Source organism: Doryrhamphus excisus, chromosome 1 (assembly GCF_030265055.1).
Source record: "Doryrhamphus excisus isolate RoL2022-K1 chromosome 1, RoL_Dexc_1.0, whole genome shotgun sequence".
In the NCBI taxonomy this organism is placed as follows: Eukaryota; Metazoa; Chordata; class Actinopteri; order Syngnathiformes; family Syngnathidae; genus Doryrhamphus; species Doryrhamphus excisus.
In genome coordinates this window covers 11,268,017-11,833,176 of record NC_080466.1, presented here as the reverse complement: position 1 = coordinate 11,833,176, position 565,160 = coordinate 11,268,017, and the positions used below count along the sequence as shown (strand labels likewise).

Genomic DNA, 565,160 nt, shown 5'->3' with positions numbered 1-565,160 from the left:
GTATAACTTGTCTTTCATAGTTTCAGGTGTTTTAGTAGGACTTACCGATTCACCTCCCATGCAGTATCGTCCATCAGATCTCACAGTGTATAATTGAATTGAGTGAGTGTGCTCACATGCCAGGAACGTTGGAAGCCATCAGGACCGTCAAGGGAGGAGAAAAACTTCCACCATTCAATGTCCCATGTTTGGTGCTCTCCTGCTCATTCCAAACCTTTGCAGATGTTTCTTCTCTGGCAGTTCCATGAGCCTCAGGATGTTTGGAGAAGTGCAAAAGGACTGTCTTACTGCTCAACCTAAGATCTCAACCAGCCCATGTTCAAAGAGAGAAAGCTTTGTTGCCTTTGCCATCAAGACATGATGACAATGAGAATACCTGACACTAAATCACATTCAATCCACATTGCCAAAAACATTTAACCAGTGCCAAATGAACATCCTTACCATTTGGAAGAAACATGTAGCACGTGGAGTGATATATGCAGACTTGTATGTCACAGGCACACCGACACCTTTCATGTGACCTTTTGTTCTAGTCTAATACAAGAGCTGTATCACTACACTGTTTTCCAGAGAGAGAGAGAGAGCGTGTGTGTGTGTGTAGCACATCCACTTGAAATCATCACTGTTGAGGTTGAATACAGCCTGCTACTCGTCAAAAAAGCATGAATATTGAAGCACATGTTCCATATTTTTGCCTAAATGAGGCACTTTCAAGCATAAAAATGTCTAAATGACGTAAAATAGAAATATAAGGAATTCAGAGGACGTATTTGTGTTCGGCAGGCCACACAGCCAGGAGACTGGAGTTCGATTCCACTCTCGGCCATGGAGTTTGCATGGGTTTTCTACAGGTACTCCAGTTTCCTCCCACGTTCCAAAATCATGCTAGGTTAATTGGCCACTCCAAATTGTCCATAGGTATGAATGTGAGTGTGAATGGTTGTTTGTCTATATGTACCCTGTGATTGGCTGGCCACCAGTACCCCGCCTCTCACCCGAAGACAGCTGGGATAGGCTCCAGCACCCCCGCTACCCTCGTGAGGATAAGCGGTGGAAAACGAATGAATGAATAATAATATTAATAATAATAAAATATAATAATAAGCTCTGCCTTCTTGGCTCTATTGGCCAAGGGCTGGGTTGCCGAATAAACGGCTAACACAAGAAACACTTCAGTGTGCGTCCTTGCTAAATATAGTGACCATTTCATTAAATCGTCTTCACGGCCGTTTTCTATTTATGAGGCGTGTTATGAAACAGAAGCGATGATGGTGGCTCCTTGAAAGTGATGCAAATACCATGAGCATCAATAGAAGTTTTCAATGATACAGGGTGCAGACGTGGGTTGATCTGAAAAATGTTATGAATTAGTATTGCTTTGGCTTGGATGTCAACAAGTAGCAAGTAGCTGCTTGCATCAAAAAACAGCCGCATTTCACTCACTGACGTTGGGCACACCAAGGTTGGTTGAATTGCAAGGTGGGCGTAAAGCACCTTATGTGTGCTTCCTATGTAATGCCTTGCACACGGCCACTTCCACATGATGCTTCGTATTCATATTTAATTCACTAGCAAGATTCTATAGTGTATATACATATATCTCATTCATATTTCATGTCATCTTGTAAACTGTATTGTACCTAATGCTGGGTAAAATTGTTAAACTGTTATTACTTTAGGTTGTTTATTTTTTACTGTTTAACATGATAGCCGCTCTCTGACAGTCACACCATCAACCGCACTGGCAACATGAGGATGTTCTTCTTGAGTGTAGCGACTTGCCAGTCATGATAACGCACCACGAGCCGTGGGACGGAATCACGGCTGTCATGTTCCACATGGAGCTTGCTTTTCCTTGGGTTTTACATTGTTTTCTGTTTGGTGCTCTTAATTTGGTTGTCTGTTTCCTGTTTGGGGATCATGTGCAGCAACTTTGCTTCTGCTGGTCAAACTGGCAGGAGCACCACCTGTTGGTTAACTAGAAACTAGCTCAATACAGATATTGACATTTATTTTATATTACTGGTTTTTCCTGCCCCAAGTGGAGGAGCATATCTTGAGGTGTTGTTCAGGGTTAGGGTCTACGTTCCTACCCTCACCTATGGTGATGAGCTTTGGGTCGTGACTGAAAGGACAAGATGGCGGGTACCAGCAGCCAAAACGAGTGTCCTCCATAGGGTGGCTGAGCTCTCCCTTCGAAAAACCTCTGCAGTTCTGCAAAGCTGGTCAGGATGCTTGCCGGTTGCCGATAGGTGCCGATGTCATGCGAGAACTCTGTGATGTGTAATGGGGATTTTCACCTCCCTTGGTCGTTAGCCTTTCAAGCTCACGGCAGTGTCTTTCCTTTTGTGGCTCATGGTGGCTTGTTGGCTTTGAATCATCCTCTCTGGCCATCAAACACCCTCTGAATCGTCTCCCAAAAAGCTTTGGCACAGCTTCCTGTACGATTATACCCCCTTGCTCCCCAAACAACACTCTCACGACGCTGCTCAAACACTGATAGCGGCTGACTGTGGAATCAGCTTCATGACAAATACTAACTATACGATACGATACTGGTCACCACTTCACCACTGATACCCATGTCTACACATATCGATGCTGGTAACCACTGATACCCATGTCTATACATATTGATGCTGGTCACCACTGATACCCAGGTCTACTCGTGCCCATCTGGTCACCACTAATACCCATGTCTACATGTGTCGATACTGGTCACCACTGATACCCATGTCTACACATGTCGATACTAATCACCACTGATACCCATGTCTACACATGTCGATACTAGTCACCACTGATACCCATGTCAATACTAGTCACCACTGATACCCATGTCAATACTAGTCACCACTGATACCCATGTCTACACATGTCGATACTAGTCACCACTGATACCCATGTCGATAGTAGTCATCACTGATACCCATGTCTACACATGTCGATACTAGTCACCACCGATACCCATGTCGATAGTAGTCATCACTGATACCCATGTCTACACATGTCGATACTAGTCACCACTGATACCCATGTCGATAGTAGTCACCACTGATACCCATGTCTACACATGTCGATACTAATCACCATTGATACCCATGTCTACACATGTCACCACTGATACCCATGTCTACACATGTCGATACTAGTCACCGCTGATACCCATGTCTACACGTGTTGATGCTGGTCACCACTGATACCCATGTCTACAGATGCCAATGAAGTCCACAACGTCACTGCTGATATCAATATCAACACATGTTGATAATGTCCAGCACTTTGTTATGGATACAGATATCAACAAATACCAATATTGTCCAGCATGTAATTGCGATACCGATATCAAAAGATACCAATATTGAACATCACTTTGTTACTGATACCAATACCAACAGATATCAACACATACCGCTATATCAACATGCAATGTATATATATATTTAGCACGTTAAAGATCCTGATATCAGCAAATACCAATAATGTTCAGCAGTACCAGTATCGACTGATGCCGATCTTGTCCAGCACTTCATTATTATACCGATATTGCAGAGCACTTTGTTACCGATACTGATATCAGCAGATACCAATATTGTCCGGCACTTGATTAGCGATACTGGACACCAAGAGATATTGATTTTGTGCAAGCAGTTGATATCGATATCCGTGTCAAGCCAGAGTTAGCGTGAAGGCTACGACAGTGTGAAGAGCACGTTCCGAGCCTCCTGGTGTAATTCATCCTTCCTGGTATAACTGTGTTGAATGGAAGCGATGCCTCATATATCTCTCATCGATCCTTCCAATGACTTCATCCCTGGCATGGCAACATGGCTGCAAGACAACGCTGGTGATTTTTAATGGCGCTATTTCGGGGGGTTAAATGGTGCCTTCAGGTGCAGTGGAATAGAGGGACACGAGGACCCCAAGGCCAGAGAACAAGTAAACACTGACATTGTTACTTAGTGACTCACTGGGTGTCTGATGTGAGCCAACAGGCAGGCTGCACGTGTATGACGACACCAGCTTCCTTCATTGGACTTCTGCTCTGTGGAAGGTCAAAGGTCCTTTTAAAACATGCCATCACCCTTTTCCCTTATATTAAACTATATTCTTGTAAAATGACTATTGAACTTTTGGCCACGGGCCATTTAAAAAACAGCCAAAAGTAATGTTGCTTTGCACATTTCTTGGAACAGTTAACTTGGCAAACACCACAAAAATGGACTGTCTTAGCGAGAGAAACCAGGCAACCATTTAATGGTCGGGCCCCAGTGTGTCCCAGGGCCATTTGCAGCCCATGGCTGCTTTTTTATTATCGCATGTAACATTCTAAATAAATCATTTAAGAAGAAAACTTGAAAAAAATGTTGGAAAAATCCAGGGTGATTTTACAAGTATAAAGTCAAATATTAAGACAAAATATTGTAATCTTAACAAGAAAAAGTCACAATTTTATGAGAATAAATTCAAAATATTAAGAGAAAAATTCAGACGAGGAAAAAAGAATAGCATAAAGATAAAATACTATAGAAAAAAGTTTCTTTAAAGTCATAATATTATGAAAAACTAAGAAAAGAAGATTTTCTTCCATTCCATTCTACTCCGCTTATCTGGGTCGCAGGGGCAGCAGTCCCAGTAGGAAAGTCCAGACTTCCCGGTCCCCACCCACCTCCTTTAGCTTCATCAGGAGGACTCCAAGGCGTTCCGAGGCCAGCTGTGAGACATAATCCCTCCAGTGTGTCCTAGGTCGGCCCTGGGGCCTTTCCCAGTCGGGCATGCCCAGAACACCTCACCGGGGAGGCATCTGGGAAGCATCCAGACGAGATGCCTGAGCCACCTCAACTGACTCCTCTCCATGTGAAGGAGAAGCGGCTCTACTCTGAGCCCCTCCCGAATGGCTGAGCTCCTCACCCTATCTCTTAGGGTGAGTCCAGCTACCCTACAAAGGAAATTCGTTTTAACCGCTTGTATCCGTTATGTCGTTTCGGTCACGACCCAAAGCTCATGACTATAGGTGAGGGTGGGAACATACATGGCGGGGTAAATTGAGAGCTTTGCCAACCTTTTCCAACTGAGAACCATGGCCTCTGATTTGGAGGTGCTGAGTCTGATCCCAGAGGCTTCACACTCGGATGCAAACCGTCCCAGTAAACGCTGAAGTTCACAGCCCGAAGAGGTCATCAAGACCACATCGTCCACAAATAGCAGCAATGAGATCCTAAAGCCCCCGAACCGGACTCCTGCAACATCATAGGTCCCCTTATTAAATATGTTGGTATTATTATTTCAGAGTTTTATTGAAGGGAAAATGAGCCTTTTGTGTTCATCCATTATTTACACAGTCAAACCTTTTTTATGGATGTGAAATTTGGTCCTGTTTCCATTTACATGCAATTCAGGTGCCAACATTATCATGGCTTTCATCACGTTTCACATTCATATGAGCTGGAGTCTGTTTGGTTTCATTTGACATCCCCGGCCACCCCGGCCACCTTTGTCTCCAACCCAGGATGCAGTGTGAGGCAACACTTACATACATCTTGACCACGCCCTCAATCGCCTCTAACAATGCACAACCTATGTTCAGATGGATCTATGACAAACTTAACCAAGGTACCTCCCATCCATTGACATACCCAGAGGATCATCCACCCAGTCCATCCAGGAAATAAAATGTCTACTTCTGAGGGTACCTGACATCTTTTTTCCAGGACAAATGTTGACTATTAGAGATGCGACAGCATGGCTTTTATATTCCTCAATCTACTTTTTTCTTCTCAATGGAACACAGGAAGCAGTCTATTTCTAGGCCTCATTAGTCTTCATGAGACTTTTATTAGGGACAGGCTGAGCCAATTTCTCTGCTCTCCTCCTTTGGCGTCGGGTCAGGAAGCAAAGCAAAAAAAAAAAAGAGTTTCTTTCTGCTTGACTTGATTTGGATATTGGCTATTGGAGATCGGTGATGAGGGCAACATGCACTTGCAGACCCTCTGGTCTTCAGACAAACGGAGCCCATCGGCATGGAACGCATTTGATGGGATGTTTGGTTTCCTCATTCACACACACACACACACACACACACACACACACACACACACACACACACACACACACACACACACACACACACACACACACACACACACATCATTTCAATCATTATAATAAAAAACTAAAGCTAAAAAAGCTTATCTCCTACGTCCAGGCCAAAGAGACTCCCTGGCAGTGTGAAGAGAATGTTACGCTTGTTTATGCTGATGCAGCGTTCGCTTTGCTGACCACTTCCATCCTGCTTTCTGCACTTTTATGTAATGCTTGCACACCCGCCAAGTCCACTTAAGGGCTGCGGAGGGTTTGGTGCAGACTGTCAATGAGAGTCGGCAGCAAGCATCCGACTAATTACACTGGTGCCGCACTGTTGTTAGTAAGTGTAATTGTTCCTATAGGAACCTTCTTCAATCAGTAAAGACCTCTCCTGTTTGTCTCCTTGCCGCATGGACCACCACCAGCAGAGCACATATTGGGCATGCTGCGTTCCATTAGTCCTGCCCTCTGGTCTTCCATGGTCCTCGACAATGAAATGAAGAGGAAATCCACTGAACCCAGTGTGACACCTCTCGGCCCGTGATGAGCGAAGGAAGCGTGCGTAGAAGAGAAACGCCCTCATCCATTCACAATCTGACCAAGCTGAAGACTCCTTTGTGTGTCATGTGACCGTCTCATCACCACAAGCAACTGATCATCAAGCATAAGGTCTGTGTGCTCGCTGATGAGCCCGCAAGCCGACCGTCTCTCCCGCCCCCAATTAGTTTGATGTGATGAAGGAATAATAAGCTTTTTATGGCGACGCTCGGACGCCGTTAAGATTCAATCAGGGCTTGAGGGAACTAAAACAGACGTGTGAGAAAGACTCCAGCTCGTTCCTCCTTGAAGATGAACACTGCTGATTGGACGGGGTCGCCAAGGTCAGCTGTGCAGCAGGAAGGAGGGGGCGGGGTTTCACGTCCTGATGTTTCTTTAATCGCATCCAGTTAATTTGTCTTCAGGTCACATTTCAAGAAAATTTCTGCAACTACAAAATAGCCTCCTCCGTCCCAAAGCTGACGTTTATCTGCTTCCGTCTGTTCCACACAACCCAGCAAACAAGATATTGTCGCCACCGTGTGCACTTTCCCACAGCGATTCCAGACCGTTTATGCATAAAATAGCAAACACAATAGGGCGGAATGCCCTTTCACACAGGCACCGTCCTACCGTCCCACCTCTATCACGGCACTCTGAAGACTGAACAAGGACGTGGGAAAATGTCAGCTTTGGACAAATTGTCTGACAGTGACCATTACTCTCAACACAACAGGGAGGGAAAAGTAAAAGGTCGGAGGTGTTCACTGCAGAAAACCTTTCACACAGGTGCTGTCTGACGTCTTGCTACTCCACAATATTGCTGAGCTGACTTCTGCCTGGAAAATGCTTTGCTTGGTTTTCACAGACTTGTAGCAGTCAGTAAGTGTTACGAGAAGGAGAAGAAGGAGTAATGCTCATCAAGGCAGGAAGACGTCAGCATACACCGGACCTCGCTAAGTGGGCTTATGTCGTCACTGCACTTTGACACAGCAACACAGCATCCTGAAATCAGAGTCTGGTGTGAAATAAGAAGGTCTGAGCATGAGATAAACACGCTCATACACAGACGCTGTGCCACCTCTGTTTCATATGATGGCAGAGAAGAGCAAAACAAATGGATTTGGGGGAGGTCCCAAATTCCATAGGAAGTGATAAGGATTGGACCAATCAGCTTTTCTAGTTAGTGTTGGTAGCATGACTCCAAATGATAGGCATGGTACAACCCCCCGTGGGTGGTGTACTTCTGGCGTACAGCTGTACTCCGAGGTCCCCGTAGTTACCTCCAAAGGAGCCAAATTGCCATGCTGGCTTTTATCCCTCCATGGTCTGTTGGACAGAACAGTGGCACATACGAAAAAGGTAGGAAACTGCGGACTTTGGTGTTTGATTTATTTCTCCTTTAAGTTTCAACAAGGGGTGAGAGGAGACGACGATACTTCCCAAGTGAAGTGTTGCTGGAAAGTATTCCAGACAGACAACAAAGCGGAGCCAAGAGAAGTGTTTAATGAAATGCAAAAGAATAAACACACAACAGGGACAAGGCGGTAGACAAGGAGGTAGGTGAGAGGAGGGGAGGGAGGAAGACGTTAGCAGCAGTAGCAGAGTTTGTGATTGTTGGCAGGATGACACCTTCAGGTCATTGTATGTACTTTTTCCAAGTAGTTTCTATCACGCCTGTCCGGCAGGGTTTGTGGCCGTGCTGACATATTGTTATTCGATTCCACCTTCTCTAGTTCCTATAGATCTAAAGGATGTAAAGGATGCTGGTCGGTGTGGTGCATGTTGGGGAACCTCACTCCCTCAGCCTTAAGAGCTGCGCTCAATGCTAGGTTGACAGTCAAGGTTTTTCCAACGGTCAGTGCTCTTTATTCCAAGTTTCAAAGGTCCTGTGTTGGAGCCCAGTGTGGTACAAGCCGTGTCCTGGGTGGGCGTGAGGTTTGAGGGGGTGAGTGTAACAGATGCCAGCACCCTAAAAGCTGAGCTGAACACTGGGTTGACAGTCCGTGCTTTTGACCCAACGATCAGCGCTCTGGACTCCCATTCCAAAGGTCCCGAGTCCAATGTCAGAACAGCTACAGGGGGCAGATTCATCCTACAGATAGATATCACCTGCCATCAGATACATGAAGACCGGGCAACCTTGATTTCATATAATCCCCCACCTCTCAAGTCCCCCTGACAACTCACCAGGCCCAATAGGGGACCCGCCAAACTATTAGAAAAGCACAGGTCAAGTGCAGTCCTTTAACGTACTTTGGATCGCCCCGATTCCTGATTGATTTGATGAAGTAAGAGGCGTGTGCCAAGACGTTTGTGTGTGTAAGAAGCCTTGCAGGTAAAGACAGAGTGTGTAGACTATTAAACTGGCGACCAGGGTGTGTCTGTAAACAAAAGCAGCTTGGCCTTTGGTGTGCCAGCAAATAGAAATGTGAGTCTTTCCACCAGTACAACCAAGCGGTTGTCTGGCAGATGAATAAAAACAACAGACTGACTGCTGCTTTAGCACTGATAAGTGGCGCTCCTGCCAACAAACCTCACCACCAGGGGGGTAATCAAGCTCCCCCGAAGTCTCGTTTGTGCTTTGGATGGCATGTGCATGGATGGCAGGTCATGGTGGAGGCCAACAGTGGTGTGTGTGTGAGGGGGGGTTAAGCACAACATCAGCCTCAGGTAAAGCTTTGTGAGCCGCCAGATAAGCTTCAGGCTTTCACACGCTGCTCATGTTGCCACTTCCATTCTCTCATCTTGGGGATGTGTCACTTGAGCGCCAGCCGTCGTAACAAAAGCTCCCGGTGATGATTTCTCTCTTATCAGCATACACCTCAGATAGTCTGCCTCCCGAATGCCTCCTCGCATGCACCACATCCGTCCCCTCCTTCCAGGCTTGAAGGGAGCGAGCCAAACTTCTGGCTTGCCGAGTGTCTCCTCGCGGGAAGGAAGTCTTGCCTCTGTGGTATGGGATCGAACGTGCGTATCTGGCTGGGAAACAAGGCGTTGATGTCGCACAAGCTTGGACTGGAGCGACACCAGTCGGAGATGCTGTGGTCGGATCTGAAGCGGCTGTCGGCATTCTTCCGGCCCAGTCCTTGACCTTGTGCCGAGCCCAGGAAGCAAGGAATGGTTGCCACCGAGGCGGAGACAGCGGCAGCAATGTGCTCTTCCTCTGAGGCGGCCACTTTGCTGTCCTCAACGATGACGCTGACGGGAGACGCCACCGCCGCTGAGCTGGAGAAGGAAGCGGTGCCGAAGAGAGAGGCCACCTTCTGGTAGTAGCGCGTCCGTATCACCCGAGCCGAGCGGTACAGGTCACCGATGAAGCAGTAGCAAATGGGGTTGAGGCTGGAGTTGGTCAGGCCCAACCACTGGGCGAACGGACGCGTCTGCAGCAGCCAAGATGGCGGCCTTTGCTCTCGGTCGATCCAAAGGTCGGCCAAGTAGAGTGGCAGCCACGAGGCGGCAAAGAGCAGCACCAGGCACACCACCATCCTGGCGATCTTCTGCCGCATCTTGAGGCGTGACACGTGCAGTGCCTGGCTACGAGGGTCCAGGTCGGCGAAAGTGGTCTTCTTACCGGTCCACAGGCGCCGGCCCGTCAGGAAGCTGATGGTGAGGTTGAAGGTGACAGGCAAACAGTAGAGCATGGCAAACAGCAAGACGTTGTATCTGTGGAGGCACAATGAAGACCTGGCTCAAAACACACAGCAACCACACGCCAAAAAACATGCTAATATGCTAACATCCTGAGGACTTAAGAGAGCTGGATTTGGAAGTTTATAGAGTCAGAGTCATTTACTTTTGAGTATTGGTCGATACCGAGTCCCAATCCGATACTCACTTACTTATAATACATTTTTTTTAAAATAATGGACGAAGAAAGACATCCTTGTTTACAAAAAGATACAGCACCTCAACTTAAAATACCTGGCAGGCATTCATTCATTTTCTACCACTTATCCTCACGAGGGTCGCGGGGTTGCTGGAGCCTATCCCAGCTGTCTTCGGGCAAGCCACCCAATCACAGGGCACATATAGACAAACAACCATTCACACTCACATTCATACCTATGGATAATTTGGAGTTCTAGCATGTTTTTGGAAAGTGGGAACAAAACGGAGAACCTGGAGAAGGTGGAATGGAACTTGGGTCTCCTTGCTGTGTGGCCTGTGTGCTAACCACTCCCTGTGTGGCCGTGCAGTTGCCCGCCAGCCTCAGTATCTTCTCATATCAAGGTTCTAAGTGCTCCATAAGCATCAGAAATGAAATCCCAGTTTTCTCAAAGGCCAATGGCGGGTCACTCATTGCTATCATTTGTGCTACCTTGACCTTGTGATGCCCTGCGCCTTTGCGTTGTCACAGGGGATTTGTTTCTCTCCACCTCAAAATGTGGTTGTGGGTGACTGGTCCTGGGCTGGGTTGTAACTAACTAACTAACTGGCAGTATGGTGTCGGGTGTTTGTTTTTGAGGTGCCGTATCAGGTTTGTGGTGTTAAATGCAGCCTCTCCCTTCCCACCTCCTGAAATCCCAAATTTGCATATTTCACACTTTGCAATTGCAAGGTTATTTGTCTTCCGCTTGAAAATACTCCACATGGCAGACAGAGTCGCACGTCCAGCTTCAAGCTGCTTGGCTGTACTGCGTGTTCTGCGTTCTGTGTGCCGAGTGAAGAGGTCTCACGCTGTACCAAAAAGCAATGAGTAAATAGGCATATACATCCCGTTCCGATCAAGGCAACATGATCGAGCCCCATATCCATCGACATGATCGGACGGGGACATCCCTAGCAGACATCGATTTAGTCTGTTGTTGAATTGAATAACTTTCCACATGCAGTGTCTCTTCTTGCTCTTGAATTTTGTGAAAATCCTTTCTAAAGTGTAGTGTGACTTGTATTTGTTCCTTGGCGTATACTTTGGCTGAAGCAACGGAGGCCACGGCCTGAGGAATATGGTGAATGATGACTAAGTAGTCTAAATAGCTTAGTGAAAATCAGCCACTTTGCCTCTTGTTATTCTGCAGGATAGCAAGTTCTTATTGACTTTAAAGCCCAAGGAGGACGGGAGGTCACTTCTTTTCAACTAAAAAGTAAGAGGAGAGGTTGTTAAAAAGTTTCACCTTTTCCAGAAAAAAGCGCATTGTCCTAAATCCAAATGGCTGACTCATGATTAAGTGAGCCTCCCTCCCCACACGAGGAAAATAAAATCTCCATTAATGCCGACTCAGATGCAATGGAAATCTCTGGGCCGTGGACGAAGCACATCACAACGGGATGCTATGATAATATGCTAAATTGGTAAAAGTGTTACTGGAGGAATACTGATCACATCTGTGGCTGTGAGGATGCACTCCTTTACAGTCATCTCAGCTTCCATCCATAAGTTCATGCTCTTGCACCTATGCGGAGGAAGCAGCCGAAGCGGAGGAACCCAGACTGGGGCACTGGGGTTCATCTCCCAACCTGGAGGTTGGCAAAGTCCCAAAGATGGATCCACGAGTTGGCAACCCCTGATGTACGCCATCTCCAAGAGAGTAGGGGTGGCTTTATTGATTTGCTACAGATAGTTTGGCAACATGGATATGAGATACAATGATAAGACCTGACTGTCACGTCAGGGGGAAGCAGACAGCTTCATGTGCTCATGGTCGCATCAAAAAAGGTTCCTGTACACAGGAACCGGAAAGCACAGGAACAGATTACTCTGAAGTACTTCCAACTTTATTCCCTAAAGTTCTCTAATAAAATGCTTGCTGAAATGAAAGGACTCTACTGCGAGCATCAGTGTGACCTCAAGCAAACGTCATGTTTGTGTGCTACATACCCTTGCTTTAGGCGAGGCTTAGGCCACTCCTCCTGACAAACCAAGATGGCGAACGTACCAAAGCTGATCTCCCGCCGTCGGTTCATCACGGCAATGGGGGCGCACATGACCGATGACACGGCCCACACCACGCCGACTGTCACGAGAATGCGTCGCCGTGTAAACATGGAGCGGGCCTTCAGCGGCGAACGGACGCTGTAGTAGCGGTTGACGCTGATGACGGTTAGCGTCAGTACGCTAGCCGACACGGAGACGGCCTGTGTGAAGGGCACGGCCCTGCACAAGAGGTCGCCGTAGACCCAGGCGGTGTAGATCTGACTGGCCAGCGTGATGGGCATGCACACGCACACCACGGCCAGGTCGCACACGGCCAGGTTGACCAGCAGGCTGCGGGTGGCGCTGATGCCCGCCAGCCGCCGGCTGCGTCTGTTAGTGAGGACGCGCAGGGACATCAGATTACCCACAAATCCCAGAACGAAGGACAGGCAGTACATGAGTGTCAGAGCGATGGTGCTGGGCTCGTGCAGCGTCCACAGCAACATGTGCTCCAGGTCGGCCAGCTCGTTGAGGGACGGGACGGTGTCGCCGGGAGCGGATGGCAAAGGGGGCATGAGCGAGGACGGCAGCATGAGGCCGGGCGTGGCGTTGAATCTTTCCTGAAACGGGGCGAAGCTGGGCCGCGCCTCGGGACCGTTCTGCGGTGAGTCCATGCTGTCTTGTGTCCACCTTCAACTCCAACCTATCAACTTCAAAGGAACCCGATCCATTGTCCTATTCCTCTTTAATCCCCGTTCATATTTTTTAAGTCTGTTTTGCCTTTTCTTTGTGTGCCTCCATGACGGCAAAATTCGACTTATTACAATGCCGATGATTCCTTTGCAACAGACTCCATCCACTGCGTTAGTCTCTTAAATGTTGGATAAATCTCCCATTTAAAATCCATCCATTGTCACAACGGAGGGGAAAAAAAGTCCAACTCAAATCCGAGATGTCAGGCTGTGTGTCCTCGAGGCAGCTTTAGTCTTTGGAGCGTGAGTAAAAAAGAACGCCCGGGTCCTCATCGAGGCTGCCTCATTTGTTCATCCCTTGCCGTGAGCGGGTGTCACCCTGGGATGATCCAGCATCTGCTGCTAATAGACTTTCTCACCTTCCAGGAAGGTAAAGCAAAACACCTCCTCCTGCTGCTCCCCGTCTTTGCGCTACAGGTCTGCCTGTTGAATGAAACAGGTTGGTTGAGATCTTGTAGTTTTAACAGTGATGATTGATGGCTAATTCCTATTGCACAGCTCCATTCTTTGCCCTCGCTGACCGTCCTATTTAAAAAGAGTCAGATGTTGGAATACAGGAATGTAGAAGTGCACCCTGCGTGGAAGTGAAGAAAGAAGAAGCCGCAGTGTGCTCACCTTTCTCCACTCACAGGGTGAAGAAGATGTGGACCAGGCCGATAAAGTCGTTATCATTTGTCCGCAAAGCTGGAGTCGACTAGGCGCTCATGCAGGCAGGAGCTCTGCAAGCCCGCCGCTGAAAGACTGAATGGGAGTCAAGACAGAGAGGGAGGGGTGTGCACACACACACACACACACACACACACACACACGAGCAGCAGATGGCAGTGAGCGAATGTCTACTTGTAATGAGTTATTGTGTGAATGCTTGATGTTACTTCCACACTTCTTATCCCATTCCAATGTGGATAATAATCCAGTTTTTCACTTAAAATTTTTTGTGACAAAGTGCCCATTGGAAATGAATAGACAAAATGTACAGGTCTCACATTTCTTAACCCATTGCAGCATTCCAAAAATCTCCACTGTTCCCGCAATTCCACATTTTCTTATAGATTTGCTGAAAAACGGCTTTGGGCATGCTTGATGCCAATCTTCCCAGGAGGCTAGTGGGAATGTTTCTCCAGGTGCTGAAGATGACTTCACGTTCTGGAACTCATAAATAAATCCATCCCCAAAATGTTCTCCATTGGGGAAGACTCAGGATGGTCCAAAAGAGGAAGTTTGTTCCATCTCCACACAGCCGGCTTCCGTTTGACATCCCAGCGCCACCTGAAGCTCCATTGTTCCATCAAAACATGCAGCTCACTCACAACATTGGGGTAAACAATTTTCCCCACCCCAAAAAACTCTCACTTCTCCCAAGTCCACATTTTTAGGAAAACAAATTTCCTTTGATCTTGGCAATTTTTAGGACCTCCACATTTCTCAACAGTTCAAAATATTGCTATGTCAAAACAAAGTTTTCTGCCCAACAATCCCCAACGTAGTGAAAAGAAAGCATTTCCAAATTCCACATTTCTCACCCAATCAAATTATTACAGCATGGAAACTTGGCTTGGAAAATTCCTGACAAAATTCCCATAAAAATACACTGATACAACATCTCCAAGATCCATTCCAACATTAAAACATAATTAAAACAAATGATTTACGAATGCCTGCTCATCTAGTAGCATCTTTGGATTCCCAGCTTTTTCACTCTACAAAATTCCAACTTTCCAGATCAGAGCAAGGTCAGTCAGCCAAACCGCTCATATTTTCAACAATTTCCAATTTGGCGGACATGTGGCAGGAAGACAGCCACTGAGCTGGTTTGTTTTGGTAGCGAATCACTCAGAACGTAAGGGGAGTACCTCAGGTCAGAGTTCATGTCAAGGTCAAAAAATTACTTTTAACAAACGTTGTCGAGTCACACCTTGAATTAACGGTTTTGGTGCAAGCTTTCCAGGTCTGACATGATCTTGTTAATGTACTCTCATATTAGGAAAAGATGACAGAAAATGTCCTTTGCCTCTAAAATGTTAGAGGGAAGCTATCATCAAGGCTCTGGTATTTCTATTTTTCAAACACACCTTGTGATAAAAATCCTGCAGTTTTCCTCACCAGGATACTGCAGTGTATGTCTTTCTTGTAAAAACACAACCCTGTAAATATCGTTAGGAAATCAAATATATTTTAAAGCGGTGAAGCCAAGGGAAGACGTGCGGTGTGGTAGCCATGATAGGTATTGACACGTATTGACATTATATTATGAAAGCAATCCATCTGTGAAATTGACTTCATTATTGAGCTGACGCACCTCTGTCAGTAGGAAAATAAGGCAGATAGTATCAGCCTCGTCATGAAGGTGGAAGGTTGACAGAGCCACGGTAGAGACGTGCATCAACAGGCTCTGCAGCGCTAAATAAGTCATGAGCTGTCACCTGCCGTTTTAATCAAAGCTTTCCATTTTCTGCACCGTGTCGTCATCCTCGGCACACACCACGATAACGATCATGATGTGTTTTGTCTCAAGCATTTTCCTTTGACACGCCATTCCAGGCGGCCGGCAAAAGAGCCACGTGTTGCCTTCCTAATGAGTTAAATGACGCGCAAGCGGTGTTCCTATTCATGCAGCTGTAAAGGTGACAAAAACATACCTGATCAGTCACAAGAACACATCACTGCTCACTATTTATTAATTGCTGATGAAATAAAACCAGTTGAAGAATGTCAAGAATGTGCATTTTGCACAGTTTCGGGATGCATTGTGTTGTGAACAATGAACAATGGCAATTGAATTGCGAGTCAATCTAATACGATCACAACAGTCACAAAGAATTTCCACATTACTTATTAAAAGCACAGTTTCTATCTGTGTATCCGTCCGTCCATCTGTCTGTCTGTCTGTCCGTCTGTCCATCCATCCATCCGTCCATTTGTCCGTCCATCCATCCATCTGTCCGTCTATCCATCCATCCATTCATCCATCCATACATCCATCGATCCATCCATCCGTTTATCTATCCATCCGTCTGTTTGTCCGTACGTCCATCCATCCGTCCGTCTGTCCGTCCATCCATCCATCCATCCGTCCGTCTGTACGTCCATCCATCAGTCCACCCGTCCGTTCGTTCAGTATGTGATGCAAATATGTATTATTAGTCTGTTCAACACATATCCTTTTGAGAAGCCAAACTCTTTATTTAAAGGGGACCTATTATGGCCATTTTTCCACCCTTTGAGTTGTGGACTCCTATAGAGTAGCTACACACAATAACCAGCACAGAAAGCTTTCTAGTTCTTCCAGAATCTGCACCTATTCAGCTGTATTTCTTTGGATTTCATGGTTCCCGCCAAAATGGTCTGTTTTAATGTATTCCACCTATGGCCCGCCTCCAGGCACGCCCACTCTGCTGTGCTTGATCACACACGAGTGTGTAAAAAAGACTTCAGGTTTGTGCGGTTAGCTGTGAAAGGTATAGGAGTTGATGATAAACTTTGATGTATCTTCTTAAAATGGGGACTTTTAACATATGTGTTGGATCCCGAATCTGATCCTGAAGTAGAGACTGGACAGTCCAAAGTTTCTCAAGAAAGAAGTTACTTCAAGACGTCTTTCAATGGTAAGTAGCTTTAGCATTTTTGCGTTTTTTTGTGGTAGGGTACAGCTATTAGCCATTAGCGCTCCACACTACTCTACACAGTTGAGTGCTTTTGCTTGTAGGGCTTCAGCAAGTTTGTAGGCTAGTCCAGCTGCATAGTGGCCCATGTTCACTAAACAGTTCAGTGTGAAATGGCGTTGACAGACTAAAATAAGTTTCTTTTGCTGGTAGGGAATCAGGAACTCCAACCACTTGTGTCTGATGGTGGCGTCTTGAGGAACTGGATACAAATTTCCTGTACAAACCATTGCTAGCAAGCAAACAGAGGACCTCAGCGGCTTCAAAAGTGTCAAACGCAACGGTTCCACTGAGGTACAAACACAAGTTAAAAACATAACCTTCAAAAATGCGCCCCACATGAAATGAGTGCCTGAATATTTGAGGATGCTGCAGGCAGAATGCTGACAGGAAGCGGTTTGTGGTCATTTGTGGTCTTGTCACTTGGATTATGTCTTTACCTTTAAAGCCTTTGTGATTTCTCTTCCTTTATTCACATTTTTATTTTCTGCCCCCAAAGCTCAAGCATCCTGTGGGCTTCTTCCAGCAACACCAAAACACAACACCTTCTCCTCATTAAGAGCAACAAAGTTAAAAGGATCTGCTTCTAGCCGGAGGCCCCTTCATTAATCAGCCAGGAACGTGCTCACCTGACTGCCTCCATCTTTGGTCCTGCTGGGAGATTCCTGACAATACTGAAGAGCAGGAATATACGTATTTCTAGTGTAATAAATATATCATATTTGGCAGGGATGTGCTGCGCTCAGTGGGGAGGAGATGCATGAAAGTGAACATCTTAAAGTTTCCCTTTGGTTATTTGCATAGCTGGTTCTCGCTGGGGGGCGGCTCCCTGGGCTTGAGCCAAAATTACAATCTCCATTTTCATTTAGACTGAGGTTGGGTGGCAGGGGCAGCAGCCGTGGCGTTCCTTGGCCAGGGGAGACTTGTACACTTCATTCTGGACATATCATGCACATGGTTGCCATACATTGGAGGATGGAAGAGGGCAGCGAGGATATCACTCCAACTGGCCTCCACATACTTTGTATGCGAGCCACTCTTCATATTATTGCAAAGTGCGGCTAAAGTAGTGTGGAGCACATCAAGCACTTCTAGATATCACACATTCATTTTCCCTCTTGAATGAGGAATAAATAAACAGCGGATGTGTTGTGAATTTATTGAATTATTGAATTCAGCTTCTTCGCCAGCCGTGGCCTGAGTGAACGTGTCTGGACTTGTGTGTTTGTATCTGGCCAACTACATTTTTACACCACGGTACACTGAGACTTAGTAAAACAATACAGCACTTCAGCACCATGCTGTCAGGGTCCGTCAAGGAGGATATTTGGGTTTTTTCACTCACGTTTATGATGGCACTCGCTTCTCCGTGAGATAAACAAAGACTTGGTCCACCATGATCTAAGTCGTGGGGTGAAATAAAGATATATACACGTGTTAACTCCCCTGGCCATCAGGAACATAAGACTACACAGAGTCCCATTTCACTTCTCACTTCCATGCAGGATGTCCAGGGGCCACAGATCCACACGTTCATGTCTTCATCCATTCATTCATTCATTTTCTACCGCTTTTTCCTCACACGGTTCGCGGGGGGGGGGGGGTTGGAGCCTATCCCAGCTGTCTTCGGGCGAGCGGTGGGGTACACCCTGGCCTGGTCCCCAGCCAATCACAGGGCACATATAGACAAACAACCATTCACACTCACATTCATACCTATGGACAATTTGAAGTCGCCAATTAGCCTAGCATGTTTTTGGAATGTGGGAGGAAACCGGAGTACCCGGAGAAAACCTACGCATGCACGGGGAGAACATGCAAATTCCACACAGAGATGGCCGAGGGTGGAATTGAACCCTGGTCTCCTAGCTGTGAGGTCTGTGCGCTAACCACACAACCACTGTGCCACCCTGTCTTCATCCAAATGACTTGAAAATGTTTCAAGTATGTATTCAGCTGTCATTTCATCCCAGTTTACTGTGCCAGCCTCCGCCTGTCAGCGGCTCACCAGCAGGTGGGGAAGTGGGGCATCACATCCATTACCCGGACCACGAGGCTGCCCCCCCCCAAGGTCAGAATCAGGGCCCGGAAGCGGGCAGGGTGCATAGCTGTAGATCCCTCCCTCACTCCCTCACATCCCGGACACACACTGTTCAAACTCCCACCCTCAGGTAGGCGCGACTGAGCACCGTACGCCAGAACTTCCAGGCACAGAGACACTTTCTTCCCCCAGGCCGAGACTCTGATCCACACCTGAACACGGCAGTGTTGACCCCAAAATAGAAATAAACCACTTGAATGTACAGTAAATCCTCTACTCCTTTTGTATGATTGCAGATAATGTCATCCACCCACTGACTTGAATTGCAGGAGCAATAAGCATACCTGGCCAATAAAGCTGATTCTGATGCTATTGTACATGCTATTGTAATTTCATAGACCGGCAGCATCTGGTACACAGGTAGGAATCTAAAAGGAATTAGCATGCTATGGCAATGTGGTAGACTGGTAGTAAAAATCCGACTGAATACATGTGGCGTTACATCCCTACCAAACATGAGTGTATGATGTGTTTAATACCCAACAGGTAAATATTTTGGAGGATATTTTCTGAAGTGGGTTGATGGAGCAAAGCCAGCACACCTCCCTTCCTTCTCGTTCGTTCATTCATTTCCAGTTTGGAGCCGACGTCTCCAATGTAAACGTGACCTGAAGCCGGGCTTCCTCACTCAGGCTGTGCTGCTTTAATGTGATGCTTAAAGCCAACAAAGGCAGGGAAACATACCACTGCGAGCTCCATTACTACCATTATTACCGCCACACGCGTGTTTGGATCCAAACATCCTGATGACTGAATCATCTGTGGCTCATTTCTAGTCATCAGCAAATATTTACAGCAGTTCACACTTGGAGCATAAAGTGGAAATTAAGCTTTCATTCTCATTGATGGCTCATTTTACACAATCCCAACCAGCACCTGCAGCATACCATGCGACGAAGATGCCTCAAAATAAAACCAAACACAGGGCTACCTTGCTTCTACAAGTCCCTTCCAAAAGGGACTGTCAAAAACAAATCATACCAAAAAAGCAATCTGGCAAAGATGTCAGATAAAAAAAAAAAACATACTACATGCTATCACTACATTTTAGATTGGTAGCAATCTGGCAAAGATGTCAGATAAAAAATTAGAAAAAAACTACATGCTATCACTATCTTGTACTAGAGGGGTAGCACTCTGGCAAAGCTGTCGGATTAAAAAAACATAGTGCATGCTATCACTACCTTATAGACTGGTAGCAATCTGGCAAAGAGGTCGGATTAACAAAAACATATCATAGTACATGCTATCACTACCTTGTAGAGTGGTAGCAATCTGGCAAAGATGTCGGATTATTAAAAAAAAACATAGTACATGCTAGCACTACCTTGTAGAGTGGTAACAATCTGGTAAAGATATCGGATTAAAAAAAATATCATAGTACATGCTGTCACTACTTTGTCGACTGGTAGCAATCTGGCAAAGATGTCAGATTATTAAAAAAAATCATAGTACATGCTAGCACTACCTTGTAGAGTGGTAACAATCTGGCAAATGAATGAATGAATGAGTGAATGAATAGTACATGCTGTCACTACCTGTGCCCCGCCCCGCTTTTACTCATGTTTTAACTGTGTTTAAACGAATGAATGTTGTGTTGTAACGTATCTTTAACTCTGTTTACTTGTTTTTATTCAACTCCATTTTCTGCAAAGTGTCTTTGAGTATTTTGAAAAGCGCTATACAAATAAAATGTATTATTATTATTTACCTTGTAGAGCCCCTCTTGAGAAGTTTGGTTCCCGAACCCAGTTTGTGGGTCGAGGCGAGTCCAACTACTTTATGTCTAGTTGGAATAGCTCAGCTTGCACAAACTTGTGTTCCTTTCCAACCAGCAAAGAACCAAGAAGCAGATTTGGCTGCCAAACTCCAAGTTGTCCACCTAATGTACATTGGGTGACCCTTATGCTTGCCCCCGCAGGTGGTGGGTGTATGGGTGGGTTTTTTTGTGTGGCTTCACTCTTGGTCTGGCCCGACACTTTGGACCCTGCCAGAGGCATATCGCCCCAAGGAGTTATGAATTCTTCCTCTTCACGAAATGAAATGATACCAAAAGCCTGACATATTTGGGCATTTCAGAATTTTCCTGGGATTTGTGTTAAATAAGGTTAGAATCGTGTCGCCATCTTGACCCTTAGGAGTCAGCATTCACGATGATCAGGTTGATGCTAATAACTAGTGCTTATGATTCATCAAGTATGTACTGGAGTGGACTTGTTGATGAACCAAGGGCGTGTTGATTTTCTGCCTCCTTCACGTACATTTCACTTCCATTCCTGGCATCCATATAGAATAAATCCTCACTAATCGGATCATAAGGATGTGAGGCTTCCTGCATGCCAGCCACAAATAGCCGCTCTCATTCCTTTTGGACTATTTTTACTCTTATGGTTTCCTACATGATTCATCTGGTCTATACTCCTTTTTGCTTGTCCACAGGGAAATATGGAATGTTGTAGCCAAGTAACGCCTGCCTCCAGGTCCAATTAGTGTGTTGAGTCATTAATTCCGTCTCATCTACATAAATGTGCTGTGGCGCGAGGTTTAATTTCCTGTAGTTAAGCGCCGCTTTTATGCCAAGACAATGACAAAATGTGCGTTAGCCCCCCTGGGAGGCTCCCGCTGTTAGCATGCTCACTAATGGCTCAATCAAAGGGCTTCTTTAATGTGATAAACTTGCTACCCGCTGTGACCAGTCATATTTCACTACAGAAAATAGCGATTATTGGCCTTTTGTTTGCCATTTGATGCAAAAGTTTCGGCTAATTAAGCCAAGTAAGCCCTCCGCTCCCAATTGAAGGTATGAGACTGCAGCTGGCCTTGATGTGCGATACAGAACCACACAAGGGACTAGATAACATGAAAGGACTTCTACTGGGCTAAACATGTTCATGTCAAACTGGACGCTTGCTCAGTACAGGCTAGTAGTTGGAAGAAAACTAGAAATAAATAATAGCGAGTCATCATTTTGCATATCATGGTTGTCTTTCAGTTATTTTCAAGAATTCCCAACAGAAAAAGTCAAACTTTGAATATTACTGAATATACTATTACTGATATACTGAATTGGTAATCAGGGTTCATTGTTTATTGCTAAAAACTAAAACTGGTTGTAGCTTAGCACCGATCCAATAACTGTGGGCTTGTCCAGTGTTTACACTTGGCGTGACGTTTGCTAGCGAAGTTAAGTCGAGGTTACAACCGGACGTATGAGCTTTTGGCTGTGCAACAGGTGGCGTTCCCCAAATGGCTGTTTATTTTTTGTTTGTGGAGTTTGTAGCTACAGTGACCATGAAGGACTAAGACCACCATATCTTATTTCTATCCAAACTAAGCCAATATGCTGGTTTTACCAGAACATGAACAACATGCTGGTATCCACAACTTACCTTTTCTATTTCACAATGCATTTATTTCTAGTCTTCTCGCATTATTCGCTGGAAACCTGGTTGAAAAGGAGGGGCACCACCCCTGTGTGGGCAAAACTCGAGAATAGCATAACAGATTAGGCACTTCTTGGTTCGAGACTTTCTTCCTTCCTCCTTGAAAGTTGTAGAAATCCTCCCCCTGAGGACTCTAAGTGGGTTTCGAATAGAGGATAAGGGAATCTTAAAGAACCAAATCATAGATAAGAACCAGATGGTTTATTCCTGACAACAATACATAATACAGACGTCCGGGCTTATCTGCAGTCCCTGTATGCCTACAAGTAAGCGGGTCTTATTACAGCGCAGCTGCAAAAAAGCACCCTTCCTTTCCCTGTCCTGCCTTTATACACTCAAGATTGTGTAAGAGGCTGGAGTCCTGGACCAATCAGCTTTCGCCCCTGCCCTTGCTCAAGCTTCCGTCATGGTGTTTCTGCTTTCGTTTTGTTCGCAGGGGCATCAAGGCATCTGGAACATTCTGCTTTTCCTTTGTTGCAAAGCAAGCTGTCATATGCGTACCCGATGTTTCCACCTTAACTGTCAGTTGTCACGTTAGTACTTTTTTGTGTGGGTGCGTGTATTTGTCTGTATTTGTGAGACTGTGTTTGTTTTAGCTTTTATCTTTAGCTAGAAAAACTGAGCAAATACCTTCAAAGTCCAGCACTGTTCTTTCTAACGTTTTCCAGACAATGTATTCATGAAATCACAGAAAACACACAAAAGTCTGTTCGACTCAACAAACCGAAACAAGAAATCTCAAACGTTTCAGACATGGCTGCTCTACAGCTGCAAAATCAGCACATCTGTGTTTCTCTGTTCTTTGGCTGGTGAACCAGCTGTAGGAGCCCACACGACCGGTTGTGACCTCAATCGTTACGGAATGACACGCGAGTTTGTTAGCATCATGGCAACAAGCTAGCAAAGATCAAGGGAAAGATAACAACGCCTGATGATTAGCCTCGCATGTAAACTTGATGTTCATGGGCTTTTTGTCGAGCAGACAGAAGACATCAAAGCGGCAAAAGGAGTGCAGGGAGAAGGCAAAGGCTTTAAACACATGAACAAAGCAGTTTTATGTCACCAGACGTGTGCTGCATGGAAATCAACCCGGCAAAGATGTCAGCATTCATGTAGTAGCCCCCTGCATAGTGTTTACACACGGCAATAAAGGAACAATCCTTCCAGGTGAATATTTGAAAGTCATCAAAGTGCCAAGCTGTAAGGTTCATCCATGGGAAGAAATGGAAGTTAGAAGGAATTTGGCACAATGAAAAAGACATGACAAGGGATCACACACACTTGAGTCGGTGAAAAAGACAGGGCTGTTATTTCTTAAAGTCCTTATACAGCAGATAGACGCTATTTCCACATTCCATGACCCCAAACTAATGTCCAACAAAACCCGGCACAAAGACTTGAAGTGTGTAATAATATCACCACTTTCCCCCCAACATTCATTCATTCATTCATTTTCTAGCGCTTATCCTTACTGGAGCCTATCCCAGCTGTCTTCGGGCAAGAGGCGTGGTACACCCTGGACTGGTCGCCAGCCAATCACAGGGCACATATAGACAAACAACCATTCACACTCACATTCATACCTATGGACAATTTGGAGTCACCAATTAACCTAGCATGTTTTTGGAATGTGGGAGGAAACCGGAGAACCCGGAGAAAACCCACACATGCACGGGGAGAACATGCAAACTCCACACAGAGATGGTGGAATTGAAGTTGTGTCTCCCAGCTGTGAGGCCTGCGTGCCGTGCAGCAGTCGAGTATATATATATATATATATATATATAGTATATATATAGTTATATATCTATATATCTATATATCTATATATATATATATATATATATATATATATATATATATATAGATATATAACTTAATTTTGCTTTGTTTATTTCTCAGAATAACCATTTGTCTCGCTTCATATTTTGACTTTAGCTGTGTGAAATGGCGGCGGGGGGGGGGGGGGGGGTCATGGCTCAGCTGGTAGAGTGGTCACCACGCAACCTGTTGGTTGCAGGTTTGATCCTCTGTATCTGTTTCTGTATTGAGGCATAAACCAGTGTGTGTGATTTTCTTGAAAATGTTAGAATTCGGAGCAGAGTTTTGATGCATAGAAATGAAAAAAAATGTATTTTTAAGCACTTACTTCCAGTCTATTTTCTTCTCTTAATGATGACTTTATTCCCATAATATTTTCCCTTTATTCTTGTACAACTGCTTTATGGGTTTTCTTGTTAAATGATTGACTTGACTTTTATATGATTATTTGTCCGAAGTGAAAGCTGCTGAGTTTAGCCCAAAGCACAAACAATATTCACATTTTTATCTAAAAGTGATGAATAGTTGCAGATTAATGGGATCATTGATCATTAATGGGATCATGGATAAATCATTAATGTAATGTTAGTTTGTCTTATATGACAAAGTACGGTGGTTGGCTTATTTCTACAAAGGAAATGTGAGACACACCCAAATCAGTGCTGGTTTATCATTTTATATTTGATATTTTCAGATAAGCTGCGAGTCTGGCCGCTCTACATTGATATGTGTGTGTGTGTGTGTGTTATACCATATTTGATGTAGTGCTTCCTTCGGGGACAAGAAGTGATTATGGTGAATCATGTGAGCATCCTTTTACATGTGCTAAATGCTACATAGCACCTATGAATCATGCTCTACACACAAGCACACACATTGTGCAACACACACGAGGTGTAATCAGATACCTACCATTAATTGAATGATTTGAGCCTGTTAAACGAAGCATGTGAGCCATTAGGGTGTGAGTGTGAGGGCCATCCATTTCCCCGGGCGACACCTAACACTCATTTAGCTCTGAAAACACACACACAAATGCAGCAATACACACACGAGCAGCACCGACCACGACCTCTTTCGCTGCGACATAGCAACTAATGGCAGAGACTGGTTTCATGCAAGATGATGAGCCATCCAAGGCGTTAGCCTGCTTTTCATTGATCAGGCAGCTTACCTCTGCGAGTCCCAACAGCCCCATCCCTCTTCTGGGACCAAAGAAACCCCAGTCGCCATTGGGGAACCGCTGTTTCACACAAAGTGCCTGCAGCTCTTCATGTCAATGTCAACAATTTCTCCAGTGATGCTAAAAAAAACACAAAAATAAAGTTGTTTTACAATTTAAAAATGAAATGCAATTTAATTTGATTCTTTGTTAACCTTTATGTCTTTTTTTGTTGATATGATATTTTTGTTGTTTTCTGTTGACATCCAGAAGACCAAGAAATCCCGTTCCCAGCTTTTAGGGACTGGACTTTGCTGCCAGGCCCAACAGGGCCGCCCTGCAGCTGCTAGCTCGGTAGGATAAACCCGCTAATGCATGCATATCTGGTAGATTTTTAAAGTTTTATCTTTCTAAATAAGCACAGTGACTGCAGTCACCTCAAATGACTGGAGTAGCATGCTCATTGCCAGCATATTACCATTTAAGCTAATGTACTCATTTCTAAAGGCAAATACACACATGGCATTATGGAGGTTATAGGACAGCTTTGGCACTTGGTACACTATGGGACTGCCTTAACACTTTTGGGACTTGGTGCTTTCTTGCTAGATGCTACCATGTTAACTGTTAGCATTTCAACTTTTTTATTCATATCTAAATGAAAATACACACTTGGCATGATGTATGGACACTATGGAACTGCCGTGACACTTTGCCACTTATATGCTATCTTCCTAGGTGCCACCTTGCTGTTAGCATTTTTGGAATTTTGGCTATTTTGCTCCTGTTTCAAGACCTACATATACTACATAGCATGATGTAGGAATGCTTTCTCAGCACTTTTGGTGCCTACATGCTAACTGTTAGCATGTTAACATTTTAGCTGTATTTCTCACATAAGGCTAATACAGACATGCCATGATGCAGGGATATTGTTGGACCGCCTTGAGTGCCATCTTGCCCGATGCTAGGGTGCTAACAGTTAGCATATTAGTTGTTTTGCTAAATTCCTTATGTAATGTACACACGGCATTGTTCGGCAGCGTGGCACAGCAGACACCAGGCCAGAGGTTCACAGCACAGGTTGCATTCCCACCAAAATTTGTGTGGTAATTTTCTAGTTCATATTTCAGTCCAACCAAAATGGCCGCCTCACAGCATAGCTAAAAATGTCTTCCTCTTCATATAAACAGTTAGTCTAGTGTATCAGTGTAAAATTACCAAAAAACTAAACATTTCCTCCTTGCCTCAGAGCGACTCTCCTTTCCATTCCCTGCCTGAGCGGCATCACAGCTGCTCCACCAAGACTCCACCCACTTTCACTCACTCACACACACACACGCCACCGAGACTCCACCTACTTTTACTCACGGGTGCTCGGTGAAGACGTTAGCTTCAAAACTGAAAGTATTTGTCCAGTGCCTGTGAGTCAGCGACTCATAGCATCCGTGAGCCTCAAGACTTGAGTATCCATGACTCACAGTCGCTTGACGAAGACATGAGTTTCACTGACGTACGAGAGCTCATTCAATTCAATTATTCATTTATCCTTGAGGAGCAATTTAAAAGACACAAAGAGCAGCATGCAGAATAACAAGCAAAACAAGAACAAGTAGAACAATAGACAATATCGGGCAAAAATGATGCAATACATACACACACAGTATACACACACACACATGCAGCATACACGCTGTGATGGAGTTCTTATATTTTAGCATCATTATGCAGACCCCCCCTTAAAAAGGGGACACCAAAACATTCTGAACATGTGTTCAGCACAGCAGGTGACATTAGAAAAGCAGAGCAGTTGGCTTCTTCCTGAATTTGGAAACAATTTTAAAAGGGTAGAAGTTGTTTTACACTTTCTGCTCCCCACTACTGTATTAGCCTAACTGCTAGCTCATTCATATTAGCAGTATATTTCGCAGACAGGAATATAAACAAACATTGATTGCACTGTTGAAAGTGTCACTTTAACTTTGCTGTTGCTGTATTGTATATATATTGTATATATGTATATGTGTATATATTGTTTAATTGTTTTACTCCACCACTTAAACACTGCTATTGTAATTGCATAGCCGATGTGAAAGTGTGAAGAAAGTTGTTGCTGTTTTAAGATGTCAAAAAGAATGATCAAGAAGTGGTGCATAGTAAAAAAGACAAACAGCACTTTAGTAGAATACTGCCAAATGCCTAGAAGGAATAAAGCCAAATCCTTTTTGTAGGACCATACTGAATTCCATTTTTTCCCTTTGCTTATTTGCATCATGTTGAATTGCATCATATCACAAGAAATTGCACCATATCATATCAGATTGCATTGATGTGAACTAAATGATCGTATCGCATCGTGAAGAGGGTGAATCGTATCGCCAGAAAATTCCATGTATCGTTAAAATATGGTATCGCTGGCAGTGCATCGAGATGTGTATCGAATTGTCCTCAGTGCTGAGATTCACACCTCTAGTGTCTCCAAAACAAGTTTCTCCAATGGCGTTTTCATGTCAACAGGTTCTGATTAACCCGGGATATGTCATTGCACCTGGTCAAGTCCGGATAATGGTTGTATAACTATGCTTCTGTCCTGTCCTTCGGAGGGACACTTGCGGCAGACGCTCGACTGTCTGTTTCAACTGGCTTCCCTTCTGCAGAATAAATACCCATAAAAGACAGATCTGTTGTTCAGCAGTTAGTTTCTTCTCTCCACCGGTGCTAACAGACATTTTCCACAACAACACACACAGTATATATATATATATATATATATATATATATATATATATATATATATATATATATATATATATATATATATATATATATATATATATATATATATATATATATATATATATATATATATATATATATATATATATATATATATATATATATATATATATATATATATATATATATATATATATATATATATATATATATACACACACACACACATGCAATATACACACACATCATGGTGCATCTCCAGTTGGTCTGCCAGAGTCCAAGTGCAAGGTTCTTCACCCTCTGTGACTCTCTTGAGACTCAAGTACCCGATTGGTTTCAGTGGGTGACTGAGGAAATGGAGTCAATCAAAGAAATGACTTCCTTTTCAAACTCATATTTCTATCACAATCATCTGTCAGTCTCAGATTCCTTTGTTCATCCCAGTTGGAGTACAAACATCAACTCATGGAAGTGAATAGCAGGCTATCAGGTATGTGTCAAAACAACAGGGGGCGCTAGAACTCGGGCCAGAAGAAAGTCATACAAGGCGAAGACCGGCGGAGGAAAAGAACAAGTCAATAATAAAAGTCACCAATAATGCAGCATTGCTTTTCAGGAGCCGTGCTTGGGCTGCTGGCTCTGCATTGCAGGCGAACATGATAGCTGAGGCAAAAGCGATCAATACTGATTGATTAGAAAATAACACACTCATTGCCAGGCAAGCAGAAGGTTGTGGCTTTTGTCATCAGCATGGACATGTTTGCATACTTTGATCATCTGATATTATCATCATCTGAGATTATGAGCAAGAGACAATAGTATAGACAATAAGCATGGATATGCTTTAGAGTAGTCAGTGTACAGCTTGTATGGAAGTATGGATGTACTATGAACTGAAAATCAGCCATTATTGTCTAAATATTGGCAACACAGGTCAGTAGCATGATAGTTGCCTTCGACAGTCAAGCATGGTAGTGGTAGCATGATGGTGGCATGAGTGCTTCCTGGCATTGGAGAGTTGCGGTTTGATGTGGAAAGGTGAATCCCCACACAAGGGCGTGGTAAGATAACTGTACTTGTCTATATTCAAACATAGTGGGGGTTGCATCAATGTCTTTGGTTGCATGAGTGTTGTCCACACTGGCGGAGCTGTGGTTCACTGCATGAAAAGATGAATTCCAACACAAGGGAGAAGCAAGGTAGTTGCACTTGTCTTCAGACAAGCATGGTGGCTGTATTGTCATGGTTGCAGGAGTGCTGCCAGCATAGAAAAGCTGCGGTTCAATGCAGGAAACACCTGCCTTACGAGACAATTGTACTGGTCAATTGTACTTGTCTACAATCAAGCATGGTGGGGGTTGTGTCAGAGTCTGGGGCTGGCAGCACTGGCAGAGCAGTGGTTCATTGAGTGAAAGGATGAGTCCGCTCCGTGAATCACCACCTTATCGTGGTGGAGGGGTTTGAGTGCCCGAGTGATCCGAAGAGCTTTATTATCTGGGGCAATATGCCCCTGGTAGGGTCTCCCAAGGCAAACAGGTCCGAGGTGACGGGACAGACTAAAAGTGATTCAGAAGACTTTTATGATGTCACCAAAGAGGAGGAATCGCATCGGATGTTGGATACCGGGGCCTCACCCTGGAGGCAGGCCCAGGGGAGGGGCTAGCAGGTGAGCGCTTGGTCTTCACCCGTGGGGTATGGCCGGGCATAGCCCGAAGAAGCCACGCAGGATGTCCCCCCCTCATAGACCCACCACCTACGGGGGCAAGCATAAGGGTCCGGTGCATTGTGTGTTGGGTGGCGGTCTTCGGCAGCCAAATCTGGTTCTTGGACATGGAAAGTCACTTCTCTGGTGGGGAAAGAGCCTGAACTAGTGCGAGAGGTTGAGACATTCCAACTAGCTATAGTCGGACTCACCTCAACCCACAAGTTAAGTTCTGGAACCAAACTCCTCGAGAGGGGCTGGACCTTGTTCTACTCTGGAGTCTGGTTCGGGATCTCATCTCTGCTATTTGCAGATGATGTGGTGCTGATGGCCTCTTTGGGCTGCGACCTTCAGCGTTTACTGGGATGTATTGCATCTGAGTGTGAAGCTTCTGGGATGAGACTCAGCACCTCCAAATCAGAGGCCATGGTTCTCAGTCTGAAAAGGGTGGGGTGCTCCCTCTGGTTTGGGAATGAGGTCCTGCCCCAGGTGGAGGAGTTTAAGTATCTCGGGGTCGTGTTCACGAGTGAGGGAAGGTGGGAGCATGAGGTCGACAGACAGATCGGCGCAGCATCTGCAGTAATGCGGTCGCTGTACCGGACCCGTCGTGGTGAAAAGAGAGCTGAGCCGGAAGGCAAAGCTTTCAATTTACCGGTCCATGAAATGAGTTTCCTCGGTAGGGTAGCTGGACGAGATAGGGTGAGGAGCTCCATCGTCCGGGAGGGGCTCAGAGTAGAGTCGCTTCTCCTTCACATCGAGAGGAGTCAGTTGAGGTGGCTTGGGCATCTAGTCCGGATGCCTCCCAGACGCTGGGCATGTTCCGGGCATGTCCCGCCGGGAAAAGGCAGACCTAGGACATGCTGGTGGGATTATGTCTCACAGCTGGCCTGGGAAAGCCTTGGCGTCTTCCGGTGGAGCTGGAGGAGGTGGTCGGGGTCTGGGCCTCCCTACTGAGACTGCTTCCCCCGCGACCCGGACCCGGATAAGCAGAGGAAAATGGATGGATGAATCCCAACACAACGTCATCACAAGATAGTTGGTCTTGTCTACAGTCAAGCATGTTGGGGGTAGCGTCAAGGTTGCATGAGTGCTGTTGGCACAGGAGAGCTGCGGTTTGATGGGGGAAACGTGAATCCCAACAAGACAATTGTTTTTGTCTACAGTCAAGCATGGTGGGGGTTGTGTCAGGTGTGGGGCTGCATGAGTGCTGCCAGCACTGACGCAGTGATGGTTCATTGATTGAAAAGATGAATAGAACACAAGTAAGAAACAAGATAACCATGCTCGTCTACAGTCAAGCATGGCTGGCTACACGGTCATGGTTACATGAGTGCTGCTGGCCCAGCATGTGCAGTATATAGACGTTGAGTGTAGTATATAGATGTTTATAGGTCCGGTTTCTTCAAGTGAATATGAATGATGTGGCTCATACAGTACGTGTGATATACAGTACTATAGTACATGTAGTGTATTGCTGTAATCCTGTGGGATAAGAATTCAATCAGAATGGTGTAATATTGTAAAGACGCCTTGAAGCATTCACACGCTGCTACTGACACTACGCCTGTTATGAATAAATGCATTTGAATCAATTATTTGTAGTATTTATCCATCTTAGCCTCACATTGGCGCTCCATGGGGACACGTACCACGTGCGTGGGCTTCCCAGGTCGTTTCACATGGACGATGCTGAATGCTGGAGCAGCATGATAAGTGGATGATATCAGCGGCTCACGCACACACAGGGGACGTCCATCAACGCTTCCCCTGTGAAGTACAGTTCAGGCCAACTAAAGCTGCTGTTTCATGTCAGCCTATAAATATGCATGTCTATATGTTGTATATATGCACCGTCTGATCCCATCCCGTACAAGAGCTGGGAAACATCTACAAAGAAGATATAGTTGTGGTTTTTTTTAGATGAACGATGAACATACTCTGCAGGAAAGGTGTACATATGCACAGTGTCAATATGCAACAGGCACTGCACTTGTACACCACTGCACAGTCAACAAACATAGCACTCAATAACAGCATTGCATGAGTGCACTGGTGTACCTAATGCTGTCCCCTTTCCTGTGAGAAGCCTGCAGCGCCATCTGGTGGTGATAAAAGTCTACACACAACACCCCAATAACGCAATGTGATTTTTATTTTATTAAAACTAAAACAGTGAAAAATGACACGACTATAATAAGTCTTCACAGCCTCTGCCCAATACTTACAATATACTGCCCCTTTGGCCAATTCCAGCCTCAGGTGGTTTGGATATGATTTCATCCAAATTGGAAACTCAATGTCATTTCATTTCTCTTTTAAAACACATTAAAATAGAAATTCATCATTGTATTACATTCATTCATTTTCTACCGCTTTTTCCTCACGAGGGTCGCGGGGAGTGCTGGAGCCTATCCCAGCTGTCTTTGGGCGAGAGGCGGGGTACACCTTGGACTGGTCGCCAGCCAAACACAGGGCACATATAGACAAACAACCATTCACACTCACATTCATACCTATGGACAATTTGGAGTGGCCAATTAACCTAGCATGTTTTTGGAATGTGGGAAGAAACCAGAGTACCCGGAGAAAACCCACGCATGCACGGGAAGAACATGCAAACTCCATACAGAGATGGCCGAGGGTGGAATTGAACCCGATATGTTAGCTTAGCCATGCTAACAACATCTCTATCTACAGGCGACAACTAAACATTCCTCCCTAGGTACACAAAGCCTGAAGATGAAATAGAAATAATCACAGACTTGCGGATGCTTGACAAAGACTCACGATTCACTGACTCACGGGTATGTGACAAAGACTCCTGATTCACTAACTGCGAGGTTGACTGTGATGGAGCTCGTCCATCACGGGTTACCGATTAGTAGGTGGCACACTGAAGTCCAGTGGGAGGGGCCTGGCATTTCTCAGGGAGTAGAGGTCGACCAGAGGTTATGATGCAGGTAACGTGGTCTGTTTTTTTCTTGCTTTTAGTATCCCATTGAATTGATGGTAAAGGACCAGTGAGTTCAAGTAGAACTTTGAGACTGACTTCTTTATTTTCTATTTCAATGTGGATGTTTTGGGATATTTGTTTCTTACTTTTGAAGGTTTTGCACCACTACATGCAGTTTTCATACTTTGGACTGATCCAATAGACATCATCTAAGCACTCAGTTTTGACTTCTGCATATATCATATTGACAAAGACTTCACTGACTCACCGACGATTCACTGACTCATGGGTATTTGAAAAAAACTCAGGTTTCACTGTCTCACAGGTTGACAAAGAATTGAGATTCACTGATCCATGGGAATTTCACGAAGACTCAATATTCAATTACTCATACTCGAGTTTCACTAACTCATGGGTATTTGACAAAGACTCCAGTTTTACTGACTCTTGGGTTGATAAAACCTCGAGATTCACTGACTCAAGTGTATGTGACAAAGACTCCAGTTTCACACTGACTCACGGGTATTTGACAAAAACTGGACATTCACTCGCAGTTATGTGACAAAGACTCGAGTTTCACCGACTCAAGGGTATTTGAAGGTTTGGGAGGGTGCTTATTTTGCTTTTTCTTTGGGCTTTTCTGTCGTTTGGCAGTGCTTCTTCCATATGAAGGATCAGCATAAAAAAGAGGAAAGGTGAGCAGAGAAGAATAATACAGGAAGTTCTGTGAAGCAGCGAGACTCACCATACGAGGGTCACCATACACTACCGTAAAACAGGGACAATTTTCAGGGTAATAAGGGACAATTTTCGGGAAAATGTTTTAAATGTAATTCTGCCTTCTCATGTTAAACAGGAAGCTGCTTTGTGTTCTTTTTTTTTTCAAAGAAGCATATATTCTTGAACAAATCGTTCAAAAAACATTTTCCCGAAAACTGTCCCTCATTACCCCGCTGTCCCATATAACCCCGTTTTACGGTACATCACTTATCAACATCAACTTTATTTTTATTTTCTATGATTCACGTCTTTCTACACTTGTGTGAGCACTTAGAATATGAAAGCATTGCCTGTACACTAAAGTGTGTATGATGGCCACAGCTTAACACTGGAACAGACTAATATTGATTGGCACTGGATCAAGACCGTCCACTCAAGTCATGTGACCCAGGCTTTCCAAGGGCTCCAACATCTACTGTGTCTGGAGGCACTGTCGAACTACACACACACACACACACACACACACACACACACACACACACACACACCTCTTTATGCTGTCACATGGTCTACTTTTAATCAGCTTTGGGTAAGAAGCTGACAGGTCATCCATGAAAATGTATTATTATTGGAATGTACTTCCCTTCACTTTTGGATGAAAGAAAATGACTTTGACTTTGTGTGTATGACTTTGTGTCATACACACAGAGGCACACACGTTGAGGATCATAGCTCAAGAAAAGCCAAACCTCCCTTAGATATAAATTAAATGTTGACATCAATGGCTGCCGTTTGACGCCCCTGTGTGACCTGATGCTCCATTGTTCCACTGATCTGCAACTGTATCTCCTTGTAATGTTGGAAGCCATCAGGACCATCAAGCGAGAAGAAACTTTCTTCCACCTTCTACCTCTCATGTTTGGTGCTCTCCTGCTCATTCAAACCAGGCCTTTGAAGGTGTTTCTTCTCTGGCACATGGTACCGATGATACCGACCTTCATTTGGGTCCAGGATGGTCCCGTGAAAGGACTACACATGCAGCATCCATGGTTGAATACGACAGTCCTAAAAATATCACGATATACACTATACCCAGCATGCACAGATGGCTTGGCTGCCATGCAACACTGCAACACACCAGACTAAACAGCCAGACCAAACATCCATCCGTTGTCGTACTTGTGCTGCCTGAAAGCGGTTTTTAATAACAGACCCTTTGTGGAGCATCCATACCCGCACAGCAAGTCTCCTTGGAGGCAAAGACACTCGGAAATACTGTATCAAAGAATCCTCTGTTCCTCCTTCACCTCAGAAGAACCTCTGTCAAACTAATGTACAGTACTGTCAATAAGCAAACCCTGGCCTTATGTGTGCATGTGCATGTGTGTGTGTGTGTGTGCATGCCAGTGACAGGAAACAAAAGGGGGGAAATCCCAAACAGAGACAAATGGAAAACACTGACCCTGCACCCCGGAGTCATGCAGCACATGTGTCCAGATGGAAGCAGGAAGCACATACTCAGTTACCATTAATCAGCACAATACAAGTACAAACACAAAAGAACAAACATATATACACGCATACACACATATATGTTTATATATATATATATATTTATATATATATATAAACACACACACCGATATATAAATTAGTATTATTAATTAATATTAATTTGATTTTTTTCAAGATGAGCCGCCTCTTAGCCACGCCCCCCACCAAGCGCTCAATTACGCTATTGGTTTGTCAAGCTGAGGCTCCGCCCACTAAGTGTGCCACCCAAACGCGATCAACGCCCGGCCAAACCCAATCAGTCTGCATTCAGCCCACGGATGAATTGAATGTAGACCGGCCCTGGTCGCTGTCACCATGTGGAGGTCCGCCGGGGACCAGAGCCTCTCCTCCGGTTCAGCGGGACCTCGCGTCGCGGTCGCCTACCTGCTCGTCACCGGGATACTTGCTACTTTCACCGCCGGCAGCATGACGAACGTTCCGGTGAGCCGCGGGCTGTTCTCGGACTACTTCAGACAGCTGACCAGGGAGAGGAGAGCCGTGAGCGGTTCGGCGCGGAGCGTTGCCCCGCCCGAGGCTGTGGAGCTTCTCTCGCCGGACGACCTGTTCATTGCGGTGAAGACCACCAGCAAATACCACCGGAAGAGGGTGGATCTCCTCTTGGACACCTGGATCTCCAGAAATAAGCAAAATGTGAGTCCCTCTATGATGGATATTACTTCTATTTGGAATATTACTATTGTGTCAACCGTGACGTGATTATACACCCTCGCACACGCACAATATACCCAATACTATACATCTACATCTATATATTATATAGTATGCTATACAGTGTCCATACCAGTGCTTCTCAACTTGTGGCTCGGGAATCCATCCATCCATCCTGGGTCAACATTAAAATATGGCAAATAATAATAATCGTATCATATGTTATGTTATGTTTTACATGTTTCCCCCGGATTTCTTTTCCTACATTTAAAGCTTTTATTGGACTGAATTGAATGAACATTTCAAGGCCATTTTTAATGGGAATATAAAGTATACATATATATATAATAGAATTAATTATAGTTTTTTTCACCACTTTTTTTCCCAAGTGAATTTTCCCACAAAATAAAATTCCAGTGTACATTTTTTCCAAAATAAAATAAATGTATATAACCCTGACTAAATGTAAAAGTGGCTTGCCTATGCAGTATTTATGGATAACAAGTGTATATTTCCAGCTGTGAATATTTAGGATGGATTTTCTGGCCTCAACGGAGAGGCTGTGTTTGTTAATGTTGATGGACTATGATTGCTTCATAGGCTGGATTGGTTGGGTCTGATACCGTTGAGCTCTAAATGCCGTGTGTGAACGCGCGTGTGCGGGCAATCAGCTGATTGCACGTTCTCACGACCAAGCTGCTGCCACTCAACCTGTTTCCCAGACACACCTCCATGCTTGAGTGAATGCTGACTCGTGGAAATGCAGCCACACACACAGACAAACATCCTGGGAGAGTCAGCTGACGTCTCATGGGAAGTGGAACTACTGTCTGATCTCACACGTGGTGGTCACACGTTGGAAAGGTTATAGGGTGGGTTTAGGGTTTGGTTAGGGATATGGTTAGGGTTGGACGGGTTCGGGTTAGAGGTTAGGGTTAGAAGGATTAGAGATTAGGGTTAGAAGTCGAGATAGACCGATATAGATTTTTTCGGGCCGATGCAGATACCGATTTTTTTACATCACCCTTAGCCAATGGCCGATTATGAACTGTCGATTTTGCTTGGGCCGATACTGCTTTTGCTCCTTCAATTTACATGAAAAAATGACAATGATAACAAATATTACAGGTCTCAAGTTTAAACTTGTGAGAATCCTAATGGTAGCATGCTAACACCTAGCATGACAGTTCTAAGTGTTCATATAAGTGTCTACCCATGAAAATGGATAAAAATGCTACTATTGAAGTTCGGGGTTTCAGTTAGAGGGGTTAGGGTTAGAAGGGTTTGGGTTGGAGATTAGGGTTAGGCGTGTTAAGGGTAGGGTTGGAAGAGTTCGTGTTAGAGGTTAGTGTTAGAAGTGTTGAGGGTCGGTTTGGAAGGGTTCAGGTTAGAAGGGTTCAGGTTGGAAGGGTTAGAGGTTAGGGCTAGAAGTGTTTCGGGTTCGGGTTAGAGGTGAATAAGGTCTTGTCCAGTGTGGACAAAAAATCTATAGCTCAAGAAAGCTAAGTCCTATCGAGATGAAACCAACATCTACCCCCCCCACCCCATAAGTGACTACGAGAAATTGTTTGGGATCACCGCCAACAATCCAACTAACTATGTCAAAGTTGGATGGAAAGAAATGTGTGCACGTGTCACAAGCACACGTGCAGCCTGCATGGCTACAAAGATGGCTGACTAAAGCCAGCGAGAAAAGGTAGTGACGATGTCATGGCAGCGGCCACAGGGATGTCATCATGACATTTTTTGTATCGTTTGTGTTTGTGTAGAGGTGATGTTCATTATTCCCGGTAACACACGTGTTGTGTTTGTGGTGCAGACGTACGTGTTCACCGATGGAGACGACGCGGAGCTGAGGGAACGGATGGGTGAGTTGCACACACACGAAGAGGTTGTGAGTGGGTGTTATCAGTGGCAGGAAACAGGCTGCTGATTAGACAAGGTTGTTTCCATGCCGAGCAGGCAAGAAGCCAAAGCACAAGTGCGTGGTGGTGTTGTCACCAAGCTAACCGTTGGCATGTCTGTTTTTGCTTGCTGTTGTCAGGAGGTCACATGATCAACACCAACTGCTCAGCCACTCACAGCCGCCAGGCTCTCTCCTGTAAGATGGCGGCGGAATATGACGCCTTCCTCATGTCCGAGCGAAAGTAAGTCTACGCTAGCTCGCCCAATACCTGGTGTGATAAAGGCGTTGCTAACATCACCAGCACCCTGATTTTCCTGTATGGTCACAGCGTACACTGTGAATGTGTCAAAAATGTGCAAAATGCAAATGTGTCCTCAATACGTTAACTAATATGTTGTACAACTCAAAAGTGCTAACATAATATAACTAGAGAAGCACTCAGAGAGAGCAGACCACCGCCAAGCGCCATTGCCCCCCACCCCATATTATGATTCCCACCATAAATATTAGCCCCATATTTATTTGATCTATATATTTAGACTCCTTGACCATGAAAACACACCATGGAAGGGTTTAAATGACTTAAACAATACTGACAATGATACGTGCTAATGTTAGCATGCTAACACCTAGCATAATAGCACAAAGTTATATTCATGAAAATTGCAAAAAATGGCAGTGTGTCCATGTTCGCATGCTAGCAATGCTAACATACTAATGTTAGCATGCTAACACCTAGCATAGCAGTGTCGACATATGAAAATTGTTAGATGCTAACATGCTAGTGTTTGCATGCTAACACCTATTGTCATAGCGCTTCGTGTCTGCTTATGTTTACAGCCATGTAAACAGTACAAAATGCTAAGATACTTGTTAGCATGTTAGCAGTTCTAACATGCTAATCTAGCACGTAGCATAATAGTGTCTACCAACAAAAACAGCTAAAAATGTTACTATGCTAGCATAATAGTGCCTACCGATGAAAATGTGTAAGAATGCTAGTATGATAATGTTGAGAATGCTAATTGTAGCATGCTAACACCTAGCATGACTGTTCTAACTGTTCATATAAGTGTCTACCCATAAAAAACGTATAAAAATGCTACTAATATTAGCAAATATTAGCTTGCAAGCAACGCTAACATGTTAACATTAACATGTCAAGACCTAGCATGACAGTGTTAAACTGTTCTGTACATGTCTACCCATGAAAACGGCTAAAAGCTATATGCTAATATTATCTGGTAGAAATGCTAACATGCTAACATTTGCGTGCCAAGACCTAGCATGACAGTGTTAAGTGTTCATATAAGTGTCTACCCATGAAAATAGCTAAAAATGCTCTTATGCTAATATTGGGTTGCTAGAAATGCTAACATGCTAACCTTTAGCATGCCAAGACCTAGCATGACAGTGCGAAGTGGTGTCTACCCATGCAAATATGTGGCCTTGCAGGTGGTTCTGTCACGTGGATGATGACAACTACCTGAATGTGGGCGCCCTCTTGAGGCTGTTGTCTCAGTACAGCAGCAGGCGAGATGTTTACCTCGGGCGGCCCAGTCTGGAGCGCCCCCTGGAGGCCTCAGAGGAGCTCAGCAATGCCAGTGAAACGGTAAAGTGTTGGATAACCACAATGCATCCCATAGGACGTGTGACTGAGTGTTCTTGTTGTCCAGAGAAAGGTTTCCTTCTGGTTCGCCACAGGAGGGGCGGGTTTCTGTCTCAGTCGCAGCCTCGCCATCAGCATGCGACCCTGGGCCAGGTACGTCAGGCCTCACTTTCACACGTGTGTGAGACTCTGCGTTTCTTTCACGTGACTTGTCATTGACCATTTAGCGACGGTGCTTTTGCTGCGACGGCCGAGCACATCCGCCTCCCGGACGACTGCGTGGTGGGCTACATCGCGGGGGCGCTGCTGGGGGTCGGCCTCGTCCGCTCGCCATTGTTCCACTCCCACCTGGAGAGCCTGGCGCTGCTGTCGCGCGTACACGAGCAGGCGAGTCACGCCCATCAAACCGATAGAGACGACAGGTCGTCTCTGTGAGTCTGTACTGACGATCCACGGTCTCCGTTGTCAGGTGACTCTGAGCTACAGCGGCAAGAACACGGTCAACCTGAGAGGACCCTTTTCACCACAGCAAGATCCAACCAGGTAACCTCCTACCCGTTTGGGGCCGCGCCCCTACAACTGGCTCACTCACATCAGCATGCTGACATGATTGACCTTCCCGTGTCTTCATATCCTATTTTATCTTTCTTTCTTGCCTGGTTGCCTTCCATGCCAACTTCCTGGCTTTTGTCTGGTGTGTGTGTGCAGGTTCTTGAGCGTGCATTGTGTGTTGTATCCAGACACCCCTTGGTGCCAACCCTGATGAGTGAATGAAAGCACCTGGGACCTCCCCAGCGTGGAAATATTACCGTGAGGAGGTGCGTGGATGTGGAGACTCTGGGATGCTGGTTTGATGAGCGACACCACCCGAAGCTCAGCGATCTTCAAAGGCTCCCTTTTTGAGCATGCAGCCAGGAAGTCTGGAATGACATCATTAGTGCTCCTTAAACTCAGTTGCCGTGGGTTGTGTGGGTGGCCACCTAGTGGCCTGGCATGCACACGATAGCCTTTTGATTCCTTGAGAAGGAAGGTTTGAACATGGAACAAGGTTTGGGACAACAACATGGCTGGTAGCATTGTTGCTGCTAGCAGAAAGCGCTAGGATGAGGAGATGAGCTGGCCAGGATGGCTTCTACGTTGTTGGTGGTGGGCGAGGCGAGGGCCAGCCAGTGAAACTAACATATTCTTTGAATAACTCCTTTTCTTGTTAGAATACGTTTTTCTCTTTATATTGAGTCCATCCATCACCCATAGCGGACCCGTGACCAATTCAAGTGGATGGGAAATATAATTATTGATATTTATAATATAATATATTTTTGATCATGATTAATCACATTTTCCTGTAGTTAACTCACAATTAATCACATTTAATCACAGATATAAATAAGTTTTTATCTACAATAAGTAGGGGAAATCTCTTTGTGGTAAATCCAAAATTTGGATTTGAAGTGAGACCTCATGTTTTTCTTTATTTATGTCAGCTCCACATAAGATTTGTTTATTTATGATACTGGTTTAAAATTCTAAATGTTTGTGAGTAAAAAAGCCTTTTTAGGAACATTCAGAAAGGATTATTATTAAAGATTTGCCTCAATGCACCTTTCCTTCATGAAATGTACAAATGAAAATACCTAAAACAGGGCAATAGTCATAAAACATTTCATTGGAAACTCTTTTAAAATACATAGAAATGTATAATGCCATTACAGTAAATATTACTGTATTACAATACTGTAACTATTCATTAGAAATCCCACAGTTTGTTGAATGTTTAACGTGGACTTCTATTTGTCCTACTTTTTGGACGGTCATTGAACGCACCGTTGCACCATTCTCCGATGCCCAGAGGGATGTATGGATGTATTTGGATGTATTTCCCCCCCTCTTTCTTTCACTTCATACTTGCTCCCAAATGCTAATACTACGTGGGAATGCATCAAGGTAAAATTTGATGACTTTCAGTGCTAATGTGTATCGTTGTGGTAGTTCCATGCTAAATGGCTAATGCTAGCACAACACTGGACTTCAGCCACGGTCATCAACACTGACAGCCCGTCAATAGCAGCTGGAAGTCCAATTTAGCTGTTAGTTCAATGTAAATATCGAGATGTAAAAATGTGAAAAGTACTGGTTAGTTGGGCCACTCTTATGCCAAGGTAGCACTGTATATGACAATAAAAACAATACCTGCACTGCTCCGGTCTCTGGCAGGCCATGTAATCCGTGATAAGTCAAACACAGCGACAGTAGATACAAATAACTATGGTCTTACTACAAGAGCCATCTGTCAGGGCTTTGAAGCTAACTTTCCCAATCTAAATACTCTTTTCTTTCTCCATTTCCCGTCAATATTTATTCCAGCTTGTGACAACAGAGTTACCGTACTTCAACCAAATACGGTGGGGGCCGAGGGTCAAAAAGGAGGCGCGCACATTAATCGCGCCTCAAAAAATGTTTAAAGGAAACTTCCGCTAACAACTTTGCCAGTCCTAATCATAACATATAGTCATGGTCATTGACGGATCGCAGATTGCGGTCGCAATTACTTCAGGAATTACGGTTAACGTGACAACAGATAATGTGACGTCACACGTTATCAGCCAATGAAACTGTTTGTTTACTGCTGGGAACCATTCATCCATCTCCTGTGCTAATCTTGAAGTAGAAGTAAGTAAGTCGTTGTTGGAGAAAGGTGAACATTTAAAACTGAAAGGTGGACTGATATGTGTTCATTCTTCTAGAATATGGCACCATATTCTCTGAAACGACAGCGCCTAGCATGAAAGATCTAGGAGCGTCACAGCGCATTCATTTACAGCACAGTGACGTGCAAATGAGTCTTCACCAAGGATTTGATGGATATTGGAGCACAGCGACATCTTTCACTGACGTTTCTCTTAAAGAGACACTTCTGTTTTTCACTTTGTTTTTCATCTGCACCGCTGCTATTGATCTGTCGTGTACAGATTGAACTGTACGTCACAGTACATGCGGGGGTTTGTTATTAAAAACAAACTTTCTTGGCTTTGTGTTGTGCAGCAAAGCTACTTTATTCTTGTAAGAAATGAACTGGAATAATTTGATGACGATTCAAGTCGCCTTCTACTCAAAGTACTCACATTTTTATGTGTATCTTTTATGTTTCTATCAAACTGTGTATGAGCATTTTTTTTACATTACAGGTCACATGTTGTGCATCCTGTCGAATGTGATGAAAGTGGATGTTTTTGGGGGACGATGGCTACATCTAGTGGCTGCATTCAGTACTGCATTAAGAATAAGCTCTGTGTATAACAGACAAAACAGTAACGTTGGTTTGCTAGCTATCCCATAATGCACTGCGCCAAAACCAACGGTCGTAATCTAATTAAAAAAAGCAATTGAAGAGGGTTTTTCAAACTCGAGTAATTATCCAGTTCAGACGTTTTATAATTATACAGAATAGCTATTCAAATATGACGTTTGAGACCAGTAATTTTGCTGTTGCACTTCTTCCTTCCCTCACCAAAAACGACTGTAGTAATGATATCTTATTTGTCAAACAAAAAACACGAACTGTATACTAGTCCTTGTTTACAATAGTATGTCTTGACAAATTCTATATTCATAAATTTAGATATTTAAATTTGCGTTTCAAAAGTATTTAAAATTATATTTAAAATCCTTGAAATTAATCAAGACTAAAAAAAAGCACAATATATATAACCAATCTGTTCCAAGCAGGCATAACATTACTTTTGTATCCCTGTGTCTCATTTGTATTTTGTTAATTATATACTTTTTCATTCACTATTTTCATTTGTTTTGCTTATGTAAGAGCGTTGTTTCTATGTTAATATGTTCTGTACTTGATTGCACGGCATTTTAATGCCATTTTATTTGTTTATAAAATTCTCGAAAAAAAAGAAAACTTTGCTGTTAGCTAGCAACCCCACAATGCATTGGGTCAAGTCGAAAGGTCGTAATTTTGTATTTGTTCTGTCATAATAAGAAACCTAGAACGTTATGAGGATTATCTTTCCTGACTTCAGTAATTATAAAGTTCCGATGTTTTAATTATGCAGATTGACGAAACACATACCACGTTGTAGGCGTACGGTAACTTTGCTGTGTTAGCAAGCGCTCCCAAAATTGTAAAATCAAAATCCACTCACGTTTTGGACGAATTTGTAATTCAGCACATAAAAAAACGGCCAAATGTTAAATGGCGATTTCTGCGTGTATGACCACTAGATGTCGCTATTGAAAAACGCCACGGGTATATTTGTGGCCACTAGATGGTGGTGCACCGTAATTGGCTGCAGGTAGCCTGGCTGGCTGCTGGTTGCATCGGGAACCATTTTCCCTTTGTGGTGCTGGTCTTGTGTCTATGTGTGTAAACAATGTGTTTTACTTGTTTTCCAAATTGTATGCTGAGGTTTCTCACACTGTGCTCCTTCATTTAGGGGTCTAGTTTGGAGTTTTTTCCCCCCTCCCGTCTCCTAGTGTTGTCTTCACTAAAATGCCTCTATATTTGGTAGTCCTTGAACACACTGTAGTGACTTTTGTTGATGCTGTTCGTAATGCACAGAAATGGGGTTTAATATTGTTGCTAGATCTGTAGAGGGTTTGCTGCATAACCTGGAGTTATTGGAGCCTTCATAATTAGTGGCGAGTGGTTAGGGCGCAGGTAACCCGAGTTCGATTATTCGATTATTATTATTATTATGTGAATTGGTGCACTTTCTTTCTTCCGTTCATTATTTTACTTTTGTTTGTTTTTAAACTCAATTGAAGTTTTCAACTCCATGACAAACGTTTAGTAGTGTGTTGGGTTAAAATGGAAAAACGGTGACCTCTGGTGGATAAGAGAAGATAATGCAATATCATTTTTTTGGTTTAATTTATTACTATGGTGATTATTAATCCGATCCACACAACTACCAGCCACAGTATCTGTGCTTCACTGATAATGTTGTTTTATGGTCAAGTGTTGAGATTTTGCACTTTGTTCAGCAGTCGTTGAACGCACCACAGGTGTCGACAGTCAATCCGGCGTCAAAACTTGCAGCGAGTTGAACGCAGGTTAGTATAGCCTGAAGCCTCAAACGCGGGGGTGTCCAAACTTTTTCCACAGAGGGCCGCATACTGAAAAATGAAATGATGCAAGGGCCACTTTCATATTTTGCATAGATATGCTAAGAAGTTGTGAACAGTAATATGAGTGTGAACTTCACTCTTTGTTCTTTTTTTTCGCACAAATTTGATGAAAGGTTTGGACTTCATCCACATAAAATTACTGTATTTTGTATTTTGTCTCACATTTTCCAACTGTTAACTTTTTAAAATTTTTGTAATTTTTTTACTTAAACATACCGTATCCCACAACCTATTTTTCCAACAACGTTGCTGCTTTGGTTTGCATAATTTCTTCAGTACTTCGTTCAACTTTATGCTACTAAAATGACGTCATCTGCCCTCATATTAAGATGTTCTCATTAAATTCATTAAAAATTATTTTAACATTACTCCATTCAATTTTTGCTATTTTTTTCAAGTTAAATTGTGCATTTAAAATGTGCTGCTATCGGCTACAAATGGCCCCCGCGCCACACTTTGGACACCACTGCTCCTCCGCTAGCCCAACGGCCAGGCTAAAGGGGAAGCGTAAGAGCGAGCCGTGTGTCAAAAGGCGTATCGGTTATTATATAATCCGTGTTTACTGGACCAATATGTCATATTGGTGTCATACGGTGGACTTTATGTAACAAAAAACATGAGAGTCTCTGCTCATCCTGACCAAAATCAAAACATAACCAAAAGCGAAACCAGCCGTTGCTTCCACATTTCCTTGTGACTTTGGCCAGAGATCATAGGTGGAAATAAATAACTTTTTTTCCCTCCATTTTTGCATATTTTATGGACTACAATGATAAAAGTAGTCAGACATGCTTATTTTGCACTGAACAGGAAGTGATTGCACGTTTTAATGCTGTGTAACAGGATAGTACAGTAGTCCCTTGATATTGTGTGCTTTGAATTTCAGTTTTTCCTAAATAAATCGTGCTGTTTTGTGGTTGAATGCAGCCTATTAGTCAAAAATAATAACATTGGATTAGATTGTATTGCACTTTTCAATTATTCTTTCACTCCTCAGTCATGCTGCTGGTGGTAATCTACATCTGTAAGCACAGCAGCCCCGGGGTAGTCTCATAGAACACCATGGTACACCAAGGTGGCAAGCACTGCAGGCAGGGTGGGTTTAGTGTCTTGCCCAAGGACGCGGCAACAGTGACAGGGTGAACAGAGCGAGCATCGAACCGTCAATCTACATTGGCGGTTCAAGATGGCGGTGCATGCATGCATATGGAAGCCATTTTTATTTTTTGCCTAAATTGAGCTTTTTCAAGCATAAAACATGCAGGTATGTATTCTACACTGGCCACTAGGTGTCAGTAATAGCTTTGTAATGTATGGTCAGACACACAAGACACTTCCTGTCTGCCCCAGCGGAGCTCATTTGCAGCAACACATGCTAGCACAAGTCTTATTTATGTCTTATATGTCCTATTTTGTCTTACTATCACTACTATATTGAGTAACAGGAGCGTAAAGGTGACTATAGGGGTGTTATTTCATGTCTAGAGGGCTCTAATCATGTTAAACAGGTTCTATGCTCGTAATTTATGAATAGGAACTCCTACTCAGTGGAAATTCACTTGTTACAGTTGGCGTCTTCATGTTGCTGTTTAATAATAATGATGACGCAGGTTCTGTTATATACTGTATATTTTTAATACAGAGTCATAAACACTTAAAAATGGATCAAATTGAGTAAACAACCAATGATATCCATGGTGCATGTAAAACCTGTTTACGGCCTTTTAAATATAATTTGTAGCATTATTAGAGCACTCTAGACACAAAGTAACACCCCTATAGTCACCCTTACACTCATATTTCCCAATATCGTAGACACAATAAGAGGAAATAAGCCATCTTGGACATAAACAAGACTGTGGTAGCTATTGTAATGATAACGACACCTAGAGACCAGTGTAGATTGCTACTTTACTGCTGCTGTTTGTGGTTGAGGAGAGCCTGCTTATCATTATTATTATTATTATTATTATTATGATAGGTATGAAAGTGAGTGTGAATGGTTGTTTGTCTATATGTGCCCTGTGATTGGCTGGCCACCAGTCCAGGTTGTACCCCGCCTCTCGCGCAAAGTCAGCTGGGTTAGTCTCCACTAGGTAAAACTATAGTATTATAGTTTCCGCCATTTTTTAACATAAATTTGTGCAGAAGTTTCGGTGTGTAGGGGACGTTTTGTCAAAAATGTGTGAAGGATATGTGTGAAAGCATGTTTGTCACACCGGCAGTCATCAGTGAGGGCTGTGCCCATGCGGCAGAATGGAATGAGTCCAATTCCCCCCTTTAATTCGTCTTAGTCAACACCAACAAGACACGTATCACACCGCCACGGCTTCCTGCATCAAGCGTACCGTGGCTGCCTTCTGCCTCGGGTGTCTCGGGTGTCGTCGTCAGCTCACGTATTTTGGTGTTGGAGATGAGCTGTCACATGTGACTGATATTGAGTGACAAGTGGAGACTCTTGTCGCCTCAGTCACTCCACTTACGTGCACTAAAAATGGCCGAAAATGTCCACTCCCTTCATTTTCCACATGCCTACACTCAACAAAATATATTATATTAAAAATTATTATAAAACATTTATCTTGTGACTGAATGTGGCCTGTGAGTGTGAATGGTTGTTTGTCTATATGTGCCCTGTGATTGGCTGGCCACCAGTCCAGGGTGTACCCCGCCCCAAGACAGCTGGGATAGGCTCCAGCACCCCCGCGACCCTTGTGAGTAAAAAGCGGTAGAAAATGAATGAATGGATGAATGTGGCCTATTAGTAAAATAAAATTCATATTTAAGCAAATTGTATTATTTAACCTAAAATATCAGATCAAAAATATATATAAGACATTCTTTCCCGAGATGCATTCAAAGACGTTGTAATGAGACGCAGTATTCTACACTGCTCACTAGGTGTCAGTCATCTTACATCGATGATGCAATGGTACTAGTACCGCAGGAAGTACTGTACAGAACAGGAAGTAGAAAAAGAACAAGAAGCTGTCCCTATGCCAACATGTTTGAGTCAATATTATGTCACATGTCTTCTCCAGTGTGTCTTATCATTTTAATGATGTCTACTATATACAAGTAATAGTATTAAAGTGACTATAGGGGTGTTATGTCATGTCTAGAGGGCTCTAACAACATTAAAACTGTACTTATAAGGTTATAAACAGGTTTTCAGTTATCACGAATAACCAATTAACGGCAATAAACGAGGGATTACTACACAAAAGGTCATCCATTTTGGAGTGGCCTTTTATTTTGGCCAGCCTAAGACACACCTCTGGTGTAATCATGCTTTTGAATCAGCATCATCGACGATATGGATGAATTAGAGATCACTATTTGGATCGATCCGCCCACCCCTACTGGTCGTAAATAGCTTTCCACGGGTTGGTAATGTTTTAATGTTTAGTACTTTGACTCTCGTGATTATGGTGGACCTACTAGATCAGGGGTCTCAAACATGCGGCCCGCGGGCCAAATGTGGCCCACAGGATACTAGTTTGAGGCCCCCGCCTTGATATGAGTTAAATGTTAGTGCGGCCTGCGCAAGTTTGATATGGATGCTGTATGGTATAATGTACCCAGAAAAAATTATTACGTTTGATTAATATTCATGTTAAATGTTAAATAACTGTTAATAGTTATCCTCCCTCTCCATGTGGAAGTGGTTAGTTTTGGGCTATTTAAGTTTAAAGGAAATAACTTGAAGGCTACCGTTTAGGTCGCTAGCTCTCTAGTTTGCGAGTTAGCATGTGTCTCAAGACCCTGCAGTTGCTCAATGTTGTAAATAAAAAGAGTATAAATGTGATGTCATGATTTTGTCATGTCTACAGGGCTCTAATAATGCTTTGTTAATTTTAATCTGAAAAAAATAATTTGTCTACCCACCAACTATATGTGGTTTCTCAAGTTTTTATTATTTGCTGTTTTATTATTATTATTATATTTATTTATTACTGATTGATTGATTTTCTTTATTCTTGATTTGTTTATTTTTCATCTTATTTTGTGCAGAAAAATAAAAATTAAGATATTTGAGAACAGTGGAATGTTTTATCAGCGCTTTTATTGCAGAAAATCGGAACCAAAGCACTGAAAAAGTTAGTATATTTTTCTGTTTTTAATAAATACGTTTTTTTTGTTTTGTTTTTTGGAAAACCTGTTGTGGCCTGGTCTCACCCAGACCCTAGCTCCAGTGGCCCCCAAGTAAATTGAGTTTGAGACCCCTGTACTAGATACAACTACAGCCCTGCCACCAATCTATGTTAGCACATTCTAGTCCGGTCAGTCAGGACTCCGAGTACTCAAACTCCTGTTTGGGGGGCAGGATCTCATCCCCGGTGCGTAGATGGCACTCCAGTCTTTTTCCAGGCGAGAACCCTCCAGTGGCTTCACACAAGATCATGACATGATGAAGTCAGCAGGACAACGTCATGTGCAAAAAGCCAATCCTGCTCCCATTAAACCGGATCCCCTTAAAACCCTGGCTGAACCTGGGAAGTCTATTCATAAACAGAATCCAGGGCAATCACTGGAAACCAGTTTGACTTAACACGGTCCAATGCTTTCTCTAGCTCTAAAACACATGGTGGCTGGCAGGGCAAACTCTCATGCACCTTCAAAGACCCTGATCAGAGCGTAGACTTGGTCCACAGGTCTTCAACCAGGATGAAATCCCAGATTCAATTATCCAGCAGCCCCAACTCTCCAGAAAAGACTCTAAAAAGACCCGACCAAGAAGGCTGCGGAGTGGGAGCCCAAAAAAAAGGGGACCACCAGACCGGTCTGCCAATCCAGAGGTACCGACCCCGATATCCATGTGATGCTACAGAGTCCTGTCAACCAAGACAGCATCCAGGGCCTTAAGGAACTCCAGGGGACTCTCATCCACCCACGGGACCCTGCTCATGGGGGGCTTGCTGACCACCTCGGCAACCTTGGCTCTCCATTGACACGAGAGCCCACCATGGAGTCCCCAGGCACTGCTTCCTCATTGGAGGACGGATTGGTGGGCTTAAGGAGGTCCACAACACTGTCCCCCCCAGCAGAGACAGCAGATGGTACCACTTGTTGCATCTACGACTACAGGAATGCTGGAGCCTATCCCAGCTGACTTCAAGTGAGAGGCCCGGGTGATACAAATGATACAAAACAGCTGCAATATTGTTTTCATTGAGGCATTAGCGACTGCTGTCCACTAGATGTCTCTCTTGCTCTGTTCTTGTTTCACAGCACATTTGTGAGTGCATCTATTAGTGGACGCCCCCCCCAAGATTATTATCGATATTACCTAGTTGTCTCTTTCAGGCTGTCAGGAATGAACGCTTCACATTGAGCACATCCTGGATGGAAGTTCAGATCAGTGATCAGAAATGTCTCCTCCCGTTTCCATGGAGTCCTTCACCAGATGAATATGAAATAGAAAATATGATTAGTCCAAATTCCACAGCCAAGAGTCAGATTTTTTGGTAAAAATAGTTTTGAAACTTTGAATATAGATTTTTTAACGTGTATTTCTGACCTGTAGATGAAACTGATGAACAGTGTCATCATACAGGAAGTTTGGGAATCCGGTAACGATCGTTACCTTTTCTGTCCGCGCCATCTTGAACGGCCCCCTTGTTTTGCTTCAAAAACACTAACCCAAGATGCTAGTTGCTAACCGAGATGCTAGACCAGGGGTCTCAAACACGCTGACACTAGTTTGAGGCCCCCTCATGAAAGTTTAATGTTAGTGCGGCCCACGGAAGTTTGATATGGATGCTGTATGGTATCATGTACCCAGAAAAAATTATTACGTTTGATTAATGTTCATGTTAAAGGTTAAATAACTGTTAATAGTTATCCTCCCTATCCGTGTGGAAGTGGTAAGTTTTGGCTATTAAAGTTTAAAGGAAATAACTTGAAGGTTACCGTTTAGGTTGCTAGCTCTCTAGTTTGCGAGTTAGCATGTGTCTCAAGACCCTGCAGTTGCGCAATATGTTGTAAATAAAAAAGTATAAATGTGACTATAGTCATGTTTTGTCATGTCTACAGGGCTCTAATAATGCTTTGTTAATTTTAATCTGAAAAAAAATAATTTGTCTACCCACCAACAATATGTGGTTTCTTAAGTTTTAATTATTTGCCGTTTTATTATTATATTTATTTATTACTGATTGCTTTTCTTTATTCTTCATCTTATTTTGTGTAGAAAAATAAAAAATGAAGATATTTGAGAACAGTGGAATGTTTTATCAGAGCTTTTCTTGTAGAAAATCGGAACCAAAGCAAAGTTTATTCATTTTTCTGTTTTTAATAAATGCGTTTTATTTTTTTTTGGGAAAACCTGATGCGGCCCAGCCTCACCCAGACCCTAGCTCCAGTGGCCCCCAGGTAAATTGAGTTTGAGACCCCTGTGCTAGACTATATTTATGGGGACAATATAACACATGTATGCATGTAAAAATACGCAAAAAATTGACAGAACACTTGGAAAAGAAATACAGAACAGATTTCCAACAGGTTGTACAAAATATTACACTGATCCAAATAATGGAATAATTCTGAATACGATGGTCTGGAATATGAAAAAATAGAGGAACTGAAAGACAACAAGACAAGATGCTGTGGAGATTGGAACACGCCAACGGATTTGTTGTGTCTTCAAAAGCTATGAAGCTTAATTCACTAAAATAAAAAAAAAATTATAAAAAACACCCTGAAGGGAAATGCGATTTTTGTGAATAACAAGTCAACAAACATTAGTATCATTACGAATCCAGTTGGCCATGGTATATATATTTCATGTTATTTTCTTAATAATTTCCACTGTAAATCCTTTTACAGATCAGAAACACTTAAACACTAAAATGTCCAGGATTCCATTATTATTTGAAGTTGTAATGAAAAGTGACAAAGACGGGAAGATAAGCCAAAGTACACTCTTATTGAAACACATGGAAAGTTTATTTACCACAATCATCTGACTCACTGAATATAGTTTACAATGTTTGCAATAAAAAATGATAAGAGGTGGCAAAACACACACTTCCTGTGCTCATAAATGGTTGGTCCCGATGTTCACATAAGGTAAACACATCAGTCATGCATGACGCAAATGCTATGTTGACAATCTCATTCATTCAGTTTAATTCCAAACCCTCCAACATGTTAACCACTAATCCACCGCGTGGCAAAGTACAGTCGAAGACCGCAAACTCACGCAAAAAAAAAGAAAAGCAACCGGATGTAGCCCTCCATCTGTGATGGATGATAAGCACATTACAGGGTCATCGACATTCAAGGAGCCTTTTTCAGTTGTTTGAATGCAACGGTGACTTTTTTTTGGATGTAAATGAAGTTAAAAAAGACTGGATTTGGTCAGAGAGTGCATAAAAAAACATGCCATGACTGAAAAATACTTAAAAGTTTACAATCAGCTGCTGAATAAAGTGACATTTATCACCGCCCTGATGGTTTTCTCACAACAGAACAGCTCTAAGATGAGTTCCCACGCAAGAGGATGTGTCTCAGATCCAGTACTTCCCTCAGTACACTTCCATGTGCACTGTGTACCTTGTACAATGTGTCATTTTCAACAGGTCTGTCTGGCTATTTTTAACTTTTGGTTGCCAATTACGTTGCCAAAAACCGTTGCCTAACCTTTCCAGTCATATATAGCAGTTATTACTTGTGTTCAATTTGTAGAAATACAAGGGAGTAAGGGTTGTGTAATTGTTGATTGTACATGAATTGTTCACAAATAGGCTTGTTGATGAAAAATATGTTGCAGGTGTGTGGCAAAATCTTGTGTTGCAAAACGTTGCAGGATTCAAATGTGACAAGATTTCGCAATAATAAATAAATCACACAATAAGTAAAAATGAATTGGATAATTTTGCCGGTTTCCATAGATTGCCATATGCACACTTATTTGTTTTCCTTGTCTCTTGCTTCCAAAAATGGCCTGAAGATATCGGTTAGCACTTAGGCGCTTCATAGAGAAACATCGCTTTGTCTCGTGGGAGGAGGCGGGGCCATACGCATACACCCACAGCAGTGGGGCAAGGGAGTCTTGTAAGGAGTAATGCAAGGTTGTGGCAATTAGGATGAAAAAGATGAAAGACAAAATCGGTTAAATATGAGAGTCATAATTTTCATTGTCTTTTTTCAAAGATTATTTTAAAATTTTGCACATTGTCTTATCTCATGAAACCCCTGAATTTGGTGCCTACAAACTGTTTTATTGAATCTAATTGTCAGCAAAATCATTCATGACCTTGAACATTTTAAAACAAGAAATATTACTATCAGTATCGGTACCTTCAATACTGGCCGTATATTCACTTGGATCAGATTGGAACCATACCAGACTGTGCAGGATCAACCACCTCAGCTGCCGTTTCCTTCTGCTGCATAGCCAAGATGGCAACTACAGCGGTTGAATGTGAATGCACTTACACACTTCAAAGTGTACATAGGGGAGTGAGTGAATTGAGACACAGCAACAACAACAACAACAACAACCTGCAACTCTGATTGTGTTCAACACTGTCGCAAAGTGTCAAACATCATTTGTATTCACACTGTGCACTATTAAAAAACTAGAATACATTTCAAATGCAGTATTGGGACGAACAAGGAAACAGTGCCAAAAAAAATTGTAGAAAACACATTGAAATCACGTTTTTGTTTGAAGCACATCAATAAAATGACTCTTTCCAAATACATAAATTAGCATTCGAATGTGAATCAACACTTCAAGCAGTAGCAAGATTAAAAATAAGGAGGGATGTGTCAGCACTTGCTGGTAAAGGACAACTGGCAAATGCAATAGCAGCAAAGCTTGGAGCCCCGTTTGTTGACGGAAAATAAATACAGTCAATTACATATAAAACTATGCTATTCTATGCTAACTAAGCTATGCTTTATTGGTGAGCGTTGATAGAGTAGATCCCCGCATATTCGCATATTTCCAACACGGTGTATTATATAGTCACATCAGACAAACCAACAAGAGCTATTCCATCTGCCGTCACTTGTAGACTATGCAGGTACTAAAACAGAGGCTTACTAATGTACCGTATTTTCCGGACAATAAGGTTAGCTGTTCCTGCGACTTATACTCCATAGCGACTTATAAAATAAAAAACTGTTTACGTTACATAAACACTGGACACCTTTTCTGTTCATGTTTATTTTTCGTTTCACTGAATAACCATTGTGTTAGCATATCTTACACCTATTCAGCCTGTTCTCTATTCTTTTATTGTTAGAACTTGCCTTCCAAAATGACGTAATGTCTGTTTTGGACAAGTTTGTAAAATAAATTACCCGCAAAAAATGCGACTTATACTCCAGTGCGACTTATGTATGTTTTTTTTCTACCTAATTATGCATTTTTGGCCTTGTGTGACTTATACTCCGGAGCGACTTATAGTCCAGAAAATTCAGTAACTGTAGTCCCTCGCATCTTTATTGGCTACTATATTGGGTAACATGAGTGTAAAGGTGACTGTGGGGGTGTTATTTCATGTCTAGAGGGCTGTTAAAAAAAGATTTCTCGACTGGAAGTACTAAAATATTCCAAATTCACTCATAAGGGTCGGGTCTGGTAGCAATTGACCACAATAAATGAGGGCTTATGCTAAAACTATTATTTTATGATCATTTATAACCCGCAAGGCATGCCGGGTGGCCATTCTCACACTTCGCCAACATGAAATGGACCAGCATTCATTGCGAGTTACTGTATTTTCTGGACTATAAGTCGCTCCGGAGTCGCACAAGGCCAAAAATGCATAATTAGGCAGAAAAAACATAAGTCGTACTGGAGTATAAGTCGCATTTTTTGCAGGTAATTTATTTTACAAACTACTTGACCAAAACAGACATTACAATAAAAGAATAGAGAACAGGCTGAATGGGTTAAGATATGCTAACACAATGGTTATTCAGCTACACAACAAATAAACATGAACAGACACAGACACAACACTTTTTTCATTTATAAGTCACTCTGGAGTATAAGTCGCAGGAACAGCCAACCTATGAAAAAAAGTGTGACTTATAGTCCGGAAAATACGGTATATATTAATACAAAATAGCAACGTTTCAGTGTCGAATTTGCTGATTCTTTCAAAGAGTGGGGATCTACTGTGTGCAGGTGATGAGCTAGGATGCAATGATGGGAAAAAAAGAATCACACTGAAAGCACGGGATAGGTGCGATTCATATTTAAAATAGCGGATTTTTAAAATTGATTTCTATAAAGCATCTTTGCTGCTGGTGAAAAAACGTTCATATAATATGGGAAATGTGGATTTACAAAAATACATGATCATTTTTGTGTGCTTTATTTTTCTCGCATCTGAGTGAAAAATGTGACAGTGCCACAGAATAGTTGTTGTTTTTTTTTGGTAATTTGCCACATAGAAATATAACAGGTAGATCTGCTTGTAACGAATGTGGGTTAAGGCAGGAGGCTGTGTCATAACTGATACCATGGCAACAATCCCGACTTCACGTGTTCCGGCGGGGGCTATTTCTGAGGATCTGTGAAGTTGTCAGGATTACTCACAGTGCATCAGCCGTTAGTTTGGGAAAATAAGTCTTTATATTTCAGAAAGAAAGGAAATACACGACTGGCCCTGAGAATCTACTCCCTGTTTGTGTTTTTACGAACCACCAGCTGCTGAGTCTGTTTTCATTGTCTCACGGTCGCTGGGCATTTCCGTGAGGAAGCCGATTTCAGTGCAAGATACACCACATTGCAGAGCAAGCAGCTAGCTAGCACAACAACATAGCCACCAGATACATTTGAAGTAGTACTACCATAAAGGTCTATTAGAATATAGAGTACAAGAGGCGTTACAATCCTACTTACAGTCAGCACCGTGTCTACATACGCCACTTATTGATTACGACCACGACAATTACAAGGGTCCATCATTGCAACGCTAGACTGACTCGTCTTTTCCGACAAGCTCTGTAAGCCACGGACACGACACCATTTACACGCTGAGGGTAACTTAGCGCCTATTCTCAAAGACTTACCCAGACATCCCAAAAGGTGACAACCCCTGCGTCTTTTTCAATAAAATCACAAATCTGTGTCTTCAAGCGCTGGCCATGTGTGAGACCATCCCAATGGGAGTTGTACTGTACCTGCGTTATTTGAGATCCCGGCTGGATGACAATACCAAATGAATGCATCATAAGAAGTTCATGGGAACATCTTCATTGGCGTGCCATCCGTCGTCCCCTTCCACTTGTTTATGTACTTCGGTAGGTCTTGATGATGTCTTTAATCTGCCTTCTGCAGATGGGACAGCAGGCGTTGGACATTTTTTTGAGCTTTAGGCCACAGGTATAACAAAGACACATGTGTCCGCAGGCGTAGATGACCGTGTCCACGGTGTTCTCGTAACAGATAGAGCACTCGTCAGACCAGGGCCCACGACCTGATGGGAACGTAGGCGACTTAGGGAGGCTGACTGGAGAATTTGGGGTTGTTCCTGGAGAAGAAAAGTTACATGTTAAGACTGTTAAGACTGTTTTATCTGCAACACATTCAGTAAAATAGTAAAAGAACACTATTGACAGTTAAACAAGTCTGGGTTCTCGAACCCGTGGCCTGTGGGTACTACATTTTGTGGCCCTGAACTTCACATCAACCAATATGCGATGGTGAGGAGCACTTCAGCTTGTTCAGCCTAACAGGCGTTTCCACTTGCACGAATTTCACTACAGCACACAACTTTCCGTAGGAGTGGAGAGCTAACAATTTGTGGAGGAGTTGTCAATAATAAACTGCAAGCAGTCGGTAAGTTTTCCATGATTACTAACGTAATGTAATGTAAACCAAGGAGTTTCGAGAGCATGAGTGCATCCACTTCCATAACATTGCCCCTGTGCGGGTTTGACCACCATGATGGTGAGCAGAATCCAGAAACTATGTATTGAAAACATGTCCTTCGCACACTGCTTAGCTATCAATTACTCTAATAGACGGTCCAAAAGCAGTGGCAGAGCTACAGAGTGGCTAGCGGTGGCTGTGGCCACCTTACTGGTCATCTAGACAGGTATATTGCCACCCCTATGTGAATCATGGCCGCACCTTGGCCACGACAATAAAAAAATATCTGGCTCCACCACTTGCACAGCATGTAACAACTACTAAGCTACTACTATAGAACAATAACTCTAAACACATAACCTTTTCCAAAACAAGTGCCACAAAGCATGCTGGGAAGTGCTCCCATCGATGCTGTATAAGAGGATGCACTGCCAGGCACCTGGCAGCAAAGACGAGGCAAGAGAAGCTGATGTTCTTCGGAACCGTTCATTTGCTGAAGAACCGTTCAAGTTCTCAACTATTTTGACTAAAGATCGAGAAGACTGAATACAGATTCACCAAAAAACATATTACACACAGGGCGTATAGTAACAGAGTTTCCACTGCATGCACTTTGGCAAATTTGCCATGTGACCACTTCAGTGACCATCCTAGGCTATTCTTTCTTTCACTGAAGGCTACAAACAATCATACCATGTTTGTATATTTACAACGCCCTTCTTTCCCCCTCAAATTGAAATTAAACATACAAAACACAGAATGTTAAATACAGTATATTGAGTACAGTATATTCAACAATGAAGCAGCTAGTAGCCCTTTGTTTTTAACTACAACATGATGACATCAGCTCACTATTCCATAATGAATTCTATTACGTCCCCCCGAGGGCTGATTGACTTCCTGCTTCTGTAGTGGACGAGTGGGTGGACCTACCCCCTGCTGAGCTGCAGTACGCTGCAGAGCACAGACCACCACTGAGAACTGGATCCGAGCTTCCGCTGCCCAGGGCGCTTGGAGTGTGCGGTGAGGAGGAGGGTGAACTGGGGTTCGACACGGCCCGTGGATCACCAACATGAGTGGAGCCTACGGCAGATAAAAATTAGAATTATCCACATCGTACTAAAAATGTCCTGTTCTTGGTATAAGAAAATGGCTTGCAGGGTACACACATAAAACTGTGTTGGAAGAATATGATGCAATACAAAAGGGAGGCCTTGGCAGCTCCAGTGGGGGAATTGATCTTTAGCTTCTCCTGTCAATGTGCCAAGTGTCCTTGTGCATGACATTGAACCTTAAGTCATCCTTTGACAGATCATGACAGGTCCACCCCCACGCATGTGTCAATGAATGAAGCAACCAGAGACCAGTGAAGCATGGCAGCCTTTAACAATTCTGAGCCTTAAAAAATATAACAATGCATTTAAGATTATAATAAAATGACTGCCGGGAGAAAATATTATTTCTATTTATTATGAGACAGTTAATTCATACTAGCATAACCTCATGTTAATTCCCTAGTCATTGTTTCACCTTCCATCTGATTACTTGACCCTAAACACTCAAGGTCTTGTAGCATGCAAGCTTTACTCGTAGACCCCATTTCTCTTCATGTACCAAAGTCATTTTGTCCATCTCCCTGTTAATCCCCTGGTAGGCAGGCTCGTTCCACCCAGCGCAGCTGAGGGAGGATCTGCTGTGACCCTCCATGATCCCGCCTGCTAAGCACTAGATTAAAGTGACCCATGTGAACAGCTGTGAAAGGCTTCCCTGCGTCTACAGCATTGCCTTTCTCCACAGCTATCCGTCTATTCCAACAATCCATCCAGCTTTAGCACTATAAGAACATTTGCAGTACATTTACGTTCTTTGAAGCATGGGAGCTATGCGACAATTTAGTAGGGTGGGGTTTGGCATGAGGAGTGTCCAGAATGTCTGGGCTGAAGTTCAAGGGTGCCACGATGGGTTTCACACACAGTTGGTCAGAAGTTTATCAGCACTCCTCGTGAGCATGTATGCAGGGCTCTACATTAAAAACCAAAATGACTTGCCCATAGGGAATCCTTAAGGTGAGAACTACTTGCCCGAACTTGCCCCATGTAAAATGAAAAGACTGCCATAATGATATCATGTAATTTTTTGTGGCATCACATGAGAATCTCAAATAAATAAAATAATGAAATAAATAATACTTTACACATGGTAGTCGTAGTAAGCAGTGATATTTCTAAGTTGTGCACCACAATGAAACATTATTGAATAGACACATTTGTGTACTAGTAAAGTGTTTTTAATCCAGAAAAAAAGCTCAATGGTCAAACAATAATTTGTGAAGCAAAGGTGAGAAAAATACACAGAGAAATGAAACCGCTAGGTTTTGTAGCTTGTGCAAAATCAGCACTTGGTATTGGATCTAATGGGTGGTGTTTCATTGTGACCACTTCAAATTGTCACAGCAATGTGATTCACTCACCTGTGCCATCATTTGATTTGCTGCCGCTAATAAAATACTTGTTTAGGAGGCACTGGTTCATCACTTTTTGCTGTTTCCTTCAGAATTAGACGATGTTGGCAGCGCCGCCATGACGGATGTTTTCGTAGTCAAACGATCGCTGATTGGTTGATCGCGAACAACGGGCGTGGGTAAAACGCGGACTGTGGATTACGGACCGCGGTCTAAATAAACGATTCTGATTGGTCCATTTCAAGATTTGCAAGGATTGCTTTGCAAATTACCACCGGAATTACTCAGTCCGTGTTTTACCAACACCCAACAAGAACCGCTTTAAAAAAAAAACTCTTGGCAGTATGGCATTCCAAAGTGCACTTGCCCGACGGGAATATCGCTGATTGGATTTACTTGCCCGAATTTTGTTTTAACTTGCCCCGGGCCATCGGTACATCGTTATTGTCGAGCCCTGGTATGTCATACTCATTTTGGACCCTTAATGATTTATTTGAACCTCTACTTACATCAACTATTAAAAAAAACAACCGCAAGATTTGTATTTGTAGTATTTTTTATTATAAATTACTTTTATTATTTTTCTTTAATTTGCAATCATAATTGTACTAGTACATATCCTCGGCGTAGCCAGGCAAGGCACATAATACTGATGCTCTTTGCAGGTTTGAATATTCGTGCAGGTCTCTTGTGATTTTCAAACGTAGCTAGCACATAGTCAGCACGTATGTCGGGATGTAAGGCCCGCTTTATTGAAAATCTATTGTGCATCCCTATTAAAAACAATATGAACACACTACAGACTGTGTTGGTAAGCTCCGTCGCTCATCTATGATGTCATCAGCTGTTGACTGTGTTTTTCTTTGCTAACTAATTTTTTTGCAAAATAACCCACCATGGGACCAAGAAAGTTCCAGCATGTTGATAAAGAAGGTCAGAAACAGTATTGAATTCAATAAATAACTCATAGCAAAATATGAAGATGATTGCCGTATGACTACCCCTTCCCCTCCTCCCGCTGCGGTCATTGCGGTCTTTTCCAACAAGAGTTTCCAATTAAGGTAAAAGAGATGGAAAATGTTCTATTTAATTTCGGATTCGTATGTATTGTGCATTGCTTTCTGCATGTAAAACAAATTATTGAATTTGATTGACATTATTAGTCAATTAGTCATTATTAGTTTTTCTATTTTTGACGGACCGTTTGGAATGGATTCATACCCAAAACCAAGGTCCCGCTGTACTCTGTTTCAGCATGAGCTAGTATAAAGATGTTTTTCACATTTCACATCAGCATCATGAATAACCTTTATTCCATTGCCGCCTGGCATGTCAGATGTGAATCGTTTTTTTAAAGAAATCCAACAAGGAGACACACACACAAAGCACAATGCGGACCCTAGGGTGTGTTCCCACCGCATACTTTGTGCAATTGCAACATAGAATTTGTCCTCATATGAGATAACTTCTCACTTCAAAACAAATACTGCTGCTGTCACAACTAAAATGAAAGAATGATGTATCGATTGCATCAACAAAGTTGATATCATGAACCCTCCGGGCTTCCCTGGCTACGCCGGTGTGTGTTTCAGTGTTTCTCATCCAATAGGAAGGTTCATGACTTTGCCTGAAGTGAGAAGTCTTTGTGATTAATGCTTAATTTTGCCCTGCTGAGGTTCAGAAACCCACAGAGGGAACCATTCATCCCTCATTCTGTCTTTAACTCACATATTGAAATATTGATTGCTCTCCTGTCAACACAAAGCAATAAATTCTAATCTGGATCTGTTCCATAAATGAAATTCCCTGGAATGTAAAGATGATTACACGTTGTGAGCTGATAAGGGGATGTTATATATATGATTATTATTTTTTTTGTTGTCATGCCAGGTTTTCTGGCATCAGTAAAGGACTGAAACACACACAAGAGAAAACAGGCATGTTACCTTTGGTAGCTGCTAAGCCAAAATGTCAGCAAACGTTATGCTATCTGTCGGTTACAATGTGAATGGGCTTTGGTGGAAAACAAAATAAAGTGGGATTAGATTAGCAACTAAAGTACATGGGTACTGGATCTCTAATTTGGCATTTCCTGACTGCAGTTTGTATTGATATTGCAGTCATAGTTACATGACTGCATGTGGGTCAAGCTAACAAAGGACAATGTTAGCTACGGGTGAATATTGGTCAAGCTAACAAAAGACAATGTTAGCTAGGGGTGAATATTTTAAGCTCATGACACATCATGCAGGGGATTTTTAGGACCGCTTAAGTGCAGGTTCCAGCCTCTTAAGTCTTAAGTCTTGGCTCCCAATCAGGATACAGATCTATTTAGGTCTATATGTGGAGTTTGCATGTTAGGCTAAACGGCGACTACATTTCCAGAAATGTGAATGACAGTGTGTATGGTTTTCTGTCTACACCGGGGTCGCCAACCATTACTATCAAAAGAGCCATTGTCTGGAGGCACAAAACATAACAGCTTATAAACGTTTACTTTTATATGAAAACTTTTCATCTTTCTCCGTTTTTCAAGCGACGCCAACTTGTGGGGTTGTGGTAGTACATTTTGGGACAATGGATTGACAGCCTGCTCCTCTTAGCTCACTGGCTAACTATCAATCAGTGGACTTACCTTGTCGTCGGTTTGAGCCCGGCATGTGGATGGCCGCTGTTACTTGGAAACAAATTACGACTTTTCAGAAAATGGGTGCTTGTTTGAAAATGTTTCTCGCCACATGTCAAGCATAAAGGTAAGCTCAACAAAGTAGGCTGGCAAACACCGGCTTATCTTCCTGTTCTCGCATTCATCCAGTCAATCACCTTTCAGAACTCAACCATGATGCATTCACAGTCTTGCAAAAAGTTGGGATTTTTAACCCTTTTGAAAAATCATGTGTTACAAAAAAATATTTCAGCATTGTGAAGAAAACCACAACAAGAAGTATGACGAGCCAGTTGCGGATCCAGAGCTGCGGGTAGCCGACCCCTGGTCTATGCTAAATGGTGGCCATTCCACGGTGTTCTAGATGGTAAGCTAAATGGTATACTTTAAATTTACTCCATCTGAAAAAAACGCCCATCATCGGTCGACGGTGGTAAATGTGTAAACAAATTTGTTGGACTACCACATATTGAAAGCAGCACCTGAAGGCTCACCATGTTCATTGGACACAAGTCCTGTTACTTGACTTGTGATCAACCTTGTGATCTTGTTCAAATGAGCAGCTGGCTAGCTTCAGGCTAAAGTTAGCTTTATTGCTAATGTCCATTCATTAGCTTATGGGTGTGACTCTGTTGTGTAGAACAATTTTTGACAAGCAATTATACCAGCCACATTGTGCTGTTCACTAAGGATCGACCCATACATCAGCCGGCCGATATATCGGGCCGATATTTGCGTTCTTTACTTGAATCGGTATCGGCCGATACATGCGTTTGCCGATATATTTTTCCGCCACAGACAGGCATCCGCCGGGCAGCTTTGTGTTGCCGGAGGACCCTGCAACACACGCAGTCGCGGCACCCTGCCGCCACATCATAACAAGTGCATGTTTTCAACTTTTAATTAGCCTCTAACAGTTAGGCTTAATTGAAATATTGCCACCTGCTTTGAAATAGTTAACACGAATGCCAAGTAAAAGAAAAAGTTAGCTTTTTACACCATACACAGCCCATCACTTTCACTGGGTGACTGCTAGGCATAACAGTTTAAGTCATGGTGTGACAACAAGAAATCCCAAAAACATCACATACCAACGCAACAGACGAATAAAAGCACTCTCACTAGTTGAGCAGACCAAGAATGAACAACTATGCAACTTTAACTACAAACTGACAAACTATTTACATCGACGGTCCTGCAAAGCACGCTGGGAACCAGGAAGTGCTCCCAGCGACGCTACAATATAGTTTAGTTTGTGGGTCGGAAAACCAGGAATGCTGCTGAATGCTTCATCTTTAAAAGTGCCTACCGTTGGAATTAGGGAGCTGTTGATGTAGTTGGAGGCTAATATGTACAGCTGTTACCAACACCGCTTTAATGGCAACGTTGTCAATTCAGTCCCACGAGTTTCATTCAGCGAACGACGGGCTGAGGTTAAATGCGTGTCGTATTATGTGTGTGCACTCTCTCCGAGCACGCACGCACACACACAGAAGAAATTGGAGCAGCCATGTCTGCTTATGAGAGGTCTTTAGCGTGCACAACACGAACTTTAATGATGAGAGAAATGTTTTATATATCGTACTAAATTGTGTCAGTGTGATGTGTTTGTGTGTGGAGGGGGGTGGGGGGATGTGTCTCACTGCGGAGGAGCAGTCATCACATCGATGCTAGATAAAACTTAAACTACGACAGAAATGATTTGCACATGGTTGAATATTTATTCCTTTTAAAGTTTAATGCCGTTTAAATGTGTGTTTAAGAAAGCTGAATCCTACTGTGTTTAGTGTTTACATTTCAATAAATATTTGTTTAAACTGGAGACCTGTAATATTTGTTAGCATTGTAATTTGTTCATATAAATTGAGGGAGCAAAAGCAGTATCGGCCACAAATATTGGCCCAAGCAAAATCGGCCATCGGCTAAGGGTGATGGAAAAAAAATCGGCATATCGGTCGATCCCTACTGCAATTTTGCGCAGAAACAAGTCCCTGACCTTGTGATGGATGCTTTTTTACATCACATAATTCGACCATTTGAGTCCCCCCCATATGTACTGTACTTCATGTAAAGCCATGGACACAGTTTGTTTTTTTCCACATTCATGAGCTCCCCGGCAATGTAGCTTAAGTTACCACCAGACCCATATAGTATGCTTGCTGTGCTCCAGTGTCACACACACATTCAGGAGTGACAACTAGTTTCCAAACGCATAATCTAGGTATATTATTCAGAGTTTTTAAAAGCCAACCAAATGAACTGGTTGCCAAAAGGAACACTGCCTTCCTACCGACAGGAGCTCTTTACAACTTTGCTTGCTCACTTCTTGTTTCTTTATCTGTGGTAAAGCATCTACTTTTATTCCCAACTCTATAAATGTCTGCTTCTCTTCCAGATATTTTTTTGTCATTGCTGCTGGTCAGAGGGTTTGTCTCAATAGGTATACTGTCACATTTTGCACTAAATCAATTTCAAGCCCGGGGAGTAAATGAATGAAGCACGAGTTGAGAGCTTTCAACTGTGGTGAGCATGCATGAAGATCAATATTCTGATAGGTCTATTCTGAACCTGGGGCATGCCACGGTCTTATGGGAATGTTTTTTCCCAACACAGATTACTATTTGAAAGGGACATTTCTTGCAAGTTGAAGCATGAAGTCAAAGAATAAAAGCGCTTCTAACTCCAGACCCAAGCTAAGCTAATAAAGCCCAATCTATGGCTTCTAAAAAAACATTTTCATTGAACTGAACCACAAGGTTGAGTCAAATGTGATACCATGAGGCCCCTACTTACCCAGAATTCTCAGCTGAGTTACAGCACCATGAAGACCAAAGAACATCCAGAGTGGCCGCGAGTTGTCCACACACACTTGCATGCCGACATTGGTGCCATTGTGGCTTAGGATGACCTCCCCTTCTTGGTTGACCAAGAATCCAAGGATGTCACTGCTTTGTAGAGGCGTGGGCACGCGGCATACTGCCCAAAACTCCTTCCTGTCTACGAGAGCCTCAGGATTGTATGGCAGGTCACTGGGGCGCAGAACGGCCGGGTCACAGGATGTCACACCATAAGACAGGGAACCTGAGCGGGCTGGACTGGACTTGGTGACTTTGATAAACACACACTCTCCAGTTCGTAGGGGACGGTTTGTAAACACCAGAGTGCGCTCCTCACGTGAATGCTCTGATCTTGCCACCGTCTGCTTGTCTAACGTCTTAATGTGGGCGCCACGCAGCTGGTGGAAATGGAGATCACTCTCCAGGGCGGCTGGTAAAAGAGAGGACTGCTGTGAGTTGAGGGAGTTCTGGGGGATGGGACAGGTAGAGGAGGCCGAGGCCAGGTGAAGCGTGTGGCGGTGAGAGTGATTGTGGGAGGGGCCACCATCTTCTTGCTGAAGATTGAGGTCACACAGGCTAACGGAGAGCCGGGAGTCGTCTGTCTCGCGCCGCAGGGAAGAGGAACGCACTGTCGTAAAAGAGCGTGGGCGTAGGCATTCAGGAGGGACAATCTCGCTGTCTGGAAAAGAACAGGGAGAGAAGCAATTAGATACATGTATTAAGTAGAATGTTTTCCTAGTTAGAGAATTTAAAACATGTTTACCATCTTCTGAGTATGTTTTTTTAATCTTATTTTTGAGCCCTTGAAACTGGAAAAAACACCCATTATAATATACATGAAATACATACTAAATAAGACATAATATTGACTCTCACATTGTTCTTTTTGTAAAATTTACGGTTTATGTAAAGTACTTCCTTCGGTGGCTATTGTCTTAATGTAACATCTGTAAAATTCTAATACATATCACATCTATACATATCACAAAATGCTTAATTTAGGAAAACATATGTAAAATTAGCTTAAACGTGCATATTTCTGAGTGACAGGCCATGTTACGATGACCTTTGTAGCTATCTACAGACTGCAGATGAAACTTGCACAGAAATTGTGTTAAAAAAAATATACACATAGGGACATTTTACTTCGTGGATTTATGTTCAACAAAGTTGGAGGAAAGTACGGTGGCTGAGAAAGCCCAACATAATTCAAGAACGAGCGCACACATACAAAGACCACAACAGAAATGCAAACTTGACATAACAAGCCATAACTGAAAAGCTTCAAAAAGGTACAGTAAATATAGGGCAGTGGATTCACAATGGACCGGTCTGAAACATGCTGATGAAATAACATGATGAAAGTATTCGTCCAAGTCCGGCCCCAAAAAATGCAAAGGAACTTCATTTCGGAGACTGTCTCTGCCATCCAAACAGTTCACACAGTTCCAGTGGGGTTCCTATGATGTAAAAGGGACTTAAGGTGCGGCTTTCATGTGATCCAGCAGGGGCTGGATTGGTGGGTGGGTGTAGGTCAACACCTGATTCTGCCCTTTAATGAATTATGATGACAAACTGATGAGTTCCTTAAATAATCTCAGATGGTGGGTAGAGCTTTTTTTATTATTTTATTTTATTTTTTCAGCTTCTGGTCTGAGCCTTTTTGATTCGAACAATTAACCACCTGGCCTGCTAATCCATTGCAAGCGTGACTTACAAGGGCCGAAGGTGGTGGAGGGAGAAATGCAGCATGTTCATGTTGGCAAAAAGAGTCTTTGGCTCATGCAGTAAATGTTTTTCATTCGGGAATGGCCAGCTAATGGAGTGCATGGGGAGGAGAAGAGAGAGAGGTTGGCTTTGGGGATCTGCTATCCAGAGCAGACGAAACGTGCCAGGAGTGTGAGCCAGGGTTGGAGTGGGCTGGGAGTGGGGATTTACTCTCACTCAGTCACACACACACACAAGCTCTCTAACAGGGCTTATCATTATCCAAAGTCTTGGAAGGTTATTCCCTTGTGTCATCAAAGGTGAAAAGAAGGGAGAGAATGGAGAAGATACAACATACAGAAGATAATGGAGGTTTGAAAGGCTATAGCGGGGTGTACAACAGGTGAGTGCAAATCAAATGGAAATGGTCTGGATGCTATCAGCTAAGAAATATGGGTAAGATGGATCTGAATAAAATCTGGCTATGAACTAAGTTATGGGGAGCCAACACAAGAGTCACAGATCCCGGCATTTAAGATCAATAAACTCCAAGTTTACATGCACACATGCGTTCCCTGCTAGAGTATAGTCATATCAATAGGCGTTACTCCAACATGTGGAACCAACAATATAACAGACAATGAAGTCGAATTTTTGGACACATTAGCATTCAAAGGTGACTTCGCGACACTTGCTGGTTTGGCTGCAGGACCCACCAGCACCCGTCAATGACAAACGGTGACCCAAATTCAGAAATTTTTCAGCTCAAACTTCTTGCGGGCCTGTTTGCATGCATTACATCTCATCTTCTTCCTGCTCAGGAACAATAAATGTCCACAAATATCCAGAAATTATTTGAAGAAAAAGTGTATGTCAAGTTTTTAGTACATGGTATATCTGAAAAGTTGAATCAAAACAACTGGACTCGGAAAGGTGAAACCTCTTCAAGAAAATAAAGCTAAACCAATTCTTCTGATTCAGCTCTTGAGACAAAAAATGCAATTGAAGAACATTTCACCTTTTTTTCTTGTTAACTCAGTAGGCACGTTTAAGAATACAGTAATAGGAGTGCCATTTTTTCTGCAGACCACTCCTCTGCACGAGCTAATAGATAGCACTGGGCATGAAGTGGCAAACCTCATACTGTACCTGTGAGACACTGTGGGCGGAATTCCCAGATGCAACACAACGTGAGCTGCAGCGTTGAGACACTTGTCTCTTCATAGCACGCTGTCCTCCAGCAGATATCTAGTTTTCTAGCTCTGTGTCGGACGGACAGCACATTAAGTTCAAAATGATGCCGAGTCACCATCTTGTGGTGACGTAGCAAGAAAATAGCACAGACATATGGCATATTCGTTATTTTTATTGATTTTTTTGGCCATGTCGGCGGCTCACAAGTTGAAAATCACCGGTCTATTCCAAAAGCCTTGTTTAAACCCACAGATACACACGTGCTGCTACACATCTTCTAAGGGATCCATGTGTTTCATGGGATAGTCAAGTCACATCTCCTAAGGTTCCAACGCATTTGCTCCAGAGATGAGGACAGGTATGGAGCAACAGTGACTTTTCACTATATTACACTGCATTTAAATTCTTAAAAGATGGTGCAGTATCTGGTGACCAATGAAATATGTACGTTTAAAGGTTAAATCAAAAGCAGCAGCTGTATTGCAAATCCTCAGTCATGTTTTGGGTAATTTAATTTCTTCCTTCAGTGTAGCAGAATATCGTTTGTCGCACAGTTTGAACACAGTGCTTTTTTAAATGCATGTACAGTAATCCCTCTTTTATCACAGTTGATTGGTTCCTGGCTTAACAAGTTGTATTTCTTTTTCATGAATTGAATATTTACTCAGTTATATGGCATAGAAAACCTGTAAATACCGTATTTTGCAGACTATAAGTCACACTTTTTTTTCATAGGTTGGTTGTTCCTGCGACTTATACTCCAGAGCGACTTATAAATGTAAAAAGTGTTTATGTTACATCAACACTGGACACCTTTTCTGTTCATGTTTATTTTTCATTTCGCTGAATAACCATTGTGTTGGCATATCTTACACCTATTCAGCCTGTTCTCTATTCTTTTATTAATGTTAGAACTTTAGACGTTAGAACTGCCCAAGAGGACATAATGTCTGTTTTGGTCAAGTATTTTGTAAAATAAATTACCCGCAAAAATACAATTTATACTCCAGTGCGATTTATGTGTGTTTTTCTAATCTAATCTAATCATGCATTTTTTTGCATGGTGCATATGTATATGTGTGTGTATGTATATACGCATATATACATATATACACATATATGTTTGTATATATGTATATACACATATATATATATACATACACATATATAAATACATATATACATTTTTTAACCATTATTAGAGCAATTGACACATGAAATACTGTAATAACACCATACCAACCGATACAGTCACCTTATATTTGCAATGCAATGTACAGTCGGAACTTATGACATTGCGGTTTGAATATCGCGCCCTCACTTTATCAGAGATTAAAAAAAATATTTAAGTCATTCATGACCAAAGACGTACTTATTTGTTTTTCTAAACCCAAACCACCCACACGACAACATATTTATGCATCTTTAATGTTTTTTTTTCACAAAAGGCAAAAAGAGACGATGATGCAAGTCCAAACAAGAGATGATGATGATGCAACTCCAAACTAATGTATTTCACTTCTGAGCAATTTTAAGCCATAAAAACGAACACAAGGTGGCAGAAGTGCATTTGATGAGAGCTTGGCAGAGATCAATTGGCTGGTGAAAAGACAGACAGGAAAGAGGAAGTGAGAGAGCGTGGAGGAGTGTAGTGTGTCGAAGGTTACGCATGGTAGGGAAATTTTACTGCATGCACACACACAGGCACATACCTGTGCACACATGTGGTTCGGTTTCAAATGTGAAAACTGTAAATAGTTCATGGTGTTACATTTTTAAATAAATTATTTTGATGTAAAGTATTGATGTAATTTAATGTAATCTTTTGTGTTGTTTCTGTTGATGTTTAGATATTTGAGCAGAAATATTTGTGTCCAAGTGAAAATTATGGTTGAAATGTATCTTTCCAGAAAAACCTTTTTTCCCATTTTCTAGTTGGGAACTGACATTTTCCTGAAACTTAACTATGTTCTGCTGCTGATTACTAAAGAATGGAAAAAGGTAAAAACAAACTTTTTTCTGATGAGTCATTACAAATGACTGAATTTGTAGTATCGTACCGACTGACTCATCATTCAACTGTAAGCTGAAAAGGTGAAAGGTGAAAGCAGGGGCAGTAGAAGAGGGGGGCAGTTACAGTGGTCTTTGTCCTAGATGCTTGGGATGTGCTCTATTCTTTGGCAAAGGTCCAGACTTCATTCCCTCATCAGGGTAGAAGGCTTTGAACGAACGGGTGGCTGTTGGACAGACTCCAAGATGACACATGGCCATGACAAAGAGCAGGGTAAAATGCCCGGTAAGTCACAAAAGCCCTGTCCCATAGGTCATCGGCAGAATTCAGCATGTGCCATTGTTCTTTGCCAATACGAATGCCAGGACCACCGTGATAATAACCATCATATGGGACTTTGAGCCTTTGTTTTATTTTTGTATGCACACACGAAGGAGGGCAAACAAACAGGAGTCACCACCATTCACATTTACACCACCACACTTTAAAGCGCTCACTGATGGGTTGCTAATACCAGACCTGCCAACCTTGATCAAAGTTATGAGTACTCTACCCCCTCAAAATGTAAGGATTGCATTGTGGGAGTGGAATTGATGCCTGGCAACAGTAGATCTGAAATAGGAAGAGAAACAAGAGCCTTATTATACCTCGACCCAGTACGGATTTTGCATTAAAAGTATCAGTAGCATGTGACAACCAAGTCAAATCATTCATTCATTTTCTACCGCTTTTTCCTCATGAGGGTCGCGGGAGGTGCTGGAGCCTATCCCAGTTGTCTTTGGGCGAGAGGCGGGGTACACCCTGGACTGGTGGCCAGCCAATCACAGGGCACATATAGACAAACAACCAGTCACACTCACATTCATACCTATGGACAATTTGGAGTCGCCAATTAACCTAGCATGTTTTTGGAATGTGGGAGGAAACCGGAGTACCCGGAGAAAACCCACGCATGCACGGGGAGAACATGCAAACTCCACACAGAGATGGCCAAGGGTGGAATTGAACCCTGGTCTCCTAGCTGTGAGGTCTGCGCGTTAACCAAGTCAAATAACTTTGGTTAATTTCCCCAAAACTTATTTGCGACAGATGTCACCTATCGGATCGCCCTCTGCTTTCAATGTGAATATCAACATCGCAAAAGGAGTAAATTATGATATCCTCAAATCACTGGCTTTTTATGAAAACTATTTTCACACCATTTCTTCATCATTTCGCGCTATGCAGTATATAGCCAGAGATTTGTCTTTTCTTTCCCTGTACTATGGCTGAAAATTTGTTGACTGATCTATGCACCTTCTTGCTTTTCATTGAAAGGCAGACAAAAAAAACACTGTGGCGCTTATTTGGATAGATAGGCCAAGTTTATAGAAATGTAATACTACATTTTTGGGTTACTTGACTAACAACCATCAATATAGCAACACTAAATCAGCTTTTAAACATTTCCACATGGATAACTTTTAAGAATTGTTAATAACTAGGAGACTGTGTGCAATCAAGTTAAACGCAAATGCCAGTCAAGTTCACAATCAAACCATCGCTGACCAAAAGTGTCTCTCGTTGCTGACAATGTGTTGCCACATTATTTCAAGTTACTAAAAGACAGCCTAGTCCAGTGAAAGCCAGTCACCAAAACTATTAGACCAGGAGTGCTTCAAGTATCATTTGTTTCAAAATTTCAAGCCATCTTCTAAAGTGTACTTTGCTGTACTTTTAAGTTTCATTTTGACAACCACACACATCTTAAAATTGGCGTTTGCTGCGTTCCATTACTTGATTACTGTGACACATTCAGGATATTTACTATTGTTACGTTCCGTGGGTGGTCTTCACAAAAGGAAGCATTCATAGCAACAAACAAAAAACTCAGTGGTTCACTCAGGTGACGTTCCGAGCTACGTTCCCAGGAAGTGACGAGCTAGAGTATAAATGTTGACGACATGATTCTTTCTACATGTGCCTCTGATTAACTGTCAGCCAGTCAAGGACGTAGTCCACATTTCATCCAAAGTCACTGAGGATAGTCTCCGTTTGACCAGGATAAGCGGTACATATTTGGACGTGAACAAAAAACATTTACAAAGTATGCCATGCAGATCTGATTACAATATATTCTTTCTTCTCATCACTCTGGTTTCTAAGTCAATCACCGGAGATGCCTGCACAAAATGAGCAATGGGGTCCTGTTGTCAACTTAAAGTCAATGTGTACTGCTAACTAAATCCGTTATCTGAAAAGCATAGCCAAGACTCACCATGTTTTTGCCAGCTCAATTACCGATGATTTCTATGAACTAAATTTATAGATTGGTTTTCTGAGGCGGCATCCAGATGGACCAAACTGTTTTCCTTGGGTTAGTATGGTGAAAGGTGCCAGAGGGCCCAAAGCTTTGCAATCAGGCTTGATTATCCTGTCCTTTAGGCACATCTTAAGGAGGGCCAGTGTTGATTACTAAAGTGACTGCTGCTTCATAACAGCTGGGATTACTCAGTTACTCAGCTGCTTTTCCAATTTCAAGTCAAGTCCTGTTGTGTGCATATCTCTGATATGTGTTGTCAGAGCATATGAGACAGCAAACCTGAGAACCAGGACATAAGTCTATATTGTAAACACATGTTCTGCCATTTCTTGTTGTATGTAAAATATTATGGACAGCTTCACTCCAGCCTGATTTCTAGGAAAATCTTGACAAATGTTACAGTTTTAAGGTTCAGTCGTCACCTGATACCCAGGCCTGTGACAGGAGATGTCATCATTAATGTCATCATTTCCTATTCCTATTCAGACAATACGCCATAGCTCAAGTTATTGCAAAAGAAAAATTGCAGACCCCCACTAGGGCTGGAATGAGCATCCCTTTGCTACGTCCAATGAGCTGATATCCCTGCGGAAGTATGGAGATGGAGAGGCTGTATAGCGGGAGTGAATGCCGAAAGACGGTATAAAAGGTCTTCAAAGACAGCATCAACCATGTTCACCGTCTGTCGTCATGGGGAATGTGGTGAGGTGGAAGCGCTAACGGCGCAAACCCGGCTGCAGAGACTACCGTGAGTGCAGCACGACTGCACTGAAGATTGAACAGTATATTTAACTTTTCCATATTTATTTTAAAAAAGAATATACAATTTTATTTCAGTGGCTATTTTTCTATACTATTGTTTACATTTTAATAAAACTTTGCACACATACAGTATTTGGATTTGACTTTTAGTTTATAGAAAAATATCGATATATGTCATAATATCGATATTCTACTAAATGTATCCGGGATGTGAGTTTTGGTCTATACCGCCCAGCGCTAACCCCTACCCTGACCTCCAGCAGGGTCCTTGGACCCCTGTTTGAGAATCCCTGCTGTACATCAGTATGCTTAGACATACGCTTATACATAAATGACACCTGTAAGGTTTAAAGTTAATAGTTAACTGCATTTTGTTCTGAAGATAACTTTTGGGCGCTAATGAAAACAGTCAAGGTGGTTTGAGCAAGTATGTGCTCAGTACATAATAGAAACAAATGAGCAGAATAAATCAAGTGGACATTGTAAGATTTCAACTCATCAGCCGCACCAGAGAAAGTATTTATCAGAAGTTGAATATTTGCTCCATGAGGTAGTGGTGATTAAGAAAACGACAGCAAAACCCATTGTTCAGTCTGGACTATCACTTATCATGTGGACAAAAACAACATACAGAATAAATAGGCAACTGTTTGGTTACCGACGTCAACAGTGATAAAGTTGTGTTTATAGCCTGTTTCAGGTTCCTTTAATAAGACAAATACTTCTATTTGTACACTCTCAAGGAGATTAAATACATCTCAATATATCAGATAATTTCAGCAGCCTTTAAAAAAAATCTCATCAAGAAATCTATCTAAACCACAGAGGCAAGCTCTGACAAGGACACACTCGGACGCTGTGTAGGGCAAAAAGAAAAATACTACAGAAAGTAATGATTCTGACATCTCATCTCTCAAGTCAATTAATCTGTAATATAAGATACTTTTAATTCTGTCAATAAGCCTACGCCCCAGATAACGTGTTTTTTGGTTAATGTCAAAAATTTCCTGCGAAATGTTGACTCAGTTATGTGTACATTTTTGTGGTGAGCATAAAATATGCATAGATATGATGAATGAAAGGGCTAAATGAAGACGTGACTGCTGCCAAAGACATGATGACATGACAATGAGACCAATACGGACAGCACCTTTGTGTTTTGTCATGAGTTATTTCTTGGAATTTGAAAATGAGCCAGTTGCTGTAATATCAAAACTGCCTTATGGTATTTATGTATTATACCCTAAAATGATTGAGGAAGGCACAACCCAAAGGTCAGTTTCTCTAGAGAGCTTATTTGTCAAAGTCAAACATAAAAAAATGCAGGTTATTTATATTGGGTAAATAATTTGCTGATTTATCTGTGATAAAAGTCAAAGAGTTAAACAAGTGACAATAAACCAAACAAAACATGGGCATGTCTATAATGACAGCAACAGCAAGGCCTCAGATGTAAAAACTCTTCAGATGTAAAATCCCCAGGGCTTATCAGCAGATGTGGGAGGTTCATGGAACGTTGAACATAAAAAGGATGCACAGCGCAGACAAAAAAATTGGCCAGTGTCAAAAAGTGCACGTCTGAGTACTGTATTTCCCTACCATCCATCGGCACTGTTCCACCATGATGAAAACACCAGGTTTGTGGGGGTAGATGCCTTTAGTAGTTAGATGTAGATGTTTCAATTAACTTCATATTGACATGCTTGCCGAGGCTCGAAAGGTCGAGAGGCGGGATACACCCTTGACTGGTGGCCAGTTAATCACAAGAAACAAAAAAACGTTCACACTCACATTCATACCAGAAATCAGGAGAAAAACCATGCACATACGGGCAGTATTAATTATATACATTTTTAGTTGACTATGGATAAATAGCAAATCAGATTTGACTATGAAAATCCTTCTAATCTACAAACTAGACTAGATATGCCAAGAAAACACTCATACTGCAAACACAAAACATCCCACCAATAAGTTTCAATCAACTCCCTGCAAAGATGGCCCCTACAGTATAGGAGTTGTTAGCTGGGGCTAATTTTAAACAACAGCAGTAAGACTACAGACTCTCCGGGGGGAAAAATCGTGTAGTTTCCGTCACAACAAAGTGTGGCTCATACCATACTGTGCTATGCTTTGTTGGTATGTTGGCTAAGGCCCAACTATCCTGATAATGCACAACAGTTTGTCCCTCCCCTTGCTGCTTTTGAGTGCTTTTGTGGGAGGGGGGGGCAGATATCGGTCATAAATAGAGTGCATTTGTTCAGTGGAAGTGGTTATTGCTTCATGGAAGGCTTTACTGTACATTGCGAGATTGGAGGTGGAGGGGCACGTATGTGCAAATAAATATATGTGGAGGGCTGATCTGGGTAACATACTTAAAAGAATAAAAGAGGATAGACATACGTTGTAGTTGGGAGACACCCAACCAAAAAAAAGGAAATCACCATGATGAAAAATGAAGTAAACATATGGATACTGTCCAAGAACTTCTAGAACAGTGATTCTCAACTGGTGGGTCATGACCTAAAGTGAGTCAAGAACCCTTTGTCAGTGGGATGCAGGTCTTGCCTGAGCAAAAAAATAATGTGAAAATAATGTTACACTGCTACAAGGTGCGTGTCTGTTTCTGGGCAACTTCGTCAAGCTTGAGCAGGAGGGGTAGGCCATCAAATGCTGACTGAAAACAGGAGAGCTGCAGATATCTGTGAGAGAAGAGCGCCTCATAAGGAGAGAGAAAGCATCCTAGCCCTGCAGCTTACGCTGTGTTGCGTGAAGGGGGGGTGGCTCCTCCCACAGTGAAGACCTCCAGGTACGACGGGAAAGCGGACTGAGACATTTGAACCCCAGTTCAAATTGACACAAGCAGTGGGTTGGTATACAGAAGAAATAGTCCCACTGTTACTATTAAACCTACCTACTTAGTTAATCCGAAAAAAAGTTTAGAAAGTTGAAATCTTTTTGAACTTCACTTTGAGTGAAAAACCAGTTTAAACCCACAGATAAACCAGCTAAGAACCAGTGTTCTAGAATGCATGCTTCTTCAACCAGCTTACCTAACAGCTGCACTGCCCGGGTCAGACCGTAAACATCAATTAGAGCCCAGAGGGGATCAGCTGTTCGGACTCCACTGAAGAACAGCATGGGGCTGGATTCGTTTATGCGGTAGAAAACACGGCCCTTCTTGTCGACCCAAAAGGTGATAACATTGCCCTCGTTTGCAAACTCTTCGGGAAGAGCCTTTGCCCAGAAGCCACTTTGGGACACCAGATCCGGACAGGCATACTTTGGCAGGTTGTCTGGGTTTATCCTGCAGGGATCTTTGGAGGTGAAGCCCAGACGCAGAGCCCCGCTCCAACAACATTGCTTTTTAGTAATCTAGGGAAAAGAAAAACAGGTTTGTTTATTTTATAAAGACAAAGTCAATAAAGTGTACTTGTGTTACCTTGAGGCGGACTTGCTCGTACAGAGCTATAGGTCTGTTGCTGAAAGTGATGGCATTGCAGAAACTACCCTGTCTCTTGACGGTCTTCTGGGCGAGGTCCATGACAATTTGAGAACCCTTAGCATTCGGATGGAAAAGAAGTGGGCTGACTGGAAGGGGAGCACCAACACTGCCACACTGGATAGGCAGGCATCTCTTGGGTTTGTGGTGGCAGCGATGGGAGGTGGATGGAAAAGGGCCACCAAGGGAGTCTGGACACAAAGACAAATTCACATTGTTTATATTGTCTTAATTGCATGCAGTCATCACTGGGGATGGCAGTAGAACAATCTGGTAACCATAAAAAAGTGTAATAATCAGGGATGTCCGATAATATCGGCTGAAAATATTATACCATCCGATAATGGCAGAAAAATATAGTTACATATCGGTACATATGTCATTTGTATGTCACCCAGCTCCATACAACAACAAGCTGCCCTTGGCGAATAATTATTTCTAAGTTTTGCCTTTGGATTGTGAACATGCAATTTGCCTTGGATCCCTTAAAAGGTGCTTACAAATAAAACACATTATCATTATTATTTTCTGACTAATAATGGACCACAGTCAACCACAAAACATGTTTGAATGTTGAAAAACGACGATAGAGTGAGAGCGATGTTCGCAATGTAGCAACGGACGACTGCATTCTGTATCGCGTATCATTGCTGCCCAATTAACCGCAGTAATTGATGGACGACTGTACTGCATTAGTCAGTGTATGTGCAACCTAGAAAAAGTTATCACCATTATTTGTATTTTGTTTCCATCATTTAAAGTCATAGATACACCTTTGCCATTTTTTCTGAATGAGAAATCTTGACACCCCTCCTGAACATACTGATCACACAACGTACTGAAATAGTAATATTTGTTTGTCACCGACTCGTACCTTTAGTGCCTACCCTTGCCTACAAAAGTAATGGATCTGAGAACAGGTTATGGAAATGAAGAAATGGCTGATTTGCATCTACAAATCTGAATCTGTAAATGCTCTGAAATTAATTATGATGTAGGAATGTAAAGGTAAACCTTAACAGATCCTACAAACGTTGTGTGTGCAGAAAATTAGGTCAGCTGCAGCAGATGTCAAATGTGGTCCGTTGACCATCAGATCGCTTGGTGATCTCTGGGTATCTTTGTTTCCAAATTTCTCATTCTGACTGTGTTTACCTCGTAAAGACCCCTACATTATTTCATTCTGCAAGCGTCTCCACTAAAAGCATTGATGTGGCCTTTTGTCTTAGGCAGAGCCACAGGAGAGCAGCTGGTGCACATGGTCCAAGGCAAATTGAGCTGAATGCATTACCGAGTTCTAAAGAGGCGCAGCTGCTATGTGTGAATTCATGTTCCTTAGCAACCCCTTGTATCTAGAGGTCTTGATCAGCACCGAATTATACAGGAATAAGATCAGGTCAGAACATGTGCCGTTAATTTGCCAGGACATGACAAAAATGAAAACTAATTGCATACATGTTCAAACATCGGCAAATTTACAACATGCATGTGTATTCCTTTCGGAGTCACAGGTTACTTTTGGTAGTGACTTTGGTAGTTGAAGTACAGTAGATCCCTGCTATTCATGGGGGTTACAATCCATGACCATCAACAAGTGGGGGAAAAAAAGGTGTAACAACATCTATTTTTATCTGTCTATTTTAAAGCTTTGCATTATATTCAAATTTCTCTGTTCAGCTGCCATTATTCACATGGGACACATCCATGTTTAAGACCAAAATATGTGTCACACACTTATTAAACACATTTAAAGTGTCTTTCACCTGTACAGCGCTTTTCCACCTGTGAGGTACTCAATATGCTGTGACACTGTTAGCATGTTTACCTACTGATGACGCAGCATCAGGAGCAACTGGGGGTTCAGTATCTTGCCCAAGGATACCTCGACATGATCACAGGAGGACGGAGGATCAAACCCCCAACTGCATCTCTCAGAAAACGACTATGGTTCAAGGACCAGCAAATAAAGTGCGAAATTTTTAAATATATCCACACTTGAGGGCCTCAAATCATTGAATAAAAAAATATTCACTGAATTACAAAATCAATATCCTATATTAACTATAACTTACAAGGCTTCTGTATACAACCGTGAAACAATGCAGATGAGTGCTACAGTAACATTTTGAACAGTAACATGGGTGCATTAGCTTGAGTGTTATTGACAAAGGTGTGCAGTCATTACACACCAGCCATCTGCTAAAGTGTGTACCGTTCAAACAGGACTTTAAATGCAGAAGAAACTATTCAAATATTTGCTCATTTCTGGAAGCAAGATTACTTCCTGGTTGGGAAAAAGGCTATTGCTGCTGTACAACAATTCCAGAAGTAATCACTTTACACAACAATCTGTAAAGGAACATCATGATTACAACACAAAAACATAACCAGAGTAAAACGCTTCTTCTATAATTTCTTAATTGGATACTGAGGTGAAAACACATCACTTACAAATGCTTCAAAAGCTTTACAAAAAACAGCATAAAAAACAACATTGCACTGTCCAGATGACGTAAGGCAAGATGCCACTTTAGATAAGATGCTTCAACTACTCAGACAATGTGGTTTGATGTATATGTAGGGCTCTTTGCAGCGCAGTTCACAGGGGATTACCTTACCTGCTTTTACTAATCTCCAAAGATCTTTACGTGTGTTTGTACTGTACTGGCATATGCTCCAAGGCGGCAGGCCAAGTCTATGAAACCTAATAGTATAATACAAAGCTCATTGAGAGGGGAGGCAACGTCTCTGACGCAGGTTCCAACTATCGGACAGATGTCCCAAAGTCATTATACTCATCTCTTTTTTTACAGTAAGCAGTGTTTCACCAAATTCTTAGGAAGCATAATGACAGGTACAGTACATTGTTTCAGTATTAACATAACAATGAATGACCCTATGGTTTGACAAAATGACTCATCTAGTCTAAGAGTTGGATCAAGTAGTAATCAACACTACTTCTAAATGAACCAACATAAAGCTCTTTGAATTTTGGCCACAGTTCACCACTGTATGTGCATTTGGATGATGCTAATCAAGGTTCCACTGTATTTCGTGAAGACATTTTACTGGTAGTCAATCCAGTAGTTTTCCGGTTGCAATCATCTTTCAGGATTTTGTCTCTGACAAAACACACAATTTTCATCATATACTGTATGTAGAAAGACGAGTAAGATGAATCACATATGTATACTCTATTTACCAGCAACGTTAATCATTTTTATACATACTGTGGCTACCTGCATATTTGCGAAAAATTATTTTTCGGTGGGATTTTTCTTTTTGGCAGAAAACCTCTTTCATTTACCTAAAGTTACCGTATTTTCTGGACTATAAGTTGCTCTGGAGTATAAGTCGCACAGGGTCAAACATGCATAATTTAGTAGAAAAAAACATTTTTTGTGGCTAATTTATTTTACAAACTACATGACCAACAGACATTACGTCATCTTGGAAGTCAAGTTCTAACGTTAATAAAAGAATAGAGAACAGGCTGAATAGGTGTTATTTATGCTAACACATGGTTATTCAGCTACACAAAAAATAAACATGAACAGAAAAAGTGTTTATGTAACATAACAAACAGTTTTAAGTACAGTAACGGTTTTGTTTTTTTCATAGCAGTAATAGTAGCCTCCGCTTTACGCCAGTCCCGAACAAGTTTCTCACTTACTCCAAACTTTGCCTCTGCTGCTCCATTACTGTTTTCAGTCTGCAAAATATGATTTTCTTTTGGGGGGCATTTGTGTTCTGTCTCAGTTGTCTTTGCAAGCTAACGTCTACTGTTTAAATATAGAATTCTTAATGAGTAGGCGATATCGGTGTGAAAGTCTAGAGTGCCCTCTTGTGGCTGTCATATGATATATGTTATTTCATTTGTAATTCGCTCTGGAGTATAAGTCGCAGGAACAGCCAACCTATGAAAAAAAGTGTGATTTTAGTCCGGAAAATACAGTAATAATAATTTCATTATATGATAATAAATAATTGAAGATCAGCATATTATCACATACTACAGTATTAATTGGCCCTGTACCCTAGAAACCGCCCATGAATGATACGGGAAAAGGCCGAAATGATACTGTGTCAAAGCCCAGGGCAGTGATACTGATAAAATATAGAGTTTAACCGTGTCCAGTATCAGCCCCCGTAGCTGTCCACTCAGAGTGCGCTGCTCTGGTATCGTGCCCGTGAAACAACCAATCAGAGAACAGCGCACGAGTGCTTAGTGCCTAGTGCTTCTCCAGTCACCAAAAAACCCAAACTTGATTAATGGAACTTTAATTGTCAGACACTGATAAGATAAGACTGCTAATAAAATATTATTGTTGAAATATTTTTGCAATTATTGTGTTTACACTGTTTAGATATAATACATGCAATAAACTGAAGATTTTCTGGAAACAAAATGGTCTTTTGATTAAACAGTACGTGATAATAAGCTCATGATTAAATAGTATGTGATAATAAGATCATCACATGGTTTGTCTGGTATCAGGCCATGTATCATGCCCCCAATTGTCAGTATCAGCCCGAGACCGAAGGCTGATTTCATTTGCTAAAGTGGAGAGGGTCATCAACTCAAACCACTATCTCACTCATAGTATAATCAACACAAACACAAGCCATGCTGGGAAGCCAAACATGGCAGATTGTACTTCCTGCTGGTGGTGCCATATGATTTTGGTCCCAAAAGCTACATCTGCTTAATGTTGACTGAAACAAAGAGACGGAGATGAAAGTTTGTGTGTTTGCATACTTCCATAATCGCCACTGTCCTTTTACTTTGCAACAACAATAATCCGAGGCTCGTCTCATGACATTTATTGCTATATTTCACTCAAGGAAGTGACTTGACTTGGTTGGTCCCTTAACTCGGCGAACCAAGCTGTTTTCCAAAGACACCAGACGCTCCATCAAATCGGCCTCAGCAGCCTCAGACGTTGGCCCACATTCAGTCAATTGGGAGCACAGAATTGCAGCTCCCACACACGCGCAGACACAGTTATGTAACAGACTCAGCAGAAACACTTTGCATGTGTTCTGGTACCTCACACCTGAGAAGCACCTGCAGGGGTGCAACTTTGGAAAGCAAAATCAGTCATATAACAAACACCAGGGTTTTCTTGCCATCTCTAAAGTGCATCATTTCCCCCCCAACCCCAAATTTATTCCTTAAAATATATACATACAACATCAGTGGCATCACCAGATAAAAGCACATGCCCCATATTAGGCACGAAAACGTGTGGTCACTTTAACGACAGCTTGTCATATAAAGCCTTTTCAATGCCGGAAGGTGTGATTGTTCACGAATGACTCCAATTGATGTTTGACTATGCTACTATCTTTGTGTACACATTGTAGATCTTCCAAAATCTGCACCTATTCCAACTGTATTCCAACTTCCTTGGATGTCTGTTTTAATTTCGTCCACCCACGGTCCATCTCCAGGCACGCCCACTCTGCTGTGTTTGGTCCCAAGGACTTCCAGACTACTGACGAACCCCACTTTCTAATTGTATAGGAGTTGGTATAGGAGTTGATAATAAATGAATGAAAAAAAATGGAAAAGTGGTTCAGATCAGTGGAATGGAATGGAGGGGAAGCAGGTTTGGCTACCTGCTTTGGTTGAGACAGATTTCTATAAGAAATATATTTAAATTGACATTTTATTTTGGTAATTTTTAATTTTAAATAAAACATATATTATTAAACACCTTGCCATGTATTGCTATTAATCTAAAACAGGCGTCAAATTATATTCTGGTTTGTGTCGTATGTATCACAATGTATCAAACAGCCGTATTTTAACACCAAAACGTCATTACTGTGCTCACAAATGAATTCAAATAGACTGAAAATCATAAACGTGTGTATTTAGTCAGTGGCTGAGGCAGCAGCTACAAATCTATAGGCATTACAAGTGTCCTCATTAAACAGCGCTACTGTCTAAAGTACCACATTTATCAATCCACACAAGTATCATAGTTGCACATTACTTACAGAAACATGGTCTCCACGGCAGAGGCGTATTGGAAAGTATTCCATAACAAAAAGCATTCAGTATGCTCTGTATCATTCAATTTGTGTGCCTAATTGCGTCACAAGTGCAACTCAATAAATTATTGCGGCCACTAGATGTCACCAAATGTCATCAAAAAACAACCACCACATTTTAACTTAAAGGCGGCGCATGTAAAATAATAAACTGTATGCATTTTATAAGTCGCACCTGTGTATAAGTTGTAGGACCAACCAAACAATGAAAAAATATTAAGATCAGCAATGGTCACATCAAAAGAGTTCAGTCTTTTGTGATACAACTCAATGATCAGAAGAATTACAAATATTTTAAGTACTGGGGACTTTTCTATTTGCTAGGGTTTACGCATCAATGCCCTCAAGCTACAAATTAATATTCAAGGAAAAGAATGAATGCACATAAGTCAAAATGCTGTAACAACTAAAGGACAGGTCATGAGCGGTCAAACAAACTTTCACAACAACAATGCGTTCGGTTGCAATGAGTCGCTCAGAAGCTCAGGCTTCTAGCTCACCGCGATGCTCATTTAGCAGTAATTTGCAGATGAGGGTTCAAGGTGCCAGGGCGCAGGGCTGGACTGCGATTCACATGGCCAAAATGAACATCAATCAACACCTGACCATACTTTTCAAAATTAGTTTGCATGCCCAAGATGTACATCAATGGATTGGTTTTCCACCACGTGATATCGGGGGAATCCCACGGGGCTTACAAGCCCTTTCAGCTGATAATTTTATCCTCCAAGTTTCCATTACCAACTGAAGAGTTGCCCAACATCCGTGACCCAGTTTCAACCACATCAAAGAGTAAATATCAAAACTCACATTTGAACATTTTATAAAACGCTTTGCACATATTTATGCAATTATGCGGTGTGTTCTAATGATGTGACCAGATGATGACGTCTTTTTGAATTTCATTTCCACCACAAAAGTAAAACTAATTAGCAAAAGAACCGTCATCATACCCATTTCGAATGTACTCTTTTGTGTGGCTATTTTTTTTCACAGAAGCTTCCTTTCTAGTCTGAAATAAATTGCTCACAAAATTATGTCATAACTCGCCTAACTTCCACAGAGCAGTTGCAATAGAGGTGCTTGACCTTAATCACAGTGAGGAGGAGCTATACCTTCATCCTCCTTCTAAGTCTGTCCTTCTTTAACTAATTGGATCAGTGTCAGGGCTGTAATTAGAACGATCAGGGGGTGTAAACTTACAGAAGCTGCAAACCAGGATTTGGCTTTATCTCGGCACAGTAAAATACAGTCGTGAAATGTTGGGACTACAGAGCAGGGCTAGAATAACATGTGGGTATCCCATTGCGACCATGAACACATCATAAAGACGAGCGTGAGCTGGGGGGTGTCAAATCATGCTCAATATATTGTTTTAGACCAACACATCGGCCTGTATTTGCCCTCTGTTCACTTCTGCATTGACATTAAAGCCAAAAAACCCTCATGTATACACGATTTAAAGAACTCAGTTAATAGCTATCTGTTAAAAATGGATGATTATTATCTATTTGTGAGGGGAAACACCCAACTTTAATGGTAAACAGTTAAATACACCTCCAAGAGAACGCTGTAGCCATTAAGGTAGCACATGATCGCTATTTTTATTATCGGGTGCGCTATCTGGCAACAAAACCGGTGTCTTCATAAAGAAGCAGCATACAACAACGTTAGCACGATGTGTCCATTACTTACCGTATAATGCATTTCGCGTTATCTGGCCACCCATTTCTGTCTTCCTTCGAGCCGCTTATCGTGTATTACACCGATGCTGGTGACATGATTCCATCCAAAGGTAAGCAGAGTACCGCCTCTCCCCCCTCGGATAGATGCACTGTGGAGCTACACACCTCCTTCTTGTGAGCGTATAGCGACACCGCCATGACGACGGCTGCCCCCTCCCTTCATTCAGAGAGCACGCTCCCCGCCTTGAGTCCCACTCTCATTCTGTCACCCGTATTTACATAAACGGCGGAGGCACCATCTTTTAACACTGTCATTGCCAGCACCGTGACGCCATTGAGCCAACAGGGGCTCGTCGTCGGAATCCTTGTGTGTCGTTTTTGCTCGTCATAAAGTACTCCGTTTCTTTACTCATAATTCTATAAAATGGCATCAAAGCGCAATAATAATTGAGTCATACGATCGTAACTTTATAAAATGGCATTAAAGCGCAATAATTATTGACTCATACTAAAGCAAATCACCTGGGACAGAAAGTCATAGGCTACAGTGAAGTGCGACATGTGCAAGTCATGAACGAGTCGTTGAAAACTCCAGCCTCGCGGATATTTTACACACGAATGTACGATACGAAACGAAAATTCTACTTTCGCTGACTAACTCAGTGATTCCCAACAATGGCTCGAGTCTCACTGACTCACGGGCACTTCACGAAGACGAAGTTTGACATCCTGGCTGCTCATGCGCGAGTTATCGGAGTTATTGTCCGTTCATCCATTCGTTTTCTATGCCGCCTATCCTCATTAAGTTGTATTGTGCTTTAATTAAACAAAGAAATATGGCATCAGTTTCAAATAGATTTCCAAAATAGTGTGCTTCAATACAAATCAGTGAAAAGTAAATCAGACGTTTATAGAGTATAATTAACTAAATAAATAACGTGTCAGAAGTTTATACAATATATGTAATTAACTAAATAAATAACTAGTGTCCAAAATGTGATCAATGTCCAAACAGTCCAAACACGAAAATGTTCAGTGTCTTAAAAAAAAAAAATCTATATTTTAAAATATTGAGGTTAATTAGCTTGCCTACCCATTCCTGATAATGCTGGTAATATACTGGATGGAAATACTAAGAAAGGTTTCATGAACTCTGCCATCAGTTTTACTGTAAGCATACTGACAATGTTGTTCTCCCATATCGTTTTAAGAGCACGGCTGTTCTCAGCCGTCTGTCTAGTTCTGAAGTTAGCATTAAAAATAAAAAAAACTGGTCACACATTGTGTTTTTATTAAAGACGAGTAAATACAGTCTTCTATCAATTATTGTGGTACAGCGGTCTGTTCTGGGATTTTGGGATAAAGATTCATGCATTACATTGCATCATTGCAGTCAATTTTCGTTTGTTTGTTAGGGTTCCGAAGATCGATGTTAAGGTCCACACATTGGAAAATTACTTTTTAGTTAATTCATGTGATGGTGGCCTTAATCCAATCCTCAAACATCTATTTTAATACTTGACTGGAGTGCTCTGTACAGTATATACATTTTTGGGGTTTTTTTCTTCACAGGTTTCAACCATTGTACATTCTAGGGAGTTGACGTACGACGTACCACCTCATCAAAGTGTAGCCAGACAGCATAGGATGGTGGTGTGTAGAATGACCGTCATGGTGAGGAAGATGAAGAGGACCAAATGGTGGAAGCTGAAACAAGAAGAGCGTTGTAGGATTTTTAGACAGGAGTTGGGACAGGTTCTGGATGGTCAGGAGGTGCTTCTAGATGATTGGACAACTTACTTATTTTATTTTATTTTATTTTATTTTATTTTATTTCATTTCATTTCATTTTATTTTATTTTATTGTCAATATATGCTGACTAAAAGTAAGATTTAAAAAATACATTATAAAGACTTGTGCAGTTAGTTCAGTTCAAGTCCGATAACTTTTTGAACCCCAGTGGGTAATTCATGAACATAATTTCTGGAAACACATTCTTTTTACATAATGTTAGAATGGAAGACTTTTTGTCCATTCATCCAGAAGACTGGTCAGAGCTCACTGATGTTGGATCTGAGAGGAGGTTTGATGGCTCGCTCGCTGCCTCTGTTTGAGTTCAGCCCAAAGCTTCGATGGGCTTGAGGTCAGTGTTGGAGCAAGTTTGGTGCAAATTCCTGTGCTGTATTCTCTCTTTTTTTGTATTCTCAAAGTCTACTGAAGGTGAACATTCAAAGGAATATAAGGTGTCCAGTCCAATAGATTTATAAGAGGTATGTCTCTAAATTGGCCACAAGTCAGTCGAGTCAGGCGATGACATCCCTGCAAAAAGAGGCAAGCGAAGTACGGGAAGGGACACACAATTTTCGGGAGGAAACATCAGCCTGTGTTTACTGCCAACATGTCATGTAACCTTGCAGATGCACTCAGGAGGAAAGGCCTGAAGTAGAGTGTACTTCCTCGCCTGGCTTCGTGTTAGTGTCGTACATGAATGCTACACTTGGACATCCTTCCTTTTTCCAGTACATTTTGTTTCCTGTTTTAGAAATGCAGCAACTACTTTCTCTTCCTTAACCTTTATTCTACAGAGCCCCCTTTGCCCTGCAGTCCTCTATGCAATAGACAGAGACTCGTCTCTCAGACGTGGTGCATATAAGAGCATTACATAACTTAACACAGCTCATGGTTCACTGCACATCAACCGGATCAACCGGGACTGCTTACAGTATATGGTTTCATCATTTGTACAGTTTGACAAAGGTGGCTTGAGTAGATCACAGCTTCAATGTAACGACACAATACAAATAGCATGCCTAACTTTATCTGAAAGTTTGTATCATTTCACTAGATTAGATCAGATACAACTTTATTGAATAGAACAATAAAATAACAATAAAAACAGCTGTGAAAAAACTATGGAAAATATGTAGAGCAATAGCAAAATGTTTGCAAATTGTCCACTTAATACATTTTTCAACAATAGGCAAGAATTTTGAATGTACTGCCCCATTTTATATCCTTCTCCTGCCCTCCCTTTACTTGGTGAATTGTTGTACAATTTGAGGACGCGGCGGACTACTTTTATACCCACACAGGAAAATACCGAATGGAAATTATCTATTTATTTTCTACATTTTGCCCTAAAAAATGAATAACTGTATTTGTTTGTCCAGGAAATATCTTTAATTGTAAAGTACTTATTTATCAGAAAGCTACACAAATCTTCAACATCCAGCCACCCATTTTGTTTCCGCTTATCTGACTCCAGGCCGCAGGGGCAGCAGCTTCAGTAAGGAAATCCAGACTTCCGATCTCCGGCCACCTCTCCTATTTCCACCTGGTGAACACCAAGGCGCTCCCAGGCAAGCTGTAAGCATGTCTGAGGTTTACCGTGGTGCCTTCCCAGCAGGGTATGCCCAGAACACCTCACCAGGGAGTTGTCCAGGGTGCATTGGGACTAGATGCACAAGCCACCTCAATTTGCTCCTGGAGATGTGAAGGTCCTCCCAGATGACCGAGCTCCTTACCTTTTCGGGTAAGTCCAGCTACCCTACGGAGGAAACTCATTCCGGCGGCTTGGATCTGTAATCCTGCATTTTCAAAATCAATTCATTACAACTGAGGTTAAGTAGATATCACACTAATTTATTCGACACTTATTACACAGGGCTACATTGTTGGTGTTTCGTTCAGAAAGCTTAGCATATGTTGACTTATATTTGATTGGTTTTAGCATCTTTAATGTACAAAATGTGTCAAAATGGTCGCCCGCATCCGTCAGTTTTTCTTGGTGGAATAAACCTGCACACATCTGGTGTACATGAACCAAAGTAAAGTACCTTGTGACCCGTAAATGGTGATTCTATTATTAAACAAGCCAGGATTTCAATATTTAGTCATCGCACCAATTCTCGAAAATTATGCACAACCTCACAACTTCGGCAGTCAATTTATCCCTGAGCAGTGCTCAAGTGCGCATGTCAACTGTCTAACCAATTATATGTGTCCCTGGATGGCCCACCACATCCTCACTTTCTTGTTTACAATGACAGAGATGTAAACGTGTGAGGATAATCTCTTGTCCCTGATTTACCAACAAAAGTCACTGCTATAGGTCACTCTTAATGGTTTCCCAATGTTCACTAATGTTATGTTAGTGGGGGTAAAAACAACGCAAATCATCACAACTTTGCTGTAAATCTGGCATTTTGGGCTGCAATAATCACAAAATGCCTGCAAACCCAGGGACTGCATCATGATTGACAAGTATGACCGACCAATGATTGAATGAGTTGTGACTGGAATCCTGGCCAATCACGGTGAAGTCACAAATCAGAGGAGGGCAGGACTGAAATGGAGGGTGGAGAGTAGCATGGAGACAAGAACAAAGACAGAGATGCAGATCCAGCTGGTAGAGTGAATCTGTGTGTGCAGAGGGGCACCTTCAGGGGGAGAAAAGTGTTGATAATTTTAAGCACTCATGAGTGGCCTGAGGAAATAGTAGAACAAGAAAAAGCTCAATGTGATATTTTTTTCACAGAGCTCCAAACCTCTGGTAGCACCTATGTTTTTGTTGTGTTTTGACATTTTTTTTCACCACTCTAAATGGTAATGGTAATGGTTTAATTTAATTTGAACATGCATCCGATTACAATTGAGTGCATCACATAATCAGTTCACAGTTCCACATGTCCATAAGGAGTAGGAAGAAGCAAAGCTTATTAAATCCTACCCCTCCATCTGGTAATTTTACAATCAGTAGCTGTTACATTTGTTCACTTCCTGCTTTCCTAATATAATTCAGGTATAATTTTAATTTTAATTTTAATTTTAATTTTAATTTTAATTTTAATTTTAATTTTAATTTTAATTTTAATTTTAATTTTAATTTTAATTTTAATTTTAATTTTAATTTTAATTTTAATTTTAATTTTTAGTCATGTACCGAAGTACGAGGTGATATGACCATATAATGAATGAATGGGTACCATAGTAACTGTCAAAATAGTAATATATGTAGCACATCATGAATGGTTCAAATGACAATGTTGTTAATTGGGCTTAAGTAGTAATGTCCAGAGTTTATAGAATAAAACACATTTTCAATGCTTCTCAAACACAATATTACAATATATGACAATATTTTTTATTACGTAAATGTAACTTTCTCATGGAACTGTGCTATGTTGGCCTGGTTTTAATATCTATTGCACCAAACTGATAATAGACCACCTAAACACATCTCATCTCTCAATCTCCATACGTCCTCCCATTTTAGAGGACTCTCCCATTTTTGTTATTCCCACAAAGCAGCCATCAAGCTTTGCAGATCTGGTTGATGATTACCATGCACTCAAGTCCGAGCATGCAGACATGACCAAGGTTACCCCGGCAACCATAGCTTGAAGTGTCCATTAATTTTACTGAAATCAAATGTCTGGGAACAGTAGAGGAACAACAGATACAAGTCGACCAATCTGCAAAGCTAACAGGGCACCATGAATCTGGACTGCTGTGTTTTATGTTGAAGTGAAAGAGAATCTGCTAACAGATGCTAGGTAGAAGGGAGGTCAGAAGCGTGGGTTTCCTTGGGCTGGCATTGTCTGAGACTGCAGCTTTACACGTGTGTGCAAACAAAACCTCCTATTCACTGTAGTCCCAAGAGGCCCATCACTTGGCCATTTGCAATATGAGTAACAGGGGAACCACACACTCCAAGAAGCAGAAGAACAACTATGGAATGGATTGAGTAAGGACCTCAAACAATGCACAACGATGAGCCAATTCAAGAAACAATACAAGCAGTTGATGTTTGCTAAATACAAGGATGAAGAGTCTTGAACCAGTCATGATGTGCTATATATATCACTATATTGACACTTACTATGGTACCCATTATGTCATTATATGGTCATATCACCTCGTACTTCGGTACGTGACAAAAGAATAAAAAATAAATAAAAAATAAATAAAATAAAGTTTAAAAAAAATAGAGACATACCTCTTATAAATCCATTGGACTGGACACCTGATATTCCTTTGAATGTTCACCTTCGCTAGACTTTTTGGACAATTTCATGCCTCCAACTTTGAGAATACAAAAAAAGAGAGAATACAGCACAGGAATTTGCACCAAACTTGCACCAACACTGACCTCAAGCCCATCGAAGCTTTGGGCTGAACTCAAACAGAGGCAGCGAGCGAGCCATCAGACCTCCTCTCAGGTCCAACATCAGTGAGCGCTGACCATTCTTCTGGATGAATGGACAAAAAGTCTTCCATTCTAACATTATGTAAAAAGAATGTCAAGTGTTTCCAGAAATTATGTTCATGAATTACCCACTGGGGTTAAAAAAATTATCGGACTTGAACTGAGCTAACTGCAGAAGTCTTCATAATGTATTTTTTAAATCTTACTTTTAGTCAGCATATATTGACAAAAAAATAAAAATAAAATAAAATAAAATAAAAAAAAATAAAATAAAAAACTTTTTTTTTAATTAAACTTTAAATTATATTAGAAAAGCATGAAGTGAACAAATGTAACAGTTACTGATTGTAAAAGTACCAGATGGAGGGGTAGGATCCAGCAGTGCAAAATGTAATGTCTTGCAATTTTTACATTTTACAGAAGATGTTTGTCCCTGCAACAAAGTTGGAATAAATCTGCTGTTTTTAGCTGTGATGGTAAAATACACCTTTTCAAACTGAGGTGAAAAATAGCCCCCTGCCCCACAGAGGTAAAAATTGGAAACAAAGAACAAAAGAAAGCTCATATGAAGTAGGGATCATTTGCACAGCAAGTGTTGGAGTAATGATGGTCTGCTCCTTTCATGAGTCCGGCCATGCTGAAAATCCCCTTCTGTCTATTCTCAGACATGCACTCAGCAGGCATTCCGGATAACTACACACTCAGATATTAGGAAAGGTGAACGTGAGTTGGAGGGCGTAAGGTCTTTTGTGTAATGTAACTTTCAGAAAAGTTTGAGACGGAGAGGTGGGGAGCTCATAATTCGATATTTCACTATGCATTATCTGTGACCTGCTCAGTCGTGGGCTGGATTGTTGCGAAGAATTGCCTTATTGTCTCTGCGGGAACTTAAAATACCATTTCCATGTTTGGCGCATTGCTGCAAAATGTGCTGGTGAGGAATGATGGGCTTAAGAGAGAGTTCACTGGCAACATTTATTCATCAATGTGTGCTGGTAGTTATTGAGCCATGTTAAAGTATTCACATTCACTTAACATGTATGAAGAATGCAAAACGATTACCATATTTTCCGGACTATAAGTCACACTTTTTTTCTTAGGTTGGCTGTTCCTGCGACTTATACTCCAGAGCAACTTATAAATGAAAAAAACTGTTTATGTTACATAAACACTGGACACCTTTTCTGTTCATGTTTATTTTTTGTGTAGCTGAATAACCATTGTGTTAGCATATCTTACACCTATTCAGCTTGTTCTCTATTCTTTTATTGTCAGATCTAGAACCTTCCAATAGGACGTAATGTCTGTTTTGGTCAAGTAGTTTGTAAAATTAATTACCCACAAAAAATGCAACTTATACTCCAGTGCGACTTATGTATGTTTTTTTTCCTACCTAGTTATGCATCTTTGGCCTTATACTCCGGAGCGACTTATAGTCCAGAAATATGGTGAAATAAACAAATATGAGAGAGAAAAAAAATACATCTAAAATAAAAATGATTTAAGACATGGTTCAAGAAACAATACAAGCAGTTGATGTTTGCTAAATACAAGGATGAAGAGTCTTGAACCAGTCATGATGTGCTATATACATATCACTATATTGACAGTTACTATGGTACCCATTATGTCATTGTATGGTCATATCACCTCGTACTTCAATACATGACAAAAAAAAACAAATAAAATAATAAAAATTAATAAAATAATAAATTAAAATTAAAATTAAAATGTGTTTTATTCTATAAACTCTATAAACTCTTGACATTACTACTTAAGCCCAATTAACAACATTGTAATTTGAACCATTCATGATGTGCTATATATATTACTATTTTGACAGTTACTATGGTACCCATTCATTCATTATATGGTCATATCACCTCGTACTTCGGTACATGACTAAAAATTAAAATTAAAATTAAAATTAAAATTAAAATTAAAATTAAAATTAAAATTAAAATTAAAATTAAAATTAAAATTAAAATTAAAATTAAAATTAAAATTAAAATTAAAATTAAAATTAAAATTAAAATTAAAATTAAAATTAAAATTAAAATTAAAATTAAAATTAATTATATTAGGAAAGCAGGAGGTGAACAAATGTTACTGATTGTAAAAGTACCAGATGGAGGGGTAGGATTTAATAAGATTTGCTTCTTCTTACTCCCTTTGGACATGTGGAATTGTGAACTGATTATGTGATGCACTCAATTGTAATCTGATGCATGTTCAAATTAAATTAAACCATTACCATTTAGAGTGGTGAAAAAAATGTCAAAACACAACAAAAACATAGGTGCTACCAGAGGTTTGCACTCAATTGTAATCTGATGCATGTTCAAATGAAATAAAAATAAAAATTATCATTACTATTTAGTCAAAAAAAGAGCTGGCTCCAGCAGGGATGGGCATCTTAATTTCCACATGAGAAACTTTTGTATATAACTTATTGTGGATGGCTGGCCAGTCACCATTGATGCACTACGCTGCTAATGGGGATGTGACGACCTCAGATAAGTGGTATAAAATGGATGGATGGATCATGATCATGCAGTGCAAAAAATGGCAAGAGTCCATTGGTCCCCAAAACTGCACAACAACAAGAAATGTCTCTCTTACCCAGGACAACAGTTTGAAGGACACATCCACAGCATTGTTCTCTTCTCAGATACATTACACGTGGTTGTGATTTCTCCAACTACTAAAGTGCAATTCTGATCATGATGGGATGTTTATTGTTCATTGTCCTGCATTAATATGAGACAGCTGCAACACGGGGAGATTTATTTACATGGACTTTCAGCTCCGTCAGCCAGTGATTTCAATATTTCCAAATCCCACATTCTGTGAATCAGGATTGCATCCATCTTGGCAACCACTGGCTCATGTCAAAGTTGGCCAAAGCAAACGTCCAAGCACTCAGACACTTTGTACATCAAATGAAAATAGTTCTTGAGTGTCGTCACAGGATCTGGCATGGTCAGTGTCAGAATGAATGTGTTAACTTGAATGAAAATTTAGACCGTATCCAGAAAAGAATTACTGCAAGTAGAGCATTAGAACAGCTCACCGGTGAAAAAGAAAACATTGGCAACTGTTGAATGCATTACTCACTCACAAACCAATCAACACACTGGTATGCTGTACTGGAGCAATGTCGCAGTCAATGAGAAACTCAGCTGTTGTATACCTGAACAATATTAGGTTAGATTTTAAATCATAAGAGTTGTTGCACTGACAGAGGTCGTAGTGTTGACGGTTAGTGTAGCGGTGTACTTTCAATTTCCATTCAGGAGAATGTGCCCTATGATTGACTAGTGGCCGCTACAGGTTGTACTGTATTCTTAGTACTGTATTCTATTCTTGTGGAATTGGCCAAACGTGGAATCTCCTTTTTGAAGTGACACAATGTGAATGAAATGCTGTCATCGTGAGGAGAAGAAACGTTCATGTGCGGAAGCATCACATTTTAGTCCCCTCCTGGACGAAACATGTCAAAACGGCAGCCTAAAACAACAGAAAAAGTTGGCAGACAAAACTTAGAAACTCTTCTATTACGGAATAGAAAACTAGCTGTGTTAACTTAGTTTAGCAGAGCATGCTAGTGCGACTGTGTGTTGTCTTTTAGTGTTGGACAGATATTTTTGTTGTTAAACATAGATAACCTGTATTATTTTTACATTATTACAGCACTCTATACATGAGATAACACTATAGTCACCTTTACACTCATTCATTCATTCATTCTCTACCGCTGATCCTCACAAGGGTCGCAGGGGAACTGGAGCCTATCCCAGCTGTCTTAGGACAAGAGGCGGGGTACACCCTTGACTGGTGGCCAGCCAATCACAGGGCACATATAGACAAACAACCATTCACACTCACATTCATACCTATGGACAATTTGGAGTGGCTAATTAACCTAGCATGTTTTTGGAATGTGGGAGGAAACCAGAGTACCCGGAGAAAACCCACGCATGCACGGGGAGAACATGCAAACTCCACACAGAGATGGCCGAGGGTGGAATTGAAGCCGTGAGGTCTGCGCGCTAACCACTCGGCCGCTGTGCAGCCCACTTTACAAAAACAATATACACTACATATGCGGTCGCACGGTGAATGAGTGGTTAGCATGTTGGCCACACAGTCGGGAAATCGGGAAGATCTGAGTTCAAATCTCCGCTTGGGCATCTCTGTGTGGCGTTTTCTCTGGGGACTCCGGTTTCCTGTCACCTTCCAAAAAACATGCAAATTGTCCATAGGTATGAATGTGAGTGTGAATGGTTGTTTGTCTATATGTGCCCCGCCATTGGCTGGCGACCAGTCCAGGGTGCATAAAGTCAGGTGGGATAGGCTCCAGCATACCCCCGCAACCTCAGTGATAAGGGCCATAAAAAATGAATGGATGGAAATACTACATATCACGCCAATACATCATGTCTTACCTTTTTATTATTCGAAACTTTTTTCAATTATTATTCAATTTTTAGGTTTGAAAATGCTGAATTTGGGCTAAAAATATGTCAAATGTATGCAAATATGCATATTTTTGGACTAAAAAAATAGGCCGTCTTGAACAAGCAAACAATGTATTAATTTATTAATAAAGTGAAGCTGAAAAAGTGTGAAATGGTCAGGGATTATTGTATTTAATGAGAAAAACATAATGGTTTAGTGTTGTAACTATTTCTTCTTACCCCACGTTTTTTTGCTCAATTTTTCAACATTGTTTTTTTTTCTTGTTGTTGTCTTGTTTTATTGTATTTTTAAATATGCCGCAGGCCAACAAAAAACGAGCTGCCGACTGCAAATGCCCTCCAGCCCGCACTTTCCTGCTTTGCACTCAGGTTTTTCCTTTTAATCTAACTCATTGCTAGAAATCATAAGAATGTTATGAATATCAGACATGAATATCTCTGCCTCCAAGGGATCCAACTGTGACATAAAAGGCAAGGAAACTTTATTTGCAGAGCGCAATTCATACCTATGGTAATTCAAAAAGTTTTACAGAAGAAAAGGATAAAATCACTTCATAAAATCATTCCACAAACATAAAATAGTTCTAAAATCATAAAACATTTAATCAAATAAAACATTAAAAATGAATAAAACCGAAGAGTGCAGACAATATTTTTAGTTGCCTTGATAACTTACTTCGTCCACCGTGTATGTGTATGACGTGATCTTGTTAGCTGGATGTTAGCATGTCTAAACATAATGAAGGTGTTTTTACCCACTTTTTTGTCTCTCCTACAAGCTTGTGCCTTAGTCCTACAGAATTTTTTACATCATACACAAATCATACGTCTAGAAGTGTTTAGATTCTGTTCCACAGATGGCGGTAATGCACATGAAAGCTGCTTGCCAACTGCGAATAAACAACAGAAGAAGCAAAACACCACGAAGAAGAACGCAGTCTGACAACTTTCCGCGGGTGCAAGATACCTCAATCGGATTCGGGAAAGGAATGTTCCACTCTTGTGAATCCGATTATATGTTCATTCGGATTGGTATTTTTCTTTCGGAATGAGGTGTATACAAAGGTTCAATTCTTTCTGTTTGAGCAAATAAACCAAATGCAATTGGAATATTTGGGTCCATGTATACATGGCTACTGGCTCATACACAGGTTCGCTCCTCCACACTCTCCTGTAAACGTCCTTTCACCAAACAAGCGTGGCAACAGATGGTTAAGGCGGGATAAAAACTCCCCAAATAAATATGTAATCCTCTCCGCACATGGGCTGTCGTACAAGGCAGAGATTATCCCGTTAGCAACATCATGGTAGCTCTGCACAGCAGGCTGAAAGAGCGACCCTTCCTTGTCTGAGGTAGAGGCCAGTGTGGTCACAGGGTTACTGAAGATAGGAGTTTAGGAATCTGGAACAGGCAACAAATTCTATTTTCTATTTTCAAATTCTATTCATCACTGAATACGGTCATCGGCATGCATCTGTGCAATGTCAGACTCCAGGGTGTCACACACACATCTAGAGAGACACAAACACGTCACAGTTGGGTCATTAGCAAACAGCTAGCAGTGAGGTCATCTGGCCCTCAATCAGCCATCATCTCCTGCTGATAATGCACTTTGGAAGCCATCACCATGGGAACTGCAGCCCTGTTATGGGTGGTTGTCAGGGAAACCTGGCTGAATAATGGCCCTTTTTCTCTTTCCGTCTGACTCACTTGTTCTGTACTGTGTTCCTGCGATGTGAAAATAGCTGTGTGTACAGTGTTCAGGAGGAGGATGTGAAAGGGCAAACTGCACATTGTACATGCACAGTGATCCAGACGTGAGAGCAGGGGGCTTAATTTCTACATAACATACATATTGGGTGTGGTTATTGTTATTATTTATTGTAATGTGGTCTTCCTGCACTTTAAACTTTCATAAAAAAATATAAAAAACAAAACATATATATAAAAATTAAAATAATAAAAAATATAAATATAAATATAAATTATAAAAAAAAAATACAAAAGTAAACTATTTGACCAGATTTGCATCTGGTCCGTTTATTATAAAATGGTAATGGTAATGGTTACCATTACCATTACCCATAATTTGGGTATGAGTAGTAAGCTGATACATACTCAACATTTCTGGCGAATGCAGTATGCATCTGGGAACTTCTCGCATACTCAAAAATTGCATACTGCCAGTGTAGACACACTGCATACTCAAAGAGTTAGTATGAGTAGTAGGTAAGTATGCAGCTTCGAACACAGCCTCACACATGTTGTCAGTGGAAGAGTTCCTTATTGTTCCTTTTACTTCCTGTTCTGGCCAGTACTTCCTGTGGTAGCTATTGTCTCATCAATGTAAAATTTCTGACATCATGTGACCAGTGTGGAATACTACATTTTATCATGTCTTTGTATGCGTCTTCTGAATGCCTTCCTGCTGTTTTATAATACCTCCTGTCGTTATAAAACTAAATTAAAATCTAAATTGCTTCTATTTGGTTTTTCCTTCTGGTTCTTTGGACCACTTTGCTATTGGAGAAGTATTCAACAAAAAATAGCATTAATAAATAAGAGCTATGCATTTGGTTACAATGCTGGACTCTATCATCAATGAGAAAGATCAAAGAAGAGCTCAGAGTGCAAGTACACAGTCAATATAGCATTTACTGCTAGTTACTGCGCCCCTCCAAGTAAACATAAACATTAGGTTTGTGTAGAAGTGAAAACAAACAAACTATTGTGAGTCTCCCAGCATTTTTCCATCAGTCGTATGTAAGTGTCAACTCTGATGGTGCTACTGTATGTGCTTATGTCATCCCTCACCACATTTAATGTAATGTTACATATGGTCTAAATGATTAAAATACAAATATAAAGCATTCAGAAGACACATTCAGTAACATTGTGATGGTTGCAGGAAGTACTGTCCAGAACAGAGTTTATGTCTTATTTTCTGTTATTATGTCTATTATATTGGATAATAGGAGTGTAAAGTGACAACACCACTAATGTGGTGTTGTCATGGCGAGAGGGCTCTAATGTTAACCATATTTAGAAGGTCATGAATAGGTTTTTATGCTCTAAATACAAAAATATTGTCTTTATGAATAATGAATCCTACTTTAGCGAGTAGACCTCACAGCTAGGAGACCAGGGTTCAATCCCACCCTCAGCCATCTCTGTGTGGAGTTTGCATGTTCTCCCTGTGCATGCGTGGGTTTTCTCCGGGTACTCCGGTTTCCTCCCACATTCACATTCCAAAAACATACTAGGTTAATTAGCGAATGGTTGTTTGTCTATATGTGCCCTGTGATTGGCTGGCCACCAGTCCAGGGTGCACCCCGCCTCTCGCCCGAAGACAGCCGGGATAGACTCCAGCACCCCCCTGCTACCCTCGTGACGATAAGCGGTAGAAAATGAATGAATGAATGAAAATGAATGAATGAATGAATGAATGAATATCAGCACACACATAGCAACCGTCATCCAGCCTGCTTAAATTGGCAAGAGGAGCTGTTCTTCAGCACCACCAGACTGCGCTGTAGGCAAGCAACAGCAGCAAAAAGACAATGTTAATGGGAGTATGACGCATCAGTATGACACGCATCAAGTACTGTAAGTTTGATACTCACCTTGCTGACAACTTGGCTGACAACTGTGAAGTCTTTGAGCGCATGGAAGTTGTGTAAATGTTGATATCCTTGATACACTGACGCCCATGACAAGATGAGGATAGGTAATTCCCGAAGGATTCCTTGAATGACTCGTTGTTCGATACTGCTGTCTATGTGACTACAAGGCTGTTGCTTCCAAAAAAAAATAACAGACATTCAGGCCTTTGCTGTCACATTTGAACACTGATAAATAGGTATACATGGATTCACTTTACAATACAGTAGTACACAGAAGCAGGCAGGAGCTGCACATGGGCGTGGTAGGATGACAATCTGGCAACAGGTCTGAGGAATGGCAGGCCTTAAATAGTCCAGATGAGATTGCTTGCAGGTGTGTGATTAGCCCTTCCCTGCCTACATGAAAGATAGATGGCAGCAAAGCAGCTCCACATCACATGACAGGTGAAAGGTTTCACGGCCGTGCGGGGAATCGGAATACCAATATGAATAGAATACGTATTTTTACACACAGAGCTCTGTTCCCCTTTCATCGTGAGGCAGTCGGGCACACTTGTAATGTTGAGTGTTAGGCTGGAATTGTTACCTAGTTTAATTAATTTTTATTCGTGTGCCATTGATGACAACTGGGAACAGGGTTTATGCATTTTGTAGAACTCCCAACTTGTGTAAACAAACAAACTACCCACTTCCTGCTGTACAGTCTACTGCTGTGATTCCCAAAGTGTGGGCCGCGGCCCCCCGGTGGGCCGTGGTGGTACTGCAGGTGGGTCATGAGAGGTCATTAAAAATATGATTCACTTTTGCAAATATTATTTTTTAAATTATTTTTATTGTAAAATATTTATTGCACGATTTAAAATATATATATTTACAGTCCTAAGTAATTACCTATTGAGTGTTATTGACCTGTCAAAAATATTTTAGGAACCTTATACAGTTTATGATTGGAACGTAGTTCTCTGGTCATCATGCCAGTCTTGGATGCAGTTATGAAAAGTATGAGAATTAATTCTGTCTTGTGTGGACACCTCAGATTAAAAGTTTGGGCTTCCTTTATCCCCCTGCTTTCATTTTGATCCTGAATCTTATTATTATTTCCCTAGATCACCTGCTCATTGAGAAAAAAACATTAATAATATGCCCTATACATACTTGCGTAGGTAATAAATAAATACATTTTTGACCAAAAACCCACAGATTTGTGTGCCTGTTCATAATTTAGCTGACAGAATACTATTTTTACTTTGTTTTAGGGCTCATTTTGATCTCGATGACACACCTGACACTGCACTCCAAATATAAATGCATTACCATTAAAAATGTACACGCCCCAGATATACTTTCTGATAAGTACCTGGATGACCCTCACTATCAAAAAAAGTGGAATGACTCATCATGACATGCCATCATCTTCTAGCTTAACAGATATTTCATATTTAACTTAATGGAAAGACTACATATTTGCCAACATCGAAACCGAACGTCACATACCAACTCTTGCACTGACATACGTAAGTATGATTTCATGATCGGCCTGCAACCATCAGGTTGGGAGGCAACCAATCTTAGTCCGTTTCTTAGAAGCCAGCAATTACTGGAAGTGGTTTGCATCCACGGTGAACAATTTCCTCTGAGATGTCAGCGATGACCTGACCTTTAACCCCTGGCCGCTCACTCCCGTCAAGAAAAAGAACAGTTGAGTCCATCCCGGCGTCACGCATGTGTGCAATGCGTGCCACGCTTGTGCCAGGGAGATACGGATGAGCAGGAATAACAGATCTGACGCTGGCTTGCTATCACAGATGAAAGATACACACTATTCTCTCATCTCACAAAGTGTGTGTGGCTGAGGAAGAGCGCTGGCAGCAGAAGAAGAACTACCAAGTCCTGGGAGTCCAGCTTTGCTGTTTCAGGTGCAGCTTGCTGCTTTTCCAGCCCTGAGCGAGACAGGAACTGAATGATATTTGACCTTTCAAAAAAAAAAAAAAAAAAAAAAAAAAAAAGGGAAGAGAATTCTACCGTTATCCGTCTTGGGAGGAAATCCCAACACGCATTTATCAAAAAGCCTCCATGGGATGAATCCACATTCAGTACTGCAGCGGTATTTTAAGTACAGCCATAAAACTGCAGCTATTTATGAAATGATTCACGTTTATCGGCATTTAACTGTCCTGCACAATCCCTGCCTGTCTTATTGCACCATATCCCGCCTAATCTGTCCATTGTCTCGTTTTATTGCACTCACTTTGGATGAATGACAAGAGGCGGGTCTCTCGAGTGTCATTTTGACACATTCGGAATGAAGCACGGTGAATGATTGAACGATCACACTGTCCTCCTGTGGACAGGCTGCGATAAATAATGTGCTACGCATGTGACCACAAGAGGGCAGTGTTTAGACACAAAATAACATCACCCTTATTGACAAACACATAACGGCCTTCTTTCCAACACCAAGACATTGGTGATTACTTTGCCTGGAAAGTGTCTGATTAACTTTGCAAGTGAGTAAGATTCATCCCCCCTGAACGGTTATTGAACACAAAATCTTTGGATCACTGTGAGATACCTTGTACTGACATGAGAAAATCGTTTTCTTTTTACATCAACATGCTGAACTACAAAGAATCCTCTCTCAGATGAGATATATAGATGAGGTTTTAACCAAAATAATAATTTAAAAAATCATACAGGTGGTCAGATAAATGCAAATATCAATAGTATCTATTGTCTAGTAGCGGTATTGAATCTATACCAGCAAATTTTTTCACTGTTTTCTCTGGGGTTTTTTTGTTATTGTTGTGTGGATATTGTTATATTAATATATATTTTGCTCTATTTATATTCATTCATTCATTCATTCATTTTCTACCGCTTATCGTCACGAGGGTCACGGGGGTGCTGGAGCCTATCCCAGCTGTCTTCAGGCGAGAGGCGGGGTACATCCTGGACTGGTGGCCAGCCAATCACAGGGCACATATAGACAAACAACCATTCACACTCACATTCATACCTATGGACAATTTGGAGTCGCCAATTAACCTAGCATGTTTTTGGAATGTGGGAGGAAACCGGAGTACCCGGAGAAAACCCACACATGCACGGGGAGAACATGCAAACTCCACACAGAGATGGCCGAGGGTGGAATTGAACTCGGGTCTCCTAGCTCTGAGGTCTGCGCGCTAACCACTCGACTGCCGTGCATTTATTCTATATATTTATATATATTTATTAAAACCAGGGAATATGTTGTTGGGCACAGGATGGAAACAAGGATTTGAATAATATTTTTCGATTTGTACTGTTGATTTAGTTTTATGATAAACATGTTCAGCCGCACCGTGGATGAGTGGTTAGAATGTTGGCCACATAGTCAGGAGATCTGCTTGGGCATCTCTGTGCGTGGTTGTTAGGTTCATTGGTTGTTTGTCTATATGTGCCCTGCCTGCCATTGGCTGGCGACCGGTCCTGGGTGTACACTGGTATACATCAGCTGGGATAGGCTCCAGCATACCCCCTGCAACCCTAGTGAGGAGCAGCATAGAAGAAGAATGGATATATTGGTTCAATTTAAATAGTTTTATTTATGTATACTTTTTGCAAATACATCATCCTATGTTTATCCTGATTAGACTCATGATCACCACATTAGAGGCAAAATCACAATATTAGTGCATTGAATTGTATTTTCTGTATGATAAGAAACATAAAACAATTTTCTTAAGTAAAAATTAGCACATTTCCCAATCAAAAACAGGACAGAAACCTAACATTATGCTCTTCTCTTCTATAAATATAGACGAGAAGAGCATATATGCCACTACGATACGATGCTAGATATTTATTTTTGTTTTGCCTCTACTTTCTACACCATCCTTATCCTCTTTGACCTCACTGCAGCTTTCAACACCATCAGTCACTCCATCCTCCTCCCTCGCCTTTCATCCACCCCCAACATCACTAGAACTGCACTCCGCCGGATTCAATCATACCTCACTGACCATCATCAATTCATACACATCAACCACTGCTCCTCCTCCACGATGTCCCCCAGGGGTCGATGCTTGGTCCCTTCCTGTTCATCCTGGATTTGCTTCCCCTCTGCTCTACATATTCACCGAATCCATCACTGCCTCCACGCACACCACATTAACCTCGCCAGAATAAAATCATGGATGAAACTTAACTTTCTCAAATAAACTGTGACAAATCTGACCTCATCATAATTGGTGCAAAATTTTCTTGGCCACACAGTCAGGAGATGGGGAAGACCTGGGTTCGATTCTCCTCTTGGGCATCTCTGTGTGGAGTTTGCATGTTCTCCCTGTGCATGCGTGGGTTTACTCCGGGGACTCCGGTTTCCTCCCACAATCCAAAAACTTGCTAGGTTAATTACCGTATTTTCCGGACTGTAAGTCGCTCCAGAGTACAAGTTGCACAAGGCCAAAAATGCATAATTCGGCAGAAATAAACATACATAAGTCACACTGGAGTATAAGTCGCATTTTGCATTTTTCTTATTTTACAAACTACTTGATCAAAACAGACATTACGTCATCTTGGAAGGGAATTTCTAACAATAAAAGAATAGAGAACAGGCTGAATAGGTGTAAGATATGCTAACACAATGGTTATTCAGCTACACAAAAAATAATCATGGACAGAAAAGGTGTCCAGTGTTTGTGTAACATGAATAGTTTTTTTTATTTATAAGTCGCAGGAACAGCCAAACTATGAAAAAAAGTGAGACTTATAGTCCGGAAAATACGGTAATTGGAGACTCCAAATTGTCCATAGGTATGAATGTGAGTGTGAATGGTTGTTTGTCTATATATGCCCTGTGATTGGCTGGCCACCAGTCCTGGGTGTAAACCCGCCTGTCGCCCAAAGTCAGCTGGGATAGGCTCCAGCATACCCCCGCTACCCCATAGAAAATGGATGGATGGTCCAAAATCTCTCATAAATACAGCCAACAACTTTTCCCACTCCCCTTACTCCCTCACCTCAAAATTTTGGTCTTTCCCTTGACAGCACCCTCTTCCTTTGAACACCACATCAGCCGGTTAACCCAAACTGCCTTTTTTCAACCAAAAAACATCACGCTTTTGTCATCACCAGACTTGTTTACTGTAACAGCATTTTCTACGGACTTTCAGGCAAAACTCTCAATAAAAGTCAGTATATTTAGAACTCTTACTTACCGATTATCGTTCTGATCACCCCTGTCCTTCAAAAACTAATACCGTATGCAATTTAAAATCCTGCTTATGTTGCACTAAAACTAATGTTGGTCTTGTTTTGCCGTATTGCTGCTTGTATTGTGGTTAAAACATGCTGCAAAAACTCCACCCATTTTCTATACCGCTGGTCCTCATTTGGGTCCCGGGTAACCTGGAGCCTATCCATATGCCGCAAAATACAAATCATGTAATAATTTATATTTTTGGTTCACCCAATCACCGTATCGAGATATTATTGTTATCATGAGCCATGCATTGGAAATCGTATCGTGAGGTTACCTGAGATTCCCAACCCTACTCCCAATATTTCAGCCTCACTCAAATTAAATTGCGTTTTAGACCCTAGTGCTACTGTAAGTCAAAAGGGATAGGCTCCAGCACCTCTGGCCCGTTGTATGGGATACGCACTACAGGAAATAAATATTATGATGACAGTCAGAGCAAGGAAACAACAAGCAGATTGTGCTCCTACCTTTTTGGTCAGGGAAGCTACGAAACCTCCCTCCCTCCATTGGATAAATATAACTCATACTCTTTTATAGCTATGTGTTATTCAGTGGAGCCCGTAGTCATCTGAGTCCATCTCTGGCTGGTAGAAAAACATAATGACCTGATTCTCCAGCCTGCGGCAAAATCGGCACCACTTTCTTCAGGAAGACAAACCACCCTTATATTGAAAAGAGGAACAAAACAGTCACTTTAAAATGATTATTTAAATCAACTTTGTGAAGTCAGATCGCACAAATGTTGGATGGAGGATCTGGTTCCAGTTCTAGTTGACCTTTAAGGTGTCAAGGCCATCCACATTGACTTATGTTGGGTCGTGGCCAAGAGCAGGCGCCTGGCAGACTTCTGTCTTCGGCAGCCGAATCTGGTTCTCGGGACAAGGATTGTCATCTGTCTGGTGGGAACGGAGACTGACCATGTGGCAGAGGTACTCAGACTTTGGTTTTGGGGACATGTGTCCTGACAGTTGGTTGGAGCTGAAGTGTTGGTCGAAGATCGGGATGTCTGGGCTTTCATGGACCTCGATAAGCGGAAGAAAATGGATGGATACCTCTCCCAAGTGTGAGGCAGAATCAGAAAAGTGAAAGTGAAAGTGAAAATGAAAATGAAAATGAAAATGAAAGTGAAAGTGAAAGTGAAAGTGAAAGTGAAAGTGAAAGTGAAATGAAATTATACACCATCAAACATGCCGACTAACATCGACGCATGCTTGGTCTAAGCCTTTGGACTGTTGCGGCCATCACAGAAGACAAAGATGGCATCCTTGAACATGTGAAAGGATCTGCTCCTATGAAATTGACAGTGATAACTAAGCAGCATATGGTCTAATTCTTGTTAAAGTAAGGACTGTTTTGATTAATTTTTGTATTTAATCTTTTGATTACTGTATTTTAGATGTTCTTCATGTGTTCTGTGTACAGCATAGGTGACTTAGGTGTCAATTTAGGTGTCATTTACGTATATAAAATATGTGTCTATAATGTATTTCATATGGTGTATCTTTACGATAGACCAGCACCATCACTCACCTTGCATGTTCTCAAAAGACCTTTTCAGTGTTATTTTGATGACTCATCATATGAGCGTCCTACTGAACGTCTGTCTGACTGGAGACAGGATCTTGACACTTTTACAGTGTCAAATTAACACACAAACCCCATATCGACACTTTAAAATGCCCTTATTATGAACCACGGTCCAATTATGATGAATGAAAAGTCAGAGGGACGAGTGTCTACTCACCTGGTTCCTGTGTGGGCCGTCTGATGCCTTGATGGATGACCTAAGAATAGGCTGCCATGTTAATACGTCTCCTGGAGATGATGGATGCTTGCCTGCGATCCAACAGGGAGGTCAAGAGCCACAATATACTGCACAGTGACTGAGGGAGAACATGAAATAGCCATTGGGATGCTTGTGCTTTCTCAAACAACATGCTCTCATGTGTTCTATGTGGTTTTATGATGTTTTACCTTCCTCCCCTTCTGTTTGGATAAGATTTGATATATATATATATATATATATATACTTGTGTAGTGGTTCCCTTCCTCGATTCATTTGTTGATAATTTTTGACAGTTTTTTTATCTGGAGTTTCCATCTTGCATTCGCGCCATCTTTGTTCTGAAGCAGGGACACTGCACGGATTGAAAGATATTGGACTGAAAGATAAGGTGTTTGGCTCTCTGGTTGGGGTTGACGAATACACAACCGTTTCACAACACCAACGTAGGCTTCCTATGTTCATTTGTTATTGGATTATGAATTAGTGGTTCATATTTTGGCCACCACGTGTGTGCGTGGGTGTTCTTCAGGTTCTCCTGGAGATAATGTGGAAGGAAGCTGGAGCACATGTAACAGAGTTAAAAATGCACTTTATTACTTTGTCTAAATGTGTGAATTTACTGTCATTTAGTAATTGTTATGTGAATTTTATATCAGTGAGTTATTTATTTTTCTTAGCCTACTTTCTCAATTTTATTGCTTTCCTTGTATTATGCCTTATTTCATCCTGTCACTTCTGTTCCTCCCCGGGCTTCCGTAGTTGCCTTCAGCTCCGGTAGTACTTCCTCTCTTTGCCACACAACGTGCTTGGCATCGATGAGGGTAAGTTGAGTGAAAGAGCTGCAGACATAATGTGTTGTGTCGATCGATGTATATTGCTTGTATGTCAATACGTTTGTGATGTCAGGTAGTTTTATGTTCTTTTGACCGTGGGTTTGAGTTAAAAGGGCCTCTTCATTTGCACATTTGGCGGGATTTGTGTTGCACGCCGTGTTTCGTGTTACAATGTGTAATCTATGTTCCGTATGTGTAGGGTGCAGAAGTGAACATAAAGACAACTTTTGTTTCATTCTTTTGTCCTTCAGGTATGTGTTTTTCATTTTTGTACTCATAATGGTTTTTGTACGTCACGTGTCTTTAATCACTCCTTCCCTCTCTCTCCCCCACTCGGTTACTTATGTTGGCCACTAGTTAGCAGTGTTGGTATCGTCCATACAAATTGTTAGAACAACATGTGATACATTGTAAATGTGATACCTGTCTTTTGTTTGTCATCATTAATGAGTACTTCCTCTCTTTGCCACACAACGTGCTTGGCATCAATGATGAAAAGAAAGACAACTTTTGTTTCATTCTTTTGTCCTTCAGAGACCTAGTAAGGCCGTTACACACGCTCCCCACAGAGATATCCAATGGAGATTTGAACCCGGATTTCTTGACTGTGTGGTCAACATGCTAACCACATGCTTATTTTACAAACTACTTGACCAAAACAGACATTACGTCCTCTTGGAAGACAAGTTTGAACGATAAAAGAATAAAGAACATGCTGAATAGGTGTAAGACATGCTAACACAATGGCTATTCAGCTACACAAAAAATAAACATGAACAGAAAAGATGTCCAGTGTTTATGCGACATAAACAGTTTTATTTATAGGACGCTCTGGAGTATAAGTCGCAGGAACAGCCAACCTATGAAAAAAAGTGATCCTAGCAGCTATGTTGTCCGAAGCTCTTTGTCCCAAATGGATAATGTTACCAGTGCCGAGTGCAGTTCAATAACAATCAGATGGCATCCTCAAAGGCATCACATCCTTCAATTCCACAAAAAGGTCTTTTGGAATTTGCATTAGAGTTTTATTCTCAAGTTTTATTCTCTGATGACAAAAAAAAATAACTTTGTCGGCCCCGGTGGCTTCCAAAGCGACTGGCCTGGTGCCTTCATCATCTGGGGTAATAGTTGGCAAGGGACATGTCATTAAAAATAAATAATAAATAAATTGGACATCAGTTCCAGAGAGTGGATGCCCTCCGTAAAGCCACTGGTTATTTTGATGTAAGTTGGCTGTGCTTTGAATTTGTTTTTGTTTTTTTCAGGGTATTTAATTTATTTGCCCCTGCGGCACTAGTTAAGGATGAGCAACATAAAAATATGGATGGATGGATTTATTTGACATCATATTTTAACCTCTTTGTGGTAACGTTTCAGTATAATAATTATCACTACAATCTTTGCAACGAAATTTGTGTATCCTTTGGTACCGTACGTTTATTTAACCATTTCCGTGGGTGCCATCCTCCCTTTGTTAACCTTCTAGTGCGTATCCGACTATCTCCACGAAAAGTGGCTTTTATGTACCATCTACCACACTTGGCTGAAGTGGCCGATGTGCCGCATTTATGGTTTTGGTCTAATGTTTATGTGATGAAGATCCCAGCTCTTTAACGGCATGATCACTGCGGATTGTAAATGAGAAAACATTATGCAGCACTACAGCTGTGAATAGAACAAACACTAGAACAATGTTGAATATATTTTTTTTGTTGTCTTCTAAATTGTTCTGTAGTACAAAATAGAGTCACTGGCAAAGATGACTCGATCAACCCCTCTTGTAGGCCACCCAGGCTTTCATGTGTATCAATGCTATGTACTGTACATCACTGAAGGACCAATCATTTCTCCTCTCAAAAAGACATCCTAATTGCTTTCCACCACACTTAGTGTGATGAGAACATACAAGAGTGTTTTCATAACACAGATCATTGCTGTGTCGTGCTAAAAAGCAGTGGCGTTGCATTTGGTACCCATGGGGACTTGATCAGTCGGAATATTTCTTGGCAGACACAGATGGCGATTGTTGTGAAAAAACGAATGATAATAATATATATTGCCATACATTGTCATTTACTCTAAGATTGAAGATACCGGTCCCTTGTGCCAAGTACTTAAAGAACAAACTCTTACAATTATGGTCATAATAATAGCAGTGTGTTTAAAAAGGTGAATAAACCTCAAAATTCTTCAAATTAATTTTATTCTAATGCACAAAATGCATTAGGGACACTGCACATTCTCTTCAAAGCCAGAAAATTAGAAAAAGTCATTGAATTTGATGATCTTTTACAGAAAGTCAAGAAATATAATGTTAAAAAAAATAGCAGTATAATGGTAATGGTTTTATTTCATTTGAAAGCAAAGCTTATTAAATCCTACCCCTCCATCTGGTTCTTTTACAATCAGTAACTGTTACATTTGTTCACTTCCTGCTTTCCTAATATAATTTAAGTTTTTACTTTTTTTAACTTTATTTTATGGCGGCACGGCGGTCTAGTGGTTAGCGCGCAGACCTCACAGCTAGGAGACCAGGGTTCAATTCCACCCTCGGCCAGCTCTGTGTGGAGTTTGCATGTTCTCCCCGTGATTGCGTGGGTTTTCTCCGGGTACTCATTCCAAAAACATGCTAGGTTAATTGGCGACTCCAAATTGTCCATAGGTATGAATGTGAGTGTGAATGGTTGTTTGTCTATATGTGCCCTGTGATTGGCTGGCCACCAGTCCAGGGTGTACCCCGCCTCTCGCCCAAAGACAGCTGGGATAGGCTCCAGCACCCCCGCGACCCTTGTGAGGAAAAAGCGGTAGAAAATGAATGAATGAATGAACTTTATTTTATAATTTTTTAAAATTTTTATAATTTCATAATTTTTATTAATACTTTTTTTTGTCATGTACCAAAGTACAAGGTGATATGACCACACAATGACATAACTGTCTATTGTGATATATATACATAGCACATCACAGTGTTGACATCTTTATGTACAAACTCAAAAATGTACTGTATAAACTAAGAAATGCTTGAAGATTCAACTTTCCTGAGAATCATAAACTAATATTTAGTGGCATAACCACGGTTTCTGATAACTGCTTCACATCTGTGCTGCATGGAGTCTACCAACGTCTGGCACCGATCAACAGATATTGCAGCCCAGTACAATTGTACTACGTTCCGCAATTCCTCAGCATTTCTTGGTTTTGCCTCATGAATGGCATTTGTTGACAGGAGATTGGAATATTTCTTTCCATGGCTACCACTGTTTTCGGAAAAGTCATTGGGAAAGATTCCATTCAGAAAGAGAAAAACTCCTCATATAAACGTGGCTACTGTTGCAACATCTACAAGTCCATGTCTCCTCAAACCATTACAGAGATAACTGAAGTGAAACGTGTGTTATGTGCCTTGGCAAGAGATGGTCTGCCCCAACACTTCCAGGCTCACTGGTTCTGCACTGTGTACATTATCTCTAAAATGTTTTTTAAACGCTTCTACCTGCACACACATGTGAAAACTGCATGAAATAATCTAACTTGATTGAAGTGTTGTATCGAGGCCTACTCCATAAATTATTAAACGACAAACTGTTGCTAAACATAGAACAAGGGAGGACGGAAGCACCTTCATGAATAAAGCCCAGATTGTGTCATCCGCTAGTAGAAGCCCGGGCTTGCACCTTGCCTTAATGTGTGGGTGTAGAACATATAGTCATATCTAGTCCACCATTTTCAGCTTACAATTTCAGAATGCTTTATACTGTGGCACACACCCACTGGTGTTACAGAGACAAGAAAGGACTGCAAATCAAGATGATAACGACAGTACAGAAGAAATCCCACAGCCATTTAAAAAAAAAATTGTCCTCGCCGCCTCCACAAAAAGGCAGCATAGTTATGAGTGAAACGACTCTGAAAAGACTCCAATCAAAGCAACAGACTGCAGGGAGGCTCTGCACAACACGACACTCTTGTAACAGGCAGCTTTGCTACCCTTAGCCATGTACTTTCATCTCTCTTGGCGGTCAGTCCCTAATGTCCCGACATACAGTCCCTAATGGGCAGTGTAATATTCTTATTGAGGTCTGATTAATTTTTCATTTGTACAAATTGTACTTGACAATAGATGCTGTAGCAATGCAGTGAAAGGTAAGCGACACTTTCTTTTTTAAGGGCTGAATCTCAATAGTATTTCCCTCCTTGAAATTGGGTGTTACGAGTGAGGAATGATTGCTTCCATTTCGCCCGCAGCCATGCAAAGTTCTGAGGAAACTAATGCAAATTTGATAAGTGAGCCTCTCACCACTTTGGAGCGAAGAATGATAAGTCTAAATGTTTTCGACAGACCTAATAAAAGCTTGACAATTGCTGTGAAGTTGATTATAGTTGGAAACATTGTGGGAAGATTTATTGAAAGGCTTTAAACACCACGTGTCTGGATTTTGCTACTTTGACCACAACAATAAACATACAGTCAAATCAGTCAGTCTAAAGTGAACATTGTTATCTTCGTACAAATGGATTCTTTTATTGGATTGCATCTGACTCTGCAGATGAACCTCCAGTCTGGTCTTGTTTCTGTGCCTGATTCTTGAAATTACCACAAGGGTGAAACATCATGTCAGACAAAGTTAACATTTTGCTCATATGACTAGTTACTGTTGTCGGGGGCATTATTTCCTGTAAGATTGAAAGTGACAACCTCTGGCAGAAAAGGAGAAGATAGGGTGTGCCGAAAATGATCTCCAACTAACTGGAAAGTCTAAAACAATACATCACAGCCTGTTCCGTTAATATTGATGAAAGACAGAATCGACCCTCAGAGTTTTTTTGTGCAGATGCTGTCATTAAAGTTTAGTTTAAGTTGGCGTGTATATGATATACAGGCCAACCTTGGTTGCCGTGTTTTTTGATTCACCACTCTGAATACAAGATGGTACGCATCTTATGTATAAATCCACTGCGTGAGTTCAACTGTGTTATTAATGTACAGTGAAACCTTGGTTAGTGACATTAATATGTTCCAGAAGGTCCAACTCTAACCGAAACGTACTCAAACCCAGTCATTTTTCCCCCATTAAAAATAATTCATTCATTCATTCATTTTCTACCGCTTTTCCTTTACGGGGGTGCTGGAGCCTATCCCAGCTGTCTTCAGGCGTGAGGGCGTGTCTTCAGGGTACACCACCACCACAATCACAGGGCACATATAGACAAACAACCATTCCCACTCACATTCATACCTATGGACAATTTGGAGTGGCCAATTAACCTAACATGTTTTTGGAATGTGGGAGGAAACCAGAGTACCCGGAGAAAACCCACGCAAACTCCACACAGAGATGGCCAAGGGTGGAATTGAACCCTGGTCTCCTATCTGTGAGGTCTGCACGCTAAGCACTAGACCGCTGTGCCGCCCCATTAAAAATAATGGTAAATCCAATTAGTCAGTTCCAAAAAATGAACGAATAACGACACAATGGAAGTTGTTGTTGTCGTGGATCCCCGCTTGTCTTTGTGCTCCTCACCGTCTTCCCAACTAGAGTCTTCAATAAACGTATTTTTGGGGGGGCTTTTGAAAATGATGAATTGTACATAAATTATGTTGTATGGGTTTCGTAGTTTTCAGTTTTCATCTGACCTTTTCAAAAGGATTAATAACAAAAGATTACACTGAATTAATCAACTTCAATTGAACTGTTTTGAGTGAGGGGAAACTCGGGTTTGAACTATAACGCTTTTAAAAAGAAAAAAAAGTTTATTGCTGAGACCAAAGATCAAGGTTGCACATATTGCTTTAGATCTGAAGAAGCCGCAGCTGCAAAAGCATCCATTCTACTGGATTATATAACTCATTTAAAGTCAGACAACCTCATGGTTACAAAACATCCAGTATCTCATCAGCATCAAAAAGACGTTCACGACTTTATGGATGCCAAATGGTTCACTGTCATAGGATCTGACTCCATTCTCAGGATGGGTACTCATCACTGTAGAGGGTTTTGGAACCCGGGGAGCACTGGGGAGCATAGGACACTCGAGGACATGCATGGCACCACACCATCCAAGTTGGTTATAGCTGTGTATTTAAAATGGAAATGAGCCAAATGAAGTTAATTACTTAATGTTACTTGCACAACATCACCCCCACGCCCTTTTTGGAGGTGGCTGAGTATAGATATTTTTAGCCCAATACCGGCCTGACTGTTGACTCGATGTTTATAGTAACCGTCGAGTCAAGGGTTGTGACAGTGACATTGCCACTGGAGGCAATACAAACCGCTGATATCAAGACAAGATTGCAAGCTCCTCACAATGTATAGAGGGTACCACACCAAGTCCAGCATCCTGAGGCTATACACAAAGCGAAGAGAGGGGGTTGAGGACTAGCGAGTGTCACAGGCACTGGCCAGGACGAAACAACAGGCCTCCAAGAATACATCAAGAAGATGATGAGTAACTGAATGCCTCAGGCAACTGAAGCAGTGATGGGCTATTGAGGAGCGACAAGCCTCTGCATGGCATGTACCACTCACAAACAGAAAACATATCATGGCAGCACATGAACGGACCCTACACACATGATCAACAAAGGACCCTAAATTAATATGTATGGCATTACGAGTGTAATGTATATAACCGTAAGACCACAACCTCCTTTATAAAGTATGCCGACACAGATACATTTCTGTAAATTATAGCCAATTTTGTCTATTGCAATGTAAGACAGTGTGATTGATTTTTACACAGAGAATGCAATGTTTTGATTAAAACCAATGATTGAATTGGATGTTGAGCATGTATTAGCAACCCACACCAATGCTTGGCTGCCTTAAGGGAACTCAGCTGCTACGGACGCCCACATAACTGTAATTCCTAAGAAAACAGCCATGATGATGGACAATAGAACAGCAAAGCCTTAAGACAGCGGGTATTTGAAATATGCCGTAATTGCGGGCAGAGGCGTGTACCGTGTTTACTTCTGGACAGACTGGTGCAATGGGGGAAATAAGAGGACCCCCTGCTAATGCAAGTGCATTAGAAACAAGTTAAAAAAAATGACATACTAACCCCTTATCATTTTTGACAAAAATCAGCGGCCTCAAGCACTGGCAGTTTTTGCCCCCTTTAGTTTTAGGCCCCTGTTGAGCATTTCGAAGCTTTCCCTTGTTTTTGTTTTGTTTTTTTGTTTTGTTTACCAGAAAAGTGCATTCGAAGCAACTTGGAAAAAACAAAAAAACAACAACAACATACTAACCCCTTGTGATTTTTGTCAAAAATCAGCGCCCTCAAACACTGGCAGGTTTTGCCATTTTTGGGTGCTTCTTCGGCCCCTGTTGAGCGTGTGTAAGGTTTACCCTGTTTTTTTGACCAGAAAAGTGCATTTGAAGGAAGTTGGAATAAACAAAAAATAAAAAACACATACTACTGTAAGCCCTTATGATTTTTGTCAAAAATCAACGCCCTCAAACACTGGCAGTTTTTGCCATTTTTTGGTGCTTCAGGTCCCCCTGTTGAATATGTGTGAGGTTTCCCCTGTTTTTTGGAGCAGAAAAGTGCATTACAAGCAAGTAAAAAAAAAAGACTAAAAAAAAACGACATGCGACCCCTTAACGACCCCTTATGATTTTTGTCAAAAATCACCATCCTCAAACACTAGCATTTTATGACGTTTTTGGGTGCTTCTGAGGCCCCTGTTGTGCGTGTGTGAGGTTTCCCTTGTTTTTTTTACCATACTACCCCCTTATGATTTTCGCTGTAGATCTCCACTCTGTGCTGAGCCACTTGGGGCAGCAGCAAAGCTACGTCCAGTTGCTCTTGGTGGATTCCAGCTCAGATTTTAACATCTTCACCAGCAAACAGGACACCCTCTGCCTCTCCCTCCTCAAATATGTGCCTGGATGAAGGACTTCCTCACCAACTGGCCCCGGATTTTAAGAATCAGCCCCCACCTCTCCTGCACCAACGACTGCAGTCCTATTCACAACCATAACCTCATCCTCATGTTTGCTGATAACACCACAGTTGTTGAACTCATCGGAAAGGGAGACGGGACTGCTTCACACGGAGGAGGTCCTGAAGTTGGCAACCTTAGTGTTCCTAGACAATTCAGATTAAAAGCCGACCCACACATGTGTCTCACATGCGTGTGACATTTTTATGTGATACATTTACATGTCAATCATAACTCTTCATAACTCTGAGTATGCAGTGTGTCTACAATGGCAGTATGCGATTTTTGAGTATGCAAGAAGTTCCCGGATGCATACTGCATTTGCCAGAAATATCAACTTCCTACTCATACCCAAATTACTTAGGATGCAACGCGACGTGACATCAGCGCGAAAAAAAAAAAAAAAAAAACGTTGGCTGAACACTGAGCAGCAGGATGGACCAAACAGCGGTGTCAAGCAGGATATATCGTGAGTTGGTTCGCTTCTTGTTTTCAAAGTAAAAGTAGTGATTTATGGTTTATGTTTTTTTTGTATGAGAAAAGTAAGGGGGTATTTTATTTTGTGAAAATAACCAGAAGTGCGTTGCTCACCAGCTAGCTTAAATTTTGCTGAATTAGTCCGAAGGAAATTGTAAACGGTTTGTATTTGGACAAAAAAATGGCACACCCGGGATCTAAACGGCCACTTTCTCGCCTGATTTAAAAAAAATCTCAATAAAGTGATGTAATTAAAGTGTTTAGAGCTAAAGTGAAATCAGCAATGCATTGTGGGTTATCATGTAGTATGCTGTAGTGTAAATGCTTTGCATACTGTCTGATGGATTGGGTATGCAGTATGGAGTGTGGATAGTATGGGCATGGAAGTATGTAGTAGTAATTACGCGGTTTCGAACACAGCCATAGACTTAATTACAAGACATGGCAGGAAGTAATGCACCGATTGCATGAAAAAGACAAGTGGCCGACACACATGGCAAATATTAACCCAAACCTTACAAGAATAAACTATTTTTCACATACACATTTGAGATCCGAACCAAATCTGATGAAATATGGCTTTTTGGCATTTGAGAATGGCATGATATTTGAAATACTTATCTGAGTTAGCTTTTCCGTTTTTAGATTTTACTAAATTATCAAAATGATGTCTGTCTCCCACTATGGTAAAACTGCAGACATTATAAATGCCGTTAGGATGCCAGAAAGCTCCACCCTTATCTGAAATGGAGTTTTAGCTGCAGAGGATTCTGGGGAACATTAAAGAAGCAAACAAACAGATTGTTGTTGGTCCCGCTGCCTTTTCATCCATGCTTGAATGCCATCTTCTTTTGTGCAACAAAGTCAGCGGCCGCTTGCCGCCACATGTAAGGTCGCATGCCTGTGCGAAAGACAGATGAAGAGGCAAGGAAAGTTAACTTTAAGGCCTCATTGAGTAAGCACGCTCAAAGCTGCATTTACTGTATTTGTCTCTCCTTATTGGCTTTGAGCAACACTGTTGACAAGTGCTGCCAAGATCACGTATACCACAATCTGGTAAGACTCAATCCTTTGCAAATAGGGAGGATAGAAAGGCTGCAATGAAAGTAAATACACTTACAGTGGAGGAAATAAGAAATGCAAGCCAGTCGTAGGCTGTCTTTGATGCCTGATGCAGGTGGCTTGGAGTGTATAAATACTGCATATATTGGGACGCCACCTTTCATGGGCTTGGGTAGGTACTCATGAAAATCAATGCTTCAGCGAGCTGTTCTCCATCTTTATAAATGCAAGGGTAAGGTCCTTTCTCGAGTCTGCTTTCATGTATGACGCCACAGTTCAGTCACCTGAAATGCAAAGAAAAACTAAGAATTGACAAAATCGGGTAGGCGGAAACTGTCTGCCCTGACCGTGTTCCCCGCCGGTTTCGTGTTGGACGGTTGGGGAGAAGTGGAGGGTCAAGTGCCTGGCGATTCTTACCATTGAGACGAAGACAGCAGCTACCCGTCATGATTGATGAATTGATGAAGAGACCAGAATGGACAGAGTAGTCGAGTCTAACCCAAGTAATCTGCATTTTGGTCTACAACACACCCCCTCCAACGACCCCCAAGTGCAGACAGGAGGAGTTTGCGGCACTCGCTGAATATGGCTCCAATTTGCTGTGATATCTGCCGCCCTGCGCTGGAACACCTCCACAAGCCTTTCACTCTCTACTGGTGTCTTTGAGTTCCTATGTTGTAAGGTTTGCTTATTGTGTCTATGTTGCCAGTCCTACACTACACTGGACTGGCTTTTTTCCTCTCCTCCCCTCTCATCCTCTTCCCCCTTTCCTCTCCCCTGTTTATCGCCCAGTCAACATGTCTTGTGTAATCCCCTCTCATATTGTATGGCGTGTTGCGTATGTACGGACGGGTGATTGCACTATCCCACTTGTACCTCTGTATATAAGACTAGTAAAGGTCATTCTGATTATGCTTAATTAAAACCAGGGGCGTCACTAGGTTCTGAGCACAGGAGGGGGCTTAGCCCCCTGGAGATGCACAGGATATGAATGAATGTAGTAGACATCCAAAAAACAAATAAGGAACCAGGATAAAACTTTCCCACTTTGGGACAGATTTCATAGAGATACTCAATTGTTTTAGGCCACCATTAAATTTACACAAGTACACACAATCTACACTGCAAAACCGCTGCTCAAGCTCTGCAACCATTCTGTCCAATGGACAGTGATCATTGATATAATAATCATTATTATGTTATTAATTAGCCTATTATTATTACTATCATCATTATTTTTCGTCTGATTATTACTACTACTAGTAGGGGGACTTAAGAACATTTTGGGGGGCTTGGCCTAATGACGCCGCTGATTAAAACCACAAAATGAAAAGCTTGAAGTCATGAGGGATTACTGTACTGCCAAATGTGATGATCACCAATGAGAAGTTAATCAGGTTTGGGCTTGTCAAGGTAAAATCATTTTTGTTTTTAAAAACCATTGAAAAAAAGAACTGTTCAACTAAATCATTAAAGCCCTGGAATTAATACATGTAATCCCGTGATGTGTGTGTGTGTGAGAGAGAGAGAAAGAGAACAGCAATCATCCAGTCCCACACGATGTCGCGGGTGCACAGTTCCAACAATTTCCAAACTGTTGTGTGACAATATGAGCCAGTCTGGCACCAGGGATCAGAGCAGATGGGTTTTGTAGGGGGCACCGGAAGGTTTTTTTGGGAATGAGCTTAGTCCTGATGTTCATGGTGAAATGACTTAATGACTGGGCTATAGAAAAGGCAGAGGGATCTAGGGCAGCAGAGATGTATCATTCAAATTTGTTTTGTGGTAATGTGTAAAATCATATGTTTCTGTTATTTATTTTTCATTTCACGTTTGCCGTGTGGTATTAGGCATCATTTCTTGTTGGGAACGCAGAACCTCATTTCGACTTTGAAGATAAATGGTCTAGGCGCAATTGAAAATGGTGTGCTCATTTCTTTGCAATTAGCTGACTTGCAAAAGCTCAGTTCAGAGTGCTGCACAAATTAAGCAATTAAACAATGAATGGGGTGGAACTTATTTTTTTGTACCTGTTCACTGAACCATTGGAATCTACCAACCATGATCGCCACTTAAAATCCTTTGCTGTTTGTGTTGCTGCTGGATCATTAAGCAACACAGCCGTGTAAAAAATCATTGGAAACATATGTAGCTTTTTTGTTTTCTGCATCACGTACAACCCATTATAAATTTTTTGGAGAAGAAAATACTATTACATAAATAATATGAAATATTATTAGCTATATCCACCCTCGGCTATCTCTGTGTAGAGTTTGCATGTTCTCCCCGTGCATGCGTGGGTTCTCTCCGGGTACTCTGGTTGCCTCCCACATTCCAAAAACATGCTAGGTTAATTGGTGACTCCAAATTGTCCATAGGTATGAATGTGGGTGTGAATGGTTGTTTGTCTATATGTACCCTGTGATTGGCTGGCCACCAGTCCAGGGTGTACCCCGCCTCTCGCCCAAAGACAGCTGGGATAGGCTCCAGCACCCCACGCGACCCTTGTGAGGAAAAGCGGTAGAAAATGAATGAATGAATGAATGAGTAAAATTTGAAATACTTCTAAAGGTATTCATTAATTGATGCAGGCACATATTCTGGACATGCCATAGCTGACTCTGACAGTTTAGGTCATGCAAGCAAAGCTAATGTCTAATTAATGTAAAAATATTGACCCTTAATGACAAGAATTTGGAGCGGATGCCTCGGGTTCCAATCTCCACAAGTAAGCATCATCGGTTTTCGTCAGGAAGGACATTCGGAATTTAAAGGGCTCAAGCCAAAAATCAATATGCGAATCAAAAAGACCCGCTGTGGCAACTCCGTAATCAGAAAAAAGCAGAAAGAAAGAAACAAAAAATGACATGAAAACTACTTGGCTTGTCTTTCAATGCTGTTGGATAATACAGTAATTAAATTACGGTAAATTATGGTAATCAAATTACGGTAATCAAAAATGTCATTGTCATGCAAAAAATCCACTAATAGGCGGGGATGTACTGTACATCATGTGCAACAATTACTGTACAGCATAGTTGATGTGAGATCAACACCCACTTAAATACTCATTTTCATTACCATTGGCAGACACCCAGACAAGGGTGACAGAATATGTCATACAGAAAATGAATGGATAACTAAATGCACATTTGTATATACTTATATTATTTCTTTAGTATACAAATTTACAATATACAATAATACAAAATCTGATTTTTGGTAAGAGAAACATTGTATTCTTGGCTTTCCACTTGCTTGTCTTGATTGGATGATGACATGTCAAGTCATGTTCTGAGGACACACAGTAGTAGTCAGAAAAGTACCAACTTCTCCAGAGTATTCTTGACTTTTGTCAATCATGTAACGAGTTGTTTTTCACCAAGGAAATAATTCTGCCGAATTCTCAACTCTTGTCCTTGTGCAATTTACTGTGAAAAGCAACACAAGGATGTTTGAAGGCAAATAAATGAAATATTCTTCAATGGACTGGTCAGTCACTTGATCTCGACCCAGTAGAGAATGTATTTCATTTACTAAAAGACCAAAGTAAAGGCAAAATGACCCATGGAGTGTATCGAGTGTATCAGCAGTAGATGTTCTCTTCTCTTGATGAAAAAATATGTACATAATTGGGGAGCGTGTTGTTGCTTGCTTGGAGGATGATTTTAGCTATTTGAAAATGAATTTCAATATGTGCAAGTTTGGAAATCAAGGGTTTGGTGTCTTTTCAGTCACTATCCAAACACGCTCAGCACATGCTCAATCTCTTAAGAGAAAAATTGATTCGGTTTGAGTGGATTTTGGTCAGTTTGGGACCTTCTGCAACGACCAAGGTTCTACTGTGTTCTAAAAGTACTCATATTCTCACATATGCCATCTTGTTTTACTTTCATCTTAGTTGTTGTGGCTTGTGTCAGTTCATCATTTAGCCTTGCCTTGCTCCTTTTCGCCCCAACCAGAGTTGTGACTGCCGTAATTATGGCCCTTTTCTCTTACCTGTTCTGTGATTAATAGAGTTGTACTTTAGCGTGACAGTTTCATTCTCTTTTTGTCCGTTTTTCTTCTGTCCAGCTTCTTAGTTCATGTGAAACCCAGCTTTTTTTTTGTTTTGGCTACTTGCTCAGTTTCTATGGTGTAGAGGTTTGATTAGCTTGAGAGCATTTGGCTTTGGCTCCACAGGCCGTATCCATAGCTAGCAAACCCACACAGGAGAGCGTTTTGTTTGTAATGAAAAAATCTAAAAAATATCTATGTTTATTTCCAAGAATACAAACAAAATAGCTGGCTAGCACAATAGTTTTCAACTAACTGAAAATAGACGAAAGAATTGTCTTCTAACTCTGAAGCGCTAACTGATGGCTAAATGTTGAACCAGGAAGTATATCAGCCAAATGCACTCTTAAAGGGGAAGTACACTTTTTAACAATGTACAAAATTAACAAAAATTTAACAAAATCATGAATTCCACTAGACCTTTAAACATTAAAACATCAAACATTATTAACAATAAACTATTGTATGAGGTTATAAATTGAGTTATGAATTATTAAACTTCTTTGCACTTATATAATTGAACATGCTCCTCCCCAACAACTTCAATCACATGAACCGAGACCAACCACAATCTGCACCTCTACCTCTACATATAGTTTAAACTGATATTTTTAGTACAATGTCAATCATGCCGAGCCATTGCATATTTGACTTGCCTACAGTTGTGAATTCATTCGAGGATTACAGTCTCAATCTTTGTGGGTTACTTCTTCTCATATTCAATATAGTAATCTTTTGGAGGGCAGCCTGCCCCGAGCTACGAGAATTATTAATCAATGAAGATGAATTATGCAGTAATAAAAAGGCATCTCATTTTGGATGAATTTATTATTAACATAAGGCTATTTGAAAATGTTCTAAGGGTCTTCTAAGTAATGTTGCCACTTCACTTGGTGTATACAGCTCAAAGCACATAGGTGTGCTGGGTTTTGGTGCATAAGTTCAATGCTTTGTTCTATTCCAATTCATAATTAGGTGTTGGGGCTCAATATTCCTCCCTTTTTATCTCACATTTTCCGAGTGAAATAACATGTTTGAGACCCTTGATATCATATCATATTAACAATGAAATATGTTTTATTTTGGACGAGTGGTTAGCACGCAGGCCACACAGCTAGTAGACCCGAGTTCGATTCCACACTCAGCCGTATCTGTGTGGAGTTTGCATGTTCTCCCTGTGCGACTCCGGTTTCCTCCTCAATTCCAAAAACATGCTGGGTTAATTGGCCACTCCAAATTGTCCATAGGTATGAATGTGAGTGGGAATGGTTGTTTGTCTATATGTGCCCTGTGATTGGCTGGCGACCAGTCCAGGGTGTACCCCGCCTCTCGCCCGAAGACAGCTGGGATAGACTCCAGCAAACCCACGACCCTCGTGAGGATAAGCAGTAGAAAATGAATGAATGTTTTATTTTTGAGCAATTACTGTTTCCATTTTTATCTTGAAACCTGAGGGCTGAGGGCTGAGGTTAAGGTCCTATGGGCTGGGGCCACACGCCCCCTTGCTACGAAACCTGTGCTAACCTGATGAGGATTTGGTGAGCGCTAGGCTTTAGTAAAAATGATGAAACGGAGCATGTCGGGGGTCTGGGTGACCTTTGGTTGATGTATGTAATAACACTGTAATAACACCGTCATGACAGAAAACAAACGGAAAACATTTTTTTTACCTGCACAAAACAGCAAAAAACAAGCACACAAACATGACAGTACTTTGGTTCATTTCGGAGCATGTTGGGTGGCTTGTTATGTAATAGGCCAAAACCTAAAATCCTGAATTACCCAAAAATGAAAGCAGCAGTAATGTTCATTTTACCTGCACAAAACAGCACAAAAAGACCACAAGAAATGACACCCTTTGGTTCAATTTAGAGCATGTTAGTGGGCTGGTTATGTAATAGGCCAAAACTTAAATTGTTAATAACTCAAAAAATGAAAGCAGCACAAACATTTATTGTTGTCACATGTTGGGGGGGGGGGGGGGGGGGCTGACCTTTGGTTGACCTCTGTAATAAAGTGTGACAACACTGTAGTAACTCTGTAATAACAAAAACAAAAAACGAGCACTAAAAATGACACTATTTTGGTTCAATTTGGAACATATTGGGGGGGGCTGGTTGACCTTTGGTTGATTTATGTAATAAACTATAATAACTCAAAAACAAAAGCAGCACAAACGTTCATTTTACGTGCACAAAACAGCACAAATGTAGAACAAGACTTGGAGTTTTGAGTAAGGTCGGGGGCCAACTTCACCCAGGTCATGCACAATGCCGCCCTGGGCCATTGCCCATGTGGCCCATAGAACCGCCACTGCATTTCATATTCAACAAAGTTTCTACACTCATATTTTTTGTCACAGGGAGTTTTCAGCTATCGCCTCAACCAGACTTATCGTTCCCGATGAAAGTCAGACAGGTTCTTCTTCAAAATAGGAACCTGGGTCCAATCCTCCAGTCCATAACCCTCCAAGTTGATCAGATATTGCACAGAAGAAATGCAAGTCACCGAAAAAGCTCTGAGATTCTGATCATAAAGGGAGGCTTCTTGAAGAAAGCCAAATCTTTATGGATAACACTGGGGAACAATATTTTTTCAACTTTCTGTTGCATTGGATTTTTTAACTGATTCTGAATGATTTTTAGGTGCTGATTTCAAATCTGAAATTAGTTTTTCTCCATAAGCTCTAGTTTTCATGCAATTTGAGATAGATGAAATAGTCTAAATATATGAACTTACGTAACCCAAATCTATGCGTTTTGAGATTATATACATAGATTCCATTCCTGTTCCAGTTTTCAAAGGTTTGCCTTCATTAAACGATAAAGACATTGGACATGATACGAACGAGGAAGACAGTTGTGACAATGAATTGCCAGAAACTGAGTGGGAACAATCCGAGGAATGTTCTTCAGAGACTGAATCTCCCCCAGTCCCCAAGCCTCTTCACCAAACTGAACTGAATGACTTAGTTCGGGATTTAGGTCTTTCAAAGAAAGCAGCTGAGCTTTTGGCATCAAGATTACAAGGCAAAAATCTTGTTGATCACACTGTTAAAGTGTCATATTACAGAAAGCGCGACCAGCTTTTTGTGACCTTCTTTTCTGAAGACAGACAGTTTGTTTACTGCCATGATATCCCAGGTCTTCTCAAAGAACTGGGTGTTCCTCACTATGATCCAACTGAATGGCGGCTCTTTATAGACAGTTCTAAACGCAGTCTCAAGTGTGTTCTTTTGCATAATGGCAATGTTTACGGGGCAGTGCCTGTAGGTCATTCAGTTCATCTGCGGGAAGACTATGATGACATCAGAATGGTCATGGAATTCTTAAAATATCGTGAGCACAACTGGATCATTTGTGTAGACTTGAAAATGGTAAACTTCCTTCTTGGTCAACAGAAAGGTTTCACCAAGTTTCCATGTTTCCTCTGCATGTGGGACAGTCGAGCACGAGACAGACACTGGGTCCAGAAGGACTGGCCTGTTCGTGAAACCCTTGAAGCAGGCATGCCAAATATCACACATGACCCAATTGTTGACAGAGATAGGATCATCTTTCCTCCTCTGCACATCAAACTAGGTTTGATGAAACAATTTGTCAAGGCACTGGATACCGAAGGTGAATGTTGTCGTTCGACAAGATCAAAGCAGGTGTGTTTGATGGCCCACAGATTCGAACCCTCATTCGTGATGATCAGTTTGTTGCCAAGATGACCGCCTTGGAGAGGGCAGCATGGTTATCCTTTGTGGCAGTCGCTTAGAACTTCCTTGGAAACAACAAGGCAGAGAACTACAATGAACTTGTGAACAGAATGCTCCTCGCTTTTCGTGCTCTCAGGTGCAACATGAGCATCAAGCTTCATTTCTTGAACAGCCACCTTGACCAGTTCCCTGAAAACCTGGGGGCTGTGAGTGACGAACAAGGAGAGCGGTTCCACCAAGACCTAAAGATCATGGAAGAACGCTACCAAGGTCGCTATGTATGATGGCCGACTACTGCTGGAGTATTAAACGAGATTGCCCAGATGAAGTGTACAAACGCAAAAGTTACAAACGCAAATTCCTGCCTGACTAAAATACTGTACTGACAGAAAGTGATAGGCGTTATTAGCTGTGATTGACTCTTATCTGAAGAACGTTGTAAATTATGCTTATTTCACGTTGCGATAAAGACTGTTTTCTGAGAAACGCTTCCAGAAAAACATATGGCACTTCTAACAATGGTGTACTTTAATCTAAAATCACATTTTAATGTTCTGTTTCTTTTGCCTTGTTAAATATACTGATTTGTGGCTGACATTGCAATATCCTATAATAATGCTCGATTTTTTTCTATTTTTAATAAAAATTAAAGATTGCATAAAATCTGTAGCTTGCAGAAAAAAACTAACTTCAGATTTGAACTCAGCACACTTAAATTGACTAAAAACAAGTCTTACTTTAAATGCAACATTTTGAGTGTTCCCCAGTGTAATTTGATAATCAGGAACGTGTGTCTGTCCATCCCGTCCCTTTTTAGCTGCTGGAAAATCGTTTATTCATGCATCCATCTCGACTGCAATACTCTGTTTTAAGGTGTCCCATCCAGATCTCTCTCTTATCACTTTAAAACTACAGTACCACCATGTAAGCCCTGTTACACGGTACAAGCCAGGCAAACACGGCTTTGAGTCGTGATCAAAATGACAACATTTTGGATACAAGCACGTGTTCCGGGCATACCAAGAGATCCTGATTTGTTTGAAGGTGTTAATCTGATGATAATCAGTTTTTATAGAAATCTGCTTTCTCCATCTGTTTGTTTTGGATACACACCACTCCACCAAACACCAAATGTTAGAAACCTTAAATAAAGATTTTGAGATCCTCCGGGACCCTGAGTAGTACAGCAGTAGAATTACATTATCATACATGGAAGAGAGGGCAGAGGTACAATGGTCATACAATGCTTTTTTATAATAATTACCCATACAGAACATCAATTTATGCACAAATTTATACTATTATTTGATAACAGTGCTGGACTCTTATCTTCAACGATGAAGATCTGACTGTATAACATCACACATATTTTAACCTTACAATTCACTAACAGTGGTTTATTTTCTTACAAGTCATAGCGAGTAATATGAAAGCTCACGTTATTGTACATCCTAACAAGCTATTCATAAATTTAATAACATTTCCCTGGTAAGATGTTTATGTTGTGCTCATTTATAATCTCCGAGACAGCGGTAGACACCCATGTGCAAGCTGGAGACAAACTAATGTGTCAACGTGGCAGTGACAAATTCAGCATCATTAGACCAGCGTTTTGTCTTTATAATAAATGAAACTATACATCATAAGGTTATGAGGACATCAAAGATGGTAGACATTGACCAAAGGAATCAGCAATAGCAGAGATGAAAGATTTTCAACTCTCGGTTTGTATGCTTTGTGTTTACACACATCTAAGGTAAGAAAATTCAACTTTGATGTAAATAAACGTAATCATGCTGCACGGGGGTCAAGTAGTTAGCATGTTGGCCACACAGGAGATCTGGGTTTAAGTCTCCATTGGGCATCTCTGTGGGGAGTTTGCATGTTCTCCCCATGTGTGGGTTTTCTCCGGGTACTCCGGTTTCCTCCCACATTCCAAAAACATGCTAGGTTGATTGGCGACTCCAAATTGTCCATAGGTATGAATGGATATTTGACTACTTTTCTAGCATTGGCAATGTGGTAATATAAGATGTAAGTCCTTTTTTTTTGTATTCCAACTTTCCATCAAAAGAGCCTGTCGTGTGGTGGAATGGACTTTATGTCTCCTTATGTCTTTATGGCTGTGTTCGAATCCACATACTTACCACTACATACTTCCATGCCCTATACTTGCCACACTCCATACTGCATACCCAATCCATCAGACAGTATGCAAAGCGTACTACATGATAACCCACAATGCATTGCGTTCCTACCCAAGCCAAAATCGACAGGCTGAAGCTGATTTCACTTTAGCTCTAAACTCTTTAAATACATCACTTTATTGAGACTTTTTTTTAATCAGGCGAAAAAGTGGCCCTTTAGATCCCGAGTGTGCCATTTATTTGTCCAAATACAAACCGTTTACAATTTCCTTCGGACAAATTCAGCAAAATTTAAGCTAGCTAGTGAGCAATGCACTTCTGGTTATTTTCACAAAATAAAACACCCCCCTACTTTTCTCATACAAAAAAACATAGTGATAAATCACTGCTTTTACTTTGAAAACAAGAAGCGAACCAAATCGCAATATATCCTGCTTGACACCGCCGTTTGGTCCATCCTGCTGCTCAGTGTTCAGTCAACTGTTTGTTTTTTCGCGGCGACGTCACATCGCGTTGCATTCTGGGTAATCCTGCATTTCTGGCGAATGCAGTATGCATCTGGGAACTTGTCGCATACTCAAAAATCGCATACTGCCTGTGCCATACTGAAATAGTTAGTATGAGTAGTAGGTAAGTATGCGGTTTCAAACACAGCCTGTCTCTTATGTATCATTCCATTCATTCATTTTCTACTGCTTATCCTCACAAGGGTTTGGGGGGGGGGGGGTCCTGGAGCCTATCCCAGTTGTCATTGGGCCAGCCAATCACAGGGCACATATAGACAAACAACCATTCACACTCACATTCATACCTATGGACAATTTGGGGTCACCAATTAACCTAGTATTGTTTCCACACAAAACATAACGGTGTCTTCTACTACCCCTACAACCCTGAACCATCCACTTTCGTATCTCTCATCAGTGTCATTAGTGGAGTCACGAGAGCCATACAACAAACACCATATGCTGCTCCCAGTAATCGGCTCATTAGGTGAGAGCCTATAGTCCCTGGATGAATACCAATGTAAAACCTCACATCAGAGCAGATGCAGATACTGTACATTGTATATATCCAAACACGATGTACACACCATGCACATTGAGCTGAATGCCACAGGTTTGATTTGTGAATCACATTGTATTGCACACTATCATACAGTTTGATGATATTAATATAATGTGTATGGCGAGAACACAATGTGCTTTCAATTTATAAAAAAAGTATTATTATTATTATTATTATTATTATCCTCTTTTTTATATCAGTGCCTCACCAGGCATGAACCACACCACACATCACTGCAAAGCTAGAAGCAAAAAGAGGCAGCGATATTACAGTTTTGTGTTTCTGTGAAGAAACTATTACAGCTCATTAGGAAGCAAAGGCAACGCCGTTATTATCATCAACTATCTAATTAATGCAATTTGCATGATTAGTCTGTGTACTCAGACGAGGCACCAAATTGTGCTAGAACTCATCGCCTGTCAAAGTGACATATCAATATGATATAATAGATCACATGACAATGTGTTTAAAGTCACAGGTATGTATACACTGTATATTGTACCCGCTATTATACGATGGAAGAGTGTGTCTGACATGAGTCTCTTATTGATGGCGACTGTTCTCCGTGAGAGTCCTCTTCATCTTCATTCATGAAATAATCATAGTTGTCCTACACAGCGTCCTCATTTGATATTTCCCTGTCTAATTTACTTTGTCCTCTGAGAAAGGCAATTACATCAAATTATCCCATCTGCTGAAATAGGGGCATTTTGAAAGAAGGGGGGAAAAAAAAACAATAAGTGCTTTCAAAATGATGCATTCGTAATAGTCCACTATATCCTGTATAGTCTGTATTTGGTGTAACATTAAAGCTGGACTGATTCAGGCACGTACTCTCATGCCTTGCACTGGAAACACATCAATCTTGACAAAGATACACTTAAAATGACTTTGATTTTGCAAACGCACAAATATTTTTCGAGGTAATAAAGGACAATTTTCGGCAAAATGTTTTAAATGTAATTCTGCCTTTTCATGTTAAACCAGAAGCAGCTTTGTGTTGTTTTTTTTTTCTTCAAAGAAGCATATATTCTTGAACAAATCGCTCAAAAAACATTTTCCCGAAAATTGTCCCTTATTACCCCACCGTCCCTTATAACCCTGTTTTACGGTATTCAAAGTTGTAGGTAGAGAAAAGAGACCCGCCATTTTCGAGATATTTTATTGTGAACTAAATTAAAATACATTAATTTAGTCAGGGGCTGCACGGTGAACGTGTGGTTAGCGCGCAAACCTCACAGCTAGGAGACCAGGATTCAATCCCACCCTCGGCCATCTCTGTGTGGAGTTTGCATGTTCTCCCCGTGCATGCGTGGGTTTTCTCCGGTTACTCCGGTTTCCTCCCACATTCCAAAAACATGCTAGGTTAATTGGCGACTCCAAATTGTCCATAGGTATGAATGTTAGTGTGGATGGTTGTTTGTCTATATGTGTCCTGTGATTGGACTTCGCCTCTCACCCGAAGACAGCTGGGATAGGCTCCAGCACCCCCGCGACCCTCGTGAGGATAAGCGGTAGAAAATGAATGAATGAATAAATAATTTAGTCGGCTAATACATTGGGATTTAAAATCCAACAAACGTGTTCCTTTTCTTCCTGGCTTACATCTAATTCACTGTTAGGTTTAAGTTAAGTAGTATTAAGTAAGAGTCTAGCTTCATTTTTTTAACAGGAGATAAAAAGCTCTGCTGTATAATTTTTTTGCTTATGAAATTGCCATGCTTTATTGTGCGTGCTTTGTATTGGAAGGCTGAATAAATGGTCCACCAAAAATCAGCTTCACAATTTACCTCATTAACACACTGCATTATCATTTTGGAAGAAGTTATATGCTTGACTTATTTCTCGCCACCCTGCAAAGTGAAGTGCTACCCTAGAGAGTTAGTGTTTTGCTAAGCCCGGACTCCTGGGTTGTAAAGTTGAGCTACATCATGGCTTGAAGGTGTGGCCGTAAAACCTAAATGTCTGTGACATTTCTGTATATTCCACATTTATGTGTATTTGTTGTGTGGAAGCTGATGTGCTGGAATTAGTGAAGTGTGGTACAGTATCACTAAGCTCTAAATGAGGGGGCACTGTGTGCTGTCTGTGGCAATCACTGTACCCAGCTAAAGAAGTTCAGAGTACCAATTGTAAATGAGTACGATGATGCTGTAAGCTCGGATGTCGGGTACACATACTGGGCATGCCTGTGAATATTCTCATTCACCCAGGTCATTGTATTCTCAGGGCAGTGAATCGATCTGTTTAGGTTGTCTTTGAAGGCGTTTTGCCTCTCATCTGAGCAGCCTTTATCAGTTCATGGTCACCAAGGTGGGAGAAACACGAGTCTGACGAGATAGGACAGTTGTATTCTGAGAATTTGCTGCAAGATCCAAGTAATTTATCATCCAGGAATGGTTTCGTTCCTTTGTGATGTCAAATGACCACATACGTCCAATTCATGGGAGCATTGACAGGCAACAGCACTGTTGTGCTTTGGCAGGGGTGCCAAACTTGATTGCACTGGAGGGCAAAACTCAAAGCTGACGTTAGGTCGTGGACCAGACAGGACAGGAGAAGAAAGTACCCCCCCCCCACAGCCTCTGCATATTAGAAAGTGTTAAAAAAAACCTTCTTGTCCTTTTAAGCATTATAAATGGTGACTGTAGCACACCCATATGCATCATCAGCACATACACAGATGCTCCTTTGATATTGCAAACATGCCTTAAGAATCAAGGCTGAAAAAACAGTAGTTAATATGGTCAGATTTTCAGAAAATGTCACATTAGGACCGAATGTGTTTTGAATTGATTTTGTTGAACTTCACTGTGGGCAATGGCAATGTGCATGTTTGAAAATATCTGTGTTTGTGTCCATTCACTCCTACTGGAATTTCTACTTTCTGATTGTCTATGAGGCTGCGAATGTTTCCTGACTGCTGATTGGATGAACCAGGAAAAGGGAGGAGCAGACATTTCAATAAAGTGAATGTAGATTGATTTTCTCCTCATCACCCTTTCAACGTCCAGGCAAAAGTAACAGTATTTTATAACCACACAAAAACATTTGGTAATGGTAATGGCAATGGTTTTATTTCATTTGAACATGCATCAGATTACAATTGAGTGCATCACATAATCAGTTCCCAGTTCCACATGTCCAAAAGGAGTAGGAAGAAGCAAAGCTTATTCAATCCTACCCCTCCATCTGGTAATTTTACAATCAGTAACTGTTACATTTGTTCACTTCCTGCTTTGTAGATCAAAAAGTGAATTACCAAAAATGACATTGACATTGACTTTGACAGTAGTCAAAGCATAAAAAACCCGTTTATGACTTTCTAAATATGGTTTTAACATTATTAGGGTCCTGTAGACATGAAATAACAATAACAATAGTCACTTCTACATCGCTATTATTCCTTGTATACACCACAGTGCGCAGGCAACGGGATGATGGGATCAACGTGGGGACATAACAGACGGTTGCCGCTCGCATTGCAAGCTACCGAGCTAACTAGTTGGCGTCTTCAATTTACTTAATCTAAACCTAAGAAAGTGTTTCAAACAAAGTGGGGAAAACGGACAAAGTAAATTAAAATGTACCACTTCCACATGGAAAGAGAAGCTTTTTTTCCACCCAATCTCAGCTATGGTCCGTCGGCTCAGCTCTGGCGGCTCAGTAGCCAGTCTCCATTCAATGTGAAAGGTAATTTAACGTCTCCTCTCATAACATTACTGATGCCTACTCAGCAGAATACTACGTAGAGTATAACTTAATAACTGGCTATAGTCAACCACGAAACATTAATGATAAAAAAAGGCAATAGAGCGATGTTCGGAATGGATTATAGCAAGGGAGGACAGTATTGCTACTTTTGGATTTGAATTATGGTACCCTTAGTAAGAATGGACCTGCTATATATAATACTGTAACCAGTACAGTACTGTAGTAGCTGATACATATACTGGACAACAAATTCAAGTTCAATAACGATAAATTGGCTTTTTGGAACTCCAAATTTGAGATGACAGGGGCCTCCATGTTGGTGTTCACCGAAAACCCACAAACATTGACCAGTACATACTACATACTACAGACTACATACTGCATACTACAGAGACTATAAGAGACATCAATGCTGCATGTTGCTGGCCACTGCTGCTCAGGGATGGCTTGAATGTCGTGAGCAAATTCCAGCGCACAATATATAAACCCTTTAAAAAAATAAACCTTTGCATGTGCAAATCAATGATACTGTCATGAAGGCATATGATATATCAAAGTCAAGTCTCTGAGCTGCAGTTATTCTCTAAGGATAAATCATATTCTAATTTGATGATTTAAATCATGCTCTACTGGATTTAAATCTGGGGCCTCATTTATAAAACATTGCGTACAAATCATACAAAAAAATGGCGTACGCCCCCAAATATTCAGATTTATAAAACCATGCGTACACACACCTGCATGCAATTTTCCCTTTATAAATCACACACCACATACCCACATTTTACCAGGAACGGTCCATGCAAAGTACCTCATGAATGCTGTGGCTATATTTAATATATATTGATTGTACACAACTTTCAAGCCCTGTTTTGTGCGTAAGCAAGTTTTATAAACGAGGCCCCCCAGACTTTAAGGTCAAAAAGACAGTTGCCTGAACTGATGCCGCTGCTGTGTTCACCACATTGGAAGTGATAGACATCCAAGCATCCTTGAGAGGTTTTATTTTAAGTAGGCTTATGTTTGATGTTGTAAAAATCCAAATAGGCAAATGGAGGTTCTGGTCCACTAAATACAGAAATTATTCTGTCTTTAAGGAAAGGGATATGCAAATAAGATTGCTAAAAGTAACACTTATGATGAAGTGGATCTATGATTAATGTTTGGTACAAATTGGAACTAACATATTTAGGTCAAATGTGTGATTTGTTTTTGGTAATTATGTAAATGGAGGCAAAACATTTAGGCCTTGTTGTCTGCTCATGGTTAGTCATATTTTATTTCCGTTGTATTCGGTGACTTGGATTGTGAAAGTGATACTTTCACCTTTAACCCCGCCTACAAGATGTAAATAAGAAGCACATGACACGGATACTAAGGGGTTCATTCTCGGGCTTCATTCTCTATCCACTTCACCGTATACATAATTACTTGGGGTCATTATTAACCAATTAATATTGATGAATGTTAAGGAAATGTGCAGGTTAACGACTCAGTGGACCTCATTATCAAATGAAGGGGTCAAGCTCAGCCTACGGTCCCTCTACAGTCTGTGATTGCACTTTCACTTGAGTGTAACTTTGTTTTAGTTGGCTGTCGTCACTGTTTGAGTCAGCGTTGTTGGGGCGCCATCGCCATGGAGTCTACTTCCGCCACAAATTACATTTTGACTGTCGGCATTGGTTTACAAGAAACCCCTGTGGTTCTCCTTTCTCTTTACCCCGGTCTTTTCAGCACATTGGACCACACCGAGGGGTTGTGCCTAATAAGCAACGTCATAGAGCTAAGTGCGTAGTTTTTCATCAAGCTAAATTAGCCAATCACACGGTATCTGTTTCTCTGACACATGCATGTTGTATGATTTCCACCTCTTTATCTTTCAATGGCAATACTTCAAATTACCATATCTCTCCCTTCCTGACGCCCCTTTCTCCATGCCTCACTTATCTTTGTCTGGTTATCTCTTCCTTTTGCTATTCCAGTATCTCTTCACATTGATATATGACTCAGTTGTACCATGCAGTGCATGTTAAAAGTGTAGTTGAATGAGTGGGTAAGTTTTGTCCCCTTTGTCCCCTAGTAGTCTTTCCTCATCACAGCACCAACATCAGCATCACCCGCAGCCTTCCTGTCCTCCGTCCTGCAGACGGCCTTTCAAACTCCCCATAAATCATGTGTTCCCTCCCAGATGCGATGAGATGTAAGTTCAGGCCCATTGTCTTAAATAAATAATTTGTGTCTGTATAGTATCTGTTATGGTGTCCATAACTATGTTTACGTTATTACTTCCGGTTTTCTGGATTAGTGTAAACGGTATTTGAGGCAAATGGTGGTCAGTTTCCAGACCCCTCCGAACCACCCCCAATACAGTAAAACTACACATTTTACTGTGGCCAACCCAGGCACACCTGTGCAATAATTGTGCTGTCTCATCAGCATCTTGATAAGCCACACCTGTGAATGATGAATGATGAATGACACAGGTTTAGACAGATTTGTCAACAGTATGTGAGAGGTAGGCCTTTTGTGTGAATAGAAAAAAGTTTTAGATCTTTGAGTTTAGCTCATGAAAAACTGGAGCAAAAACAAAAGTGTTGCCTTCATAGTTAGCGTATGTTAGCCATTCAGTCATGTCAAACTGGATTCAACAAGAACAGAATGGATCCCTGAGTGCAGAAGCAGCTCGAGCAGTTCGTCTCCATAATTGCACAAGAACGGAAAAAAATAATGAAAAGTGATGGTGCTAAAAGTAAAACAGGCACCTGAAAAAATGCATTAAGCAAGTGAAAGGCAAACAGACCAAAAGGATAAAAGGGAAGCAGTCAATGTAGCAAACAAAGTCCAAAACATGTGGCATCCGGCATAAGAACAATGCAGTGCCTTCCTGCGGCAGCTGCAGTGATTAACTCATTCAATGCCAATGACGTACGTATTTATAATTTTTTAATGTTTTTTTTTTGCTTGAGAGGCAGAAAGAGGTCATGATGCAACTCTCCATTAATGCATTAACACTTCATAGCACCTTTAAGCCATGAAAACGGCCACTGGGTGGCAGAAGTGCATTTGATAAGAGCTTGGCAGGGATCATGTCAACGGACAAATCACACATGACAAAAAGGAAGACGTGTGAGAGCATGAAGAAGTGTCGCGCAGAAAGATGGGCATTGTCGTGAAATTGTAACGCATGTGCATGCACACATGTGGAAACATGTAAACATTGTAAATAGGTCATGGTGTTATATATATATATATATAATATATATATATATATATATATATATATATATATATATATATATATATATATATATATATATATATATATATATATATATATGTGTGTGTGTGTGTGTGTGTGTGTGTGTGTGTGTAAATAAATTGTTATTTTTGTGTAAAACAACCCTTTTTTGTTGTTTATGTCAGTATATTTGTTTCAATATTTGAGCCGTCACAAAAGCATTAGCGCAGAAGGATGGGCATTGTCGTGAAATTGTAACGCATGTGCATGCACACATATGCAAACATGTAAACATTGTAAATAGGTCATGGTGTTTTAGATATATATACATATATATATATATAAATATATGTAAATAAATTGTTATTTTTGTGTAAAACAACCCTTTTTTGTTGTTTATGTCGGTATATTTGTTTCAATATTTGAGCCGTCACAAAAGCATTATGCTTGAAATGTATGTTTTCAGAAAAAAAGCTGTTTTTCCTCCCTTTTCTAGTCGGGAACTGATATTTTCCTGAAACTTACCAATGTTCTACTACTGCTTAATCCTAAAGAACTGAAAAAGGTTCTAATCTGCATCTAATCTTTCTATGGTAGGGTCCATATTTAAAAGAAAGAGAAAGAAAGAAGAAGGATACATACGCTATAATAATGCATATGGGTGAAATAATACATAAAACACTAAAGGCAAGCAGGAAACAAATCAGTGTTACAGCGGAGCGTCAAACAGTAATCATCTGAGACAGAATCCCGGGCTGTCTTAACCGCAAGGTGAAATAATACTTGATGTTGTGAGTTTTACAACGTATGCTAGTGGTGCTGCTCTATTTACATCCCTAATCACCTTGGAAAAAAAAAAATCTTTGCAATCTTAAGGCAGCAATTACAGTAAAGTCGATCGATAATGACAGATTTTAGAGGAGACTAAATTACATTTAATGGATTTTAAAAGGTAGCACTGGCTAATTTGTGTAATCACATCTGACTGCCAGCTGCATTTTGACCAAATACATTTCGAGATAACCTCCTGCATCCTCTTTTATGAATACTGGGAAGACACAGAACTGCGTATTATGGTTGACCTCTCTTCTGCAGGGAGAACAGCCAAACTGTCACCACCAATAAATAGTATCAAAAGGCCAGTGACTCTATTTCACAGTGTTTCCTTTCTAGATGCTGTACACAGATAATGGTTGTCTCCCCATTGTTGACTATGTGGTTTGAGGCATATCGAGCCCAGTACCATTCGCCCATTTACTCCCTCATTGTGTCTGTAGTTTTTACAAAGGAAACTGGAGGTTTTGTTTTATAATTCAAAGTGCATTTTTTTTACAAACTAAGATTGAAAAAAGACAGGCTAGGGTTCTGTAACTTAATCAAAGAATTCCAACATGACTTTTTCTACAAATGTAGATCTGGAACATCAATAGCCACGAATACATGGACCCAAATATTCCAATTGCATTTGGTTTATTTGCTCAAACGGAAAGAATTGAAACATTGTATACACCTCATTCCGAAAGAAAAGTGCCAATAATTTGTATAATTTATATAATTTGATTCAAGGAGGGTGGCATATTCCTTTCCCCAATCCGATTTAGGTATCTTGTACCCGTTCAAACGGAAAGTTGTCAGGGTGCGTTCTTCTTCGTTGTGTTTTTCTTCTTCTGTTGTTTATTGGCGGTTGGCAAGCAGCTTTCGTGTGCATTACTGCCATCTGTGGAACAGAATCTAAACCCTTCTATACTTTATTCACAAGTCCAGTTTTATTAAAAAAGAAAATATATACGTATCTATATAAAATATGTCCTGAGTTTAATTATAAAATATTAGATTAAAAGATTGAATTTGATCTTTTCCTGTTTAAATGTATCCCGGGTGCGTTCTTTCAGCGCATGATCAGATATGACGTAACACGCAGCTCCAGACATTCTTCAGTTTTAAAAATGGAGGTGAGCAATCAGCACTGGACTGCTGCGGAGAGTTTGTTTTTGATCCAAACTAAATTTCAAGACTGAACAAACGAAAAACTCGCAATACGGAGTTATTCCAACAAGTGAAAGAAAAACTTGGGGAAGTCGGTATCACGTGATGTTGATGTTTACGTTTCACTGCGCATGCCCCATTGACTATTCTGTTTGATCATGTAGACAAGAGATTGGAATATTCCTTTCCATTTATACCATTGTTTTCGGAAAGGTCATTCGGACAGATTCCATTCGGAAAGAGAAAAAATCCTCATGTAAACGTGGCTACTGTCAATCTAGCGGGAGGATTTGGAAGAGGGATGAGTCATGTGTCAAAAATAGACAATTTCATGAGCATCTCAATACTTTTTTGTTTGTTTGTTTTTTTACCATATACTGATGCTCCCGTAATGTAACCTCCACAAAAAGTGGGAATCCACTGTATTATATTTTCCCAAACAGTGGTGGTCCTTCCAATAGCTGCTGTGCACCAATTAGTCGCTGGGTCTACCTGCAGTACACCAGTGACAACCCAACTCACAAGACTTCAGTCTTGCCGTGAAAGGGATATGCCAGGGCTGTGAAGCTAAACTTACCAGTGAAAATACTCTTTTCTCTGCCCATTTCCTGTAACTTTTCACTTTTCTGTGGCAGGCAATGTACTCCGTCACTACTCAAATCACAGTGACAGTAGATATAAATAACTTTGGTCTTGTTGCGAGAGCCATCTGCCAGGGCTTTGAAGCTAAACATACCATTCAAAAGACCCTTTTTTTTGCATATTTGTCATCAATATTTGTTACCGCTTGTGACTACAGTGTGGGCTGAGGTTCAAAGTGGACAAACTTCCATTGACTTTGACATGGCCTGGCTGATTCTGACAGTACACAACAGCGAAGCCGAAGCCTGTTTGAGTACACCCATAGTTGAGTTTGCGATGAACCTGTGTCTTCAGACTCAGGACAATCAATCTAAGTCATATTTTAATTGGAACTGCCCGAGTCAGATTCAGCTTAACGCTGCACTGTTTGGCTGTCAATGTCTGTCAAGACAATATCATTCCTAAAATCCGGCACATCACAGCCCTACTTTAATATGCATTGAAGGCGGAATACACATTAGCACAGAAGTGACAATATTTGAACGGACAATCCACCACCTATATTTTGTTTTAAATGGGTCCCGAGATGGCTAGGAGACTTTCATCATTAAACGGTTGTTTGAATCAACACAAAGGACAGACAAATTACACATGACACGCTGCAACTGTCTGGTTGTTCACGCCTTAAGTGAATTTTCACTCCATTTAGTGACTAAAATGTTTATACATCATCATAGAGACAAAGCAATGGGCAGATAGGAATGTGCAAGTTTTACGGCAACTGGCCCCCATTTAAGGAGGACAGGCTTTAACTCATGTATTGGTGTGTTTCAAAATAAAACCAAAAACTAGATGGAACACATTCTAAAGAAATTGCATGTAAATTCTGGAGTTTAACTTTGATGATTTGTTGAAGGAGACTACCTTTATATCTCCTGAGCAATGCCAGCAAGTATGTTACATGTGATAATGTAAAATGTAAAAACATGTAAAATGAATTCACCACAACGGACGACTTTGAAATTGTCCATTCAATTGGGAAAAATGTCATCAAAATTGTCACTCATTGGTGAGTATTTATTTGATCAGCTGATCTGATTTCATTTTAATGCTCATTTGCTAGAAAGTGCTTACTCATTTTTGGGGGGTCTCACTAACATTTTTTCTTTTTGCATTTTGAAGTTCTACTCTGAACCTCGATCCATCCAAGATCCATTGGTGTAAGATGTAAATTCCTGCAATTTTTCAATGTTCTTAACATTTTGATGAGGGGTTTATTCACGGCCTTTTCCTTTGCTGCATAAAAATGCAGCGAAGGAAAAAGGCCGTGAACTCTTAGGGTTTCAGGAAGCTCACATGTACCAATTGATGAAGATGTTGAAAAGGAAAGTAAAAGAGGGATATTGCTGACTTGCAGTTTGGTCCCAGATGTCGGGTCAAAGGTTTTCCATTTAAGTGGTGTGGATCTTTTGACATCGGGGACCTTTGCCAATGTACAGTACTTCATAATGCCTAATGAGGTTGGCCCAGATTTTCACTAAGAGTATGTTGGGACACCATTTCCCACGATCTGCAGTGTCAACTACTGCCAGAAATGACCTTTCACCTTTTTCTTGTATTGGTAATTATATGGACCCCCTTTGGTTTGTGTGTAAAAATAAAAGCTTAAGACTCTTTTATCCTCTCTTTTTTGTCGCTTGGCTTCTCGTCTTTTCATCTGGCCTGTACGGCATTGGACCACTGCGAGGGATTGTTCCCCGTGGGCATCAAGGACAGGCCACAGACACTAAGAAAGAACACTGACTTATACGGTATGTTCACTCATTTCTTAATTGTGGCTATTGTGATGAACTGAGCTATTAATAGAAATAACAAATATTATAATAAAGCTGCAAACTTATGAGAATTTAACTCTTTTAAAAGATTGTCAATTGTAATATAAATGCATAGCGATCAAAGGATTGCCAGTGAATATTCTCTTTCATCCATGTCATTGTATTCTCAGGGCACTGACTCGATCCCAACTGGACTGGTCAGGTTCAAACTTGAGCTGGTGTTAATCAAGACCTCTAGACTAAAGCCATCATAGCTAGTCTTTTGAGCATGAATTGATGAAGCCTGCTAGTATGAGACGCGGAATATCTAGTCCAGCGGCGACTGAGAACAATCAATGGGTTATATTTAAAAAAAAAACTCAATGTTTATACGTTCATTGGTTCATATGCTAACTGCAACTCAAGAGCATTTTAATCATGTCATTTATTGCAGGCCTTTTTGGTGTCAGAAAGTAATTACATTCATTCATTTTCAACCGCTTTTCCTCACGAGGGTCGTGGGGGGTGCTGGAGCCTATCCCAGCTGTCTTTGGGCGAGAGGCGGGGTACACCCAGGACTGGTGGCCAGCCAATCACAGGGCACATATAGATTACAATTCTGAAAAAAAAACTGTCTACCCTTTCCATATGTTTCTATTAAAAGGGAACCTATTATACTCTTTTTTGGTGCTTTGTATTGATTTGTGGACTCCTATAGAGCAGCTACACACAATAACATGCAAATAAAGTTAAACACAAACTATGTAACAGGAGATGAATATCTTTCACTTTTCCCTTCAGAGCAACTCTGATTAAGGGCATTTTGATCAATTTGGCTCATTGGATGGGCAGGTCAAGGGAAAAAATACATAAATACATAATGTAATAAATGTTGTTTTTTCCTCCCTGGGAATAATAACGTGTCTTTCTGTATGTCAAAGGGCCAAAGAGTAACATGACTGGTTTCTGCAGGAATCTGTGATGTTGGCTAACAAAGAGCCAACTTCTTTTCTCTATTTTGTATCACACAAAACATCACATTCTCATTATGGTCCCCATGGAACATGGCTTTGAAGAGCTACAGTAAACTAAAAAAAAGATATTGAAGGTATTGTGAGACGGGAGCCCTGGCCACACAAACACTTGTATAACCTTGATGTTCCTGTGTTACGCCGTGTTACTCCAGAAACACAGAACACGCTTAGTGACACATGTACCTGTATACATCAAGGCTTGTATTGTTGACGGTGGATGACATCTTCCATGAAACATGAACTATACCACGAATTAGAAGTTTAAGAGTGAAAGTAAAGAATTTTTGCTTCTGAAAACAATATGTTAAATACTAAGAGAATTACAGTAACTAGTTGCGCAGAACTGACATAACACTGTATAGTGAATGGACAAATACTGAGTATAGTTCAGATAAAACTGACATAAACAAATGAGATCATATGAGAATTTATATGACCCGACAGCGAGGCAGGCCTCTCCAATTCAAATAATTCAACTATTGTGAGACACCCCTAGAAATATGTAATGTAAAACCTAGAAAATAGGAACATACAGGACGACGATGCCGTGCACTGAGGTGTGTTGCGATATGCATCTTGTGTTCATTAAAGTGGCACTAATTGCAAATATGAAAATAAATGATTCATGGCTTTAGGTGTATCTTAATACATGGTGCAAATTGATTTTTCATACTCTATCAGCTGTGAAATCACAGATCAAAATTGCATCTCACTCGTATTACAGCATATTTCCTCACTATACGATACATAGTTTGGCTTAGCCTTCTTCAGGTTTCTTGTTTGAGCCCTGATTGCACCTCAGTCTTGTTGCACTGTCCTTCAGAAAGGTTGAGCAAACATCCATCTTTCCCTAAACATGTGGCACGTTTGGGATTGCATTCTGTTCAATTAATACATTAATGTTCATAATTTTTGATTGGAATACAAATTACATTTGAACAAGACAATAATTAAAATTAAAAAAATGCAGCCTTTCAGTGTTCTGACAAGATGTTGGTGAGATGATCCTGACTGATACAGTAGGGACCGTGGATGTGGATGTGCTGGTGTCTCAGGAGGATGCGATTGTGATTAATTTTATTCAATAAAGTCAGTGTAGGGTGAGTGTGATATGTTTTTGCACTCCCGTGAGAGTCCTATCGCTGGTATGTACGTATGTACTGGAATGTCTGGATGCTCTGGCATCAGAGTGTTGCAATATAGCCTGGAGAAGATAGTGTAGAAGCTTGGGAAAAGTTTTCAACATGACCGCAGATGAGTGATGGATGGGGTTTGGCTGAGCCAACAGGTCCATTAGGCAATATAGGTAAAGCCAAGGGCTCTACAAACAACCATTCCCACTCACATTCATACCTATGGACAATTTGGAGTCGCCAATTAACCTAGCATGTTTTTGGGATGGGGGAGGAAACCGGAGTACCCGGAGAAAACCCATGCATGCACAGGGAGAACATGCAAACTCCACACAGAGATGGCCAAGGGTGGAATCGAACTAGCGTCTCCTAGCTGTGTGACCACTCGGTCAGTGTGCAAATGCAAAGTTCATTATTTCATTTTTGCAAGCTTTATTTTGATTATTTTTGAAAATTGATCAAGTGAAAAGCAAAAAGAAGTTGATGCCGACTATTATTACTATTATGTTAAATCTAGTTATTACTGTTTAAATGGAAAAACTAATTGATTGAATGATGTAAAGCAAATCCCCCAAAATGTTATTCCCAATCATGATATATTGGAGTCTTGGTTAGTGTCATTAATCTGTTCCAGAATTTCCAACTTTAACCAAAACATACTCTAACCAAATAAAATGTTCCCATAAGAAATAATGTAAATCCATGATTATATGATTATTCATTCATTCATTTTCTACCGCTTATCCCACAAGATTCTCGGGGGTGCTGGAGCCTATCCCAGCTGTCTTTGGGCGAGAGGCGGGGTAAACCCTGGACCGGTTGCCAGCCAATCACAGGACGATTATATGATTATATAATCATTATATGATTTCCCCATCAGCAGTGTAGCAATGGTGACTCTAAACCCGTAATTGTCAAAAAATAATAACTATCCCTTAACAAACAAACAAGTTTTACTTGTTTACTTGTTGCAGTGTTCCATCACTGCCACGTCATAAAAAGATGACTACAATGTTGTTGATGGCGGAGCAAACAAAGAGCCACATTGGGTAGGGCTGACTCTGGAGTTTTCCTGCGATGCAACTATGAACTTAGCCCTTGCAGTTACAGCATATGTGATGTGTGCTTTGAAGGTTAATTTAGCATCAAACTTGGCGCCCGAGGGATTCTGCGCAGTAACCCAGCTCTTGGAGGGCTGCACTCTTCTATACAGAGATCTGGGATGATGTTCCGGGAGTTAGAGGGTCATAGCCCCAAGTGGTTGGATTCCCACAGGGACCACTGTTGCCTTTACTTTCCGCATTTTTACAGCTCTTCTTTCAGACCCTTTGAAGGTATTTTCTCAACTTCTCCTGTTCCTTCCTCCAGATGCACGGGATTGCTACATCAATCACAACTGCTTTCTTGTGCTGGAAGTCCCACGGGAACTTTCCTTGGTCATTCTCCACCACATTTGAAGGTGCCTTCTGTTGTGTCCTTGGGATTTCAAGCCCATATTTGACTCAGATGTTGTACACCATAGCTGCTACATGCTTATACAGTGTATACCTTTCATGTTTGCGTCTTACACCCCCGCTATTATGCTATGGTTGACCGAATGAGTCCAAGTGTCATTTCTGTGTTTACAACATACAGCTTGATTCATACGAGGCAGGTAGCCAATGATTACTGTACTTCAGAACCTCTATCAGAAGCCAATCTTATGGATGATGATGCTCAGGAATTTGAGGACTATGTACAGTACAGTACTGCCGTGGGCTAAAAATGACACCTTCATACCCAGCTTTTCTCTTTGTAGGTTTTCTTAGAATGAAATATATAGCTTTAAATGACAAAAGGTTTCTCCAGGGAGGACTGAATGTCAGGTGTGAATTTGTGGCAAGTGTTTTCATGCCTCATAGTTCAGGCAAGGCTCTGGGAAATAAAAACACAAGTGTTGTAGAATAAACCATGCTGTCCTGATCTGACCCACCTAGATTCACTTAGTATATTTGCAAGCACTAAAAAAAAACTATTGCATTAAATCCATAAAATGCGTGTACATCTTCATCTAATGAAGCCGGAGAGAGAGTGGAATTTTTATTCAAAAACAAGGAGACCAATCAACATGTTATAGAGAGAACTAAAGTACTCATAGTTTTTTTTAAGCGAATAAAGGAATTGCAGTGAAATTTGAATGGATTTCGATTACACTGATAATGCAAAGGCGGAGTGTTGAGCATGCAAGATTAAAATTTCATGGTGATCACGATCGACAAATAACCTGCAAAGGCAAATTAGAACATCAATCAGTGATATAAGAAAATAGAGAAACACTCTGTTCCATGTTGAGTGCAACAAAGCATATACATATTAAAAATGTAATGTGATGTTATGTTTAATTAAATGAGATTGGAACTGTCATAAGTCAAGTCAAGTCAAGTCAAGTTTATTTATATAGCCCTTAATCACAAAAGAGCCTCAAAGGGCTTAACAAGCAGGCAACAGTAGAAGACAGACAATAGACGACAAACGACATCCCCTGATCTGAACCCCCATCAGGGCAAGGAAAAACTCAAAACCCATTAGGGAAAAAGAAACCTTGAGAAGGGACCGCAGATGGGGGAATCCCCCTTCTAGGATGACCAGGCTGCAATGGATGTGGAGAGGTTTACATGTGACAGTTAAATATAAACATAGAGTATAATAGTCCAGGTCCAAGATGTGATGCCATTAGGACAGTTGGGCAGCCACGGGTCTTGAGATGATCACTATCCCTCTGCTGCAGCGCCTCCAAGGTAGGCCACGACCGATGTCCAGTTTCGTCAAGGCAAACTTCCAAAACAGCCTCTCCTGGACCCCCCCCCCCCGCCTCAGCCGGGGGGGGGGGTCCAGTCAAAACAGGCAGGGAATATTTTTAACTAAACGCTAAAGTATAGAAATGAGTCTTAAGTCGGGACTTGAACATTTCTACTGAGGTAGCAGCTCTAATATTAACAGGAAGATCATTCCACAACGTTGGGGCCCGAATGGAAAAGGCTCTAGAGCCCGCATACTTCTTTCTGGCTCTCGGGATAGTCAAAAGACCGGCGTGTTGTGAGCGTAGGTTTCTAGACGGAGCATAGGGTACAATTAGGTCCACCAGATAACAAGGTGCCAACCCGTGTAATATTTTGTAAACCAGAAGCAGTACCTTAAAGTCACATCTTAAATGAACTGGGAGCCAGTGCAGGTTGGCTAGTATTGGTGAAATATGGTCACACTTACGTGTCCTTGTAAGAAGTCGCGCTGCAGCATTTTGTACTAACTGCAAGCTTTTGAGACTCGCCATAAGCGACAGTAGAGATGTTCAAAACTCGGTAGTTCTTTACTGAAACAGGACTCAAGAGTACTCGTCTCACTTACTCATGGGACAAGTCGGAGGGTAGGAACTGGAAGAGTTGGCGCAACTGCCATCGCAATTTTTGGGGAAAACACTTGCAGAATCAGGCATCTCAAAAAAGACATCCTGGGGGATTTGAATAGCATTGAAAATTATGCTCAGCACTTTAATTTAATATGCAAGTAAAAAAAAAAACTGCTAAAAAAATTTAAAAGGACAGGTTGTTGAAGTATTATTGAAGAAAAACTTATTATTGTGAAAAATCACAAAAATCATGTATTCCAGGCTGAAACAATCACCAAAAAAGCCCACTTACACTTGTGCTCAGTGCTATGTTGTTGGCAATAGCATTTGTGCAGAAGCCCTGACATTTGTGTGTATATGTGGTTTAGAATTTCAGACGTTATGAAGATAAAAAATTGCAGACATAAAAACGCTACAGTGAACGATGGCGAAGCAGATACAGTATACTGTAATGCACTTTGCAGAATCAATCTGGGCACTCATCTCCATCCACATCTTCTACAGGCAGATGTACTGTGCTACTTTACATCATATTACAGTGTGGCCATATTTCATCTGCTGAATTTTAACACAGTATGTAATTAGAGCTTAGTAGGACTTTAATGACATGCAGATGAGCCACCTGACCCTCTTATATGGTACATGTCTTGGGCTGTGAGGGGGGAAATAAGGTAGGATTATTGCACAGATGGGATTGCAGAGGAAAAGGAGAGTCATTTTCAAATAGAAAATGAAAAGTCATCCGATTCACCGCTCCCTCACTGTGAGCACCACACGGCAGAAGCGAACGTTTTACACTCCATAATGGGAACCTTCAGATGGCAATATGTATTTATTTCCATTTTCGTAGGACAGTAAGCTATCCAACTATCTCTCAATATGTAAAATGACTGATGGCTAAAGTGTTAGCAGAAACAACCCACTAAACTGTGTCAATTCTAAAATGATGGCACTGACATTTAAAAGTTCGGAAAACCAATGAAATGAAAGTAGTTGCTTAAAGGGGACCTACTATGCTCATTTTTCAACCTTTTGTATTGAGTTGTGGCTTCCTATAGTGCAGCTACACACAATAACCCATGCAGAAAACTTTTTAGATTTTCCAGAATCTGCACCTATTCCAGCTGTATTTCTTTTGATTTGTGCTTCCTGCCAAAACGGTCGGTTTTCATTTATTCCACCCATGACCCGCCTCCGGGCATGCCCGCCCCACTGTGCTTCCTAACTATGAACCTCATAGGGAAGTCCACCCCTCTGTGACATCACAAAGGGGAAGTTTTACCACGCCTTTTGGAACCAAGCATTTTGAGCCATCCTAAACTTCTTTCGGGGCTCACTTCCAAATGTGCAAACCATAATTATCTGAAACTTTGGCATGGTTTAACATGAGAATACTACATCCTAACTACATTTATAGGTCAGAAAAGTGGAATAAGCACATTAGGTCCTCTTTAATAAAACTTTGTCAAACAGCTGTCATCACCCAAAGGACAACTGTGAAATATGAGTGACATTTTTTCAAATGCTCTGGTGACTTTTCTGAATTTTTTAGTTTTTCGATTCAAACAAATATTCACAACAATACACTATTAGTATTCACTGATATTGTGTTGTGATGAGTATGATATCCATCCATCCATTTTCTATACCGCTTATCTTCACGAAGGTCGCAGGTATGCTGGAGCCTATTCCAGCTGTCTTCAGGCGAGAGGCGGGGTACACCCTGGACTGGTTGATATAATACACATAAAAAAATCATCCACAACAGGAACGTTGTTTGACAGCTTAATGCAGTTTGTAAAATTCAACACAAGTGAGCAGCGATGGCTGCGTAGCTAGCCCTGGCATGAAAGATAGTAAAAACAGATACTTATGCTGAAGAACACTGATTGGTGAAGCACCCTTGTCGTGTTTCTACTCACATTCTGTCTTTAAGGAAGTGTGCAAATGCATTCATTTAATTCATTCATTAATTGTCGACCGCTTATCCTCACAAAGGTCGCGGGGGTGCTGGGCCCTATCCCAGCTGTCTTCGGGCGAGATGCGGGCTACACCCTGGACTGGTGGCCAGCCAATCACAGGGCACATATAGACAAAGAACCATTCACACTCACATTCATACCTATGGACATTTTGGAGTCACCAATTAACCTAGCATGTTTTTGGAATGGGGGAGGAAACCGGAGTACCCGGAGAAAACCCACACATGGCCTTGGGTGCAATCGAACTCTGGTGTCCTGCACGCTAACCACTCATCCAGTGTGCAAATGCAAAGTTCATTATTTCATTTTTGCAAGCTTTATTTTGACCATTTTCGAAAATTGATCAAATGAAAATCTAAAAGAAGTTGAGGCCGACTTTAAAGCGTATTTGCAGAGATAGAAATTAAGACAAAATGACCGAGTCTTTTATCGGGCTTTTCCACCTTTGAGGCACTCAAACCACTTTGACACTGTTACCACATTTACCCACTGATGAGGCAGCGCAACTAGGGTTCGGTATCCTGCCCTTCGTTCTTGGTCATAAATGTCCACACCTGAGCCATTCCCACATATGGGGCACACATCCAAGCAAAAACCCAAAGCTGAAGCACGGTCACAGTGGGTCCAACCGCCGTTTAAAGAAACCACATGACCCACAGCATATTGCAGCACCAAAGGACTTGATGAGCTCCGTTTTATGAAGGTCAATTGTGTTTAAGATTCACTTTTTAGTTTGCTCATGCTGTAACAGTAGTCAGCTTGTTTGGTTAGCCAAAAGCCGTATAAACCTATGACATTTATTCATTATGTAGTTGACCTTGCCTGACCCTCATCCGTCTGTGAGAAGACTGCTCTCTGGCTGTTGTGGACCCTGTGAATCTCCCATTTCCAAGCACCCTTTTCTCTCAAAGGCAGGGTTGTTGTCATGCCTTTAAAGGGATGTGTTGAATAAACAGTTTAATAAACAGTTTATTCTCCATTTAACGCTCTCATGTGTAAGATACAGCAACTATTCTTTAGCATGAAATTTCCCCAGGCAATTTTTAAAGCGAGACTTCGGCATGGAGAGGTCTATTTCACTTCAAGACAGGAACTGTCGAGTCAACTAATTGGTTACTCTCAGCTCTTTTGAGCCTCCTTATACAATGAAGAGGTAAAGCAGATGGCTTTCTCAATTTTAACTGATGTCGACCACCACCTACACAATCATCTTCCCTCTGGTTGGAGGTCTTTGGTCTTAAGTGCAACAAGGGGTTCAACATTTTACACTTATTTAGAAGTGCTCATGTCAAAGTATCAAAACGTGACACATTTTTGACCCGGAATTGTCAAGTCGTATAGAAAATGGAAAAATAGATGGACGCGAAGGAGGAAATGAATGTATGACGTCACAGCTGCGATTATTCAGACTGAGAACTGACGTTTTAAGGTTTAAGCTAGCAAAGAAGGTTCTTACTACACTGGACAATTACATAGCAGTAGTTAGCTTGGTTTTGTCAGCGGAAACTACCTCGTTATGACATTATATATAGATACTAAATGGACGGTATTTTAAAGTTACGCCAACCGCACGCCAGGTTTGGCTACATATTAGTTTAGCTTAGCTGTTTAGCTTACAAGAGAGCGGCAGTAGCGGCTCATGTCCAGCGTGACATGTTTTAGTTGTAACCCGCATGCCAAAGATGGCGCTTACAATGTCGAGTGATGTTCATAATTACAGTACGTGTCCAAATCTGCTTATGAACTACCAAACACCCCCCCACCCCAGTTATGTTGGCGGAACCCAACCAATCAAGCTGAAACAACACACGCCTCCTTACCTTTAGCTCTGTTTGTTGGGAAGAGCTTTTGCGCTTTATGGAGAAACTTAAGCGCCTTCTCGTTGTCTCCAGAACAAAACCAAACGGGACTGATGCAGTTTGTCCCAGCTCCCATCAAACAACGGAGGAGTCACATATTTATTCGTATCATTGATTCTTCTAATTATTGTATTTTATTCTGGCTTGTTCCGTCAATTTCTGATTGTGACTTTCTATTCTGTCCATGGGTGAATTGCATTTATAATCTTATCGTTTTTATTACTATGGTATGTTAATGGAGGTCACTTCTGAACAACCCCAAGGGACTTGAATGAGTCAACAGGCGGATTGCTGCGTTTTCTGGAGTGATGCAGACTCAGCATCGATCAGTCGTGGTGAAGAGGGGGCTGAGCCAAAAGGCAAAGCTCTCATTCTACCAGTCAATCGTTGCCACCCTCATCTATTGTCATGAGCCTCATCTCGCTGGCTGCAAAACAACTTTACCCTTGGGTACCAATAATGTAAGCTAAGCTAACCTAAATCCTTAAATGGCCTTGCCCCACCAGACCACACCAGTTGCTCCCCCTCCTCGTCGCTCAGGCGACCAGCTGACCAAAAAGCCATGGCATAAGATCAGACATAGGATTTATGGAAAAAATGCATATAATGACATTTCTGCACTCGAGATGTCACAGCATCTTTCTTCGTGCTTACTGGATTCTGAAAAGAGCTCTTGGACTACTCCTTTTTTCGGATTCAGCTTACCCATTTTAAACACAGCCCTATTCTGAAAGGGACCTCAGTTCCTCTGACTTTCTATTTACGCATACATCGTTTTCTTGTGGTTGTAAAGGTCAAAGCAAATTTACTATATTAATTCATGTTCAGATTTTTTGTATTTCTTTCTGTTCACATCGTTTCAAGTCATTATTTATCCCCACTAGGACTAGTTTGTTCAAGCAGATGTTCAGGTCCGTTTGAAATGCAAAACAAAAGAACATGCTGGCATGGATGGGATGAAAATAGATTTGTCTTTTTTTTTTTTTTTTTTTTTTTCAGAACGGCCAGAACACTGACTGAGCACTCATTAATATATGGGTTGAACTTTCAACCCCGTTAATTCCTTTGATACTAAACATCTCATTAAGGCTGCATTTGTCCTGTGCTATAAATTAGAGCAATAATATTGCTGAACAAGCACATTTCACAGCACAAATTAATATGACAAATTTTTCCGCATGGATGCAATTGGGGTTAGCTCACTTGCAAAAGATTGTTCAGGATGCTTACTAGGAACGAGTACATGAGGTATATAAATTATATACATGCCTGCCTGTCAGGTATGCGTGTGTGTGTGTGTGTGTGTGTGTGTGCAATCCCAAGTATTCGGGGGAAATTAAATAATTTCTGCAGCATCTAATCATAATCATAACTAATCATAATGCCCAAAGTGATGTCTTCTCGTCAGCAATTCTATTGCCTCCTTCCTGCTCTTTGACATTCTCTACCTGCAGCTGTGGGAAAATACAGACTTGACAATGCACGTCACTGCAAAATATTGTCATGCACTGAACTGAACTGCAGCAAAATGGAGAGTTGTGAAGCATACAAGCGTATTCAAGAGCAGGGGTCTCAAACTCGCAGCCCTAGTTTGAGGCCCCCGCCTTGATATGAAAGTTTAATGTTACTGCAGCCTGCGCAAGTTTGACATGGATGCTGTATGGTATCACGTCCCCCGAAATGACAGCTTAAATGGCAGTTTAAAGCATAATGGACACAATTGACGCGATTTTGCCCTGCCCATACGCGAGCTAGCCCGCCTGTTTTCCTTTTTCCTTCATCATCCATGACTGAGATCACCACGGTCACAGAGCTCGGCAGCTAGCTCAGGTTAGCGCCAGGATAACTTGCTAATTGGGTAAAATGATTAAGTTTCATTAATGTTCATGTTAAAGGTTAAATAATTGTTAATACTGTTCGTTTGAATCTTTTGAAGTTTTTCTTATTTGCTGTTTTATTAATATTTTTAGTTATTTATTACTGATTGATTGATTTATTTGTTTCATTCTTGATTTGTTTATTTATTTCATTCATTCATTTTCTACCGCTTATCCTCACAAGGGTCGTTGGAGGGGGTGCTGGAGCCTATCCCAGCTGTCTTCGGGCGAGAGGCGGGGTACACCCTGGACTGGTCGCCAGCCAATCACAGGGCACATATAGACAAACAACCATTCACACTCACATTCATACCTATGGACAATTTGGAGTGGCCAATTAACCTAGCATGTTTTTGGAAACCGGACATGCACAAGGAGAACATGCAAACTCCACACAGAGATGGCCGTGGGTGGGATTGAACACAGGTCTCCTAGCTGTGAGGTCTGGGTGCTAACCACTCAACCGCCGTGCAGCCCGTTGTTTATTCAATCTTTCATCTTATTTTATGTCAAAAAAAAATAAAATTTTAGAAGAGTGGGATGTTTTATCAGAGCTTTTCTTGTGGAAAACCGGAACCAAAGCACTGAAAGTGTACTGTGTAGCAGAAGCAAAAACATTGAAGAAGTTTTTTTTAATTGATTTTTGTTTTGTTTTCAATAAATGTGTTTTTTTTATGCCCCCAGGTAAATTGAGTTTAACACCTCTGTTCAAGAGTCAAACTGCATGCTGAGTATGATAAATCTACATGTTGGCAGGTCTGCAGTAACATTGAAAGTACTCCCTGCCACTCATGCTGCCCCCCAGGGGAATCCGCCCTACTATTTGAAAAGCACTGCCCTACGGAGAGCACAAACCTTTTACAAACATTTTACTTCTGTAAACACAAGGAACATCATGTCAGTTCCCGTACACTTTGCGTTAACATTAATACATCATATTTTCTTTGGTAATTTGTAACAAACACACAAAAATTAAGATTTAAAAAAAAAAATCAAAATTAGGCAAAATCAGAATTGACTTAATGACTGCATGGGGTTTATTGACGTTTCTGCTCAATTTACTACAACACTGGTTAGGGTTAGGGAATCTACTGTATGTCGCTGATAACAGATATTTTTCCATATAGTACCACATGAGTGATGTTGTGTCTGCAGCAATCTGGACAAAGCTGCAGAAATGGAAAGAGCACAATTTGGCCAACCCGCCAAACTGAGCAATCATGGGAGAAGAGCCTTTGTTTGAGTGGGGACCAGATGGTCTTGCTGGTGGCTTGGCCCTAAAGCAGTAGACTGGGACTAAAAAAACAACCCTGTAATTTCTGACTCACATCATCCCGTAACTGCAACCAAATCCTGCACTATAATCACACAGAAAAAAATCTACAAACAAAAGTCTAAATTTGGAGATATGTTCCAGAAAAAGCAAATTCCTACATTTGTGATTGGAGGTGATTTACACCTAAATACTATATCAATGCAGAGACTGCAAGATACAAGTTGAGCAAGCTTTGAATTTTGGAGATTTGTAGAATCTATCTCGGGGAAAAAATGTGTATTGACTTCCTGCCACCTGGGCTTTTCCACTGCCAAACTTCCTCTATTGTGTTTTGACTCACAGATTGAGATAATCCGGGCTAGGGTAAAAGTACCCTCTGTTAATACACATTTTGTTCCAAACTTTCCTTTATCTGAGACACAGTATCAAAACAGCTGTTCTTGAAATGTACCCAACACAATACAGAATCTGACAGCAAATGGCGTCTTTTGGAAATGTGAACAGGCCTACTCCGTCTGCTCGCGTGCTTGAGTGAAAGCGCGGCACACAAAAAGCTGGCATAATACCAAACATATTTAATAACAGTAAATTAAAAATAAAATCCTGGTGAAATTCTGGTGAACAAATAACAAAAATGACAGACACTAATGTGGTGAAAATGGTGAGGATAAGGTCGGAGATCGGAGATGTTGGTGTTCCCCTCTTGCCGTTTGTCATTTCTAATTATTTTTGCTTGTAAATCTATAATTATTCCATCTAAAGCAGGGGTCTCAAACACGCGGCCCGCTAGTTTGAGGCCCCCGCCTTGATATGAAAGTTTAATGTTAGTGCGGCCCGCGCAAGTTTGATATGGGTGCTGTATGGTATCATGTACCCAGAAAAAAATATTACGTTTGATTAATGTTCATGTTCAAGGTTAAATAACTGTTAATAGTTATCCTCCCTATCCGTGTGGAAGTGGTAAGTTTTTGGCTTTTTAAGTTTAAAAGAAATAACTTGGAGGCTACCGTTAAGGTCGCTAGCTCTCTAGTTTGCGAGTTAGCATGTGTCTCAAGACCCTGCAGTTGCGCAATATGTTGTAAATAAAAAGAGTATAAATGTGACTATAGTCGTGTTTTGTCATGTCTACACGGCTCTAATAATGCTTTGTTAATTTTAATCTGAAAAAAATAATTTTTCTACCCACCAACTATATGTGGTTTCTTAATTTTTAATAATTTGCCGTTTTATTATTATTATATTTATTTATTACTGATTGATTGATTTTCTTTATTCTTCATTTGTCTATTTATTTTTCATCTTATTTTGTGTAAAAATAAAAAGTAAGATATTTGAGAACAGTGGAATGTTTTATCAGAGCTTTTCTTGTAGAAAATTGGAACCAAAGAAAAGTTTTTTCATTTTTCTGTTTTTAATAAATGTGTGTTGTTGTTTTTTTGGAAAACCTGATGCGGCCCAGTCTCGCCCAGACCCTAGCTCCAGTGGCCCCCAAGTAAATTGAGTTTGAGACCCCTGATCTAAACTGTGCCAAAGATTCACATGACCTCCGATTGCATTAGTGACTAAGTTGGACCCCACTGTAGTTTCTGCTTCCTTTGACTGTATTTATTGGAACGGGCATTCCTCCATGCACTTGTGGCAAGGGGTCGTTTGTGTTGAGTCTTCCTTGAAATGTCACTCCTCTGTAGGTTTGGTTGAGTGGCAGCCAGTTCTCTCCTCATCCACTGGATTGGATGGGTGCCTTGTGTTTGACAGGCTTAGGCGCGTTACTTTGTGTGCAGCGGCACCGGTGCCACTTGGCAGGGGAGCAACTCTTTCAATGTTTTTCCATTATCTTTTCTTGTAGTCCCTGCTTATTGCTAGCATTTCAGACTTTCTCAATCGAAGGTGGATGGTAGCTTTGTTCAACAATGTCACTCGGGGTCACAAATGCTTGGAGCCTATGATGTATAGGAGTGTATTTTGTATTTTTGTGGTATTTTCCAAGCAAGCAGAGCTCTTCGGCATGTGTCTTCCTTTACACTACTCACATTTAATCTGTTGTTTGTTTGTCCTCTTTGCTTATCATCTGTGTACTTCCATCTTCCGTCAGTCTGTTAGCCAGTGATTTAGTCGGTCATGCAGTCAAGACACTCGCTTGTCAGATGTTCTCTGTCGGGATAAAGGATGACGAGGGCCTTTGCCTATCAAGTGTCAGGTGTTGTCATCATAAAGTGATGCTAATGACACACACACACACGTAAGAGGTGGAAGTGTGTGACATTGAAGTCTCCTGCTCTGTCATGTAAGTTGAATTCTCCCTTGACAAATGCTGACTGACAGTTAGCTTTTTTCAACTGCGGTTGACTACATTTTGAATTTTTGGGGAATAGTCTACTGATGCCGACTGTCACAGCGCACTGCCACGTGATATATGAGCCCTGACTTTAATATCAGTTTTAAACTCTGTGACTTATGAGGTATGCCATTTCTAAACTGTGATTTTTAAAGCGGCTCAGAAGGTCTGCGTGTAAATATATTTAGCCCAGTCAACAGACTGTCACGCGCCATCTATCATGTGTTTAATTGCAATCAAGCAACATAACTCTTGCTAATCAAACACATTATTTTTATTGCTATAAAATATGAAAATACAAGACTATAACCTTTTGTGTAATATAATGCATAAACCTCAATTAGCTTCATCTAATTTGCATATAAATGTTGAGAGACTAAAAGACGACCAGTCATCAGTGACAGAGATCATTACATTGCTGTTGTTGGGCTCTCGTTTTTGTGTTCAATTTCTTTACATTCCCTGATTGAAGGTTATGAAAGCCTATAGATAGGCAGTATATTACAAATTTAAGATTCCAATTCATAAAATATCTTAAAACAAACAAAATCCCAAGTATGCAAGTATTTAGTATACTCTCCACAACAGACCGATGCAGTGTCTGCATCGCTACAGAAACCACACCGTCGATCTCATGTCACACCCTTTCCGCGCTCGTGAACGCAATGCCAAGGTATTGGCATTCCTCCATTTGGGGCAGGATCTCAACTTTTCTCCTCTGCACTTGCCTCGCCTCCACCCACTGCAACATAGAGACTGTATGACTGAGAAGACTCGCTCTGTTGAGGCTGTTTTTAAATGAAACAAACGTGAAAGAAGAGGGAAGAACAGCATAGAAAACCTCATCACAGTTTTTTACATTTTTTTTAATATAGACATAGACATAGACTTTCTTTATTGTCATTACACAATAACACAGCAGTGAAATTGCCAACAAAATGTCGTTGCCTGGCTCCTGTGTAATAATAAATGATAAATAATAATGTGGAGAATGAATAGATTACATAGAGAAAATAAAGCATTCAGCGTTTAGGACATAAATAAGACACAAATAATACTTATGTGTGTTGCTGCAAATGTGTGTCGGTGCCAGAGAAATGGGGGGCGCGGAAGTGATGCCGGCTGTTCAGAGTTGACTTTGATCTTGGCATGGGTCATGGATGCAACAGTAACCCATCCATCCATTTTATTTACCGCTTATATCCTCACAAGGATTGTGGGCATGCTGTAGCCTATCCCAGCTGTCTTTGGGCTAGCCAACCACAAAGCACATATAGACAAACAACCATTCACACTCACATTCACACCTATGGACAATTTGGAGTCGCCAATTAACCTAGCATGTTTTTTGGAATGGGGGAGAAAACCGGAGTAGAAAACCCCCACACACAGGGATAACATGCAAACTCCACACAGAGAAGCCCAAACCTAGATTCGAACCCCGGTCTGTGCTGCTATGGTATATGATTTCTGATATGATGTTCAACAACAGTTCCGACAGTGGAAGATACTATGGCAAACAGGAGGGCATCTCCAAACATACCAATGAAGATAAGAACCTCTTGTTAGCGATTTACAAAGAATAATCTGTAGTAAGGGTCTGCACGATGATTGAGTGGTTAGCGCGCAGGCCTCACAGCTAGGAGTCCCGAGTTCGATTCCACCCTCGGCCATCTCTGTGTAGTTTGCATGTTCTCCCCGTGCATGCGTGGGTTTTCTCTGGGTACTCCGGTTTCCTCCCACATTCCAAAAACATTGGCGACTCCAAATTGTCCATAGGTATGAATGTGAGTGGGAATGTAATTGGCTGGCCACCAGTGCAGGGTGTTTTTCAAGGCACACTGAATTGTTTTCTATGGCTATATGAACTTGGGACCAACCAAAGAAAGATTTAATCAGAAAAAAAGTTTGTTTATACCTGTTTCTGTCCTTAAGTAATCAACAGGTACATTTCAGGAAAATATCAGTTCCCAACTAAAAATCTACAGGTTTAATGCAGGAATGCAGGAAAGACATGTTGACATGTCGACTAGGCTGTGCGGCGATCAAGTGGTTTGCGCGCAGGCCTCACAGCTCGGAGACCCAAGTTCAATTCCACAACCATCTCTGTGTGGAGTTTGCATGGTCTCCCCGTGCATGCGTGGGTTTTCTCCGGTTTCCTCCCACATTCCAAAAACATGCTAGGTTAATTGGCGACTCTAAATTGTCCATAGGTATGAATGTGAGTGTGAATGGTTGTTTGTCTATATGTGCCCTGTGATTGGCTGGCCACCAGTCCAGGGTGTACCCCGCCTCTCGCCTGAAGACAGCTGGGATAGGCTCCAGCACCCCCGCGACCCTTGTGAGGATAAGTGGTAGAAAATGAATGAATGAATGAATCTGTAGTCTGTGTCCAGGGTATTTCCACATTTCTGTAGTAGGAACAGTTTGCGCTTGACTGTAATCATTATCATAATTGTGTTTTTTTTTTTCCTTCTTGTCTGCAGGGTTATTTTAATTCCAGCGTTGGTTCCCACGCTGACATGAGGCTGTTTGTCCTCCTTTGCCTGTGGACCTACATTAGCTCATTATAAAGTCAGATTCTTCCACTTCACAGGACCAGTCACTGTTTGTCAGCACAAAGCTAATTCCTTTCACCTCTCCATCTGGAGATTATAAGAGTGACGAAAGGAGGTTACACTTACCTGGTTCAGAATACACACAGGAGGACAGATCCAACCATACATGAAGTAACGTTCAGTTCCATAAATCTTTATTATAAGCATGAACTGAGGCACATGTTTGGATTTATGTTGAATTATGGGCACTAATTATTGGTTAAATGTCCCTCAGCAAGTTTCACCTTGACCAGATGCATTTTGTAGTCCTCAACAGGCTTCTGGCTTATCTGACTGGATATTCCACCACTCCTCTCGCCAACATCACTTCATTTAGACTGGTTGTTTTTTTTTTTTTTTAAGCAGTCCACAGATGTTGAATAGGGATGAGGCCAGGGCTTTTGGAAGACCATTCCAGAAGCTTCATGTTAACCAGCTTTACCCATTTTGATGTGTGTTTGGGATCATTGTCATTTTGTTAAATATTGAAGATGACATCCCATCGACTACAAGGAGAAAAAAAAAAAGACAAATCACAAAGATTTGATGCAGCACCCTCAAAATTGTAATTTTTTGGTAATTACAATTTATGCCTATTGTTCACAATTTATTATTTTTCAAATGGAATATATTCCCTTAATACTGTACAATGTTTATACTATACAATACCATATCATACCTGTGTTAATAAATGGAATTGGACATGAAATGCTGCTCAAGGTGACCAAGTCACCCATGAACATGTAAACAAGTCACGCAACTCCTGGTGGCGTAGCAAGCAAATTGCACCAACATGAGGTGCATACATGACATTGGGCCATTATTTTTATTTTTTGGGGGGTGGGTCCACAGCAGTGCCCCCAGTTGAGAATCACTGCGAGCAGACAAGGCTGTGAAGCTGAAGCCACTTCCTGTTTGTAATGTAATGGCATATCTGGAGGACATTTTAATGAAAAGAATGAAAGAAAAACATCCTCCCCAGGTTGTAACCTCTACATGACACCTACTCCTTTAACCGCGAACACACACACTCATTCACACACACACACACACACACACACAGGTGTGAGGGAAACGGCTTCCTTGGTGTCAAACAGTCTGCAAAGCTAATGGCGGTTATATTTCTTGGAAGACGCCTTTCTGTTGCTACCTGCAACTATGCATGTTCATGCCCCCGGGGGTTGCTCCACTTTACATCCCTCACTCTCTGCCCCCTGCAATTCCAATGTAATCCCCCCTCTTGTCTCTGCAACAAAACATAAACATTTAATTCATGTCATCAGGTTCTAAATAGGACATCATTTGTACAACTATAATTATTTTCTCCACTGTCAGGCCGGTTTGGCCGATGTTCTATTTTCGTGCTAATTGGTGCATTTTTGTTACATTCTACTGCTTCACAGTACAATGTTCTTATAGCTCTGTGCCTGTTGACATATACGTACACATATACTGTATATAGACCCATCAGATCTGTGTGTTGGTTCTGTATGGACACATAGAAAACAAGGCTGACACAAGTAGAGTCGGGTATCAAATGAAAGTGGTAAGAGAGGATCTTTGAAGTGCAAAGACGACCCTGCATGTGAAGACCCTTGCATTTAGATTCAGGCTCTAAATGGGCCACAGATGTTTCCATTGATAATACACTCCAAAAGGTCTTGATGGCTTTAAGTCAAATTGACTCAACAGGGATGGCTTTGTAATTTTCTTTTTCACAGTCATGACTATCATTAAAAGTATAGCATTTTAACTTTTCAAGAATAGTACAATACAATCTAGAGAGGAAAAAGAGCTTCTGTTTGTCCTCGTCTAACAAACATTTGTATCTATAGTTTGCAGGATGTGCAGCGGTGGTGGGAGCATCTACATTGGGAGTCAGAGAAACTCATTTACTGCCAAAGATGCCTATTGATGTCTTTTTGTCTTTCTTCACGGGAGCTACAGATCAAATGTTATGCATTTGTTTGTGAATATCAGAATTGTAGGCAATGTATTTCTGTCCCAGTAGGCGGCAACAGTTGTTTTCCTCCGATCAGCAGCAGCAGCTTGGATATGAGGAAGGCGGAAGTGCAGAAGTGAAATGCTCGCTGACACATCTTTAAATAGTTCCAACACATGCGAGCATCTGTAAATAGATTACAGAATTATTAGAATATAATTATTTTGTGTTGTGTTTTGTGCTGTGTTCTAAATATTTGAATCATTTCTCATCAAAATCTTTTTTCCTGTTTTTGTTGTTTCATAGGTAGTCAGTCACCATTGTGCTTGTATTTGATTCTCTGCAGAAAATGCTCATTTTTCGGGGGGGGGGGGGGGGGAGACCCCCAACACCCCTATGTTATACTGCAGATTTATAAAGACCTAAAAAGGCTAGAAACAAACATTTTTTTCTGATGAAAGAAGCGCATGTAACATTCCTTTTCTTAGTTTCAATGTTCATGTAGTCCTAAAACTCAATATTCTCTTCTCTGAAAATGGGTGGCAGTGAATGAGTTAAGTAATAAATCCTGCTGCATTGTGGTTGACTGTGGCCTAATATTCCTAAAAAATATACATATTTAAGCAAATTGTTTTTGCCCAAGTTGAGCATTTTCAAACAGAAACCTAAGGCATTCAGAAGACTGGTCACATGGTGTCAGTAATGTTACATTAGACACATGAGACAATAGCCACTGTGGGAAGTACTGTACAAAACAGGAAGTAAAAAAAAAGATCATCAAAGAATGTGTGACTCTACATTATACATTATTATTATATCTACATTACGTTGGATTACATTATCTTTCATACTGCATGGAGATTGACGACATAGCAAGCAAGACGAGCTGACATGCCATGGCTGAGATGAGTGTAAAAAAAGGTTCTGCTCTCATTCTGTGTGGAAGTGGTACATTTTGTGTTTGGAACACGTTTTTTGGAACAGGCGTGATACTGCAGCCTGTGCACACGTTACCATGGCGACATGTCATGACATGATAAGTGAACCAGCTTTGTGGTACGGCTTATCCAGAGTTAATGTACCAACAACAAAAACAAGAAGGTAAACATTCACGTTCGATCAGCCTAAAAAGGAAATGCTGTATTATGTTTAAAATGAATTTTGACTTCACATTTACGATGCATCTTGCACCAGTGCATCCAGTCCAGGCTTGGGCAAAACCGGGCAGGCTGTCCGTCATATGTTTTAATGTGCTGGCTGCAATTGTGCTGAACAGCCAATTGTGCACTGAAAAAAACCTACCTTGCTGTGACAGCACCTATGTTGAATACCAATAAACAGACTGGCAGAGATGTTGGGGAATAGGGACAAGGCTCTTTGGATTTGTCTCCCTGTCTCACCAAAATTATTGTCACCTTGAGCCATACACACGCTTTCCCGATAGAATGTGGAGTGCATATCTCAGATAAAAGGTAGCTTCACCATTCATGCTACAGTTTTTGTCATGAGGACTTTACATTGAAGATACGTATAATATTCTCAGGACATTTTTCCAGCAGCTACAAGTCCGAATATAGAGATTGATTTTACTTTCAGTGCAGGTCTCCTTTACTGTGTGTGTGATGTTTTATTTCTGTGATAATAGACAATGTTAGCCAATACCCAAATGTATGGTGTAGCCAGAGCAGAGTGACAAAGCAGAACGGAGACTTGTAAAGGCTTTCTTCTCTTTAGTCTTTCTTCCTGTTTCTTTGGACCGCTTAGCTATCAGAGAAGTGGTCAATGATGACACAATTTGTTGACCCCTTTCCCTTTTTTTTTGCATGTTTGTCAGATTTAAAGGTCACCTATTGTGCTTTTCCCACGTTTCTGACCTGTAAATGTAGTTAGAATATTGTATTGTCATGTTAAAGGATGCCAAGGTTTCAGATAATGAGGTATATTGTCGTGTTTCAGATAATGAGGTTTCCACATTTGGAAGTGAGACCTGAAAGAAGTTTGGGATGGCTCAAAACGCTCGGTTTCGGTCCCCTTTGTGACGTCACAACCCCCCCAGATTCTGTTTACGAAACAAGCTCAGGCAGCAGTTGTTATATATTTGGTCATTCCCACCAAAATAAAAATATTTTCATCTGTCAGACTAAGCGGGACTAATATGACTCCTGTATCTGCAAAAATCCAAAGAAATACAGCTGGAATAGGTGCAGATTCTAGAAGAACTATAAAGCTTTGTGTGGTGGTTATCGTGTGTAGCTGTTCTATCGGAGTTTCATATCATCAAACAACATTAAATCCGTCAAAGACAACACAACTGAACATGGACTGAACAGAACACGCTTTTTCACACCATTATATTTGGTTACAGCATACAACATTTAGCATCAATGACAAAAGAGGCCAGAATAAATGTACAGAGAGTATATTTAGCAGTTACTGTATGTAGTATGTATTTATGTGTGGATGCTGTTGATGACTGCGCCTGGCCGTCACATTTACATACACCTGTAATGACGATGGTCTTAAGTCATAAAATTTTGGGGTCCTACACCCTTCTCTTACACTTACCATCATGTCGTATATTTCTCTACAACTCCTAAAATGGTGACAAACTTTTGCGTGACCGCCAGATTTCGTCTTGTGTGCATGATCCAAGATGCCAGTATAAACAAACCGAATGGTATTTTGGGCGCTAAACTAACTGGCAAATGCAAGCAAAAGCAAAATTGGTGTTAAAATTTTGGTTGTTAACTGAAAAACATGCTAACCAGAGCGAATGTTAACCGAGCTACCACTGTACTTACGTTTTAAAGTCATTATTTTGTACAAGTCAGGACGAAGTTCAATCAGTTCGGCATTAGAAATGAAATAATAATGAAAAAAAACATCGTTCAATGTTCAGAGGCCCTGCCCACAAGGGTGTGGTTAAAATGCAACCAAAAAGTGTTGTAATTTTGGTAAAAGGTCTTTATTTTTCTTCATGAATATTTTCTTTTTTTAATGTGAAATCCCTTTTTTGTGATTGGATAAAAAGACTTATAGTAAGTATAAACGTAGGACATCAGGAAGGCAGGGTCTGTGGATGCACATGGAGTTTACCGAGCATTTGAAGCAATCAGATAATTGGCCGATTGGTAATCACCATTGAGTCATTAGTGTTGATTTCAGATGAATGACTGGTGCAGTGGAAAGATGACAACTATTGTCGGTTTATAATATTGTCCAACAAACAAGGAAGTTGTTGCTGTGGATCCCTCTCCTCTACCCTCCTCACTCCCATAAACAAGTAGCTGGTATCGTGTGCTGGAAGTTCCAAGGTCACAAAGGTGATGAAGGAGATCTTGTGTGACTTGATAGCCAATTAACTGAACATTGTGGTGATTCTTGTGCTGTTTTCTTTTTACAATCAAATAAATGCAAGCAATTACAACTGCAGTAATGAAAGAATATCCCCCCCTTATTTTTACACAGTAATGGGAATGATCAAATATCTGGCACCATAAGAAATAACCGAGGCTAAGTCTGGGTCTTGAAAACAATCCTTTGATTTTAAAACTAGGATCCCCTGCTAACCTTTTGAAGCTAAGCAGTTTCACAGCACTTTAGCAGTGGCTGCATCTGTCAGACCCTGTCACTGTACTCCAATGGTCTCTCGTCATCGTTTTGAAGTGCCAGGCGAATATTGAATAATATAAGAGTTGAAGGATAAATCAGTCATGGGGGCCAAGTGCTCCCCAAGTAAGTGTGCTTTGCTGTTAAAAACCTTTAAAGGAACTTCGGTAGAAAATGTAAATCTGATTAATAAATCAAAGCTTGCATCATTTACATCTTCCATGTGCTGATGATTGTTATGTTGTTAATCATCATGATATATTTGTTAAATATGCATTGACACCTGTTCATCCACTGTGATGTAAGACATGGTTAGGTTTAAGTTGGATCTTATACCTAATTATAGCTAAATTATCGCATAAAGGACATAAAATACAGCAATAACAACATCCCCTTAACTTTACTCTGTGGCTTATTGGGAGGAAGAAGCAGAAAAGGCAGGAGACGAAATAAACCAATAATAAGACAACTGTGCTTCGTTATTAATGCTGGTCGTGGCAGTGGAACGTTTTTCAAATTTTGGTGGGTGTTTCACCTCACTACAGCACCATGCTCATTTTCCAGTGGGCGCCATTGCATTTGGCACCTTCAGTGGGGACCACAGATGGTCCCTGCACCACACTTTGGACACCACTGGGGGGGTCCAACTAAATTCACGATGCAAGAAACACATTCATTAAAGTAGTTAATGAGGAATGAACATTAGTTCCTCATACATTTACTACTCTAAATTTCTACTCCTTAGTCATTAGTTCCTCGTTAATTCTTCATGAATTCCTCAGTAGTTGTATGTATTTTTGGGTACCTTATTATAAAGTGAGGTTGAGGTGTGTTATGAAGCTGAGTTGGTCACCACAATATCTTACATCAGTGGTTCCCAAAGTGTGGGCCGTGTTGGTACTGCAGGTAGGCCATGGGAGGTCATTAAAAATATGATTAGTTTTTGCAAATATTATTTTTTGTAAATATTTTTATTGTAAAATATTTTTTGCTTGATAAAAAAAATTATATTAAAAATATATGTTTATAGGCCTAAGTAATAACCTATTGAGTGTTATTGACCTGTCACAATATTTTAGGAACAGTTTATGATTGGAACGTAGCTCTCTGGTCATCATGCTAGTCTTGAATGCAGTTTTGAATTTAATTGAATTTAATTCTGTCTCGTGTGTACACCACAGATTAAAAGTTTGGGCTTCCTTTATCCCCCTGCTTTCATTTCAATCCTTTCTTTCTTTCATTTTCTTATATATATATATATATATATATATATATATATATATATATATATATATATATATATATATATATATATATATATATATATATATATATATATATATATATATATATATTAAAAAACATATATATATATGTTGTAGGATTACACACACATATATATATATATATATATATATATATATATATATATATATATATATATATATATATATATATATATATATATATAATAGTAATACGTTTTTTTTTGCTAAACAGAGCAAATCTGTTTAGCATGTAAGGGCATTTAGATCAACAATACTATCTGCCTCAATGGCTCAATGGCTAATAGAAATAATAATGATTTTTATTTTATTTTATTTTATTTTAACAAAAAAACATACACAGTACTGGAATGCAGCCAAGAAGCTCTCAATGAAGATAAGAAGACTGTTGGGAATTGAACCAATTTTAGAATTCAAGTCCTAAATTTAGGAAAGTGCTTCTGGTAGTGTTTAGGCCAGCAGAGAAGGCTTTGCTGGCCTTGACTGCGCACCACTGTCATTTCCACCATCCATGGTGATGCCTTTTCTTTTCCCTTTCCTCCTCCGCCAGAAGAGCCCGCCTTGCACTTGGGAGGCATAATGAAGTGCAAAATGTTAATTAATAAGCGACATTATTAACCCCGTGTAGCTTTGAATGAGGCTCACACACTGTATTGATTCACAGCACAACATCCTCGCAGCGTGCAGGGAGTATTCCTCCGCCGGGCATGTTGAAACTAGCTCTCCAGTCAGTCTAGTGTTTATGAACCATAATATTAGTAAAAGTTATGTATTCATTTATTGGAGCATGTACAAAACAACAAAACTCAGAACACGATAACCAGGGGAACATATGTAGTAAAGTCGTCATGTGATACAATTCATATAAATACTACGATTGGTGGTGAATGTATGTAAAAGGAATGTCTTGAATTTCAGAATGAGGAGTTGAAGGCTTTATAAAAGCAGTCAGGGAGAGAGAGCGAGATGGGCTAAAAGGCCACCATGTCAGACTGGGAACTGAAAATGATTGACAGATCATGAAGCCAAGAGTACGCTGTCAAAGTGTCCTGTCATTTGCATGTTGGCAGGTAGGTAGATCCTCTCCCCTTTTCACTTCATTTCACTGTAAGGACACAGATTTCAGATTTTGTTCCCCCATATCTTCAATATGTCCTTCTAAATCCATCATGCTAAGCCTTTCATTTAAGCGTAATCCCTTCAATTTGATCAATTTAAAAGGATAGACCCAGTTAATTGCAATCAATGAGAAATACCCCTGGGGAACTACACACATCGTCCACATCGGTGGCAGTTGGGGGGGATGTCGTAGTTATGGAAGAACGGAAGAGAATCAACTGCACTCAGTAGAGATAAAAGGTGTAAGAAGGATTATCTCACAATGGCAAAGATGATTGTTTGAGGAAAGGAAATCATAGTAATATCATTGCTGGAGGAGTTGATTGCCCTCATTGCGTTCATGCGTAAAATGGCGCTAATCCCAGCTGACTTTGGGGGAGACGGGGTACACCAGTCCATCAGAGGGCACACGTATACACACAACCATTCAAAATGTTGGACAATTTAAACTTTCCAATTAACCTAAAGCAGTGTTTTGAAAACAGAGGTTCAAACCCTTACGTATTTTTATGTTTTTCAAGGCACACTGAATTATTTTCTATGGCTATATGAACCTGGGACCAACCAAAGAAAGATTTCATCAGAAAAAAAAAAATATATATACCTGTTTTTGTCCTTAAGTAGTTAGCAGGTACATAAGCGGTAGAAAATGAATGAATGAATGAATGTCGGCTACAAGGAAATTAAAGACGCAGCTCAAAGAATTGATGCCACTTGGAGTCAACATTTATTTAATGCGGTCTCATCATTTGTTTTTTAATATGTTTGAATTTTTACCTTCTTTTCCTTTTAGGCCAGTGATATACTGTATTGTAAGGTTCACATGTAAACAGAGTGGTGTGAATGAATTATCAATAACATGCATAGCATGCAAAAGGAGTAGTATTAAATATAAACTCTGCTTCTTCCTACTCCTTTTCAGACGTTGAATGGTGCCAGTGTAACCATGTGATGTTCCTTAACTTGTTAAGCATGTCTGAAAAAATAAACACACTATACCATATACTCTACCAATGGTAAAATCTAAAAATGCACAAACTGGCCAGGGATTTGCGTCCCGGTGAAAAAAGAGTTTCCACACCCAAAATTGACTTATGTTCTATTATTTTCTTGCACAGCCATCTGTCGTGGGCCCTTAGAAATACCATAATTTTTCTCCCCTTACGACACCCCTGCCTCTGGCCATCCTCCAAGCTAAGGTAAGTCAGTAAATATGACCTCATATTGTAGAAAAGAAGAGGAAAACAGCTATTGTTGCCCACAGGTCATTTTGGGCTTTATTAGAAATAATTGCATTGAACCAACATATTTACTTTATGTACCTATTTTTCTTTTTCTTATTTCACGGTTATATACATATTGTATGACAGATGCATGATAAAAGATATAGGTTTGTATTATTTTTAAATGTTAATTACCGACTCAATATTACTTACAGTCAGTAAAGGTCTACTCTGAAAAGAAAAGCTACAAATACATAATTAGTATATACCGAGTACTGTATATTGTGGGTCAAAAGTGATGTTATTTTTTTCTTGCTTTAAAAAAAATCTGCATCTTCTTTCGAATGCATTTCTACAATTTAATTTTTGGTTTTGGCAACATGCATTCTGGGGGGGGAGGGACTATTCTCCTCTTCTTCTAGGAACGATTTGTCTGCCTTTGCTTCTATCTCCCTTGAGATCGAACACTTTGCATTTAAAAACTGGGCCATCCTGGCAGCTTGACAAATGAAAGCAATAGCATATTTGGAGACACCTGGTTCAACAGTTATTGAAGTTGATCACATATAATTTACATATAGATAAGGCATTCTAACCTGGAGTAAATCTCAGCATACAAAGTAGATAGGTGCTTTTTTAAACTCTAGCCCAAATTCTACTGGCAAATACCGGCATACAATTTGAAAGTGGAATGATTTAAAGGTTTGGTTATTGAAGCCCAGCCGGTCAGTGATAATAAATATGCTTTAACTGTGAAGAAGGATGCAAAAGGAAAACATTTCTGCCTTTTGGACGAGGTTCAGTGCAGTTATACTCGGTCAAGATTAATTTGCACTCGTTTCATACCCATACCCACGACTTCAGCCCTAAGCATGACTTATGCATGAGTGATGTAATAAATAAAGTAATAAAAGTATTAATCACAAGCAGAGGATATGTTTCCTGGCATTATGAACCACAAATGAACTCAGCAGATATCTATACAGTAACTGTGTTTTTTAAGCTCATTTTCAAAATCAGTTTGGCTTGACAATGTTTGTAGAGTTTGTTTTGGGAGAAACTAAATAATCATATACTACGGTGAATAGATCTGATTGCCAAAACCCGGAAAATATTGCCAAAATCTAACAAGCATTTGACCTCAGTTTGCTGTTTTTGGACTCTTCAGTTTCTTTACAGGCTGATCTGCAGGGATAGCAAGGAAGAGCCCGGCCACCCTACGGAAGAAAATGATTTCGGACGCTTGTATTCACGACATTGTCCTTTCAGTCAGTATGGAAAAAAAATTTGCCCTCCAAGGTGGTCACAACTTTGGAATTTATGAAACTTCCATGCCAGATCCATTTTCTATGCCACTTATCCTCACTAGGGTCGCGGGTATGCTGGAGCCTATCCCAGCTGTCTTTGGGCGAGAGGCGGGGTACACCGCGGACAGGTCGCAGAGTGTCGCAATGCTACTCAATTTAATGAAAACCAGTATCTTTTCCTCAATTTCTGCAAAAAACGCAAATCATAATTGTCTTGCTTAGAACTGGGATTGAGATTCTTTGTCCAAAAATATGTCCAAAGGAGGACATTGGCTGGTCCAGGTATGTTCGGGTTGCACCACAACCTGTAAAACAAGGGTGTCAAAGTCAATTACACAGGGGGACCAAAGTCAAAGCCGACCTTGTCTTTTTAACCAACATAATTAATTACTGTAGCACACTCATATGCATCATCAGCGAACACACACAGATGGTCGTTTGAAGTTCCGAACATGACACGACATGCCCCAATTATCCAGGCTCATAACATAGCGTTTCGTATGGTCAGATTTGAAGAAAATCTCACATTAAAATCTCACATTAGCAGTGACAAATAACTACACAGCCTGGTTCCTCTGTATCGTAACCTACCAACTTTGCATGTCTGGCATAATGTACCAGTTAGCTATGGCTGCAATATCACGCTCGGACAAAATATGCATGACAGCACATGAATGTGTTTTTTTTACATTGAAATGGGGGAAATGCGCATTTTTTAAAATATACATATTTTGTCTGTTCATGCCTGTTTGAAATGTCTACTTTCTGATAGTATCCAGGGTTGTGAATGTGTCCTGACTGCTGATTGGATGAGTCAGGTAAAAGGGAGGGGGAGACAGGTGCGGAAATACGACTATATGGTTATTTTGGCGTGGTTGTTGGTTTCCATAAAGTGATTGAGTACCTCTGTCATGTTGTCAACTTCTGGGCCAGGTTAAGGGAGGGGGCGACAGCTGTAGATATCCAACTATGGTTGTTTGTTTCATCGAGCATCTCTTTGTCATTCTCTGAACGTCTGTAAGTAATTTATATCCACACAAAAACATCACAATGTGCAAAATGTGTAATCCGGAAGAGATGCAGCTGTGGGATGTGCAGATTATGCATTTCCCAGCATGCTTTGTTGTTAAAAATGATTATTTTTGACTGTCTTATGCTCTTTAAAGTGGTACAGTATTTGCAGAGATAGGGTGTAATACTTTTAAAGTGGTGTCGTTTTTTTAGTCATCACATTGTTGCACAGTTTGCACTCATAAACTGAGGGTATGATAGGACTGACTTGATAGACTAGATAGACTAGATAGACTAGATAGACCGATAGACCGATAGACCGATAGATGAACAATGTACAGTGTAAACAGTAATTTGTACAAATAATTTAAATAATTTTGAATAAATAATAATAATTTAAAATTTTACGTGTGCGTGTGGGCAGGTAGAGGGGCTTATTTGGCATTGAGCAGTCTGATGGCCAGGGGGAAGTAGCTGTCTCTAAACCTGGTTGTTCTACAGCGGATGCTGCAGAGCCTTCTGCAGAGTCCATGCGGGGGGTGTGTGGGGTCAGAGTAGACCCGATGGGCTCTTGATACGCAGTGGCTGTTCGCGATGTCCTTAATGGGGGGGGAGCGGGGTCCCAATGATCTTCTCAGCTGTCCTCACCACTCTCTGCAGTAACATCCAGTCCAAGGCCTTGCAGCTCCCAGACCAGACGGAGATGCAGCTGGTCAGCAGGCTCTCGATGGTCCCTCTGTAGAAAGTGGTCAGGATAGGAGGGGAGAGGGAGGCTCTTCTCATCTGCCGCAGGAAGTGCAGTCGCTGCTGTGCCTTCTTTGCCAGAGAGGAGGCATGGAGTGACCAGCCGAGGTTGTCTGTGATGTGCACCCCCAAAACTTGGTTGCGCTCACAACTTCTACGGCTGTGTCGTTGATGCAGAGTGGAGTGTGGCTTGTGTACAGTCAAAACAGTCTTGCAGGGCAGACATAGCTCCATCTGGCCACACCCTCACCTTTTTCACAGCAGGCTTCCCTCTGGTGAGCAGGGGCTGGTATGCAGGAATTAGCACAACAGAGAGATGGTCTGAGGAGCCAAGGTGTGGGGGGGGGGGGGGGGGGGGGGGGCTGCTTTGAATGCTTTCTTGATGTTTGTGTAAACCAAGTCCAATGTATTCTCCCCTCTGGTAGCAAAATCCACATGCTGGTAAAAATTTGGAAGCACATCTTCATGTTGGCCTGATTAAAGTCTCCAGCAACAATAAACACGCTGTCCGGGTGTGTGGCTTGCATGTCACTGATGGCAAGGTAGAGTACATTCAGGGCTTGCTTACAGTTAGCATCAGGTGGAATGTAGACAGCAACAATGGTGACGCTGGTTAATTCTCGGGGTAGGTTGAAAGGTCTGCATCTCACAATCATAAATTCAATGTCCACACAGCAGTGACTGGAAACCAGGGTAGTGTTGTTACACCAGCTGTTATTAGTGTAGATGAAAACACGTTTTTTACCAATGAGCGCATGGCTCCTGTCGGACCTGAATGTTGTGAGCCCGTCCAGGCTAACGGCAGAATCCGGGACAGATGAGTTGAGCCATGTCTCGGTGAGGATGCAGCAGTTTCTTGTCTCCCGTTTGGTGCTTAACTCCAATTTCAGGTAGTCCAATTTGTTTTCCAGGGAGGACTAAGCAAACATACCATATATTCTGGACTATAAGTCGCTCAGGAGTATAAGTCGCACAAGGTCAAAAATGCATAATTACGTCGAAAAAAACATACATAAGCCGCACTGGAGTATAAGTTGCATTTTTTGCCGGTAACTTATTTTACAAACTACTTGACCAAAACAGACATTACGTCCTCTTAGAAAGCAAGTTCGAACAATAAAAGAATAGAGAACAGGCTGAATAGGTGTAAGATATGCTAGCACAATGGTTATTCAGCTACACAAAAAATAAAAGGTGTCCAGTGTTTATCTAACATAAACAGTTTTTTCTTTTATAAGTCGCAGGAACAGCCAACCTATGAAAAAAAGTGTGACTTATAGTCCGGAAAATATTTAAATGCAACTGAGTAGTTGAACCCAGTGCAGACAGGACAGGTGTGATAAAAAATAATCCCCAAAATAGCCCTCCGCAAGACCAAGAAAAACATACAGGAAAAAACACTACACAGTACAAACAACATAGTCAGAAGAAGCCACACACACAAAAAAAAACTAATAAAAACAACTACTGAAAAACACAAGCAGGGAAAAAAAAAATCCCAATAATAATAATACAAGAAACAGAAACTGCTGCTGGGAAACCAAGTAGGAAGGGAAAGCTAAATCTGCTGTGAGAACCTGGAATATGCCAGCAGAAACGAGGAGTGCAAGTGAGCAGAAGTGCGACACACAAGTAAGCACAACATGAGGAAGAGCGAATGAAGTCCAAGAAAACAATCTGGCAACGAGTGAGTCTCAAAGGATGGCTTATGAAGGCCTCATGACTAATTGAACTCAGGTGGCACAGGTGGTTCTGCCCCGGCAGCGCCAGCAGCGCACTGCAAAACACAACAGACAGGCAGCAGAGCAAATCCTTACTACAATACTGTGGGAGCATTTTGCCACCCTTTAAACTATACAATATACTGTACAGTGGTGCAATTGGGAAGTTGGAAATGGCTCCGCGTTTGTCACAATGCTTTCACTTAATTGGGTTTTGTTCAGCTCGCCTCTATTTTGGTTTATATCTAGTTACTTGGTAACCCTGTTCTGTAACATGCATGGTGCACAGCGCTGAGCAGACACTCACAACTCAATTGGGGTAGCATGACGGTATTTTCCTTGAAATGTGTCTTTGTCTTATTCCATAAAGTCATAATAAAACAGGAATGCTACTTAAACTATCATGATTTTAGTCAGGTGCTGGAGCCTATCCCAGCTGTCTTTGGGCGAGAGACGGCGTACACCCCGGACTGGTCGCCAGCCAATCACAGGGCACAAACAACCATTCACACTCACATTCACAATTTGGAGTCGCCAATTAACCTAGCATGTTTTTAGCATGTTTTTGGAATGTGGGAGGAAACCGGAGTATCTGGAAAAAACCCACGCATGCACGGGGAGAACATGCAAAACAGAGATGGCCGAGGGTGGAATTGAACCCTGGTCTCCTAGCTGTGAGGTCTGCGCGCTAACCACTCGACCGCCGTGCCACCCAACTTCTGATCAATCCATGTCAATTGCTGATTTAAAATAATGTACAGATTTAGACCCTGCCCATTTCCGGTTAAACCACACTCACTTCCGGTTTGTGCCCTGCTCACTCGGAGTATGGATACGGATACAGATACGTATAATTTGGATGGGTGATGGGTGAACAGATACAGATACCAATAGTGGTGTACTTATCCCTACTGTTTATCCCTTTTCAAATACTGTGTTTTTTAGCCTTGTAGACTATAAGCTCAAGTAAGCTACCAAGCAAACTCGTTAGCTTTCAAAAGAGAAAAGTCAGTGCTTTATTTTAGTGTGCCTTGGTTTGCTGCTGAATCTTGTGTAACGCAGGTCAAACATTTAATTCACATAACGCAATAATGTCAATTGTCACTTAAGACCGATACAGATATTCACAATGACATTTTCTTGCTCAAGACAGGTTGCAAGGTTGAGGCAGTTAGCTGCAGGCAATTTTTGAACTTGAAACCTTCCTGCAAATGAACATGAGCTTACCTCGTCAACCAGTATGTGAAAGAGCAATCTGAGCGCAGGCTTGTCTGACCTGAAATATATTCCCTATCTTGGCGCCTAATGGCCACTGTGCATCCCCAAACTACAGGGGAAATGGAACACTCTCACTCCAAAGCCAGAGTGGTAATGAGGTGACCCGGGAACGCTGGGTTCTCTCCCAGCTAGTCTTAAAGTTGTATCCAGCCATATTAATCCTGCTAGTTAAAAAGGCCAGGGCGATGTGTTAAAGGTCTTGGGAAAAGGTAACAAGGAATTGTTACCGTTACCTCATTACTTAAAGGGATAGGTGGATTTTTTTTTACATGAAGTTGTAAATTGTAAATGCATGTATGTAAATTTGAGGAGTCGCATGAGTCCCTGAAAACGGGAAGGGGGTTTACGATGACAAATAAGAGAGAACTCATATTGAAGACGCTACTGCAGGAAAATGCAGGGCAAATAGGGCAAGATCTCAGATGCCTGCAGACACAGATTGAAAGCTTACAACCACAAAGTAAAAGCTCCAAGAAGGCCGTTTCTTCAATGAAAATGGATCACAAAGAGATTTGTGATGAGATCAAGAATGCTAGAGAGGAAAATAAAGCAATGACATTTACATATATATACTGTAATGGATGGATCAGAACACACAAGATGAAATGGTTTCTGCCTCAACGAAACAAATCAAAGGCAGAGGAGGTGGATGTAGAAATATCAACACAGTCGATAACATGCATTCCACTGTGTGGCAGAAACAATGCCACGCCCATCATCATCGTTAAGTTCACCAAGGGAAAATTAAAAAGTATTAAAAAAGTATTAAAAAGTTACTGTTACTGATAAAATTTTCAATTTCATTAATTTCAACAATAGAAAATTAAACATCCAAGAATATCTCTTATTTTCATGTTCACATCAACATACAGCCACACGCACATCAATTCCCTAAAATTCCCTAACACCAAATGGCACATATGAGACTGAATCAAACACAACATTTCAACTCACCTTCACCGCTATTTGATCTCCTTTTAGCCTTGTTTTTCTTCCATTCTCCTTCATTCTTCTGTCATTTCCTTGGGTTATTTGGTATATCAGCTAGCTCATTCATTCATCAAAACTGCACTATTGTATAAATTGCAGTATTTTTGCGACTTCGTATTCGATCAAAATGTACACAAACAAAACAGGATGCGCACTGATACTGGCTTTCTGTATGTGCCGTGCCAATTGTATTCTTCTCTCTGATTGGTCAGATTATCAATAGATGGGAAACTTGGGCCAATCAGAATAAAGAATAAAGAAAGGGATTTAGCTCCTTTTGGTTGAAATCTGAAATGGAAATAGCGCCTTTTGGTTGAAAGCATAAATTTCACATCACTTTTTTTCATATTTTTTAAAATGATTTCAAGACCAAAATATGTGATTTGGATACACATGACAGAGGTCTATCAAACTTGTGAAAAACATGCAACTTAGTGAAAATTGGATTTAGCGCCTTTTGGTTGCAAGCTCTTCATATGCATTGTCTTCTGTATGTAAAAATCATTTAAAAACCATAAAATCATGTTTTGTGTTATGGCTTTCTGGTAGAATAGAGTGAGTTCCGGCTAGAGTCAGACTTCCTTGAACGGATTAGTGATGCGAACCAAGGTTCCACTGTGTAAATCATTGCTATAAAACAGAGATGTAAGATTAAATAGGCTTAGCTTCTTCCTAGTCTTTTATGGATATGTTGCATTGTGACTTGTTAACACACAAACCATCAATGCAAGTGTAAAATCAGTTAAAAACATCACCATTGCCATCACTATTTATTCAATTTAAGTCCTTTTCCCCTTAGACTATCCGTTAGTACATCCATTTGCGTACATAACTGCAAAGGATCCAAATTTTGCGGTAAAATTGTAAATATTCTGATACACGGCAATGGAGGGTCTTCTAACTGATTCTAATCATGCTGCTTTAACTGTGAGAGAACAAAATGTCCTGTGACGCCCTGGGACAAGGAATTAGGAGACAGGGTGTGAGCTACATAATTAATTATCCTACAGCACCACCGCACCTGAAAAAAAATGCAATACTTAAAAATAATAATTTGAAAGTCACAAAGATCAATTTCATCAACATTTATGTCTGTCCTGCAAAATATACATTTTTGGATTAGGATTGGGATTATCATTGTAAAATTGTTTTTGCTATGCAGTTCAGTATAAAGTACAGACTTACATAACACAGATAAAGCGGCAATGGAGGAAATAACACACTATATCATGTTCGGACAAAATGAGAAAGTTGTCATACCCCTGTTGAGGATCTACACTGACAAGCCAAGGTCTCTTCAATGGCATTTGAGCAAACTTTATGTTGGAGTTGTTCCCGTGTCTCTTCATCCATTTTCTATTCCACTTACGGTATCTTCACTAAGGTTGTGGGTGTATGCTGGGGCCTATCCCAGCTTATTTCAAAGAGGCGGAAACACCCTGGACTGGTCTGCCAGTCAATCAATATCACAATCACAGTGTTTGCATTTTGGAGTTGAGCCATGACTGCGGTGGGCTGAATTCAGAGAACCTAACACCACTTACGTACCGATTGAATTCCTTCCATTCAATTGCGACATGCAACACTGTTGCCCTTAATTTCTGCATTTTCTACTTCCTCTTTCAGCCCTTGGTAGTTTTCAATTTGTTGTGTTCTTTGGTTTCTGGGTTTTACCATATCTATCCCTTACTCTCAACCATAGCTATACTATGTTGATAGTAGTGCGCACTGGATTGTCTTACTGCACTGGTTCTTCTTCATTCTTCTCCTTGTCATGGATTTTCTGATTCGCTTAGCAGTTCATCGGTTCTTTCATCCTGGATTGTGCCTCTGTTGCTCACAAGTCCTTGGTCTCCCTCATTCCCTTTCATGTACATCAGCAGTTCTGAATAATTTTCTGTCATGCTGATGGAGTGTCAGATGATAACTGATTGTATCCTAGTCTACCTGAAGAGTCACTCACACCGTCAATTAAGTCTTACAAAGTTGTTGCTTCTGTGAAAATAGTTGTTGCACTTTTTCAATGTTGAATTGAGTCCAATTTTGTTTCCTCTGTAAGAAAGTTTTTTTTTTCCACAGACCTTTTTGTTTTGGAAATATTACCTCTACCAAATGGTCAAGATGTCAGTTCATGGTTAACGTATAAAATTTAATAAGAATACCACAAATAGTAGAAAAAGTCATGAAAAATGCACATTTTGCCAGAAATTGATGATGCAAAAATTTCAGGATGACAGACAGTCTGGGCCGCACAGCGGTCGAGTGGTTAGCACGCAGGCCACGCAGTCAGGAAATTGGGAAGACTTGGGTTTGAGTTTGCATGTTCTCCCCATGCATGCGTGGGATTTCTCCGGATACTCCAGTTTCCTCCCACATTCCAAAAACATGCTAGGTTAATTGGCGACCTCAAATTGTCCATAGGTATGAATGTGGGTGGGAATGGTTGTTTGTCTATATGTGCCCTGTGATTGGCTGGCCACCAGTCCAGGGTGTACCCCGCCTCTTGGCCAAAGAAAGCTGGGATAGGCTCCAGCACCCCTCGTGAGGATAAGTGGTAGAAAATGAATGAATGCTACAAAGCATTCCTGGTTTGAGTTGAAACACAGGAAAAGGCCAGCATCCCAAGACGTTATAGCATACGCCTGTTTATGGTTTTCATGGTGAGGGTCCTTGTGTGTAGCCATTTGATGTTGGCTTATTGACTTGATTTGAATCGGAACCATCAGAAAGATCAATTGGTCTCATGTGCTCATTGTATGGAGAGATGAGGCATTGCTCAAATGGTTGACATATTTGTTGTCAAACCATCTTACTGCAATCACCCACACCAATAATCATTGGCTCCATGGCTCCTCTTCATCGGGTCTTTGTCTACCATCAAGGGAGCTCCACCAGTGTGGTACCCATGTACTTGACAATTATTCCGGACAACAATACCTAATACAGACATCAGGGATTATCTGCAGTCCCTGTATGCCTACAAGTAAGCGGGTCTTATTACAGCGCAGCTGCAAAAAAGCACCATTCCTTTCCCTACCCGGCCTTTTATACACTCAGGATTGTGTAAGAGGCTGGAGTCTTGGACCAATCAGCTTTCGCCGCTGCCCTTGCTTGAACCGCTTCTTTCATGGTGTTTCTGCTTTCGTTTGTTCACAGGGGCATCAAGGCATCTGGAACATTCGGCTTTTCCTTTGTAAGCAAGCTGTCATATGCGTACCCAATGTTTCCACCTTAACTGTTAGTTGTCACGTTAGTCCTTTTTCGTGTGGGTGTGTGTATAAGTATCTTACTTTTGTCTGTATTTGTGAGACTATGTGTTTATTTTAGTTTTTATCTTTAGCTAGCAAAAATGAGCAAATACCTTCAAATGCTACTGCTACAAAGTAACACATTCCTGTCTATCAAGGCCCCTATCAATAACACCATGTACAAAATTATTCCTGCCTTTCAAACTTTCATCAAAACAGGTTAAAATGTCTTGAATGATTTTCACCTTGTGACATCCTTGGTGGAGGCCGAAAAGTGACCAACCATGCGGTGGCTTCTTTAGCTTTCTATACCTCTACCAAGTGGTAGAGATGGCTAAAGCAGTTGGGAGCTCAGTTTGACACTGCTTTCAATGAAATGTAGTGCTCAACCAATTGGTTTAAAAGTTGTGGAATTGGTCCTTTTGATGCTGTGGATATTTTTTCCAGCAGTTCCATCATCCCAGTTGCTGCTGTTGTGTCCATGGGCAAGACACTTCACCCACCTTGACTTCAGTGCTCCCCACACGGCTGTAAAAATGCCAAGGATACCCCAGGGCAGATCCAAAGATGTAGAGTGAATGAATAATGGGTTGCACTGTAAAACGTGTTGCGCTATATAAAGCCAGTCCATTATTATTAGTGGTATTATTATTCCCCACTCTGAATCTTTGTTTGTTCTTACACTTTTTTTCAGCTCTCAGATGTTTCTGGTAAGAGCGTGAGAGCTTTTGTTTCCTGTCTGTCGTTCTTGAGTCGCTGTGAAGGAATGTTGTCAACTCCAGGGGACTTGCTTCTTCTTTCAGAACTTTTGGGCTGTCATCATTCTCATTCTGACGCTGGTCCTCCAGTAGGATCGAGGGTGTCTCAGTGGAGCTTGCAGTTATATAAGCAATCTCGGTATTCAGTCCAGCTGTTAAAGGTTTTTGTCGTCCTTGCCTTCAGTGACAGCAACTGTTGGTTGCTTGGTCTCCATGATGTGTATGGAGTGAGCTCATTGGAGGCTTCTTTACTTTACTTAACTCTTCCAAGGTTTCTTAAATGACTTTACATTGGTCCCCAATCCAGTTTTCCTTGCTAGTCTTTCTGTCATATATCTTCTTGTTAGTGTTTTTACTTTGTCTTTTCATTCCTGTTTTGTTTTATTCAGTGCACTTCTCTTGTCACAGAGACTAAGGAGTTTGTTGGTTATCAAGGAATGAATTTTCTTATGCTTTGTCCCGAGTGGCTCTTCTACTGTAGTTAAAAGAGCTTCCTTGATGTTGCTTGCAATGATATGTCAACCTCAGTGTCAAGATTCGAGCCTGCAAACTTGCCTCCTACTTGGGCCTAGAAGACCTCGGGTCTCAGAAGATCTCAGATTGTTTTAGTTTCTCCAGATTGAAGCAAAGGTCTGTGTGTGATTGATATAAGAGTGCAGCTTGTGATGCTGTTTCTATACAATGAAGGACACCCTATTTGAATGAACCATATCTTCTTCAGTTAACAGGATTTCATATTAATAAATTGAATACTTGTGGTTAGAGCATTTGGGAAAGTTCCCTGTTGTTGTCATATCACCAAAGTAGGTTGAAAAAAATATATATACATCAGCCTATCATCGATCCTCACTATGACGTTTGTCATTTGATTGATATACAGGACAGTGTAACATTAATCTTCCATACATCATACATACAGGTAGACGGGCACTCTGGCAATACCGCTATCTTTCTTTATACCACGTTGCGCACCGCTCATGCGAAGGATACAGGATCTCTGAAGACACAAGAGACGGCCTCCGCTTTAATGGCACTATGTGTTCCCTCCACTTCCTGTCCTCTTCTGTCACGGGACACATAAAAGGACCTGACGGACCGGCCACCTGTAGCTTAAAAGCAGGCGGATCACACAAAAGCACTCCAGTAGATCTTGGGAACGTATTGAAGCGACATTACGGGCATACGGAACTTTAACTTCCTAAAACGACAATAATAACGTGTATTGGTAAAACTGTTACTGTTGCACTTCGTTGCGTTGTTGCAATGTCCTAAAAATCAACATTAGTATGTCATGCCGTATTTTTCTAATAAAAAAAATCTATTTGTTGAGAACATGCTAACCACATGCACCATTGGCTGGCCTATGTCTGTGACCAAAGGTATGCTTGTTTGTGTTTGCATTGATTCTCTTGTGAATGCACAATGCAAAGCTCCAAGGAGGAACCAAAGGTGTTCTGTCTTCAAAAGAGGACTGACATTCATAAGAAATACTGCCTCATAACAGTATCATAATCTACAGAATTTCTCTTGGCGATCAATAAAGTATTTACTCTCAGCAGTGACAACATACACATTGTATCGCTTGTAGCAGATTGCCACGTGTGTCTTTTAATTATTGTACTTTCATTTTAGGGCATTTTTTTGTGTCTGGCCAGCTTCTCCTACCCCTTTTGCTTTGTCTTTCAGTTCTAAAGATGGGGAGGGGGGCGACATGAAAAGGTGCACCTGCTTGCTGAAGCAGCTACTATAAGGCGCTTTTGACTTCATAACAGCAATTCACATCAATTATTCAAAAGGACTGTCATAAAGCAGTTTGCCTCCTCTATTTCTTAAGGAGGAAAGAAGGAATTAAAAATGAAAAGCTAAGGACATGTTGACAACTTCAATGGACAATTAAAAAACGTAACATTTAAATCATTTAACATGACAAAAAAGTCCTGTCACATTAAGAGTTAAGGCTTGTAGCATTTTGGATGAGACATAAGCTCCTGGTTATCTTTGTTCATTCATTCTCTTTGTATTGAAATGTATTATTCCATTTATCTGATAACTCCATCATTTCATATTAAAAGTACAATCATGGCTGCTATGAAATATGACATCATTATTTTGCTGGTACAGTGGTGCCTTGTTTAAAGAGGACCTGTTATGCTTTTCTTTCTGACCTGTAAATGTTATGTAAATGAGTATTCTCGAGTATTCTCGTATTCACGAGTATTCTAGTGTTAAGCTAACGCATCCAATAAAGAGGTTTGTGCCTTGAAAGCAGTTTTGGATGGCTCTGCATGCTGCATGCTGTGTTTGTAGTACAGAGTTTTTTTCAACACCAAGTTCTACTGACTGCAACCAGGACATCCTTATATGGGCATGCCCAGTTGATTACTGGCTACTAAGATTTTCTTTCCAGCGTTAGGCAAAGCCAATTTTGTTTAGCTTAGGCAAGCATCAGGAAGAAGTGGTTGGAGGTTTTGATTTCCGGCCTGCAAGAGAAAAATATGCTCATCTGTAAACTGAACTACACATGGGCCAAAACGTTGTTTACGCCTTTTCAACATCCTGTTGAAGAGTCAGAAGAGCAAGCTGTAAGTAACAATTTACCAGTATCCTAACTGTGTTTATTTTGTTTAAGTGGTCAAACAAAGGGGGTTTGGTAGCTGTCCAGATCCTCGGGAGCAATTTGGCGTGTGACCAGTCACAGTGGAGGGGGCTCGGCAGGAGGAGTGCCTGGAGGTGGAGTAAATTACACAGAACGTTTGGGCGGGAGGCAGGAAATCCATGGGAATACTGCAGGAAGAAAAATACATCAATACACGTGCTATGTTTGATCGCAGATGGCACAAACCATTGTTACAAACTTGGTGACTTTGTCTATAATCTGGCGACATATTATATCAAAAGCAGCTAGCGACAAGTCTATCTGTATCGATGATGGTGATGTATTTACTAAATTTGTCATCAGCCTGATTTACATAAAGTCTCCAGGGACCTCGCTGCTGCGCAAACCCAAAACACAATGGGCCATAGAAATCTGTCATCGGTAACCTTTTCAGGAACTTTCCTGGACATTTGGTGGAAAACACATTGTTTTTCTTAAAACTGATGTTACAATCTGGTCTCCTCTAATTTTTGTAGACCTAATCTCGTGTATCGCCTAGTCGATACAGTCATACAATAACCTCACAGGCTGCGCGTGTGAATGGAATTCTGTGGAGCCACCACCTCTTCCAATCGTTCCAAAGGCAGGAACGTGGGCACGTTTGAGTGCACTCACTACTAGCTAAGTGTTCCGCACTCTTAAGTATTAAGTGGGACACGGCATGTAACGATTGCCCCTGTGTGAGTATGCCGTAAAGAACTTTTTGTCACAATGTGGGCGTTACCCCCTCGTGACAGCACTTTTAGTTTACTTATTTGCCTCTGTTTCGGTGTCCATGCCCTTATTTTGTAACTACTTCCTATCTTATTCCCTTCCGTTTTCTCTATCCCTGCTCATTTCACACACTTGCCTCTAATTTCCCACTCCCTATTTAGTTTAGGTGTTTGCTCTTTCTTTTGTGGCTTCATTCTGTCACGATCGGGTTAGTCGGCGTTGCGTTGAGACCCCAGGATGCAGAGAGCAGGACCAAAATGCAAATAAAAGATTTGTCTCTAAATGATACTTGAGCTATGCAGCAAGCAAACAGAAAGCAACTACCATACAACCAAACAAATGACAATGAAGCCACAAAAGAAAAAGCACACACCCGAACTAAATAGGAAATAGGAAATTAGAGGCAGGTGCGTGAAAGGGCATGGACACCGGAACGGAGGCAAAGAAGGAAACTAAAAGAGCTGTCATGAGGGGGTAACGTCCACATTGTGACACTTTTGAGTGTGTATTTTTATGGGACAGTGCTGTCAGGGTTCAAGGCAGACCTTCAGACACTCACTACGGAACCGTCTGCGTTTGCACCACATCTTGTCCAGGTTCTTCCAGAGACAGACAGCCGATGGTCTTTGAAGGGGAAACCTTGAGAAGGTGAATTATTAAAAAATGGGAGTGATTGTACACGGTGGCAAAAGGAACAGATATCACCCAAAAGACAGAGGCTGTCTGTTAGAATGAATATAGTGTTAGTTATCACCCTTATATCCATTTGCTTAGACAATAGAAGGTGTTTGAATGTGCTGAAGAAGAAATGTTCTCGTGACCTGGAGGTCCTGGAAGTACCTGAATGCGCCAACAGCGACCCTGCAGATGTTCATGTTAATCCTGCAAGAATGTGTCAAGATAAGAACTCATAAAACAATAAAAGTAATTCACATATACACATATAAAGACAAACAAATACAGGTACAAACACAAGATGTGCACCGGTGGTGGTGAGGAAGCTTTACAATGTGATTATATATCATTGCAATGATAAACACTCATGGGATCATTTGTTATGGTCAAGAATGGAGAATCATGGATGTGACTGACCTCCTGGACATCAGGGGCTTCTAATACTGATGTGTACATGTACTGAGGCGAGGCTGCGTTCCTGGAAATGCTGCTTACCATACTGTGCTCAGATTTGACAATATTAAGACAAGACCTGCAAGGTGTGCCGCTGACAAAGTGGCAGCAATCTTTGATCTTGTTTCCTTTGCCTTCCTCTGACGTCTCCTTTGTTTTTCCTCTTCATTTCTGTCAGAAACTTCAGCGTAGCTCATTCTTTGTTAGATCTCCACCAAGATATCGCTGTGTACTTATTCTACTGGGTTGAACAGACGGCCTTTTGATTAGTTTGAGCACCGTTGCCACCTAGCTGGAGGCTTGTGTATCGCTGAAGCATGAATACCACGCATGCATGCAGATATTCATGACAATTTGCTTCAATCACATACAGTGCTATAGCTCTCTGTTGCAATTGTGAAAATATTAGGGAAACTAAATGCATTATCGCTTTGGTACCCTGCCCTCCTGGAGAGGAACCATCAGACACACATTGACAGCTTAGCACGCCAATATGCCCCGAACCCCGAGCGCCATCGTCAAAGTCCTGCCTGCGGCAAAAGAGCGAAAGGCCCAACCGATAATAACAAATAAGCTCTGTCTTAAATACGTATCCCAAAAAATAATAATAACTTCTACAAAATTACATCAAATTTTTTCGAGTCATGTACGGAGTAGATCACCAGAGATCTTCGGCTCAAATGCTCATGAGAACTGTGTTATACTCTTTACTATACTACACATTTTACATAGTTACAGCATATTTGTAGTTAAATACCTCTCATCTTGCTGCTATTACTAACTTTCTTTGGCCTCATATCATGATGAAGGTGAGAGACACTATTCAATTCCAGAAATAACTCAGCAACTCATGGTAAAACTTGAAGGTAGTTACCCGTGTTTACATGTTGTCAGTGAAGGCAAAAGTCAATGTTTATCTATCCCTTTCATTATAGATAAATGAAATAAGTGAAATGTGCAAAGTAGCCAACTTGTTACGTCTTGGCTTCGGCATTGTGACACGACCCCAGTATGCAGAGAGCAGGAGACCCAAGTACAGATAAAAAGTCCATTTTAATAGAAATGGCTGATATACAGCAGCAGGACACGAGCAAAGACGTTTGGAGTAGCGTGGGGAGCTACAACAAACAATGCAACAACAAACTCGGGTGCACGCACCTGAACTAAATAGGAAGGGAACACAAATAGCAACAGGTGCGAGTGAAAGGGGAAAAGCAAAGCAGGCAGACAAAACAAGAAATGTTACCAAAATAAGAGCATAAAACAGGAACTAAGGCAAACTAAGGTTAACTAACTAAACTATCACATAAGCTAACTTGCGGATCATGACACAACTTTTTCATTATTTTTTAAATTATTATTTATTATTTAAATTTATTATTTTCATTATGATATTTTTATAGTTTTATGTCTGTAAAACATCCCACCATACACTTTTATACAATTTCTCAGACAGGCAATAACATTTCTCTCTTTAAACACTCTCAAAAAAGTTCAAACCTTGGTTTGAATTTTGATAATCAAACTACCGGTCAGACTCAGTCACTCACGTGTACTTCCCTCCTGGCATTGTTCCGATGTACTATAGCATTTTTGTATCCTTGTTAAAATATAGACACGTGAGGGAAAAGAGAGAAAGACACTCAACTACCCAGGATGCAATTCTTCTGAAAGGGCCAAGCCTGTAACAGAGTTCATAAGCTCTAACAAAACAAAAAAAAAGTACTAAAAAACAGCAAATCCACCAAAGGTGCACGGCTATAGAGCAAGAGAGCAGTGTGCATGCATTTAGAATTGCTTTCTGCATGTAATCGTCAAGCTAAAACACGTTTTGTCTTAATTTTTAACATTATGATAATAAATATGATCAATCGATGTAGCCAGATTTGCCAGTAAAATGTCTGGAATTGTCTTGTTCGGACGACGTCCATTCCAGTATTTTATAAGTTGAAATCTAGTGATTGTTTTATGCATAAAACGATGACATGCTGTTCCAACATGAAACATAATTTTCATTTTGATATGACTGGGATTTGACTGAGTCTCCTGGGTATTCCCTGATGGACATTTTGTTGACAGTCAAGTTGACAGACAAGGACACAACACATGAGTAACATCCCTGACTCCCCAAACAGACTCTCTTCTTTCCCGAATACACTTACTCGACCCCCCCCCCACACACGCGCGGCCTGCTTTTTACGGCTTTATTTGTGCTCTTATTCGTTCATGTGTATTACATGCCAATGTATCCCAGCGCTTGCTCTCTTTCCTCGCTTTCTCTACGTGCCTCGAGGCACTGCCTTATTCCTCCTGTGGGAATGGTGCAACTCCCTGCCAATTCACCCCAATCCATCAGTGAGTGTTCTTCTCCCCTGAAGCAGTTCGTGCAGGGTCCCTCCTCCCTCTCATGCCATCTGACTGATCGTGTTTCCCAATCACTTGGTCACATTTGTATGCTGCATAAAGGCATACCACACAGCAAGAGTCAAATGTATATAACATTATTATATATGAATATTTATGTAGTTGACAAAAGGAGTCATACGGCGCTGTTTCACGTGTTGCATTTCAATAAGCGAGTAATCATTACAATACATTAAACAGCCTATGTGATCAAAAAAAGCATATAAACAAATATGCACGCATTAATTTTGCTTATGCATGCACGTTTGTATTTATTTTAACCGTGATTTTTTCTTTCTTTGAAAATGTCTACAATAATGGGATACAGTCAACACAAAATACATCATTGTGTCCTTCATTTGTAACCTCAGTGCAAGTCAAGTCAACACTGCTTTATTCCACGAGACAAAGCGTCTCAGATGAAAGAATTCTAACACACAAGAACCATTTCTGCTTCAAGGAACTTTGTGGAGGGTATATCACATGCAATGCATACAACACTTTTTTGATGTTTCTTCTAAAATATTCATGATACTAACTCCTAATGGATGCCAAAGATGTGTGATGTTACATGAAGCGTTCATGGTAAGTGTAGACCTTATTTGAAAATAACTCTCTGTACTTTAAACTGATCAAAGTAATTCAAAATAATGAAACTGGAATTCATTGAGTGGCTTATTACCATTTTTGCTAGCAGTGGAAAAGTTACCCACAGCATGATCCATACCTTGAGAGAACAACTTATTATTATTATTATTATTATTATTATTATTATTATTATTATTATTATTATTATTATTATTATTATTATTATTATTATTATTATTATTATTATTATTATTATTATTATTATTATTATTATCAATCATCATTATTATTATCATTATTATTATTATTATTATTATTATTATTATTATTATTATTATTATTATTAAATCATTTAAAAAATAGGTAAGTCTCTAAAATAAATAAATAAAATTCTCAAACAAAAATGAAAAGATTGCTATAGCAAATCGATGCTATATTAAAAGGAAGGATGTTTATGTCTCACAGCTGGCCTGGGAATGCCTTGGTGCCCTCCCAGTAGAACTGGAAGAGGTGGCTGGGGACCGGGAAGTCTGGACTTCTCTGCTGAGACTGCTGCCCCTGTGACCCCGACCCGGAGCGGAAGCAAATGGACGGATGGAAGGCTGTGGGGGCCACTTTGATGTGTTCATTAAAGATGCTAAAAGCAATTCAATGTGGGTCAGCACAGTATATTGTACTATAAGCAATGTGAGCTATAGGTGACAAAGCATGTTAGTGTAATAGCTAATGATATACATTCCTGAAAATTGTAAGACAAATTGAAAAATGGCAAGAATTGTTGGAGGTTAATTTGCACAAGAGTACCAAACCTGGGACCGAGAAAGTTTGAAGAATGTTTTATTCTCTAATGAGACAAAATGTAATCTTGGCAGTCCTGATGGCTTCCAGTGTTACTGGCATGACACGGAGATCCCAACTGAGATGTTTTCCATATGGTGCAAGAGAGAAGGCGCCATCATGATCTGGGGTGTTTTTTCCTTGTGCAAGGGCGTCAAGCGGCAGGTGGATCAGATTGCATCCCTCATGACTGAGGGCCCTCGTCTATGTGGTAATGACAGGACAACGCTACAGTTCACAATGCTTGCCTGACAAAGGACTTCTTCCAGAGGAGTAACCTCACTCCTTTGGAATCCTGTGGGATCCCCTGATCTAAATCCAACTGAGAACATTCTGTTATGGATGGCAAAGGAAGTTTCCAAAATTGACATCATTTTCAGTGACAGTGGAAACCTCACATTGCCACTAGTGTCCTGGAAACACTGGCATCAAGCGTGCCCAAGCCAATTTTTGAGGTGATTAGCAAGAATTGCTATAGAGCTACGATCTTACAATTCTGATCAGTTGTCTCACGCCTCGTTCTTTGTTTTGCTTTCAATGTTTACTTAGAACCTTCATAAGATCCAACTGTGCAAATGTTCTTAAAATGCTAATCAGGAGTATATCTCATTAGAACTAATAAATACCAAGCTGAGATATGAAAATGCTCCTTGGACTGCACTTTGGACATCTCTGCTTTTGTTTCTTTTACGGAGGTGCAAGTGCATCAGTAAGAGTTTGAACAGGGTGATGACTATTACATTTTTGGTAAAATTCCTTACCTGAAATGAAGCATATTGAAATTTAAATGGTCTTTTCCACCTCCAAGGCACTCAAAACGCTTTGACACTGTTTACACTTACCTACTGAAAAGGAAAACAATAGAAAGCAATGCCTACTGATGACGCAGCATCAGGCACAACTGGGGGTTCAGCATCTTGCCCTAGGATACTTCGCCATGATCACAGCAGAGGAGGAGGATCGAACCTAGAAACTTCAGCTGGGCCACACCGCCCAGCCTTTTTGAAGCCATTGCTCATTTGGGAGCCATGGCAGAGAAAATAACGGCAAGCGATTTGTGAGCTCTGTTTTTTTTTAGTAGGCATTTTTATGATGCAAATGTATTATGCTTTTGAACACATTTTGTTTTGAGAAGCCGAACTCTTTACTTAATGGTGCCCAGCAACTCACTGGCATCATTATTACTTCATTATTCTTGCTATTTGGATATTCATTCATTCATTTTCTACCGCTTAAGAGGGTCGTGGGGGTGCTGGAGCCTATCCCAGTTGTCTTCGAGCGAGAGGAGGGGTACAGCCTGGACCGGTGGCCAGTCAATCACAGGGCACATATAGACAAACAACCATGCACACTCACATTCATACCTATGGACAATTAAACTAGCATGTTTTTGGAATGTGGGAGGAAATCGGAGTACTTGGAGAAAACCCACACAAGCACAGGGAGAACATGCAAACTCCACACAGACATGGCTGAGAGTGGAATTGAACTCGGTTCTCCTAGCTGTGTGGCATGTGCGTTAACCACTCGATCGCCGTGCAGCCGCTATTTGGACAGTGAAATGTAATTCAAGAGGCACTGAATTCCTCTCCTCAGGCTGCATGCATGAACCGGAAGGCCCTTGTCACTGTCATACTTCCATAGAGAGGAAAAGCCTTTGTTTTGTCCAATGCATTAAAGATATATTCGGCTGAATGCATTGATGAATTTGACCATCAAGATGGATGAATGGCTGCAATATCTATCCAAGCTAACCAGAAGTTGATCAAACTTTTACAACAAAATATCATAACTTCTCCTGGAAAAGGATACATGCACTCCAAGTGCAAATGAAAGGGACTAAGAAGTGTTAGAAAACAATTGCAAGACATTTTAACCAAAGTATTTTATTTTCTTCGTGTTCATGTTGTCCTCTCAAGAGGACAAGTTGTTCTCAAGATTTTATAACTAGTAACTATTAACTATATCTAATTAGTTTAGTTAAAGTAATTTGCCTCACACCAGGGGCGTCACTAGGTTCTGAGGACAGGGGGGCTTAGCCCTCTGGAGGATATGATTGAATGTAGTAGACATTCAAAAAATACAAAAAATACAAAAAAACGGGATATAAATTTCACACTTTTGGACAGATTTAGTAGAGATTGTTTTAGGCCACCATTAAATTTACACAAGTACACACAATCTACACTGCAAAACCGCTGCTCAAGCTCTGCAACCATTCTGTCGGGTGGACAGTGATCAATAATATAATAATCATTATTATATTATTAATTAGCCTATTATTATTGCTATCATCATTATTCTTCTTCTGATTATTATTACTCTCTACTCTCTACTGCAAGTAGTAGTAGTAGGCTAGTAGGCTAGCTTTTTCCATATTACGTGAAATTTGTCCGAGATTTATTTTGTAAAAAAAAAAAAAATCTATAATTTAAAAAAAAATCAATAAAAAAATATGAAATTATTTAGGGGGTCTTAAGAACATTTTAGGGGCCAACCTAAACTAGGCTAATGACGCCACTGCCTCACACAAATGACACTATGCTATTTCATGTTTTAAAGAATTGTGGTCATTTGTAGGAAATAGTGATTACACAAACATGCATTGCAATATACAAAATAAACATTAAAAAAATACTAATACTAATATGGAGTATGGACATTTATTATGTTAATATCAGCATAACCGTATTTGACAGAAAAAATAGACTCGGGAGAGCTCAGCACCATGGACAGAGAGCCCCCCTCCCAACCTTGCCTCCCTTCTCGGTCTCATCCGGGCGCACTCGGCAGCTGGCTGCGATACAGCTCCTCCCTCTTGTGTGTGTCTTTCCTCACCAAACATCCTTGGACGTGGACAGTTTCACTGAAGAGGACTTTCCACTCTGAAATAACCGGAGCGTGAATCCAAGCGTCATTTTTGTTCTTTTTGACAGAAAGGTGTCGGAGAAGAACTCCAACGGGCAATCACCCCCCAATTCTTTGTCAGCGATGGGGACTTGGACTGGCTTCTGCCCAGGCTTGCACTTATTTGTGGGTGTGTGGCTCTTGATCGCCTCTAACACCTTCCAAAGCACCAAGGCGGAGATACGTTGCGCATCTTGCCCGTCGCCCGTTCAACTTCACACGGGTGAACTGCGCGCGAAAGCCACAGATGACCCAAACCTCCTCAAAAACATCCGAGCGGAGTTTAGGGAAGTCGGCATGGCGCACCAAAATGCTCGAATGGACGGCAGCGGAAAGATTGTCCATGAGTTTAAGAAGAAGTCCACTGTGAAAAGTGGGGCAAAATTAGAGTCTGCCTTTGCGCATCAGAGAGCGAAAAGAAGCAGTTCTGAATTTGGAGAGTTTAGGCTGGCCGACCAACCGGGCCGGAATTCGGGCAGCACCCTGGACCAGCTCAGGTCTTCTGGACAATTCAAAAGAAACAGGGACGACTGGAGAATAAATAACCGCCAGGATGAGCCAAAGCTCACCAGCAGCACTTTCGCCCTGACCGGAGACTCTGCGCACAACCACGCTGTGGTCTACTGGTCTGGACTAAACAGCAGCGTAAGTCGATCTTCATTCTTTCAAATTGACTCATTTCTAAAAGTTACCGGGCTTAATAACACTCTAGAAATAACACTTCCAACTGCGTTTCGCACAAAGTTGAATTAGCAAGAAACAGGTGCATTTGGAGGCTGCACAACTCTAGCTGCAGTTACGCACGGAAACAAAAAGCCCTCTCTGCTGTGGCGTCTATTTGCGTGACATTCCCCGAACATATCAGTTTATGTCCAGTTCAGTGCGGCACTGGAAGGTCACGCACTGTAAGTTAAGGATTTAGTTTGTCATGATTTGTAGCCTGAGAGAGAAAAAATCACTATGATTTATCTACGGTATGAGCTACTAATGCATGATTCATTCCTCCTGCTGCTGAAAAGGGCTTTTTCATCCAAATTAATTGGGGAGAAGAGCTAATAAATTATTGCTCCATCTACCACCAATCCGTTCATTTAGAGACTTTTTTGAAGGGGGGCATTGCTTTTTCTCTGCCCTGATGACATGTGCTAATTGTTCAAACGACCTGTGGATGACAATGGAACAATTATCATAATTTCTACATTTTGCAGTAGCCAAAAAACAACCTCAATACGTGATACATGTATATTAAATGAATACATTGTTGCAATAATGAAAAAAAAAAATCCATCCATCCATTTTTTATGCCGCTAAGCCTCACTACGGACCCGGGGGCGTGCTGGAGCCTATCCCAGCTGTTTTCGGCCAAGAGGCAGGGTACACCCTGGACTGGTTGCCAGTTGCCAGTCATGATGATTATTATCATTATTAAAATTAGAAGTAGTACAAGGAATATTACTACTACTACTACTACTACTAATAATAATAATAATGTATTACCAATATTACACCCATTCATTCATTCATTTTCTACCCCTTTTCCTCACGAGAGTTGCGGGGGTGCTGGAGCCTATCCCAGCTGTCTTCGGGCGAGAGGCTGGGTACACCCTGGACCGGTTGCCAGTCATGATGATTATGATTATTATCATTATTAAAAGTAGAAGTAGTACATTACATTAAGGAATACTACTACTACTAATAATAATAATAATAATGTCTTACCAATATTATACCCATATATTTTAATATCTATTATTAATTATATTATCATAGCCAGGATAATCTGGCTAAAAATCTGGATAAAAATATAATAATAATAATAATAATAATAATAATAATAATAATAATAATAATAATAATAATAATAATAATAATAATAATAATAATAATAATAATAATAATAATAATAATGATATATGTTATATTAATGTTATAATATTAATGTTGTGATGGTTGTGGAACTTGTCAAAATTGTCCATTCATTTTCCATGGCAATGTTGTCCTAAATGATAGTCCTAAATGAACTGAACATTGTGATGTTGGAATGGTTTGAAGTGATTGAGAAACGTAGGTGACTGTCAAAAAATGATGTAGAATAAGAATAATATCACAGAGGTACCTCCATTTTTGTTATTTGTTTCAAAAAGTCCAATCAAAACTGGAAAAATCCCATTGGAAATAAAGTAAATCCAATGATTCTGTTCCAGACCCCAAAACATATTTTAATAGTATAACTGTTTTGCGATATTAGCTTTTTACATTTCTTCTATATTCACCAGGATGTAAAGTAAGCAGATAGTTTGCGTAACATTGTCATTTGAGTTGCCAGATTTGGTATTGGGCATGTCATCTTGTTTATCTAAATAAACAAGCAACGCTCGTATTATCATCTGTCCACATTTGTATTTATTATACTGCTGTCAAGAACTTCAAAAAATGGATTTCAGAAGAGGAACATAGTTCCAGTTAGTTGCCTGGGCCTTGGGCCTTACATAACGGGTCTGGCTTGTCAAAACAATATGCGTTCAAAAGAGTAATATGTTTGTTGTGTGTGTGATTTGGAACACATATGTAAACAAGATGGCTGCAATTTTCGGCTAAAGTCCTCATCACCGAAATTCGGCCAGAACTGGGCTCACGGGACAAAGTGGGGGCTTAGTCACCATTGATGCAGCACACTGCTCATGCGGATGTCATACAACTTTCATTCATTCATTCATTTTCTACTGCTTATCCTCACAAGTTCGCTGGAGCCTATCCCAGGTTACACCCTGGACTGGTGGCCAGCCAATCACAGGGCACATATAGACAAACAACCATTCCCACCCACATTCATACCTATGGATAATTTGGAGTCGCCAATTAACCTAGCATGTTTTTGGAATGTGGGAGGAAACTGGAGTACCCAGAGAAAATTCACGCATGCACGGGGAGAACACGCAAACTCCACACAGAGATGGCCGAGGGTGGAATTGAACCCTGGTTTCCTAGCTGTGTAGCCTCTGCGCTAACCACCCGTCCACCGTGCAGCCTGTCATACAACTTCATATCAAAAAATTGCAACTATATCTTGAAGTTTGTTTTTCCATTAGCCTTCGTACAGCTGCCTGAGTTTTGGTGGCCACTGTAGTCTTGCACGGTGCGTTGTATTATGGGTCACCGGACACGGTTTGTTGTTTTCCACCTCCAACAACTCAAGCACAATGAGCCCAATGCGTAAAAATTGATTTTCTAAAGAATACAACTTGAATGGAACAATAAATTCGAGATTTAAAAACAGATTTACATGGTAAAAAAATGTACTAAATATGATTAATTAATCACAACTAATGCTTTAATTTGACACCCCTAGGGTTAATACCACAAGCTTTGAAGTATCAATGGGTATGTTACAATTGCATTTAAGGGAGTGTTTGAGAGGGATTGACTGGACAACAGGTCAGTTTTATTGTGTATCCTACATGGGGGACAGCCCCTCCCTCGTTAACACTAGAGGGTCCTTAAAAAACAAGAAAAATGTCACAATATGAATCAAAGACCCTATGTGAATTGCCATTGGCCTCTTTCTGGTTTCACATGATTAATTTGTTGTTGCGGCGGATTCATTTGCTTTATTCCATTTGAAAAAAAATCTCATTTTCAGGCTTGTCTCAGTTGATTATGACATGGTGCATGAACTTGTTTTTTACCCGCAGTAAAGACCCAGGCAATGTGAGCAGAACATGTTTGTGTGCACACACGCATGTTTGAGTGTGTGCTGCCTGCTGAGCCCAGAGCGACATTTTCCTGTGCCACTGCCCCTCGACTTAAAATCTTTGATCATCATGTTGATGACTGAGGCCATTATTTCAAAGTATTTTCACTTTTATTGCAAAAGAAATCTAAATCAGGCCTGGCCATAAGGCTTTTCCTCATGAGAGATATGCTTTTTCAGCTTCATCAAGCGCTGGTGCATGTTTTGCTGTGAATGGAGTGCGAAGACAGGGAGATTAAGCGTGAAGTCTTCTGACTTGTCTCAAGTGGTAGTTAAGTTAAAGCAAGAGTAAGTGGCTTGCTAATAAGAACGGCTGGCTGGCTGCAGCTTGGATCAGTCGCTTTAACCCTGAGTGCTTTTTCACTGCCACATTTGGTTTTAGCCTCCATTTTCCCACTGCTGAGGTGTTTGTTACAAGAAAATCAAGAGTATTGGATGTTCAATCAGACTCTTCGAGTCACTAGAGCCACCCTGATAGCTCAGTGATAATTCAAATCCCTGTGTTGTTCAATTGCGGGACATTTGTTGCACTTCATTCTGCTTCCTCTATGGCTTTTCTTGGTGTTTCATACATGTTTTTCCGCTGTTTTTTGTGTTCTGTGACAAGTACATACAGTGTCATATTACACGCAATAACGTCAGAGGCTTAGTTGGTCCTGGGATTGCTAAATGTGAAAGGGTAGTAGACAAATAGGGATGGTTACATGACTTACAGTATTCCATACATCCATTTTCTATGCAGCTTATTCTCACAAGGCTCACAGGTATGCTGGAGAGGCAGGGTACACCCTGGTGTGCCTTACAGTATTAGTTTATCAATTTACCCATTTTCTTTCAAGGGGTACCTATTATGCTTTTTCCATGTTTCTGACCTATAAATGTAGTTAGAATGTTGTATTCTTGCGTTAAATGATGCCAATGTTTCAGATAATGAGGTCTGTGCATTTGGAAGTGAGCTCTGAAAGAAGTTTGGGTTGGCTCAAAATGCTCGGTTTTTAAAAGGCGTGGTCAAACTCCCCCTTTGTGACGTCACAGAGGGGGAGTTTGACCACGTATATAAACTCTCTGCCCTGCCCCAAACTGTGCTTACCCTGCCCTGCCCCAAGTGCTCCTCCGCTGTTTACTTGCTAGCAATGCCTCGAAAGGGAACGCCACATTTGTTTCCAGTTCATAAAGACGGCACCATCAGGCACAAGTGATTGGAGTTCCTGATTCCAGATTGATTGATCAACAAAAGAAATGTATTTTAATCTGCCAACGCCATTTCACACTGGACTGTTTAGTGAACTTGGGTCATTATGGAGCTGGACTAGCCTACAAACTTGCTGAAGCCCTACACCTTTCCAACGTTACTTGGTGGTGTTGAAGAGTCAGAAGAGCAATCAGTAAGTATCAGTGTAAAAGCGCTTGTCTGTGTCACATTATAACATACAGGAAGCGGAGTTGCTTTCCTTTCCAAATTTACACTCACTGGTAGTCCTGCCAAACACATTACACGTTACCAATGCTGTTGAAAGGCTAAAATGCTGAAGCTACTTACCATTGAGAGACATCTTGAAGTAACCTCTTTTATTGATAAACTTCTAGATCAGATTTACAGATTTCAACACATATACCTGGATAATAAAAGCAGACATTTTAAAAAGATAAATCGCCGTTTATTAAACTGGAACTCTTTCTATGCACCGGCAATGTGATCAACCACAGTAGAGTGGGCGTGCCTGGAGGCAGGCCGTGGGTGAAATACAAAAAAAAAACTGACTGTTTTTGCGGGAACCACAAAATCCAAAGAAATACAGCTGAATAGGTGCAGATTCTGGAAGAACTAGAAAGCTTTCTGTGCTGGTTATTGTGTGTAGCCGCTCTATAGGAGTCCACAACTCAATACAAAGGACCAAAAAATGAGCATAATAGGTCCTCTTTAAAGCCATGTCCAAATGTGTAGCAATTTGTAGTGTTCCCGTGTAAGGATAAAGCATGACAAGAAAACCCTGCAACGAGGTCATCTATCATCTGTCAGTTCTCTATATGCTTGATGAAATCACAATCAACCTGACATGATCACACTCTGTCAGAATCAAACACTTGAGGGGGGCTTTGAAATTGATGATTGCTCTGACTGCATAATCACAGACTGACAGTCAGTTCTTTCTTTTGATATTACCTTGATACTGTATTGCTGTGACCCCATGAGGTCGGACTCAAACTGAAACATATTACTCACCAAATTCTTCCTATAATAAATAATGTACATCCAATTAATTCATTCAATGCAAATTTCCAGTACTGAGAGAAACATACTCATGTTGTAGTCATAGTCACAACGCTATTGTAGTCTTAAATTACTGCACCAAACAAACCTGTCCGATATGCATAATTGATGTCCAGCACTGTATGTAAGTAGAATTATGTAAAGAAAAAAAAGTATAATTATGTACAGCATATGTACATATACACACAATGTAAAAGGTAATGGTCTTCGGAAGAGCAAGGAACGAAACGAGGAAGCTTCAAATGACTCCAAAATCCTTCCTGCCATCTCATAGAAAGCATTTCTATGAACACAGTCCTTGAAATGAGGCAATGTGATTTCGGATGTAGCAGGTTCTTGTTCAAAAATCTTCAAGCGACTCATCACACACCTCAACCTAAATTACTGATGGAAATACATTATAGAGTGGCTTCATTCCTGCTGCCCCGGTGGCTGTGGAAGAAGAGAGAGGAGGAAAAAATAGAATATAATAAATAATGTAGCCTTCCAGCGGGCCTTATCTCCCTCATCACTCAATCTCTCCTCCCTCCCCTTTCTCTAATTAGTCTACAAATTTGTTTCGCTTGTTCCTTTTTCTTTCCCCCCCCCTTGTGACCCGACCGTAAGCAAGAAGACTCTATTTATTCCCGCAGTGAAGTAGAGTAAAATACAAACGTAGGCCATTAGAAAACACATGATAGACATGATATGTAGTATTCCACACTGTCTAGAGGGCTCTAATAATCTTTAAAACTATATTTTAAACATTGTAAACAGGTTTTCTATGCTATTCTATGAAAATAATCAATTTATAAATAAGGAATTATAGTTGGGTCTGGAACCAATTAACGTATGTATGTAAAAAAAAAAGTAAAATATAATAAAACACTGACTCAAATAAAAATGAAATAAATAATGTGCACTTGTATGGAGTGTGGGCTGCACGGCGCTAGAGTGAATAGCACGCAGGCCACACAGCTAGGAGACCCGAGTTCGATTCCACTCTCGGGCATCTCTGTGCATGCGTGGGTTTTCTCCGGGTACTCCGGTTTCCTCCCACATTCCAAAAACATGCTAGGTTAATTGGCCACTCCAAATTGTCCATAGGTATGAATGTGAGTGTGAATGGTTGTTTGTCTATATGTGCCCTGTGATTGGCTGGCCATCAGTCCAGGGTGTACCCCGCCTCTGGGATAGGCTCCAGCACCCACCCTCGGTGGAGGATAAGCGGTAGAAAATGAATGAATGAATGGAGTGAGGTCAACCCTAGCAGGCTCACCCAGCGAAGATTACAATAATAACGATAGACGAGAACGTTTGAACGTGTTACACAGGCACACCCATCCATCTATTGTCTACTACTTATCCTGTTCAGGGTCGCGGATAGCTGGAGCCTATCACAGCTGACTACACCCTCAACTGGTTGCCAGTAATTCACAGCTGCTACATATCCTGTAGATCACATGACAGAAAAAAGTCCAAAGAGCAGAAGCTAATTCCATCAAGCTAGAGCTAACCAAGTCAGCACAATATGATACGGGATGATATAACTCCTACAAGTCCTATAAATCTAGGTGATGACTTGCACTTAAAATGTCATATAATGTTAAAAATCGTCTTTGTACTCAGCACAGGCTTGCTATCACATTAAAGAGGCCATTGAAAAAGCCATCCAATCAAGACAGAATGTTTCTGCTTCTCAATGCAGGCTGGATCTGAGATTTCATAATACCACCTCAAGCTTCCAACCGATGAGCCAATGCAACGTGGAAGTTTTCTCCAAACCTAATCCCCCATCATTAGATTTGTTGTATAGCTTTGTAAAAGCACTGATAGAAGCCACCCTCTTTAGAGTGCTGAGGAGGGCTGGGAATGTCAGGTTACATCACGATACGGTACACGGATACATGGTTTATAGTGATGGGTCGTTCATGAATGAAACAACTTGGAGAAGTGCTTTGAAGTGAATGACAGGAGCCAGCTCTTTGAAGTGAACAAGCCGTTGTCTTTTTTCTGGTAAAGCTGCACAGAATTAGTGAAAATGTGTGATCTGTCATCTTTCAGTAGAAGGGAGATAGAGGGGTTACACATAAAACAAGCAAGCTGGAATGGTGAGGAAATTAGCAGCAGGACACAAAAGCTAAGACTTTTTGTGTTTCTGAATGACTAGTACTACTATAGACTTTGTTACTATAGACTTAGTTTTGTTGATATTGTGTTGTTTCACTGGAAATTGTTGGAAAATGTAAAAATTATACACATCATCCGATCGGATTTGAGATTGGCCTTTATTGCCACTGTTGTTGTCATGGGAATTGCTGTTGCTACTGTTTTTGTGTCTCTTTCTGTGTCCCTTCTTGCTCTGGTCCGGCCGCTCCAAATTTGCATTACAAAAACATAAAATAATGGAAAGTAAAATTTCATAGTACAGGGAAAGTTCTTTGTTCTGTTTAGCATGTAAGGGCATTTAAATCAAAAATACTATCTGCCCCAATGGCTGGACAGGACAAAAAAAAAAAAAAGAGATGGGCCTTCATTTTGTGTGTGTGTGTGTGTGTGTTTATTTTTTTTAATGAATAAAATCAACTTAAGCAACAAAAAAATTACAGGAGCAGAAAGAGTAAATTAATTTTTAGGATCTATGTCTTAAAAAGAACCGCACTTCCCATCACTTATGGCTTATACAATAATAATATATTTTTATGGTGAAAAAGAACAGAGGAAAAATAATAATATCCTAGTTAATATTTTGCTACAGGATGCACGCTGCCACTTTGACACAAATACTTTTTGCATTTGTGACAGCGGAAATATCTAAACAAGTACACAAACATAACACAAACAGGGGTTGTTTTGCATCAAAGTAAGAATTTATTTAAAAATATAACACTATAAACTATTTACAATTGCACTTCTGCTACCTCGTGGCCATTTCTTAACATTGCTCGTAAGTGAAATACATTAGTGGAGAGTTGCATCATCATCACCCTTTTTTGCTTCTCGTCCAAAAAAAAAAAATGTAAAAGCCGTACAAATACGTTGTTTGGATTGGGCATTCGGGTTTATAAAACCCGATAACTGTGTCTTTGGTATTGAATGAGTTAATATGTGACTTTCCGCAATATAGGATTCCTTATTTATAAATGACATGTTTTCATAGTTAGAGATATCGATCGTATTTACGGCCCATGTCTAACCCTCTAGACGTAAAATAACATCCCTAGTCACCTTTACGACATATAATGCATAATGCAGAAATAAGATTCATGCATACTGTAAATAAGACTCTAACATGTTAGCATGGGGAGAGTTCCTTCTTGTTATTTTTTTTTAACTTTCTGTTCGATATGACACTTCCTGTAGTGGTTGCTGTCTCATCAATGTAACGTAATAACCCTTAAGGATATGACAGTAACATTGCCAGCACCTAGTAACCAGTGTAGCTCATTGCCACATTTTTGAATGCATCTTCTGAATGCCTTACATTTGTATTTTGTTGTGGTTTAAAATGCTTGAAAGTGCTTAACTTTGCCAAAAAACACATACAACTATGCATATTTTTGACTAATAATAGGCTGTATTCAACCACGAAACAGCATGGTTTGTTATTTTATACAGTATGTTTTTGAAAACACCTGATGCAGTGAAGTCTCAAAATTTTAAACATTAAGGAGCTGATACACAGCTGAAATGATACACAGCAAAAGGGTATTGATAATAATCAAACGCAAGATTAAATATCACAATATTTCATTGCAATTCAAGTTTACTCTATTTGGCCACCTCAATAGAAATGTACATTTTTACATCATCTATATTTTACTTTAGACCTTTTCAAATGTACTCATGTTGTTATGACATTGTTTTCTTATTGGGCAAAGTTAAAACCTGTGGATTGACTTGATAGGATATTGAGCTATGAGACACCCGAGGCTCTCCATGCGTTGTGACCTTATCCGTTTTTTTTTTTTTCCTGAGCCAAATGCGATACCTTGTAATGTTGATGTCCCTTGCCATTTCCAAAACACCGGCAATCGAGGGAGTGCAGCCAGGCGATGAGCACGTAATAATGTCAGACTGCAGTGAAACAATCCTACATGCTACAGTATATGCGTTGCTCTTCCTTTAATTTCTTCTTTCCTGTCCCCTGCAGCCATTTGTATCCACATGGTCACACGTCCACCCAGGGACATCATTTCTCGTATACATTCAGGTTGATAAGTGACTTGCATGCTCATGCGTACTAGTTTGAAAATGCATCGATATATACTGTCACCCTCAACACATCAACTGCCTTTGTGCTTCAAACAAGTTAGAACCTGATATTTGATGGAGGCTTTGACTGAATAAATTAAACAATTATTAAGGTTGCGACAGGTTGCGTGAGAGACACTGCTAAAATGGAAATCTACTCTAGATTGAAATGAAGCCTATAGTGGTTCAATTTCTACAGCTCAACCTGTTTACGTGGGTGAGTGGTTGATCACTGTGCCAATTTGATTTGGATTGCTTGCTCACCACAATCGAACTGCAGCAGAATTTGTTTTGAACTGACCAAGACTACCTTTTTTAGATCTTTAGGTCTCAAACTTGAAACCATCAAGTGGAGATGCAGGGAGTTGTTGTGTCTACTGACTGATCTCGGTGTTGGTGACATGGTGAAAGCCTTTTACTCCCTCGATCTTATTGAGGGCTCTGATGTCAAAACCATCAAGCTTGGCTGCTTGGATGTTCTTCCAGAGCCAGGAATTTGCACCGTACAGGAGGTCTGGAATGATGGCAAACCAAAACAGATTTTGGGGCCTACAAAAACCAAGGTTCTACTGTACTGTACTTACGAGGAAGAAGAAATGAAAGAAAGAAAAGCAATTGTTTGGTCACGTGTACAATGTACATGTACTGCATTTAACCCATCCTCTCAAGGAGCAGTGGGCAGCCATAGTGCGGCACACTGGGACCGGATCGTGGTCATAAGTCAGCATCGTGGTCAGTGAAGCATCCATGTGTCGGTGACCCTGGGGGCAATGTGACTTGCGAATAGTTCACAGCACTGGTCTATTTTCTAACTTGCACAAGTGCTATTAAATGCATTTTTCAGTTTTTGTTGAATGGCGTGTTTTCTTCGAAGTTTATCAAGCAGGGAACATGTTGTCTCAAACTTGACAAATAAAGGCATAATCATGATCAATCATACAGGCATGGATACAATTGTTTGTACTTTTCTGTGAAGGAAAGAAAAACAAGGCTCACTGAAATGATTCTACACTGACAAATGTAATAAAAAAATACTGGCATTTGCCAAAAAGTTACAACGCTTTAGGGAGGTAAAGCTGGAGCTTTTTTTGGCAAGTTCCATCAGTTCTATATTTAGACGGAAAAAATGAAATATAAAGACAAAGAACACGAAACTGACAGTGAAACATGAAGTAGATGTGCTTGTATTCTAAGACTACTTGGTGCTTTTAATCTGGGGAGGCAACAATGAAATGTAAAGACTATCAAAGCACCCATCCATCCACTTATCTGAGGTCTGGTCCCAGGGGCAGCAGCTCAAGTATATAAGCCCAGATTTCCTTACCCCCGGCTACTTGTCCCCCTGTCCAGCTCTCCCTGGAGGATCCCGATGCCAGTTGCGAGAGATAGTCTCTCCAACGTTCCCTGAGGTCTCCTACCAGGTCACCTCTCCAGTGAGGCGTCTAGGAGGCATCCTGACCCGATGTCCGAGTCACCTCATCTAGCTCCTCTCTATGCAGAGGAGCAGCAGTTCTAATCAAAGTTCTCTAATCATTTTGGCAACCTGTGTCCACGATCTTGTCCTTTCAGTCACTATTCAAAGACTCCAAAGACCATAGGAACCGAGATCAACTATTTGTAAGTTGAGAGCTTTGCCTTTCGGCTCAGCTCCCTCTACGAACGATATGAACAACGCCACACCAATCTGCCTGTGGTTTTATCCTACACTCACTTTGTGAACATGACCCTGAGGTACTTCAACTCCTCCACTTGTGGCAGGTTCTCATCCCCGATTGAGAACCCTGGACTTGAATTATCAAAGTATTCTGGAGCCAAATGTGTTCAGTATCAGAATGCTTGGTGTCAGTCACAGATCATGGGTCCTCTCACAGGACAATGACCCCAAAACACCCACGAATGCCCAAGAGCCAAAATATTCTGGAGTGGCCTTCTATTAGTCCTGATTAAAATCCAACCCAACTTTAATCTTGTGTTACTGTGTCTTTAAATGTGCCGAATAAAAAGCACACAAAGTGCAGCGTGATCATGTCGCTCTGGCGAAGATGTTTGTCTCCTCCTCTCGTGCTCAGCTTTGAAGTGCTCTGTGCAGACACATCGAAGTCCCCAAGTATAAGAGAATTTAGGAGTCAGATAATTATCAAATTTTGTGCTGGAAACTCTCATAGGGTTTTAGAATTTGATCAGAAAGCGACGACGTCAAGCTGAAGCACCTACTGTATTAGTACAGACAATCTATCCCGGGGAGTTGATTACTGTGACATCCAAATGTTAGCCACATTAGAATAAAGCACCTGTTGGTTAGCCATAAGCATAGCCAACAACTGTGATAACTGCAGTTGATGGAACTGACTTTTTGTGCGGTTGCACTTGATTCCCGTCTATTGTAATATGATGTTTTGTCTCCAAGCCCCATTTAATGCTACAAGTAGATTAAGTTACCGTGTGATTCTCCTGTACGGATCCTTATGTAATTAATATTTGTTAAAACTGATTATAAAAGCTGAATGGTTACATTAAAGTGCACTATGCATTTGTGAGACAAGAACAAAGATACATTTCATTTCATGGTTTGTAAGAAATACTTAAATATTAATGCTGAATTTATGTTCAATGTTAATGGTAAATAGTTTTATTGTGAAATCCATATTTCTTTTGTAATATCGTAGGTGGACACTTGAAATAAGACGACTCTGCCAGTCACCTCCTGGACATTTAACTGGACAATCCTTGTGAAAAAAACGGGTGGTAGGACATTGTATGTGTGCACTAATTTTATTTATTTTGGTGGTGAGCTTATGGTCATAATCTATTTATGTACTGAATGTCAATGTTGTCTTCATCCCAATGACATATATTTCTTTGATTCTCTGGTGCACATATTTGGGACCGGTTGTGTTTCAAATAGTCCAAATCATTTAAATCCATCTACTCCAAACTGGCAAGATTGTTTATGCATTAATGCATTTATGCTATGTGTGCATTATTCAAGAAGACACCGGGCTAAATTCCTCCTAAACCCAGATACTGGATAGCCCCAGCTCTTAGTTAAATATTGTCACTGCCTTCAAAGGATAGACACCAAGGTGGGGTTAAATGTGGAAAAACCTGTAAAATGCAGTCTTCCCACCCAAACCCACCTGAGAGAGCTGGAGCAGTTTGCTCATGAGATGTGGGTCAAAATACCTGTGGACAGGTGCAGGAGTCTCACTGACTGAGTTAAAGGGTTTAAAGCGTCCCATTATATTTGTTAAAGCGAGTTTCGTCTCTTTATGGGGAATGGTAATGGTTGTATTTAAAATTTTTTTTCATGTTTAAAAATTTAACTTTAAATTATTTTTAATTTTTATTTATTTATTTTAATTATTATTATTTTTTGTCACATACCAAAGTACGAGGTGATATGACCATACAATGACATAATGGGTACCATAGTAAGTATCAATATAGTGATATATATAGCACATCATGACTGGTTCAAGACTCTTCATCCTTGTATTTAGCAAACATCAACTGCTTGTATTGTTTCTTGAATTTGCTTATTGTTGTGCATTGTTTGAGGTCCTTACTCAATCCATTCCATAGTTTGATTCCATTTTTATTTTAATTATTTTTGCCCGTTTCCAATTATTACAGTGATTATTGTAGGTTTTCCCTATTATTGGCGTAAGGCCACCGACAGTTTCCAAATGCCTTCTAAGACAACCTGAACAGTCTAGTTACCGTCTATTCAATGTATTGGATGAATGAGCATATTCACATGCATGTTTGCTACATCTTAAGTTGTTCTGATGTAAATCTTATCACTTTCCAACTTGGAAAATACCAGGATTCAGCCCTTATTTGCTGGCATTCTGCCCCTGTGTTTTTGACTTCAGGTATTTAAACTTTAGCTGTACTTTCAAGTGCGAGTAATTAGCCAGCACTGCCGTGTTATTTGTTTACTGTTGATGCTCACATCAAGCTGTGACAAGCTTTGCCTCGCCTGGTTGTACGTCCCAGCATGATTTTCATTTATTAGCGAAAAAAGCTTGTCCTTCCACCTTTAGCAGTAAGACTGAATACTGACACGCGGAGAAAGGGAGCAGCCCTTTTTCTCCCACTAGCGTATGTGCCAGTGGTGATATTGTACATCCTCAGACATGACATTTTCATACAATGTCATACTGGTATTATCGTGGGTGGTATGCTACAGCGCAGACATTCTGGCAGCTCGACCGGCAAATAGTTCCCAGCACGGGTCTATTTTCTAGTGCTACTGAACCCATTTTAAAATTTGCATCCATCTATTTTTAGTTGCATAATTCAATATGCAGGCATAACGTTTGCACTGTTATGACATATTTATGCCTTTTATGGGAGCTCAGATCCCAATGCCAATCAGCTGATTAATTGGATGATCGATGGTCAATCATCTTAAGGTATCCTTGGCAAAATGGAGCTTTCAGTTAGACATGGGTAGGTTTTATTTTTTTTACCATGGCTGCATACATAAATACAAAAATATCATGGACCCTCGGTTAGTTTATTATTTCATTCTAAAAGGTACAACACCAATTATAACAGTTTTTCCCAAAAGAAAACATGTAAATTCATTCATCTTTTATGGACACCAAAACAAGTTAACATAAAACTATTTTAATAAATTCTTATATTGTTTGTGTTCATTGTCTGATCAGTGCATCTTGTCAAGGAATTAATACACTGTGTGAGGCCAACTTTGTTCTTAAAGGGGATCGATTATGCTCCTTTTTTTGACCCTTTGTTTTGAGTTGTGGTCTCCGATAGAGCAGCTATACACAATAACCTGCACAAAAAACTTTTTAGATTTTCCAGAATCTGCACCTATTCCAGCTGTATTTCTTTTGATTTGTGCTTCCTGTCAGAACGGTCTGTTTTAATTTATTCCACCCACAGCCCGCCTCCGCCGTGATTGATCACACACCCAAAGTGCTTCCTAACTATGAACCATATCATCACAAAGGTTCAGTTTTACCACGTCTTCTAAAACCGAAGCCATCCCAAACTTCTTTCAGGGCTCACTTCCAAATGCGCAAACATCACTATCTGAAGCTTTGGCATGGTTTAACACGATAATACAACATTCTAACTACATTTATAGGTCAGAAAAACGGAAAAAGTATAATAGGTCCCTTTAAATGTATTTTTATCGCAACAAATACTTGTTAGCATGCTATTAGCTTGCTAATACGTGGAACCACAAGTCCTGAAGACATTTTATCTGAAGATATGATTGACATGAATGGCAGCGTTTTACATTATTTCTCATGAGAACTAATTGATTCAATGATTGTCGGTTACAGGTAGACCTTCTGGAATGGATCAATGATGCTAACTTGATTGCTGACAAAGACGGGTGTGAGGCCGAAGGAATGAGCAGATATCTATGCGGACAACACCTTTGTATTTTGCTATACATATAGTTGTTTCTTGAATCCAGTAGAATTATTATGATTTTGCAGCCATGATCATTAAGAAAAGCAAAGAATTGTAGGATAACTTTTAATTAGCAAAGAACTACAGAGTTAGCTGCTGGTAATGGTATAGATGGACAACCATGACCTCCGGTTCCAGTTCCCATGCTAACATGGTGCTAAAAGGCTAACCGGGAGGGCAACCAAGGCAAAATGTTTGGTTTTGATTCATGTTGAAAATATCTGCTAAAATGTTGCCTCGGATCACATACATTTCCACCAAATAACTCGAACTCAGGTTCCGCTGTACCTTGAAAGTAGAAAGAGCCAAATTAAGGTAACTGTTAATTTATCACTCACCTGAGACATGATGTACTTTATTTCTATACTGAGTGAATTTCTGCAGATATAACTATGCCACATCAGATATTCCTATGGTGGCATAGTTTAATCCGTCATGTTAGTGACCAAGCACCAATATTTGCTGAGTTTAGTGTGGAAAATGGGGTGACGGACATACACACATACACATTTGGGCAATGCTTCTCACTCTCACTTTTGGTCTGAGTGAATGGTGCCATGCCTGTAGGAGATTGTCATTGATGGAGACAAATGTTGACACATCACACTCCAGGACCTGCAGTCAATTAACACATTGTCTAATTGAAGTGATCTAGTGACGTTATTATGAGAAATTGCAATTGGTTGTAAAATGTGTACATTCTGAATTAACTTTACAATCAGGCCTACTTCTTGATTTCCTTTTGAGTTTTGATGTTAATACTTGCAGAAATGTCAACCATTCGCAAACATATAATCATATTTTGCTGATGACAGCAGCCGACAGACTCATTCATAAATTTAAGCTTCCATCTTGTTTTAATGTCATTCTCAAGCTGTGCAAAACCTAACAGTGTATTACAGGACAGAAATTTGCACACGTCTTTCTCAGCTTGCGTGTACCTGAAAAAGTCTTCTGGCCATGAAATAATTCTCAGGTCACATTCGATGTGTTTGAATAAGAACAACAGTATATTTCCGAATCAGAATCAACAATCATTCTCTTTTATTCACCAAGCCTCTATCATGAGCCACTTTTTAAATGGTAATGAGCCTGAAAGAGTTGTTTAAATTGCTTGCCAGATACTAATATGAGCTTTTCTTGTGAAAGGAGTCTGTAAATTGTCAGTAATTATTAATCCTCTCGCTCTTGTATTTGTGTTTTTATGTGACAGTGGAAACTCGAAAAGTATTATTCTTTCCCTTAATCCTATTGAGAAAATATTGTGAACCATGTAGAATGAAGGCAAAGCCATTGCTAATGATCTCTTTTGTGACTTAAAGTGAATTGAGGTGACTAAACGGCTATACAGTTTATACACACATACATATACGGTATATTAGGGGTTCAATACAGACTGCATACCCATTTCCCACGTGGTGCACATTAAATATTACAAGTGAGGGACAGGAAGTGTACAATTGGCATTGTGATGCATTTCTACAAGCCCGGCTAATGTCCCTAAAAGCAGACTAAAATGCGAGACACCCGGCACAAAAGCGGTTATCTCGGCGGACATCCTGGAGCCATGGCTAGCGTAGTGCCATGAAGTGCTTGGATCTAACACTTTGTAAACATACAAATACAAGTGGATTAGATGAAAGCAGTGTGTTCAGTAGAGATGGGGAGGGGTGATTTGGCTGGGACTATTAATGCTGCACTTCAGGCAGTCAACTAAAAATAAAATAATAAGTCACACTGTTCAAACTGTTATTGTTGCTTTTGCACTTTTCCCCAAAAAAAACACAATTTTCTTGTCAGTTTATAAACATGCAAGTCTTGCATATCATATATTAAATATATTGCAATGCATATTATTCATATTGTATGGCTTGTTCTGGCAATTTCCCTTATGGTTCAATAAAGTCCATGTCTAACATCGGCCATCTAATATTATTTCCCATTATTTGCAGAAAAAAAATTATTCATATTAGTATTGGTTTGCTGATAATGATATCTGCATGGTAATGATGACAGATGCGATTTTTAATGACTATTTTATTGAGACAAAATGTTTATTGTATGTCGCAATATGTGTATTATTTTGCACAGTGTTTGTGAAATGCATCCAGTGGTATTGCAGCAAAAGATACGTCACATGTTTTATTCAAAACACCTGACATTGTGACCTGACATTAGTTTGAGGGAAAAGATGCTGTCAATATCAATATCGGTTCATATCAGTTAACGACGTGCTGATCAATATTGGTACACCAATATCAACCATCTTTTTAACTGATACTTATACGAGTATATTGGAACCTCCATTAGTGTGTCAGTTAGTAGTATGTAGTAGCAAATGTATGGGAAACTTTTTCTTCGGTTTGTGTACGTTTTCCGGATTACGCAAAACAAGCGTGCGCCTTGTTGGGTTATTAATAGACTTTGTGAGTCCAACTGTGTATTTTTATTATAAACACCCTTGTTAACAACTTATTGGCTTGCTAATACATGGAAACCACTCCAGTTATTCTTTTGATCATAGCTGCAAAATAAACCAGAATGGAGATTATTTGGATTTGCTTTAGTTAAAGTATGTTTTGGTTAGGGAAGACCTGGGTTCGAATCTCCACTTGGGGATTCTATGGAGTGGATATTGTATGTTCTCCCCGTGTGTGCGTGGGTACTCCGATTTCCTCCCACATTCCACAAATAAACATGCATGTTACGTTAAATCGCCATTCCATATTGTCCATAGGTATGAATGTGAGCGTGTATGATTGTTTGTCTATATGAGCTTTGCGATTGGCTCCACACTGCCTCTTACCCGAAGTTAGCTGGGATAGGCACCAGCGTACTCTTTGACCCTTGTGAGTACAAGCAATGGTGTGTCTCTCTATCCTAAATCCAACTGGTCAAGACAGACAGCCCCTCCAGAGAGCCTCGCTCGACCTTTCTCGTGGGTTCACATGTTTTTTTTTTTCATGTATGTAGGGTATGGTTATAAAGCTGCTCATTGTGTAAAGTGCCTTGAGATAATTTCTGTTGTGAATTGGGGTGATATAAATTAAATTCACTCGACAGATTGCGGATCAATTGCAGGGTCAGTGGATATCGTAAAACCTGACAATTGCTAAACAGACAATTACATTATCCCAGTGGTTATCAACCTTAGTTAGTGTTTTCAAGCTCACTTGTCCCAGACCTGCAGAGCAAATGACACATTGAGCATATTGAGTGTTGTTGTCGTACATGTCAATCTGTATTTCAAAAAGTCTCTATGATATTTGCCAAGTTTGCAAGGTGAGATATCTCCCGGTTCTGGCGCCTACGCTTCTCATTCATGTAGCGGTGCTGCTGTCAGGCATTCAGGTTATGCACCTTGAGACACCTCCTGTGGTCCCAGGTCTTGAGGTGGAACACTTTCTCTCTGACGACAACACTAAATTTTTCATCCTTGTGATAGCTAGAAAAACTGCTCCAATAGATGATTTCCTTTTTTTCTTCTGTTTCAACACAAGAACCATTTGTGTGCACAGTTCAATTCTGTAAACGGAGATGATACAACAAATTAACAAATGATGAAATAGAAAACGTGTAAAATATTCCAACAATGAAAAAACTATCGACTCAAAAAAAGCCAGACAATTTAAGTGAATGTCACAAGCGTCATTCTCAAGTGAGGTAACTCATTCTTAAGTAAGCTCTACTTGCATTTTAGAAATGGCTTTAGAAAATGTCTTAAGCAACATTTATTAACATATTGCTCTAGCTCAAAAAAGTTAACTTAAAAATATGTCGTTAAATTTACTTGGACTATGCTTGCAATTTTTTTTTCAAGTAACCCCTAATTGTTTATAAAAAAAACGCCCTATTCTTGATTAAAATAATTACTCAGTGCAACAGTCTGACTCCTGGTGTCATCTTACAAAGAACGCTGAAGTCATGACACAGCAAATTAATTAAAATAAAACAACAATGAATAATAATAATAAAAATAATAATAATAATAATAATAAATAATAATTCAGACTACAAGACACGCACCAAATACAAGTTTAAAATAACAAACAACCACTATTTTAACTTTTACGCACACTTTGTCCGAGCAGAGCATTATATTGGCAAATGGCTGCCATGAGTGCGCAGCAGCCATTTACTGTGACCAAAAATGGGCGGGAGGCAGGTTTGGTTAAAGGATGAAATATATATATATATATATATACAAAAATTAAAATAATAAATAATAAATAAATACTACCATTACTGCTGCTGACTTGTAAGACTCTTTTTACTTGGGTGGGTGTTGTTAAGTGCCTAAGCAAGCATTATTATTGTCCTTATTCAGCAAAAGTCTCCCAGGCTAGTTCCATGCCAATTTGAACAATAACTACTAAAAGGGGTCAGATTAATGCAGTACTTGTGCTGATGAAAATCGTGGCACTCAAAAGGTCCAGTATCAAGTGAATAAACGACAAATATAAAGTTACTGCTGTTTTACGTTAGTTTCACCGATCATTGTATTCAATACCCTGGAGATGCCAACCGTAATAATCATCTATTCAATTAACTGCCAAAGAGGAATGAGACTTCTGTTTACTAAAATGAGTCAACCAAATAGATAATAACAAATACTGTAATTCACGAAATACACATTGCACTTTCTCCCATACGACATCTGTTGTCAGTTTGACCAGCCTGTTGCACATTCTCAACAATTGCATTTGTTGACTGAAAATGTAGACATTGCATGCTTGGCAGATGCTTACTCTTCATGCCCAAATATAAAAAGCTTTAACGATCCGAATCAGAAGAATTACAGGTCGAGGTAGCGCTCATCCTGCCCCAGTCCTGTCATGGAGAGACTGATAGAGGACCTTTCCAATCAATGGTTGCTCTGTATCATCCTGCAGTGTCATATACCCCCAGTCTATGGTGAAAATAAGCCAATTCAGGCTTGGAGAGACCTTTGGGATATTCAATTATTGCAGTTTAGAGAATGAAGCGACATTTATCACAATGCTTGACCTAATACAAAATCTAATGTCTGGTGTTTTGTGCCGCAATGACAGTTTGTGATTGCTGAGTCTTATTTGTTCTACAGTTAAAATTCATAACTTACTGTTATGCCAAGTTGTGAGCCAAGAGCTTTTCATCATTATACAGACACAGAGACATCTTAGGAAGATGGATGTAAATTTGCAGACTCCAGATGCTAAACAGATGGAAGTGCAACTGCAAACGGGCTAGTAGAGAGGCATGCAGGAGGTGGGTTGAATTGAGTTACTCACATACTGAGCTGCAAAGAGCATGCTCAGGGGTGGATAGATGGAAGTGAAAAGCAAAAAATATTTCTTCATAACAATATGCTGTTTAAGGCCCTGCTCTAACCCCTAACATAAGCTTAGACCGCCCTCTGTGACAGCTTCTAATGATTGAAAAAACAGAGGGGTATCTTGTATGTAATGTTTTCAAAGCTAACATCAAACATTACAAATTCCACCGTATTTAGTCTGCTACAAAAAAAAGGACAAATTAAATGCTGAAAAATAATTTTACATTTTCATTTAGCTGTGACACTCCACTTATTCTACAGGCTCAGGTGGTTGATTGGTTGTCTCCCAACCCAATGCCCAGTTGCTAGTTCAATTCTCTCAATTGTTAAACATATTTGTACATCATTCTCAGTTTTTACATTTTAAATTCCTCCATTTTTGTCTGCTAACTCCTACCACATTTCTCAACCGCTTTAAACCATTCAAACTTCGTGTCATCTATCAGGACTGCTGTAAAAGTTCTACATTTTCCATAATTCATTGTATTCTGTGACATTTTCCATTGAAAACGAATGGACAATTTCAATGCAGCTTCTATTGGTGGAAATTCATTTTACATTTAACATTACATGTTAAATGTAATGTAATGTAATGTTAAATGGTACGTTATGCTTAATGGCTCCCAACATGATGGTTGCTGGTTCGATCCTCTGTGAAAAGATTTCAACACATTTCAAGGATATTCCAACATTCAGTATTCATTTATATTTTGCATATGTCAAATTATGTCGTTTATAGTCAGTTCAGTCAGCACATGTAAGCTGTCAATCACAGCTTTTCTAAAATGTCCTGCAGTTTTCATAATTCAATATTTCCTGCTACATTTTTGCCATTGAAAATGAATGGATAATTTCCCCCTATTGGTAGAAATTAATTTTATGGTGGCTTGGCTCAGGTCGAAGAGTAACTAATGGTTGCTAGTTTGATCCTCAGTTGATGGATTGATTTTACATTTGTAGGGTATTTCTACATTGATTCTACAGGTCAGTTCAACTTCAGCATTCACACTTAATTTCTACTGAAATTGATTCATCAAGTTGTAATCTAAAGTCCAGGTTCAATGAAAAGAACCTGTTGAGTGAAATTTAATGAAGAAAGATTAGCTATTGTCATGATCCTGATGGGGCCCCATGGTGGCCGAGTGGTTAGCATATAAGCCACACAGTCCGGAGATCAGGAAGACCTGGTGGAGTTTGCTTGTTTTCTGGGTACTCCAGTTTCCTCCCACATTCCAAAAACATGCTAGGTTAAATGACCACTCCAAATTGTCCATAGGTATGAATGTGAGTGTGAATGGTTGTTTGTCTATATGTGCCCTGTGATTGGCTGGCCACCAGTCCAGGGTGTACCCTGCCTCTCGCCGAAAGACAACTGGGATAGGCTCCAGCACCCTTGTCACCCTAATGAGGATAAGCACCATAAAAAATGCATGGATGATCCTTGTGGTGTCGGTTGTGTTGAGGGTCATCGGTTTGGTAGTAGCTCCGATCTGATTACTTCATGTCATTGCAAGGTTGTAATGCAATGTGAATGAGTATATTCACACTGAAACAATGATGTGTAGCAATTTTACTACATTTTTCCACTTTTCTCCCAAGTACAGTGGTACCTCAGTTTTCATTTTTAATTTCTTCCAAAAGACACCATGAGATTAAATAATATATTGTAGTATAACTGCCACAGCGCGACTCCAAATTGTCCATAGGTATGAATGAGAGTGTGAATGGTTATTTGTCTATATGTGCCCTGTGATTGGCTGGCGACCAGTCCAGGGTGCACCCCGCCTCTCGCCCGAAGACAGCTGGGATAGGTTCTAGCACCCCTGGCGAGGATAAGCGGTAGAAAACGAAAGAATGAATTGCCACAGCGTACGATAACACAGTCAAAGTTTTGGCGAAAATCTTCAAATCATGCAAAAAAAAAAAACTGGGGCAGTCGAAAAGTCAGGTTTGACTGTATGCTCTTCTGGAGTATTCATAATGCATAATGATGTGTGATGTTAGCAGTTCTTTTGAGAAGACACTGAATTGGATATAATAGTAAGTGATACATTATTAAAGCGACACCCCTCATTGTATTTATGCTCACAGCATTAGCTTTCTAATACTGCATTCCACCGAGAATGCTGGCAAAAACATAGAAGCATACACTATTAACGTTCACTCCAGTGGGGCCATGATTGAAGGAATCACTACATCATGTAAACGAGTGAAATAGATGAAGGGAGTTAGAGCCTAGGGAAAATAGACCTTGCTGTCGAGCCACAATAGCATTCAGCTCTGAGCAGGCAGCCCAGGTAATTATCCCATCCTGTCACTTAAATACAAATGAGCCTTTTTATTTTTTTTCCCCCCACAGTGGAGAACAGTTTAATTAAGCCCATTTGTGAGCCTCGGTGTATGCACCTGTACTTTTTTTCTGAAATGAAATATGTCATCAACAATAAAATGAGCACAATAATATCATTTTATTGCAGAAGGGATTGTTTTGTGTGCCCAATGGTTCTTGCCACCCGCAGGATGGCTTTCAGGAAGCACACTATTACTAGTCACAGTCCTGTGGTTCCAGGTTTGCCCATTCTGCCTGATGGCTACACCTTAGGTAGTGCCTTTGTCCATCACTAGAGGGAGTGGGTAGCCTTAAGAAAAGTGTAATCACTGCAGGCTATTATGAGGGAGAATTGCAGCCAGCTGCCTGATTGTATATCAGAACCACTGAATCTAGACAGTAATACTACAGTTAGATAATGGATGTTGGTCATGTAACTGAAGGGATTGCATTTGAATCCTTTTGTAGGCAACAAAGCCACTCACTGAGCCGCTATTTAGCCAGATATTATTTACTTCTGCAACATCCACTGCAAAGCATTTCCATTCTCCATTTCTCAGAAGTAGATCAGGGTCTGCTCTTTTCTCCTAACTAGCGCCTGAGCCTGTTTGCTGCCCTTTCACAGATCACTGACTACACATTAAAATGTTTATGTGAGCCTAATTGAATTAGAGCTACATGGTTTGCCAGACAGAAAAGCAATTGTAGAACAGGCTGTTCCAAAAGTGATAATCCAGCGATGATTATTTTTCTTCTGGAGTCCCCCTGCATGTCGAAAGCTTACATTTTAGCTGTCAATGAGCAAGAGAACGTAGCCGGGTTTGGAGTGGCCGTAGAATAGTTGATTATCAATTATTAATAGTTAATTATTGTTTATTTGGGATTTTCATGTTGTTGTTCTCTTTGCTTGGCATTTTAAACCCCAATCCAATGCTTGGCTGCAAGAGGATGGATTGAAATGATACTCTACGATCACCATTTGTGGTTAAGGAAAATCGTACAGGTTTCCACTGTGCTCATAATTGTTGTGTAGTATGCTATAAAACTACACCCGACATGGTGCCTGTATGAGGTGTCTTAGAATAGTCAACGATTCGACCATTGGCTTCAGAGTAGTCTGATTCGACTATCAATCTATGCGTCAAATTACATGAAAATGTAATATGACGAAGACTGTACCATTCTGTTACATCGAGGGTAGCTACGGCTGCTGTGTAGAGATGACAAGACGAGATTTTAACATAAATTTTAAGAAAACTACAATGAAAAAATATGACTAGACAGACACCGAGTTAAAAAACAATGCAGGTGCATTTTGAGATGTTTATTGTCCCACAATTTCATGCTCACATTTTTTCTCGGATTAAATAATATATATAATATAATGGCTGACTCAAATTGTCCATAGGTATGAATGTGAGTGTGAATGGTTGTTTGTCTATATGTGCCCTGTGATTGGCTGGCCACCAGTCCAGGGTGTACCCCGCCTCTCGCCCGAAGACAGCTGGGATAGGCTCCAACACCCCTGCGACCCTTGTGAGGATAAGCGGTAGAAAATGAATGAATGAATGAATGAATGAATGAATAATTGGTTAGGAGCTGGATTTCATCATTTGTTGTTTGTTTGTCCATCCATCCATTTTCTGTACTTACTCAATTACTCAATTTTTTTTTTCTCACTGTCTCCCAATTTCTTCTTATTGCATTTGAAGCTTGCATTTAAGAACCCCCAACATCGCAAAATGTAAATCCCAGGTACAGAAAGTATACCAACCCTGTAAGAAGGACCTCCACTTTTCAATGACAACCCCAATGTCCACAGGAGCCTCCTTCAATCTTTGACCCTTTGTTTGAATCACAAAAACTGCCAAGGTAACATCCTCCATCCTTTGCGCAGTTTACCCCTGTCAGTAGAAACATGACAACCATGAGACACTCAGGACACATCAAGCCTGCCCTGCAATTTCAGACTACAGACTTCAGACTGTTTTGTCAGCCCAATTGCCAAGGTCAGAAAATGTGTGGTCACAACCATATCCATCCTTATGCTTGTAGGAGGATAAATAAATGATGGTTTAAGCCAGTGACTTAATATAACCTGGTGAAAATGATTTCACTAATTTCATCATTGGTTCTATCTACATTTCATTTTTTTAGTCTTTTTCAGTGTCTCCACAAACAAAAGTTTTATTCAGCAACAATTTGCATTTTAACCAGATAAGTATGGGTTTTGTGTTATATATAATATTTTGCCATCTGGACAGTCTAGCCACAAATACAATTAGTGAATACACAGTCAAATGAAATCCACTCATAAAATATCAAGCGATTCTGATACATTCCTCTGAGCAGGATATTACAAATCCTTGAGCCATAAAAGCCAATATCCCCATGATTGTACAGGTCAGTAGCACGGGGCGGCCCAGGGAATCCATTTCAACAATCTGAATATACGGTTAGTCTGAGGACGATCATTTTTTGCACTACTGCATTCAGTCATCTTGGAATGGTTTATTCAACCAAGTGGAAAGTGTCCTATTAGGAGGCAGACAAAGAATGTGCCAACATATCCACATCCTGTAGCTGCATGATCAAGGTTCTGGATAATTACAGCATCATAACGTCTGCAGTGCATATATAGCATCGGAGCATGGTACAGTTTATTGATTCTGTAATCAATCTCATCTCTTAATGAGAGTCAGTTTACATTTCGTAGCTTGCAGATTTGCAGTGCATGTTATATACAACTTCATCTGTGTGTCACCCTATACTTGTGCACTGTGAGTATGAATAACCACCTTATGCCACCGTTGTTGTTATTGCGAGTGACTTGCGGTGTGGGTGGATTCAGTCCATATACGCTCCTCAGGCTCTGACGTGCATGGTGCGGTGTACAGATGAAATTACTGAAAGAGCCCACTCAACATTTTTGTTCTCCTCCCCAAGCTGCCACTGTTGTAGAAAAACAACCTTTTCACCACCAAGCACGGCCTGTTACACCAGCGTGCAGTCACGGCTTGCAGCAGTGACTATACTTGGAATTCTGGGAAAGAGGAAGTATTTAAGCAATGTGACAGGGACTGGTCAGTGCCCGAAAGGCACTCTTCCATCCAGTAAAAACATTTTTAGAACACAATACATTCTTTGATTTTCCCTTTGAGTGTAGTTTACTGTGAATTACTTACATAAGGGGATCTTACTTCATGAAGTTGCCCTTAGTCAAGTTATGATTCATTGCATCATATTTTTGCATTAAGGAAGTATAACATAAGATCTTCAATAAATGAAGAGTTGAACTTTAAACTCTGATCCCAGCGATGCAAATGTGTTTTCCCACAAGCGCTGACCTGCTACTTCCACAGCTCTGACACTACCACAGGTCAGGACTTAGATCAGGGGTGGGCAAACTATGGCCGGGGGGGCCAGATGCGGCCCATCAAATGTTTGAATCCGGCCCACTAGTTGCTTTCTAAGTTTTTTAAATTTTAACATTCAACAGCTGGCAACATAACTTGCAAGTCGGATGTCTTATTCAGTTTCAGTATTCAGTTTTGTAGTTTGCTGTGGTCTGATGTTTAAAGTGCTCTGGAAAAAAGTGACATGAGTACATACAGCTGACACTTTTACAGATAAAATTAGACAAAAAAAAATCAATGTGAACTGTTAGAATTATAAGCGTAAAATAGTGTGTATTAAATATATATTCTGGCCCCCTGGACAATTTTGTTAACTCAATGCGGCCCGCGAGTCAAAAAGTTTGCCCACCACAGACTTAGATCCTTCCCATCCCCTCGCAGTGCAACAGCAACCCTGATTTTATTATTTTTTTAATGGCAGTGTGCAAGGGGTTATTGACTACAATTCAGATCAGGTCATTTTTCCTATGCATTCTCACCCCTGACGGAAAGTACTTTGCAAAAAAAAAAAAAAATCCTATGACTTGCAACTGTTTTTGCTATAATCCGGGACAGAAAAGGGCGGTTTATTATTAGTCATTTAGCTATGACATCTGGACTGCCACATGGAATGACTGTGGTACACAGCCTGTTAATGAAGACCCATTGATCATGTTGAGTATAGCAGTGCCAACCAGTGGGAGAACATCTTTAAGCAAAGGAGTTGGGATCGGACGTAAAAAAAACAAAGTTACTGAAGAAATTAGCCAGATATGAAAAAAACATCCAAGTGTGCATCAATCATTACAAATTATTTTAAGGCCAGTGAGCTTGGAATGATTTGCACCAATTGATGGAAGGTGGTGAGTTTGTGATGTTTTTTTTTTTGTTGTTGTAAATGCCATGAAATCATTACCACAGCTGAGATTGCGAGGAACATATTGATCAATAGCACAATGACCTTGTAACCCTGGCTGTAGTGCTGAAGAGCAATTCCTAGTTTTTATTTATTTATTTTTTTATTAAAGATTAGTAATAGGTTACTCTGGCATTGATTTTTGAATACATTTCTGTTTCTAAGCTTGGGAATTGGAGGAAGAAACCTTTTTGTTTTTTTGTGTTTAGGGGCAAAATAGACTTGGGAGTTTCTCACAGCACGCTAGTTATACCTGTCGCACACTCATCAATTTGAATCTGACCAGTATTGGGATGGTCTGTTCAAATGGAGTCACGTTATGATCTGGTAGACAGTTACACAGACATCACACAATTTTGTCTACTGGGGTATAGTCAGTAGGAATTTAAAGCATTATGACGATGGGTGGCATGACTTCAGAGGCTTGACTGACATTGTCTACATCCACGTACAAGTTAAAGTCACCCACAATAATTATTTCATCAACACTATCCCCTTGAGGAATTGTCAATGCTGCCGTCTCTTGATACATAAAAGAATCGATATTCAAAGAAGTGAGTCATTGACATTTTGTTAATAGTCAGATACAGTATATATTAACACAAATAAAATCTGTTACATGGGGGCTGCCTGGTGAACGAGTGGTTAGCATGTAGGCCACACAGGCTGGAGATCGGGAAGACCTGGGTTCGATTCTCTGTGTGGAGTATGCATGTTCTCCCCGTGCGTGAGTGGGTTTTCTCCGGGTACTCCAAATTGTCCATAGGTATGAATGTGAGTGTTTATGCCTTGCGATTGGCTGGCGACAAGTCCAGGGTGTACCCCTCCTCTTGCCCTAAGACAGCTGGGATAGGCTCCAGTATAGATGGATAGATGGATGAAAAATCTGTTATGATGAGAATCTGAGGGGCTGAGGGCTGTAATCAGATTGTAATGTAAGCATCCAAATGCAAATGGAAGAAATGGGAAGAAGAGACAATAAATTCCGGCACTAGGTTGCCTTCCATGTCCACATGAGGTGCCTGCAAGCCTATTCTAAAAATAGTGATGTAGAAATAGAGATGTGTCTAAAATATTATTGTGTTGCTATTGTTTTTTTGTTCACATTTGCATTCATATAGATTTCAAAATGATAATATGTACAAAAAATGTTTACAAAAACATGAAAGGATGTTGAATACACTGTATATAAGAACTCTGCTAGGAACTCTAGTTCAAAGATCAGTATTGTGTACATAACAAAACATTGGCAGTTACTGTATGGCAACAAGAAAAGGTAGGGAGTGCAGCAAAAATGAGGCGCTGCATGGGTTACCACCCCCACCGAAAAGAGGAAAAAATCGTATAATTTTCACAAGCAAATAGAAGGAAAAGTTATTTTAACTATGGTGCATTAAATCTGCGTGTTTCTCATATCAGAGCAGTGGCGACGACAAAGCAGCCCAATGTGGAAAACCAATTCAATACATGTCATAAAAATCTACAATGCTAACAACACACAGCAAAAGCCTGTGAATTAAAGGCAGCAGACACACCCCAGGCCCTAAAGACGACTACGATGGGAACTGACAACTATAACGCGGTGAAGAGGTTTTGGGTGGGGAAAAAAGGTACTATTGACTCTACTCCATAAAAGTAAAGTAAGTGGCTTCACTCCACAATGGCAAGCTTACTTGTGAACAGTGGAACCTCGGTCAAAAACAGGTTTAACTACGAAACTATTGTGTTCATTAATATTGAATCCTGCTTCACGAATATTCAATAGAGGGAAATGAGGGATGACTGTATATGTTTACTTTTCAGACACAAAGAACCAGTGGTGTGGTCTTGCCTGTGCAGCTGAACAATCCTGCCATTTTACTAATTTGCAAATATTGTACTTGTCATTTTCTCCCCGTCATTAGATTTTGTTGTTTGTATTTCAACATGAAAGGGAAAACATTTTCTGGTGTCAGTGTGCATGTTCAGATTGTGGTCTTAAGAGATTTCCATATTTTATTAAATCTTTTCACTGTGATGAGTAAACAGTTGAGAGCAAATCTAGTTTGTATGTATTCATTATTTGTAAATAACTTGAGTCTACAAGATGATATTCACAGTAACTGAGTTCATATCTGCGTCTGAAAGGCAGCTGTTTCTCAAAATTAAGGGTCTGTCAGTGTGTGTGAATTGGCTGTGCAATCAGTGGCTCCGAGATAGATGGATGGAGATTTCCCATCGGAAAAGAACATAAATCATCTTCTCAACTGTTCGTGGACTGACTACGCTTCTAGTACCTATTTCAGATACCCTGGTCTAATTCCACGACCTTGAGTGGGTATCTGTCCCTCAGTAAGACATATAGTACTCTCCTCTATCCACCAAAGCTCTGACTGCACCCCAGGGATGAGAACATTTTACTTTCATCAGCCTCGAGGTAAGGCAAAATAGGCCCGAATGAAGGTAAAGCATGAACATGCATGTAAGCAAAACAAAACACAACAAGGATCTGACAAGACAGTCAATTTGTCAACAAGATATGCATATTTTAAGACCTCTTTTTCCTATACTGTATGTTTTGGCCTCGTCCTTAAAAACAGAGCTTTTGGAAGCCTGTATCTGTGTTCACATGTACAGTATATCACTTGTCACCTTGATCAGAGCTGTCTCAGCACTTAAGTGGGGCCTAATGCCTGACTGGAAAGTATCAAACACATTGTTACTGAGAAGAAAGTCAGTAAGCTGTTGGTATGCGACTTTCCCCAAGAATGACTTTGACTTGCGCCATTTCGCCACTCTCGTTTCTGTGCCGTAATGGACTCTTTTTTCCCCCTCTATGGCACCTTTTGCTTACTTTTAACCAGTCTAACCTTGACAGTAGCAATGGCATCAAAAACACTGACAACACTTGATGTATAAGTGCTCAACACATCATCAACATTAGAAGAGTTTTCAAACTTAATCCTTGCCTTAAACTCTGTCCTCGTGTTGTCATTAATGAGTATTCCCTGCACAGCTGCAACTTCTCGTTTGGGTGTAACAGAAAGGTCAAATAAGACACAAAAGTGATCAGACAAAGCGCCAGCATCCAAAATATTTACAATTGAAACAGCAACATTTTTTGTAATCATCAAGCCAAGAGTGAGCACTTTTCCATGGGTAGGTTATGTCGCATGCTGAGTTAGACCACACGTTTTAAGGACAGCAGTGAGTTCTTTATCATGGTTGTCATTATGTATTTTATTGTTTGATGAGATCACTTTAAGGTGCACCATACCTGTTACAAATTACTTGATCCACCCTTTGGATTTTGGTGAAAAAGGTGAGGCTTCCTGGCTTAGTGCCCAAGTTGCCTGAGTGCTCTCATGGCGCCTGCCAGTTTCAGTTTGTCACCATGTGGCAAATAATGTTTCAGGAACTTTTATTATACACCACGTCTTTCTACAGCCTGTGTAATGTGTGACATTGTTGCACAGTGCCTCACCAGCCATGAACCGCACTGCATGTAGCATATCCACACGGCAGATTGACCATCAAATGAATCTTGAATCTCCAAGAATCTCCAGGGCTGGTCTTAAATGTTTCTTGTACAGAGCCATTTACCTAATAAGGATTAACTGTCACTAACCCCTGACCAATTCATATTGAAAAAAAAGCATACAAAATAAATATCAGTAGTCATCATGAATAACTGTTTTAGGGGTAACTGAAGTCGTAACAGTGCATACATGCTTCCCCATGCTCTACTGGGGGTTCAGTGTCACTTCCAATTTGCCATCCTCTCTCTTTGACCTATTTCTGCTTCTTTTCACACACTACTGTGGCCCCCAGCATGGAGCTGACCCACTAACCCCCCCAACACCTGGCCAATGGCCCTCTGGGAGGTGGACAAAGGGTGAGGGTTCAAACTAATATTAGAAAATGACAGCGGCTGGTTCATAGGTAAATTGGAACGTAACAGTTTGAGTTATGTGGGAGCCAAGCCTCGCTGAAGAGTGTCTAATCTCCACAAAGACAGTGAATTCATCCATCTGTAGGGTCCTGTATACATAGTCAACATTCTTTATTTTGATGTACTGTGTAGGAGGGTGATTTTTCTGAAAGGGGTTCCAGTGAGGACGCCGTCACTTCAGGAGGCATGACTAGCCAGATGACAGTGATTTGAAGCTATAACCATAGAAAAATATACTGCAAACACTTTAAATAAACAAGTTGAATACTTTCTTTGCGCCTGTGGTATATAAACTGCCATCTGATGACAATTTCAGGCCTATTTTTGAGGTATCATTTGCAAACGTTTGTCACAAAGAAAAAAAAAAAGCAAAATGGTGGAATATCCATAGTTACTCTTGTTGAACTAAAGGTGCTTTGGAGAACACAGTGTTGAGTCCTGCACAGAGTTTGAAGTAGGGTCCATCCAGTAGCTCCACGTTACATCAAATTACATCACCATTACGTCAACCGCATAAAACTGAAAATGGGAAAGTAAACATAAAAAGCCTCACAATCATAAATTGTATTAGAGTGCACAATACTGCACAATATCATTTTTCTTTTCCTGTTTATGTGTATGGATAGAAAAACTACAGAAACGGAAATATGAGATAAAAAATGATGACTAAACCTACCTGTTACTCATGCAATGTGCAAATCAAACATTTAATAAATGCGTGGCTTGTTCAATGGTGACAGACAGCAATTTACAAACTATCGGCCAGTCTCCTTACTACCACAATTCTCCAAAATCATTGAGAAGCTATTCAACAATAGGCTGGATAAATGTATTATTGCGAACGAATTACTATCAGAAAGTCAGTACGGATACAGAGCTAACATTTCTAACTCAATGCCACCGATCAAAATTACGGAGGAAATCACTAATGCTATACATCATAGGAAGTGTGCAGCTGCAGTATTCATGGATCTGACAAAAGCTTTGATACAATCAATCATGGCATTCTAACAAGTGTGGAGTACCCCAGGGGTCAATGCTGGGACCAAAAGTGTTCAACTTGTACATCAATGACATCTCCAAAGTCACGAAAGACTTAAAGCTGGTATTATTTGGGGATGATACCACCTCCTTTTGTTTTGGAGGGAGCACAGAAGAAATCATTAGAAAGGTCAGAGATTAAATGGTTTAATAATAATAGATTGTCCTTGAACCTAAGTAAAACTAAAATCATGCTGTTCGGTAGCAGCAGAAAGGACACGTCCCAGCAAATACAAATAGACGGTGTAGACATTGAAAGGGTGAAGGAAAATAAATTTGTGGGGATCACAGTAGATGAAAAAAGAACTGAAGCCTCATATTACCGATATACAACATAAGGTGGCAAGAAAAATTTCAATATTGAAGCAAAATTTGTTCTCAATCAGAAATCACTCCACACTCTTTATTGCTCTCTGGTTATACCATATTTTACTTATTTTGTGTAAATAATAACTATAAAAGCAATCTTCACTGGCTAAATATACCAAAAAAGGTCAGTAAGGAAAATTCATAATGCCGCCTATAGAGAACATACTAACTCCTTATTTCTAAAATCACAAATACTTAAACTTGCTGATATAGTTCATCTTCAAACAGCTAAAATAATGCAGGGCTAAAACAACCAATTACCTAAAAATGTCATCCAATACTTCTCTACAAGAGAGGAGAAATATGATCTCAGGGAAGAACTAAATTTGAAACACTTATATGCTAGGACTACGTTAAAAAGCCATAGCATTTCAGTATGTGGAATCAAACTATGGAATGGATTGAGTAAGGACCTCAAACAATGCACAACGATGAGCCAATTCAAGAAACAATACAAGCAGTTGATGTTTGCTAAATACAAGGATGAAGAGTCTTGAACCAGTCATGATGTGCTATATTACTATATCAATATATCACTATATTGACGGTTATTATGGTACCCATTGTCATTGTACTTATCACCTCATATCACCTCGTACTTATAAAAAAATAAAGTATAAAAAATTATTACATTATTACATTCTTATTGTAAATTATATCAGAAAGGCAGGAAGTGAACAAATGTAACAGTTACCGATTGTAAAAGTACCAGATGGAGGGGTAGGATCTAATAAGCTTTGCTTCTTCCTACTCCTTTTGGACATGTGGAACTGGGAATTGATTATGTGATGCATTCAATTGTAACCTGATGCATGTTCAAATCAAATTAAACCATTCCCATTACCATTATCAACATGTACACAGCTGTATGTAGTGTATATAACTTCTTAATTTGTATTACCTTGTTTTTGCACTTTATCTGCTCTTGTGTGCTTTGTACTTTGCTTGCTGGAAATCTAGAAATGTGTGATTTTTAATATGGTCCCTGCCCAGCTTTTATCAAATGCACTTCTTCCACCTTGTGGCCACTTTCATGGCTTAAAAGTGCTCTGAAGTGAAATGAATTAGTGGAGAGTTGGATCATCACCTCTTTTTGCCTCTCGTGTATAAAATAAAAAAGTAAAATATGTACTATAAATACGTTGTTGGGATCAGGCGAATGGGATTATATAAAAAGGATAAATATGACTTGGTATTGAAAGAGTTCATTTGAATAAAACAGTTTACATCTCTTTCATAAAAGTCAGCCTTTTTTCCTGGCAATCTCTGCTTTGCATACACTCAGTGGGTCACTTTTTTTAAATGAATTAAAGTGCTAACAGCAGAGCACCCACTCGGCTTTTATAGTTGAGAAGCACATACTTTGTGTGAAGTGAAAAAAAACAACAGACATACTCCATAATTTCTGTGCAGCGATATCGAACACTTGGCAATGTTTTGAGGTTTTGTCCCTGGGAATAAACATGGGCAAGGACACCCTGAGAATTAACCTTCAGGGGCGTGTTATGTGAAAAGTTTAATTGACGAGAATCATTAATGACATACAGTACGATCACAATGACTGTCATCCACCGGGTTGCCGTGAGATAGAACGTTTGTACGCTTTCGATATTGTCATCGCCTGTGTAATGCTTACTGGCTCTCTTTCAAGATCACACTTTGTTTGCTCTTTCCTACTGCCAATACATGATAAACCCTGTGATACAAGTCAGCATATTATGCAGAGGTTCAGTTAAATTAAACATCAAAAAGGAATTTAAGCACATTATTTATTCCAAATAATACCCTTTTAAGCACTACGAAGCTTTGCCTTTGGGCTTTTTTTTGCCTTGTGATTTAATTAAATCTATAAACATCCAGTTGCAAAAATCCCCCTCAATGCTTAAAATATCACTGTCAGTGGAACAGACTTCCGTCTTTGTGAGGTCTAAGCTTGAGGGCATCCATGCCAGTTGTTAATTTATCTCATTGTTATGTACACCAAACAGAATAAATGCTCCCTGGAGAACCTTAGCGGGGAAGATATGAGACCCCCGGCTAAATATGACTCTTAAAGACTTGTAAATATCACTTCAGTAGCTGTGCTGAAGATCCCGCTAGGAGAGTATTTCCACTCACAGCTCACACCCTCTTTACCAGTGTGGTGTCTGTGTAATCAGTGCGTGTCGCATTCAGCCATTTTTGACCACTTATTCAGTTCAAGATGGTGGGGAGCTGGCGCTGAAAAGAAGGAACACTACAACCTGGACTCGTTACAGTCAACAGTACACAATTGGGATGTGTACCGAATGTTGTTAAGACTAACTTCATGACTTCAATGACTAACTTATAATGGGCTTGGCACTCAATGAACACCCGTCTCAAGCAAGTAGGAGAATTTGGAGTACAATTTTGTTGGTGAATGTAAATACCGAGTAGTGATTTTATGAATATTATTGTGTGTTTATTGTGTGTTAAAGTGTTAAATTACTCTTCTGTGAAAAATGAAAAGGCACTGTTTTTGGGATAAATTTGTATGTTTTCCAGTAATTTGCTCATGTTTTCCAAGTACCGGTTTCAGGCACCATTTCAAAAGTACCAATTTGGCAAATGTATCGGATAATATATAAACGGCACCCAACCCTGGTCATTCATAATGACATCATAAACGGGCAATGGAGCCCACCTATTTCCACTTATCAGCGAGCTAATTGTTTTCGATATTGTTTTGTGATTTAAAAAAAAAATACATTAAGGACACAGTTGTATTAACAGTATAAGACCCAAGCCTTATTGTACACCAACTAGAAAATGTATGCAAACCATGACAGTTTTTTTCTACATTAATGGAAAAACACACTAACCCGGGTTTCACTGTACTGATATATTTCATGTGGGCATCTGCTCGTCGTCATGTTGCCTCTCCTACAGGCTGGTAAGTCGCTTATGGGAACTGGAAGTGTGAGAGTACTACGAATTAATAGCATTCCAACATAAAAGTCCTCTTAATATAATTTCAAAACAAGCACCGTGGACCATCCAGGAGCTATGACTGTTGAGACGAAGCCATGGACGGAGATTGGTGTTTTATAAGACACAGCCCGGATGCTAATGAACGCAATTCAGACATTTTCCAGCCATTTCGATTTTTAGCAGACGTTACTTGGACATTTGATGTTTTGTAAACTGAGCGAAATGAAGATATTACTCATACTTAAGCAGACATTTGGGCATTACTCGTACTGTTCCACCTACTGTCTATGGGTAAACAATGGAACTTTGCCGCTGTGTAACATCTAACAAAATATTTAGACGCATGCGGACTGCATCGTTAGGCGGCATTATGGAGCAGAGCCGTTTGCTTGTTGCAAGTGTAGCAGAATTCCCAAGATGAATACCTTTTAACCCCTGCTATTAAGTGGTTTTCACAAAGTTAATGACTCAATCTCTGATCTTGTTAAGAGGCTTTTAGAGGATGAAGATGATCCGAGATTCTGAGCACAGATTTTCATCTGTGCTTTGCCTGGGATGCTTGATGATTTATAATGGGCTTGGCACGCTGGCATAGACTATTTTTTTTCCTCTGTGAAGAGACAGTTTCTAAGACAAATCAAAGGGGTTTTAAGCATACTTAGGGTTCTTTTACAGAAAAAAAATACATTTTGAATGTGACTGTGACTCTTCACTTTGATGAAAACTTTATTTTTGGGCACAAGCACTTGAAGACAGGACTTAAATTAGAAGTTTGATGTTTGTTATCGCTGGGAGAAGTACTACTGTACTATCATCTGTCTCCTGTTGTACGATCTTTCCTTCTTCTCTGTCTTTAGATCCCAAATCAACCCCTTGAAAGAAATGTTATGCATTTGACCAGCCGGCTTGTAGTAGTAATAATCAGCTATAAATAGTCAGGAGTCAGCCATGACAAGAAACACACACAGTTATGTGAAGTGAAATGTGACCAACCCTTTCAGCCAACAATCACATTAGAGACAGTGTATCTAAGTTGTGACATCATATCGAAGTAGTGAAATATACAGAGATGTATTTCGGGAATCTGATAGTTTTAGTGCATTTAAACTTCATCACAAACATCCATACGGTCATGGCATCTTAAAAGACACAGTGAGATATACTTTTCATGCATTTTTGAGAAAACAGAAAGTCCTCCTCACATCAAATTCAACAGACAATTTGTTTCCTGTTTGTTGTTTCCTCTAGAAATCCCTAAAGGCTCATGAGGATGTGTCGCAGTATTTTGTAGTGCACAAGTGAACACAATGTTTTGATAAAGTTATCAGAATTACACTAAGGCTTTGGCCAATTGTATTGTTTGTGGGGCTCTATGACATACATTTTTATTTTCCCAATTCCGTTTCATTTTTATAAATTCCGTTTTTTTTTCCTTTTTAATGTTTTAGAATGTTTTACCTATAAACTTATTTTACCCAGTAATTAAAAAAAATATGTAACCCGGCTAACTTTTCTAATGGGATGTTAGCCTCTGCACACTCAACAAAGTGTAATGTCCGTGCTTTTGATTAAGGAAGATGTAGTCACAGATGCGTTATTAATGTAACATATTTTTTAATGACACTTTTATTTACACAATTAGACAAGATGTGGCACACTGCGCTCTTTATTTTTAGTGTGTGTTGAAAAGACGACTGGAAGCAAGAATAAAGTCGCACACAAACAGCCGCACTAGCATGCTCTGCTAAACTAAGCTAACCCAGCTCGCTTCCATTCTGTAAAAAAGGAGTTTCCAGGGTTTTTGCAACATTCACCAGTTTAAGGCCGCAGTTTTCACATTTAATCTTGTTATTACATTTTTATTGGCCAATTCCACAATTGCACAGAAACGATAGGGCCCTATGGCTGTTTGTATCACGTTGTTGATGGCAAAAGTAATATAGAGAGAGTGGTGATAAGAATGACAACAAGAATGTGTCTATTTAATATATCTAATTACAGTATATTGTTGCAAATATAGCACCTGTTTTCATTGTACAGATTTGTTATTAACATTTGGAATGCATATGATAATGTTGGAGTTGCGACAATTTATGCCTCTCCCGACTTTTAGGCACAATTGTTTGTTGTGGGGTCATTATTTTGTCGTGCAATGAAGGAGCTCTCAACCACTACATTGCATCTTTGTTACTTTGGCTGATTCAAAGAAAACGGTACAATCTTCTAAGGTTTGTATCAGATCCAGATGTAAATAACTAAATTCCTAGAGAAAGTTCTTCAGGAATTATATGAAAAAAAGGACTTCAATATTACATTGAGTTGCTTCTTTCCAGTCGCATTGCAATGCAAGGTAGCAGATGAAGTCTGGGGCTTAATGAGTGGGAGTGATAAAGAAGGGAGAGACACTGTCGCAAGATTGTCTAGTGAGACTATGACAACACTGGGAATAACTAAAGCGGGGGCTGAAATGTGTTGTAAGCTCATCACAAAGAGGAACAACTGAAGAGGGGGAAATCGAGGAAGAAGGACTACAGAGTGAGAAAGTTATTTAAAGTTCAGTGGGTCAAATCAAGGTTTTTTCTTTTCATTTGGATTTTTTTTCAACTCCAGTGTTTGTGCCAAAATTGTAGCATGCCTTATTGTCACTACTTGGATTGGTCAGTAGCAGGTTCAGGGGTTACTCTGTGGTGACTGCGACACCTTTGCAGGATTCCCACTGGAAGGAAGCAACAGTTACTCGCCACGTTTACATGAGGAGTTTTTCTCTTTACGAATGGAATCTTTCCGAATGACTTTTCCGAAAACAATGGTATAAATGGAAAGGAATATTCCAATCTCTTGTCTCCATGCGCCGCTATAATCAAACAGAATAGTCAATGGGGCATGCGCAGTAAAACGTAAACATCAACATCACGTGATACCGACTTCCCATAGTTTTTCTTTCACTCGTCGGAACTCTGCATTGCTAGTTTTTCGTTTGTCCAGTCTTGAAATTAGTTTGGATCAAAAACAAACTTTCCACAGCAGTCCAGTGCCGATTGCTGGCCTCCATTTTTAAAAGTGAAGAATGTCTGCAGCTGCGTGTTACGTCATATCTGAGCATGCGCTCAACAGAAGAAGAAAAACACAACGAAGAAGAACGCACCCTGACAACTTTCCATTTGAGCGGGTACAAGATACCCTAATTGGATTGGGGAAAAGAATATTCCACCCTTGTGAATCCAATTATATGTTCATTTGGACTGGCATTTTGAGGTGTATACAAAGGTTCAATTATTTTCCATTCACGCAAATAAACCGAATGCAATTAGAATATTTGGGTCCATGTTTATGTCGCCAGTGTCCAATCATGGACTTGAGGATGTCAACATGTTTGATGCACTGGGATTTCATTTAATTGAATGGATGGTCAAAAGAGGTGCAGGCATGATTTTAACGCAGTTTGGAGATTGGTGACTGATTACTGATTTCTGCCAAGTAATGCACCAGACAAGTCTTCTGGTGGAAGAACAGGACATTACACTGAACATACTGAATCCTGAACGGCACACAAGCTCGAGCAGTAACAGCAAAAACTTGATGATCATTTCAGTGTACTTTGTTAAATCTAATCATATCTAATCTAATGGGCATATTCTATTTAATGGACCTAACATTTTTTTTCTCATAAGTATACACATGCGAAAGGAACGTATAGGTATCACACATGGCTCGGAGGGTGAACGTTTGGTGGTTGAGGGTGTGCGGAGCAAGTTGTGTCACAGCTGGGTGTCATGGCCCTTGCTTTTCAATACTCAACCCCCACTGGTGTTTTGGGGCATTTACGGTGGGCTGTGGTGGAGGGATGTGCATGTTGTGTTGAATTCCCCATGGCCACATGGGTTGTACCGTTGGTGTCTGCCTGCCCTCTGCCGCCAGGGGAGGTCTCAGATGAGCATCTTCCAGTTTCTGCCTCCTGGGTTCTCTGCAGTGCTGTGTTTCTGTGGATGGGTTAGACCAAGGGGTCAGCAACCCACGGCTCCAGAGCAGCATGTGGCTCTTCAGCCTCTTTGTTGTGGCTCCCTTCGCAATAGTCAAGTATTTTTAAACACTCGGATGGGGAAATACACATCTTTGTAATGAGTTTTGAAAAAAAATCTGACTTTCTGAGTGTTCAACTCCGCTTTTTCTCCTCTGAACTACTTTGATACCCCAAAATTCCTTCCAAATCTGGCAGACAATCAAAATCTTGGGAATTTGCTCTGGATGTGAGCATATCGCTGCACATTTCTGCAGGCGTCAGGTATTGAGATTTAACCACGATGATGCTGTCATTACCCTATGAGTTGGCATCTATTACACATGCACACTGCACTTCTATTTGTTGTATTCTGCTGTTAAAATGTGTTAAAATTAAGAAAGATTCAAACTTTTTAAAGTTTATAAGATATTGTTTTTAAATTATGTTTTTGCGGCGCCAGTCTATTTTTCTTTAGTGAGCAAAGGGGTAAAATGCCTCTTATGATAGTAAAGGTCCTTGGCCCCTGGGTTAGACTTTTCAGGGTTTGCATGATCATGAATGTAACCCACGTCATGCCACCACCCAAATGAGCAGCAGTCATATGACTGGGTCAGTTGACGGTAGGTCCCCTCCTGATTCGTCTGTCCTGCAAGGCCGCACTAAAGGGCCAGTAGGTGCAGGCAATCAGCGGCTCCTGCTGTGGCTGGTCAACAAGCGGCATGCTCACAACCCTCTTTTTGATATCAATACCTACAGAAAACAACTTTGCGGTCAGGTTTTTTTTTTTAGACGGCTTTGGTCCTACCCCAAGCAAAGGAAGCCTTGGCAGCGAACGGGTAGGACTGTCTTTCTTTTTGACTCCGGATATTGGACTAAAGGATCGAGAACCATTCCTCCAGAGTGGAGGCCTCAACTTCCCGTTACCCCAGAGACTCATCGAACTGTTATAACAGCCACTTGTAATCCTCTGTTTTGTGAAAATTTACTTTTGTTTGTCATTTTGTTCCCCCCGTTTACAATATATGATTTCATTGCAAAGCACCTGTTTCCGTGTCTCATTTACAGACTCCCAAGAACTACTCTTCTGCGTTGTTTAGTCAGATAGCCCTAAAATCACCGTGCGCTACACAAAGGAATTCTTCTTTTGAGCGGAGGGCCCTACCGCATGGTCAAAGACATCATCAACCACTGTGGATCAATCATCATGTCATCATGTTTCCATGGAAATACCCATAACCATGTATTCAGAGAAAAAAGTGTGTGTGAGAGTTTGAAAAAGAAGCACATTACGAAAGAGTACACGCAATCCAAACCACGGCATGATCGCTCACCCTTAACTACATTTGTCTGCATAAGTCTTCTTGGACAACCTGAACAGTCTGGTTGCGATCAATTGAATGTCCTGAGAGTAAAATTACCTGGATGAATGAAAATATTCCCTGGCTTTCAACTCTTGAGTCTCTCCTGAATGACAATGCTTCTCACCAAATGTCTAAGGCTGTGCACGGCAACCCTACGGAGGAGAGTCATTTGGTCATACTCCCCAAACATGTCAACAATTGAACGTTTTTGGGATTTTCTGGATCGGCGTATACAGTATTTGAGGCAGATGGCGGTCACTGGTTTTGAATCTCCTGACTGAGGCCAGCATGCTAACTATTAGTACGGCCTGTCGATGCAAATCTGAATGACAAATAGGATCTGTCTCTGTCTCTGTTTAAGTCTTGTCAAAGAAAGAGCTGATGGGACCAAAACTGTCCAAGTATGCATCAGACATTACCGCTTCATTTAAGGGCACCACACTTGAGTGATGAATTACGGTAATGGACGTGAAGTTGTGATTGATTTAGTCTCTAATAGTCACAAACGCTTGTCAAAAAATGCCTTGAAATCAACACTGCAGAGAGTGAAAGAAATAGGTAAAATGATCGCTCAATGACACTTTGTCGACCTGGTGAAGAGTTTGTCGTCGTTTTTGAGTAATAGGTCCCGCTGGCATTACAAAGGGCCTTTCTGGAGATTTGGCAGCTCTTTCTGTAGGCTGATCTGTGTTTAAGATCCAAAGTTTGGGAATGTTACCATGGAGCTTGTTTCTTTGGCTTTCTCTGATTTTGCTCTAGTGTGGCAACATAATAAAGAATGTCTCACAGGGAGCTTGTTTACCATCCACAAAACTTGTCAATTTCAGTGTGAATGTCATTGGAATTATTGTTCTTGAATTGATATAGTATAAGGGATTACATTGAGGATTTGAGGATGGGACAATAGCTTTTTAAATGGATTCTCACTGTTCCTGATGTATAGTCCACTAGTCACAATTCAAAGGTGATTAAGGAAGATTTTTGTGGACCTAATAGGTCTAACATCAATGCCATATGGATTATGAGTGGTTTCATCCACTACCTCGGAGAGAGCTAAGCTGTTATTGTCTACAGGCAGGTGAGTGTTAAAGTCACCCACTATAATTATATATAACTGTAATGCGATTGGGCTGCACGGCGGTCTAGTGGTTAGCGCGCAGACCTCACAGCTAGGAGACCAGGGTTCAATTCCACACTCGGCCATCTCTGTGTGGAGTTTGCATGTTCTCCCCGTGCATGCGTGGGTTTTCTCCGGGTACTCCGGTTTCCTCCCACATTCCAAAAACATGCTAGGTTAATTGGCGACTCCAAATTGTCCATAGGTATGAATGTGAGTGTGAATGGTTGTTTGTCTATATGTGCCTTGTGATTGGCTGGCGACCAGTCCAGGGTGTACCCCGCCTCTCGCCCAAAGACAGCTGGGATAGGCTCCAGCACGCCACCTGACCCTTGTGAGGAAAAAGCGGTAGAAAATGAATGAATGAATGAATGAATGTAATGCGAGTTGGGGTAAATAGTGGATTTATTCAGGTTGGCATATTTATCTGGAATTAACCAGGTCTCAGTTTGAACAAATAGATCCATTATAAAGCCAGATTGTTTACCAAGACTGAATTATTTGAATGTGATGTTGGAATGTTCACATTTCAGTTTGCCGCTGCATTGTTGAAGTGATATTTTCTATGAAAGTGCATACTTTTGGTAGTTGAGGTCTCTATACCATAGAGATAGCTACTAGAGTCTATATAGTTCAGGATGGGTATCTGTTCAGGAAACACTGTGGAGCCTGTGGAATTATCATTACAGTTTTGTTCCCCTGACTCTTTAGTGTCAGGTACACAGTGTGCTGACAAACTCACCCGTGTTTCTGGAGAAAAAAAGTAGTTACTCTCCTAATAAGCCCAGGCCTGCTCCAGAAATTCTGCCAATTGTGTAAAATGCCCACATCATTAGTGGGACACCACTTCGACAACCAGCGACGGAAAAGATGCCATGCAGCTAAACATATCATCATTTGTTAGGTTGGGAAGTGGACCTGTGAGAACACCCGAGTCCGACATGGAGTTAGCAAGTTCACATACCCACTCCACATAAAACTTAGTGACTTTGTGACAGTCGGGCACAAGCAACTTTTGGTGGGACTCGATGTTACCCACCTTTACCGCATATGTTGGCAGTCTCGCTGACGATGTCTCCAACAACCAACAAGTTATTTCAGTGATACAATGGCTGTGTTTGAAACCGAATACTTACTACTCCATACCTCCATGCCCATACTATCCACACTCCATACTGCAATACTCAATCCATCAAACAGTATGCAAAGCGTTTACACTACAGCATACTACATGATAACCCACAATGCATTGCGCTTCTACCCGAAATCGACAGGCTGAAGCTGATTTCACTTTAGCTCTAAACTCATTAAATACATAATTTTGAGATATTTTTTAAATCAGGCTGTTTAGATCACGAGTGTGTCATTTATATGTCCAAATACAAACCGCTTACAATTTTGTTCAGGCAAATTCGGAAATATTTATGCTAGCCGAAGTGAGCAACGTACATCCGGTTATTTTCACAAAATAAAACACCCACTTACTTTGCTCATACAAAAAAACATAGTGATAAATCACTGCTTCTACTTTGAAAACAAGAAGCGAACAAACTCGCAATATATCCTGCTTGACACCGCCGTTTGGTCCATCCTGCTACTCAGTGTTTTTTCGCGGTGATGTCACGTTGCATCCTGGGTAATTTGGGTGTGAGTAGTAAGCTGACCATACGTACTCAACATTTCTGGCGAATGCAGTATGCATCCGGGAACTTCTGGCATACTCAAAAATCGCATGCTGCCAGTGTAGACACACTGCATTTGCAAGTACATCAGTAAGAGTCTAGAGAGGGAAAATAATAAACAGCAACACAGCAACTACACAGTGAGCACACATGTCGGAAATGACAACCCAGCCTTGCAAATGGCATAATCCGCTTCTCAGACACAATCTTCAACCTTGACTGCCCTTTTCTGTATATACATATTTTAAAGTGAACAGACTGTAGGTTAGATGCATTCATTAACCACAGACATCTTTAAAGGCAAATCAGATAATCTCAGAACAGTCAACTTGTTAAATTGCTCTTCTTGATCTCCAATGCAGATTATGTCATGTGGTGGACAATTAAACTGGCATGGCATATAAGTAAACTATCACAATTATAGACTCCAAAACCACAAACACATCAGTGGTATTGCTTCTCTGGAAAAAGTCCAATAAAATCACAACAAGTTTCAAATTACATTTGTCACTAAACAGACATGGCTAATTCATGCCCCGTGCATTCATGTTTTTTTTTTTTACACCACATGCACCACTGTTAGAAACCTCACAATTTATTCAAATATTTTCAACATGTTCGTGTATTTATGCTTCAATGTTCATTCATCAGGCGTTGAGATTTCACACTTTGTTCTGCGGTCCTTGAACGTAAAAATTGTGTTAAAAATAAGAGCATTAGAGTATATTCGGTTACAGTGCTGGACTCTTATCATCACTGAGGAAGATCAAAAGAGAGCCTAGAATGAAAGTACACAGAGTCTATATAGCAAGCTCTGCACTCCTCTAGAAAGTGAAAGTTAAGCTTTTGTAAAGGTAAACGTTAAGCTTGTGTGAGTCAATCAGAAAAATGCATCTGCTGCGTGTCTCCCAGTATTGTTCCACCGGTCATATTCTGATCGGTCTGTTGTCCCACTCTGATTTTGAGTGGATGTCTAACATCCTGAAGGCCCCTATGGGACTGAATGAGAATAAGCTGTAAATGTGTTCCGGGGCTGTTCTGGCTGCTGGAGGGAGGACAGGAAGTGATGTCTGGGGTTTACAGGTGAGTTTCACCTTACATGGATTATGGCTACAACAGTAGCCAGTGTTAGGGATGATTGTGCCTATTGTGAGAACATCCAAACCTGCAATAAAAACCCATTGTTTCGACAATGAAGTCTGGTGCTTGTGTGTCTCACCAAGCATTACAGTGACATTATTGACCTATTGACAAATGTAAAACAGTATCATCATAACATCTTTGAATTAGGGGTGTGAATCTCAGCACTGAGGGCGATTCGATACACATCTCGATGCACTGCCAGCGATACAATACTTTAACGATACATGGAATTTTTTAGCGATACGGTGCGATATCATTCACCCTCTTCATGATGCGATACGATGTGATACGATGCGATAATCATTTAGTTCAAATCAATGAGATCCAATATGATGCAATTTCTTGCTATATGATGCAATTCAACATGATGCAAATAAGCAAAGGGAAAAAATTCAGTATGGTCCTACAAAAAGGATTTAGCTTTATTCCTTCTAGGCACTTGGCAGTAAATTCAACTAAAGTGCTGTTTGTCTTTTTTACTATGCACCACTTCTTGATCCTTCTTAAAACAGCAACGTCTTTTCAAAAACAATTTTTCTCACACTTTCACATCGGCTATCAATTACAATAGCACTGGTTCAGTGGTGGAGTAAAACTATTAAACAATTAAAAGTGTAAAACAATTTCTACCCTTTTAAAATTGTTTCCAAATTCAGGAAGAAGCCAACTGCTCTGCTGTTCTAATGTCACCTGCTGTGCTAAACATTCCTTCGGGTGGGGGGCACTTGTTGCAGGGACGGACAAAGAGCTTCTGGACAATTTGAAGAGCAGCTTGTTCTGACCTGATTTGCTTGGTTTTTGCCCGATGTACGACCAGGAAATAGACGGGGAGGCGGCGGTAGACTTGTTCGTGTTGGGGTGTCGCCTTTTTAAGGGGGTCTGCATGTTTGTAGTGCTGCCATTGTACGGCTTCTAAATGCAGCCTTCTTTGCAAATGACGAATGTTTTGTCGAGCTTTCCGCTGTTCTTTGAGAATCCGTAGTGTTTCCAAACATACCATTTAAAAGTTGCGGGGGGGTTAAATATAGAAACTTCCTCGCTGCTGCTTGCGTGCGAACGTCCATGTTGTTTTACTAGTAGTTGTATGTGCCTCACGGCTTCCGTCCGTATTCAATAAAAGGCCAAATAATGATGGTGCATTCGAATGCACCTGGGGAACAGCATATGGGGCCAAGTTTAACCTTAAGAAAACAGCGTTTGCATCGTGTTTTACCGATACCCACAAACACATTGAGATAAATCTAGATTTCACCCGTCAATTGCATCCATACCCGGTGAATGAGCCAATGCACTCGCATCGTGCACATGCGAATCGATGTATTGATTAATATCGATTATTTTCCACACCCTTACTTTGAATGCGTCTTCATAATGCCATATATCATTTTCTTTTCATGCAAATTATTAATCTGAGCAAAAATACATACGGTACCATTTCACAAATGTGCATAAATGTGACAAATAACATAAAAACATGATATATGAATGAATACATTTTTGAAACATCAAGAGAGAGAGAGAGAAAGACAATCTGAAGTGGTGAGAAATTACTGGAAAGCATAGTATCAATATTATGGTGCGTGTTTTATAAATTAAGTCATCCATGATAACCAATACGAGCAAATGACATGAAGAGATGCAAGTTTTAATGAACAGATTTTGAATTTACTAAAATAAAATGAAAACACAACGGGTGGTAAAGGGAAAGAATAAAGGGGTGCTATTATCTCTGTCTCCTCTCTGTGAGGATTCTGTACTTGCTGCTTTCCGTGTGCTAAAAAAAAAGGAGAATCCCCCTTTGTGGATTCAATTGTTGTTCATTAACGGCATGATGACAACTGGACAAGAGTAGAGAGGTTTGGATTCAGAGACGAAAAATGCTGTGATCACCGTGTGGTTCAGTGAGCATTCAAGCAATGAGAGGAAATGCAGCTCCAGCAGAAGACACCTCAGGCAGGGAACCTGAGAAATAAGTAATAGAAAAGAAAGCGGGAGTAGAGGGTATTTATAAGGGGGAGGTGGTACGCCATCCCATTCCTTTATTCACAGAGGTGATGGAGCTTGTTATGCTGTTGATGGCACAAGGTTTTGTACAAACTCCATCGCCTCCCGGCTCCAGTAGGTGTTTTAGTGGAATGGAGTTGAATTATCCATTTAGTACTTGAGGGGCAGTTCATGACCTTTTCCTCCTCCACTCCCCCGCTCTTCCATCAGCCTCCCACCATGGCAGCTATACGGTCAAGGTTAGCTCTGCCAATTCTGCAGTGCTTGTGTGAAAACAAACTGAGCAAAATATGTCAGACAGGTTTTGTTGAAATTTGGTTTCAGGGCAAGCATACTATGTAATTCAATCACATTTCTTCTCCCGCTGGACTGCCTACTACAGTACTTGAACTGGAATCGAGAATTTAAGGGAAATAACAGTACAAGAATTGTTGGATTCAGCAACCGAATGACTAAAAATAGATATAGTGTTCCCTCGTTCTTGTGCTGGGATTTGAACTAAGACCCTGAGAAGCATAATTGGGAGGTACCGTTCCTTTGCTGTTTGCTTCTGTTTTTTTCAGAGATTGAGATGTGAAATCCGGCCTGTGATGCAATTTCATCCGGGCCGCAGAACTGTTCGGAACATAGCATTGAGTTGGCCCACCTCACGGTCCTGATCAAAGTGCTTAGAGCGGTCTGAGTAAGTAAGCGATTCCTCTAGTTTCAACTACTGTCATTTTGATTTTATTATAAATAATATAATAAATATCGGACATAGAGTCAGACCAAAAGTCAAAATAATTTAACCGTAAATGAATAAAAATTGCTTTATCCATAAAATAACACCTTAAAAAGCCATAAGACAATCAAAAGTGATAATTTTAACGACAATAAAAGATGTTGGGAAGTGTATAATCTTCTAACTTTTTCGGGTTACACAGATTGTGATGTTTTTGTGTTCATATGCTATACCGGACATTGAGAGAATGACAAAGAGGTCGTTCGGCAACACTTTACTAAAACGAACAACAAGACCAAAACAACCATTGTCATATATCTGCAGACTATTGGAAAGTAGAAATTTCAAGCAGGTATGAACGGACATCAAAAAATCCACATTTCCCCCACTGCAATATAAAAAACATTATCTCTGTGGGAAGGAGGTTAATGTCTAGTTTGGCCCACAACCTAAACTAGGCTTTGAGGTTTGTCCCCTTTGAGTTTGACACACCTGGTCTATAACATACACCATGTTAGCACAAGGGGGTTCACATGTGCACTTGGCACCAGGACACCAGGCACGCAAGCCCAAAGCCCCAAGGAGGGACTAAGTAGCAAGTCCCATACAACATAGCCCACCTTGAGGAGAGATACAGTACCTCGCCGGACACCAGGGCACCACCACGCTGCAAGCGGGTCATCGTCCCACCCAACCACAGACATGCCAGGCAGGACGCCCCGGAGGCAGACAGACCACCGCTAACCCAAGGAGGGAGAGGGGCTTACATTGTTTATGTTTTGTTACAGTGACAAGGCTGACAAGCGCTTCAGTTTGTACAATGTTCTGCACCCTTTTTCTGGCTGTTCCAAATATGTCATCATTTTAGTCAGCACTGTCACTCGCTCCACTAATGAGACTAAGTTGTTTATGGAATTCTGTTTTGTTGGTACTTGGGCCTGGTGTTACAGCTGTGAAATTCAGATAAACAATGCTGTGATCTGAAATCTATGTTGGGGGATTCATCATTCCCTGCTTGGCACGCAGGGTGAACCAGCTAACAAGACAGACTCAAAGTGTTTTCAATGAGTTGGTCCTGATTTATGTAAACAGTAGGAACGGCATTGTCTCATAGCTGAGTGCTTTTCCGTAGTAAATGAATGAAAGTGTGTCCTGAAAATGTATTCACACTTTGAATAATTATTAAACTAGGTTTATGTAAATTAGGGTTACCATATTTGGATTACTGCTGAAATTATACTCAAATCCTTACCATTTCAATGCATCCAAAGTATGCCTCATCTGTATGGATGAGAAATGATCATATTACAAAAAACGTCCATAACATCACTAATTCCAAAGGAAAAAAAAAACCTAAATGATTCCAGAATGATACAGGAATCTAATATTTGTGTGAAAAATGTGCACTCAATAGTCACAAAAACTTGGGAATCGGGTCGCTGTTGTGCATGACATTATCACAAGTAGGTGATCACAAGTATCACAAGATCTCAACTCTGTAAGGATCAGAGAAATAACTCAATACAGATGTTTTGCTTGTTGCTTGGCTTTTTGGCAACACTAAATCAAAAGATGCCCAGACGGCAGCCTCTTGGTGATGACATTACATGCAGCAGAGTGCCCCGATGCCACTCAGTGTCATGGAGGAAAACCAGAACGCAAAAAACAAAACAAAACAAGACGTCCAGGACAGGATATGACAGTAGGACATGTTCTTTTTGGCAAAACAGGCAGAATGTTTGGTCACACCATGTAAATAGACTGTACTTCCTTACGTATAGCAACTTTGAAAAAAGTTTGCAAACACAGACGATGTCTTTATCAGCATGACTGACTTTGCCTGTGTATGTCCTGTTGCATATGTGATGACATCAGATTACAGATACTGTACTAATATACATAAGATTCAGACCCAGCTAAGCCAAATGTGTATATGGTTTTCATTTGGAACAAAAATCTCCAACATTTCAATTGCCATGAAAATATCTGTCCTTATATTCGGATGATGGCTTCACATTAGCTGTGTACCCCCAGCTCATTATAAGGTCAGTTTTAGAAAGTGTTTTTTGTCTGAGCCAGTTTGTGAAATTAAAGAGGAGCAGCAACGTCAAACCTGGCAGGATGTTAAGTTAAAATGTGGTGAACAGCCAGACTAGCCTGGTGAAATGATTCAAAACTTCTCACTACAGCTGAGCAGATGACTTCATATGTTTGAGCCAAGATGCATGCCTTTCAATTTGGCTGTGATTAAAAATACTGGCTGGATGGATGATTAGAGTAAGGCTGGGCTATAACTAATTACTGAGACATGAATATGGAGTAGGATTAAGTCAAATGTGTTTTTTCCTACTTCTTTTCAGGGATGTTGATTGTGTGTAAGTGTAATCATGTCATGTTCCTCATTGCAATTGAAAAATAAACAAAACCATTTCTATTGACATAAAAAAAGGATGAGTTAATCGCACAATGATGAATGGAGAATCCAAACTGCCTCTTGCAAAGTAGGGGCTTATGATCATGCGATACAACAATGTGCAGCAGCGTCCTTATGCCACTAGTACGCATTAAATGCCTGCACTTGTGTGGTTGCTGATGGGTTTAACAAGACACTCTCAAGTGGCACTCTCATGCTTGAGAGAGAACAAATGGCCATTCATAAGAAAGGCTTTACAAAAGTTGTAAATCCCCGTAATTAAAGGGGAAGTTTGGCTTAAAAAAAACAACAAAACACTGTGTTTGACGTGCACGAATATAATGGTTGCCATGTCAAGCTGCAGAATGATATTCTAAATGGTGACGACGTTATTATAATTTATAGTACAGTAATCCCTCATCTATCGCTGTTTTTTTTTACATGAAGGAGCCATAATTTTTTTTCTCCTCTCTTTTTCTCTTTAAATTCACACATGATTGGTGAAAAAGTATGGTAGCAGGAGGGGTTACACACATTAGCAGGAAACAAAATGCTGAGGCTGTGTTTGTTTGAATGCTTATTTTTAATAAAGACTACCTGGATGCGCATTTTAATTTGAATTGAAATTTACAAATAACACACACATTTCTCTGATGGGTCTTTGTTTTCTAAATATTTATAGTTATATTATAATTATATTCAACTGCTGAGTGTGGAACATAAAAATAAAGCCATATGTTTTCCATTAGCCATATGTAATTTTCCATTCGAATTTCATTTTATACTTATTTTGGTAAAAAAAATACGTAAATCTCAATAACAACAAAGATATTTGAAGAGTTTGGGAGCTGAACGGCTTCCCTTAAAAGAGTGGACATTTCCACCACTATGGTGCGAGTGTATCCCAAAATGGCGGTTCATCAGTCCATGCATGTGTAGAAATTCATTTGGCATCTGGGTCGTATGGTCGGCTTTCAACTGCCCTTATTCCAGATGTGTTTTTGTTCATCAACCTCACAGCTAAAGTGAGAGGCAATGAGGGAAAACACTAAGCAAAAGTGAAGTAGGTGTAATGAGAAATGAGGCCATAATTGACCTACGTATAACTGAAATTCCAAAAAAAACCCAAAGTCATAAACTTGTCTCGCCTTAAGGTTGGTTAACTTTTCTTTTGACCCCTCCCACTTATGTTCTAGCATGACTGACAAATCGTTGTATTTGGTACAATTTGATGGACTGCTGAACTGTGACTGTGTTTTAACTGTGTTTAGCCCCAGCCAGCTGTCTTAGAATGAAATGTGATGGATGGGTAGAAGAGCAAGGGGGACATATGCAAATGACTGTTCTGCCTTTGTATCACCAATCTTTTAACCTTACTCATGCCTGTTTCTTTTTTCGATTAATGTTTGGGACTAAATCTGTGCTGGCTGTTTTATTTATATTCTAAGTGTGACCTTGTGGTCTTCGCCTAATTAAGATGAAAAACCTTTATCTTTAAGTCCAAAATATTGACGAAAACAGGCAAAGCTTGTTAAACCCAGAATTAATGAATGACACCTGTCATGGTATCTGCTCGGTCTTCAGAAGAAACTTACGTAAAGATGGTTGGGATGACAGTCACACCTTCTGTGGTTGGCTTCCATACCAGCTGGTCATTCATTCTCCATAGCCACAAAATTTAGTAATGCTTCAATCAGCTGAAGGCCCTTTGGAGGAAAGGAATATCTGTGTTGTTTTTTGTATGTTAAAAAAAAATATTGAGGCATCAGAAACATCCATAGGCTACATACTACAGTGCTTTTATAAAAGCTATTGAGGAGACCCTGTGATAGAACAAGGAGGTCCAAAAAAGTACAGTATGGCTCCAATAAGGCTAGAAAGACGAACTGGAGTAGCAAGAGGGATGAGGAAAGTAGGCAGGAGCAAAAGGATACATGACATACGGCGAAGACTGCAAAGGTGTTTAATGGGTTGTATAAGAGACTTGAATAACGAAGGAGAAAAGGACCTGCACAGATTGGCAAGGTAAAAAGACCGTGATGTGAAGGATGTGCAGCAGCATAGAAAGATCAAGGACAGACATCGGAATGTGCTCACGAGTGAGGATAGTGTTAGGGCAGGATGGAAAATCACTGACGAATGTAGAACATGGGAGAGAGAGAAGGGTAGAAGTGGTGACTGCTGTCAATGAGAAATATCCAGATGTTCGTAAGGCTGAAGTTTGAGCAGCTTGAATTATAGGAAGGCAGTTGGGCATGATGACTTACCTACAGTATGGAGGTATGGAAGTGTTTAGGTGAGACTGGAGTGGCATTTTCAAACAATATTGCTTGTGTTAGAGATTGCAAAATGCCTGAGGAATGGAGGGGCAGGGTATTGGTCACATTTTTTAAGAACAAGGGTGATGTTCAGAATTGTGACAATTCCAGGAGCATAAAGATGGCAAACCATATGATGAAGGAAGCTCTGGGAAACAGTAGTGGAAGCAAGGCTAAGGGAAGTGCTAGAATTTGAGTATCACAGATGCAATGTTTATTCTGAAAGTCCTGATAGAGAAGGAGTTACCTTATGTCTTTGTGGATTTTGGGTAGGAAATCTGGGGTGACAGAGAAGTGGAGGTTGGACTACATCATAGTGGGCCTTCCCCACTCTAGAGAAGTGCTGCCCTAATGGGATGAGGCCAAAGTAGAAGTAGTAGTATAATAAAAAAATAACAATAAATATAATAATAAAAAATATATAATAAAATAGGATGAGGTATTGCGGGAAAAGAAATATTTCAAATGTGTTGACGTTTTGAATGTTACCATTAGGTTTTGTGTTTTCTAAAACACACACTGTCATCCTCCGTATGTGGTGCATTTAGAGTTATTCATATCCAAAGATGTGCTGGTGCCAGAGGGTGTTAAGAAGCCTTCAGCAGTCTTCACATGCAAGTCGAGGCTGAAAAGTTGACTGCAGACTGCAGTGTGTGTGGTTCATTTGAAAGGTCACTTGCTGCTTCAGCGACAGACACCTCCAACAGAGCCAACTAACAGCTCTGACAGAGATGGTGTTTTCAGTAACGACTGAATAGAACTTTCTGGAGCATATAATAATTTTAGTGGTCGGTTAGAGCGACAATAACAATTTATTAGTATTAAGTTATTTTTGTTAAGCTATAACTGGTTCCAATTTTTTGGGAATCCATTTTGCAATACTTTGGAGTACGGTATGTCTATTGGCCAGCAATGTAGGCCATTCTTTTTGTGGTTCATCCCATGGTGTGTTTTGCCATGCCATCCAACTATGCCTTTATGGTTGATGCTTTGGCCATTGAGCAGTCATGTTGAAACATAATTATTTTTTCTTGTCCTGTCCAGCCATTTGTGCAGACAGTATTATTGATTTAAAATACCCTTACATTAAACAGATTTGCTCTGCCAGGGAAAAGTGTAAGCTACACCTTTGTTGTTATGTGGATAATTATTTGGCTTAATTTGATGTTTTGTTGTTATGCAAATTTAGAGCAGAGCAGGAGTGGATAGAAAAGAAGAAAAAGGACAACAAGATAGGGATAATACAAAGAAAGACAAGGACAACAGCAACAACAAAAATTCCAACGGCAATAACAGAACAAACAGAACGACATTAGCAAATGTCAATGATGGTTATAAAGGATTACAATGGAGAAAGCGCAATGGTCACCAGTCCAATTCATGGCAGCAACTGAAAAAGAAACAAAAAACAATGGCATTATAAAGAAACAAAGCAAAATGGCATTATTTGTACTTTGTTTTTTGTTTCTTTACTTTATTTGTGTCAGATACTTGAGTCAGATAATTTTGCCTGGCCCTGTATTAAACAGCCACAGTGATATTACTGAAATTAAGTGGTAATAGTAGTAATGAAAATATTAACCATGATAGTACACAGAATGACAATAACACACAGTACACAATTGTAATAACTGTAATTGCTGACATCATCTTGGACATCCCTGGACATCCCTAGACAGCCCAAAGGAAGCACTGCAAACTGTCCCCCCAACACTGCCCAAACCGAGTGGAGGAGAGAGACTGAGGACACATGACCGACAGGCCACCAGAGCAATTGGCTGCAGGACACGCCAAAAACCCCACCCAGCCTGCCAGGACAACCAGTCTGGCCTGCCCACCCCCACAGCAACCGCCCCCTAGCAACCCCAAAACAGGGGCCTCCACCAGAGATAGCACCGGCAACACCACCCCCAGATGCCAAGAGCCACGGACCAGCCACATAGCCCAAGACAGCCCCGACAGCCAACAGAACAGCAGGGACCACGCCCCCTCAACACACCCACTACCACAGCAGCCAATGGAGCCACAGGCAAACCAGGCCCCACACAGCAGAGCACGGCCACGCCCCCAAGGCACAAAGGCCACAAGCACCAAGGAAGATCAGAGAGACATTCACCACATGGCAAGGACCACGAGTAGAGTGATGTCCCCCCAGCCCCGCCCCCCGCCACACTTGCAGACCCGTCACCACCACACCCTCCGCCCATCCATCAACATGCCAAGTAGGACACTCCAGTGGCAGGTAGACCGCCAAGAGCCCAGAAAAGGAGGGGACCAGCCAGACATCGGCAAATAGCGAGTGAACCAATTACCTGCTAAAACCAAGGATGACTGTATATCTGTTTTGTATTTTTTTCTATGGAGAACGGTTGGTAAGTTCTCAGTAAGGTTCTAAGTAAGATTAATCGTAGTTGAGAATTAATTTTAGTGTTTTGCTGGGTTCTCATATCGGAAAGAACAGCAGTTTTTTTTACCCTGGTCGAAGACATTATTAATACCTTTCAGCATTGCTTTAACCACCCCTACAATCCAGATTTATGGTAGTACAACAAGCTGGTCATACCATATATTGGTATGGTGATTGAACCTACAGTGATTGCCGATCGTGTTCTTATAATCTTGCTAAGGTTTCTTTTGTTTGGGCGCGTGCCTTCCATTTAGATCCACCAGCATGTTGGCTATTCTACCACAGACTCAATTATTTCAAGGCTTTGTTGAATATCTTCTTCTGCAAATATTCTCAAAAGAATAATCCGTCGACTTCTGATAGCTTGAATACAAACAGTACAGTTGTGTTCCACCAGGCAGCACACAGACTGTCCATCAAACGCTGCTGTGCTTTTGAAGACCCAGCTCCAAGTACCCCTCTCAGGAAAGTTTGGGTTCTGGGGATAGTTTTTTTTTTGTACTCAGGTAATTTTGTTTTTTCAAAAGGCCAGCGAAATGAAAATAGTTTCTGGGGGCTAATGTTGTAAAGTTATAGGTGTTTGTTAGTGAGTACAAAGTTCGAGTGTGCAATAAAATGTATATATTGACTTCTAAATAGCACTGCACAAGTAAATGTATCTTGAGGTGAGCTGTGGTATTCTCACCACAGTTTACCTGAATAGAACAGGTTGTTTGATCATAAAATACCAAGTGTCTACTTTATTATAATCACTTTTTTAACATTAAAACTACCTACTCCTGAACAATTTTGTTTGGACAGTGAGGAAACATGGCTGACTCTATGGCATTTATAGAGTAATTCAAACAAACATTGGATTGATTATATACATTACAGTACGTACAAAATGCCAGCAACATTTGATTAATGTGGAGCAAACTGAATGAAAAGATAGAAAATATGAGAATTTGAAACCGGTAGGTTATACAACCAGGTAAGATTTGATTACAGAAGCACTTTGCAATATTGCAGCTGAGTGATTCAAGCATAGTCTGGAGTACCAAAAATCAAACGATTTAATGAACATTGATTTTGGGGGAAATTGCAGCACTGCCTCAGTTTATGGGGAGACAGAGCACATTTCCAAACAGGAAGTGACTTCCAAAAGCAACAATCTTTGTTTCCATGGTCCAAAAGCTTTCTGTAATTACTTTTCCTGTTTCCAATGGAAAAAAAAAAATCTTTTAATCAGCTATCTTGAAATTAAAGTGGACGACTACCACCAGTGTATTAAAAAAATGCTCATTTATTTTCTGCTAAACACAGTTTTGTTACCATAACAACCCCTTGGGCTGGATATTAAAGCACCTGGCAGAAGTATTTATGTTTTTGATTCTTTTGAGCAAGACACTGTAATATAAAAAGTTTCAAAATTGCATTAAAAAATATGAGCAATATATTTGGTTAAAAAGTGCTGGACTCTGTCAAGATCAAGGAAGGGGCCCATAATGAAAGTACATATAGCAGATGCCGCACCCCTCTAGAAAGTTAAACTTGAGCTTTTGTGCCTGAAAAATGTTTGTGTGAAAGTGAGTGTTAAGCTCATGTGAGTGAGAACAATGCATCTATTTTGTGTCTCCCAGTCATTCATCAGACATATGTTAAGTGTTGTGCAACTCTTGATTGTGCTAGGTGAGTGTGTGTATCATGTAGGGCAAATATGCGTGTGTGTGTCCTGTGCTGTAATCAAAAGGAACATGCTTGTTCCTTTTGCCGTGCAAATAATAGACCATCATTAATATGGCCACCAGACCATGGGCTTTACGATATTTCAGAGAAAAATATAAATTTCCATTAGAATATTCCAATAAGGAAGCTCTGTAGTAGGGTACACAGATCCTCAGACATCACGCCATCACCACGTTCTACACACAAAGGACATCAATCCAAAGTGCATTAATTAGATTCATGATGGAAACGTTTCCACTTCCGTTGGCAAAAGTGTGAATCACTTCACGTTTGACTGTTTCACTGACCTGAGCCAGTATAACACCAGACTGGCAATAAGACTTACAATAAAAGATGGATCAATAATAGCATTTCATGGCAAAGTTACAGATGAGGGAACTGTTATTCCAACATGATTATGGTCTGTGTTGGCCTTTATGGCAGTGGCATGCAGCAGTGGCTGAGCAGAGCAGGTGGTCCAGTAACCAGAGAAATGCTGTTTTGAACCTGGACAATTCTTATGACAATTATGATGCTAAAAATGTAAGTCTTTCAAACCTCTAATATGATGCAAAATTGACTTCTTTGATACCTTAGTGACATACTTAAGACATGCATTGTATGATGCCAGTTACAGAGTAAATAATTGGTCAATTTGGTGGACAACGAAGAAGTGTAAGAAGTAGGGGTGAGACGGATACAATTAGTGAGTTACATTGTGTTACATTCGTCAATTACGCCTCGGGGTAGCATGACTGCATTTTTCCTTGAATTTTTTTTTGTCTTATTCCATGAAGTCATCATATACCGGACGTGCTACTTACAATGTAATATTTTGGTTCATTTTCAGTCGGCAGTACATAGAGTACTGTTTATAGAGTGGTAACAGTAACCGCTGACCACAACATTAGGTACACTTGCACAGTAGCTGCATCAAACACTCTGCCTGTATATACGGTCAAATATTATTAGTATTATTAGTATGCACGTTGCAATGCTCAACGTGTTTTGTTGATGGTGCTGAACGAAGCTGTATATGGCCAGTGTTTTTTTTTTTTTTCATCTGGTCTCTCTAAATTTGGCTGGTGAGATACTTACTTGAAAAACTGTGCTTGAAGTACTGAGTACTGCTGTGTTTTGATAAAAAAAATAAAAAAAATAAAAAACAAACAACTTTTGATCCATCAGTCCACCGATGTAAACCCCACCCTTTTCAGGTCAAACCATGCCCACTTCCGGCTTATACCCCGCCCACTCGGTAATAAACGATAATTTAGATGTGTGAACAGATACAGATAGTGGTGTACTCGCTCATCCCTAGTAACGAGAGAAGACCGGGGAGACCATTGATTATCAAACTGACCTGCAAGCTCCTGCAAATAGTTAAAGTGTGAACTTAAACTCAACAAAACATACTGGGGTTGAGTTGATAAAGCGCCCTTGACGATCTCCACAGCCTTTTCAAGTGCAGGCTGGCTTAAATAAAAAAAAACAAAAACTTAACAGTTATAGAGTGGAGAGGATAACTGTATACAAATCCATCCATTCCTGTGATCCTCCACTCATCCGTGTTTGAGGTGTACGTATACTGGGCATCTGTGGTCTAAAGTGATTTCAACCGGATTGATTTTGGGGTGTTATTTTGATTCATCAATGGTATGAACTGGTAAGCATTGTCCTGTGTCTTTTGTCTGCTTTAATCTGACCCTTTGAAAGTAAAAGCCTTTTAAAAGAGAACCAAATTTTCACATGCACCATAAATTTTTCATCGCCCATCTGGGCTAAATCCAGGATCTTCTGCAATCCTAAATCCGTCCCTGGCTCAGGAGTCGTCATGGTAACTCAAAGTCTACTTGCATCGGGATGCCCCGCAGCAGTGATTGGCGGGGCGAGCAGTGGCTCTCATGTGTATGAAACAGGGTAGCCCCCCAAAACTCTATCTATATTACATGTAGTGTATGTACAGGATATAGTATCAGTTGTATTACTATACTATGTTTAAAGAATGTAATGACACCATTTTATATCTTACAATAGAGGTATAGATAAATGGCTTGGGTTTGGTTAACTAACCACATTCTCCTTGATTTATTTGCCCATCAAAGCCTGCCAGGGTTAATTGAGATGTCAACTTTTCAATTGGTGACTTCTTTATTGTCCCCCAGCATCCAGGGGAAAGTCAGCAATGTCAGTCAGTGCAAGCCTTGTACTTTCATACAGCATGAAAGCAATGAAGGCTGGCCATAGTGATAGGCTGGAAATTGCTTGAAGGAAAGAAGACAGGCAGAAAGGAAGGAGAAGGAGTGGTGAACATTATAAAGGTAAGTTAGCCATAGTCCCTTTGGATGCCACTAAGGCTGTGTTTGAAACCGCATACTTACCTACTACTCAAGTTCCCGGATGCATACTGCATTCGCCAGAAATGTTGAGTATGTATCATCAGCTTACTACTCACACCCAAATTACCCAGGGTGCAACATGACGTGACGTCACCAAAAAAAAAAAAAAAACATTGGCTGAACACTGAGCAGCAGGATGGACCAAACGGCGGTGTCAAGCAGGATATATTGCGAGTTTGTTCACTTCTTGTTTTCAAAGTAAAAGCAGCAATTTATCACTATGGTTTTTTTGTATGAGAAAAGGAAGGGGGTGTTTTATTTAGCGAAAAGAACCGGAAGTGCGTTGCTCACTCGCTAGCTTAAATTTTTCCGAATTTGTCCGAACAAAATTGTAAACGGTTTGTATTTGGACAAATAAATGGCACACCCGGGATCTCAACGGCCACTTTCTCGCCTGATTTTTTAAAAAATCTCAATAAAGTGATGTTTTTAAAGAGTTTAGAGCTAAAGTGAAATCAGCTTCAGCTTGTCGATTTTGGCTTGGGTAGGAGCGCAATGCATTGTAGGTTATCATGTAGTACGCTGTAGTGTAAACGCTTTGCATACTGTCTGATGGATTGGGTATGTAGTATGGAGTGTGGATACTATGGGCATGGAAGTATGTAGTGGGCAGTATGCGGTTTTGAACACAGCTCAAGTCTTTTCTGCGCCTGGTGGTTTGAAAAGTGCAGATTCTCTGCTGATAAAGTTAGGCCCCATATTCCACCAAGTTGATAGTGGAAGGTTAGTGGAAGATTTCTGTCGGACTGCGGGTGACTACATACTTATAAATGCTTTCTCAGGACTACCCATTTTGAAAGTCTGTTTTTCTGCATGGAATGTCCCATCATCCAGGTTGAATGCCAAGGGCACACCCTGCTTCTGCCTGTCCATTGTTCTCTCCATAATCCTCATTTCTGGTCTCAACAAACACATTTAAATCTTAATGTAAAACGCCACCAATGCTGACTAAATGGCGTCATTGCATTTAGGTGATGTCATCTTATCTTAAATATTATTCAGGACTTTACTAATATTGCGTTGAATGTAATATTTGTATGGGATATATGAGTATAGTAAATATGAATTGTGTTGATTTTAATTAGAAAAGAATGGTGTGTGCATTTTGAGGGTTATGTTGTTGATTGATATTGTTGTGTTTTTTTTGCTCTGTCGGGAGGGGCCTTTTCCAGGTAATATCCATCCTGAATATAAGAATAGACAAAAGTAAAGTTTTTTTAGTCATATTTTTTTTCTAAATATAGTTGTAAATACTACTTTGGGCATTGTCATGGCTTATATTTTCTCAACATTTAATGTATGAGGGGAAGTCTTATGTGTTTGTGTCTATGTACGTATGTGCGACTGTGTGTGTATATGTGTCTTGTTGTCTTTCTTTTTTAACATGTAAAGCACTTTGTGCTACATTCTATGTATGAAAAGTGCTCTACAAATAAAGTCTGATTGATTGATTGATTGATTGATTGATTTTTGAGCGGACCCAACAACAATTCCAAAATTCTGACCTTTGTATTATAGTGAAAGCTTGGTTAGCGTCATGAAAACATTTTAGACAGTCTGTGCCAATGTACAGTACCAAACGTACCAAAACGTACCCTAACCACATCCATTTTTGCCATAAGAAATAATATAAATACAATTCATCTGCTCCAGACAGCCAAAATGCTAACACAAAACACATTTTTTATCGTTTTACAATTATAGTTTTACATGTAGAAAACAAATTCCTGTAAGTCTTCATTGCATTACATTTAAAATGTTTGTTCTTGGCTCGTAGTGCCTGTACTATGAACATTTTAAGCAGTCTTCTCCATGCTTGCCTTGTCCTGGGCAAGATATCGGGCTTCTTCCCGAGACAGGTTTTAGGGCCTCAGATTCCGAGCTGCAGGAAGGAGTCCAAATCCACGATGGCACAGGTTGATCTGGGAATAAGAGGGTGACATGACCAAACCAGCGTACTTTTCTCATAGCTGCAAGTCAACATGCAACATGTCCAGGGTTGCTGTGTCCACTCTGAGATCTTGGTGGCATGGTGGGACCATTTTACTCCCTGAGGGCTCTGATCGAGCCTGGCTACCAGAGTGTTCTTCAGGTTTCTGAGGCGCTGTATATGAGGTGTTTGATTTCACTGGAAACATTTTGGTATCGCCACAAAGGTCTCCAGAGGGACTGCAGGATAGAGACTGCAAGGTGTCTGCTTCTGTCTAACTTTAGTTTTAGGTTGTCAGGTTTTGATATTGTTGATTTTGTGTCTTTAGTTAGAGAAAATATTTTGTTCTACAATTATTCTATGTTATACTTGTCTATCCATACAGAAGAGGTCTAACTTAAATGTATTGAGATTATAACACATTTGTGAGTGTCTTAGTTTTCAGTAATCCAAATCTGTTCACCTTAATGTTACCCCTGTGAGTGTGTTCCTTCTTTCCAGGGTCTCAGGCGTCCTCCCACAGTCAAAAGACATGCCTGTCAGTTAAGAGACTCTATTGCGTGTACTGTAGGTGTGAATGTCTGTGTGATACAGAAAATAGACAGATGGATGCTAGAAAGATCTCACTTCAGCAGTAATTGGCAATGTATGAACCTTCAGCAGTTCTGAACCTTTTTCATTACTGTGAGAATATCTAATCAGGGGCGCTGCTTACCACTTGGCAAGGCAGACAACTGCTTGCGGCCCCTGCCCAGTTGGGGGTCGCACAGGGCAGACAAGCGTCCATAGCAGTGGTGTTACGCCGTGGGGCCCTCTGTGAATTTTTGCCTAGGGCCCTGTCTGTAGACTCCAGTCTATGTGTATAATGCTACATATGTATACAGTTGCTCAGCTTGTAATTTATTTATTTGTATTGAGCAATTCCAAGTGTTTTGTTGGGTGGTTGCAAACTAATTAATGTTTGTAACTGTTGCAAATCGATGCAAAGTGGGCTGGATAATTTTCAGCGCAGTGAACGGTTTCTACAGTAAACAGCACCCTCTGAAAAACTAAAAATCCAATGTGTCCAAGGTCTTCCCTGGGTCTTACTGGGCACTCCTACCATGTTTACCCTCCTACATGATTAAAAGCTACTTTTACGCCATTTCATTACACACACACACACACACATTTTTAGTCATCGGCTGGTGTTGCACTGAAAGGGTTTCTTGCAAGAACTACATTTGGAAGTGTATTTGAAGGGCATGGATGTGGTTTTCATGGGATAACTTGTGCTCTGAAACTTGTTAACCTCAATAAAAGATTTGAGGCTTTCAAATGAGTCTGTATTCCCATCTGTAACTCACTTCTCCTACATATTCAGTTTTCTGGGGAAAGTTTTCTTATGGGAGGTGTGTATTGCTGCCCTGCATCAGAAGATTTAGTTCATTGAGTTTGTGAAATATGTCACTGAGATATGCAAATTTCATGAGAATGTTGTTGTTTTTAAACTTCAAGATGATTTCCTACTTCCACCAGGAAGATTCTGCTCTCATCCCACAGTTCAAATAAAACCTTATTATATCATCACAAAAAGCTCAGACAGGCTTGATGAGCGCCTGCCGCCCTCCCTGTTTACCTGCCATTGTCTGCAGACTGCCCACCTATTTCATATAAGTCTCTTTCAAATAAATGTTGATGATATCAAACAGCTCATATGCAGCGGATCTAGCCATCTCACTTTTACAGAAGAGGGAATCTTTCCTCGGATATCCAATGTTGATGAATCTGACCTAAGTTATTATTATGCACTCCTTGTTGTTGTCCACCTGCAGGACAAAACGGTTGTCCAATATCTTGTCATTAACCTTCTCCTTGATGTCTTTTGACGTGTCATAAATACGTCTGGCAACAGTATTGGTTGACAGAGGTTTTTAATTTCCTGGCTGTTACATCAATCATGATAGATACCATGTGAACAGTGGTTGGCAGTATTAATTCCTCTGTGATGGTGCGCTGCTATTTACACTTAGCAACTCTCTATGCCACTTTATATGACGCTGGTTGAGCGCTTAATGGCAAAATGGCTGCGTTGGTAAAGGTGCACTCATGTTTTCGACAGCTGAGAAGTTTCATCTTTCAACAGGCTTCTCTGTCTGTGTAGGATGTATTCTTTCAATATGGAGTTTTAACTTCTTGGGCTTCATATGCTGTCTGATGTTAAGACTTTGAGGCACAACACACACTGTGGTCTCGCTTTGTTTCCTACCAAAGCCGAGGGCAAGATATGACTGGTCATACTTTCTTGTCTTTGATTTTGATGTGATATCTGATCAAGATTCAACATCAGCTATCCAGTTAGCTTACCGGGACGACGGTCTCACAGAATTGGCTTTGTCACTGATAACACAAAGCTTACAGTACAATATACTGACCTATATTGGATATCGTTTATTTGAGAACCTGCCAGTAGATTGCAATTTCATTGGTTGACAGTTACTCAATGAAGACTCAACTTTTACATGTTTTAATGTTTTAACATTAAAATTCCAATGGGGGTTGTGTGGTACTCATATACGAGATACAGTATACACCATTCTATTAATTCATTGAAAACCATAGGAGGCAGGTCAGACGTGGGATTTGTCTCATATCCAAGATTAGTGGCACGAGGTGTATTTCATAACTTGGCCTTCAGTGGAGATTTAAGCAACTCAGCCCACCTCTTAATATTAATACCACCACTATCACGTCACAAATATAAAAAACAACCATAACAAAAACACAATGTAACAATGTGTTTTTTGTAAATGAAGCTATGCTGCGTGTGTATTGGGGCAATTGCACACAACATTCTGAAAGTGTGCAATAATTTTCTTTCATATTATTTTATCTGTCCAGACTTCATCAAAACAAGCTGGAGGGTGTCCATGGTTTGCTTTATAAGGTCATGTGTTATTTCTTTTACTAACACAGAAGATTAAGGGCATATGCGAGCAGAAGCTATCAGTGACTACTGATGAACTTATGAGAAAAAGATATCAATTCCTATGCTGATGAAAGCAATTTTGCAAAATGTAAAAAATATTGTTGCAAAAGAGACTGGAATCTGGAGTCAGTGGTACTCATCGCCATTAAATGCATGACCAGAAAATGTATATCAAATGATGCAACGTTGTTAGAGGTTTATTTTGAGGGCTTCCTAGTCTAAATAGGTGTATCTCAATGGCGTGTGTTGTTAGCGAGCTCATATTAACTTGTTTTCTCGCGCTGGAATGCACAGAAAAAGGAAAGAAATGTGTGTTCATGTTTCACAGAAGGATTGCAAATGATGGGCAAAATAAAAATAAAGTGCAGTTTCCCTTTAAAATGTCATAATTTGTGCAACTGGTTCACTACCTGCATTTGTATGAATGAAATCATTAGGGACAGATATTGCCCTTACATTCCTTTCCCCTTCTTGCTTAAGCAAAGATTCAAGTTTCATTGAGTCATAGGTTCATGACGAAGATTCGTTTTGTACTGACTCGTCGATGCTCGACGAAGACTGGATTTTCACTGACTCTTGGATGTTTGACAAAGACTCACTAAGTTTCACTGACGTTCAGGTTGACCAAAAATTCAAGTTTAACTGACTCACAGGTGTTCAACTGAGATTCTGGTTTAACTGATTTACAGTCACTCAGGGAAGACTCAAGCTTCACTGACTCACGTGTTCTTGACAAAGATTCCAGTATCACTGACTCTTGGGTGCTCTTCGAAAATTCCAGTTTCACTGACTTATGGGTTATCTCAAAAAAATCCGGTTTCACTGACTCACCTGTTCTTGACAAAGATTCCAGTTTCACTGATTCCCAGGTGCTTGATGAACACAGAGGTTTTTGTGTCACTTGTTAAAAGTGAAATCCGACTATGAGTACGGATGTAACAATGACAATAAAGGGAGTCTATGTCTAAGAGAACATATTGTATAATCACAGCTGCTGAGTTGGGACTCATGTCCGTCTAAGTTGGACAATACAGACGAGGGTGGGAGAGAGGCAAAAAGAGACAAGCGAATGAGAGACATCGAGGGAAAAGCCAACTGGGGTACATCCATACTTAAGAGGAGTGGGAAGAAATATGACAACTAAAAGTTACTTTCAACAAAACACGGTCATGGGGCCGGTGAACAAAGAAGGAACAGAAAAAATAATGAAGTGAGACGAGGGGGACTTCTAAGCTGAGTGAATACTCAATGGGTAAGGTGATGGCAGGGTGAACAATGATTGCTGAGAAAAAAAAAAGAAAGCTAACGTGGGGTGAAGCATAAAATAATCAAGGGGACTTTGGTCCATGATGCATACAAGAAAGTAAAAATGGAACAAAGGGAGGCATAGAGACAGATGGAGCGTGAGAGGGAATAAGAAAACAAAGTAATACATACATGGAGGTAACGGTAAGAAAATTGAATGAATGAATGTCCAAAATTGTGCAATAATTGATCAACTGTGTCCTTAATGGAAACAAAATACCAAATGTCAAACCCATGAGAATACCACACTGCATTTTCATATGCTAACTCTATATTTTATATTTGAGATGCTCGATCTTGACTTTCTTACTGATATCCTGTCTACCACTTCATTGCCAATACCAATCCCCAACCTAATGTCATGGAATTTACACATCACAGTAAACCCTCAACCATTCATTAAATTGCAATGCATTAAATTTCACAGCTTCAATCCGTCTTGTTTTTTTCCCATAATATCTTAATTAATAAATCATGTCAGTTTCATGGTTGAATACAGCTTATTATTACTAAAAGTAGGCATACTTAAGATTGTTTTACATATTTTTTACCCAATGAAGCATTTTCAAACATAAAAATAAGTTATACATGTGAGAACAATATTAAAAAGCCACAGCATTTCAGTATGTGGAATCAAACTATGGAATGGATTGAGTAAGGAACTCAAAAAATGCACAACGATGAGACAATTCAAGAAATAATAGAAGTTGATGTTTGCAAAATACAAAGATGAGGAGTCTTGAACCAGTCATGTTAAGTTTATTCATTATGCATCACTATTTTTATGGTTATTATTATTACCATTATGTCATTATATGGTTACATCACCTTATAAATATCAGGAAGACGGGAAGTGAACAAATATAACAGTTACTGATTGTAAAAGTACCAGATGGAGGGGTGGGATTTAATAAGGTTTGCTTCTTCCTACTCCTTTTGGACATGTGGAACTGGGAATTGATTATGTGACGCATTCAATTGTAATCTGATGCATGTTCAAATGAAATTAAACCATTACCATTAAATATTAATACAAGGCATCCAAAAGACATATTCAAACATTTGGTGATGATATGTAGCATTCTACACTGGTCACTAGTGTCAATAATGTCACAATCATGATTGGTGAGACACACAAGCACCAGATTTGATCACCAGAAAAACAAGCTTTTATTGCAGATTTGAAGAATTAGGCAAACTAATCCCTAACACAGACAACTGTTTTAGCCGTAACCCATGAGCTAAAACTCTGAACCCATGACATCACTTCCTTCCATCACTTTCCTGTATTATAGCTATATATATTTCATGTCATTTCATGTAATGCTGTAATAATGTTAAAAACAATAATTAGAAGGTTGGAAACAGGTTTTATATGCTTTGATATTCCATCTATAAATAAGGCCTCCTATTCAAGTCTAGACCCAATTAACCACGATAAACAAGCCATTGTCGAGAAAGTGCGAAAATGCTACTTTGTGATTCCAAGTGGTTTTTCCTGAGGTGTGATAGTAAACTAGAGAAGCACTCGGAGAGCGCAGACCTCCACCAAGCGCCATAGTTCCCCCCATCTTGTGATTCACACCAAAATAATAATCCTACATGTTTTGGATCAGTCTTTGATATGCTGTAGAACCCGTTTATAACTGCATTTATTTTCCAAGTGGTCTGACCATATTTTGTGGAATTGTATGTACAAATGCTGAAAATGGTCCTATTGTTGTTTGTTAAAGAATCCTGGACCCAGACAGTGATCTGGATCACCCCTCCAAATTTAATGAGTTGTTCCATATCCCATTTACAACGATTCCTGAAAATTTAATCCACATGAATTCAGAACTTTTGAAGTTATTTTGAACACCAACAGATAAATGCTGGCAAAAACATAAGCTCCGCGCCGTGTTTGCGCTGTGCTTGGCGGAGGCAATTAGTGCTACTGAAGGAAGATGCCTTACTCCCCCCTCGCGTAACCATGGCTTTACAATCATTGCACATCTGATATTTCCAATCCAATGGCCAAACGTATAACTTCCAAACCGTGGACTTGCTAATCTTGTTGCTCTGTGGAGCACGATGCAATTCGATGTGTGTCACTGGCACGCCAATATCTTCATCAGAATTAAAAAAAAACAATGCCGGTATGATTCAGTCGCTCATTTTTTAGGCCAATGATGTTGGAGATCCCTACTCAATACGTAACAAGATGAATAATGGGGTGTAGCAACATTTGAAATCATTCTAGGGCAGAATAAGTATTATATGAACTTTCATGTTTCATTTTACATCATTGATTCATTCATTACATACAGACAAACACTCACCCATTCACACTCACATTCATACCTATGGACAATTTGGAATTGCCAATTAACATTTTTGGAATGTGGGAGGAAACCGGAGTACCCGGAGAAAACCCACGCATGCACGGAGAGAACATGCAAACTCCACACAGAGATGGCTGAGGGTGGAATTGGACCCGGGTCTCCTAGCTGTGAGGTCTGCGCGATAACCACTCGCCCGCCATGCAGCCATTTTACATCATATTACACATTTTTATTCAGTATCCCGATACAGTCTTGGACTGTATCACTCAATGTGTTTGATGCGTGCTATTAGGTTTTTCATTTATCTGAAATGTAATAAAAGGATTCTGTGTGCCGGCGTCCTCTCCATGGCAATCCGTTGCCCTACTGCTATCAACTGACATTTTGTCTCATAAACTGCTCTTGCCCATTGAGAGCAAGTAATTGATTGCTGTGCTATTCACATATTAGGGGGGAGCTTCATCACATTCAGATAATGATCAGCTCCAGCTGGCCTTTAAGTGTCAGACTAGTCAGTGTTTGTTTGCAGATTACTAAAAGCGTGTTTGCAGTGGCGAGTAGCTGCAACTACGGGTGCTGTTTTATTTCTCCTAAATGTTAGAATCAAAGGCTTCTCATCTATTTTTTTAGTGGAAATTACAGTAAGCATGGCAATAATAAAGACTAGAGGTGCCACTTTTTCCAAGATGTATGTGCTTGCATGCTATTCATCTGTCAACTGTTCTCTTTTATTTTGTTGCTCGACAAACATTTGAAGCGTAAAATGAATTATGAAGATGGATTAATTAAGAAAAGGGTGGATTACGAGTCCCGAGACACTTGGCTAATGCTGGTTGCAGGCTTTGTTTGATTTGAAAGGTGGCTTCAATTATTTTTTTATGTTTCATTTTATCATTTCACAAAGATTTTTTTGTAAGCCTGTCCTGACCCAAACAATAATTTATTACAGTTAATTGGTTGCACAGATTGGTTTTCCCATGAAATAGGATTCCTTATTAAGTATTTTCATTCATTCATTTTCTACCACTCATCCTCATGAGGGTCGCGGGGGTGCTGGAGCCTATCCCAGCTGTCTTCGGGTGAGAGGCGAGGTACACCCTGGACTGGTGGCCAGCCAATCACAGGGCTCATATAGACAAACAACCATTCCCACTCACATTCATACCTATGGACAATTTGGAGTGGCCAATTAACCTAGCATGTTTTTGGAATGGGGGAAAAAACCGGAGTATACCCGGAGAAAACCCACACATGCACAGGGAGAACATCAAAACACCACACAGAGATAGCCGAGGGTAGATACTCCGCCAAGCGTAGAGTATTTTCATAATAAGAGGAAATAAAACCAATTTACAACCTTCTAACCACGAGTTCTGACATTATTAGAGCCCTTTACACATGAAATAACACCCCTATACCCACCTCTGCATTCATATTACCCAAAATAGCAAACATGATATGAGAAAATATGACATTTAAGGATAAGTAAAATATAATATAGACTCATTGTGAAAGTTATTTGTTCTTTTTTTTTAACTTCCTGTTTGGTGTTCTATTTCCTGTGGTGGATATAGCCTCATCAGTGTAACATGCTGATACCTAGTGACCAGTGTAGAATAGATAGAATGCATCACACTTTTTTTTTAAATTAATCTACTGAATGCCTTATATTTGTATTGAACTTCATTAAGCAATTTTTATATTTGACAATGTTTAATTTAGGCAACATAGAATATCGGATGGTAAATCGTTAGTGGAATAACAACAGGCAAGAAGTGTGGATTATTTAGGAGAAACGACAGCTAGTCGACCCAGCTGGCTTACAGAGCAACAGACCCGCTGTAGCCATAGATGGAGGATGTGCCACAACAGATGGAAGTGTGATACCGTTAGCCTGAAGACCTTCACATCATGATACCCATAAATGTTATGATTAAAGTGCATTTAATAAGTGTGTGGCACATATTTACATTTTGAACCTACATTTAGCTTAACATTTAGCTTCCTTTGTTGTGAAAAAAAACAGAAAAACTGAAGTGAGACATTAAATTTTTTGGAACTGAATCGAATCTAATAATTACAACAGTCACTTTTGTAGAGGTGGTTAGCGCACAGGCCACACAGCTCAGAGACCCGAGTTCGATTCCACCCTCGGCCATCTCTGTGTGATGTTTGCATGTTCTCTCCATGCATGCGTGGGTTTTCTCCAGGTACTCCGGTTTCCGCCCACATTCCAAAAACATGCTAGGTTAATTGGCGAATCCAAATTGTCCATAGGTATGAATGTGAGTGTGAATGGTTGTTTGTCTATATGTGCCCTGTGATTGGCTGGCCACCAGTCCAGGGTGTACCTCGCCTCTCGCCCGAAGACAGCTGGGATAGGCTCCAGCACCCCCGCGATCTTTGTGACAATAAGTGTTAGAAAATGAATGAGTGAATGAACTTTTATTGATCCAAAATAGGAGGAGAGTGCTAAGCAGGAGAGTTTAGAGGGGGGAGGAGTGAGATAGCGTAGTGTTCAGTGGCGCCTTGATGCAGTATCATAGTTCAGGCTGAATAGACACTTTTATTTGCTTCTCAACTACTATCCGTATGTAGTCACGGGATGTAACCTGTGAATAGCAAAGCCCTACTTGAATTATATAGTGCCTTTATAAATCTAATATAGAAATGCACACTTAATATACAGTAATTATATAATTTATTATATTGCGAGATGTGTTTTTGAGTAGATCAATATAATTATATTTCTATTTAATACTTGGCCACATACCAGAACCATGTAAGGATGTAGTGAATAGCAACTGCATATTGTCTATTGTTTTGCTGGGCCTTTGAAAGTCAAATAGAAGTAGAAGACTACTTCAGGTGCAGCAATGAATGAGGTAAAAAGGTCCTGGTACACAGGTATTTCATGTCTTCAGGTATAGAGGTTCTTCTTAGGTTCTTCTTCTCGTCATAACTTAAGTGTGTTGCTGATGTCTTCCAAATGAGTCAAGGCCCAAAAGCTTTTGTGTCCGCTCCCAGCTTTATGAATCACGTCAGGGTTGTCAGGTTGTTTTTTAGAAACACAAGCTGGGAGGGATGTCCTCATAACCGACATGGACACTAATGAAGAAGGGCAGAAACTATTTAGTCTGGGAAGGAAAACAGTACACAAACATGTTTGGGACCTAACGAATGCAAACAGCATGTATTATGTAGTAGTATGTAGAAGTATCTTCTTCTAGAAAGGTCATGTCTAGTTTGTGACAAATTTGTGTAAAATACGCACCTGTATTATATATAGATCCTCCTGCAATACAAAGAACAACCAAACACATGGCAAGTGTCGAAGGGCACTACATTTTCAACCTTTGAATATTATCATTCATTTAGGTCGTTGTATTCTCAGGGTATTGAAACAATTAGAGGACATTTCGCCAGAGTCTGGAGACCAGCATACCAGCACGAAAACACAATGTATGCTGGTCTACGCTGGTCATGCTGGTAGCTGGTACTGGTATGAGGGGGTGGCACTTATTCCCTAAGGTAAGAGGTAAGAGACCTGCGCAAACAAGAACAGTTTCACTCTTTTGGGGTGCAAAAAAGTTAGCAAATCCCTGGTGAGCATAGACCAGCATAAAATGTTGTGTTTTCGTGCTGCAAGACATTGTGTTTTCGTGTCAGTATGCTGGTCTGTAGACCAGCAACCAGCAGGCCAGCAGGCCAGCATTCCAGCACGAAAACACAACATATGCTGGTCAGGCTGGTAGCTGGTCTCCAGACCAGCATACCAGCACGAAAACACAACTTATGCTGGTCTTGCTAGTATACTGGCACCCCAAACCAGCACGAAAACACAACGTATGCACACCAGCATGAAAACACAAAACATATGCTGTTCTATGCTGTTTTTTCCAGCGGGGCTCTGCCAGCCACTGGCAGCCATTTGAGTGGAATCACTGTCATTTGCATTCCATTCAATTCTAACAATGGCTGGTGGCTGTGTCATGTTTGTTATTTTTTTAGAGGGTAAATGATTGAATATTTTAGCAAGGGATGAAAGGACACTATTGCATGCGGGGCAGGGGTGGTGTCACAGACCTCCCCCTCTGTTAATGGTTTTTCAACCTTGACTAGATCCTCTTTCAGACCATCTGTCTCCTCTGTCCAGAATGGTATATACATTTCTGTCCCCTTTTCCCTAAACAATGATTTACCTGGCAACTTTCCTTTGGTAACCATTGGTACCATGAGCATTCTCATGGCTCCCTTCCAAATATTGCACCCACAATTAGTACTAAAGCTTTTCAAACATTCTTCTGGAAGCAAAATTAATAATTTCATGTTGTTTACCAGAAAAGCTACAAAGCATCAATTGAAATGAATGAAATCCCCATCAAACAATCTTATATGTTTCTTGTTTATCTTTGAAGTAACAATATGTTTCCAGGTAGTGTTGCTCATGCTAATCCTTCTTAAATACAGCAAATGTTTATTAGATCAGATTTTGTTAGCACACATTGTGAAGTAGGATATGGCAAAGAAGGACTTTGAGAGTTAAAAGCTTTTTCCGCCAATTCTATTTGTTTGTTTTCTCATTTGAGTTTGCCAAATGAATGTACCTTTGCCAAAAGATACGGTAGTATTGTTTCAACTAAGTATCACCGGATTTGGTGCAGTGCTGGATCACACATATATCTACTTATACCACAAGCTTCCATGTACCAGAGGGTAAAATACAATAGTTTGCTACACAACATTGTAAGATAAGAGATAAGAGACAGAGTACGAAAACCAAGGTAACATTTTGTCAATCAAAAAACAAAATCTGCAGTGTTTACAGAGCGTTTATAATGTATAGAAATAAATAAGGTATATCATTGCTGAAGATAAGTGCCTCCTAAAACAAAGAATGTGATTGTTAATCCCCTCTGTTTACAGGTTATCCTGATTCTCACCAAGTTGTATGACTTTCACATTGGCAGCGTCACTGAGAGCACTCTTTGGAGGTGAGTGCTTTTTAATATCTTAATTCCTATCACATCTAAATGTGACACGAGGCAGAGAATGGAAGGCCCCGGTGTCTAACCCAGTCATTCAAGGTGTATGATCAGGCATTCTAATATAATACATTGTACTTTGTCATGTTTATATTACTGTACATGGGTGGGTTTGAGTCCTCCATCCAGTCATCTTGTTCTGCTAATGTGGAGTCCGGTCACGGCCCATATTTCCCTCCCCTTGACCCCTTTGTCCACAGAGGGGAACCACATCCGTTCCCAGGTTAGTTGATGGACAGCCTCTCCGACATTTTCTGGGTCTTCTGAGGGACCTCCTCCTGATGGGATGTACCCAGGGAAGCATCCTATCCAGATGGCCGAGGAAATTTATCTGGCACCCAATGTGGGGGAGCAGCAGCTCGATTCTAAGCCCCTTCCGGATTACCTGGCTTCTTAACCTATCTCTAAGGGAGAGCCCAAACACCCTGAAGACCATATGTGTCAAACTCCTGGCCCACAACCATTTGAAAATGTAACATTCCCGCATTGCGAAGACGCAATTATATTGCATTGTGCCTATAGTACAATTTATATGTTATTGTTATTATTATTATTACTAAATTAAATATGGCTCAGGGCTGCACGGCGGTCCGGTATGACGGCAGACCTCACAGCTAGGAGACCAGGGTTCAATTCCACCCTCGGCCATCTCAGTGTGGAGTTTTCCCCATGCATGCGTGGGTTTTCTCCGGGTACTCCGGTTTCCTCCCCCATTCCCATGCTAGTTTAATTGCCGACTCCAAATTGTCCATATGTATGAATGTGAGTGGGAATGGTTGTTTGTCTATATGTGCCCTGTGATTGGCTGGCCACCAGTCCAGGGTGTACCCCGCCTCTTGCCCAAAGACAGCTGGGATAGGCTCCAGCACCCCCACAACCCTTGTGAGGATAAGCGGTAGAAAATGAATGAATGAATAAATAAATATGGCTCAAACTGGACTACCATTGTTACTAAGAGTGCCATTCATCTAATACTGTACATGGCTAAAAACGATGCCACTTTAACTAGTGCACCCTGTCCATACAAAATAACACATTAAAGGGACATTAAACAGTCAAAAGTGATAATTGTAACTACAACAACACATGCTGGGAACCGCCTCTTCTTCCAATTCCACAGCTGCAAACTCTTCCGGGTTTTGCCAGAGTTACCGAGCTCCCAGATTGGGAAGTTTCTCTGTGGATATAAAATACTATAGCTCAAAATGGCTTTTGAGTTTTGACAAGTTAAAAGGCTGCTATTTTGTCCCTTCGGTCACCCTTGTGACCATATGTGAAGGTGGCAAAGTCAATGACCAGTAAACAAACCACAAACTTCACCACAACAAACCAATGAAGAGTCAGCATCAACTACAGACACAGCACTGATTCGCCTGTTTCAGTTTCCTCAACTTCTACCCATCTTATGACCAACTCCAACCTTTACATTGATTCACAATGACTGGCATCACAGTGTGCCCATTCGATAAAATCCTATCCCAGTCTGCATGGGTTCTTAGCAGAGCCAAGAGCGAGTGAAGTACGACCCTACATTGCGGGACAGCCATTTTCTAAAATCAGCTCAGCTGCAGCTGTTCTGAGAAAATGATAGTTTTGCTCTGCCATTTGTTTCTCTGCGATATACTGAGATGACATCAGGAAAATGGAATGATGCACCCTTTTGGCAAAAGGTCAAAGCATTGGCAACCTGCCAGAGTATTGCCCAGTCAGTCTGTCAATTTTAATGAACATCATGACCTTAAACCATAAAAGCTGTCAACATGTGCATGTTTGTCAAAGGCATCGTCATATCTCAGCAATAAATGATGGCAAGTTATTCATTGCTGACAGTGAATATACTCAGCATAACTGTTTGTCTTCAAAGATGTTCAGTCCTTTTAATTCCGCCTCTGGAGGATTGTCCTTCTATGGCAAACGGGCTAACTACATGGGCCGCAGGCCACGTGTGGCCCATTAATACATATAATGTGTGTGAAATAAAAAGAAAGGGATTTGGAGTCAACATTTAGCCTTGGCTGTTAGTTGGGTGATGGTAGGAGATGATGAGATGATGATAATGGTGCTGTTAATTTGAGAAAAAAGTCAAAACCATCGGAAAAATTGAAACGGGCCAAAGATAAAGGTATGGCACTGTCACGGTTCGGCTTGAGAGCTTTAAGGTTCGACCCCAGGATGCAGAGAGCAGGACCAATAGCAGGTAAATAAAGTTTACTGCGTGCAATAATTGCAGCAGCAGGAAAAAGCAACTCAGGTAGCTGACGGACAAACAACAATGATCCCACACAGGGAGACGCACACACCTGAACTAAATAGACACTCAAATTAGGGACAGGTGTGGGTGACTAAGACAACGGAGGCAGACAAGGCAAAACAGGAAGTCAGACAAAATAAGAGCGTGCAAAAAGGAAACTAAAACCCAGACCGGAAACTCAAACCCAAACTATCACTTGGGAACCCCCACAGGGCGTGACAGGCGCAATTACATCACTTTATGTTCACCACATTATGGATTGTATATGATCAAATAAGCTAACGTTAAGCTAACGTTCATTTCTTTTCTTGAATGAAAGCTTTGATTTTGTAACTGTGGATTTAAGTCAAATGTAATCTCTGGGGAGCTTGAGCTTGTGAAATAAACACCTTTTCAAGTTTGGGTCGGGAAGTGTTGTACTTGAAGGATTTGTGCACTTTTTTAAGTTAGCATGTGTGGCAATGTATAACAGGGCGCCATTCAAGACAGAACCACCACTGTATTAGACTATAGGCTACAGGAAGTCCAGGAAGACGAGGCTTTGATCGAAAGCAGAGTGTGTGGGGGTACAGAGCATGGAGATGGTCAGAAAAGCAAGCTTTTTATGACAATGTTCTGCAGGAAAGTTATACTTTATATAGAATGGACATTTTTTTTACCAATTCTTGTTGTTGTCGCTTCTTGTGTTTTTTGCAAAACATGTGGAGGAGGTCACCTGGGAAGTAAACAACATTGGACAACCACTCTTGAGATAATACGTGGGTATCCGGCTCTCATTGCTGATCTGGCAGTCAATGACATACAGGGTTGAGAAGATTGTGCATCTGCCTTCATCCTGATGTAATTTTCCATGCTCACATTGCCCATAGCAGGTATGCAATGAGAGCTGTTAAAAGTTCTGCGGCAACATCATCAAAGGAAGGGAGCCTACCTAATTTTCAAAATCAAATTAGTTTCTGCGGTTTTCAGAGTAAATACATGCTCATAAGAGAATCATCCGCCTGGTCATTAAGCCAAGAAGCTTTGGTTGTGTAACTGCAGTTAAATGCTCTATCTGCTCACACTGAAAAGGGTGCATTGAATATACAGTCAAAAAATAGTGCAAAATGTATTTGTAATCTGGGATGAATTGGTCAGTCTACTGGTCACCTGACTTGAATATTTCATAGTCAAATATTTTATAATGTCACCGCTGTTTCTGAGCACTCTAAGATGCTTTGCAGGCTTATTGCCATGTCTTCTCGTGCTGCTCCGCTTGTATTTTTCCTTGAGCTGAATTGAGTTTACTGTTTACTTGCTCTGCTGCTGCGCGTTTCGTTCTTGTTAGATGAGTTTCCTTGTGAGATTGTTGTTCTCCCCGTTTGAACGTTGAGGATTTTATAGCGGTCTGTTCAAGCCTGTTGTGTTACAAGTGGTTGTTACACCGGAAGTTGGACTCCAAAGCAGAAACCGACAAAGAATGTATATAGTAGAGACGTAACACGGTACACGGAAAAGTTCTCTCCGCTCGTAGGGATACATACTGTATTCCAAGTGAGGGACAGTCTTCCTCAAAGTCGATGAAAAGGCGAGACATTTGGTGACAGTATAGGACAGAGTACATAATAGAGAGTACATGTGACAATAGTTTCGCTGTTTATCAGACAAATGGCAAATCTCCTTCGCCACGTGCCCACCGGGCACCCAGCCTCCAGGCCCTGACGTCAAGGTGCAGTGCATCTGTTTTTGAACACATTCTATTTTGGAGGTCTTTCAGGGGTTTCTGGGCTATGATCTTAAACCTTTGATCAGTCGATGAACAGCCTTCAGTTTAATGCTTGTTTTTGTTTAATGCAATTTTTTGTCTCACACCCATTCCTTCTTTTTGCATTTTGAAGGTTAGTGCAAAATGTAAATTCTTGCTATTTTTCAACTGGTCTCAGAGAGTGTATATCATGGCACGAGAGTCGCTTGGGTCCTCAAAGCTTCGGTCCAAGGTGATGCAAACCTGAATGGGCGAAGTGAAAGAGGCGAGTCTTAAAGTGTGTGGCATCACTCCATGACTTCTTCTATTCTATGCGGTCGGAATGGGGTCATTTGGAGGAACATCCTCTCAAATTGCATCATTTTGTCAGGTACTCTCACAGGCAATGTGATATTTTACAGGTCAGTGCGTCTAATAAATACTCAACTATCAGATATACCCACAAGATCTGTGACCTTTGGCAAATGGACTTGGTTCCTTATATACCCCACCACTGCATCAAGCCTAAATTGAACAGAACCTCGAGGGACACTTAAGAGACAACCTTATTGTAATTTCAAACTTACAATATAAAGAAATACTGTATTAGCGTAAAAAAAGTAAAGTGTCCCCATTACAAACTACAGTCTCTATTGAGCTCTATTTGCGAATGTGATCCTCCATCTACCGAGTTTTCTTTTATTTAAATCACAATTAGATTTAATTAATTGTGAATTATCAATACCTATTGTCATAATTAAAACTAATTCCCACATTGGTCCATTTATGTTTTATATTTCAACAAACTGAGACTGACTGACTGAGCGGTGTGCCGCAGTGTTTACTCATTACACTTACCAGCAGAAGAAAGTAATTCCCACCAACCATGTATCATTATCTCAATAATTTAGTTTTTTTCTACTGTATTAAAGTATTCAGAATTGAGCACTAATTTTAGAACATAAACATGGTAATGGAAGTATTAGCATTTCAGTACTGATCTGTACATGTGATGTTCATGTGCCTAAAAGCTATGCTGGTTAAAATATTTATTTACCTTTGTAGTGCACGTATTTGATGAATGAAAATGGTGGACGGAATTAATAATTGTTTGAAGCACTTTAACTGACACTGCGGAGGATGACTCACAGGAAAATGATCATTTGGAAGCAGAAAGTAGTACAAGGTCAGGCAAAATGATCTGACACATTTGAAGGTTAAATAAAAATCAAATAAAGTAAAAAAAAATGTGTTTTTATTTTCGAAAAGTACATATAATGACATTGTGTTTAATTATGTTTTATAAATGGAATCAGTTCTGGTGGTGCGAGGTCGGTCGGTTGATTTTGGTTTCTATGCAGATCCAGTAGCTCTGAAGTTGGTAACCCATAACAAGATGGTGTTTGGAGCTGGAAAAAAAAATTCTGATGAGACCGGAGAGCAACATTTCTGGTTTTTATTTCCAGCTGTTTAAATCTGGATCTGATGCACATGTTTTGTTGTTTAAGCACACCCATTTTTGAAATAGTATTGGAACATTATGGAACATGTATTTTGTTTACCAGGTGTGTCCTATTACTTTGCTCATTTAAAAATAGCACAGAATGCCTATGCCCAGTTTCATATTAGGTATAGGTTGGTTTTGCCTGTATTGACTACATTAAGGGGTGAAAACAATATAAAAACCAAAGAGCTATCTATGGGTGAAAAAACAAGCAAGTGTGTATCTCAGAGAACGTGGACACTCAATAAGAATCTTTTCACAAACATTGGTCATTAGTCATAGCCAGCCCAAACATTTAGCATTTCCTGAAGAAAGAAACCACTGGTAACAGACGTGGAATGAGTAGACCAAGGAAAATATCAGCAGGTGATGACAGAAACATTAGCCACGTTTACATGAGGAATGTTTTGTATTTCCAAGTGGAATCTCCTGATTTGAATTTTGAATAGACTTTTCCGAAAACAATGGTATACATGGAAAGGGATATTCCAATCTCTGGTCTACATGCACAGCCATAATCAAACAGAATAGTCAATGGGGCATGCACAGTAAAACGTAAACATCAACGTCACGTGATACCGGCTTCCCCAATTTTTTTTTTCAATTGTTGGAATAACTCCGTATTGCACGTTTTTAGTCCACCCTGACTTGTGGACATGTGCTGAAAAAACACATCCGGGATGAATTTAAACACGAAAAGATAAAATTAATCTTGCTAATATTTTACAATTAAACTCGGGACATGTTTTATATAGATATATATTTTCTTTTTAAAGAAAAACTGGACTGTCAGAACCTTGTGTTTTTTTCTAAGTTTGTCAATACTGACAGGTTGTGCTTACCTGAAATCACTCACTTACAGTCATGATGGACAACCTTCTGATACACCATTTTGGATGGTAACCTGGTGATGGCTGTTGATGTAGTTGGTGGCATGGGTACCGGGCTGAGTACCTGGCATCCTACTACTGCACACACAAAGTGTTCCTGGTCTCTTCAGATTAGAGATGAGAATGTTGCCAAATAGTCTGCCAAGGAATGTGCGAATATGAAGAAAGTTTGAGCAAAGCTAGGCAAAACATTATTATTCATTTACCTCTTGTTCACTTTCTTACCTCTGTGGAACTTCACTTTCACATGTCAGAGTTTTAAGTTATACTTGATGGGCTCTGGAGCTGCTTATCAGAAAGAAGAAAGGTAGCAGATAAAGGTTCTGTTGAGTCGCCTCGGATGACTCCCACTCACCTTCCAGGAGAGTGCTTTTTTTCCACTTGAAAAAGTGACAAAGGTATGTATATTTACTCCTGTGCTGTTGCAAAAGATTCCCACTGTGAAATGAGCATACAATCAAACAAAAAACATTCTGAGCATGCACAGGGTTCTTATATTTTCAGTGTGGCTTTTACAGCTCCTACTTCATCAAGTCAACAACTTGTGTTACTGATAAATATTTGAGAGTAGTGAATTCCCAACATGCAACTATTAAGTTGACAGAAAAGGATAAGAATGAAGGTATTGAGTCTGCATTGAAAAATAACACTGAGTATAATGTGAAGGAACTATGGCAGACGTCACTAAAAAGTTTGTTTCAAAACCTTCTGTTATAACATGTTTGGAAAAAAAGCAGAATCTTCAGGGAAGGTCTTTTTGTCATGAATGCACAATTGCATGTACAGAAATATTTTTTCCCATCAGCCTCATTTGGTCATTGAGGAATATTCGGTTAATTTGCCTTCAAATAGTCTTAAGCTGCTCATCTGTTGTGTTACTACTGTTTGCCAGTCACATATGCCTATGCGCTAACACCTCCTCCACCATTGTTGATGCACATGTGAAAAAAAAGTTAAGACTGGAGGAAAAATGCAAGTACGTACGGTGACTCTTTATTGCGATGAATTTGTTCCAAACCCAACCGAGATAAGTAAAGTTCTGCAAAGAAGGATTCCTTATCAAATATTTTGTTGATGACTTTTTAAATACATTTTTTTTAACATTAGACACAGCCCTTAGACACAAAAAACAGGATGTAGAAACATCGAAATTTAATTTGTGGCTGCAAAGCAACCGTATGGTTAGCGCGCAGGCCGCACAGATAGGAGACCAAGTTCGATTCCACCCTCTGGCATCTCTGTGTGGACTTTGCATTTCCTCCCCGTGCATGCGTGGGTTTTCTCCGGGTACTCCGGTTTCCTCCCCCATTCCAAAAACATGCTAAGTTAATTGGCGACTCCAAATTGTCCATAGGTATGAATGTGAGTGTGAATGGTTGTTTGTCTATATGTGCCCTGTGATTGGCTGGCCACCAGTCCAGGGTGTACCCCGCCTCTCAACTGGGATAGGCTCCAGCACCCTTGTGAGGATAAGTGGTAGAAAATGAATGAATGAATGTTCTGTAAGAGGATTGTATTTCTCACAACTTCACTGAACTGTAACAAGCAACAACCGCTTTGTTGAAAAGTTCCAGTTATGTTTACTTCATTTACTCTTTAATATAACTTATTTATTCATGATTTTCACTCAGGTTTTTCTTATGTGTTGCATCGGTTGTGATAGCATTTAGTGACATATCCGTTCTTTTGCTGCTTTGGTGTGGTCAGGGTTTACACTTGCCTCCCTCAGAACTAGAGTCCACCGGTATAGGTCTCTGCTCCCCTGTTTGGTTCGGGCTTTTTTACCTGGACTACATTTATGTTTGACCAAAGGTACATTACTAGCAGAGCAAATGACTCTAGTCAATTTTAACCCGACCAAAATGCACCCTAAGAATGAAATAATAAACACGCTGTAAATCATTGTAAACAGATGGTGGTTGTTCATTTGTCTTTTTTTCAGAAAGGGGTCATTTCACCATGATATATGTTCCAGGCCACTTTATAGTGAAAACAGGGTGAATGTCAAAAGGACATTTTAAACATAAAGCGTCCTTTTGGACCCCATGAAAAAGTTATCGTGTCTTGGGGCAATAGTAAAAGTTTTATACTTCATATGAATAATTCATTGATGAAAAAGCATCATCCTTGTACCTGGCAAGCATGGAAAGGGTGGAAGCAAGATACATCCCTATACTCAGTGTCAAGGTTGAATGGAGAACAGGAGCTGTGAGTGGGATACATGACAAATGTTGACACAGAGGAATCCTTGAATGTCAGTCCTTCTGTGCCAACCAAGCTGTGCCTTTGGGGTATTTCCCCAGCAATAAATTTGTCCGCCACGGTAACAATGGTGTTCAGTGCAAGATTTAAGAAGTTCTGTTTGCAGTCAGTATGTTCACATGTGCTGATAAAAAACTAGCTTTTAAACATGCATGTAAACGCCATACATTGTGTTTGATTTTTTTAAAGTCAGATTAACATGCAGAGATGCACTTGGAATTAATTGCGGCCAAGTTGGTCATGATTGTGTGAAAGTGCTAAGGCCCTGTCCACAAGGAAATTTTCTTTTTTCTGTTTTTCTTTATAAACGGATTGAAAAAAATGCACATCCACACTGTGCCGGATTAGCAAATAGTTGCATCACTGGGGGGAAAGGAAGAGGAAAGAATGCCTGCACACCAGTCCACCATCTTCTGCTTTCCAAGGCTCATTTAGACTTCAGACTAAGCGGAAGTACTTTTGTTTGAGTCATTTTGAAGATAACAAAATATCAGGAGAATGTCAACTGGGGTGAGTTCGGTCAGTCGAAATATCCAGATATCACGTTGACTTGTTGTTGAAGATCACTTCTGGTCTCGTCGGTAATGGCATAGTTTTGCAAAATAGCGGTTTCTGAGCGAAAATGACATCCAAGGCGTTTTCATATTTTTAAAAAAAATACAATTTCAGGGCACCCAGATTTCAGTTTCTGTGTGGAAGAAAGGCTGAAATGCTAAAATACTTTGCCGTTTAGACCCAAAAATGTCCCCAAATTGTTTGCTGTATGCATATTTTTAGGCGCTATTAAGCTAATATGTGTTCATATTGCTTGTGACTGTTCAAGCTAATAGGTGTACATATGGCGGGAAGAAGCCGAACAGCCGTGCTTTGAGATGTAAAAACAAAGTAGCCATTACACTGTGGCGACCCGTATTTTTTCTGTCCAAACTGTCCAAACTTGAAACTATCAAGGTCAAGATGTTTGCCATAAATTGAATCAAGGGTAGCGGTTTTGTCTGGCAGGTAATTGATTTGCATGATCGCTTCTTTCTCATGCATATTTGTTGAGGAATGTTGCCAGGTCTCACAAAAGAAACCAGCGGCCAGCTTATTTTTTTCCAGCTTGGGAATTTGTAAGCGATTTTAAAAAGTCACTTATAATAAGCGGATTTGACAACACTGAGCCGAGATGCCTTGTTTATATGTGATCTAACAGGTCAACAGGAAAAGCCAAACATTTACCGTTCTGAAATTAGCATAAGCGCCATCTAGCGTTTTGAGAGGCAGACAGTTAATGTAGTGCATATAAACAGGTATGTCACACTGAGGTGTGCAAACTGGAGGAAGAAATTATTTCAGTAATCTGACTAATTTAGTGCATGGAAACATACTGAATGAGGGATATTGAGACCATTTTCCCCCTTCTGTTGTACTCTTTCTCTTTGCCTGTGGTACGTGCCTTATTGTGTGTATTCTGTGGTCATTTTTCTTTACATTCCAGGAATAACCACGCATATTGCTTTTACAGTTCATTCATTCATTCATTTTCTACTGCTTTTTCCTCACGAGGGTAGCGGGGTTGCTGGAGCCTATCCCAGCCGTCTTTGGGCGAGAGGCAGGGTACACCCTGGACTGGTCGCTAGCAAATCACAGGGCACATATAGACAAACAACCATTCACACTCACATTCATACCTATGGACAATTTGGAGTCGCCAATTAACCTAACATGTTTTTGGAATGTGGGAGGAAACCGGAGTACCCAGAGAAAACCCACGCATGCACGGGGAGAACATGCAAACTTCACACAGAGATGGCCGAGGGTGGAATTGAACCCTGGTCTCCTAGCTGTGAGGTCTGCGCGCTAACCACTTGACCGCCGGCTTTTACAGTTAATCATGCAATTTACTTTTTGGACGGTTAAGGTGTACACACTGGTGTATGAATAGGAGAGAAGATTTGGTCTGAGAGACCATAAGCAGCCATATTTCCGTCAGGACAGATATAGCTTACCACCACCAGTGTGAGACTAAGGAGTGAATGAATAGTGGGTTCACTTCAATGTGAAACGCTTTGGATACCTTGAAAATCCTTATATCTCATGTAATCCATTATTATTATCTGGTAAAGTAGAAATAGTACATTTCCACAAGTAGAAGCAGTCGGGTCGGTAGGTGCTGCCCCAAACCTGAAGCAGCATGGATTTGAGTTTCATATTGTTTGCGAGTCATCAAAGGATCTTCCCACATTTTATAGAACGGCCTGAAGCCTTAAAACTCATTTCAGTCGGATTCCCTCAGAGGAGTTTGTTGAAGTACAACTGCTGGAAGTCTCCCCAAATGGGTGACTTCCTTTATTTCAATCTTATCATACTTTTTTGTGCATCCTTTGTGCGTCATAATGTCCATGTTTGCGGCATTTCCTGGAGATTGATGAAACAGGTTGCAGAAAGTAATTATTAAACATTTGAGGGCGGTGCTTCTGACACATGTGACACAGCGTGATATTTGATTACTCCATATAGCCAATATTATATATATATATATATATATATATATATATATATATATATATATATATATATATATATATATATATATATATATATATATATATATATATATATATATATATATATATATATATATATATATATATATATATATATATATATCTAACACTTTAAGGTCGCAGTGGTATGCTGGAGCCTATCCCTGCTGACTTCGGGCAAGTCCAGGGTACACCCTGGACTGGTTGCCAGTCAATGTCAGAGCATGAACCCACGCATGCACGGGGACAACATGCAACGTCCACACAGAGACGCCCAAGCGGAGATTTTAACCCAGATCTTCCCAATCTCCTGACTAACCATGCAGCTCTATTTAATAATTCATCTTTAAATCAAAGTGTAAACATCCTCTGATGTGAAAATGTCCTTAATCATCCATGAATGCAGACAATGGGGCCTTCACACAACCGATGGGTCTTAGTGCTCAGGCCCTAAGAAACATATGAAGGAGGACCCACAGAAGCCACCGTTTGCAGGGCTTGTGGACCCAGAGCCCAGTTGCCAGAGACATAGGCATCCCTCTACATACCAGAGAAGCCCAATCCCCACCACACACACCAATGCCACTATGGGGTCCGCGGCATATGCCAAAGGTGGCTCCCGACCACCCTCACCAGGAGAACCTCCAGTGGGAGCTTGGGGAGTCAGGTCCAACCAGGACTCCCTTGCGCAAATCCCTAAAGCAACCCAGCCAGTCCAATGGCCCAGAGCCCTCACATCCAGCAATGAGGTGCCATCCAAAACGAGCACAAGCAGAGGTCAACCTTTAGATGTGGGTCCCTTTACGTATGTGCCTCCAGCTGCATCGGGACCCCAGCTCCAATGGGGTGAGCGATAGAGGTGTCGGTGAGTGACCCCGCCATGCTTCCCCACATCCCTTTCCTCAAAGTAAATATTTTAGCAAGTGTGTGTTAGCTTCACACATGACTTGCTTGAATCTTTTTCCTTTCACTGTCTCCCAGTAACGCAGACGAACAACAATACAACACATGTATACTCACACAGACTCATACACACAAACACATTTCTTAATCTATTGGGAGACAGACTTTGGCATGCAGTGTTCAGTCTTTGGAGGTTCCGTTATACTGTCTTTTTCTTGCTTCAGCAACCTCAACTCCCATGTGTTTTACTGACTTCCCAATTGAAACCTGCAAACACTACCTCCCCGATCTCGGTGTGGTAATTTCCAAAGTCATTTTCAATTAGGCCTCAGTAGATTTTGCGTTAACGCATGGCTTGCGTCGAAGTTGCCTCAGGTGATAATGTGGAATGATAGAGACAAGCGTACACATTGTGACATGCATGCAAGTTTGTGTGTACTATACTGTATACTTCAACTGGCTCAGTTGCTTTGCAGTCCGGCAGGCTGAGTGTATGTTGAGCTATTGAGATCAACTTATTGATATCTCATATATTGCCGTCCTTGCTGAGATCTGTATGGCTGATTGCATTTGTGATTAAAACTGCCACATGTGCCAGTTAAGCAGCAGGGTTTCCAGGAGAAGACAGAGTTTTTAGACAATTTAGACAAACATGGGTTTTACATGGGTTAATCAAAATTACAGGTATCACCTGTGTTGTTTGAGAAGGAAGTACAACAAAGTGTGCTGAGGTGTAGAGCTAGGATTGCCGGAGATCCACTGCTTAGCACAGATGGGGGATGGAATTTGTGTATGCAAGATTTGTTTACTTTTTATTATCACAAGGCAGTCATGGTTGACTGAGGCAGGGAGGACTTTCAGTATTAGTGTAGACCTGCCAACATGTAGGAATGTTTCGTAGTCGACAGTCGTCGTGACTCCTGAATTTTCTTGTATCAGCAATGCCCTCAGAAGAACACAGCAGAGCTTGTGTGTCATCTTGTATGTCGAGGTGTATTCAAGGTAGGTTTGCTTGAAGTTCATTCTGAGAAGCCAATTTGTACTTATTTTCACAAAATAATATAATTTGGTCATTTTCTGTGCCGGTTAATCCTCATGGGTTGCGGTAGTATGCTGGAGCCATTCCCAGCTGACTTTGGGCGAAAGGTGGGGTAACATAATAATATCATTTATAATACAGAATATCATGTAATTATACTGAAATCCATCCATCCATTTTCCTCCGCTTATCCGGGTAGCGGGGGCAGCAGTCTCAGTAGGGAAGCCCAGACTTCCCGGTCCCCGGCCACCTCCTCCAGTTCCACCAGGACAGCAAGGTGTTCCCAGGCCAGCTGTGAGACATAATCCCTCCAGCGTGTCCGAGGTCTGCCCCGGGGCCCTCCGTCAATCACCACCTTATCGGGGTGCAGGGGTTTGAGTGCCTGAGTGATCCTAGGAGCTATGTTGTCTGGGGCTATATGCCCCTGGTAGGGTCTCCCAGAGGTGACGGGACAGACCAAGAGTGATTCAGAAGACCCTTATGATGACCACAAAGAGGAGGAACTGCACCTCACCCAGAAGTGGGATATTGGAGCCTCACCCTGGAGCCAGGCCCGAGGGAGGGGGGAGGACCTTCACCCGTGGGGCCTAGCCCGAAGAAGCCACCCGGGATCTCCCCCTTGTAGACCCACCACCTTCGGGGGCAAGCATAACGGTCCGGTGCATGGGTGGTGTGTTGGGTGGCGGTCAAGGGCGGGTGCCTGGGCGACCTGGTCTTCGGCGCCCAAATCTGGTATACTGAAATAAATGAGGAATTTGAATTTTGTATTTCAAAACAGGACAAGGGGATAATTCCTAACAATATGCTAAGAAAGAACAATGGCCTCTCTACTTTGTGCTTTGAATTGTGCAGCTTCACTCCATCACAGATTTTCAAAAATATATTAATAACTCATGGTTCAATACATATATAGGCACAAATATTTCCATATTTGCAGGTTTATTGCAGATTTTAATTATCTCACAATAATCCTTAACACGGACTACTGTTGCATCCGTAACTCAAGTCTAGCTACAATTCAACTCTGAACCTCTGACATTACTTCATGTCCACTCGCCACTCAGCTCCCCTAGCATCGAAACACATTTACAGCAACAGACACCAGCACAAGTCTTATATTGTATGTCTTATTTTCTCTTAGCGTATCAACTATATTGGGTAATACGACTGTAAGGGTGACTATAGGGTTGTTATATCATGTCTGCACAGCTCTAATAATGTTAATAATTGCATTTAGAAGGTCGTAAGAGGTTTCCCATATGCTCTAACTACGAAAATATTCCAATTATAAATAAAGAATCCTACATTTTATAAATTCACTTATCACGGCCAGGTCTGCAACCAATAAACAAGTGGCTAAGGTTCAGTACATTGTACAGTTTTGGGTACTGAGTGTCATACCCTATGTATCAAGCCTTACGGTTCTCCCCCATGATGTTGTCCTCTTTTTCTTGCATAGGGCAGTCAATTGTTAGCATTATCAATAACAGCCTGTCTTCTGGTGTGGTGTCTACAAATTTTAAATATGCTGTGGTTCAACTTGTGATTAAGTAGCATGGTCCTGGGCCTTTCTGTATCGGCTAATTTTAGGCCCATTTCTTTGTAAAAGTCTTGGAGAAAACACTTATGCAGTTAAACACTTCTTCACTTCACATCTTTGAGGCGTTTCAGTTTGGTTTCAAGCCTTCTGCAGCACTGAGTCAGCGTTCTTAAAACTTAGTAATGACATAGTTCACAACTGATTTTGGTGATCATGTCATGGTCCTTTCTGACTTAACAGCAGCTTTTGGTACGGTGCAGAGTCTTTCTTAGGCCTCATTTAGGCCTAAAATATTTGTAATTCATGTCTCCACCGCACAGCGATCACATTTTTTTATACGGAAAGACGATACCATTACGTGGCCGATCTCATCAGAGCATCCCGAAAATAAATGTGTCTGCTGAATGTCTTCACGTGGTTGATATTGCCTATCATTCTTTGCTAAAGTTTACTACTAATTGTAAGCCACAGACACATCACTGTGAGTTATACTCTCAGGTTGGATGGTCTGCTCAGACCACACGCAGGCGCAATCATTGGTATACTTTTATATACGTATAAGGCGATACTTGGTCAGTTGCCTTCCTACATTTGTGCTTTACTTGTAAAGAGAAGAGTTGGTGCTCACTCTTTCCGTTCACAAGATTATTGGCTTCTATCCGTCTCATACTGAACTGAGCAAAAAGTCTTTGCCGCACCTTTGGCATGGAATATGCTGCAGCGTCCCTGGAATTGCCCCAACTTTCAGCTGGAATGCACTTTTTGTTGCTTACATGTTTTAATTAACATGCTGAAATAATACTATAATAATGCATTAGTTCTGTTTACATTTTGTGCCTGCCATGTATTTCTTCTAACTCTAGGGTGCTATGTCTTCCCCATCCTTAAACTCTAATGACACCACTGCGTCAAGTGGGCATTTTTGGCATTTCTCTGTGGTTCAGTCCTATCTAACCAACATAACATTTTCTGTAAACTGTTTGTGTTCGTCTGTCATGTGGGGTCCACTGGGTTCAGTTTTCCAGGTTTTTATTTACTCCCTTTATCTACTCACCCTGTTGTCTATTCTAAAAAAGCATTGTTTCTCTTTCTATTATAATATCTCCTTCTATTATTATGCTTAGGATACCCACATCTCTTTCAAATTATATTAGATCAACCTATGTTTGTATGAAAGGCATCAAAACTTGGATGGTTGGAATTTGTTTGCGATATATTCTGGTGTATAAACCACTATTTTGTTCTTAAGATTTAAAGTTGCCTTTTACAGTGGTATGACTAATTTATGGCTAAATTCTCCTGTACTTTATTTTTTAAATACTGTGCCTCTACTGATTCTGAGTCTACTGAGGAAAATCATTTTTTGGCAGGAGTCAATTGTGAGCTACACTCACAACAACTTGGATGGCAGTATTTAAAACAGTCTGACTCACGGTGTCAGCTTTTAGAGAACACTTTACTAACAGCACTAAATTCATTACACAGCAACTTAATACTCAAATTGTGCTTATTCAAATATACAAACATGAGCCAATATAACTAAATATTAAAACAATAATAACATTTTGAAGTATTCCCAAGTATTCATTAGGTTACGTTCTTTGGGTTTGGGCTCTGGGTTCTCTGTCTCATTCGGGGGGAAAGAAGCAACCTTGCAGTGCCATTTTTAATGTTTCCTATGCTGTGCTGCAATTAAATGGTTTTCTCAACCGCAATGTATTATGGGAACACTTTCAAATGTTTTTTTTTTTTATCTAAAACTCATATTGATACATGTTTCAATATTTCTGACGTATAATGTAAAGTGTTCTTGGACAGATGACACATGTTGTTATACTGACTGCCATGACAAGCTTTTTGTGACTTTATTCATAGCTCTTAATTGGGCCCTGTCATAGAGGTGGTCCTCTGGACTTGTGTGTGGCAAGTGTATCTTATATAAGAACAAATATGTTTTTCCCTTTAAATTTAGTGGGTAGTACATCAGAATTGACAGTAAATGTAAATGAAAATCCGAGTGGATGCAGTGGCCCCTGAGAGTCTCACCATGTTGACTTTAGAGACCTTGCCATTGGATATAAACCCCACGCTTACTAACCTGGACTTTCAGCTAGAGAGTGGTTTTAAACTGGACCATCAAATTGGCACAGTGTTGAGGTCCGCCTTTTTCCACCTACAGCAGCTGGCAAAGGTTAAGCCTTTTCTGTTGAGGCAGCATCTTGAGACAGTAATCCATTCCTTCATCACGTCTCGGCTGGATTAATGTGACTCACTTTATTTTGGAGTTAGCAAGTGTTACCTTTTCTGCAGATTGTCCAAAATGCAACTAAACTTAAACAGGGAGAACACACAACTCACTTTTTTATGCTCACTCCACTGGCTGTGTGTGCATTTTTGAGGTCATTTTAAAATCATTTAGTTTTTAAGTCTTTCAAGGTTCTTGCCTTGACTGACTCCACTGCCCAGTCCCTCAGGTCAGCTGATCAGAGTGTGGGGACAAGCTCAAAGGAGACAGAGCCTTCACCACTGCTGCTGCTACTGTGGAATGAGCTCCCCCTTCACCTGAGGCAGGCCCCTTCATTATGAAGGCCCATCTTAAAACCTACTTCTATTCCTTGGCTTTCAAGCAAGGATGAGACTTGAACTTTTATTTTATTTTTTGTCTCAGTGTTTTCTTATATTTTATAAGGGCTGTCCATCATTGATAAGTGAATTTTCACAGAGTCGGAATCTCCATCTATTAAATTGAATACTTCATAGTGAGAGCATAGACAACCATTTTTAGATCTTCACCTTAATTTCAGCCAAAAATACATCAGATTTGCTTAAATATGCACAGTTTTTGGACTAACAGTAGGGCGTATTCAACCACAAAACAGCATGATTTATCCATACACTACAAAAGAAAGACCATACATGTTTGTTTATTTTTCAATCCAACCACTTACTCCCAAAATTTGTATTTTTATGTTTTGTCTTTTATGTTTTCTTTTTTTTTCTTGCGCAGGAGGCACAAAGAGATGATGATGCAACTGCACAATAAAAAGAGCTCATGTTTAGTGCTGTTTTAAGCTGAAAAAACAGCAACAAGGTGGCAGAAGTGCATTTTTTAAGCGCACGGCATACATCTTTCCCATTGAAACCCATGCTCCGCAGCAACCAGGAAGGGAAATGGCATTTCGCCATGTGGCGCACACAGGAGGTTACACATTGAAGGGAAATTGTCATGCATACACATAGTTCAGTTGCAAATGGGAAAATTGTAAATAGTTCATGGTGTTCATGTGGAACTGTGAATTGATTTATGGGATGTATTCCATTGTAACCTGATGCATGCTAATTTCAAACAATTTCAAAAAAGGTTTCACTGGGGTGGCGCTTGAGCAGCTTTTGGTGCGCACTTGGCAGGGTGTGGAGAGTTTTCGAGGCCCTGCTCTGCCAGCATTAATACTGGTGTTAATACTTAGTTAATTGTAGAAAGTAATATGGTAAGTAACACAAAGATCTGAGTACTGTAATCGGCATTTGAAAGAGCACGCAGAGGTAAATAAAGCTGCTGGATGCTGACCAGTTTTGCACTTTTTTTTTGTAATTTTGCCCATCATTCACAATCCTTATGTGAAACATTATAACACAAGAACATAAGTTGGAGAAATGCTTTAGCCCTAACAAAAAACATTCAAAAAAACGGTGTTTTTTCATAACCGACCTGTATATTAACCGAGCTACAGTGATATTGTTGCAGCTAATGTGGTGTACTATATTTCTGGTGGAGTGTCGTAACGCCTCGCTATAGGGTGATCTCAGCATCACTCACAAGTTAACGCTAGATTATAAATCATGCCTCAAACATGTATTATTGACGGTTGTAGCAATAAGCTGAATAGTTGGTCAACTTCGAGACTCCACAAGCTAACAACAAAACAACTGAAGGATACCAGCTCTCGCTACAGAGACTCAGCAAGATGCTCGTTTGTTCTGAGTGTTTTTTTAAGCCTGAGGATTATATGGAATTTACCAGCTCAACAGGGCGCACACGTCTTGTGCTGAAAGATACTATTGATGCTATTTCACCAGTCGACATCCCAATGAGAGCGGACATTGTAAGTAACTGTTGTGTGTGTGTGTGTGTTTCACTATAGCCTGATCTGCGTAGCACACAGCAACATGATTCTCTGCCTGGGGGGACGGAACGTTTTACCTTGTTGATGGAAGGAGCATTAGTTCTGATCAATGCGCCGAAGAAAAAACCTTTCAGTAATTTTTGTAATCATCAAAATAAAACAAGATACTCTTTAGTATTACATGATGTCCTCAATATAATTGTTAAACGATAAACGATAAAATTTGTGAGGGTTTTTTTCGTAGTCAAAATAGTTGTTAGCTATTGTGCATTGTTAGCTAGCTTTTTCTGGCGTTATAACGCACAGGAAACTGAAGGAAATATATGTTCATGTTTCACCCCCCCCCACACACACACACACACACACTTTCAATAAGGTTGCCTTATAGCTCATGTTTTACAAATCCCCAAATACGTCTAAATGAATGAAAGTACAAGTATCAGGAGAGATGTTCAGAGCCAGTCAGCTATGCTTTCATCATTGGATCTTTTTTTTTCCCTGCCTCAGATGAAATGTCAGGGAAATATCCTGGACAAGTCATGAGGCACCGTGGGGCCTTGCAGACGTAAACAGACTAATATACACGGAGTGCACTTATGACCTAGTAAGTGCTGGTCTTCAGTTTGCTATGTCAAAAGGTTTGACGGTCATGGTATATATATGGGTGCTAAAAATAAAACGACACACGTTTATTTTTCTGTTTGAGTATTTGAAGCTTGAACATGACTTATGTTACAGCTGTTTACATTCTGTTAAATGGTGGACCCCGGGACCCCAGACTCAAGCAGTTAGCCATTTACAATATTTTTATATAATAATAAGTGAGCTGGATGAAATATAAATGAACATAGGTGTGAGGTAATGAGGTAAAAAAAGGGTGATGAAAGTGCAGAGGTAAAAAGCAATAACAAAACAAGCTAAAACTAAAAGGAAAAGGTTGGAGGAGCCAGTGACAAACACATTACACCAGGCACCAGACCAGAGGTCTATAGCTTACCGCTGTCAGTAGCACACTCACGAGACGTCACCGCACGCACTGGCCTCCTTCACCCTTCCCTTGATCATCAAATCAGCAGTCACAACACATTGTAAATGCATTCACTGACTTGCAATGAGTTGGATATTTCAAACTCTTTTTTTAATGCACTTTTCTTCCATTTTGGTGCAAAAAAAAAAATTACCAAGAAGGGAGCAACAAGAGGTGCCACCTGCCGACACCTGCACTAGACAAACATTTGCCTTCATGTGCCACCACATGTGATGTCGGCCACCCACCGCACCAACATTACCACCGACATTGCTCCTCTAACTTGTCTTCACTCTCAGGCTGAGAGAACCTGTCAGGAGGAACATGACATGTTCCCCAATTGCAATAGCCTGAATGAGTAGCTGTCTTTTTTCTGAACAGATAAGGCATTTTACTCTAATCTAAACTACTGCTTCTAACTACCATGGGGATGCCTAAGTGCTCTCAGCAGACCCAATTCATTTGCAAATTTGTTCTATATTAATAACAGTGTCTGGAGTTATTGGGCTTATTATTAAAGGATAAAACCCCAATTGTTCATAATGGGCTCTTTGGATGGTGTTACCGAGCACAACACAACAAAGGATGATGATTATTGTATTGCAAATAAAAAAATATTAAAATCAAATGGGAAGAGTAATGACTCTAATTTGCTTTCAGGACATTTTTGTTTTTCAGGCTTTTCTTTCATTTTAATCTTGCTTATAAAAAGAGAAAGCTTTTGTCGAACTATTGTAGTATTATTATGTTTTATCCCAAAGTTCTTCTCCCAGGACAGAGGCTGCAGCAATTGTAGCCAAAATGCATTGTAGTCAAGCATCCCTACTGTTGACCTCTTCGTTGGATACTGAAAGGGTTTGGTTCACTGGCGCTGGGAATGTCTTAAAGCACATCAGTCAACCAGTGTTCAGAGTCCATCGCCTTGATTTTGCCTGAGGTTTGTTTCCTTGGGAACCTTTCTTCACGCTGTCGGTCTGTCTTGTTTTTGGAGACGCCTGTCTCTCTGGCTTTCAGGACAGACATTTGACTTGCTGCTGCATTGTTCAGCAGTCACCTGAATGTGTTTGCCCTCTCTTGAAAGCTGGAAAATATGGACTGAGCTTTATTCTGTATTAATTGTGTTGTATATTCTGTTTTTGAACAGGCATTCAAATGCTTCCCCTTTTTCCTTGGAACACAAAACAATTACACAGAATCCCTCGCCACTTTGCGCTTCAAATTTCACAGCCTCACTCAAAAAATATATATTATATCAATATACGTATCTGTAATGATATGCTTAGTTAAGCAAATTTTACTATGTTTTTCCTAAATTAAGCATTTCCAAACACAAAAATGGCTAAACTAACAAAAATACAAATGGAGGCATTCAGAAGATGCATTGAAAGACGCTGTGATGATATGTAGTATTCTACACTAATCACTAGGTGTCAGTAATATTACATTGATGAGACAATAGCTACCCCGGAAACCGTAAGTTAAAAAAGGATGTATTATGTCTTAGAAGTCTTATTCTGTATTATTATGTATACTGTATTGGGTAATAGTAGATGTAAGTAAGATGACTATGGGGGTCTTACTTCATCTCGAGAGGACTCTAGTAGTGGTAATAAAGGTATTTAAAAGGCCATAAACAGATGTTCTATTCTCCAACTGCGAAAATAAAGTGATTAGCCAGCAGTCAGGAGATCGGGAAGACCTGGGTTCAATTCTTGGCACGAGCATCTCTGTGTGGAGTCTGCATGTTCTCCCCGTACGTGGCTTTTCTCCGGGTACTCCAGTTTCCTGGCGACCAGGGTGTACCTGCCTCTTGCCGAAAGACAGCTGGGATAGGCTCCCAGCTGATGGACGGAACTTTGTGGAAATTCACTTGTCACAGCCAATATGTTTTTCTACTGCTGTAATGTTTTGTACTGTAAATAATGATTTGGACTGTTACAAAAAAAAAGAAAAGAAAACTATACGTATATCATGTGTGAATTACATGAATGACAAATAGAAAATAAGAGCCTAATTTTTCTCAGCAAAAAACAAAAATACATGAAAGAGACGATTTAAGGACTTTGGATGTATTGGTAATCTGATTTTTCGGTACGAAGGCTTCAGTTCGGTATCAGTATCAGATTTCAAGAGGTAATCATCTGCTCCTCATATGAATATCTTCTTCATGCATGAATATCTTATTCATTTTGCCCATACATACAGATAGCAACAAAGTGTATCAACAATAGAAGAGCACATCCATTGTATACATCGCTTGTTCAACACGTATTCCAGTCCCACCAGGCAAACACGATAATACATCCTTAGTTGTCAGACAAAGAAAGCCGGAAGGAAAAGAAAAGGTCACCGGCTGGCCACACCAGACCAGCTTCTGTTTTGCAAACAGCAAATAGAAATGTCTCCCTGCAGACAAAGGTGTGAATGATCAGGGTCACCTGAGAGGCTGGCTGCCAGAATAAATGCTGCATGTCAACCATCTTAATTGCCATACAAGACAGTCTGAACTTTAGTCTGTCAAGTCACAAGGTCTTTGTTCCTCTCCACCCTTCCTAGGTTTTTAAAATTTCTCTCACTTTTTAAATTTCACTTGACAATAGGAAGAGGTATGATAGACCATAACTGCTAATTGACTGGTTTCAATTTTTTGCTTGCTGTCCAATGAGGAAATTAGGTGTTCTGCATCAGCCCATAATGTTCAAGTCAATTCATCTCCACACACCCGACTGTTGATTGGTGTCTGAATTTAGTTTTACTGCAGATTGCTTCACAACTGCTTTCATATTTGCTTCTAAAAGGAAAATGGCAATAAAGTACAACTATTATATGATATAAACATAATCATATTCGCTTCTGGCACCAACCTGAGTGGCAGCCTTCCAGCAGCTCATTGTGTGTTTTGATCTTCTTGTTCATTTTACTAAATATGGTATTTTTTGCACCCTTTTCTTTGACTTGTTTTTTCTATTCTATGGATATGGATTCCTTCACACCAAGATTTGTTTATTCAAGGAACTTACCATACACTCTGAGAGCATACCTGCTGCATTATTATTACACCTTTAAATTCAGTCTATTAGCTCAGTGCATTGTTAGTCTAATAGCTTCTCATAAGAGACCTTCTTGCCACACTCACACAGCACTCAAAGTTGCACAACACTCAAAGAAAACCCACGGAAAAGTACGGACAGGGGGATATAGAATATAGCATAGACATGCTAACCAGAACCAGAATCACTCACACAAACTTAACTTTCACTTTCCAGACACACAATTTAAGTTTCACACTCCTGAAGAGTGCTGCAACTGCTACCTGCTCTGTATTGTGTACTTTCATTCTGGGCTCTTTCGTTGCTCCCTCATTGGTGTTAAAATCCAGCACTGTAATGACTCGAGGATGTGCTGGTGTAATGATGCAACTGCATACTGTGGTGCAGCAGTGACGTTTTACTGGTGTGCTTCTTTTATTATGAAGGCTTGACTTTATCTTCAGGATGCGGTTTGCTGATGGCCAATGTTGCTGGAACCGGTTAGGATATTGTTTTTTTCTCCGGTTTCCTCCCTCATTCCAAAAGCATGCATGTTGGGTTAATTGAAGACTATTGGCATGAATGTGATGTGAAAGGATGGGTTTTTTTCCCCTGCAACCCTTGTGAGGGAAAGTGGCACTGAAAATAGATGGATGGAAGGGTGGATGGAGGGCTAGTGGGCACCAAGAAATGTGATATTTTCCCAGCGACAACAGAAGGGTTGACACATACAGTATGACTGAAAATCAAGCCTTGATGTGCCAGTACCTTCACTGATCATGGAAACGTAAATTCATTACCAACTCGGATCGAGTGACTGGCTGCGCTGCGTCAAAAACTTCAGAGACTGCTGTTTATTTTGCTTTAAACACAGCTAATGGCACAGAACAAAACAGCCCCCACTCACTCTCCTGCTCCCTCACTCCCCCTGTCCAGCTCTGAGGTGGATACCTCCCCTGCCAGTCTTCCCAGATGTCCACACTCTCCAACGCACTTCAAACTGAATCTCAGACAGGGAAGAGTCCCTCGACTCTGGAAAACAGACTGCATCATACCGGTCCCAAAGAAACCACATCCTGGTGAAGGCATTGACCAGGCCAGCGGCCCTGACATCACACTTGATGAAAACCATAGAATGTCTGCTGTGTCACCACTTAAGGCCACTCTTGACCCCTCTGCAGTATGCGTACCAGGAGAAAGTTGGAGCAGAAGATGCTGTCATCTTCATGCTTCATCTATCCCTCACTCAGTTCAAGTAGATATTATGAATGTGAAAGTAATCTTTTCATTTTATTTATCTTTTGGGGGTTTATCATTCTGGTTTCAAAAACAACACATCACAGTCATCTACCTAAACACTTCTTCCCCCGCTATGATATGCTGTAGAAATGAGTTTCTTTGACTCATTATTACTGGTCTCTGTAATCATAGTAACAACTCTGTCTCTGTGAGGCATTCTCCTGTGAATTTCAATGAGTAATATCTTGTATTTTCATCAAAATCTCATTTCCAAGTTCAAGCAGCTTGGCCTGACTAAAAAAATATAAAAGAAAAGGCATCTTCACTTTTATCATGATACTTTCAAGTAGATGTTCTATCCCCTAAAAAAACAACATTTGAAGAATCCCGGCCAAGAATACTCAGAATTGCAGTAATTGCAGTAATTAAAATGTACATTTGAGAGGCCGTTTTCATTTAGGGTTAGGATCATTAACATGTTTTTTGTTTGTTTTTTCGCTACTTGTGATGTTTTAGTTCATTTTCAAATATAAAATGCTAGTCTTCTAACACTTGTGAATGGTGATTTTGCATTGGTGGATTGTAACCACAATGTAAGCAGAGCATCAAAACGCAAGGTGATCAAACGTTTAAGACTGCCGCCTTAACTGTAGCCAATATGTGTGCTAAAATCCAACTTTTGTGTCATTCTGTCTCACACATTCACACTATCGTGATCTCCTGATGTCTTTAATGGGTTTGGATGTGGCATGATTGTTGCATCATTGCTGCTGAGGTTGGTCACGATAAGTTGGCGATTTTACATTTTGAAAAGATCCTGACGCTTGTGGAAGGTACAGTAAACCTCGGATATATCGGACTCGGATATATCGGAAATTCGCTCACAACGGACAGATAAAAAAGAACCGCTTTTTCTGTAATGCATTTCCAATAAAAATTCATTGCATATATCAGACTTTTTATAACGGATTTCGCCTATTTCGGACAAAATCTCCAGTCCCGTTCCAATGCATTTCCATTAAATTTCCCTCGCATATATTGGATGGCCGCATCGTGGCGCTCCGATTCGCCGAATCGTGACAGGCCGCTATACGACGTCATTTGCAGCGTTGCCTGCGCGTCCAGGTACATTGGAAACATAGTCAAGGAAGTGCCTTTTTATAACGGATAAAATCCGATTTACGCATATACCGGATATAAATCCGATATATGCGTAAAACGGACATTTTCCGGTATACGCATATAACGGATTTCGCTTATATCGGACAAAACCAGTGGGAACAATTGAATCCGATATATCCGAGGTTTACTGTAGTAAAAGGCAACCAGTAAGTAACCAGTAAGATGGCATCTGCAAGAAAAGCTCTTGAAGATGGAACTTCAGTGTTCTGTACCAGTTGGCGGCTGGCTATGTGGAAATGTTGCAGCAAGCAGCAAGCCCTGGTTGGTCCTGATGCTGTGGCATTAGCGCTTTGAGTACCTTGAAGATGAGCGCTAAAAAGCGCTATCCAAGGCAAAAGCTGTCAACCATTTCTTGGTTGAGTGTCTGTGCAGTGATTGTTGTGCTGTGTCTCGTTATAATCGAGTATCCGTTACAGATAATGCATGATACGAATATGAAAGGAGTACATTTCGCCATTATCCGTATTCATGTTTAAAGACAGCTGGGATAGGCTCCAGCACCCCCGCGACCTTCATGAGGAAAAAGTGGTAGAAAATGAATGAATGAATGAATGAATGTATTCACTCTTCACGCTCTGTGATTGGCCAGTCGCACATAACGACTGCCTTTCCCGAGACGCGCTGCCGCCACTGAGAGGTTAGCGGTGCTTCACAAGGTGTAATCGGGAAGTTTAAATCTTACTGCATCTAACCTCAAGGAATGCCGTTTTGAAAGAACATGCATAGTTCAACAATCCTGCGACATTCCAAGACAGAAAGCCCTTTTTTTTTTCATCGGGAGTTCATGACAGTTTGTTTATCTAACAGAAAATTACGTGAAAGCCAGATTTGGATGCAGATTTTAACTTGCTATGTTCTTAAGCTTTTGATCAGCTGATGAACAGCCAGTATTTAAATGCAGTTAATGATAAATTGTGACTCCATATTTTTTGTCTCTTGCTTATGTTTCTTCTTTTTGCATTCTGATGCGCTTTGTGTCACAATCCACCCACGCAAAATGTGACTGTAATAATTTTCCTTCAAGCTTAAAGCTTTGTTCAGGAGCAAATTAACAGATGATTCACTTCTACTGGAGGTGCAGGAGGTTGTTATATGTATTTGTTTCAACAAAATAAAACATTTTTTTTTATTTCATCCATGAATGTTTACAGATAGAAATGGTTCTTGGCTCTTAATGACTAAATTTGACTTAATAATGACTTAATTTCCTTTTTTTGTCTATTTAGATCTACTGACTATGGCTCTACATATGAGAGAATGAATGACAAAGTTGGATCCAAGACTGTTCTGAGTTACCTTTATGTCTGTCCAACCAACAAGAGGAAGGTAAGATCCTGCTGCAAGTATCCACTTTTTTACGTAAGACGAAGAATAGATGAAAAAATAAAGTCAATTATATTAAAACTGCAATCCCAGTTTTGTCCATTGAGTTAACCTTCTTTGATGCCACAAATGTTTAGGTGAAAGTAAATTCAATTGTGTCAATTGTGTAAATATAGCCATACATTTTAATACTTACATGGAAAGGATTTGAAGCATTATCAGCAACTGAACTTCTGTTTTGGAAATTGTATGACTGGAGCAGAAACAAAAATTGGTAATGCTGCTGACTGCAGTCAGCCACACAAACAGTAACGTGCAGTCAGGGGACGTAGGCGGATGGGAGGCAGCCTCACCAGTCATGGTGGCAAAAAATATACTCATAACACAAAAAAAAAAGATATTTGTCCATTGAATTTTATTCAAAATATTTTCTGTATGAGAACATTCTCTCCATGAGAACATTCTCAAGTTAAAATGGCTGAATTTGCACATTTCCTGATCAAGTCAGACTGCCACGAGCTTGCCTGCCTCCTGAGTTTGATCATAGTGGCTGCCAGTTTGTATTTGTCAGCATGTAGCAAAAAATATAATGTTGCCAATGCTGTCATTTTCTACAGCCTCTGTAATGCCATTAATGTAAGTGTGATGTCATTATTCTTGCTCAGGGTACCGCTGCCTCCTAAAGGGATCAGTCGAGAATGAACTGGAAGGTGTTTGTCATTGCCGTTCTTCCATAGAAGAAAAGCCAGTATTTTTTTATTTAAAGTTTTTGGGATGGCAGTAACACTAGCTAATAGAAAAACAAATACATTCTAGGTATGTTTATGCTCTGCTAAATTAATTAATCAATTTGACTATTAATTTGCTAAGATGGAGGATTATATACTCAAATACACTGCAGAACTTTTCCTGCAAAAGCAATGTTTGCATATACTTCATGTACTGATAAAAAGGAAAGAACACTTGTGTTTTCCAGTTCATAAAAGGAAATGGGACTAAGACATAATTGAAGACATTTTTTAAACCAAAGTGAATTAATCCTTGTCTTTTCTTGAATCCTCTTAATGAGCAACTTGTATTAACATAAAAATAACAACTCCAAAGAATCAGTGCCTTACCAACCCTGAACCTCACCGCACGTCACTGCATACAAAGGAGTCCCATTGTAACGTTTTGCTCAAGGTTAGATCACGGATGCGGCGGCACATGCTGAGAGATTTCAAAGAAAGAGATTTTAATGAGTATGAAAACACTACACAAAGATAGCATGAATAAGGGATAGTACAGTATGTTAAAGGCATGAAGGCACACGTGTTTTTGGAATGTGGGAAAAGCCCCTCCATCACACACACAGGGAGTACATGCAAACTCCATACATAGGGGCCCCTCTGACTGTCAACATCGTCAAGTTAATGCACTCATTCATTCATTTTCTACCGCTTATCCTCATGAGGTTCGCTGGGGTGCTGGAGCCTATCCCAGCTGTCTTCGGGTGAGAGGTGGGGTACACCCTGGACTTGTCGCCAGCCGATCGCAAGGCATAAACACTCACATTCATACCTATGGACAATTTGGAGTTAACCAACATTTCCGTGTACTTCATCATGTGTTCACCCTAAGACATTCATCTAAATTATCAATGTGGGGCTATTTTAGTGGAATGTCTTTAAAGGGGGCAAACGTTCTGTCAGTGATAAATGCACTGCTATTTTTCTAGCTTACATTTAATTGATGGGGGAAAACACAGTCATATTGGCCACAAGTGAAATGGCTTCATGGTAATTCCACCACACAGTCTATTGAGAGGAGTGATGGCAGCAGTTCAGATGCATAAATAACGTTTTGCTAATGACCAAACACTAATGTGTTTAGACAGCAGGCATATGACCTAAATAAATTGCTACAGTGTACAGGGTGTATCTTATGTTATAATTATTCCAAATAAATGTTTATGTCATACAAATGTATGTTATATTGTATCTTATCTCAAAATTGCAACATATACAAGCATATACAGTTCATGGAGTTATGCATATGTATAAGTTTCAAAAAGACTCTCTTGTGGGGGTGTTTATAGTTGAATGCATTGCGGGCCCTGCCTGGCTGTTCATTTAGCTCAGTTGACAGTGATGGAGCGATCATCAGATCACATGTTCACTTCACTTTACAGTAATTTATTGGAGCGCTGTGGAGCAATAGCGTGAGAAAATGAAAAGAAAAAATATTTGAAACGTCTGGAGTTACAGGTTCAAACTGCAGTGATGGTCAAGGCGCAGCTGAGCTGGAGACTGTTTGCACTTACTCCAATCATTCAGTGCAATGACATGACATGCTATCAGATTGGGAAACATGGTTTGGGCCACAATTTGGCAGGCACTCGAGAGACTGCAGAGAACTTTCATGTGGATATATGTCGGCAGGAATAGTTTGTACTCTTCAACAAGCGCTCTGTTCAGGCTTACAACCTCTTAAAAATATATATACATAAATAAATAGTACTGGCCTTCAGGCTTACAGAACATGTTTGGTAGCATGATCACCTACCGGTACTGTTGAGTAATCCCTTGTTTATTGAGGTCAATTGGTTTCAGACCCAGCCATAATCCTCATGGCCTGCACGCTTTCCGGGTGTCCATTATTTATTTTTCAGGGATTGGCAACCTTTGCCAAAGCAGAGACAGAAATCACAAAATGCACAAAAACAAAAATCCCACTTGGACAATAGATGCACCAAAAACACACAATGATGATAAAAGGAAGCGACAGGCGGTCACTGCGACTTAAAGTAGAGCAAGCTAAGCTAAGCTAAGTAAACAAAATGATGTGGACAGAGCCACAATGGGAGAAAGAGACCTTTAAATGGCCAACAAGAAGGTAACACAAATAGAACCAGGATGTATGCATACCCAATTTACAAGACAGGGAAAAACTGGAAGTTGGAGGAAGAAAAGATAGCAACCGGAAGGACTAAAAAAAAATATCAAAATAGATGAATATAAAAAGGTGTGAGCCAAACTCGTGCAAAGTTAGAGCATAGGAAACTTGTTCAGAACCTTCTAAATATGGCTTTTATTAAAATTATTAAAGCACTCTAAGAGAATACATATAACACATAATATTTACTCGCACATGTTAGCATTGGGATACTTCCTTCTTGTTCGTACTTTTTTATTTTTCTGGTCATCAACCTCACGACCCTCAATCACGATCAACCTATTGTTATTTGGGATTTGCTGTCAATTGCTGTTGTAAATTCCCAAATTATATGTTTACATTTGGTGATGGCACTGTACAGGGCGGCCTTCATAATTTAAATTTTTATAATTTTTTCAATGATTTTTTTTTTACGCAAAGCACCTTGCAGGGCAGCAAAGGGTCTTCTGAGGACCAATGGCACATTCGAGCCATCCAGCTGTTGACATTTTTTTTAATGTCTGTCAGTGTTGGTGATAAAAGATACCAGACAAACTGTACCTCAGACATTACATCAATGTCAATTCAGCCAGCTGAATGAAAATCTAAACTGTGTATTAACCAAACCCAATAAACACTCTCTTGTGTCTGGCTCTCTCTGACTGGAGTGGCTGTGTGGATGTGGTATCCCAGCGAATTTACTTACATAACATACAGTCCGAGCTCTCCGTTGTAGTCCTGGACATATTAGAAAAAATGAATGCATTATCACATCAGTGCCCTCCCCTACCGGAGAGTGAAGCCGCGAATGAAGCTGCAAAATCTAAAAAGCTAAGTGGCAAGGGACGACTTGAACGAAAAACTCTTTTCGTTTGATTCCAGAACCAAACTGAGATATGATTCATCATGCATAAGATAATGGCCCATAGCACAGTGCCAACACAACAAAGGAGGTCATCAGTGGCAAGACATTCAAGGTTTCCAGACTGTCGAGGTTACCTGCAAATGAGCTGAAGCCTGGAAAACCTAAAAACAAAAAAGAAAGATTAATGGCTATAATCCACAGATAAACTCATAATTGTTTGTATTTTGGGGGTGAGAGTCCAAAACCAGTCAGTATCTGGTGTGACAATGATTTAACTCAAATATGGTACACGCAGATCCAAATCCAGAGCATCCAAAAGACTGGTTTTGTGCCCCCCACCCTCACCTGTGCAATAATCATGTTTTATACAATAGACATTTTTTTTATTACAATACAATACAATTAGTGCCTTAATACCAGTCAATATAATGGTTCAATGAAAGCCGGGTCATTTTGTTTAAAAAAAAATATATATTGTGAAAACAGTTGAGTCCTGGGAAAAGAGGACATGCTCTAAAAGATCTCCACCGAGTGCAGCAGTGGAGCCGTGGCAAGAAGGCATGCCAAAGTCACACTCATGAAATGAACTTGGAAATAAAGTGGGGTTGTTTGCCAAGTATAAACCCAGTGTGAGCCAAAACCATGGCCTTTTCTGCTGACACTGCACCTGACACAAACTACTCTTTTTTTCCTTCCCCATGTACTTTTAGAATTTCACTTCACTTACACCTTCCTTTCAGACCTTCGTTTTTTTACCGTTGACAAAAAATAATAATTCCATTATTCCCTGACCACAGTTTTCTTTTTCCCCCTCTCAGATTATGGTACTGACTGATCCAGAGTTTGAGAGCAGTGTGCTAATCAGCACTGATGAAGGAGCTAGTTTCCAGAAGTACCGCCTCACTTTCTACATCCTGAGCCTTTTGTTCCACCCCACGGAAGAGGACTGGGCCTTAGCCTACAGCCACGACCAAAAGGTGACATCTATCTGTCTATCTATCTGTCTATCCATCCAATTATTATTGTGTGTATATATTATTATTACATCGTATAAATAGGTGCGATTGGCTTGCAATCTAATTGCAAGATCTTCATTGCCTTGCAAGATCAATTGCATTAACATTGATTCATCTCACTGATTAAATACGCCTCAGTAATGAAAGCCGGCTATGCATCAAGCAGTAAAGTTGAAGAAGGCGGTGCATGCGTTTGGCAACTGAACAAGAGAGTCAGAGTCAGTGCATGCAGTCAGATGCTGTTGGTATTTGCATCAGCATATCGACACCTTGGCACACAAAGAAAAAGCACCAGAAGATGACTGCCTCTGCTTGACTCATCTGCATGTTGCCACTATCTCCTCGGGGTAGTGGAAAAAAATATGTTTCTCATGTAGTAAGTCAAATGTGGTTTTCACAGATGTTAGTGGAGTCTTCATTCCCTCACAGCCTCGACCCTTCATTTTGACATTCAGGCCAGCAGCGAGGGGCTTTCATATGGTCGTTTTCAGCTTGTAACTGGCTAATAGTTTTCAGACTATGTCACTTTGAATTTAATCAGCAGTGCGTTCATGTTAGGCTTTGGAAAAGTGTAGCCCCGAGGACTTGTGTGCAGGAGTGAAAATATATTCATGCAATATCAAAATCCATTTTGGGACAAATACAATGGAGCAAGTGATTTTGCGGTAAGTCCCGATTCCCTTTCATGACTTTAACCTCTTAACACTTAACACTTCTTGCCAAATTTGACCTGTTTTGACATTGACAGCAGCAAAAATACCCTAAATGTTTATTTTTACATGAAACCTGGTGTGTGACACACATTACAGGTTAAATGATAAATGTTTTTGTGTTATATTTTTTAAGGGTACTACAAATGTTTGTACACTGAGGCTGTTTTGGGAGATTCAAAATTATGGTTTTAAGGAATCTTAAGGAAATCTTTAAGGAAAAAGTTGTGTGTGTGTGTGTTTCTATTGTTTTATGGGACAGTGGTGAAATAATAATCAATTTACAAATCAATTGAAGTTGGGAGGGTGTAAATGGGGGTTCATAACATTATAAAGACAAATGAGCTACCGTTGCAGCTGTCAGTAAGTTGCAGTGATTGTCAGTAAGTGCAGCAGGCACCTACTCAATCTGACCTTCCAAGCTGAGAGGGTGATAGTCATTTGGACAAGCATGTGTCAGAGAAGGAAGACAACATGATACTCTGATTGCAGCCTCTGTGATAAGGCAAATGATGGAGAGGAGCAAGCACAAGGGCACCCACTTACATCAAAAACTTGACTATTTGTTGGTCTTCACTCGAGTTGCTGGCAGGATAACAGGGCTAAGTGTCAGGGATGCCTTTTCAAAGATCATTCAAGCCTGCAATAAAATCCTGTTTTACTGGTGATCCAAGTCTGGTACGGACGTTACAGTAACAATACTTTACAGTTTACTTTGCATTGAGCCAGTCCGACGGGCCTCACGCAGTCACACAGAGCCTGACAATGTTCAGAACTTTGCTCTGACCTGAACACACACAGCAGTACAGTTCCAACACTGTATACATACCGTATGTATCTCCAACACACAGGCCTCTAGTTCCTTCATCCTTTCCCTCTCATTTTCATCACAACAATGCAAGGTGTATTCAGTGACACTCCGAACATCACAAAAACGGCTGAATAATGTACGTATGGGTGTTTATAAGTAAATAAACAGGAATACAAAGAAAAACATGAATTGGATATTCTTATCACCCACTTGGTAACTCTTAAGCAGTTTAATGAGATTGAAGTGTCGCTACACGGAAGTGCACGGCTGCCCGCAATGACAGTTCCGAAAATAGCACATTGTGGAACTTGTTTATGTTTCTTCTAAAAGATAACGTACGGTATGTGGAGCACAAGTGGTCAAAACACCGCTATGGTGGGGGACGTAGGGGAGCGAGGATGTGAAAAAACCCCAAAAAACAAACATAGAAATCAGATGAGTTATGGCAGAATGCACGGCAGTAAATACAATTCTAATGGCAGAGAAGGCAGCATGGGTGTTCAGGATCCCGCTGTAAATGATGATGATGATGATGGTGGCTGTTGAAGTTGAAGAGAGTGACATTGAAATCCTGGGTATTGCCAGGAGAACTTTTGTGAGTTAGTAATACTTTGGAGTAATTATTACTATTGTACAAAACCAGAAGATAAAACATTATTGTTTTTAAATTACTTCTGAATTAGAACAAACACAGATTTAATAGTTAGTTGGCAAAAATTCAACCAGTCTGATTACAATGCTGATATTAATACTCGTGTCCTACATCATTGTTAATTGTGACACTGTAAAAAAAAAAAGCATAATGTTTTACGATGTTTGATGATGATAGCAGGCAAGCCTGGGGAGTGAAAACTGGATACTTGCAGTCAGGGGTGATGACGCCTTACAGACTGATCCAAAGGCAAAAGGCCAGCAGACAGCTCTTAAAGCTCGCAGGAGGCCAACATCAGTTCCAAGGCCATCAGACAGGGCCAATGTCTGGAGGCTAGCAGAAAGGCCAATGGCAGTAGTGTAGCAGACCCAAACAGACTGGTCAGGGTTAGATTTAGATTTTCACTGCTGCCTCTGATGACAACATGTCGATAATTCTCCTGGGCCGATTCGGCCAGTCACCCCTCCAGTCAAAAAACAATTATTCATTCAATCCACATGCACACACTTGTGGTATTCTACACCTGTAGACACAGCTGCACTGGGGTATACTAATAGAAACAGTCCACCAACAGGCCGAACCAGGCCTGTAGAAGAGTAAAAAAAATGCTTTTGCCTGTCCTTAAAAGGACCATAGTTGTGTGCATGTGCTAACTTTCTCCCATGTTGTACCTCATATTTGGTCCCAAATGCTAAAACTTTGTGTGGATTCATAAAAGTAAAATTTTATGACGTTATCGAGTGCTAACGTTAACCTCAAGTTAATTCCTGCTAGCACACTGCCTACCACACGGCCACACATTGTCACAAACAGTGACTAATGAACAGTGTGTCTGTATTAATTTAGTGCTTTTAATTTGATGTTCCTGTCTTGGTTTTACACAATATATAATACATACAAAAAGAATTTTTCTATAATGTACGACCTCCTCCTGACCCCTTTTGGTCTGCTGTAAGTTTGTAGGAACACGACTTGTAGTCAGTCCGTGAGTCCAAAAAAGTTGGGGACCACTGCTTTAATCAGCTCAATGTGTAGTGTAGCTTCATGCAGAAAGACAGTTGGGTTTTCTCCGTGTTGTTTTGGCACGGTTGGGCCAACAATAGCCAGTTTTGTTTTTCCAATGAAGAAACAGTTGAATGACTAAGACAAAAAATGTGGCCAATATTGGTGAGCATTTCTCCTCTCTCCAACAGCATAACATACTGTACCATTGTGTAATAGGACTGAATTGATTTAGTCTTCTGCTTGAATAATGATCATGCCTGAGTTCAGTTGATAGAGGTATTTTAGCTGAGGTAATATTCCTGGCATTTGCTTTCTGAAGACTTCCTTTCATTTGCCAAGAGTCTTCTGTTAGGAGATTACCACTTTGCCAGGACCTGAGTTCAAATGAACATCTGTTCATGTCTGCAAATATATTACATCTCCGAGCAGTTCAATCATGTGACTTGACAACAGTGATCTAAATAAGTCAGCGCTCAGTCTATCAGACAAAGGACAAAACAAACTTCATCCTCAACATATTGCCTCAAGTATTGCTTGTATTTTTTTGTTCCTCCATGACCTAGAACTGAAAGATGTGAAGCCTCACCAAAGACATGCATGAATGGTGTGGAGTCACAGTGGGCTTTTAGGATTTCATGCATACATATCTACAGTAGGAAATTCAGAAATTAGATAATAGTATGTAACTACTGCTCTTTGTGTTGTGTTGTTACCATTTGCAGAAGATACAAGTCATGTGTTTGCGTGTACTGTAGATCAGGGGTGTGCAAACTACTGCCCGGGGGACACGTGGCCTACCCAGCATTTGAATCCGGCCCGCCAGTTGCTTTCTAAGTATTTCAACATTTAACATACAAACTTATTTAGTAAAAAAAAAAAAAAAAACTGTAAAATTAAATTACATAATTTTAAGTGGTCTGATGTTTAAAGTGATCTTGAAAAAATATACATGAGAACATAAAGCACTTTTACAGATAAAATTAGACAAATAATTCAAGGAAAATTATAAGCATAAAATAGTGTGTGTGTTAAATATATGTTCTGGCCCCCCGGACAATTTTGTTAACTCAATGCAGCCCACGAGTCAAAATATTTGCCCACCCCTGCTGTAGATGGGCAGAAGAGAATTCATTCTAGGTGAAATTCAAGGTAGCCAACAGGTCACATAAAATACATAAAACACAAAATGGTATGCACATTAAATAAGAAGGCTGTATTACTGCGATTTGGACATACACTACATGAATGCCATATTATGCATATATGCTTACATCTGGTTTCATGAAAAGTAGGAACAAAACAATTTAATACATACTGTATAGACACTGACTACAAATTATCAAATTATTATTATCAAATTATTTCAACATGGCGGCATGATGGATGAAAACACCTCACATCTGGAAAATTGCACTAAAAAGATGGTGATGCACACGCAAAACTTTTGTGTGGGTTTTGTTTTTTGTTGCACTATGGGAATTCTATGGTCTCCTTAGATCACAGTTCTGAGTGGAAAACAGCTAAAGCATCACAGATATCACAAGCAAAATCTGGACTGCTGGGCAAGAGTCATCAATATGTCTAAGAGACAACTGTTCTCCAGCCTTTTTTTATGACAGTTTCAGGTCTCACAACAACAAAATGGATTAGCTCGGACAGGACTTTATGATGAGTTTATGATCATCATCACTTGCTCAGGGCAGTTATGTGATGGCTGTCAGAGAGACCTGTATACAGTCCATTGGTATTTCTGCAAGCAGCTATTGAACTATCAGTCAGGTGACCATATTATGAAAAAAAAACAAGACGCTCAGTAATTAAACACTGAAATCATACTGAAATGTACTCTGTGTGTATAGAACATTGTTATATTACAAAATAGTATTCAAAGCCAAAGACATACATTTGAGTAAGTGTTCCTGGAAACAGCACAAATCTGATTCCCAAACCATTCATTCATTCATTAATTTTCTACCGCTTTTTCCTCACGAGGGTCGCGGAGGTGCTATCCCAGCTGTCTTCGGGGGAGAGGCGGGGTACACCCTGGACTGGTCGGCAGCCAATCACAGGGCACATATAGACAAACAACCATTCACACTCACATTCATACCTATGGTAAATTTGGAGTCGCCTAGCATTAACCTAGCATGTTTTTGGAATGTGGGAGGAAACCGGAGTACCCGGAGAAAACCCACGCATGCACGGGGAGAACATGCAAACTCCACACAGAGATGGCCGAGGGTGGAATTGAACCCTGGTCTCCTAGCTGTGAGGTCTGCGCACTAACCACTCATCCGCCGTGCCGCCCATTCCCACCAGACTGTGAATATTCTCATTCATCCACATCATTCTATTCTCAGGGCATCACAACTGGACTGCTCAAGGAGTCTTAGAAGACATTACCCCTTTCAACAGTTCGTGCTAAGACTAGGTGGGACACACAACAGTCAGACTAGATAGGACAGCACTACTCTGAGAACTTGATGCAAGATCCAGTGTATTTATCTTCTAAATGAGGAGGCAGGTCCACACAGGAATGGTTGTCTCCCCAGTGGTGTCAAACTGTTAGGATATAATAGAGTAGGGCCTCTGCCCTCCATTGATGGTCATTCGGGTGCCATCACCTTCGTTAGCTTCCCATTCAGATGGTAATGATGGTCATGAACCCACCTGAAACCGAGGTGGCTGTTCCTTGGATATGTGTTAGTGGCTAAATGACTCAATTTTAGGAAGGGATGAAAGCTCATCATTGTATGTGGACAAAGATAGGTGGTGTCACAAGAAATTGGCAAGTTGAAGCCTCCAATTTTATGAGATTTCAACTCCAAGCATCAGAGGATTAATTTTGTACATATGTTTTGCTTTTTCTTTGGCTTTTGGACGACGTTAATTCAAAAAGCCACTCAAACTGCAGCCTTTCAGAGATTAAGTCACATGCAGCAGAGTGCCCTAATGGCATTCAATTTAATGGCCCACTGGAAAATCAATGAAACCTGGGACATTTTACTGACATTTGAAAAAAAAAAAAAACAGGCTTTGTAAACTGGACATGTTCTATGAAAACAGGAGATTTGGCCATGCTTAGTACTGCAACAATGGTAATATTTATAGCTTGAGTTACCTTTGTGTTTACATCAATCATGGTTGTGCAAGAACACACCCATCATTAAGAGACGGAGCTGGCAGTGGATCCAGCGAAGAACACAACCATGCAACTAAATTTATTAGTAATAATTACATTAAATAAAAATAGGCATACAGACAAAACTAACTGATAAAAAAACATTACATCACGGCTGAGCAAAAGCATTTTTTTTACTGTGGCTACACACAGCTGGTAACTGGATTGCCTTGCAGACAAATGAATCCAGAAACATGTGTCACAAAGACACGAGGCCCATATGGGATCCCAAACAGCGTTCCAACATCTTCAGTCTCATCCTATTGCATGCAGCTGTTACAAGTTTTCTGAAAATCATGTCATCTTGGGAGTCATGGTCCTACTTGGAATTAAGTAAATGGAACTAAACATACTACACTGCCTTAGGCGAGAGGCAGAGAACACCCTGGACTCCTGAACCATCCAATCGCACGGCACATATACCATTCACTCTTACATTCATACCTGTGGACAATTTAGAGTGTCCATTTAACACAGTGCTTCTCAATTATTTTAAATTAGCATTTATCTGTAATGAAGACTCTTCTTGTTGAGGACCAGAGAGGGTGGTGGGGAGGACAGCCGCAGTATCAGTACTACCGTGTCTTGCTAAAAGTTGTGTTTTTTGTAATTCAGTAGTGTTTCTCACCATGTTTTTCAAAGTGCTGGCACTTCCAACTTTCATGGCTTGGCTCCATGCTAGATTTGTTTTCAGTCGTACTGAATAAAAACAGCACAGACTTGTGGTGTAAATATGTTAGTTAGCAAAGAACTATGTAGTCAAATTATGATGACATCATCGTGAGGGGACAGAGCTGTGTGACAATGTCTTTTGGGGTAAGATTTAGGAGCACACTAACGTTTTGTAGTAAAGTAGACATGTTACAAACACAGCTAGACTCACACAGTGTATTAATAACAGACAAGACTGAGTCACCAACGCTGAGTATTCTTTCTTTGGACACTCCATTCCATGAAATTATGCACGACTGGACAGACCTCTGTGTGGATGAGATGCAGGAGTGGTGTTTCTTTCTTTTCTTTTACATATCTCTTGTTGGAATTTTGCTTTTTGTTCTACAGAACAAGAATCTGCTGCAAACCTTTTTTTCCACTGAGTCAGACACCATTAATTGTACCACAACTGTTTATTTTTCCACTTTAATAAATCCAATAAATGACTAGTTTGTTAGGTGCAATGTTTGGCACGATGCTAACCGAGACACGTAGGAAAAAAAAGACAGATTTTTGACAATATATTTTTGTTGATAACAGACTTACACAAATGGGCGTGTACAGAAACCAAGGTGCCACTGTACAAGAAACTGGACAGACTGGATCAGAACAGACTGCAACGTCAATTCCCAAGCACACCCAAAATGAATAGGCATCAGGGCATCAATGTTTGAGGATTACAGAAATAACTGAGTTTTCTGGAGGTTCTGATAACTACCATGGCCATTGCTGGGGACAATGCCGCTGAGGAAATCAGGTAGAAGGTCTCTTGGAAGGCACAGAAGAGGAGGGGTTCTGCAAGGAACGGTAACATATCGCATCGTAAGCTGTAAGTTTAGAATGAGCTAGAACCATTGAGATAAACAGAAAATCTTAAGTCTCCACTGTCATTGAGAGGGACTTAAGGTGTGTAGCGGGATGAAAGGTCATTGGTCATTGAGGATAGAGTGACTGTGTCTTGGCTGAAAGGCTGACGGTCTCTCCTCAAAGCCGAGAAAGTTAATAGAGGTTAAGTGGAGAACGAACTAATTCAATTGAGTTCAATACAGAGTGAATTCCTAGCAGCACAGTGGAAATGTGGAACTGTTGTCGTTTTGTCTGTGTGGTTTACGGAATGAATGAATGATTTTCTCAACATATAATTGACTGGCAACCGGTCAAGGGTGTACCCCGCTTCTCACCTACAGTCAACTCGTATAGGTTCCATGTCACCCAGCGAGATAAATGGTATACAGAATGAATTAATGAATTTTTCCTTGAATTAAAATTTCCCTAAAGCTTATCTACTATCTAGTCCTCTGAGAAGAGTCCAGTTAAAATGACAAAAGAACTGGCAAAGCCACCTCTCCGAGAGAGCCACACAGCCCCTTCAGTCGTTCACTATGCAAACATGGTTTAATTCAGTCCACCCTAATGATGCAAATTTATTCTGTTAATTATTTCTAGCTGAATTCTATCATGGCTAAACATTTCCAGAAATGCAATGGGGACATGTGACTATTCAGGGAGGGAGGGAGAGGATATTACTTAGAATTACTTTGTTGGATTAATTTTAATTTGAATTACATTTATTCGAAGAATTAGCATTTTTATTTTATACCATTGTTTTCTGGTAGGCCACGGTGGACCGTGTGGTTATTGCATCTACTTCACAGTCAAAGGCTCTGTTTTGAACCTCTGTGAGTGTGACTTTTCTCTGGGTCCTCCAGTTTTCTTCCCCAAAACATGCATGGGAGATTCTAAATTGACCATAGGTGCTTGTGCTTGTGAGTGTGACTGTGTCCAGATACAGAAAATGTCCCCAAGCTAAGGTCAAGTCCAGCTCAGGCTGGTAACACAAGGTGTGGGTCAAAAACGACCCCCGGGCTGGACTTCGGTCACCCCTTTGTTAGTATTGACAACCACTGACTAATGGGGTCAGGATTGGGGTGGATTGTTCATATTGTGCTTTGAGACTGCCTATTTTCTGCAACCTGAGTTCAGACTTGAGTAGGTATGTTTGGTCAAAACTTGTCATAGTTTAACATTGCCACTTTTTAGGAGTCTCAGTCTTTGAGCATAAAATTGGTTTTGTGCTTCTCCAGAGGGAAATCCTCTTTTCTCGACTGACTGGCTTCATAGCAACACGTATGATTGCTGAACTCCCACAAACAATACTGACCTACATTTGCAAATTAAATTGTATGTTCCATGACATTGTATTAAATTGTTCTGAACAGTCTTTCATCTTTATTTCATAACGTGTCTTGGGGTTTACACTACTTCCTGTGTGTGTACATGTAGGTTATAAGTTGAAATCTCATTCAACAAAAAAAAAATCTTAAAATCCACTCCCATTACTATTGTAAATCTGTGTGAAGTTTTGGATTTTGGAGTTCTTTTTTAAGAGACCATGTACTGGAAGATAAAAAAATGTACTGAGTTTCTTTCTTCAGTAATAATGGTATTCATCCTCAATTCTGTATTGCCGCCCATAGTTACATATGATAGAAGAGTTTCAGCTAAAATGAAAGGAAAGGGGCCGAGTTGTTAGCACGCAGGCCACACAACTAGACCCGAGTTCAATTCCACCCTCGGGCATCCATGTGTGGGGTTTGCATGTTCTCCCCATGCATGCGTGGGTTTTCCCGGGTACTCCGACTTCCTTCCACATTCCAAAAACATGCTGGGTTAATTGGCGACTCCAAATTGTCCATAGGTATGAATGTGAGCGTGAATGGTTGTTTGTCTATATGTGCCCTGGGATTGGCTGGCCACCAGTCCAGGGTGTACCCCGCCTCTCACCCGAAGACAGCTGGGATAGGCTCCAGCACCCCCGCGGTCCTCGTGAGGATAATGATGTTGATAACCAGTGATGTTGTTGTTTGGTATAGGGTGCCACTGAGGAAAACACAGGAAGCAGAACTGGAGGTAGCAGAGATGAGGATGCTGAGATTCTCATTGGGAGTGACCAGGATGGATGGGATCAGGAAAGAAAGAAAGAAAGAAAGAAAGAAAGACAGAAAGACAGAAAGACAGAAAGAAAGAAAGACAGAAAGATAGATGTACAGCGTAAACAGTAATTTGTACAAATAATTTAAATAATTTTGAATAAATAATAATAATTTAAAGGAGTACATCAGAGGGACATTACATGTTAGAGGGCTTGGAGATAAAGTCAGAGAGGCCAGATTGAGATAGTTGGGTCATTTCCAGAGGAGAGATACTGATCATATTGGTAGAAGGATGCTGCATTTAGAGCTGCCAGGTAGGAGGCGTAGAGGAAGGCCAAAGAGGAGGTTTATGGATGTAGTGAAGGAGGACATGAGGGTAGTTGGTGTGAGAGAGACAGATGCGGAAGACAGGGTTGGATGGAGGCGGTTGATTTGCTGTGGTGACCCCTGAAGGGAAAAGCCGAAAGAGAAAGAAGAAGAAGTTACCTTACATTTATGGATAATTTTGTGGTTGTGGGGATGCAAATAAAGATTAATTATAATGTTTGGGTTAGTGCGACTAGCAGCATTCCAATAGACTTTGCTATTTGTTTAGCTAAGTCCATTGTTTGTCCATTACGGTCTGTGTTGATAAGGGACAGGAGAGGGACAGTCCGCCTTCGTTGAAAGCCAGCAGAAGAAAGAAACTTAACATTTACAAAGTTCAAATTGAAGTAACTTGGTAAAATCATTTGTATTAAGTAGACCCACTGGTCTACTTAACTAACTAAATTTTTCATCTTTTTTTAAATTTTTTTTTAATTCAAAATTTAACTTACCCTTATCTTTAACTTTACCCATTATTGTATCCATAAAGACAGGGGTGTTGTGTTGTAAGCAGTGATTACAAATGTTGCAAATGTGTCTGCAATGATGCTTGTCACACATAAAACAACTCCTGCACATCTATCACATTTATATAGATCGAATTTTGCTCCTGCTTGCCCAGTCTGAAATGTGCTATTGATTTTATACAAAAATGCTCCAAAGCTGCTGCAGTACATTTCTCAACTCACTGGCTCTCCAGATGGCAAGCATCTTTAGTGCTCAACTTCCTTTTCTCTGGCTGCGACAGCTCTGCTTCGCTCCATTGAGCTGAGGCAGACGTGCCTTTTGTTGTACTTTTAATGGACTTAATTTGAAACACACGATCAGGACAGTACAGACAGTGACCTTGGTCAAGCAATGGAGAGATAATGAGGTTTCTCGTTTATATGTGATTAGTGATTCATGGTGTAATTATTACCGAGTGGAAAAACAAATAGCTACAGTAGAGAGACTCCGATTTGATATTCAGTGATACATCGGTGTTCATTATGATTTTTTTCCAAAAGACTATGACTATGACAATTGAAAGGTGAGGCAATTTTTCACATAGGAAATAATGTAATACAGACACCCAACAACACTACATTTTATAAATAATAATTATAGTTTCACATGCAGAAAACAATGCAAAATAATTATGTTTTTCATCTTTATCAAATTGCTGACACTCGCAAGTTGCTTTGGCCTCATGGCAGGTTATTTAGCAGCCGGACAGTGAGTCATGAACGCATAGGGTACTTTGTTTGGGCACTCGTTTTGGCGGAACCACACAGTTGAAGGAAAATGGACAAATTTGTTACATGCAATACCGTATTAAAAAGCAAAAACCAAAATCACACAAAAACTAAGGTTAATGAAAACTGAGATTTGACTGCACAGCAGATATCATGTATTCATTTATACATCAATCTGTAAAAACACAGGCAACAATCCAAACACAAAACAAACAAAATGCAGAATACACGTTCCAGGTGTTCTTTTCTGCAGTTTTGACTCGCTTATACTACAAAGCTTGGACAGTGAAAGAAAGAAGAGACCTGAAGCACACATTGTGCTTCATTTGTTCTGTTTGCATAAGGCAAAAAGACACCATAATCCACTGGGGGAAACACAAGAAGAGGTGGTACAGTCAAAATGGAAGCAAAAGCCAGAGGGAATCCATTTGTCTTGACTTGCTTTGCACACATTTACAATGATAATCCACAGCTAAGGAAATGCCAGAATTTTGATAAAGAATTGAAGAAATAAGTAACTAAAAACATGAAGGGGGTGTCTGTGTTGATCTCGCTGCCATATCATGTCTTTGGCGAAAATCACATATTCAATAAATGTATCTAACCTTAGATGTGCATGTATCCCTTCAATTCCCAATTTCTATGTCTTAACAAGTGTTTTATGCATGTAAAACTACAATTGTAAAAGTATAAATAGATGTTTTAGGGCTTGTGGTGTGACTGTATTCAATGGCAAAGAACTACAGAGTCAGTCACTGATGACATCATAGACAGGCGTTGGAGCTGAATTCCACTTCTTCTTTCCATGCATTAGTAAGCTACTAGGCTGCTAACAAGGACGGTTTGTGATAAAGTACATCATGATTGAACTAATAACACAAGGAGATGTGCACCATATTACATATAGTATGCTAACCGGAAAATGTACGCAAACTGAGGCAAAGTTTTGACATAAATGTTCTCATCAGTTAATGGTGGCACCAGCTGACGATCCTGCAGCTGACCTCATGGCACCGATGGATATGCTTTAGACCAAGACGTCAAGGCAGGAGAGAACACTTTACCTGTGCAATAGTCTACGTTAAACCGAAAAACGTGTTAACCGGGGCATACGCTAACTGAGGTTTGCCTCTAATTGAGTTAATCATTTGTGTTCATTAATTAGTGATGTGACTTATGGCAAAACCAAATACATTATCAAAGTTCTGATCAGGGCATACTCACACAGAGCCAGAAATGGGCAAACTAAGGTCTACGGCAGGGGTCTCAAACTCAATTTACCTGAGGGCCATGGGAGCTCGGGTCTGGGTGAGGTGGGGCCGCATCAGGTTTATTAAAAAAAACAAAAAAATAAATAACAAAGAAACTGTCTTCAATGCTTTTGCTTCTGCTATACCCTACACTTTTTCAGTGTTTTGATATCAGTCATGGATGATGAGAGAAAAAGCAAAATAGGCAGGCTTGCCCGCGTATGGGCGGGGCAAAATTACGTAAATTGTGTCTGGTGTGCAAACAGCTTTAAATTGTCATTTCTGGGTACATGAAACCATACAGCACCCATATCAAACTTGTGCGGGCCGCACTAACATTAAACTTTCACATCAAGCATCCGCAAGTTTGAGGCCCAAACATTTCCAAATTCATTTTTAAATATTCAACAATGAAGCTATAGCCAGCAATAGGATTTGACAGCAAACAGGCTCACCTCACATCAAAAAGTAAATGACTTACTTTCTTCTTTAAAAACACAATAATTAACAGAATACAGCCTTTAAAAACTTGGCTATTTCACCAGCTATGTTTGGTGTGGCAGCTGGCTAACCATGCATTTGATTTATCAATTTGAGTTGCGAACTATGAAGCATTACATGCGGCTGCTCAGAGGTTTTAAAATCTAAGATGTCACTGAACTGATGAATAGAGCAGGGAGAGGCTGCATACTGGCCCATATGTCACTGTCCAAAGAGATGAGGGACCCCGCCTGCCACAATGTTAACACAAAAAACTCCAGTGTTGAGCTTTTTATATGATAAGTGAGAAAAACCAGCAGTTTGTGGGTTACCATTTGCTAAACTTCAGCTTCACCAAAGAGCAGACAAACATCTTCTTCCAGTTACTACATAAAGTGTCCAGAACTGCAATTGCTTAATATCAATGTAAAATACAAACAGGATCTGTGTCAGCACATTTCAACAGTTTTGACACTTTTAATGATGATAACGGTTTATATCCTGGTAGTGGTTCATAACCCTGCGGGAACTACTAGTACTCCAATTAGAGGCTGCGTTAATGATGAAACATGCATTTACACACGTTTTGTCTATATTCACAGCTGTACAGCTCATTAGACTTTGGGAGAAAATGGCAGCTCGTTCATGAACACGTCACCCCGACAAGATTCTACTGGTGAGTCATCTTGTTTCACATCTTTTTTGTTTTCTTCACTTTTGAACGCAGAGGCCCTTGTTTGTGACTGAGCAAGTGAAATTGATGCATGGCTGACTGATGATGCTACTAAAATATTGCACCCTTGATACAATCAGGCAGATATTAATCTTCTCCTCCGGAGCACACTTTGCTTTCAGTATCCAGAGACATGTTGCCTTACACTTCATTTCTCTTATGTCTTGCTTATTGCTGGCAATTATTGTTTGTATGTTTGGTGAGGATACAAAAACACAGTCAAAAAAATCTGCTGTTAGCTCCAAATTAGAAACGAGACGGAGTTACACTTTACCAGTTATACTTTCATAAAACGTGCATCTAAACGTGAGACTAATCAATACAAACTGAACTACCGGCTTTTCAAGAAAATGTCTTACTATAAATGTTGATTCATATAGAAACCCACATATGTAAGAGGAGATGATGGTGTGTACACTCACATGCCTGGACACACAAGCCTATTTGAAACAGGTGATCAGCATGTGGTAGACTTGTCTTGGAGACAGGAGGCATCTATAGATTGAGCAGATAATCATAGTAAGTTAGTGTGACATGAACATGCAGAAATACATACAGTATATACGTTAAAGATAAACCAATCGGACTGAATAGCCAGTTTAACAAGTCAGAGCTATGGCTACATCGGTATAGGAGCCATGAATCCTTAGATTAATCGGTTGTAGAGACACGTTCAACAAGACAAGCAATTTGTTGACGGTGTGCCTCTTAAACAATGCAAGAGCCCAACCAATATTGTTTTTGCATCATATCATAACCCGTGTATCAGTGTGCATCCAATTGTCCATCACAGAGATTTGCAACCCTTGTATGTCAACACATTAAGGGAACTTAAATTCGTCAAATCAAATGGAATAATGGACAACAAAACATTTTACACGCAAAGAGCAAACCATATTTTCCTGATAGATGCATATATATTTCAAAAACGAAGGTTTAGGCTTTGTTCTATTCTTACAACGTAATCTATTTTTAGCGTAAGTTGGAACCTGTATTTAATCTTTACCTGAAATAACACTAGTCACTCACCCTCTGCACAGAACACATTAAGGACTTACAGTACAAAATACATTCATAAAAACATTACACTTATCTTTAAAAAAAAATTAAGATTAAGATATGCCTTTATTCGTCCCTCAGTGGGGAAATTTGTATATAAATATAATACATTTTTTTTTGTTCAATCAGAATTTTTTAAAAGAAAATTGTTGACCATTTTTTGACCATTTTATGTCATGTTATTCTGTGATCTGCCATTCACTTAGGTCTGTGTCGGGTCTAGACAAGGAGCCGGATCTTGTTCACATGGAAGCCCACACCCCAGATGGAAGTGAGTTTATGCTACACACGTGTACATCACAAAATTCCCCAAGGTAACAAGTAGGACGTGCGTGGCAAATAAACGACTATATTTCTTTGAACTGACATGGTTTATCTTCTGTACAATGTTGTCTTCCTAATTGCCTCGATAACAGGCGTCAAGCGCCTCCGTATATGCAAATGTTTATGCAAGTTAGTGCTTGCATGTGATTGCTATACGACGAACAGGGTGTGATGTTATTTGGAAAATGACTTGACATCAAATTAAACTGCATGAACAAGGATTAGACAAGTGTGCTTCTACAAGGCAATGACTAACATCCATTCCAATATTATTTAAATGATCTATGGTATGTTATCATGGAAGTATTCATAGAATGCAGCATGTTACTGAGGGACTAGTGGGTGGGGTGTAAAGCACTAACTGTATGCCTAATGTGTAGGTGTGCAGTACGTCACATGCAGAGTGCAGATATGCACAGAAGCCAACAGGAACTATCCCTTTTCAGGATACATTGACATCAGCTCATTGGTGGTTCAGGATGACTACATCTTCATACAGGTGGCTATTCACATTTGGACTTACATTTTCTTTTGAATACAATATGCAGCAGAATAAAAAAAAAAATAGATGACATTTTGTATGAAAAGGCAAGAGAAGCAGAGTGCTAGTTTTGTGTTCGTCTCCCTGACCTTTGACAGTTCTATTCCAACTGCTAAGGAGGTCGTGCCAGTTTGTGTGCAACCTCTTATCGTGTGTGATATTTCAACAAGTATTTTTTTTTATTTATTTAGAATGAGTTCGTAGTCTTTGAAAGGCGGGTCATTCGGGCCATGTTCACACAAAATCACATTTCCCCCACCCGGGTTTTTTAAAAATGTGATTCACCCAAGTGGAGTTTTAAAGAAAATAACTTTAGATACAAATAAAAAGGGAAAAACACAAATATTTTTCAGTTCGTTAAACAATATAATAAATGGGTCGAAGAATGTGTCTTTTTTATTCTCTTAATGAACAACCTGTACTAACATAAAAAAAAAACCCTCCTTGGGGTGATGTGCGGCGCCTTGCCTGGGTTTTGGCTGTGGGGTGAGGGAGTGTGTACCAGGGGTGCTCGGGCTCTCCAGGAGCTGAATAGCAGACAATCTCTGCCTTTCAGTCACCCGATCAACAAACATTTATTTTATGATTCATTCGTTAATTAGAATTATTTATTTATTATTTTTTGTTTAACTTAACGCAACTTAATTTACCCTTTCTTATATTTATACATGTTTTTGTCTTGTTTTCTCACCAATATAGCACAATTATGTGACTCTGTACTATTATCGTATTACCACTTTTTTTTTCCTCTATTCTTTTTTCTTTTACACATTCGACCTGTTTCCTGTTGGTATACATCCTCCCTTCCTCCTGCTGACCGTCCTATGTCTATGTATTGCTTCATTGTTTCACCTTTTCATCTATGTTAGTAAATATCCACCTTATATGATTAACACAGTTGTAAATACACGCTTAATGTTTGCAAAAAAATATATATAATAATTAAATTTAAAAAAAAAATCCAAATTAGTCAGTGCCTCACTAAAAATGACCATCACAGCACGTCACTGGTGCTTTCTCTATTGGCAGGAAATAAAGTCATTTTTTTCCACGGCGTAACATACAGCACATTGACAATTCCAGCAAGGTCAGCATAAGCCAGAGGAACAACAAAACATTCAGAATGACAAATTTGACATGACACTTGAGACAGCATCAACACACTGAATATGTATGATATGAAAAGACTGGTGATGGCAAATTGACTGAAGCCTCTGCTATATTTCTTCAGCAATGAAATGCGACTATGGGAAAATGATCTTTACATGGTTTCATTTCCAAAAGGGGTTTCTACACTTACTATTGAAGCTATTTGTAGGAGTTGTTCTAAGATCAAAATAAATCACTACATTTATGTTTGTTAAGTTGTCATTATAAATAAATTATAGACACAATATGAATAGATTTTAAATGGTGTGGTATGAACATCATATTAGTGGGGCGGCTAGCCTAAAACCCTGACGTGCTATTGGAGCTTTGGCATTTTTAATGATCATGGGACTTGACTACAATTATTGGAATGCTTTCTGACATCCTCGCCTTATTTTTGAACATTGTCTAGCTTGGAGGTGCTGATTTGTTATAAATAAACAAGCTGAGAAAGGGTACGGTTGCCATTAGCCGCTAGCCGTGTGCCTTGAAAAATCCGTCCAAATCATTATTTGTAGTTTCCAAACTCTAGAAGAACCACTGTCTATTCTTCATAGAAACTCAGTCACCAATGCGTGGATGATTTTTGGGGAACTGGATAGCCGTGCAAACACTCCTGTAGGTGATGCCATTTGTCGTGCAACACTACTGCGGGAATTACTTTCCCTTAGCCAAGCTAGGCTATACTTTTCTTTTGAGGGTTTTTTTCTTTAAAATACAGTAATTTTGCCTATACTGATTGAAAGGTGAGTGAGTGGTCTCACTCCTACTATGCTCAGTATCAACTGTATATGCGAGCACACTTGGCTTGCAGGGCCTCAAAGCTAATGACAATATTCCAACACCCTATGCTGTGTTGCTCCATGCAGTGTTTGCATAGGGTCTAGACCAGGGGTCAGCAACCCGCGGCTCCAGAGCCGCATGTGGCTCTCCAGCCTCTTTGTTGCGGCTCCCTTTGCAATGCTTGAATATTTTTTAGCACCCGTGTGGTGAAAATGCACGTCTTTGTTATGAGTTTACAAAAATCCAACTTTGTGTGAGACCATGAATGCATCCTGACTGAGTTCTGACTGGTGACTGAATGAGCAGACAGGATGCTATCCAGTTCTCTCTGACAGGTTAACATGAAGGGAAATGAGTAATACTTTGAGTTATTTGAGTTATTAATTATTATTAATGAGTTATTTGACGATTCTAAAAAATAAATTAGAGCTCATTTAAAAACAAAAGTTTATCTCCAGTACTAGCAAGAGTACTCCAACTCGTCTTTTTTTTCCCCTCCAATGTTGTTTTAAACATACAACGTTTTGCGGCTCCAGGCTATTTTTCTTTAGTGGGCAAGTGGGTGAAATGGCTCTTTTCATAGTAAAGGTTGCCGACCCCTGGTCTAGACTTTGCAGACAGCACACAAGGCTTAGTTAGGGAACATAAATGTTTCCCTTGACGCAGAATAATGGGACTATTGATTAGCCTATGGTTTATTTACCAAAGTCCACTTTAGAATCCTTGCGTTACGAAGGCAGCATCCCTTGAATGCAAACCAAGAGATGGCTGTGAATGTCCATCTTGGAAAACCAAGAGTCTGTTAGACTTGACAAAACTTGGAAAAACAGAAAGCCAAACACAGATGCAACAGAGCGTTATTATATATATGCATTATTTATCATCAGAAATTGTATATGGTCTTTACAAAATGGACACATACAGTATCAATGAGTTTTAGAACAAAAGCATCCTAACACATGTACCTGTTGTGTTTTTGTTGCAGTATATTCATCCATTATATCCTATTTGTAGGTGCCCACATCGGGAAGAGCCACCTATTATGTTTCCTACAAGAGAGACGTATTCATACAAATCAAACTCCCAAAGTATTCCCTGCCAAAGGTAAAGTAAAGCTGATTTAACAACTAACTCTGTTTCATGTTTTAATTCCAGTGTGACAGTTTGAATCAAGTTCGTTATCTTTATCTGTTCTTGCTCCTGGAATATACAGTATATCATCAAATTGAAATGTACGAGTTTCTAAAATGCCCGAAGCCATATACTCCCCTCTGGTCATAACTCCCGTTAATCTCTCTCTGCTCCCTGAAAGGATTTACACATTGTCAGCACGGATGAGAAGCAGGTATTTGCAGCAGTGCAGGAGTGGAACCAGAATGACACCTATAACCTCTACTTGTCTGACACAAGCGGGATCTACTTCACCTTGGCCATGGAAAATGTCAAGACTACAAGGGGCATCGGAGGAAACCAGATGCTGGATTTGTATGAGGTATATTTCCCATTGGTTATACATATGATGATGAAGATTCTAGGTGATTAAATCTAAGAAGTCACAGGTGCTGTAATATTCTTACTGCTACTTGGGACTTCTCACCATGATGCATTAGAACTACTGTAGTTACAGGCCAAATCTACACATAAAGGTGCTTGAAAGGGTGCATGACTTTGTGCTCAGTACAAGCATTTACTGTGCTGGCTGCTTATATATTCTATGCTTCAACTTTGCTGTAAAATTGATCATTAAGTGGATCTACCAATTTTACACATCAAGATTCTCTGCATCAGAAAACGCTTGAGGTTATGTTGAAGCAAACTGAGCTTTCAATATTGGCTGTGTTGTGTGTGGTTTAAACTAAGGGGTGATGTGTCAAATGACCGCAAATTGGAGGGAGTCATACCACTATACAGGCCATTTTTCAATCCCTCCCCCCAGGGCAAGGGACATAACAATGCAATATTGCCCCCACCACTGCCAATTACCACCTCACCCTTTGACTAGAGGGGAGCACAGGTCTCCCTAGTCCAAGAGCACACCTATGAGTATATCCCAAGCTGAAAAATACATCATTCACCACCCAGGCAGGATGAGCAAGTAACCAAAGAATCAGGGTGGCCCGAGTCCTTCAGCTCAACCACAACAAAGCCCACTTTTGTTGTTAACAATTAATACCAGCTTGGGTTGTCTAAAATGCTGTACTTTGTTGTACTTGTAGTTGTCAATATTTTGACAGCCGATTTGATACACTTCAAGATATACACAGAACAATTCAATATGATTTGATTCGATTCCACGATTAACATTTGTTAATTTGTTGTCGAAATCAATCTTATTTTATCAAATAAAGAAGCCAATTTTATAAAAGTGCCATTTTTGCAGTATTTTCAGATGTGTAAAACACCACATCATATCCCCGAGCATGCTGTCAGGCACTGGCAAAAATGAAGTCAAACGACTTTCCAAAAATACATGTTTGATGGAAAATATATCGGTAAAACACAGAAGTCCTAACCTTCAATTAATAATAATAAAAAAAGTAACGAGTACAAAGCTACAGTACAAAGCTAAAGTACATCTACTCTCATCTTCAGTCATGGTAAGATACAAGAGCATGTGTGGAAATTGTTTCGCTAGCGCCCACTCCCTCCCGTAGTTTAAGATCCCTACAATGGATTAATCTAACAAACAATGGCTCATTTTTATCAATACAGGAGGTTTCTACCAATGCAGCCGGATATCCAGTCGCATCGGTTTATCGTTCACAAACCTAACTATGTTGATTCTCAGTCATCCAGGTCATGTTAATGATCTCTGCCAGTGGGCCCCCTCATCCCAGAACATATAGGAAAAAAAGGCCATTCTTAATGAGATACTCTGCCATGGCCTCTGGACTTTAATGGCCTTGTAAGCCTGCTAGGTACTGCATGTGTTCGAATCAGCATTCATTACAGGGAAGCGGTATAGTCATCTTTACCACACCCTCTGTTAACGTACTATAGTTTATCACTTTGACACTGGCAGGTGTGACGGTGTGAGTAAGCAACAAGCAACTGTGTCAGTGCTGTGGTAATTAACAAGGCTTTCTGCTGTGGGAGTCTATATCTGTGTGCACCTCTTCTTGTAGTTAAAGCGTTCAACCTTGAAGACTTAGATACATGTCATGATGTACATAGGGATGTGGCGCTCCCGTCCAAACATGGGGGCTGCTGCGGTGCACTTGGATCGCTCTTGTCCTACGCTCACAGAAGCTGGGGCAGGTTCAAGTCCCAATCACGATGCTTCCAGCACAATGGCTAGTCGGGTGGCTCGGGTGCAACTCTTTCAAGCACGCTGTCGCATTGTCACAATGTGCAGATTCTCCTGATGATCACCCATCAGCAAATCTCACTGAAAACCTCATCCTTTGTTGTTGATATGTTGTTGTTGTTTGTTGTGAGACTCGTCTGGCACACCAAAGCCATAGAACCACTCAACAAGTACACAGCGGTGATGATGGCGCTCCGGTCCAGGAGGGCAAAGACTTAGGGCATCTTGGTTGGATAATCTTAGCTACAAGGATACACTCCTGATGAAATTTTCAAGAATTTACATTTTTCACTGTTGGATGTTAAGGATGTTCTGTGGAGCCCATTGCAGTGTGCCGTTGCTGATGAGGTTGGAGACAATAAGGCATTTTAAACTTCATCAAAGATCCTGAGGGTTATGGAACAGAAAAGTTATGGCACACAAAAATAAAACTCTATAAAATGTCACCGCCACTGAGGCGACACAGTCCATCAGATGGCATCTAGGAGAGCAGGGTTTTAAGAAGAAAACACATCTTCAAAGGTCCCATCTCCTGCCCATTTGGAATTTGCGCAAACTGGAAGAAAGTTGTATTCTCTGGTGAGAAAAAATGTAACCTGGTGGCTTCTAACATGAATGGCATGACAATGAGACACTACCTGAGATGTTTTCCACAAGTCACAGTAGAGGGGGCGCCATCGTGAACTGAGGTGGTTTGTCTTTCAATGGAACAATCGAGCTTCAGGTTGTGCAGGGGCGTCAAAAGGCTGCACAACCATATGTGTGGTATAGTTACAGTATTGTAATAAAATAATATTTACTGTAAGACTTTATTCTTGAATTATTTCTAATGAGCTGTGTGAAGTTGATTCATGTTGCGGGGGCATCCCTCATGACTGAAGGCCCTCTTCTGTGTGGGTAATGACTGGGTTTTCCAACAGGATCAATCATCTCCATCTTCACCATCTAGAGCAACATTCCCACAGCCTCCTGGAAAACACCGGCGTCAAGCATGCCGAACCAATTTGCGAGGTATTTGCCAAAAATGGTACAGCTACTTTGTCCTGGGAATATTACTTCTCTTTAGTGTTTTTTAAACTTTTGTCTTAAACTTTTCATCAGCTGATAAACAGGGTATTTCAGTTTAATGGTTATTTCCAATAAATTGCGTAATCTATATTTATTTGTGCATTTAGAACCTCCTTAAGAACCAAAAGTGCAAAATGTACATTATTGCAACGTTTTAATTGGACTTACAGTAACATTTTGTTCAGGAGTGTATCAGGGTTTCCCTGCTGTGAGACGCTTCATCTAGTACTGCTGCAAGGAGGTGTGTGCCCCCTGTGGGCAATGTATGTAATGCAGCAATGCCCACAGAGCATCACATCTTGATGTCACCCTGGCGGGTAGAATTCGGATCGAAGGCATTGGAAGGTTTCGGTGACTCTCAAATGGCCTGCCCTCACTATGGCCAAGCTGGAACATTTTCCAAGGTTTCCCCCGCCTCTTGCCCAAAGACAGCTGGGATAGGCTCCAGCACCCCCAACCCTCGTGAGGATAAGCGGGAGAAAATGAATCAATGAACTTGCTGGGATCAGAAGCTGGAAGGTGTCTTGGTTGCCCATGGTGGTTTTCCAGTAGTGATGGGAGACGTGGTTTTTCCTGATGAGGCTGAACCACTGTGATCACAGAGCCTTGTACAACAGCCACCAGCTTCCAATAGGTAATACAGTAGTTTCTCTCGGGACAGCAAAGGACACAGCTGTAGTGGTGGAGGACCTGATCATTGGCGATGATAGTGGCGCCTGTGACGGAACAACCGTATGCTGAAGCTGCTGTCTCTGTGCCTCACATTGGGGTTGCATTCCCTTGCATGAACACATTTGGCTTCACTTGGGTCCTATGACATGAAAGCAAACTACTTAAGGTGAGCTTGTTAAAAATTTGAGGTAAAAGTGATGAATGGAGCTTCCTTAATGGGGAGCTATGATGCTTTTTCCACTTTTCTGACCCATAAATGTAGTTAGAATGTTGTATTATTGTGTTAAACCATGCCAGAGTTTCAGATACTCAGGTTTGCACATTTGGAAGTGAGCCGTGAAAGACGTTCGTCATGTCACAGACGGGGGGACTTCCTATATGATTCGCCACCACTTTGGGCGTGTGACCAGTCACAGCAGAGTGGGCATGCCCGGAGGTGGGCTGTGGGTGGAATAAATGAAAAATGACCGTTTTGGCAGGTAGCACAAATCAAAGGAAATAAAGCTGGTATAGGTGCAGATTTTGGAGAATCTAAAAAGTTTTTGATGTGGCTCATTGTGTGTAGCTGCTCTATAGAAGACCACAACTCAATACAAAGGTACACATGCTGAAGGTAAAGCTTTTAAATCAGTGAAATGCTGATGGGAATGCATCTTCCTTGCTTTGACAGAAACAGTTTGTGTGTTTGTGTGACAGCCAGTGTCAGCACACGTAAAAAAGGTGTCGTCATGCAAGGATTACTGCAGTGACAGTTAGGCTGGGTCAGAAGAAGAAAGGAAGAACCTCTGTAGGTACGATACATTTATTCTGTATGCCACGTGTCTCAATAAGTGTCAAATAAGGCTCCTATTAGTGACACTTACACAACAGTAACTTTCCAAGAAAATGGTTGCATTCAACTAGAACCCCCCACTTCGTAACCATTTGGAGTGACTGCCGTTTTCTTACACTTTGCTTAGGTATGTTCAGGTTATGCGTGACCGCTGAGCAACTACCAGCAAAATGTTTCAGAATGCAAGACATTTCTGTGTGTGCGTGTGTGTGTGTTGTAATGAAGGAGATTCCCTCTCTTTTGGAATAAAATCTTTTCACAGCAAGGTGTCACTTATTAATGGATGTCATTTTTTGTCGACTGATTTACTGAGACGTGTAATTATGAGCACTTAGCACAGAAAAAGAAATGTCGATGACTGATGGTGGCTGTCATGCAGTCAACCACAAAAGCAAAGAATAAGCAGGTCATTTGCATTTAACGATGCTAGTATTTTTAAGATTGCTACCTCCACACACAAATGGCTCTTTTCATTGAACGTGTTGTGTTGGCAGGCTCCAGTGACTATAAAACAAACTGAGATACAAGCAAATGGCAAGTATGAAGCTCCAAGCCATGTCCGCCTGTAGTTTTAGTAGTATTCCCCGATAGCCGATTGGGTGCCTTTTAAATGGGGGGGGGATGGTTCGGCGGATTTGCATCCTTCAGCCATCATACAGACTGCAGAGCTGTCTATACAGGGAGGGGTTGTTATATTTTTTGTTGTAACTCCACATGACCTGAGGGATTTCTGACATTTTGCAGAGGATTTTAGTGATTTTGAAACCATGATTTTTTTAATAACACAGTATACCTTAAGATCAGTAACCAGCCAAGGATGTCCACAGTGCGGCCCAGGGGTCATTTGGAGCCAGCAGCTTGTTTTTTATTGCCCTGTGGCACATTGTAAAAATAAAATTAAAACACCAAAATTGGGAAAAATAGAAGAAAAAAAATCAAAATATAAAGAGAAAGTGACATGTTGACAATAATAATAACACAAATTTATGTCCATCTATCTTCTATGATGCTAATCTTCATTTGGGTTCCATGTATGCTGGAGCCTGTCACCCAGCTGACTTAGGGTCAGAGGTGAGAAGTGGGGTACACCCTGGTGTGGTCGCCAGTCAATGGCAGGCCACATATAAAATAAACGATCATTCACACTCACATTCAAACCTATGGAAAATATAAAGTCGCCAATTAACATAACGTGCATAGTTTTGGAATGTGGGAGAAAACCCATGCATGCAAACGCCACACACAGATGCCCAAAAGGAGATTCAAACCTTCTTGACTCTGTGGCCAGCATGCTAACCACTAGGCCAGCAAGGTCCCAAAGATATGCCATTAAATATATATATAAGTATTTGTAGTCTTTTTTGAAATGTAAAAGTACACACAAAAACAGTATAGAAAATTCATTAACAAACACTTTTTTATGTGTCCTTCAGGTGGCAGGCATTAGAGGCATGCTGATTGCCAACAAAAGGCAAGACAACCAAGTGAAGACGTTTATCACCTACAACAAAGGCAGGGATTGGAGGCTCCTGCAAGCTCCCACTACTGACCTGGATGGAAATGAAATCCATTGCATTCTGGTGAGACACCTTGACCCCGTTATGCTTTATGCTTCAAATGTAATTTTCACAAATAGAAGCAGAAAATGTGAAGCAGCAAGTTTAAAAAAAAAAAATATATATATATATATATATATATATATATATATATATATATTAATCACGACAAACCAACTTCTCCAACCCTTGTTAATATGTCAAAGAAGAGCCGCCACACGAAAACTGTAATATGCAGCTGGGTTCTACATTTTTTCATCTCGCATTTATTAACAACAGAAAAGATATGCAAATTAGGGATGAGCGAGTACACCACTATCTGTATCTGTTTACCCATCTAAATTATCTGTATCAGTATCTGTGGTTTAACCAAAAATGGGTGGGGCTTAAAAATGTGCATTATTTTAGTCAGAAATTGACATGGATTGATCAGAAGTTGCTATATGTATTGTTTATTATTCAGCTATACATGTACTGTTAATGTGTCCAAGTGATCCCTGAGACTTTATTCTTTAATTATTTTTAAAGAGCTGTGTGACGTTGATTCATGCGCCCATGGCAAATAGGGTAATAAACTGTCTGCCTTTTTTACTGTATTTTTCTGAAAAGCACAGCGCTCAGTATGACAAGCAGTTTTCCAACTGACTTTATATCTCCAGCCGAAGCAAGCAGATGAAAAAAACAAAACAAAACATACGACCGTCAGTTGCACGATTGTGCCTGCTGTCTTGAAAAAAAATACACTGTTTACGTTATGAAACAAGTTTCAGATCGTAAGGTGCATGCTGCAACTTATTGAGTGGGGTGTGATATTTTAGCACGCTTACATCAGCCATACATTCAGGATGCTTCATACCTAATGTTGATGTACCTAATGTTGTGGCCAGTCAATACAGGTTGGCGTTACCAATGTCTGTGTACTGTTAACTCAAAATGAAGAAAATTCTTATATTTTAGCTAGCATTCCTGTTTTGTGATGATTTCATGGAATAAGTCAAAACACATTTCAAGGAAAAAATGCGGTCATGCTACCCCAATTGAGTTGTTGAGTGTCTGCACAGCGCTGTGCACCACGCATGTTACGGAACGGGTTTATCATGCAACTTTAGATATAAACCAAAATAGAGGTGAGCTTAAGAAAACCTAATAAAGTAGAGGCATTATGACAAACGCTGAGCCATTTTCAACTTCCCAATTGTACCATGTACATGAATGAGGCACCGCTGAGCTGCTCTGTGGCCGCCGCTTGCAGAGTCGGTCTAGGGAGAGGCAGTCGCTGTGTGTGAACGGCCAGTCACATAGCATGAAGAGTGAAAATATCATGAGAATATTCTCTAAACACGAATACGGACATTAGCCAGTATACAGGGGCCCAAATATTCCAATTGCATTCGGTTTATTTACTCAGTTGGAAAGAATTGAATCTTTGTATACACCTCATTCCGAAAGAAAAGTGCCGATCCGAATGAATATGTAATGTATTCCTTTCCCCAATCCGATTGAGGTAACTTGTACCCGCTCAAACAGAAAGTTGTCAGGGTATGTTCTTCTCCGTCGTGTTTTTCTTCTTCTTCTGTTGTTTATTGGCGGTTGGCAAACAGCTTTCGCTGTGCATTAGCGCCATCTGTGGAACAGAATCTAAACTCTTCTATACTTTATTCACAAGTCCAGTTTTATTAAAAAAGAAAATACATATCTATATAAAACATGTCCCGAGTTTCATTATAAAATATTAGCAAGATTGAATTTGATCTTTTCCTGTTTAAATCTATCCCGGGTGCGTTCTTTCAGCGCATGCTCAGATATGACGTAACACGCAGCTCCAGACGTTCTTCACTTTTAAAAATGGAGGCGAGCAATCGGCACTGAACTGCTGCGGAAAGTTTGTTTTTGATCCAAATTAATTTCAAGACTTGATGAACGAAAAACTTGCAATACCGAGTTATTCCGACGAGTGAAAGCAAAACTTGGGGAAGTTGATGTTTACGTTTACGTTTTACTGCGCATGCCCCATTGACTATTCTATTTGATTATAGCGGCTCATGTAGACAAGAGATTGGCATATTCCTTTCCATGGATACCATTGTTTTCGGAAAGGTCATTCTAAAAGATTCCATTCAGAAAGAGGAAAACTCCTCTTGTAAACGTGGCTAATGACGAAATGTATACGTTTCATATTCATATCCGGGAAAAATGCATTATACTTAACAGATTCTGGCTCATCCCTAATACAAATACTTTACTCTCGTTTGCTGTTTCGTTGTCTTGAAGTACAGTATTCCACCAAGCAGTTAATTGAGACGGGCTGAATCTACCACTATCTTGCATAACTCTTCAGCCTTGGCTGAGGTCTGTAGTCTTGTAATTCCTATTATATATCAATATTTTTTGGGCGGTGACACAGGATGAAAGAATGAAAATAAGCTAAACAGAACAAATTTAACAGTTCACCAAGTTTCATTTCATGGGATATGCCAATTTAATTTTAATTTGTTTTGATTACACTGTTCAGTCCTGCTTCTTTTGATACACGCTTTGTGTTGTTTTTAAATTCTGTTCTGTCAATAAATGTATTCTAGTGTGTCCTGATAACTTGGAGACACAGCTTCTTTCGCAAATGTAAAGTATTCAGTACTATCCGTTGCACTTGTTTGATATTACTATTCCACTTTTAGATTCAGTCTATAATGCTACGTTCACACCGACGCCGAATCGATGGCGAATTAAATCGGCGAGCAAAGCGGCGGCAAAGCGTAACAAGGCTTAATGAAAGCGTAAAGACCATAATACAGCGTAAGAAAGGTTTGAGCAATTCGGGACATTCGGCAAGAGCGCCAAAAATTTTTAAACTGTTTAAAAATTCGAGGCGATCTGTCACGAATTGCGTAAAGCGGGGAGAGCGTATTAAAGCTTATCAAAGCGTCACAAAGCTTATCAAAGTTTTGCTCAAAGCGTAGGAAATCTTAACAGAGCTTGGTTCAAAGGATCAATGGATCTGCTGCATCTTTATCATGCTCTGGATCAGAGGCGGGATGCAGTCGGGATCTCGAAATTTTCCATTGCGTAACAGAGCTTAACAGAGCATAAACATTTCTGAGGAGATCGTGAGATTTTTTGAAAAATGACGCCGAATTCGTCGCCGATTCAAAGCGCGACATTCGGCGTCGGTGTGAACGTAGCATTATCTCAGTGCATTTTAAGCCCAATACTGTAGATCCTCATAGAAGGCTGCTTTGACACATATACTCACACAGCACAACTAGTGGTACACAATGCTCGTAGATAACCGATGGAAAAGGACTGAGAGGAGCAGACAGTGAACAGACACACGATCGGCATAGATAGAACCAGCGTGAAGAAGTCTCTCTCACACAAACTTAATATTGGCTTTCGAGACACACAATTTTCACTTTGTCCAGTGCTCTAACCACATACGTATATTGCTACAATTGACATTTTTAAAATTGTGTGATGCCAGAATAAAAAGCCAAAGAGAAGCAATAGCAGTTACACACTCCTGACAGATTATACTGTTTTATATATTATATATAATATAATTGCATTGTATATTTTTAGGTTGTGTTAATATTGCATAACTTTTTTAGTAAGTGTTTTTTTGGTGACTGGGCTGTATGGTATCTAATTTCCAACTGGTCTTGTTACCTAGCCTTTTTGTTCACTCCATCTCCAACTACAAACTTCAGAGAATCCCTACTTGTCTGGCGCAATCTCCACCAAAAGCTCTGCACCAGGGATCATTGTTGCCACAGGTAAGTTAAAAGTTTTATAAAACCATAGTTCAATGCCAAATGCTCATTAAAATAGCTTCGAATATATTAATGCTCCTCCGTGAATCATCACCTTATCTTGGTAGAGGGGTTTGGGTGCCCGAGTGATATGCCCCTGGTAGGGTCTCCCAAGGCAAACAGGTCCTAGGTGACGGGCTAGACCAAGAGTGATTCAGGAGCCCACATGAAGAAAAGCAAGAGGAGAGACCCCACCTTGCCTGGATGTGGGCTCCAGGGCTTCACCCAGGAGCCAGGCCCGGGGGAGGAGCGCCTGGTGGTTTCGTCTTCACCCATGGGGCCCAGCTGTGCCCAGCTCAAAGAAGCCACGTGGGAGACAAGCATAAGGGGTGCGGAGTGTGTTGCGTTTTAGGTTGCGGTCAAGGGCGGGCACCTGGGCGACCTGCTTTCGGTGGCCAAATCTGGTTTATGGGACATGGAGTGTCACTCACCTGGTGGGGAAGGAGCCCAAACTTGTGTGAGAGGTTGAGACATTCCAACTAGATATAGCTGGACTCACCTCGGCCCACAGATTGGGTTCTGGAACTAAACTCCTCCAGAAAGGCTTAGCCTTTTTCTACTTTGGAATTGCTGCAGGAGAGAGGCGGTGAGCTGGTGTAGACTTATTAATAGCCCCCCCCCCCCCCCCCCCCCCCCCCCCCCCCCCCCCCGGCTTGGTGCCTCTTTGTTGGTGTTATCCCTGGTGGACAAGAGGGTAATCACTGGTGACTCCATCGTTCTATTGGTTCGTTCCATCGTTCTATTGGGTGACTTAAACGCCCATATGGGTGTGGGTGTGCGGTGCTGTGCCAGACTGTGCTGTCTACAAAATTTGCAAAATGTGGAGGCCACTGTTGGTACTTGTCCCGTGTCTATGCCTGGTCTACAAAATTAGAGTCCATAATGGCTTATGCTCATTTTTATTTTTATTTTTATTTTTATTTTTATTTTTATTTTTATTTTTATTTTTATTTTTATTTTTATTTTTATTTTTATTTTTATTTTTATTTTTATTTTTATTTTTATTTTTATTTTTATTTTTATTTTTTCTGCAATAAATGGGACCAACGGACCAATGCAAAATACTACTACTAAATGCTTCTTCTGCCCTGTATTTGTATTTCAGTGCATTCAGCCATTTTATGCTTGCAAAATGCTTAATTTAGGCCAATAATTGGCACAAATTGGATTATACTAATAGTAGGCAGTATTCTTTTGTATTTCTGTTTGCTGTTTTGAGACTACATTTAGCACCTTTACTTTGTGCCTGAGGGCGCTGAGAGTGCACCTGGTGCTGATGAGTATTTGGGGAATATTTAGCTCAGTTTGTGTGTCCAGTTGTTGCTTGGTCACTTTGTTGGTTTGAGGTGGTCTGAACTGCAGGTTTATTCCATTTTATGCAAGTCTCTGAATTTTAAACACCAACATAAACATGCTACAAAAGGCTCAGAGCATAATGAAGCTTTCGATCACACCATGTCTCTTCTTACTTCAGAGCTCTTCTTACCCAGAACAGTAAACTGTTTCTCAATTTATGTGAATACAACCACAGGTTCATACCGTATGGATGCCTGCATCATTCAAACAACATCATGCATTTGTACTAGCTTATGTCTTGAAAAAATGTGCAACAGCCAAATAAAATCACACCCTTAAAGTACCAAAGCAAAGGCAAGACTGACCATACAGTGGAACCTCAGTTATCGTATTTTCTGGTTAATGTCAAAAATTGATGGAACATTTTGCTTAAGTTTGCATTTACAATACATACATTTTCTGATTAACATACAATATTGCATGTGTGAAGTTGCTTTATTAAATACACTGCATGAGTCCACCATTTTTTTTTTTTTTTTAATCAGAAAACGTCCCTTTTAGCAGCCCGTTGGCATGGAAACCAACACTGTAAGGCATTGTCCCCCAGCTCCGTCACCGGTCTAAGACAATTAAGCCAAGTCTATGCTTTTCTTGTTGATCACAGCTGCAAATTAACCCATAATGAAGCCAAAGAAAGTTGCCAGTGACAGCATTTTGATATAGAAAATGAGAAACACTATTGAATTTTAAATAGCTCATACCAAAACACGAAGGTGGTGTCCAAGTCAGTCCCGCTGTCTTACAGCCGACTTTGTCAACACTGAAGGTAAAAGAGATGTTAATTTTTTTAATTTTTTTGACAAAACTCAACTCTGAACCCCGACGTCACTTCCTGTCCTCCACACATCTGGCTGCCCGTCCCCTAGGGAACACATTTAACATGACACATGAGCAGGAGTTTTATTTATTATCTTAAAGGTCTTGTTTACTCTTATTATTACATTTCACCGGAATAACTCTAGCATTCTACCGGCAAAACCCAAAAATCAAGTACCCACAGCAGTCATAAATGAAAAACAAAAACCGAAGCACTGTGAAAGAACTAACCAAAACATACAATTGAAGAATCGCTTGGCAAAAAAGTGCAATATGAGATGAGCTAAAGAGACTTGCAAGAGGATGAAGTATCAGTGACAGGACCAAGCCTAATATAACAAACATACTGTCAGTACAAAATTGCTACCCAAGCCACGGTCTAAAAATAAAACTTTGGACACCCCTACTTTATAAAAAGGAGAAGAGATTTTTCACTTGAGATTCTTATTCAACTTGACACCAGGCACAGCATGACTATAAAATACAGCAATGGCTACAAGCCAATCCGAAGAAAATATTACTGGATTGTATGCCTTATTATTTACAGCATGAACAAAATGTTGCTATTATTATTATTATTAATTTATTTTGCATTTTTTTGACTGTGTGATGAAGCTGATGTATTTTGTCATATGTTCTGTTGACTACAGGGAATATTGGGGCTGAGTTGTCCTACAACAATGTTGGCATGTATATGTCGTCTGATGCAGGAAACAGCTGGAGACAGGTGAGAGTTACATCATAGCCCAGCATGTTTCATGCAATGAGAAAGGGCAAATATGTTGGATTTTTTTGGAACATGGAACTGACTCACGCTGCACTCCAAAAATAAAGATGTCAAAGAAGGGTGATTAATTTGAACAAGACAATTTACATCTTTTTGAGATATTTTTTACAGTCAGTTATGTTGTTGATGAGAAATTTGTGATTGAAAGAGGTGGGATTCAATTAATTAAATTAATCAATTAATTAAATTAAATAAATTGTTTTGCAATACTGTAAATCAATGTCTTTGTCAGATTTTTGAAGAGGAGCATAATGTTTGGTTCCTGGACAAAGGAGGAGCCCTTGTTGCTGTGAAACAGCCATCTGTGCCAACTAAACACTTATGGTACGTGAAGAAATATATATTTTTCACTTTCATATTACTTTTCCTATTGGCATTGCTACTTTTAGCGAATTAAAGTGGGAATAGCCAAGTAATTAAGAATGCATTACTGTATATATGACCTGTTTTGACGTGTAATGAATGCTCTTGCTCCTCCACATGCAAACATGAAAATTACACTCTGTCATGTAGTTGGTTAAAAAAAAAATGCATATATGCATACATTGATCAGTCCAAAATGAAACTAATTATTTGACCTACTTGGAGGGGCAGGGGTGCCACATTTCTTTTTTTTTGTCATTGACTTCCGCTAGTCCAATATTTAGTGTCTTCGTTGACATTGTACCTCCCTCCTGAAAAACAGCGGTTAAACTTAAAGCAAGGTCGGCACATCCAAGTGAGACCATTTCACTTTTACGTTCATGACAATTCCAAAATAAAATAAAAATCTATCAAGGTCTATGTAACATGTCCGGAGATAAAAAAAAAATGTCCGTAAAAAAACCCTGCTTGCCACCTGCATCATGCCTCCATGCAGCTACCCTGAAACTGTTGTCGACTCAGTAAACACTTTCCACACTTAAAGCCTGTCATATCATACTGAAGGTACAGTACATGTCAGCGCTATTTTTGTTGTCAGTGCTTTTAGTCAAATGAAGGCAGAGTGGGTTTTTTTGTATGGCAGCTTGGGGAGATTTTCTCTCCCCAAATCTTAAGCCTCAGCAAGTTTCTATACGTCACACTCAGGTACTTGTTTGCACCTCATCACCAGTGTTGGGAAGATGTCAACATCAACAGAGTTTCGGCCCCAATGATGAAAGGTGTTCTACGATTTTGTCTGAAGGGTTCTGTTTTTGGCACTTTATTTTTTACCTCCAGAAGATGTTTTTACCTGGGCTGTTACTTTTTCTGTTTATATAAAAATGTGTTCTCTTTTTACATTTATTTATTTACTTTGATAAACACACTGTCCTGACATTTCCATTTAAACATGTACATGCAGCTAATTGCATCAAGAATATGAGACCTTTCTGTGCCGTGGTTCTGATCCCTACCTCAATCCTCCCCTATGATCAGGCTCTAAGAGAGAGTGTCTGTTTCCGTGCCATTGCCGTTGCTAGGTTTGTGATGGAAATGCGTTCTGACACACATGCACAGGGTCAGCTTTGACGAAGGGAGGCAATGGACCCAACACAGCTTTTCATCTGTGCCTCTGTTTGTGGACGGCGTTTTGGTGGAAGCTGGGGCAGAGAACCAGATTATGACGTAAGTCTAAAAAATACCCTTGCTTCCAAACACGAAGTTTTAAGATTCAGTGCTTCTGGATCTGATATGATGATAAAACTACAATTCCTTTGTACTTTGTTAGAGCTTCGCTTTTTTTTTTTTTTTTTTTTTGTATCGCAAGGACTAAAGGCTAAACAGAATGGGGTGGGCTTTACTATTGATGTCCATTTAAGCTCCGCTGGCATTTAGTCTTTTTATGCCACATTTCAAAACAGCATTTCAAGGGTCATTTGGGCAATTCATTCAAAAACATGAAACGTTGACTTAAAGGTTATCCCAAGCAGAATATTTTACAGGGATGTGTAGAGTACCCCCCTGCATGTATGTAAACAGGTTCCAAAATGTACGCCGCGGGGCACTTGAGCAATTTAATTTCAAAGTTGGTGAGTTTCATCAACTTGGTGTAGTGCTGTTACCTCATATGAGTATGAGCCCGATTATTAATCATAATAATAATAAGAATACCATTTGTATTTGTTCACAATCAATAATATTGTAAATGACCATGTAGTTGTGCTATGAATCATTTGCTTTGTTTACTGGCTAAACCAAGGTTCATGTAAAGGGGACAGGGTGAGCAGACGATAACCAATCACAAACTTGAACAATTTCAATGCAGCATAACACCTTACTTGACTCAAGAGGAACAATCTATGATTTTGAATATGAACATGAATATAAAGATATTATAACGGAAAAATGGCTACATCTGCTAAATGCAGGAAGGAAGACAGAAAAGCATGGACTGCATGCATAAGTTTGCCACGTCATTAATGACGCACTGTACATACCTTACAAACTACCACAGTACTTCTTATTGGTGTAGTTGAGCATTTTGTCGAATTCTTTCAGTTGCATCCTGGGTGGTGTCGGGGGAATGTTAGAGTAAATAAAAATCCATCCATCCGGGTAGGGGTTTTCCTGGGGCCGATACCGGCTGACTTTGAACCAGTGGCGAGGAAATTAAGGGAATTATGGTAAATGAGGAATGAAAGGGATGAATTAACATTTAAGTTACTTTTACCTTCCCTGATATTTGACTCAAATGTTCTCAAAGACACAATGGGGTACTGAGGCCTTGTCCACATATAGCAGTGTACTTTTAAAACCCCATATTTCCCCCATCCGTTGACTAATTTCTGTGTAAATGGTGTTTATCACCTCAATAACCTAAAATGGAGGAAAGGAAAGTTGAAAATGCCAGCATTTTAGATAAAGAAGGTGAGAAACACATTGATGTCACATTGTGTGTTTGGGAAGTCACATCCTAGCAAGGTACGAACATTTAAGGTAAAAGTCAACTTAAATGTTCATTTATCCCATTCATTTGTCATTTATATAAGTACATTTAGAATTAGACACACTACGTCAGTAAAGTTTGTGTTAAAAAATACACAAAAATCCAATAAGAACACAGTTAAGTTGTGAGTTAATAATCAACATTTAATTGTCATGTGTATTTGAAGTAAACATATCAACACGGCATGTAATGTTTTTATTCGCAGCTTTTTTGGACACTTTAGTCACCGCTCTGAATGGCAGCTCATTAAGATAGACTACAAGTCCATCTTCAGTAGGAAATGCGCTGAGGAGGATTATCAAACTTGGCACTTGCACAATCAGGTAAGACAAAAACGCGCCTCTCTGTCCTTCATCATGCTGTTCTTCAGTGTCATCACTTAAAAGTAGCTTTTCCCCAATAGGGTGAGCCATGTGTTATGGGACAAAAACAGATTTACATCAAACGCAGACCAGGGAACTACTGCATGCTGGGTAAAGATTATTCTGGAATCCTCTCTGCAGAGTCTTGCATTTGTCGAGCCCATGATTTTGAATGGTAAGTTGAACCTTAAAAATGTTTTATCACCGGTCGTGTTTAGAATCATTATAGTTGTTCAAAGCCTTCTTTGCTGTCTGTTTTTAATCAAAGCAATTGGGATAGAAGTTCAGAAATTTCTCAGAAGCATAAGTGAACATTGGATTGGTGGCCACCTGATTTTGGTACTTGGTGTACACTATGAATTACTTTAGCACTGTGTTGCAATAACACTGAAAGGGGTTTCACATATTCCTCTCTGTGAGCTGAGGAACGGTCATAGTGTTCCAGGATTATATAACATGAGACATACCAAAAGAAAAATTAGACTGTCGTCTTTCATCAGAAACAAAAAGTTTGTTTCCATTCTTTAGTAATCAGCAGAAGAACATATAAGTAATTTTCAGCAAAATATCAGTTCACAGCTTTTTGTGAAAATATACATTTCAAGTATAACTTGAAAAAAAATTGCCATATTGCCATTCATTCATTTTCTATCCTCCTCTTATCCTCACGAGGGTCGCAGACATGCTGGAGCCTATTCCAGCTGTCTTTGGTCGAGAGGCGGGGTACACCCTGGACTGGTGGCCAGCCAATTACAGGGCACATATGGACAAACCAATAAAAAAATTCCCATGCACATTCATACCTATGGACAGTTTGGAATGGCCAATTAACCTAGCATGTTTTTGGAATTTGGGAGGAAACCGGAGTACCCGGAAAAAAACCAATGCACACCACAACATTTTTGTTTGTTTTTCGCTTAAAAATATATATATATATATTTTTACAGAATAACACCATTAACTTTTTCCCTTCAATGCGTAACCTGAACGCTACACTCCTCCATGATTGTCCACTTCCTCAGTACTGTGGAGTGCTTTAATACATTACTGTATATAGAAAAGCGCCATGCAGAGCTAATTTTTAGCCAATTTCTATGGCTTTAAATTGCCTGAAAAGTCACCTCTTTAATCGTGCATTTGCATCGGAAAAATGGCTTTGACATCTTTTTTCCTCTTGCACAAGAAAAAAAGGACGTACAAATACGTCTTTGGTATTGAATGAGTTAAAGAAGAGAGATTAAAATTAGCTTTCAATAACAACTGTATGTCACTGTGTCTTCTGTTTTTAGATATTGTACAGTCTAATCGTTCAGTGCTAAGTCAGTCTAGTAAGTTCTAATAGGAGCCTTTAGGACACACACACACTCTCTCACCTCGCACAATCAGAGTTGTGCAACCCTTGACATGGAAAATTACTGAGGGACACACCATAGATGATTTGCTAGTGCTGGGCTTGGCATTACTGTAACACAGCAAACTCTTCTATTTAACATCTGCAGTGATTGATTCTTGGTGCTAATCTGTCTAATCTTATTGAGTTGATGCCATTGTTGCTTTTCCAGTTATTATGCTTCATCTTCTGTATTGCTATTTCTTCAAGAACACTGTAAACCACCCAAATTGTGTCAATCCTGCATGCCAGGCACATTCCCGTCATTCATTTACACAATTTACTCTGTTTTTCCAATTATGTGATAAGTTTGGAATTGTTTTAAACAACATACTCACAATGCCCGACTGTAACATCTGCCAGTAAACTTGTTATGTGTGTTATTATTCTAATTAAGAGATATGGAACTGTTGTGGTGTTGTTTTCAATTTGTATGCAAATCTTTCGGGGTTTGTGTTTTTATTTTACAACAAAAAGAGACGGAAGCCACAGTCATCTACAGTATATTGTGTGAATAATGTTTGTAAAAAGGCCAGAAGGTGAACGCTAATTACTTTTTCGTCAAACAAGCATAAAGACTTTTGGCTGGCTGTTTGCTGGTAATGTTGCGATGTGTGCTGAACAGGAAGGCAGCTTCCAAAGAAGCATCCTTTACATTTTCTATTGTGGCATTTAGACTGCAGAGTAAATGTATGTAACCAAACCATTTCCATGCAGTTTTTGGCTTTTATCATAATCAGAGCTGCAGAGCGCTGGAATCTGTCCCAGGTGACTTTGGGTTCAAGGCCTACTCCACCTTGGACTGGTTGCCAGTCAATCACAGTGCACATATAAGAGACAGACAACCATCTGTTTAGACTCCCAGTCATCCAGGGCAGGGTATTCCATCAAGGTCAAATCAAGACAACAGGACTCCATGTTTCCCTTTTAACCCAAGAGTGTGGAGTGTCCCTATTTATATCTCTGGTGGTTGTGTCCCCTGGTAGTCGTCACAATAGAGTTGTTGTGTTTGTTGCAAAGCGTGGAAGGCGAATGACCTATTGTCATGCAGGACAGTTGTTCACCTGCCTGATGGCAAAACAGCTTGTGAGTGGCCATTCTTTCTGTGGAATGAGATAATCTTTGGGATATGTCATCTTTTGCATAAGGGTTGCTTGGTCACTAGATGTACTGTACAACATTGCTCAGTTTGCTTCTTGGGATTTTGTCTTTGGCGTTAACCAGTTTATGTCTGAGGTACGAGGCCACCACATTCTGCCTCCAGTTTGGATCTTCAGGCTTGAGTGTAGGGACCCTTCGTCTCTTGGTGGATTTAACAAAAAGGTTCATTTGGGATGCTCACAGTTAGAAAAAACCTTCCCGATGTTTGTCTGTTGCTAATGTCTTCTGTTGTCGGTAGTGATGATCTTCTTTGCGCTATCCTCGAAAGTTCTGATAATCCTTAGCTTGTGTGAATGATGAGACTCAAAATTCAGGTACAAAATGATCTGTGTTAGTGGGTTTTCTATAGACGTCAGTAATGAGGCTTCCATCTCTTGACAGTACACAAACCGCAAAATGTTTTCTTTATGTCTTCCCAAGTGAAATGTTGATGACAATTTCTAAATTCTGGATAAGAAGACTGCTCCATTCAAATTAGAAAGGTAGAGGAAGTTTGCAACCTCACCTATACCGTATTTTCTGGACTATAAGTCGCTCCGGAGTATTAGTCGCACAAAGCCAAAAATGCATAATTAGGTAGAAAAACACATACATACGTTGCACCTGAGTACAAGTCACATTTTTTGTGGGTAATTTATTTTACAAACTTGACCAAAACAGACATTACATCATCTTGGAAGGCAAGTTCTAACATTAATAAAAGAATCAAGAACAGGCTGAATAGGTGTAAGATATGCTAACACATGGTTATTCAGCTACACGAAAAATAAACATGAACAGAAAAGGTGTCCAGTGTTTATGTAACATAACAAACAGTTTTAAGTACAGTAACTGTTTTGTTTTCTTCATGGCAGTAAGAGAAGGCCCCGCTTTATGCCCGTCCCTAACAAGTTTGTCACTTTCTCCAAACTTTGTCTCTGCTGCTCCATTACAGTTTTCAGTCTGCAGAATATGATTTTCTTTTGGGGGGCATTTGTGTTCTGTTGTTCTCAGTTGTCTTTGTAAGCTAACGTCTACTGTTTAACTATTGAATTGTTAAGGAGTAGGCGATATCGGTGTGAAATTATACACACACACACACACACACACACATATATATATATATATATATACATATATATTCCATTTATAAGTTGCTCTGGAGTATAAGTCGCAGAAACAGCCAACCTTACAACTTATAGTCCAGAAAATACGTTAATCTGCTTCCAACAATGTCCTGACATCTCTCCCCCAAAGAGTGCCTCGTTTCAAAGGAAGCGTCGCCACTAACAAGCTATTTTGCCAGCAGGCAGGCCTGGACCTGGACGTACAACAGGCATGCTGAGCAACAAACACAACAATAACCAATTGTGATCCCCCCAGGGAACAAACACCAGACACACAAATATGGGAATTCCACACATAAAAATGCAGAACTGAGGAAGCCTTTCTGGTTTGCGTAAATTATCACATTGTTTTTATGACACATAAATAAATGATGTTTCGCGGGCATGATAATTGAAGTAAATATTTTGTTGTCTACTGAAATACAGTACCCCTCTTCCTCTCCAGATGTGTATCCATACACAATGTCCCTGATGTCAGCAACTGTGCTGAAACCAATACATACAATATTAACAGCATGTCATATATATAAAAAACACTGGATGACAATGTTCCTATGATATCCAATGATATACAGTATGATATTGATTAGGTCCCTTTGTTGTCTCACAGTGACTATGGTTATGAGCGCCGAAGCAATGGGAACTGCAGGCCCGCCTTCTGGTTCAATCCCTCCACCATCACTAAGAGCTGCCGTCTGAGTCAAAGCTATCTCAACAGCACAGGGTGAGGATATGGTCTCATCCATGCAGCATCATTATCAGAGTGGCAAAAATTACTTGATTACTTTGTTTATTGGCTTTTAGAGGGGGGTCTCAGAATATAACTCAGAAATAGCAGGGCTCTAGCGTACACTATTTGAGATTAAAGTTGTTTTAATGTGTACCTTTTCTTATTACAACTTCTGAGACTGAATTAAAGGACTTATTAAAGGAATATCTGCATACAGCAAACATCTGCATTCAGACCATTGTAGGGAACATGCTGTAGCTACCATGGGGAACCTAATGATGACAGTTGCCCTCAGAAGTGGTAATTTTTCCAGTGCACTTATTCTACCACCTGCAGATTTATTGCAAGGCTGCCAATAACCATTATTCAACATAAGAAGCAATAGCAATGTAAAGCAATAGCATATCAGAAACAGCCCGGATTTTCAACTTGTCTTTTTTTTTATCCATAGGTACCGTAAAGTAGTATTGAATAACTGCACCAAAGGAATAAAAGAACTGTACACAGCTAGAAAGCAACAGTGCCCAAAGAGACCTCCTAAGGGACTTTTGCTGACCACCAAAGATGATAAACTGGCTGCCAGCCTGGGCACTAACGTCACATTCCTGGTTCATCTGGATGAGGTAAGAACCATGCCAAGAGCTAATTGTCAAAACACAGAAACCAGAATGGGATCGTATCGTTGCTGTAAGTAGTAGTGGCAACAGACCACTTCTGGTTAATAAAATAACCAGTTTTCAATACATCAACGTTTTGATTTTATTATTTTAATTAAGTACTTTTTATAGCTTAAAGAAAATCTGAACATCTCAAAGCCTCCTTTTTGCTGAGCTCTGTCAAACATATCTACCTGCTTAAAAAGCAATTGATTTTGAACAGTTTGTTCCTTGGGCTTCCTTGTTAAGTCATTCAATCCCAGCCATTTTTCAAAAGACCCTGGTCAGATGATGTTCACTGATCTTTCAAGGCACACAAAGTATTGTGTCCTACAGATAAATAAACATGGAACCAAAAGAAAGACTAGATTCCTGTCTTTCATCAGAAAAAAAATGTTTTTTATACCTTTTTCCTTTCTTCAGTGATCAGCAGCAAAACATAGGTAAGTTTCATGAAAATACCAGTTTCCGGATAGAAAACAGAGACATTTTTGGTTTTGTTACTTGTTTAGATAAAGGACTGTCACAACAGCAAAAAATATTTGTATCAAAGTGAAAAATATGCTTGAAATGTCCATCCATCCATTTTCTATACCGCTTATCCTCACGAGTGTCGCGGGTATGCTGGAGCCTATCCCAGCTGTCTTCAGGTGAGAGGCGGGGTACACCCTGGACTGGTGGCCAATCACAGGACAACAACCATTCCCACTCGCAATCATACCTATGGACACTTGGTCAAGTCTTCCTGATCTTCTGACTGTGTGGCCAAAATGCTAACCACCTTTACACCATTCGACCGTCCATAAATAGATATTTTAAAAAGTATGGTCTTTATGAAAGCGGCATACATCAGCCATGCCACACGCCTCAATAAACAGATTAATACAATCATTGGATTTGGAAAGAGACACCCTCCCAGAAGAACGATGATCCTGAGATACACACTTTGGATCGTCACCAAATATAACAACATATGTCATATCGGAGATAACAATAGGGAAACAAAGGAGGACAACAGGGGGTGTGTATGACTCCCCAGTTATAATATCATCCAGCTGAGTCAGCCCACAGGTCAGAAACTGTGAATTGTGTATGTTTGCTGATCAGAATAGCGACTCTTTGGAATGGAAATTGGAATCAAAGGCTTTGCATGCTCATTTCCTGCTGAGACATGACGGTTAGATGAACAAATATGGCTCTTTCATAGAAATGCAATATCTGCTTTTAATGACTGTCTTGACCTTCATTTTGTGATTGAGAAACTTGAAGGAAAATTGCACTTTTGGGGTAATTTTGTCCTTCATACACAATTCTTATGTGAGACGTGAACACACATCTTTCCCTTTTCTGTGCTCCACAAAGAACAACCTGAAATAAATCAGATTTGACTATGAAAATCCTTTAGTCTTAGACAGCCTATATCTCATTATTTATCAAGGTGTTCAATCATTTTTAAGGCGTACGTGTGAAACATTAATAAAAGCAATCCGTATTGTTACAAGGAACAAAATTACTTGGTCTTAGTATAAATGTGGACCTCGCACAATGGAAAGCGTCCGTGTATCTGGCCAGGAGAGGACTCTGCCAAAAGACTGCATCATGTCAAACTAAGAATTGTTAGCCGTAGCAAACCCTGCAGTGGCAGAAATCTTTTTCCACCTACCCAAAATCCCACACCAGCTGGACCAGATGGAATTGTTAATAATTAAGTAAGTCACCATGGTATTTATTCTGATACATGGAACACAGTGCTTGATATCCCAGCTATTTACAGAATCCATCTAACTGTGTCACTATGACAGAAAATAACATCAATGTTTCTATAGCTTGGTTAATATGCAAGCCACTGCATGGAGTGTTGTTGGCGGTTTTGGGGGGGATAAAATAGAGGACTCCCCATTATAGTGGTTAAAAACCCCTGGCATGGGGGGGCTATCTTGAATGCACAGAAAAGGGAAAGGCCCGTGTTCTTGTCTCAATAAAAGATTGTGGATGATGGGCAAAATTCCCCAAAAAGGGCACCATTACTTGAACTATCCATCTTATTTATATCCCTTTTGTTATGTGAATTTTCCCCAAATGACTGATGACTGTGACGACTGTGTCATTTTTTATAGGGAATTCAACACCATTAACGCTGCTCTGCAAACCTCTGAAATTAATGCATGCTATTTGATGTATTTTATGTCTTTGATAGACTGCCGTATTTAAAATATGACACTGGTTCGGTAGAGTTGAATAGTTCCAGTATTGCTACAGTATTGCACAGCTGCTGTCTGCTATGGAGTATCAGAAGATCTACCTCATAACAGTAATGAGTTGTTAATTCGTTCATATTGGTGTTAGTTGATGCCAATTTGTGGCGAGTTGCCAGGTGATATAATGGGTCAACCAGAAAAGCCATACATTTTCCCCACACTGAAAGGGGCATTAGAGCTATCTCGTGTTTCGGACACAGCACACTGCAAACAATCAAATTAGAAATGCTGCATGTAAACAGGGACTTCAGTATACATGTGAAAATGGAAGAGACTGATTTATTTGGGGAATCCAACTCATTTAGCGCATGTGGAGGCAGTAAATGAAAACACGGTTCAAGAAAAAAGAGAAAGGTTTGTCAGCAATCTGCAGTTTGTTGCTGGACGAAAGGACAAATCAAAACGAAACATGCTCTTCAACTCACTCATGTTTGCAGACATGGCAGTAGAAAGCCTTTTCTGCCTGTAGATAGACTGGCGTTACTCCTAGTTTACTATTGTCATGAGAAAAAATTGGCTTCCCAGTTTTGCTGGCAAAACTAAGATAACCTAAATTCATTACTGCAGTTCTTGCACAGAAATGGGACAATTAATAACTAAAGCAAAGAAAATGAGTCAGTCAACAGTCAAGGTGGAGCCGATGGAATTCTGTTTTTCCCTTCATGATAATTACTATATTGCTCCAATTGTGTGCCAAACTATGGTCGGGGGCCATTTGCGGCCCACATGTTTTTTTTTTTTTTTTTTTTTTTTATTGGACCACCACAAAGTACGCCACTCTTGAGTTTATTGAGTCTTGCCTCCTGCGTCTGGTATCCAGACCCAACCAAGAATATGAATAATCCAGCCAACAAAATGGACCCCGTTGACACGGACCCCGTCAAGAAATCCCTGCGTCTCCAAGCCATGCGCCTGCCCAAGCAGGAGGAACAGTTCGGCGTACTTGGAGCGAGTGTGCAGAACCTTGTGGAGCGACAAGATGCTCGCCTGGCTGTCCTCGTGTCTCAGCTCAGCGCTGTGTTGTCCCTGTGAAGCCTCTGACCATGCCCACTTCTGCGATCACACCTGCGGCCAGTCGACTACAGTTGCCAAGTGCCTCTCTTGGTCTGATGTCTGTGTTGATATCACAGCATTTATCGACTCTGGCTTGGACGACTGTTTCCTCGACGGAGCGTTTGTAGTTAGTTCATCTATTTTTATGATGGCGTTATCGACGGCCAATGTTGTTCGCTCTCTGGATGGGCGTCATCTGGCTAATGTCACTCACCAGACCCGTTCCCTTTCGCGCCACCTTGGAGGCAATCTCCTTGAAAACATGATGCTCTTTCTAACCCGGTTTGACTTTTCTCTGACTTTCCGCCCTGGTTCCCGAAACGGCAAGCCCGACGCCCTCTCCATGTACTCCCCACCCTCGGACGCACTTCCCAAAGAGACCATCTTTCCACAATCCTGCATCCTGAGGGAGCTTAAGTGGGATGTGAAGAAGCATGTGATGGACGCCATGAAGGACTCCTCGCCTCCAATGGACCGCCCTGCCGGGCGCCTGTTCATGGTCCCGGGCCTTCATTCTGAGGTTCTTCACTGGGCGCACAAGTCCAAGCTCGCCTGCCATCCTGGAGTTTCATGCACCATCTTTGTCCTGTCACAGCGCTTCTGGTGGTCTTCCCTGCATGCCGATGCCAGGGAGTTTGTTGCCGCCTTTTGCAAGGCCATGGGGGCCTACCACCCACAAACAAACGACCAGTCTGAGCAAGCAAACCAGGCCTTGGAGGGCACCATTTGCTATGTTTGCCACCAGCAGCTAGCCTCCTGGGCCATCAAACTGCCGTGGATTGAGTATGCCCACAATTCACTCATCAGCTCTGCCACAGGCCTTTCGCCTTTCCACGGAGCATACGGGTACCAGCCCCCAGCTTTCCCTTCTCTGGAGGCGGAGTCGGCAGTCCCTTCCATCTCTGCCCACCTGCTCCGTGCCTGCCTGGCTTGGCACAACACCCAGAAGTGCCTGGCACGCACAGCTGAGTGCAACCAGCATCTGGCCAAACGCCACCACTTGCCTGCACCAGAGTACAAACCTGGTCAGAGGGTGTGGCTGTTGACTCGTGATCTGTCCCTCCACACCAATTCCAGGAAGTGGAGCTCTGTGTTTTTTCATGGTGCACCCTTTTTGACACTATCACCCTTTGTTACTCCTTGGACTCAATAAACTCTTGAGTTTACTCACCTGCTTCCTGTGACACGTTTTAGTCTTACTATCTACAAAATAGTAATGTGGCCCTTGCATCGTTTCATTATTGTTATGTGACCCTTGGTGGAAAAAGCGTGGACACCCCTGCCGTTGAACGAGCCTTTATTCTTGTCACTTATACAGAAGAACAAGCAAAATAGTGCAATCATGACTTGGTGATGAGGGGGGTGGGAAGGGAAACTACACTAGGAGAGGGGAGGGAAAAAACAACAAGTAAACACTTTGTTCACACACATAGACACAAGACCAGCGCCACAAAGGGGAAATGGTTCCCAGTGCGACCATTAGCCAGCCACAGCTACCTGCAGCCAATTACGGCACAAGCCACGGTTCCCGTCCTGCCCACACCGGGGGGCAGTTTAGCGGTGAAGGCGTTGGATGGCGGGGGTGGAGGAGGGGTTAGTGAGTGTAACGCGTATGTGTGTCTTGCATGCATGATGCATGAGTCCGTGGCCTGTGACGTTACCCCTGTCAGGTGCCCAATCTTGGAGCTCAGTTCGCAGGGTGTCATTGCGATAAACATTAGTTTCCATGGAGATGTCCGTGGTGGGCCCAGAGAAGACAAACAACAGGTGTCCGTGAAGAAATAATGGAGGGTCAGAGCGTCCCGCTGCAGCAATCTCTTGGGAGAAGCTGTTTTCACAACGCAACCTTGGTTAGCCGTGGGGGGATCTAGATTAAGTATATTGTTTGGGTTGTTTTGGGCAGCCACATTCCAATAGATAGGGCCACCCTAGTGTCCATTCTGGTCTCCTAATTGATGAAACTGCCTTTGCAAAGCCGACATCTTCTCCAAGATGGCATCCTTGTTGTGATTGGCAGACACAGTCAGAGTGTGAACAGCTTTGCCCACCAAATCATTCAGGACGGGCAGCTGTGGGGCCAACTCCATCCGCTGCCTCCATCATACCAATTCTGCAATACACCAGGAAAGTGCCCAATCCAATCAGCAACAGACCTGTTGTCATGGTTCCAAATAGGTAGACGTCTTCCATGTCCTCCACGGAAAGAATCGCTAGGCACATGATCTTCCACTTCCCCCAGCTGTCCATCATGTACCTGACGGTTCCCCCGAACGTGAGCTTCTCGTCGAGAAGATCGAGTCCATTGCAAGGAGAGACCAGTTGATCAATTCCATGATTTAGATTTTTGGAGAACAGTGCAAAGAGAGGCTCTTAAAAAAGTATAAAACAGGACTAAGCAAGACATAAGAAGCAAACAAAGCAGGGAACATAAGGGGAGGAGAGGGGAAAGATGTGTTGCTCATATACATATATACAGTACAGTATAAATGTATATAATGGGAATTGGCTTAAAATTAGGGTGGTGGTGGTGGAGTAAATATATATACATGATCTTTGTCAGAAACTGGATCATACACAATCAAGTATCCAAGAAGACAGGAGGAAGAGTCAAAGCCATGTAAAAAACTGACAAGTTATGCTCACCGAACCGAACTGAAACATTACATGATGGCTTTTTCCAATACAAAGAACAAATTACATATTATATTAGGTATTGTGAAATCTTAAAAAAACAAAAAACAAAAAGCAATTAAAATTTACTTGCTTGATGTTATGAGCTGCTGTAAAAATGTTAAACATAAACTATAGTGTCTCGTTATGATGACACTAATGAAATCGAGTATGGTTGTTAAAGGCTCAGCTTAAGGTCTGACACATTTCACACACACATGCAGAAAGTAAGCGTTAATGAATGTCCTGGTGGCTCATGTAAGGGGCAATCATTGTCACAAAAGGGACAAAGAGTAGAGTGACATCAGTAGTGCCAAACTTGTTTGCATGACAGCTTATTATATACAGTTATACAGTTCTTCACAATGCCTGCAGTATAACATATTTTTCCAACGTGCTCTGCCTTCTTTCCTGACACCCATCAAGTATATAATTTTATATGCAAAGGGACATGAACTATCCCCAGAACACTCAAAACGAACCTCTCAGCTTCATGCTCTGAAGCACGGCCACAAGTGGCAAGTAGCAAGGGATGGAAGTCTAAAAATGAACATGAACTCTTGGGTCATACAGTATTTTGTGTGTTTTGGCAGGATTGACATGTAAAAAAAAAAGAGTATTTGAGTCGCGGGCGCAGGGAAGCCCAGATTTCCCATTCCCTGGCAACTTCACCAGGTTTTTCCGACAGATCCCGAAGTGTTCCCAGGTCAATTTAGAGACAGTCTCTCCAAAGCGTTGTGGGTCTTCCCCAAGCCTTCTACCTGGCCTGAGATGGCCTACCTGCGACTTGGCTTGAACACCTCCCCAGGTGCCTGGACTTATCAGTTGCCCAAGCCACCTCATCTGCCTCCACTCAGTATGGAGGAGCAGCGTTTCTACTTCAAGTTTCTCCCAGATGACAGTGCTTCCCACCTTATCTCTAAGAGAGAGCCAGCCACCCTACGGAGAAAATTCATTCCCGCCTCTTGTACCTGCAATCTTGTCCTTTTGGTCACTACAGGAAAGTATTTATGGTGGGTAATTTCGGTGGAAAAGTAGCAAGGTTTGTCCAAATCCCAGGTAATTGAGAAAATATTTTTTGGGGAGGGGCATGTCACACTACAAACCCAAACTGAAGTTGAAACCTCAACCAGCAAAATGCAACAAAAAACGTATTCCTGGAGCACAGTGAATGATACAAGCACATCCAAGGGTCCAATGGCTTGCTGTGTATGAAAAATGCTTACATGTTGGTAGATGTGAATATGTTATTATTTTAAAGTTGGTGGTTCTTATATTGGCGGTCAAGGCAGTGATCGAGACCACTGGCAGTTTTGTGTGGCATTCTGTCTTTCAAAATGACCTACAGTTGGTTGGCTGGTTCCTTGTGTGCACATGTCAAAATTTATTAAAGGTCACATGCGTCATAATAAAGATGATGCTCACAACAAGCCTGTAACTCCACGGGAAATCTTTTCATTTTCTAATGTTTGCCTTGTCTTTCATTGTTTCAGTAAATGGACTGGGCTTCTGTAGCAAATCTACACTAAGCATGCAAGTCTAGAAACACTATATTATGTGTTGTGGGATTAATGACACTTACTGTATGTTGTCTTTCAGGGTGATTCTATACAGACCAACATCCAATTAGACTTTGGTGATGGCATAGCTGTGTCTTATTCCAACCTCAGTTGGGCTGAAGAGGGGATCAAACACGTGTACAAGACTGCAGGAATATTTCGTGTCACAGCCCTAGCAGAAAACTCCCTCGGTTATGACACAACAACACTTTATCTGCATATCACTTGTAAGTGTCTTCACTCTTGCACTTGCACTGTCATCGTTATTATCACCTTTTTTTTTTGCTCATATGGCAACAAAGATTAGCGTTTATGATTCCATCCACCCATTTTCTATGCAACATGTCCGCACCAAAAATACCAAAAATGTAACGTTACTTTATGTTCCGGTTGGAACATGTACCATAAAAGTGGCTCAACATACCCGGGCTTTGTGCTCATGATGCAGCTCAACTAAACCTGAATTACCTGAACTAAACAGAGTTCAATGGTGGTTATCAACTTAATTGTCAAATATGATTCACGGCTTTGTACTATGTGCATGTTCACATAAAAACATCCTTTTGGCATCATATTATTCCTATTATCTACTCAAAAATGGAGCAATGCTGGATGGTATATTTTACACAAGTAGGAGCAAGTAATTATTATGGAGTGTTATGAGAAGTTCAATTATCAATTACCACTGCCAAAGGCAACACTGTCACCGTCAATAAAGCGAGAGCGGATTGCTGGCAGAAAATTGCTGACCATGTAAATGCATCAGTTGACACTGATTATTATACTATACTCTTGGTGTTTTTATTTCTGAAAACGATGTACAACGTTTACATATTAATGCCTATCCATATAAGAAATAAATAAACTGGCGCAACATTTACATTTTTGAATGACGTATATATTGTTTTCATATTTTACTTATCGTAGTTATAGAAAATGTGAACCTTTTTGATAAGCTTTCCTTTTAGTTAGAATAAACAAGTGTTTCGTTTCAGACAGCTGATTCCTCCAGCAAATAATATAATGTAAGAAGACCAATGCGCTAAGTGCGCTCAGTCAAGGACTGCTGCGACATAGTCGTCCTGCGCAACATCATGATTCAAACTCAATTAATAAAAAAAAAACCTATTGATTCATAATCACTGTTTTGTGGTTGACTATGGCCTATTATTAGTCAAAAATATCGAAAGACAAATAATGTGTATAGTATTCTGGTTACTAGGCTTCAGTAATGTTATAATGATATTTATTTCCATTACATTACCATGGATTAGCCATGGATCATTTCCGGTCTGACATAACAGTGAAAAAAATTATTGCTCCCATTGTGTGTGAAAGTGGTACGATTTTGGCTAGTAGATTGCTATTGTTGACCTATGCATAAAGCTAGTTTAGATTGGACAAATGAGTTGAAGAAGTGATGTAAACTTTAAGTCCAAGTATAAGTTATGCATTCATCCACCCATTTTCTTCCGCTTATTAGACCCAGTTGGTCGATTAAGTATCAGGGATGCCCAGATTTATTTCCAACCCCCTTCTCGTCTCCTTGTCCCGTCTCATGGAATTGAGAAGCACAGCTCTAATTAGAGTGACTCCCAGGTGACCTTGAAAAGCTCATTGCAAAGGGTGAACCCAGCATGTACAGGAGACTTATTTCCATCAGTTGTATCCATCATGTTCTTTTGGTCACTACCCAAAGCTTGTGAATGTATATAGACGGTGGGAACATAGATCACTTTCACCTTTCGGCTCAGCTCTGTCCTCATGATGACAGTCCGGGCACAGCAACTGCACTGCAGATGCTATATCTGTCTGAAGATCTCACATGATCTCAAATCTCTCATGATCTCCCTGCCTGAAAGTTGCAAGTTCAGGCCTCAATCCCCCTGTGGCATTGTCAATGTATCCTTGGGCAAAATACTGAACCCCCAGTGGTGCATGAAGCTGTGGAATCAGTAGATGAAGTAGGTAAGAGTGTCAAAGCACTTTCAATACATTGATGGTAGAATGGCGCTATACGAGTGAAAGCCTATTTATGTACTCCATCCTTCTCTCGGCCATGAACAAGGCACTGACATACTAAAATTCCGCCTGAGGCAGCACTTCACTCCTGCTCTCCCGGAGTGCACGGTCCATTCTTTTCCCACTGAGAAAAAATGGTGCTGATTCTCATCCCAAAAGCGCACTCAACTAAGAAGTGTCCCTGCAAAGGTTGAAGGCCGTCAGGACCAAATCATCGGTAAATTGTAGAGCTGAGATTCCCAGGCCAAGCAACTTGATACCCTTTATACCTGGGGTCTCAAACTCAATTTACTTGGGGGCCACTGGAGCTCGGGTCTGGGTGAGACTGGGCCGCATCAGGTTTTCCAAAAAAAAAAAAAAAAAGCATTTATTAAAAACTAAAAAAATTTAAAAACTTCGCTTTGGTTCCAATTTTCTACAAGAAAAGCTCTGATAAAAATAAAAAAAGCTCTGCGCAAAATAAGATGAAAAATAAACAAATCAAGAATAAAGAAAATCAATCAATCATTAATAAATAAATATAATAATAATAATAATAAAACAGCAAATAATAAAAACTTAAGAAACCACATATAGTTGGTGGGTAGACAAATAATTTTTTTCAGATTAAAATTAACACAGCATTATTAGAGCCCTGTAGACATGACAAAACACGACTATAGTCATATTTGTACTCTTTTTAGCTACAACATATTGCGCAACTGCAGAGTCTTGAGACACATGCTCACTCGCAAACTAGAGAGCTAGCGACCTAAACAGTAGCCTTCAAGTTATTTCCTTTAAACTTAAATAGCCAAAAACTTACCACTTCCACATGGATAGGGAGGATAACTATTAACAGTTATTTAACCTTTAACATGAACATTAACATGAACATTAATCAAACATAATAATTTTTTTCTGGGTACATGATACCAGACAGCATCCACATCAAACATGCGCGGGACACACTAACATTAAACTTTCATATCAAGGCGGGGGCCTCAAACTAGTGTCCTGCGGGCCACATTTGGCCCGTGGGCCGCGTGTTTGAGACCCCTGCTTTATACCTTGACTTCATGTGGATATAATGTCCTTAAATATCAAATTAAATGAAATAAGCAGAGATGGAGAATATCTATCAAAGTGTGGTGTATTGTTTTATCTTTCCTTTGAACTGTTATGGTATTTGTAGCCATTTGAGTTTTTCCATTTTAACAGAGCTCCAAAATCAGATTCCATTCATTCAAACTTGTGCTGTCCTTTTCTTAGGTCCTGTGGAAAATGTGCAGCTTCTTGCCCCCTTTGTGGTCATAAGAAACAAAGAAGTCAACATCTCAGCAGTTGTCCTACCCAATCACCCACGCACAGTCACCTATTTCTGGTGGCTTGGCAACAACACTGAGGTGAATCTTTTTCTAACAGTGTGCAAAAAGGTTGTGTCCCTTTTGTACAATTTGAAAGGTGAGACATCCCTCCAAAAGCGAGAATTGTTCCCAATATGCACATAGCTTGGTGTGAACCACTGCTGCACTCAAAGCAAATCTTCATCCACTCGTTAATCATACAGTATTGTAAATCATGTACCACCATAGGAGTTCCTTTTTTGGGTTCAGCAGAGCTTTGCTGCAGGTTGGTAGCTCCATCAATGGACTATAACCTGGAATTTAACCAGGGTTTTGACCCCCTGAGCTTTGTTTCTGTAATGTGGGGCAAGGTATCAGTGGCGCAAGGGGGACACTATCAGTGTTGTTGTTCTCCCCTCCTGATAATTGACCATTAGCAGGTGCAGAACAACCGTAACAGATCCCAGGTTCTCAATAAAGACTCCAGTGGAGTTCTATTTCAATCTCTTTACTCTGACAACTGAACACACAAAGAAGCATGTCACTTATAACCAAATTAGAAAAGATTCAAATATTTTTTTTCTGTGACATTCAACATGAATCAATACATGTGCTAGTTTGATGCTACTGTATATCAGAATATCATATATGCGCTAGCAATTAGCAATTCATAGGGCATGACATCAATCGACCCCCAGTCATCAAATATGTTGCGCAACAAGCTGTCCCAACAGAACTCTGATGCCAGGAACCATTTCAGATTTAAAAGAATAAAGGACAAAAAAGATGCATTAAAACTGAAGTGTTTCGCAAGGTCTGACAAGGTCAGAAATACTACAAACCTCAGAAACCACTTGAAAAGGTATACGCTAACGTTATCTTCCAAAAACTGTAACACTCACTAGCATTACCATGGGCCAAAAAGATAACTTTTGTTGCTACATGAAAAAGTGTTCCGGGGAGGGGGCATGACAGAAAATATTTGAGAACCATGGCATAAACCAAAGTGACATCAGGCTGTAGTTGCCACCCAGGGACTCAGAATGTATGATGTTTTCTTTAGCAATAAATACTTCACTTTTTAGCTGGAAAAGGTATTTTTTTCTTCAATAAAATTAATTTTGACCACCACCCATGAAATGAAATTATTCTATCTCAGGAGTGTCAGTGCACTTAATAATATAATAATACCAATCATACTGTATGAATTTGACAATAATTAACCTAGGACATCACCCATCAGAGTAGCAATTTGGTGTGTCTTTTTGTGTGTGTAGCCAGTGGTCACATTGGATGGGAGTGTCGCATACACCTTTCCCAATGAGGGAATGTACCCTGTCACAATTCAAGTGGCAGCCGCAAACGTCATCTTTCAAGATACCAAAACCATAGCAGTCAGAGGTAAGTTCTTTTTTTCATAATACGCCTATTTTATAACAAGCCGTCTTCATTCAGTCAGTGGTTATGTCTCAACTTGATTCCAGAAATTGATAAGTGAAATTCTGCGATGTAAGATTCCTTATTTATAAAAGGGATATTTTTCACATTTTCATGTTTACAATCTTTTCAATATGCTTCTTTAACATTTTACATGTCTAGATGCCTCTTGACCTAGTCATGTTTTATACTCATATTAATTATTAATTGTTAATTAAGTTAATTGTTTATTAATTAATTATTGTTCACTCTGCAATAGGGAGCATTAGCTTGGTTTATATCAGTGTGACACAGGTTCATTTTACCCTACTGATAATATTTTGTTGCAGTAGTAATCCTGCTATACATACAGAAATATATATGGACCCACAGTGTATTACTAACACGACACCACACGTGCCATTGTACGCTAACCAAAACAAAACATGATAACCAAGGTTTCTCTGTATGTAATTAATAAAATACAGTCAAGTAATTATTAATTACTTGACTGTATTATTAAGTAATGAAACTGTTCAGTTCAACATACATGTCAGAAAAATTCCATACAAATATAAAGGTATTGTCTGGAAAAAAAAAAATAATTTCACAAAAACCTCTTCTAAGATGTTTATTTCCTGAATCATCTCACCAGAATTCTTCAAATCTCTACTATTATCATTCTCACCAAATCTGGACGAGTTCAACCCTGATTTACCTGAGTGGAGACAGGATGCGGGGAGAGTAATTAAGAAGGCTGTTCTCCAAGTGAGTCATTTTCATTTCCTGCTGATGCTCTGTCTGCTTTCCTTTCTGTCTGCTTTTTTCTTGGCTATGTGACTTTTCGTCTAGCTTTTTTGCAATTATTTCCGATATCCCCATTACTTGTGCTGTCCAATACTGTGAAGTCATTGGTGCGGCAAGAGAACACCCTCAGGCCACCGTGTGATTCATCATCCGACAAGTGTGAAGACGCCTCTTCTACCCTTCTCCTTCAGGAAATGGCCTCATGAGCACTGATTCCTTAATTTTAAAAGTCACACTCTGTCTAAAATGATCTCCTAACTTCTGAGCATTGAGGCTTAGAAGAGACCTATTGCCCTTTTGCTGTATGATATGTGTGTGTGCTTTCCATAATGAAATGTAGATCACCCTACCTTTTTCACAGCCAATTCAGCTCAGAAATACAGTGGGAACCTTTATGAATACAAAGCGATGTAAAAGAATGTTTTTGGCTTGCTGTGGAGGTGTATGTTTTGTTAAACATTTGATGAAAGCTGACCATTTATTGTTATTTGCATGGTATTGCCAAACATTCCTGTAAATATTCTTATTCATCAACGTCATTGTATTCTAAGGGCATTGAATCACTCGCAACTGGACGGTTCAGGGTGTCTCAAAAGACATTCCTCTCGTCCGAGCAGGTTTCATTAGTTCATCCTCAATGACTAGTAGTTATCCTTTAAAGGAGGAGGCATGTCCAGACAAGAATGGTTTCACTCTTTTGTGGTGTTATTTTTTCAGATGTAATAATGGTCAGGGACACACCTGAAACCAAGGTGGATGTGGGGGAGAGTGGACTGTATGTTTATTAGAGGTAGTGTCGCCAGAGCACCTCATCCACACCAGAACTCTGGTTAGAAAGTGAGTCCGGACACTGCGGCAGAACTGTATGGACTTTATTGAGTACAGTCCTATTCCAACTGACCAGTTAACTGGTATGCCGTAATGAGTCTGGTTTCTGAAATAAATGAATAAATAAATCAGCACAAATACAGGTCACCAGCTTAAAACAGCACAGGCTAATCTACGCAACACATACACTGTATTTGGTTATGGAAAGGGTGGCAACAGGTTAGCTAGCATGTGAAAGAGTTAATAAACGTGGGCACACGGCACAATGGGCGATATTTGCCGCCTAATTAGCATATCAATAACAACTGCGAACGATCGCTAACAGCCGCTAACAGCCGCTAACAGCTTACCTTTCTCATGAACGCAGACAGGCATGTATAGAAAGGGGAACAGGTCTTCTGACTGCTAGGCTGTGGTCTTACAGAGGACCCCTTAGCTGCCCCACCAGTGCCTGCACCAAACATCCAGTTACAATGAGGGAATTTACAACAGTGGATGTGTCTTGTTTATATGCTAGAGGCTAAATGATGGACTCTTTTAGTTTTAAGAAAAGATGAAAGGACAGCATTGTATGGGGGGGGGGGTGTCATAGACCTCCCCCGCTATTTAGAGATGGTTACTCACTTTTGACACTTCCCTTTCAAACCAACTGTCTTTTCTGCAAAGAATGTGTATAATGCTGCTTCAATTTGAGGTGCAGGTAAACAGCTGAGTCTTGACAGGAAGAGTTAGCCTGTTGGTTAGTAGCCTACACCAAATCCTCCGATTCGGCTGTCCTACCTAGTTAGGATAGTGTTTGTCCCACCCAGTCATTGGCCATGACCTGAGAAAACTAACGTGTCATTGTTTCCTATACATGTACCTACTTTGTCAAGGTTATTCCCATAATATCTGGGCCGGTGTTATAGAAAACAATTGAAAATTGAATGTGTATGAGCAGTTCTCAAATGTAGCAAACATATTGCAGAGCTAAGGTTAAGGGTTGGAGTTATTGCTTATGTTGTCCACTTTGCTTTATCTTTATCTCCTACTCTGCCTCCCCCATTTTGAACATTTGCAATCATGTGTCCATTGTTTGATTTTATCATTGCTTTCATCAATGCCACATACCCACCTCACTATCTGGCCAGGTCACAGAGAAAACATAAAAGGCATCACACATGCTAAAGGGATGATTGATTACCACTTCAGCATCATTCTTTAATCACTGTGAGCTCAGCTTTTAAATCATTCCAAAAAAGACAACAATAAGAGTAAATAATGCATTGGACAACTGTGAAAATTAATATGACACCAAGGTTACCAATTACCTGACAAATAAATAAGCGACAACATATCGGCAGGTGCAATGGTTAGCATGTCGGCCACACAGTCAGGAAGGCCTGGGTTCGATTCTCCGCTCGGGCATCTCTGTGTGGAGTTTGCATGTTCTCCCCGTGCATGGGTGGATTTTCTCTGAGTATTCAGGTTTCCCCATTCCAAAAACATGCTAGGTTAATTGGCCACTCCAAATGTGCGAATGGCTGTTTGTCTATATGTGCCCTGTGATTGGCTGGCCACCTGTCTAGTGTGTACCCCGCCTCTTGCTCAAAGTCACCTGGGATAGGCTCCAGCATAATCCAGCGGCAGGCCCAATTCACCCCTACCAGCATGGTGATTTATTTTTCATATTGCTTATATTATTTAATACTTTTTCACTGGCACCTAAATTTACTTAGATGCATGCTCGATTCTTTTTCGGAATACTAAATAAACAAATTAACAGAATAAAAATAATAACTGTCTTTTGGGTATTTTCCATTAGGGTTGGCCACAATGAGACACTGCATGATGATATAGCTACTTTATAACTACTTTATCTTCTCATTGGTGGCAGTGCAGAAAAGTGCTGGAGATAAGTTTGCCTAAAATGTTCATATACAGCGACCTGTTATTCATTAATGTACTGAAAGTTTGATTCTCACTGTAATACGGGACGTCCATCCATCTTCCACATATCTGAGTTTATGGCGGCAGCAGCATAATCAGAGAGCCCAGACTTCCATCTTCTCTTCAGCTGCTTCGTCCAGCTCCTGCCGGCAGATCCTCAGACATTGTCTCAAAGTGTCCTGGGTCGGGGAGATGGTCAGACGAACATCCCCACTGGGAGGCATCCAGAAGACTGACCAGATGCCCAAGGCACCTCATCTGGCGACTGTCAATGCAGAGGTGCAGCGGTGCAGTTCCTCTCGGATGACAGAGCTTCTCACACTGTCTCTAGGGGAGAGCCCAGCCCCTCTATGGAGGAAACTAATTTTGACAACTTGTACCTGCGGTCTCATCCATGCGGGACGCACACTTTAGTTTCTAAATGTGGTACAATTAAGTCTTTCAAGAACAGTTGGCAACCCTATATGAGGCCAAAATAGCAATAGCTGACAGACAAAGAAGTCAGTAAAGAATTTGGATTATACTGTGATGATATTTGGCTATTGTTTCCGTGCCTTAGGTTGTTGAGTTCCCAGAAGAACAACTTTTGGTAGCTGTGTTTCCTGGAGTTCCAACTGCTGCTGAACTATTCCTGCTACCACACAAGAACCAATCACAGGACAAGAAAAAGAGTGAACAGGAGCTAGAACGGGTATGTTTGGCTACTGCATTTTACACCTGAATTTGTTTGAACAATCTATATATTTTTTTATTTTTCTAAACAACCCAATGCTGCATTTGTCAAACAGATATCGACCATAATTGTAAATGCACTGAATCAAAATCTGGTGGAGTTTGAGCTGAAGCCTGGCGTGAGGGTGATTGTATACAACACTCAGCTAACCTTGGGTAAGAAACAATTTCATTTTGGAATTTTTTAATCAGGCCATGAATTTATTGGCCAGAATATTATTTAATTGCTAATGTAGCTTTTTGTTTCTATCCTTCACAAGTCATTTGGGCAAAGCAGTACGGCTCAAGGGGGCTGTTTGTTCAGGGAAGGAGCCAAACAGGCATAGACACAAGCCCCTAACTGAAGCCCACAGGGTTGGGAGAGGAGCTGGCAGTCAGTGGTGTGTTGGCTGACAGTCTTAGTCAGCTGGCATGGTGATGAGAATTTTAGTTCAGGCACTAATTACCATTTTATAATCTTAAGGCTAAGTCCCAGTGCACCGTTTAACAATTCCATCTGAAAGTTTTTTGGACTTTTATTAGTTTTTCAGCTGGTTTACAGATGTATCTCGACATCAGACCTGGCTAGCAGTTTCGGACAAAATTTCTGACAGCCAGGATACCTATTTTTATTGGATATTGGATACCTATTGGAGGTTTTCATGTTAGTATGGCATTTTTTTCTGTTTTACCGTTACTCAGACAGTCTAACTGCCTTTTCAACATGAGTGATGTGGACTGTCCAGGAGCTACAAATGTTGTGATGAGGCGATGGGTGTTACCTATGGTGTTCTATCTACTATCCATGGCCAAAATCACAAAGTAACAAATGTGGCAGGGTATTCAAGTCATAGATTACAATGCCACTCCTTCCCCATGCAAGAACAATAATGACTCTACGACCTCAGTAACTTTTGGAGGTTCAAGGCACTCCTGCAAGGAAGTCCACGCCCCACAATGATGAGCAGACACTGTGCCTGGCACAGAGAGTGAAAACCATGGAAGCAACGGGCTGCGACAACAGTAGGATTACAGTAGGACAGTGGGCCCCGACAACACAACAGGCAGGGTGCTCAAGGAATGTGTTGGCCAGCTGTCTGGGGGTTTCACATACATGTTCAACACATCACTAGAACAGGCCACAATCGTACAGGTACCTAAAAAACTCACAGTTTGACTTACAATCACGCTCTACAAATGGCACCATCTCCTCTGCACTCCACCGGAGCGTGATATGATATGAGCGTGGAATGGATTGAGAAAGGACCCCAAATAATGCACAACGATGAGCGAATTCAAGAAACAATACAAGCAGTTGATGTTTGCTAAATACAAGGATGAAGAGTCTTGAACCAGTCATGATGTGCTATATATATCACTATATTGGCAGTTACTGTGGTACCCATTATGTCATTGTATGGTCATATCACCTCGTACTTCGGTACAAGGTGCATCATTTAAAAAAACACAAACCTTAAACTGTATTATGGAAAGCAGGAAGTGAACAAATGTAACAGTTACTGATTGTAAAAGTACCAGATGGAGGGGTAGGATTTAATAAGCTTTGCTTCTTCCTACTCCTTTTGGCATGTTCAAATGAAATAAAACCATTACCATTACCATATATATATATATATATATATATATATATATATATATATATATATATATATATATATATATATATATATATATATATATATATATATATATATATATACTGTATATATATAGACAATATATATAAGGACAACATGCACATTGGGATGCTGTTTGTAGCATCAGCATTCAATACCATCATCACACAACAAACTGGGTCATTAATTCAGTCTGTACAGGTGGGCAACAACATCTCCAATATCATGACTGCTGTGTTAGGTCCACTACAAACCACATAGTGAAGTTTGCAGACAATACAATGATAGTGGGCAGGATAAGGGTTGCAGAAAAACAGACACCCTGACCTGGTCCCATCACAAAGAAAGCTCAGCAGCACATGCATTTTCTGTGCCAGATGAGGAGAGCATGCGCCACCCCAACCCCCACCCGATCCTCACCACCTTCAACAGAGGCACCAGTGTATACTAACAAACTGCATCTCTGTGTGGTCAGGAGCCTGCACTGTCTCTGACTGCAAATCCCTGCAGAGACTGGCAAAGAGAATCATCGGGACTTCACTTACTCCCATCCAGGAAACAGCAAAAAAACACTGCTTAACCAAGGCTCACAACATCAGTAGACACCTCCCAACCCCATCATACATTGTTCTCGCCGCTTCACTCTGAAAAGAGGTCATGCAGCCTTTGGAGCAGAACCTCCATGTATAAAAACAGTCTCTTTCCACAAGTCATAGAGCCGCTAAACTCAAAATAACCCCTGCAAGGTGCCCCATCCTCACTCAGACACCCACACAAGGCTGTTCCCTTGGTCTGTTTTATACTCGGGATTACTGCTGTGCAATAATTGCGAGTAATATATACTGACATTAGTTACTAATTCCATAATTTGTGCTCATTTGTACGCTCCATATTAAGAATTGACATTTTTCACTTTTGGATCTTACTGAGGTTCTAAGTAGAGCTTCAAAATGCAAAAAAAAAAAAAAAGATGGCTTCACAGAGGGCATCCATCGTCTGGAACTGATGTCCATTCTTGTAGACATCTCTTGCCATCCAGGCAAGGATGGTCCATAAGGATGGTCCATAAGGGTGAGGTAGTTCCTCTAGAGCAAGTCCTTTATCAGGTGTGCATTGTCATCCTGTTGAAAAAGTCAGTCATAATCACACAAATGATGGCCTTCAGTCATGAGCGATGCCCCCTTCATGTAGCCATCTGCCATATGACACCCCTGCACAACCTGAAGAGTCACTGTTCCATTGAAGGAAAAGAAAAGATTACGATGGCAATCCATTCTCTGTGCCATGTGGGAAACATCTCAGGAAGGATCTTATCATGCCAGTAACGTTTGAAGCCATTAGTACTGTCAGGATTACATTTTTTATAAATAAAACTTTCTAACACTTTTCAATCTGCTATGTTTGGGGCTCTTGTGCAAATTCCAAATGGCCAATTTTATGGCGTTGAAGTAGACGAGGCCTTTGAAGACGTTTTTTTTTTTCCCCCCGAAAAACTCTTCTCTCACAGATGTCTGATGGTTATTGGACTGCACTCGGCACCAGTAACAACCTTCAATTGGACCGAGGACAATGACAGAAAGCCAATCGGCTCCAGGGCCAGTGACATCTTTTGGCTCTCCAGCTCTCTTGCATTACCCTCAGTAGCGTTTACTAAGTCCAAAATTACTCTTTCACCACATCAAATCTGAGAGAGTCCAACAATCCGACTGTTCGGAGAGAAAGTTTTCTTGCCTTTGCCATCAAGAGATCATGACAGTGTGAGCACCTGACAGAAAATGAATTTTGGGTTTAAAAGGGTTTGTGGTCTTTTGATCAGCTGATGAATAGCCTATTTCACTTTAATGGTTGTTTGCAATACATTGTTTACTCACATTTATTGTTTTTGCAATTCATATACATTCTAAATTATCATTGTTATTTTGGACTACTGACAATTTTTTGAATGAAAAATGAAGTCTGCCCATGATAGGCAAGTATGACCGAATACCATATTTTTCAGACTATAACTCGCACTTTTTTTCATACGTTGGCTGTTCCTGCAACTTATACTCCAGAGCGACTTATAAATGAAAACAATTTTTATGTTACATAAAGACTGTACACCTTTTCTGTTTATTTTTTGTGTAGCTGAATAACCATTGTGTTAGCATATCTTACATCTATTCAGCCTGTTCGCTATTATTTTATATTTTTTTAACTTGCCTCCCAAGATGACGTAATGTCTGTTTTGGTCAAGTAGTTTGCAAAATAAATTCCCCGCAAAAAAGGCAACTTATACTCCAGTGCGATTTATGTATGTTTTTTTCCACCTAATTATGCATTTTTGGCCTTGTGCGACTTATACTCCGGAGCGACTTATAGTCCAGAAAATACGGTACTTTGACATTGGAATGTTGGGGATAGCCATGGTTAGCAGGAGATGATTTGCCATAACATGCTGGGGATTTTTTAAAAACTGTGCTAAAACATCTTTTAGAGGTGAAAAGTACCAGATGTAGAACCAATATTTCTGCTGAAATACAATTACTAAATGGTAAAATGACTTCTTCTTCCCATAGCCCCTTTGGTGGACTCGAACCCGCGACACAGTAGCTCGGCTATGCTGATGCTCTTATCCGTGGTGTTTCTTGGCCTGGCAGTGTTTCTGATCTACAAATTCAAGAGGTACTCATCATTTCTGATTATTTCCAAATCAACAAAACGTAAATCTTTTGTAAATTTACAAAACGTTTTCATCTATCGGTCACACCATGTAAGCTCAGTCTAGACCAGGGGTTTTCAACGTCTAACATCATAGGTCTCCCTCCAAGTTGTCACAATTTCAACAACTTTCAAGGTGAACATTGTTTTCTTGCAGACGGTATATCCATAAAATTACAGCTATGAGACTTGGAGTCATTAACCTGAAGACTTACAGTTTTGATTCATGTCATATTATACTCTTCATCAAAGTTTTTCAGTCGCTCCCCCACAGCTCCTACGGTACCTTCCCTGAAGTACTTTGGCGCCCCCAAGGGGAGGTGAACCACAGACTTTGAAAACCCCTGATTGGTCTGACAACTGGACTAGGAAAATATGCACAATTTTGTGAACTTGTTTCTTTTGCAAACTCACCAGAAAAATACCTTGGATAAACATATATGCAGAGGTGAACCAAGAGAAAGAGCAGGAGATGATTAGCTCAGTGGGACAAGGTGACGGCACACCGAAAATAACACTGGCTGAGTTCTCCTCATCGAAAGAACTCATGGAGAAAGAGCTGGATGCAAGAGTCAAAAGTAAGTATACTCCACCGAAACTGTCAAACAGCTTACTGATAACAATTTGAATGACCCACGAACAAGCGTATGTGACTTCCTGGTTGAAATTTTAAATACTCTTAATATTTACGAATTAATTGGAATGATAGACTAACTACTTCTTTGTATTCATCTACTCAGGGGGAGCCGCACATGCCGGCGAGAGCACAAGGGAGATTCCGAACTGTACGAGTGTCTAAAGCGTTCAGCATTTTCTTGTCAGGGGTCTCTCCTTCAGTTGTGTCATTCTCAACACAACTGCTGTTAATAGTTTTCTAAGGGACCTCATTTTTACAGCCTGGCATGGATGTTTTGTTCCATAACATCCATCCAGCAAACCAATGTATTCCATGAGATTATTGTAAATACATACAAAAGTCGGTTTTGTGGGTGTATCAGCTACATAAAAGTTGTCAGGTCGGAAAACACTTTGATTTAGAAATCATTTCTGTTTTTTAAACGGGGAATATTGCTAAAATATACAGCGCTAGCACTTGTCCTGTATATACTGTAGCGTTCTAAAAGCTCATACTCTTCTATAATATAAAAAAGACATATCAGTGGTCTGATGTGTCAAAACAAAACCCTTAAGAAATCAGAATTGTTGTCATAGGATCATTGACTGGTGCATGTTCCAACTGAGGATTCAGTTTCTGTGTTGTAGATAAGGAACTGTTGTAAATAGTTATTTTCATAGTAATTCCAAAAGCCACACTGACCCATTCCAAGACTCTTCATCCACAGTGGGTTGACATGCATCTTTTAGAAATGCATATGTTTCTATGAATAGACATTTTCTTAGCATATTACCGGGGATGTCATGAGACGAGATGAGATTTTAACATTAACCTTCAGAAAAGGACGATGAAAAAATATGACTTTTAATTAACTGAATGAATTTGACTTAGCCACAAAACAATGCAGGTGCCTTTTGAAATGTTTATTGTGACACAAATTGACCCTAAACAATATTATTATCAACAGTTTTATTATATATAATAATAAAAATAATGCAGTGCACACTCATTGGGCAGCCGTACAGTGGACATGCCGAGACGTGCACCTACCACAAGGTCAGAAGTGGTTGCAGAGGGTACACGTGTCACATGTCATCCGTAGCCCGAAGCAGCCTCGCACACAACAAAAGTTCCTCCTGCACTAAAAGTGCTACATAGTGTCTGCATGCTGCCATATCCGTACCGAGGTGGTACCCGTCCTCAAATTTTGCCCACACTTACAGCAGGTTGGGACCGGGGCTTTATAGCCACTGTCTGACGGATGATCACATGGCGAGCTTCAAACCCAACACACCCTCCCAAGTGCTTGCCCCAAATGCCGCACCAATCTAAAGCGCCACCTCAGTGAGACATTTTTTGAGGCGCATTTTGCAGGGTGCCAAACTTATATCACTGTCACAAAGACAGGAAGTCCCACACATGTTAGATATGGTTGTTTCGGATGCTGCAGTGGGAGCGGAGCTGATTGGCGTTTTAAAGCAAATATTGGATGATATCTATGTATACTGTGCTTTTTCACTGATATCAGTCAAGACTGATGGATCGAGCCGAGCACCCCTATGTAATGCTTTATTTTCTTGTCATGTTCCACTATGTAAAGTTGTGGAATTTGCATCTGTGTATTTTCTCATAGGCAATTTGTACTACAGTTTGCAGCACTCTCAAAGTGCAGCATTTTTTTGCGATGATTTTCTGTGAACGCACAGAATGTTGTGCTATTCCGTTTTTTGATGACTTTGCCGACTAAACGTCTCAGTGAGTATTGCCGGGACAAAATCTGTGGCATTTGGTTTTGTAAGCATCTTTTTCCCTCCTAACATCTATTACCTTACCTTGTATTACACCTCATAACGATTCACTCTTTTGCTGTGTTTGTGTGCGAGTGGCCCCAACTTCTTCCACAGTCAAAGCCACTGTATGACTGACAAGAGGTTTCACTCTGTTTGTCGTTGTTTTATGAAGCGTTTAGGTGCTGAACCAATGCACAGAGTGAATCCTCTTCCTGCCTTTTTGGATGATGAAAAGATGAGGAAAAGACTGGCAAATTTAGCGAGTTCATTTTTATTTATCGTGTGATTAATTAATTTATTATTATTTATATACTTTTTTTCTGCACAAGAATTATTATTTATATGCTTTTTTTTCTGCACAAGAAATCTTGTCAACTTTTAAACTTACATATGACGCATTTTACAAAACCGACATTTTCATATTCCAAAAGAGATAAGTATTTGCTTGAGGTTGTTTTTGCATGTTCATCTTCAACAAAGCAGAGGAGACTTTTTAAACTGAGCCAAAAACATGAACTAAGAGAAAATATGTTCCGTTATTTTTGCTTTTACGTTGTATTTTGCATTTGAAAGAAAACCCAGTTCTTTTTGGGTGTCGGTGTGCACCATGGTGACATGAATACAGAATGAAATTTTATTTTCTAATAAATAGCACACCATATTTTCATGGCCATTCTGTCTCTGTGCAAATAAAGATACCGAAAAAGATGGACTTCATGTTTTTTTGTAAGGGAGTAAACAAAATCTGCAGTGGATTAACAAAGTAATTTGTCCAGTGTACTTCCACTATGACTCAACACAGTATCAGTTTATGTTCACAATGCACAGGTTAAAGCAAACTGCCCCGTACTTGAAACAATTCAAATATATAATATCCAAATAGTTACAGTATTTTCTGGAGTATAAGTCACACTTTTCAGTAGGGTTGAGCCAGATACTCATTATAAACTCATCATGTATTCATTCAATAGTGTATTTTAGACAACAGTGTTGTTGTTGTCTGTGGTCCTACACTCACAAAATTATCCGGATTGGATTAAAACTTTTGACAAGGACTTCATAAACCAGACGCAGCAGATTTTAAATCGCAACAACACGTCAGCAGTAGGGTAAAACTAACTTGCTTGTAGACAGCCTAATCCCAGCTCATATTCCCTCCGCTGACATTGGAGGACACTAATTATGTCTATCTTGGGGATTGTAGCTGATGCATCAGCCACTGACTAACCAAATACAGACTTTTCGGTCGACTTTATGAATGATGATTTGGCATTAATAAGCTGTTTGATATGTTTCTACACACCGGGATGCGTCCAGGCATCATGTCACGTATTAAAAGGTGTTCTTTCACAACATTCTGACATTTGTTAAAGCTTTAGATTGTGCCCCTCTCTCTGGCTTCATCTTCTTTAATGTTGTTATGAGTGTTACATTGATCGCCAGCTAGATCATAAATACCATTTATAGTCCATTATGACTTCATGTTTATGATGCATTTTTTGACTGATGTGACTTATACTCCAGTCTGAAAATAACACTTTGGATTCATTCATTATATTCTTTATTCCTTCAAGTAACAATGACAGTTATCTACCTTTTCTTATATATTCTGCATTGTCTATTAAATATTAATTCTAAGGATGGAAAAAAAATGGGAAAACACTTCTTTCTACATGGTTGAGATTTTTTTTAATCAGGCTTTGTTACCACAATAACAGGAAGCGTCTCAGAACCTGCACAAGAGCATTAGATCAAGGTATCAACATTTCTGACTTCATGCAGCAGAGAGATGAGCGAATCAAAACATGACAAATATGTTTGCTGTTGTATATTAGAAATTAATGAATGACTGATTAAACCAACAACATGGGATGAGTTATTGAATTTATTAATGAAATACGTCATACAAACTGCAAATCATCCTAACTAAACATTTGCTGTGTGGACTCTGATAACTGCATATCTGGAATCCCCCTGTGTAAAAGTACATTAGTGTGTATTAATGACATTTTAAATAAGACAATGAACAAATTTGATGTCCACTTTGCTCCGCCGTCAACCTGTGATCATTAGTACATGGGGCAATATGTTTAAACATCTCCATATTCATTCCTTCTTGTCAAAGCCATGGTTTAATTATTTTTTGCTTGTTAAGTATTTGTTCAGTATGGCTTCCAATTCATCAAGTACTAGGAATGCAACGACTATTATTCTTGTCAAATATGAAAAAGTAAACATTTTTTAGATGTATCATGTGTCAGTATAAGGTAGTGTTTATCAGCTGGGCTGTCATTCATGAATTATCTCAGGTGGCATCAGACTCTGAACTTTCAAAATTGGATAGATAATACCAGATACTATTAATAGATGCCACTACACTTGGGTGGAAACAAACACATTTGGGTTTACTGTGATAGATCTACGGCTACGGTTACCAGCTACAACCCTTGTTGTTATAAGCAGAAGGCAAAAGCAATGTAATGTTCTTCAGTGCCCAAATATTTTTCAGTGCATGCACCATCTGTATTATTGTATTTTCTCTTGAGGTTGATATTTCTATGATAAAGACATGTCATTTTTAAATTGTTTCAAATAAATGTATTTTTGTATATCATCACATTAGCTGTTATGGTGATTTTTTTAGAACAATTTTGAAAAAACTAATATACTGATCACAGTGATTGGCTGGCGACTGGTCCAGGGTGTACCCCGCCTCTCAAAGACAGCTGGGATAGGCTTCAGCATGCTCGCGACCATCGTGAGGATAACCGGCAGAAAATGAATGAATAATATACTGATCAATCTACGGTATTTTAAGTCTATTGTTAAGTTACCAACATCATTTATTTTATGGTTTTGTTATGCAAATTTGGAGCTTCCAGATTGGAGCAGGATAGAAAAGAAGAAGAAGAAAAAAACAAGGGGCGGGGGCTGGGACAAGACGGGGACAATACAGAGAGAGAGAACATCAACAACAACAATTGCAATGACAACAACAGAATAACAGAACCAAACGGGACTACATCCGCAAATGATGGTGATAAAGGATCACAATGGAAAGGACAAAGTATCGAACAGTATCATTGATATTAAAAATAAAGACTTGGTATGTTCTGTATCTGGATTATCCTAACTGACCTTTTTTCTGACTTGACAAACTCCACAGACATACTGCATGTCCAAATGGCAATATAATCCCTCGATTGCCTGACTGTGAAGTCAAGTGGCTAACCACTCCTTTACTGTTCACTGTATTCCCCAAATTATATTAATTATTTAGTCAGTAAGGAAATAATTCTAAGAATAATTACTTAATAATTAATAATTAAGCAAAAAGCATGGATTTACTGTAGTTGCAAAGTGACTTTCAGGAATTGCATGTACTATTCAGCGCACTTTAGAAGGTCAGGTGTAGTTAAACGTGAACACCATGTGTCCTAGTCATGTGATGGCTTTAACCTTGTGTAATAGCTCATGCACCTTTTATTCATGACGGCAGTTGGAGCAGTGGAGCAATTACAGAGAGTATTGAGGTGGCCTTTAATTATCAATATCAGGACACGGTCCCTTTCAGCAGCCACGTATACACACATTCTGTATTACACAACCTAGGGGGAATATGGCTCCTTGACAGGTAGTGTTCATGCAAGTGTCCTTTCAGCCAAGAAAAAATAATATTGCAACTGAGTTATCTGGTGTGCTCGATGAAAGACTTTTCTCTTGAAAGAGAATACTTTTATTCCCATTTCCCCTAGCTCCCCACTCTCCCTGCGTCTACCCACCCGTAAGGAATTTCATCCACACGAGAAGGAAAAAAAAAAACAAGACTTCATAATGGCTCCCACAGATTTTATTCTCTTTTTTCCTTTTTGCTGGCTGTGGCAGATGAAAGTTGGACATAAAATCCAATTATTCGACTTAGCAATGCAAGATGGCAAAGATGGCATGTCTCTATTCACCAGGGATGTCCATGAGCAGTTGCGTTATACTTTTGCCTGAATTCATTTTGTCCCCATTTCCTTTCACCTTATGAGCCAAATTAAATATCTCATAAAGGGTCCTGTAAAAAATCTGGAGTCCAAGATCCCAGAATACTTTTCCATTACATGCGTTGTCTATGCTGCTCATCATCTATAGGGTCACTGGGGTATTCTGGAGTCTATTCCAGCTGGGGTACACCCTGGACTAGTTGCCAACCAATGGCTACTCTGAATAAATATATTTTTTTCCTAATATTCTCGTCCCAAATATCAACTAGTGCGTTGGTGACCACTGCTGTACTCATACCATCCATCTCACATTTAATATAATTCTAAAAAGGTATTTTTCCTCAAGCCATATCAGACTCTCCACACACATACTGTATTTTAATACATGCATAGTTGTTTGTGTACATACAGTATGTAGTTAATTTTAATAACATCTCTTCACTCGTCACTGCCAACCAAATTATCACTTGTCATCAACTCACAGAAGACTGTATGTAGACTGTGACAGCTACGTCAATCAATCAGGCGTCAAACAAGGAATCCTCATGGAGTTTTAAAACTGGTGTATATAAACTAATCAATATGCACTGTGGAAAGGTCTGTAGTGAATTCAGTGACAAAAAACCTGACATGCTCAAGGGTGAGGAGGAGATAATGAAGTAAGTATGAGGTACTTTTTTTCGCAGCAATTATAAATAAACAAATGAAACAACAAAAAAACATAAATTACCTACCAAAGCCAATGGCACCACTTCACTCAATCCCATTTTTCACAAATATAATCATTAATAAAACTTGCTGTTATGTGGTTGAATATGGCCTTGTGAGGGAGCTGCCAATCCTCCCTCACTGATCAGGTGTATGCCCCACCTACACACTGTCATGTTTCTCTTTGTGTATATAGTTGGCTGGTTTTGTTATTTACATATATTCTGGTTAGTAGTTTAATTATATTTGTTTGCCATTTAAGTTGTTTAATTGCCACTTTAGTTAGTTAGTTTTTCATTTAGAAGTCAGTGGTTTTGTTCCTAATTTCTCATCAGTTTCTCCTTTTTTTTTTTTTGAGGTGATTGGTCGGGGGCACAAACATGGAGGCGCGCCCATGAGAGTGCAGGCCAGAGGCTGATCACCTTGATTGGACTCTCCCAAGTGTCACCTGGCGGAGGGGGGGGATTAACTGGGTTGTTGGGTAATCTAAGTTATGTGTAATCAAGTGCTTAAATGTATACAGGAAGTGAAACTTCAGTGTGGTTCTATTGAAAGACTTGTGTAACATAAAAGAAGGGTGTTATAAGTGTAATAAATAGGGTACCTTTTAGACGTATTGCCTCACCCTCTCATTGGGAACTATGGTTGGCCCTTCATGGGTAAAAGGGGCTGGGTGAATTGTTCGGGAGAGGCCTGTTGTGTGTGCTGGGGGAAATGCTGTTGCACGGTCTGGCGAAATAAACTTGGTCTGGTGTACATTTCAGCTGCTATGGCTATCCCGGGCTAGTAAGAGGCCATTTTTTCCAACTTAAAATCTTACAGGCCTACTAGTCAAAACATTTTCCTATGTAAGCTAATTTCCGGATACATTCAAAAACATTGTGGTGGTATGTAGGATCCTACAGGACTGTGCATAGAAAGACTTACAAAACAGCCCTCGCCAGCCATTGGGTAACTCCCAAAAATAATTTGAAACTCAATCATGTGCTACAGATTAGCTTCATGGGCAGGGGTTATGCAACTGGTTCCGCCATACAAGTAGTCAAAGGCCTGCAATGGCTCATACATTTTGAGACACGCCGAGGGAAGTCAGCCTTTTACAGTTCTCTTGTTTTGGCTCTGCTTGTAGATATGAGCTGCTGCTGCTACTCAATGTGTTTTCAGCCGCTTCCACACTGCTGTAAATAAAATAAATAAATAAATTATTCTATCTGAAAAGCACAGACATGGAATGTACGAATGAGGTTGGCCCACACATTTTATGGCTCAGGACATGGGTCGGCAACCTTTACTATCAAAAGAGCCATTTTGTCCCCTCCGGCGTCGCATACGTAAGTCTGAAAACATTTTCAAATTGAAAATATCCATCCATCCATTTTCTATTCTGCTTATCCTCACAAGGGCTGCGGATATGCTGGAGCCCATCCCACCAGTCAATCACAGGGCACATATAGACAAACAACAATTCACACTCATATTTATACCATCACCCACACAGGGAGAACATGCAAACTCCACACAGAGATGCCCGAGCAGGGAATCAAGCCGTGTGACCAAAATATCTCTTCCGATGTTCTGCAACCTCAGACGAGAAGAATCGCTCACAGCTTTTTGCAGGTATCTTCCAGAGGGGGAGGGTGTGAGTTATCTTCGTTTGCAACATTCCACTGTGAGCGTGTGCAACGGCCATTGAGTCACTTCCGCTGCTGATGTCAAGGGTCCTTTTGCGGTCTCCTGTCAGCCGTGTTTTCTGCACAGATAGTCCAAGCATACAGCACGTCCAACTGTGACCTACTAATGTAACCTACCAATGCATGCATCTCACAAAGGCAATTTATGTCAGCACTTCAACAAATCTTCTGAGTCAGCGGTAATGTTTCCGATTCATCAATAGGGCGCCACTATTTTACAAGGTGATATGCATCTTTCAACGGGGAAAGTAACCACCTTGTACGAATATAGATTTGATAAGCATGTCTGAAACAAATAAAGCAAACAAAAACAAAAAAACAGAGAATACGCACTTTTCACCAAAAAATATGCATTTCTGGTGACTAGAGCTAAAGTACAGAAGCTCTTTCATTTTCTTCATCATATTATTTAGTCATCTCAGAATATTTTATTATACAAAGAGAAACAGAATAGTAAATCAGAGGCTCTATCATTTGTGTCAATCCTTGAGGGGTGTTAAACTTTTAACTCATATTTTCTGTCCTCCATCTCACTGAGAGTCTTTTGATTTGCTGACACTTTATCAAACTCAACTACCTTGGATTAGACTCCTGTATTTCAAATGTTTGTTTCTATTCTTTTTCATTCTTTAGTAACCTGCAGTAGAGCATAGGTGCATTTCAGGAAAATATTAGTTACCGACTAAAAACGGAAGAGAAACAGCTTTTTGTGAAAAGTTACATTTCAAACATCACTTTGATGCACTTTTTTGCTTTTGGGACAGTTTGTGACAAATATCTGAAAATACCAACATAAACATCACAAAAAGGGTTGTTTTACATCAAAATATAACACCATGAACTATTTATAATGTTCACATTTGGAACTGAACTGTGTGTGTGCATGTGTTAAAATGTCCAAATAATGCATAACCTTCTGCACTCCTCCACATTCTTCCCCTTCCACCTTGCTGTTATGTTCAAATGCACATGCAAAGCGCTTAGTCAATACACCTCTGCCACTTTGTGGATGTTTTTTATGGCTTAAAGGGATATCCATTATTGTGCAGTTGCCGCTCACAAAAAAAAAAAAGTAAAAGACGTATAAATATACGTCTTTGGGATCGGGCATTCAGGAAAGAGTTAATATGACTTAAATTTAAAAATCCCACATGTGGTGGTTTCTTTAAAAGTAACGAGTACAAAAAATAAATCAATAAAAGTAACGAGTACACAAGAAAACTATTTACTGCATCTTGTCCAAAACATTTTACTCTTACCCGTTTTCAAACAAGGCGTTTCCAGTGGTGGTTCAGAATGTGAACGATTTTTAAAATAAAATTGTATTCCAAAATTTTTCACAAGCGGTTCACTAGGATTCAGACCATCTACTGTCATGGTGGCGTCTACCCTCCACATTCCAAAAGTTGGGTCCACGTATCCCTACATGTACGCCAAATGTCGTAGAGGGTAAAAATAAATAAATAAAAACAGCGTGACCACATTAGCACTTAATAGTGAGGTGCCAAATAAATTTGATGTTTTGACGTTTGACGGCCCATGAAAGCACCACCTAACTTTCTCCCATGCTGCAGAGACAGACTGTATTTTTCCTGTTTTTCATCTCGTTTTTGGTCCTAAATGCTGATACTATGAGGGAATCTGGTAATGAATACTCAACTTTTGACAAATACAAAGCACTATCTTTATTTTAAAATGTGATTAAAAGAGTGATTTTATTATATGCTTCTCATGAAAAGACTAGACACCATTAAAAGACTAAACACAACTTGGCTCTAACTTGGCGGGATGAAATCAAACAAAACAAAAAGTACAGCAAACAAATACCAACAAAAGCAAACCCAAACACCACAAAGCAGGCTTTAACTCAAACACTAACTTCCCGATTAGACCAAGCAAAAGTGCATCGGTGCTGTGTAAAACTGCTGTTGATCCTCCACTAAGGTGCATACATTTCCAGAAGTCCCTAAGCCGTACTGAGACAGAATGCAAACTCCGAGCAGCATCAAATGCCTCAAACTACAACAATCGCATCTAAGGAATTGGACACACATCAAACACGTTATAATCTCTCTGAGAAACAAATTGCACGCTCATACTGATAGTCAGTCTGTATTTATTTTGTGCTTTTAATTTGATGTTGTTCATGTCAGTTTTACATACCACATAACAAATAAATAGCATTTTATCTCTATAATGGTCACGACCAGAGCTAATGACTTCAAATTGTGGTGGGAACACAGCTTGACATTAAATGGAGAGCTCTTCCGATAGCTCATCTTTCTCTTTACCATGCTGCTACACTACAGCGATCGCATTACTGCAGATGCTGCGCCTGTTTATCGATGCTCTATCCTTCCTTCACTTGAGAAGTCCTTGAGATACTTCAAATCCTCCACTTGAGGCAGGACTTCACTCCCAACCTGGAGGGGACAAGCCACTCCTTCTCAGGAACCATGGCCCAGGATCCTTGCAAGGGTGTAGAACTGGTCTGGGGTTCCATGACCACAACAGACCCTCTCCTCCCATTAAATCCTTAAATTCAGGGCGAATCCACGGGACTTTGCAATGAGGAGGTTCTAAAACTTTGGTCATTGCTTTGTGTACATGCACCCTCTATGGAAGGAAAAGTATTCCTTCCACCACCCGATTGCATCTACAATTGTTGCCACTCTTCCCCCTCGGACAGTTAACCAGAACCTCTTCAGGCCTGCTGGAGACTGTGCTCAATGACCTCACCCAACTTCTCCCAAACACAATTTGTTTTGACATGGTCACTGGTTGTTGAAACCCCCCTTAACCTCTGGTGTCGTACCACGACCGCCATGGACCAACCTGCAACCACAGCTCTAATTGGCAGACTCAGGTACAGAATACAGCCCAATCAAATATGAATATTCTTCTCAGGTGCCATTGTTGTTGTGTTTTCCCACCACAGTGAAGCAAATTGAGGGTTCCTAATGCACTTGTAGGAAAAATAACATAATGGAAGTATTTACATAATAGTATTAATCTTTAAATTCATTTTAACACATCAAAGCAAGGCAACTTAAAATAAATTGCACAGTTGGAGATGCTGCTTTTACACATTTTACACATACAATTATTATCAAAACCTTCAACAAAGGATGATTGCATGCTTTAATTGAAGGCCATTTGAAAATAATATGTATGTATTGACTCGCTTCATCCAATTAGCTTTTGAATTCAGTTGCACTGACACAGATCCTTTCATCCAGAGGTTTTTTTTTTTTAAACTTCAAACAATCTTAATTCTACGCTCATTACTGTAAATGAGCATCGCAAGTTTTTTGCTATGTTAACATAACAGCTGACGATGCACACATATGCAGGCTCATATGCAAATTACAAACTGCATAAATAAGAAAAAAATGTTGGACATTGTGCCTTGGACAATCCTTGAACTGTGAAATAAACCACCATTTTGTTTATTTCTTAGGACTACTGAATATAGACTTGACCCAATACATTGGATGGGTTCATTATGTGGAACTAGTATGTGGAGGATGAGGTCAGTAGGTTGGACTTGGCCACCGCTACTCACCTGCCATCGGGAGGGTGCAGTTTAATGCACTCACTTTATTCAACTTTCACCATCGTAATGCATTAATAACATTCAGCTATCAAGCACCGTCTCCATTGCAGTTGGAAAAAGGTTTGTGGTTCAATTCACCATCTTCCTCTGACCATGTCAAGTATCCTCGGACAAGATTCTGAAACACCAGTTGCTCCTGATGCTCAGTCATCAGTGTGGTAAAGGTGTCAAAGCGCTTTGAAGAAAGATGCTTTGTTTGCTTATGATGTACTGCTGCTGTTATGAGCAATGCAAATTGTTTATTCTGCCAACCTTGTGTGTGTTTTATCTTTTTCTATTGCCAAGAAGTTGCTGGCGCTGTCATTGCCGTGGATGCCGTTGTGGTGTTTTCTTTTTCTCGCTTTTCTTTCTGTTTGTTCCCTCTTAAGCCAAGTGATAGCTGGTGTTTTTTGATTCATTCTTTAAGTGTGTGGGAGTAGGTGAATCAGAGGCGCAGGAGTCAAATGTTGAAGGTGTACAAGAATGGAAAGTTAAGAAACCGCTAAATTTGACACAATGAAGCAAAGTCCACTTGTGCCGCATGGCTAATTGCCAATCTGCCAAACTGAACAAGACAGTTCTTGCTCAGTTCCCAGTTTTTGACAGTCCAGTGGTAGAGGTGACTAGTATAAAACAATAGAAACACTGTAGAATTAACCAATAGAGGCATATTGCTTGAACTTTCTGCAGACAGGTTTTCTGACAACCTTTTTCGGTCGCTGCAGCTTGCTTCACTTGGAAGACACACACACACACACACACAGTCCCAGGATGAGTTCGAAGCAGACACATAACCACACTACTGATACATGTAGGGGACAGCCTGAGAATAAGATTAAGAGCAATTACGTCCTAGTTCGAGGTTTCTTCCTGAATGGACTGAAGCCTCAGTGCTAAGCTTTGTGACATATTCCAGACAATAATTTCACTGAAGATTGAAAATACTGAAAAGTGTATCTGACTGATCTCTTCTTGGGATAAACGAACGTTCCATCCATTTGTTTTCTGGAAGCACGGTTTCTGAAAATCTTTAGCGTGGCCTAAATGTCCATACACACGTGAAAACTCAAATTAATCCGCACATTGAAAAATATGTTGGTAACATACATAGGCAATACTTATACAGATAGAGTGAAGGAGAGAGGGCAGCAGATGAATCAAGGTCGATCGCGACAATAAGTAAGTGATGTTTTTAAATGAAACTTTTTATTTTAAAGGGGACCTATTATGCTCATTTTCGTCCCTTTGTAATGAGCCGTGGACTCACACAGAAAGCTTTCTAGATCTTCCAGAATCTGCACCTATTCCAGCTGTATTTTCTTAGAGCTCCAGAAAACGGTCTGTTTTAATTTATTTCACCCACGACCCGCCTCTGGGCATGCCCACTCTGCTATGATTGGTCCCACTCAGCTTATAAAGCTAACAGCTTGTACAGCTTGTACAGCTTGTACCGTGGCACGCCCATACAGGGATCTGGTGTTCAATTCCAGTGCTCACTTGTAAATACACAAACCTCATTATCTGAAACGTCGTCGTTTAACATGAGAATACAACATTCTAACTACATGTATAAGTCAGAAGAGTGGAAAAAGCATAATGGGCCCCTTTTAAGGGAAAAAAATCAAAACCTACACGGCCCTGTGTGAAAAAGCTAATAATTGGTTGGGCCAACTGCAATCAAGTGTTTGCGATAACTCACAATCAGTCCCTTACAGTACTGTGGAGGATTTTTCGCAGAATTGTTGTAATCCAGCCACATTGGAGGGTTTTTCAGTATGAACCGCCTTTTGAAGGTCATCCCACAGCATCTCAATAGGATTCAGGTCAGGACGAGGCCACTCCAAAGTCTTCATTTGGTTTTTCCTTCAGCCATTCAGAGGTGGACTTGCTAGTGTGTTTTGGATCATTGTCCTGCTGCAGAACCCAAGTTGGTTTCAGCTTGAGGTTACCAATCGATGGCCAGACATTCTCCTTAAGGATTATTTTGGTAGACAGCAGAATTTGGTTGCATTTATCACAGCAAGTTTTCCAGGTCCTGAATCAGGTCCTGAATCAGCAAAGCAGGCCAAATTCAAAATTTCTACAAAACATGAATTATTAAGAATATTTACCTCTTGATATTATAGTTCAGTCGTGGCTTTCACCTGGCCACCTCCAACACACTCTCCTTCTGGCAATGATAACACAAAAAGCACACTGACCCCCAGTGGTGTCATCTAGAAGTGCATTGAAACTCTTAAGTATTAGAATTGACAGCAAGTACTATGCTGTCTGCTGACCAGAACTCATAGTAGAAGAGGAATACAGTATGTGATATATATATATCACATACTGTAATCTGTGTAATCTGTATGTATATATATATATATATAGGTTCATAATAATAAATTAATAAATAAGTAAATAACACATAATAAGGTTTGTTGGTTATTCTGTATCCCTGAGCACCCACTGATTGATTATATATTTGATTGTTCCCATGGAAGCTGTAGTGGTTAGCATAATTATTTCTGGAGCAACCTAACTATGAAATCTTTGTGTATTATTTCCCTACTGACCAATGACTTGTTTAGTCACTTGTTTTGCAGTTTAAAATTCAAGGTGATGCCGTGTCTTTGTTCCCACTGTATCCCATCTTATTTGAACTACGAGTAACCAGCATATATATATATATATATATATATATATATATTTTTTTTTAATTTTTTATCGCTTATCTTTAGGAGGGTCACAGGGGTGCTGGAGCCTATCCCAGCTGTCTTTGGGCGAGAGGCAGGGTACACCCTGGACTGGTCGCCAGCCAATCACAGGGCACATATAGACAAACAACCATTCAACCCACTATGTATGTATATGTACATACATGTATATACATACGTATATATGTACATACATATACATAATAGTTTATTTACTATGGTTTAAATGAGTACATCACATAAACAACTGTTCCACATGTCCAAAAGGAGTAGGAAGAATCTGTTATTTATTTATTTAGATGTAGATTTCTGCTTGAAAATCAGTTCTGATATGATTACAGTGTGTGTTGGTCTCACAGTTCACAGCACCTAGTGCTCATCTTTTGTGAATGACAGGAATACTGTGTGATTTTGGGCAGTGAGCAGGAGAAGTGTTCTGTTATGTTGCATAAGCAGCTGTGTGAGCAGTGCAAAGTGGACGGATGCATGTTGTTTTTATGTGTCTCAAAGGTGTCAGTGTGTACTGTAATTGTCCATAAGCTATGTGCGGCAGTTAGAGGATATGTTCCTGGTTCTTTATTTGCCTGATGATATGATTTCCCTCAATCAAATAATTAAAGTAATAATTCCATGGCATTTGTGATTTTCAAAAAGTGTCCAACAGCAGCAGTTGCTTTCAACACAACGGCCTGGGAAGAAATTCTTGTGCGCTGACACTACAGTCTCAATATAGTAGAACACATTTTCATACAGCCTGCCGCTGTTATGCTTCTAATACTACCTTGTCAAATTCATGGTTGATGGATGTGCAAGCAGTGGTACTACAAATAAGTACTATAGGTGTGTAAGATAGAGAAAATGCATTGTTTTACCACAAAATTAGTTACTGTATACAAAAAGGTGTTTAAATCTACCCAATAGTTGCAGAAGGTATGTTAAATGAATGACTTAAAAGTGCAGGATTACCGTTCATCATGGGGTTGCATTGGCGTTGTCCTTTACAGGGCTTGGGTTTCTCAGATAAGACTTACATTGGTCGGCTGTGAGCCAACATGCACGAACAGCCCAGCACCTGGCAAAGACCCCTTGTGCGTTCACTCACAGAGTAGCATCATCTTTACCGCCCTTTGCTGACTCAGCTTCTGAGAAAAATCCATCCTGTTTAGATTTGTGTAACTTGTGATGGGCCTGTTCTCGAAGCCTAAACACAGATGCAGTGCAAATACAGGATTGTAAATTATGTATAACATGGCTCACAGTGTTCGAGAGCTTTTAAGATGAGCACAATTCCCATGTTCGTCACTTATTAAAGAACATTATAACCGCCTTTAACGCATTGGATACCAAAGATGTGGTTATATGTTTTTTTATAATCTTGGATGCCCAATGTCAACAACATGTTTATATGTCTTTGCACGAGAGGGGGAAAAAACGTGATGATGCAACTCTCCACTTATACATTTCATTTCAGGGCAACTTTAAGTCAGAAAAATAGCCACAAGATGGCAGACGTTCATTTGATAAAAACTCAGCAGATATCATTCATTCATTCATTCATTCATTTTCTACCGCTTTTTCCTCACGAGGGTTGCTGGAGCCTATCCCAGCTGTCTTCGGGCGAGAGGCGGGGTACACCCTGGACTGGTCGCCAGCCAATCACAGGGCACATATAGACAAACAACCATTCACACTCACATTCATACCTATGGACAATTTGGAGTCGCCAATTAACCTCCTAGCTGTGAGGTCTGCACGCTCACCACTCGACCGCCGTGCCGCCACAGCAGAGATCAAGGAAATAAGGAAACAGTTTTCCATGTTCCAAGTTGATCTGTCTTATTATGTGGAATAATATGGGGATACCAAGCAGGAAACATTTGACCTATGTTTTCTTCTACATCAGCAAGACACGCCTCCCGGTGTCGGTCAATAACAAAGAACAAGATAAAGAGAGAGCACCGGGGATTCGTGGTTATATTTGATTTTGCAGCATGCCATGTAGCTCATTGTAAAGAGCAGTGGCTGGCGGTGCATTTGGTAATTGGGCTTTCTGTGGGACGCCAGGATTTTTTAGAGACAGAGCTAAAAAACAAAACAATAATCATAGTTAATATTCAGCATAGCAGGGTTTTGAACCAGGATCTCCTGCCATTAGCAATGTACCATACAGGTTTTAGGAACACTCCAACAAATGAAGTAAGATTGCTGCAACACCAACACTCTATTGATACTAATATAAGTCCCCTTAAAAGTCGCCCTGTCCTTGGATACTTCGTCACCAATATGCTTGACTTACATTACTGCTAGTAGCTTCAAGTCAGTGACTAATTTCCACTGGTGATTTCATTTGCAAAGTTGGCGCCCAGCCGAATGTGACAAACATAATTGGAATGGCTTCGTGATTAAAGGTTCAGACAACTTGAAACATCTACACTCCAATATCATCTGATGCAGTTTGTAATCGATATTTATCTACGAGAATCTCAGGGCCTGCAAGCTGGCCCTGAGATGTGAATTAATTTAAAAAATTCACAAACAGACCCATGGCTAATACTGGAGTGTGGGTGTGACATTGGTCAATACTGCTGATTCCAAAGAAGGTCTGAGCAAATTAGATATTCAATTAGAACACATAGAAGATGAAATCCGATTGTACAAAAAAAAAAAAAACATACTGTGGTGTGTGAAAAAGCGTTTGCCCCCTTCCTGAATTCTTCTGTTTTCGTTTGTCATACATATATGTTTCTGATCATTAAAAAAATAAAAAAATAGTCAATTGGTAACACAAATGAACATAAAATGCAAACTGCATTTTATGTTCATAAAATGAAACAACAAATAAAATGAAACTTTTTCTTAATAATGGAGAAAAAAATCCAAATCTACATGTCCCTGTGCAAAAAAGTGATTTCCCCCCCTGAATCCCCACTAACTCAACTGAGATTAATTGAGATCTCTCAGTCTTGAAAAAGTTATGAAGCCATTTCTAAACTTTGGGACTCCAGCCAACCACAGTGCGAGCCATTAACCACAAATGGTGAAAACATGGAACAGTATTGAACCTTCCCATGACTGGCCGGCCAACCAAAATGACTCCAAGAGTACAGCGACGACTCATCCAAGAGGTCACAAAAGGCCCCACAGCAACTTCCAAAGAACTGCTGGCCTCACTTGCCTTAGTTAAGGTCAGCGTTCATGAATCCACCATAACAAAGAAACAGTTCCAAGGTGAAAACCCCTCTTGTGCGACTTTCTGTCTTGCTGAGCTTGCATTCTTTGTCATGAACACGTCACTTACAATGCCCTCCAGAAATATTGGACCAGTATTGGACCAGGTGTGCTTATATCATCAATAAATAGCACTGAAAACCAATCAGAACCAGACGTGAAGGTATCACTGTCTACTGTTCAAAGAAGAATTCATGAACTAAAGTACAACGGCTACCAGAAGAATAAGAACGCCAGGATGGAATTTGAAAAAAAGTACAGATGAACCTTAAAAATTCATCAAACTTTTGTCTCGGAAATTTTGTGATATTTTTTAATGTAAACATTCCACTGTGATGCTCAAGTGGTATGCGTCAACAAAGACCGCCATTCTGTTGAGGTGCAGCACACATATCGAAACAAGGCAAAGCGGCACAGCATCAACTTACATCCAATGTTTTCTGCTGCTGCAACTTTATTTATGAATTCATTGTGTGAAGTGGCAGACTGCTGGGAATGACACATTGATATGGAAATCCTATTAAACTACATAAATACTGCAGGTTCAAACTAGATCGGCGGCCCTGCAGGTTGTAAGGGAGCAAGTGCACTTGTCACAGCCTGGAAGCGATGCACCTTGCTAATGTTTTGACTGACACTGGAGGAGTAAGACCTGACGGAGCTACATCTCCCCCTGTTGAGGGAAAATAATACTGTTTGTCAAATGTCTGTATGTGATGGCGTAGCTTTTGGCTGAGTTAAGTGGAAAATGTAACGGCAATGTGTTTGGACCAAACTCTCCTGGGAGAAACTCCAAGTCATTAATGAATTCCAAAATGTAATGCTATGCTACTAATATAAAACGATTTTCTTTACAAGACAGGGGACATTCATGATTATACATAACAGATATGCAGAATTACACATAACGAGATAAAAACTGCATGTGAATACTAAAATACTGAAGGTGAAATGAAAAGTGGAAGGAATGTTGAAATATCTGAGAAATGTGATTAAATGTATTCACCAACTGAGCATCGAACCAACAACCACCAGTTTGGGAGCAATTTAACAGAAAATGTTAAATTTAAAGAGCATTTTAGAAAAGTCCTAATATAAAGCCCACAGTCATGGACACATTTTTGACACAAATATTAATTCTTGTCTCAGTTTTTGATAGAAATTTGCATTTATTCCAGAATATTATAAAGAGTCATACGGTGAATGGGAATTCATTGCAAAGTTCCTCTTCGTCATGGAAATTAACTTAATTACCCCCTGGAAAATACACACAATGCCCGCTGCAACATCTCTACATAGCCTGCCATTTGACGCCCCTGCACAACCTGAAGGTCTATTGAAGGAAAAAAGCACCCCAGATCAAGATGCCAAACACAAATCTCAGGTGGGATATCCTGTCTTAGTATCTTGTTACATTTTTTTTCTGATCAGAGAATACAACTTCTAACTTTGAATGTCCCATGTTTGTGCGCTTGTGCAAATTTGTGGTGTTGAAGGAGACCAGGCCCTTTCACATTGTTTTTTTGTTCTTTTTTTTCTTGTTTTTTTTTCTCACAGATGCCGTCTAATGGTTACTAGATTGCATTTGGCAGCAGTACCACCTTCATTTGGACTGAGCATTGTCCCGTGTCTTGACAGATAGCCAATAGGATCCTCCGACTTAGGGCCAGTGACATTTTTTTGGGTCTACCACTTGACTTTTTTGTTACTTACTCCGTCTCACTGTGCCTAACCCCAGCAGCAGTAGTGCGCTTCTTTGAGGCCGTGCTTATGCAGCTCAACAATCTGACCGCATTCAAAGACAGAAAGCTGTGATTATAGACTGAGGCATACTTTTTTGCTGACCATAAAGAAGAAATGCCCCTGGCTGATGAAACAACAGAAACTGTTATCAATTTGAACCGGAGATATCCATCCATCTATTTTCTATGCCGCTTATCCTCACTAGGGTCGGGGGTATGCTGGAGCCTATCCCAGCTCACTTTAGGTTAGAGGCGGGGTACACCCTGGACAGGACACATATATAGATGAACAACCATTCACACTCACATTCATACACATGGAAAATGTAAGATAACCCACGCACGCACGGAGAGAACATGCAAACTCCATACAGAGATGCCCAAGCCGCGACTCAAACCCAGAACTTCCTGATCTCCTGACTGCGTGGCCTTCATGCTAACCACTCGGCCACTTGGAGATAGACAGAGCTAAGCTAATTACAACAACACGTTATTTATTCAGTCAACATTTTACAATTGGAAACACAAAATTACATGAATTGACTTATTCCAGATCTAGGTTCTGGTGGGCTGGCTGTTGGACACAGTCTCCCAAGCTGAGATGGGGGGCCAGTTTTCCTTGTCGGATGTACAAGAGGGTTATTTTAATGGTAGGCACAGCTGAAGATTTCAGTCATAACTTGTATCCCAGCTCTTTGGCAACACTGGGAACTCCCTCAAACCAATTATTGTTGAACTGGACAGAGCATATCGGCCCCTCCGTTGGCTCTACACTTGCGTGGTCACTGTTATGACATCACAGCTCAGGGGGCTACAGGGTTTAGGGACTGTCTTTAAAGTTTATTATGTTGAAAATTAATTGACTTACGTTTATCAAATTTATATGTATTTTATGCAATAAAATGCAACAAAGTGCTATTTTCTCAATTTATCCATGTTTAAGAAATTCGGATGACCTTTAAGATGAACCAGTGCAAAATGTAAATCCTTGCAATTTTTCTATATATTATAGAATATATATATATATATATATATATATATATATATATATATATATATATATATATATATATTTCTATCTATAAGCTATATATTATGCGTGTTTAACTTCTGTACTCAATTCACCTTGTTTATTTATTGTTAACGTCAATTCACCATTTGCAGTCAAGACAAAATGTTATTCTCACTTGCTTCATGCATTCCAAAAAGAAAGCATGGGAAAAAAAATCTCCTCTGTGAATTATGGAGCGATCAGCAGAATGCAAATGCACGGCTGATATGGTGTGCTTATGCTGCATCTCCATATCAAACACAGATCAATTCTTAAGCCTCGTCTGGATACAACATTAGTATGTATGTGAGTGCCTGCAATGTGTCAACACAATGACAAGACACTCTAAATGGAATGGATACATTGTCTTTTCTGCAGCTAACAACTAAAAATAGGATTTTGTGATTTTCTTTTTTTTTTGTGCAGCAGGCTTCCTTCGTTGCTGCAGGAGGTTTATTTCCCTGCTGGGAATCCCTTTTAAAGACATGAAGATTTCCCGACAGCAATTTATATTAAGAGCTTGCAGAATGCACAGGAAAGCCAAATGACATACTCTTCATGGTCATTCAGGCCTGAGCTCCCACTTCTCTCTCTCTGCCCCATTTCGCCAGGGAACCGTGTCTTTTCTCTGTATCGCTGCTTTTATCAGATTGGATGGTTTCGATTTGAGAGTCAAATCGAGAGTCAACGATTTCTTAGTCTGTATACTATAAAAAGAATGGAATAGCAATAGCCTCAATAGTAGCCTCTTCAGTGCTACTGTGGGAAGTTCTCCATAGTTCCCCTGAGCTCTCATCCAAAATGAAACAATGAAGGAACAAGACATTTCCCACACATGTATTATTAGCATGCCTGGAAATGAAAACAAAAACAAAATCAAATCCATAGTTGCTGTCATTTCCATTGTGCTTTCTTCTCTGCTCATTATCCTCATTGGTCTGACAATTTTTTTTAGCAGCCTCAGTAGGAAAACCTCTTAACATGATTGCATAAGTATCGACCCAAGTCAGAGTAACTATAAAAAATTGACTGTATACAGTAAATAAGATAAATAAGACCATATCAGCACAGCACAAACGGGTGATGAATTTACCACTGTATCTTACTCTCCCGGTTTATCCCCAGGTTTTCCAGTCAGATCCCATGATTAGAGTCCTGGCTTTGCAGCGCCTGATACATAATAGGCCAGTACTACCCAGGTGAGGAACTGGACGTTCTCACTAACTTCTGTTGCACATCCGTCCCCTCTCTCTAAGATAAATAAGACACATTGGCACATTAAAAATATACTGTATGTCCCCAACTTCATTTTTACCAACCATGATTTTATTCACAATTAGCTACAGAGTCGCTTTGCAGCGCCCACCAGTAGGCAAATGAACCCCTTCAGGTTTAATCATCATCATTACTTTTCCAAATCCATAATAATCACGGCAGGAAAAGAAAACACGGTTAACAGAGTTCTTCCCATTTAATAAATATGATTGTAAATGCATCAAACAATTACACACAGCACAGTTGATTGAAACAAAACACCGTTGCACCTTAACATTTGTTCTTATACAAAAGCTGTACAGTTCATAAAATGTATTTTTATTATTAGTAGTAGTATTTCTCTAAAAAAATAATAATCTTGCTAATTCTGCAGGGGAAGGGTGTGTGTGGGGGGGAGCAGATGAAAAAAGTGTAGCGCTAAGAGAGAGGGCCGGTTAGCACACGCTTGGGTTCTGTCACATTACAATGTATCATAACAAGGAGACCAATGTTATTTCTTGGAACAACACTTCCTGTCTGCACAGCCTGGCCTTCACCTAGTAGGTGCTTATAATAACCAACCTCCTGATCTTATCTGGGTGAGTCATTTCCACTCCCTTGTGTTGAGGGCAGGTTAGAGTCCTCTCTCCATTATATTGGCATCGGGCCTCAAACACTAAGCTGTTGGTGATAACTTCAAATATACTCATTACCAGTTGGTAAAATGCTAATGAACTATAATAAAACTTTTGATACCTTGAAATGGAAGCAATGGAAACAGAGTCTGCCCTGTGAAAGGAGCACCTAAATTCTAAAAGGAAAACCTCAGGTTTTCTCAATTTTTACTATTTTCTTGGGCCCCGTCATGGGCCCCAAAATCCCCCCCCCCCCCCCCCCCAGCCCTCTTCCAACACACACATCCTAGGCAATTGAACATAAGCCTTTGATCTGTTCCAATTTGTAATTCAAGTTGAAAAAATCCCCCAAAACAACAGAAACGTAAACATTTCACAATTTCAAATCAGTCAATTAAAATAATAAAAACGTAGGCTACCATTTCAAAACAAACTCATATAATGTTAGTATATCCCATAAGAATCCATGATGAAAGGCGTTTCACCAGCACTTATGTCCTAAAATGGGCTCTATTGCTACGTTTTACGTGACGTCACATCCGGTCGTTGTCATCACAGGCTCAAACATTCATTATTATCCTCACGAGGGTCGGGGTACACCCTGGACTGGTGGCCAGCCAATCGCAGGGCACATATAGACAAACAACCATTCACACTCACATTCATACCTACGGACAATTTGGAGTCGCCAATTAACCTAGCATATTTTTGGAAAGGGTGAGAAAACCCACGCATGCACGGGGAGAACATGCAAACTCCACACAGAGATGGCCGAGGGTGGAATTGAACTCTGGTCTCCTAGCTGTGTGGCCTGTGTGCTAACCACTTTCCACCGTGCAGCCTAGGGTCAAACAGTTGGGACAAATAAGCATATTTGTAGTGTTAGATATTAAACAATCTAATTCCATTCTAATTCTGTACTCTGTTCTTCAGGGGCTTCAGGATGAACACTTACCTAGCACAATCAGAGTTGTGTAATACTTAGATGTGACTGATGGGCAATCATTGGGTAACAATTAAATAAATGTATTGTTCTCACTAGTACTCTCACTTTCATACAGCTCTCAAGAAAAAAAACAACAAAATAACAAAAGAGTGGCTGCTGAACCTGTCTTCTGTGGTGGAGTGGTGCCAGGTATGGACACCCTCTGTTTTGACAAACTTTATATTAAAACCAAAGTTGTGACGCGATAACCGTTGCTGCCCCATGAGGACTCAAAGGCAAACAGGCAATGTGTCCTGGCCCCTCTCCACCCTGATTCTCCTGGCTGCCACAGCGGTCCCCACTGAAGATGGGGAAGTGGTACAGGGTCCGGCACTTCTAGTGGCCCAGAAATACCGTGTGAAATTGGTCTACAATGGCCAGCAGACACCATCACTCTGGAAACTCGGGGGCTTGGCCAAACATTGCAGCAAAACAATGGAGGATGCATTCAAAAATGGATTTATGCAGACTGATGTGTCGTACGAATGCAAATAAATATGCTAGAAGCATTATTTATGTCTGACACGGACGATAAGTTTTCACAGCTATTCGATTGTCTTTATGCAACACACCATGTGGTCATATTTGTCGTGTGCCACTCAAGTGTCATTGCGGAAATTCCTTATTTTTTGTGGTTAAAGATCATTTTAGTTATTGATAGGGTGAGGAGCTCAGACATTCGGGAGGGGCTCAGAGTAGAGCCGCTTCTCCTTCACATCGGGGGAAGCCAGTTGAGGTGGCTCGGGCATCTTGTCCACATGCCTCTTGAATGCCTCCCCGGTGAGGCGTTCTGGGCATGCCCAGCCAGAAAAAGGCCCCAGAGCAGACCTTGGACACGCTGGAGGGATTATGTCTCACAGCTGGCCTGGGAACGCCTTGGGGTCCTCCCGGTGGAGCTGGAGGAGGTGGCCGGGGACCGGGAAGTCTGGGCTTCCCCTGGGACCCGGACGCAGATAAACCAAGGAAAATGAAATGGAATGGAATGAATTAATTCATATAAAACAAGCACAAGCCCAAGTCCACATACACAACACAGAAAGCTGTCAAGTTGAGTTACTTTGAAATAAGGAAGACATTCTGAATGAATGTCCAAAATACATTTCTGTAAGACTGGGCTCTTATGGGATATATATAGGGTATGCAGAGAATTGTGTCTTTTGGGAAATGCTTTGCTACAACACCAACCCCTTCAAAAATATCCTGCTTCGCCTACCAAAATGAGGAATTGAAAGTCATCTCAGAGGATGTGCATCTTATCTAAGACACTACGTATACGATGAAAAGAATAGTTCCATTTTGAACAAGCTAACCATTAATATAGTCTGTAAGAATATGTGACATTACATTGTTACATTGGTAAGCATCATATGCATTACAGGAAGCGTGAGCTTCAAAACAAAATGAATAAAAATAAAGACAAAAATAAACCCACTGTGAATAAGTTACAATTTCAATAGAAAATGTGTCTTGTGCCATAACTTTGCTATCCAAGAAATAATGGAGTCCCCTTCCCTTGCCCTTATTCATAATGAAGAGCAACATTTCTGTTTTGGATAACACTTGTTACTGAAATACATACATTATTAACATATATTGACAGTCATATTTTACAAATTAGATGTAATTCACATCAATAACAAATGTATATTTATAGCAATAAATAATACACTGTTTTACAATATACTGCTGCTATTTGCTTGTCATATAAACAAATTGTCTACATGTAGGCAAAACCATAAGATTAGTTCTTAACAATTATCACCCTTTTCCATCATGCTGTCATCAAACTCAGCACTGTGGTGATGACTTCTCTAAGTAGATGAATCCATAAAAATGTCATATATCATATGATATACAGTATGTCTAAAGAAAATAATAATGTGTCCATAGTTTCTTCTAGTATGAAAAATACATGCACAGGTATAAAGCTGAAAACCATAGAGTCCCAAATGATTTATAAAATGATGCAGCAGAAGTAGTGGTCCAGTCCAAAGTTTATACAACATACGTGGGGAGTTCTGTGGAGAATTTCACATGAGCATGAGGTTTCTTACATCCTAGGGGGAACAAAGCAGTACAAAGGTGAATGGGATTATTTCACATGGTACATAATTTACATGGTAATTTGTCTGGGATTATTACATTCAGGGATGCACACAAGGTCAGGGAAGGGTAGCACACATGAAGTTATTGTCTTCTTTGCAGCAGGTGAAAAACCCAACAATACCGCTTTAGTTAAGAGATTCCGAAAAGCACAATTTACAGAGTGGAGTCTTGGTTAGCATATGCCCCGTTTTTTAGCGCGTCAAAAATGTGTTTAGGTACCTTTTTTGATACCTTTTCCGGCTAGCACACAGTATGGTGTGACTGTGTAGATTTTTGATAGACGACAAATAGATGACAAATGAAAGGGAAAAATGAACATTTAATGTTACTTTTGCATTGTTTGAAGACGTAATTCTTGACACAGTTGAGAACAATAGCCATTGAGCTATAGTAAAGGTCTGGGTTGTCAACTGAATGCCCAGTGCGGCCGTTACATCAACCACCTGGCAGTAAATTATGCAGGAAGATGGAGGCAGACACGTTGGACACCAATAATGCTGAGCCAGTGTAAAGCGAGACCCTATCGGTCTCTCTAAAAGTTGATGAAGAGAACCTGTGACATTTTCCCATCCAGAAGAGGTGACAGATACAAAAAACAGGCTTGATTGCTTGTTCAAATATGCTTACAGCTTACTGCTCAAGTTAGCCAAAAATAAAAATGGTGCACGCTATTGCTAATGTGAGCACAATGATACTGGATGCATTCATTTTGCTGACACTACATTACTGGATGTGATCAAATAGTAATAGTTACCCAATCCCCTGTGGAACTGCTCAGGTGTAATGGAGGTTGCTTCGATAAGGTTATCTGCATTGTTGGGTACGGTGTTTACACACAAACATGTACCAATACGAGCATGTATCCAGTAACAGTGCACGTTGATGCCATTGTCCTCTGTTCACTTTGGCTCTGTGATCTGTATGTGGTCGTATTTACATTTCTCCATGGAGTGCAGACAGTGGAAGCGATGTTAGTAGCAAAAGCTTGAAAGACAGTAACTGGGGGAGTGTGTCTGGGGGTGGGTGGTTGGGGCTGTTAGAGAAAGGTAAATTGAACTGAAAGACTTGAGAGAACAGATGTGAAATATATGTCTGAGTCTACACAGCTTTTTTGTCCACAAATGGAGGTCATACTTTATTTTAGTCTCCATGCTGTCCTGGAGCGGACCGTTTAACTTCTAAAGAACATGAAACAAAAACATGGTATGAGATTTATGACATAACAAGTACAGCTGCACTCCAAATGATTCAACCCCAGGCTGTTCTTGTCCACACAAAACACAATTCATTCACCCTAAGTGGGTAGAAATGTATAAATATATGATGATACAGGTCAAACGTACAGTGTATGTGCAACATTGTTACAACAATCCAAAATTGTTCATGTTTGTGTCTTTACGCTTCTCTGGTAATGTTTGTTCCTTGATTGTTGAGCGCTCACGTTCGGTTTGTGAGCAAATGATTCCGATAATATTCTTAAATGGTGAGTACCTATACACATTATCATTTAAATGCATTTAATAAATATGTGAGATGTATTAAACCACAAATATTGATTGTGCATTTAGCAACTGAGTGTCGGGTTCAGGTGAGCAACGGCAACTGATGCAAGACGGGGAGGTTGTAGAGCTGCATCTAATCAAATAATCACTACATCCACTTTTATTGGAAAAAATAATTTGAAATCAGGGGAGAACGTCAACATTAAACAAGCATGTTTATGGGTGTAGCAATTCCTTGCAAAAATCGGTAGGTAATGTGTGTAAGTAACTTTGGCAACAAGATGGGATCCACTGTACTGCCTGTGTGTAATATTAAACGTTATGAGATATTTAAATTGATGTTGGTTTATTGCAAACTAAATGAAGTAGTCAAATAGTATGTATAGTCAAATTGCCAATGAGTGTTGAATAATTTTGAGTGCAACTGTACATGATCACCATGGGTGACAAATGACAACAATTATTGAAGTGTGAAAAGTGGTGCGTTTACCGATGGGCTGCGAGTTAAATGCTGTGTCCAGAGTCTCCAAAGAATGAACCAAGTCCCGCTGGGAGCTGGCCGTGGCTTCTATTGGATTATCTGGACTCATCATTTCTTGTTCCTTTTCGTTCTGCATCTGCGCATAGACGTTGAGGCCTGGGATCTTCCTTGAGAAAAGATTTACATTGAGGCAAATGGATGAAGGGTGAAGCCTAACTGAAAGAACTAAAGTGGGGCCACAACGGGATCAAATGTACCTTTAGAGATCACCAACATGTTTGCATAGCAGCCGCTGTTTACTTTTCTAACATCATTCAAACTGCGGGAAATTGTGATGTGAATCAGTAATTCCCGGTGAAAGGTTTTGCTCTTTTCTTTGACCCTTCCTGCCCTATTCCCTTGCAACAACACCTTGGTGAAAAGAAAAATCTTCACATTTTACAAAGGTCAACTGCCTACATTCAAAGGGCTTCCTATCAATAAACAATGGCCACTGACTGACATTTCTTTTGAAAGGAATGACCAGACAAAAGACGTCCACAGTTTCCCAGAAGATGTGTGAGAAGTAAGATGCCCCCGCCCCCACCCGACAAGCTCAGACACCTTTGGACCTGCTTCGCATGTGAAATCATCATAAACAGGATATTTCATGAGTATTTTACCTCTTGAATTTGTAGATGATAAATACAGCTAAACCCACAACCACAACTGATAGCAGCATTAGCATGGCAGAGGTACTGTGGTTCTCGTTGCTGTCCACTAGGGGTGCTGCAGAGACAACACAAGACAAGGCGTAGACATGGTAAATGTCACCACAACCATAGCCACCTTATTTCCACAGAACTAAATCATGCTGTAAACATTGAGTAGCATGAGTAACACCTTTGTTAATCATAGAATATTTGTATATTCAGTGGAATATACTTCTCTTACACTTAGTCATACTAGTCTCTTTCGGACAGTTGCATCCCCAATAGGCACAGGCACACATACTTGCAATGAAGTTCACTCTCTGAAAGTCTCTGTGTTGCTAAATGGTGAGAGCCAATCAGACAGAGTTGGGATTATTATTATTAATTAGGGGCAACAAAAATGATAATATTATTCCTATCTACTGTATGTAGGTCGGACTTTCCATTCAGTAGATTCAGTAACAAGTCGCCATTCTGCCCAAAAGTAGTGTCTGTGGCGTTACCTGCTGACAGGTGTGCTGCAAAGACTGTGACCTGGACCCCAGGCCGTAGGGTAAACCTAACCAGGTTTTGATTCAAGGCACTCAGCATGATTTCAGAGAACTGTTGGGAGACAAAATGAAAAATACCATCATTTTTAATTACCATCGTCATTTAATGTGTGATTGTCCCTTTATATTTGATATCAAATTTGTTTTGGGTAAATCCAATCTTTGGGAAAAAAAAGTGTAAATACAGCTTGCCTCTGATGGCACGTGGGAGCAGGGCTGCAACTAACGATGACATTTTTAGTCCATTAATGAATGAATTAGTGAAGCGTGTTGTTTTGATTAGTTGAGTTATTCGGTTAAGCCCTAGTGGGATCAAATCAATATGAACCAAACACCAACAGTTAGTGATTTGGTCTGCAACTTATCAGAAAAGAGGCAATGATGTCCATTACTGTTTCCCAAAGTCAAACATGATGTGTGAATATCTTGTTTGAAAAATACAAAGACAATAGGTGTACCTCCATGGATGACTAAATAGTTACGGATTCATTTAATAATTACTTTATTCATTGCTCTACTTTAGAGCAAATGAAGTCATTTTTGTGATATTCCAGCTGACCTAGAGGACTATCGTGTAATAGAGTAATAAGTCAGTGACAGAATCACACATCGAGACAACCATTCACAGCAACATTCAATACTATGCTGTACAAGCACTTAATCTGCCTGCAGCAATACATGCCCAGTGGGGGGGGATCTTTATATCAACTCCTGCAGATGTTGCAAAGTCAATTTTTTTACAGACGGAATGGCATCAATAATCCAGTGTTATATATTAAATAGTGTTTTTCATTCATTAATTTTCTACCGCTTATGCGGGGGTGCTGGAACCTATCCCAGCTGTCTTCAGGCAAGAGGCGGGGTACTGAACTGGTCGCCAGCCAATAACAAGATACATATAGACAAACAATCATTCCCACCCACATTCATACCTATGGACAATTTGGAGTTGCCTAGCACCTAGCATGTTTTTGGAATGTGAGAGGAAACCGGAGTACCCGGGGAGAACATGCAAACTCCACACAGAGATGGCCGAGCGTGGAATCAAACTAGCTGTGTCTCCTAGCTGTGTGGCATGTGCGCTAACCACTCGACCTAAATTGTGTTTGATCTTATAAATTATTTGATACCCAAGCAAAACTTGGCTTCATACTTGGTAAAGAAACCCTTGTTGGACAGCACAGAGACCAGATAGTTCTTCTAGTTGATCACCATAGCTGTGCACATTTCAGAAGGGATTTTCAGCTCCCTCCACAGACTGCAGGATCCTCATGCACCACTGCTTTGTTGCCTTGGCTTGACATTTTGGGTCATTGTCAGGCTTGCTCGAGCCATCTGGCTGAGGCCAGGAGTTTCTAATCTACGGTCAAACAGCATCGGCCACTCAATGTGGTGACGTCTTCCTGTACCCTCAGGAGAGAAACATAATGTTCTCAACCTGTTAGACACTGGGGATGGTGTTCTTGATGATCACTATTCCACATTTTCTGCCCACACATATGCATGTCAAGATGAGTTGGTGCCAAAGAGTTGTCATCTAACCACATCACTTGCTCGCACCCCTTCTGTGCACCGTTCATATGTTCATAGGCAGATTTCAGTGGATATGTGCCTTTCTTGTGCATCCATTACTGTGAAATGCGTTACAAATAGTTTTCTTAGTGAAAGTGGTTCCAACTCCTCTGAGATCCCGAAACTTTCTTCGAAGTAACCTTTCTCCACAAGGTGTAAGATGGAAGATGATTGACTTGTCTTGTATATGTCCATTATTTAATTTACACGCCAGCAGTGGACTCATTTGTGTGCTTCGTGGACACATTATTGGCCTCCAGGTATTCCAGCATCCTCCCACATCCCCATAATATGCAGGTTAATTGGAGACTCGAAATTGTATGTTTGTGAGTGGTTGTTTGCTCTGCAACTGTGATAGGCTCCAGGTATTGAAGATGGGTAGATGGAAATACAAATGAATTTATAATCTTGACTAAATGTTTTCTTTCGCTACTCCCCAGTTGTTACAAAGTCCGCTTCCCCTCAAAAAGAGCTTCAATACCAGGAGTTACCAAATGTAGAAGGGTAGTGGTGCAGATGTTGTCTCAGCATTGAAGAGTTTAGTGAAAATACAGGAGGGAATTTTCTTTTTATGAATTGATGGTGCAAGTTGGACTGTTTTGGGTCTGAAGTGAATTTTGCATTCTGTTTGTGCTCAAGGTGAGCTTGATCTCATTGATCTTCTTCAAATTTTGTGAAACCTCACTCACCAAGATAAAAATACAATTGCAATTATGAATCGGTCTTTCCTTTGTGAAACTAGTAAATAAAACCAGCACACAAATAATTCAGCCTCATTCGATCTCTCCTGTCGATACTGAGAAGGAAACACATGGAAAGTTTAAACCACCAGATTTATATCTCCAATGCCTAAAGTCCTAATAATGACAAAATATGTTCATTTTTCCAGTTTTTCTGTCTTCCATTTACACACTTAAGTGGCGATGACTGCTCAGAGTAATTCAAGTGGTCCTTTAAGTCTTCCTGCAGATTAAATTCCTTGTCCCGTTGGGTACCAAGGGCAGTCAATCTATCTATAAATTACAATACGCAGTTAATAGAGATTTATAAAGATTTATGACTGGCCAGGTCCACGTGATAGTTGGGGGAGCAGAACCTCATTGATTTCCCTTGTATGTTCCTATTTCACTCATGCCCATTAAATTCTTTCCAGGGAGAGTGGTTCAAATATAATATCCATTATTTCAATGTGAGAATCAAAGTTACTTTCGTCTACCCTCAGCCAGAAATGTGACTTGATCAATCATACTATCTGTCTCCCTTTTTGGATCCCGTAGGATGGAGGAGAGAAGATATTTTAAATCATTCTCCCTGATAAGTTTCTTTTACTGCCTGGGTGTAATGATGAGTCAAATGAAAAGGTTCCCCAGGTATATTACAGTAAAATATATAACAGTAGATATGATCCAGTGGACCATGACTGACATCTACTGGAGGAAAGCGGAAGTCCTGTTTGTTGTCATTCTCCAATATACCAGTTTCCTGACTGAAAAGGCACCCTGTAGCCTATGATTGACAACAACTGCATAAAGAAAAGAACACTTCCAACTGAAGAATTCCATGGTGAATAAAAAGGGAAAATAACAAGATGAAATCAATCCGCCTCCAGAAATACTGTCAAGGACGAGAAAAAAGAAAGAATCAGTAGCTGCTTCTCTACATTATTCTTACTTCGTTCAAATGAGCAGCGTTCTTCTCTGGTTTCCTTTCCATGAAGTGTTTGTCAAGCAAGAGGAAAAGCTCTGCTGTTGTAGGCAAACCTGGGAGGACACTGACCAGGAGTTGATCCCCACTCACGCCTGTGGCCTGGTGGAGAACACATGCAATATTACAGGTAGTAGTGTATTTCCACGTTTCGGCTGATGGTCTGCACAAGAAAATCATTTTATTGCTTAATATTGCTCATATATCCATGGACAAAAAAACAACAACTTAAAATTACTGTATACTACAGTCCCATTCATATATGGCATCACATTGTTATTATTCTGTTGCTAAAACCTTTGACAAAAGCAATGAATTCATGACACTCATTCTCATTCACTCGTTCCTGTCTCAGCTTGACAAAAATGTGCTGTAGAACATGTTGCACGTGTCTTTTCATCCGGGGTTTGAGTCGGTATTCTGCCTTCCAGGTGTAGGTGTCATGAAAAAGTGATGCTAATGACAAATAACGATGCAGAGACATTTGCTGCAAAAGGAAATGTTGTGTATGTTTGGATATTTTTAGCTTCTATGTGGAATTTTGCAGGATTAAAATTTACCAATATAACATAATAACAGGTGATGTTTTCTCCGTACTATTAAAATGTACCATATGACTGAGATAAAGATGCCGTAACAAGCAGCCAATTAATAATGTTTAATCTGTTCCTAACTTGTTTCACATTGTCACTCGCTAAGCCGCAAAGCACTGACCTCAAAGCGCCCCTTTGGGGCGTGTCACATGTGGCATTTAGTCTTCCATGACACTGCAAGTATCACAGTCTGTGTGACCCTCAACTCAACGAGTTTGTGCAAGCCTTGCAATCAGAATGCTCTTGAACTATACTTTCCCCTCCTCCCCTCTTTTCTTGCTTGTCATTTATCATCACAAAAGTCATATTTGCATCCAAAGCCTCAGGGAGGTCACTCTTCAATTACAGACTGTGAGATATCCAGTCCAGCTGACAGTATTCACCCAAGCAAAGTAACAATTTCCATGAAAAGACCTGAGACTTTCACCTGGATAAGAGAGTTCTTGATAACTCGGCTCACATCCAACCTCCATTCTGGAACATCAGGGTTGTGGTCATCCAGATTTGAAGAAAAGGCCAGCAGGTGAGACTGGAAATATTCTGGATGGAAAAAAAGCATTGCGTTTGTTAAATAATCATCAATAATAAAAAAAAATCAGCAATGACAATAAACAGAAATGTACAATGTTACTCCAAGATCTTAAGCACAGTTCCAAACACACAAATGTGATTCAAAAACGTGTGATCTGCTTATTCTTTTTTTTATTAATAAACAATATCTACAGTAGTGGTGGCAAATGGATGATTATAAATTGGCTTGCCCCTGTTAACATACGCCCTGGTTAGCCTGTTTTTGGTTGGCATCCAAAATTTACAGCAAACATTTGTATATTTTCCAGCTAGCATACAATATGGTGCTCGTCTTGGTGTGTTCTGCATGAGTCCAACTGTGTCATGAATATATTTTTTATCACAAAATGCCCTTTTAGTTTGCTAATACAGTACATGGAAACAGCAATCAGGAGTCAGCTCCATTGCTTGATGATGTCATCAGCGGTTGACTCCGTAGTTCATTGCTGACTGGGACAGTTACATCACAAGTACAAAAATAACACAAAACACTTGTAGCTTTACTAGCATACAGCAATTCTAAAAGCATATAAATAATGAATGAAAGGGATATGTACTTATATGCATTTTGAATTATTTTCTGCATCCAAAGCTATAATTTCCCAACTATAAAAATGTGTTGTGTGTTAAACTTGTTGGCTTTCTGGAAGGGATTAGTTGGAATTACATTATTTCTTACGGGAAAAATGGATTCGGTTTGAGTATGTTGTATTTGGAGCCGGACCTTCCGGAACATATCAATGGCGCTAACAAAGGTTGCTTCTCTTTTAAGAGCAAGGACCAACCAGTAAAAAGTGATGATTGGAGCCTCAGATGTTGCCAGTTGTTGTGATATGAAGTTATTGCAGATGGAATTAAAATAATCTTAAATAAGCAAACAAACACATTAGCCTAAACTAGAGCCAGGACTTTCTGAACTATAACAAATACCCTCAGCAGACATTTTTGTGTGGACTCTGTTAGGACCTGACCCGTCAATGTTCATGCCAGGCTGCAAACATGCTTTATGTGTGTTAATGCGAAAATGATGTAGCCTGAAGTGGCATGTTTGCTACAATGACAGAGCCCCCAAAAGACTTGCAGAATGCTCACCGTGGACAGAGATAGTCTTTCTGTCCTGCAGAATAGTATTCCCTACAGACACCTGCACAGTCACCGTGCTGATGCCTTCCTGGGAAAACGTGGATGTCACACTTCCCTCCAGGGTGATTATGGGCTGCTGGGAAAATAAAGTCAGGGAGGGGAAGGATGAGGGATGAGGGGGATGAAATAGGGAGAGTCAGAACCTCAGGGCTCCTGTGAGAGAACCTTATCAAAAGCTGGTTAACATCTCACACTGCTTCATCGGTGAAAGCCGACTGGCGCAAACACACACACATACTGTATATGCGTGCACACATGAATGCACAGACACACACAGAGTCCACAGAGAGTTCTCTGTATTATACCAGCAACTCCTTCCTGCTCATTTTCACCGGCTAGTAGTTGTGTGCAAGAACGGTGTGTAATAGATAGATAGATAGGAGACCAGGCCTTTGAATTAGTTTTTTGTTTTTGAAAGCCTTTTCCCGCAGATGCCGTCTAATGGTTATTGCGCTGCAGTCAGCACCAGTAAGGGCATTCATGCGGGTCGAGGACCATCCTGTGCCTTAATGGACAGTCGGACAATCAGATCCTCCGGCTCAACGCAGGTGTCATTTTTTGGGGTCTACAAGTTGACTTTTTTGTTATGCTCAGGATCTTTCAAAAAATGTAGAATGATTGTCTCACCGCATCCAACCTTAGCATCGATGGCACGCTGGGAGAAGCCTTGCTTATGCAGATTGACCACGCTCAAGAAGAGAAAGTTTCTCAGCTTTAGCCATCAGGAGGGCAGAAAATGAGAATGATCAGGTGAAAAACAACCTATTTCAGTTTAGTTCCATTTTTTGTCTCATTCCGCCTTCTTGCTTTTGCATATTGTAGCTTGACAGAAACCTCATTAAGGTCCAAATGTGCCAAATGCATAATCTAGCAATTTTTCAACTGTTCTTAAGATTTTGATCAGGGCTATATAATGTCATAATTATAATTATTACATTATTAAAACAGCATATTCTCTAATGGTTCTATCAGTCTTCCAGTCCAGGGTGTACCCTGCCTCCCTACCCCCCAAACTCAGCTGGGATAGGCTCCAGCATTCCCCCGGGACAAGGATAAGCAGTATAGGAAATGGATGGATGGGTTCTCCCATTCAATACTATTTTGCAGTAAAATGTGTACATATGAACATATGTGTGTCAATGCCAATGTTCAGCACTATGTCTACAGTACCTCAGTGTTATTTCCAATCCACCAGATATAGGTTGCTGTTCCCACTTGGCTGGGCCACAGAACTGCTGTCAGGTTCACTTCCTTATTCCTTACAGCCACAAAGGGAGCTGAGAGATGGATGTACTCCAGCTGACCTACTCAGGCACACATATGTGTCACAAGGTAAATTAAACAAACTGCAAACATTCTCACTGCAAATAAATGCAACTATTTCTGAAGATATGTGCTGATAAGTATTCAGAATGTTTGTGACATCTGTGTCATCCTGATCTGTGGTGGTCCACGATGGCACATGGAACTGACAGATTATTGGAAGCAATCATGCTCACTCTTCAATAAGTACTGCATCAGTCAGCTTGTGTAACCAGGTGGCAATCACGCATAAATGACTTGGAGATATGTGAAATGCTCTGTCTAGCTTGTTTGTGTTTATGAGATAAAGTACAGACCATCTGTACAAGTTGCAGCAGTTTTCAGCAAATTGGAAAAAAAAGGAAATGCATGAGCACAAAACTTGAGGAAACATATAGACCAAAATACTTTGTAAACTCAAATATAACACATCTCACATGTTATGTGGAGGTAGAGGATGGCAGTTTCTGAGCCGAGGCTATTCTCCCCCAAAGCAGTCACCCGGTAGATGCCGGCTGTTTTGTAGATGTATTTGATTCCATCCTCAATTGAGCTCAGATTGGAATAAGTCAGAGCGTGACCATCCCCAAAGTCTAGTGTAATGCTTGTCCTTGTCCCGTCACCCTGTAAAGAACAGGACAAGTATACGATGTATGATTATAGTACTGATATGTGCTTTACAGAGACAGTAATATTCATGTCATGTAAGCTCTCATTCTTCTCAAAAAACAATTAGCACTCATACTGGATCGATCCATCTATACATACATCCATTCATTTGTACCCCAGACCAGGTTACAGTTGGAGACACAGGCTTCCTCATCTCCAACCACTTCATCCTGTCCCACCAGGGGGATACCGATGCACTCCTAGGCCACCTGGGAAACGTAGTTCATCTAGCGTGTGTTCTGGGCATGTTCGGAATAGCTCACTAGGGTGGCATCTCAAACAGACGCTCAAGCTACCTCAACTGGCCCCTCTCAATGTGGAAGAAGAGCAGCCCAATTCTGAGTCCCTCACAGATTACTCCGATGACTTGTCCTTTCGGTAACTATGTCAGGTTTGTCACAATATGTGAGCGTACAATTTGGCGATCTAAGTGGCAGATTCACCAAACGGGAGACCGAGCCCAACGTTCCAAGCACACTCTCACAAGATGCTTGCGTCTACTATCCAGCATTATTCCCTGCCACCATCATGAGGTGGCAATACATTGACATCAGCTTCTCTTTTCAGATGCATAAAGTGTCCTGGTGTATTACTAAAAAAAGAGAGAAATGCAGTATCTGTTGCACCACCAGCTATTGGCAGATAAACCTTAAAGATCTTGAATTCATGAAGTCTTCACCCACATTGCCTCCAGTGAAGCCCACACTGGTGTATAAAATTGGGAGCCATGCATCGTCAGTCTACCCGAGAGCAGCTATGGCTTCAGATGTGGATTACTACCACCAGTGTTGATTGTGAAGTGAATGAATAATGGCTTTCACGTTGAAGAGCAATATAAAGCTAATCCCTTAGTATTATTATTATAAACACATACCTTCCATAACATTACACATGCAAATTACTTTATGATATTTACAAAGATAATTAACACATGTATTTGAACAGTTTACTTATTCATTAATTTTTTTTATCGAGTCAGAGGACTGGGGAGTTTTTCAAGTCTAATAGAAATGCCATGCTGTATGTCAAATTCAAGCCACCATTGTTGGTTACATAATGTATGTGTATTTTTATCGTTGTTTTCTTCAAGTGGACAGGTTACCAGTTTTGGTTTTGCCATTGAATTATCTCCAAAATGGTCGGCTCCTGTTCAATGAATCTGGCCTTACACTTGCCAAGCACATTTTACACCAGTGAAGCATGACCACTCTTCTTTTCTCTCCATACACTATCAGATGTGTGGTTATTTCATATTTGTATTACTGTGGCTGTAGCTTTCAGTGGTGTCGAACTAAGCTGCATCATTTTCTATCTCCATAAAGTCCATGTAGTGAAAAGGTGGTTACCTGCTCAAGAAAAACAAGAAAGGTGACATTGGTGCCCAGTGCAGCCGTCAGCGTACCCTCGCTGGTGACCAGGTGAAGACCTTTGGGCGCTTGCATGGGACACTGCTGCCTCCTGGCTGTGTATTCCACAATTACTCCGGCTGTACAGTTGTTCGATACCACCTTCCTATAGCTAAAATATAAGCATTTCAATAATACTGATTGTTCGCATGCCAAAATACTATATCAAAATGAAAACATTGTTGATGGTAAAGTAAAATACTGATAGAGTTTAACTTTATCCCATTGTACAGTTAGTCCCAGCAGAGCAGTTCATTGGCCAATGAGCTTCCTCTGGTGGCCCGGCAGCCAACATCCATCCGTACACCTTGGATTGGTTGCCAGCCAATTGCGGGGCACATATACATGCTCACATTCATACCTATGGACAATTTGGAGTCGCCATTTAACCTAGCATGTTTTTGGAATGTGGGAGGTTCATATTTGTTGCTATAGTGGGGTAAATATCAAGTTAATCCCTTGCTGATTTTGTAAGTTTTGTAAGTTTCTTGTGGCTGCTCATCATGGTTGTGCACATCTTATGATGTTTTAAATTAATTTCCCTCACTGCAAGTGAATGCCCTTCCCTGATAAATTAACTAATGTACGTTACACTGTTCAACTCAAATACACTATTCATAACAATCACAATCTGTGTGCTGCTTGTTGTCAGCTCTCATTCAGTGTTTACCCTGTGCTGTTGAGGAATGTCATCCCCGTGGTGCATCTTCTGGACATCACTGATGGCTGGAACCAAAAGGCGGGAGAACACTTGCCATCAGTCCGTCTCTCATAACCATAATCACTGTAGGGATCCAAGCACAGATAATACAAATCCTTTAAGGAGATTCAGTGGACATTTCTTGCAATTAAAAATGACATAAAAAGACATTAGCATGACTGCGGGAAGATAATTGCAGTTTTAGCTTGAAGCTTGAATCCTTTCTTTGTTGTTTGACCAAATTAATCACATTTTTTGGTGAAAAACATGTTTTGAATCTGATACGTGTCCGATGCAAGACATTTAAAAGTATAATATATACAGTGTTAATAATATATGCAGTGGAACCTTAGCGAATACATGAATGTTAACATGTTTTCCTATTAATGTTGAAAATTTAAGCCCAAATTTTGCCTCTGTTCATGTCCGTATTCCGGTCAGGCTACAATGTGGCACATATTGTGTTTTCTGTTTTCCTAGCGTATTTCTTTCACAAACCCTTCTTGTTTGCTACCTATTAGCTTGCTACTACACAGAAGCAGGTCAGCTCCGTCGTCCATCTATGATGTCATCAGCAGTTGAACATGAACACAAACACTAACAGAGGTAGTACATAAAACAATTGTAAATGCATATAATTGATGAATGAACATTGATGGACAAATGCACATTTAAGGCTACTTTTACCTTCTTGGAAGATGTAATGCTAAGAGTCCACTGGGTCGGCGGCAGTTGCCACCAGTTAGCGCCAATGCAATTTGCTGTGACACCTAGTGTCGCCAATAATGTGCCTAGTGGCGTGCGGTGGCTCAAACTGCCTCCCAACTGGCTCGTGGTGGCCCGTAACGGCAGCAAAAATTGACTTTGGTGGCAAGAAAATTTCTAAATGTTTAAAATCTTCGTCGCGCCGATTTCTTGATGCAAGTGGCGAGTGGCAAGTGTCCACCAAGTGGAACCAAATGTCACAAACCACTGGAATGCACTGGAATGTCATGTCGCAAACCAAGTTGCGCCAATGTGACTGTTGCCAAAGACACGGTGTGGCAATGAGATCCACACGGCCACTACTTTCGTGTTTTGCTGTGAGTTGAATTCAATAGTGAGCTTCTTTATCAAAATGCTGTCAACTTTCTTTGGCAGCATCGTGGGTTAGCTGTGTGAATTATGTTAGTTCGCAAAGAAAGAGAAAGAGTGTACCGCTGAACATCCCTCATCCCTATCCCTTTCATTAATCATTTCTATCCATTATAAAGTGTTTATTAAAATGTGTTTTGTCTTAATATGATTTCTTATGCACTTTGGCATGCCATACTGCCAAGAGTTTTTTTAAAGCGGTTCTTGTTGGGTGTTGGTAAAACACGGACTGTGTAATTCCGGTGGTAATTTGCAAACCAATCCTTGCAAATCTTGAAATGGACCAATCAGAATCGTTTATTTAGACCGCGGTCCTCAGACCACAGTCCGCGTTTTACCCACACCCGTTTTTGTTCGCGATCAACCAGCGATCGTTTGACTACGAAAACATCTATCATGGCAATCCTGCCAAAATCGTCTAATTCTTCAACAACTTCTGAAGGAAAACACCAAAAAGTGATGAAACAGTGCCTCCTAAACAAGTATTTTATTAGCGGCATCAAATCAAATGATGGCACAGGTGAGTGAATCACATTGCTGTGACAATTTGAAGTGGTCACAATGAAACACCACCGATTAGATCCAATACTAAGTGCTGATTTTGCACAAGCTACAAAATGTAGCGGTTCCATTTCTCTGTGTATTTTTCTCACTTTTGCTTCACAAATTATTGTTTGAGCATTGAGCATTTTTTTCTGGATTAAACACACTTTATTAGTACACAAATGTGTCTATTCAATAATGTTTCATTGTGGTGCACAACTTATAAATATCACTGCTTACTACGACTACGATGTGTAAGGTAGTATGGCATGCCATGTTAACATATATCTCCACAGCACAATGTTTATTCAATCATGAATGTACTTTTATTTATCAAGGCAAAGTGCCTTGAAGTCTCTTGACAAACCAGATTTCCATGCAACGTCATGATCTATGTAGGAAAACAACCACAAGAAATGATAATCATTTCATCTTTATTTGAGATTCTCATGTGATGCCACAAAAATTAGATGATATCATTATGGCAGTCTTTTCATTTTACATGGGGCAAGTTTGGGCAAGTAGTTCTCACCTTAAGGATTCCCCATTGGCAAGTAATTTTTGTTTTTAATGTAGAGCCCTGCTGTGTTAGTTAAAAAGAACTACAGCTTCGACCAGCAAGGACATCATAGAGGCTTGACACAGCTGGTGGAGGATAACTTTAGGTTTGAAAGATTTCACCTGACAAGTAACCGAAATGCAAACTCGAAAGATAATCAAGTTTACATGCTGATATATTGTATGGGGGGTGATGCGGACGACATCCTGCACAACACAGCACACACAACACAAAAGAGTGCACGGTGGCTTCCTAGGCTTCTTCTTTGTCAGGCAAAATCTGATTAACGAACATGCCAAGTGTGCAAACAGAGAAAGATGGACTGTAGATGTGTTTGTCACTTCACTGTAGCCCTGGCATAGCACTGCAACTATGGTGTGCTCCAGGACAAGCTAATTAGAGACAGACTTGTCTGGTATGCCCAATTGAGTTTGGATAAAGCTATCACAATGCCATGGACGGGTGTGGAGGATGAAAAAGCAGCAAGCTTCTCGGTGAGGAAACACCAAAGCTCAGGCAAATGATGCAAACTCTGTTGAAAGACTATTCAAGGACAGCAGGAAGACTGCTAAAATGAAACTTTACCATGCCCTCCATCCCAGCAGAAAAAAGAAGCACACCCTGTGGGAAATGTGGTAGCTCTTCATCGCATCCAAAATATGTTTGTCCTGCTAATGTTGTGCATGTGGTAATAAAGGACATTACAGACATGTATAAGTCAGCAAAATCTGTGCATGAAATCGAAGAGACTGGTGATGAGGGTCCTGTCTTCCTCTGCAACATCACAACAAATAACGATCCCTGAACGGTCAATATTGACATCCACGACAAGAATGTGACTTTCAAAACTGACACGAGTGCTGATGTCACAGTTTTGCCACACGCTGTGTCCCACAACGTACATAAGAAAAAGACAAGGGAGGAGTCCATGAAATGGACAATGTTGTCAGTCATATGCACACTGTTTTTCAGGGGAGGTCTGTAAGCTTTCGGCTGGGGCTCACTGCTTCCCTGGACAGCATCACTAGAGAGATACTAAAGAAGAGCTACACAAATTTATGACTTGGAGAGGTGCACCAACCACATTCCGTAAAGCTGCATTCAATCAACCATTCTCACTGAAAACACCAAGGAGGATCCCATTGCCACTGATTGACAAAGTCAAGCATGGACTTTTCCCGCATGGAGGACTTTGGTGAGGCTGGAAAAAACCCAAGAAACACTTGAATGCTGGCTGGAGCACACAAGAGGAACATGTCGCTTAGGAGCCCTGCATGACTTGTGACTTGTCAAAGTAAGGCTTCTTCGGCCATGTGATTTCTGACAGAGGCATCAGACCAGAGTCATGCAAGAAAGAGGCGGTGAAGAAGATGCATGAGCAAACTGAGTTTTTTTTTCTGTGAATGGTGAAAATGTATCCCACAGCTGGCAGAAAGAAACAACCCAGTTGAGAGCTACTTTTAAAAAAGAACTGCCTGACCTGGGCTTGTGAGAGGTTCCGCATATTCCTCATTGAGAAACACTTCCAGCTGGAGATGGACCACAAGCATCTCCTTAAACTCCTGTGGTCTTAAGCACTGGATGTCCTTCTTCCTTTATTTTTTTCAAAAATGTCTGATTCATTATATGTATTCATATTCTATGTTGCTGAGAAGTCTCTGTGGACAGCTGTTACATTGTAGCGAGCGCCAGTCAAGAGAGTGGAGACTCCAATGGACAGAGAACATACAAGCAAAATTCTCTGTTGATATGGTGAACGTCTTCTTTCTCTTTGGGCTTTTCCCTTCAGGGTTCAGGGTTAAAATACAAAGCACACATATGCAAAATCTAATGGAACTCATATCTACATTAAAAAAAACAACAGCACTACAATACCATGAACTGCTCAACAGGAGGATTTGGAATTGGACTGACCTTAAACGACTGGATTTGGAGAATGTTATGGACTCAATGTTAGTTGCTTAGTGTACTATAAATACAAACAGAAGGTGGAGAAATTGACAGGGGAATGTTGTGTGTCATAATAGATAACACAATATTCTGGAAAAATCACATTAAATATATCCAACATAAAGTGGAAAGAAAAAAAATTTCCATACTGAAGAAATCTAAATTGGACCAAACCTGTTCTCCTGGGATACCGTATCTGAATTATAGTGTGGAGATATGCGGAAATAACCACAAAAGAACACTGTGTTCACTACCTGTACTGCAAAAACAGGCATTTCGGATAATACTATATACAAAGCGGTGGTCAACGAGAACACACAAAACCTTTATTCCTAATATCACCAATAGTGACAGCTGAACTCACGCACAAAGAAAACAAGAATGGAGAAATACAACCTAAGGGAGCAATGTAACAACAGAATAACAACAGAAATGAAATATAAAAAATATACTGTATATATTCTTAACATTGTATAATATTGAATATATTGCAGGCTAAGAGTTTCAAACGTATGTTGTTTTAATACAGAAATTGTGAATCAAGAGAAGCACTGCCAGTTGAGGTGTTGCACAAGCCCCATTGAAGCTAGAACGGCCACTGCGTATAAACCTTGCATTTTCAGCAGGACATTCGCATAGCTATTGATCAGTAGCCAGTCTCTGATCATACGACATGTTGAGTAGTAGTCTTCATGAACAACTCCATGAATGGGTTCTGAATGCTTTTTAAACAAATGTAAAGTTAGCTTACCATTCAAAGTCGGCCTCTGTGCAGTCACACGGCCCTGACACCATTGAAACTGAGTACAGCTTTCCCATCACACACCGAGATGTGGGCTTCAGCTTCCGATATATTCTTTTCACTCCCATCAGGCACGGCTCCCCCTGAGGAAGATGGAGAATTTCAAATAAGGCACCCCAACTGTCTTGGGATTGCTGCCATTATTTGTTCTGCCAGGCCGAAAGGGTTAGTCATTTTCCCATATGTTAGCATCATGATGACCATCACATGATTGCATCAAATGATTGCTTTTTGTGGTGTAATACGGCCGATTATTTCTAAAAAAAAAAAAAAAAAAAAAAAAAAAAAAAATATATATATATATATATATATATATATATATATATATATATATATATATATATATATATACATATATATATATATATATATATATATATATATATATATATGCATAGTGTAGAAATTCAGCATTGAACCATTTTCAAGCCTAGAAATGGGTAAATGAACAAAAATACAAATATAGGGCATTCAGAAGACATGGTGTTTAGGTTAATACTGTATCTGTGACTTGTTGTGTGTGCCTTTTTGGAGTGGGGCTTGGGCAGTGACATGTGTGATGTCGGTTAGCTTGAGTGAGTTATCAGTGTGGGGAGTGCAGTGACTAGCATGAGTTGTGGCAGACAGCAGCTCCTGTGTAAATGTTGAAGCAATTGACGTGCTTTGTGAGTTTCTCTGTAACCACAAACAGTGGCTTATGTTGTCTTATTTTCTATTTTCATGTCTACTGTATTGGGTAATAGTAGTGTAAATGTGACTGTAGAGGTGTTATTTTATGTCTAGATGGCTCAATAAAAAAACATATTTAATAGGTCATAAACAGGTTAGAAAATATTTAATTTGTACATCAGGAATCCTACTTTTACATTATAATGGTTGGGTCTGGAACCAAATAACTATGATAAGGATACTTTGTTTGGGCACTTGAATAGTTTACACGAAAAAACAAGGTTCCACTGTAATTTTGTATTTTGCACATTATACAGTACATGGTTGTGTACTTCTAAAATGGTGGCATTTGAAGCACTTACAGCACTTTCATTTGCAATATGACTCAATTTGAATAAACAAGAGTGCAGGCTTAATATAGTACGCATTAACTGTATACATCCATCTGACTGATACAAATTATTTTGATTTACTCAATGAGTGGATTCTATTACATGTTATTACAGTAGATTCTGGCCCCATACAACACATGCTTGTTCCTTGGACGAATTGAAGAGTTTTGCTGGCTGGGAATCTCAATTTTGGACACATTGGGTGCAGTGACTGTAGGACATAGACGATTCTAGCACCTGAAAATAACTGACTACCTGATTGTGAAGGTGCCACGTCTGATAATCCACCTCTGTGCATCTCCTGTTGAAGATTGACCTGAAGTCTATTTTCACCAACTGCCACTCCGAGCGATGACTGACGTGGCCAAATATCCTGAAAAAAAGTAATGCATGACTCTGTTGCATAAGCACCACAACCAGAATGTCCTTGATCAATCATGGAGAAAAAATATCATAAATATGATGACAGCGACAGTGAACTGCATGTGACTTTTCCTTTTCGGAAATTACAGTGGACAAAACTGGATTGCTAAAAACATTCATTCATTCATTTTCTAACGCTTATCCTCACAAGGTTCGTGGGAGTTGCTGGAGCCTATCCCAGCTGTCTTCGGGAGAGAGGCGGGGTAGACCCTGGACTGGTCGCCAGCCAATCACAGGGCACATATAGACAAACAACCATTCCCACCCACATTCATACCTATGGACAATTTGGAGTCGCCAATTAACCTAGCATGTTTTTGGAATGGGGGAGGAAACCGGAATACCCGGGGAGAACATGCAAACTCCACACAGAGATGGCCGAGCGTGGAATCAAACTCGGGTCTCCTAACAGTGGCCTGCGTGCTAACCACTCGTCCGCTGTGCAGCCTTGCTAATAACATAATAGTGAAAAAGAGAAATATTAGCTTAAAATCTGACAAACAAAACTAATGAATGACAGAGCCAGTCGTGATGTTGATTTGTAAGTTGCCAATTTGAATTTCCAAAATGTATTATGAGCAACTTGACCGTGATTTTTAACATAGTGGAATTACTTATATGACCAACTGCTTGGAAGAGCAAAATTTAACCACAGTGAAAATGTAACTAATTTCAAGACCAAAAAATGCTAAAAGACAAATCAACCTTAACTCCTTCATCATTCATAATACATCATATTTATCTCGATCAATCTTCCAATTACCACTTGGGCTATGATCCTTACTGTTAACATGAGTACATGCATGAAAGATTCTCTTAGGTACTGCAAAACCTCAACCAAAACCCAACTATCCTGTTGTATGTTGTCCATTTTGAGAATATTGTGGAGTGTTTCCCCCTTGGTCAATCCATTTGTGCTACCTTAATGCCGTATAATGTTTAAAAACAAAATGGCTGTGGAAACCGTTAAAAAAAGTCAAAGTCATCTTCAAACCCACTGCAATATTCGAATGATACTGCACCATGAAATATACACAGAATTTTTCTAATAATACTGGTACATACAGTCTGAAAGCACACAAAAGCAATGTTGATGAATGCGGTTTTTGTGTACACAATGACTCGTTTCCTTACACTGACGGTAAAAAAAAAATCTGAAAGTTTCCATTAATGACATTCCTTCATATGCGTCTAAAAGACAAACCACGGCATCACTGGCTGCCAAACACCAATCCTTGTGATCATACAGTACACTGGGAGCAGTTTTATAGTTGCCGAGAGGACGCTTGTTTCTTTCCAAAAATGAGCACAGTGAGGAATAATGAATCTCGCTGGCTTGGAAACAGATGCAGGCATGGGATACACACACACCGTCTGTAGATCCTTGTGTAGATTAGGTGCGGTAGGATGAATTTCACTGAAGACAAATCCTCACTCACGTCATGATGAGCGTCTCTTCCCCGGGTTCTCCCAGGACACCGTCCACAAACAGAGGGGTACTGATGAAGCTGTACTTGTTCCACTGCCGTCCTTCGTCAAAGCTCAACCTGGGAAGATAAACAGCCATTACACTGGGGGCTCCGCACTAATCCCCCTGACTGTGTGCACAAGCTAATGACCCTGAGAGTCGTCTAGACTGTATTTCATATTCTGCACAGGGCACAGGCACACAAGATTCATCACCGGTCGTTAGACTCACTATAAATTCAAAGACAGGCAGCTGCAATCAAACGACAATAGCCAATGCTGATTATTCTGAAGCTGGGGAGTGATTTTCTGTCCAGTGTAATAATAATGTGCCCCAGTTAGACCACAAACTAATTTGTTTTTCTTTGACAAGCTTAATAGTTGAAGTTTCATCTCCAGGAATGAGTCAAGCTGTGACGAATGGCATCTCTGTCACCATGACTCACCACAGGTGTCTGATGGGAAGCGGAGTGTGTCTTATTGCAACTAATGCTCCTCCTTGGTCGAGATACAGCACTGCATATTCTTCACTGAAGATCTTCAGGAGCAAAACAAAGACAGCAAAAGACAAACAACTCACTAGTGACTGAAGGTGTTTTTTTACCACTTTGGCTTCCACAATAAAATGTGCTGTCTTACAAGTATTGTAAGCAGTTAAACTCCACCACATTCACTACTTTTACATGCACACTATGTTCACCTTTTAACCCGAATATGGTATATACAGTCGAACCTTGATTAGTGTCATTAACCCTTTTCAGATGGTCATTCAAACCTAAACGTATGCTCATCAAATACATTTTTCCCATAAGACATAATGTAAATCTAAATTATTAGTTCCATCCATCTATCTCCTATACTGTTTATCCTCACTAGGGTCGCGTGTGTGCTGGAGCCTATCCCAGCTTGGACTGGTCGCCGTATAGACAAACACCCATTCACACCAATTAACCGAGCATGTTTTTGGAATGTGGGAGGAAACCGGAGTACCCGGAGAAAACCCACGCACGCACGGGGAAACCATGCAAACTCCATACAGAGATGTGCAAGCGCATATTCAAACCCAGGTCTTCCCGATCTCCTGAGTGTGTGGCCTACATGCTAACCACTCGTCCATCGTGCGGCCTTCATTAGTTCCAGAAAGCCAAAATTGTTAACACATTTACTTATGCAATTACAGTTTAACATGCAGAGAAACAATGAAAAAACGTATAGAGATGACAAATGAAAGGGTTACATGAACATTTAAGGTTACTTTTACCTTCACTGAAGATGTGATTGTTGCCAAAGACACAATGTGGCAGTGAGATTAACACGGACAAAACTTTTGTGTTTTGTCTTTAGTTAATTTTTTAATTCAACAGTGTTTCTCACGCATAGGCTTTCCAAAATAAAAAAAAGAAACACTACTGAATTCAAGAAATAGCTCACAGTAAAGTACGTAGGTGGCACCTGCAATGATGTCGCTGCCACATTGTGTCTTTGTCAACACGTCATCATGACCTTAGTGAAGGTAAAGTAACCTTAATAGTTCATTTATCACCCTCATCATTATTTATATGCATTTCGAATTGTTTTCTGCATGTTAAACTATAATTGTAAAACTATAAAAACATAGTAACACTTTTTAGACTTGTGTTAGTTAGCAAAGAACCACAGAGTCAGCTGCTGGTGACATCATGGACAGGCAATATGGCTGACCTTCACTTCCTGTTTCCATGTACTATTAAGAAGCTACTTAGATGGTAACAAGGGTGTTTGAAAAATACCATAACAACACAGTTGCACTTACACTGTGTTTTAATAACATTGCATGGTAAGCAGAAAATATAAAGGAAAGAGCAAATTTTTGACATTAACCATTTTTTTTGACTAGGCTCTTTTTAGAGAAGGACCATGAAAAAAAAGCCATTTCAGGTCAAACAACATGCTGTTTCCATGTGGATGAAAGGCTAAAACAAACAAACAAACAAACAAACAAACAAAAAAATTCTGTTTTGACCTGAAAATGTTTCCGTGTGGACAACCTCTGAGAGAGTATCTTCCCTGTGATTGACTGGTGAACCCATCTCTCACCAAAAGTCATCCAGGAGAGGCTCCTGCTCACCCGTGGCCCCAATGAAGATTAGCGCTATAGAAAATGGATGGATGGATAGATGGTCTGTTCCTATTTGTAACAATTTACACCCATGTCTCTTTGTCTCCCTTGTCTGGATACATTTAAACTCTCCTGTCACTCCTTCCACTGCCAGTTTGTCTTCATTTTGTGTACCAGCACTCCACATCGTGTTTTCCTGAGTACATTCCCATTCTGGTGTTTTTACCTGGCCTTTTCCTTGACAAATGTATACTTTTGCCTGGACCTTGTTTCTTAGAAATTGCCAATATGGATCTGCTTGATACCAAAAACTTGCCTGTACATTGGCCCAACACACCTCCTTATCTAATGCTTATTTAGGACCACCCCATTCAAATAATACTAATAATAAGACAAGTATTTTGAAGAGACAAAGTATCCACGAAATGGAATGGAGCAATAAATATGCTACAATGCTACTTGATAACCTCACCTGTCTCCATGTGTTCCCTGCATCTGAAGTGATGTACACACTGACATTGCTGTTGCTGAGCTCCGAACCAAAGGAACCTTTAAACAATTTAAAAAAAATCCATTATGTACGCAGTACAGTACATAAGTATGAACACCATATTTGGTAAGAAGATAATTTGATGTATTATTTTGCCTAAATTAAGCTTTTTCAACCATAAAAAGGACTGAGGTAAAACACAAGTATAAGGCAATTGTGCTGAAAGTTTATAAAATGTAGAAGTAAATCCAATTGACAAATGACAATACATGCAGTATAACTCTGGTGTATGTGGCGTATGTGCCTTTATGTTCTCTCCAATGTAGAAAAGGAAATAACTGATCCAAAATATCTACAATATCAATAAAATCTATAAAATCCAAATAACTCACCTGACGCCACAATGATTCCTGGCGCAGAGTCTCTACTCGCTATGTTACCCGATGTGTAGGGATTTGCAGACACGTGAAGATGAAGATGTAGTGAACAATATGGCTGCGTAAACAAACAAACAATGACAATCTCAGCCTCAATGATCAAAACCACCAAGCCTTACCAAAAGAAATGCAAAACAACTCTGCAATTGCAACAGCTTGGATGTACAACTATCCCATGCCATATGATTTATCACATATGCCATATCCCTCTTGGCAGGCTTACCATTTGTTGTGATTTGGTTAACCTTTAACAACACAATTCTCATTATCACACAGCAAAATGCCAGTGGTGCAGGCCATTCGGTGACAGGCTGTTTAGGGGTTTATTAAAACGCTGACATTTCCTGACAAATTAATGTATAATGTGGTAGAAGGCAAAGCATGTTACAAAATGGCAGATATCGGTGTGGGTATTACGCTACACTGGGGAAAATCTTGGATTGGATTATTGGATCTTTTTTTTTTTATTGAAAGAAAGAAATATTCGATCCCCTACCACCTAACAAGAACTGTAAACCCCACAGATCAGTTGCATGCCCTTGAGGCAAACAAATGAATCCTGTCCCCTTAGGAAAGTAAATAAAAATCAAAAAGAACACACAATGGTGCCAAAGAAAGTTGCAAGTGCCAGCATTTTGATGAAGATGAGAAACAATGTTGAGGAATAACTCAGCAAAACACAATGGTGGTGTTTGCGTGGATCTAGCTGACTCATAGCCATCTTTGTCAACAATCACATATTAAATCAAGGTAAAAATTTCACTTAACTGCCAACTAGCACTCCAATATGTCCCAGACTTTCAAGAAAAAATGGTTAAAACAAAGGTTTTTGCATTTCTGTGTGATACATTGTTCCATCTGAAAGCCTTTAATGAAAGGTCAGCTTATTGGACTGGGACAATATGGCTGGACTTTCAAATTAGTTGCTTGAGATCACACATGATATATTGTTGCAGGATCGGTCAGCTGGTGTCTTAGATGTAAAAGAAAAAACAATGTACTCACAAGCATACAGTGTATGCTATTGCCTCTCAGGTCTTTGCTTGGGGCCTGCAGTAACCGCCAGTCTCTGCCTCTGTTGTAGGTAATATATGTCTTCACTTGCTTATCCGTCTTTTTGTTGGCTAAGAACATCCCTTTTATTCCTGCCACCTGTAAAATGAAAAGACAAACAGATCATATTTGAAGCAGAAGTGAAGACCCAACTTGTGTGATGTCACTCACGGTCACACTTGTGAAAATGAATGCAATTACACTGAAATGAAAATCACAAGTACTGAGGAAATGCAAGCACACCTGCACCTTTTGTACTCTAAACAAAACTAAATAAAGCATTAAAAACACTGAATCGGAAATGATCGACTATCTCGGGATTTACAAATAACCAATGTTTGGTAAATGAATCAGACTTCTTGCCGAAGGCCCCAAGGAGCAGCTCATGGATACTGAAGTCATTCCGAGGCAGTCGTATCAGGCAGTGAACCTCCAGTTTTAAAACCGGCAGACATTTCAATCTGCCCCGGAGGAAGAATTTAGCATATCCTATGTTTCAGATGGTGACCCCAATCAACAGTGGATTTGATTCCTTAGCCCGGATCAAAGACAGGCAAGATCAACAGCATCTTGAGCTGCTTCATTGTTTTATTCATTGTTTCTTTTTTTAAATTCCTGCACTGTTGGGTTTTTTTAGGAAAAATCAACACATAATTAGAACTCATATCCCTAACTTTAGCACACCATGATTCTTTAGCATATATTTTTTGGGATGTATCCAGATATGACGACATAAGTGAATTCAGAGGAGCCCTGTATAAACTGTAGTTGTTATAGGCTCTTTCTTTACAGTCTTACAATGTTTCTGTCATCACCTGCTCATGTTTTCATTGGTCTACCCATTCCACATCTGTTATTTGGTATACCAGTGGTTTCTTTCTTCTTCCGGACATTCCAAATGGTTGTTGTACAGACTATGTTTATGCAATAGCTCTTATTGATATTCCACTTTCTCTCTGATTGCTTGTGTTTTCACCAATAGACAGCTTTCTGACTTTCATATTGTTTTCACCTCTAAATACAACCTACACAGGCAAAACCTGTCCTACCCAATCTGAAACTGACAGTAAAAACAATTTGCTGTAAATGAAATAACAAGTAAAAGATCAAATATTGCTCACTGGCCTCATATTCATCTTCTGACTTCTAACCCAAATGTTTTCAGTCTACCCCAATAATTAAGAAATTGCCCTCACTGTTTCAAAACTGCTGCGGGGAACTGTAATTAAGTTTGTTTATGCTATTAAGAATTAGGTTGGACATAATGAAAATAGAACATAAAAAAGGGGGGGAGGACCTGATGTGTAAGGGGAACCCGACAGTGGAGATGGGACCATAAGGCACAGTTAAAGAGATGATGAGATATGCTGCTTACCTCATACAGATCAACCATCATGTTTCCTTCAGGACCCATGCTACTGACAACATTCTCCAGTGCCATAGTGTAATAAACTCCTGAAGTGTCTGACACATATAAATTATACGTTTCGTTCTGGTTCCACTCCTGCACAGCAGCCACAACACGGTTTTCATCCGTACTGATCACATGCAGGTCCTGCAAGAAAGATACAGGCAGTAACAATCATCCTGCATCACTTTTATACATATTAGTTTTGACTTTATTGTACCGAAAATGTGAAACTAATACATTCTAGCTCTTGACATTGGCCCTTTCTATTGTTCCAGTCATTGTAAGCATACTGTTTCATGAGAGACATCACTTATGTGTGGCCGTTATGTTCCGAGACCACCCGGAAATGACGAGTCCATAAAGATGGCTATTTTTGACACGCGGCTTGCTCCACCCCTTCCAAAACCTCCTGCTAGCTTGATCTTCTCATTTGATTTTGGATCAACATTTGTGATAAAAGTAATTGAAAAAAGTGACTAAATTGTAAAATGTATAGGTACTACTGTTTTCACAATACACTCAGCTCACGAGACAGGATGATACACAATATTGGATTCTCCACAACAACACAAGACCATTCATTCATTCTCTACCGCTTATCCTCATGAAGGTCGTGGGGGTGCTGGAGCCTATCCCAGCTGTCTCCCGGCGAGAGGTGGGCTACACCCTGGACTTGTGGCCAGCCAATCACAGGGCACATATAGACAAACAACCATTCTCACCCACATTCATACCTATGGACAATTTGGAGTCACCAATTAACCTAGCATGTTTTTGGAATGTGGGAGGAAACCGGAGTACCCGGAGAAAACCCATGCATGCATGCGAACTCCACACAGAGATGGCTAAGGGTGGAATACAACTCAGGTCTCCTAGCTGTGTGGCCTGCATGCTAACCACTTGTACGCCATGCAGCCAGACAAGATCATATTTTAACATAAGAAAACAACAATGACAAAATAAAAGACTGGACAAAATTTAACTGAGTCCTATTTATCACACATTCATTGACAAGTAAGTGATAAAATCTGAATGGGCTTCAATGTAATGAATTATTGAACGTGCTTGCACTGTTAAGTCCCAAAACAGCAGAAAACTCTCCAATGATGCCAGAAAAAGTAACTAAATTTTTCGCTTTTGAGAAAAAAAAAGAGTCTGAAGTGTCACCAGATTTAGAGACAAAGTCGACAATTTGGCAACCCTGCCACCGTGCCCACTAGATAGCTTTTCTCTTAAAGAAGAGAAAAGCATATGTTAAAATTGCGAGACTTAATGAATGATGATGAAGACAATTTACAGCAACTACAGCGGTCCTTCCTCCTCAGGAAGTCTTCAGATGATGTAGGTAGTCAAAATTTGTCCTGGCTGCCTTCAGGAACGACATTATTGGCGGCAGCAGCCGTTGCTTGTGTGTGTTGAGAATAGTTGTATATGTCAATACGGCATATTTAATTGCATTTACCAATTGCAGAGCAAACCATTGTGAGGCCCTTCCATGTAATTCCGAAGCTACTCTAGCAAATTCAGAAAAGCGTTCAAATGATAGACCTCCCTACTCCCTAACCCTCTGTCAATCCTGGTCTGTCCCGTTTTGAGAGCGAGTATCAATGAAGTCAATTACTTGTTTCTTAGTGATGTCAACAATGCCTTCCCAGCCAGGTGTGAGCACCAATCTCACCGGCATTTACCAGCATGCATTGAGTTTTTTCATGTCCAGACATGTCTTTTGGATCATTGTCTGGCAGGATGTGATTGTGAAGTCACACCATTCCATCCTTTTCTGGCGGTTAGGTTCATTCATTCATTCATTTTCTATATATTTTTTTTTTTTTGGCAAAATCCTGAGTAGGTGCAGGACATTTGGGCGACATCGTAGGACATAAATACGACTTGAAAAATCAGAATTGAATGATAAATGCACTTGAATGAGAGATGTGGAGCTTGTGTTCGTTTCCTGTGGATGTGGCGCCCTCAGCAGGAAGTACAAGGTACAAACCAAACCAGTCAGCCATTCAAACCTCACACTAACATGTACAGTATGCTGTGTCATTATGCGCAGATGCAGCATGCTTATAGTCTGTGCTTTGTTACAACATATTAATAAACGCATATTTTTGGTGATAAAAATCACAAATCAACAGGTTTCAATTTTTCAATTTGCAGGGTAGCTTTTATGTAGCAATATACGGAATAAAACGATAAAACAGACTCGGGCGATATTATATGAACCACTTAAGGAACCAGTACAAACATATGTTATTTAAAAGGTACAAGAAGGAAGCAGATGCTGAGAACAATAGTGTCAGATATGACTTATTCCTGCATGTATTCAGTCATTATTATTTAATAAGTGAATATTCATTACATATGTATGTATTCATTCATAACACAATAGTTCTGTCAGTATTCACTGCTGTATTTTTTCTTTCATTATTGAATAAGCTATCTATTTACATGCTTCATTATTTTTCTTTCCCTTGGAAAAAATGGTAAACACATAAGTTCTAGGTGTGATTATGTTGATACAAGGGAACAGACCAGCAGTGATTGCTTCGACAGGGAGTGAAGGTATGATTACATACAATTTGCTTATTCCTACTCCTTTTTGGATTCCAATTATTGGGCATCTTCTTTGTTGTAATTTTGATCAGCATTTAAAAAAATTAAAATATCGTAAAGCATTGACCTTACCATTATCATTAGATGGCTTATGATACTCAACATGGAGTCCTACGTGAAATAAGACATTTTAATCAAGCATGCATGCTCTACATTTTGCAATTGTATTATCAATGCAGTTGAAATGTGTCCAGATTTTACTGTGTTACTTGTACTTTCATGTCGTTGACCAATTACAAGGCTTGAAAAGAAACACCCCCCAGCCACCATCAGGTGAATTTCCACCAATTGGAGGCGGCATTGAATATGGCACAAATGACACAGAAAATATTGAATGAGGGAAAATTTGTAGAAAACTCCGGACAGATTGCCTATATGTCCTAAATGAGCTGAACATTCTGATGTTGAAATGGTTTGAAGTGGTTGAGAAAATTGGATATGTGGAATGTAAAAATAGAGAATGATTGTTGAAATGTGTTGTAATATGAAACAGGAACAGGAAATATGTTGTTATATATGTTGTAAAGGACTGCGGATCGAATCGAGTTGGGAGACAACCACCACCTGAGCAATGTCACTCTGTAGGGGGAATGTTATTTTCCACCTGCAAAGGATTCCCATTCATTTCCATTGGGGACATTACCAGTACATATGAATATGAAAATACAGTAAAGGTAGACATTTGGTGAAAAGTCCTGATAGACAGTGAACGTACCCTGTTTGAGGCTATGTCAACGCAACAGATTTTTAGGCCTTTCGTCCACACAGAAACATAGGTTTTTGTCCTTAAAAATTAAGCTTTTTGAAGCGATTTCTATCCATTCATTTTTAGTACCGGTACAATTTTTAATTATCACTTTTGGAAGTTTTCGTTATTCCAGTGTGGGTTATTTCTTCTTTGACACAACAACCATTTCCACTGATACATACACATGTGGTGATGTCTTTACTGTGGCAAAAGAAATAGCTAAATCAACCAGGCCATTTACAGAGTGTGTGGAAGCCTGCGTGATTAAAGTATGTATGTTTGTCTGATTACTATGAAATGTAAGCAAGTATAGAAAAGCAGCTGCAGACCGGATGTGTGAGCTTGTCACCAATCTACAAAATCAGCTAATGGAAAAGGAGAAAATATATTTACTGTGAACAAAAGCAGTGACATAATGGACGCTGCTCAGCTGTCAATCTTCATCCATGGAATGGACTCTTACTTATGGTGTCTAATTGTGTGAATGGCACGAAGCTGCCTTGGAACAACCTCTTGGGGCTAACCACTACTAACTGGCGGGGGTGCTTGTGATGCGCAAGAGTGTCATCACTGATATATATGCTGCACTGGGAGGTTTGAATGCCAAGATGCATGAAATGCAACTTTGCTCACTTTCAGTGTCGCCAGTCCATGTCACACCGAGTATCTGTCACCATGCTTCCAAAAATGCATTTTTCTGGAAAAACTGTACCAAGTTCAACTAAGTTTGATCTTTTCAGCAATCTGTTTGTGGTTGACTTGGAAAAGGCAGCTGTGGTTATGCAAATGAAGTTCAACATAGTATACAAACTTTGTTAAAATATTACTGTCCGGACACCGCAGAGTTTCTACGTTTCATCCCTGAGACAATGCCCCAAAAGCTCAGCATGTTTGGAAGCACATCTCCGGGTGAGCACTTTTCTCTCAAACATCACACAGTAGTTGTCTCACAGATGCATTTCGTCACGCTATTTTAAGAATTCAGGTCAGATACTGACTCCAAACATTGACAAACCAGAAAATATGCCAGACATCTGACTTAAACTCAAGTGCATCATATCCGAGTATACTTCACTAATTTTCTCCTGTAATCACAAAGTATGCTACAAAAAATAAAATTGTAAATGTAATTGATACAAATATTATTGATTATTACTGAATGGTAGTTTAAGTTTATGATGTATTTATTGTATTTTCAAACTGTTTTGATACATTGGTTGACACATCTTCATTTGAAATAATTTAACTAGAAGATGGTGATTTGCAGTTTCCATGCCTAATCAAAATTGTTATTGATAAACACTCCTGATCACAATTTGGATTTTAAAGAAGTTCTAAGTAGACCTACAAAATTCAAAAAGAAAAATATGGGAATGAGAATAAAAAATCTAGAAATAAACAATTTATTGCAAACAACCATAAATCTGAAATGGGCTGTTCATCAGGTGAGCAAAAGTTTAAAACCATATCTCAAAACCCATCTGAAACCTCCTAAAATTGTCAAAAAAGTAGTCAGTAACAAGTATCCATTAACCATTCTTGTTAATCACCTCAAAGATTACTTTGGGCATGCTTGATGAAAGTGTTTCCAGGAGGTTAGTGGGAATGTCTGGAACTGATGTCCATGTTTGTAAACTTCCCTTCTCATCCATACCCAAATTGTTTCAATTGGATTTAGACCAGGGGAACACGTGGGATGGTCCAAGAGACTTTTCAGTTGGGCATTGCACTGCAGTGTCGTCCTGTTGAAACATAGACGAGGCCTGCACGTTGAAAAGCACCCCAGATCATGATGACGCACCCTCCACTGTGCCGGGTGGAAAACATTTAAGGTGTGATCTCCTTTTCTCATGCCAGTAACATTGGAAGTCATCAGGACTGTGAAGGTTACATTTTTATCATCCGTAAAAACCTTATAGTGCAGAGGATCGCACCGTGTAAATTGGATCCTGTGAAATATATCTAACACTTCATTTTTTTTTTTTTACATAACCCTCAGGATCTCTTAAGCAGTCCAACCTCAGTAGTGTTACATGCATGGCTGCTACGTGACTCTGTTGTTGTTTCGATTAATCGAGAAATTGGTTAGGCCCAAGCTGGACCAAATTAATATGAACCAAACAGAGTAGTTTGGTATTAGAAAATTGTTTTGCCTAAAACACAAAGATAGCAGGGCTGCTTTCATGGATGATTGGGGAAACCTAAAGAGAACCTATTATGTTTTTTTTTCCCTTTTCTGACCTATGGCTGTAGTTAGAATGTTGTGTTAAATGATACCAGAGTTTCAGATAATGAGGTTTGCACATTTGGAAGTGAGTCCTGAAAGAAGTTTGGGATGGCTCAAAATGCTGTTTCAAAAGGCATGATAAAACTGCCCCTCTGTGATATCACAAAGGGACTAATATGGTTCATAGTTAGGAAGTACTTTGGGTGTGTGACCAATCACAGCGTAGTGGGCATAAAACAGACCCTTTTGGCAGGAAGCACAAGCCAAAGGAAATACAGCCGGAATAGGTGCAGTGTGTAGCTGCTCTCCACACCACAACTCAAAACAAAGGGTCGCAAAATGAGCATAATAGGCCCGCTTTAAAATATTCACATTTGAGAGTCTGAAATCAGAGGATATTTACATTTTTAAATCATTTTTCGGATTTAGAATGATTAACAGTTGTCAATTGCATAGTTGATTATTCATAGAATAATTGGTGCAACTGTATGTTAATATAAACATGCTTCACATCCATGTGATCCACATCTATGTAACTAGAAAAACGCCAGTGAAAAGCCCAGCCACACCAATTTTCAAAACAGACGATGCAAACCACAAACATTTAAAAGGGCAAATGTCAAAAACTAGCAAGCAGTGTGAGACCAGCTCATGTCACGAATAATTTCATCATACCACACTACTGCCACAACCTTATCACCGTTTGAAAGCTAACACTTAGCCCTTCCAAAGATACGGATGCCTTGCCTCAGCTGTTAAAACTCACTAAACAAGCAGCTTCATTCATGCAAAAATATGTACATTTTATATATACACTAACCATCAAAGTATCTCCCTTACTTTGATGCCAAGATCATCCATATAGCTCTGGCAGATTCGGAGCATATCCAAAATATATCATAGAAGACTACAATCATTAAGAATGCATCACATGTATCATCACAGTAATCAGGCAGAGATTATGGAGGCAATGATACATTGTTGTGAGCTTTCCTGGCAACAGCATAAAGCATGTTTAATTGTCAATGCCGATGTGCACACCTAAAAATAACATTAAAAAAACAACAGAACTAGGAATAATTAATGTATTCTCTTCATTGAAATGTCATAACTTAATGTTGAATAATCATACAATAGATTGGTTACCTTGGGCAAAGCGTACTTTGGCAGTTTCATTGGAGTAAAGACATCCCTCTTTGCAGACACATAGTAGATCGGCTTCCCTGCAGTGGAAACCTACCATTGCACGAGCAACATAAATAAAACAAATACAGAAAATTAAAATCCAGCATTAGAAATTGATTGAATTCTGCCTCTTATGCTTCTAAAATGTTTTCTACTGACCAAACTTAACAATAACCCACCTGGACAAACACATACTCATCTTGAACCACCAGAGAATTGGGGTCGATGTAGCCAGGGAATGGTTTGACCTTGTTGGCATCTGTGCAGTTCTGCAGCTTGCAGGTGACATACAGTGCCTCTGCACACACACACACACACAGACACATGTCCAAGCCAATGTATCAGTCTTGCTATTGGCCAATGAAGAAAGGCAACCTTTCCATAAAGCATTGTGGCCTTTTTGCGCTTCCCATATTACTGGTGTCACAAACATGGTCTCACTAATCTTGAAGCCAGTTGGAGGAGAAGACAGAGACCAATTGCTTTCTTTGCCTTCAATCACGGCCCTGAGAGAGAGTCAATCCCCACTTTCGCCTCTGCCAAACGTGTTGGCTCCCTCCATGTGCACATGATCCACAGTGATGTCTCGCCTGTGACCGTAACATCTGACAACTAATGTTGTTCCATGGGTTTGGAGAGTTGGCCTTTCTATGTTGTGCTGACGTCAAAGAAAGGCCGGATTCTTTGAAGGCTTGTCCCATGATGTTTCCTGCTTACCTGGTAAACACCAATTACTTTGGACCTTTAGGTAACTCACAGTAAGCTTTCTGTTGTGGTATTGCAAATCCCCAACATAAAACAATGAAGGCTGTGACTGCTCTGATCACTAATGTTATTTCAATTAAATGTGGTCATCACGGAAATCACCAGTCCAATATGGATATCTTAAGGCGTGTATTTTCATTAAAGCTTGGGTCAAAAAATAAATGGAGTATTCCTTCATTTATGACGGCTAGCTGCTTGTAGGTCCAACCAAGATAGTACATTTCTGCAAAGTAAGATTCCTTATTTATAAATGTAGTTACAGGATAAAAAAACATTTTTACGACCTTCTTGATCTTTATAACATGCTAGAGCCCACTTGACATGAAATAACACCCGATTAGTAATTTTTTACACCCAAAATAGTAGAAATAATAAGGGAAAATAAGCCATATAAGACATAAATTAGACATGATATAGACTCACCTATGTTAGCATTGGGATAGTTGTTTTTTTCTTATTTTCGCTGTTCTATTTTGAACAGTGGTCTCCTGTTTTACATTATAGCAATCTATGTAATTTACTTTATGGATTTTCCAAATCCACCATCTACCAGTACAAACCTGGGGTTTGTTTTTCACCGAGAAAATGCTAATAATGCCATTTGGTGTGTGTGGTACCAGGCAGTATGCTAGCATGAATTAGCATGAGTTTGTGCACCAAACCTGTGAGTAGTGCTGGTGCCAATCACAACTGGTAGTTGGGGACCCCTGCTACATAGTACTTCCTGCAATGGCTGTTGTCTCGTCAGTGTAATGTACAGTAATACTCCTTATGGGCAGTATTATTGCGGCCATGTTATCATGCTTATGTTTGTTGCTGTAAATGAGTCAGGGAGAGTGGGGAGAGGACAATAATTGATGTAACGGGTTCAGAGTTGAGTTTTAACTCAACAATGGCCACAGCAGCAACTGGTGTTAGGGATTATTGTGGTTGTTGTGAGATAATTCAAAACTACAATAAAAGCCTGCTGTTCCAGCAATCAAGTATTCAAATCAAGTAATCAAGTAATCAAATATTACAGTAACATTGCTGAAACCTAGTGTAGAATACTACATATCATCAAAACATCTTTGAATGTATCTTCTGAATTTCTTGTATTTGTTTTACTTAATTAGGCCATTTTTATGCCTCAAAATGCTTCATTTCGGCAAATAATAAAACTAAAATGTGATTTTTTTTTAGTATTCAACTACAACACATTTATTAATGAATATACCGTATTTTCCGCACTATAAGGCGCACCTAAGAGCCTTTTTTCAAAAGCTGACCATGCACCTTATAATCCGAAGTACCTTATATATGGATCAATATTGAGCTGCAACAGGTCTCGCAACTACGGTAAGTAGCCGCCGACTCCATTTTCCCCCGTAGAAGAAGTAGTGCGCGGTGAATGCTGGGATATATAAAACTGCATTTCATTTCCATTTGTGTGTTTACGTAAAGACCCTGAAATGGCTCCTATTAAGAGACACGCTTACAACGCAGAGTTTAAACTCAAGGCGATCAGTGATCGAAGAAGAACATGGGAATAGAGCAGCAGCGAGAGAGTTTAACATTAACAAATGAATGGTGCGGAAGTGAAGGAAGCAAGAGGATGAGCTGCGCCAAGTAAAGAAGACTAAACAGAGTTTCCGCGGGAACAAAGTGAGATGGCTACAGTTAAAGGACAAACTTGAACAGTAGTTTGTTGAACAGAGAGCAGCGAGTAGAAGTGTCAGTGCAATCACTAGTCGAATGAAGGCAACAGCGCTAGCACATGAACTTAACATCAATGAATTTAGAGGCGGTCCTTCTTGGTGCTTCCTGTTTATGAAAAGTCGTAATCGCTCCTTCCGCACACAAACAACTATTTCACATTTCATTATGAGTGTTGCTATATTGTGATTGCACTAACGTTTAATTAACGTAATTAAATAACGTGTTTACTGTGTTTACGTGTTTACTGAACATTTATATCACAATGTGATATAAATGTTGCACTACATGTTATACCTTGCTGTTGGTAAAAGATACTCATGAACTCATGAAATGAACTATGTCACGAAAATACTAATACTTTACCTCTGAGAAAATAATAAAACATTTTTTATTTAATTTTGGGACTGAATGGTGTTGTCAGAAAGCTGATTTGTAATCTATTAATAAAGTTTGACGGACATTCCCTTTAGCGCAACACCATCTAATGGATGCATAACGTAACCCCAGCCTCTACTGCAGCGCCTTATAATGCGGTGTGCCTTATATATGGAAAAAGTTTTTAAATATGTCATTCATTGAAGGTGCCCCTTGTAATGCGGTGAGCCTTATAGTGCGGGAAATATGGTACTTGAAAACATGACATTTGAAGCACAATGTGGCAGGGGATTACCGTATTGAGTTCTGACACTTATTTCCTCACACAATATACCAATGTTTGTCATTCAGAAAAGAAAGTCATATTTCTTTTTACCTAGATGAGCCGAATCAGAATCCTGTCTTTTTCATTGTAATATATGCATTACTTCCCTACTCCATTGTCATTGTGCAACCTCAGACTGATCCATTCTTACTGTCCCTTTGCATTAGCCTTCAATAAAAGGACCCAGAAAGTTCCTGCTACTCTCTACTTCTGCACAAAGCTCAAAATACAAAACAAAGACAAGCAAATGATGTGCTGAATTCATAATTCAATTACTCACGTCCTTCAGAGATGGTGGTTTCCAGGTGAATCAAACCTGGCTCCTTGTCCAGACCCATTTTAGACCTGAAACGCAGACATCGTTCATCTGGGCGGGAATTGCACTCACGGTATGACAATATTGTGCCATTTTACCAACAATTACCAAAATGTCAGTCTAGTGATTATAGCATTGGAAGAAACATCTCATTATATGCAACCGAAATGATACAGTTCATATATAGATACAATACAGTGGAAGCTTGTTTAACATAATCTTCTCAAGAAGGTCCCAATCGAACCGGAATATGCTCGAACCAAATCAATTTCCCACAAGAAACAATGTCAATCCAATTCATGTCAATGTCATTTTATCATGGCTGCCCAATAAACCAAAATGGAGCCAAAGAAAGTTGCAAGTTCAAGTATTTTAATGAAGAAGGTGAGAAAGACAATTGAATTCAAGGCATAACACATTGCAAAATACTAAGGTTTTCCGTGTTCATCTTGCTTTGGCAAGAATCAAGTCTTTCGTTAAGGTAAACTTAAATGTTTATTTATCCGTATCATTCATCATTTAGAATTGTTGTTTTCTGCATGCAAAAAAATATAAAAACATATTTTGTGTTAAAATGTTTGAGACTTAACTGTGTTAGTTAGCAAAGAACTACAGAGTCAAGTGCCGATGACATCATGGTTGAGTGACGAGGCTGACTTCCACTTCCGGTTTCCATGTATTAGCAAGGTAATAGAATGGTAACAAGGACATTATGTGATAAAAATACATTATAAACACAGTTGGACTCACGCAGTGTATTCATAACATGACTAGATACGCACCATAAAATGGAAAATGTAAAAGACATGCTAACCGAGGTTTCACTCTAGCATAGCAATTGATTAATAATAAAAATCTGTCTTATATCGGATTGTACTGTTGGCACACTCGTGTCCCATGATCCTCTGTCACAGCATTTACTTTCTGAAGAAATTATGTTTTGACAGTCTGCATGGAATGATCTCTTTGGTGTGACTAAAACCCAGAAGACACTTTTCTTCACTGCATTTTGCCTTTGTCTCGCTACTTGAACAGCCTACTGACTGACTTGGATCACAGCGCCTGACAGAAACACAGAAACATGACTGTAATTGTACACCGTGACTTTCTACAGCTTGTGTGATGTCTTTAATGTAAGTGTGGCATTATTCATTCATTTTCTACCGCTTATCCTCACAAGGGTCGCGGGGGTGATGGAGCCTATCCCAGCTGTCTTTGGGTGACTGGTGGCCAGCCAATCACAGGGCACATATCGACAAACAACCATTCACACTCACATTCATACCTATGGACAATTTGGAGTCGCCAATTAACCTAGCATGTTTTCGGAATGTGGGAGGAAAACCGGAGTAAAACCCACGCATGCACGGGGAGAGCATGGCCGAGGGTGGAATTGAACTCCGGTCTCCTAGCTGTGAGGCCTGCATGCTAACCACTCGGCTGTCGTGCTGCAGTGATTTCTCTGTCGTCCTTCCATAGAGAGGAAAAAGCCTGTTTTGCTCTGCTGAATGAATGAAGTTGACTGCAAAGATGGAGTTCAATTATTCACGCTCACCAGGAGGTGATCAGATTATTACAAACAAAGTCTCCGACCCTTTCCTGGAGAAGAATAGGATGCATGTACTTCACATACAAATAAAAGTTAAGAACACAAATGTTTTTTTTTCAGTAAATAAAATAAATAAACAGGGCAAAAAAAACATTTCAATTATTTTTTTCACAAAAGCAAATTATTCTCTTTTCCTTGTTATGCTTAATAAGCTTATCACATTTTCCGCACTATATGGCACACTTAAAAGTCTCAAAAAACGATGATGCGCCTTTTAATGTGGTGCGCCTTGTGTGTGTTCCAAAATCTGTCAAATTGTTGTTCTATTTAGGTAAGCTGTCACAGTCAGGCTTGATTGCTTTGCGATGCGATCCCAGGATACAGAGAGCAGGACAAATTGCAGGTAAAAATATTTATTTTTTTGCAAAAATTGCAGCAGCAGGAACAAAGCAACTTGGGAAGCAGACGGACAAACTATACCTGAACTAAATACCAACAGAAATTAGGGACAGGTGTGGATGATTGGGGCAACGACGGAAGACAGGGCAAAGTAGGAAGTTCCATACAAAATAAGGGTGTCTAAAACGGAAACTAAAGCCCAGACAGGAAACATGGACAAACTGTCACGTGGGAACCCACACAGGGCATGACATAAGCACTCTGTTTGAGTGAGTGTAAACATTTCCTGCTGACACAGGGATGTAATACTATGCTGCCAGTGGTAAACCAATCAGAGAACTACACATAATACGCACACAATGTATCTTAACTTCTGCAAAGTAGCGTGCAATGGCGTTCAAAGTGACATTGCGCCTGGCGAACACAGACCACCTAACATCAGACTCCCACAATGATGAGAGGGAACCCGGCATTTTTGATGGTGAAACTGATGCAAACACAGAGGATGCGCCTGTTGAGTGGCTCTTGGGTAAGGTACACGCTACAGTCCACCTCAGACTGATGTTCTTCAGCACTTCAACGGTTTGTTTTAGCATATGTCTTATGACATGATGCACCTTATATATGTGTTAAGTACAGAAATAGACTTCGTAATTGAGACAGCGCCTTATAACAAAGTGCGCTGTATGGTGTGAAAAATACGGTACAATTAAAATAATAGTTTTTTTTACATTCAAGTTTATTGTAGGAAACAAATATCCAGGCTCTTCAGAATGGATCTTCTCAACAAGATTGAGGAAAATGTTTCCTGACATCATGAGGAGGAGTAAACCGTTGATTTTCTCTCAAGTGTAAGGAAGCTCACAGATGGAATAGCATATCATCATTATTGCATTAAATATGTATTAAAAAGACTGGGGGATCAGAGGGGAAGCCAAGGCAGAAAGCATGTGGATCAGGAAAGAAATGGGACACAAAGACAAATGCCGGTACATGAAATAGGTAAGATATAGAAATAGAAAATGTTTCTACAGGTTGTATACAAAGACAATGTTGAAGTTTGCAACCAGAAGGAGAGGTGAATATGATGACCGATTGGGTGACGATTTTTCCTTCTTCACAGGATAGTCCAGGTAGCCAATCAAAATGCAAGTTAATTAAAATACTATATGAGTGAGTGACGATTTAGCATTTCTTTCCATTTGTATGTTCCGTAGTAATGGGAATTTCTTTCTTTTAACGGATTGGGTCTTTTTGCCTTGGCTCCACAAAGAGCTCCCAAGCGGTTCCTCAGATGTTTTTGTTGTTACTTAAATGGATTTATAATCAAAGGAGGGTCCAATCTGATTGTGTTTCATGTGAGATATTATTATTACACCTTTAGATTCGGTCTAAACTCTCGTAACTCACCTTCTCAAAAAAGGCCTTCTCGACACACACACTCACAGCACAATTGGAGTTGTGCAACAGTTACATATACTGCGGAGAATTACTGCAAGAGGCAGACACACAAAAGATGCATTGTTCACACGCTCTCACATAAAGTGTAACATTTAGTTTCCAGAGGTGCGCGGCAACTGCTGGATAGACTGTGTAGTTTATTTCTCAGTTCTTTGTCCATCGGTCTTGTCGATGAAGAGCACAGTGCTGTCACCAAATAAATTGCTCTCGTTTACAGTACAATTTAAAAACCTTTCAAATTGTGTGATCAATGACTGCTTCAAGCAACGCGGCCCAAAGAACCAATGAGAAAGGCTAAAGAGAGGATATAGACTTGACAATATTATTTACTATATTGCTGTATAGCAAGAAGAAGACAACATTAAGGCACCAGGAATTGTTTTCATGTGTGCAAGGGTGCATTTCATGCACTGACCATGAGAAATAAGAGGTGTGCAAACACATATAGGTGGTCTTGGATGTGCTGAAACATGTGAGAAGTCTCCACCTCCTCCATGTTTACTAGCTTCTAAAGGAGCAGTGGAATTTACACTGTAAATACGACTATTTACAGTAAAACAACACAACTTCAAGAAAACATCACACCACCAAATGTACATTTAAAACGTGCAACATTAAAACAGCAAGCAGCATCCATGTAACAGTTTGCTCATTTTTATGAAGGTTTTCATGAAGACTCAGCTTTTGTTTCCTGCTGCTCAGTTTCCTGACCTTTCCACCTTTGGCCAATCACGTGCGGCTTTAACGAAAAAAAAAAAAAGACGGCTTCCATTGGCGACTTACACATCGCTAATGTTCTGTATGTATCCCTTCGCCAAGTGGTGCCATGGTACACTCTGCGGCCGCTTGTGCAATTGTGCTGGTTCGATTAATTGGTAATGTGCAGTGCAGGTTCCAAGCCCGGATGAATGGGAGAGTTGTGTCAGGAAGAGCAACTGGTGTAAAAACTAAGCCAAATCAATCATGTAATTAACTGTCTGCAGCGACCCCTTTTAGGGAAAGACAAAACAAAAAAATGTACTGTATTCACCACTAAGACGTCTATTTGGGAATCAGTATCTGAAAACCTCTGTGCCAGAACAAAACAACTAAAACGTAATTATGAGATGGCGCTGTTTGGCATGAGATGGGCATAGCATTCCAAGCTCCAAGGCTACTAGATGTTTGCTGGCATGAATATCATAGAAAATATTACGTAGCTAACTCTTTGGCCTTGTTATCGAAGCCACACCACATACATAGTTTGCAACCTCACGACTGCACAGCTTGTTACTTTAAAGGTTTTCAATTGACTTTCTTAAGGACAAAGTTCCCATGTGTTCATTCATTTTCTACCTCCTGTTCAATTCACGGATGAGCTGAGATGAAGATATATGAAAAATATCTCAGCTTCCAACCCAACTCTTATCAAATGCACTTTTATGTATTAAAACTGCTTGAATATGACTTATTTTAGGCTGTAATTGTTAGGGTTCGGGTCTTTTTGCCACTCGCACAAGGTTGTAATCAATAAGTCTTTGGAAGGCAGCGTTCCAGTTTTAAAACAATGTATAAATACGTTTTTGGTATTGAATGAGTAAATTAATCTATGTCTGAAAAACTGTGAAAGGGAAGCAGCAAAATTCAAACCACAGTAGTCATGTATACATGGACCCAAATATTCCAATTGCATTCGGTTTATTTGCTCAAACGGAAAGAATTGAACCTTTGTATACACCTCATTCTGAAAGAAAAAGAACATATAATCAGATTCACAGGGATGTATATAAAACATATACTGTTTTGATTATAAAATATTAGCAAGATTGAATTTATCTTTGCCTGTTTCAATTTATGCCGGCTGCGTTCTTTCAGCGCATGCTCAGATATGACGGAACACGCAGCTCGAGACGTTCTTCAGTTTTAAAAATGGAGACGAGCAATCGGCACTGGACTGCTGCGGAAAGTTTGTTTTTGATCCAAACTAAATTTCAAGACTGGACGAACGAAAACTCACAATACCGAGTTATTCCAACAAGTTAAAGAAAAACTCGGGGAAGTCGGTATCACGTGATGTTGATGTTTACGTTTTACTGCGCATGCTCCATTGACTATTCTGTTTGATTATAGCGGCACATGTAGACAACATATTGGAATGTTCCTTTCCATGTATGCCATTGTTTTCGTAAAGGTCATTCGGAAAGATTCCATTTGGAAAGAGGAAAAACTCCTCATGTAAACGTGGCTAGTGTGATGAGGGACAGCTGTATGTGGACAAAACCCACAACAGCTCAACATGCAAAACAATAAATAAAACATAAAAAGACTGAATTGTGTTTTAAAATCATTTATTTAGGTAAAAAGTAAGAAAAAACCTAGTCAGTCTTCGACACAAAAAAATTAAAATGACGTCCTTTGTGTTGGGGTGGGTTTTCACCCAATTATATCTTGCGATTCTAAAACAATAATTAGTGCCAAAGCTGAAAGCATGAGCATAATGTCAGATCACAAACACTGTCAGCCAACAGCAAGTGACTGCCAGTCCTCTCTCGACCCCTGGAGCTTTATTTAGGGGCTTCTCTCAGTGCTTGTTTGTCCCTGAACAAACAGCTCCCATGACACCTACTGCTTTTATTGATAACACTCATCATCTACTTCTGAAGGTCATCCAGATTTTTATGGGGAAATGTATTCCCAGAATCAACTTTTTCACTTGCATACCCTGTTCAAGAACAAATTAAGTTCGTGAGTCAGGTTACCACGTTTCTATACACTGCATGGGTGGCCTGGCTCAGGTGGAGTTGTCGTCTCACAACCTCAAGGCTGCTGGTTCGATCCTCTGTCCTCCAGTGACCATGTTCCAGTGCTGTGTCATCAGTTGGCAAATCCGGTAATAGTGCCAAAGGGTGTCATAGAAGCGCTATACAGTTGTCCCTTGTTTATCACAATGACTTGGTCCCAGACCCGACCGCACTAGGTGAAGTTCCACTAAATAGGAATATATTCAATATTTAAAAAGAGTTAGAGCAGAGAAAACCTGTTTATGACCTTTTAAACGTGTTTTTACTATTCTTAGAGCCCTGCAGACATGAACTAACAGCCCTATAATCACATTTAGACACGTATTAGCAACAATAGGACATAAATAACTCACATGTTAGCATTTGGGACAATTTTTGTTGAAGCAAAATTTAAGATTGATATCAGTCTCCAATCCATCCTAACAATGACGTTTGTAACTTGATTGATATACAGGACAAACAGTCCTGACATACATCGGCCATAAATACATGAACACTATTTTGTAATATAACGGACGATGCTGGCTTTCTTTACAACCATTTGTATGACTATTTGCACACAGGCAGTTGGATCTATGCAGGGACATAAGAGATGGCTGCCACTTTAAGCATCGCAAGCTGCCGAGCTAACTAATTAGAGTCCATTTTATTTATTGTAAACTTAAGAAAAGGTGTGAAACAGAGTAGGGAAGAAGCCAAAAACATACCACTTTCACACGGAATAGAAGGAGTTTGAGTTCGGTCTCTACAGTTGGGATAATGTGTTGAGGTTTTACTTGTTACAATATATGTTTATGAGATGTGTTTTAATACTTGTTAGTAATAGACATGTACATTCATTAATAATTCTCCAGGTTCATTTGCCTTTTTTTGTCCAACTGTGCAAAAGGTACAATTGTCATTTACATACATCATGGCTAAAGAAGCCTAACAAGGTACCAAGACCTGAGAAATAAATTATATGTTTGTTCGATTGCTTTGAAAGTATTTTTTGCCTGTATTTTGGCAGATAGAAATAGAAAACTAACACAAGAGTCTGTTTGTTACACAATTATGAATTCAGCAATGTCCTTACAAAGGAACAATGGCATCATTCTGACATCAAGAATGCTTCTTAACACAGCTGTGTTGTTCAAGTCATAAAATCAGAATCCGATGATGCAGAAAGTGCTGTGTTTGTTTTGAGGCAGGGCTGCACAGCCGACCAAAACATGATGAAAAACGTGATAAAAATAGTCATTGAAGAAAAAGTTCCTTCTCATATAATTTAAATGAAAAAAACATCTTGTTGCTGAAAATGACTAATATTCCAATAATGCTGAGATTCCTGAGACAAGATAATTATTTTACCATTATCGGCTACAGCTAGAGTCCCTCCAGAAAGTATTCAGCAGTGTCCTGATGACATGAATGAATAATTTTAGTTTTTAACCTAAAATCATGTATAGTAACCCCACACAATTCTGCGCTTTGATTTTCGCAGCTGCACTATTGTGAATTTTCAAAAATATGAATTGATAAATAATTACTGTTTCAGGGTTTAAAACATGATTGGCCTATTATTTGTTTTTTTTTTTAAATGCACATTTTAGTATTTTAGGCATAAACCAAGCATTTTCAAGCATAAAAATGGCAGAATTAAGTAAAATACATATATAAGACCTTCAAAATACACATTCAAATACATTGCGATGATATAGTATTCTCTAGGTGTCAGTAATGTTACATGGAAGAGACAATAGCCACCACAGGAAGCACTGCTAACGTGTGTGAGTCTATATTATATATTATTTAAGACTTAAATGGCTTATTGTCTCTCATTATGTGGGTTACAGCTGCAACAATTGCTTAGTTATAATTCATTGTGCCTGGTGAAAGATCATTCACACCTGCAATAAAAGCCTGTTGATGCGACAATCGAGTCAAGTGCTTGTGTGTCTCATCCAACATTCAGTAACATTACTGACACTTTGTGGCCAGTGTGGAATACTACATATCATCCCTGTGTCTTTGAATGCATCTTCTGAACTCATTTGTATGCTTGAAAACATATATGGCATTTGTTGAAATATGCATATTTTTTTTATTAATAATAGGCGACATTCAACCACAAAAAAGAATGATTTATGAATTTATATATGTTTGAAAAACACTTATAGAGCAAAAGTCGGAGCACAAAGTGACAAAATACTTCATACTTGTGGTAGTAAATGCACAAATACAAATAATCATAAATTTGACAATTCAAAACATGAAAAATCCACAGGATTAACCCAGTATCAAATGGGAACGTCTGTGAAAGTCCGTGATGAGAGATTGTCTTCTCTGCTTATGAGGCAATTGTTTTAATTGGCCTGGCTTGCTAACAGCAGCCGAAGCTCGTTTATTCTCAATACCTATACCAATACCAAAAAAGTACCTCAAGCCAGACAATAATATTGAAACTAAGAAAGCTCTGTGGTCAAGAAAAGAGCCACATTAGTACAAACGTCCAATAACAATAATGATGTTGAGCATCACTGTAACTGTCTTCTGCAATTCAGTGAGTTTGATTTAAATTGTCGCTTTCCAAATCGCAGTACTTACCAGTAGAAACGATTGGGGGCCACTCTTTCATGCACCAGTTGCCACCTCCTCCCAAACTCCACTGAGCTGTAGAGCTGCATCAACACAATCAAACACTAATGAGTATTTATTCACATTTGACAGCAGTGACAACAAATACAAAAAATAATTAGAGTCAACATCTTGAGACAATGATATATGGCATATGTCCTCAAAACAATCTACATTTAGAGAATCCATCCATCCATGTATATGCTGGTTGTCTGTGTTGTCCTCGTCGCGGGGGTAAGCTGGAGCCTATCTCAGCTAATTTTGGGGGTGAGGCGGGGTGCACCCTGGACGAATACATTTAGAGCAGTGGTTCTCAATTATTTTCTGTATTTAACCGATTTTAAATACTATTGAGATTTTCATAATATCATTTATTTATCGATGCTGTACTGATTGAAGTTGAAACTTCTTCAATCAGAACTTCAGAAACCATCAAAATACAACAACATGGGAAGCTGTGAAGCATACAACCCTATTCATAGTCAAATTGCATGCTGATTATACAACATATTCATACATGTTGGCATGTTTGCACTAATACTGAAAGTATTACAGAAATACTACATCGGATAGCTGTTGTTTATTTTTAACTACACAGTGCAATATAATGTATATTTTACAGATTATTTTTTCATCTGGTAAAGAAAGTACTTTGTGTTTTATAATGACCTTGTTGACAAAGTTGTATTTTTTTCAACTAACACAATGATATACCACAAACAAGCATGGACAAATCTGTTTACTTTCTGGCTTACAGCTGTAATGTGATGAATTATAAAACATGATGATTTTTCCATTGAAAGCATGAGCACCCATGCATAATGTGTAAACAACTCTTCATTTATGGGTGACTGAAATGTGACTCTCTATTCTATTTTCAAATGGGAGGCTATTTAGTTACTGAAAACCCAGAGGGTGAAATCTATGACTGAATTTTCAGCCACAGTGCATAGTGCATAATAATCAGCTGTTATTAACAAACTTCCACAGGTTACTTTTGTTTTTGTCCAAACAATCGGATGCATTGAGACCATCTGGTCTAATGACAGATGGAATTGCATTATACAACATCACTATTAGTATCAAAAGCTACCAAATGTATGTTTGGCCAGTTTGATGAAATGATATTTGTTGTTGTATACACTGGTGTTATTATCAGGTAAGTGAGTACTTTGTTATTACTATTGTATACTGTATATGTTTTTGAGGTCTAAACAATATCTACTGGACCATTCTCTGGTGATAAATCATAAATCCATCCTCTTCCACTGTGAATGCAGCAGCCTAAGTAGAGAAGCACAGACTTCCCTCTGCTACAACTACTATTTTCGTCTAGTTCAGTGATTCTTAACCATAGGGCCGCAGCCCATAATTGGGCCGCAAGTTTTGCACCAGTGGGCCACCAGGGCAGCGGGACTGCATAGTAGGTTATCAACTGAAGACACCAGAGATAGGCTAGCCGCTATGATACTGTATGTTATCCATGAGACACTCAGTTACAGTGCAGCTTCCGACCAGGTAAACTGGCTGAAAGGCGCACAGCGCAGACATGTCATCAAAACCTCCCAGGCAGATTTTCACCACCTTCGGGAGGTATCCAGAAGGCATCCTGCCTGAGTCATCATCTGGCTCCTGTTAATGTGGATGAGCAGCTGCTTTACCCTTTACCCCATGACAGTGCTTCTCACCCTATTTCTAAGAGAGGAAACTCATTTCAGCTGCTTGTACCCGCAATCTTGTCATTTGGGTCATCAAACCTCATGACCAGGTGAGGGTAGGAAAGTAGATAAGCTGGTAAATTAAGAGCTTTGCCGTTTGGTTCAGCTCTGGCTTCACCACAACAAACCAATGCAGAGTCCACATCAATGCAGATGCCAAAAGAATCTGTCCTTCAATCTCCCAATCCATTCTTCCGTCAATCGTGAACAAGATCCCCAACATGGAGCTGACAATCCATGGACTCATGGAGGTTCTGATTCTCATCCCGACCGCTTCACACTTGGCTGGGAACCAATTTAGTGAGAGCTGAAGCTCCGATGAAGCCAGAAAGACTACATCATCCACAAAAAGCCCAAGAAAGCCACTCCTGCAACCGCAGAACCCGCAACACCCTGGTTGCTAAACTAACTGGTAACAAATTACAGCGACAATGCACCACTAGTCGTACAGGGACCAAACTTCCCGAATCAGGCAATCCGATACCCCATACTCCTGGAATACCCCTGACAGGATTCCTCAAGGCACATGGTGAATGCATTCTCCAAATACACAAAACACATGTAGACTGGTTGTGCAAACATCCATGCACCCTCAAGGACCCTGCCGAGAGTCTCGAGCTGGACCACAGTTCCATTACCAGGACCAGAACCACATTGCTTATCCTGAATCCAGTGATGTGCATGTATTTAACGATGGAAGGTAATAATAATATGTAAGAATACATCCCTTTAGTAGAATTATTTGGCAAGGAAATTACCTTTGGTAAAATAGGATAAAAAAAAATAATAATAACTGTCAAAAATTATAATACATTTCAGATCCATCCGTTTTCTATGGTGCTTATCCTCACTAGGGTCGCTGGGGTATGCTGGAGCCTATCCCAGCTGTCGTCCTTGGGCGAGAGAGGCAGGGTACACCCTGGACTGGTCGCCAGCCAATCACAGGGCACATATAGACAAACAACCATTCACACTCACATTCATACCTATGGACAATTTGGAGTCACCAATTAACCTAGCATGTTTTTGGAATCGGGGAGGAAACCGGAGTACCCGGAGAAAACCCACGCATGCACGGGGAGAACATGCAAACTCCACACAGAGATGACTAAGTGGAGAATCAAACCCGATCTCATGACTGTGTGGCCTACATGCTAACCACTCATCCACAATGCGGCCCTTGCATTTCATATGCTGAACTATATTTGTGTATGATCCAGCAGCTTAATAAATGTGAACAATAATATCCTTAAAAAAAACCAATAAAATTCAGCCTGAAAAATTGGATTTGCATAACTACAACTGTGTAGATTCAAATATGTACATGCATGTATATGAACAGTATGTAACAAAGCCAGTCTGTCATGTATTCATGCCAAGCTGTGCTCAGCAGATGCAAGCAAGACGGGCTGGGTGGGTTGGAAATTACTTTGGCGAATGATTCTACCAGGAAGAATAAGTGTATAGTTAAGCAAGTGACAGAGAAGTGGCACGGCACATAAAGCAGAAGTAGAAGGCATGTGAGGGTTTTACAGGCTCATGATTGCGGCAGCAAACTTTAGTCGACATTAAGAACATGTACATATTTGTTGATTAAACACATTTGTTCAAATATGTATTTTTTCCCCTGGTGTTTCTCCAACAGGCACATACAGACTACCACCAGTAGTTTTCATGTCTGTATAAACTTATATTACTCGGTGTGTGCTAGATTAATGAGGCTAGGTTAATGAGGCAGGGTACACCCTGGACTGGTCGCCAGCCAATCACAAAGCACATATAGACAAACAACCATTCACACTCAGATTCATACCTATGGACAATTTGGAGTCGCCAATTAACCTAGCATGTTTTTGGAATGTGGGAGGAAACATGCATGCACGGGGAGAACATGCAAACTCCACACAGAGATGTCCAAGCGGAGAATCGAACCCATCTCCTGACTGTGTGGCCTACATGCTAACCACTAGATATTTTTCACCTCTGCAGGAACCTGTATTTTCTGCCTTGCAAGGTTAGATTGTAATTTGATTATATTTTCACAGAATGATTGTAACCTGTGTTACGTCCCGTAGTGTGTGGGATGCCTTTTGGTCTGAAAAATGCACCCGCCACCTTCCAACGCCTGATGCAGCACAAACTCGATGATCTTCCTGACTGTAGTGTTTACCTAGACGATGTAGTTGTTTATTCCGGTAATAGGTAATAGGGAGAGCCACATGTCTAGCCTAAAAACAGTGTTCCAGCACCTAGCCAATGCGTCCCTCACCCTAAACCTGGCCAAGTGTGATTTTGGTATGGTCACTGTTACGTACCTGGGGAAACAGGTGGACTATGAGCAAGTCCGGCCAGTTGAAGCTAAAATTAGCGCAGTGGTGTCCTTTCCTGACCCGACCACTCGACGTGCGCTACGACGTTTCCTCGGCATGGCGGGCTATTATCGGTGTTTCTGCAAAAAATGTTCTACCGTTGTATGTCCCCTAACTAAAATGTGTAGCCCTGCCGTTCCGTTTGTGTGGATCGATGAGTGTGAGCAGGCATTTAATGCTGCCAAGTGTATTTTGTGCAGTGCTGCCGTACTTGTTGCACCAGATTTCTCTAAGCCTTTCAAACTTGAGGAAGATGCAAGTGCTACTGGGGCTGGGGCAGTGTTGCTACAAGATAGTGACGATGGTTTGAATCATTCAGTGTGTTACTTCTCTACAAAGTTTAAGCCACGCCAACACCAGCAATGCTCCCAGCCCTACAACACTCTGTGTATGTTGGCTTGTGTCTATTTCCTGTTACAGTTTTCACCGACCATAATCCACTAGTTTTCCTGGGCCAGATGTATAAGAGCAACCAGCGCTTGATGCGTTGGGCCCTCTTTTCCCGGGACTACAACTTGGTATCAAACACAAGAAGGGAGCTGACAACATTGTGGCTGACACGTTGTCCTTTGGGTGAGACCTTAAATTTGATGGTGGCATTGTTAGAATAAGGAAAAAGGGTGGGGGTGTTACGTCCCGTAGTGTGTGGGTGCTTTTGTGTGTGTTTCTTCCTTTTTCTCTGCAGAGTGCTGACACACCTGGAGGGTGGATACCAGGTGTGCCTGATGGCTAATCAGATGGAGCCTCCATATCAGAGGCAGGCAGCAAGCGGTGCGCTCTCGCTTCTCTCTCTGTTGTGCTGCTCTCCTGGAAGTGTTGCTGTGTGGGTCACCAGGTGTACATGTTGTGTGCTGTTTGCTGTGTGCTCAGCCATTACTTTTGTTTCACTAATTTCTTTTTGCGTCCTAGTGTTGAGGATTGTTTTTTGTTTTGTCCCCAGTTTTGTGGTGACTGTTTTCTGTTGCTCCTAGAATTAAATACTTTTTTTTTACATCTTTGTTATGCCCAATTTTTGCCCGAGACACCTTTGGGACGTAAAACCTGCATTAGCAAATGTTGATGTAAATGTAGAATCATCTGAATAATAATTTCAGAATAAATGATTCATTAAGGGGCTGCAAGGCGACGAGTGGTTAGCATGAAGGCCTCACAGCTAGGAGACCTCAGTTCAATTCCACCCACTGCCATCTCTGTGTGGAGTTTGCATGTTCTCCCTGTGCATGGTTAGGTTTTGTCCGGGTACTCTGGTTTCCTCCCACATTCCAAAAACATGCTAGGTTAATTGACGACTCCAAATTGTCCATAGGTATGAATGTGAGTGTGAATGGTTGTTTGTCTATATGTGCTCTGTGATTGGCTGGACACCAGTCCAGGGTGTACCCCGCCTCTCGCCCGAAGACAGCTGTGCACCAAGCTGGAATAGGCTCCAGCACCCCCCGCGACCCTCGTGAGGATAAGCAGTAGAAAATGAATGAATGATTCATTAAGAATAAGTCATTCATTTCCAGCTTTCCTATACACAGTATTATAACAACACCAAGCTAGAAGCACATCTTGGTTCCATTCTCACTCCAACACTTGGAAATCAGTTTTATAACACACCCTTAAGTTAACATATGACAATCTGGTTGCAAGTTTCTGTGTTTTTCAAAGTTAATATGCTGAATCGTGTCAGACATCTGTTGTGTGCCAATTCACCCGCTAAGTTGTCTGTATTCCTTTCAAGGACAAGTCTACAAGTACTAACAACTGCTCATATGTGCTTTTATATCAAAGTCAGTCATTGACAGAGAACACATGTCTAGTTAGTGTGACATTGTAATTTAATATTTGTGTGCATTATCTTATCAACCATAAAAACATCCCACAAGTCTCGTCCACATGGGTTTTACACACATTTTATCGCCATTAATTAAATTAATACATAATGAATGTATTTGTTACACTAATTTGATTTAAATTGTCTGCACACCAACTTGATCTTAGGCACTACGGTCACGGCCAAAAATAGTGTCCTGCTAAGATGCCAAAGTTTTTGGATATGTCTGTATGAAATATAACCAAATCAGTGGAATTTATACAGCCATGGCCAAAACATTGGCATCTGTAAAGCTAAACACTTGCTAGTGAACTATTAGCTCTTTTCTTGTTATTTACAAAGTGACAGCTGAGCATTGGCTCAGCCTGTGTTGACCAGCTACATTTTGAATTTCCAGTTTCATCAAGGTCATCCATCCCATAAAAGTTTAATTTTACAGACTTTTTCCACGTTTTCAAGGTACTCACAGATGTAGTTCTTGTCATCTGATAATCATTTTAGAAATCGGTCAGCGAAGTGGCTCACGTCAATGTCACTCCTCACTAGGGTTGGGCATCTAGCATCGAGCATTGGTTGGAACCGGTTCTGACCTTCCGATTCTCCCGGAATCGTTAATTTTGTAAACTTTCTGTACTTACTTTCGTTGATTGGCAGGCGACATAACACCAAACAAGAAGACGCGGCATTATTATTATTATTATTATTATTATTATTATTATTATTATTATTATTATTATTATTTTTAAATAAATATTTTTGCAGCATAAAAACAGTTTACAACCTCCTAAATATGTTTTGTTTAAATCACTAAAGCCCTCTTGACATGAAATAACACCACATACTGACCTTATACTGATATTACTCAATATACTGTAGTAGACATAATAAGAGTAAATAAGACATAAAAAAGACTTGTGCTTGTGTGTGTTGCTGTGAATGTGTCCCGAAGCTAGAGGACCTGAGTGATGGATGGACAGGATGATGTTGGGGGTTCAGAGTTGAGTTTCAGCTGGATCTGGGTTAAGACCGCGACAGTAGTTTGTTTTTAGAAGGCAGATGTAATTAAAATCTGTGTTGTAGGTCAAATTGTTATTGTTGTTGACATTGTTGTTGACATTGTTTACTTTGAGCAATCCTAATCTGTACCGTACAAGTGTGAACATGAATTTAAAACACTTCTGAAATCATATAGCGTATGACTAGCTTACTTACCTTTTGCTCATGACTGTAAGCCAGGATCCAGTCCTCTTGCTCTGGGTGGAAAAGGAGGCTGAGGATGTAGAAGGTCAGTCGGTATTTCTGATATGTGGCTCCTTCATCCGAACTAATTAGAAGACTGCTCTCCACTTCTGGATCAGTTAACAGCATTATCTTTGGAGAGAGTTACAAACAGGTTAGGTTTGAAATGGATTTAGGTAGGTTCATTGCCATACTATGTCTTATTTTTTATAGCCCAGTACAGCCTCAGCAATTAAACCCAAACATTCACTGATATTGAGAGACGTTGGGGAGCACTATGGTGGAGGCAGAGTAGTGTTTTTTGTGTGTCTTTTGTTTGGCTCGTTCATGTTTTGTTGTGATATCACCACAAAAGGGTACCAGTGATGGCAATGTAGAAAAAAAATGGTCATTGAACCAATAGTAGTGATCGATCCATGATAATAGTTGAAGGAAATAGGCATGTACACCATCAAGTTGGCTGTTTGTATGTAACATGGTCTTGTTTACAGACTCATCTCTGCACCAACAGAGATCATAGTGAGTAGGGCTGACCCGATATAGATAAAGCAATGTTGTATTTCTCTTGATAGCTTTAGATAAGACTAAAGGAGGCTATGCTGAAGAGTCTCTCTCGCCACGCAAGTGTGAACGGAGAAATGTAGTTACTGCAACTGCCACGTCCATTGTCTCTTCCAATACAACCACAGTTTGAATGACTGTGGTTGCAGCTCACATTACTTCTGAGCAGTTTTTACGTGATAGGATGGGTTTTGGGAACGGATAAAACATCCCTCAAAGTGATAGTAAAACTAATAATACTTGTGTAGTAAATATTGTAAATAGTAAATCATTTGTTGTTTGATTTATTGTACAGAGGGCTGCAATGGACCTAGTGGTTAGCATACTGGCCGCACAATCAGGAGATCTGGAAGATCTGAGTACAAATTGCATATTCTCCTCATTCTTGTGTGGGTACTCCACCTTACCCCTACATTCCAAAAAAACACACATGTTCGGTTAACTGGAGACTCCGAAGTTGTCCATAGATATGGACGCTACTGTGAATGGCTGTTTGTCTATGTGTGCCTCATGATTGACTGGTGACCAGTCCAGGGTGTACTCCGCCTCTTGCCCAAACTCAACTGGGGTAGGCTCCAGCATACCCTACGAACCTAGTGAGAGTTATTGTTAGCTGCTTGTGGAAGGATAACCAAAACACTTGAGCCAAGTCATACAATTTAAAGGCAAGGCCACCAAATACCAAGGAAATGTATGGAAACCGGTCTGAACGGTGTAGTGGTTAGCAAGCAGGCCACACAGCTAGGAAACCCGAGTGTGGAGTTTGCATGTTCTCCGGGGACTCAGGTTTCCTCCCACATTCCAAAAACATGCTAGGTTAATTGGCCACTCCAAAGTGTCCATAGGTATGAATGTGAGTGTGAATGGTTGTTTGTCCAGCGTGTACCCCGCCTCTTGCCCGAAGACAGCTGGGATAGGCTCCAGCACCCCCCGCTACCCTTGTGAGGATAAGCGGTAGAAAATGAATGAATGTATGAAAACTTTTGACATTGAATAAAATAAGAAAAAAACTCTAAAATATCCTTTCACTTGTAATTGTAACATTTAGCAAATACAAATAATTTTGGTAACCCTATCTAACCTAAAACTGATGACCAGTTCAGGGTCGAGGCCACCTTTTTCCCAAAGTCTATTTCCCTGCAACCCTGAACACATCATCTGTAGTAAATGGATGATGGATGGTTAGGAGTCATTGTATTTATTCACACATTAACTAACACAGAGGCTTTGCACTGCAGCATCAAAATCACATTATACTGTAGATGACATGGAACACTGATTTGATGGAATCACTGCTCAGTCAAGCTGTGTTTTCACTTGGTTTCCCAATTCCCCCTATTTGAGGCAGCAATGATACATCATGTTTGAGGACAATGTCAACTGGGTGGGTGTATTCTGGTGGGATTTCATGTCAGTGCATTGTTTCTAGTACGATATGTTATAGTAATTATTATTCTTAAATTTAAGGAACTGCAAGATAATTGCTGATCTTTGGTGTGACACTTTAAAAAAAAAGCAAAAAAAAACAATGACTTTCTTAATATCCCACAAATAATTTTCAACTACAGTACCAAGCTGGTGCCGACATTACATTTGCTCAAGTTAACTAAAACAATTAAGCAGCAACCATAAATAAGTAATCAAGTAAGGGGCTTGGGGACAGAACAGTACAAACGGAAGTACAATAATCTATTGCCAGCTTGTGCTTCAAATTTTGCTGTTTCACTCTATCAGAGTTTTTCCAAAACATATTGATTAATAAATCATGCTGGTGGTTAAATACCATCTGTTACCGTCTGTTATGTGCAAAAAAAAAAAAAAAAAAAGCTAAGTGGCACAGTACTTGCAGTCCTCCATCTTTTTACAACAAGGGCAGGAGCCAGGTTCACATGACCAGCAGAAGTGGAGTGTGTTCACGGTGAATGCCTTTTGCCATTAGTTCTGTTCATTATTTTGGAACCTCCACACATAGCCAGGGCTGAGGGAAGTCGAGTGTGTTCTGTTTGCAGGCCTTGTGATCTCATCCCTTTTATTTGTGGATGAAGTGGACCTGATTGGCTCATCAGGCTGTAACCTTCAGCATTTCCTGGTATGGTATGTGGCCTGTGGAACGTTTTTCATGAGACTTCCTCCAAATCTGAAGTCATGTTTGTCAACCAGAAAATGGTGGCTTGCATCCTTTTTGATCTTGACCCAGGTGTTAAAGTATATCAGGATCTTCTGGACTGTTGTGGTGAAGCACTGGAGTTACCAGTTCATCTATGTTCTCAGCATCATTAGCTTTGGCTGGTGACCGAAGGTTCATGGACACAAGTGACTAAATGAGTTTCCTACACAGGGTAGTCCAACTCGTCCTAAGAGATAAGGAGAGGAGCTCGGTCATCCCAGTCTTGTCAACAGTGTCTTGTTCGGTGGTGGTGGGGTTTCAGCTTTCCATACCTTGGCCATGTTTCTGAGTACTAAACACCTTGTACTTCCGGACCATACAGGGTTTCATTGCTGGAAGATGATAGCACTGAAAGATGATTGCTTCCTGGTAGCTTCATAATTATTATAGTGCGGAGCTATTATATTCTCACGTCTGTCACACTTCAGTTGCCTCTTTTATAAAAATCTTCATCTTTTATCTCTTTTTGATTCCTGTTCACTGTGATCACACTCCAATATCAGAGTAAAATGTCAGTTAAATCCTTCTGAAAAAAAAATAATAATAATAAAAAAAAAATTCTGCACACCTTGTAAGGATTTTTATCCCTCCCTCATTACACAAATACACATCAGCTCATATGTTGAAATCTAAAAATCAATCAAGTATGATGTCGTAAAAATAGTGTCTTCAAGTGTGTATGCAGTGTAAACACCAGGAACGTAATCGCCTTCTGCAAACTAGTCCGAATCACTACAGCTTGTATATGTGCTGTATCAATGAGGTGCTACCAGATGTTTGATCCAGTAGATGAAACAAATGCAGCTCTTTTGATGTGAGGCATTTACTGTCAAGGCTAACCACTGCCTGACATTTTAGTTCACCCAGGCGGCTGACAGACCTGACAAACAGTAACATGTCAGTTCCTGCCTTTCACTTTAATTGGGTTCCTATCGCAGTTTGCACGTTACTATATCGATTGCCGTAATTGTAGAGTAGGATGAAATGTGTTGAAAAAAATGACATAGAGTAACTTTTACTGGTGTAGTCTCTTGATCATTTTGTAAATTAAAGCATTCACCCTTCAAATGTTTTCATTAATTCAGTACGCAAAAAAGCAGGACTTGGCTGGATGGATGCATTTACAGTATTTATATAGGAATTTTATTGATTTCTACCGCTATCAACAATGCTTTCGACAGGACAATAGGCTTCATTCACCAACTCTTCTACCCACAATCAAGTCCCACTTATGAGACTTTAAGAATTTGGCATTCATTCGTAATCAAACTCCACATAATACTTTACTCTACAACACACTTTTATGATCATAATTGAGCAAAAATAGTTTGTTCAATTTTCTGTGATTTTACAGTGATATAATGTGCTCAATTTCGGCTAAATATATGCAACATTTGTGTGTAAGAAGAAAATTTATAGACCAATAATAAGCCGTATTTAACTACAAAATGATGATGGTTTGCCAATATGTATTTTTTAAAAGGTATGATAGAGTAAAGCTGTGAAAGAATCACACTAAAATGTGTTTTTAACCATGAAATGATGCAGCTGAAAAGGAACATAGAGGAGTGTGATTTTCAGTGTCTTTCTTTGAAGATATATTCAGTTTTTCCTCCACTTTTGGCCATTGTCTTTCAACAATAACCCTGTCATAGTCTCTTTCTATCTTTAATGCAGTTTCTGCCTGTCTGAATTTGTGTCCCATACAATGCCTCTAATCACATGCCAGTTTGTCATTTAACCATTTGCAGATTGTGCTTTGGGCTTGCATGCTCTCCCAGCAGCTGGTCATTGCTCCAGCACTACGTTACGTTCACCTTAAGCCGGATCGTTATCTATTAGCCTCTCCGCACTGGTGTGGACACACTGTACTATCCAGCAACGTGTGTATGACTGATTTGCAATTCACTGTGTTAAAAATCAGTGATCAAGGAATATATCATCGACTTTTCACAGTCGTCCCTCGTCTAAGTGATTGTCGGTCATCATGTATTGCAATGTACCGTGAGTTGTGCAATCTGCATAGGCAATCAAAACATTCTGTAAGTCTAGCAATTCCCACTTTTACCTGTCAGCAAATGTATTCCTTTAAGTCGTTTCATGCACTTTGAGGACAGTACCTTTTGCTTTAATACGCATGGCAGTAGATACTATATATTGGACTTTTAGGTTTGGTTTAATAGCTTCATACATTTCAGTCTGATAGCTTTCCAGAATAATGCTTTCGTGAAACATCCGCTCACATAGCACAACTAAGATTACAACACTCCCAGATACCTCATGGGAATACTGAGAGATACTAAACTATTTGCATAGTTACAACCAATTTGAGGCAGTCTCCCTCACACAAGTGAATGTGGTTAGTGTGTAGGCTACACGGCTCGATTCCATCGAAGTTCGATTCCATCCTCGGGCATCTCTGTGTGGAGTTTGCATGTTCTCCCCGTGCATGTGTGGGTTTTCTGCTGGTACTCCGGTTTCCTCCCACATTCCAAAAACATGCTAGGTTAATTGGCCACTCCAAAATGTCCACAGGTATGAATGTGGGTGGGAATGGTTATTTGTCTATATGTGCCCTGTTATTGGCTGGCCACCAGTCCAGGGTGTACCCCACATCTCGCCCGAAGACACCTGGGATAGGCTCCAGCAGCCCCTGCGACCCTTGTGAGGAAAATGAATGAATGAATGCATGAAGCATTTTCAAGCATAAAAATTGTGAAAATAACTAAAATACAAATAAAAGGGATGACAAGCATTCTAACTGTGAATGTGGAATTCTACTTTGGCCAATAGGCACTATAAACATGCAGACCCCCCCTAAAAAGGGTACACCAAAACACGGACAAGTCTACCGCCGCCTCCCCGTCTGGTTCCTCGTCGGACACTGGGGGACAAACCAAGCAAATCAGGTCAGAACAAGTGGATCTCCCTCTGCTTTCCAAATTGTCCAGGAGCTATTTGTCCGTCCCTGCAACAAGTGTTTGTTTAATTGTTTTACTCCACCACTGAACCACTGCTATTGTAATTGCATAGCTGATGTGAAAGTGTGAGGAAAGTTGTTTTTGACAAGTTGTTGCTGTTTTAAGATGGCAAAAAGAAGGATCAAGAAGTGATGCATAGTAAAAAAGACAAACAGCACTAGAACAGCACTAGAATAGTGCTAGAGTGCCTAGAAGGAATATTTTTTTTTTCCTTTGCTTATTTGCATTATGTTGAATTGGATCATATTGCAAGAAATTGCACCATATCATATCGGATTGCATTGATTCGAACTAAATGATTATCGCATCGTGCCGTATCGCATCATATTGTATTGCATCGAAGAGGGTGAATAGTATCGCATAGTATCGCCAGAAAATTCCATGTATCGTTAAAGTATCGTATCGCTGGCAGTGCATGGAGATGTGTATCTAATCGTCCTCAGTGCTGAGATTCACACCCTTAATCTGAACACATTTACGCACATATAGTATATGAATACGCACACCAACAGAAGTACACACCTCCATATACGCACTCACAGCACATGGGTGCTTCTCTGCACAATCTACCATCTTACGTATCTTTGATGTCTTTATGCTATTGGTATGCTATTATTACAGTAATAATGATGTCAAGCAGTGAGATTTCAATTACTGCAACTGTATCACTGTAATTCTGTTTACTATCACGGTTCATGTCTTCATTGTTACTATTGCTACTGGTAAATTGGACTGTTTCATTTCAGTGATGTCATTTCCTTGTGACCCTTAGCCATCATTGGCATTTAACCAATGCAGTCCTGTTTGTCACTGTTGTTGTCATGGGAATTGTTGTTGCTGCTGTTTTTGTCTCTCTCTCTCTCTCTCTCTACTGTCTCACCCCTGCCTCCCCTCTTCTTTTCTGTGTTTCTTCTTGCTCGGGTCCGGCCGCTCCAAATTCGCATAACAAAACATCAAATAACGGCAAATAAAATTTCATACTACAGGGAAGTTGTATCTTACACCTTTCCCGACAGAGCAAATCTGTTTTAGCATGTAAAGGCATTTAGATCAACAATACTATCTAAGAAAAAAAAAACAAAAAAAAAAAACCGCAATGAAATATCCAAGGTCCATATTTTTGCTCCATGTGACCACATATTTACTAACCTGTCTGTGTATTCTGGAAAGCTCGAAGATATAATTGCACCACTTTTCATAATCCACAATATCAGGAAATTAATAAATAATAATTTAAAAAGTACAGTTGACCATTTCTAAATTCTGATCGTCTGTCTAATAAACGGACTATAATATAATATAATATAATATAATATAATATAATATAATATAATATAATATAATATAATATAATATAATATAATATAATATAATATAATATAATATAATATAATATAATAATATAATATAAGTACTAGTGGGACTTGGCTAGTTATATTAACCTACTTTGTAGACATTGTAATCAATTCATCTCAACATCACATTATAATTGAACAGCAGTAAATGACCTCGCAGACCATTTATGTGCCAGTGAAGCACACAAATTAGTCCTGTGCCTTTAGGAAGATACCCCTAAAGCTCAACGACAAACAGCAAATTCCGCTTAAACTTCATCACGACCATGGGCAAAAAGACTATCAGCAGAGAATTGCTGAGAAAAAGAACACTTCTGATGGTACAATTTGGAAATGGAAGAAGATAATAGTCAGTCACCTTTTAATCTGGAGCTCCATGCAAGATTTCACCTGGTGGGGGACAGATGATTTTACAAAAGGCAAGGGACCAGTCTGGCTAATAATGTCAAGGGAGATGGGATCAACACTTTTCTGTAATGGATTAAGAAGACTTCCTCCAGAAGACTCTGCCAATGGACATCTGAATGTATTGTGCAAAGCTTGGGAGAACATAATGTGGTTACATAAGACCGCAATTTAGTTCTTTGACATCAACTGGACTCAACTTGTTTCGAGGCTAAATATGACCTCAGCAACACCATCCGTATTATGAAACATGGAGGTGAAAATAATTTGGGGTTCCTTCTTTGACTAAAATATCTCCTGAGATGTTTGCAACTTCTTAAAGGATTCCAACCTTCAGTTTCAAGGCAGCTCATGGTGATGACATACTGTATGTGTGCCCCTGTTTGTATTCAGTGGCACCATTCACAACAGACTACGAAGCTTGTTCAGTAGGAGACATCTCATCTAACTCTAAATCATATTCCACCCACTGTTCTGTTATTGGCATCTTGGCCACACAAGGCTGTTTGAACACTACACATCCACACACATCAGCAGTATGGAATGTGGTCTGGTATCAGTGAATTAGGCAAGCTATGGAATAAGTACCATCCATAAACAGTGTTCTTAATAAGGCTTGATAATTAAGTATCCAACTGAGTCCATCTGCTCTTCAAATTCATCTTGGAAAAATATTTATTTTTAAACCATTTTGGCTTCTGCAGTGGCATTTGCTGATGCTATTTTATCAAGCATCCACCAAACCTCACCATTTGTTATAATTACACACTCTGACAAATAAGCCACAGCCTCCAACCCAAAAATGGCACACTGGAAATGGATCACGTAGTAATTATAACGGATGTGCGTAATTGCCTTTTTATCTTCTGAGTATTTTATCACATGGGTGAGCCCGTGGTAATACCTGTGTTTGTTGCTGTTGTTATTTTCTTATGTTCTACCATCATCCCTTTTTTTTTTAATGTCGTACATTGCCACACTCTCTTCATGTACCATTTACTTCTCTCTCTGGTTGTCCGACAGCACTCACTCTATACCAGCAGCAACAGAAGTCTAATTTACAACACAACCTCAACAGAAAGGCTTTTGTTTGCCAACAGCAGAAGTCACATGGCACCATGTCAGGGGTGAAAGAACAACAAACGTCCATTCAATATTCTACTCTTCCTCACAAGCATGTTTGCTGGGGCTTTGCAGCATGTGGGAAAGTACACCGTAGAGTGAAACGTTAGAACTGTATGACAATGGCATTTGACTGATGGAACATCATCAAATACAGAGCACTGTATGCTAAATCAAACATATTTCTATATATGACTATATCTGTTGCTATACATTGAATCCCGAAGCTAACAAACCACTCTAATATGCGAGAATACAGACTAATACATTTTAACAGAATGATAAATGAGGGGATTTAACATTCAATCATTTGGATTATTTCATTTTAATGGTTGAAATTATTAGGGGTACCCTAAAGTGACGAAATCCCCTGGTTCCGAGTCACCGCTGCATATCACCGATACAGGCTGTTCATTGCTTATACCCTCCGATATACTATATACAGTATGTACAAATGCCTTGCCTTTTTGTCCACTATGTACCACTGTACCCCACTTGAAATGTGTACAGTACAGGAAATGGGACATTATGTTGCAAGTGGGGCTTTTCGCTAGCCTGGACGAGCACATGCATACAGAGCATACTCTATTGCAAAACCCCAGTCCGTAGTTGGATAGATGGTCCCGTGCAGGACGGACCAAACTGCCAGCTGCATCCCCAGATATTATGTGAGGAAATAAATACATGAACACAATGACGTAGTGGCATTTGACCATTGAGCTATTGCTAAATCAAAATACAGTATCTAATGGTGGCCAGTTGAATTAGGAAAATAGGAAAGATAAACACTGGTCTGATCATCTGTCAATCATGTGCTTGACTTTTCACACTCATTTTGGATTGCACTCCAAAATATTCAGCAGCAGTACTGCGTGTACCAATACTGCACTGCATAAAAAACTAAATTTGATGATAAAATGAAGAGATGAAGGGGAATTAAAAAGGTACTTCATTCTCAATCACTTCACTTTGGCCCACCACATTAGGATCCATATCATCACAAATCAAATATCTGCCAGCTGAGCAGCAGACACTAATAATAATAATAACACCAACATGAGCATGCAAAATAATAATATAATCAGCCACTGAATACAGCAAGATCGGGAGGTTAAAAAAAAATAAATCAAGCAGTCATGTTGAAACTTTTCACACAAAATGTGAGTTGGATGAAGCAGTGGTACCCTGTAGGTGGTGATCAGTATAGTCATGGTGAGAGAAGGAAAATGGTTTTATAACTGCCATGTAGTCATGTAGGGGCGTGTCGCTGAAGGTGTACATAATCTAGTACAATGCATTGATACTGTACTGTGAAAATTGTTTGTTGGAAAAAAACATGGACAATAAATTGTAGTATTACCTTTCTTTTGTTGTTTGGGCTCACGTACAAATAACTGAGTATTGTCTTTGCTCCAACTTTGTCATTCAGTTTCTGGTATGTTGCTCCATAGTCAGTTGACCTGAAATTTGACCAGAAAAGGTCTGATGAACACTTCAGAAATGACTTGTTGCAATTAAAAGTTCCCCTGATAACAACAATGTAACACGGGTGACAGCACTGATATAATTACGTCCCTATCGTGTTCAACACATCATCGTGAAACCAAGGATAAGTGCATTGTGTTCATGTGGCCTCAGTGGAGATGTTCCCTGATTAATTTATCACGCACACAATAAATATTAATTGAATTAGGAAACATGACAATAGTTAAATAGAACATATACTATATGTACAACATACAGATTTTGGTCCAGTTGCAGACAAAGAGGCCATTATGGCATTTAGTGCATGTATGTGTAGAATTTCATATCGACATAGTTCGTCCATCCATGTTCTTCCGGGTCGAGGGGGCAGCAGTCCAGACCAAGCCAGAGGAATGCCGAGGACAAAAGGGGCATCCGCAAGGAAACCCCTCACCCCCGGCACAACCAGTTGCAAGACACCCTCCAAGGTCCTACATGTATGTGAGGTGGTGCAGTGCAGCAGGGAGGACCGGGGCCCCACACACACCCACCCCGCACTACCGACCAACCGAGCGGGGCAAGCCAGCCGCCCGGAGCAAGCCGTCGGTTAGGTTAGGGTTAGGGTTAGAGGGTTAGAGGGTTAGAGGGTTAGAGGGTTAGGGTTAGAGGTTAGGGTTAGGTTAGGGTTAGAGGGTTAGGATTAGGGGTTAGGGTTGGGGTTAGGTTAGGGTTAGAGGGTTAGGGTTAGGGGTTGGGGTAGGTTAGGGTAAGGGTTAGAGGGTTAGGTTAAGGTTAAGGTTAAGGTTAGGGTTAGAGGGTTAGAGGGTTAGGGTAGGGTTAGGGTTAGAGTGTTACGGTTAGGGCTAGGGGTCAGGGGTTAGGGTTGGGGTAGGGTTAGAGGGTTAGGGTTAGCGTTAGGGTTTTGTTTAGGGGATAGGGTTGGGGGTAGGGTTAGCATTAGGGTTAGAGGGTTAGGGTTAGAGGGTTAGGGTTTCAGGTTAGGGTTAGGGTTGGGTTAGGGTTAGAGGGTTAGGGTTCGGTTTGGGTTAGAGGGTTAGGGGTTGGGGTAGGATTAGGGTTAGGGTTAGGGTTAGAGGGTTAGGTTAGGGTTAGGGTTAGAGGGTTAGGGTTCGAGGGTCTAGCTAAAATCCTGAACTGATGACATCACTTCCTGTCCCCTAGCACCGGCACACATTTTCAGCAACACATATATATAAGGGTAAAACACATAAGCATGAGTCTTAGTCACATCTATTTTATGCCTTATTTTCTCTTTTTATGTCTCCAATATTGGCAAATAGGAGTGTAAAGGTGATTATAAGGGTAAAAATATATTTAGAAGGTCATAAGGGCTACGCGCTAATTACAAAAAGATTCCACTCATAAATGAGAAATCCTACTTTGTGGAAATTTGCTTATCACAGTTGGGTCTGCAACCTATTAACCATTATGAATGAGGGATAACGCAATTCTTGATAAACCTGTTCACTACTATTCAGTTCAAACGATCCTCACGTGGGTTTAATTTAAATGCATATTCTATTGAAATATGCATTTCACTCATTTCATTCACTTGTAGTATGAAGAGGTTGTCAGAGCAGAATATTTTTAGAAGCATGACATCCAAAGAGACATTGTAATTGACCATGAATGTGTTAATAAGGCATACAAATCTTTCAAATACGGCAAAGACACATCATTTTCCTTGAGTGACTTCAAAAGTAGCAATCATTCATATGACCCTCTTTGGGAGCATCTGGTTTTTTGAGCGTTTCAAAGATAAAAGAAAAGGCAGAGGTACACTCAACGCTTAGGAATTTACTATCCTTCTGGATTCATAACTGCCCGATTCCATTTCCTCTTCGATGAGTCCACTGTCACTCCTCAGAAGCAGAACCATCACCACATCGGACCAAGGGACGGTGACATCAGATTATTGATCTGTTCCTCAGAGGCTTCTGTCATAGACCGCTTTGATTCACAGACTACTGACTTATTATCAGTGTGCCTTCAACTTTCACCATCGACCAATAAAATAGCCCGACCTCATCAGATTCCCAGATGATAAAAGCTGCAATAAACGGTAAATGATAGTCTCTAAGCGACAATGATTTTGATTGACTGTAATCCACCTTGGTAGCTGCTGTATTTACCGAATATATATGTGTGGTTGGACTGCTGCTCTCACCGTCAGATTTAATCTCTTGTGAAAGGGTAAATTAATGAAACATTTTCAGATCAGATTTATACTCACTGTGGTGACACGGATCTATGAGGAAGATACGGTGTATCTAAAAAGACAACCACACCCGCTGTCCCTACTACTAAACTCACTGTGTCACTCACAGTATCTAGGAATGTAAATACCTGATCATTTTAGCGTGTGGCAATGTCTGAACTAGTCCGACATTGTAAACATTAGCACAGACACATGATGGATGTCCACACCGGTCTGCCACTAGACTAAGGGGTCCCTTAGTTTTGTTATTAATTTATTCCAAAGGGTGGGACAAACACGGGAATGGATGAGCTTGTTACGGACAATATTGTACCATAACCGAGATGAAGACACAGGGTGTCTGATCCTACATATTTACAATGATATGATCAGAAATCCTATGTTTTCATCTCTAAATTCAACATAATGTGCGCGGCTATGGTGAACACTGTCAGGAGAGGTGTGACAGGCAGTGAGGTCTTTCAGTATGCCAATGGTAATGGTTGTATTTCATTTGAACATGCATCAGATTACAATTGAGTGCATCACATAATCAGTTCACAGTTCCACATGTCCAAAAGGAGTAGGAAGAAGCAAAGCTTATTAAATCCTACCCTTCCATCTGGTACTTTTGCAATCAGTAACTGTTACATTTGTTCACTTCCTGCTTTCCATAAAGTTTTTTTTTTAAGTTTTTTTTTTTTTTTTTTTTTAATAATGTACCTCGTACCTCAAAGTACGAGGTGATATGACCATACAATAACATAATGGGTACCATAGTAACTATCAATATAGTGATATATACGTATAGCACATCATGATGGTTCAAGACTCTTCATCCTTGTATTTAGCAAACATCAACTGCTTGTATTGTTTCTTGAATTGGCTCATCGTTGTGCATTGTTACTCAATCCATTCCATAGTTTGATTCCACATACTGAATTATTGATTGTTAGTCCAGACATGCCAACATGGATGAATCTGTCGTAGTCGGCCTGCAAATTTACTCTTGAATGTGTCACTGATCTCCATTTTGTTGGTTTGTGCTGGTTTTAGTTTCAAGTTCAGTCTGTACAGTACAGATACATAAACAGTTTCTCACTCCCCCAGGGGGGGAATGACAGAAAATAATTGACAACCTCTGAGTTAGTGTAAGAAACACAGAAAGCAAGTAAAAAAAATTGACATGATAGGGGTAATAACAAACAAAAATGTTTCTCAAATGTTGGCTCCAGCCAGGAGCAAAAACCAATGTCATGGCATTACTTGTGTTTTAGGATATTGAAGGTTTCCAGCTGTTACCTCATGCTGGGACTGGACTCACACCAGGCAGGGACATTTAACTTGGAACTATTCCTGACGCGTGCTGGTCTTCAAAAGCACCTTCTATCTGTTGCTTTGCTTCGACTCGCCTATAAATCTGTCCTGCACTTCAGTCTCACAAATAACACGCAATTAAATTGTTGACCAGCACAGACCTTTCATCGTTTCCATTACTCTACCACCTATCCTGTGCAGGATGAAATACGTATGTTGCTACACTATGTCAGTTAACAAGGAGCAGGACGTGCATTTGGAGTCTATTTTCTGCTGCTTAGCCTCGATTATGAAAACCCATTTGTTTCTTTATTGCCAAAGCTTGTTTTGGACACTGTGTGTACCACAAAAACCCACATTACATTTGGGATTGTACAAGAACAAGGAACTTGTCCAATGCTAATGGTAAATTGTGTCTTATAATTGCTTATCACATGTGCTATATTACGTAATACAAGTATAAAGGTGACTATATTGTCATTTCAGGGCTTTAATAATGTTAAAAAAAAATTGAAAAATCATAAATCATAAAATCATTTTTAGAAGGTCATAAGCAGGTTTACTACAAAAATATTCCCTTCATTCATATTGAATCCTTCCTCGTTGAAATTTACCTATTGTGGTCCCATTGCAGGCTTATGGTGGTAAATACATACAAATGATGATGAAATGAATAAATAAACATTTATATTCCTTTTACCTTTATTGATGATGTGATTGTTGCCAAAAACATAATGTGTCACCAAGATTAACTTCTACCAACCTCCTGTTTATTTGAATTATTTCTTCAATTCAATAGCGTTTTTCACCTCGATAACCCAAAATACTGAAAGTTGCAAGTGCCAGCATTTTGACAAAGAAGGTTTCAAACAGTATTGAATTCAAGAGATAAGATGGTGATTGATCTTGCTGCTGCCTTGTGTCTTTGGGAACAGTCACGTCTTCAATGATGGTCAAAGTAAACTTAAATGTTCATTTATCCCTATCATTTCCAATATATATGCATTCAGAATTGTTTTATGCCTGAAAATTATAAAATTATAAAAAAACATGTTTTTTGTTAACATTTGTTTTTTTTTTTAGCTATGTGGCGTTAATAAAGAACTACAAAGTCAACCGCTGACGATATCATAAACGTGGGACGGAGCTGACTTGCCTGCTGTTTCCATGTATTAGCAAGCTCACAAGGATGTTCTGTTCTCAGCATACATTAAGAACACAGTTGGACTGTGTATTAACAACACAACAAGAACGCATGCAAACCAAAATTGTGGTGTAAATTTTTTTGACGTTAACTTAAAAAGATGCTAACCAGGACAGACACCAACCAAGGTCCCACAGTACTAATGTCTGTATTAGAAATTCTTTACAAATATGCACATTCATTGACTTCCTAGATTTAGTTTCTGACTTGCTAATTTGTTTATTTTTGACCACTAATTCAAACATTGATTTGGTCACCCATATAAAAGCCAGTATGCAGTGCTTAGGTAGAATCTTGCTGTCCCCATTTTTCAATTTTTCCCTTTATAGTGTTATTTTTAATTTCGGAGACTGCTGTCTGTATTCCTAAGAGTGCGTGAACCCAATCACAGATAAACATCGCCTTTGGAAGATTTCCAAGAAATGCTTTACATATCATGAGCTTTGTCGTTTGATGAGCTTACCTCCATAGTGAGCTCTCAGTGACGCTGTTGAGGTTGAAGTCAAACAATTTGGTCAGCATTAAAATCACCTGCAAAACAAAGGAGTCTGCAATCAGTAAATCATTTATGTCCAATCAATGTAAGACACATTTTAAGTCATTCATTCATTCATATTCTACCGCTTTTCCTCACGAGGGTCACGGGGTTGCTGGAGCCTATCCCAGCTGTCTTTGAGCGAGAGGCAGGGTACACCCTAAACTGGTGGCCAGCCAATCACAGGGCACATATAGACATACAACCATTCACACTCACATTCATACCTATATACAATTTGCAGTTAAGTAAAATTAACCTAGCATTTTTTTTGGAAACTGGAGTACCCGGAAAAAAACCCACGGATGCACAGGGAGAACATGAAACTCCACACAGAGATGCCCAAATGGGAATTAAACCCAGGTCTCCAAGCTGTGTGGCCTGTGCGTTAACCACTCGGCCCATTTTAAGTAATATGTTTGTATTTTATAGAATTTAATACATATTTTAAAGTCAGAAAAATACACAAATAGAATTTCTAAAAATCACATTATACATTATATGTTCTCTATTTTCTATTTGGCAGTAATGCCACTCCGCAACGGAGTGCTGTGTCCATCTTTTTTATGTAAGTATTCCACAACGGATGAAGATGTAAGAGTGTTTATCACATACACATGAATGCACAGACGTTAGATTTTTTTGAGGAGGCAATTTTGTGATGCAAATGTATGCAACTTATTTGAACGCAAATTGTTTTGAGAAGCCAAACTCTTTACTTAAAAGGCCCCAGTGACTAAAAGGAACTACTAGTTCTTCATCATCAAGTGGTTGGGTAAGTCGCTGTTAATGGACTACACTGGTTATGGAGATGTCAAACAACTTCATGTCAAAAAATCTGAACTTCCCCTTCATCACCAACTTATGACAACATTTCACACATATAAACCAGTGTCTTTACTTACAAAATGACTGTGAATTTAATCAACAACGGGTTATACAAATTCATAAACAAGAGTCATGATCAGACAGCTAATATTGATATGAAACAACGCTGCAACATAAGTGGTACTAATTGAAATGACCAATGTACAGTAGTAGATTAATATTGTGCAGCTGCAGTATTTTTAAAACCAATTTGGCAATACCGGGCAAAGACAAATAGACGATGCAAATGAGAGAAGAATAATTTTAGGTGTCATCATAGATGATAAAATGAGCAAGAAGCACTTGAATACTGAATCAAGCAAAACACATTCTGACCAAAATCACACAACACTCTTTACTGTGGATGATTGTTACCAGTGGATATATGAGGAAAGCTTTGCAAAAGTGCACTTCATTCACTAATTATAAAGCACAAAACAGCCGGTTGGACCCTCTACTCCCAAACTCCCAATATATCAAATTAAATATTGTAAGTTTTCAAACAGCATGAAGTCATATTGAAAGCAAACACAACTTGCTACCCATTAATGTACATTTTTGTTTTTCAACAAGGGTTTAGAAATACAACTTGAGGCACAAATATAATTTATAACATTTGCATGCAGGCATCAGCAACACATCGTATGCAGAGTACAACTATGGACCGCCTTGGGCAAGGAACTCAAACAATGTACAAGTAGGAACCAGTTTAACAAACTGGTATAGCATATGGTTTATATACAAGAAGCAGAGTACTGTAAACTACTGTGTTTGAATTGATTTACACTGAATTCATGTATGCATTATTACTTAATAAGGTACTGTCTATCACATATCTTTCATTTATTTACTTATTCATTAACAATCCTTCAGTTCAATTATTCAGTTATAGTTTTTATTCATTTATGCATTACATAGTGTCACTCCTTGTTTATTTTAAATTTATTATTCATTGTTATTTGTTACTTATTTGCTGGAATACATGCACACACGCACACAAAATGTCTCGATTCTTTGTAAGTCAAGGGGCAAGGGCTAAGGGGTGTACAGCCCCGAGTTAGCTCATGCAGCTATTGTAAAGACTACATTCAATTAATTGTACTGTGGCATTCACGTTGAAAGTTCTTGTCTCATTACTAATGTTGTAATACGTTATTTAGGCCTGTGTTTAGCTAAAAAAATGTCACAGTGTTTAAAAATATGTTGCTTTTATAAAAATAGAAAGGTGTTCCTGAGTTAGATTATATAAAACTGAAATAATGTCGGAATTTATTCACCTTACTTTATGGTAGGAAACATTTATTATAAACAATTTAATTATTGTATCTGCTTGCATCACAGTCAGCTACCAGTGAAGGGTGATGATTTAAAGGCCTAAGGGTAAGGGTAAGATGAAGAACAATGTTAAGACGACATTAAAATATGCCGCCCAGATTTACCAACAAAGTTGCCAAGTTGGAAACACTGACAGTCATAATTCAGCCTGGATGCATTCACGGTCTGATCTAATATTTTTAACTCTTTTCAAAAATATGCACCACAGTTATTTAAAAAAATAAATCAAGCACAGCAAAGAGGCTGAAGAGCCACATGCAGCTCAGGAGCCTTCGGTTGCCGACCCCTGACCATATACAGACACACAGTAGCACTGTTATTCTTGTTTATAATACCTATTGAGCCCCTAGCATTGACGTTGTGTAGGGGAGTTTTGGGGAGTTTGTGAAGTCGACTGACAACTCCACTTCAACCGTGACATTATTGTATAATTACATGTTTGCTTGTTAACAAAAGACAAACAAACAACCATTCATAAAGGCTCCAATAGATTGGTAGCATTCTGACTTATAATATCACAATTGCAGCTATTTGTACTGTTCTCTCATTCACATACATGTAGTATCTTAGTAGCTGGTTTCTGTCCTTCCCAAATGTAATATATTTTTATTTTCCTTTTGTCTTTTCACAGGTCACTGGATTTTTCTTCTCCAATACGCACATCAGTTTCATCTTCTGTTATCATCACTTTTCTGTGTCTTCCTTTATTAAATATATAGACCTTTGTTGTGGTCGGCCTCGGTTTCTCTTCCCCCGTATTTCCAATTGCAGCATCTTCTGAACAATGCACAGTGGTGTGAAAAGGTGTGTGCCCCCTTCCTGATTTTTTATTTTGTTGCATGTTTGTCGCACTCAAATGTTTCAGATCAAACAGATTTAAATGTTACTCAAAACAACTGAACACAAAATGCAAATGCAAAATGCAATGCAAATGATAAAGAAGAAAAAACAAACAAACAAACCTACATGGGCCTGTGTGAAAAAGTGATTGCCCCCTAAAGCTAATAATTGGTTGGGCCACCCTTAGCAGCAACAACTGCAATCAAGCATTTGTGATAACTTGCAATGAGTCTCTTCCAGCACTATGGAGGAATGTTGGCCCACTCATTCCCACTCTTTGCAGAACTGTTGTTATTCAGCCACATTGGAGAGATTCCCAGCATGAAACTTGCTGGTGCATTTTGGATCATTGTCCTGCTGCAGAACCCAAGTTGGTTTAAGCTTGAGGTCACAAACAGATGGCCAGACATTCTACTTCAGGATTTTTTGGTAGACAAAAGAATTCATCTTCCACGTGTTGAAGCAGCAAAACAGCCCCAAACCATCACTCTACCACCACCATATTTTACTTGTCCGCCAGATATAATGGGACACACACCTTCCAACAAGTTAAACTTTTGTTTTGTCGGACCACAGAGTCTTGGGGATCAACAAGACTTTTTGTAAATATGCAAATTGTTGTTTTTTTCTTCCTGTGTGGATCAATAAAGTCTGTCTAAGATGTTTTCTCTTCCCTTCTACTTATGTGTCCAAAACACATTAACTCCCCTTCATTTAACTTAATCCTCAATACTGCCACTTTAGCTGTCCCTTCAATGTACAGACACTTCCACTTCCTGCTTTTTGGAGAGGCCCACCATTTCCATGCCATACATCATTGCTGGTCTCACCACAACAATTTTTCCTTTCATCTTTGCCCCAAACCTCTTATCACACACTACACTTGTCATACAACTCTAACCACTCCATCCTGTTTGAATGATTTGCTTTACCCCCAAATATTTGAACTCCTCCACATTATTCTCCTCTGTTCCTTGCAATTTTTCCTTTCCACCAAGCTGTCCGTCATATAATCTTGTTCACCTTTTTTCTAATAACTTTCATTCCTCAAGCAATCGCGACATCAATAAAAATAAGATTTTGGACACATGGCTCAGGTACTTAGGGTCAACAGTACAGAGCAACGGAATGAAGAACTGAGTGCGGGCAGGATGCAGTGGGTAGAGAAGAGTCTCATGAGTCCTTTCATGACAAAATAGTCTCACCAAAATTAAAGGGAAAGACACGCAGTAGTAGTGGGACTAGTGCTGGTGTATGGTCTGGAGCCGGCAGCACTGAACAATAAACAGGATGCAGAGTTGAAGACGCATAGATTTTTGTTGGGTGCGATGAGGATGGACAGGATTAAAAAAGAGCGGAGCAGAAGAACAACCAAGTTAGATGGCTGGACAACAACATCAGAAAAGCCATACTGAGACGCTTTGACCATGTGAGAAGGAGGGATCGTGATTATATTGGTAGACAAAGGAAGGAGAAGAAGGGGGACACCAAATGTGAGGTTTCTACATGTGGTTAGAGAGGATACAGGTGATAGGACCAAAAGAGGAAGTTGCAAAATACATGGCAAGATCGAAACATATCGAAGAAGATAATGATGAGTGATCTTGGTCTCTGTAATGCTGATGCTCTGTCCACCCCGCCCTCAGGGATAACACTTTCTTCTCTTCAGCCCACCACTCATATTGCTGTATTGACTTTTTCCTTGTCAGCAACACCGTCATAAAATATATCTCGAGCTCAAAGATCCACAGCACAACTATTAGTGATCACGCCCCAATCACTATTCCTGTCACTCAAAGGACGCTCTTTCCCGAAATCAGAACTGGATGCTTAATAATCCATCAGTGCTTAATGACTTCACCGATGACTTATAACATGAATGGGAATTGTATTTGAACATACTGTAAAATGATCAGCTGGACATAAACGTGTATCCTTTGGGAGGTAGTATAAGATGCCATGTGAAGAAAAATACCTATAAAAAAAATCTGCTTAGCCAAAACTTAATAAAGCGATTAAAAAAACATGCCCAATATTAAAGCTCCAAGACCAGATAGCCTAGATCACCGTACACACTGAAATGTGAGTGTAACAAGCACAGTCTTAGAGGAAACAACAGGCCTCCAAGAATACATCGAGACAATGTTCCAAAAAGAAGGATGACCTGCTAAGTGAATGCCTCAGCCAGCAGAAGACCAGTAAGGAGGAAAAGCCAAATTGATTGTCATGGAATGGGAAGCCCCCGCATGGCATGGACCACTGCTAAGCTGAATAAGTGGCTCACACTGGTAAAACACACCAGTGGCTGGAAAAGGCTCGAATGAAAGACATCACAGAGGCACTCATCATAGCAGCACAAGACCAGGCCCTAAACACAAGATCAATAGAGGCCCCAGGTGTAGGCTCTCCAGAGACAGTGCAGCACATTACAGCAGGATATAAGCTGCTGGCAGAAAGGGCATACATGGAGCAGCACAACCAGGGAGCAGGACAAGTGTACCAGTGAACATCTGTACCAAATATGGACTGGAGTTCCCACAATCAAGATGGCAGGCCGAACATGGTTGGCAACAACCAGGCCAAGATTCTCTGGACTTTCAGCTCCAGACAGACAAACCGAAGGTGGATAAACACCAGAAGATAGCAGTGGTGATAGATGCAGCAATTCCAAATGTTAGCAACATCCAGAAGCAGCAACAGGAACAAATGGAGAAATACCAAGGACTGAACAAAGAATTATAGCAAAAAATTGTGCCAAAACTCAGATAATTGTGTGTAGTGTTTTGAAAAAAGTGTGTTATAGATCTGCATTCTGAGTGTAAAGCAGGAATTGTGCTTATAGTTTAGCAGACTTGGTTCATGGAGTTGGTGCATTGGTTATATGTTGTGGTCATTGGGTCTCAGGCATCACAAATTGTGTGTAAACAATCGATAAAAACTGTAAACAACTGCATTTTTTTTTCTGATGCAAAGTACATTTTCTGTGAGAACACACAATTTTGCGTTGTCCTGTTTGTATATACATCGAGGCCGGCAAAATTATCCAGTGAATTTAATTGAACTTATTGCCAGACCTTTTTTTATTCAAGAAATCGTGTCATGTTTTAATTTAAATTAATGTTTTAATATGAGATCTTATGACAGCCCTACGCTCCAACAATGTTTATACCCTTTGTAAGAGTTGCGACTGAAGCAGCTGAGAGACTGTATGACTTATGTGACTTGTGAAACACTTCCACCAGCATGATATTCCTGTGAGTACAAACTGAACAGATGCACCTCGGATAGAATTACATTCCATGCTTGGGGCCCCTGTGATCAGGCTTATTAAGCATGAGGTAACATCTGCAGTCCCCCAAACACTCAAAACGTGCAGTGCATTTAGCCAACTGTGGGCTATTAAAATGTGCAGAGGAGAATAACCACGGGAAAAGAAGCACTAGTGAAAGGCATTTATTAGGAGTGATTCAGGAAGTAAGAGTGTTGTCAGTGTGGGGAGATTTGGCCTGGGGAATGAATAACCTTAAACGTCTAGACAAGACTAGACCTCTGCATGCTAATGCCTGACCAAGTCATTTCCCTGCCCAGCTGGAGGCTGAATTGACACTTGCACCACACAGCCTCACACTTTCTGTACTTTCTCTCCCAAACTAACATACAGCGAAACATCTTACAATTTAGAATTTCCCAGCATTTTCAGGCACGATATGCACAACAACCTTCAGATTTTGAACTCCATTGTGTGTTAAGACCTTGGCGAACATCCCAAGGATTACGTTTGGTATCATTCATTCATTCATTTTCTACCGCTTATCCTCACGAGGGTCACGGCTGTGCTGGAGCCTATCCTAGCTGTACACCCTGGACTGGTGGTCAGCCAATCGCAGGGCACATATAGACAAACAACCATTCACACTCACATTTATACCTATGGACAATTTGGAGTCACCAAGTGGGAGGAAACCGGAGTACCCGGAGAAAACCCACACATGCACAGGGAGAACATGCAAACTCCACACAGAGATGGCCGAGGGTGGAATCAAACTGGGGTGTCTTTGCTGTGTGTCCTGCGCACTAACCACTCGAGCACCGTGCAGCCCAAGTTTGGTATCAAATATTTATATTTATTTGCACTTCACTTTTTAAAGCCCACCATCAGTCATGACGAGGGTGACAACATTTGTATATTCAAAAAGAGAAAAAGCTTGCTTTGGTAAATCTACATTTAACCTGAAAATATATCAGTAACCTTTCATTAAAAAAATACCAACCATTAATCTTGATAAAAACTTAATTTAAGTTAATAAAGGTTGTATGATGTATTGAATGTAGGCTTATTTCGATTTCAGTTATTTTTAATGGGGATTTTTGATTGCACTTTAGCCATCTCCTGCAATTAGTTGCAGTGAGACTTGTGACCGTGATCCTCCGATTACTAAGTCCAAGCCCTTACCGACTCAGCTATGCCGCTGCAATATTGTGAGTGTGAATGGCTGTGCATGTGATTGAACGCTCTGGAGGGAATTGCTATAGATCCTGTCTCTGGGTAAAACCAACTAATAGGCTGATGTATAAGCCCACAGACTCGGCTTCATTAGTTGAAGGGCAGTGTGCATACAGACCCTTCTGTCTCACACATATGGAGACTATGTGGGCAGTCCTCAGTGAGAGGTCCTGTCAGATGGGCTCCCACTGGAAAGTGCATATGCTCCATCACAGACCATACCAATTAGGCTGGTGGGCATCTCGCACTATAAATACTGCAAAATTCCCCTCCATCAGGCCCAGATGCAATGGCCTATGGTCACACTTTTATGACAGTTTGCGGTTGATTTTGACAGTTTGGATATGTGTACAATTGCATACAGTCATTCAAAAGAGGCATTTCAACAATTAACAGGTGATCAGACAATGAAATGATGATAAGCTTTCAAAACACTGGATCCCCGCTTATTCTCACCAACTGATGAATTTTTGGTAAAAAAAAAATCGATTTTTCTCCAAAAATAGGCTGTTTTTCCAGAGAATACACACCTAATTCACCATAAGTTTCTATGTAAGTATAGATAATAGGTCAAATGTGCAGAATACAACAACAAGTGATACTTGCTTTAGCTGTGTTTTAGGTATTATGATATAGATGGCAGTGAAGGCTACAGCTTAACCAGGGCAATACTGAAAATGATGTAATCTGTCTTGAAAGTGAAACACATATATCTACGCATTGTCCTTATACCATCACCACAGGTTAAAAAAAGGGCATTATTTTACATTCTGAGCTGAGTTTTATTCCACTACAATAAACCAATATAACAAAAGTATATTTTTTACAGCTACCAATTCTACCTCCATGTCACTGATTAAAATCACAGAGGAAATCACTAATGCTACATCATAGGAAGTGTGCAGCCGCAGTATTCATGGATTTGACAAAAGCTTTTGATACAATCAATCATGACATCCGAATAACTAAATTAGAAAGGTACAGAATAAGAGGATTAGTTCTGAACTGGGTCAAAAGCTACTTAGCTGACAGGAAGCAATATGTAAAGCTAGGAGAACACACTTCTACGAGTTTAAATATTATGTATGGCATACCCCAGGGGTCAATACTGGGACCAAAACTGTTCAACAGACAATATCATACAAAAGGTCAGAGAGGAAATGGTCATATTAAAAAGATGATTTGATAATAATAGATTGTCCTTGAACCCAAGTAAAACTAAAATCATGCTGTTGGGTAGCAGCAGAAAGGACACGTACCAGCAAATACAAATAGACGGTGTAGACATTGAAAGGGTCAGGGAAAATACATTTTAGGGGATAATAATCATAAAAAATGAGGTGGAAACCACATACTAAAAAATATTCCAATATTGAACAAAGCAAAATTTTTTCTCAATCAGAAGTCACTCCGCACTCTTTATTGTGCTCTGGTTCTACCATGTCTAACTTATTGTGTGGAAATATGGGGTCATTTTCACGGTAGGGTTTGTCGGCGTAGTGTTGCGACCCCAGGATGCAGAGATGAGGACCCAAATGCAGGTAAAAGTGTCTTTAATGGCTGATGCAATGCAGCAAAATGACTAGCACGTACCAACAGAAAAACGACAATGATCCAACAACGGAAGGAGCACACACCTGAACTACAAAGATGGGTGTCAAATTAGAAACACAAAAATACAAAAATAAGAGCATAAAAAGAAAACTAAATAAACTGTCACGGGGGCTAACTCCCGCATTGTGACAGTAATAACTATAAAAGCAATCTTTGCTCGCTAAATGTACTGCAAAAAAAGTCAGTAAGGATAATTCATAATGCCGCCTATAGAGAACATACAAACGCCTTGTTTCTAAAATCACAAATACTTAAACTTGCTGATATAGTTCATCTTCAAACAGCTAAAATAATGCATAAGGCTAAAAATAACCAATTACCTAAAAATGTCATCTAATATTCTCTACAAGAGAGGAGAAATATGATCTCAGGGATGAACAAAATTTGAAACACTTATATGCTAGGACTATGTTAAAAAGTCATAGCATTTCAGTATGTGGAATCAAACTATGGAATGGATTGAGTAAGGAACTCAAACAATGCACGATGAGCCAATTCAAGAAACAATACAAGCAGTTGATGTTTGCTAAATACAAGGAGGAGGAAGAGTCTTCAACCAGTCATGTTGTGTTTATTTGTTGTACATCACTATTTTGATGGTTATTATGGTTAACATTATGTCATTATATGGTTACATCCCTTATATTTAGTATGTGTAAAAAAAACAAAAAAAAAAAAAAAACATACCAGGAAGGGGCAAAGTTCAAATCAAATGAAACCATTACCATTACCATCATCTTAAAAATATAGCCAGACTCAGCCTTATCTTCTCTCAGGGAAACACAAAGAGGGTAAGGCATGCTTTTATCACTGGTTGCATAGATTACTGTAATGCCCTGCTTTCTGATCTCCCTAAAAAGAATATTTCATTTTTACAATTACTAATTCAGTGGCACGTGTCCTGACCAAGACCAGAAGAGGGCCCACGTTACACTAGATTTAAAATCACTGCATTAGCTTCCCTTGTATTTTAGAATTTTAAGGTTCTTATGGTGGTTTATAATTGTTTTTTGGCAATTGTTTTTCACTCACACCGGTTTCCTCCCACATTCCAAAAACATGTTAGGTTAACTCCAATTTGTCCATAGGTATGAATGTGACTGTGAATGTTTTTTGCCTATATGTGCCCTGTGATTGGCTGACAACCAGTCCAGGGTGTACCCCGAATCTCGCCCGAAGACAGCTGGGATAGGCTCCAGCATACCCCAGCGACTGTAGTGAGGAAATTAAGTATAGAAAATGGATGAATGGGTTACTCTCCCAGGCCTAATGCCCACATGAACGAGAAATCTTGTCACATTTTGATCTTGTGACACCCCTAATAGTCAAGTAATATAACATGTTTTCCTACTATCAACAATTGAGACAAGTTAGACTTAACTGTGAACTGATTATGTGATGCACTCAATTGTAATCCGATGCATGTTCAAATGAAATAAAACCATTACCATTAAAATGAAATAATAAATTCAAAAATAAGAAACAAATTCTGATAATGCTGGTAACAATAACATTTGGAGAGCTTCACATTTCTATGTGGCACAAATGTCTCTAGAAGAACTAAGTCAAGCTCATTCAGCACATCTCCTGGTGCTTATTATTATTATTCTCGGCATGTGACTCCAAGTGATTCTTCCTGAGGTGTGATATTAGATTACAAGCAATAAAGGGAGACACCTTCCTCCCCCCTCGCAGTGATTTATAATCATTACGAATTGTATATTTACCACCCAAAAGTAAAAATGTGAAATAATTCCAGTATGCGGACATCCTGGAGCATGTCACCAAAAATATATATACATACTGATACAAACCAAATTTTTATGCCAATACGTATTCTCCAATAATATCAGACATCCTTATTGCTCACCTTTACCGAAAGTCAAATGAGTACATTCATTATTAAAGAATGTTCATGAGAAGGAAAAGCAACATTGTTGCAAACAAGTTCTACCTCACCAAACACTTCAGCTCAAGCTTTAGGGAGATCACTAAGGAAGCAGCACTTCTTTCTGTGGATTAGTCTGTCATGTCTCCCAGTAGAAAACTCACACTTGTGACTCTTGAAAAAATGAGGCAAGTCTTTTTCAGGTAGTTGTCACATATCTAAAAATAACCTTCACTGGGAATAAAAAGCAGTCAGAAGTTCATGTCGTAGAGTGTATTGTAGAGTGTACCATTCTACTCAATGTTCAGTACCTCTGGGCCGTTTCATAGTCCCTATATATTAGTTTTTATGTGGCTTTACTTAGTAATGCATTTTATTACAATGTATGGAAAGAGGCTATAGCTGCATACTGACTGTCTGAGGGTGCAACGATTGCTGATTTTATTGCTGGAATATATGATGGCAGCATAGTAGTATGGGAGCACTCACAACCGAGAGGACTGTTTTTGCTGGGTATTACAGCAAAATGTCCAAAAACATGCACATTCGGTTCGTTGGAGACTTTAAATTGACCAGTGTGAAATGTTGTCTCTCTGGGGACTGGCAACCAATCCAGGGTGTACGCCACTTCGTACTTCCAGCTAACCTGTGACACTAAACTGACTATATGGAATAAAATGAATGAATTAATGGTGTTTTTGAACACATACCACTGGTGGGAACACACAAATTTAGTATGGTGTATTTTCTATACATTTTACTTTATAAGTATTGAACTTTGCCCCAGCAATTTTTGTTTGCGAGATCTACTAATGAGTCTACCTAAGCTACTACTACAACCACACTTCCAGCTCCTGTAGTTACCTCTCCAGTGGGTCGAAGTGGTACACACCTCCACGACTCTGCAGGCAGTATTTCAGTATTCCTGACAAGTATTTCTCCAAAGCCGTGTGTACCTGCCCCACACTGTTTGCCTGTATATATCGTATATACCATAAGGTGCACTTGACTATAAGGCGCAATCTCAATTACGAGGTCTATTTCTGTACTTGACACATACATAAAGTGCACCGTATTATAAGGCGCATGTTAAAACATGTGGTCTACAAAAAAAGGCAATGGAAGCAAAACAGTGAGTTTAGTTGAAATGTATTGTACGATTTAACAGTACACTCACAGTATTTGGTAATTAATCTTCTCCAACAAATCAAAGTCCTCATCTTCTGTATCTGAATTGAACAGCTGGGCAATTTCCCCATGTAACATGTCGTGTTCCCTCTCATCATTGTCAGAGTCAGTCTCATCATGTGGCTGTTCTGCAATGATGTCGGCTTTCGCGAAAGCTCGCAAAATACTGAATATGCTTGTATGCTCTCCCATTTTCTTGCATTTTGGTGTCATTTTAAGTTCAGTCTGTACAGTACAGATAAATGAATAAATATGATCAGTTTCTCGAGTATTTCAAATCAGGGGGGTTACAAATTTTGGAACTCAGAGCACACGAGTGCCTTTCAAGTGTGTCTCACAGTGCTATACATTCAATCATTCATTCATTTTGTACCGCTTTTCCTCACGAGGGTTGCGGGGGTTGCTGGAGCCTATCCCAGCTGTCTTCGAGCTAGAGGTGGGGTACACCCTGGACTGGTCGCAATGTAATGTAATATACAATCAAATGAAATTTAAATGTAACAGATAAAAAGAGTCATTAATGAGATCACAGAACCGCTGATGTACATCAGAAATGTATCAATTTTAAAAGAAAATTAAAATAGCTAGTTGTGGTAGTACCGATTTTCAAAATTGCGAGGAGAGCTTAGAAATATCCAGTGTTGCGAACTTGGTGGTTTGTCGTTAGAACTGACGACATGCCAACCACCTTTGATGACATATTATCGCAAAAGCACTTAGTGACAAATCTAGCAACTTTTTCTGACGCGGTTGACGTTGATTCAAGTATGATGAAAGCCCGTATTGTTGTCTTGTGACCTCACTTAGCAGCGGTGGGTGCTGTTGACAGGTCCGCCCTGCCCAGAGGCCCTACAAGCCATGCTGTGGAGCTCTACGCATCGAAACGATTTGCTATCACATATATTCACCAGAAGAGTGTGCGACTCACGAACCCAATCTATTATATTAATGTGAGGCATAGAATGAACACAGCGTAATCTGTTATTCGCTGTTCAATTGTACTAATTTTAAAAAGTTCTCAATTGTAAACATGTGATGGGAAAACTTCCAACCATCCATTTTCTATGCCGCTTATCCTCACTAGACGATAATATGACGTGGAAATCATTCATTCAGAGAGATTTGAACCCTCGGGCCCCTGAGAATGGGGCTAACTATGGCTGTATGAGGTTTAATTCATAATTAAATTTAAACAATTGAACCCAAATTTCATTAATAAAGAAAGAATGGCAATTTCTTTAAATGTCAGCCATCAGTAGGGGTTTCATACTAGAAGGTATTCAAACTATTTGTTTAATAGATGTGTAAAATAATAAACACTGCTCTAAAATCCAAAAAAAGACAAATTCTCCACAGAGAAGTCATTCTCATTGATTATCCTTTAGTTTGGGTGCTTTGGTGTTAAGTATCTCTTCCTCAAAGCAAGGGTTGATTAAATGAGGTCCCCTTAGGCTTAACTGAGAAAGCAAACCAATACTGGTAACTAACAAGCCCGTATGTTCTTCTATTACTCCCTTTATTGTCATTACACTGCATTAACGATTCTCTATTGTCATTCGTAGTATTTGATTAAAGATAACTGACAAATAGGGCTACACGGTGGCAAGTGGTTAGCATGTTCTCCCCATGCATGCGTGGGTTTTCTCCGGGTAGTCCGGTTTCCTCCCACATTCCAAAAACATGCTAGGTTAATTGGAGACTCCAAATTGTCCATAGGTATGAATGTGAGTGTTAATGGTCTATATGTCTATATGTGCCCTGTGATTGGCTGGCGACCAATCCAGGGTGGACCCCACCTCTCGCCGGAAGACCGCTGGAATAAGCCCCAGCACGCCCGCGATCCTCCAGAGGTCTCAAACTTGTCCAGATCCCTCAGGGTGCATGGGCCGCATTTACACAATACTTAAATACTCAAATAGGCGGCCAAAAAATATGGTCCACGAGCCAGGATTTTGAGACTCCTGTTTTATCCCATATTCATGACAACTTCAGACTTCCGTTGTGCATTGACGCTATAAAAATGTAACTGATTTGATTTGACTTGAATTAACATGCAAGAAGAGTGCTGTTCTTACGATGCCTCCTCAATAACTCTCATCATCGAACTCATGGTACTAAGTGGTAGTATGTGTTGTCATGTGTATAATCAATTATCTACTGGATATTTGTATTAGTGTATTTTTGTTATACATCTTTTAGTGAACAAAATTAACACACGTGTTAACATGACTTTGTCATGCATGTACAGTAAATCCCACTTGCCATGACCTTGCTTTGTAATGAGTGAATAAGGTATGCTAATCAATAAGCAATCTATGACCTATGCCAAGTGAAACATGATATAGTAATTATGCAATGCATAGTATGGAGTGATACTGTTTAAAATGTAGCATTGTGTGAGATACATGCACATAGCAATTACCCAGGAGGGCCAAAACATAGCTCTCAGAGTCGACACACCTGATGTGAGTTACTGTTGTTTTTTTTATGCATCCCTCTCATAACACTGGCCATGATGAGGACTCCAACCCAACCCACAATCCACAGTCATTCACGGCAAGGTTGCCTCACCCTCCATAAACTTGGCTGCAGTTTGCATAAACAAGGTGCATAAACAAGGTGAGGCAGGCAGCCCACTGGCTCCCCAATCAGAAAAAAATATCCACACACAAATCAGCAACCCTGGCATGAAAGTGAAATGGAAGCAGATGACCACATCTACTGGGATGTTTATCTCTTTGCCTATGATCTCCAGAACATCAGTGACTTCTGTGTTGGAAGCATTGTGAGAAAATAAATCAAGAGTTACCTTGGTTTGTTTTAGCTTTGATTGGATTTGGTTATTATTGCCCAAAATATGTCTTGGATATCATACAGTCAAACATGCAGCCTAACAAACAAGCAAGCCCATTTGCACATTCATCATTCCTTAGAATAAAGTGTCCAAACGAGGAAAATGACACATTGGTGGCTCAGTGATGACTTAATAGACGTCACTCACCCCCAGTCACCCTCTATGACATCATCACCCTTTGATGCTGTAATTCTATGTTAATTAGCACCACAGGAACAATGTGATACAGAAGGTGATAAAAATAGTTGATTTCAAGAAGTCGTAGTAAAACACAAAGGAGGTGTCCATGTGGCTCTCCCTTCTCCTACATCTTCACCACTCATTGCTGTCTTTGCAAAACAAACATTTTCAATAAAGGCAAAAGTGATGGTGAATGTTCCTTTTTAATTCCTCATTTTCCATTGTTTTCTGTACAACTATCACTCGTCTCTATAAAATGTATTTTGTGTTAATATCTTTGAGTGTCTGCAATGGTGGGTTCATCGGATTTACATAAATTTTCGTATTATTCACATTGGAACCGATTTATAACTAAAACCGAGGTACCACTTGTGCCATGAATATGTTAATAAGTGGTTAGCGTGCAGACCTCACAGCTAGGAGACCAGGGTTCAATTCCACCCTTGGCCATCTCTGTGTGGAGTTTGCATGTTCTCCCCGTGCATGCGTGGGTTTTCTCCGGGTACTCCGGTTTCCTCCCACATTCCAAAAACATGCTAGGTTAGTTGGTGACTCCAAATTGTCCATAGGTATGAATGTGAGTGTGAATGGTTGTTTGTCTATATGTGCCCTGTGATTGGCTGGCGACCAGTCCAGGGTGTACCCCGCCTCTCGCCCAAAGACAGCTGGGATAGGCTCCAGCACCCCCGCGACCCTTGTGAGGAAAAGTGGTAGAAAAGGAATGAACGAATGAATGAATATGTTAATATTTCATAATTTTATATATTTTGTACAGGACTGGTTATGTCAATTTTGACCATGTTGGTCACATCCATGGTCTTCCGTTGTTGACTGTAGGAACTGATGCCATCCATGTTTGTCATTGCAATGACACTTTTTTTTTAGTGGCTAGTAGGAAGAAGAGCTGGGACATTGACAAAATGACAGATGCATGGGAGATGGCCAGTCTTGTGGGTCCTGTAGTCATTCAAATCACATTTACTGCTGCCACCCTGCCAACAACATGATGCGGAAGAGACCAACAGCGCAGTTTCTCCTGCTGAACTCGCTTTTCTGCATCAGAGTCATCTTCATCGCAGAAGCTATAATCAAAGTTTCACCTTATTTTCCTGCTGTGCCACATTCTTTTCCAAATCACTATCACATCCTCATCTTGGAAGATGAGATCGAGGGACTGATCTGACAAGGGACAGTACGTCTTGCTGCTATTATGTCAATGAGTGTAATGTAATGTAATGTAGTGTTATGACTCCAAGAACAAACCTGATATTAATTAGCTACTTATAGATTATTTTATTACATTGTAGATGCACATCCTTTGTCTGTGTCACGACATTCTCTAACCTTGGCATGTCTTCTGTTCCCTTTGTCCACTATATATGATGAAGTCTATGCTATTTTATAGGGTTGTCACAAGACACTGAGTTCATGAGACAAGACGATAAACGAGATTGGGTCTATGAGAACGAGTCCTGGCAAATCTGAAATCTGGTTAGGTAAAGAAAACCAATTGCTAATAGTATTTAAGTGACATGGGCCAGTACTCCTGATTCTGAAGGCCTTAGGCAGATTAGACTGACATGGCAATACATAGAAGCTGAAATCTGAATGGGCAGAAAAATCGAACATACTGTACATGTAGACTACCACGTAGCCAAGAGACATGATACATAATGAAAGTTATAGACTGGTGGGAATTAATTAATATAATCTTAGCAGACAAAATTTAAGTTGTAAATGTTGGTCAGTACTTCTGATAGTGGTTTGGCAAGCAGAGAAGACCTTACTGACCTTGATATGCAAGAGTTCAATTGACAATATGTACTAATTAGAAGCCTTTACTAGAAATTATAATACACAAGGGGAACTACTGAACTGGAAATAAGTTGCCAAAGGCCTCTTAAAATAATGAATACAAAATTGTACGGTTGGAGATCTGTTGGACGATAAGCAGAATCTGATCATGCAGCTTCTGAGGGGGAGGGTATCTATTTTTCTGTGCCACAGACAGCAGTAAACCACAGGCAATTGGTAAACCACAAATTTCCATTCTGTTATCAAGAAGCATATCGCTGACTCTGACCTGACCATGACAAAAGCACCCATCCCCCCTGTGCACCACTAAAGATACTGGAGTGCAACTATCTGATTGTTTCATGTCAACTTAAATATACCCAGAAAAAACAAAAATACAAAATTTTTCATTGTAGGGATCCTATTATGCTAATTTTCCTTTAAATTGTAACATTTTGATTGTTCTTTGTCTTAAAGCTTTTGGGTGTGCCGAACGAATTAATTGGATTAGCATTATTTATTATGGGAACATTCATTGATTTAGTTAGAGTCTAACCTTCTGGAAGGGATTAATGATACTACCCAAGCTTCTAATATTTTGGGCCGGACAAGTTGTTTTGTGCAGCGGAAGACACCACTCCACCGCACCCGCCGCCTCCTTCTTCAAGTGTGTCAAGTTTGATAGTGAAGTTATTTGACTGCTTAGATCTCATTACTTAAAATCCTCATCTCTGAAACAGAAGGTCAGGGATCTGCAAATCCTCACTGCTGGCCAACCTTATCGTTCCCTTCTAATGCAATTTTGAATCTCCAATTCCTTAACTGACACTCCCGCCAGCCAAATTGATATCTCATCTACCCAAAACTTTGCAAAAGCTCTCTTTGACGTGCTCTCTTTCATCTTTTTTATTTCAAAATATGTCTACATTTGTAAACCTGCTTTTAACTCGTTAAAATTCACACATGCTCCACCCTGCTAGTTTATGTTATCACATTTCAATCTCCACAACACTAGAGAGGTTTGACAGCACAAGATTTGTACTGTTATTTGAAAATGCATCTCATTCTCTCATTTTCTCAGTAAGGCTTCAGGATATCTTTAATACAATTTCCTTTCATTTGTTGCTATGCCGAAATGGCTGGAGTCGAATAGACATCATCAGTCTTCAATAAAGGATAAAGCAATGAAAACACTATTCAGTACTGACGGGGTTCTTGTGTGCCTTGGATTTTTCACTCACTGCTAAGTTTTGCCACCAAATTGTATTATAAAACAACATAACAGCCAAAAACTGGATCCAAAAAGGCCTTCAGTATGTGTACATTGTACACATTGTACACCCTGGTGTTTCAACGTCATGCAAAGTATACAAAATATTTCATAGAAACATATGCAAGAAAAATTCACAGTTATTATTTCAAAAAGCAAAGCATACAATGTTTTGGTGAACATTTGTCTCACTTTTATGGCATTTAAGTCAACCGTCGTCTGAAAGCATTAGCACACGGTGCGTGCCCCAATAGGCAAAGTAAATTGTGGACGTATTCCCAAACACTACATTATGTTGTCACAAAAACAGCATAAGATGATGCCTTATTAGATGTCTCCAAGGTGAAAAATGTCCCAGCAGCTCGACAAACAGCTGGCAAATGTGATTATGGAGGTATCTGTATTAGCTTTGAGCTGTTCAGGGAGGCATAGCAGAAGTGATTTATTGTAGACACAATGAGGCGTGTGTTTACGATACAAATAAATGTATCAATCTGGTATCAACAACATGTGCCGACATCATGTAGCACAGACTGAATGTTAGTAATCCAATCTCAGACTGGAAACAACAGCCTTTACAAAAATGATGGCATGAGACATTTTTACATGACCTGCCATGGAAAGAATGGCAATCAGTCACTAAGGGTCTGTAATATTGTTGCCTGACAAGACACCATCCACTTATTATCAAAACCCAGCTCTTGGCATATCGAATATATATTGCTATATATATTGCTATATTTTTATTACTATAAATCAGTCATTAAGAGACTGCATCATGCTGAAAATGTACTATGCAGTAGTACTTATAGTAGTATAGCTCAATACGCTCTGTTTGAAAAGGCATGGTAAAACAGGCCCTTTGTGATGTCACAGAGGGGTGGACTTCCTTATATGGGTGAGGCTGTAAGCCCTCGTGAGGCTAAGCGGTAGTAAATGAATCAATGAACAGCATTTTACACCGCACTATTGTTGGAGCCAGAAAAGGTGCATAAATTTTGGACACGCTGTGCGTCCCGGCTTCTGAGCACCACTGCACCAAAGGCGCATCTGACAAAGTGTGTGGGACAATGAGCACTCTTCTTTGGGCAGGCAAGGTTGCCACATGTCCGGCTTCTCCTGAGCTCCAACCGCACCAGCGGTGCTACGTTACCACTCTGGGTTCATATAAACGGTAAGTCAGGAGTCTCCAGCCAGTAGCTCATGAGCTACCAGTAGCTCCTAAACACTTTTCAATTAGCTCTTCAGAAATGTATTCATTTATTATCACCCACTATATTAGAAAGTGGGGTTCGTTCGTAGCACTTTGGACATGTGACCAGTCACAGCGGAGTGGGCATGCCCAGAGGCAAATACAGCTGGATTAGGTGCAGATTATGGAAGATTTAGCAAGTTTTCTGTGCTGGTTATTGAGTGTAGCTGCTCTATAGGAGTCCACAACTCAACAAAAAGGGTCGAAAGAAGAGCATAATAGGTTTGAGTACAATTAAGAGAAAATGTTGCCAATTTTAACATAAAAAGCCCATGAGAGTTCACATATCTACAGTATTATCTATTATCGGTGCTGCCTGCTCAAAATCCTTTACTCATCACAGGCAATTGAATAATTATTTAATTAATTTAATTTAATCAATGACATTAATTTGCCTACTGGTGATCACTGTTAACATTCTGTTTGCGGGGAGGAGCATTATTTTTATTTTCTGAATAAATTATTGTTGTTTTATTTTTATTCAGACACAAGATGCTGTGATATTTTTATGAATGACTCTTGTGTATTGTCGGTCTCTGAGCAAGCTCCAGTTCTTACGCTCTCCAGTGCAGATGTAGTAGACGTAGTAGTTCCGAAACCGCTCACTTCTACAATTGGGTACTTTTTACAAAACATGTCTATTTCAGATTTTTTTTTCTCATCTGATCAGATTCCAGTCCTGTGTTGTTGATGTTGTCTGCCCTGGCCTTTGAGAATCAGGAATGCTGGCCTGATGTCACCAGGGACAGCTAGCATGTGTCTGTAACGTCAACATTTTTACACAATATGAGGTGCACTTGACAATGAGCTGCCAGGTCAGGGCTGGTGCAGTAGCTGGAGCAGTAGTGCAGCTCATTCTGTAAGGATGTGTAGGTCTTCAGTGCTGCTCCTCTTGTCTTCAAACTAAACTTGTTTTTAACCAAAACTATAGCAGATGCTGACTAAGTGAAAAGTACTTATCTCAGTGGTCCGAACTGGAAAAATTATGCCTTTCCTTCTGTGAATGTGCATTTGAAGAGACATGATTAGGAGCTGTGCCGGGCAATGAGCCCTTTGTTATACTCATGAAGTGCTAACAGCACAAATAGAACAAAAAGCCGCCATTATACATTTTCTATAAATGAGTATTACATTTGCTGATGATGAAAAAAACCTCTTTCAGAAGAACATCTCACTGCCGCCATTAGTCTGCACCCCATCTGCACGCCCTTCAATACCTGAGGACACCCATTACTGTCAGCTCCCTGTTGTAATGGGCGCCACACGCGCTAGGCGACAAACGACTGCGAATGGCGAAACTCATCGCCAAAAAAAAGCAAACCACACGGGAGGCGATGAGCATTTGTGACCAGCTATACCGGTGAGCAACACATTCACATGTTTTTTCCCAAACAGGGTTTTGAGTTTTTCCTTGCCCGTTTGGGGGTTCAGATCAGGGGAGGTCTTTGATCCTTGATTGTTACCAGCTTCTAAAGCCCTTTGGGACTCTTTTGCGATTAATTGCTACATAAATAAACTTGACTGGACATGGCTTGAATCGTTTACCACAAAGTGATTTCCCCTACTTATTACTACGTATTTCCATATGTGATTAAATGTGATTAATTGTGAGTTCACGTGGACAAAATGTGATTAATCGGAATCAAATATTTTAATCGATTGACAAACCTAATATGTATATACATATACACACATTTAATTATGTGAATTCCTAGTCTGTTATATATTTAGAACACCGTATCCGTGTCTAACATAATGATTGTGGATAACGGGCAAAATTCCAAACAAACATGGAGATTTCCTTTAAGACTTGTCATTTAATTAATGCGATCACTCTTTTGTGTCTAACACCGACAGTCCAAGAGACACAGGCAGAATTAATAAACTCATTAAAAAGGCAGGCGATATCATAGGACTGAAACTGGAGTCATTAGAGTCAGTGACAAGACATCAGCAATAATAGAGCAGCTCTTTTCCATGTTTCTGGTGCAAACACTAACATAATTTTGGTAGATCTCCAAGTGTTTGGGGTGATGATGCTTTATTTTTCAAATATCTGCATTGCGCATCCCAAAAGAATTTAGTGGAGTATGTCCAAAAGACAAAGAAAACATTTGTACACGTATAAACACATAAGACAAAACCTTATGTTTAAAACAAACAATATTTAAAAAATTAGATGCATACACTCATATTGTATATAAATAACTAAATTAACCTGGAAGTTTTGCACCCAAATTCAAGAAAAAATATATAAAATAGGGTTGGAAAACTTCAGCAAAGCACTGAGTGTGTATACATACAGTAATAGCCTGTCATAGTGTGTGTGTTTATCTATGGAAGGATATGAAAAATAATAAAAATGCATACTATAAAAACGCTGCCAACAGTTAATCTCTGACCCGATGTCTAGGGAAAGCTCAAACAGCCTCACATGCTTCTCTGCCCACACTCTCAAAAAACAAAGCCAGAGAAATAAGAAAAAATAAGGCCGAGCATTTTAAGTAATCCTTCCAGAGGGACAGGAAATAACATAAAACACAACATTGATACCCTCCTTAAGGATGGTATTACAGCAATTACAAAAGATTAACGGGTATGTGGAGAAAGCCTAAAAGCAGAAGTAGTAAGCATTTTACATCAAAACATAATCCCTGCTTTAGTTTGTCAATTTATTGAAAAACATCTCATTAGGGACTTGCAGAAACCAGCAAGAGCACAAAAAGGCAGCCGTGACTGATGTTGCTCACATTAACAACTCATGTTTAATGTGTCTCTTGTCCAGCAAAATCTTCCACCATAAAAGCTATCAAGGGCTCCAGTGCACACAATGAAGTCCCTTTGAATTTCTACCTCTAATGTACCACTCTAAACATCAAGAATTTAAATACATCACAGATTCTCTACACTCATCGACCATTCACTCTGCATTTGAATTTGGGATATAGCTTATATGGTACATATCGGTTTGATTTGATATATATTCGCCATCATCCAAAAATGGCACCAAAAAGCGAACAAGACTGCGTCAAGAGCTGGGTCTCCATACACTTCTGAGAGCCAAGTGGAAATGGTAAGGTAGTTTATCGTTTCAGCCTTGCATCTACAAGGCAAAGGCGTGCCCTTTAACAGCAGAAAACAGCTTCCAGGGTGGGAAAAAACCAAGACTGTCAAACTGAAAACAATGAGATGTCCCACCCCTTCATATATTCAACTGGCATAACCCAAGATCAACATTCTCCCTAAATATTAGTTTTCTTCAAAGTGACTCGAAGAAGTAATCCCACTTCATTGGAAGTTTGTATGTAAGCTGGACAAGGGGGCCATGACACACCTTGTGCGCATGCGTTCTTTCTTCTTCTGTTGATTTGGTGTCTATTTACAGCGTCATATGTAGGTGCGTCTTAGGTATGCCATTGTTTTTCGTCCTGTTATATAGTGCCTTGTGGATGTGGCTATTTAGTGACAGAGCACTGTGGAGTGTTACCATGTGGATGGGGTCTAAGTGAACTGTGGCGTGGTTTGTTCCACTTGAGACCCAGTGTGAAGATGAGAAAATTACACATCCATAACTGCAAAAGCATCTGAAGCACCGTCTCTTTGCCGCTTGTCTCCATCTGTCTGCGTGGGTGTTTGTTACGCTGACTGTGAAGGAAAAATGAAAAACTTACAGGTATAACTTGGAATTACATGTAATTGTTTTTTCATAACAGTTTGTAATCTTTGATTTGTGTAGTCCATGTAAATTAACAAGCAGGCAAATAAAAAGGAGGATAATCATCTTCAATGAGTTTATAACAGTGTGGAATGTTGAAACAACAGACTTTTATGTGGAAAAAATGAGAAAGGAGGTTTAATTATTTCATGATCTCCTGCACAGGAGGTAGGGAGTTAGTAAACATGACTTTGCCTCTGTCTTTAGCAAATACATTGAACTAAAAGTAAATTCCAAAGGTTTAAAAGTATAGCCAAGATCAATTTAAAACCGCATTCATCATAATGTTTGTAAATAAAACAGGTAATGCACCACAACATTTATGTTGTCATAGAGATTCGTTTTTTTTTTATTATTATTTTTTGCATTGAACCACAGATGCTGCTTTCAAACCATAAACATATCTGTGCAGATGGTCCAGAAAATGATAATGGGTGGTAACAAACATCCATCCACTCGTTATACCACTTATCCTATTCAGAGCCCCGACTGAGCTGATGTTTTTCCCAGCTGATGTTGGATGAGATGCATGGAAAAACCTTGGACTGATGTCCCGTCAGTCAGAGGACTGACACATCAGACGCTTTAACAAATAAATGAACAATGAACATCCGACAATAATGGTCTGAAAAAGGTGAGTCCCCCTTATAAAAACCTCTTGTTCATGACTGGCATAGTAAACATCTCTACCAAGTTATCTTTACCTTGTTTCTATGGCTTCAGATAAAAATACATACATACAGGAAAACATTATGAAGAAATAACACAAAAATAAGCATGTGATAATCAGTTCAGTACTGTACTGCATCTGACCTTTGTCGTGGATCATTTCTGGCACAGATCTGTGTGTTTCTCCCCGAAGCGGCTTCTTAGGGCCCTGCGGCATCCGTTGTCAACAGCTGTTGTCAATCACTGTGCAACTTCTTAGCCTATTTGCATATTAAAAAGCCGCACTAACACGAGCAAGCTCTTTTTCATTTATCCACACTAACAATCATTTTATACTTCTTCAAAATTGGCCGTCCTTGCTTGGATAAAAGAGTCACTGCTTGAGCCATATCATCTGCCTTTATTGCCTCTTTGTTCTTTAGAATAGTGCAGATGCTCGATGCCAAATCAAACCACGCAACACAATCAAAAAACAAAAAATACCTGATGTACGTATGTGACACAACTCAGGGTTCTGTGAGGATGATGTGACTGCTGTTAGTGAAATGAAGTGTAGTCTGTAAAATGAAGACTGTATTTTCTGGACTACAAGTCGCTCCGCGGTATAAGTCGCATAAGGCCAAAAATGCATAATTAGGTAGAAAAAAACACAAATAAGTTGCACTGGAGTATAAGTCACATTTTGTGCGGGTAATTTATTTTACAAACTACTTGACCAAAACAGACATTACGTCATCTTGGAAGGCAAGTTCTAACAATAAAAGAATAGCGAACAGGCTGAATATATGAAAGATGTTAACACAATGGTTATTCAGCTACACAAAAAAAAACATGAACAGAAAAGATGTCCAGTGTTTATGTAACATAAACAGTTTTTTTTTTATAAGTCGCTCTGGAGTATAAGTCGCAGGAACAGGCAACCTATGAAAAAAGTGCAACTTTTAGTCCAGAAAATACGGTAATTATGGATTGTATTTGATAGCCAAATTCTAACTGATTGACCCCTCCAGAGTCCAATAGTTGGCCACAACACTTAGTGTTTTATTAATGCAAAGATCCACTGCCAGGGATTGTACAAATGAGTCCTGCCAACAAGTACATCAATATCAATCATTTAACACCTAATAATCATTTATCAGTGTCAGATCTACTAAAAATTCATTGAACAGGAGTAGCAGTTGTATGGATTGGGGAGTGAAAATATGTACAGTATAGAAAATAAATCAGGGCCAACATTTTTAGGGCTGCTTATAGAAAAGAAGCGTGACATTCATATGTAAACATTTGCTGTTTGTAATGTAACCTATTATGTAATGAATGGACCGTTTCTGTGCAATTTATGCTTGCTACTTTGTGGTCTACTACTGCCAAGTCAATTAGTCAAGGCAGTGGAATGAAACATTTGTGATCTGGCATCTCAAATAGCAGCGTTTGTCAGGATGAGTATTAATGAATTAATGTTTTAATGAAATATCAATTGCATACACAATGTTTTTTTTTTTTACTTGTTTGGTATTATTATTTCACTACAAGATTCAAGAGCGTTCTGTGCATTTTGAGTCTCATTCTATCTTCTCATATAAGGTCTTCTCAACATACACAATCACATAGCACAATCAACGTTGTGTAACAGTGACATATGGCCGATTAAAAAATGCTACAGGAGACAGCTACACAATAGATACACAGGTCTCACTCACACAAGCTTAACTCTCACTCTTCCACAAACTTGACTTGAACTTTCTTGAGGGGCGTGGAAACTACTGTAGCCTCTGTGTACTTTGATTCTGAGATCTTACCCGATCTTCCTGATTGATGATGACACCATTGATGATAGCCAACTATATTGCTCTTATTTCTAACACAAATTTAAATTTAAATTGAGTAATCATCGACTACTTGCCTGATAGCCAAGAACCGTTGAGTAAGGCTAAAGAGAAGCAATAGCCTTCAAATGCTGAATAGATCATTAATTGAATTTAACATAAGAATCCACTGTTCCATACATTTTTTTTAGAATTGCCATTTGATTAGCTACTCCTATGACTATTCCTTTCCATTTTTGACCTTCCTCTTGTGTTAGCTGTCTGGTATCATCTCTTATGTTACTGGGTCGGTTTTGACCCATGTATTAAATCAGCTATAAAATAAACAAAAAACAATAAGTTACCATCAAATTTGCTTCTCATGTCTTGGTTACCTTCTTAGGCTTCCTCATCCATGAAAATGTTGGTTTTAATACTTTTGGTGTGGGCATGTAGGCCTTTTTTGGTCACTATACCTATCAATTTCAATTTCCAAAAATGGTAAAATGAACGTCAAAAGAATCATATTAATAAATTGAAGGTTATTTTGTTACCTGGCTATTACTGATGGCTATAGAACATATCTCTTAAATCAATTACTTTTATTTATTTTTCTAATTTTAGTATTAATCACTAAAGAAACATCTATGGTGTCCGGGTGAATTTTGACCCATTTATATTAATGTAAAGAAAAGGTAAAAAAAAAAAAAAGTTATTGTTTTCAGCAACAGAACTTTAATATAAACTGAAATCAAAAAGCAGAACAGGTCCAGATCTTGGTTCACTGTACTAAATGTGAAATCAGCCAGTCAAATGAGTGAATTCACCTCACATGTCTGGACCTTGTTTTTCTGCTGGTATACTGGAAAACCGGTCAAAATGAGAATCCCCTGAAGCTTACATGATGAAAAGAGGAGCTGTACACTTCTGATTTCAGTTTTGGCTCAAAATATTGCTTTATTATCATATTATTACAACCGGGTCGAAACCGACCCTAACAATACAGTGGTCATAATTTCAACCAGACCATTTTAAAATTTAGTAAAAATTATTTTTTTGGTTTTATTTTGTTGAAATAGAGTTTCCTGACAAAGTCAAAAAGCCTTGATGCAATAAACAAATGTTATGTGATTCTTTTTATGCATTAAAATGTAAAACGGGTCGGTGCCGACCCTAACACAAGAGGAGGATTAATGCAATACAAGCCATGAAACCATTTTCTCTTAGAAATAAGTTCCTAACATAGTAACAGTTGCTGAACAGCTGTTTTATGAAGCAGTTTCTAGTTATAAAGATGAGCAACAGACAAAAGTCAATGGTGCAATACAGTTAATAAGCTCTAGTGCCATTTGTGGTATCCCAGCTCATTTGATCATTTTTGTAAAAGCAGCTTTCTATTGGTCAGCTATTGAAATATTTAACAATGTTTTCCCAACAGCACACAACCATAGAGGCTAATCAAATAATATGCCCATGCCTTTTAAATTATGTCAGCAAAAGTACAAGGTTGACTACTGGGATGAGAAATATATGCAGTGGAATCCTCCACCTGCCTAGAGGGCGCCAACATTCAACCATGCTGCAAACATTATATCCCTGTGCTTGTTATCTTTGTTGTTAGCTAATGATTTTGCAAAGATTACCAACTAAAGTTAGCTTTTGTAACATTTTCAGCCAACGTACTTTATGCTAGGTTTCAAAATTGAACATTTATTTGCCTTTAGAAATGTCCAAAATGTTATTGATAGCTCTATGGGAAGTAGTATGTGGGCAGTTACTGTTGACGGATGTCTGCCCGTCTGACCTTCAAAGTCTCTCTGTCTGCTGGAAGAGGAGGAAAAAATGGAAATATGTTGTCCAGCTGCCAGTTCTGAGAGATCAATCACGTCACATAGGTCATTGTTCTTTAATACGGTCAAGTGAGGGAGTGCTTCAGGCAGGGAGCATGGCTGCTGGCCGACCTGCTGCCAGTGTCCTTGTATAACCAAAGAGTTGTGTGCTAGAATGGGAAACTCTACTAACTTGTTTTCTGTTATAATTTAATGATATACGTATGCTGTGGAACCTGCTTATCTCGACAATCTCAAACTTGCTGACTGATGTCAGGTGCTGACATAACCGGAACAGAAACTGAATCTCACCATTGTTTGCACATTTACGTACATGTGACTTGTGCTAAAGACAAAGATTTTCAACCTACAGCACTTTGTCAACATTGTTTTCCTCCATTTGTGCAGTGGAACCTTGGTTAGCGTCACTAGTCCGTTCCAGAAGGTTCAGCTTTAACCAAAACATACTCTAAACAAATAAATGTTTCATTTTCTAACTACTTGCCAAGGTCCGTGCGTCAATCACAGCTTTTTATTTGAATCAATGTTAAAGCAATAGGAACCAAAAATGTGATTACCCAAATTGCTGTGATCATGAATGATCATGATCATAAAATTTCAGAAACATCTGCGATTCCCAATTAATTCCCAATTAGTTACTTTGTCAGAAATGTGGACGCTCACAAAAATTCCAATTTGTTCTCTTGGCACAAGCCACTGAATTTCAGACGGGCAGGAGTACACATCTACAAGGTAAATGCCAGGAAGATCAATAATGCCACAGAGAAAGGGTAATCCAAGCAAAGGCAAAAAAAAAAAAAAAAGTCAGATCTAGTGTCACTATTGGTAAGAAACATAATAGAATGCCCTGGAGACAACCGAGCGCTTTGTGTCAATACCCACCATGTGGTAATTGCAGCACTAACACAAGTAATAACCATGTGCATAGAAATATCCCACCATTATTGATCATCATGAAAAGAATCTCACTTGTGTGACCCACTTCACAAAATAAAAAATGCCCCTGGACATTTTAAAGAGCCGGCATGAGGTTTTAATATTAGATCAGTGTGCCTGCGACCGTGTAAAAATCAATATGAACAAATTAATGGGTAACTTAACAAGCACTTACAACCTACAGAGAAGGAATGTATATATTTTATTCGAGCAAAGCAACAGGATATAATAACTGATACAAATGGACTGCAGACTGAAATGTGTATTGTATTAATCATAGTGGCTGAAATTTTGTTTTTTTCATATCGGAAAATGAAAAAAATGTATTCATTCATTTTTCACCAAAAAAAAACCTGAAATTACTTTTTTTTATTTGTTTCCAGATTAAAAACAAAAGGATAAGGAATCATTTTAAGTCAATTTTGTGCACAATAGGAACCTGAACAAAACATATGTTGCAATTTAACTGCCCAAAATATAATGGTTTTAACCGTTATTAAATCAATTACCCATAATGGTAAAAAAAATTCAATATGTCACACCACATCAGTCAATACCATATACAAACGGCTGGCTATTTCCGTACTTGTCACAAGGTTAATGGATAAATGATAGAAATTACTAACCACTTTTAAGTGAAATGACACATGAATTATGTCTTCTTAAGCAGAGGGCATAAGATTGTTTCGTGTCACAGTTCTGTTCCTGCCTTCTCCTGGTCTGCTTCTCCGTATTTTCCAGATCGCCAGGAGCGGGCTGGAGGCGGGAGGACTGGGCACACCTGAAGCCCATTCAATCAACTGCCCTTTTTAAGGCCGCCGCTTGCAGCGACTATCGCTGGTTCCTCACATCGTTTCCTGCGACCGGTGCTTCGGGCTTCCCAGCACTCCCTAGCCTTCCAGCCAGCATCTAGAGTTTACCATTTGGAACTTTATGTTAGCTGTGTTTTGTGGCAAGATTTTTGTTTATTCTTCGAGTTTTTCTTTGCCACCTCCCTGTGTTGCCCCTTGGGCCTATTTTGTTTCTTGGACCTTGCTAATTAAAGAACTGAAACCGAACTCCTGTTGGCCGTCCTCTGCATCTGGGGTCCAACCCTCGACACCCCCGTGACAGAAGGAACCAGCCATAAGACATGGACCCCGCGGAGCCAGAGCCAATTAAGTTGGCTCTACGCCACCAGGCACAACGCCTGGGAAAACAGGAGGAGCAGCTCAACGCCTTGGGCACCTGCGTTAAGAGCCTGGCCGACCAGCAAGACGCGCGGATGAAGGCACTCGAGGCTCAACTAAGCGCATTGGTGTCCGCCTTGCAGCGCGACGTTCCCGTCGCCACCCCCCCGGCGCCCGCCGAGCAGCCCGCCGACCTCACGCCGACTTCTGACGTCTCCTTACCTGCTCTTGGCGCGCTGCTCTCCAAGCCAGAGAAGTTTTCGGGTGATTCGGGTGAAGTACGGCCATTCCTCACCCAATGCGAGCTACATTTCGAGCTGCAGTCAGCGGCTTTTCGCTCGGAGCGAGCGCGAGTGGCTTTCGTCACTTCCCACCTTACTGGAAGGGCCGGAGCTTGGGCCACCGCTGAGTGGAGCCGCCGTTCTCCCGTCTGCTCGTCTTACGCCGCCTTCTCCCAGGCCATGGAGCAGATCTTCCAGCGGACCCCGCCGGGACGCGAGGCTCTCCTACCGTAGGAGATCCCGGGCTCTCCTACGGCTACGCCAGGGCCGCCGCAGCGCGTCCGACTACGCTATCGAGTTCCGGGCGCTGGCGGCCGAGAGCGACTGGAACCCGTCATCCCTCGCGGACGCCTTCTTCCTGGGCCTGTCGGACGACATCCGGGAACGAATGATTCCTCTGCAGACTCCATCCAACCTCGACGAGCTCATCGCCTGGGCCATCGGGATCGAGAGGCGCAGCAACGACCACAAGGAGGACCGCCTCCTCCAGCAAGGACGTCACCCTCCCGGAAGCCATCTCCGCGAGTACGGGGACCGCTCACCGCCGTCGTCGCTGCGGCCCCTCCCCGCCGTCGAGCCAGCATCTGCACCGAGATACGACGAGCCCATGCAGCTGGGAGGAAGTCGCCTCCCCTCGGCCGAGAGGGACCGTCGTCGAAGGATGCGGCTCTGCATCTACTGTGGTCAGGCGGGCCACACTATCTCTCGCTGCCCGGTCCGACCAGATCGCCCACACTCTCAAGCATCGCCTCCTCGTGGCGCAACGGTGGAACAACCTGCTGGGATGACGTCATTAGCAGCCCCGGCAGTCAACAGACTACAACTCCCAGGTACGCTCTCCTGGTGCGGCAGACATGTTGACATTTCAGCCTTTATTGACTCTGGAGCGGATGATAGCTTTGTGGACGAGTCGTTTGTTAAACGCCTCGCCATTCCTGTTATCAAATTGTCTGCGGCTCAAGTTGTACACTCCCTCGACGGGCGTCACCTGGCCACGGTTACTCACCAGACCGCGCCACTCTCACTACGTGTGTCCGGTAACCACCACGAATCCATGAGTTTTTTTGTGTTCCCGTCTCGCTCCGCTCCGGTCGTATTAGGGCTTACCTGGTTACTCAAGCACAACCCGCACATTGATTGGGTCAAATCCTCCATCCTTAATTGGAGTGTGTTCTGCCACACACACTGCCTCAAATCGGCGTGGCCTCGTACCACGTCCCCCCGCTCGGCCCCTCCCGAGGAGATCGACCTCTCCTCCGTTCCTGACGCCTACCACGATTTGCGGGAGGTTTTTAGTAAGGATCGCGCCCAATCCCTCCCGCCTCATCGGCCGTATGATTGCGCCATTAATCTGCTCCCAGGGGCAGTGCTGCCGTCGTCACGGCTGTACAATGTCTCCCGGCCTGAGAGGGAGGCACTGGAACAATATATTTCCTCGTCCCTCGCGTCTGGTCTCATCCGGCCCTCCTCGTCACCGTTAGCCGCAGGATTCTTTTTCATTGAAAAGAAGGATAAATCACTGCGTCCCTGTGTAGACTACCGTGCGCTCAACGACATTACAGTTAAAAATAAGTACCCGCTGCCACTTATGGATTCCGCGTTCAACCTGCTTCACTCTGCCAAGTTCTTTTCCAAGCTCGACCTGCGTAGCGCCTATCACCTGGTCCGCATACGGGAGGGGGATGAGTGGAAGACCGCGTTCAATACTCCCCTCGGGCACTTTGAGTACCTAGTCATGCCCTTCGGCCTTACCAATGCCCCTGCCGTTTTTCAAAATTTGATAAACGATGTCCTACGGGACATGTTGGGTCGGTTTGTCTTCGTGTACCTAGACGACATACTCATTTTCTCCTCCTCCCTGACCGAGCACATACAACAAGTCCGGTTGGTCCTCCAGAGACTCTTTGAAAATAGGCTATTCATCAAGGCTGAGAAGTGTGCCTTTCATACTACCTCTGTCGCGTTCTTGGGGTTTATCGTGGAGCGGGGTCAGATTAAACCCGACCCAGCCAAGATCCAGGCTGTGGCCGACTGGCCGGCTCCTACAACCCGGAAGCACCTTCAACGGTTCCTGGGCTTTGCCAATTTCTACCGGCGATTCATTCGGGATTTTAGTCGGGTCGCTGGACCCCTCACCAAGCTAACATCGGTGAAGGAGTCATTTAATTGGACCTCCGAGGCCGAGTCGGCTTTCAATCGGCTCAAAGGGTTATTCACCTCCGCTCCGGTACTCATTCACCCTAACCCCGCTGCCCAATTCTTTGTCGAGGTTGACGCTTCTAATACTGGCGTTGGGGCGGTCCTCTCCCAGCGCTCCACCTCCGACCAGAAACTGCACCCCTGCGCCTTCTTCTCTCGTCGCCTGACCCCGGCCGAACAGAACTATGACATCGGCAACAGAGAATTGCTGGCCGTGGTACTCGCCCTGCAGGAATGGAGGCACTGGCTGGAGGGTGCGGAACCACCTTTCGTCGTGCACACGGACCACAAGAACCTGGCCTACCTCCGCTCTGCCCAGAGGCTCAACCCCCGACAGGCACGGTGGGCGCTCTTTCTCGCACGGTTCAATTTCACCCTGACGTTTCGTCCAGGCTCCCAGAACAGCAAGCCGGACGCCCTCTCGAGACTCCACGCTTCACCCACGGAGGAGTCCCCCCCGGAGACCATCATCCCACAGTCCCGGATTCTGGGTGCCCTCCAGTGGGACGTGGAAAGGCAAGTGGCCAACGCTATGGAGAGGGTCACCCCGCCCATCGGTTGCCCGTCTGGGCGCCTGTTCGTCGTCCCAGGACTCCGACCTGACGTCCTCCGCTGGGCACACGAGTCCAAGCTGGCGTGCCATCCGGGGGCGTCGCGCACCGCCTTCCTCTTGGCACAGCGTTTCTGGTGGCCGTCCTTCAGAGCTGACGTCCGGGAGTTTGTGGCAGCCTGTCCCACCTGTGCTCGGAACAAGTCCTCCCATCAGCCTCCAGCGGGGTTGCTGCAACCACTGCCCATTCCCTCCCGCCCGTGGTCCCACGTGGCCCTGGACTTCGTCACTGGCCTCCCTCCATCCAATGGCAACACTGTCATACTCACGCTGGTCGACAGGTTCTCTAAGATGGCTCATTTCGTCGCCCTCCCCAAACTCCCGTCTGCCCTGGAGACGGCCGACCTGCTGGTTCTCCATGTCTTCCGACTGCATGGTATCCCCTTGGACATCGTCTCGGACAGGGGCCCCCAATTCACGTCAGCAGTCTGGAAGGCTTTTTGCAAGTCCCTTGGGGCGTCACCCAGTCTGTCCTCGGGTTACCACCCCCAGACCAACGGCCAAACGGAGAGAGCCAACCAGGACCTGGAGGCCGCCATCCGCTGCGTCTGCCACCAGCAACCCGCCTCCTGGTCCTTTAATCTCCCGTGGATTGAATACGCTCGCAACTCGCTGGTCAGCTCTGCCACAGGCCTTTCACCCTTCCATGTGGCGTACGGATACCAACCCCAGGCGTTCCCCTCACTGGAGTCAGAGTCATCCGTCCCCTCAGTGGCAGCTCACCTCAGACGTGCTCGCCGGGCTTGGCACAACACCCGGGCCGCGCTGGGCCGCACCTCCGAGCGGAACCAGCGGTTGGCCAACCGCCACCGTTCGGCCGCACCGGAGTACAAGATTGGTCAGAGGGTGTGGCTCTCGTCCCGGGACCTACCGCTCCACACGGACTCTAAGAAGCTCCAACCCAAGTATATCGGCCCATACCCAATAGTACGTGTCTTTAGCCCTTCCTCGGTGCAGCTCCGTCTCCCCGAATCGCTCCGTATACACCCCGCCTTCCACGTCTCCCTCCTCAAGCCAGTTGCCTCCAGTACCCTCAGCCCCCCGGAAGTTCCTCCCCCTCCGCCCAGACTGGTCGATGGCCACCCCGCTTTTTCAGTCAAGGCCATTTTAGACGTGAGAAGAAGGGGCAGGGGTTTCCAGTACTTGGTGGATTGGGAGGGGTACGGGCCGGAGGAACGTTCCTGGATCTCCCGCTCCCTCATTCTTGACCCCACCCTCCTTTCGGACTTCTATAGATCTTTCCCTGAGAAGCCAGGTAAGCCGCCAGGTGGCGACCTTTAGAGGGAGGGGTACTGTCACAGTTCTGTTCCTGCCTTCTCCTGGTCTGCTTCTCCGTATTTTCCAGATCGCCAGGAGCGGGCTGGAGGCGGGAGGACTGGGCACACCTGAAGCCCATTCAATCAACTGCCCTTTTTAAGGCCGCCGCTTGCAGCGACTATCGCTGGTTCCTCACATCGTTTCCTGCGACCGGTGCTTCGGGCTTCCCAGCACTCCCTAGCCTTCCAGCCAGCATCTAGAGTTTACCATTTGGAACTTTATGTTAGCTGTGTTTTGTGGCAAGATTTTTGTTTATTCTTCGAGTTTTTCTTTGCCACCTCCCTGTGTTGCCCCTTGGGCCTATTTTGTTTCTTGGACCTTGCTAATTAAAGAACTGAAACCGAACTCCTGTTGGCCGTCCTCTGCATCTGGGGTCCAACCCTCGACACCCCCGTGACAGTTTCGATTGCTGTGTGTTGGTTACAACCGATTTTCATTCACCCTTTGTTGAATCTGTGGAAATCAAGAACCAACTGAATTACAGTGCAAGTTTGCAGAGCAATCTGGAGAGAGCAATGTGCCAGTTGAGTAATGATGGAACTGTTCTGTCTCGCCCTAGAGCGAATTGGAAGAATTCAAAGAGTCCGAAGAGAGCAAAGGCAAGATAGCTATAACGTTTGAAATGCCATCTTACAAATTTGCAATGATAACCGACAAAATTCACAATATCAATAAAATACAGAGATTCCATTCATTCATTCATTTTCTACCGCTTTTCCTCACGAGGGTCGCGGGGGTGCTGGAGCCTATCCCAGCTGTCTTCGGGCGAGAGGCAGGGTACACCCTGGACTGGTCGCCAGCCAATCACAGGGCACATATAGACAAACAACCATTCACACTCACATTTACAGAGATTCCAAATAATTCATAAGTTCATCCCACAGAATGCTCACTCACCCACACTACATTTGTGTGTGTGTATGAAAGATGTGTCATTTTATTAATGTGATCACTCCTCCCGCAAGTAATTGACAGCCACCACAGTGCGCAAAATAAATTACCATAATTACTCTAAATAAAATTGGAAACACCCACAAGGTCAGGGAAATAATATCATAGAAAAGATGGGACAAGCAAACGGGCTGAAACTCAAATGCTCAGTGTAAGCAAAGGCCAGCGGGTGTCAGGAGAGGGAGGGGGCATCACGGGCAAGTCCAGCACGGCACAATGGCCTAGTGAATCCGCCCTCACATTTACACCTACGCTCACTGAGCTCAAAGCAATCCCATGCTGTTTTCATGGAAGTCAGCCATGTGTCCCACCACACTGCCTTATGGACCTTGTCAAGATCATAACACCAGAAGAGAACAGAAATCTCACCTCAACATCATTTATCACTACAGGAATGTGGCTGGACAATAAAACACAAGTTTCAGTTTATTTTATTACAATTCAGTTTATTGAACATTTGTTAATTATGATTACATATTTAACTTTTGTTAACAATTGGAGGGGCTCTGCACTCTACCAGTTTTTTGTTTGGTTTTGTACAGTGGAACCTTGATTAGCGTACGCCCCGGTTAGCAGGTTTTTCAGTTAACATCCAAAATAAACTCCAACATTTTGCCTCTGTTTATGTTACATGTTAAATTTTCCGGTTAGCATACAATATCGCACGCATCTTGTCATGTTATTGATACACTGAGTGAGTCCGACTGTGTTCTTAAATGGTTATATTTGGTGTTATATTTGTTAAAAAATATATGTGTATGTTGTGGCGTCTTTGTTTCATCCTGGCTAAATTTACATGGACAAATTTGTGAGAAAGTGAAAATTATGCTTGAAATTTATCTTTTCACAAAAAGCCCTTTTTCTCTCTTTTTTTGTTGGGAACTGATATTTTGCAGGAACCTATTTTCTACTGCTGATTACTAAAGAACGAGAGAATGATGAGAGTCTCATCTTTCTTTTGGTTTATATAGCCCAAGAAACCTTGAAAAATCAGTCAAAATCATCAAAAATGGCTGAGATTGTATGAGTTAATAATAAATCAAAGTGATCAAAGATGTTATTGTTGCAAAAGACACAACGTGGCAGCAAGATCAACACAGACACCACCTTCATGTTTTGCTACAAGTTATTTTTTGAATCAAAAGCACTTGTGACTTTCTTTGGCTCCATTTTGGGTTCTTTTAGAGCAGTGATTTGAGATGAGCGACATTATTGAATTCAAGAAATAACTGATCTTTCTGCCACACTGTGTCCTTGGTAACAGTCAAGTTTTCAGTAAACGTAACCTTAAATGTTTATCCTGTTCATTCATCATTTCTGTGCATTATGAATTGCCTCCTGCATGTAAAACTATAATTGTAAAGCTATAAAAACATGTTTTGTTTTTGGCTTTCTGGAAGGGATTCATTTGATTTACATTACTTATTATTGGAATATTTGATTTGGTTAGAGTATGTTTCAGTTAGAGTCGGACATTCTGGAGCAGATTAATGATGCTAACCAAGGTTCCATTTTGTATGGTTTGGTTCTGGGCTGAAGTATCCGTCTGTCTGGCGTTTGCAAAAACATGCATGCTCGACTAACTGGGGAAAACGTCTATCGGTATGATTATGATTGATTAGTCCACCTCGACTGTCGCCCGAAGTCAGCTGGGATAGACTCCAGCTCACCTGTGACCTTATTGAGGACAAGAACTTTAGAAAATGGATGAATGAATGGTTTGCTTCAATACTTGAGTCAAGAAACAATCTGATTTTTACCCACAGCCATGACTCTGATCAGTCTTGTGAATTGTGTTTTTTTTCTTTTCCCAGTACAATACGCTCTACGCTGTGTCTCTCTTTGTTCCACTTATTTTGTTCTAGGCCCGTAGGATTGTCCTACAGGCTAAGCCGAGCTGAACTTGCTTGTACAAAGAGAAGGATTATGACTAATACCACTGATATCATTATGCAGAGAAATGAAAAACCTCCAGAAAAGCCCAATGATATCACTATTTCATAAGAAGCAAATCGGTCTTACTTTCAAGAGAACCACTGCGATTAATAATAAACGTCAATGAGTGGCTCACATGGAGAGAATTCATTTATCAAAATTAAAAGCCACTTGGAAAACACCTAAGACCATTGTTTGCCTTACCTTTTATATGAGGTCAGCCTGAATTATTTAATTATATTTTATATCCAGTGCCAGAAGAAGTAATTTGAATGAAACCTGCGTTTTTTTATTTTTTTTATTTTGCCCATCATCCACAATCCTTATGTGATATGTGAACACGTCTTTCTCTTTTATGTGCATTCTAAATGTGTAAAAAGAGACAAAAAGAGGCAGCTGGTCAATGTGCCTAATGGGACACAGCTATTCTGCCTAAAAATTCCGCTGTTAAAACTCCTCCATAATTATTTTATAAATATGCTGTATCCATGTAGTAACTGGTACTGGTACATGTAATATAGTATTTTGCCATACTTTGATAATTATGCATTACCATTGCATTGATTTCACATAGCAACATAGAAAATAACAGTACAAACTGAAGAACAAAAACACAGCAACAGTGGAAGCAGCTCCAATATGTTGTTTACCCTTCGGCACTGGCCTAATACTTTGCGAGCACGGAGGACGTTTTATCAGAAGGTATTGTAGGAGGAACAGCTCTGATCAGGGTTTTATGCTGCCAATACCGATACCGATCATCCATGAGTGACACATTGACATCCAGAGCAAATTGTCAACACCAGCCGTTTTTCCTCCTCTGAACTACTTTGATATCCCCATAGTCCCACCACATCTGACAGCCAATCTGAACCACAGAGACTCGTACAATTCACTCCGGATGGGGTATGTCGCTCGCTGGTACGGCTGGTCACTGCTACTCGTTGCCTCCCATGTACAAAGTTTACAACATGTTGGTGTTAGGTTTCGCTGGTCGCGGTTGTTTGTTGTCTCCCGTGCACCTCAAAGGTTACTAGCCGCTGGCCGCCCGATGATCACGTCACATGGCAGAGCGCAAAACTTTTGCTTTTCATAACCTCAGTTTGTTGGATAAATAATAGAAAGCTGTGAAAAAGCCCTGCTCCCCCAAGCAGATGTCTTCTTTTGCTCTAGTCACTGTACTAAACAGTGCAAACTCAAATGAGTTCAATGCAAACTTTCTCTCATCATCCCAGGTGCTTTGCCTCAGAGTCACTGATCAGTCCATTATTACAGGTAAAAAAAACAGTAGCGTCACAGCCAGGGAACTGTGGTCATTAGTGCTGACAAATGAAAGGCCTGGGGATGCTTGAGAATGTATCTCTAGCTGAATTATTGACAAAAAAGACACAAGAGCAAGCTTAGCTTCCATGTAATTGAACAGATGCCATCAAGATTACATTACATGCAATTATGTGAGTTCTTTGTTGTATCACTTTTTCATGTGCCTACCTTTTATTTAGCTATGTAAGCACTGTGTTACGTTTTGCAGCCAGCTAGCAGAGTAGCCGGCATTAAAAGGGCCCTTTTATGCTTTTTCCACTTTTCTGACCTATAAATGTAGTTAGAATGTAGTATTATTTTAAATGATGTGAAGGTTTCAGATAATGAGGTTTGTGCATTTGGAAGTGAGTCCTAAAATAAGTTTGGGATGTCTCAAAACGCTAGGTTTCAGAAGGCCTTGCAAAACTGTTCCCTTGTGATGTCACGGAGGAGCGGCTTCCTTATGGGCGTGACACTCTCAACCCAACACCACCCGCCAGGCTCCTGTCGCCTCGCCAAGCTCTACTTCTCTGTTTACGAGGCAAGCTCAGGCAAAAGTTGTTCATTTATTCATTCATTTTCTACCGCTTATCCTCACGAGGGTTGCGGGGGGTGCTAGAGCCTATCCCAGCTGTCTTCGGGCGAGAGGCGGGGTATACCCGGCTTCTCAACGGCATTTCACCAGGGACTATTTTTTGTGAACATGAATGTGTAATATCTGCCAAACTGTTGCTGAAGCCAGAAACAGCGTGCTCTCGCCGGACAGGTGCATTGATGTCGGACATGCTGTGCTTCTACTGAGGTGGAGAGAGCCACGGTGCTCGCTGTCTGGAACATGGTAGTCCTGCGAAAAAGTGGAATTACCACATTTCCACTAACAATGTTGTGCCAAGATGGCCTGCAGTTCGTAAACGCGGCGACCCCACATCTGGCTTATGAGCTCCACTGACAAAGTGTGCGCGACAACGAGTGCTCCTCCTCGGGTAGGCAAGGTTGGAGGTGCACCAGTCAGTAGCTCATGAGCTGCCAGGAGCTACTAAACACTTTTCAATGAGCTCTGCAAATACTTTATTCATTTATCGTCAACTTTTACACCCACTATATTAGAAAGTTTGGTTCGTTTGTAATTCGGAAGCACTCTAGGCTTGTGACCAATCACAGCAGAGTGGGCCGTGGGTGGAATAAATTAAAACAGACTGTTTTGGCTGGAAGCACAAATCCAAGGAAATAGAGCTGAAATAGGTGTAGATTCTGCAGATCTAGAAAGTTTTCTGTGTTTGGTTATTGTGTGTAACTGCTCTATGGGAGTCCACGACACTCAATACAAAAGGTAAAAAAATGAGCATAAGAGATCCCCTTTAAAGCACAGAGATGCCTCATTTCATCCGTGAATTACGTTGGTATGATACTGAATGAGATTGCGCCCCCCCCCCAAAAAAAACACAAAAATAATCCACAAGGCCATACATACATTTTGGCCACACAGTAACGAGATCCGTTATCTTTCCATTGGGCATCACTTAGTGGAGTTTGCATGTTATCCCTCTGTGCTTGTGGGTTTTCCTTGAACATTCCAAAATCATGCTAGGTTAATTGGAGACTCAGAATTGACCGTAGGTATCAATGTGAGTGAGAATAGTTGTTCATCTCTATGTGCTTTGTAATTGGTTGGCAACCAATCCATGGTGTACCCAGCCTCCCAGCTGCCCAAAGTCATCTGGGATAGGCTCCAGCATACCCCCCTGTGACCCTAATGAGGACAAGCATCATGCTTCATTTAATGCACATCCAAAAGCATATCTGATGAAAATCCCTATCTTGAGCTCAGTAGACGTTCTACAATTGAACTGAAAATAGTGCCACATAAAATCAAATTTATATACAGTAAATCACATGTTAGTAGCACAGTAGCTCAACATTGATTTGCTTTCTGATCCCAGCTGCCAGTCCCACGGACAGCAGATTTACTTGAGGACATTAATGGTGTAGCTCATGGGCACCCAGCAACAGATTTAGGAAAAACGACAGACAAAGCTCTGAAGTTCCCGGCTTCATTTTACTTGAGCCACGCTATTCAAGAAGAAGAAAAGCCAACTACTAACACCCGATGGCCTACAGACTGTCCAGTTATGTCAATCCAAATACATGTTGTTTTTGTTTTGGTCCGTTTCTCTGTTATATCCGATTAAACTGTAGAGCACAACAAATTAATTGGACAAAGTTGCGAGGATTGCAGGGATTGGTTGAATTCGCAAGAACTGTTGCAATCGCAACATTGCAAAACCCTGAAGGGCCTGAATTCCATCCATGCAGCAATTGATCATGTTTATTTCCTCGTTCTTAAAAATATCCTTTTGAAGAATCCTTGCAGATTTCAGAATAATAATGCTAAATCTCCAAACACACAACACACAAGGGCTTGTATATGAAGTCAATAACCAATTATTCAAAAATAAATATTCTTGGAGGAAGAGTGGTTAGCACGCAGGCCTCACAGCTAGGAGACCCGAGTTCAATTCCACCCTCTGCTATCTCTGTGTGGCGTTTGCAACAGACTAATGATGACTTTGTAACAAAGAAAAATGTACCCCAAAACATTGTTTGTCTCACTAACATTACTGACAATAAGTGACCGGTGTAGAATAAATTATAAATAAATTATTAATAATCATATTTTAATAATATGAAAAATATTAGAAATAATTATTAATAATAAATTATTATGAATTTGACTTTTGAAAGCTTTATATTTATATTTTACAGTTTTCATTTCATTTTTCAATAAACAGAGCAATATTAAAAAGCTTAAGCTGTAGGAGTTATTTTTAAAAACATTGCCAAAATGTTGGTGGAAAATAACATTTTATTGATCAAAGTCATCAAAACCATTTCAATATTTCCAACACGTATGGAAAAGGGTGAGGAAAGGAACACATTTCAGCACAAATTATGCATGTTCAACAGTGATCATTAAAATACAATTCTTATTATTACTAACAAAGGGAAGGGGGACTAAAACATCAACAGGTTTATTCAGTTCTGTTTTAATTTTTTAAATTTTCATGAATGCTCATAAAATATTTCTGTCATATAATGTCAAGTAGAAATCCAAAGAGGGATCTTATTAATTGCCCGTCTGCCAGTATAATGAGTTTTGATGATGGGTTTTAATGATGGATCACAAGAGCTGCTTTTTCCTGCAACAACCTCCAAAAATGAAAATAGTGGTAAAAAAAAAAGCAGTGTTGCTCTGACACCTATTTTGCTGTGCTGTAATTAAAATGTCAACATGAGGATGAAGGGTTCAGGTAGAGTCTCATTATATATTATTCACATATGATTCCATCCCAGCCGACATCCACTTCCACACACATCCCAGGCTGTGACTTGTGGATGTCAAATTCATAATCTTACAAACTTAAACAACTTGGACCAGGTTTAACAAGGAGCACAAATACTGTACATCTCCAGAAAGTGATTATAATATTAAGTGGATCTCATTTATATGGGATCATGGTTTCAAGGGGCTGAAAGTGCTTTGACAATATTGTCTCTTTCTTTGCTGAAGAATACCGGCGAGCTCATTCCCATGCAGTTTAAGAACTGCAGTTTCTGTATTTTGTTTAAATGTGTCAGAGACATGGCTGAACACAGCCAATTTATGCGCTCTGAAATCATTTTTTTCCTGGAATGTGCCTGCCCGAATCAGACCTTGAAAAGCTTGGGAATTATAGGTTATCACATGGTTTGTCTGGTATCAGGCCAGGTATCATGCCCCCAAGTGTCAGTATCAGCCCGAGACCGACATAGACATGGTTTGTCTATACCAGACAAACCATGTGATGATCTTATTATCACATACTATTTAATCATGAGCTTATTATCTCGTACTATTTAATCAAAAGACTATTTTGTTTCCGGGAAATTTTCAGTTTATTACATGTACATGTCAGTTTATTACATACTGCGTACATGTACATGTCAGTTTATTACATACTGCTGACATGTTGACAGAGCACAGAGGGCAGCAAAACAAACGCTGTGTGTTCACGCTCGTGCGCTGTTCTCTGATTGGTTGTTTCCAGAGCAGCGCGCTCTGAGTGGACAGCTACGGGGGCTGATACTGAACATGGTTAAACTCTATATTTTATCAGTATCACTGCCCTGGGCTTTAACACAGTATCATTTCGGCCTTTTCCTGTATCGTTCATGGGCGGTTTCTAGGGTACAGAGCCAATTAATGCTGTAGTATGTGATAACCATGAATACAGTCCTACTGTACTGAGTTGTATTACAGTAAATCCTCACGTTTTGCGCCGTTTGGATCCACATTTGCAATAAGGCCTCCCCTTCCAACCTCACCCTTGAGGATATAAAAGCTGTGACATTACTAGCATACCTGTAGATAAAAACATCACAATCCTTCCAGCAGACAAGGGGAGTAATTAACAAAACCGACTACCATGACAAGCTACTTACACTTCTTAATGATGCCAATACTCATCAAAGACTGAAAAGAGACACAACCAGTGGGTATAACAAGAAAATAATACAACGCCTGTAAATATTGGAGAAGTCAGAAAGCATTAGCATTGGACTTTATTACCGGCTATACCCACAAGAGACTATTGTTCACTAAAAGGCCATTTGCTGGAGCGTTGCCTCAATTCTGCATATTTTCAATTCACAGGAACTCACGGTTGTGCTATGGAGTCACCGATCTCCTGTCGTGGCCGACCTCGACATGGAGGACATGCATAGTCTCTGAATTGAGTGCTCTGAACTCCTTTAAGGGAACAGCACCACGTCACTGGTAAAATCATCAGGTGTCAAAGACAATAAGTTGGCTTTTTTGGACTGCATGTTGGTGTTTCTGGAAAAGCCCACACACATTGACCAGTACCTATTCTTTCACTCACACCACCCACTGGAACCCATACTGGGTGTTATTAAAATGCTCCAACACAGAGCTGATAATGTTCCCACCAGCTCACAGGCAAAAGAGAAAGAGTACCTGAGGGATGCCCTCAAAACCTGTGGTTACGCCAGCTGGTTGTTTGAATAGAGTGCCTCTCATTCCAGAAAGAACAAAAACAAGGTGGATGAGGATGAAAAGAGTAGCTGATGCAATAGCGTTGTTATTCCATGTGTCTCAGGTCTATCTGAGAAACTCAGATAAACTTGTTTAACAAACAAACACCATCTTTCTCCCAGAAAGGTGGGTTTCAGGTGGGTTCATGACAAATCATTACATCTGAATGGGATGCTAATGAAGGTGACCATCCAAACGACCATCGTGTGGCCCCGCTCCATTGTATGAATGAGATTGGCTCTTCCACCAAGCTCTCAGACTAGACCTATCCTACCCAGACCAGACCTGGTCTTTGGCTGCCAAATCAGGTTCTTGGGTTTTTATATTTTCTCTCATTCATTCATTCATTCATTTTCTACCGCTTATCCTCACGAGGGTCGTGGGTGTGCTGGAGCCTATCCCAGCAGTCCAGAGGCGGGGCACACACTGGACTGGTCTTGAGACAATCACAGGGCACATATAGACAAACAACCATTCCCACCCACGTTCATGTTTTTGGAATGGGGGAGGAAGCCCGGAGAAAACCCACGCATGGACAGGGATGCTTGATGTTGATGCTGAGTCACAAAACGTGTGGGATCCACTGTATTCCCCATTGCATAACATTACAGTTTACACAGTAAATAATTTTAAAAATCAGTTTCAACAAGGAGGCGGCACGGCGGTCGAGTGGTCAGCTAGGGTTCAATTCCACCCTTCACCCTCGGCCATCTCTGTGTGGAGTTTGCATGTTCTCCCCGTGCATGCGTGGGTTTTCTCCGGGTACTCCGGTTTCCTCCCACATTCCAAAAAAATGCTAGGTTAATTGGCCACTCCAAATTGTCCATAGGTAAGAATGTGAGTGTGAATGGTTGTTTGTCTATATGTGCTGTGTGATTGGCTGGCGACCAGTCCAGGGTGTATCCCGCCTCTCGCCCGAAGACAGCTGGGATAGGCTCCAGCACCCCCGCGACCCTCGTGAGGAAAAGCGGCAGAAAATGAATGAATGAATGAGTTTCAACAAGGAAGAGAATGCTACATTTTAAAGGCTAACTGTTACTGGCACTGCCTGTGGTAATCAGAGCACCTAAGGTTGTGAACCCAAACTGTTTCAGTGGCTACAACAGATTTCAGGAACAACATCCAAAATCTGTGTACACAAGTCCAGCTGAGAAATTGCAGAATCCTCACGCTCACAGGCTTCCAAAGCCGCCAGTGGAGGGTTAGCGGGAGATTTATAATTTACTGTTTATACCAGAGCCCCTCAATAGGCGCCCTGACTATGTGTTTTGTTTCGGTCAATGCACGTATACCAAGACATGTCTCCATGCCAATGAAACACAGTCTGTTACTGCATCATGTTCACTTTTTCTTTCACATTTTTTTTTAGGAGTAACTCGCAGATCATTTTGCAAAATGGTGTGTTCCAAGTGCGCTGCTAAAAGAAAGGTGGACAATAAAAGTCGGTAATTGAAAGACAAAAAGACTGAAACATTGGCATTCATTCTCCCTCCAACAAGCCCAGGACCTGATGATAACTGTGATGGAAATGTCCACTTTCAAACGGCATTATAAGACAAAACATAGATTTTTTTAAGAGACATTTCCTCTGAATTTAGAGGTAAAATCAAGACACTGAAATCGTTGTATCGTCAAATCCTCCTTTCAGATTCCACACCAACAAAACGTACTTAAGTAGTGGCTTGTGCTCTAATAAGCAGCTGTGCTGTAGAATAAAAAGTGCATAAGTGTAAAATAAAGAGAGCATTTCTCTGGATGTGGATGAGCCTTCTGACACCACTGATAATGCTCAGTTGACGGTGTGTTTGTGCTCATATGATGAGTCAAAAAGGGAGTCTGCTGAGGACGTGTTGAGTATTTTGAGTACCTCTAGCCATGAATTCTGGGCAACATAAAAAAAATAAATAAATTGTCCTCTCTCTATGGGCCCGTGGCATAATGTGATGAGAAAAAGCTAAAATGTTCATACCAAAAGATGTGTCCTGAAATCAACGTATAACAATATTTGTGGCCTTTTTACAGAAATACACACACTATATACAATGCGGTACAAAAATCGCCAGTGAGTTGGCCAACCACTGTCATTGCAAACATTCCACATTGTCTCTGCTTTGTAGTGGTTGAAAGTTGGTCAGTTTTCAGGGCTCTTCTGCGGCGCCTCTGGAAGGGCCCTATGAAATCTTTTTTTTTTTTTTGAAAATCTGTTTTTTTTTATTTTACATTTTAATTTTTTTTGGCACACGCACAGCCACACTAGCATGCCCCGCTACAATAAGCTTACACTGGCCATTCCTGTACAAGAACTCAAAAATGCTTGAAAATACTAGGCCAAAAAAATGCAGAATTTGTTTAAATATGCTTATTTTGGTTGCATTCAACTTATTAATCATGTCTGAAACAAACCATACCAAACCATGTTGATGTTTTTTTCTTAATAAAACAAGAAACTACATTGTTAAAAAAAAACATCAATAAATAAAACATGAAGAAATAAAGATCTATTATACAACTTTAATGGACAGACCGCCCCTGGGAGGAAGTGCACCATTGCGGACGTCGAGCAATGTTAATTGAAGGCCCCTGCAATTAATTATAATGTAAATATAAATCACGATTTATCTGGTGAAAGGACATCACAGTGACACTCTTTTAACCACACTCTCCCGAAGGAGGGTAATATGTTGAAAAAGACCAGCAGCAAAGGAGATTGAAGGCAAAATTCATGACTGAAGTGAACAATTTCTTGATTGATGGTAATGAAAACTGCGTCAACCCTTTTCCTCTGTGAATTCCATTAGCCAAGTTCAACACCCTTATGGATTCTGGAAAGAGGTTTTATCAGTGCAGTAATTATCTTAATAAATCAGGCAGAAATCCAAGCAACATTGATGTGTGATATATTGCGTGTCTGGTTATGTAAACAGAAGACTGTCAGGGAAAATATGCTGTACCAACTGTTTATGTAGTTCACCAAGTACCAGGAGCCGAAATAGAACTGCAACAAGTCCATTTTCCTCTGCTTATCCGGGTCCGGGTCGCGGGGGCAGCAGTCTCAGTGGGGAAGCCCAGACTCCCCGGTCCCTGGCCACCTTCTACAGCTCCACCGGTAGGACACCAAGGCGTTCTCAGGCCAGCTGTGAGACATAATCCCTCCAGCGTGTCCTAGGTCTGCCTTTTCCCGTCTGAGCATGCCCGAACACCTCACCAGGGAGCCGTCCGAGAGGCATCCGGACTAGATGCCCAAGCGGCTCTACTCTGAGCCCCTCCCGGATGACTGAGCTCCTCAACCTATCTCTTAGGGTGAGTCCAGCTACCCTAAGGAGGAAACTCATTTCAGCCGCCTGTATCCGCAATCTCATTCTTTCGGTCATGACCCAAAGCTCATGACCATAGGTGAGAGTGGGAACATAGATGGACCACTGAATTTCCACCACAACGGTCTGGTACAGCGACCGCATTACTGCAAAGGCTGCGCCGATCTGTCTGTCGACCTCACGCTCCCACATTCCCTCACTCGTGAACAAGACCCCGAGATACTTAAACTCCTCCACCTGGGGCAGGACCTCATTCCCGACCCAGAGGGAGCACTCCATCCCTGAGTCTCAGCCCAGAAGCTTCACACTCAGATGCAAACCGTCCCAGTAAACGCTGAAGGTCGCAGCCCGAAGAGGCCATCAGCACCACTGAGATTCTAAGGCCCCTGAACCGGACTCCCTCAACACCTTGGCTGCGCCTAGAAATTCTGTCCATGAAAATTGTGAACAGAATCTGTGACAAAGGGAAACAGGCTCGACTTACTACTGGCAATGTGAACCAGGCTCCTGCTTGTACAAGGCCCGGATGGCACGTAGTAGCGCGCCACCAATCCCGTACTCCCGGAGCACCACCCAAAGCACACCACAAGGGACACAGTCAAATACTTTTTCCAAGTCCACAAAGACTGGTTGGGCAAACTCCCGTGCACCCTCAAGCACCCTCATGAGGGTGTAGAACTGGTCGAGTGTCCACGACCAGGACGAAAACCATATTGGACCAACGGTCGTACCCTTTCCAGCACCCTGGAATAGACTTTCCCAGGGAGGCTGAGGAGTGCAAGCCATCCAAGCGTGCAAACCATCCCAAACTTATTTCAGGTTAAACATGAGAATACAACATTGTAATAGCATTTATAGGTCAGAAAAGTGGAAAAAGCATAATAGGTCACTTTAAAGTAACTTTGTAAGCATGTCTGAAACAAATAAACGATACCATACCACTATGTCCCGATCCTTGCTTTGGATCCAATTAAAACTGGGAAATGCTGGTTGTCACAGCATGCAGCCATCTCCCATCACTGAAGTATGTATCCCGTTTTTCTGCCTCAGATCATCTCATCAGTGTCGTTCTGAGGGATCAGACAGGGTGGGGTTTGCCAGCAGCGGTGTGAGTCCTCCCACTTAGGAATAAGGTAATAAGACCTCTATGTGAACTAAGTAAGGCTCTAGAAGCTTCCAGGCAAGTAAGAAAAGCTCAAAGGAATCTCATTAGGCCCAAGTTTTCTCCCGTGCTGCCCCACCACAATGTCAAGGTAAAGAATCCGAGCTCTGATGTTTAAAGACACTAAGCAAAAAAAAAGTCAAAACAAAGGCATCCTGCTTGGCTAGATAAAAACACTCAGATCAGCAATATATTTTATTCCCAGCCAAAAGGAAAAGGAAGCATATTCACAAAGAAAAAAGAACTAACTAAACAAAATTGAACAAAATATCATTTAATCAGCCAGGATTCCTTTGGGAAAAATGTTTGCATCCGTCCATTAAGACCGTAAATTCTACTACTGTGACCTATTTATTATAAGCATTACTACGACACTGTACTGTGGCGTATACAGTTAAACCACAGTTATTCAAAGGCCCAATTTGCCTCGGTTGACTAATAATATTGCACTTAACAAGATGTTTTATTTGACCCTTTTGCCCGTTGATTCTTGTGGAATTAATTAAGATGTGCATGATACTCCCAGCAGTGATTGTTTATTCAGCTATCTTGGCTCACACACCCAACACCAAATCTTGCCATACCGAGCATACCGTGCACAATACTACGGTATCCTGGAAGGCACATTCATTTCACCACATCGAAACAACATTTCTCAGTCCACATCATCATTATGGTTGCACATTACTCCATGGCAGAAGTATTCTGTAACAAAAAGTGTCCAGTTTGCTGTGTATCATTCAATTTGAGTTGCATCACAAACTCAACTCAATGAATTAGTAAAAACAATAACCACCACACTTTAGCTGAAAGGCAGCACATGTAAAATTATACAGCATACGGTATAAATTATACCTTTTATGTTTGGATTTGGGCGGCACGGCGGTCGAGTGGTTAGCGCGCAGACCTCACAGCTAGGAGACGAGGGTTCAATTCCACCCTCAGCCATCTCTGTGTGGTTTGCATGTTCTCCCCGTGCATGCGTGGGTTTTCTCCGGGTACTCTGGTTTCCTCCCACATTCCAAAAACATGCTAGGTTAATTGCCAAAATAACAAAAAAAAGTTACCACTGTTTGTTAGTAATTGATAAAGAAATGATATTATTGTAATATTTTAATAAAGTAACTCATATTGCTTACAATGGTCAAATATTCACACATCTAAACACTGCAAAAACATTAAATATGTATCTTTAGGTACCCTGAAATGAATTGAGTTTAATTGTCGAAATGTCGTATTTGGGCATATGCATTTTTTCTTATATGAAGCAGTTGTTTTTGGTCTTATTTTTCTCTACCCACACAATGCACTGTATACATTCCATTAGCACGAGTTGTTTTGTTTTGTTTTTTTCTGGTGGAGAGAAGCATGTGAGTGCACTTTAAAAATCCACAAAGGGGAGAAACATTGTCATTTCCATCTGCAATGCTTTTGTTTCTGCACCTCCCATCTCTAACCTGATTCAGTCAACATCTGACAGCAGAGTGAGATGGAGAAATAAGCCGTCAAAGGCAGTGAAGATGTAAGCATGCAAGTACCCCCACACAAATACTGTTGCCTGCTTTCCTCTGCCACCCGAGAAATATTGAGTCGTGTCGTCTCCATTTTATTTCCATCCTCCAAATTCCATCTTCAAAATAAGACAAGCTTCACTCATGAGCTGGATCTAAATGAATTCACTTCCTAGAAATAGGTTGCATCCAATAAATTCAATGCAAATGTCAGAACTGTGAGCTACCTTTTATGTACAGTTCAATAGGATTAAAACTATAGCTCGCACTCGAGTTTATATGTTAGAGATACAGTGGAACTTCTGTTGGCGTATGCCCCGGTTAGCGTGTTTTTTTTGGTAAATCTTCCCTCAGTTTGCATACATTTTCTGGTTAGCATACAACACGGTGCACGTCCTGTCGTCTTATTAAGACACTGTGTGAGGGCGTGTAAAGTTCCGCCATCACCACCATTTTACCATTTTTTTTTTTACCAATTGCATTGACTTGAGAACGGTATGGAATGCTTGATAAATGGGCACTCATCTTTCAACACTTTGGGGATTTTTACCACAGTCTCAGACTGAGGAACTTTCTGAAAAATGAAGTTGGCAGCTCTACTTGTACAATTTCTTCCACAAGTAACTTTAACCTCGTGCAGGCCTGCAGGGGGAATGCACGTTAGGAGAAGAAAATGTCCGGCCACAACTTTTCTCAGCATGCTACACTGCAATGCAGTCCGTACATTAACCATTGATTGGTCCTTTCTGGATTGAAAGCAATCAGGCGCAAGAGAGGTCTGGAAAAGGGCTATGGGGACAATGTGTCAGAAGGCTTTTCAGGGACTTATACAGTAAATCCTGATTGGCTATGCTTTGTGCAGAATTGCTGTCATTTTACATCCAACAGGACTGGTCGGTGCACTTTAGAAAATGCTCCATGTTCATGTTTTTTACATGTCATTGATTTGAGACCAACCTACACAATGGGTCATATGTTTACTGCTTTTGAGCAGTGATTCTCAACTGGTCGGTTGCGACCCAAAGCCATTTTCAATGGTTCACATGTTTTTACTAGGCAAAAAAACGATGTCCGTGAATGCACCTTGCCTTCTTGTCTTCTTTGTTTACTATGCAGCTGGAATGAAGTTACGCATTTATCAGTCTTCTGCTCAGAACATCACATTCATAATCCAAGGTTGTGGATATTACTCTATGACTACTACAACTACTATACGAGTACGATTAACATGGTTATGGTTTTAACTCAACTGTCAACCTGTGAGTTTCATCTTCTCTTTTCAAATAAAAATACATATGAGCTGAAATCAATTTTCAGAACTTTAAATGCAATATGCTGAATTATTAGTCATCTCATCTGCCTCCTGCAATCGCTCACCTCCACACTGAACCACTCGACCATGTGGTGAGTTAAATATATCAAGTTCAGCACTCCTATTGTGATCACCACACAGAGCGGGGGTGCCCATTACGTCAATCCCATTTTATGGGTCGATCGCATGTGTCACCCAAGTCAGAAATGTCACTTTGTAGATGTCGTATGACATCAGTCAGCTGACATTAAGCTAACCCTCTTGATTCGTTGTTGCGCCTCTGTGGAAAAGTAAATGGTGAACAGACATCTCATAGCGACTTTCATCTTTATTATTCCAACTATGGATAAACTAACTCAGGGGTAAGATACCTAGCGGCGAGTTATGTTGAAAAAATGTCCATGTTGAATATTCTGCTTTGTGTCCTGAACTCCTGAACTGAACTGAAGTGTGTGTTATCTACACGTTTGCTTGTTGTTATTATTATTATTCTCATTTGTTATTATTTTGTGATTAATTGGAAAATGTGCCCATTGCTGAAACCTTTTTGATATTTTGCCTTGACTTTGTCAGCATTGTCTTTTGCATAATCATTTTCAGTTCATGTAATTGGCTTCAATATATATATTTTTGACTAATAATAGCATCAACAGCAACTACAGCATGATTTATTATTATGAATCTGTGAAATTCAAAGTGCAAAGTGGCCGTATAATCAAGTCAAATAATTGTTATCCCTTTTCTTAGCTGTGATAGCAGGTGATGTGTTTCTAAATGTGATCCAAAGTAATAATGTGTCAACAATCTCATTTTACTTCACATAGATACTGATGGACATTGATTGACTTGGTCGATCAAAGCGTCATCTCGGGGATACATGGTAATTTAATGTAGTTAGGACATGGTTGAAGTAAATGTGTTCTGACATTAGCAGATGTGGCAGTTTCTGATTCTTCAGATGCATTCATCTGTCCCTTTTCAAGGAGGACTCAAAAGACAGATGGGGCCTGCCAAAAAGCAGAACGTGTTCTCTCTTTATAAGCAATCATCCCTGGTTCATCTCTTGCAGGGCATTGCCAGGGGCCAAAAAGTTGCAGACTTTGGCAGTTTTGGACCAGAATGTATGAATATTTAATTCAAGCCACAGTTGTTTATTAAAACAACACTTAAACCTCCCATATATTTGGATTTCAAAGCAAATGTTACCAAAGGAAGAAATCTATGATCTATTTAGAAATGTATATACCAATGTTTATGATGTAATGTAATGATGACATAAATAGAAATGTGTATTCTGTATTACTGCACAGGTATTGTTTAGGTTGTAATATTCTTATTAATATTTGATTAATCAACAATTCATTAATAAATTCATTTTCTACCGCTTATCCTCATGTCTTCGGGCGAGTGGCGGGGTACATGCTGGACTGGTGACCAGCCAATCACAGGGCACATATAGACAAACAACCATTCACACTCACATTCATACCTATGGACAATTTGGAGCGGCCAATTAACCTAGCATGTTTTTGGAATGTGGGAGGAAACCGGAGTCCAGAGAAAACCTACGCATGTGCAGCTGTCCAGCCCATTTTTCAAACATTTATTTTTTGATATAAAAATGTAAATATGCTTTGATTTCAAAGCATTCACACTTATCAGCTTTGACTATGGATTTGAACATTGATTTACATTTTTTTACTCTTTTCTTGCAGACCAAACCTCAAAATGTATCTTTGATTTCACCCCTCTAGCTCTTTAGCCTCCTTGTTGTGGCTCAGTTTGTGGAGCTTTGTATTAAAGATTTTAAAATGATGTCTTCTTGAGTGTGCTACTCCCGCAGTATGGTATGTATACTAATAATACGTCTCTGAAGATTCATTTTGTTTGTACATATTGCTTTCCCTTCACTGCCAATGATGCTGGTGAGAAATTAGCAAACAACAAATAATGTAGACAGCACTCAACTTTTCTGGAAAGTACCCCACTGCAGATGGGCATAAGATAATGATTTCACAACTACTGCAAAAGGTTGAGCAGAGCAAACATACTTTCAAGAAGTGGATGAACGCTCCAAATTCAACTACAGCAGCTCGTGTTGTGGCTGCATCTCAGATCGTAAAAAACGGGGGAAGTCATTTATAGCTGGAGAATACATGAAAAATTTGTTCAAAGAAATATCACAGCATCTATTCTCAGAAGTAAAGGAAATACGCAACAAATGACTCCGAAAATTAAAGACATGCCTCTCTGCAAAGACAGTCAAGGACAGGATCAAAAGAATGGCAACACCACCAGTAGGCAAACTCATGACATCAATACAACGCACGCAGATTGAATTCCCTGTGATAAGTCAAGTCATGTAAACAATATTGAACAGACTGGCATGTGCTGTAGAGAGATTAACTCTAGATTATTTTTATATTAAATTTGGCTACGTTTTGTTTTCATTTTACACAAACACAGGAACGACTCAAAAAGACCTACACGCTTGAGTGTTTAGATTATTTCAAAGTAAGCCGACACATGCAGTCTGCACTTCTGTTAGTTCAATTGTGTTATTAGAATTTATTGAAGCTTTCTAAAAGTTAATAAGCTGTGTAATGTCTTGCGGCTCCAGACTATTTTTCTTTACTGGAAGAGAAGGCAAAAAGGTTCTTTTGACTGATTAGTTGAAGCCTCAGATTACTCGACTAACAAAATAGTTATAGTCAAATAGTCTAAGGTATCTAGCCTCTAAACGACACCAGTGAAGAGCAAAACCACTTTTGTTTGTACATGCCTCTCTCTACCTTTTAGAGCAGGGGTCTCAAACACGCGGCCCGCGGGCCAAATGTGGCCCGCAGGACACTAGTTTAAGGCCCCCACCTTGACATGAAAGTCAAGTTTGATATGGGTGCTGTATGGTATCATGTACTCAGAAAAAATCATTACGTTTGATTAATGTTCATGTTAAAGGTTAAATAACTGTTAATAGTTATCCTCCCTATCCGTGTGGAAGTGGTAAGTTTTTGGCTTTTTAAGTTTAAAGGAAATAACTTGGAGGCTACCGTTTAGGTCACCAGCTCTCTAGTTTGCGAGTTAGCATGTGTCTCAAGACCCTGAAGTTGCGCAATATGTTGTGAATAAAAAGAGAATAAATGTGACTATAGTCGTGTTTTGTCATGTCTACAGGGCTCTAATAATGCTTAATTTTAATCGGGAAAAAAATAATTTGTCTACCAACTATATGTGGTTTCTTAAGTTTTTATTATTTGCCGTTTTACTATTATTATATTTATTTATTACTGATTGATTGATATTCTTGATTTGTTTATTTATTTTCTTTCTTATTTCTTATTTTGTGTAGAAAAATAAAAATTAAGATATTTGAGAACAGTGGAATGTTTTATCAGAGCTTTTCTTGTAGAAAATCGGAACCAAAGCAAAGTTTATTCATTTTTCTGTTTTTAATAAATGCGTTTGTTTTTTTTCTGGAAAACCTGATGCGGCCCAGCCTCGCCCAGACCCTAGCTCCAGTGGCCCCCAGGTAAAGTGAGTTTGAGACCCCTGTTTTAGAGGATAAACACTTTTGGATCCTGCAGCCAACTCTCCAACTGACAAGAGCTGTCCTATCTAGTCATCCAGTGTTAGTCCCACTTAGTCATTGAGCATGTACTGATGAAGCCTGCTTGGCTGACAGGCGAAGCGTCTTCTCAGACAAATTGAACAATCCAGTTGTGATCGATTCAGTGTCCTGAGAACAGAATCTCTCAGCAAGACCCTTTTTATCCAAAGAAGCTGGGTAATAGAAACAAAATACTACTTAGAGGATATGAAAGCTCATACAACCACTTGGCCTGAATGAAGTAACCTTGTTCATTATTCACGGTGGGTCATTCACGACTATAAAAGACTTCAATTGTGTGAGTCAAGTGGTCAACTCAACTTTGAGTCACAGCAGTCTACAGGTAATTATCTTTTGTCAGAGTGCAAACAACTCTAACATAATTTGAGAATCATTAAAAGTCAGCTTTGGATTGGCGACACCAATTCTATTACCGTTTCAAATTAATTGTAGTCATCCACAGTAGTAACGTGAAGTGAAGTTAACAAGAATTTTTACTGTTTGTTATACGAATCCATCACAATTATCCAGATAATTCCAATACAAGAGTAGGTGCTTGGCTCACTCTCTCATTGCAAACACACCGACACAGATACATAAATCATCCACAATGGAGAGCTTGCATCTGTCCTCAGCGGCTTAAAAGGGCCAAGACTTAAACACCACATGGCAAGATACCACAATCACGACCACAATCCAAAACAATTCAACAATGGTTCTTCATTATTATTAAAATGTTTTCATTGAAGAATGGTCATTTGTATTTTTTAACAATGTTTCTAATGAGGCTGCATGGCGGTCGAGTGGTTAGCGTGCAGGCCACACAGCTCGGAGACCCGAGTTCAATTCCACCCTCGGCCATCTCTGTGTGGACTTTGCATGGATTTTCTCCGGGTACTCCGGTTTCCTTCCACATTCCAAAAACATGCTAGGTTAATTGGCAACTCCAAATTGTCCATAGGTATGAATGTGAGTATGAATGGTTGTTTGAAAATGAATGAATGAAAGTTTCTAATGAATAGCCATGCTGTTATTGAAAGATTGTTATACCACATAAGGTCAGGCAGAGCCAGAAAATGTGTGGGCTGCAGTCAAAGCAAGGGAAAAGGGAAAAACACAAATCTTTTCACATTTTAGCATTCTATGTATATGCACAGTGTTGATTGCAAATGCCTGAGGGGCGCCACAAACTTTCTCCTCTACAAATTAAGAATGAATCGTTTCTCCAGCAAATTAAAGCACAGTACAAGTTCATCACTACCGTATTCGATGCTGTCTGTGTTGTATCAGACTTTGTTACATTTAAGCTGTCCACACAGGAACGTTTTTAGGTGGAAACGGTGAAGTACTTCATCATTTCAGCCTTTCTGGGCATCCTGAGACAGTATATGTGTATTAATGTGAAGAACGCTGCCTTGTCGTTACCATGTGAACAAGCAAAATATAAATTTCTAAGAACAATGACATCATCACCGTCACATGATGAGAAGTGAGCAGCTGTGTATCGCTGCCAAAAAGCCAACATATTACCTGAATATTTGAACTGTCATGACTCCCAGCTGATGGCAGCACGGTGACTGAGTGGTCAGCATGTTGGCCACACAGTCAGGAGATTGGGTTCGATTCTACGGTACTCAAAAAACATGCATGTGTCTCATTGACTGCCAAAACTATTTTAACAGTTTTGTGTGAAGTTTGGGGCCAACTTCAGAAAAGTACCAGTGAACCTAGACCAGGGGTCGGCAACCTTTACTATGAAAAGAGCCATTTCACCCACTTGCCCACTAAAGAAAAATAGCCTGGAGCCGCAAAACGTTGTATGTTTAAAACAACATTGGAGGGGAAAAAAAAGACGAGTTGGAGTACTCTTGCTAGTACTGGAGATAAACTTTTGTTTTTAAATGAGCTCTAATTTATTTTTTAGAATCGTCAAATAACTCATTAATAATAATTAATAACTCAAATAACTCAAAGTATTACTCATTTCCCTTCATGTTAACCTGTCAGAGAGAACTGGATAGCATCCTGTCTGCTCATTCAGTCACCAGTCAGAACTCAGTCAGGATGCATTCATGGTCTCACACAAAGTTGGATTTTTGTAAACTCATAACAAAGACGTGCATTTTCACCACACGGGTGCTAAAAAATATTCAAGCATTGCAAAGGGAGCCGCAACAAAGAGGCTGGAGAGCCACATGCGGCTCTGGAGCCGCGGGTTGCTGACCCCTGACCTAGACTCATCATTACAGACACTGAAATCAGTAATTCGGCAGCACTTTTTTATGAGTCATGAACATTTCTGACCACAAAACTCATTTTCATTCATTCATTCATTTTCTGCCGGTTTTCCTCACGAGGGTCACGGGGGTGCAGGAGCCTATCCCAGCTGTTCTTGGGCGAGAGGCGGGGTACACCCTGGACTGGTCGCCAGCCAATCACAGGGCACATATAGACAAACAACCATTCACACTCACATTCATACCTATGAACAATTTGGAGTCACCAATTAACCTAGCATGTTTTTGGAATGTGGGAGGAAACCGGAGCACCCTCCAAACTCCACACAAAGATGGCCGAGGGTGAAGGGTGGAATTGAACCCTGGTCTCCTAGCTGTGAGGTCTGCGCGCTAACCACTCGACCGCCGTGCCGCCCCAAAACTAATTTGGTTCTGCATTTTTTTTTTCCTATAACAGCCTTTGGGATTTGTTTGCAAAAGGAAATTCATGGACATTTAACCCAATCCATACAGTACTCTGACATTTAGTATGCATCAATAATTAGCCACAACATCGGGCAGCCCGGGTGTAATTTTTATACGAATTAGGCTTAGGTAGCGTCCAAAAGGACAAGATTGTGGGTACAAGTGGCTGAAATAAAATTTTTCCGTAGGGTGCATAGGCACTCCCTTAGGGGTAAGGTTATAAGCGCTGTCATCTGGGAGAAACTCGGAGTAGAACCGCTGCTCCTCTGCATTGTAAGGAGCCAGGTGAGGTGGCTTTGGCATCTGGTCAGGATGTCTCCCGTATGCCGACCCTCTTACCGACCGGTAAAAGGCCTCAGAGAAGACCCAGTACGCGTTGTCTCTCAACTGGAATGGGGACACCTCAGGATCCGCCTTGAGGAGCTGGATGAAGTGGGCATGGAGAGGGAAGTCTGCACTTCTCTGCTTCGGCCCGACCTTGGACACATGGTAGAAGATGGATGGATGGATAGATCTGTAGGATTTGTGCTGTAGTGGAGCTTCTAGTTAAAGTCTTTCATTGTTGATAGTGTCTCCAAACACACCAAAAACCTATGAGCTTGTCTTTCAACTTTCCCATCTTGGCAGAAACACAGACTGACTCATATTGACTTCTGGAACCCAGCAATATCAAAGTGTATCTCACATAGTAGTACTCCTGCTGATGGGTGGAAGTAACTAATAATTTTCAGCTTTATATTTATAGAATTTAAAATTGTAAATGAATCCGAGGGTTGGATTAATCAGATCTAAAGACTGTAACCACTCCCCTGGGTCTTCAGTGGCCCATGTCTGGCTCAGGGCTGACTGGGAATGATTCTCATGATGGTAGACACACTAAGGCAGCACTAGCAGCATTTATCAAGCTTCAGGACATGAATTATTTTAGAATTGCACCAGCTAAAACTCTGAGAATGCATTTTTGCTTTCTTCCATATTTTATTTTTCCCTTACGACCAAACAACACGGACCGTGCGGAGCAGAGAATAGTGGAAAATTGTAAATGTTCACCCATGTAGAAGAAGGTATACCAAATTGATCTTCTACTGAGGAAGTTGAATTAAATAAAATGAACATGCTCTTCAAAGGGGCGGCAGGGATAGTGTTGGGTGCCACCGTAATGTAATGGCAGTGGAAATGCTATTACATAAAAATAATAATGTATGCAAACAAGCGAAAAACAGTCTTTAGCAGTAATCTCAAGACTTTTGTTCTTTTGTAAATGGAGAATGAAGAACAAAAAGTGGAGGCTAAGAAGTATTGTGCATTTGTATGTAATATAAATTGCCGTCGGTGCATTGTGCTGTAATGTCATCTTTTGAGTAAAAGCAAAAACCTGTCTGCTGTTGTAGCCCCCGACATGACCACGGACGGTCCATAGCCATGGATATGAAGTATAGCGGCATCACGAGCAGCATGCTGTTTCCGTGTTTCAGACAAAAGTCAAACACGAGCAACAAGACTTGGGCATAGAGGAGCAACCTCACGGGTAAATGAGCCTAAAGAATTTATGCTGAACACAACTTGTATAAATCGGGGCTTCGGTTGATTAGGGATACGTTAGAGCCAAGGTTGAGGTCATGGACCCTCTGGCGCTAGATTTGCAGTCAGAATCTCTCCCCCTTTGGGCAATGTAGATTGACAAGGATGATTCTCAAAGCTTTTGCCAAGTGTTTTTTCATGAGCCAGGGAGTCCTATTACACTCATCAGATTCAGAATTATCCTGTGCCAAAATACAAATTGAATTTGTAGCGTCTGTAAACTGCAGAAATGTGTCTGACAGTGCAGCAGAAAAAAAAGGGTGACTCACACTCGACTGTTTCTATCATTCACCCCCCCCCCCCACCCCCACCCCACCCGAAAGCCCCTGCTGGCCTGAACTCACACTAACCACTCACACTTTGTTCCATTTGCTTGTCCCATCACGTCTATCTATCTATATAACTGATAACTGATCAGAAAACATAACTGATATAACTGATATTTCCATGACTTTTATTATTTTATTTTATATTTATTATTTCCAGTCTTATTTTGAGTTGTGATTATTTCTTGTGTGCAAGGCAACCACTGTTAAATACTTACAAGAATTTCATTCATGAAATGACATTTTTATATTGCACACAAATATAGTTGAGGTGAAGTGGGGTTTGATTTTATGATTATTTTGAGTCTTTTCAAAGAACTTGCGAGGAGTGATCACAGTCCCGTCAGTTCTTTGATTCTGCTCTTTTGCTTTCCTGCGTGTACACCTCAAGTCTTTGCTTTTCTTTTGATCATGCCTGCAAAATAACCCAAAATAGAAAATTGCAAGTGTCAGCATTTTGATAAAGAAGGTGAAAAACACAGCTGAATTTAAGAACTCATAGCAAAACCCAAAAATGGTATCCACTGCTCTTACTGCCACATTGTTTTTGGCAAAAATCACATCTTCAGTTACGGTAAAAGGAACCTCATATGTTCAATTATCCCTTTCACTCGTCATCCTCACGGGGATCAGGGGTGTCCTGGAGCCTATCCCCGCTGTCTTTCGGTGAGAAGCCGGGGTACACCCTGGACTGATCGCCAGCCAATCACAGGGCACATATAGACAAACAACCATTCACACTCACATTCATACCTATGGACAATTTGGAGTCACCAATTAACCTAGCATGTTTTTGGAATGTGGGAGGAAACCGGAGTACCCGGAAGAAACCCACGCATGCACGGGGAGAACATGCAAACTCCACACAGAGATGTCCAAGTAGAGAATCGAACCCAAATCTCCTGACTGTGTGGCCGCTATGCTAACTATTTGCTAACTTTGTTGCTGTTGTTGTATGTAATAGGTGGCCTGGTCAGTGAAAACTGCTAAAAAGTTGCCCATCCCTCCTCCAGGCTACAGTCGAATGTACCAATCCCAAACTGTAACTTGGCTATAATATAGCTAATTATAAAGAATGAGTATTTTTTTCTTCTTGACCTAAAAAGTGAGGCATCTGTTTAGTTGCTCAAGTAGACAAGGAGCCCCCAGCAAATAAACAAAAGTATTAGTTCAGTGGTGATAACTTGAGGAAGTACAGTACTGGAATTTTCTTCGTGTTTAAAACAAGTTTCAGGTGAAAAACTGGTGCCACAGGAGGATTATGCCAGCCCTACCTTCAAAGGAGGTAAAACATTCATGATGTCTGCAGTTTTCACTTGCCTAGTCAGTTTTTGCTGCTATTTTAAGTGACTGAAAGTGAAATGAAAACAGTACAGTGGAACCTTGGTTAGCCCCATTAATCCGTTCCAAAACAAAACGTACTCTAACCAAATCCATGTTTCCCATTGGAACTCATTAATCACTTATGCCACAAGTCACAATAATATGAACAAAAAACACATTTTTAGAGTTTTACAAATTTAGTTTTACATGCAGAAAACAAACCTTAATCCATAGAAATGATGAACGAAAGGGATGTGATTGTTGTCTCAGACACGGTGTGGCAGCCAGATTGCTAACGTTTGGTTATAGTCAGACCTTCTGAGAGGGATTAATGACGCTAACCAAGGTTGTGCTGTATTTTTCACTTCATGTCCGCCACTTAAGGTCTCAAGTGTCCAGCTTTGAGTGAGCCTCTTGTGAGGACCTGATAGTGAAAAGAGAATTACTGATTTAAGAGCTGTGAGTTGGCAGTTCGAAAGCGCTTTTCATCCCCTTTAAACCTCGACTGTCAACCCACAATTTATAGTGTATAATAAAAGGTGAATTTCTCACAAAACTAAGAGTCATGTGATTTCTGCCTAATTAATTGGTTCCAGAATATAACTGTATACATGATCAATAATGACTGTCTGACATTGTGGTCTCTTAGAATTTCTCTGCTTCTGTTTTCACAAGTTGGACAGATGAAGCTATGAAATCTCAAGAGTAATAAACTTCTGTTTTTTTAACAGATTCAATAGGTCAGTCTGAACCCATCAGGGTGACATACCAAACTTAGTTATGCCTGACATTCAGATTGTAAATAATATTGTCTCAGTACACAATCTGCACCAATCAGAAGGATATACCACACACCCCATGAAGACTGATCTTTGCCAGTGACCTTTTTCTCTGCTGTCCAATGCCCCTCTGCCGTTAGTGTTAACGCAACAGGTACATGTTTAATCAGCAGTAGCAAATAGGAAATATAATGCTTTCAGGCCATATTAAAAATAGTTTAAAAATACAAGCCGTAAAGGACAAGAACGTACGTGTTTTTTTTAATGTAGAGGAGCACAGCTGGTGTTGAGTTTATGACATTAGGTGTGGTTTGTACTGTATATTTTTTTTTATTTATTATTGCATTTTCTTTTTAGAAACTGCAAGTCTGACTTCATGCATTTTCTTCGATCCTCTGACCTCAACAACAGCATCCATACTGTCCAACATGAAGAAAACATTCTGCTTCGGGGATGCTCGCTGTTCAGGGTAAAGGAATACTTCACCGCACAGGAGCTGATGAACGAGGTTGTACACTGTAGAATCTTTGATCAGAACTTCCTCGCCTCAGCCAAATCACTGAAACTGGATCATGGTTGGTCTCAAGAGTGGACCGAAATCCCTCCAGACATGTGTACAACCCTGGTAACCAAATACAAGAAATGTCTGACCTCTCCACCAACTACTAAACCATGTGTCGCTTTGGAATGAAATTGTTATTTCCCTCAATTAAATACTTTTTTTTTTTACATTATGTCTCTCTTTGTTACATTAAACTTAATTTTTTAATCTGTGCAAAATCAGCATGGAATCAAATACTTTTCTTCCACTGAAAATAGTGTTAATTCAGTCTGGGGTTTTGTTTATTTCTGGGTTTTACTTAATTTATTACAATCCCTGAATGGAGCACACTCATGTCTGAGTGATGAGAGATGTGCCCAAGCTGCGTTTGTATTTGTTAAACGCCTTGCTCAAGGGTGCCTCATCAGTAGCAGAACTAAAAATCCCACCCCCAAGTCATTATGGATGAACACCACTGCTCATTAGTACATGTAGCAATTTGTCTTCTAGATTTTTAGGCAATCAGCTCTATTAACAATGTTATAATAGTCTAAACATAAAGGTCACTTACTGTCTTACCAAATTATTAATTTTTTTTTGAATATCTGAGATTGTCTGTGCTTTTGTACAAAAAAAGGTCAGGAAGATAAAACCATTAATAATTCAGCTAACGTAAAGAAGCTTATACCAAAACCCCCTGACTATGTTACCAAAAGTGAACATACTATAAGCCCAGCATTTATTTAGTAGTTGAAGGCATGTTGACACAACACCCAATATGCTTGCTTCACCCATGCATTACACTATTAACTTTGACTATACGTATTTGCATAGTTTCCATATGATGGAGCAAGCAATTGAGCATTTTTTTTGTTTGTTTAATAAATGTCAGAATACTGTGAAAGATGACACTTAATACATCACACATGGAGACAGCAGCAACCATCTTCATGCTAGACATAATTTGTGTCCTATTTAAACACTGCAGTCTAAAATACCTTATTTTGCCACCCACACAGATATATAATAATAATAATAATAATAATAATAATAATAATAATAATAATAATAATAATAATAATAATAATAATAATAATAATAATAATAATAATACATGTTTTTAGTTTTCTTGTGTCCAACTTTGTAGGTTATTCATGAAAATTCAATCGAAGGTTTTAACATTTTAGAGTGTTCAAATGAGAGAAATGTAAAAAGATGTTAATATCTAGTGTACGGTGAGGGGTTTTACAGTCTGAAAACATATTTAAAAAATGAACTTATTGCTGGCTATTTTGGAAAGCTGGTCAACCCCATATGTCCCATTTGATGTATTTATCTGCATTTGCTGTCAATACAGTATGATCCCGGTAGTCAGTGATGACACGAGTCATTGTTAACAAGCTTCAATTACATCTGTAACACAGGCTTCAAAAAAAATAATTTATATAATATACAGTACTTTTAGGTTTTAAAAAAGTAAACCTTACTTATTTTTTGACTGAAGCATTTTCAAGAATAAATATTGCACAATTAAGTAAAATACACGTTCAGAAGACATTCAAAGATGTTATGATGATGTGTAGTATTCTACGCTGGTCACTAGGTGTCAGTAATGTTACTGTAATGTTCATTGCGACAAACAAGCACCAGACTTGATTGCCAGAATAACAGGCTTTTATTGCAGGGTTGAATGATCTCACAACAGGCACAACAATCCCTAACATGGGCTACTGTTGCCCCCATAACTCAAGGCAAGTTAAAACTCAACCTCAAACCCTCAACGTCACTTCCTGTCCACCCCCACTCAGCTCCCCTAGCAACAAAACACACTTACAGCAACACACACATGCATGAGTCTTATTTACGTCGTACATGTCTTATTTTCAGTTATGTCTACTACGACTGTATTGGGTAATAGGAGTATAAAGGTGAATATAGGGGTGTTATTTCATGTCTACAAGGCTCTAATGATGAAATCCGTATTTAGTAGATCAAAATAAGTGACTAACTATGAAAATAATCCATTTCTAAATGAATGGATTATAAAATATTTACACTGCCCTGTGATTGGCTGGCAACCAGTCCAGGGTGTACCCCGCCTCTCGCCCGAAGACAGCTGGGATAGGCTCCAGCACCCTCCACGACCCTCGTGAGGATAAGCGGTAGACAATGAATGAATGAATGAGTATAAAGGTGAATATAGGGGTGTTACTTCATGTCTACAAGGCTCTAATGATGAAATCCGTATTTAGTAGATCAAAATAGGTGACTAACTATGAAAATAATCAATTTCTAAATGAATGGATTATAAAATATTTATACTGCCCTGTGATTGGCTGGCGACCAGTCCAGGGTGTACCCCGCCTCTCACCCGAAGACAGCTGGAAAAGGCTCCAGCACCCCTCGTGAGGATAAGCGGTAGAAAATGAATGAATGAATGATTTACACTTCACACTCTGACTCCTGACATCTCCAGTCGTGAAGATCCAGGAAAACCAGTCTTGCTTACCAAGACATTTCATATTTAACACTGAGTCTGCTTTTCTTGCATATTGGATTGAAAGAATCAGGACAAACAGTTTTCTACCGTAGTTGCTCAAGAACATTTCAAAACCAGTTAACGGCTGTTCAGTTCAGAGCACAAGGTCAAAGCACAAATATTAGCAAATCAGTAGTTTTTTGTCTTTGACACCACTGGGGGCTCACTTTTTGCCATTGCTTGTAATTGATTGCTAAGTTTTGGTAGTTCGTTGGAGGATGGAATTTGATTCAAGGTCATGTCAGCTGGTGGTGTGTGACTGACTCTAATTGGTTTGTAACAGATGAAACTCTGTGTGGAATGCTGGCAGAATCGGGATATTGGCTTATTAAGCCAAGTTAGAGGACATGTTTTTACTGGAGAGCAAAATAAAAACTGGTTGATTATCTATACAGTACGTCCTGTTATTTTCAGTTGGGAATTGTATTGCAGGAAAATAATACTGTACATTTAACTGTGCTGCGAGACCAGAGTAAACCACACACGATTTATTATTTGCATAGTCAATAAATCTGAAGTTTGTTGTTCCAAATAATCGAGTAATTGGTTAAGCTCTAGAGCAGGTGTGGGCAAATATTTTGACTCGCGGGCCGCATTGAGTTAACAAAATTGTCCGGGGGACATATTTAACACACACAATTTTATGCTTATAATTTTCTTTGAATTATTTGCCTAATTTTATCTATAAAAGTGTTATACAATCAGCTGTATGTTCTCATGTCCCTTTTTTCAGGAGTACTTTAAACATCAGACCACATCAAACTATGTAATTTAATTTTAGTTTTGTTGTTTTTGTTTTTTTTTACTAAATAAGACATCCGACTTGCAAGTCATGTTCCCAGTTTGTATGTTAAAAGTTGAAATATTTAAAAAGCAACTGGTGGGACGGATTCAAACGCTTGGTGGGCCGCATGTGGCCCCCGGGCTGTAGTTTGCCCACCACTGCCCTAGAGGGACCAAATCCACACCAACCAAAACCACAGTTCCAGATCCAATTCATCTGTTCCAGAAAGCCAAAACACCTTTTGTATAGTTTTACATGCAAACAACTATTCCAAATGCATTTACGTAAATGATGAATTAAAGTTATAAATAAACAGGTAGGGTTATCTTTACCATCATTGAAGGCGTGATAGTCAGCGAGATCCACCTTTGTGTTTCACTAGTAATTATTTAATGTATTCACTAGTGTTTCTCACCTGAAGTCTCTGCTTTCTTTTGATCACAGCTGCAAAATAATCCAAAATGGAGTCAAAGAAAGTTGCCGAAGCAAAATTTTCTACTTTCAAGCTAACCAAAGTTCTATTGTATAAGCATAAAATGTTTTCAGTCAAATGTTTTGTAAGGCTTAACAAGAGACAGGTTTGGCACATTCACATTCTTAATGGCAGTAACCACTAATAAACATTGTTGGTCTTCTCCTTTGACAGCAGGGTTCGAATAGCAATACAGAGCTTTGTCGCCACCAACAGGAGTATTAATAGACAACATCCAATAATCTCTTAATAAAGATTAAGACCCCCCAGTTGAGCATCTTTGACATAGTGTACATAGCAGCATTCTCACAAGATGTTGTGACACAGAAGCTTGCGAGACAAAAACCTATCAAGATTTCTCGCCTCATGGGCAGTAGGCGTGGGACGATATTAAATCAATTAATTAATCACACCCAAAATGAAACCCTGTAAACCTCCCAGCTGCAGCAGCTGAAAAAAACATTGCTGCATTACGACAGCGACATCTCCCCGTCTGCTTGTCTGTTTGCATGTAACGCTCATCACTGTCAATATGTTTATGTCTTATGATCATATCTCAATAACAGCATCACATCTGTCACAACACTCAGAGAATACACACAGTCTCACAGGCACACGCCAGAGTGGAAGCATAACTCTTCTTTGCAAGTTAATCAGCTCCACACATCTTACTCTGTATGCGGTGTGGATGTACGCATTCATCTGTCAATACAGCGTGTAAGTACGAGTGAATCAACAGTATGGTAAAGCACGGCACAGTCCTTATCTCGGTTTCGGTATGTTTGTGCGTAAAGAGTACAACTTTTTTCTCCCAAACTCTTCTGTTAATTATTATCGTTATAAAATGCTCCATTTGTTAATCAATGAAGCATGCAAATGAAACTGCAATCCACTGGCAGGTAATTCACCCGTAAATAAAACTGTCAAATAAAAAAGTATTAATACAGCATACAGAAAAGTAGAAGGATGTGTACATGCAACCAATCCAACGTAGGTCAATATATTGTACAATAAGCACTGTGTAATTCATTCATTCATTAATTCATTCATTTTCTACCGCTTTGTCCTCACGAGGGTCGCGGGAGTGCTGGAGCCTATCCCAGCTGTCTTCAGGCGAGAGGTGGGGTACACCCTGGACTGGTCGCCAGCCAATCCCAGGGCACATATAGACAAACTAACCTAGCATGTTTTTGGAATGTGGTAGGATACCGGAGTACCCGGAGAAAACCCACGCATGCACGGGCAGAACATGCAAACTCCACACAGAGATGCCCGAGGGTGGAACTGAACCCTGGTCTCCTAGCTGTGAGGTCTGTGCGCTAACTAGACCGCCGTGCCACCCAGCACTGCGTAATAGGTGACAAAATTATATCTAATGATATATTTCATTAGTATGTAAAAAACAAAAAGCAAACAAAAAACACCCGTGGATCAGTGTTTCTTTTTAGGAAGCTACAAATACAACACTGAGAGTTTGAAATGTGCTGATTATTTTATTTTTAATAAAGCTTCTTACCCGAAATACAGCGCTGGTTGCGCTATTCTCTAACTGAGCAATTTCCGCATGCTGCTTTCATCCTACGCACTCATCTTTGTCCAAGGTGAAGTGTTCATAAATAGGTGCACCGCACCACGCCTCAACATCAAGGCCAGGAGCCACAGGGTTTTACCCTGTACTGTACCATCTCTAGTAAGTACATGTTTGTCTATATATGATTGTATATATATTAGGAACGTTTTCAACATAATCATGTATCAACACCCGCTCCCTGTTCTCGTTTGTTGTCTTTTTCTCTCTTACCATGTTCTCCAACTACATCTCAGAAAAGGGGTATTGTAACTCCCACTGTCCGATGTCTCTATCATCTCATTCTGTCTGTCCCCTCTTAAACCAAGTACTCTCAAATTGCATCAGAAAGTAGCAGTGGGACTATAAAAATCACCTTTTCCACTGTAAATCTGCTGTGGCATAATAAAGCATGAAGGGCATCTGTATTGCAAGCTAGTGAATAGTACAGGTTGAACAGCTTGTCACACTCACGTTCGCTTTGCAAACCTGAGTAAAACCTGAAAATAATCTCAAATAAATCCTGCATTATATATCCTAATATTATACTATTATTCAGAAGGTGGGTACATTATATCTATGAAAGTATACGTGTTGATGTGATGTTAAATGAAGCTGCATTTGAATTTAGTCTCTGGTTGTTTAGATACAGTGAGACTTTAATTTAAATATTATAACGATAAATCTGTCATGGTGTAACAATGCAGCTATTATTAAAATTCACTACAACTCTACTTTCATCAAATCTTTCATTCTATGCAACCTACACTCTTCCCACATGAAAGGAGATTCAATCGGTTATTGTTGGTTGCTCATGTATAATCCATCCATCTTCTACCGCTTATCCAACGACGGGTCGGGAGTGGAGCAGCTTATGCAGGGAAGCGCAGACTTCCCTTTCCCTGGTCACTTTGTCCGGCTCCAACCAGCGGCTACCGAGGCGTTCCCAGGCTAGTTGAGAGACATAGTCTCTACAACATGCCCTTGGTCTTTCCAGAGATGGCCGTGCCCTGAATAACTAAAAGGAGAGGCCATGATCTTGTCCTTTCAGTCACTACCCAAAGCTCAAGACCATAGGTGAAGGTAGGCAGGTAGATCAACCGTTACATTTTGCTTTGCCTTTCGGTTCAGCTCTCTTCACCACAACGGACCGATGCAGAGTCACTGCGGACAGCTCACGGTGGACGTGTGCCCTCAGGGATACAATGAAACCTCAATCTTTGTTTTCGTAGGACAATGCCTCAGTTATCGCTTCAACTGCCCAAACAAAGCCTCCATCGGTGATGCATGAGTGGATGGTGGTTCTTTTGGTAATGTAAACACTATAGACAGAATCTGGCCAGGGAATCCGCTAATCATCCATACTCTGTGTGTGTTTATTTGATCATACGACACACACAGAACTCCATAGTGGTCCCCTTCCTCCTTTCAAGCACTACTACGTGCACTGATGAGTCTTTCAGGGGCACAGCACATTTCTGAGTATTAGAATGATTTGTCTGTTTTTTGTTTTTTGTTTTTCTATAGAGGATGGCGGCAAAAACAACCGTAGTTTCCAGAGCTTCGACAAACAAGGTGAGAAACACCAGTGAATGCTGTGAGAGAGATGCTGAAGCAAACTCAAAAGGCAGCCTCTGTTACAACAGGATTATAAAGTAAAGGTTCTTATTCAACATGTTGCAGGGTGAATGACTTAATGATTTAAAGGAGACACTTTAAGCTGGGGGGGGGGGGGGGGTATGAAATAGTGATTATACCTGCTGCTGGAGTTTACAGTAACGTTCAAGTGAGCAAGTATGCAACTCTAACTGTCCACTCTTTAAAGTTAACTTTGAAAGGTTTTTTTGTGCATATATTAAAATTGTCCAAGGAGCCCATGATTTCTCTGTTTGGTTGAAAATATCCATACATTCCTGAAATAGAGGATCTTTGACGAGTGTTATTGCTGTCATACAGGTGATATGTAGCCAATGAAAACATATTTTTCATTTATATCAAACCCTTGGATTTTTGAAAAAGTGGCACCCAGACTTTAGTTGAATAATAAAGTCATTGGTCATATCATTTCCAAAAAGAATCAAAGGTATTCAACTGATTTCCCATTTCTCTGTCCCTGTGCAAAACATGTTTGGAACACTTTTGGATGCAATTACACCAATGCCTAAATATGTGAAACATAGGCATATTTAATTGAAGGTGTGGAAGTTTTGGTGTTTTCTGAACCTTTGTTAAGAGGTTATACACACGGCCAAACACACTGTGACATCAAGAGTGCTGGGCTGGGTGGACAGAATGAATGACTTACGCTGCTGTTGTGCCCAGACCAATGCACCATAGCTTGGTTATGAGACGAGTCCCCTGTCAAGGCGAAGGTGGAGCTGTTAAGTTTGAGCTCATCCTGGCTGGAGCCCCCGACTCTCCTCTCCTCTCCCCTCCAGCGCAGCTCGGAGCGCGTCTCTCTTCTTCCAGGGTGTCCGACTCTGCTATCATCTCGGCTCCTTCTGGGACGCTTTTTACAAGCACCGCCACTGCTGTTGCATTGTTGGATGTTTGAAAAGTGTCTCTCTCCGACGTGGTCATCTGTATTCCGCATATGTCTCAGCTCTTCTGCGCGATGCGGCGCGCGTTCAGCGGGCAAAGATGCGCGACGGAGCCTTCGAGTTCCGGCACCTGCAGCCCAGGATCTCTCTGCTCCGTCATTGTGTCCAAAAACTTCTTCTTTTAATCCGGAGGCACTTTCAAATTGCAACAGTAATTCCCGCGCAAGCCCCTGATTTCCAACCCAACATGACCTGCAGGTTATTTCAGTGTTGACGCCTTGGAATATAAAGAATGTCATTAAAATCCCAACGCAAAGCGCGTTGTGCCACTTTGGACAAAATAGCAGCCTTCCCTCCATTGTTGGCGGCAGAGGATGATGCGACTCTCACCCTGCCTTGTCGTGTTGTTGGAAACGGAAGTGTTGCGTTAAGTTGTGGCGGCGCCCAACTGCAGTCTGTTAAAAAAAAAAAGTGCATCGGAGACAAAGTGGTCCAAGTTGAAGGATTGGAAGCTTCACGCGTTTGAGGGGAGGAGCTGAGGATCCAGTGATGAAGGATATGTCCATACTGTCATTCTTTATTGTTGTCCACATTTATGCTCCCCATGTTGTGCTTTTATTTCATCCTTCTGATTTTTAAAGAAACTAATTGCCTCTGTATCTACATCACTTGTGTCTAAAAAACATCCCATAGCCCATTTGTGACCAACAGCTCATTTTCTTAATGCCTTACTCGAGATTAGATCACACTAAATAAATAATATACAAATGTAGAAATCTCTCACATTATGGTTGAACATGCTTAATAGTAAAAAGAAAATGCATATTCACCTAATATTATTAATACATAGCTTAAATAACGCATTCCAAGCATAAATTGTCTAAATTAAGTAAAATAGAAATATAAAGCATTTAGAAGATGCATTCAAAGACAACATGATCATATGTAGTATTCTACACTGGTCACTAGGTGTCAGCAATGTTACTATAATGTTTAATGAGACACACAAGCACCATCTGCCATCTGAGTGCACACTGTTAGGTTTTGATCATGTGCTGATGATATGTTGCAGAAACATTTATTGGAATCCAAAATGTTGATACCAACCATACCTGTGAAATAAAACTTTGTCTTTTAAACAGTATATAAACAGTATAAAAAGGGCTTTTTTGGTCGAGGTCTATTCAATAGTGAGTACTCAGGTGATATTTATTATCACAATCCCAATGTGCAAAAACAACAAAATATTACAAATTATTCAGAGTGAAAAAAACTAAAAAAAATGTAACAAAACATATACAGTATACAAGTAGATATACTTCCAAATGATCAAGAAAAGACAATGAGTCAACAATAAGAAATTCACTAGGCCAAGAAGTCATCAACCATGTTACCTACTGTGTAACTGGGGCGAGACTGTCTATGTGCCTGAAGAGGCTTCCCTTTTAAACATCCCAAGCTCCTCCAATTGGGTGCCAGTTTCTTTAATATTAAAAATAAAGAAACGTGTATTTAACAAAATAACACCCATATTGGACCAAATATACCTATAACTTAAATAATATATCCAAACAGATAATAGTAAATTATTTCTATTTGTCAGAAAGGGCATACAGAATATAAAGGGCTCAAGCCAAAAATCAGTATGTGGATCAAAAAGATCCGCTGTGGCGACCTCATAATCAGGGGAAAAGCCAAAATAAACAAACAAAAGTCTGTTTTGAAACTTTACATAATTGCATCATGTCATGTGACCAAGACGACACGCGAAACTCACAAATGTAAATACCCCAGAAGTGTTGACTCGGTTTGGACCGGGAAACTGAGTGGTAATAGTAATTAGTGTAGTAAATGGGGTGGTGACACGGAGGGGAACATAAGCAGGGAACATAAGCGGACAATAAAATACACATACTTGTCATGTGGGAGGCACTTGCAGTACCACTGCATCCTGAAGGCGTCAGGCCGGCATGAGCTGCAAGGTGCTCGTCACTGACATCCATCCACAGAGTCGCTGCCGCTCCCTCTATGCCACATTTCTCATCTCCATCCATGAGTAAATGGAAGACCTGTTTGTCTTTGTTGGGAAAGCAAAACATCTGTGGACAAGTCAGTTAAGTGGAGGCAACATTGCTAATAGGCAGACCAGTGTAACCAATGTAGTTTTAGTAGTATTTATACTGCTGATACAACCTTTATAGATTGAAGCATACCTAAAGACACATAAATGCTTCTCATGGGTCACTCTGTGTGCTGAATATGTATGTATTGTGACAGGCCAGATCTTGATTCAAACTACAAAGAACATAAACAATGTATATGGCGCCATAAGCACACAAAAATAGGGCAACTACTAATACTACATGTAATAGCAAACAAGGACTTACCTAACATTTCAGTTCATTCATTCATTCATTCATTCATTTTCTACCGCTTATTATCACTAGGCTCGTGGGTATGCTGGAGCCTATCCCAGTTATCTTTAGGTGAAAGGCGGGATACACCCTGGACTGGTCACCAGCCAATCGCAGGGCACATATAGACAAACAACCATTCACACTCACATTCATACCTATGGACAATTTGGAGCCATAGGTTCAATTTTTGAACCTAAAAACCAATATCAATAAGTCTGACAAATCACTTACACAGTAAACATACAGCTGCACAATAATAAATATAGCATCTTCTCATCAATCCATGTTCATTTCAAACTTAAAACAATGTACCGGTTTGTGCTCGCTCATTCCGGGTACTCCGGTTTCCTCCCACATTCCAAAAACATGCTAGGTTAATTGGCGACTCCAAATTGTCCATAGGTATGAATGTGATTGTGAATGGTTGTTTGTCTATATGTGCCCTGTGATTGGCTGGCCACCAGTCCAGGGTGTACCCTGCCTCTCACCTAAAGAGAGCTGGGATAGGCTCCAGCATACCCGCAAGCCTAGTGAGGATAAGCGGTATAGAAAATGAATGAATGAATGAATTACCAAACAGGTCTGCATGTTGGTTGAGTGGTTAGCATGTTGGCCACACATTCAAGAGATCAGGAAGACCTGGATTTAAATCTTTCCTGTGGAGTTTGTTTGGATGGATGAAAGGAATGCAGGGGAAGAGTGCTGCATGCTATGGCAAGGTTTGCCCTTTGGTTTCAGTGGTTTAAGAGTAAAAGAGCTTCCACAAACAAACACATCCAGTAATTTGGGTGTCCTCATTTTTCCACAACTGTAGGAGTTCATCTCTTTGACGCTGGCCTCACAGCTTTCTGCCTAATGGCTGGTGGCGCTTCTGGTGATTGCTGCTGGGCTTTTACTTGAACAAAGGATGTATAAATGGATATATAAATGGTGACAGACTTCCACAGCAGCTGCTTGCTTTCTAGTTCACAGCAGAATATGTTGATATGTTGTCATGGGGGAATTCAATAGAGGACTGTGCCTCAGAATTTGATGAATGTTACCCGAGAGAAAATATTTTTTCAAATACATCAAATTTCTTCATATAAATGGCATCATCAACAAATTTCACATGTTGTAGGTCCTCTTGATATATTTCAAACATGTTCATCACATATTAATGAGGTATACTGGATACAAAAGTGTTATTTTGAGTCATTTAAAAGGATGAGAAAAATAAAAGAAGAATTGTATTTTATTGTTCGTTTTCAATTACTTTAAATTCCTATTTATTATTTTTATTTACCGCATATATAATAAGATTGTTTATATTATAATGAGATTTCTGTTCCTACCGTTATATCTGTATCAGAGGTAATTTCTCTCATACTGCAAGGGAAGCCCAGCTTCCCCTAAAACAGGGGTCTCAAACTCAATTTACCTGGGGGCCACTGGAGCTAGGGTCTGGGTGAGACTGGGCCGCATCAGGTTTTCCAAAAAAAAAAAACGCATTTGTTAAAAACAAAAAAAATTAAAAAACTTTGCTTTGGTTCCAATTTCCTACAATAAAAGTGCTGATAAAACATTCCACTCTTCTCAAATATCTTAATTTTTATTTTTCTACACAAAATAAGATGAAAAATATTTTTTTTTGTACATGATACCATACAGCATCCATATCAAACTTGCGCGGGCCGCACTAACATTGAACTTTCATATCAAGGCGGGGGCCTCAAACTAGTGTCCTGCGGGCCACATTTGGCCCGTGAGCTGCGTGTTTGAGACCCCTGCCCTAAAATGTCCACAAAAAATCTATGGAGCACTCTAAGGGGCAGTGGGCTGGCCCGGGTGCTCAGCTTCTGCATGATGATTGGATGATCTATCTATCTATCTATGATCTATCTGAGGTGGAATCCCATTTTGATTGACAGTAAAATGACACACTCAGTGATCTCTGAGTATAAACTGGGAACATTTCCCAAGTTTTTCATTCTGTTGTCCTGAACTGGTCCAGATTCTTTACTGATCAAAAAACAACTAGTGTTGTGTTTGGTGACTCTCTCTTGTCACTCTGTGGTGACAGAACGAGCTTCTTCCCCGGTTACTCACACTCACAGCTGGTCCCACAGTGGCCTCACACAACAGCACCAGCTGCTAGCAAGCTGCACATCTTGGCAGATACTACAATTTACATATAAATAAATGAACACATTTATGATGTAGGCCGGAAATAAATGCATCCCCTCCTTGAATGACCAGCAGCCGCCACTGATCTGTATATGTATGTAGCACATGCACACTATGCTTCTCCAGCAAAAGCTCTGATACTTTGTTGTAAAAGTCTGATGACCTATTGGTGAGCTTGGCTATATAATCCTTCATCTTGGTCATCAAATTCATTTAGTCAGTAAAGCATAAACCATCTAATGACTTGCTACTTTCCAACTAGTACTGGTAGTTGCTGCTGACTCCGGTCCATATAATGACGACAGTGACAAGCACCTTCTGGTATACACACGCCCCCATCACTTCAGGATGAGGCAAGTACTGACGCACCTCTGTGTATAACATTACTGTGTATTTTATTGTTGGATTAGAACAGTACTTTTCAAATAGCGGGGTGGGTCCCCTTGGGGGATTGTCAGGGGGAGCGCGAGAGGCTTTCATTTCAATGCAGAACTACCAACATGTACACATTTATAGTACTCAACATGCAATCGGACTCTTGAATATGCTTGTATGCGCTCCATTTTGTTGCACTTTCCTGGTTCCTGTACAGTACAGATAAATGAATAAATATTGTCACTTCCTCTAGTATTTCAAATCGAGCTGGGGCGCGTAAAATTTTTTGTCCCTTAAGGGGAGCATGACAGAAAATAATTGAGAATCACTGGATTAGAAAGAATAATGATGTCACACTTACATTATTAAAGACATGACACAGGGTGTAGAAAGTCATGGTGTATAATACATATTTCTGCAACATCACATTATTGGCAACATGCTGACAAACAAACTGGCAGTCACCATGATCCAACTCAACCCAGACAAAGCCAAGAAAAGATGCTCCCGTCAGCCTCATCTTGGGGTTTCTGCCCTGTACTTCATCACAAAATGTGGAAATTCAGCGATTTTTATTTAAAAAAAAAAAAAGTTAAACACATACAGTCTCAGAGAGGCTATCCACATTTAGGAGTCATAGCTGAGCAAGAAGAGGGCGGCTACTTGGTACACTGGACCACTATTGCACCTGACCATGACAGTCAGCTCCCACAACACCTCTGGGACTTGATCACATGTTTTGAGTATTCCCTTAGTACTTGTAGACAAATTTTGTTCAAGTTCAGTAGGAATTAATCACATGAAACAGTAATGACTTTTAAGATTTGTAAGGGGAGTAAAACGGCAATGAATGAATCAAGATTAACAGTAAATTATTCATGCACTCTTAAAGAAAGGCTTAAAACTTCAACAAACACAGAAGAGGACAATATTAATACTGTATGCAGACATCTCATTAAGTAAAATATTTTAATGAAAAAGTTAACTTTCTGCAGCTGTCCCTTTTTTAATCTTTATATTTATATATTCTGGAGTTTCCTGATCACTTCTTTCAAGAAACCTGATTTTAAGCAGACTTGGATTAATGATGCTGCAATGGACACTTGGCTCAGCTGCACACAAATCAGTCCTCTGTTGTGTGTGTGTGTGCCTGCATGCACGTTTATCAGTTTGTATTCAGTTAATGTCAACTCCTGTTCCAGCCTGGACTCTTCATTCAGTCGCATGTAATCAATCTCCTGTCAATGGTAGAAATAAGAAGGCAACATGCTAGTCTGAGGTGTCGAGTAACATTGGTGAATGCAAATGTGAGCACAAAGAACATGCTTTGAAGCTTTTCATAGTCACTGTATTTGTCAACATGTACACCATCCAGCCACTTGCACAATCTAATGAGCTCCAATACAATGGCTGTATCAAATATTTTGCCTTTATAGAGATAACAATGCTGACTTTTTTAGTGATATAATCCAGCCATCAGTCATGAGGAATGAGAAATGCCCCCTGCAACATCTTCCATAGCTGCTGTCAAATTGGGGAAGTCAAAATGTCTCCAAAACCTTATATGCAAAGCCTATATAAGTATAAATATATAGATTTGCAAAGTTGTGTCACTGCAGTGAGAGGGATGACTGTCTTCCCACTCAATGTTCTTCCTGCTCAGCTTGACAAAACATGTCAAGCACCTTGTGGCGGCTTTGCAAGCAAATAGTACAGAAAAGAAATGCAAGGTACATGTCACGTCGCTACTGGTTTGGACCCCCAATGAAGAGACGAGAAGCAAGTGAGTGGTTTGAGTCTTTAATTATGACCACACAGAGCAAAACAGAAAGCGATGGTGAGAAGGGGTATCACCATTGAAAACTGACTAAGGAGTGCCTGGCAGGGCACCGAAAAAACACAGAATGTGACTGTGGATTGAGCCCTGTCAATGTGAGGGTTGTGTTTAAGTAGCCAGGTGAGTACTAACACAATGGGCGCGGAACGAGAGGGAATGACAAAAAAATCTTGTGGACTCCAGGTGGTTACCAGCCAAGTGGAGGGAAAGAAAGGCAGTTTGTAAGGCGACGACAGCTTGAGGGCGTCCGTCGAGGGAGTGGACTACCTAGGGGGTGTGTAATTTGGAGACGGGAATGTTCAAACGCCCAGTAAAGGCTTATTCAATGAAGCAGTCGTCCGCTCCAGGGTCAATAAAAGTCACAATGTCAATGCCCTTATTGGACCAGGAGATCGTACCTGGGAGTTGGAGCCGGGTCGCTTTTGGTCCTGGTGTCGGGCGGCTGGGCGCTGGTGCATCCTTGAGGCACAGCTTGTGGTGTGAGGCGGCTGCCCCCGAGCTGCATGGGTTCGTCCCAAGGCAACGCCGTGTTAGGTGTAATGGCGGGGAGTGGCTCGATGTCTGGCATGGCGTGCGTCTCTCGATGCGAACAGCTAGGGCAATGAGGGGGGTCTCCAAAGGGATCATGGGGGCCCGGATGGAGTCTGACAAGACCGAGAAGAACGCATTGTGCCGAGGAGTTCCAGTCGCTCTGGGCCACAAGTGCGCGGAACTCGATGGCGTAATCAGAGACGCTGCGCCGCCCCTGCCGCAGCCTGAAGAGTGCCTGTGAAGCTTCCCGGCCCGGGGGGTACGTTGGAAAACTTGTACCAGGGCCCTGGAGAAGATTGTGTAGGAAGAGCAGATGGGGGACTGCCGCCCCCCACTCAACTGTGGCCCAAGCTGCCGCTCATCCTGACAGGTACAAGGTGACAAAAGCAACTCGGGCTCGCTCCAAAGCGGAAAGCCGCTGTTTGGAGTGTAGGAAGGAGCGTACCCGAGTCTCCAGAGAAGAGTTCCGTACTCGATAGTAGGGAGAACCCGGAGGTAATATGTGGCGTTGCGGCCGGTTCGGAGGAGGGAAGCGGGATGGTGGCGGCGGAGAGCAGTAGGGCGGAGAGGAGGGAGGATATTTGAGATTCCAGGGCTTCCAAGGGGGTGCCTTTCCGTTCGGCCACGCGAGTCACGCAGGCCCCTAGTGCGCCAAACTGCTCCTCCTATCGCCCAGGCGCTGCTGCGGTTGCGGAGGGTCATCTTCACGGGGTCTGTCTCCGTGGGGTCCACGGTGGCTGGATTATTCTGTCACGTCGCTAATGGTTTGGACCCCCAATGCAAAGTGGTTGAGGTGAGTGGTTTGAGTCTTTAATTATGACCACAGAGGCCAAAACAGAAAGCCATGGTGAGAAGGGGGATCACCATGGAAAAAGAACTAAGGAGCGAGCCTGGCAGAGGCAGGGCGGTACTGGGCGCTCCATAGTGAGTCAAAAATGGGAAAAAGGCTGAGATTAAAGGAGAGCATGAGAGCGTGGTAGTCATGGGTAGACAATAATCCAACAGGGCGCAGCAAGGCACAGGGGATCTGAGGGGACAAAAACACAACCAAGGAGAAGGCAGGGCAACAAAAAATATATAGTATATATAGTATATTCATGAACATGAACATTTTTTTGCTCAGGTAAAGACTGCGCAACCCCCTGAAAACAGGAAGTGGGTGACAGCCCACAGTTGAGAATCACTGCTCTCGAGATAATTTTATCGTTAGTGTACCTCCAAAATGCTCAGGGGCATTTCAACTTAGCTGTGTGACTTTCACATAAGAAAGAGAATGCTACCCGCTAGAAGTACTGACATATGTCTTGTTTTCCCAGAACATTTTTTTTCTCCTTCTCCCTCATCCTGTTCTTTTTTTTTTATGAAGCAATGAAAATGTCCTGATTTCCATTGTTTGTCCTTAAATTGAAGGGCATGAAGGCATTCTACTGAAGGTGACACCCCAATCCCTGAGAGGGTGTCCCTATCTGAGTGTTTTGTTGAATTCGTGTTATCATGAAGCCAAAGAAAAAGCAAACAAATGTTATATTACACAATGTGCAATATGCAAGGGAAATTGAGCAAGACCATGGACATTGCTGCTTCATGCTGTAAAACATGTTAGATGCAATTGCAAATAACATACACAGGCTTGTTTTATCCACAGTGCACAACACACATATAGGAGCAAACAGCTCTCTTTTGTGTCATTACTGATAAGTTGACAACTTTTTAATCACACTTTGAATGATGAATGATTTGAATGGTGTCTGGTGTACTTTGGAGCAGCCATTTTATGCTTCCTGCCTGTGCCCTCATCATTAGTGACGTGAGATACCACTTATTTCTTTTTTGATACTGAGCAAAAATCGGGCTGGTATCGGCAATACCGATCTAATATCATCTTAAGTTATTCATTTTCAACAACTGCATATCATTTATTTCATATCATATGGTCTCAATACGTTTGTTTCTTTTAACTGTGTTCTTGTTTATGATATGCATTACCTCAGATGACTACCAAAGTATTGATATTTTGATTTGAGAATTGATTTCAGAACCTAAAGATCTGTTCTGAGGTATCGATCCGCACGTCACCACTCTTCATAGCGAACGCATGGAGAGGTGCATCTAATGCATGATCAATCTCACGGCTTTTGCTCTGGTCTGCTGATGGATCTTGGCAGTGTGGAGCAGTGTCAGTAGGTCCAGCAGTAGGTCCAGCAGTCCAGCAAACTTCCAAGTGTGGGCTGTCCATTTGCAAAAAACTTGTGCAAAATTTGGTGATCTGTATGTGGTGAGTACAGTGTAGATTATGGAGCATGCAGACGTTGCACTTCTAGTGAAGGAGGAACTTTTGCTGCATGCAGGCAAGCATTAGCTTATGGAGCCTATGTTATCTGTTGGATACACTATACTGGATTGTTGCAGGAAAGACTCTGTGACGTAAATGCTGTCCCACTCATTTGCTAAAAATACTTTTTTTCCCAGTAACTGCACTCCGAATTCCCACACGACGGCCATTAAAATAGAAAGAAATTAAATGTTTCTTTCGTCATGCAAACTGTGTAATCCTTACGAGAGGCTTGCCGCTGATGCGCACCTCAACCCGGTGTGTGTGCACCTTGTAAACCAGGGATGTCAACATGGCCCACATTTTTAAGGGCCTGTAAAGAAAAAGTTATTTAAAAGTATTAAAAAAAGGAAGTTCTAGAAGAGTTAATTCAAAAAACAAAACAAAACACCCACTTCCGGTTTATGCCCCGCCCATTCTAATTACAGATATGGATACAGATAATTTTGATGGTGAACAGATACAGATAGTAGTGTACTCGCTCATCCCTACTATTTTCAAAGCAGGGAGTACTGTACAGTCCAGTCGTCTGTTGCAATTACCGCTCCCTTACTCTTTATATTCCATTTATAAATAAGGAATCCTACTTTGCGAAAATTCACTTATCATGGTCAGGTGTGGAACCGATTAACGAGGGTCACTGGGACCTGGGTGGTATCTTTTTCAAGGGTCCTCTACCAGCGGCCTTGGAGTTTGAGGGTTCTGTGCAAGATCTCCGCTGTTGCCAGTACAGTATGCCACTCCTCTGGGTGGAGATGTCAGATGTTCCTGGTATCTGTTTGCCTCATGTGTTGACACACCCCAAATTCTCTTCAACAGCTATCAAACACATACTTTACCCATGCACAAACTAGATATTGTTTGCCATATCTATCATTTTTTGTGTGGTTTGAACTAAAATAGTTCGGTTAGGATATGAAGATTATTCATACATTGTAACTCACTGCAGATTTGATTAGAAATCAATGAAGGGGAGGTGACATATTTATTGCAAGTTATGCAAAAACAGTTGGATTTGTGCATTCAAAAGTTTACAAATCAAATTAAATTTAGTTTTATCCTGCTAGTCCACCTTAAAGCCCAGTATTGCTGGAAACAGACCACCATGGACAGTTCTATGTTTCCTATACATTGTTCTGCTTCATTCACACACACACGCACACATACACACAATTTTTTCCTCTTGAACGTAGATTTGAATGATCCTTGGTGGTGTTATAGTAAATTCTTCAGTCTTCATGTCAGAGAGCATGTGTTCAATTACCGGCTAGGGTTGCATCAGTCAGGGCATCAAATCCTGACAGGCATAGTGTAGTTCTGAATGGTTCATTTAATTGCCTCTGAAGGAGGCCCTTTCTTTCTCTGCCCTTACTGATGACTGGACCATTTCATATCCTTCCCAACGTCACACATGGTCAAACAAGAACAAAATGAAACAAAATGCAATTAATAAACATTGCTAATAATGTAAAAGAGCCTTGCTCTGAGAGACATGTGGAGTCCTGATATCAAGGAACTGGAGTTATATGTCTTTGTCAACCATCTCAAAGTGAGAAAGACAGATGTATTCAATAAAAATGGTCTTGAGAAATTTGTAGGAAATGATTAAGAGTGATGAATGGAGACCTGGCTGTGGCATTTTTGCAGGAATGAATTTCCTATGACATTCAGTTCATCAATGATAAAAATGGGCTTTTCAGAGCATAGTCAGGTGACAGTCCAAGGTTGGTATCACAGAGAAAGAATACTCTCTTAAATCTCAAACAGAATTAAAAACAGTTTAAGAGTTAAAGTAAAATTAATGTAGTCAATACACATATTTATTTTAAGAGAGGGAAGTCTGCAATCTGAACTTGGATGAGTAAACGGATGGATGGATTCCCAAACAATGTGACAAATATTAGCCGTCCATTCATTTTCTATGCCGCCTATCTTCATTAGGATCACAGGGGTATGCTGGAGCCTATCCTAGTTGACTTCGGGCAAGAGGTGTGTCACTTTGTGAAAGACTGGTCGCCAGCCAATCACAGGGCACACAGAGACAGGGAACCATTCAGACTCGCATTCCTTTGGACAATTTTGGGGTCGCCAATTAACCTAAAATGCATGTTTTTGGAATGTGGGAGGAAATCGGACTAACCGGACTAAACCAAGCAAAACCCACAGAGAGATACCCAAGGAAAGATTTAAATCCAGGTCTTCCCCATCTCCTGAATGTGTGGCCAACATGCTAACCACTCGTTCACCATGCGGACCTGTTTGGTAATTCATTCATTCATTTTCTATACTGCTTATCCTCACAAGAGTCGGGGCGTCCTGGAGCCTATCCCAGCTGTCTTCGGCAAGAGGCGGGGTACACCCTGGACTGGTCGCCAGCCAATCCCAGGGCACATATAGACAAACAACCATTCACACTCACATTAATTCCTATGGACAATTTGGAGTCGCCAATTAACCTAGCATGTTTTTGAAATGTGGGAGGAAACCGGGGTGCCTGGAGAAAACCCACGCATGCACGGGGAGAACATGCAAACGCTACACAGAATTGCCTGAGGGTAGAATTTAATTCTGGTCTCCTAGCTGTGTGGCCTGCACATTAGTGCTATACAGTAATAATTAGCAAGTGGACTGACGTTCCAGGACAAATATACTTTCCTATGCTGGGTTTTGGGGATAAGTGGCATAGAAAATGGATCGATGAATCGATGCTGGGGTTTTTTTCCACCTATTGATCAAACCTTAACTGTTGCAATGGTAGGTTAAATGCAGGGGAAAATAGTTGTATGTGGAACAATGTGGTCTTGGTGAATTCATAGTCTGTTTATAGTTATAGTATAGAATAGTATAGTATAGAATACAGTTTTTCAGCATACACTGTTCTCTTCAGTCTGTGTTTCAGCCTTGCCAAATGACATCCATGAGCATCTACTCTGACCTTGTCTGCTCTATCACACAGCCTAATTACTCTTCCCCACTCCTTCCATTACGACTAACACCTCTATGTAAAATATCATGTCAGACTGTTGAAAAAACCTGTCTCTTTAAGTGCTCAGATGTGGGCAGCTCTTATAAGAGGGGAATTATGTTTGGGTGCTCCTCTAAGAAGTTGGAAACTGTTCCCGCATTTTACTTCATTCTTTTCACTGGACAGCGGCATGGAGAAAATAGCATGAAGGCAAAGCAAAGCTCTCCTGCAGAAAAAATCCTTGAAATAGAATAGAAACTCAGAGGGTGTGATCAGGCCGTCGTCTGCCTCGGACACATAGGTTGAGACAGACACAATAGTGGCATGACTAGATATAGTAGTCATGTGAAAATATTTCTTTGTAGTACCTCAGGTTTTACCACAAGAGACCGGATAGTGTTTATATAGTTTGGAGAGTTTAGAGAGAGAGCGATGGTTTGAGGATTTACGAGAGCAAGAGAGGAGAGACGGATAGGTCAGAGGATGGTGACAGCCAGGAAAAGGAAGATTTAGAAACACACCCCAATTCACAAAATATAGCGACCATGTCTTTTTGTCAACACAGATCTCCTCTACATTATGAGATGTGTTATAAAGCAAAGTCACAGCAGTACCATTCTTTCTTTCTTTCTTTTCTTAATTTATTTCAGACATGCATACTATGTTACATTATTCTTTCTCACATATACACTAACAATACAATACACTCACAATATCTATATATATCTATCTATTTATATATATATATATATATATATATATATATATATATATATATATATATATATATATATATATATACATACATACATACACGCATATATACATACATATACATACACACACACAACACTTCATTACTACACATGTCTGAAAAGGAGCAGGAAGAAGTAAAGCTTATTAAATCCTACCCCTTCTCCACGCCATAGCAGTTACCAATTCAATATGTGATTTTTTTTCCACACATATAATCACAGAATCTTACATAAGACAAAACAACAAAAGATGAGTGGGAACATCGGACACCCCAGCAAAACCCCAGGACATTGCTGAAGCACACCGTCAACCCACCTGACCCCGACCCCCCTAGCCCCTGAGTGCACCCACCGATTGCCCAGCACCCCAGCAGTCCCCGCTGCCCTCCAATAAGACCATTGATTAACCATTGATAATTCAATGCATGGTTAAGATCCAGCTGCCTGTCGTCATACCAGTAGGTGGTTTCGTGTGCACATGAAGCTTCATGAGAGGAACCCTTTCTCAAGCCAATTGGCTGAAGTGGTTCGACGCTTCACGAGGCTTCACTTTACCCTCACTAAAGAACACCACACAAACGTGGCCAATCCAGGCCCGCGTGCTGTGATGGAAGTGGAGGTGGCTCGAGCCTTGCGGGAAGCACATTTACTCCTAGCCGCTGGCTTCCGTCTGGTTGGGATCTTGCATTGCCAGGCTGGATGGTCCTGGGCAAGTGACTCCCAAGTGATGAGGTTGATGTCTAAAGTTTGAGGGACACTTTGAGGCAGTCCTTGAAGCGAATTCTGTACCCCAACGGAGACAGCTCTCCATACAGCAGCTTTTTGGGCAGTCGGCTGTCAGCCATGACATATCTAGCCCGTCTGGTTTGAGATTTCTGTAGGAGGGTATAGAAGCTAGGAGTAGCGGCCCATTCCAGGACATCCGTTTTCGGGATCTTGTCCTGCCACCTGATGCAGACTAGACGGCAGAGGCAGCTCAGGTGGAAGTGGTTGAGCTGTTTGGCGTGTCTACATATACACATTAATCCCATGTATATCACGATTAACCGGTTCCAGACTTTTTGATTGCAATAAGTGAATTTCCAAGATGTATCATTATTTCTGTTTTACATACTGTTTAACATTATTAAAGTCATTGAAGACATGAAATAACACCCCAAAACTTTACACTCATATTACCCAAGAGAGTACACATAACAGAAACTAAGACAAAAATGTACACTTGTACTCGGTGTGTGTGTGGCTGTAAATATGTTCCGGTGTTGAACAAAAAGTGACAGAAAGTGAGTTTTTGCTTGACGTGGGCTTATTGTTGAGCTCATTCAAACCTGTAATAAAATGCTGTCGTTATAGCTATCAAGTCTGGTGCTTGTGTGTCTCACTTTACAGGAACCTAATCACATTTGATGAACATTACTGACACCTAGTGACCAGTATAGAATACTCTATATTTATACACAACATATTTGAATTAGTCATTTGAATGTCTTATATTGTTCCTTACATGCAAAATGGTCAATGCCAAACACAAAATGGGTTCTCAACGTACTGTATGTTCCATGCAAAATGCAGACACACTACAGCACAGTTACAGAACATCAAAGCCTCACGTTTTCCACATATTCAGCATATTCTTAATCAGCATCTTCAATAAGCTGCGAGCACAGCTAAGGGCAGTTCCAGAGGAGTGGTGGAGCTACGGTGGGTGAAGGAAACAGAGTATTTTCTTGAGTATCTGTTGCTGTGCTCTGAACAATGCAAGTGAAGTAAAGAAACGTTCCTTTGCTTGCGATATTTTCAGTATTTTGTCCGTGCATCCGGCGGTGGTGAAGAGAGCACCTGACTTCCCCCGCCCGTCGATGAGGATTCCTTCATTCTCTGTTCTGTCCACCTTCTTTTCCATTGAACAGTGTTGGGAAATGACAGATCATACTAGAAGCTTAAAATTTGTGTATTTATATATGTACATTGCATTACCATAGACCTTGTACTTTATAATAAAGCTTATAATGCAGTTTTATCTGTAAATAAATTAAAAGCTCTGTTGGACAAATGCTGACACTGGCAGAACAGTGCAGACTGTTTGTGTATGCTAGTAGCCATGTATTGTAGGGGTCCCACAGCATACATAGGATTATTGGAATTACTGGAATAATTGGAATTATTGGAATAACTCTACATCGTCCCTGTGATTGGTTGGCGACCGGTCCGGGGTGTACCCCGCCTCACGCCTGAAGACAGCTGGGATAGGCTCCAGCACCCCTGCAACCCTTGTGAGGATAAGCGGTAGAAAATTAATTAATGAATGAACTCTACATCGTACAGACAGTAAAATTAGAATATGAACACAATAATTCCAATAATTAAAAACATCTGACAACGACCTAATTTTTTGCTTAGGGTACAATACATGCATGTCTTGACTTGTTATGAATATACAGTGGGTCTGTGTCAGAAAATCAGAAAATGTCTTTCTAACAAAGAAACTAGTTTGCTAACAAATCTGAAACTGTAAGTCAGCTTTGTAGCCCATCTATATCATCATCGTTTGACTCTCAGGGCTCTAATTTTGTAGACTCGGCGCAGGCTACAGGCGCCAAATTTCATGAGCAGTCTGGCGCAGCGCTGCGCACCCACGCCTCCAAAAATATCTTACAGCCAGATTTTTTGTTTGTTTATATGTGCCGTGTGATTGTCTGGCGACCAGTCCAGGGTGTACCCTGTCTCTCGCACGAAGACAGCTGGGATAGGCTAAAGCACTCCCAGCGACCCTCATGAGGATAAGCGGTAGAAAATGAATGAATGAATGATTACCAAGGGAAGGGGAGGGAGGGGCGATCTGGTGAGTGGAGCTGTCTTGTGCTTTTGTTTCTGGTGAATGTTGATTTTTCGGGGGACAAGCCATTTATTAAAGTGGGCGTTTTTACTGGGTTTCGGTGACTGTACTTTGGTGTCTGTACTGTGTTCCTGTCAGCCACTGCACTGGCTGCCCTTCGTCTGCACTAAGAATAAACCAGGTCTGTGCTGGTGAGCTTTCAGCGCACCAAAGGTGCACTGTTTTGTCACAAACTTGTCACTGCGGCAAGCTGAAAATGGTGTGGCACCATGTCCATCTTGGCACAGTCCAGTTCACCAAATTGGCTGCGCACAATGGTGCGCTGGACCAAATTACAACTGCTTGGGCTGTGCCACCCTACACCACGAAATTAGAGCCTTCAATGTTTACACAAAACACGTTATATTTTTCCAAGCATGAAACAATTCCAAATGTATTAAAATAATTGAAAAAAAAAATGTGATGTGATGTGATTCTTAATGTGAGTTTCCCACAGACCCAATGTGGTAGAGAGACAAAACATTGTTGGTGTGGTGGTTGTGTATTCAGAAGCTTCACTTGCTTTCATACAGTTATACAGTTATTTGTTAATGATTAATAATTGTCAATAACTAGACCTGCTTTTTCTGACCCTCTACAACACCCAAATGAAAGTGTCAATCTGCTTTTAGTTTTTGATAAGACATCATTTTTGATACAGAAATCACGTTGCTTCTCTGTGGATTACATATTTAAACCTACCATGTGATTTGCTTCTCATAGTCAATTTTTTTGTTAAATGTTCCTGATCCTTAAATCTAAAGGCCAAATTAGTTTAGAGGGTCCATCTCTGCCCCTTCCCTCCATAATAAGACAAGAAGGATGCCAATTATGAGCTTTTTGTTCTGGACTCAACTCCCAGACCTCCCTTTAAATTGGATGCTTGAGGGAAGACGCTCCTGCAAGCAGACAGCAAGCTGCTTCGATTTGAGAGCTTGGAGAATGTTCGTTTATCATCAATTTTCACTGTCGGGGAACTTGAGAGAAATGTGAATTGTTACAAGAGGAGAACAGGTAATAAATACTTGTGAAGTGCATGAGTTGTACTGTAAAAAGGGGCTAAACATGTATCATAATACAAATGATTTACCGCTGATTACAACCAATAAACGTTCAGATTTCTCTTTTTACAATGATATGCAAATTGGAAGACAATTAAGAATCAATAATATGGAGTTTGTGTCGAGGTGAATGGTAATTGCAGCTTTTGTGTGCCCCCTCCTGTGACATTTCTTGTGTCACTGTTCCAATGCCTGGTCTCTTTCTTCTAAGAAATTATACAACAAATTTTAGACATCTGTGAGTTGAGGACAAATGGTCACTGACTATGATATTTTGTAGGGAGATTTATCACTGTGCAAAAGTCTTAGGCCCCATCCAAATGGAAACATTTCTGGTATGTATTTTTTTTCTGGCAGGTTGAAATATGCAGGTTTGTTTATAGAGCACAATTCATACACAAGAAATCAAATCATAAAGTTACCAAAATCATGAGTTACTTACTGTACCACTTCCACACAGAATGGCAGTAGAATTTCACTAATTACCGCCATTGTATCGCACATGCCATGGTTGACTTGGCTCATGGTCTCAATGTTTTGTCATTACTGCAGCCTAGTGATCAGAATACTTCATACTTATATTTCAAAAAATCTTGAATATCCCAAAGTCTACCACGAAACAGTGATCGAAAACATGATAAAATGAGCAATAACTGTATATAGTGTACATACCAAATACAGTACTAGGTACATACAGGTATTCCATTGTTCAGATACTTGTTTGCTTGCTTCTCTTCTCCAATGCCGAGGGCTTTTACACATACTGTAAGTCTCTGCACTCAAAAATCAATGCTACAAAAGTATGAGCTATCGATTCCCCATTGATGCAGTGATGTCTAAGCTGTAACACTTTAAAATGGTTCAACTCAGGACAATGTGAAGAGCAGTCTGAGACAAGGCATAAATCGCCTCCTCCCTTACACCTGCAAAATACTCCTCCCCCACTGTAACCCTGCAATGATGATGTATTAAAAGCAATCAGTTGGAAACATCATTTGATAGACCTAAAGGAGTGTGAAAGAAACTCTCCTCTTCTTCAGTGTGTGAAGTGGAAAATGTCATTCAGCTTGTTTGTAGCACAGGTGCACAGGTACAAAACAAAGAGCCAATTAACAATCCCAACATTTACCAGTCGACGTCTTTGAACTTTTTGACTTTCAGTGCGTGACAGTATGCAAATGTAAATACAGTGGAATCATGGTTAGCATCATTAATGTCATTTACCTTCTTTGAAGATGTGATTGTTGACAAACATTGTGGCAGTAACATCAACATGGACATGACCTTCATGATTTGCAGAGTAATAGTAATAGTATTTTTCAACTCACACTGCTTTTTTAGGATAATTGCTGCAAAATAATTGAGCTCAAAAAATTGAGCCAACGAAAGTCTTCAGTGAAGGTAAAAGTGACCCTAAATGTTCATTTATCCCTTTCATTAATATGTATTAATATGCATTTAAATGAGAAAAAACTGTCACAGTTCTGCTCCTGCCTCCAGGTTGCTAGTCCCTGCCTTCTCCTGGTTTGTTTTTTCCGTGTTTTCCAGATGTCCTTGACCAGGCTGGAGGCGGGAGGACTGGGCACACCTGAAGCTCATCATTCTCCACCCCACTTAAAGCCACCGCTTGCAGCCGGAGTCGCTGTTTATTTCCCTAGCAGTGTCTAGTGGTGCATTTTTGTGTTAGTTTCCTTTTTACCTCACTACCACCTTGTGTTGCCCTCTTGGAGTTTGCTTTAGATTTTTCTTATTAAAAGACTGTAAAACTGCACCTCTTGTTGCCTGCCTCTGCATCTGGGGCCCAACCCTCGATACACCGTCACAAAAACGTGTTTGTTAACATTTTGCTCTAACTGTGTTAGTTAGCAAAGAACTTCTGAGTCAACCGGTGATGAGAGACGGGCGACAGAGCTGACTTCCACCTTCTGTATGTATTAGCAAGCCAATAGGCTGCTAAAAAGGACGTTTGTGATAAAAATGCATTAAGAACCCAGTTGTACTAAATAACACAAGAAACACACCATATTGTAAAAAAACTGGAAACATTTTGCCATAAATTCTCAACGCTAACCGAGGTTCGCTGTGCCTCTTTGGGCTGTTTGTTCAACATTATAGAACATGTTGTCGTTTATTTCCTATCTAGCAGAGTAGAGGAGCAGGAAAGAGGCTGTCTGATCTAATTGTAGTCACCCTTAATGAACCCACAGTCCTGCAAGGCCCTGTCAGGTCACAATTTTAATGGGACGGAAATGTCATAGGTAGTTTATAATGAACAACTAACTGTATAACAAGCATGGCCCCTTGATCTGGATGCATTAAAAATAAGGTGTATATGATGCATATTCAGTAAGCAGCAATAATTTCATTACCGATCCTCATTTGCCAGTTCTGATTCATTTAGATTTGACTTTTTATGTGTAAAAACTCGTTCACAGTGGAGCTCCTCAGTCAGACAGCAAGAAGACTTCATTTAATCCTATCTCACGCAAAGGGGAACATGATAGAAGTTGTAATAAATCTGAGAATACTCTCATGGATGACACCATGTAAGTGAAAGAACAATCATACTGAGATTGTCGCTAAAACGATACATGCGTCATGCTTTTGCTGAACTTCAGGCAGTGAGAATGTCTTATCTTACTGAGACCATCTGTTTTGTGACAAAGACGGGTTAATTAAAGCCCTGTATTAATGAATACTTTTTTTTTAAATAATGTAGATAAATGCAGCATTTGATAATAAAGATGTGGTGTGACTCACAGCATTCTACTTTAATTTATGAACTTCAAAATCTCAGATCAACCATTACTGGGATCTTGTTGTTTTTTTTTTATTTTCTTTGCATGTGAATTGCCTGCAAAGCGACTTTTGCATGATATGTCATGCTTGGTGGAAACTGCATGGAGAAGAATCATCGAGTTCATTAGTGTTTTTCATAAAAGTCTGTATTTTGTCTGGATTGTTCAGGCAGCATTTAATGACCAATTACGTCAAATGGCCACGTGGCCAAAAAAAAAAAAAAAAGAAAAAAATACATTGAAAAAGGAGGCTATTTTCAAAAGCAGATTTCTTCCGTTTTATTTACTGCCCTGAACTGCCCCTACATTTACAATGAACAAGACACACACCCTGTACTACATATAGCATCAGTCATGTAGAACCTTTTAATGACTTGCCTGAAACCAGCTTGCGTAGCGAGCTTGAGTGACACCTACATCTTATCTGTCAGAAACATATATTTTTTATAATGGAGACGTGACGTGGGGGTTGTCCTCAGCATGTTCCCTTCATAAATACAGCTATCAGTGATAGGAATAACAGCATTACTAACGCCGCTACTTTTTTCAGTAACGGGTAATCTAACTAATTACTCTTACTGTCAGCATAACGCCGTTACCATTTTCGACACCCCGTTACTGCACGTTACTGAAGCCGCCTAAAAATATCACCGACTTCATAATTAATCAGCAGCACAGTGAGAGTGTTGCAGATTGACAAGGAAGGGGGTGAGATAACCACATAAGCAATGAGGATTGGCTAAGGTTTAGTAAAATTGCGTCTTCGGCCAATCAGAGATGGGTGGGCGGGTGTTTAGAGCACGGCCAAAGTGTGATACAGCATAGCGCGAGATAGCGAGTGAGAAGGACTCTAGTGAGAAGACAGTGTTTGCCAAATGGAAGTACAGACACTACTTTAACCTTGTTGATGTCAAAGGAAAAATGTACTTTATGTCCCCGAAAAAAAAAAAAAAAACGTTGTCTACGTCTTGTGTGAGCAACTCAAACCAGATAAAGACAGAAAAACCTGTCGACTGCAATAAATGCAAACCTCTGTAACGGTACCTGTCTTTGCTGGTGGGGGGCAATAGTTACTTTTACTTGTAACTAGTTACTTTTGTAGTGGAGTAACTCAGTAACAGTTACTTTTTTTGAGAGTAACTAGTAACTATGAGTAATTACTTTTTTAAAGTAGCGTGTCCAAGACTGGTAGCAGTAGATTACATTCCAAGAACACCCGCAAATTGCAATAAAACAAGTAAATGACACTGCCCAGTCTATTTGGAACTAGGCCAGGGCTATGTCTATACTGCTACTCTTCAGAATGTCAAATTGCACCGATGCTCACAAACCAACCTATGGTGATCACAGTAAATGCCTCCCTCACTAGCAGTACTGCTAAGAACAACAACAACAACACATGCAACAAACACTACAGACTACGCATTGACTACGCATTGTAATAAAAGCTTTACAGGAAAAACAAAACTATTTTACACCACTTTATAACTTTATAACTTGCCACGGATGCTGGTTTCCTAGCATGTCTTGCTGGTATTATTTTTGGTTGCACTGTGAGTAAGGTAGCCATTTGGGTTGATAAGCTCCTGTTGGTTTGTGATGTGCGGCTAAAAGTGTAAAATATCAAGCGTATAAAGACCACCACCTCAAACAGTTTGAGGTTTCTCAATGACGACTCTCTGTGCAACTCAAACTTTACTATTGTAGGGGAAATGAGAGGATTTTTTTTACCAATACAACATTTCTCATTCAATACAGTTTTGCCACACCTTTGCTACACCAATAAAAGTTCAAAATCATAAAAAACATTTTAAAGTTTTCCCATAATGCATTGCGTTTTATTTGGTACAGATTTCGAGTGTTAAGTTGCTCTGTGATGAATTTAGTGTTCTTGTAAGATGGCACCTTGAGTCGAATGTTATTTTGAGTGGCACAGTAAACATTCATTCATTTGTTACCGCTTATCCTCCCGAGGGTCGCGGGGGTGCTGGAGCCTATCGCAGCTGTCTTAGGGTGAGAGGCGGGTTACAGCCTGGACTGGTCGCCAGCCAATCACAGGCACAGTAAACAATTATTAGTTATTACGTAAAGGAGATGTCCCAGGATTAGAACTTTAGCTGCACCGAGTACAGAGTTTCTCATTTGTAAAAAATGAATGGACCACTTAGATGTGAACCATCCCTAGGTCACTGTGGAACTGAGTCCAGAAAGATATGTAGGCCAGCTTGACAGCACTAGATTTCTATAGTCTACATGAAATCTGACAATGAATGAATACATTTGGGATCATAAATTACTTTTGTAACAACGTGCAATATATCACTGTTAGTATAAGCATGAAGGTATCATTTTATTACTAGCTACGTGACTGCCTCCAAAGTAATTCTACCGGACAGGAGACTGCAAAGAGCTACTGATGATTTTCAAAGAAGGACAACAACCCAGGAAGCAAAACACATAGCTTACAGTCTGCTTTCAAATATGTCAGTCGAATTCCACAGATGGAAATACGACCACACACCTGCAGATGCTGCTGCATTTGACCCCTGTTTTAAAAAGATGGCATTCACCAACAGCAGTGCTGCAGAGAAGGTCTTTCAAATAATAATTGCAGCAAGACCCACACAAAGCAGCAGTGAGCCCACCCTGCAGCCATTCCCTAAGGAAAGAGAAGGCAGTGCTGCTTCAGAGCTGTTTTCACGAACAGGTAAAAGGTGGCAAATACATACACATCAAAACATCACTTTTTCCTGAAATTAAGAGGATGTTTATTATCCTCAGGGCATTGAATCAATTGCAACTGGACTGTTCAGGTTGTCTTAGTAGAGGTTTGGCCTCTCATCCCAGCAGGCTTCACGGCGTCATACCCAATGGCTGTGAGGGACAAACACCAGTCTGATTAGGTTGGTTAGTACTCCACAAACCCAGACAAACAATGCACTGATTTTGTATATTGAGGAAACCAAGCAGCCACTGAGCAGGTACAGTACATGTCAAAACACAGGTGGGGTAACTTTTCAGGTCAAGACTGTCTACCGCAGGGGTCTCAAACACGCGGCCCACGGGCCAAATGTGGCCCGCAGGACACTAGTTTGAGGCCCCCGCCTTGAAATGAAAGTTTAATGTTAGTGCGGCCCGCGCAAGTTTGATATGGATGCTGTATGGTATCATGTACCCAGAAAAAATTATATTTGATTAATGTTCATGTTAAAGGTTAAATAACTGTTAATAGTTATCCTCCCTATCCATGTGGAAGTGGTAAGTTTTTGGCTATTTAAGTTTAAAGGAAATAACTTGAAGGCTACCGTTTAGGTCGCTAGCTCTCTAGTTTGCGAGTTAGCATGTGTCTCAAGACCCTGCAGTTGCACAATATGTTGTAAATAAAAAGAGTATAAATGTGACTATAGTCGTGTTTTGTCATGTCTACAGGGCTCTATAATGCTTTGTTAATTTTAATCTGAAAAAAATTATTTGTCTAATTTGCCAACTATATGTGGTTTCTTAAGTTTTTATTATTTGCCGTTTTATTATTATTATTATATTTATTTATTTATTACTGATTGATTGATTTTCTTTATTCTTGATTTGTTTATTTATTTTTCATCTTATTATGTGTAGAAAAATAAAAAGTAAGATATTTGAGAACAGTGGAATGTTTTGTCAGAGCTTTTCTTGTAGAAAATTGGAACCAATTTTTTTGTTTTTAATAAATGCATTTTTGGGGGGGGGGGAAACCTGATGCGGCCCAGTCTCACCCAGACCCGAGCTCCAGTGGCCCCCACGTAAATTGAGTTTGAGACCCCTGGTCTACCGGCACTTCAAAGATGAGAACAACTATGTACACATTCTGCAAGTGAGGGACGCAATCTACACATTTTACTTCTAAAATGAAGGATTATATGTCAAAGCTTACCAGGAGGTGATCAGGCATTTACAATAAAAGCATCACAACTTTCCTGGAGAACGATAGGGTGCATGTACGTCACATAATGATAAAAACCGGTAAGGACACAAATAGATCCCCAAAAACATGGGACGAAGAAGTTCTTACACAAAATTTGACCAAAAATGAATTATTCCCTTTGTTATCCTCCTAATGACAAACCTCTATTAATGTAAAACAAACCTCCCAAGGCGTCAGCACCTCTCCAGCCATCGACCACACCTGTCAAAAATATTTATTTTTAGGCTAGCAAATAAATCTTTATCATGCTTGCCCTTGACAAGTTCTTTACATTTAATTTTGGTGAGTTTGACGCCACTGCTTTATCGCAACAGCTCAGTTATTACAAACTAATTAGCAAGCTCTTCATTAATCCATCCCTGATAAATATTGTCACAAAACACATGTATAGATGCAGCAATCAAAATAAATGAGGGTATTATACTTTTTGCATTCTATGTATGTAGAAAGGGGTAAGGGTTCGGTTTTATTGTGTCTCTTTGATTCAATGTCAAACGAGACAAGTACTTTGACTAGCCAAATCAGAATGCATGTGTCTTTACAGTCATTATTTTCTATTTACTGTAAATGCTTTGACTCACTTCGAGGATTTGAACTTCAGCCCTCAATCAGATTCTAATCATAAATGGCCTTGCAATTAAAATCATCAGAGTCAGCTGGGTTCAACTCAAGTTAACCCATGAGTGACCCCGAAGAGGATAAGTAGAAAATAAATTCATTCATTTGCTGCATGCTGTGATGGTTTGTGTTTGGATTGGGCTTCAGATGCAGAAACAGACTATAAATGCAAAGTGAGGTTTTTATATCTCCCATATAATACACAAAGGGAAGGCGAACAAAAAGCCATGTAATGGAACACTCGAAGCCCAGTCAAGCATCAGCAGCTGGGACAGAACAAGGAAAAGCAGCAGGAAGATGCAGAAAGATGCTATATAGAAGTTATATAGTAAAAACAGACCGCATTTTAGGGAGGTGATGATCTGGACCACACTATCCGTGTGGAAGTGGTACGTTTTGGGCTATTTAAGTTTAAAGGAAATAACTTGAAGGCTACCGTTTAGGTCGCTAACTCTCTAGTTTGCGAGTTAGCATGTGTCTCAAGACCCTGCAGTTGCACAATATGTTGTAAATAAAAAGAGTATAAATGTGACTATAGTCGTGTTTTGTCATGTCTACAGGGCTCTAATGATGCTTAATCTGAAAAAAATAATTTGTCTACCCACCAACTATATGTGGTTTCTTAAGTTTTTATTATTTGCCGTTTTGTTATTATTATTATTATTATATTTATTTATTACTGATTGATTGATTTTCTTTATTCTTGATTTGTTTATTTTTCATCTTATGTGCAGAAAAATAAAAATTAAGATATTTGAGAACAGTGGAATGTTTTATCAGAGCTTTTATTGTAGAAAATCGAAACCAAAGCACTGAAAAAGTTTGTATATTTTTCTGTTTTTAATAAATGCGTTTTTTTTTTTTTTTGGAAAACCTGATGCGGCCCAGCCTTGCCCAGACCCTAGCTCCAGTGGCCCCCAGGTTAATTGAGTTTGAGACCCCTGGTTTACGCCAATGTCATGTTTGGACGTTTTATGCGGTGATCGTGTTTTGAACCACATTGAGTAGAAGCAGGATTACACGGCTTAAAGTGTGTCTTTCTGTGTGAATATCCCATTTTATAACATGGACACATGTGCTTTATAGACAAGTTGGGCCTACATGTGTACAAAATGCTTGTTCTATTTAAATTTGGTGGGTGTGGGTGAGATTCAGGTCCGCTCAATTATCCGGAATTTGCCATAATTGTTGCAGCTCTAGTCATGTCACATATAACTTAATACAAAACAATTAAATGGACAGTTTGTTCTTTTCTCAGAATCCACCTGGATGTGGCGTAATAGCTGCAGAGAGGACTGCTAATCGAGTTGCAGAACTGACACAGGGCCAGTGACAGTCAAATATAAGAGAACAAGGCTGGGGATCAATACAAGTCAGTAATCGCAGACAGACAGAGGTTGTTTAGTTGCAGGCAGCACTAATTGAAATCAATGGGTAATCTGATGACAGTTAACCTTTACACCCCCAAAGGAATCATAAACAAGTGAGAATCATGGCACAGACTGCAGGCTCTCTGCAATCATTTTGTCCCTCAACACCAGTGCTTTTTTTTTATTTTTGCTGATTCACCCTTTCTTCGAAGTTGAACACAGCCATTCCTTGATGTTACAATGCCCAGAATCAATACAACTGGACTACTAATATAGTAGGTTTAATGGTGATTCTGCTTTATATGTTGTACAATCAATAAAACAGTACAGGTGAATTCAAAATGCGTGCAGCGTGTTCTAGTCTCTGTACTCTGTGTGCAAGGTCTATTATTACTGTATGTGTACTGTACTGGGTAACATGAGTGTAAACATGACTATGGGGGTGTTATTTCATCTCGAGAGGGCTCTAACATGCTAATCATTGTGGCTTAGTGGTTAGCATGCTGGCCACACAGTCAGGAGATAAAAAAAATGCCTACTACAAAAAAATCCTAGCTCACAAATCGCTCTGCGTTATTTCTCTGCAGTGTCCCCCTGTCCATTGTTGTGTGTATGTATCACAGTGTTTCGATGCACGGATCGCGATTACTGCAACGCAAGAGCTATAGTGGTTTAAAAAAATGGTACACACTTGTAATTATCCGGGCTGTGACAACAAGGAAGTCTTACTCTATAAATTCCATCGTTTTCCTGTCACGGACATTGCTATTGGACAACATTGGCCGCTTGCCATTGGCTATAATGTGGGAACCAGAGGTGGCTACGGTGCAGCTTTGTGTGTTCAGTGCACACTTTTGCTAGGAGATTTAGGTTCCTACACGCCCAGGACAGAGGAAGAGACGTGTTTTGAAGAGTTCTGCTCTTCCAGTACCACACGTAAGAAATAGCTAACTTCCATTAGCACCTTGTTGTCATCGAATGTCATCAGCACCAGCACTGAATTCCATCTGACGAAGTTTGGCATCCTTGTATTTGAGTTCATAAAGAGTAATACTACACTCTTAATGTGCATAACAATGGACAGGCGAAAGCGTAAAGTGATACAACGGCAGAGAAAATAATGCAGTACTTTCCTCAGCACAGAAATCTCACCAGAATGCGGCTCAGGACACAAAGTGAGGAGTGAATCGCTGTGGACTGACACATTGCTTATGGGGGTGTCATACAACTTCATGTCAAAAAATCCAAACTATCCTTTTAAATATAAAAGAATTTTAATATAGAATACGTTTTTTTCACAGAAAGGATGTCTCATTCACCCTAAGTCTGTAATAACTAAATATAATGACTAACTTACTAAATTGAACTCAATAAAAATGATACATATGTGGTTATTCATTCTAAGCAATGTAAAATATGTCCAAAAAACAGAAACATCCACGCTTTCAAGAGAAAGATCAGAGTCAGAAGCAATGAAATTACCGTTACAGTTGCTGTAAAACCTAGTTCTTCCTTTTTGGCTTATTACTCTCTCTCCCTCTCCCCCCAGAGCTGCTACTCTAACAATCTGCATTCAATTGCCAGCAAGAAGTTGCCACATTAGCATAACAAACCACATTTCATGGGGGATCAAATGATCCCTCTGTGGTCTGTGAAAGTAGAAGGATCATATGATCCTCCCTAGACTTGCTTGTGATAATATCATACAATTTCATACATTTCAAGCGGCAGTACATCCAGCAAGATGAGACGATGACCCGGCACAAGAAGGACAACTGTACACTTTAAGAATGATTGTACTCTGCACACTTTAACAGTGTAGTCCACATTTATTTGCCATTCAATGTTTGCGGAACTGCACTAATCTAAAGTGCCCACAGCTGCACGTCCCTTATTCAGTTATACACAAAAGAGGTGGGGGATTGCAGACGGCATTACAAAAAATACAAGGGGCAAAATCCATTCATCTTCTACCACTTATCCAAGGTTGTGGGGGCAGCAGCCCAAGCAGGGAGGCCAAGACTTCCCTCTCCCCAGCCACGTCCAGCTCCTACTGACGGATCCAGAGGCATTCCCAGGCCAGTTCGGAGACATAGTCCCTTCAACGTGTCCTGGGTCTTCTACCAGTCAGACGTGCTCTGAACACGTCCCCGGGGAAGAGTCAGGAGGCATCCTAACCAGATGCTCAAGTCATCTCATCTGGCTCCTCTCAATGTGAAGTAGCGGTTCTGCTGGAGCAAAATGACCAATCTTTCATACTAAAATATATAATTTAAAGGTTTTATTTTTGCCCATTATCTACAATCCTTGTGTGAGACATAAACACATATTTTCCCATTTCAGTCCCTGTGCATTCCAAAGAGAGAAAAACAGCCAGCACAAGGCAACTAACAATGCACGTAATGAGATACAGCCAGCAGTCGGCATCCCAGTGCAATCAGATATTGTAAGTAACCGTTTTATTATTTAAACTTTTAACATTTAGTTCTTGTGCGACATTATGACACTATGAGAATGGCTTCGTGTTTCACCATAGCTGGATCTGCCTAGCACCGACCACTGCCTGAATTAATAAAATAGTCGTCAGTTGCAGCTCTCACAAAGTCTGCCATGATTAGTGGTAGTAAACACGCTCTCTTTGCTGCTGTGGTTGACGGAAGTAGCGTTCGGTAATGCTTAAAATCACCAAAATATGTCAAAATACTGTAAGTATTACATGTTGTTATGAATGTGCCTGTTACAACACGGTCACGGCATGTATTATAATAAGATTTTAACTACAGGGCTTTGGTGAATCCTCAGTACATTCATCATTACATGCCTTGTGTGAGCAGTTTTCCAATATTTACAATGCACAAAAAAGAGAAAGACGTGTGTTTATGTCACACATGACCGTTGATGACGGGCAAAATTCAGCCCAAAAGTGTAATTTTTTTTAAACTCATTGATATAGTGTAAGCCAGTGATTTTCAACCACTGTGCCACGGCACACTAGTGGGCCGTGAGGAGTTATCCAATATCACTTTAAAAAAAGTTCTTTCTTCTATTCCTTCCAGGATATGAGCCTAGTGTTCATCTTAACAGGCACAAGTTTCACACTGACTGAGTATAAATAAATTGAGAAATTATATTGTAATTAAATATACTGTACAAAATGTAATTTTGGTTAGTGGTGTCCTGCAACATTTTTCCAATGTAAAAAAGTGCAGTGGCTCAAAACAGGTTGAAAAACACAAGAGAGAAACAGTTCAACACATGCAGGCACATAATAATGCAGGTGTTGTCTTATATTTAAAATACTTGGGTAATACATGCTGATGTATTGCTTCCTTTCGATGATGCCAATCTCACAGTATCTGAATTGAAGTCATATTTTATTTAGTGATTTGTCGCTATCCCGGAAATCAAAAATATGCTACATTTGTCTCAGTCAGAATCAGAACAGTGCAAGTGTATTTGAACAAGGCCTATATTCATGCATAGACACACTCCCTAATCCCTTGTCTTAATCCCTCACTTGCCTGGGACAAGGACATGTTGACAATTTAAGGTCTACCCTCAAAGTCCTGTTGACCGATCGGAACATGGCTCTAAGAATGTAGAAATGCTTTTAATCAATCAATATATGAACGGCAACCCCAAGAGGTAACTATATTACCAACATGTTGACATTTTCTGAAAACTGATGCGCCTGTGAAAAGGAACATGAAGCAGTAGTTCCAACATCAGGGCTAACATATATACAATGGCATCATCATTATTAAGCATTTTAATGCATATTAATGGTTAAATAAACTAAATTGCAAATATAAGCCATTCAGAAGATACATTAAAAGATGTTGTGATGATGTGTAGTATTTGTCACTAGCCAAATTAATATTACAGGACAAGTTTACCAAGTAACTTCAGATATAATATAAATGGTGGTGAGCTGAATAAAACCCAATAAAGTGGAGGCATTGTGACAATTGCCGAGATGTTTTTGATTTCCCAACCGTGTACCATGTATGCGAATGAGGCACCGCTGAGCTGCTCTGTGACTTCCACCATATAGGAAGAGGCAGTGGCCATGTGTTACTGGCCAATTACAGAGCGTTAAGAGTGAATACATAATGAGCATCTACTTTAAACATGAATACAGACAAACATGAATGGAAATGTACTGGTTTCATACTCGTATCTGGCAAAAATGCTCGTTATTACCGAGTATCTGGTTTTCTAAAAAAAAAAAACCCAAAAAAACGCATTTATTAAAAACAGAAAAATATACAAACTTTTACAGTGCTTTGGTTCCGATTTTCTACAATAAAAGCGCTGATAAAAGCTATGGCCTGGGCAAGGCTGGGCCGCATCAGGTTTTCAAAAAAAAAACAAAACGCATTTATTAAAAACAAACTTTTTCAGTGCTTTGATTTCGAATTTCTACAATAAAAGCTCTGATAAAACATTCCACTGTTCTCAAATATCTTAATTTTTATTTTTCTGCACAAAATATGATGAAAAATAAACAAATCAAGAATAAAGAAAATCAATCAATCAGTAATAAATAAATATAATAATAATAATACAGCAGCAAATAATAAAAACTACATATAGTTGGTGGGTAGACAAATTATTTTTTTCAGATTAAAATTAACAAAGCATTATTAGAGCCCTGTAGACATGACAAAACATGACTATAGTCACATTTACTCTTTTTATTTACAACATATTGCGCAACTGCAGGGTCTTGAGACACATGCTAACTCGCAAACTAGAGAGCTAGCGACCTAAACGGTAGCCTTCAAGTTATTTCCTTTAAACTTAAATAGCCAAAAACTTACCACTTCCAAACGGATAGGGAGGATATCATTAATCAAACGGAATAATTTTTTCTGGGTACATTATACCATACAGCATCCATATCAAACTTGCGCGGGCCGCACTAACATTAAACTTTCATATTAAGGCGGGGCCTCAAACTAGTGTCCTGCACGGGCCGCGTGTTTGAGACCCCTGGTCTGTACCAACCAACAGTTGCGAGCATCAACTGATTTTGTTTGACGGTCCAAGAATGCACCATTGTGCATGTTTTTACTTTGTCTCATGCTGCCCAAATAGGCTACTATACTTTTTTGAAATCATTTTTTATTTTTACCATTTTTCTTTCACCTCATATTTGTTATGAAATGCAGATACTATGTGAGAATGCATAAAGGTGGGGTTTGACAATGCTATTCAGTGCTACTTATCTTCAGATAAGAACTGAACTGGTCTGTGGGTCCAAAAAGGTTGAGGACCACTACTTTGCAGTACACCCCGTTACTTGGGAAGTTAGGCTTACAGGTTGGCTCCTTCAATGAGTCAGTATCAGCGTGGACTTTGATGCAATGCCATTGTGTCGTAGCACAGTTACCCGTTATTGATTTGTCAATGTTTAGGGCGGTACTATGTCTCTATTTTGTCTTCAGGAATGGGACTGAGTTACTTTCACTGAGACTAAAGTAATTGTTGCTGCGTGTTTTGGATGGCATGGCCATTTTGAGTACATTTTTTTTATTTTCTTACAGACAAGATGGCTTTTCCCATTGAAGAAAGTCTTTGCTCAACCCAAAAAGAACATAATGTGAACCCACAGAAGTCACCAACTGCAAATGCACTTGAGGCTCTAACACTCACTTTTGGAAGGTTTTGTGGGGCGGGAAAAATCACAGACCCAAAACTCTGTACTTCAGAGGTCTTCAGCGGATCAAGTGCGTTGAGAAAGGTAGCTGAGTGTGGCTTGATTCTGACCTCAAAACGCTTGAAATTGGGTTGCTCGGCCCTTAAGGTATATACGTCTGTTGCAATCTCTGTCTTCTGTATCGTCAATCGTGTGAAGAGTGAAATGACACAAAGGAAGACAGAAAGTGTAACTGGAGGAGAAACATTGTTTGACTTGTGTGACAATTAGATATCCATAATGACAGCTGTTAGATTATCATATCACATGTATTTATATATTTATATTTGTTCAAAGAGGTTTCATGGGAGAGTTATGAGTCAACTTTTTACTTTGTGGTATATTTGGGGTTAGCAAGTGCCGGTGTTTTGGGCGTGCACACAAACAATGCTCCCAGGCATGAGGATCTGTGTGGGTGGATGTTTGTTGCAATTGTTTGAAAAACTGTCTCTCCGTCTGTCACTGTCTTAGTGTAAGATGCAGACATCCGTCCGCTTTACTGGGAGATGAAACATCTTTTCCACCACATGGAATTGTCAGGTTGAAGCTTGATGCCATGAGAAAACACTTAAACCTACAATGAACTGTGTCAGGCTTTGCAAAAATGTAGAAATGTTTAGTAGTGACAAATATGACATTCTAATCAACAAATTCCTTCTGTTTTCTGTGGGTGATCATAGGAATGCATGATTGGTCGTTTCCAGGCAATTTTCTTGACCAAGCTACTAATTCCAAATTTAGATTCTCCTGAAAGAGGTCCTAGGGAGGGTGGCGCCACTTAGGGAACCACAGGGAACCAAATAAAAAAAATGTAATAATAAACAGGGGACACTGTCAAATATTTTCATAAGATCTGTTGTAGGGTGTTCCAATCAAATTTTTTTTGATCAAGTGTCCTCCCCCCCTCCAGGATCAGTTAAATACAGGAAACAAAATGCCATTCCAAACTCTGTAAGAGACATACATACAGTACATTTTAATTAATCTATTTAGTGTAAAAATAAAGATTACTAAATGAGATGTTTGCCTACTCTTTTTTGTCAATATTCACATTCAGGACAGTGATGCTCAGTCAGCTGGTCCTTATCTAATCTTAAGAAAGTAGGCAATTTATAATTCATGTCCAAGTCTGGAGTTCTGGACTCTGAGTGTCTCGTTTCAGGCCAGCAAAAGTAGCAGGAGCAGAATGGGGAGGCTGACAGTGAGTGGCTCTACTTAAAAATGTCATCTCTGTCAGAAGAGACGCTAACTACCTCAAGGGTGCGAGTTCTCGCATGTGAGCTTAGCAATCTGTGAATCTCCTTCTTTAAAAAATAAACCACAAAGGAAAGGGCAATGTCTTATTCATTTGTGTGCAAGTGCATAATGCAATTGTTCTCAGAACCAATGAGGGCTTCATTACTGCCAAAACACAGCGCTGTTTCAGTGAAATATTGCAATATTGCACATGCAAGCCCTCATGTCCAACTGCATCACATTCAAGATGAAGATGAATATCTGACAGACTCTCATATAACTATGCTCCAAAACATTTCAGGACTGGAGATGTGTTGTGAGTCATCTGCAGATGTGATTCATTCCTGGCATTGTGACTTGGTACATCTATGTACGTACTTTGAGTGAAATAAAGACCATTTTTATTCAGGGTGTCAGGAGATCTTGTGAAATTAAAATGTGACAAGATTTGTCATTCAAAAAAAAAAACTGCCTTGCGATTCTAAATAATTAAATAATGTGATAAATGAAAATAAACAAGATTATTTTTCCGGCCTCCATATGTCTGTTTTTCTTGCCTCCAAACAGGAAGGACAAGAGTTCACTTTATGCATTGGCTAAGCACCTAGACGCTTCACACAGCAACGACACACCATAGAACAATGGTGAACAGAATGAGACCCCGTCAGTCATACAGTTGCTTTGTCTATGTGGGGGAGGTTAGGCCACAAGGCAAAAGAGTGGGGCTCTTCTTGGCTGTTCTTCAAATCTAAATCCAAAGCCCTTCTGTGTCCTTGAGATGAGTTTTTTATTGTAAACAAAATATGACTATAACAGTATAATTAGGGAAAATAAACATAGAAGAGAACTGAAAAATATTGTTTTCATCATTTTAATATTGATCCGATCCTCATCATCATCAATGCCTCTGCATTTTGTCCAAAAGCCTAAAAGGTCTCTTCTGTGTGAGCCCATATGTCTTCGATTGATCTTAAGCAGTTTAAACACTTCAAGATCTTGCTTTCCATTCGGTTAGCTTCAACTCACTTCAATGTTTCCTAAATGTGTATGGTTTTATAGTGCAAATGAGCTCAGGGAGAAATCATTCGACACAAGTGAGTTTCTCTGACAAGAAAGGTATAACAAGTTTAAAGACATCCCTGGGCCATAAACAGAAATAAAATAAAAGTAATTAAGGACAACAGGGTCATCAATTTGTTCAGTGACCAGGAGACTGTTCTTCACTGATTGAGCAGTGGGTTGGCCTCTGCAGGCCAGAGGGCTGGGTGTCCTGTGATACTATCTGGTTCTGTGCCAAAACCAGATATTTTGACTGGGAAAGAGTGACCGGGGCACATTGTTCACAATGAGCGGGTGAGCATTTACGATATAAACAGGCACACAGGTATGTGTCTGTGGAAGTAAAGGTATTGTAGCACGTGCTTTGGGACCTACAACAGTTTCCATTCAAATTGTGCTACAGCATGATACAGTGGAACCCATTTATGTTAACACCCCCCCAACTGGCTGACTGGAATCGACATAAGCAGTTCTCGACAGCCTTTAAAAGAAACAATCGAAAGAAATATAGATTCAATGTACTTTTCCATCACATATTCACACTGTCTCATGGTCTCTTGATGGCAAAAGCAATAAAGCTTTCTGTCTTTGAAAGTGGTCGGATTGTTGAGCTGCGATTACTTGAATTGCATAATTGTTAACCCTTTTGCACACCTATGTACAGTGAGAGCTCATTCAACCCAAGTCAAAGTCCCTCGTTTGTGTGAGCATTCTTAACCAATAAAGGTGATTTTGATTCTGATAACCAATGCATGTCACAGTGCACAATTACTGCTGAGGTTTGACACACTTTGGGAGTAATTTTGAACTTGATTCTAAGGGTTATGGAACAAAAAAGTCAGGTGATAGATCAATAAAAATGTAACCGGGAGGTCCAATTTGCTGTCCGTCAAGACGCTGAATACTCAAATGAAAGTTGTAAATGGTGCAGAGTGCAGTCCAATAGCCATCTGATGGCATCTGCGAAAGAAGGGTTTTAAAAACAAAAATATCTTCAAATGCCTAAGAGACGACATGCCATAAAAATGCCACTTTAGAATATGCACAAGAGCACCACACATTGGACAGTGAACTGTATCAGGAATCAGGGAAGTCAAACAATAAACAATGTTTCAGTGTTCAGTGTAAATAAAGAATGGGAGCCCCAGCTGCAGAATGCAAGTTTATTCATGTATGCCACAGCATGTCTCATTTAGCAAGTCAGGGGACCTTCTCAACCCACACACCACGCTTCCGACTGCAAAGTAAGAGCACTGTACACCACAACCTATGTACTTTTAACTAAGAACGTCATAAAAGGTAGCTTACACCAATTTTGAGGAAGCAAAGTATACGAGTGCTAATATGGTAGCTCAACTCAAATACCCAGTTAACACTATCCGGCTAAGACATAATGCAACAGCATATGTGGAAGTGTCTTTTCATGAGAAGTAAACATCTTTCATGAAAGTGTACTCCTGTGTAAATACATTTCAGAACGTTTATATTCAAGTTGAAAGGTTTGATATGTATATGCTGGTTGAAAATAGCTTGGTAAGAAATTCATAATAAGGATGATAAAAAAAAGTTCACATCATTAAAAAATTCATGGAGAGTGTTCAGATATTTCATCCAAAAAGAACTTGTGGCCTCATTTAAACCATAAAAACTTGTATGACCCTGCCTCTTAAAAGCATTGAATCGTTAGGAACCGGAATTAAAAGTAGAAATCACATCAAGAATTGTTCAAATTCAAACAATGGCCAACTTTTGTCGGGGTGCTTTTTCTTTCACCAATTGAGCTTCAAGTTGTGCAGGGGTGTCAAACGGCAGATAGCTATGTGGAGATGTTGTGTAACGGCCTTTGTTTGGTTTCTGATGGACAAAAGAATGAAAATAAAGTTCTTTTTCCTCCACTTCTGCACCCCTCGTCAATGCCAACTACGTTGTGTGGCAAAGAGAGGAAGCACTTGTTTTAACGGTAAACAAAACACAGATTTTATATTTACAATGTTTCACAACACTGCCGACTAGTGGCCAACATAAGTAACAGAGTGGGGGAGAGAACGGGAAGGAGCAATTAATGACACGCGAAAAAGTATTATGATTACAAAAATGAAAAACACATACCTGATGGACAAAAGAATGAAAATAAAGTTATTTTTCCTCCACTTCTGCACCCTACACAGACGGAACATAAATTACACATTGTAACAAAAACCACGACGGGCCTAATGTAACGCAAATCCCGCCAGAAATGTAAATGAAAAGAAGCCCTTTTAACTAAAACCACTTGAAATGACAAATATATCGACATAAAAACAATATACACAACACAGATGACCAAATCTTAAACGAAACAACACATTTTGTCTGCAGCTCTTTAACTGAACTTACCCTCGTCAATGCCAACCACGTTGTGTGGCAAAGAGAGGAAGTGCTACCAGAGCTGGGGCCAACTACGGGAGCCCGGGAGGAGCAGAAGTGAAAGGCTAAAATAAAGCACATACAAAGAAAGCAATGAAAATGGAGTAAACAAGATAAGAAAAATAAATAACTAATTGAGATAAAATTCACACAATAACTAAATAATAATAAATTCACGCATTTAGAAAATAAATAATGAAGTGCATTTTTAACTCCGTTACAGTTGCAGGGGGCATCCCTCATGACTGTCATCTGTGTTGTAATGACTGGCTTTTTCAACAGGATAGTGCTGCAGTTCACTACGCCCACCTGACAAAGGACTTCTTCCAGAGGAATAAATCACTACTTTGGACCATCCTGCATCTTCCCTTGATCTAAATCCCAATGAGACCATTTGGGGACGGATGTCAAGGGAAGTTTACAAAAATTGATATCAGTTCCAGACAGCAGATGCCCACCATGAGTCCACCTTAACCACATACAGCAACATTCCCACTTGCCCGCACCAGTTTTTGATGTGATTAACGGGAATATCAGTGTACAGGTTGTTTGCAATAAATTGCTTTGTGAAAATTAAACTCTACCTATCTTTTGCCAACTGGTCTTACGTGTTAAAAATGTGTTTTTGTTTTTTTTATGTAATGTGCGTTTAACATGCACATGTTCTGTTTGAGGCGGCACGGCGGTCTGGTGGTTAGTGCGCAGACCTCACAGCTAGGAGACCAGGGTTCGGTCCCCGCCCTCGGCCATCTCTGTGTGGAGTTTGCATGTTCTCCCCGTGCATGCGTGGGTTTTCTCCGGGTACTCCGGTTTCCTCCCACATTCCAAAAACATGCTAGGTTAATTGGCCACTCCAAATTGTCCATAGGTATGAATGCAAGTGTGAATGGTTGTTTGTCTATATGTGCCCTGTGATTGGCTGGCGACCAGTCCAGGGTGTACCCCGCCTCTCGCCCGAAGACAGCTGGGATAGGCTCCAGCATCCCCCGCGACCCTCGTGAGGAAAAAGCGGTAGAAAATGAATGAATGAATGTTCTGTTTGACTCTCTGCCCACACAGTAGCAGCAGAATGCCAGTTGATGTGGAGGCACCAGCAGGAACAAGAGCAGAAATGGACAAAGAAAATGATATTTTGAATGATACGTTTAACTTAAAAGCCCTTGCAGATGGCTCTCTCGACAAGATCAAACTTATTTGTACCGACTGTGCTGTGAGTTGAATTGTCACCGGAGGACGTCAAGTCTCAAATGCCGGAAAGAAGAGTGAAGGCAATTATTCAGTCATTTATACAGTGGTACCTTGGCATACGAGTGTCCCAACTGAGTGTTTTTTAGATTAATTACTCCCTCTGGAAAAGTGGAAAAGTAGTGCAGTTCCGTCAAAGTACAATTGTAACTTTTTGTTGTAATTTAAGATATATTTTACACCAGTCACTGCCACAACACATCACAATAGACATCAGTAATCTGACCTCCCACTCTCTTAAAGCTTTGTCTCTACAAAGTGGGGAGATGAGGAAAAGAGTGCCTGAGGCAAGTAATCAAGCGATGTCTCTCTAAGGCAAGCGGTATGTCTGAATCCCAGAGCCTTAGGACACACAGATCCGTACACAGACACGCAGATACACAAATACACACATAAATACAGTTTTATAATATGACAGACACAGCCCCCCTGGGTCATTTGCTGGACAGCACAATTGATCTAACCTGTCACGTTCAGCTTGTTACAACTGGTTTTCAAAGTAAAACAAACAAGTCCCGCCACTTCAAGTCCAGCTTCACATCATCAACATGAATGTACTCATGGATTCCTTTGAGATGGTGTGCATGAAAGAGGGTTGGAATGATGATAATTCAACAGGGCAAGCTAATTTCACGGCTACTTGTATTCTTGGCAGTAACAGTGTGTAAGCTACAATAAAGATAAATGTAAGTTGTTGCTTCTTGCATAATAGTTCAGCAACTTTTAACTATCGTGCCATAAGTCTTATGACTGATGTATAAATACTGCATCATATTATTACACTGCCTTTAGCCTCGTCTGTGGGTAACCACTAAAACCCTTCATTTATCTATAAAGCAGCGAGCTGTGCTATGCGTCTCTGCTGCTCTGCAGTGGATCAAATACTACAGTTTTATTCTGAAATATACGTCAGTGCTTCTGGTGATGGTTAGGCCATCAGAGAAGGCTTTGCTGGCCATGATTGCACACCACTGATTTTCACATACCCCCATGTGTTTGAATAGTATTTTAATTTACGCGTATTCGTTTTGCAAATGTAAAGTCGGATGTTATTTCATGTCTAGTGGGCTCTAATAATGTTAAAAACCATGTTTCAAAGATCATAAATAGGTTTTCTACAATGAATCTCACCCAACCCATTAGCAACCATGTTAAGTTAAATGCATCTGTGTGTCCCATTTCCCATTTGTGTGGATACAGTTTGTACCAAGTGTCCGTCTGGGTGGTTTGATACACAAGCTGAACCCTATGGAAGCCCACATATTCTGCACCTATATCGCAATGGCTCACAAGACTTCTACAAACTGTAGCTGACTGGTTCCACCATAAGGAAGTGAAGCTACGGCATTCCTGTTTGACTGGTGCTGCCATTATCAGATAAGCACAAAAAGCAGATGTGTCGATGGGTGACGAGGGGGCCGGAGGGGTGACAATGTAGCCAGGTGCCTGTGATTTAAACTTGAGCAGAATTTTTGGACTGGCATTTTTTCTATTGATTGTCGAGCAGCATTTTGTCCATGGTGCAAAAGGTTTGCACTGCATCAAAAGTCTGCATGACCTTTAAAACCCCTCATCAGCAAAATTGCTCCAGCAGTCGATAAATGTAAGAATCCCAAGACCTTCTTAACGTTCAAGTCACACTTAAGTCATCTCGTCCAAGTAAGAGCTTTTTGCATTTAACTCATTCAATCCCAGCTATTTTTGTAGCAACGGACATTTCAGACGATTTTGACTGATCTTTCAAGGCACATGCAATATTATGTTCTATGGCTATAATAACATGGGACTTACCAAAAGAAAGATTGTAATATTTTTATCGTTATCGTGACAATACCTGTGTGAATGATTTTAGTCCAGTCTATATATTTGTGGTCATAACGTACCAAATGTGTACAAAGGGTATGAATACTGTTCCAAGCTACTCCAGTGAAATATGGAGATCACAGTGGGCTCTCATATGAACTTCTAAACTACTGTGTAATGCAGGTCTGCCTCCCATATGCTGCCATTTATGAGGTCAGGCTTTACGAAGTGGCCCAGCTGCCTTATAATAAGGTTTGTTGTCTGTGTATGCTAATGATGCCACTGCTAATAATCTCATTCAGTGCGTTTACAAAGACTAAAACAGTTGGATCCCCAAATTGTTTGGTATAGTGCATGCCAATTATATGCAGACGGTGTCTGTTGAAACATAACATAACTTTCCAGCTATATTGTGTTGTTGGTAATGTTTTAGTGCTTAGTGTGTCTTCAGAGACACTTTTGTGATGATTGCTTTGACCGACTATTTAACAACAACCTTTCCACTATGCATTGGATTGTTTTCAATGCATGGATTGCATGTCAAAAACACAGCATCTGGTCTTAGCGCATTTTAACCAATTTTTTTTTGTTTCAGATTAAGAAAGAAGAGGGTTAGAATGTCAGCTTGTGAATAACTTGCTTGATTCAATGGGACATGGGCGTGAGCCGCTTCACTGATTCACTCATTTTTAACAAAAAGAACGTTGACCTACATCATTGCATACTTTCCCGTTTCCTGGATAAAGATAAGATAAAATAAGATCTACCTCTATTTGTCCCACAAGGGGACATTCCAAGTTTACAGCAGCAAAAACAGAGTATATAAGCACATAAAAGCATAGAACGTGCTAAATCAAGGTAATACAAATCAAGACGTTTATAGTACAGTTTATTGTACAGGATTGGAGCAGTTTATATTATGGAGTCTGACAGACGCATGAAGAAAAGATCTGCAATGTTGCTTCTTCACACATGTACCATCCTGTCACTAATGGAGCTCCTTAGTGCAGTGCGTGTGTGTTGTAAGGGGTATATTGGAGGAGGGATATACACTACCAGCATGTTCAAACTGCAGTACCATTGGTTACATACTGGATTTATATCCACATATGAACATATGGAAAACATGGTCATTGTGCTGTTGACCCAGTATGAGCAAATCAGAATTGACCTGCAGTGCGAACTTTAACTTCTAGCCGGCTCTTTGAAGTGAACGGATGGGTGAGGGGGGCAATTACACGCGCACACACACACACGCACACACACACACACAATCATGCACACAATAGTAGAACAGGAGTAAAGGAGATAAATGAGAGAGAGAGCAACAGGCAACAACACAAATGCACTAGAAAGGTATAATTGAGAAGATGAGTGACAGCAGGAAAGCCAGTCAAATCTGGACCCATTTCAGTTTTACTGACAAAAGGTAGAGTCTTATCAAGCAGGCTTCACTAACAACCTGCACAGGCACGAGAACTGTCCACCCATGAGTGCAATGGAATAAAAAAACAAGCAAATGAACTTGACATCAACTCATTCAATCCAGACAACCCCTTCACAGTACCGGCCTTTTTTAGCAGTTTTTGAGGCGTACAGAATATTGTCTTATATGGCTACAGAAATCTAGAACTATTATTATTTTCTTTTTCCGTGGGGTATGCAATGTAACATCTTCCTTTATGCAAAGACTTCCTCTCCCTGTCCTCTCATAATGCATTCTGCCACCTAGTGACCATTTTATTACATTAGAATTGCTCTCCATCCTCGTCCATTGGTGTGGAGTTGCAGCATCACCTCCTTTAGCCTCTCACACAAAAAACACATATAAAAGATTGTTTGAAGAGACATATATTGAAGATTGAAGTTGGGATTGGACATTTGGGTTTATAAAACCTATAACTTTGTCCCTTGTATTAAATGACTTAATGGATGTGCCTGTATGTTGCTGTCTACAGCATCATGCAGTACACCACCACAGCCATCTGAACCGAAAATGATTGCAGTTGATTTCCAACCATTTTTAGTCTGGGATTCAGTTGACTCATGCACTCAATCCAATGTATGCAAATTTAAAAAGGAAAACACTCCCAAAAAAATAACCCCAGTCCTGTATGACAGAACATACTTGTTGCCACAGCGGTTTGTCTAACAGCTGACAGCTGGGCATCCCAAACTACTACATCCTTCTTGTCACTCGGATGTCACTTTATGGAAAATTACAAAACGGTGTCCTGTCTTCTGAATTGTTTGGTGTGACAGACACGCTTCTGAGAACTTGCCCAAAGTGGCAAAGGAGTGCAGGATAGAAAACAAAACAAAAACGGTCAAAGTTCACGGAAATTCTTTTTAACATCACTATTTTTCTGATGCGCCATTAACATGCGCATGTCCTGTGTGACCCTCGGCCCACACCATAGTTTGAGGAAACGTAGGATGTTGAGACTCAAACACCAGAAAAAAGGTACTGGAACATTCACTCTTTTGGACTATCCGGCATGTTCCCCTGATCTAAATCCAATTGAGAACATTTGAGGATGAATGGCAGGGATAGTTTACCTATTCCATCTGAAAAAGTACAGGCCATCTTTTCAGCTTCTGGTGCACTCTGTCTTGTCTCCTTCAGTCACGACATAAGCGACTTAATCCACCTCTTAATACCATCAGTATAACATCACATTTATACGAACCAAAGACACTAATACAACAGTATGTGGCATTACATAACTGGGGATGAATACCATATTTATAGGTATTCTCAACCTTCAGTCTCGGGCTGATACTGACACTTGGGGGCATGATACTGGGCCTGATTCCAGACAAACCATGTGATGATCTTATTATCACATACTATTTGATCATGAGCTCATTATCACGTACTATTTAATCAAAAGACCATTTTGTTTCCAGAACATTTTCAGTTTATTACATGTATTATATCTAAACAGTGTAAACACAATAATTGCAAAAAATATTTCAACAATAATATTTTATCAACAGTCTTATCTTATCAATGTCTGACAATTAAAGTTCCATTAATCAAGTTTGGGTTTTTTGGTGACTGGAGAAGCACTAGGAATATTTATAGTGTGTGCTCACGCTTGTGCGCTGTTCTCTGATTGGTTGTTTCACGATACCAGAGCAGCGCGCTCTGAGTGGACAGCTACGGGGGCTGATACTGAACATGGTTAAACTCTATATTTTATCAGTATCACTGCCCTGGGCTTTGACACAGTATCATTTCGGCCTTTTCCCGTATCATTCATGGGCGGTTTCTAGGGTACAGGGCCAATTAATACTGTAGTATGTGATAAAATACCATATAATACACCTCTACACTACAACAGCATATGTAGCTCTTCAGAATCAACAACTAATCTAACATGACGTAAAAACAGACCCAAGTAATATGCTTAACTTCTCTGTCAGCCAGGTGTACTGCTTGTAAGTAGCATAGTAGTATAGTGGTATAGAAAAATACCTTTCACTAGGGTAAAGTTAAGCTAAGTTCAAAGTTGGTCCACCTCTCCTTACATTGAAAACTCGAAAACACCTCGAAAACTGATTTTAAGACTGTCCAACACCAACTTCATTTTTATTCTCGTCCCTCAGCCATTGTGTGCAAAGCACTACACACTAAAGTAGATACTACTCCTGACAAAATGCACACTACTTTTTTTTTTTGCTTCATGTGATGCCCCATTGAAAATTTGACGTTGGCTCCTGTGAAGATTCTGCTTCCAATTTGTAAAGTTTGCCTGTGAACTGATTGAACTATCTATGGTATCATAGATACCATAGATAGATAGCATCTCCGTTCTGTCAGCCGCTTTCATTCCACAAACTTTTGTAGCTTCATTAGCAATGTATAGGAGAGCTACATCTGCTAACATTGACACACGTTCTTTCTATAGAGCACAGCCAACTCCAATAATTGTGCTTTGGATAAACATGAGGGGCTCTAAGGTTGTGAATTATACATGATATAATTAAGTGGATTGTGGGGTTTATTCAGAGAGCACAAAGGAAATGAGATTGGCCCGCTGCGCATTTCGCTGTAAGATCAGCATTGTATGACCACATACTTTCACTGCCAGATAACTGAATCGGACGAGATGAGCTCCAGTTCTATTGCCATATGAGAAGAATAGTACCATGACTAATGTGTTACCTTCAAGGTTTGAGAGGCAATAATTGCATATTCCTATCATCATTCAAGGTAGGAAAAAGTGAGAACTTAAAGTACCCCAACATCCCCAAAAACATGTATTCTCATGTTTTTGAGAGGCCAGAAGCACATAAAACAAGAGTATATTGACAGCACATACCTCCACCAAGGCTTTGTCACCCTCAAAAATAATGATAATGAGTGAACAAGTATAATTGATAATCTTAAAAGGAGCACCTACATTTTGAATATCTCCCTAGCTCTGAGGAAAAATCTTCTTTCATAAAAACAATTTACTACCAGATCTGATTTGGCCTGGTAATGCAAACTATATTTGTGATGGTATTATAAGTGATGATACCTAAGAGCTTATCTACTAAAAGTGACGGAAGACACAGTAGGCTAACAGATGTTAATAATGCCACCTTGGGAATTGCCCAAACACCTTTTCATACCTCTTATACTCCTTCCAAACATACATTATCATCATTGCTTTAACTCCTTACCAATTTTCTTTCACTTGAATGTGGCTGTTTAAGTTGTTCTTCCAGACCTTGACAAAGTGGTGACATCCAAATACCGTAATTTCCAGACTATAGAGGGCACCTGTCACTAAAACTAAACAAAAACAGATTTATAAATCTCTAGGATGCACCTGTACATAAGCCACAGGTGTCCACCTCATAACATGGAGTATTTTGTGCACAGAAAGACATTCCTTACACAGAAGGATTTTTATCATGTTTGGTTAAATAAACGTCTTTTTTTCTGCACAGTACAATGTGTGTAACAAGGCTAGTTTAACAAGAGTCAACCAGAAAAGTCATTCATCTTCTGATAGTAGTGATGTGGTAGTTGTATTGCCAAGATATTTAGTTAGGACAAATCAACAGGCACCTGCACGGCGTTCAAGTGGTTAGCGTGCAAGCCTCACAGCTAGGAGACACAAGTTCGATTCCACCCTCGGCCATCTCTGTGTGGAGTTTGCATGTTCTCCCTGTGCATACGTGGGATTTCTCCGGGTACTCCGGTTTCCTCCCACATTCCAAAAACATTAACGTTAATTGGCGACTCCAAATTGTCCATAGGTATGAATGTGAGTGTGAATGGTTGTTTGTCTATATGTGCCCTGTGATTGGCTGGCCACCAGTCCAGGGTGTACCCCGCCTCTCGGCCAAAGACAGCTGGGATAGGCTCCAGCACCCCCGCCACCCACGTGAGGAAAAAGCGGTAGAAAATGAATGAATGAATAGTTAAATAAGTGTTTTTTTCTGCACCGTTTGAGTGGTTAGCGTGCAGGCCTCACAGCTAGGAGACGTGAGTTCGATTCCACCCTCTGCCATCTCTGTGTGGAGTTTGCATGTTCTCCCCGTGCATACGTGGGTTTTCTCCGGGTACTCCAGTTTCCTCCCACATTCTAAAAACATGCTAGGTTAATTGGCGACTCCAGTCCAGGGTGTGCCCCACCTCTCGCCCAAGGACAGCTGGGATAGGCTCCAGCGCCCTATCCCAGTGGTAGAAAATGAATAAATGAAATCAACAAGCACAGTTAGTCAAATCCAAATTTGTTCCAGTTCTTCTTATATCCAGGTGGGCACGAACTACAGTTAAATCTAATTTTAAAAAGTAGATATAAAAAGCATATCGGAAGCAGAAAGTCGTCACGATGTGGGCGTTACCCCCTTGTGACAGCTCTTTTAGTTTCCTTCTTTGCCTCTGTTCCGGTGTCCATGCCCTAATTTTGTAACTACTTCCTTTCTTGTTCCCTTCCGTTCTCTCTATCCCTACTCATTTCATGCACCTGCCTCTAATTGAGTGTGTGCTCTTTCTTTTGTGGCTTCATTGTCATTTGTTTGGTTGTTTGGTCAGTTGCCGTCTGTTTACTTGCTGCATTGCACAAGTATCATTAAAAGACACTTTTTCATTTGCATTTTGGTCCTGCTCTCTGCATCCTGGGGTCTCAACGCAACAGCGACTTACCCGATCGTGACAGAAAGTTATAATATTGTGCAAAGATATCAGCACATTTTGAAAATACATTTTCAGTACAATTCAAATGATATATATGAATATTTATTTTATGTTATTATTCCTTTTTGTAATTTTCACATGCCTCTCCTGACTGCATATCACTGTCCTCTGTATAATTCCAGAAACTTTGCAAAACTGGAACTACTGCTAAACAAATGGAGCAGCAAACTAAATCCACGGTTGTGAAACTCCTGCTGCTATTGTTCCCACTATCACTGCATCTTGCAGCACATGCTGTCTTCCTGCATAATGGGCATTTGGATCTCACCCTACATCTGGAGGAAATTGTTTTTCCTTTCATGCCATGAAAGATCTATTAGCTTGTAACGTCTAAATTTGCATTCCCCTATCACTTCATCAACTACTGTATGATAATATGCAAGTAATCATGTGATTACACTGGTCCATTTGTGGCAATTACATTGTAATTGAATTGCATCGCCTGTGCAGTGATCCATAGCTGGCTACATCCTGAACATTTATCAAAAACACAATATAATTATAGAAAACTGATATTCCACAAATGCAGTCGTCCGCAGTGGTCGATAAGAAGTCCTACATAGGCATTTACAAAGAGGTGCAGCTGGTTGAGCAATCAAGGCTAACTTCTTTGATACAAGTCAGCCTTGACTGAGCAGCTTATTAAAAGAAGACAAAGAAGATCCACACCAACTGTGTATCAAAAAGTATTTGAATAAGCTGTCAGCTTGGTGGACCATGGCGCCAAAATCCTTTAAACCAGTGTTGCCCGAAGTGTTTGAGAAAGTTTGAGGTCCAGAGTAGTAGTTTTTACATTTTAAAATTATACTGACAAATATAATATGCACTATTACTATTACTATTACTATTACTATTACTATTACTATTACGATCGTGGTCAGGTGATTCCCTGCCATTTTACCCCAGTAATGCATTTCTCATTTGACTTTTTCATGTTTTGAATATAATTTCTGATTAAACAATTTGTTTCACTGTTTGTGAGTCTGCCTGACTTAATGACACTGACACTGTTAATGATCTGTTGTCAAGTGGTTATATTGGTCTTTGCATGTTTATCACATTAACATTATGACCCGCATGTCAAGGACTACAGCAGCTGGTTAGTGTGATATCACCGCTGCACTTCATTCAGTAGACGAGCTTGGCATTTAATCCAGACATGCACCTCATTTAGAAAGACAGTTGTGCTAAATCGTCGAGCTCATTTCAGTGTGACTGATCACTGAGTAGTCTACCTGATTTGATGCATTATCTTGAAAAAAAAGGTGCATCAAACATGCAAAGTACATCGTTTCAAAGTTTCAAAAACTATGGCTTATTTATAACAGCTGTCCCACAAAGCGACAATCGTCTATAATCTTCATTTTACAATTAATTCTAACGAAAACAAAAAGAAAGTCACGGTCATCGATGGATCGATTTGTTTTGTATATTATACAGTACACTGTAAACTCTGTTAACATATGTCCCGGTTAGTATATATTGGAAATAGCAGAGATGAGGATCCTGAAGTTCTCATTGGGAGTGACCAGGATGGATAGGATCAGGAATGAGTTACATTACATGTTTGAGGGCCTTAGAGGTAAAGTCAGAGAGGCCAGGCTGAGATGGTTGGAACATGTCCAGAGGAGAGATAGTGAATATATTGGTAGAAGGATGCTGCGTTTAGAGCTGACAGGTAGGAGGCGTAGAGGAAGACCAAAGAGGAGGTTTATTGATATAGTGAAGGTGGACATGAGAGTAGTTGGTGTGAGAGAGACAGATGCAGAAGACAGGGTTGGATGGAGGAGATTGATTTGCTGTGGTGACCTCTGAAGGGAAAAGCCCAAAGAGAAAGAAGAGGTTTGCTTACATTTTCCAGTTACCATACAATATGGCGTGTGTCTTGTCATGTTATTAATGCTATGTGAATCCAACTGTGTTTGTAATACCCACTGTATATTTTCAATCACAAACTGATCCAGTTAGCAGTTCTCTAGCATGAAAACCAAACAAAAGACATTGTCATTAAATACATATAAATACAATTTTTACCATTTACTATTAAAGCCCTGTAGACATGAAATAACACTCCTAAAGTCACTTTTACACACATATTATTCTTTGTTTACACCACATTGCTAATGCACAGGCTCCGGGATTGGGATATCCTATAAATGGGATATCCTATATAAATTCCTTTTTAAAATACTACGATAAAGTGAGATAGTGATGTTCGAAGTGCGAGGGTCATTTATAAAGAGACGAGCTAGTGGAACCAACAGCCCAAAGCTAAATGTGAGATCAACTTCAGAACTCCTGGCAAGGTTTTTTGGGGGATCCGGAAGAGAAGGGTCCATCGGATGGATTAAACCTCAGATTAAGAGTATACGTATGAGCTTTGTTGACTGGCTGGACTCCGCCAAGACTGCTCTTGGCACTGATTCTATTCATAGCTTTTATGGACAGCCGGTGTGTTCAGGGGCCCCAGCTAGTGGGCCTCAGTACTCTGTATCCGTTTGCTTCATCAAGCTATGATCTTTAACGCTCACTGGAGCGATTAACAGTGTGTGTGGCTGGAATGAAAACCAGCACCAACACAAATCAAGTCCACTGTCCTCTGCATTGAGAGTTGAGTACCCGCCCCTAGATATGGTAGAATGGGGTGGGAGATAACCAGACGGATCAGTGGCGAGTCGGCTGTAATGAAGACTCTCCATCGGTAAGTCATGTTGATTGACTGGTTGATCTACATTCCCATCCTCACCTACAAGCTCATGGACACAAGAGGCCAAAATGAGATTCTGCCGCAGGGTGTCTGGTCTAATGATGTGTCATGTGCAAAAGACCCGGCTCTAAGAATCAATGTTTTGGAGTAGAGCGAGCTCCCCATTTTTTCTTTTGCGCACGTAGTCTCATCTCCGCTCACTTTAGGACAGTGGCACAGGTTTGTTTCGATGGGCACACCAAGCGACTGATCACACATAAGGATATACTGTAGCCTCATACCATTACTGTATGCGAAAGTCTGCTGTCTCACAATCAGACAAAAGCTACCAGCAGAGTCTCATACTATGAATGACACCCTTAAATGAAGCAGCATCTGGCTACAATTTAAAGACATCGGTGTCATGTTGTGGTACGGTCGTGACACAAGATGCAGAGACCGGAACCCAGTGAAGGCTTTAATAATTCTCAACATGTTTTTAATGTCACAAAACATACACAGTAGGCACAAAACAAGTACAATGCTCCAATAATAGAGGATGGTACCATCTGAACTAAATAGACAGAAAACAATTTAGTGTCAGTTGGGTGCAAGGCTGCAGAAACAGAACGGAACAACACAGAAAATATTACAAAATAAGAGCAAAAGAACCGGTATCAGTTCCACTACAAACCTACACGTGTGGTCAGTATACAATTTTTGCAGCATTCAATGCTGTTCCCATGAACGCAAGTATAAGCCGTCTAACAGAATTTTGGACCCAAATCTTTATATTTATGGTTTATACCCCATCTATGTACAAAGCACAATGTTGATATGCACTTGGCAGTGATTTTTAGGCCTTTTCTACCATGGAGTACTAATGTTTTCTTAAATCCACCATACCCTCTAAGGAGCAGTCCCAAACTACAAAAAACACACAACATACGTACATCCGCCATTTTTAAAGACTGATGGACCTTCCGAACTATATGATATTGTGCATGTCGGACTGCAGACTGGCAGAGAAGCTCCAAACATCAGCCAATCCATACAAATTCTAAAGTGGACCCACCACCCATGTCTGTTGTATTCAATAAACCGATCATTTGACATGCCCGGGAGGTGATGAAAAGTACTGTGGAAAAGGCAAAGAATATTGTGGGTTTTTCTGCAGAGAGGTCCACACAGTACCAATTAAAGATTAAACAAAGAAGTGTGCACCACTGATGGAACTCCACATTGCACATGTTGACACACATTCTTAAAATAAAATATGCCATCATCTCCTCTTCAGTGCACCTGTTAATGGATGGAAGCTGGGGAAAGAAGTCTGCACCGTTTTGCGACCGTTTGAGGAGAAGACTGCATATAGAGTTCACCTTTTTTTTAAAAACTTTTAGGCAATGTCAACATTGCAGTTGATGAAAGAATCAGTGCAGCAGCCAATTGCATCTCCAGAAGCCAG

General features: G+C 40.5%; 5 protein-coding genes and 1 long non-coding RNA gene across 19 annotated transcripts; 3 read left to right on the top strand and 3 right to left on the bottom strand.

The window, feature by feature from the left end:
• Window positions 1-6,562: 6,562 nt before the first annotated feature.
• On the bottom strand, window positions 6,563-28,148 carry LOC131101443 (neuropeptide FF receptor 2-like). Of its 5 annotated transcripts, none has more exons than XM_058046622.1 (5): window positions 26,451-28,148; window positions 25,173-25,563; window positions 13,849-13,974; window positions 12,446-13,758; window positions 6,563-10,290 (listed from the first exon to the last, which is right to left on the bottom strand). In XM_058046622.1, the coding sequence occupies exons 4-5, from the start codon at window positions 13,153-13,155 to the stop codon at window positions 9,450-9,452; spliced, it is 1,551 nt and encodes a 516-aa protein (XP_057902605.1). In that variant the 5' UTR covers window positions 13,156-13,758; window positions 13,849-13,974; window positions 25,173-25,563; window positions 26,451-28,148; the 3' UTR covers window positions 6,563-9,449. The 5 variants fall into 5 exon arrangements, with proteins under 5 accessions (XP_057902605.1, XP_057902595.1, XP_057902614.1 ...); XM_058046612.1 differs by having other exon boundaries at window positions 12,446-13,656; XM_058046631.1 differs by having other exon boundaries at window positions 12,446-13,656; window positions 26,644-26,662.
• Window positions 28,149-35,332: 7,184 nt separating this feature from the next.
• LOC131101463 (beta-1,3-N-acetylglucosaminyltransferase lunatic fringe-like) lies at window positions 35,333-45,827 on the top strand. 2 transcript variants are annotated; one of them, XM_058046669.1, is made up of 8 exons: window positions 35,333-35,738; window positions 37,576-37,624; window positions 37,801-37,903; window positions 39,118-39,274; window positions 39,339-39,424; window positions 39,499-39,658; window positions 39,741-39,814; window positions 40,012-45,827. In XM_058046669.1, exons 1-8 carry the CDS (start codon window positions 35,403-35,405, stop codon window positions 40,043-40,045), a joined length of 999 nt encoding a protein of 332 aa, XP_057902652.1. In that variant the 5' UTR covers window positions 35,333-35,402; the 3' UTR covers window positions 40,046-45,827. The 2 variants fall into 2 exon arrangements, with proteins under 2 accessions (XP_057902652.1, XP_057902645.1); XM_058046662.1 differs by having other exon boundaries at window positions 39,980-45,826.
• Window positions 45,828-49,872: 4,045 nt separating this feature from the next.
• Window positions 49,873-84,010, bottom strand: neurl1aa (neuralized E3 ubiquitin protein ligase 1Aa). The gene is made up of 6 exons (XM_058046598.1): window positions 83,449-84,010; window positions 75,634-75,884; window positions 75,245-75,566; window positions 64,172-64,894; window positions 57,186-57,335; window positions 49,873-55,911 (listed from the first exon to the last, which is right to left on the bottom strand). Exons 1-6 carry the CDS (start codon window positions 83,480-83,482, stop codon window positions 55,670-55,672), a joined length of 1,722 nt encoding a protein of 573 aa, XP_057902581.1. The 5' UTR covers window positions 83,483-84,010; the 3' UTR covers window positions 49,873-55,669.
• A 102,277-nt stretch (window positions 84,011-186,287) lies between these two features.
• LOC131137935 (VPS10 domain-containing receptor SorCS3-like) lies at window positions 186,288-356,893 on the top strand. The gene is made up of 27 exons (XM_058086792.1): window positions 186,288-187,009; window positions 259,047-259,114; window positions 285,633-285,732; window positions 290,326-290,484; window positions 304,463-304,536; window positions 305,859-305,923; window positions 306,357-306,475; window positions 309,464-309,553; window positions 309,762-309,941; window positions 315,762-315,908; window positions 319,552-319,654; window positions 322,513-322,589; window positions 322,882-322,973; window positions 324,129-324,236; window positions 325,763-325,880; window positions 325,961-326,094; window positions 330,187-330,300; window positions 330,758-330,929; window positions 338,543-338,729; window positions 341,776-341,909; window positions 343,127-343,250; window positions 343,921-344,033; window positions 347,389-347,520; window positions 347,618-347,717; window positions 351,736-351,841; window positions 352,295-352,455; window positions 352,618-356,893. The coding sequence occupies exons 1-27, from the start codon at window positions 186,449-186,451 to the stop codon at window positions 352,674-352,676; spliced, it is 3,597 nt and encodes a 1,198-aa protein (XP_057942775.1). The 5' UTR covers window positions 186,288-186,448; the 3' UTR covers window positions 352,677-356,893.
• A 17,073-nt stretch (window positions 356,894-373,966) lies between these two features.
• Window positions 373,967-515,795, bottom strand: LOC131107404 (VPS10 domain-containing receptor SorCS1). Of its 9 annotated transcripts, none has more exons than XR_009120270.1 (27): window positions 515,059-515,795; window positions 445,745-445,812; window positions 440,439-440,538; window positions 430,461-430,619; window positions 423,313-423,386; window positions 414,502-414,566; window positions 411,238-411,356; window positions 411,020-411,109; window positions 404,244-404,423; window positions 402,821-402,967; window positions 401,771-401,873; window positions 401,361-401,437; window positions 399,237-399,328; window positions 398,763-398,870; window positions 397,156-397,273; window positions 395,789-395,922; window positions 390,822-390,935; window positions 390,092-390,263; window positions 388,514-388,700; window positions 387,945-388,078; window positions 386,724-386,850; window positions 385,489-385,601; window positions 384,436-384,570; window positions 381,145-381,244; window positions 380,612-380,717; window positions 379,959-380,112; window positions 373,967-377,917 (listed from the first exon to the last, which is right to left on the bottom strand). XR_009120270.1 is itself a non-coding variant. In XM_058057531.1 (27 exons), the coding sequence occupies exons 1-27, from the start codon at window positions 515,650-515,652 to the stop codon at window positions 377,856-377,858; spliced, it is 3,633 nt and encodes a 1,210-aa protein (XP_057913514.1). In that variant the 5' UTR covers window positions 515,653-515,795; the 3' UTR covers window positions 373,967-377,855. The 9 variants fall into 9 exon arrangements, 7 of the variants coding, with proteins under 7 accessions (XP_057913514.1, XP_057913834.1, XP_057913426.1 ...); XM_058057531.1 differs by having other exon boundaries at window positions 379,959-380,116; window positions 386,724-386,847; XM_058057443.1 differs by having other exon boundaries at window positions 373,968-377,917; window positions 379,959-380,116.
• LOC131107775 (uncharacterized) lies at window positions 496,828-498,116 on the top strand. Its single transcript, XR_009120333.1, has 3 exons — window positions 496,828-496,894; window positions 497,357-497,412; window positions 497,516-498,116. It is a non-coding gene; the product is annotated as an uncharacterized LOC131107775 (long non-coding RNA).
• Window positions 515,796-565,160: the final 49,365 nt, after the last annotated feature.

Bases quoted from the DNA above. Each gene is read 5' to 3' on its own strand.
- LOC131101443 (XM_058046622.1), bottom strand. From the start codon at position 13,155: ATGGACTCACCGCAGAACGGTCCCGAGGCGCGGCCCAGCTTCGCCCCG. The intron at 10,291-12,445 runs GTATGTAGCACA...GTGCCTCCACAG, and splicing joins AAGCCTCGCCTAAAGCAAGG to ATACAACGTCTTGCTGTTTG.
- LOC131101463 (XM_058046662.1), top strand. From the start codon at position 35,403: ATGTGGAGGTCCGCCGGGGACCAGAGCCTCTCCTCCGGTTCAGCGGGA. The intron at 39,425-39,498 runs GTACGTCAGGCC...TTGACCATTTAG, and splicing joins AGCATGCGACCCTGGGCCAG to CGACGGTGCTTTTGCTGCGA. The intron at 39,815-39,979 runs GTAACCTCCTAC...GTGTGTGTGCAG, and splicing joins CCACAGCAAGATCCAACCAG to GTTCTTGAGCGTGCATTGTG.
- neurl1aa (XM_058046598.1), bottom strand. From the start codon at position 83,482: ATGGGTGGCCAGATAACGCGAAATGCATTATACG. The intron at 75,567-75,633 runs GTAACACAAGTA...TCTTTTCCCTAG, and splicing joins ACGAGCAAGTCCGCCTCAAG to ATTACTAAAAAGCAATGTTG. The intron at 64,895-75,244 runs GTAAGCTGGTTG...GTTCTTTTCCAG, and splicing joins CCGGGCAGTGCAGCTGTTAG to ACAGCGAGATTGTCCCTCCT.
- LOC131137935 (XM_058086792.1), top strand. From the start codon at position 186,449: ATGGGGACTTGGACTGGCTTCTGCCCAGGCTTGCACTTATTTGTGGGT. The intron at 306,476-309,463 runs GTGGCTATTCAC...TCCTATTTGTAG, and splicing joins ATGACTACATCTTCATACAG to GTGCCCACATCGGGAAGAGC. The intron at 347,718-351,735 runs GTAAGAAACAAT...TTCTTCCCATAG, and splicing joins CAACACTCAGCTAACCTTGG to CCCCTTTGGTGGACTCGAAC.
- LOC131107404 (XM_058057443.1), bottom strand. From the start codon at position 515,652: ATGGAGGGAAGGCTGCTATTTTGTCCAAAGTGGCACAACGCGCTTTGC. The intron at 398,871-399,236 runs GTGAGTCATGGT...TTATCTTCCCAG, and splicing joins CTTCCCATCAGACACCTGTG to GTTGAGCTTTGACGAAGGAC. The intron at 388,079-388,513 runs GTGAGATGTGTT...GTGCCTGAGTAG, and splicing joins CCTCTACCTCCACATAACAT to GTCAGCTGGAGTACATCCAT.